The 576716-nt window shown below is 39.5% G+C and overlaps 2 protein-coding genes across 9 annotated transcripts; one reads left to right on the top strand and one right to left on the bottom strand.

Annotated features, from left to right (window-relative positions):
- Positions 1-62302: 62302 nt before the first annotated feature.
- LOC136863282 (uncharacterized) lies at positions 62303-229883 on the bottom strand. 2 transcript variants are annotated; one of them, XM_067139666.2, is made up of 4 exons: positions 229824-229883; positions 127061-127363; positions 89152-89380; positions 62303-63060 (listed from the first exon to the last, which is right to left on the bottom strand). In XM_067139666.2, exons 2-4 carry the CDS (start codon positions 127297-127299, stop codon positions 62674-62676), a joined length of 855 nt encoding a protein of 284 aa, XP_066995767.1. In that variant the 5' UTR covers positions 127300-127363; positions 229824-229883; the 3' UTR covers positions 62303-62673. The 2 variants fall into 2 exon arrangements, with proteins under 2 accessions (XP_066995767.1, XP_066995768.1); XM_067139667.2 differs by lacking the exon at positions 229824-229883 and adding an exon at positions 207600-207670.
- A 45491-nt stretch (positions 229884-275374) lies between these two features.
- On the top strand, positions 275375-536420 carry LOC136864693 (SPRY domain-containing SOCS box protein 3). 7 transcript variants are annotated; one of them, XR_011017856.1, is made up of 9 exons: positions 275375-275639; positions 322405-322553; positions 339913-340103; positions 349809-349911; positions 375742-375867; positions 414562-414810; positions 470740-470764; positions 487094-487177; positions 535490-535554. XR_011017856.1 is itself a non-coding variant. In XM_067142010.2 (8 exons), the coding sequence occupies exons 2-8, from the start codon at positions 322445-322447 to the stop codon at positions 535699-535701; spliced, it is 1074 nt and encodes a 357-aa protein (XP_066998111.1). In that variant the 5' UTR covers positions 275375-275639; positions 322405-322444; the 3' UTR covers positions 535702-536420. The 7 variants fall into 7 exon arrangements, 6 of the variants coding, with proteins under 6 accessions (XP_066998111.1, XP_066998112.1, XP_068082487.1 ...); XM_067142010.2 differs by lacking the exon at positions 470740-470764 and having other exon boundaries at positions 535490-536420; XM_067142011.2 differs by lacking the exon at positions 487094-487177 and having other exon boundaries at positions 470740-470760; positions 535490-536420.
- The last annotated feature ends 40296 nt before the right edge of the window (positions 536421-576716 follow it).

Genomic DNA, 576716 nt, shown 5'->3' with positions numbered 1-576716 from the left:
GAATCCTGATGCAGGTCTTTCAAGTTAATGCCCTATAGGTGACCTGCAATTCTGTGGGGTGGGGGCCCTGCCTAAGATGAATTCTAATGTTGAAGTTAGCACAAACACCCAGCCACTGAGCCAGAGGAATTAACCAGTGAAGGTTAAAATCCCCGACTCATCCAGGAATCAAACCTGAGATCCTTTGGACCCAAGGGCAGCATGCTAATTATTTAACCATCAAGCAGTACATCACTAGGGATGAAACATAAGTTTTACACAAAAACTCCGAAAGGAAACACCAGTCACATAAGTGACATCATTATAAAAAAAAATTTAAAAGGCCACATAAAGTCTGGTAAATGTGACGTCACAGAAACTTGTGGCATCTGTTTTCTGGGTCCTTAAATTACTCATTGAATTCATGCCAAGAAACACCACCATAAATGCTGATGTCTACTATGCTATTCTAAGACTTTACAAAGATGTCTTCATCCAACTATTCTGAACCATTCCAGGGGCATGCTCTTGCATACAATTGTTCTTATCCATAAAAATACATGACCCAATACTGCCAGGAAGACACAGACTTGCTGCAAGAATATCATTGGTATACTTTTCTGCATCCACCCTTCAACCCAGACTTAGCACCGTTGAATTTTAACCTATTTCCATGGGTGAAGGAGCACCTCTATAGAGAACAATTTGACAATGATGACATAAAGTATGCCTTCACGGGCTCGATAAAGCAACTTTCTGTGATGAGGGAACTGATAAATTGGTCTTCAGGTACGGCAAGTGCCTTAATGTCCATGGCGGCTGTGTGAAAAAGTAGGTTATGTTGCGAGAAATTACTTGTGTACTCATTTTCTTTAGTATTATAGCAATACAATTGTTTAATGCAAGATGTTCTTTACTTTCTAGATCAGCTTAGTATAAACCCAGATTAGTCACATCCTTCCAAAAGGATAAGTAGCATTTCAAAATTAATTAATAATCTTAGGATATATTTCCTGATTGTTGGCAGGATTTAATGTTTAAATGAGAAAAGTCTGTTTCAACAATGTTAGTCATGTCTGCCGTATCTACTGCATGAGAACTACAGCTGTGAACTTTTATTACAAAAATAATTCAGGACTGTGTAGTAGGGTTTAAATATTCAATATTTACATAATCTTTTCTATAAAAATGTGTCTACAGTCTTTCTTCCCCTGGACCCCTGATGAATGATATACTGCTGCAGTTGTTTCCTTTCCTTATTGGATATTATGTTCTGGTACACACAGTAATACGTAGTTTAAATTATATTAACTTGTATTGTTTGGATCTGTTTGACTTCATGTTGTGAGATGATTGGATAATGATTAAATATTACCCAATTACTGCCATATGTAATGTATATTTCCTAGGTATGTATTTGTGAACTGACCATTCTAGTCAGGTACATGTATAATTACCCAGGCATATTCATTTTATTGCATTCCACTGTGACACTTAAGTGATTTTAACTGGTATAATAACTAGATTTCCATAATCAGTGCCATAAAATATTTTTTGCTTTGTGTATTCATTCCTTTTGCATATCATAAGTACAGTAGAACCTCATTAATCCGGACTAATTGAGGCTCTAGGTTGTCCGAATTAATGAAAGTCTGGATTAAACAAAATAACTTAAATGAGCGAAGGTACATATTTAAACAGTAAAAAGGACTTGTATAGTACAGTATTTTAAATCTGAGAAAGACAAAGGTTATTTAATATACAAGATATAATGCAATAGAGTGTTAGGTCCTACGAAATACAGAGTAACTAGTGCAGTACAGAATTCAAACATGGCAATCATGGCACACCTTCAGTGACCACACTTGACATGCTTACTGGTTTGAAGAAACTTCTGATCTTTAGTTGTCTTCCTGTAACACTAATTTATTTAGTAATTAACTAATGCAGATGCCTCAAATGTTCATAATAAGCAGATATATTTTCATCGTTGTTATCTTCAACATATTTAGTGACATTGTTTAGATGGTCTTTAATTTTACCAAGTTTTGACTTAGGGTTATTAATATCACTTGCTTCATCCTGGTCATATTAATCTGTTTCAGAGCTTTCTGCAGCGATCACACCTTTCAACAATTTCCTCCTCTGTTAAAATGTGATAATCTAGATCGTCATCTGCTTCTAGCCACAATACAATGCCTTCCAGTGTTGCTGAATTCTCACCACCTTTGTGGAGTGTGGTGTGAAAATCCTCTGTTGTTTGACTTGTGGATATACTGAGTAATTGTCCAGTAAAATGAGAGCCTTCACTTCGTCAGGAATTTTCAAAACTTTGATATCTTTTGATTTTTGGTGCTGCTTTTGATCTGAAATGAACCGTGCACTTTTTGAGTTGTAGTAGTGAACTGGGTAATGTGTGCATAATAATTTTGTATTGTACATTTTTTTTTTTTTTTTTAACCTACAATCACAGACTTCAACTTGGGACTTCTATCAGCATTAGCCCATAGCAATGCAGAAACTCTGTCTTTACTGATCTTCCTATCAGGCAAGCTTTTTTCAGCCTTAGATGCTTTGGATATTTTCTGGTAACACACTCCAATATAATCTTGTCTCGTCTTAATTGTACAGTTCCGAAGGGTGACATTTTTGGCTTTTAAATTGCCATTCAATTTTTTCCTGAATGGCTCAACAGCATCATCGGCACTGAGACTTTCACCACATTTTTTTTTAAATTTGTAATGTTGTGACGCCTTCTGAACTGAAGCAGCCATCCTGAACTGGCTTTAGAATTGTTTATGTCCAACTGTTTAGCTAATCTCTCTGTTGCAGCCTGAATTTCAACCCCACAGATAGCCAGTCCAGAAGAACAGAGTTGACAAAACCATTTGTAAACTGCATCATCCAGGCATTGATCTAGTAGCATCTGCATTCTTTTTTTACAGTACTTGCTTCCTTTTGTACATTAAACTTCAGGACAAACTTCCTTGTATTGGTTTTTTTCATATATCCGAGACAGTCTGTTATGCAGTTGCATATTACACACAAATGCTTGAGGCTGATGCTCCTGTTTTGAATTTTTCTATGACGCGTAGTTTATCATTAACAGAAAGAGACAAAAGCTTACACTTTTTAGCTTGAATATGTTTACTTAACATCACTGTATGTTTCTGTAGGCCTACTAAACACAGACAGACACAAACACTTTCTAAAATACACAGTGTAATGTAAAGTAACACGAAACACTCCAAAGTGTAATCGCATATGAAGTGTAACAGGTGACCGACCGATTAAAACTGATGGAAGGCAGTGCGAGTGACGTTTGTCAGTACACACACTCAACAACAGAGTGGTCTTGGGAAGGTCAACAACCTGCCACTAGCTGCGGCACAGACTGCGTAGTTTACAACATTGCACTCGTAACTCAGCTTTATACTGTAATTGCATTTATGTATTATTAAACGGCTGTCCAGATTGATGAGATCCTACTGTAGTTTTAACCATTTAATTTATTTAAGTTATTTTATCTTTGTATGAAATGTCTGTGAAGGTGTTCCACCATTTACCAGGTATGGAATACTATCTTCTCTTCTGTTGCGTTCATTGTCTCAGCTTGCATTGTTTTGAGTACAAATGTGATTCCTACTAAATCCAGAGAAATATATTATTTTCTGTGCAATAGGTGAAGTTGTTTATTGCATATTTTAAATCCTGTTAAAGTTCCTTTATGTGCAGTCTCTCGAAACAAGAATGAGCGCATGATATTGCATGTTCCATGCTTTTAATATTTTATCAACTTTATTTATTATCAAGTTATATTTCACCTCCAATGTAGATACAAATCCTGTGGACTCACAACAAACATTACCTGTATATGTATAGGTACAGTTATTTCTGAGAAAAGTGTACCTGCAAGCAACTTCTAAAATTCCATGCTCGCATTCTTTTGTTGAACATTGTACTGTCTTTATTTTCCTACATTAAGGTTAAAATTCCAGATTATCAGAAACTATCTGGCCTCTGGTGGTTTACAGAAGAAAGTTGTTTCTAAAAAGCAGGATATGAGTGTTCCTATACGGTTGTCATTAGAAGAAATACCATATTTCTCCTAATCCAAGACTACCCCCCACTCTTTCCTTCAAAAAAATTAAATCAGCCTTAAAGAGTGCTTTGTGAAATCATAATTTTATTTATAACAAATTTCAAATTTCATTTGAGAAATAAAATAAACATGTGCAAGTATCATGTAAATCCTATCTTCTTCCCTAATCAATATCATTAAAGGTATCTGATACAGCCTTTCAAAGATCAGGGAATTCCTATTCGCAAGCCCACATTAGTTTCCGTTCTCGTGTTATGGCCATTCCGACCTTGCGTTTTTTTGCACATTTGCCTCACAATTTTATGTTTGACTTCTTTAAAATGTCTTTGTTGCGGGCCACTGAATGCGTTTCTTGTACAGTACACTTTTTTAGAACACGAGAGGGAATTAAATATAAATGGGATTTTATTTTTTATTTAAATTTGTTTACTGAAAAACACAAGGCAATTACAATTTATTTTCCCACATAGTTTCCTGCTTTGGAAATGCATTTGTCCCAGCATATGGGCAGCTTTTTGAGGCCCTCATCATAAAAAGAACTGGGTCGTGTCACCAGCCAGTTGCGCATGGTCTTCCACACTCAACATCTTCAAATCGCTGCCCTCTTAGAGCTTCTTTAAGTGGTCCGAACAAATGGAAATTGCAGGGAGATAAGTCCGGGCTGCAAGGAGGATGATCAAGTGTAGTCCAGTGCATTTCCTGTAGCTTGGAGACAGAGGTGCAGTATGAGGCCACGCATTGTCGTGGAAGAGGATGACCTGTTGAATCGGTTTGTCTCATGTTTTGCGGCGATATGCAACCCCGCCTTGTTCAACAGCTCGCAGTAGTAAGCAGCATTGATTGTGCGTCGCTCATGCAAAAAATCAATTGGCAAAATGTCTCGCCGATCGAGAAAAACGGTTGCAACAACCCTGCCAGCTGACAGTCGAGCCTTGGCTTTCACTGGTGCTGCCTCCCCTTTCCTCGGCCACTCCTTACTGGCTTCTTTGGATTTGGGAGTGTAGTGGTGGACCCATGTATCGTCGCAGGTGACGATCCGGCTCAAAAATGCATCTCCTTCTTCCGCAAACCTTGCTGTAAGCCTCTGGCAGACCTCCAAACGTCTCAGCTTCAGATTTTCGGTCAAAAGGCGAGGGACCCATCTGGAACACACATTACGGAACTGTAGGTCGTTTGTGATGATTGCTTGACAGCTCTCATACCTGATTCCGACTTTTTCTGCAATTTCTGATACTTTCGTCCGTCGATTGTCCTCAATAATGTCTTTAACCGCACGAATGTTTTCGTCTGTAATGCTGGTCCAAGGACGGCGATCGTGTTGCTGATTTTCCACACGTTCTCGTCCTTCCTTGAACAATTTTATGCCAGGCAAACACATGCGTTCTTGACAATGTTTGATCACCAAACTGTGCAGTCAATATCTGGCAAATTTCCGCCGTTGTTACTCCTTCACGAGCTACAATGTTTATAATTATGCGTTGCGCAGTGGAGGGGTGCACTTGTTGCTCCGACATCGTGACCGTTATTGACGAAACGGCGGGAAATATCTAACAGCACACTCCCCACTCCTAGCGATCCCGCCTAAGCATAGCAGAAGCGCGGGGCCAGTCCTACCAACTGTTGATGTTCAGGAATAAAAATCTCGTTTATATTTGATCGACCATCGTACCGTTTTCTTATCGCCAACGCTGATCATTAGCTTTAGTTATGATGTAGCCTATGTATGATTCTTCTTTATTTCTGTGTGTTTAATAAACATTAATTTAAAATTGGCATCATAATATCGAAGAGAATCCGTTGAAAATTTCCTGCCAATACTTATTCCACGTGTGTCTACATTATGATGATCCATCACGAAAGTATTCCTGTTTACAAAAATCTTACTAAGCATCAAGTACAACCGGCTGCTGCTAGATACACGTCTCGCTTGCCGGCTTCAGCGGCTAGCGATGTACGGTATAATAAAGATGCGAACATTGAAGGTCAACGAATTTTGTACGACATGATATGGCTATTCTGCCCTTGCATTTTTTGCACACATACCTCGTAATTTCATCTTCGACTTCTGTAAAGCATCTTTGTTGTGGGCCAGTGAATGCATTTTTTAAGCTATCTTTGGCTTCACGCTATCGCCGAACATTGACTTTAGTTATGCCATATTTTCTTGCGGATGCACAATTATTCGTTTTTCTGCATGTTTAGTAACCATTAAATTAACATTTGCATCATATCGACGAGAACCCGTTGAAAATTTTCCGCCAATACCTGTTCCACCTGCGTCTACAATAAGACTATTCATCGTGAAAATATTTCTGTCTTTATAACGATCACTATTACTAAGCATCAGGTACAGTAGACACGTTATAACTCCATCACTGAGTAACCTTAGCCTTGCTTTTCGAATTCAAGTGGCATTTCCTGCGTAGCTGGGGCTCGGAAGTATGGTACATCATTGTCGACCTTACAATTAGCTCAAGAGAGTAGGCCTGATGTTTTGATGCCATTGTGTGGATTTGAGAAACTTTTTTGCAGACTCTATTAGGATGTCATTCTGTCTTCGAGAACCGGTAACGTTACAGCAGTGTTTCCAACTCAGCGGATTTCCCGCTAAATTTGGCGAATTTTTAAATGGAACAGCGGATAATTTTTACATTTAGCGGACAGCGAATTTTTTAACGGATTTTCAAACTTCTTTTGACGATGTTCAGCGGTAACAATATCACCTTTTATCACCTGGAGAAAAAAATTATATAGAACTTACTACGGTATAATAGTGTAGTGATGGACAGTCTGAGACGAGGTCTCGAGATTTCTCGGGATTTCTCAAGACTAGCGCAGGCACTATTTCTCGCGAGAAATTTCGAGAGATCTCGAGAGCGTTGTCCCCGCATTGTGCGGCGAGGGCGTGTCGTAGGCCTACAGGTCGTCGAAGCTGAATGTTGTTTGTGCCGAGTATGCGAATAGCCAACCACGGGTCTTCTCAATTTCGTAAATACGTGTCAACAAGCGACTAGGGCGTTCATGTCTACCGAGGTCTATTTTGACGCAGTATAACATAATTATAAAGGAAACGCATTCTGGCATTGTATGCACTGGTAGGTACACGATTGCTATTCTAGGTACACGTACCTGGATATTAGAGGCGTGCATTATTCGAACTCGAGACGAGGCAAGATGCGCCTTGCTGCATATGCAACCACAATTACGCATGAGTGGAATGTGTAATCTAAAATGCTTCAGTTTGCTCCAATTCTTTCGACAGGCAGGTGTACATCGTTATCAGACCCCACATTCAATAACATATGACCACTGCTTGTGTTTACCGATATTTTGGTGACGAAGGAAATAATTCCTTACAATGTTATAGAGTATTTGCGTCATAATGTGAAATTGTGTCTAGTTGTACGCGACAACTTGAAGACGATGTCCGAAACGCAACGTAAGTCGTGGATGTCGGTTATTTTGAAGATATGTCACATAGCACAGAGCACAGCCCGCTGTGTTGCTTATTCAAAAGAAGTAAAATACGTCGGCAGAAATACTTCTGGGATGATCGGACACTTACAAACGCATAATATCAATGAAGAGGAATCGTCACAGAACACTTCCGGCCTGGTTTGAATCACAAGAAGCTTCCCTGCCGACAACGATTGTGAGGCATCCAGGTAGGTTTACATCCTAATAAGTTATTAACAAATTATACGGGTTATTCAGCTAAGAAGTCCACCTGAAATAACTCGTGAACAGTTTAAGATACTGGCATTCTGTCTTCACTTTCGTTAATGGTATTAAGGAGCTCATAGTTAAACATGCAGTGCTTTCCTAGGCTTTTGACAAAATTTATCGTCACACACGTTTCCATATGAGAACTGCTGATAACTATCAAGCTTACACTCGTAGTTACTGGGTCGTCGCACAGCTCGCAGCACACTAGAATCGGTCTCGAGAGCGTTGCCATCACCTCTGCTGAAAGAATTGGAGCAAAGTCGGGCATTTTAGATAACACGTTCCACTCATGTGTAATGGGGGTTGCATATGTAGCAAAGCACATCTTCCCCGTCTCAGGTTCAAATAATGCACGCGTCTAGTACCCAAATAGGTGTGCATACATCCTATCTACAGTTATTCACAATTATGCATTGTTATTCAGCTAAGATGCCCACCCCAAATAAGTCGTGAACAGTTTAAGATGCTGACATTCTGTTTTCACTTTCGTTAATGGTATTAAGGGGTTCATAGTTGAACATGCAGTACTTTTCCAGGCTTTTGACAAAATGTATTGGCTCACACGTTTTCATGTCGGAACGTTATTTCACGCAATAACTGCCAATGATACACTATCAAGTTTACAGTCGTAGTTACTGGTACGTCGCACAGCTTGCACTACAGGAGGAACGGTCTCGATAGTCTCGAGATATGCGACGTCAGTCTCGAGCGAGAGCGAGAGCGTTGCCCATCACTATAATAGTGTACTTAATCCCGTTGTATTGAACTTATGCTGCATATTACCACTCGTTTCCTAGACCAGTTGTGGTCCACGGCCTCAGTCAGAATTTGTTGCCTTCGTTACTGTATTCTTGATGAGCCCGATAGTGTCCTGTTTGATATCGTTTTTCATTTGAAATTGGGTTAATTTTGGTACGTCAATCTGTCGAAAGAAAAGGCTAAAAAGGTGTCAGAGATTTCGTAAAGAGTGGTTACATAATTAACATTTAAAATACTAGTTGATTGAGCTTCCCAAAGATCCCAAACACGGACGTTGCATCTATTAGCTGTGCAATATGAATTCGAAGTTGTTTGGCATTATTTCTTTCCGCACTTATCAAAAGGAATGAAAACAGTAATGAACATTCGAAATAGATCTGAAAATTTCCGTATGTGCTTTGCTGCTGTGAACTGCCAGCATATATTTTGAAAACAATAGTACCATGTAGCAAGACCAACTACAATATTATCAGACCTGAATGCATACATCGATACGCGACAAAATGGCTGCCACATTGGGCTACGTGTTAGCCGGAGTATGGGGCCATGTTTACATTCAGTTTGGTTTAAATCCGCGCACATGTGTGGTTGGATGCGGTTACCTTGCTACTGGCATTCGTGATTTAATTATCCACCGACTATTTGTGTGTGTTAAATAGTGTTGCAGTGTCCTTTTATCGGTTCTTTTATTACTTATCTAGATATTGTTAATGTGTTAGTGATGTTTTCAGTATAGGTTATTTCAGTAAGTGGTGTGAAAGTGACAAATTTACAGTTTTCACCTCATTTATCTGTGAAGTTCAGAAGAAATTCGTTAAAACATTCACTGTAATACTGAAGGAAGATTGTGTTGTTTGTGAAGGTGGATGGTGAGTCATTTATTAAGGTTCCATCAGTGAGTTTTAAAGTTTCAAGTTCATTTGCAGTTCAAATGTTTCACAAAAATGCGTGTTTGCCTACAGAGCATTTTAGGTTTATATTGGAATGTGATGATTGTGAAGACCTGAAATGTGACAGATCGACGATGTTTGATAATTTGGTAAGTCATCTCACAGGTTATTCTGATAAAATTTCTCTTTTGATGAAACTTTTGAATAAATGCACTTGAGTTAGACTTTGACTTTAATGCAGAGAGAACTAGTAAAATAAAACTTGTTCTGGAACAGTTAGAGCTTTCTATAACTAATCAAGTAAGATACCTACTCTCTAGAACTACTGATATGGGCTGTGACATTCTCTTATTAGACCAAACGCTGATAAGGCATTTGCTGTTTTAAGTAAAGTGTTCAGTATTGATGTTGGTACAGAGTCAGTCTGTAAATTTACAACTACTAACGCCAGATTTTCAGACCTTAAAGAGTTGTTTCATTCAGAGGAGAGATTATTGCTAAAAAGTGACTCGAAATTTATCTAGGAAGGCTTATGTTGCTGGTTTGGAATTGCTTAAAAGTCAAGGTGTGGATATTTCTGATGGCACAATCCAGTTTCTAAAATTAATTCACAAGTGGTGATCAGTTTGTAATGTACAGCGTACCATGAAAGGTACATATACCAGAAATTAAGGTGCTAGTCCAATTACTGGTCCTAATGACATGAAACTTTCATTCCTTACATGTTTAAACATATACATAGACTTATGATATACCAGTATGTCATAAACAGAAGGAAGATTGACACACACACTTACCACAGCGATAGAACTGTGTAAATATATTTTCAGTAAGTACCCTTGGTCTTATGTGCTTATTGCCAAATTGCAGACATATAGTTTAGAGGGAAGATTTGGTGCTCACAGGAGATTGAGTGGTTGTACTTATAATGCTTCTGTGGAACAAATTCTTGAGTCTGAAAGAAAGCTCAAAGGGTTAGGTGTATTGAAGATGAGGTCCGTGAAACTTGGTGAATTTTCTTCAAAAGCCTTTGCTCGTGATGACTATAACAATAGCCATGATGGAATAATTGATAATTTAGATGCGTTACAGCCTGCATTAGAAGTAGTAGTTCACGTCACAGTTCCCCTTGAAACACTGTGGATTATATAAGTGATTGAAATACCGGTATTATGTAAAAAGTGTGATGTTTGCGTTGAAATGTTGCAGACTGAAAATTAATTGCTTGTGGATAGTGATAGGGAAATGATGCATTTTAATCTAGTGAAGAGAAGTGGTTTGAAGTGTCCTTCATTAATGGTCATGTCCTTGTGTTGTACCAGTAACGTGTTAAGAATTTTCCAGGTGTTAATTAATGACAGTTACAAACCAGAATTTCTTAAGTTACAGAATCAAAGAGAGGCACTGGTAGTGTTAGGATTACAGTTAATTGAGAGTAGTATATGTAATATTAATTATGAGTGTCATTGCAGTGTGAAGTTGAAAACGACGATTAAAAAGTGTTTAAGGTGTTAGCAAATGTTTTAATCAATAATTATGATTTCCTTATAAATATACCATTAATTGAATATTTCAAGTAGGACTAGGCTGGTGAATGTGTACTTGTTGAGAATGTTGTTTCACTGTCCTGTGTAATTTGTGTTTTTCTTGTTATGTTGTCCATTGATGTGATCTACCAACGAATGTTGGTTTAATTTTGTCATTTTCAAGTGTACTGACTCTGGGGTTATGTTAGTGAGTCATGTGCATATTTAAAGTACAGTAGTCTAGGTTGCTGAATGTCTTATTTATGATATGCCATTTCATTCTTGTGGATGATTTGTGTTTTTTCTTGTAATGTGTAATTGTTGTTTTACCAACGAATATTAATTACTAACATTTTGTCTTTGTCAAATTAACTGGTGTAGGGTTATGTAAGTTGGTCGAATACTTGTTTCGATTTTGGTATATCATTTTAAACCATTTCGTGTTTTCTAACTATAAAAGCATGATTTATATTCCATATACTAATTCTTCTTTACGAATATTATAACGTTATCGGCGTTAGTTATATTATTAGGAATTAATGTTTAGCTGCGTCCCACAGCAGACAGTGAGCCCAATGTTTCCGCCATGTTGGATTCTGCATTAAGGTCTGATAGGTTGTAGTTGGTCTTGCATGTAGCTTCTTATGAAACCACAGGACCTCAACCCCACCACATCTGCTTCAGAGCATATAATGCGTGGAGGAGAAGATGATGACCTCCTGTTCTGTAACTCGTGAGTGTTGAGTTAATCTCTTTTATTTAAAAAGCTGGTATGTGCTGTTTTGCTTCAGTTCGAAATTTAGCGGAGAAAAGATTTATGGGTTGGCAATACTGCGTTACTTCTGTAAGACCGTTGCCAGGTAGTGGCTGCCGTGAACTGCACGCTAGCACCTGTACTGAGCCGAGGTCCAAACTAAAACTGCGGACGTGTGATTTAAATTGTTTAGCGCGTAGGATTCCCAGGTTCTCATTCTCCCTTCCTTCTCCTACAATTTCCACCCTTAAATATTTGCCCTGATTTACATATATTGTATTAAATTGTTATTCATTTTTCTTTCTTTCTCTTACGGTACCTTTTTCTGAAATACTACATTTCTGAACAATGATACTGCTGATGGTTGGCCTAAGCTTTATTATTATTATTATTATTATTATTATTATTATTATTATTATTATTACGGTATTATTAGTCATTTCTGCTGGGGGAAAAAGCTGCTTAGTTACTAACTCACAAAGCCATGAACGAAGGTGAGTGGGATTGGCAATTCTTATTTCAGATTAAGAAGTATGACAGAAATAGACACTAACATCACCTCTGAGAACAGTCCTCTTTAAATATAAGCCAACTTCAAGAGTCAGTTGTATCAAGATATGCCATTACACAGGAAATGAAATGTACAATGTAGGAAAGAAAGCAATCCATCCAGAATAAACAAAATGATTAAAGGAAGCTCATATGCTAAGTAGGGATTTTCTAGGATTCAAAGTAAAATTGAAATAAAATATGATTTTTCGATTTATGCAGCTGTATTCTACGTACTATCCACAGTATTGCAGGTATAAAAATTGTGCAGAAATTCCCACAAAAGTTGTATAAATCACAGTATAGGGAGCGTGCACGGTACTAGTAACAGAGCGCTCTGGCGGAGTTCCGAGAATTAATACGGTCAGAGTGCGTTCCGCTGAAGTGGACTCGCGTCATAGTTACGGCAAAAAATATCTTTGCATCTTGTCGTCATTATATAAAGTAGTGCTATGGAAGTTGTAATACAATATGGGTTTGAGTACATACACTTCCAAAACAGTCGCAAGTCAACAGTGAATAAAGCGTAGAAACTAGTTGACAGTGGTCATGTGTTACAAGTTGAAGAAAGACGAACTGTTTCCAGTTGTACACTTACTGGCTTCGTCATAAGACATACGAGTGTTAGCAAAAGCCCGTACAAGGATACAGTTGAGGTAATTATGTTAGATTATTGTTAAACATACAGCATTATATTTTACATTTTAATTTTATGTGATTCAGTAAAGTCTGTAATACTTCGAATTTCTATTACAGCTTGACAATCAACGGAACTGTTGAATCAAACTGTGACTGTGTGGCTGGTGCCGGAGAGCGCTGTAAACACGCATGTGACATTATACAGTACTGCAATTCTGATTCAGGATTTAATAAGACATATTTGCCGCAAGAATAGGGGAAACCAAATTTGAAAACAGCTGGTATGTAATATTATCGCTGTTAATTATGTAATAAATTTAAGTGCTCACAATATGATTAATACAGTATAGATTTTATATCTTCTAGGGTCCGTAAAATATGCGAAAGGGAAGAAGGCTGAAGATCTATTTCCCAAAGAAGAGGGCGAGAACTGACAAGGGTGCTGTTATTACCAGCCATGAACTAGGAAAAACAGATCTAGATAATTCACCTTGGACTGAAATGATTAGAACGGAGCTGAAAACAGAGTCTGAATCGGTAGCTAAAAGTTTGGGTGAAGAGTTGTGCAACAATAGCGTCAGTATTAGCATAAGAACAAATTTGCTAGGCCAGAAAATACAATTAGAAGTGCGCTTCTCCTTGACTACTCCGAGAGCAGTAAAAAAATATTCGCGCAGCAGTAGTTCGATGTACACCAAATATGACTGCCAAGGCAGCAAAGGTTATACCTAATTACATTTTCATTAAAAGAGTAAACAAACATCGTTATTACTTATAGACACTTTAGAAACAAAGAAAGAAAGTAAAAAGTGAATGTTTTAAATGAAACACCATTCGTTTACTCGCTCTTTCAAACCGGGATACATCACATTATCTTTTCGGTTTCTTCTTACAGCTCTCATGAAACACAGTTGGTATATATGATGGATGATTTTCAATATTACTTGGCTTTCCTACAACACAATGTTCACTGCAAATGACAGAGCATTTAGTGGTTTCCCACGGAGTTCCATCTGCATTAAAATACAGGAAAACATTTAACTTATTATTATTATTATTATTATTATTATTATTATTATTATTATTATAAATATTCGGCGTAGTCAAGACACGTGCACATGGAAGTACATGAATGTAAACATACGAATCTGCTGCAATGCATACTTGAAGTAAAATATACTATTTCAAAGTGTACTTAAATGAACGTGTTCTTGACTTGGCATACCTGGTATGTTCGAAATGTGTGATATGAAATGTGTGATTTACGTCACAAATGAAATAAGGTACTGTACTTACTTTATTCTTCCCACAGCCGAAATCCACTTCCTGCGTCTGTCCGATTACCATGGACGACCAGGAAATGTGTGAAATGTAATTCCTTTTCCATGCGTGTTTCTTTGTGTGTTGTGGCAGTTCACTGCACAGCAGTTTCTATTTGATTTAGGCATTTTGATACACTACTACTACCACCACAATTTCACACCCACAGTTACACAGCATGGACTGACCGCTCAAGACAAGATAACCTAAACGTTACCGATTTCTTCCGCTAGAGGCACTAAGAGCGGCCGTGCACGCTCCCTATATCATAATTTCATTAAATTACATTCAGTAGTATTAATCATCAATTAATATTCATCAGATAGAAAACAATATAATACAAATACAGAATCATTCATTCATTCATTCATTCATGAAACGAAGACTGGAACTAGCAAGTTACAACATTGTAATACTTTTTCTGCGGTTTAACGCTACACTAACACATCAAAGGTTAAGAAGTAGTAATGGCAATGCCATTTGGTATTTTCTCATCTTTCAGTCTGTCAAACGAGGCGCTTGGGGCTAGATAATGTTAAACCACACACTGATAAATAATATTAAGAATTGTACTATTTTTTTGTATCTGCTAGAGGATGGCAAGTCTCTAGCAGAGCAGTGTATGAATGAACGAAGACATGATATCACACAGTAGTGTAGGTTACGTAGGGGGATAAAGGGGACATATCTCTCCCCACACCATGAGACACTTGTACTCCATTATAAATAGGTACTAAAACATAATAAAATAATAAATACATCCATTTGCAACAAATCCATTTAAAATTCATGTTGAGGAGTTATGACGGAAATGTGAGCCTGATAAGGTCTGTTGCTGTACCCACGCCCAATTTAACAAGAGGCAGGAGGAGAGCTCTGAAGGAACCTAAAGGTAATTCTGAACTAACCGTTCTCTCGGCTGATAACTGTAATGCGGCGGTGATAATGGACACCGACAAGTATAAGAACAAGATCTTGTCTATATTGTCGGAGTCTGTTTATTAACTGAGCTCACGTGACCGTACCACTCATGAGTCCAACGCCACTCTGAAGCTCTTAAGACAATCCTCAGTTTCAAAAGCTGAGGCTAAACATCTGTCTCTGGGAGAAACAATGTCACCTAAATTATATGGACTTCCAAAAATCTATTAAAAAAATACGTTCCCCTCAGACTTATCGTTAGTGCGATTTCTCCTACGTATGCTGTAGCTAAATACCTAAGCAAATTGCTGCAGCCACATATAGGACGTACTGAATCATACGTAAGGTACTCTCTTTATTTTGTCAAGTTGTCAACCATAACCCTTCAACCTAATGCACTTCTGGTGAGTTTCGATGTGGAGTCCTTGTTCATTGAAGTGCCGATTGACTCGGTCATGCCTCTCATTGAGCTTCTCTTTCCTGAGGACATTACTAAGCTATTTCAGCACTGCATGGCTTCAGGTATTTCTTGTAGGGTGGGCAATTTTACGAACAGGCGGATGGGGTGGCTATGGGAAGTCCACTCTCGCCAGTAGTGGCAAATTTCCTTATGGAGCATTTCGAGGAGAACGCTATTGCTTCAGCGCGGTTAAACGTATGATATGGTGGAAGTATGTTGACGATACATTTCTGGTCTGGACTGAAGGTCCTGAAAAACTTCAGCTATTTCTAATCCACCTAAATCAACATTCTTCAATAAAATGCACTATGGAGATGGAGTCGGATAGATACCTTCCTTTCTTGTATGTTCTAGTAAGAAAGAAACAGGACGGATACTTAGGACATACAGTCTACCGAAAGCCTACCCACGCGAAACGTTATCTCCATGCAGAATATCGCCACCATCCTGCACAAGAACAGGGCATTCTCACAAAACTCGCCAAGAGGGTGATAGGAATTTGTGAGCCATCAAATATCCGGGAGGAAATGGATACACTACTGATGGGCAGTCTGAGACGGGGTCGCGAGATGTCTCGAGACTAGCGCAGGCACTGTTTCTCGCGAGAAATTTCGAGAGATCTCGAGAGCGTTGTCCCCGCGTTGTGTGGCAAGCAGCGTCTCGTAGGCCTACAGGTACATGGAGCTGAATGTTGTTTGTGTCGAGTATGCGAATAGCCAGCCACTGGCCTTCTCCAGTCCGTAAATACGTGTCAACAAGCAACTAGGGCGTTCATTTCTTTCATTTCTACCAAGGTCTGTTTTGACGCATTATTACATGATTATAAAGGATGTGCATTCTGGCATTGCATACAGCGGTAGGTACACGAATTAGTAGGCTAAGTACAGAACCTGACGGCTACCCTGTAGGTGAACATCGTTATCAGATCCCACATTCAATATCCATATGGCTAGTGCTTGTGTTTACCAATATTTTGGTGACGAGAGAAATAATTCCTTGCAGTGTTTTAGAGTGTTCGCGTCATAATTAGGTACTCGGGTATATGATGGTGCAATGTGTAATTGTGTCTAATTGTACGCGACAACTTTAAGACGATGTCGGAAACATGCCACATAGCAAAGCCCGCTGTGTTGTTTTTCAAAATAAATAAAAATACGTCAGCAGAAATATTTCTAGGATAATCCGGCAGTTAAAAACACATACTATCGTTGAAGTTTAATCGTCACAGAGAACACCTCTAGACCGGCCTGTATTACAAGACAGTCGCTTAAGTGCGGCCAGTATCCAGTAATCGGGAGATAGTGGGTTCGAGCCCCATTGTCGGCACCCCTGAAGATGGTTTTCCGTGGTTTCCCATTTTCACACCAGGCAAATGCCGGGGCTGTATCTTACTTAAGGCCACGGCCGCTTCCTTCCATTTCCTACGCCTTTCCTATCCCATCGTCGCCGTAAGACATATCTGTGTCGGTGCGACGTAAAGCAAATAGCAAAAAAAAAAAAGCGTTACAAGAAGCTGCCCTGTGGACGACAATTGCGAGGTGTTCGGGTAGGTGTACATTCCATGTACAGTTATTCACATATTATGCTGGGTTATTCAGCTAAGATGTTCACCTCAAATAACTCGTGAGAGCCATTTAAGATACTGACATTCTGTTTTCTCTTTCGTTAATAGTATTGAGAGTCTCATAATTGAACATGCAGTACTTTTCTAGGCTTTTGACAAAATTTATCGGCACACGCGTTTCCACATGAGAACTGCTGATGATATACTATCAAGCTTACGCTCGTAGTTACTGGGACGTCACACAGATCGCAGCACAGAATAATGAGTCTAGAGCATTGCCCATAACTACCCTGTTGAAAGAACTGGAGCAAACTCGGGCATATCAGATTACACGTTCCCCTCATGCATAATGGTGGTTGCATATGCAGCAAGGCACATCTTGCCCAGTCTCAAGTTCGAATAATGCACACCTCTAGTACCCAGGTAGGTGTACATTCTATCTACAGTTATTCACCAATTATACAGAGTTATTCAGCTAAGATGTCCACTTCAAATAACTCGTGAACTATTTAAGATACTGACATTTTCTTTTCACTTTCGTTAATGGTATGAAGTGGCTCATAGTTGAACATGCAGTACTTTTCCAGGCTTTTGGCAAAATTCATCGGCACATAACTTTTCACATGAGAGCGTTATTTCACGCAATATCTGCTGATGATACACTAACAAGCCTTTGCTCGTAGTTAATGGGACGTCGCACAGATCGCAGCATGTAAGAATCGGTCTCGAGATTCTCGTGAGTGTCTCGAGATCTGTGACGTCATTCTCGAGCGAGAGCATTGCCCATCACTAGGATACACTCAGTCATGTTCAAGGGTAATGGTTACAGCGATGTACAGATTCGTTGAGCAATGCATCCCAGAGGGACGACTACGCAAAGCTCACAGAAAGAAGAAGTGAAGGGAACTGCTTACCTGCCTTACATTCACAATACCACAGACTGAATTGCCAAGGTCCTCCGCAAGCACAATATTAAAACAGTGTTTGGCACATTTACTAGAATTGCTCAGTTTATATAAAACCAAGGACAAATTGTCTCCACCCTGGCAGTGGCGGCCGGTCAATACGTGCTACCGGGCTCCAGCACGTAGCTTGGAAGTGTAAGGAATTAATTATATTCAGTACAATTATTCTGGTGCCTTTTCTTTGTTTTGAGTACGGTATGAATTTGTGTTTTGTTAAAATCAGGGCGAGATCTGTCGAACACCTAGCGCCGTTCTCCCGGGGAACCTGGCTCGTGCTCATGAGAAATGAGCTCGGGCGTGTAGCCTGAAGGAAGCAATACGTAGGCGCAGCCAAGTTTGAAACACTCCCCGTAGCCCGTGGAGTATACCATCAACCGGGATCAACTTTCTATGATCCCGTCCATAGTTACTTTTTCTCCCGCAAGGGGGTAGAAGTGCTCGATGCCTCTTGCTACCGTGATGTTGAACGTGATAAGCGATTCTGCCACCAGAGAGTAGCAACGTCTGGGCTCAAAAGGTAAAGCGTAACTGGGGGCAATCTCTCGCAAACATAACGTTGTTAATAAGGTAACCAACCAATGCTTATTAAAATATCCATCTTCCTTTTGTGTCAAAAACAAGGAATTCGTACGTGAGTCAAAGAATCTTGGACTGACCCTAAATGTTATCCCGGATTAGAATGTAATTTATACTGGTATTAGAAGAGGTCTTAATGATGCTGTTGGCAGCACTTTCAGTTGCTTTGTGCGGTGTTTGATCTCGCGGTTATATTGTTGGTGCGTGTTTTTCTATCACTGTGTTAGTGCTAAAGTTCATACGGAGATTTATCCAATTATTTATCCACTACAGTGTATATCAAGTAAAATTAAATTAGTGTTCTTAGTGAGGATTTATATTTCCATCATCCTACTTGGGAAGTGAGTATACAGCATGAATAGTGTGGACAGTTTGATGAAAGAACCATTTTCTAGGAGAACATTAGAAGAAAAAGTGAACATAAAAATTATAGGTCGTCCCACTCCAGTCTTAAATTTAACTCAGAAGGCTTCGAGAGGGGAAAATTCCAGTTATATCAGGCATTTCAACTGTAAAGTTTACGACAATAACAGTTGGATATGTGGCTGTGATATAAGAAATGCTTTGTTTTGTTTTCCTTGCGTCTTATTTGGAAATAATGATATCTGGAGTACGAAAGGTGTGAAGGATCTGGGGCATTTAAACGAGTATATGAAGAAGCATTCGTCGAACAGAAAACACATCAATAATGTAGTGGACCTAAGTGCTCTAGGAAATGTGAATATTGCAACACAACTTAGTAGGGCATATCACGACGTTTTGCAGAGACATAATGCAGAAATAGAGAATAATAGGTATATTTTGTCTAAAATCATTGATTGTATAAAATTCTGTGGGGCATTCGAACTATCTTTACGTGGTCATGATGAGTCTTCCGTATCTGAAAATCCAGGAGTGTTCTTGGGATTAGTTGATTTCATGAGCAGTCTAGACAGTGCCATTAAGGAACACATGGAATGCAATAAGGTATTTAAGGGCACATCAAAAACCATCCAGAATGAATTGCTAGACTGTATGCTGGAAGTCTGCCGTGAAAAGATACTGGAGGAAATACATAACTTTAAGTACACAGCTGTCATGGCAGATGAAACTACTGACGTTTATGAAGAGCTACAGTTAGCAATTGTGTTCACATACGTATTAAATGGACAACCACTTGAAAGATTTGGGGGTTTCTTTAATCCAGATGGACAAACTGCAGATGCAATATGAGTGCATACTGCAGCAGGTCAATAGCATTTTTCGGGTTAATCCAGATAAAATTATCGCCCAAACTTACGATGGAGCATCTGTGATGAGTGGTGAAAGAAGTGGAGTTCAAAGAAAATCAAAGCTCACTATCCCCTAGCCAATTACGTTCACTGCTACGCCCACCAGATCAACCTTGTATTAGAACACGCGGCCTCTCAAAATCAAGCTGCGCGCGTATTTTTCTGCAGTCTATCTGCATTTCCTGCATTCTTTTCCAGATTTCCTCAACGTCTGGCAGCTTTGGAGAAAATGGTAGCACGAAGAATTCCAGGATGTTCATCAACAAGGTGGAACTTCAAGTCTAGAACCGTCAATGTCGTGCATGAAAACAAAGATGCTTTGTTGCAATGCTTCTGGACCTGGAAAAGTCGAAATCTGTAATGACAGTTCAAGAAGCACGGTGGACTCAGACACAATTTGGAGGACGAAGAGTTCTTATTTTGGCTGTCCTTTCACAGAATAATGCCGCATGTGGATATTTTGTACTCCCAGCTACAAGCAAGATCGACAGATGCAATAAAAATAGAAAAAGCTGTTGGCATTTTTAATAAGACTGTTGCTTCAGTCAGGAATGCTGTCAATAAAATAGCAAATGAAGTTTCTTCAGAAATGCCACAAAGCAAAAAACGCAGAACGGATTCCTACAGGACGGCTGAAGGTAAGGATGTTTGTGATCGAATCACTGAAGAGTTAGATCGTAGATTTGAGTCCCTTTCTTATTTAGAGGTTGCAAATTTATTAGATTCGATTAATTTTAGCGAATATTCAAAACAGTTCCCTGTAAAAGGAGTTAACACTGTGTGTGTGACGTATACAGACTCCCAGACAAAATAGACTAATGACTGAACTCAGCGTTCTGTATGAAAGAACTGATTTCAGAGAAATTGACGGTGTAGTTCCTTTGCTTCAACTGATCCTGAAGAACAAACTGCAAGATACCTTCGCCCAGATAATAGAATTGCTCAGGATTTTGTTTATGATAAGATGGCGGGCAATAAGCAACTAGCTGTGTGTGGTTCGTGCATAAAATCAATTACTGCCGAGGATGACTACATCATCTGTGACGGTAAGTGTCATAGAAAACATCACAGAGCGTGTGTTAAATTAAATAAACGGGAATTCAAGACACTAATTGAGGATAAATCAAATAAGTGGTACTGCCGCAAGTGTGATAGTGTGAATGGTGATCTGGCTGCAGGGCCGAGTGACCATAAGCTTGGGGATATGGAATCCGTAATTAGGGACATCCACAAAAGGCTATGTAAACTAGAAGGAATCGAAGCTGAACAAGCGGAAATTAGAAAGTCGGTAACCTTCTGTGCTGAGAGTTTCGACGATATTAAGCGTCAGCTGCATAAAATAACTGATGACTTTAAAAACGCTATGGCAGAAGTAGCAGCATTGAAGTCTAAGGTTGCTGTCCTCGAAAGGGAAAAGACAATAGCAGACGAAGAAGTCTCTAAGCTTAGAGAGGAAAATCAGGACCTCCAACAGTATGTCCGGAGGAACAACGTAGAAATTCATGGACTGCCTCAGCTTGGTGACGAGAATCCAGTCGCAGTTGTGAAAGCACTTGGCAATGCGCTCGGTGTCGAAGTGACCGACAGTGAGATTGATGCGTGTCATCGTCTACCCCAAAAGAAGCAGGAACTCCCTCCTCCTCTCCTTGTAAAATTTTGCAGCCGGTTAAAAAAGGATCAGCTGCTCGCAGCAAGGAAGAATAAATCAACACTAAGCTCAAAAGATTTAGGTATCCAAGCAGCTAACCGAGCTATATATATCAACGAACATCTGACATCGGGGAATAAATATCTCCACAAGATGGCCAGGGATCTACGGCAACATGGATATAAATATATTTGGACAAGGGACTGCGAAATCTACGTAAGAAGGACTGAAAACCATCGATCAGTGCGAATTTTTTTTTTGCTAGGGGCTTTACGTCGCACCGACACAGATAGGTCTTATGGCGACGATGGGATAGGAAAGGCCTAGGAGTTGGAAGGAAGCGGCCGTGGCCTTAATTAAGGTACAGCCCCAGCATTTGCCTGGTGTGAAAATGGGAAACCACGGAAAACCATCTTCAGGGCTGCCGATAGTGGGATTCGAACCTACTATCTCCCGGATGCAAGCTCACAGCCGCGCGCCTCTACGCGCACGGCCAACTCGCCCGGTCAGTGCGAATTAGGAGCATTGATGATATTAGAAAGTTGCAGAGCGAAGACACAAGTGTAACGGCACAGCCAAGATATCATACCAACACTCGTTAATGGCAGTACCTAAGTGTTACAACAAATATTCCATTTTTCCATTAGGCTGATATGAAATTCAATACGATTCCATAAATAATTTTGTTTTACAGAACATCAGTTCATATACATTTGCTTCTCACCTGGACGGAAACAGCTCTACTGGCCCGTCAAAATCTTACAGAGCGGTTAGGTGCTTGTACCTAAACAGCAGGAGTATCCGAAACAAACTTGAGGAAATAGAAATTCTGTTGCACATTATAGGCCAGGTAGATATATTGGTTGTGACAGAAACTTGGGTAAAAAGTGAGGAGGCGAAATACTATAATATACCAAATTATAGAAGCATCTTTTCGCACAGAGACGGCAAAGCTGGAGGTGGCTTAGGTATTTACATTTCGCACTGTTGGAAAGCAAATGTGAAAATGAATTTTGAACTTGATCATAGCTTCATATGGGTTGAAATTTATAGGGATAAATTTAGTAGTAGTAAATATAAAAGTATTGATTTAATTGCGGGATATAACCCAAATAGGAATAATGCCATACCATTTCTAGCATCCCTCGAAAATTTTCTAAGTAAAACAACTAACAATGTATGCCTATTTTTGGGTGACACGAATATTGATATCTTAAGTAGTGACCAACTAAAAAGAAAATACATGAACCTGCTTTCTTGCTATGATTTCAAGCAATGCAATAATGTATATCCAACACGAATATGTGATACCACAAGCACTTTAATAGATCATGTATCTATAAATAACTCTGGAATATATTATTATTTATCAAATGTTAGTAGCTATATAAGTGACCATAAGATATTAATGTTTGATATTCTTTTGCCAAATTCTAAATCTCCATCACAATCGCTTGACTGAAAAGGCTGAAAGCAACTAATGTAGGCCGAAATGATGATAGACCTGAAAGTAGTAATATCACTGAACATAACACAAAAGTCATAAACAACACTACCTGGTACTAGTAGAATTGGCATAATGTATAATTCCTTTATTGACCAGCTACCGCTTAGTACACAAAAACAGAAAGCACAAAGTCATCGAACACAAAGAACTGGTAGCTTGCCATGGATATCTTCTGAACTTCTCAGCCTTATTAAGCGACGTGACATTTTACATGCAAAACTTAAAAATCCCACCCTAAAGAATATCATAAATCTCAATCAGGAATATCGCAGGTGTAGAAACAATGTGGCAAATCTAAAAAGGAGCTTAAAAAACAAATATTACTCTGAAAAATTTAGAATTCATAACAAGAACCCAAAGGAAACGTGGAAAATAATCAATGAAATCATACATAACAGGAAAACAACAAACGGCGATAATTGTACATCTCTAGAAATAGATAACAAGATAATTACAGACAGTCAGGAAATATGTGAATCATTAAATTTATATTTTACAAATATTGCTAAAACCCTGGCTTCAGCAATCCCTCCCCAGAGCACTGAAACACTTGCGGTTCCTAGTTACTTGAACTCATTTTACCTATATCCAACTGATGAAACAGAAGTAAGATCTATAATATCAAATCTAAAAAACAAGAGTAGCTGTGGGCAGGATGGTATAACTGCCAACCTTCTAAAAGAATTCCAGGATTCTTTAAGTGGGATGCTAACAGATATCATTAACGAATGCTTGGCATCTGGTACATTACCTAGTGAGCTAAAAATAGCTAAAGTAGTTCCTGTCTTCAAGGGTGGGGACGGGAGGAATCCTAGTAACTATAGGCCTATCTGTATTCTTTCCATAATCTCCAAAATATTAGAAACTATTGTTAAAAAGAGACTTCTCACTTTTTTAAACAAAAATTATTTCTTTTACAATGCACAATATGGCCTTCGTGAGAACTCTAACACTGAAATAGCAACCGTAGATCTCATAAATATGCTGCAAGAGTCAATAGATTTTAATAGTTTTGCTGGTGGGTTGCTTATAGATCTAAAGAAGGCCTTTGATACAGTGGACCATGAAAGACTGTTAGCTAAATTAGAGAGAGCAGGAGTTCGTGGTGTTGCATTGAAGTGGTTTGATAATTATCTGTCCGACAGAAAACAGTATGTAGTGCTGAATAACTGTAGGAGCTCAGCAATTAGGGTAACCCATGGCGTTCCACAGGGGTCAGTATTAGGGCCGTTTCTCTTCCTAGTCTACATCAATGATATTGCAACTTGCTGCTTGAAAGGACGTATCACACTGTATGCCGACGACACAAACTTGTTCTATACTGGTTGCAATATAGACTCCATTGTTAAAGATATGCAGGAAGACCTCAATACTCTGTGCTTTTGGTTTCAAACAAATAAATTAACTATTAATGTGCAAAAGACTAATTATACGATAATGACAAAACAAGGTCAGAATGAAATCCCACACAGTAAAATATATATGCAGAATACTGAAATAAAACTAGTTAGTACTGTCAAATATCTTGGGTTGGTGATTGATAGGAACTTGAACTGGACAGACCATGTTGAATACATTACTAAAATGTCACACCTGTTGCAGAAATTTTAAATAAACTTAGTTATCTTATCCCACAACATCTTCTAAAACAGATCTACTACTCTTTAATTCATAGTCACCTACAATATTTGAATGTAATCCGGATGCGCTGTAAGAAGTCTGACTTGAATGAGCTAATGGTAGTACAAAATAGAGCTGTTAGAAATATACTTAATCTTCCCTACTTAACACCAATAAAATATCTATACCTAAGTGCTAAAATACCACCCCTAAGCATGAGTGCAGAATTCAATACAGCTGTACTCATGTATAAAATAAAACATAAATTTATACAACACAACACTACATATACTCTGAATTCTGACAACCATCCATATAGTACTAGGCATGCAAATGACTTTGCCTTATACAATGTTTGCTCTTATAAATATGGTATAAACAGCTTGAAGTTCTCTGCGATCCAGTTATTTAATAACATCTCTGTGGAGATAAAAACAGCACCAACTTTGGCAAAATTCGAACAAAGAGTCAAGCATTATTTTTGGGAAAGGTACAGTGCTGTTTAAATCAAAATATCAGTTGTCATTTAAGTCATTCTCCCAAACAATCTTGCAAACTGTCCGGAACTATTCTTCTACCTCTACAACTTTTATGTTATGTAAATATAAATACTCTGTAATCTGTTCTTGTACCTCTGCAACTCTGTGTTATGTATATATACGGTAAATACTCTGTAATCAATTCCTGTACGTCTGCAACTTTTATGTTATGTAAATGTAAATACTCCGTAATCCATTCTTGTACCTCTTCAACTTTCATGTTATGTTGATGTAAATACAGTCAGAAATAATTCTCTGTAATCCTCATATTGATGATGATTTTATATATTGTATGTGTTTATATGTTCAACCGTTTACTAATTATCTTATATACACAAACTATATTTTGATGTGTAAGTGCCCGCCAGTATGTAATGTCCTGTACAATTCCTATGTATGAGCCTGCAGGCTCGTTGGAATGAATTGAAATAAATGAATGAATGAAAAGGATTAAAACGTTCCTTCGAAATACTATGTGTCAGGAACGGTTGAATGCATTAGCAATGCTATCAATCGAGAAAAAGCTTATCTCGGGAATAAAGAACTTTAACCAAAAGGTGATCGACAAGTTTTGCAGCAAGAAAGATCGCCGTATGGACTTCGTATTTCGCCATTAGGTGAGTAAAAACAATCTTTCTCGAAATAAATATTTATCTCGTAGACAATTGTCGAAGTATTCATCTGCTTCCAATTTAATGTTGTTTTTGTTTGTTCTGTGTTATAAATTGTGAGAAAAGCTGTTATTATTATTATTATTATTATTATTATTATTATTATTATTATTATTATTATTATTATTATTATTAAGTTTTAAGTAACTTATGAGTTGTTAATCATGGCAATATGCAGATTGAAAACAGCGTATTTAGCGTTTTTTGTAGCACGTAGTACGATTTTTTCACGAGCCGCCACTGACCCCTGGGATATACAAAATTCCCTGTACTTGTGGCGAAGTATACATTGGTCAAACATGCTGGTCCATTGGTACTCATATCAAGGAACATGAACGAAATATTCGTCTCAACCAACCAGACAAATCAGCAATATTTGAGCAAAGTTCTCAGCAAAACGGAAAAAATTTCACCTTATTTTCTGAACATGGCATAAGGCTAAAAAGCCTATATCATGTCTACAATTATGGGCCGTGAAAGCATCAATGGTAACCTTCATAGAAGCTGTCGACAGGTAGCTTCCTGTGATGCAGGTCGGGCTGGAGGTTTTCCCTGTGATGATTCCTCTTTATTGATATTATGTGCTTTTAAGTGCCGGGTCATCCCAGAAGTACTTCTACTGACTTATTTTACTTATTTTCTGACTCTTCTTCGTTATCAGGAACATCGTAGTTCACTTGCGTAACCACAATATATATTATGTAGGCCTATATACCGTATTATGTATTTCAGAGGTAAAACAGAAAATCCTAAGTAGGGCTTACAGCAAAATCGAGATTTCAGCGTGAGGTGAGTTCCCCTGTAGAGATCGGGAAAATCGGCCGTACCGAAGATAATCGACCAAAACTCCTGTTCTATTACAGTTTCTATTTCGCGAAATCTTAATAAAGCATGCATGCTGTTATGTTATCTGCCCGTCTGTCGCCTTGGCCAAATGGTCAGCGCTCCGTGGCCCTTCCCAGTCTCTTGACGATACCTCCATTCTTCGAAGTGTTGGATCTCTTCTATTTTCCTTCTGATTAGTATTAATAGAGGATGGTTAGCCAGTTGTACTTCCTCTTAAAACAAGAATTAACACCACGGATTGGTCAGCGACGAGTACGATTTCTGGCCCCTGAGTCGGAGATTTTAATCGCATCTATTAATTCCTGTAGTTCGGGGGCTATGGGTTTGTGTTCGTATTCATACGCATCTTCAAATACATACTACACATCACACGACACATACCACAGAAACGCGCAACAGTGAATGCATCCCTCACATAGGGATGGTGTTAGGAAAAGCATTCGGCCGCAAAACTAGGCTAAGTCCATACAAAGTGCTGCCCCAGGTAACTGGGATAAAGCCAGAAAAAAAGAAGGGAGAGTAGTTGTTAAATATTCCTCCCAGAGGTGGGTGGATACTCAAATGAATTCTGCTTTTAATTTGTAAGACATAGCGAAAGGCATGTCTAATATAATGCTCGTTTGGAGGTTTATGAAGGAGGTATTTCATATTTTAACATTTCATTCATGACTGTTCAATTATTTTAACAAATATTTCCACTGATTGGAGACGCAGTCTTCTCAACTGTAGCACAGACAAGTATGTAGTTCCTAGGCTTGTCACACCTACACGCTAGAAGTCACCACCGTCGCTCTTCGCAATCCACTCAGTACTGTTGAGATAGAGCTGTCCGGGATTGGTATTTTAAAGTATTTGGCTCAACTTACCTGTTCTGACAGCGAGAAAACAGCTACTCGATCCAAACAGGACACCAAAACGGTTCTGAAGGGCCCTCAACGTGCTAATCCTAGTCATCCTAGAGGCCTACCAATAGTAGGAAACAGCCTTCCACTAGGTTACAATCATGTCGTGGATGTTTTAAGTATCATGACAGACGTGACTACCGCTTCTTCAAGGCTACTTGTGCTCGTTCCCAGAAGATAGGGCACATACAGACAGTTTGCCAGCCCGGTACGTCAACCTCAGCAGAACCCCGAGCAGCGCGACATGGATATCGATCAGATCAATCTTGTTATCCCTGCATGGGTACCTGGTATCATCACCCGGACCTTGGAAGCCCGACTGAACGAGGTCTAAACACCTGACAGGAGCGTCCACCGCCATCAAGATTAGTTACCAAACAGCCCAGGAAGTGGATTCACAATCGGTAGCCGATCGAGCACTGGACCAACAAATTCATAGGGGTTCTTTTCAGGAGGAGCCTCCAATGCCTCATCCGAACCAGCCCACGGCCACCACAACAGAGATGACCAGTTCCCCAGTCCACCCTCGCAGACGCAGCCAGTGAGTACTTTTCTCGTCTGAGCAGTCGTCTAAAATAATACCTAGCGTAAGAGAAACTAGTAGAGAAATGGTAATACCTCAGCTTCTAGTGGTATCTTAGATACATACATTAATACGCACTAGTAAATCGGGAGTGCCGGCCCCGTGGTGTAGGGGTAGCGTGCCTTCCTCTCGCCCGGAGGCCCTGGGTTCGATTCCCGGCCAGGTCAGGGATTTTTCTCTCGACCTGAGGGCTGGTTCGAGGTCCACTCAGCCTACGTGATTAGAATTGAGGAGCTATCTGACGGTGAGGTGGCGGCCCCGGTCTCGAAAGCCAAGAATAACGACCAAGAGTATGCGTCGTGCTGACCACACGGCCCCTCGTAATCTGCAGGCCTTCGGGCTGAGCAGCGGTCGCTGGGCAGGCCAAAGCCCTTTCAAAGACGTTAAGTGCCATGGGTGGAGGGTGGGGAGTAAATCGGGAGGAATATCACCTGTACTGTAGCCGTTTTAAAAAAAAAGTTACACGCCTGCAGGTGCTTATTAATTTGGGAGTGCAATATCTCTTTCAGCATGCAATACACAAATTGTACTTAGAAAGTTCCTCCTTATTGTCTTTTTTAGTTTGTCTTTCTTTTCTTTTTACAACTTTTGTAGTTCTAGTTTCATTACGTACATAGTTAATTCACTAATACTGGTTACGGTTATTTTTCAAATTTTTATCTTTAATAATTCTCATTTAACTGTTTACTTTAGAAATAGTAGCTAGCCATTAGTTTTACTTATAACCTAGTACTAATATAGTAATTATTAGCCTAGACATCCGTATTCATTTGTAGTTTCAAACGTTTTGGTGATTATTATTATTATTATTATTATTATTATTATTATTATTATTATTATTATTATTATTATTATTGTTACGGAGTTATCCGTGGTAGTTAGAGGTGAAAGAAGGTGCTGGGATGAATAGGTCTCAACTTACGAAATTAAAGTTAATTTAAAACTTTAACAAAAGTTATATTTTCTTTTCAAGATCAAGAAATAACAAGAATAACAGGTACTCAGTAGCATATCAACAAGTTAAGGATGTACAATTACAGTTTATTAATGGATTTTGGGCTTCGAGCCCCAGATTCACAATCCCTGAGCAATGAGCTCAACTTTACTTATGAACAAGGTTCAACAAAGGGGCAGAAAACCCCAATCATGCCAAGGAGCACTAGCTCCCAATTACCAGTTAAGCCTGCTCGAGGCACACAAAAACCAAATTTAAGAAAGAGCAGCCCGCTCTCAAAGTTCAAGCCTATTCAAAGGCCACACCAAACTCCACCTATAAGCTGCCCTCCAGGCACATAAGAACAGGGGTAATAATACCCAATCTACTGAGGCCTATTAAGTAAAGAAACAGGTCAATTACATGGCCCCAAAATACCAACTTGAGTGGAGGCGTAACTTGCACTCCTAACACACCTTTTTAAAACCTATTTGGCACTAGGCCGCTTATGCAAGGGCTAATCCCATATTACGGAGGTGACTCGATAGGAAAACTTTATTACATTATGAAGCGAAGAAAAAAAAGGTTATGAAAACGTAGTCACCTCAAAAACACAATGAGAGGGAGCTCGAGAGGGTTAAGCACTCTCTATCCCGATTGGTAGTTAAAGAGACGGAATTTATACTAAGTGTCTTTTACATTTTAAAGGAAGGTCACATGATAAACGTTTCGAACCTGCCCCGAGGGTTAAACTGCTGAGCTAGCAAGCAAAGAAGTTATTAAAAGGCCATTACCTGATGGATGAACTGCCGCCTGAAGAAAGAGGCGCTTCCCGCCCCCTGCTATATAATCACACTAGGAAAGATGTTACTGAAGTGGCGAGGAGACCAGAAAATCAGCAGTTTATATATCCTCGCGGAAAATTCGAGACGTTTCATGAATGATTACAACCCGCCCACAAAATTTTATTGGATAACAGCAAAAACTAATACACCAGACGAAGAAGAAACACCTTATTGGTGGAAAATTAATTACATCAATTCCTGATTGGCTACATTCAAAACAGGCGGAAAGAAAGGATTATATTGCCAACTCTCAAACCACAGAACAAAATTTAGCAAAAACAAAACTTATGAATGTTAAATTTCTTCCGGACAGTTCATTCCTTTACTCCAGAGAGCGTTATCAGTTTTGGTAGAGACATCTGTTAGAGAATGTTCAAAGTTCTTGCTATGGAGCAGACAAACACGAATCGAAATTGACATAGTTCAGAACACTTCAAAATTTACAGTAGAGACATCTTCTGAGAAACTTTAGAATTAACATGGTTGTTAAAGTTCAGGCTTCCTCCAGTAGAGGAGTTTCAACTGGCGCAATGTTTGAATTAGCGGCGCGGAGGTGTACCGCCCGGTACAATTATTATTATTATTATTATTATTATTATTATTATTATTATTATTATTATTATTATTATTATTATTATTATTATTTACGTTTCATGAATGAGTACTCTTTGCCAAATGATGAGCCGACGTTAAGTTTCTCACGTGAATTATTAGAAGTATTGTGTGCCGACACTTTTGGTATCTTAGAAACCACACTTCACCTTAACCACTTTTCCGTGTGAGTGCGAATCTCTAAATAGATCCACAGTCGCCTCGCTCCAACAATATTTGTCCTAGCATCCTAATAATAATAATAATAATAATAATAATAATAATAATAATAATAATAATAATAATAATAATAATAATAATAATGTTATTGGCTTTACGTCCCACTAACTACTTTTACGGTTTTCGGAGACGCCGAGGTGCCGAAATTTAGTCCCGCAGGAGTTCTTTCACGTGCCAGTAAATCTACCGACACGAGGCTGACGCATCTGAGCACCTTCAAATACCACCGGACTGAGCCAGGATCGAACCTGCCAATTTGCGGTCAGAAGGCCAGCGCCTCAACCGTCTGAGCCACTCAGCCCGGCCCTAGCATCCTAAAGCCCTTCATGTGCCTCACATGCATTCTCAGTCTCTCAGACGTCACTATAGCGAAGTAAATAATATCCTGTCTGCAGTAAAAGCTGATATTATTCTCACCCAGTGAATCTGGGTTACGGCCTACACTTTCCGATAGCTTGATAGACCTGCCCGGGTACATACTATTCAGAAACGACAGGGTTCCACGAATGGGTGGGCGTATAGCAGCTTACGTCAGACATGATTTAGGATGTAGAATTAGTTTTGCTATTCCTGATAACCATATCGACCCTGGCCCCGAATACATGTTTATGGGAATTGAAACCTGCTAGAAGAAATGTTTGGTTGCTGTAATCTACCGTCCACATTGAGTACCGTTTCTTAACAAATTAGAAAACTTTCTTCACGATCACGTAAGCGGGTACGAACATGTGATTATAATGGGTGATTTCAACTGTATTTTTTCGAATAAGAGGGAGAGTCAAGAATTCTGTGACATGCTTCAGTTATTAAGTGGCTGAGTGGCCAAAAGTCTCGGGAAGGGGGTGTCACATTAGAAAGTGTGCCGTATATGATCCTTGAGCGTTGCGGCTTGCTGCGGCGTAGCTGAGCAGTCTGTCACAGACACCAGTGTCGCGATGATGGCAACACGTCGCGAGTTAACCGACTTCGAACGTGGGATGATCATAGACGCACGGCGCATGGGTCATAGCATTGCGGAGATTACATGCGAATTTGGGTTTCCTAGGTCAACAGTGTCGAGGGTGGGATGTTCATATTGCAGAGATAATGTTACCACCCGCGTAAACCGCCGCATGGGAAGACCACAGATGTTTAACGAACGGACATCACGTCGTCTCCGCAGAACCATACTGGGCGCTCGACGGGCTACTGTGAGTCAGACCACCGCTCAGTTGAATGCTGAAAGTCAAGAACCCATTCTACCACGACTGTAAGAAGGCAACTGCACCGCAAATACCGCACCAGCAGACGACCAACTTGTATCCCTCTGCTGACACCTCGACACAGAGCTCAACGACGTGCATGGGCCCGCGAATATCGGCAATGGACCATGGAACATGGTGGCGTGTGGTATGGTCCGATGAATCCCGGTTCCAGCTGTATCGAGCTGATGGGCGCGTGAGAGTGTGGCGTATGGCCCATGAACCTATGGATCCTGCGTTTCAACAAGGTTGCGTCCAGGCGGGAAGTGGCTCATTTCTGGTCTGGGTGGCGTTCTCGTGGTCGCAATTGGGCCCCATTGTCTGGCTGCAGGGAGCGCTGACAGGTGCACGTTGTGTTGGCCTTTCGGACCATCTGCATCCCGTCCTGGCCCTAGACTACCCTGATGAAGATGCCATGTTTCAACAGGACAATGCGCCATGTCACTGCTCTGTGGTGGCACGTAGGTGGTTGGAGGAGCACTCCCGATCTTAATCCAATCGAGAATTTATGGGATGCAGTCGATGTTGGTGCACGCTCCATGAACCCCACACCAACTGCGCAAGATCAATTGTGTGTAGCAGTGCAAGATGCGTGGGTCCAGATCCCTCCAGAACGATTCCAACACCTTGTAGAGTCGATGCCTCACCGTATTACTGCCATTTTGAGGGCTCGCGGAAGAGTGACTCGTTATTAACATCACATTCAGTGTCTTCCCATGACTTGGCCACTCAGTGTATTGTATCATTGAAAGCTACCCACTTCAGTCGTATTTCTCAGTCTTTGTTGGACTTAATGATACAAACTGTCCTCAAAAGGTTTTGCTGCACGGGCAGCTCTCAATACCAGGTACCGCGTGTCAAAACATGACTGAATGTAGGCCTACGTGGCATATTCTCTAAGTTATCGTAGGCGTAAGCTGAAACTAATTTCCTTTGGGGCCCTAAAGAACGTCAATATCGAGCCACTTAAATTTGATGGTATAAGTATTTTGTGGCAACATATTTTTATGAATTGAGTCCAGCTTCATGGCTAAAAGGTTAGCGTGCTGGCCTTTGGTCACAGTGGTCCCGGGTTCGATTCCCGGCAGGGTCGGGAATTTTAACCATCCTTGGTTAATTTTGCTGGCACGGGGGCTGGGTGTATGTGTCGTCTTCATGCTCATCACGACGCGCAGGTCGCCTACAGGTGTCAAATAAAGAGACCTGCACCTGGCGAGCCGAACATGTCCTCCGGCACAAAAAGGCATTCGCCATTATTATGAATTGAATTCAATTGATGAAAGAGTGGAGTTATTAAATTCTTTCGTAGTAGGAATTTATGACAGCCATGTCTCATTGTGGGTGGTTTGAGTAAAACGTCAACGAGCTGATCAGTTAAGTGCAGAAATCAAAGACCTCATGGCTCGACGTGGCTATGCTTTCAGGTACCGGTACTTAAAAAAACTGACGAGTTTTTCGAAGGATACACAATTCTAAAAAAATTAAGTTACGCAATCGGAAATTATAAGATACGTCAAGCACGCAATCTACCGAACACAAATAATTCGTCAGAATTAAGCAAAACTTTCAGAACCTGGGGATAAGTAGTACAAGATTCAGTGCTTATACTGACGCAGCATTATATCTAGACACTTAACGCAAGTTTCATAATACATTCCCCCACCCCTCTCCGAATCAGATAGATTACAAGACTAAAAACGGTCTCATTTCCAAACTAAGTACGCAAAACCCTGTCTGGGAGAAATTTTTAATGAACAGAGTTTCTATGAATCAAGCCAAACTGGCGTTGCGCAGTAGTAAGAAAAATGTAAAGGGGATAAGTATTAGTTCCGAAATGCCTGATCTAATCTTGGAAGAAAGTTTTCCCGTAATAACGCACATTTACAATAACTCGTTGACAACTCATACATTTCCACCACGTGGAAACGTGCAACCCGTTCATCCCATTCCTGTCCGACTCGTTGGCTGAATGGTCAGCGTACTGGCCTTCGGTTCAGAGGGTCCCGGATTCGATTCCCGGCCGGGTCGGGGATTTTAACCTTCATTAGTTAATTCCATTGGCCCGGAGGCTGGGTGTTTGTGCTGTCTCCAACATCCCTGCAACTCACACACACCACACATAACACTATCCTCCACCACAATAACACGCAGTTACCTACACATGGCAGATGCCGCCCACCCTCATCGGAGAGTCTGCCTTACAAGGGCTTCACTCGGCTAGAAATAGCCACACGAAATTATTATATATCCCATTCCTAAAGTCACCAAATCCCATCACTTTCTCGGATTATCTACCCATTCATACCTTATCAGTTCTCTCCGAATGTCTTCAATGAATCATCCATGCTCAAATGTCAGAATCAGATACATTACAATTACCTTCCTCCTATCCATAGCACATAACATAATATTCTTTCGTAATTTATCTTTTTGCTAGTTGCTTTACGTCGACCGACCCTGATAGGTCTCATGGCGACGATAGGATAGGAAAGGCCAGGGCTGTAAAGGAAACTGCCAGGGCCTTAATTAAAATACAACATTTGCCTGGTGTGAAAATGGGAAAGTATGGAAAACCATCTTCAGGGTTGCCGACAGTGTGCTTCGAGCCCACTATCTCCCGAAAGGAGGCTCACAGCTGAGCGCCCCTAACCGTACGGCTAACTCGCTTTGTCAAGCATGATCTGTTAGACCCTCTGCCGTCGGGTTTTAGATTCTTTCACAGTACTTTAATAGCCCTTCTTAAAGTCACAGGAGGCGTTAGAAGTTATGGGCTCGCAGCTGTGAGCTGTACCTTACTTACCGGGCGAGTTGGCGGTGCGGTTAGGAGCGCGCAACTGTGAGCTTGCATCCGGGAGAAAGTGGGTTCGAACTCCACTGTCGGCAGTCCTGAAGATGGTTTTCCGTGCTTTCCCATTTTCACACCAGGCAAATGCTGTGGCTGTACCGTAATTCAGGCCACGGCCGTTTCCTTTCCACTCCTAGCCCTTTCCTATCCCATCGTCGCCGTAAGACCTACCGTATCTGTGTCGGTGCTACGTAAAACAAATTGTGAAAAAAGTGCTATGGATAAGAGGAAAGTAACTCTAATGTCCCTGCTCGATTTCAGTCGATTATTTGACAGCGTAGATCATGATATCTTCATTTCAGAGTTCAGAAACCTCAACATGGCCAGTGGCGAGTGGTTCAGTTTTTTACTCAGAAATTAGTATCAGAGAGTAATGTTGGGCATAGTTCATCTTCCTGGAGTAAAGTAACTTATGGAGTTCCTCAAGGTTATGTGCTGGGTCTATTATTTTCGATCTTTATTAATGACATTTCTTATTCACTAATAACCTCTAGTTACCATATTTATGCCGGTGTTCTGCAGGCTTACAAACACTCTGACCCATCTAACATCTCGGACACCATAGTAGGACTTTAATCTGAACTGTCATTGCTTTGTAATTGGGCTATACAAAATTGAATCAGAATCAAACCTGCAAAGACCCAGATCATTATAAGGTAATAGGTCAGCCAAAAAACCATAACTTATATTAGGAGTGGGGACCTTCCTGACGTTGAATTATATGACACCAACATTGCACCGAGTTAAACAGTAAAAAAAAAAAATCTTGGAATTCGGTATGGTTGATGAAGGCCTCTCGTGGGCAGAGCATATGAAATATACTTATTAAAGAGTGTATCGATCCCTCCATCCATTGTAAAGATTAAATAAATCTACCTCTAGCAACAAAAATTAACTTAGTCTTAATGCCCTTATTTGATTGCTGTGATGTTGTGTACAGTGACCTCAAATCACAGTTAGACAGTTGAATAAAGAAAACTTAAAATGCCTGCATTCGTTTCATCTTCAGCGTAAAACTGCATAGATATATCACTTCATACCATAACAAACTGTCAATTCTAAACCTGCAAACGAGAAGACACCTTCATGCCCAGAGTCAACTACAACTTCACAATATTCTAAGAAAGTCTACACCTCAGTACCTAGCATCCAGGTGTACCAGACTCTCAGAAACTCATCAACTCAACATCCGCTCCCACAACAGGAACATCCTGTCCATCCCCGCGCACACCACCAAACGGTACTCTCACACAGGGGCGTAACGTTAGGGCCTGCAGGGTCTGCAATGCATGCGGGCCCGGGCCTTTAACGGGCCCCGCAGACTCCTCGCAAAAAATAACATATATTTAGCGTAATGTCACTCTGCGGTAGACTAGAATCAGTCGAAAGTTTTTTATTTTTACAAATTGTCACTTGGTTACATCTAGCAGCAGTTCGTTATGTCGAATATAACACAGCACAGCTGTAAAAGTGCCTGTCCTTGCCATCTCTCGCAATACCGCTACGCGCTGTTCGCAAAAAAACCTGCAACAAATTATTGGAAAATAATTACAGCAATGAAAATTGATATCAAAATATCGTATTTTAGTTAGAAAATGATACTTTTTTAATGTGTAGCGTACCTGAGATCGTATTGTGCATAATGCTTGATAAACATTCAACTTTTGTCACACGTTTATTCGATAGCAATGTACACTGCCAATAAGAAGTTGGTGTAGTAGCAATCAGTCAACTCAGTTTCGAACGAGCTCTGACCGCGAAGTTAAAATTAGACTAGACCACTGATCTCTATACATGGATGGCTGGTGGCTTGGGTAGCAGTAAGCCGAATAGAAGATGACTGGCGTAGTAAGATGGCAGCGAGCGCACGGTGCAGTAGCCCCATTGAATAGACCACGACGAGCGCGCTTGCTTTGTTTATGCTTAGTTCAGTGACGCCAACCCCCTTGATTGTAGTTCCACGGGTGTTCTGTGCTGTGTTATTTCAAAAGAAATTGTAGTGTATTTTATGAATTTAGGTTTGTTGCCTTGTAGTATGCTTGTAAATTCGTTCGTTCGTAATCTGTTTATCCTCCAGGGTTGGTTTTTCCCTCGGACTCAGGGAGGGATCCCACCTCTACCGCCTCAAGGGCAGTGTCCTGGAGATTCAGACTTTCGGTCGGGGATACAACTGGGGAGTATAGCCAGTACCTCGCACAGACGGCTTCACCTGCTATGCTGAACAGGGGCTTTGTTGGGGGATGGGAAGTTTGGAAGGAATAGAGACAAGGAAGAGGGAAGGAAGCGGCCTTGGCCTTAAGTTAGGTACCATCCCGTCATTTGCCTGGAGGAGAAGTGGGAAACCACGGAAAGCCACTTCAACGATGGCTGAGGAGGGAATCAAACCCCCTCTACTCAGTTGACCTTCCGAGGCTGAGTGGACCCCGTTCCAGCCCTCATACCACTTTTCAAATTTCGTGGCAGAGCCGGGAATCGAACCCGGGCCTCTGGGGGTGGCAGCTAATCACACTAACCACTACACCACAGAGGCGGACACTGCTTGTAAATTACAAAATTAAATTTAAATGTGCATGTATTTATGTGAAATCCGAATGAAGAAACATCCTACCGGGTATTAACATACCGCAGTGTTCAGCTTATGGATGTACAAACAGAAACGATCAGCAGAAGGAGAAATCATTTCATCGGTGAGTTTTATACTGTACATAATAATCTTCCTAGGGTAGTGTTTTGAGTTTTAAGTTATTGTATCTTATTTCGCATATTCTGGGAGCAAAATGGCAATTTGTCTAGGTTTCCTTTCTCGAAACCCGAACATCTAAGACCATGGATTAGGAGTATCAGGCGGGAGACTTGGGAGCCTTCTAAAACAGCTGTTCTCTGCTCCCATCAGTTTGAGGAAGACTGTTTAGATAAAAATGGACAAACTGCACGCCTTAGAAGTGATGTGTAGCCAACTGTTTTCAATTTTACTGAACATTAACTGCAAGTAAAGATTTATATTTTTATTTATTTGTCATAATTAAACTGACGGTTTTGATGAAATAATTGACGTGACCTTATAACAATCTTAGAAAATAAAGTCTGGAGGAATTCTAGACCTTATTTACATCAGTAATAATTATGGGTTTCAGACATTGGAGTGGTGGGAGAAGGCAAAGTGTGGTGGGTGTTTTAGGCTATCCCATTATATTAGTTGTGGTATTTGGGGCTCATTTAACGGGTGTTACATATTTCTGATGATGACCATCAATATTGCTTTGGTAGCTGAATTTAATTAAAGAGGTCTGTAATAGTAAATTAAGCTGCAGGTAATGTGATATATTGACAAGTTTTGAATATTTGCTGGTTTTATGTATGTGTACATTTGCTTCAATTATATTTTAATTTGATAAACTGCGCGTTATTTCATAGAAACAGGAAACAGGAATTCATTATCAAGCACCGATTATGGTATGTCGAATCTAGGCCTGTATAGTGAGCTACGTTTATAGGTACATCATTTTAAGAATGCATAATTTCGTGGCATACATGTATACAATTTACAACAATGTTTCCAGAAACTGATTTTCACTCGTATTGTGTTACCGATCGCTAATTGCATGTATTCAGCACCTAGGTTAATATTAGTCGGCCGTTATTATACACTCATTTTTATTGCTATCCCGGAGATTTACTGACCTCGGAACGACGTGTCCGTGATTCAATGGCCTTATGCTTTGAGTGAACATATCCCTATATTTTTAATTATTCCAACGCGCCATTAATTGCGATTTAAAATTGACTATATTATCATTGCTTACCCATAAGGAGAGCTCTAGGTTGGGTACGCCAACATGGCGAACCGCGCGCTCAACTTGGCGTACTTTCTCCTGCAGCGGAGAGCTGCCATCAGCGATCCATGTATAGAGATCAGTGGACTAGACTTATCAGTTGTGCGGTCTGATATTTTTCGAACAGTTTTTGATTTAATATTATTCGTGTATTTTTTTGCGCTTTTAATCGAATACATTATTATAACAGAGACTTCGGTATCGATTAGACAGTATAGTTCTGTAGTTACTGAATAGCGAAACTAATTAGTTAAGTACGAATATCTAAGTGATGCATGGTTGGCAGTTCAACAGCTGAGCCCTTAAACCATAGAGGCAGTCAAAAGAAACCTATGAAATGTATTTTTATTAACTTAAAATAACGAATAATCGCTTTGTTTATATAACTTCTACCTGCTGTAATTAAATTTATGTTAGTTATTAATAGATTTTTAAATTTTATTTCAGGGAGGCCGAAATTTATTTTGGCAGGTGGGTCCGTATCGCATTCGTTACACTCCTTGACAGTAGGTGCTGGCCGGGTTTGGAACTCTTTACCAGACGAATTACGGCGGGCTCATCATTCACAAACCAGTATAAGAAATAGTCATTTTCCATTTAAATTGTGACTGTTATTACTGTTAAATTGTTGTTACGATTATAATTGATAATAATATTGTTGTTGTTATTATTAATAATGTTACGGGGCTACCCGTGAAATGCAGAGGTGAAAGAAGGTGCGGGCTGGAATGGGTCTAACTACAAAGCTGAGATATTGATTAAAATGGCATTAAAGGTTATGTTTTCAAAAATAGCAAAACAATTTTCACATACAACTTCAGATTTTAACAAGTAACAACAAGTCAAATCAGGTACAATACCAGTAACAAAATTTAAGTCTAGGAACGACAAGATTGATGGTATAACAGAACTTCGGCTTCAAGCCTTCACTTTACATTTTCTGAGCTCTCAGCTCCCAAACACATATTTACCAAAGGGCAGAAAACCCCTAATAACATGGAGCACTTGCTCCCACCTTCGAATATCAAGCCTCTCTGAGGCGCTTTTACCACAAATAAAAGAGCTGACCCGCTCTCAATTTTCTGAGCCTATCAAAGGCCACCACGGACTTTACTATTAACTGCCCTCAAGGCACACTTACAAAGAAACAGGGGTATCTTGTACCCAACCTAATGGGCCTTAGTAGGAAAATAATAGGTAAAGTTAATGGCCCAAAATGCAAAACTGAATGGAGGCGTGAATATGCACTCCTACATGAAACTTCTTAAAACCTAAGAGGCACTACGCCGATGAAGCAGGGGCTATTCCCAAACTATGGAGGTGACTCGTATACAGAATAAATTTAATACATTACGGAAGAGTAGAAGAACGGTTACGAAAACGTAGTCACCTCAAATTCAAAATGAAGGGGAGCTCGAGAGGGTAAAGCACTCTCTATCCCCGATTTACAGTTAAAGTTATATGAAAATTTTACATCAAAACGGAAAAAGTTACATTTTGGGACAGATAGGTTACATCAAAAAGGTTTCTGACCTTCCCCGAGGGTTAAACTGCTGAGCTAGCAAGAAAATAAAGATGTTAAACGGCCATTACCTTTGTGAAGAGCTGCTGCCCGAAGGAAGAGGCGCTACCCGCCCCCTGATACACGTCCATACACTAAGCTAAATGTTGAAGAAGAGGCTGAGAGACAGGAAAATCAGCAGTTTTTATACTCTCGGGGAAGATTCGAGACCTTTCATGAATAATTAAGACACACCCACAGGTGTTTAATGGGTAGCTTACACTTACACATCAAAATCGAAGAAGAAAGACACGATTGGTCAAAAATTAATTACAGAAATTCTGGATTGGCTAAGTTCAAAACTGGAGGAAAGAAAAGATTTAGATTGCCAACCCACAAATGAATGAACGAAATATAGTAAAGGACAAACTTATGAATACAAGATTTCTTCAAATAAAGTTCTTCCCCTTCGCACCAGGGTGCGTGGTCATAGTTTTTTGTAGAGACATCTATCAGAGAATGTCCACACTTCTTGATCAATGGAAAACAAAACAAATTGAACTCCACACAGTACTGACAACTTCGTAATCAAAAAATTTACGGTAGTGACATCTTCTGAGAAAACTTATGAGTTGATACAGTTGTTAAAGTTCAGAGTTTCTCCTGTAGAGGAGGATTTATTGGTGGAATATTTAAAATTGCGGTGTACTGGTGTACTGGTGTACCACCCGGTACAAATAACATCAACAAATTCGTACAAGAATTACTTTTATGTTATCTATCAATTGTTATATTTCTAGAAAATATATCTCAGAGAATTAGGGTAGGCGAAGCTTTATCTGACCCTGTAATAATTAAGAGGGGAATTCCTCAAGGCAGTATTATTGGACCTTTATGTTTCTTATATGTATAAATGACATGAATAAAGAACTGGAATCAGAGGTAAGGCTTTTTGCGGATGATGTTATTCTGTATAGAGTAATACATAAGTTACAAGATTGTGAGCAACTGCAAAATGACCTCGACAATGTTGTGAGATGGACAGCAGGCAATGGTGCGATGATAAACGGTGTTAAAAATCAGGTTGTGAGTTTCACAAATAGGAAAAGTCCTCTCAGTTTTAATTGCTGTGTTGATGGGTTGAAAGTTCCTTATGGGTATCACCTAGGTTGTTAATATCAGGAAAGATCTTCATTGGGGTAATCACATAAATGGGATTGAAATTAAGGGTACAGATCCCTGCACATGGTTATGAGGGTGTTTAGGGGTTGTGGTAAGGATGGAAAGGAGTGGGCACATATGTCTCTGGTATGACCCCAACTAAAGTATGGTTCCAGTGCATGGGACCCTCACCAGGATTACTTGACTCAAGAAATGGAAATAATCTAAAGAAAAGCAGCTCGATTTGTTCTGGGTGATTTCCAACAAAATAGTAGTGTTACAAAATTCTTGCGAAATTTGGGCTGGGAAGACTTGGAAGAAAGGAGACGAGCTGCTCGACGAAGTGGTATGTTCCGAGCTGTCAGCGGAGAGTTGGCGTGGAATGACATCAGTAGACGAATAAGTTTGAGTGGCGTCTTTAAAAGTAGAAAAGGTCACAATATGAAGATAAAGGTGGAATTCAAGAGGACAAATTTTGGCAAATATTCATTTATATGAAGAGAAGTTAGGGATTGGAATAACTTACCAAGGGAGATGTTCAATAAATTTCCAATCTCTTTGAAATGATCTAAGAAAGGCTAGGAAAACAACAGATAGCGAGTCTGCCACCTGGGTGACTGTTGAAAATGTAAATCAGTATTGATTGATTGATTGATTGATTGATTGATTGATTGATCGAAAATTATTTCCTCCTTACATTAATTCTATCACTTTCATGTATTTGTTAATCTTGGTTCAGTGGAACAGAAGGCTTTATAGCCTTAACTACGCCAAGCAAAACAAGGCAAATAAATAAAATATAAAATACCGTTGGAAATCGGTTGGCGCTCCTGGTCGAACCCAGCGACAGCAAACTCGAACCAATATTCCAAGGCTTCGTTCTTGAGATTCGCGAGGATAATTATTTTGTTGATGTACTTTATGGTGGGATGCAGTGTTGCCAAGTCTCCCGAAATTTCAGGAGATCTCCCGATTTTTTGCAATCCGCCAGAAAATCCGAAAAACAAGAAAAAATTCCCGAAATTTCTTATAATCCTAAGTTAGGGGAAATGAATAGCAATGATTAATGGTACGTAATATATTTGTGGCGAAAAACTCTTTCTTCGTCTCACTGCGTGACATTTTATCACTCGTTAGGTACTTCCCCGCATTCATTTTAGGCTCGAATTACGTAATCTCTCCCCTCTTATTGAACTCAAAACTCATGCTTGACTGCATCATTCGAGGGAAATCCCCGACACGCATATAGAAAATAAAATCTGAATCCTGCTACAACTTCAAAATTGGTACACAATTTCTACGCCAGATGAATGAATGCATCTACAGGAAACTTGGGGAGAAAGAGAAGAAGAAGGCGAAGCATAAAATGTCCAGAGAGTACGAGTGAGTGAAATTGTAGATTTTCTCATAATAACTTCATATGGTTATTGCATTCTTTAGTTTTATTATAACATTTGAATGCTCGGGAAACTACCGAAATTTTTATTAAATCTCCCGAAATTTGTATGTACAATCAAATACAGTAGAGAGAATACGCGACACTCAGCGAGATATCGAGGGACAGCTATTAGAGCTCTCTCTAGCGAATTGACCTGAGAACTACTGATTTTGTCATAAGAGCACGTGTATTTGTGTGTGGACTTTTTGGTGTTATTTATGCGTTTTCAGTGAGTTGACATAATTAAATAGTAGCGTGTGTCATTCCTTGATATCTCCTCTCAACATGAGGGGAAAGGTATGTGCTGTGTTTGGCTGCAGTAACTATGAAGTAGAGAAGAATGCGCGGTCTTTCTTCCGTTACACTCGTGACAAGAAAATGTAAGTAATATTGTGTTTGTACATATATTCTTCCAGTGACAAAGAGATTTTTATAGTTATTCATAATCTTCTGATCTGCTCGACCCATATTTTAACTGGCTTAAAATATAATACGCATATTTTATTGTATAGTGCAGCAGTTAAACTTTTATACCGATGTGTTGTTGTAGGTGTGATCTGTGTGTTTGATTTAATTCAGGAAAATACATATGCATATGAGTGTGGCTGGTTGTGTTCCAAGTTACCCCATTTGGAATGACGTAATGCGTTGTCAAGCACTGAACAAAATATGGGTGACTTAAGAAATGTACACATTTTGTTGAAGCAATATGATCACGCAAATTTGCTTTACCCTAATATAATAGCAAGTATTGCTTATAGGGAAGTTTTGAATGTTTTTGAGGCTAATTTTATAGATTTTCTTTCTGTTAGTAGGCTTCATATTAAGAGGAAAATTGTCCAGCTTTTAAATGTTAATTCATTGCATCATGAGTGTAAAGAATGTGCCGATATTTTTATTGACAAGTGTCTTAATGTGATGATAAACTGTTTTTTAAATGAGAAAAAAGACAAATCTAACCGTAAAAGTTCAGGCAGGAATGCTAAAGCAAAAAAAGTAATGCAAAAATGAAAGATCAAGCCATTACACAGCAGTCCATTTCACATCTTGTTTATATGTCTAATTTCAGTCTTTGAATAATAACCTTTTATATAATTCTTCATTCATTTATCCGGAATTGCTTTAGCAACTTCGAAGTTAATATCTCAATAACACTTTCTTTCTGGACGTAATTTATTTGTCCATTTTTGTATATGCATTTCCATTGATATTTGAATTTAACGCTACTTTTCAGGTCAAGTCACTAGGAGCGTCACTGTCGAATTGTCTCCCATTTTAACAAGGCTAAATCCGTAAGTGTCGCGTATTGTCCCTACTGTATTTGGTACAATCTACCGATTTCGTATTTGTAGACCTGGCAACACTGATGCGATGAGCCAGGGCTAATGGGATGTTATCCGGTACGTCTGCCATCGTACGCAACAATACCGATATCTTTGAAGATAGTAGCTTGAATTGATTTTATCCGCGTACAATTCAACTAGAACTAGTGAACTGTTCAGCTTACCTTCAGGGGTATGGAATAAAAGCGCTCATTCATAGGTGAGACCAAAGGGTTATTGACTAGTTTCTCGCAGCGACGAGATTTGTCGGTGGTAGATCGTGATGACGTCATGGATTCGGAATGTAGTCTGCTGTGACAAGCGTTCTTTCATTGCGGAGGTCAAAGTTTATCTTGTCGAATGAGAATGGTGTCACGACTCAGTATCTGCATACAAGTGCCGTTGAGTGAGAGTTGCGAACAGTGTTGCCAACTTATATTTTCAAGATCCGCTAAATACTACTGAAAATCCGCTAAAATTCCGATCTCAAATAATGAGCAATAAAAATTATTAATAATAATAAAAGTAAATGTCTGCACTCACCTGATCTGCGAGCCGGCGAGCTAAAACTTGTAGGCGTTTTACTGCCGGGTGCAAACTAGGTGAATCCCCTACTTCAAGGGCCACACACAGAACAGGCCAGTTCATTAAACGGTCTTCCTTCATAGCATAAATGTAAATGCTACTCTCTCACAGTTTCATTACCTGTCGCCATTCGTCAACTAAGAGTTAAGTAACCTTTCCCCACGCATTACAAATTTATGATACCATGATCTCATAACATCAAATCCAAAATAACATGTTTACCTCATGTGACTGCTAGCTCCTGACAAGAACTACGGAATAGCTCGGAGACAGATTGGAGTACAAATTTTAAAAAACGTAAAATGAATAAAACACTAAATTCCGTTATAATAAATCTAGAATTCCGCCAAAAAATCAGCTGTCCGCTAAATGATATATTCTCCGACGAGAGTCTTCTAATTCCGCCAAATTTAGCGGAGAATCCGCTAAGTTTGCAACACAGTTGCGAAGGCTACTGTAGGCTACATAAAATATCTAATATACAACACTATAAAATAAATGGACATTTTGATTCTTAAGTATATAAATATAAAAATACTCCTGAAGACATTAAAATATAATAAATTACAGCAACAACAATAATATTATTCGTTTATTCTAGATTTTCTCAGTTATCAGGGATGGGCTCTAATGTGCATTAATGCCAGTTTTACGGCCCGATGCGTTTCTTTACGCTAACTGTATGTTGCGGGGAAGTATTCACTGCTATGATAATATAAGCAGTTGAGTGGTCTCCGGAAATGTTTCTAGTACGGTATGCGCCAAAATATACAGTACTCATTTTCGCGCAGTGCGCATGCGTCTGCGTGTTGTTACATCGCCATGATGAATTGTTAGTTCAATCAATCAATACTGATCTGCATTTAGGGCAGTCGCCCAGATGGCAGATTCCCTATCTGTTGCTTTTCTAGCCTTTTCCGAAATGATTTCAAAGAAATTGGAAATTTATTGAACATCTCCCTTGGTAAGTTATCCAATCCCTAACTCCCCTTCCTATAAATGAATATTTTCCCCAGTTTGTCCTCTTGAATTCCAACTTTATCTTCATATTGTGATCTTTCCTACTTTTATAGACGCCATTCAAACCTATTCGTCTACTAATGTCATTCCACGCCATCTCTCCGCTGACAGCTCGGAACATACCACTTAGTCGAGCAGCTCTTCTTCTTTCTCTCAATTCTTCCCAACCCAAACATTGGAACATTTTTGTAACGCTACTCTTTTGTCGGAAATCACCCAGAACAAATCGAGCTGCTTTTCTTTGGATTTTTTCCCGTTCTTGAATCAGGTAATCCTGGTGAGGGTCCCATACACTGGAACCATACTCTAGTTGGGGTCTTACCAGAGACTTATATGCACTCTCCTTTACATCCTTACTACAACCCTTTATTTACAATCCCATTTATGTGATTACCCCAGTGAAGATCTTTCCTTATATTAACACCTAGGTACTTACAATGATCCCCAAAAGGAACTTTCACCCCATCAACGCAGTAATTAAAACTGAGAGGACTTTTCCTATTTGTGAAACTCACAACCTGACTTTTAGCCCCATCTCACAATATTTTCGAAGTCACGTTGCAGTTGCTCACAATCTTGTAACTTATTTATCACTCTATAGAGAATAACATCATCCGCAAAAAGCCTTACCTCCGATTCCACTCCTTTACTCATATCATTTATATATATAAGAAAACATAAAGGTCCGATAACACTGCCCTGAGGAACTCCCCTCTCAACTATTACAGGGTCAGACAAAGCTTCACCTACTCTAACTCTCTGAGATCTATTTTCTAGAAATATAGCAACCCATTCAGTCACTCTTTTGTCTAGTCCAATTGCACTCATTTTTGCCAGTTGTGTAAGGAACGTTGTGCTCTGTGATTGGAAGTGACAATGGGTCTCGCGACGGAGGAAAAAGTGTTTATAGTGGAGTATTATTTTCGCTCGTACGGAAACGGTTATCAAGGTGGGTAAAGTTAGTGGCGGAACAATATCGTGAACACTTCAATAAGCCAGCACCTAGCAACACAGTTATGCTATCTATTGTTAAAAAAATTCGTCGTACGGGTAGTGTATTGTGTCAACGCAAGGGAAGGTCTGGTAGGCCAGTAATTGTGTCCACAAATGAAAATCATGGACGTGTCCTCAATCAGGTGTTGCAGTCTCCAAAGCCAAGTCTTCGGCGAACAGCCCTGAAATTAAACATCAGCCCTACGTCACTTCGACGATTGTTTAGAGACATAGGTGGATTTCCGTGCCGAATACAGGTTGGGCAATGATTGACGGAGCACGATAGGCATGTCAGGGTGGAATATTGTGCACGATTTTTGGCCGTGGTGTACGAGGATCCAGATTTCTTGTTCAATGTGTGGTTCTCCAAGGAAAGTCACATTCACTTGTACGGTTTTATCAATCGCCAAACAACTCGCTTTCTTGATTTCGAGAGGCCAGACACTATAATCCAGAAACCGCTACATAGTGTGCGTGTGACGATTTGGTGTGCAGTGTCAGGAAACGGTGTGCTAGGTCCGTATTTCATAGAGAATGATGATGGTGCACCTCCTACTGTTAACCAGGAACGCTATAGGAACATGGTGATCAGGCCATTTATTCAGGATCTAAGGAGGTTTTGTCGTGCCAGGAACATGAAGATGAATAGACAGTGGTTCCAACAAGACGGGGCGACCTGCCACACTACTCGACAGACTATGGCTATGCTGCAAGAAACCTTTCCAGGACGAGTAATTTCCCGCAGGGCTGAGTTCCCCTACCCATCACATTCCCCCGATCTCACACCACCTGATGCTTACGTGTGGGGAGTGTTAAAGGAGCAAATTTTCAATTGTCCAGATCCACCCAAAACTGTGCCTGCATTACGTCAGAAGATCGTCTCGTTCTTCGGGACTCCGCAGCAACCTATGTTCCAGAAAATCTGCGTGATCGTTATGAACACTGCCTACAGCGCAATGGAGCACATTTTGAACATTTACACTATCATCTCGATAAGTAAGGTAATGACAATACGACTAACATCATTTCCAGTACCTACTGATATTTTGTCGCATACTGTAAATAGGAAGTAATGGACATTAGAGTAGCGAGAATAATAATTGCTAGTATAAACACAAGGGAACAATAACTGGAGGGTACTACTCGGAATAAAACGATAAAGGCTGAGTTAGGAATGGACTGGAAAGATAAAGATATGCGTATAAGCCAGCGACGGTGGTAGAATCGTGTGATGTGAGTGGAGGGGGAGAGATTGCCATGGAGGGTAAGAGAAGCAGTGGAAGACGTAGACGGCGATCTCTAGACACATCTCTTAATTATTTAAATATAATAGGTGTAGAGCTAAATAAGGCTACAGAATTAGAGGACTGTGGAGGCACACGGGATAATTCTCGGAGGAGTGCAGCCTGAACGCTGAAAAATATAAGAGTCTATAATGAAGTAATAATAATGTTATTGGCTTTATGTCCCACTAACTATTTTTACGGTTTTCGGGGACGCCTAGGTGCCGGAATTTATTCCCCGCAGGAGTTCTTTTATGTGCCAGTAAATCTACCGACACGAGGCTGACGTATTTGAGCAATGTATGTGTGTGTGTGTGTGTATGTATGTATGTATGTATGTATGTATGTATGTATGTATGTATGTATGTATGTATGTATGTATGTATGTATGTGTACAAAATATGAAAGGAAATTGGATGCTCTAATACTTTTTATTGAACCTCTGAGCGCCTGCTATTTAACACGACACATTTAATCACAGGTTTGGTTAAGAATTTCACCAGCACAAGTTCAGAAAATTATAAATCTACCTGGACATTCGACCGTTGCCTTCAAAACGAGGATTCAGGCCCTTCTTTTGAGCTGATGGCCTAGTTCCTGGTTACAGAGATGTAATTAATGTCCAGTAACGAGAGAAGAAGAAAACTTCGTGCTAATCGCGCACGTTTTCTTGAGCTCTGTTGGTCCGTAAACTTCGTAATCGACACTGGCAACTTCCAACAACATAAAAATCGACAGCAGTAAGTTAGCACAGAACACTGTCAGATTCCTAGATAGTTTTACTACGAGGTGATAGATATTATTTGTATATGCTAACAGAGGTAAGGATATATTCCATATTTTTTTTCTTACACTTAAACCGGACCTAATATATTACTCATAACAACTACACTTAACTAGTGCAAGTAATAATAATAATAATAATAATAATAATAATAATAATAATAATAATAATAATATGAGCTCCATACCAGATCTTTAATTGAAGGAATGACACAAACAGAGACATACAAGTACCTTGGATTTGCTCAGAATACAACTCTGGAGCACAAGAAAATCAAACAGGAACTCAGTGATAAATATACATCGAGGTTGCATCAGATTTTGTGCAGCTACCTAAATGCCAAGAACAAAATTAAAGCAATAAACACGTACGCTATTCCAACCCTTGTTTATTCATTCGGAATTCTGAAATGGTCTGCTACAGAAATAGACAGCATACAAAGAAAAACGAGAACTTTGTTCACCACCTATAGATTACATCATCCCAATTCATGCATGGAAAGGGTCACTCTCCCACGAAAATCGGGAGGCCGAGGAGTACTGGATCTTCAAGTCATGCTCCTGAATCAGATAAAGAACCTACGGAGATACTTCCATAAAAAGCAAGAAAACAGCCTTCTCCATAAGGCTGTAGTACTTGCTGACAAGTACACTCTTCTGTATCCATACAATGCCTCTGACCCACATACAAATCACCAAGTATCCCTACAGGAGAAAGAAAGGACATGGCAAGAGAAGACCCTCCACGGAAAATACTACAGCAATCTAAACCAACAGAGCATAGACAAGAATGCGTCGTGTATGTGGTTACAAAGTGGGCGCTTATTTGGAGAGACAGAGGGATTTGCAGTTGCTATACAAGACCAAGTAATAGCTACAAACAATTACAAAAAGTACGTCATCAAAGACACCAGCGTACTCTCCGACAAATGCAGACGATGCTCCGTTCATCTCGAGACCATCGACCATATCACTGCGGGCTGCCCAGTACTTGCCCCCGTAGAATACACGAGACGACACAATCATGTCTCGGGAATCATACACAAGGCACTTGCTCAGGAAAACCAATTAATTCAGGAGCGTATCCCTTATTACAAGTACCATCCAACACCATTCCTGGAGAACGAGTCGATTAAGCTTTATTGGGACACTGCTGTAGTGACAGACAAAACAGTCAACCATAACAGGCCAGACATCATACTGGTAAACAAGAAAACTGGGACGACCTTCATTATTGACATCGCTATCCCCAATGACACCAACATTGACAGGAAGTACAGTGAAAAAAATCTCCAAGTACAAAGAACTTGCAGAAGAGATAAAGAGGATCTGGAAGATGAAACTGGTACGAATAGTTCCTGTGATTCTGTCAGTCAACGGCCTCATTCCACGCACACTTCACAAGAGTCTGCGAGAACTGGGTCTTCCACCGAACATCTACAAAATTATGCAACATTCTATCCTCCTGTCAACATGCAACATTGTGCGATCGTTCCTCTCGCAAGAATGAAGATCCCGTGATCTACAGTTTTGTATATACCTGTACATCAACGTTTGTATTATAATGTGTAAATACTTTAATTATGTAAGGCACTTGGTGCATCCCGTGCCCCATTACTACCCATATTTCCTGTGGAGAAGTGTATGAATAATAATAATAATAATAATAATAATAATAATAATAATAATAATAATAATAATAGTAAAAGGAAGCGGCCCAATTCCAATACATAGACAAATATCAAGTGTTGCATAAAAAACAAGGTTCACTATGCGGGATTATAGGTTGCCACTTTTACATTTTATATACATTTGTCTCACTGGTTTGTTACATTATTGGTGCTAAACATACAAACTGTAATTACTTTACACAATGAGAAGTATACATCAGAGCTTTGTGATAAATGAAGTGTGAACACGGTATTTTAAAATATACGGGACGGTTCGCAAAAAACGGGATAATATGTGTCCCGTACATTTTTTACTGGGATAATAGAAAGAGAAATATATTTATTTAAAGTTAATTACGAGTAGGAGCCTCCATGGCTCAGACGGCAGCGCGTCGGCCTCTCACCGCTGGATACCGTGGTTCAAATCCCGGTCACTCCATGTGAGATTTGTGCTGGACAAAGCGGAGGCGGGACAGGCTTTTCTCCGGGTACTCCGGTTTTCCCTGTCATCTTTCATTCCAGCAACACTCTCCATTCTCATTTCATAGCATCTATCAGTCATTAATAAAATCACTTTGGGAGTGGCGACCCCATCGTACTAATAGCCTATATATGATTCATTCATTTCATTCCTGACCCGGTCAATGACTGGAAAACAGGTTATAGGTTTTCATTTTCAATTACAAGTAGGACAAGAGGTCCCTTTGGCTGTAACTAACTGCCACTTTAACTTAAATGTATCAATTAATATACAAAATGAGACACTTTAGAGAAATAAGGGACAATCCCGTAAAATAAGGGATATCTAGTTACCCTAAGTTAGGGTTAAAAGTGGATGGTTGCCTAGGAATACTTCCTCTTAAAACAATAATCACCACCACTACCAGAGTATTCAAAGAGAACTGTTAAGTATATTACTAGGGTCGGAAAAATGTAGTGGCAACATATGCACATATAGGAGACGATTTACTGTAAAATCACCATACCTCTACAGGCCTCCAGGGTAATCCCCAGCAGCATGTAGGCCTCGTCTGACGAGAAGTCGCGTGGATGCGGGGTAAGAGGTGCGAGGGGGTAAGCATCGCGGCCGCGCATGCGCCTATCTCAAGTCTCAAGGCCTGGCAATAAACATCTGTTCCGTCTGCGATGACTCTGTCGTGAAGTTTCAAAATGGTAGTGCAATTGTACCTTAGTTATATATTTACTGTAAGTACTGCATAATGAATAGTTCGATCATCAATATGCATTGATTTAGAGAGCTCGCTTAGTCTGTCACGACTGATGTTTGTAGCTAAGAGTGTAGTATCTGCTACTCGTGCCGTACATAGAGAACGTCGTTCGAGATCTCTGTTGACGAGTTTGAAGGCCGCTGGCGCCGCTGTTATCACCTTGAGCACGTCAAAACTGGGAGTGATGATTCATGTCAGTGCTGAGAACGTGTGTGTAGAGATTCATGAAACTTGCTGCGACGATGCCGAAACGGATTGACCCTTTCTGGGAGGGCTACATAACAGCCCTTTCCGATGGTAAATATAGTTATTCTGTAATCCAAGGAATGTGCAAGAAGCGTGATTTCTTGATATCAAACAATGGGATCAGCGCTGTATTGAATAAAATAAAGCACAGGCTGACTGGGCTTAATTCCAGAGGGGGAAGAAACAGACCTTTGTCTCAGGTGTAATCCTGCCCCCCAAAGGATTATCGCACATAAGTTGGGGACGTCTGTTTCAACAGTTAACACCATAATCAATAAGGGCCTGCAATTAGAAAAGCGGCATAAGCGCCGAGTTCACAAGCTGTTGCCTCGTCACATTTCGAAACGTCGAACTAACGCAAGAAAGATGTGTGAGGGCTATGTGGCAGGGAACAGATGGAAAAATGTGGTGACGTTAGACAAACATATGTGTAACTTAGTGGTTGTAACAAACCCCGCTCAATTTTCAACCGCCCTAGGGACAAAAAAGATGATCAGACATTGTAAGTTATAAAGAATGCCAGGGAAGTTTTCCAAGGTTTTCATGTTCATCGCTGGCATGGCAAGTTAACCATTTGCCGTGTCGCTATTAATGTGAAGGTGAATTCTGCATTCTATCAGAAAGAGGTTTTAACACCCATTTACAGCACAGCTATTCCAGCACTGTATGGGAGGGCGAAAAATCAGGTATGGGTGCATCAAGATAAAGCATCCAGCCACACCTCTCGTTCGACTCGTCCGTTCTTAGAAAGAATGGAGATGGAAACTGGAATTCGTGCAATTCCTTTTGCTGACATTCCGGTGAAGGCACCCGATAGGTCACCAATGGACTTCTGTGCATTTGGACTCCTCAAAAGGACCTTGGAAAATAGACGTCCACCCATTATCAATAGCCTCTGGAAAGCCTGTCAGGAGGAGTGTGATAAGATAGACATGTTAGCTCTGCGAAAAGTGTGCTGCGATGGACATTACGTTATCGGGCTATTGCTAGAAATGCTGGCTTTCCAATTGAACGTGATCGTTGGTGAAGACATGGCTTTTCGTAAGCTAATTAACCTTCAAACATCATCCGCAGAGATCCCGAACGACCTTATGTACAAGCTGCCGCGAATTCTCGCCGGACGCAGATAGTAGCAGCCGTTCACGGTTGTGTGGAAGGCGCTTACCAGTAGATGTGCCGCCTTTGTTGATGACCGCGATGGAGCGCCCTACTGCTTGAAGTGTGCTGTCTCGTATATAGAAAAGCTTCCCTTTACTTTGAGGAACAGATTGGAATCATACGAATTCGTGTCCGGTGAATATGATGGATGTTCCACTGTGCCGGCAGTTCACTGTGATAGCAGGCATTATAGTGCAGGACAGGACGAAGATGATGTTTCAGAAACGTGCGGTAGTATGCAGCTATCGCTGTTCCTCCATCATCACTTTAGGGCGGTTCGGTTTGACACCATAAATTGACAGCTTCCCACCCGTTCGTCATCAAGACTTGCACTAGCGCAACTTGGTGCCTCACGTAGCTCAACCTCCACTCTTCAATTGTTCCTCCGTAAAGAGACGACAGGGTTGCCACTACTTACTTTTCAATCCTCGTGTAAAACTTACCTTAAGAATACAGCCAGTTCGCGCTTATATTTGTAACCAAGCATTAGTGTATTTATTCATGATTGTAAGTAATTTGTCATCAGAATTCCCCGGCCTTGTGTTAAGAAATGGGACTAAGGGGGTAGATATTTGTCATCAGAATGGCTTTATGAACCAAACCATTCACCGCTACTCATCCCAACAATGGAAACTTCATTCTGATTTGTTTCCGTCCTCTTTATAATTTCGTTGTCTCTATTTAGCTTCATAACTACAGTATATTGAAGACGATATTTCAGCATCTTATAGAAGTTAATATTTCAATACCAGTTTATTTAGTTAATTTACTTTAATTAGGTTATGCCATTTTACCCGTACTGTTATTATTATTATTATTATTATTATTATTATTATTATTAATGATAATATTATTAATAATAATAACAATGGTTTTACTTCTCATTAACTACTTTTACATTTCGGAGACGTCGATGTGCCGGAATTTTGTCCCGCGTGAGTTCTTTTACGTGCCGGTAAATATACAGACACGAGCTGACCTATTTAAGCACCTTCAAATACCACCGGACTGAGCCAGAATCGAACCCACCAAGTTGGGCTCAGAAAGTCAGCGCCTTAACCGTCTGAGCCATTCATACCGACATGTTATTTATATTATTACTCCAATTCGATTGTTTATTTTGATTGTAAATAATTGTAGATAAGTTATGTTTATAAACAAGATTATTATTATTATTATTATTATTATTATTATTATTATTATTATTATTATTATTATTATTATTACTTGCACTAGTTAAGTGTAGTTGTTATGAGTAATATATTAGGTCCGGTTTAAGTGTAAGAAAAAATATGGAATATATCCTTACCTCTGTTAGCATATACAAATAATATCTATCATCTCGTAGTAAAACTATCTAGGAATCTGACAGTGTTCTGTGCTGACTTACTGATGTAGATTTTTATGTTGTCGGAAGTTCCCAGTGTCGATTACGAAGTTTACGGACCAACAGAGCTCAAGAAAACGTGCGCGATTAGCACGAAGTTTTCTTCTTCTCTCGTTACTGGACATTAATTACATCTCTGTAACCAGGAACTAGGCCATCAGCTCAAAAGAAGTACCTGAATCCTCGTTTTGAAGGCAAGCTTTTCCGCATTCAGCTCCCTGGTGGACCGTCTTCTTTCTGAGCAGACGTTAAGTCTTACCAAGCAATGGAAAACACTGACGCATTCATTTTTATAATATGTTGTATTTTATAATTTCCATAAAAAACATACAAGAATTACAAAATTGTTTGGCATGTTTTGAAAGAAACTACAAAAGATTCTACAAATGTATGATATAAATCCTCAAGCAAACAACATAACATGAGGATGTACAGATGTAATACAAAATGAAATGTAATACCCAATTATCAACTAATTTGTAAATAAATTCTTAAAATAGCCAGTTGATACCCTTTTGTTCTGAGTGCCATGAGTGTTCACTGGACAATATTCAGTGGGAGAGAAGGCAGAGAAATGAATCTTCCTGTAAAACCGAGCTGGGTCGGTAGGGCGGTAGAGTTAATATAACAGGACAGGGAATCATCCCGTATACGGCTGATAGGATGGCGTAAGTATTTGAGCATATTAGTGCACTGAAACTTCAATTTTATTGTAGGAAATTCAAAATCACAGACAAAGATTTAATTTCTTCCACAAATGTATAAGCTAAGTTCTATTCTCTGTCCACCGTACATGGGAATATAAATTAGATCAATACATTTCATTTCTCAGGAGCCTACTTGATGAAATCACAAGTAGTTCGAAAGTAAGTTGTTCCGCATTTGTGAAATGAGCGTGTGGTATAAATGTATTTTTTTTCAATATCTTGTACCTAAACACAATACTTTTAATTTCCCCCCCTTCTTAGCCAGAATTTGACCAAAGAAAACGCAAATAGTACAGTACCGGTTCCAGTATTTATAGCAAGGACATTATTTACACAGGTTAATGTAACTAACTTAAAACCAGTGAGCTAATTGGGTAGTAATATTTGAAGGGCGAGAAATGGAAAAGAGTGCGTTCGTTAAGCAGATGATAACATAATAAAAATTGCCAAGTAACTAAGATCTCTGGAAGAAGAGAGTTTCCATGAGGAGAGTGCAAGAGGAACATAATAACCTAACATTAGAGCGATGTGTCTAAAAGTACGTAGCTGATAAATTACGAATAAGTATTTTACAACACAAGAATAGATGATCACGTCTGCTTCTTGTTCAACTGGAACAAATAAAGAAAATATATTTCCAGTATTTGACAGTCTTCTGATGTGGTAAACATCCTGTACCATAAACAAATCCGAAAACTCAATTATGAAACGGATCGGATATATACGGACAATCAAAAGATGTACTTTGTTTAAGTGTGTTCTTTTGGACACACATATACATGTACCGTATATTGATGTACAGATGAATAGAGAGATGAATTAAAAGTCATATGTACCATTGTCACAGTGCTCGGCATGTTCCTCTTCAGTTGACATCTGGTAATGTTTAAATGTATAGTTCATCGGCTCTTCTTAATGACCATTAATACTCATTACATAAGGGCAAGATCGTTTTATAAATGATGCATTTTACAACCTACGTAAATAATTCGGGATGATGGTACAACATCCAGACGTACTATCTCACTTATCAGACTACTAATAACATAATTAGCAAGTGCGAATTTCAAACAAAGTCAATCAGCATTAATCGAGACATCATAGGAGTGGAGTTGGATCGAGTAGAAGATTGTCGTGCCTGTTCCTTGCTCTACGAAACAGAAAACGTATGTTAAATGAACTCTAAGACAATGGCAGGAAGCCACGTCCCCAAGCTTCAAGAGAGTGCAGTTTTATGTGAAACGTTTATTTATAGTATGTTAGTACTACCAATAAAGAGAAACTTAAATGAAAAAACAAGAAATTGCACTGTATGTTATAAATATTAAATAATAATTTCGTTGATTTAAATATATCTACCCAAAATTAGCACATACATGCCAAGATGAATAATGGGTCATGTCAACATTTATGGGAACAGTATTGTTTAGTATTCGTAATGTTCAGTATGATTGTTTCACATACGATACACATATTAAGACATCAATACATTTATGTTGAGTTTATGTCAGTTCTTACATTTTAAATTATGTTATTGTTTATTCTGTGACATTACAAGAAGAGGACGCACATAGACACAGATAAAACAACATATATGATCTTACTTATTCAGCTCTTTTGATGTAATTGTTTTTTGACTGAGAAGTGTAAGATGATATTTACTACCGGAGATAAAACGAAGGGACAAACTGAAGTGTTGATTACGGCTACAGTATATTGAGACCACAAGAAGAGATATTCTACGATCCTTCGTAAAATCTTTAAAGTTGACATACGTATTAAGAAAGAGAAGGTTAAAACTACAACTCTGGAGTTCTAATATAAATGTATTTAAGTAATTAAAAGGCCTCTTGTTATATTTCTTTTATGCTCATACTGCATATTCCGTAATAATAATAATAATAATAATAATAATAATAATAATAATAATAATAATAATAATAATAATAATATGATGATGATGATGATGATGAGGAGGAGGAGGAGGAGGAGGAGGAGGAGGAGGAAGAGGAGGAGGAGATGGTTATCATTTCACACTTATGAATTCCTCAGCTTAGTTATCCGAATTTCTATCGATTTTATACGACGTGGGAGCGAAGAGAATAGCTTAAATTGGTAAAATGTGTATCCAGCTGATAATGATCACTAGAGAACACCTGTTCACGTTTTATACAGACAGAAACTTCGATGTATTATAAATTTTGGAATTTTACTATGTATGCACCACATATTCAGGGGCTGCCTGGCCGAGGCGGTAAAGGCGTGCTCGGTTCACCCGGAAGGACGTGGGTTCGAATCCCCGTAAGTCGTAAAATTTAAGAAACGAGATTTCCACTTCCGGAGGTGAACATGGCCCTGAGGTTCACTCAGCCTACACCAAAAATGAGTACCAGGTTAATTCCTGGGGGCAAAGTGCCCATCAAGTGTCGAGGTTACGAATAGTGGAAGCCTTTACCTTCCACTACTCCAAGGGCCTTCATGGTCTGTATGGAGATGACTTTGCTTTGATTTTTGCAGCACATATTAATGACTACAATTTTCTGAGTGATATGAATGCTGTGTACAGTATCTACGTGCTTTATTAGCTGTCCAGGTACAAACGGTAGTGCTATGGAGAAGTTAAATTTTCAATCCAAACTCCTGTGTGTCGGCAACCACTCTGCTTCACCTGCACAACGGGACGATATAATATAAAGGATAAAGCGTCGAGTAATGGAATAAGAAGAATGTTAAAAATAAAGTGTAATTTCATTACTGTGACGTTCCATTTTATAAACGAAATATGTTCAAAATATCCACCCGCTTGTTCCGCCTCAATACGCCTTCTTTCACCCTCGGCTGTCCTAATCCTTCTCATAAAAGCATCACTCTTATCAAGTAATGATGCGTAAATTATATCACTCATGTAGCCCCACAACAAGAAATCCATTTCTTCGACTTTCTCCATACACTAACAGCATGTCTACCAACTCGTATGTACTATAATGCCCCTGCTCCATTCAAGAGCAAGCGATATGGAAGCGAAACGTTTTCTAATGCTCTACCAGGAACGAAGTCACAATGTCACAATCTTAAATTGAAATACAGAACAATACGATCAAGGTCAACAGTTTTACAGCGAATGGTATGTTCAGTTTACAGACTAACATCCAACTGTCGATTGTTAGAAAATAGATTCAACAGCTCTGTTAGTTCTAGAATTATGTCACTGAATGTTTATTTAGTTTATTGTTTATAATTAGTTTCTGTATATTTTCTCTTTATAAAAATTCCTTTGGTTGGGGGGGGTCTAACCCCCCAGTAACCTCCCCTAGGCTATGGCCCTGTTTAATCACCATCTAATGATTTGTATAAAAACTTGTTTGGTTTTAAAGTGAACCTGCAGCATTCACGTTTAGCAAGAGTAGAGCCAGGCTGAGTGGCTCAGACGATTTAGGCGCTGGCCTTCTGATCTCAACTTGGCAGGTTCGACCCCGGCTCAGTCCGGTGGTATTTGAAGGTACTCAAATGCAACAGCCTCGTGGCGGTAGATTTACTGGCACGTAGGAGAACTCTCGTGGGACTAAATTCCGGCAGCTCAGAGTCTCCGAAAACCGTAAAAGTAGTTAATGGGACGTAAAAGCTAGTAGGCCTAGTAGTAGTAGTGGTAGTAGTATAGTAGACGACGACGACGGTCAGAGAGGTTGCCGACACGTTGGGAGTTTGGACTGTATTATTACTACTAGTAATAATAATAATAATAATAATAATAATAATAATAATAATAATAATAATAATAATAATAATAATAATAATAATAATTACGTATGGCCTCTAGGTGACCTGCACACCTATAATTAATTTTAAAGGCAGCACACACACACACACACACACACACACACACAGTCCTTGAGCCAGAGGAATTAAACAATAAAATTATTGCCCCGCCAGGGAATCGAACCCGGGACCAATTCGACCGAAGACCAGCGTGCTAACCATTTAGCCATGGAGCCGGAAGGGAGTAGGAATTGAAAATGTACTTCTCCGAAGCACTTTTTACTTTAGAAGGACGCTGTACAACTCTGGAACTCCTGCTTTCTAATGTAATAGTCTCGTACGGTTTTTTTTTTTTTTTTTTGTCTAAAACGAAAGATTCTAAAGTGTGACCGCATTCAGGGCTTGAACCTACAGTGCGTAGAAGTGTGTTGATAGTTTCTACTAGAAAAGATTAGTGTGTCACATTCAGCTCTTTGTTGTTGAATTTCCTGTCTATGGAAACATCTGCTGGGCAAGGGCAGAATTGTCATGGAACCATGTCCCGTCATCCAAGAAAATAACTAAACATTTAAAACTATTCCTATCGGGCAAGTGACTGTTCGGTTTGGGTCACGTAGCTATCAGATATGGTAAGGATAGAAAGAAACTTTGGTTCAAGGAGCCCCGGGTTCGATTCCCGGCCGGGTCGAGGATTCTAACCTTAATTGGTTATTTCCTCTGCCCCAGATTCTCTCTCTCTCTCTCTCTGTGTGTGTGTGTGTGTGTGTGTGTGTGTGTGTGTGTGTGTGTGTGTGTGTGTGTGTGTGTGTGTGTGTGTGTGTGTGTGTGTGTGTGTGTGTGTGTGTGTGTGTGTGTGTGTGTGAGAAAAGAGAGAAGTAGAATAATTAGAAAAATATATCAGTAAAAACAAAAGTCTAAAATATATATACAAATATTAAAATAAAAAATAAAGCTTGTAATCGGAATATAGTAAGTTCGAACCCAACTGTCGGCAGCCCTGAAGAGGGTTTTTCGCGGTTTCCCATTTCCAAACCAGGCAAACGCTGGGGCCATACTTAATTAAGGTCACGGTCGCCCCGTTCCCACTCCTAGCACATTCCTATCCCTTTCCTATCCCATCGTCGCCATAAGACCTATCTGTGTCGGTGCGACGTAAAGCAGATTGTTAAAAAAGCAAAAAACAAACGATTCCTCTAATTTCGAGATATTCTGCTGTTAGTTATAAATTCAAAAATTCAATCTAACGACCTCTCACCGTTAATTTAAAGGAAGACATAGTTCGATAATAATAATAATAATAATAATAATAATAATAATAATAATAATAATAATAATAATAATTTTAATAATAATAATAATAACAATAATAATAGCTGATGTAGGATTCATTCTTGATCTACTGTGTCAGATCCTCTGTTACTCGGTATACTTATTTGGTGTGTTTGAAGTAACTGCACTGCCATGTGTATAATATTCGACTTGATGCAAGGGAAACTATTAGCATATGCAAGCAGTGTGGTTACTGAAACACTTGTATGGACACATGGCTAATTAAACTAAGACCATAAATGCATTGAGACAATAAAACAATGATTAGCAGAGTACAAACGATATAATGTTGGAGAATTCAGACACTGAAGTATCAAGAAAGCTTCAAAATCAAAATTGACTTTATTTAAGTGAGGTATATTGAATAAACTAAGACTGGAACAGAGAGATATGATTAGTCCTGCTTGAAGGAATAATTCTACTTCTGTTTGACTTCCAAATTTTCCATATTCATTTGATTGTTTTTTGTTTTGTTTTTTTACTTTCTTGTTCCCTTTCCATTTTGTTCTGTATAAACTTGGATAGAAACAGACATAGACTGGGGAACACATAATGAACAAAATGGCATTTATTGAACAACGTACTTCTGTCATTAACGTTTTGCATTAACAAATGAAAATAACCTTGTAGTTTTATATGATTTATACAGGTAAGCCAAGGGACGTATAGTTTTACATGGAATTCAATCTATTCTCCATTTCAGCAATCATAAGTGCATTGACAAAGTTTCTAATTACAGCTTAATAGAGGAAAATTCTAGCGATGATAACGCTACGCTACTCTTCCTTCACCAACTTGTTATTTGCTTTACGTCGCACCGACACAGATAGGTCTTATGGCGACGATGGGACAGGGAAGGGCTAGGAGCGGGGAGGAAGCGGCCGTGGCCTTAATTAAGGTACAGCCCCAGCATTTGCTTGGTGTGAAAATGGGAAACCACGGAAAACCATCTTCAGGGCTGCCGACAGTGGGGTACGAACCTCACCAACTTGTATGACCGATTACGAGAGTTCAGCGCGTTAAAACACTGACGACTGTGACGAGAACCGTTAGTCCCAGGAGAATGGCAGTTTTAAATCTCTCAACCTAATAATAATAATAATAATAATAATAATAATAATAATAATAATAATAATAATAATAATCCTTGAAGTAGTGTTTTTTTCCATTTCAACCCTATACTTGAGTTTTTTCAATATCATGGCTGCTTCCTTTCCAATCCAGGCCCCAATTAAGGACATATACACACCACAATAACAGAGGTTACCGAGCAGAAATACCATGGCCGTTAAACGGACGGTGTTGAGGACTAAAATGTTCTATGCTCCTAAATGAAAAAGCAACTACAATCAACGTCTCGGGAACTAACAACACATTTCACGACAAACAAGACGAATAAGAAATGCTAGGATTGTTCATACGTATCTTGGCTGACCATTTGCATATCTGTGCTGAAACTCACCGAAACATACCTACTGTTTTTCAATTCATCCCGCCATTTCAAACATTACTTCCTAGGAAAGGAGAATGCCCAGTATAAAACATTGATTAAGACAGCAAAATGTTGTTTCATCCGGAAGTTTTCTCTTTCATGAGCACTCATAGAACCTGTTTTCTTCACAACATAGGTTACAGAATAAATATTAGTGGTGTGGACCACACCTAAAATATTTCGTTCAAGAAGCTGATGTATGTAAAGTATGGCACAGTATTTGACATGTACAATCAAATAAGAAACATCAGATACATGTATATATTTATAATAAAAAGCACATTGATAATAGAAGTAGTAATAAAGAGTTAGGAAAATACAGAATCAGTACCGTTATTGAGAACATTTGCCATTTGAAGAATATACTGCAAAAAGGCAATTAAAATTTGTGCAGTGTTTCGGAGTCTTCAGAAGAACTGCTTTTTCCCAATTTTCCATTTTCTCCAACTTCAAAAATTTAGTTCATTCTTGTCACCTACAATAAGTTCAATGCAACAAGCTGTGTAATAATAATAATAATCAATAACACCTTCATAAAAATGAACAACATCTTTAACAGTTTATCCTCTTATGCTCGCTGTTAACACACACTCAATAAAAATGTCACTTTTAACCCGAACATTTTTGTCAATATACACAATCTGGCACATTTGTGTCTTTTAACAGAAATCTTGTTGCTCCATAAGACAATATTTCTGAGAGAGTTTATTTGAAACCTGCTTTCCATCAGCAGGTGTAAAACGTTGTTTGTATTATATTTGAGAGCTCTAAGTTACAACCTTATCGTAGGATGGTGGTGGGGACTCATCATTCCCCAGCATTGTTGCTGTATGAGCTGTTTGTTGCGGTAACAGTATTGCAATATGATAAGGAGGTGGGGGTGGTTCTGGCGGCGCCTGCACAGGGGACTGAGGGGGTCCAGCGACAGGACTAAATAAGAGAGGATTGGGCTGGTTGATTACTTGATTCATTCCTATGTCTTCATTTTGGCTTTGTCCCTGCTGTATGGTTGTTGGATTAGATACTTGTGAAGAAGTCACTGCAGCTGCTAGGAGATCTCTTGTTGCCTTGGATCGACATAAGGATACAGTGCAACCAGCCAAGAGGAAAACCACGAGCAGTGCGCAGAACACAAGCACCTCCAGTCCTGTTCCCTGCAAACACGAGACAAGCAGTAGTGCAACATTCTGCGACATTACATGAATCTCACTGATAATAAATATATATACTGTTGTTTCATATTGTGTAAGTAGTAAAAGAGAGAAAAAGTGTGAAATTTTAAACAAAACTCGTGAGAAGAGAAGTAGAGTAATACTCCAGACAATCAATGTCGGTATTGGTACTTGTTTAGAAGGAAGAAGTTGAGACAACTTGGGAACTTGAACGTGAAAGATAAATATTATTTTCATGACCTAAAATCAGCATATTCCGCTTTAGTTTCAAAGATTACACTTTAATTTAGTTTTCAGCAAGTCCATGAAAACAAAACAGGACATAGAATCACCAAAAGCCTAAATATAACTGTCCACTATCGTGAACTAGGGGTGAGAAGAATTCTGCCCAGTTGGCCAAGTTCTATTGCTGGCTCTATCACGAACTGGAATGGGTTGCATGTAGCTTAGGTAATTCGTTTTAGAAGATAAAAAACCCCATGGCACTACAGCCCTTGGAGGGCCTTGGCCTACCAAGCGACCGCTGCTCAGCCCGAAGGCCTGCAGATTAAGGGGTGTCATGTGGTCAGCACGACGAATCCTCTCGGCCGTTATTCTTGGCTTTCTAGACCGGCGCCGCTATCTCACCGTCAGATAGCTCCTCAGTTTTAATCACGTAGGCTGAGTGGACCTCGAACCAGCCTCCAGGTCCAGGTAAATATCCCTGACCTGGCCGGGAATCAAACTCGGAGCCTCCGGGTAACAGGCAGGCACGCTACCCCTACACCACGGGGCCGGCTTTTAGAAGATAAGCAGGTTAAATACCCATTCCTTGGCTGAATGGTCAGCGTACTTGCGCCTTCGATTCAGAGGAACCTGGCTTGGATTTCCGGTCTGGTCGGAGATTTTAACAGTGTGTGGTTAACATTGATGCTTTCACGGCCCGTACTTGTAGACATGATATGGGCTTTGGTGCTTATGTCGTGTGAAGAAAACAAGGTGAAACTCTTGACGTTTCGCAGAGAACGTTGCTCTGTGTCTTTAAGAGAAAATCTGGACTGTTCACGAGGAAGACTTCTACAATAATGAGGGTTTGATTTTAAGAATGCTTTACCGTTGAATCTGTAGTGGTAAGGTCGTTCGTCACCAGGTGGCTCGCTGTATACTGATACAGCGCTCCCAGTGGGAGCTGATGACAACATTCAGCTCTAATTAAGGGCACGTGTACGTGAATTATTTTCAAAAAATTGAATTTTTGATTTTCATGTATTATTATTCTTTGGAGTTCTCTCTTTCAGAATATATATAGTTTATATATGTTAGCAAGCATATTTTGTCCTAAATGTTGTTTTTAAGAATGTCTGCGCTAAGTAACCAAGCCCCTTTAAATGTCAAACATTTGAAAGTGTCATAACTTTTCCACCAGTAAAGATATCGGAAAGCGGTAAGTAGTATTTTAACGAAAGCTGCCATACGTAAGAATTGATTGCTCTTAGACCTGCCAGCCGCAACGAGCTAGGTTGTATACAGAAGCCAGTATTGTATTGTATAGTAGCGTGCATGAAATTCTCTATTTGTATACATCCAGCATTTGCCTAGAGTGAAAATGGGAAACCACAGAAAACCTACTTCAGGGCTTATTAAAACTGTACTATGGCTTAGCTATGAGGAGCAACCAGGGTAATTTGGAAGCTATGAGAAAATCTGTATGGGCTAGTTTAATTCACAAAGCATCAACTGTTGACCACCCACAACACGTGCTATGTCCTCCAGGTCCAGACTTCTGGTGTGGGTACCAGATAACAAAGACAGAGGGTAAAAGGTTATTGCCATAAACATTCATTACCTTATGTTGTTATTGAAGCCATAAAACCTATTTATATAGATCTTAGTGCCAAAAATCTCTTGGGGAAAATGTTTACATGGACGAACACAGAGCCCTAATTAGAGTTTCCATCATTGCATTTGGGAACGTGTGCCAAAAAGCGTATTTGTAGGTCTTCCTACCCTAAAAATGGGTGTATTGGATGCAGTTATCTACTTCAATGCAGGTGCTGTATCCAGATGTAAGGTACTGGACTCTTTAGGAATATCTCCAGGGAAAAATATGGCCTCAGCATTAGCTGCAATTGATCGTCGTAGGGTAACTGACGCTGAGAGGGCTGTATTTGAAAGCTCTAAAGAAGCCAGAACAAATAGCAGAAATAGGAAAATACTGCGGGATGATGAGAGTGTCCTAAATGGTGAGGAATATGGAGCTGGAATGCATAGAGACTGTAAGGGTTGGTCACAAACTTAAATTTTTACTTTGATTCGCTCTCCTGAAAAGTTGTATTTTTGAAGAATATTTATTTTACTATCTCAGTAACCGTTAATGATAGAACACTGAAATTTGGCACACAGTTTTAGTGTGCTATTGTCTGAAAAGTAGACTACAATCATGAACGTAGCTCTTTATTTATGGAAAATAGACCATAAAATATTCAACAAAATTTATGAAAATTTTAATAACAATTTTCAAACTTTTCCCAAAAAAGAACCATTTTACTGCATATCATGATTGTAGTCTACTTTGTAGCTACATTCTGTGGGTAGCATCTGTAAAAATATCATTCATATCCCACAAGTAGTTTCCGAGTGTACCCTTCCGACAGCTTGGAGTGATTTTGCAATCTTAGAAAACATCACAAGAAATAAACTCTCATAAAAAATAAACAATGAATTTTAACCAACAATTAATGCTATAACAACAATTTACAATGTTCATTCATTGCACATAATAATATTTGTCCACCTAGAACAAGTGTATCTGTTCAAATTATGATGGCAAATATAGTGATTTTACACTATTTTACTAAGGTCTTCACAGACACTTGCCCTTAAGATGTTCTATCACACACACACACACACACACACAGGTGTGTGTGAGAGAGAGAGAGGAGTAACAAAGAGGAAATCAGACGAATCAGGGACGAATGCGGTAGAAGAAATAAACAGAAACTAATAAAATAATATGCAACAAAAGACACCAGGATAGAATAGAACAGAGCTGAAGAATGGAAGGGAAGTGTGTGGAGAAAACCAGATGATGATAATGATGTGAGACGGTGTGTGAGTGGGGGGGGGACATAACCGGTGTACACACGTTTTGAAAGTATAACACTTAACACATAGCTTGGAATAAACTATCTGGTGATGACGAACGTACGAATTTGGAAAACACCGAAACGAAACAGCAATGGAGAAAGGACACAGAAGAGAACTACCTACGTAAATCCTTAATGGCTGGCAACCACGTATTACTTAATTGATAGCCAGTGTCACTGTTGAAATTGTTAGCATTTTTACGTATTGTTTAGTGTGGGTAAGAGCTCTACATCTCATGCCTGGGGTCTTTGAACGTGTTCGACAGTCGATGGCATGTCATCACAGAGCGTGTACTGAAGCAGGAGGGCGCTCTTTTTAACCCTTTCCTATAAAAGATTATAATTAAATTGACATGTAATAGTTTTATTCTCAACCATCTCAAAATGTACTTCAACTATTGATTTCTAATCTATGGTTATTTAATAACAAATAGGATCCCTAGACGTTTGAGTACTGGATTTTGATATAGGCTGTATATGTAGCTACAGTAATCCAGTAGATTTATCTTCTTGTACTAACGTATTTTATGTTATTGTGTAAAATGTGGAACAATGTAAACTACTCTGCGAATGAATTAGTCAACTACTGCTGTCTAAAGAAGTGTATGAATTCACTCCCTAGTCAGTACCATGGTAACTATCATAAGTTAAGAACTGCATGTTTTATCCGTATTAACATGTATTCAGGAGATTAGGTATGAGGCTATCCACCTTTCAATACACTGCAAGTAAAATGATAATGAGACCATTTTACAATTTAAGGGACCGATTTCAACCCAACCACGGGTTATCCTCAGCCTTATACTTCTTAATATCGCCAAGTTAAACAATGTACGTACAATCATTAAAATCCCTTACCGTATACATTATCTAAACACATAAAACACACATTAAAGTATAAAGCGACAAATATATAAAAGACACTTAAAACAGCAGAAGTGGAATTCAATTTTGGTAAACTGACCACTTGTAAACTAGTTCTATTGGACTGGAAGTCTGAAGCATGTCAACTCAGTTCACATTTGTTCCTTGTGTATGTCCCATTTGTTGGTAGTGCCAGTTTACACATGTTAACACCGTATCTTCTTAAATTATGTTTTAAAATGTTGGCCGAAGTTACGTGGTTGATTAGAAGTCATCAGCGGTTATAAATGAAGACCCGATAATATCTGGGTATTGTCCTGCGACTAAGCTTCTTGAAAGAAATGTAAGTTGTAGACCAGCCGGTGGATTGGGCTCAAGAGTATCCTCCTGTAGGAAAATCTTTAAATGACTGCAAGGGAAGAGAGAAAATAAAAAAATGTTAATAATGTTTTATAAGGTAAACCATAAGCAAAATTGTAAGAGACATACTCTTCGTCCATATTCCCCAAGTGTCGAACTGTTGGAAATCTGAAGGACACTATGCTCAAGTATTATTATTTTCGTGTGGCTATTCCTAGCCGAGTGCAGCCCTTGTAAGGCAGACCCTCCGACGAGGGTGGGTGGCATCTGCCATATGTAGGTAACTGCGTGTTATTGTGGTGGAGGATAGTGTTATGTGGGGTGTGTGAGTTGCAGAGATCTTGGGGACAGCACAAACACCCAGCCCCCGGGCCATTGGAATTAATCAATGAAGTTAAAATCCCCGACCCGGCCGGGAATCGAGCTCGGGACCCTCTGAACCGAAGGCCAATACGCCGACCATTCAGCCAACGAGTCGGACTACGCTCAAGTTAGCGCCGAACTGCTAACTATATCTTTATGTGTGGAAGACCGTGCAAGTGACCACGCGGCTTGGGTCACGTAGTTATCAGCTTGCATTCGGTAGCCCTGAAGATCGTTTTCCGCGGTTTTCCGTTTCCACACCAGGCAAATGCTGAGGCTGTACGTTAATTAAGACCACAGTCACTTCCTTCCCACTCCTAGGCCTTTCCTATCCCATCATTATCATAAGAGTCCGGCTCCATGGCTAAATGATTAGCGTGCTGGCCTTTGGTTACAGGGGTCCCGGGTTCGATTCCCGGCAGGGTCGTGTATTTTAACCATCATTGGTTAATTTCCCTGGCACGGGGACTGGGTGTATGTGTTGTCTTCATCATCATTTCATCCTCATCATGACGCGCAGGTCGCCTACGGGAGTCAAATCAAAAGACCTGCACCTGGCGAGCCGAACCCGTCCTGGGATCTCCCGGCACTAAAAGCCATGCGCCATTTCTTCACCATAAGACCTAACTGTGTCAGTGCGATGTAAAGCAAATTATACAAATAAACATAACATGTGTATAAGAATACTAAGTTATTTTATTTGGATATTTATATGTGTCATTTTATTACGAGTAGTAAATGCTAACTCATCTACGAAAAAATCGTTAGTATATACTCCTCTGAACAAGCATAAGAATGTATTTATTGACCATTTGACTCTTCGAGAATTAACCAACAGCAAAGTAGAGCCATGCGTTAGATATCCGCGATGTCATCTTGGGGAGACTGTGTTCAGCCCCAGAATCGTGGTCAGTCCGATCACTCGACTTGTCACCATGCATATCAAGCAAAACAAAGCCATCTCCGTACAAACAATAAAGGTCCATGGAGAAGTGGATGGTAAAGGCTTCCATTAATCGTAATATCGGCACTAACGTGAGAAAGTGTCTTTGCCCCCAGAAAATAACCTCTGGTGTAGGCTGGTGAGCCTCTCATTTCTAAATTGCTTGACATCGTGACGGAAAAATGAACCCATGTCCTTCTGGGTGAACCAAACCAAACATGACTGTACTACTTCCGCTAGACAGACCCTCATGTAAACTAATACTGCTGTTATTTCTGTACGCCTATATCCGGACAGCAAGCAGTAACATACAGAAATAGACCCCGACTGTCTCATATTGCGAACTGTCATAGCGAAACACACAGCAACCTCAGAACAGATCAGAGGTAATATTGCACCAGGGGTATCGGCTAGGACTATTTGCAGCTACGTATTTGTTTGAAACTAGGCAACGGACACGATTTGCGATATTTGGTAGAAGTATAAATACAATATTTCTGGTGGGGTCGGTGGGACCTGAGCCTTGGCATTCACCTACAAGTAAGATGTCTTACATGCTGCTGCGTCAACACCCACTACTATTAACTGAAATTTATAAAATATGGCGTAACTCCCAGAACTCAACACAGGTGGATGTTATTACCAACGGCGAGACAACACACAGTCTTAAACGAGGAATATCAACGAATTACTTTTCAAATCTTAATCACCGGGCGAGTTGGCCGTGCGCGTAGAGGCGCGCGGCTGTGAGCTTGCATCCGGGAGATAGTAGGTTCGAATCCCACTATCGGCAGCCCTGAAAATGGTTTTCCGTGGTTTCCCATTTTCACACCAGGCAAATGCTGGGGCTGTACCTTAATTAAGGCCACGGCCGCTTCCTTCCAACTCCTAGGCCTTTCCTATCCCATCGTCGCCATAAGACCTATCTGTGTCGGTGCGACGTAAAGCCCCTAGCAAAAAAAAGTAAAATCTTAATACACACATATATCTTGACGAAGTCTAATACACTTGAGCATCGCTTCGCTCGGCATAAATGCTGTAAACAAACCAATAGTGATAAATTAATACAGCGCGAACCCGACTCGTTGGCTGAATGGTCAGCGTACTGGCCTTCGGTTCAGAGGGTCCCGGGTTCGATTCCCGACCGGGTCGGGGATTTTAACCTTCATTGGTTAATTCCAATGGCCCGGGGGCTGGGTGTTTGTGCTGTCCCCAACATCCCTGCAACTCACACACCACACATAACACTATCCTCCACCACAATAACACGCAGTTACCTACACATGGCAGATGCTGCCCGCCCTCATCGGAGGGTCTGCCTTACAAGGGTTGCACTCGGCTAGAAATAGCCACACGAAATTATTATTATTATAATACAGCGCGAGCCTAAGTCAAGATGCCGGTTACTCCCTGTGCCGTGTCTAGGAAAGTGGATGTTGCAACAGCAGCCTGACCCATGTAAAGATGCCATGGTTTCAGATAATCTGCGATAAGCTTCCGTACAGCGTACAGCGTGATTGCTTCTTATACAGCAGTAAATTAATCTGTTTAGCGCGTTTCATGGTTACTGAATTAAGTGTTGAGTAGCGTGTTTTTGTGTGTTGTAAATTTTAAATTTATTTCATGAGGCTGAATTGCAGAGAGTAAATCGAAATATCATCACACGCTACAACACTTGTCTGTAGGCTGAGGGATATAATTTTCAATACTTATTGTAATGGGGTATTATTGTTTTTCTATCAGTTTCTCAATCTGTTTATTCGTTCATCGAAGTTGATGGGTGGCGTGTCGGCGAGAACGCTCTCGTTTATGCGGTATGCAGGAAGGAGGGCAACCTTCGCGGGACCCGTCTTGTTTAAATACATATCTAGACGAATTCTGACCCCTTATGCCTTGCTTCACATGGCATACTGTCAACACCAACAGTAAGCGACTAAGTAACCCGTCACAAAAAAAAAAAAAAAAGATCAGAGCATCGAACTGTGGTAGTCTCGCATCGCGCTGCTGAAACGTCCAACTCTCCTGGCTAGCGGGTGTGAACTAGACCTGTACCAAGAATGATATGAATCTAACCAAAATAAATGTTCTCAGTAAAGAGCTTTCGTCATATATGTACTATGATTATTTATCACCGAGCTCGATAGCTGCAGTCGCTTAAGTGCGGCCAGTATCCAGTATTTGGGAGATAGTAGGTTCGAACCCCACTGTCGGCAGCCCTGAAAATGGTTTTCCGCGGTTTCCCATTTTCAAACCAGGCAAATGCTGGGACTGTACCTTAATTAAGGCCACGGTCGCTTCCTTCCCAGTCCTAGCCCTAGCCCTTTCCTGTCCCATCGTCGCCATCAGACCTATCTGTGTCGGTGCGACGTAAAGCAACTAGCAAAAAATGATTATTTATCAGTTGTAATTTAGATCAGCAGTTTGTTTTATTTCATACGGCATAAAACCAAAAGACTACCACGACTATTATTCCAGGCCGTAAATGCATGAATGAAAATAATATCATTTAGTTCCGTAGGTGAGTTTTCCTACATCTGTATTTTGTTCAAACAGTTTGAAAAACAAGGGAAATATTCGTCGTATGTTTTATCTCCTTTGTACACTGTTATGTAATTTAGTCAGTAGGATTGGCCGATAGGGGTGGTTATAGTTACAAAATGATTATAGAACATAATGAAGGTACGTGTGCGGGTGTGGTGCGCGCATCCTCGATTGTCATTACAAGGACAGATATTTTTTTTGCTATGGGCTTTACATCGCACCGACACAGATAGGTCTTATGGCGACGATGGGATAGGAAAGGCCTAGGAGTTGGAAGGAAGCGGCCGTGGCCTTAATTAAGGTACAGCCCCAGCATTTGCCTGGTGTGAAAATGGGAAACCACGGAAAACCATTTTCAGGGCTGCCGATAGTGGGATTCGAACCTACTATCTCCCGGATGTAAGCTCACAGCCGCGCGCCTCTACGCGCACGGCCAACTCGCCCGGTCAAGGACAGATACAAGTGAATTATGTTGATATTCAGACTGCAGTGCAGGACAAAATCTTACATTCAAATATATAACAAGAACAATATGATCAAGGTCAACAGTTTTACAGCGAATGGTATGTTCAGTTTACCAAACTAAAATCCAACTTTCGAGAATTCTGAAAAAAATAGATTCAACAGATCTGTTGATTTTACCTGTTATCTGTTTATTGCCAGTTTCGGCTTATTTTATTTTTGTAAACGTTCCATGTATGGGTTTTCTAACACCCAGTAACCCCCACCTCCGGCTACGCCCCTGAATTTAGTGGCAGCCTTGAATGGATGGAGCAGTTTATCAATAAATATGGACTCTGAATTTCTTCCTGAATGGAACCAGTGTTGTAAATTGTACATATATTTAGAGGCGTACGAATTAAGGTTAATATAATATACCTAAAAATTTGGTACCTTAATAGAAGACTAAAAAATAGACATCCTGTCAAGAAAACCCCAAATATCCCACGTCTTTCCTTGGTGTATTCTCCAGTCACCTCCCATAATTTCCCTGAGGATATTTTGTAATGATACAACCAAGGTTGATGTTCGATTGTTTAATATCATACCTGGCGTTTCCGAAGACATTAAAATAGTAGTTAGTGGGACGTAAAGCAAATAACATTATTATTATTATTATTAATATCATACCCGATTATTTCATAAACTGAACGTACTGACAGTCATCTAGCATCCGTTATAACCGGAAATTTCTGTAAACAATTTAATGTTGCTGACGTTATATTGGTTTTTATATTCAAGAAAATTCTGAATGCCCCCCCCCCCCTCCCCTGGAAAAGATCCTGCGGGCGCCCATGGATACAACCACGTCATCATCATTTCAATTGAACACAAAACATACAGCTTCTAATAAAGAAAAGCGCGTCCATAATCTTGTATCTTTCCTGTTCGTACAAACAAATTGAACACTTGAAGTAAACAAAAAATACATGGTTTCTGGAACATGTTAGTATCTAGTGGAATGTTCCCTAGCATTTATAACTGCCTGACATCATCGCCGCATAGAATACACTAATTTCTTGCACATGTCCGGGCTGATTTTCTGCCATTCTTGAAGAATCACACTTTTAAGTACCTCCTTCGTACGCACACGTTGCCTACGGAGATTCCTCTTCAATGTAGCTTAAATATGTTCGATGGGATTTAAAACCGGGTACTGGGGAGGTGTTCTAAGCTGCTTAGGAATGTTCCAGATCAACCTTGTCTTATTAATATCAGCAGTGTGTTTTGGGTCATTATCATTCTGGAACATATAAACAGGTGGCATCCTCATTTTTTGGGCACTCTGCTTCACGTTTTCCCTCAGGATTGCATTATAGCCCTCCTTGTTCATTATTCCGTCAATGAAATGTATGTTACCCACACCTCTGGCCGACATACAGACCCAACACCGTATTTTACAGTTGGGAGTGTATTCGCCACATCATTGTCTGTACTAATTTTTATCCATATTCTGTGGATGCCATCTGACCCAAATAGGTTTATTTTTGTCTCATCAGACCAGATAATATAATTCCAGAATTCGTTATCCTTACTTACATGCTCCTTAGCAAATGTCAGTCTAAGCCTTCTGTTTTTTCCTACTTACATATGGCCTTTTCCGAGGGATTCTTCCATAGTATCCATGCCGATACAGGGTCCAATGGATGGTGGAGTTTCTGATCTTCTTTCCAGTTCGTTCCTCCGTGAGTTGTCTCAATAATGGTGCACTTAATTTGGAATCTGACTTCATCAGCCGAACAGCAAACCGTTCTTCCCTTTCAGTTAAACACTTTCTCCTCGGTTTCCTTGGCGTGTTCTTAACAGTGCCTTTGTATTTAAGTTTACCAACCACATATTGCACCCTAGAATGTGTTCTATTAACCGGCTGTCCAATCTTTCGAATGAAAATCCTTTAAGTGCCAGTTTAAGTATAGTGTTCTTAACTCTGCACTCCTACCCATGTCCACCACAGATACACTAGGAAGGAAAGTAACGCACTTGACCAGTCGTATGCCATCACTGAGACTTTTCCGTGCATCGCAAACAAACAGTGGGCATCATCCTGTCCATGTGTACGAATACAACTGGTACACGCATTTGTCGATGCCGGCATATTCATATCAAATATTCTTGCCTGTATGGAAATAAGTATGGTTTCTGCTAATGAATCAACATTGACAAACCAGGTTTTTAGCCGTAAAGTACGTTTTATTTCAATGTTTCAATCGTTAATGTGAATATACGAGATTTCATAAGAAATTGAAGCCTGTACGAATAACAGAGCCACATACTGTAAATAAAACACACAGTACGTCATCCACAGCGGACAAAAGCTTGAAGAACAGTTTACCATCACATACTTCCTTAAGCTATAGGGACCCACGTCTACATACAAGAAAGAAGAGTGCCGAGCGGAAAGGGTCTAAATTCTAAATCGTCTGGTACCTAACTGACTCTGCACCAACCACTACCTGTCGCATGTATAAATAACCGTCTACGCAAACATGAATACAGCTTCTTGGCATTTTGCTTTCCCTCTCTGTCTTGTTATGGTGAGTCTTCTTACAACTTACGCCACCCTTAATATTAATGGTGCAAGGAGTATTACAACTCAAGCGCTGCTTAGTTTGTTCGTGAAGGAATATGATATTGATATCTTATTCCTCCAGGAAGTTAATGAGACAAACTTCCATTTCTTATATAACTATGACTATATAACGAACGTAGGTGATAACTTCCGAGGAACTGCAATAGTATACAGGAAAGGAATTCAGCTCACTGATGTCATCATGGACCCTACGGGAAGGTTTCTGTCTGCCACCTATAATAACACAAGATTGATAAACGTATATAGCCCATCCGGGTCACAGTACAAACAGGACCGAGACCTATTATTTACAAATGAAATAGTGCCCCATTTAGTGACACCTGGTCCAATAATTCTAGTAGGTGATTTCAACTGCACTCTTCACCCACGAGACCAAACAGGTACTTTTAACTTTTGTCCAGGCCTTCAGACACTAATAGTCTATGCAGCTCAAGGATGTGTGGCAGCAGCTACACGACCCACATGTCGAACTTATATATTGTCGTGGGGAGTCGAAATCCAGGATAGATAGGATGTACGTATCCACGGCACAAGTACAGCTCCTCGATAGCTGTAAGGTGATTCCAGTCGCCTTTAGCGATCACCATAGCGTTCTAGTTATGATGAAGACAACAAGGAGTGACAGATGCATCATGGGGAAAGGAATATGGAAGATGATTAGATCTGTTTCCAATAATACTGAGGATGTCCAACGTTTCACGGAGTATTATCACCAATGCAAATTAGCGCAAAATCGCTATAGTAGCGTGATGGACTGGTGGACATACCTGCCATTAGAGCTCTCGGACGGACAACAGCGTATGAGCACAACCAGGATACAAGTAGGAAAATTGAATTATATGACAGAGTTTTGTTTGATCTGCATCACAAGGAACAGCAAGGCCAAAATGTATCTTCTGCATTAAATTCTATTAAGAGAATTATTTTAGGTATTAGGGAAAGCAGCCTAGAACAACTACATCAGCACGTAAAAGGCACTTCCCTCATAGAAAGAGAGAAAATCTCTCTCTACCACATTGCCAAGATTAGACGATCAGCCAATAAGCAATTTATTAATCGAAGGTATAATGGTAAAGGGACAATGTTCACTACAAAGGAACAGCTCCTTGCAGAAAGTGAGAGATATTTCCGTGAAATGTTTGCAGAAGACAGCATCTCAGAGTTCGATATTGACAGATATGTTCATCATCTCCAGAGTCATCTAAAAGGAGATGATATCGCACATCATACTGATCATATTTCCGAAGAAGTGAAGCGCGCGTTAGACCATACTGCACCAAATAAGACGCCAGGCTATTATGGGATCCCCAATGAATGGTATAAGAAATTTTGGAACATTATCAGTATTTTTTTTTGCTATTGGCTTTACGTCGCACCGACACAGATATGCTTTATGGCGACGATGGGACAGGAAAGGGCAAGGAGTGGGAAGGAAGCGGCCGTGGCCTTAATTAAGGTACAGCCCCAGCATTTGCCTGGTGTGAAAATGGGAAACCACGGAAAACCATCTTCAGGGCTGCCAACAGTGTGGTTCAAACCTACTATCTCCCGAATACTGGATACTGGCCGCACTTAAGCGACTGCAGCTATCGAGCTCGGTATATTATCAGTAAAGACCTGACACAAGTTATTAATTATGCCTTCAGTCACAACATACGTGGTACATTTGCAGAGGGAATTATCATCCTAATTCCAAAACTCTCCAGTTGCACCTATATCAGTGACTATAGACCTATTACAATATTAAACACCGACTATAAACTACTGGCCAAGATTTTAGCGAACATAATCAGAACTATCCTCCCTTCATTAATTACTAATGGACAGGTTTGCACTATACCTGGAAAAAAATTACATAATCTACTGGCAATTCGTGATGTCATCATATATCATTCAGTGTGTGACATTGCTTCAGGAGCTCTGGCTAGCACTGACCTCAGCAAAGCATCCGATAGGATAGCACACTCTTTGGAAAATTTTAAAAAAGTTTCGATTTCCAAACAGTATCATAGAAACAATACAGCGCATATACCACAAGGCATCCTCACGAGTTATGATAAATGGATTTTTCTCAGCAAAATTTTCGATAAACAAATCAATTAGAAAAGGATGTCCATTATCAATGGCACTTTTTGTTTTAGCAATAGAACCCCTGATTCAAAGTTTGAAAAATTCTTTAACCGGACTAACTATTAACAACGAATGCTTCGCAGTACGCGCATACGCGGATGACATTACCCTACTGTTGACCAGTGACAAAGATGCTAATAGTGCGCAAGAGGCTCTCGAGGCCTTCTGTAAGGTGTCTGGGGCACAAGTGAATTATAGCAAATCCTCATTATTGCTATTAGGTTCAAATGAAAATCGACAAATATTTGCCAGCTCCCGGATTCCAATTGTTAACCACTGCAAGATATTGGGCATTACCTTCAATAACGATATTTCAGAGACGATATAGACTAATTGGACTTTTGCTTTAAACACCCTACAGTTTCAGCTAAAGGAGGAACTTTCAAGGTGACTCAACATTTTCCAAAAAGTCTGGCATATAAATATCTCTGCGCTGTCGAAGCTCTGGTACCTTGCCCAAATTCTTCCCGCCTCACATGTCATTTGCCAACGTGTTGAAATGGCAATTGGATTTTATCTGTGGAAAGGATACAGATACAGAATAAGAAGAGATCAACTTCACCTTACTGAACAGGATGGTGGCTTGCGCCTAATTGCAGTCGAAAAGAAATGCACAGCACTCTTTCTGTCACATATCAGTAAAGCATTGAACTCACGAGGAGATGTATTTGATAGTGCAGTGCTGAAATTGTGGGTAACAACAAACCTGCAACAACAAGAACCCTTTAGAAGCTGCTTCCAGAACGCTATCTCGATTCTACAACAACTTCCAGAAACAGAAATTACAGCTGGAAAGTTGGATAAAGCTAAGAATATATACAACTTCAGATTGAAGCAATATAAATGTATTCCACTAGTACAACAGAAATACCCACATCGTGACTGGAAGCAGATCTGGAAAAATATTTGGAAGAAATGGATCCCGATTGAATGGAGGGTATCGCTCTACATATACACAAATGAAATCATCCCGACGGGTGAGAAATTGAAACGGCATGGACAAGTATCTGATGACAAATGCCTGGTATGTCATCAGAGGGACAGTCTCGTGCATCGAGTTACCACTTGAGGCAATACGGCACTAGTTTGGAGATGGACACTGAACGCTATCTACAGGATATCAGGGACAACAACAACCAGTGACAGAGTGAGAGGGATACTGAATCTGGAACTAAATCACGCACAGAACGAGAGTGGAAACGCTTGCATATGGATAGAGGCATGATTTTTTCGCATTAACGATAAACGCGACAAAAATATTTTGAAGCGATTTTGCGATATCTTTACGAATCATATGTTTCTGGTTAGGAAAATATGGATATTATGTTCGCGAATTAAAGCGATAAGGCCATTTTAAAGCGAAATTCATTTATTTCGCGATATTACAGCGAAATCTGTAGTGAATAACGAACTTGATATTTTGTTCCAAGATTATGTATGAAAAGAAAAGGAAGAGCGAACAAAGATTCATCAACAGGAAAGATGTTATCATTAATGTTCGGGATAATCTCTTTAAGACATGGCATCAAAGAAAAGGGGTTGGCTCCAGGCTTCTTGCCAAACGAAATGTTTGGAATGTTGGCTTGTGGTGGCTGGTAATCCCACCCCAGCCTGACTCCTCACGGCATTGTGCAATGCTGTAATCCCTACTGACGTCTACAAGCAGCACAATTGACTGGTGTAATTCGGCTTCGTGGTCAGGTAAAATTAAGAAAGTGATCACAGACAGTACCGTAGATGGGTCGCTCGACAAGTGTTACGGTGCACAGTAGAGCTAAACAGTTTGCGAGTGAAGGTTTATACGTTTCGGAAAGCAATATTTTAATGTGTAGATTTTTTAATGTTCATATCGAGTGGAGAAAAGAGAGACTGTCTCAAAACATTGTTTTAAAAATAAGGAACATCAGACCGTGAATTTAGCACTCCAACAGTGAAACGGAAGGCAACAATAGAACTCCCATTAGATATGCAAAAGAAAGCTAAGAGTGAAAAAACAGAATTTATTCACGAAACAACAGCGATGCTACTCAAAGCCAACATCCCGCTGGAGAAGGTAGACGACCCTGCAGTCCGGAAATGGCTTCAAAAGTATGTACCAGGTATGTACAGTCTATCAATTAAACCACCACAATCAACGATCAGTGATAGTAAGACTAGGTTTTCTAAGACCTCTTTCTGATAAAGATTTTTCTTTTTTTCTATTGGTTAGGTTTGAGACCTTCCCACGGCCAACCAACTAAGGAAACAGTGATTAATATTAGAATGTCATTAAAGCGAAATTAAAGCGATACGGCAATGTCTATTTCGCGAAATAACGCGAAAATGAGTATCCTTCTCGCGAAATCGTTCAAAAATTAATGCGAAAAATCATGTCTCTACATATGGATAACAGCCGGAGCCATTAACTACAACATCAAGGCGTAATCTCAGCATACAAGTGCGACTTTACCTGGATTTCTGGATCATCTCAGGAAAGAACGATGGAAGATGGTCAGACAGAAGTGTCTTCAAGAAGCTTTTGGAACACATCTTTTTAAATTCTGAGTGCCTTCCTGTTATGTCCCTTGTGTAATATCTGCCAATTTTATGTTAACTGCAGAGTGTTTTGTGGTGGTAAAACTGTGTACTGTTCAAGGATTTGGATAATGAATGACAGGCATAATTAAGATTACTCCTAGTGTGCAAAAGGAAAAACTGTTTGGTTTTTTTAATTATTCTTCTGTGAACGACTTGATGTTCTCCTGTGTTAAATTTTAATTTGTTTAGATTCAACTTATCAACGTTCTGTTTGCGGAATTATCCTAAATTTGTTCTAATATTTTTGTTTTAAAAACAATAAGAAGTTTGTGTAACTCGTTTAGTATGTACGTAGAGTTTGCTTGTTTTGAAACAGTTGTATGACATTGTCAATAAATTATAAAAAAAAACACGCAAAAACTAAGCAACACAGAAAGGAAATGAATCTGCGCGCACAAGCGACCATTCAGTCGCAGTTAAAGCCCTGTCACTGTCTGACTGCATGAATTTTAGCAGAGGCGGGACAGGTTTTTCTCCGGGTACTCCGGTTTTCCCTGTCCTCTTTCATTCCAGCAACACTCTCCCTTAACATTTCATTTCATCTGTCAGTCATATATCATTGCCCCAGAGGAGTGCGACAGGCTTCGGCAGCCGGCTCATTCCAATCCTCGCCGCTAGATTGGGGCTTCATTCATTCCATTCCTGACCCGGTCGAATGAGTGGAAACAGGCTGTGGATTTTCATTCAAGTACCGATTCGCACATATACTTTTTGGATACAAGGAATTAAAAAAAATTAGGATAATGGACGGGTTAATTATTAGCGTGTTAAATATTTAAAGCAATAAAAGGATTTAGCAATAATAATTGTGATCGGCGGAGGCATTTCTAATATCTTGGGACACTCCAAGTAAGTAGTACGACTGCAACACTGACAAATTAATGAAATTTATTATGTGCACCATAAGATACTCAAATAATTTCATTAAGAGATCATCAGTCATGCTTTAATATTATTTGAAAAACATGTTCTCCAGAAGAATGTTTCTAAATATTCTGAAGAATATCTAATTTTAGGTAAGGAAAATTCGATAAATTAGTACATTATCCACCGTGCAACTGCAAAGAACGAACGATTTATCAGTCGTAGTGCGCGCGTAACAATAAATGCTGCCACGGCAATTTTTCAGGCGCAGCGACCAGAAATCGCAAGTGCACGCCTACTGTAAGTCTCCCATCTAATTGAATCGGTTATTTTTGAAATCCCGTAAGTCACGAAAGGTATGTTTGTGGGAAAACAGAAAAAAACTGACTGGTAAATGAACCAGAAACTATTTGTAAACATTTTTCTCTGTAGATTAATACTTATAGAAAGACATAATAGAAGTAGGATATGAAGTTTTATTCTTTATTAACTTTGCCTATAGATCAGGTTAAAACTCAGTGACTTGCGGGATTTTAAAACCAGCTTAACAACACTGCATTATTGACTTAAAGAAAAACCAAAATTCATACTCATATGATTTAATGATGTGTTTATCTGCTTTATTTATGCATAAAAAGTTGTAAACTTTTACAGTACCAATAAACTCCTCCCAGATTGTACAAAAAACTTATTATTTTAATACACAATGAAGCATGAAACATACTTTTTAAATAAAATTCCACCGAGCTCGATAGCTGCAGTCGCTTAAGTGCGGCCAGTATCCAGTATTCGGGAGATAGTAGGTTCAAACCCTACTATCGGCAGCCCTGAAGATGGTTTTCCGTGGTTTCCCATTTTCACACCAGGCGAATGCTGGGGCTGTACCTTAATTAAGGCCACGGCCGCTTCCTTCCCACTCCTAGCCCTTTCCTGTCCCATCGTCGCCATAAGACCTATCTGTGTCGGTGCGACGTAAAGCAACTAGCAAAAAAAAAAGAATTCCTTATTTACCGTATTCCAGAAGACAAGTTAGAACGTTTGGAGAAGTTATTTTCAATTAAATTATGCATTATCAGCAAGGAAATATTACCTTAAACATCAAACTACATGCAAGGTACATTAGTATTTCATGGATACACTTTTTTGTTATTGCAGCTTACAGATGAAGTTTGTTTCACTCTTGCACTTTGTATTTTGTTACACTTATATGAATGCGTATTCCTAATTCCTTCTTTTTCTTTTTGACACTAACATCATCGTCTGAAAAAGACATGTGTGCACAACAATCACAAACGCAAAACAATGTGCGTCCCGGGATTAGTGAAATTCGTGTTACCAACAGCTGATGCTTGAGAGCACACTCTAGCGGTAAAACATTGTTACGTTGAGAAACCCCGCAAGTCAGCGACTTACGGAGTTTTAAAACCAAACCAAATATTGACGATACCTTCACCGCTATTGTATTCATCAGACTAACGGGTGTGTACACAAAATGATGCATCTACCCTTCAACATTCACTTTGTCCCATAAAACGAAATTGTCAAAAAAATGTGACTTACGGGGTTTTAAAACTAACCGATTCAATTGAGATTTGGTACAAAGACTTCAGTAGGAATGTGTTATTCAGCCATATCATATTAAATGCCCAGTCATTTATTTAGCAGCTGTTTTGATGTATCAACATGTGCTCAAACGAGCAAACTTTTACACCCCAAAACTGCTACTAAATATACGACAGGGGATCTACTTTTGATATGGCTGAATAAAATAATCCTACTGAAGTCGTACCAAAACTCAGTCAGATCGGAGACTTACAGATGAAAGGGTTTCCTTATCGGTCTAAATGGGCGATGTTTGAACAATGATCTCTGTATACCCAAAACTCGACAACAGGCTCGGTATACCAGACCAGTGAGTTGTTTAGTCAGTCAGTAGGTGATCGAACTGTGGGCTTGTGCCTTGTTTCCGATTCACGTATGTGCGTTACGAGTGTTATATGCAGTAAAAAGTAAAATCGTGTCCTCATCCAGAGGTGGTACTACTCTTCTCAGACATACACCCATTGGAGGTGAGCTGCATGTACCATTTTAACTACATACTATCCCTCGTACGATTATGAAATCTCTGGCAGTACTGGGAATATCCGGGAGATAGTGGGTTCGAACCTCAATGTCGGCAGCCCTGAATATGGTTTTCCGTGGTTTCCCATTTTCACACCAGGCAAATTCTGGGGCTGTACCTTAATTAAGGCCACGACCGCTTCCTTTCCATTCCTAGGCCTTTTCTATTCCATGGTCGCCATAAGACCTATCTGTGTGGGTGCGACGTAAAGCAAATAGCAAAAAGTACCAGGAATCGAACCCAGACCTGCGAGGATGGCAACTACTAGTGCTAACCGCTGTGCTATGGATGATGGCTAGAGCTAGGAATTTTAGGTGTTGCACCCTAATCCTTTTCCGCTATTAAAATACCCAGACTAGCTTGTCTTGCAAAGAAAATGAACACCCCTAATTGTATTTTAGTTGCGCTTTTTTGCACCTTTTCCCAATGCTAGCACCCTTTTGCACCTTTTCTTTAATGTCAGCACTTTTTCCACTTGTTTAATACTTTTTTGTCTCTTTTTCCGCATTTTATTCCTAGAGAAATTGAACAAGGCAAGTCGAAAATATCTTCTGTAAAGCTTGGTTCTATGTAGTGTATCAATTCGTCGCTAGAATCGTAGGCTCCCAATACTGCTCTAATTGGGAGCTTAAGTACGAACCTGGTGATAGTTGAATTATTAGCTTCCCGCCCTTCGTCAGCTGCTTATCTGCCGGCCTTTTTAGTATTACGTAGGTGACGGTTCAGCGTACGCTTTGACTGTGTGTGGTGTCTGCCACTGTCCTATTAGCAAACAGCTTAACATTATGCTATTTGCTATTACTGTAGTATCAGTATCATGTACGCTGAAACAGAACATGAACGCCGAGAAAATACGTGATAGTGCTAAAAAGTTTAGTGCTGATGGTATTCAAAGCGACGGGTCAGTTCTGAGGTGCAATGTTTGCGATATATCAATTACAATTGATATAAAGAAAACCACCAACGTAATCATGTTATGCAGAATATAGCAAGAGAAAAATACGTGGAGAACAAGGAGGCTATATGAGATTACATAAATGGGCTGTTGTGATGGATGTGAAGGAAGCATTGGATGATATTGCAAAGCAGATACTAGAACCCTGGTGTTAAGGATGTTGGAACAAATAGGCATTTAATATCGACTGCAACCATTTGTGTCTGTTGACGTTGATCATTCCTTTTCTATGTACTGTATAAGTATTTACTTAGTGACCGGAGATGCAACCTCACTGAACATAACATTGAAAACGTTTTTTAATGCTATTTGTTCCGGGCGTCGACCTATAGAGATATTTTGCCCCTATTTGCACCATGTGATATGAACCTGCGTGTAATTGGAATGGAGGAAGTGTAGTGTGTTGAATGTGAGGAAAGGAACGTTAAGGACGACACAAATACCCACTCCCCAGGCCAGGGATATTAATCATTTACAATTAAAAAGCCCCGACCCAGCAGGGAATCGAACCCGGGGCCGCCGGGTGACAAGCGGACGCGTTTCCCCCTACACCGTGGGGCCGGACAAATTGAAATATTAAATATTTTCTTGTTTTGACGGTTTTCTGGACATGTGATTTTAGTAACATTGTGTTCTGGGACTTGTTTTAATACATGATAAAGAGCGAATTTTGTGTCCTTTTATATGATGAAAAATTGGTTTTGGTGATTTTTGTATGAATATTTTGATTTAAAATTTTCACCTTTTTTGCACCTTCCTCGACTACATTAAAGTGCCTTTTTCTCCTTTTTAACCAAACTTCTTGCACCTAAAATTCCTATCTCTAATGATGGCGCAAAGAAGATGATGTGCGGATCAATGCATGTGCAACAGTGTACTAATGAGTGAGGCACTTCCGAGGCTTTACGAGCTGTTCGATCTGCCTACACTCGTTCTGTTCCGGTAGGCTCATTTGTTCAATGAAGTTGAGCGTCTTTTCAAGCATGGTTCTTCCAAACGCTCATTGACCAGAGTTATCGAACGGGAAGCTTTAAAGGAGCCTACTCTGAGTTAGACCATCCCTTATAAATGAACGAGTCTACACATTGTTTCGCACAACTCTACTTGCCAACACATTCCGAGCTGTCAGCGGAGAGATGGTGTGGAATGACATTAGTAGACGAATAAGTTTGAGTGGCGTTTATAAAAGTAGGAAAGATCACAATATGAAGATAAAGTTGGAATTCAAGAGGACAAACTGGGGCAAATATTCATTTATAGGAAGGGGAGTTAGGGATTGGAATAACTTACCAAGGGAGACGTTCAATAAATTTCCAATTTCTTTGAAATCATTTAGGAAAAGGCTAGGAAAACAGCAGATAGGGAAACTGCCACCGGGGCGACTGCCTTAAATGCAGATCAGTATTGATTGATTGATTGATTGATTGATTGATTGATTGATTGATTGATTGATCGATCGATCGATCGATCGGTAGTTTGGGGTGAAAATCTACTTCTCCGAAGCATCTGTTACTTTATGTTGTGGCGGCCTCGAGTATTAATATACTGTATGTTTATAAACTCTGTGATGTTTGGGACATCACTGCATGTTTTTAATTATTGAACTATGAAATTAATTGATAAGATGTGTATATTTAATCACTGATAGGTCATGTTTAAATTAATATATATATATATATATATATATATATATATATATATAGGGTTTTTATCATCCATTTCAATCATCATTTCATTTCTTTGTATCGCGGCTATAACGTATTCTGAACGAACAAATTATTCGGTAAAGTATTTCAACATCATGCATATTTATAACTTGCAGTAAATTTTCCAATAGCCGTGGGGAGGTGACCAAGTCAGCAGGCTAATTTCAGCACAATTCCAGGAAAAGTACGTCATCTAGGTTACGAGAGACCTTACCCTCTCTACCTCATGAAGAGACAGTTGATACATTATTAACACCCACTTTTCAAACTCCGCTTCGGGACGCTTTATTTCAGCGGGAAAGTTCAGCCTATGTGAATGAACGTAATGAAGCAACGTGATGGATTCACAGCAATACATAGGAGAAGGGATGAGACCTCGAATCTTACTGGACTATGTGATATGGCTGATGGAAGGAGACTTTTGAACCGATATATACCACCGACAAGAGCTGGAGAGGATTGATACTCTTATTCTTACTCGTGAGCAGATTGTCACTTGTATTCGGACATTCTGATTCTGATTCTCACTCTTGGAAGATACTCTTACTACGATTCTACGTCTACACATCGGAGAAGATTTTAACTTAGTTCACTTCGCATCTGAGTATATTCTACTCAAAAGTTACTCTCATTGGGACTTGTTATCTCAATGACGAGAGGTAGTCAACGGGAGACCGGCTTTGACTAGTATAGGGCAGGAGAGCTTTTATTATGAATTTAGCTACGCTACTGTTCCGTAATACGGAAGAATACAAGTGTATTCTCTCCATGAACATAACCCATGATGGTTTTGCATTTAAAATTAGGACTCATTACGACTTTATGTAAGGATTACAGTAGGAAGTGTTAAGGACAGGAAATGTAGAAGTAGGACTGGAATCCAACAACAGAGAAGGCAGAGATCCACACATCATCAGCTTCAAGACAACAGAGTCTACATATGGTGAGCTTATGGCATAAGTTACTGCAAGTCTTCGCGCAACAGTTCATTTTTAAAATTAATTTCATTCAATTTTTCTTTTGCTTCCGTAAGTTCAGATGTCGTTAAAACGCCGTTACGTCACGTTTTTCATCTTAATAAATAGCTGTTTTAATTTGTATTTTATGAAATGATTATTAATGATCCTTAAATTCCAAGTTAGTGTACTTAATGATTTGTGTTCCGTTCACCTCACCCCTGGGAGTTTTTTGAGTCTCATTACGTATTATTATTATTAGTTATCTACTTTTGTTTTCAAGCCATAAGCTTGAAGACTGGCGCCCTTGGGATACTGTTTATGGAGAAACAATGACATATCATTTATTTATTTTAATATTAAAGTGACCCGCCACGTTATAATTTTGTCATACATCTGTGGGCCAAGTGGGTACGTCACAACTCCTTGAACTTTGTTTATGTTTCGAAGACTTCTATATATTGATGTTCTGTGCTTCTAATATTATCTATATTCTTTCTGATTATTATTCATGTTTTACGTTCGTCCCCACGATACTTGGAGTGTTAATTAAACACATAAATACACCATCCCTTTTCTATTATTCATTTAAGTACATAACCATCATCAATAACTACAATGTCATCCAGCTTAATGAGCTGCATGTATCTGAAGCACGCGGTACGTAAATTTAAAATACTGGCTTTCTTCCAGTATTTAAACAAATGAATTTCTTATCGGCTTTACAGGTAATAAAGACAGACAGAGCGAAACCCAAAAACAAAAAGAACAAACAAACAAACACTAGGCACTACATCTCTCCGAAAAATACTTAGCTAAATTATTTACCTCTAAATCTACTCAGTGTCCTCCCACACGCACGCGGATAGCCGGCAAACGTGCAGGAAGCACCGCACTACAAATTACCCTATTTCCCTATTCCCCTATTCCTACCAACCACCTAGAAAAAAAAATAGTAGACTGGTCTCTGCGTCAGTCCCGGTATGGAATACATGCCCACCAACCCGTTGATCGCAGGGACCAGGCTCGCCACGTGAGAACTGATCTTATTTCTCACCTACACCTGCTGACAATGTATTCCTTACCTACCATGTGTGCCAAGCCAGCTTGGCAGAAACCAGACCCATCACATGGCTTGTCATACACTTCCGCTATATACGTCGCACCTTCTCTGTTCATTGTCAGCTCACTACCTTCCCTCTTCTTTTTCTTTTCTTGCCGTGCAGACATGCTAAAGCCTAGCTTCTTTGGGTTGGGTCAAGCCCCAACCCCTCCCTCTTCCCTTGATACCCCACCTTCTCCTCTCTCGCACTATTCCCGCCCACTACATCTCACCTTCTTGAACTTAAGACTTAAACATCAACAATTTTTTTTTCACTTACACACAAACAGACAGTTTCCATTCCAAGTCCATCAGTTCACTCAGTCTTCACAATCTACAACACCACACTTGCCTCAAACTGTTAGACTTAATTTTTATACTGCGAATTTCTTTATCGATAAATAAAATCTGCATGAAGAATGTACTGGTACTTCGACTGTCATAAATATGATCAACCTACACAAGCCGTGCTACAATGATATTCCTTTTAAGTTTCGAGAAGTGAATTACCTGTTACCGTGCATCAAGTTTTATAAACATTTTAAAAAATGAAATGAAATGGCGTATGGCTTTTAGTGCCGGGAGTGTCCGAAGACATGTTCGGCTCGCCAGATGCAGGTCTTTTGATTCGACTCCCGTAGGCGACCTGCGCGTCATGATGAGGATGAAATGATGATGAGGGCAACACATACACCCAGCCCCCGTGCTACCGAAATTAACCAGTGATGGTTAAAATTCCTGACTCGACCGGAAATCGAATCCGGAACACCTGTGACCAAAGGCCAGCATGCTAACCATTTAGCCATGGAGCCGGACTTAAAACATTGATAATCAGTAACTGGACAATACCACTTCAGTCTTCTTATTGATCTTAACACAATGTAATTCGGGTTTTTCGTTCCTTGCTTCTTAACAAGGGAAGAGCGCGTACCGGGAAATCGCCGATCTTACGTAAATTTAAATGAGCCAGTAATAACACAATGGCAAAAGCACTTTCTTCGGAAATTAACTCGTGCGACCTACACAAAGCTTTAAAATTCGTATATTTATTTGAATTACCACTCTCGGCTACGCAGGCCGCTACTCGCACTATCAAATATCTGATTTGAGGCCACGCTGACATAAGCTTATAGTCATTGTGTGGGACTAGTGGTTGTATGTATGATGGTCACCAACATAGGCAAAGTTATTTTTGCATTGGGAGAAAAATAAAGAACATGTGATATTAAGCCGTTATCCTCGCTTCGTTAGATGTAGTTGGTGTAGAACCGTTTTGTGCTTTCAACATTTCTACCATGAGCAACAGTGTTGCAGAAGCTATAATAATAATAATTTCGTGTGGCTATTTCTAGCCGAGTGCAGCCCTTGTTAGGCAGACCCTCCGATGAGGGTGGGCGGCACCTGCCATTTGTAGGTAACTGCGTGTTATTGTAGTGGAGGATAGTGTTATGTGTGGTGTGTGAGTTGCAGGTATGTTGGGGACAGCACGAACACCCAGCCCCCGGGCCATTGGAATTAACCAATTAAGGTTAAAATCCCCGACCCGGCCGGGAATCGAACCCGGGACCCTCTGAACCGAAGGCCAGTACGCTGACCATTCAGCCAACGAGTCGGACGCAGAAGCTATAAGAAGTAACTTGCTTTCGTGTGCAACGTCCCTTGTTATACGTACTAATATACCGGGCAAGGTGGCACGTAGCTGAGAGCTTGCTTCCGCGAGATAGTGAGTTCGAACCTCACTGTCGGCAGCCCTGGAGATGGTTTTCCGTGGTTTCCCATTTTCACACCAGGCAAATGCTGGCTGAGGCTGTATCTTAATTAAGGCCATGACCACTTCCTTCCCACTCCTAGGCCTTTCCTATCCCATCGTCACTATAAGACCTATCTGTGTCAGTGCGACGTAAAGCAAATTGTAAAAAAATGTTATACTGATTAAATTTATTTTATTTTCACTATAACAATCTTATTCTATTGCCTATATCGACCCAGAATCAATGCAGAAATTAAGTTACTTCTCTTAACCCCGGTACGTAATTTTCACGACATGCTACGCAATTAATAACAAAATAGAAAAGTGAATCCAGCACGCGCCGCAGTCATGCGTAGCCAAGCGCGCCAGTTCAAATATGTGAACATCAACGCTTTCTGTAGGTCGCATGAGTTAATTTCAGAAATAGATAATTTGGCCGTTGTGTTATTCTTGGCTCACTTAACGTGTGTGCAAAATTAACGTAAGACCGTGAATGCCTGGTCCGTACCCTTCCATTGTAAGATGCACGTTGTTCGGATATTTAGTCGAAGGATATGCTATAAGAAAAAAATCTTCAACATCAATCTCAGAAAGTACAGGAAAAGGACGAATGAAACATATTACCTGCTGGTCAAAATAGAATTTCGCCCCTGCAACAAAGACTGTTGCAAGAGCAAATGATGCCCACATTCCACATTTGAATCGTCCAAGTGTTAACAGCTGTGCTTGCGCTTGGTTGTTGTGAGGCGGAGCATCACTAGTGCCATCTAACGGGAGATCCAGGAAGACACTGCTGTCCAGCTCAACGGCATGAGGTCCACTCGATCTAACAGGACTTGTGAGGAGACCATTACTGGGGAATAGAGAAACCAATATAAGACAGACCAAATATTCTCCAAAATAGCATCAGTACCAAAAAAGAATAAACTTTAACATTTGTATAGAATTCTAATCTAGAAGTGTTCAAAATATTCGAGATACGATTGCACTGCACTAGACAGCAAGCCCCTAAAAATAAATTGACCTTACAACGAGTAGAGTAGGCTTTGGATTAACAGCAGCTACTTTCACTAGCCTTGCTGGTTAACATTCGAGAGGTGGAGGATGTCCTGAAAATGGTTTTCCATTCTCCTGAACTAAGGCGAATGCCGGGACAGATCCTTTTATAATCCACGACTGCCACTCCCTCATCTTCTCCAACACTCAAATCATCACTTCAAATCTCCTTGGCCTGAGAGAGGGCATAACCCTCTAAGAGACCCGCTGTGCCCCATCAGGATAATAAGGATTGAAAACACTTTAGTACCTAGTAATAGTAGTAGACTCTTCTCCTTGTCTCACAGCGCCGCGGCGACATGTTTTGTCACTACGAACTGTTCACACTGTAACATTCAAGTGTCCAGCACTGTGCTACACCAAACGCTGCATGTGAGTTTATTGCTCTTGAAACCTTGTTAGCCAGGTAGACCGAAGCATAGCTGCAGGGTTTCGCTCCAGGACGGTAATGCCCTGGGGTTCAAGAACTTCGCAATCTTTTCTCTGTCAGGTCTTGGGGCTAAGACCGAGGAGGTGGGGTTGGTTTGGTTGGGTGAGTTTCTCTCTCTCTCTCTCCCTCAGTGAAGGCTAAGTTACTGGGTCAGGCCAGTTCCTTGCCTCCACCCCCCCCCCCCCCCGACCGTCCACTCTCTCTTTAGTCAGCAGAGACAGACCGCCTTTACTCGTGTCTAGCGTACAAGTCAGCATGTACCCGTTCACCCTTTACACGTCAACCACCTCCTTCTCCACAGCTGTCACCACTACTTCAACTAGCACCACCCGGATTGAATCGGCCTTCACAGACACAGCCACCGTAGCCTACCACAAGGGTGTTATGTCCTCCTTTGCAGACCTAAACTATCAGGTGCGGTATCACCCCGTGGCACCAGACCCTCAGTGGGATGCTGCGCGGGTCCAGCCAGTATGACACCTTCTTCCGCTCCTCCGGAAGACTCTCAAGCACCACGACGGCTGGCGTTCTCTCCAGATGCGACAAAACTGGCAAATACCGAAAAATCTTCAACTCTCCCCATGGAAACTGAAGCTCAACACTCTCTGTCACTCCACCTCCCCCACCACTGAAACCACCCTAATTTCCGGGGCCCACCGTCCCATTAACAGCCCTGTTTTCTTCACCTTTTCTTCCCCAGTGAAAATACACACATTTTACTCACAAACCCTTCATTGGAATACCCCATCCCACTCCATATTTTCCAGCTTGCAAAAGATTAACATGCGCCCCGATGAATGTGCTGACATACGCAAGACTTTAAACGGCGCCATAATTAAGCTTAATGGGAATGTTGTGGCCAGGAAACTGACCCAATCCATAGTGGCAGCTCAGCTCAGCTCAGGCACCCCCTTTCAGCTCTCGTCGCAGTCATCAGCAAGACCCCATCTCAGCCACCCAGGCACAGCCTCTTTAGCTGCGTCATGCGTGGGGTGGACCCCGCCATCACGGACTAATCTATCATCGCTGCATTAGGAACGCATCTGGGCCCAACTTTATGGTGAGGATCCTCCTACCTTCACTAGCAGACGTCGACAGAGTGCCGGCGAGTGGCGTCTCCATTCAACGTCACCACCACAAGGTGGAACCGTCTCAAACCGCACCGCAGCTCATCTGTTGTGAGCGGTGACTCACGCACAACGCACACACCAACAACCAGTGTAGAGCCCCAAGCCCTCAAAGTGGACATTGCTTACAACAGCACCCAACACCTTAATGTACCAATACGCAGCAAATCCCACACTGCAACACCTGCAGAGAAACACACCCAACCTGCTCTCGCCGTTGCAATACTCGTCCCGCCCTTCCACCTAAGTAGCCAGAGCGTGTCGCACCTATCTATCCAGTTGATACCGCTCCCACTCCCACCCGTTAACTCTTCCCACCACCCATTGTAGAGGATATGATCCGATTCATTACCACATCCCTGTACAATATCCAGTCATATAATTGTCTGAGCGCACCTCCAGGCCACCACAAAGCAAACTCTCAACGTCCACTTTCAAACCTCTCATTCCCGTCAAATGTCAACCCCTCAGACATTTATGGATAAACATCTCCACTCACCTCTACCTCCTCAGCCCCGTAATTCTTCTCATCTACAAGCACTTGAGCGACTGTTCAACTAAGTGGGTAAAAAGTTAGGAATGTTAGAAATTACAAACATTCCAAGGCGGGGTTCTTTACCAACGATACTTCATACTTCGAAGGACTATACGTTATCTTATTCCTTCCTTCATCTTATTTCCTCTTGTCTTCTCATAACACCCTCTTTACGCTCTCCTCATAATCATTCATCATTTCATACATTCATTGGCTGACTCATATCTTCATCACGTACACAGTTTCCCCCACCCCCACCCCACATGATCATCTATTCATTCTGCCATCCAAATCTATGCCAACCACTCTTCATCATACACATATCCATTCCATAATCATCCCCAATCATCCATATCGGAACAACCACAGTCCTCTTTCCTTACACTACAATAACATCACAACCTCATTACAGCACGCCAATCAACGAGACATCCGTCATCAACAAATCGTCATCACACCTTACTAAAACTGCACTTCGCCTTAGCTAAGAGGCATTCTATCCTAACCATAGTTATTTTAATTCCTTCCACCTCACTTTCTCCACACCTCATTTCAAATACACCTCGTCTCCTAGCTAGAGAGCAGGTTTTTCCCCTCTAGGCGGACCGCCTTAACTTTTCAGGGTGAGGAATGAAAACTTTCTATGGATGTATTGTTACGAATAAAACATCGCGTCTTTTACCCAGGTAATTTAATGTAGGATGGAACAATCAGTACACACACATACACACAATTATGTTTGAAAACTGATGACAACAGTTCCTTGATTAGTGGTTATTTACAAGTCTCTAGTGCTCACACAACAGATAGCCCGGCTCGCTGGTCTTACCTAAGACGGGCGATAATCCCAATTGGCAGGCCTCACTTTCACTTGGCTCCGCAAGCTTAGCCACTTCGCACAACAGCTGCACGTGGTCAGATTTGAACACACAGGCCGTTAGCAATCACGACGCACGACGACTGTTCCTTGACTCGACTCCAGATTTGTCCACTAACTTACACAATCAACAAATTCAACTCAGTTGACTCACAGTCAGTGTGACTGATCCTCACAGTGAATTAAACACTGGCAACTAAACAGCGGACACATAACATCAACAACTCAACAGTGCTAACCAGGATGAAACCTGGAACACCTCGCGCAACTCGAAACTTGTCTGCCCTTTTCTCTGCACATCTCCAATTATTTTTTTTTTCGGCCTGGAGGCTCACCAACTCTAACTTTGCTGCCTCGACGAATGCAAAAAAAGCATATAAGGCTGACACCAAGATGGAAGTCGGCCTCCCCACTCTATATGTCTGTCTCGCCAGGAATGTCAATCCAGCTATCCCCGAAGAAGAAATTGAAGCAGAACTCCGTACGATTGGCATCCACCATGCCATACGATCTTCCTCCGGCCCAGGGCCATCAACTGGTGTGCTACTCTATACTCCATCTGCCGATCACTTCTGGAACGCTGTTGATAATGGCGTTTATATCCAAAGCAGGCTCCATCGAGTAGAAGAAGTTCCGGTAACAACTACATCAGCCCAGCCAACTGCCTATACCACAGCCAAGCCTACAAGTACGCCATCACAGGGATCACCACAACTACAGAATTCGACAAATTTCTACACCACTCTCATTACCACCACCACGACCACCACCGACACATCGACCACTCCGACATCTACCCTCCATACTTCCCAGATCGCTGTTACAACAGTTGTCCCATGCCACCCACCTTCACGAATGACCTCTTCACTCCTCACTTCCCCCATCCCTCCACATCACTATGTATTTCCTGGAACAACGAATACTACAGTCGACGCACCGCCTTCGCCAGCTTCACCCAGAACAGCAGCCTCCGCAACATCATCGACCTCGCAGCCACCAACAACTTCTCACAGAATGTCCAGCTGTGTTATCCGTGTAGTAGACCCGGCTCTCTCCGAAAGGACCATACTTCACCAATTACAAGCTGAAGACATCCCAGTCCGCCGAGTCTTCCGCATCAAAAATGCAACAGGGCCAACATTCATGGTACGCATCCATGCCCCGAGCGCCATAGATGTTCAAGACCTCATCGACCACGGAGCTTACATATATGGCAAATGTCATAGAGTAGAACCGTCCATCTCTCCCCCCCCCCCCAATTCTGCCAGACATCCCACCAACAATTCTCCCCGCCGCCCCCAGGGAGCCAACTTCTCACCTCGTCAATCTGTCAGTCCACCTCCTCACCCATATAGCCTCTTTCATTACCCACCTCCGCCACTCGATATCATCCGATACTTAATATCTTCCCTTCATAATCTCACTCCGTCCTTGCACCTCCTCACCTTTCAATACTATCCTCGTAATCCTCTCTAAATTTCAATCCTAGCGAAAACCCCCTAAAATTCGCATATCCGTAGCCCACCTCATTAAATTTGTCACACCACTCTTCCCATCTCACACATTCCTTGTTCCTCACAGTTCTCTTTGCTTCTCTTGGCCCGAGCGAGCGCGTCACGCTCTAAGGGGCCCGCCTCGCCCTCCCGGCTAGGAATGAAAACGAGTAAAAAAGAAGAAGAACCAGGATGACGTCGATAGATGCAGAGTGGGTTGTTGTCCTATATGCTCTGTACTCTGACCGGCCAACCGAGCAGAGGAAGTTTGGCCACGGCTGTAGCGTGGCTCTGCGCCTCTGCATTCGGGAGACGGGTCTGGGGCACAGTGCCGGACTTCACGCCTGGTCCCACCCGTCGGCTGTCCTGAGAATGGTTTTCCGTGGTTTTCCATTCACCTGCACTAAGGCGAATGCCGGGACAGTTCGTAGTATAGGCCATGGCCGCCCACCCCGTCACCTTCTCCACACATCTCCTTCACCGCAACAAATCTCCCGGCCTGAAAGACGGCGTCACCGTCTATGAGGCCCGCCTCCCCCTGAAGGGGAGAAATGAAAACGTTTAGTAGTTAGTTAGTTAGTAGTACTTGGATGAGGTCTTTAATCGACCTCTCTGAAGCGGACATCGCAAATCTTCGCAGAAGAACCTCCTCGTATTTTTGATCGGACGGGTGGCTATCCATCTTTACTACAAGCTCCCGCCGACCTGAACAAAGCAAGCAGGCCGACTCCAAGTTGGAAGTTAGCCTTCCCACTACCCTACTCTAACATGACTACCACCACCATCACCACCACAACAACCTCCGCTCTCACATTTCCCCACCATCTTCTGACGACCATCACGTCTTCCCATCCTTCACCCATCATGTCCACATCTCTTTCCGTGTTATCAACCCTTCATCTTACCAGTGTCCCACCTCCCCCGCCCCCCTCGCTATTTACGCCGCCCATCTACTCCCTCTGCACCGCCACAGACTCCGTTCCCATCACCTACAGCCGCACCAGCAGCAGCCACCAGTCAACCATCGTCACCGCCATCAACATCAGCTACAACCACCGGTTCAGTTGCGTCGTTCGCGGCGTCGACGCACTCCTCCCGGCAGCAGAAGTCCAATGTCAACTCCGCCTTAACGCCATACTAGTCCTGAGGGCGTTTCGAATCTACAACCCCAACGGACCAACATACTTAGTGCGCCTGCAGCTACCCACTGCAGCAGCCGTCGATCATCTCGTCGTCAACGGTGGATCCCTCTACGGCCGTCTTCATAAAGTTGAACATTCTCGTTCACCTCCCCAATCTCGACATCCCCTCACCACACCACGTCGCCGCACCCGGCCTGATCCTCCTCCCTTTCAACCTACACACCACGTCCGTCCACCTTCTCCACCTATGAATATCTCCTTTCCACCACCACCGAGACTCGAAAATCTCCGACACCTCACAACTGTACTCTATCACATCGCCTCCACACTACACCACCTCACCCTTCCCCGCAACTTCCCTACCGGCACTCCTGTGTAAATCTCCACTTCTTCCCATCTCCCTAGCCAAGAGGCCCCAACAATACTCCTTCCTCAATTTTTCACTTCCTTTTTCCATCTTAATCCCCCCATCGCACCGCCTAGTTCTCCACACAGCTCCGGCCCGGGAGACGGCGTTATCGTCGTTGTTCGTTGTCCGTTGTCGTAACCAGGATGAGGTCGGTAGATGCAAAATGGGTCTCGGCCCATATGTGGCCACGGCTGGTCTGTGGTCCAACAGCTCTGCACTCTGGCCGGCCAACCGAGCAGAGGAGAAGTGGCCACGGCTCTGCCGTGGCTCTATGCCTCTGCATTCGGGAGACGGGACAGGGCTGAACCTCACGGCTGGCTCAATCGTCGGCTGTTCTGAGAATGCTTTCCCGTGGTTTTCCATTCTCCTGCACTAAGGTGAATGCCGGGACAGTTCCTAGTACAGGCCACGGCAGCCAACCCCCTCACCTTCTCCGAGCATCTCCTTCGCCGTAACAAATCTCCCGGCCTGAGGGACGGCGTCACCGTCTATGAGGCCCGCCTCATTGTAATAGTAGTAGCCAGGATGACAAAACTCCTCTCAACAGCGACCATTTTCCACACAGTGACTCCACGCCGAAACAGTACTCAGTAAATGAAATGGCGTATGGCTTTTAGTGCCGGGAGTGTCCGAGGACGAGTTCGGTTCGCCAGATGCAGGTTTTATATTTGACGTCCGTAGGTGACCTGCACGTCGTGATGAGGATGAAATGATGATGAAGACGACACATACGCCCAGCCTCGGTGCCAGCGAAATGAACCAGTTATGGTTAAAATTCCCGACACTGCCGGGAATTGAACCCTGGGCCCCTGTGACCAAAGGCCAGCACGCTAACCATTTAGCCATGGAGCCGGACACAGTACTCAGTACCCCACGTTAACACACACACACACACACAACACTCCACGGCAGTACACACATACAGGGTCTCTCATATAAACCCAGACAGAATGCATGGTGTTTGTGCTCTGGGCTACGGCAGCTGCAGTATGGGAGGCGCGCGCATAGTTCTTGACCTTCCAAGCAGGCTACACGTGTTCGACCTGCAAGCATGAGTCGCCAGTCTGAATCTCAGCTGTTAACATGGTGAGATAGTTATCATTGCAACACCGTATTTTCATATGTAAAATGTCAGGTTTCATCTTTATGGTCCACCGGGCGAGTTGGCCGTGCGGTTAAGGGCGCACAGCTGTGAGCTTGCATCCGGGAGATAGTGGCTTCGAACCCCACTGTCGGCAACCCTAAAGATGGTTTCCCGTGGTTTCCCATTTTCACACCAGGCAAATGCTGGGGTTTTACCTTAATTAAGGCCACGGCTGCTTCTTTCCAATTCCTAGGCTTTTCCTATCCCATCGTCGCCATAAGACCTATCTGTGTCGGTGCGACGTAAACAAATAGCAAAAAAAAATCTTCATGGTCGTGTGAACAGTCATTACTCTCGCTATTGGTGCACAGAAAATCCTAATGGAGTTTACAAAGTCCCTCATGATAAGAAGATTGGTGTTCGGTGTGCTGTTAGTGCAAGACGAATAATTGGGCCTATTGTTTTCGAGACGACAGTAAATGCAGACGTACCAAGATGACATTTTGACATCGTTCTTCCATCAGTTAACGGAAGAAGAAAAATCGCGTGGGTAGTTCAACAAGATTCAGCCCCTGAACATACAGCAGACAATTCCCGTCTTACAATCTCGGAAGTGTTTGCAGACAGAATGATCAGTGCCGGTCTATTTCCTCCTCGTTCTCTAGATTTTAAAGTGTGTGTGATTTTTTACTTGTGGGGTGAACTGAAAGAAAAAGTGTATCGAACAAATCGTCATGCATTACGAATGAAATCAGAAAGACGACAGTGGCAGAAATCACTCGCATCAGCCAGCGTGTGGTTACCAGATACAATGCCTGTACAACCGGTATAAGGACGACACTTCCAACATCTTTTATAAGGTAAGATTTTATACACGCTTAAAGCAGGGCGGCCGCGCGTGACAAAGTTCGGCTGAGGCAGCTGTCGTAGCGCAGAGTATAAACGCCGTGCGTTCGGTCTGAGTTTATATGACAGACCCTTTAGTACCCGACTCAGTACCCCAACAACACTCTGACACTGACTCCAGTGGGACACCTACCACACCAACTCCGACGACAGCCGGCACTACTGCTGCCCCAACTCCGCTACACACAGTCTGTTCGCGGCGAACCTATTTTACGTTCCCGGTGATAAAGTTCCCAACTTTCCGGCTGTGAGCACCCGTTGACTCACTAGTTCATTCCAGGAAATACCGAAAGGAGCTAGAGACAGAGGAGTGGCACGTAACAGTGTGTATTGACCTTACTTTAGAACCTTTTACATGAGAAGCAAACTGGAGCAGGTATTGTTGGGAGTTCAGAAGAATGCACATGGCCAGTGAGGCACGGGGCGAAGGGGTTTTCACCAGCAGAGCCAGTGACGCAATGGTTACTATAGCAACCCCGCTACTACCCAGGCCACTTTACATTATCTTCTACTGGCAGCTCTTCACTCTTGTCAGTTGTAATTCAGCAAACTGCAAAGTGTGAGTCAATGTTTTCGTGTAGCAGATAAGAGCCGATCTGTCTGGGCAGGACAGGAAGTTCGTGCTTGCAAGCCACATTCCTCATTCTTGCATTCTTCTCATCTCTACACAGTAGGAAGACCGCTGTACACTATAGCATAAGTCTATAAGATTAAAATAAGGTATCTAAGCAAATACAATATGTTATGAGCTTCTAGTGGATGTCTGTCAGTTTAATTACTTTAAAAAACCGTGTAGAAAGAATAACGACGTTTGGATAATATTTTGAAATTACGCGAGTTGCAATGGATCTTCTCAAAAGAGTACATGTTTCTGCCATGCAGCACCAGTCTACAAAATACTTGCTTTTACTCATCTATAACGTTGGTTCCCCAAATATCAACTGCTGAACCAGAATACTTATAGCTTCTTTTTTTCCTTTTGGCATGATTGCTGGTGGTTACTAGTCTACATACAATGACGAAATGAAATTATAGATTATAGATCCAACATAGCGGCGGCGCCGGCGATTTCGCAATGCAATAAACAGGCTTGCCAACGTCGGTGCATTATCCACAGATACTGAATAACACGAAAGGTGGACGGTAAAGATAGGTTAGAGCAAACAAATATTGGTCTGAAGTGGTTAGGTCCTGCTAGTTACAAGACCACAGGGACAAAGGAAATGGTGGCATTATTTAGTTTCAGGCTGTCTCTGTTTTAATTCTTCTGTATCAGTAAGAATACTTTTTGTGGTGGGTAGGTCAATCCCTGCCATCTACTGAGGAAGGATATCTCCTCTCTGCTACTTCAGGTCTCGTAAAGCATTATGTTTCAATGATTCCAACATCTGAACCGAATACCAAAATACCACCGAAAAAACTACACGTTGTCAAATTCTTGTTAATCAACAACACCGCACCGTAGATGGTTCCGGCGGCGAATGGAATTTTTTATATGTTCATTTCTTTGCATTGTTGTACCGATTTGAATATCAATATTATATGATGTTTTATATAAAATAATAATAAAAAAGTCAATTAAGCATTTATATGGACATATGTCAAGAATATGCGCATATTCCGTATATATGCATGTTTTGTTTGTATCAGGAAACAATATGCCCACAAGAAATAAAGGCAATTTATACCATTTGAAATCGAATAGATAAATTTTATATTCCATATAAATATGCCCAAATCTGACCTCTAGTCATGACTAGTCGATATGAGGCTTCATTTCTCCGCTACACAGAAGTCGTTCTCGTTATCCTTGTGTAGCTCAATGGGGAATACCAACGAGAAAACTGATGTTTTTTTATCAACATTTAATTTGGCGTATTTCATTTAACCTTCTCAAGACCAATGTACACAGTCCACAGTAACTTCTTCTAATGCTTCAGCTTAATTTATAACCTGGTCGAAAGTCTTGCAGGTATGCATGGGCTACACTGCTTCTGCTTTAAGTGGCATAATGGCATTTTAAAAGTAGTTTTTAACGTGAAAGACTAAATGAGTTATCGCCTGGCTGAGCATGTGCTATGTGAAGTAATTGTAAAATATCTCCATTTCATAAGTAAATAAATGTTACTTAATGTTATATAAGTATATGGAACACAATTTACCTCTTTAAAATTATTTTCATAAGAGGTTAAAATAGTTAATGTAATGTTATTACATCTTGCACGTGATTATGGACATGTCTGAAATGTAAATAAAAATTAAGAAAATACTTTCTACAAAGATAGTGGGTTTATGTATCTTTTCAGAAGACCAATTATTATAAAATAATGTGTTCTTCCTCTAGGGAATAATATATTCAGGTTTGAAAGAGTTAATTGCTGATGAATCATTACGAAATTTTCACTACATTTGTCCATACATTCTTACTTAACTATTACCTAGTGCTACCTGATAGTAAAGAACCTCTGGGAAACAGACTCTAATCCATAGAATATAACCGGTTGAGAAGCATATCATTTACCTGTGCGCCAGGAATTACTTTATGTGCGGAGAGGGATTATCGCTCTTGTTGCCTGAAATAACTTCCAACGAGAATATTCTAGATAAAATTCCTAATTTTCCTTTACAGCACATAGAAGTGGTTCTTGGTGTAAAACCATGTTTAGGGGTGTCGAACGTGAAGCTTAAACCCACCTTCTTCCGAAAGCACGAACATGCGAGATTTTCGAAACGGACGCCTCTTGGGTTAGGATTCCACATAAAACTATTGGTCTTGTGACTTGTGATCACAAGATTTAGAATTACGTAAAACTGCAAGCTCGTTTGTAGATTGAAAGTTTAAGACTCACCTAACAGTAGCAACTCCGCTTAATGGTACCGAAGAAGGTCAAAAATACCTACTATGTATTGTTTAAGTAAGGTGTTAATTGATGTAATTATGAGATGTGATTTGATTTTTCAAATTTCACTATTTATTTTCGCAAGATTGCGGGTTCAAAATCGGCAGAGGTAGTCGATTTCTCTTCTTCTTCATCTTCCTGGTAATCTTCCCATCTTTCGCCCTCCCTCAGACAATTCATCCACCACTTTTCAGGTTGGCCTCGAGGCCGTTTTCCATCTGGGCTGAGCGTAAGTGCTCACTTCGCGATAGATTCTGCATCAGCTTTGGCCACGTGATCATACAACATCAGTCTTATCTCTCATTTTGTTGGGAATTTGGGCAACTCTAAGAGTGTTTCTTACCTCTTAGTCCTTAGTATGGTCTACTCGCGTGACTCCCACCGTCCACCTAAGTAAGCAATCTCTGTTACGGAGCAGAATCTGCTCGTGTCTCTTTATCGCCGGAAAAAATTCCACTCCATACAGAATCACTGGGTGAACGATTGTGCGGTAGATCTTCGCTTTGAGAGACAGTGGGTTCTTGCAAGTCACTAAGGACGCCGCCCGTGACCTGGTGCCACTTCAACCAGGCGGCATTACCTCGAGCTCGAGCTTTTACAAATGTGCCACCGTCAGCTGTCACGCTGGAGCCAAGGTAATGGAACGCAGATATCTCCGATAGTGGGATGTCGTCGTCCAATATTAATCCATTTGTCTGGGTGGCCCACACTAGATTTCTATTTAGCTGCAATCCAAATGTTTCAAGCCTTGGTTTCTACAGGGTTATCAATTCATTAAGCCTGTTTCGTGAGTCGCAAGGCAGCATAACGTCATCTGCATAGAGAATGGTCTATAGATGGCGCATTTGCAGGTCCGCGTTTAGTATGTCCATGCACAGGATGAACAGGAGTCTCGGCAGGGTGAATCCTTGATGAACTACTCGAATGTCAAATACTGCTGTGACGCCAGCTGCACAACGGACAGAGCTTGTAGAGTTGTGGTAGACGAGTTGAACTCAGCGGACATACTGTCCTGGGGCACCATGGGTACGGAACGATTAACTGATGATTTCATGGGGGATGCGGCCAAATGTCCCATCTAAATCTAGAGAGGCCATATAGACCATTCTCCTCTTCTCTCTGTGGCTCTCTGCCAGCAGCCGGGCAGCATGGATAGCATCTGTCGTTCTGCGGCCTTTAACGAAGCCACATTGGTTTGATTATATAGTAATGATGCACTTGGTGGGCGTCAATCACAGGTCAAAGATTATCATGGTGTGGCAGACTAGACGAATTGGGCGGAAGTTGGCGCAGATATCACCCGTGCCTTGTCACCTGGTCTTCCAGGTGGATGGTATGCCATTGTCTCAGTGAATTTGTTGAAGTATTTTGCTAAATATTCAGTTCCGCATTGCCTTACTTCCTTCCAAACTTCAACAGGGATGTCATCAGGCCCAGTCTTCGCTGATTTTCATTGCGCGGATGGCAGCTGCAACCTCGGCAGGCGTGATGGGTGGAACTGCACCAAGCACTGGACTGGCTGTGGAGAGAGTTGGATATGGGGACTCCTCATTACCAGTGACATTAATGTGTTCACGCCGGCGTCTGAGAAAATCCTCTGGGTTTCGACGAAGCTGTCCATGTTCTTCATTGATGTGGATGACATGACCGACATCTTCACTAGCACGATAACCAGATGGAATGGCATATGGCTTTTAGTGCCGGGAGTATCCGAGGACAAGTTCGGCTCGCCAGATGTAGGTCTTTTGATTTGACTCCCGTGGGCGACCTTCGCGTCGTGATGAGGATGAAATGATGATGAAGACGACACATACACCCATCCCCGTGCCAGCGGAATCAACCAATTATGGTTGAAATTCCCGACCTGCCGGGAATCGAAACCGGAACCCCTGTGACCTAAAGCCAGCTCGCTATTTACCCAAGGAGCCCGGCGATAACGAGATCTGATGATGCTATATATAGTACTGGCTCCTCTGGATTGATCTAATCGTTCATATAGGTCACGAAAGTAATTGTCCTTGGCGGTCGCTACTGTTCATTTAATGACGGATTTGAATTCCCTAAAGCGGACCAGATCGTGTCAGCTCTTGCTGACGATGTTCTTGGAATTCACAGCGTGCTGAACCTCGTCGTTCCACTACCAGACCTGTTGGTCCACGAAATGCTTTCCTGATTTCGCCATTCCTACTATTTCTTTCGCAATCGGTTTAATTCGTGCATGATCATACCCATGTATCCTTCACAAGGCGGTCAGTATTCAGGAGCAGACAGATGGTGTCCATTAGATCTGTTACTTTGTCATGAATCTTCCGCCACTTGATGCATTCTGCAGTGGTGTCAGGTCAGACCGGTGAGTAAAGGTGAAGCTGAAATTCAAGAACCATTATTCTATGCTGAGGAGCAATGTTGTTCGATTTGCGATTACTAGCCGCAGATACTTCCTTTTCACCATCCAGTAATCGATTTGCGACTTACTACGGCCACTTCTATATGTGATAATGTGGGATAGGCATTTCTTAAATAACGTATTTAATTTTGCCAAGTCGTATTCCAAGCTGCGTTCACCAAACCTGAATCCACCATGCACTCATTCGAAACCATCCCTTGAACAGCCAGCATGGCTGTTAAGTTCTCCACTGGTTAGCAGATGTTCCCTGGCATCAATAGAGTGGATGTATCACTCCAGTTTCGTCCAGACTCCATACTGTTCCTCTAATGGGCATCCTATCTGTGGTGCATAACAAGAGACGATGCGAGCTATTGTTGACCTGGTGACAACTCGGATACCAATAAGCGATCGGAAATACGGTCGACGTAGGTGATGTTAACTCACAGACTCTCGGAGATGGCAGTTGCCACGCGATTTCGGCAGGGTGTTGTGCCATAGTACAAGAACTTGTATCCTTCACCAATGTTATAGGTTTTCGCACAATTCTACTTTGTCCACTGGATACATGCAATGTCTACCCGTCGTAGCTTGAGTTATTCTGCCAACCGGTGACTGCGTCCTGTCATTGTCCCAATTTTTATAGACGCAAATCGGGTAATTTAGCTGCTCCGGCCTTGGAAAGCTAGCCCTTCCCACCGTTTGGGCGACAGCGGATTTCTGAAGGCTAATAAAGGAAACCTCGGCACTCCATGTCGTACGACGTCGGCATGTTAAAGATCTCTGGTGGCACATTTGGAGTCCACTCGCAAAATTAATTTAATACTGAGCCATAGGCCTCCCAATTGAGTTTTGCGTCACTAATGCGATCTGGTGGAGTAAAACGGAACGTCAAAATTGACATGCGGGCAGCCTAGATGGTATCACCTGTATATGGCGGCACCTGGTGGCTGAAGCCATTCAATTATTATTTTCATTATTAATGAAATTTGGCACTAAGGCTAATTCCTCTATTTGCAAATAAAGCATTGATAATTAATTGATTTACATTCTGATATCCAGAACCACTTTCAAACACTATCAAAGTGTAAAGTTAATTACATTTTGTGATTGCACCGAACCCTTCCTTCTACCATATTTTCAAACCCACTAGGGCTGATGCCAGTTAGTTCTGGAGAATGAAGAACTACTACTAGTTAGTAGTTATTTGTTTAGTAGTTCTCTACATCCATTGATGTGTGAGACAGATTTGACGCCAAGTGCAGCTACTCTGTAATTCAATGACTCGGCTGATATTCTCCTGTTATGACGTTGTTGTGATTCTCTTAGCCGGAATTCGTACAGTCGGTTCCTACCGTGGAAAACTCGGTAAACCGAGTCCCTGCCATAAAAGGTGTATGGGTGAAATTAGTCCCGGCTAAATTTCGTCATAACAAACTCTTTCCACACGCTTTCTCCAGACATGGAATTGGCAACCAACTAGTAGCCTACAACTAAATAGTTGGTTGGTGTGGTTACAAATTTTGTCACATTTTATGGTTAAACAAAAACATTTTGTCACTTCACTTTACATAATTTTAATGTACTGGAAGGAAATAGTAATAATGTTAATGGCTTTACGTCCCACTAACTACATTTTCGGTTTACAGAGACGCCGAGGTACCAGAAATTAGTCTCGCAGGAGTTATTTTACGTGCCAGTAAATCTACCGACACGACGCTGACGTATTTGAGCACCTTCAAATACCACTAAACTGAGCCAGGATCGAACCTGCCAAGTTAGGATCAGAAGGCCAGGGACTCAACCGTCTGAGCCACTGAGCCCGGCTGTACTGGAAAGAACGTTGAACGAAACTGCTTCTTTCTTGATTCGCCACTTCATTATTTCCATTTCAATCCTTCCTTCTCTTCGACTGATTTTTCCTTTTAGCCTTGCTTCTCAATGAAACATAAGAGTTTGACTGGATGTCCTTCGGTGTATGGATAAAAGAATATACAGTAATATATTCGGATAGTTACTATAAAATAACGCATTCAAGCGAGAATGGAAAGACTCGAAAATTTGATCTTATTGCCAGTCTTCATAACTGCAATATTCTATAGAAGAAAATTCATATTTTAGATTGCCAACTTGGCATGCGTATTATGAACAAAAATAACTATTAATTTTGAGATATTTTACAAAACTGCAACGCCATAATAAGTTAAATACATCTCCCAGCGTTTTTATCAAGTACACTGAGACCCAGTTTGCCTTTACCATTATCATTAGTTTAGCTACTCGAAAATAAGTAAGCCAGAACTCGGGATTAACCTTACCTACTGGATTTCTGCATCTTGAATTACTCCAGCACATTTCATGTGGTACCAATATTTTAGTTTATTAGTAGTGTATTTTGTAATGCATGCCTTTGCTGGTGACACCGAGTGTTTACAATGCACTGTGTCTTCTGATACGGGCGAGGACAAATTCCTTACCTTCATTTTCCTATCTTAGTCTCTTTGACAATTTGAAAGTGACTGAATTATGAACGATGCTAGTAATGCCATTACTTATGCAGCCAGTCCCTGTCATGAACGGTGTGAAAATGTCGCCCACAGGGGCGGCGAGGAAAGTAACGGAAAATGTCCTCACTCCTCATTCCCTCGTACCCCTCTTCAGTGACGCCTAGGCCATCTGTGATAGCTTATGACGGAACTGTTGAGGTTACAACTAGACTTCGGGCTGACTACGCAAGAAACAAACAAACAAACAAATATATATAAGGCGTGATCAAAACTTTTCCGTCTGAGGGCGTTACCGCAGCGGACATGCAACGTAGCGCGACTCCAATGCGGGTATGTAAGCACGGACATGTAGGCAAAGGGATTAGTGTGGCTGTCGTGTCGTGCTGAAGAGTGTGCGTTAAATGCGGCCACATGAACTATGGCGACGTTATTATCAAGTGCGTCCAAACAGGACCAACGTGCAGTTATTCTGTTCTTGGCTGCCGAAAAACAAACACTGGTGGACATCCATCGGAGAATGAAGACTGTGTATGTCGAAGAAACCGTTGTGGAATGTTGCACCAAGTTCCGCGCAGGTCGCGATTCGACAGAAGACGCCGGTCAATCTGGGGGGCCAGACTCATCCATTAAGGACGCCGGTGGATGAGGCCTATAGTCCTTATCTCTCCCCATGCAATTATCACGCCTTTGGTCCACTCAAAAAAGGCCTTGAAGGGTCGACGCTTCCTGGTCAGGATGTGCAGCAGGTGGTTACGGAGTTCTTCACGCAGCAGGACAAGGTGTTTTACCAAACGGGGATATTCAACCTCGTGCGTCGGTGAGACGAGTGCCACCGAGCTCGGTAGCTGCAGTCGCTTAAGTCCGGTCGTTATCCAGTATTCGGGGGATAGTAGGTTCGAATCCCGCTGTCGGCAGCCCTGAAGATGGTTTTCCGTGTTTTCCTATTTTCACACCAGGCAAATACTGGGGCTGTACCTTAATTAATGCCACGGCGGCTTGCTTCCTAGCCCTTTTCCGTCCCATCGTCGTCATAAGACCTATCTGTATCGGTGCGACGTAAAGTAACTTGCAAAGAGAGAGAGAGAGATGAGTGCTTCAATGCTCACGGCGATTTTGTATGTTTGGCGTTCCGATTCAGGACTGTACGACTGTCGAACAGAAAATTCTTGATCGTCCCTTGTACATACATACATACATACATACATACATACATACATACATACATACATACATACATACATACATACATACATACATACTGAACCCATGACCTTTGTGCCCTAAGAACATTATGCATAAATCGACAATCATTTAAAAGTTGGATTCTTGATAGCATGGATTTGACACGTGACGAGGGGGTGATTACCTTCGGTCCCACGCTCTGGGGTACGTGACGTCAGCCACACGTGTTGACGGCGGAAGAATCTCAAGTCATTTTGTGAACTATTTCAAAGCGCGTGTACATGGCGTGATCCAAGCCAAGTCAAAAAATATAGTGTCTATCAAAGGGGGTCAATCATCTCACAAATCGAACCCGTAAAAATTTTAAATGTCCATGAACACTACCGCCAGAAATGTAGCAAGCATGTAGTCACTTTCAAAACTCTTGAAATTACAGTTTAGTTAAGTCAGAAAATTTATAGAAATTTTCTTGGCGGCAAAGGGAGATATCCGGAGAGAGGGGGTAACTGCTATAAATATGAAGGGACGCCATGACGAAGTCTCCTTCTCCGGCATTTGTGATACAAAGCGGACGAAAAATTGTTGAGCTGCTATGCGAAATCCAACCAACGAAAGTAGACTGAGTTCAACTGCAGATTTTAGCCATTGTGGCTAGGTCTTGTCTCCATGAGGAGATAGTTTTCTTAAGTGAAATAATTGTACCAGATAGGACGGTCAAAGTACTGAATAATTCTAATGTGATTAAGTAATTCGTGTGTGGAAATAATTATAGTCCATCGTGTGCGCTCAGCAAACAAGTGAAGGGTATTTTCTTTTTTTTTATGCTTTATTCCAGGAAACCTGAAGAAACATAATAGTTTGTAAAGCCATGAATGTAAAAATGGCTAAATAAAATGCCAGGGTCACAGGTGAGCCCTATGACGAACAGTGGTGTGACGACATGAGGTACGTGACTTTCCATCTTACTACCTCTTATATCTTGTCTCATGATCTCTAAAAGTGTATTTGAATGGGGATATACAACGCAGTGGTCACCCCTACTAAGTTTTGTAAATGTGAGAATACGACTAAAAGAGTCATTTGTTTTATTTTTCACTTGGATAAAAATTTTGAAGTCTTGCGAGTGCCGTATAATGTTGTAAAAGTTATTGAATAGGGTTCCGAAGTGATATCACGTCCAATGTAGATCGTCATACGTGTGAAGTGTACTGCCTATATTTTGTGATGCCAAATTAAGATGTTCAGTCGACGTAAAATTTTTCTGTCTGCAATTTGACGTCAATAATTTAGGAATCCATGGTTACTCATCTTCAATCGAGTGGAAGCGCGCTGTCGGGTGAGAACCTAGGGTGATGAATTTGGTCACGGAGAGAAACATTTTTCTAGGCCCATTTTAAACTGTGTCTGACTGACAATAAAAAGATCTAGTAGAATGTTTCAGTCATTTTTGTTCGTAAAAATCAAGTTATTAAATACGATATCCTTTATGCGAAGTTATTCATGATTAATGCATTGTGCGATATTAGACGTCGAGATTTCTAGTGAGGATTTTATTCCAGTTCTTTGTCGATGATAATTGTGGAGCAGGGAAACAGAGGTTAGTTTTGTTGATATGAGATTTGTGAATCAGGTTGGACCTGTCATTGAAGCCGGGACATGGAAGCCCGAGGAATGTTTTATGTGAGTTGAGATGAGATGTGCGAATCAGGTTAGAGTCCTGTCATTGAAGCCGGGACACGATAGCCCGAGGTATATTTTATAATGTTGGGAATGGAAAGAAATTCATAGAAATCCATAGCGGTATTAATTGGCGACGCGTATAATTAGTGTGGGCATCTTGAAGCATAATCTGTGCATTTTGTTGGTTAGAATATCGTATTTGTTTAATTATGTCGGCAGAGTTTAAAGAGAGCATTTTGAGAAGCCAGTCAGCTGGAATAAACCAGGTGTTTCATGTAACTGCCAAGCGAACTTGGGGGCGAGAGGCCTCAGCTGTGATAACGGGACAGGCGTGGAATTGAGATTGTACTGTATTCTCGGCCAGGGAAAACGTTAAAATGCTGGATTTAGTTGAAATGCATAGCCGGTAATGATCTAAGTATTGTGAAATACTGTAAAATTTGTTTAATTTGGGACGTAATGAACATTTGAAATCACGAACTTTGAGTATAAGGAACAGAGTAACCAAATTCAGGGTTGTCCAAAATATAGGGCGATGGTTGTGATGATCGGTTTGTCTGTGAGGGGTGTGCAAAATTCATAAATGGTATGACGAAATATGACATCGTAATTATATGGCGAGTTGTTTGGTTTGTACGTAGATTCTTAGGATATCCAAGTGTTAATAACGGTTAGGACTAGATTATATTTTAAAGTGTGAAATCATGAGACAAGATATATAACTGGACATGAATTATGTAACAATTCTTTTCCAGCCAGACAAACGTCACAAGACTGAATTCACATCGCAGCTGCGTAGAAATTTGTGAAGAAACCAGAGTCCGCGGAGATAAAATTTGTTGTTCGTTAACATTTCGTCAAATCATTTAAAATTATTTAATTTTTAAATTCAGTGAAACCGCATTTTGAAATAACTTTAATCAAGCGAATAACTTGGAGATGCATTCTGGAAATTTTAGTTTGTTTTCTGGGGAATATTAAAAAATAAAGTAACGATTAAGGGGACATATCCGAAGGAAATGGATTTTTCTGCCACAAAGTTTGTGAGCATTGCTATTGTTGTAATTATTGAACTTTGATTGATTGAGCAGTGAATGTGCTGGGATAGTAAAGTGGAAACTTTGGTCATCAACCGATGTAACTTAATTGTGTTTAGCCTTCAGCCTAGAAACTTGGATGGTCAGGGGGTCATCAACCTCAGTGACTTAGATTAGGGCCGTATGCCATTGTAGCCTCATTTCCTTGCGGTCATCATCCACAATGACTTTAAAGTAACTTAGAAGATTAGATGTCGGTCCATGACATAGACGCAGGTCATATCGATTCAATTAAGGGTCCATGCCGTAGAACCACTGTGTGGCACACACCAATTGAACTGCCTTAATTATACCCAGAGTCCAGAGTTCGTGTTACGAGGGCTGGACCATAACGAATCACTATGGTGGTACATGTGGTCTCACATGGAAGCCGAATTTAAGGATTTCCAGACTTTCCTTTCTTAAATGATTAATAATTGAGACAATGGTTTCTAGTAAGAATGCCCGTCAGGCATTACGTTAAAGTCTCACACCAGTGTTCTGACCTTTATGTAAAAATGATTGTGGTGTCCAGTGGACACAATTGACTTCTATGACACCGTTGACATATCAGATTGCTTCAGAATTTTCCTGAATAAATAGGAATCTTTTAAATAGACCTTTCATTCCAGTAGATAGATTAGAATTACTGAACCCTACCTTTACCTCAGCAAGTGACGAAGAACCCGATACGACCCAAGAGACAGATCTCATGAACTTGGCTGATAGGTAAGAAAGGTAGGTATCCCTCAATATGGACCAAAGGGTTCAATAAATACATACATACATACATACATACATACATACATACATACATACATACATACATACATACATACATACATACATACATACATACATACATACATACATACATACATACATACATACATACATACATACATACATACATACATACATACATACATACATACATACATACATACATACATACATACATACATACATACATACATACATACATACATACATACATACATACATACATACATACATACATACATACATACATACATACATACATACATACATACATACATACATACATACATACATACATACATACATACATACATACATACATACATACATACATACATACATACATACATACATACATACATACATACATACATACATACATACATACATACATACATACATACATACATACATACATACATACATACATACATACATACATACATACATACATACATACATACATACATACATACATACATACATACATACATACATACATACATACATACATACATACATACATACATACATACATACATACATACATACATACATACATACATACATACATACATACATACATACATACATACATACATACATACATACATACATACATACATACATACATACATACATACATACATACATACATACATACATACATACATACATACATACATACATACATACATACATACATACATACATACATACATACATACATACATACATACATACATACATACATACATACATACATACATACATACATACATACATACATACATACATACATACACACTCTTGTATGGCGTTGTTCGTAACAACGGACGTTACCGAAATGGCACGAAAGTGAAACAATAAAGTTGTATTACCAAATCGAATAAGGTGACTTGATATCTTCTGCTTTTATGCGCTGGTTGACAACTGGAATAAAGAGTATATTAATCTGCGCGTTATATCAATTATTAAAGGACTATCACTCGAAGCTGACCAAACATGCAATATTACAATATTATATAACCAGCACAAGTTGATTTCGCTAATGTATTCAATAAATATGCCAGTGAATAAATAAACTTCAGCCAAAGATTCATGATTAAGTAACCAGACAGGTAGCAAACTGAGTATCCTATTATCTTTCCGGAATGATGAATGATCATTAATTATAGAAGATACCCCCAAACCCCATGGCACAACAGCCCTTGAAGGGCCTTGGCCTACCAAGTGACCGCTGCTCAGCCCGAAAACCTGCAGATTACAAGGTGTCGTGTGGTCAGCACGGCGAATCCTCTCGGCCGTTATTCTTAGCTTTCTAGACCGGGGCCGCTATCTCACCGTCAGATAGCTCCTCAATTCTAATCACGTAGGCTGAGTGGACCTCGAACCAGCCCTCAGGTCCAGGTAAAAATTCCTGACCTGGCCGGGAATCAAACCCGGGGCCTCCGGGTAAGATGCAGGTACGCTACCCCTACACCATGGGGCCGGCACTTATAGAAGATACACAGATTGTAATATTTAATATCAAACACCATCCACATTCATACAATCATTTCAATGTGCTTGACAAATTATAGTTTCCGTCTACCTAGCCCTTCGTGGTATGGCTCTGGAAAACAAAGAAAGTGTTCAAAATAAAGTAAAACTCCGTAGATCTACCATGTGGAAACTCAGCTTGGAGAAGCCCGGCAGTTGTAAGTCGCTACATAAACACAAGAAGGGAAATGAAGCAGATGATGGTGTAACTTCCTCTGTGCATTAAAGCAAAACTAGACTGTGTAGATTATGTAGATTATGTGCAAGAATCGCAAACATTGGGCACACAAATATTATGTACAGACGTTGAAAATCAAAAGGAAAATTTTACATGTGATTACTGTAGATGTTAGGATTTTTGGCGCTCCAAGAACTAAATATTTAGTTAAAATATAATTGAGTTATACTGTATATTTCGTGATAGACGTATTTTCATTTTACAGTTGTTTACTTTCACATCACATATTCATTTTCATAACAATGTTTGAACTTTGAAAAATACATATATTTCGCTGCTGAATTTGGGCTTAGGTATGGGATAAATTCTTAATTTGTGACACTCTTCTAAAAGCATAGATTTCAGTATTTCTGTAATGTTTTTCGTCAATTTTGACCATTTGCAATTGGTGCCAATATATCAAATATAACTGAAATACAAACATTAGCTGTGTATATTTTCCTAAAATTCAGCTCTTTTCTCGAACTGTCCACGTTATTTTGAATTATTGCAATAAATAAAGAATCAGCTTGTGAAAATTTAGATTTTATAATTCCACCTTTACAATACTGTAATTGTCTTTATTACAAAGACTACATTAAATTACACACGTGAAACATGTTTCGTCCTCTTACAGGACATCTTCAGTCACAAATACAAATACATAACATTAAAAATAAAGCGAGGACACATTACAATAAGTAAATGCAAAGTCTTTGTATACTGTGACGCGACGTGATAGCGTCTTGTCAATCTTCAATGTTAAAATGGTGCGGTGTGAACATGATATTGTCCCCGTTAAAATTGGCGATATTACGAATATTTTAACAAGTGGAATGTGAAGATTTTATTGTCTGCTTGTGACTGCAGTATATCATTTGGGGAGTTGTGGCGAGCTGAGAACGAGTTTTTTTTCGTCGTTCAGAAGGGTGACACACCAGCAAGACTGTGCCAAGGTCAGAGCAGACCACGTGACTACCTTCGCACGCACGCAACCCAGCTTGTTTCTGGAATAGTCTGAGCCAATTAAAGGAGACCATCAGCCAATTACCGTTCTCGCTGAAGATCACACCTCCCTGGCTAATTAGATAAAAGGCCTTGTTTCGAGTAAATCGCTCTCTTAATGCTCTTAATGTTCTTGAAGCTCCTACTCTGGATATCCTTCGTCGTGTTGTGCTGCACCACATTCTCAGACCACGTGGAGAAGTAATTTCAATTCAAGTCGACGCCGTTCTACTAGAATTTAGAGAAACCATTAGTGGATTCTATGGAATAAAGACGCCTAGGAGCCAAGTTAAGTGTGACAGTGTAGACGAGATATTTATATTCGGCGTGTGCTTGTACAAAATACTTAATTTTGTCATCTCAGTTACAGCTTGTGACCGGCACTCTACGGAAGTCGTCGTAGAATTGAACATCTCAAGATGGATAATTCCGCAACCACCGACAACATCATTTCATCGAGGGACACCTGTTGCAGAGCCTCCATGGAGCTGTAAAATGTGAGGCGTATCTGGTAATTGGAAGGAGACTGACCGGAGGAGTATGCTGGAATAACTGACTGTCGACGAGAATCGAACCCCATCAAAAACTTGAGTACCTTTTTAATTTAATTTATCTGTCTTACCTTTTGTACAACTAGAGGTCTTTCTTCTTAAGTCGTAGATCTATTAGTTTGTTGTAGTTAGAAATATTTCATTTTTCCACTTCTTAAGGTGTCGTGGTAGACTAGGTACGTGTGAATAAAATTTTGAATCTATTAGAGTAGACATGTAGGTTGTCTTTGAATGATTTCCCATGCTTAAGGAGCTTTATATTTAATAATCACTGACCACGCGGTAAATCTACTTTTCTTGTAATGTTGAAGTTACTGGATGGAAATTTACGTGTACATTTTGAGTGAATAGGGTCGAACCTAGTGTCTTTCAAGATCACTTGTTGTATTTATGATGAAGTCATCTAATTTTACGATATTCCATGAGGATCAGTAGATGTAATAATCACTTAAATAATAATAATATTAACTAAAGATCGGGTAAAACAGAAGTAAACGCTCGTGAGCCATAAAACTACTGTAGAGTCCTTATATGTGAGATTGAATGTGCTCTGTTCATGAAGGGTCTGGAATATGACCAATCCTGAGGGATACTTGTTGTATAATTGTGCAGTTGATGATTTAATGATGATATTTGATTTATTCTTGTGTGTTGGGAGCGCAAGATAGAACATAATTATTGGAGCACGTGTTGCGAGTGTATTTCACAGGTAGGAAATAGTAATACAAGTAAGGCTCACGCTTGCGGTAATTTCAACCTGTGGCCCAAATGATGGTAGTGCTTATGGATTTTACTAGAATCTTCCATTATAATTTCATGAGTTAGATGAACTTACGTTGATATGTGAAATGTGTTTCTACCAAGTGATACCCATGACTTCGATCACTAGCCACTATAAATGAAGGATAATTTCAGTACACGGATTATTTCTGCTAGACATTACGCGTCCCGACCATCAATAAAAATCATGCATAAACTTGCCAAAACAGGATTCGATGTAAATAATGTACATAAAAACGTGTTTCCCTAGTGTGAATGTGTGTGTGTATGTAAATATGTATATTTCTCTTGTGTCATGTTGGTTTCATTTAATTTTGATCTGGTCACGCACTCGCTGTGACGCAGATTACACTCATCGTTGTGTGTTGCCTTAAGAAATAATTTTCATGCCCTTAAGGGAAAGTTTGATTAAGTTAAGTCGAGGAAGACTAGGAAGAATTTATTTTCTTAATTAGCGAGGTTTAAAAGGAAAGATCATCTCGTTACTTTATGAAGGCACTCGATTTGTAAATAAAAGTTATTTAACTAGCTCACACGTTGGTAATGTAAATTTCTAAAATTTGAAATACTTTAAGATTAATTTGAATAGAAGTGAAATACAAAGATCAGAGGTAGAATTTATTAGCCGCATAATTAATTGGAGTTATGGTGAAAATAAGTCATTAATAATTAATTCAAAATAATTATTCTGAAATGCTAATGACGATCATTAGGTAAATAATGCTGTGGAAAATTAATAAGAACACGATCGTGTGACAATGAAACATGGGCTAATTAAGTGATGAGAAATTAATAATAATAATAATAATAATAATAATAATAATAATAATCAGAATAATAATTAATTAATTTTGAGAATTTTGAAATCAATTTTCATTTTTTATTGAGGTTCATGTTGGTGTCATTGACTATTATTAAATACTGTAAATGACAAATTCAGTTGAGTACATCTTAAAACCACGTGTTGAGACTACTTGAGTTGGTAAAGCTTTGAACACATTTATTGTAAAACCCTCGTTAGCAAGACAGCTGTTTATGATTTTATGAAGTTCTATGTTAATTTATTTAATTCTTTCAGTCAAATATTTTGAGTTGATAAGGCAAGTGGCCTAATTTTTCTTTGGTTTCATTACAGCACAGTAAGGCTGGAGATTAAGAACACGTGTCACTCTAAATCGAGGAAGAAATGCAGTATTATGAAAGTTCTCTGTTATAAAAAGAAATATCAGCCAGAATGTTTTCCTTTGTTTGTTTGCTTATGTGAATAAATGTCAGAGTGTTGTTTTAACATTTCTTTTTATCCTGCTTGGTCATCAATCCCTAACAACCCTTAAATGCCTCTAGAAAGTGATAGCCAACGATCGAACGGTCCACCTTGGGATCTCTCGCTCGATGGCTGGGCTTAGCTCGGGAAAAATGGGGGCAATATGAAGCATGAAGTCCAATTAAAATCATATGTTAAAACTGTTGTTCAAAACAACGAATTGTCAATTATAAAACTCCATAAGTGGCTATGCAAATAAAATTATGTGCATATTGTACATAAAACAGTGTTCTGGTGATGCCACATTGTAATACATTTCTTGATTAGGAGGTGGAGTTATACTGATGCAAGTTGAACCTGATTGTGTGTTGACAATAGGGGCCTAAAAAGAAAAAGAAAATATGAACTTTGACAATACGGGCTCTAATATGAAATGTATAACGTGCAATAAATAAAGAAGTTGTACTTCTCATGGTAGGCTGAAGACGTGTTTCCCCCCACCCCATCCTCTTCTTTGTGTACGAAATATTTCATTATGGCCATTAGTCATCTTCATCTTGTAACAAATGAAAAACTGAATGCGATTTGTTTGAAACGTGAATGCTAAAATTTTAAAATGCGAATTTCCTGAACAGCTCATGAATAATTTAATTAACTGTGAACAGTTTAATCAATCAGTTTCGATTTGTATAGTACCTATTTAGTTTGTCTGTACACTTGTGCAGATACAATTATGATATGGAAACAATTCTTTATTAGTACGATGAGGAAAAGATGATGTTTTTATATGTGCTAATGATTGAAACTTTGTGGTGTGCATAGAGTGATACTTAAGATTAAATATGAAGAAATCTTTATTGACTGGAGACGTATATATATCCTGAGTAGAGCCTTTCCTACATGTCTTATTGTATGAGGGTGAGAACAGAAAATGCACCAACTAAAGAAGTAGCGTGTTCAAGGTTATTAATTATAGTTGATATCGTTTACTGTGAACATGTTTAACTTGTGGATACTTTCAAATTTATTTGTATCTATTTTTATGAAGTGGGCTCGTAGACCGCAGTCTAGTCAGCCTATCCCTAGATCTGGTTGTCGGATATTTGCGGTCACTGAGATAAACTTGTGGTGTCGTATGAGTTGCGCCGAGTAAAGGTTGCGCAGTGTTAAAATCAGTAAAACTTGCGCCGTGGTCATTAATCATTCTAGGAACTAGAGGTATTGTTTGGGAAGTCCATAGGGAATGAAACAACGCTGATAGAATGAACATTTGCGACGGAAAACTGTAAATTTCAGTTATTGTTAAGATTAAAAAAGCTTCTTCATGACGCTGATGGAACGTAGGCTTCCCATCACTGTTCCGGGGGTTAAATCTACGATCACTTTAGTTAGCGTTTATGCTGGACAAAGCTGACGTTCAAAATATTATTTCTGATTTCTTCATATTTATATCAGCATCACTGTTTGAAACAATTTCATTTGTCATTTATTAATCTTTTATACCCAGGGGAATGCGACAGGCCTCGCCAGGGCACACAATTTCCTTTCTTTGGCAGTAGCTATGGTTCATACCTGAGCCCTATAACTTCATAAGGGGTGCATGTCGTGGAAATGTAGGGTGAGACATTTTTTTTTCTGTTTTCACTGGTCATTCTTTATTCAACAAATTCGCTACTTTTCATTTGCCATCCATTAATCTTTGTCCGCAAAAGCACGTCAGATCTCGCATTCGGCAGTATTTACTTCCTGTAGCGGTATTTAATTCTTCATTGATTCTATTCCTGACCCTGTCAGTTAGCTACAAACAGGCTGTGGATATTCTTCATAAGACTGAAAGACTGATTCCATGTTTCCACACTTGGTTTGTAAATTAAGTCAAACTACGTAGTTATACACATTTCACCCACTGATATAAATACGATGCAGGTTTTCTAAATGTGCAACAAACCAACATTGATAGAGTGAATACCGAGCTCGATAGCTGCAGTCGCTTAAGTGCGGCCAGTATCCAGTATTCGGGAGATAGTAGGTTCGAACCCCACTGTCGGCAGCCCTGAAAATGGTTTTCCGTGGTTTCCCATTTTCACACCAGGCAAATGCTGAGGCTGTACCTCAATTAAGGCCACGGCCGCTTCCTTCCCACTACTAGCCCTTTCCTCTCCCATCGTCGCCGTAAGACCTATCTGTGTCGGTGCGACGTAAAACAACTAGCAAAAAAAAAGATAGAATAATATATATTTATATATTAATTTCAAAATCTCAGTACTACAGATATTCACGGACATTCCTTGAACTTGGAAATAACCCCCTGCGGTGCAGCTCAGGTAGCAGATGCTTAAAACAGCTGTCAAACCACTTCTACTCCCGGCGGGGAATCTCCACGGCGCAAATTTTATTCGGCGCAACTTTTACCTGGCGCAACTCATACAGAACCAAACTTATGCCCACTCACAGAAATTCCCCAGCAGTCACAGGAGATACGCGCTCACAGCAGCAGGGGGCGGGCCTCTTTAGCTTTATCTCGGGATATCCCCAATAACCTGCCTGAGCTCCTGCTCGCTCGTTCTAGATTAGCATTCTGGATAAAGTGTGATGGGAATCAGCATTTTAAAACATATAAATTACTATCGACCAAATTATTATATGTACTCGTGGTTGGAGCTTATTCATTAAATAACCAATAGGCCTACTGAAAATCCATTTACGTCATCATTTTCCTCACTTGATTTTAAGATTCATTTTACGTTAGGTTTTGAATTTGTAATTATATTAATATTTTTTATCGCAGGTGGAACGCAAAAAGTAACCATTTTTAAATGTGTTTCAACCATGCATCAATTTTAAAACATTGTTACTCAAAACCCCGTCATCTGATCTAATCTTAGCTTTCAACACGATATACATTGGGATGCTTTATACTTTGTTTATAAATTGCAGAATTGTTTGTTTCCAAAAACATGACATGACTTGTTCTCCTTCAGACACACGCAGGTGACGATTCCATGTTGTCTTTCCCTATACTTTCTGTACATATAACCATTGTAACGTGCACAACGATGGCTGAAGGTATCAGTCTCTACATAATTCGCGGGAGAGAAAAATGTTTTCGAAGCGAGCGAGCAGGAGCCCAGGCAGGTTAGTGAGGATAGCCTGAGATGGAGCTAATGAGGCCCTCCTCTGCTGCATTGACCGAAAATCTCCTGTGAATGCTGGGGAATTTCTGTGAGTGGCCACAAGTATATCTCAGTGACCCTGGGTAGAGATATGTATTGAAACATTGGCGAATCCCATTACTTGGAAACACTGAGGTGAGAAACAGTAATCAATTCTCATCCTTCATACAGTGCACGTGATTCTTTCAGTCTGAAAAAGAGATATTTTTTTTATTTCTGAATATACAGTTAGAGGAAAAGGACTCGTACAAACGGTAAGTTCTATTCCCTGTCTACGAGCAGTCATTCGTTACACTAATACAGATTAACGAATAACTAAATCTGTAGGCTTAAGGTCTATTATCCAACTACTACCAAAGGATTCAATACGATTTAGATGGAATTTAGTCCATCTCTTGCCAAATACAAAAAAACGACACACATCTCACACCAAAAGCAAGAAGTGATTGTGAATGTTCAAAATATCTAGACCGAGCTCGATAGCTCCAGTCGCTTAAGTGCGGCCAGTATCCAGTAATCGGGAGATCGTGGGTTCGAGCCCCACTGTCGGCAGCCCTGAAGATGGTTTTCCGTGGTTTCCCATTTTCACACCAGGCAAATGCCGGGGCTGTACCTTAATTAAGGCCACGGCCGCTTCCTTCCACTTCCTAGGCCTTTCCCATCCCATCGTCGCCATAAGACATCTGTGTCGGTGCGACGTAAAGCAAATAGCAAAATATCTAGAGTGCGCAAGCAAGTGTAAGATCAAATGTGGAAATGAGTAGAAGTGCACATATGAAAGCGAATGTGTATCTATCGGAACATGATAACAAATCTGTAAGGGGAGACCGTGGTCCTTAAACCGATCATGTTAGATTGAATAATAATAATAATAATAATAATAATAATAATAATAATAATATTGGCTTTACGACCCACTAACTACTTTTACGGCTTCCGGAGTCGCCGATGTGCCTGAATTTAGTCCCGCAGGAGTTATTTTACGTGCCAGTAAATCTACCGACACGAGGCTGACGTATATGAGCACCTTCAATTACCACCGGACTGAGCCAGGATCGAACCTGCCAAGTTGGGGTCAGAAGGCCAGCGCCTCAACCATCTGAGCCACTTAGCCCGGCTTAGATTGAATTAACTGAGAGTAATTTTTCATTTAAACTCAGTATAAGAAGTCAAAGAATTTGACGTAAAAATAGATTTATTCATTCTAGAGTCATTGATATTTTGCTGTATTTCAGGGGACAAAGAAGGGCCTTTGTTTGCAGTGTTCAATAATACAGCGCATAAGGAACATTTTCTCAGAACCTGTTGAAGTTATACATTTAATATGTGTACAGGTTATACATGCATATCTTTGCTTGAAATACACGTTAATGATTTAGAAAATATTGTTTCAGAATATTATTTTTTCCTATATGTGCGACTCATTGGCTAAATGTTCAGCGCTGAGGCCTTCGGTACAGAGGGTCCCGGCCGGGTCGGGGATTTTAATCGCCTCTGATTAATTCTTCAGGCTTTGGGACTGGGTGTTTGTGTTTGTTGCAACACTTCCCTCTTCATATTCACACAACACACTACACCGCCAACCACCACAGAAACACGCAATAGTGATTACATTCCTCCATATAGGGTTGGCGTCAGGAAGGCATCCGGCCGTAAAACAGGGCCAAATCCACATGTGCGACACAATTCGCACCCTCGACCCCACACGTGCGGGAAAAGCGGCAAAAAGAAGAAGAAGACTATTATTTTTTATATATAGATTTCTCCGGCATTTGTCTAATAAAATCTCTAATACCTCATCAAACACCAAAATATAATTTCAGCACATGCACGGCAACATTACAGAAGAAATTAGGAAGTTTTCAGTCCTTGCATTAAAGGAAGTCTGAGAAAATGTTCCTTAAGTACTAAAAATGAACTTGCGGGGAAATGACTGTTAAAGTCACAGCTTTAGTGCTTGGAGCACATGTATAGCTACACCAAACATGAATTCAAAATAATTCTAACTGAGGTTGTAACAGATTGTGTACAGTATTTAAAAGGGAAATTATGACGGATTTGAAATTTAAAATAAAGGATTATTTCTTTCATACATTTGGTTGTTCCGTATCTGTTTTTTATTATTTCCGGTATCCTATTCCAAGACGCTACATCTCTGTGTTTGCTTCTTCTCTGCTTCATAAACGGTTGCTGGATTTGTTTGTTAATCGATTGTCTGCTGCTGAAGGTTATGGGATTGCATTTCGTTGCAGTCGCTTGACATGTATGGACACACAACACTGTACAGAAAAGTTTAAGGAATGGATCCACCATGTGTAAAGATGAAAACAACATGAGTCTGAGTTTCTGAAATATCCTACATTCTAGTATAATCCTAATAAAGTCGCTTAAGTGCGGCCAGTATCCAGTATTCGGGAGATAGTGGGTTCGAACCCCACTGTCGGCAGCCCTGAAGATGGTTTTCCGTGGTTTCCCATATTCACACCAGGCAAATGCTGGGGCTGTACCTTAATTAAGGCCACGGCCGCTTCCTTCCCACTTCCAGCCCTCTACCGTCCCATCGTCGCCATAAGACCTATCTGTGTCGATGCGACCTAAAACAAATAGCAAAAAAAAATCCTAATAAATACCAGAACTCTTATTTCCTGGAATCACATGATTTCTTGACATATATTAAATAAAATGTTCGAAATGTCTCCCTCCTCTAGCTTGTGATCTTAATCTCATCGAATTCCGAAAGCGTTTCGGCTTTCCTGGCGTAATGTTCTTCCTGAAATGAGAAGAATCAGGCCAACATTTGAGTATCTCGTTCCGTGGCATGATATTTCGTAATGAAATACTTCTTGTCTTACGCTTTTAATGCGCTACTAAAGAAATAAGCGGCTATAGTTATTTTGCCTTCTACATTTTTTTCACGTACTCGGCAGGCGCCACGCATCTCACCGCTTTTACTACAGTTCTGAAATACATCAGTCCCTCTCCCTAAACCGGCGTAATTTAATGAGATGTGCGTTTACGGGCTAGAAGACAGCAGGAATCGTGAGTGCCACTATTAGTTAATTATGGGTACCCTAAACGAACCCGTAACGAGCACAGATACGAAGAACACGTACTTTACAACAGGTGGTGCACACACAGACCAGGAGCAGGTATGGTATAGGCTGGGAATCATGTGCTGCGTGTCAAGCTGCGCAGTAGTTCGCATGGCAAGAGCGCGGTGCTCGAGGGTTAAGAAGAGATTGGAATCCCACGCAAGTTTTTTTAAGAGCCAGTTGCCTAGTATGTGGCAAGGTTGCATACTTAATAGTTTTCACAGACGTCGTACACGCAAATGTTGGGATAGTATCGCATTTAGAGTCACTACGCGTCTAAATCCAAAGAATAGCAATTACACACACACACACGCTAGACCCTACCACATTTCTCACAATAATGCAGGTCATACTCAATTCCTGTATTAACACAAATACACTGGCCTGATGACTAAAGATATGCTAAGCACTCCAACACTCCCACCAGTCTTCATGAAGTAAGCAAACACAAAATTTATATCTTGAGTTCAACGGTCTCCCCTTCAGGTTCTTCAAGTGAATCATCGCACTTGTGTCCGACTCGTTGGCTCAATGGTCAGCGTACTGGCCTTCGGTTCAGAGGGTCCCGGGTTTGATTCCAGGCCGGATCAGGGATTTTAACCTTCACTGGTTAATTCCAATGACTCGGGGGTTAGGTGTTTGTGCTGTCCCCAACATCCCTGCAAATCACACACCACACATAACACTATACTCCACCACAATAACACAGAGTTACCTACAAATGGCAGATGCCGGCCACCCTCATTGGAGGGTCTGCCTTACAAGGGCTGCACTAGGCTACAAATAGCCACACGAAATTTTAAAAAAATCGCACTTGGGCTCTGTGTAGGACTGAGCGAACTCTCAGTGACGTGTTTCACACCTGCAGAACAGGAGCAGTTGGTGACTTCCCTATCGCCAATGTCGACGTCAGGCTCTCGGGGACTAAGTAGACAGCACATTATGTACGGAGTCAGTCTGAAGCGGAGGCTCAAGCTGCCCCTCGTGTACTTTTCCTGAAAATATGTATAACAACTATTGTAGTTTCCTACTTGAAAACAAGATAGTCTTCTTCGTTCGTTGAGAAAGTACACGATAAATGTCCTCCTTAGAATTTTTTTTTAAAATGTTAAGTAAAATGAAATGGCGTATGTCTTTTAGTGCCGGGAGTGTCTGAGGACAAGTTCGACTCGCCAGACGCGGGTCTTTTGATTTGACGCCGTAGGCAACCCGCGCGTCGTTTTGAGGATGAAATGATGATGAAGACGACACATATACCCAGCCACCGTGCCGGCGGAATTAACCAATTATGGTTAAAATTCCCGACCCTGCCGTGAATCGAACCCGGGTCCCCTGTGACCAAAGGCCAGCACACTAACCATTTAGCCATGGAGCCTGACAAATGTTTGGTGAGAAAGGCCCGTGTCTCGACCTGAGTAAAACAAACGGAGTGTGATTTATGGATTCGTTTCATGTATTATGTACTACAAGTTTCTATAGTTGGAATCAGTTGTTCTTAATAACTTGTGATTTTTAAACGATTGCACGTTAATTCTGAAGTCCACTTTGTCCAGGCGGCCTCCTTGCTTTTCATTGTTGTTTACGAACACAGGTTCTTTTTTAAATCTCATAACAGTGTTTACTTTACCATTAATGTACTATTATGTACGGCCCCATGTTGTAATAATAGCGTCTTTTCCTATTATCCTTAGGCTCTAGGTTCAGTTCTTGGCTGGCCCAGGCATACCTCGACCTCTTTATTCAGGATAGGATATAGAAGTTAAGTTACTGCATGTTTATAGTTGTTGAAAGTTTTCTAAATATCTGTAATACGCCTAAAGGGGTAAATATAAACATATCACTTATTTTCTAATTCATTAATTTTGACGGTAAGAGACAGTCTACATGTACAATTGAAAACTCGTGTTTTCTAGATCTTGCTCTGGAGTTTCTTAACTGTTTCCTTTTATTTCTACTTGTAACTATATATGGCCATTTCTCAAAAATATAATACATTGAAAACGACAGCGTCTGTATTACTGTTCACGCCCTTGTGTCTTACACCCGTACTTCGAAAGTTACTGTAAATGTATCGCACAGTAATTTTTTAGAGAAGGATTGGCTGTAGATCTTTTGTTTTTCATTTTGACTTCCAACTCATAGAATAATTATGTAATATATGCACAGTTTCTTTAATTGCTATAGATCTGAGGTGACACCGCAGGGAAAGTGTATTGTCCCGGAGCAGTTCTTTAACATGCTGGTACCGGGCTCGATAGCTGCAGTCGCTTAAGAGCGGCCAGTATCTAGTGTTCGGGAGACAGTGGGTTCGAACCCCACTGTCGGCAGCCCTGAAGATGGTTTTCCGTGGTTTCCCATTTTCACAGCAGGCAAATGCCGTGGCTGTACCTTAATAAAGGCCACGGCCGCTTCCTTCTCACTCCTAGCCCCTTCCTGTCCCATCGTCGCCATAAGACCTATCTGTGTCGGTGCGACGTAAAGCAAATAGCAAAAAGAAAAAAAATGCTGGAAGGCAACGACTCAGAGCTGTCAAGTAAGATATTTTAGATGTAGATGATACAAAGGACCTGCTATTTTGAGTGAGTGATTTTTCCTCGTTAAGCAGTAATTACCCTACTTCTATTGTATCAAGTTTGGGGGCTGCCTGGCCGAGGCGGTAAAGGCGTGCTCGGTTCGCCCGGAAGGACGTGGGTTCGAATCCCCGTCAGGAAGTCGTAAAATTTAAAATGAGTACCAGGTTAATTCCTGGGGGGAGGGGGGGGGGCAAAGGCGGCCGGGCGTAGAGCTAACCAGTCTACCCCATCACATGCCGAGGTTAACAATGGTGGAAGCCTCCAAGGGCCTGCTTTTTTGTATCAAGTTTAGTAACCGTAGTAATAGGAATAAAGTAATAATTAATGTTAATAAACGCCTACGAAACATTTAAATATATTTATCAGAATATCGCGAGGTCATGATAGCCATCTAGCGGGATTCCAGAAGGTACTACTGGCAACATTATTACTCAGAAAATGGAAACAGTATTGGCGAACGTGACCGGCTTAATATTACAGTAGACCCGCATCCTTGGCACTGTACGCTGAAAAATACAGTAGGTGTGTCTTAGCAAACACAGAAGGAAATGGTGAAGGTAGTAAACAGAGCGAGTCAACTAAAATATTAACCTCAAATGACTCATAAACCGTTTAAGATAACGAAATTCTGTTTTCACTTTCAGTAATGTTACTAAGGGACTCACAATCGAACTTGCGGTACTTCTCCAGGGAAGCAATATCTGTTGAGATAACGGTACTAACTTTCTTCTTAACACAGAACTACGCAGAAATGATTTTTCCAGCCCTGAGACGAATTCGAATTAATCACTACCGTGGCGGCCAAGGTACCCGCTACATACAGAGGCCCTTCATATCACTCTGATTATATTCACTAATTTCGTGCAGCTCTTATATGGAAGACTCCCCGGTGAGGGACGGCGGCGACTGCATTATAGCCTATGCATGTTGCTGTGGGGGAGGATAGTGGTGTGTGTGTCTTGCAGCAATGTTCAGGACAGCACAAACGTCCAATCCCAGAACCAAGGTAATTAGCAGCGTACGATTAAAATACTTCGACCTGGCCGGAAGTCGAGCCTGGGGCCTCGAGGACAGAAAGACAAGATGCTTGCTGCTCAGCCATAGGATCGAAGAATCATCTTCTTGTTCTTTTAGGCCAGTAAATCCACTACGATAACCTTTAACATAACCGGTAAGGTCTTTTTTTCAGGCACACCCCCAATGAAGGTGAGCTGCATGTACCATTTTAACACATACCAGCCCTCCTGCCATTCTTCAATTTCTGACCATTAGACTCGGGCTAATAGTGCTAACCGTGTCCGGCTCCATGGCTAAATGGTTAGCGTGCTGGCCTTTGGTCACAGGGGGCCCGGGTTCGGTTCCCGGCAGGGTCAGGAATTTTAACCATCATTGGTTAATTTCGCTGGCACGGGGGCTGGGTGTGTGTGTCATCTTCATCGTCATTTCATCCTCATCACGACACGCAGGTCGCCTACGGGAGTCAAATCAAAAGACCTGTACCTGGCGAGCTGAACTTGTCCTCGGACACTCCCGGCACTAAAAGCTATACGCCATTTAATTTCAGTGCTTACCGTTACGCTACGGAGGCGAACAACATGTTAGGTAAAATATAGGATATGTGATGGTTTTTAAGGGATAGCACTCGTTCGAACAGGTTGGCCTGCGGCTAGAGAATGCAACATGCTTGAAGACATTTCATTTTCTCGAGAAGTATACCAATGTCCATATCTCTAGAGCTAGCTGTAGAAAATAATGCAGTTCCATTAGGTAAGGTAAGGGTTATTCTCCCTGAAGGCAGGTCCGAACCTCCGCAGAGGTGTTCCGGAGCCGGATTTACGTGCGATAAGGTGGCCAGTTCCTTTCCGCTCCTCCATTCCCTTACCCCCACCCCCAGTTCCTTTCCGTTCCTCCATTCCCTCACCCCCACCAACAGCGCGTGGCAACCCATCCAACTCCTGAACACGGCCAATGTTACTTAACTTCGGAGATCTCACGGGATCCGGTGTTTCAACACGGCTACGGCCGTTGGCCCAGTTCCATTAAAAGAAACAAATTAGTGCCGTCTTCTCAGCAGATATTGACAGCCTGGAAAAGTACTGAAAAATATCGACATCTTTAATGATGTCCGCCTCTGTGGTGTAGTGGTTAGTGTGATTAGCTGCCATCCCCGGAGGACCGGGCTCGATTCCCTACTCTGCTACCAATTTTGGAAAGTGGTACGAGGGCTAGAACGGAGTCAACTGAGCCTCGGGAGGCCAACTGAGTAGAGGGAAGTTCGATTCCCACCTCAGCCATCATCGAAATGGTTTTCCGTGGGTTTCCCACGTCTTCTGTAGCAAATAACGTGATGGTACCTAACTCTAGGGCACGGCCGCGGCCTTCCCTCTTCCGTGTCTATCCCTTCCAATCTTCTCATCCCCCCAACAAGGTTCCTGTTCAGCATAGCAGGTGAGGTAGCCTATACGAGGTAATGGTCCTCCTTCCCAGTTTCATCCCCGACCCAAAGTCTCACGCTCTAGGACACTGCCCTTGAGGCGGTAGAGGTGGATCCTCGTTGAGGCCGAGTGAAAACCAACCCTTGCGGGTAAACGGATTGCAGAATGAAGAAAGAAAGGAAGATCTTTAATGGTTTACGAGTTATTTGCGGTAAACATTTTAGCTTATCAACCCTGTAGACCTATACGTATATTTTTTTGCAATTCTAGAAAAATATTCGGCCTTATTAAGCTACGGCACTGTGTACTTTCACCTTCATAACCATACCTGTATGCTGGTGGTATACAGCTGTGCAGTTGTCGATGATGCTGGCCTCTACGTAGACCATGTTGCCCGGCCCCCACGCACTCTATGGGCTGAAAGCGGTGCACGGGCGTGACCATGGGCTTGGCACGGGACCTCCGCCGCCTCCTCTGTTGCCCACAGCCCGCAGATATCGATGCTGGGACACGATGTCGCCCGCTGAAACCACACGTCTGGCTTCGTTTGTCAATCCAGAAATGCATGGAGGATCTTCAGTCAAGTGGTGAGGCGTTTTCTCTAACACCAACAAAACAGTTTCCTTTGCACCTGTAAAACAAGATACACTCATAATCAGCTATTCCTGACGAGAGGTCCCTTACAATTACCATCACGTGCTTTCGTAGCGTATGCCTGGGACAATCAGACGGCACAGATAACTGGACGAATCGGCCTGAGCTGGGCAGCTTTCGGCAGGCTCACATACCTCCTGCGGTACCCACAGGTGCAGAGGAACCTCAGCAGTAGGAGCCCCGCCGCCACCCCACTTTTTGGAGAAAATATTACATTTTTATTCCATTTTAGCCGGCTGAAACTAGGAATTATAGGAATTATTTTAAAAAAAAGCCATGTGTACAAGCTGCCCTCTACGTAGACCATGTTATATTAAGTGGAAGTAACTTTTAAATGAGACTGATTCGATTTCCACCTCAGCCATCATCGAAGTGGTTTTCCGTGGTTTCCCACGTCTTCTCCAGCAAATTACGTGATGGTACCTAACTGAAGGCCACGGCCGCTTCCTTCCGTCTTCCTTGTCTATCCTTTCCAATCTCCCCATCCCCCCACAAGGTCCCTATGCAGCATAGCTTGGGCAAGGTACTGGTCCTCCTTGCCAGCTGTATCCCCCGACCCAAAGTCTCATGCTCCAGGACATTGCCCTTGAGGCAGTAGGGGTTGATCCCTAGCTGAGGCCGAGGGTAAACCAACCCTTGCGGGTAAACGGATTAAAAAATTAAGAATATTCACTTTTAAGGGCTCTGCGCATACAGTTTTTCCGATTCGGTCTAATTCTTTTTAAAATTACCTGCTCCTCTCATAAGTTACCATGATTATATAGAGAATTATCTTATCAGATAGTTCTTTTCTTTATTTTCTTTACTCAGTATCAAAATGATTAGCGGAAATACGCACAAAATGTCCTTCGTCCCGGCTAACTGACTTGTATAGCGCCACAGCAAATAGTGGAGACTTTGCCTGTGCTGTGAGGAAGGGTACCGGGCCTATATTTTTTGCTAAGGTCATAGACACTGAGGCATGATTCACCAGCTTGCAGCGTGCATTCGTCAGTCTGGCAGTCTCTTTAGTATCTATTAGTTTTTTTGTGTATATTCAAATACTAAATGATTTTAATTGTACAGTCACACTGTATTTCTTTTTAATTGTAATAAATATGTAATATTGTTCCTTTGGTGAAAATTTTGTTGTATAGTATTGAATCAAACTCTCAAAAAACTATTATTACCGCATTTTAGTTGGTAAACTCTGAATCATTACCTCTCTGTTTAAATTAACAGAGAGAGCAGAAAAACTTACCATTTTGTGGCCATTCTTTTAGTTTTGATGTACACACCCTCACCCCCATCCCCCTGTCCCCTATACCCCACAAACCCGGGTACTGTTTGTTGTCTGTATATATATATTTTTTTGCGCCCGCACTTTTAATTCCCAATCGCCGCTACTGAACACCCTACCACTAGTTTTTCGTAGTTTCCCATTTTCACACCAGGAAAATGCTGGGACTGTACCTTAATTAAGGGCACGGCCGCTTCCTTCCCACTTCTTGCCCTTTCCTGTCCCATCGTAGCCATAAGACCTAACTGTGTAGATGCAAACTAAAGCAGATTGAAAAAAAAAATGGTGAGATATAGACTTGAAGATGTTACTTTCATCGCCGAACAAGATGGCTACGCGGTTCGCGCCATGTACTTGTTAGCTTGTATTCGGAAGGTAGCGGGTTCAAATCCCACCGTCAGCAGCTCTGAAGATGGTTTCCGTGGTTTCCCATTTTCACACCAGACGAATGTTAGGGTTGTACATTAATTAAGGCCACGGTCGCTTCCTTCCCGCTCCCAGCCCTCTCCTATCCCATAGTGACCATAAGATCTGTGTGTGTTGGTGAGACGTAAAGCAAACGAGTCAATTCCTGCAACGAGGTAATATTACTGGCACATCTACCAGGTTCTTGCAATTTCCTTTGGCTCGTTCCACATTGTCTACCATTGACCTTCGCCTTCCACCTTAACAAAGTTTCTCTCACAGAGTGTAAAGTATCAAAATTTGTAGACTTGCTCCACTAATGAATACCAATAACGACTTTCACTCAAATCCACTCAGCTGTACCAAACTGAGCCTTCCGGACTATATGCTCGAAATTGTCCTTCAATACGCCAGAGCGTTGTTATCTAGCAAAAAGTTAGAATTACGAAGAAAATGCATCATGGCATTCTTGCGCGAAATTTTATTGTAAATCCTACATGTATGCTTTTTTTGACAGGTGTAACATCTTCCTCATTGTATTGGCTTGTATCCGATGAGTTTATTGGAGGTGTAATTCCAAACCCTCATACTACAATCAGTTTTTAATCGCGTGTGCATAACTACAAAAGAGTATTTTTTTCCTGAAAAACTGTTAAAGTTAAGAAGAAAATGTAGACCGATACGAATTTTTGTTGTTGTACCGTAGAAAACTGAATTCTAATTATATTACGTGAAAGTATTTTTTAAATGAGACTGACAATTCAGGCAGAATATTTACTTTTAAGGGCTCTGCGCATACAATTTTGCCGACTCGGTCTAATTCTTTTTAAAATTACCTGCTCATCTCATAAGTTACCATGATTATATAGAGCGTACAATATTCTGTAAGATACGCCTTCTAATGCTGAAATAATTACTGAAATCGGTTGAGTGATTCTTGAGGTCAGCCTCTACACACAAACAGACTCACACATTTTCTCTCTTTAATAATAGAATATTAGTATAGAAACAGAGAACTGTGTTATCACATAATGAATTCAATTGACTTAAAGCCACGACTACGTGTACATTTGCAGATAAATTCAGCATGTAATTTTCTGTTCATTTGGAAGCTGATATTTTAGAGGCGTAACGTCGCACTAACACTTCGAAGGTTTGTGGTGGGAAGGTAGCAGCCCTGTCCTTAATCGAGATGCAGCCTGATCATTTGCCTGGTGTGAAAGTCGTAAACCACGGAAAAACATTTTCAGGGCTGCGGACGGTGGGATTCGAACCCACCATCTCTTGAACGCAAGCTCAAAGCTACGCGACACTAACCGCACGGCCAACTCCCTCAGTTGTCTGGAAGTACTTGGCACTCAAAAGGTTAAGTTTCGGTTTCACCAAAACTGATATAAAAATCCTAATTTTCAGAGTGCCTACCTAGAAATGAAATACTGAATTAGGCATTTTAGTCAGTCAGCACGGGATGAAATCTCAAATTACTTCGGTCGAGTGATCAAACTGAACAATACAAGATCCATTTCTTAAATAGAAATGAAAGGAAATAATTGTTTTTGCGTAAGTAACGATCAAGAAGCTGAAATGGAAGATACAGAAGAGTATGAGAGATAGAGTAAATAATATTAAAGGCGATTAGTATCTATAAGAATACAGAGTGTTGAAAGGTAGTATTTCCATATTTTGAGGGGAGTTAGTAAGCACCAAACCAAAAAAAAATGGTCTAAAAACATGGGACCTAAACCTTATACTGTAAAAGCTAAGAGCACGTGTTCACCATTGCTACAGGAGGTGTTCAATGCAATGTCAGTAGTTATTTTTGGGTGGTTCTACGGCCACCTGGGAGAGGCCTGATCCGGTAGGTGACGTCACAGTGTGGTGCGGGCTGCTAGCTAAGAGCGTGCCCTTAACCTTATTTGGCTAAAAGCCGCTCTTAACCTCACATGAACTGACTACGTATCCAGGCTTAACCTTACAGATCTCGGGTTCGACCCCAGGCCTAAGGCGTTAACCGTAGACCCAAGTTCGATGCCGAAAAGTACAAGCTGGACCCAGCTGCCAACGTGAATATGGCCAAGAGGGTAAACTTAACCTAACAGGCATGGATTCGACCCCAAGCTTAACTTCACAGGCCCTGGATTCGTTAGCTTTACAGACCCAAGCTTGATACCCATGAATGCCAGCTTAACCTAACTGCCAACGTGATTATGGACAAGAGTGCTAGCTTGACCTAACAGAAACGCATTTGACGCCAGGCTTAACCTTACAAGGGCGTTACAGTCTCAAGTTTGAGATTCGATCGTAGGCTTAACCTAACTAGACAAGATGAGACTTGGTCCAGGTTCTTTTGGAGCCGAACTTGGAACAAGATGGTGGCTACACATGGGACTACGGAGATGGTGTAAGGCGTAATAGCGTAATATTGGAAAGCATCTCTGAGGCTCGAAGCTAAGCGACTACGGAGTCCAATACGCCAGCATGTGAACTGATGCGTAACGCGCTATTGGTTTTTAGTGTTTGGAACACTGAATTTTTATTTTAAGATTTATTGCTTATAGGTTTGAGCTCTAGAGACTTATAGTACCTTACAATATTGTTGACATCACATAGAGATTAAAACTTAGTGTTCAGAACCAAAAAAAAAGTTCGCGCTACACATAACAGGAAATGGAACCCAGGGCTCTTCCTTTGAACTGCTGAGTATCATGCTAAGTAAATGACTGCACATTGAAAGCGTCCGTTAAATTCAAAACACCCAACCTTCGAGCTACAAGAAATTTTTAAAATCTCAGATTCAGGAGACCAAATGGACTGTATTGCGATTTACTTATTTATTATCAAAGGCATTTGCTAGGGTAGATCATGGGAGATTATTGTCAAAATGGAGTGCAACTGGACTAGACAAAAGAGTGACTGAATGGTTGGTTATATTTCTAGAAAACTGAACTCAGAAAATTAGAGTAGGTGAAGCATTATCTGATCTTGTAATTATTAAGAGGGGAATTCCTCAAACCAGCATTTTTGGACATTTATGTTTTATTGTATATGTATAAATGATGTGAGTAAAGAACTGGAACCAGGGATAAGGCTCTTTGCGGATGATGTTATACCGTAAAGAGTAATAAATAGGTTACAAGACTGTTAGCAACTACAAAAAGATCTCGACAATGTTGTGAGCTGGACAGCAGACAATGGTATGATGATAAACGGCGTTAAAAGTCAGGTAGTGAGTTTCACTAATAGGAAAAGTCTTCTCAGTTTTAATTACTGCGCTGATGGGGTGAAAGTTCCTTATGGGGACCAGTGTAAATACCTAGGTGTTAACATAAGGAAATATCTTTTTGAAGTAATCACATGAACGGGATTGTAAATAACGGTACAGATCTCTGCACATGGTTATGAGGGTATTTAGGGATTGTAGTAAGGGTGTGAAGAAAAGGGCATGTAAGTCTCTGGTAAGACCCCCAACTAGAGTATGGCTCCAGTGCATGGGACCCTCACCAGGATTACTTGATTTGAAAACTGTCAGAAATCCCAAGAAAAGCAGCTCGATTTGTCGTGGGTTATTTCCGACAAAAGAATAGCGTTACGAAAATGTTGCGAAGTTTGGGCTGGGAGGACTGGGGAGAAGAGAAAGGAGACGAGCTGCTCGACTAAGTGGGATGTTCCGAGCTGTCATTGGAGAGACGGTGTTGAATGACATTAGTAGACGAATAATTTTAATTGGTGTTTTCAAAAGTAGGAAAGATCGAAATATGATTATAAAGTTGAAATTCTAGAGGACAATTTGTGGCAAATATTCGTTTATAGGAAGAGGAGTTTGGGATTGGAATAATTTACCGAGGGAAATGTTAAATAAATTTCCAAATTATTTGCAATTATTTAAGAAAAGACTAGGTAGACAACAGATAGGGAATCTGACTCCTGGGCGATTGTCCTAAATGCAGATCAGTGGTGATTGATTATGTTACTTGATTTGCTAACTGAATGTGTCTGGCTCCTTTTCTGAATAGATATGCGGAGTACTAGCCTTCGCTTCAGAGGGCCCTGGATTCCATTCAAGACCGGGCTGCTGATTTTTAATTACGTATGTTTAATTCCTCTGATTTTGGGACTGAGGGTTTGTGTTCGCCTTAATGCACTTCTCTTCATCTACGTAAACACACCACGCTACCAAAAGCACAGACACACGCAATAGTGAATTCAAACCTCCGCATAGCGTTGGCGTCAGGAAGGGCATCCCACCGAAAACTGGGCCGAACAACTCACATTGCCGATCCCAACAAAATGGGGAGACGACCAGGAATAATAATAATAATAATAATAATAATAATAATAATAATAATAATAATAATAATAATAATAATAATAATAATAATAATAATAAATGTTTGACCAGGCGAGTTGGCCGTGCGTTTAAAGGCGCGCTGCTGTGAGCTTGCATCCGGGGGATAGTGGGTTCGAACCCCACTGTCGGCAGCCCTGAAGATGGTTTTCCGTGGTTTCCCATTTTCACACCAGGAAAATGCTGGGCTGTACCTTAATTAAAGCCATGGCCGCTTCATTCTCACTCCTAGGCCCTTCCTATCCCCTGTCGCCATAAGACCTATCTGCGTCGGTGCGACGTAAAGCAAATTGTAAAATAAAGAGTATATTGCTAATTAAATGTGCATTAACCGAACGTGTAATGTTAATCTCTTTTTTAAAAAAATGATGTTACTATCTCTTCACGATATTAGATTTTGAAGCAAGCAATCCGTTTAAATTTTTTACATTAAAATATCTCTTCTATTGTTCTTTTTAAAAAATACGTTGACGCCTCAATTCAATACTGAAATAAGTCTAAAAATGGCTTTTTTTTAGAATCTTATATTCTTAGAGCCCAAATCTACATCTCTGCGCTGTAAAATAGGCTGTCAGTGTCCACGACTTAAATTGACACCAAGGTACATACGTTTTGGGTCACAACTGTGAGGCGTAATCGATCCAGGAGCTTTCAAGAAACTCATTCCCGTGATTGAGCCTCAGTGCGACTCGGTTTGCCCATCCGCCCAGGGAGCCTAGCTCAGATACTGCTTATACAGTCTCAAACAAACTTAAGCCCGCATAGGCTCACTACCGGCTGATATGAATCGATATGTTTGGGCGAGTCTCATTCTCAGACTCACATTGGCAATTGGCATTCGGTTTTGAGACATATTCGATACTCAATGCACGCCTCTAGTCATCAGCCAAGATACTTTCCAGAAATATGTTAAACCTTAAGATAGATACCATCGTTCCTTTAATGTTGGAGTGGTAATGAAATGGCGTATGGCTTTTAGTGCCGGGAGTGTCCGAAGACAGTTGGAGTGGTTATTCCGCTTTAGTTTTTCATTTCTAACGGAGAACTTTGGATTCCGAGGCACTTCACGGTGTTGAACACAGTAATTTATTGGAATGGATAAAACAAAACCAGAGATACTCTACTGAGGAATCGCACTGATAATAATGCTGATGATTGATTTAAGGGGTTATAGAATATTATGCAGCTCTGTTTCTACTTTCACTTCAGTATGACAAGCGCCAAGAGGAAGGGTCGCCACGTATGTCTGTATATGTCGCATTCATGGTGGTTGCTACCTCCCATTTACCATCACACTGCAGGTTTAGTTGAATTGGTTGGAGTCGTGTCCTAATTTTACACCTCACCACGGACATATGGTCTGTGTGACCGTGGTAAAGAAATACTCGTACACTACCGTAAAACTTTTCCTCACTTATCCCTCTCAGCGTTTGCTCGTTCATAATACCTTACCGGCTTTATTGTGTCTATCAGCAATGTTCAGCTTGCTGCCGCTAGTATCAATGTGGCCTTGGTGAAAAGCAGTTACTGTTTGTAGCGGTCCAAGTGACCGCACGTGTATGGTTTGTAGCTGGAGACAGAACACAGGGGAGCGTGAACGGTTCTCCTGTTGATTGAGAACTCGCAATAATATTATTCTGTAGAAGCAAATGCAACATCCGATTAAAATTTTTAATACTGAAATTAGAATTATGATGCTTGTTGTTTGAAGGAGCCTAACATCTAGGTTAGAATTATAATAGACAGTGGTTCTGGTATAGAACCGTGGAGTTAGGTCCTTTTTTTGTTTTATTGTTCATTTTATTTTATTTTGTATGTGGTGGCTTAGGTTGGACTAAGTTTATTAATTTTATTATTTATTTATTTATTTATTTATTTATTTATTTATTTATTTATTTATTTATTTATTATTATTGTGAACATGTATTCGGGGCTGAACGCCTGTTATGTTCATTAATAAAAAATACAAATACAAATTATAATAGACAGCTGTTTCTTTCAAAGTTTGCAATTTGAAGTCTATTTCCAGTATTTAGAAATTACAAGCAAAAAATCTCCATTGGCGGCGTAATGAATATATATTAATGTGATAGTCTGTCCTACTCGTTGGCTGAACGGTCAGCGTACTGGCCTTCGGTTCAGAGGGTCCCGGGTTCGATTCCCGTCCGGGTTGGGGATTTTAACCTTAATTGGTTAATTCCAATGGCACGGGGGCTGGATGTGTGCGTTGTCTTCATCATCACTTCATCCTCATCACGACGCGCAGGTCACCTGCGGATGTCAAATAGAAAACCTGCACCTGGCGAGCCGAACCCGTCCTGGGATATCCCGGCACTAAAAGCCATACGATATTTCAATGTGATAGTCAATAGTTTAAATAAAATACTTTAAAATAATAAATGGTTTTGACACTTTTTGGTAATACACTGCTCAAAAAAGGAAATTTGGTCACTTTTGCATATGTTCATACCTCCAGGATACGCATAAATATTGAAATGAACCTAGACGCACAATGAAAACAAACATTCTTCTTCCCAACAATTAAGGATTGAAATGGAAAGCGTTCTTTGGATACTCAATACACAACGTTGCACAGCGTGTCATAAACAAAATGGTCCCGGGTCATACACCAAAATTGCTACGTGGTAAATAAGCATCCTTATATGGAGTATTGACACTCCTCAGCTTCACAATGCCTTCTTATGCTCCTGACAAGGCGCCGCATGTTGAGACAGACGTCACCATCCTTCCAAAAGAGCGTCTTCAAGGGCTTGCGGCTTGTAGTGTTTGGGGTTGTGGATTTCTCACTCGGATGCTTGAGTCCGGTTGGCCCCAGACTTGTTCCGTTGGATTCATATTGAGACTTCTGGATTTCCACTCAATTCGTTGCACGTGGTGCTCTCGCACGAATCTCCGAACGATGTTGGCATGATGCGTTCTAGCGTTTTTATGCATGAATGCTATGTTTCCTCCAAGTTACTTCTCGTGAGGGATGAATGTGGCACTAGTATCTCGTAAATGTACCGTCGATCATTTAAGGATCCATTGCGAATCGTCATCAGATTGGTTTACGTGTCTAGACTTAAGAGTGCCCATGCCATAATGGATCCACCTCCATATCGACGGTAGATTGCACAGAGGTCGGATGTGATCATTCCCCACGCCTTCTCCAGACACGTAGAAGTCGAACATATCAAAGATAAAATGCGAAACGGGATTCATCTGAGAAGAGCAAAGGACGCCAATGTCTTAGCTGTTAGTGCAAATGATCTCTAGCAAATTGCAATCTCCTACCACGTTGCCGTCAGGTACCCATACTTGGGCGGGTCGTCGAGATCTTGAATTGGACTCCCAAAGCCTGTTTAAGACTGTTTGGTCACTAATTCGTACTGTCACTTAACGGTTTCGCGGAGCTTGTAGATGCACAAAATGATCTACCCGGGGGTTGTTTTGCATTGGCGTTCCATGCCAGGGCACGTGGCAACATTTCCAGTCTCCCGGAAACGTTTCGACAGATACCAGATCGTACCTCTGTGAGTAGCCTTCTTGAAGTGGTGTAAGGGCACGTCAACTGCTTCCCCCGTTACCTGCCTCGGCCCGCACTGTCACCCATGACTCGTAAACACTACAATCTACACAGATCAACCTTCGTACACACTTTGAATCGAGGCTGCCGTACCTTTCAACTGACACTGACACCTCCAAAACACCCGATAACAGTGGATCCTGAACATGTGACCTGGAAACTTTAATAATATGTTAGCTAGACAATTGCTTAGCATAAATTGCATTCCTCTAAACTAATGTCGTCTTGGTGTTGGGATTTCATTTCCCGCCAATGTATGTTATACTGTTAGAAGAAATAGACATCCAAAGGCTGTACGTATTTGGTTGTTGTGGTCGAAGTCGGTGGGCTGCTTAAATAATACTTCCGCGAATTTTCCGGGTCCACCCAAGGTCTTATCGGGGAGAAAGGCTACAGATCTCCCGTATGGATGTTTGCAGACTGAGCAGGGTGTTGAAGCGTGATCCACTCGTATGATATGTATGTTGACCTTCCCAACGTAGCTTGATCCATAATCAATCGTCTAATCAAGAATTGAGATCAAATTCGTGTCCTGGCCACTTCGCAGGCATTTCATCCTCGATCTTGCCGTCTTCTGTGCCTAGCCAATCAGGAGATAGCTGAGGTTAATCCTCAGAAATCGATACATTAAATTATTAAAGTTATTGCACTTTTTATCGTATGAAATGAAATGGCGTATGGCTTTTAGTGCCGGGAGTGTCCGAGGACAAGTTCGGCTCGCCAGGCTTTTGATTTGACTCCCGTAGGCTACCCGCGCGTTGTGATGAGGATGAAATGATGATGAAGACGACACATACACCCAGCCCCCGTGCCAGCGAAATTAACCGATTATGGTTAAAATTCCCGACCCTGCTGGGAAGCGAACCCGGGACCCCTGTGACCAAAGGCCAGCACGCTAGTCATTTAGCCATGGAGCCGGACCCTTTTTATGTTGATGGCCTTCGAAAATTATGTCTTCGCAAAATCTAAGGTGGCATTACTGTACAAATACTAATGTGCGCGTGTAAATAGAATTTTAGTATTGGTCCTCGGAGTCGACGGGCGTTTGAATATTCCTTATTTTAAGGCGTGACCAACTTCACGACAACAGGCCATGATGCTTCTGGCGGGCATGTACACTCTTTCTGAGTGTTCCAGAAATGTAGAAGGGGTGAGTGGGGTGGGAGTTCTCGCCTTGGTTTGATGGTACTGCACTAAGTGGGCATGCGGCTCCCTCTACTGTCAGTTTATTTGCCTTGCCAGTACCTCAAGACACAAGCTCCTTAAGTAGCAATGCTTTTAACGTAGAGAATTACCAATACTCTGTTGTTACAGAGTGGAACATCCTCATGGAGACAGTTGTCATAGCTCATAGTATTGCACTCTGCAATTTAAGATGCCACGAAAAGAAGTTGTGTTTGCGAGCAATTTTATTACAAACACGCAGCCTTAATTATGAACGGACGAAGGGCTGAGGCCCACAATCCTTCTAGCAACCCACGGCGCTGGTATCCATAACAAGGTGATGAATTAACCCAAGGCACTTGCCTGACGCACACATCTTAATCCAACAACAAATATATTTCATGGATATTTTAACACTTTGGTGCCTAATGCAACATATTCACTTTACAATTTTCCGAACCAAGAACCTGCGATAAGATACGTCGAATATCGCATCAGGTGACGCGGCGCGCACTCCACGGTGATCGAACGTGGAACTCCCGGAAATGTTTGTGTCTATGCCGGCTAGTGTTCGTTTCGCTATGGATGAGCATACATACCCTGAATGTTTTTTATGTTTTTATTGACCTCTGGTTACATTACCATTTGATCATCACAGACGTAAATATTGATACAGATAACTTAACAACACATGTTACAGAAATGCCAAGGTTTTACACACAGTTTATTTCAACTTTAAAGAATTCGTGTCCATATTATGTACAAAGAGTACACGTGGAATAGTACCTATTGGACTCTTCCTAGCAGTGGCCAGCGGACTGACAACAATAGGCAACAACAGGCTGCATGTTTACCTCGGCGACCGTACGAGCACAGTTTTTCACAAGTTACAAGGAACTTGCGATTTGCGGTGCATTAGAACACACAGTGAATGTGTTTCAAAATTAGTTAACAAGTAATACTTGGAATACTAGCTGAAAGTTCACTATTTTCTATACAATGAGTAAAAGCAAAGCAAAGCAAAGTCATCTCCGTACAGGCCATGAAGGCCCTTGGAGGGGTGGAATGTAAAGGCTTCCACTATACGTAACCTTGGCACTTGATGGGGGTAGAGTGGTCAGCTCTACGCCCGACCGCCTTTGTTCCCAGGAATTAACCTGGTACTAATTTTTGGTGGAGGCTGAGTGAACCTCAGGGCCATATGAACGTCCGGAAGTGGAAATCTCGTTTCTTAAATTTTTCGATTTCCGTCCGGGTGAACCGAGCACGCCTTTACCGCCTCGGCCAGGCGGCCCCTAAGCAGAAGATAAAACATGTCAAAATTTTGGAGCTAAGGTTTCTTCTAGTGGCGGTGGCATGCTTACTACTACCCATATCATGAAATAAGGATAACTCCTCCTAGTACTTCAGGATGATTACCTCGTTGTACTTCCTCTTAAAACAAAAATCACCACCACCACCACCACCACCAATCACTTCAGTGGAAATAGCTAATACGTATGCAAGTCAATAAATATCTGCAATTTTGCTCTAATTGTCTTTAGGTTGGCTCTGTGGTGTTGTGTGCGTACCAGCCGCTAGACAGCACCGTTGTCTACGTCTATGGTAGGTTTTAGCGTTATCAGCTTACGCCGTTGCAACGTAAAGATAGCCGTGCCACTCTCTGTTTGCACCAAGGAAGAACAGTGTTCCGTAATCCGTCTGTTGTGGTCTGAGGGTGTACCAGGAGCGGAAATTCATAGAAGACTTTCAGCACAATACGGAGACAATGTTTTGCCATAGCGAAATGTTTACCAGTGGATTGAACAGCTCAACAGGGATCACACGAGCGTGAAGGATGAAGAAAGATCCAGACATCTATCTGCGCATTAGCCATGGTTCTGCATATGGAATCATGCATAACAGGCTTAACTTTCACAAAGTCTGTTCGAGATTGGTTCCAAAACAACTCAATGAAGAGCAGAAGCGCAATCGTGTTAGAATCTGTTAGCACCTACTGGACCGCCATGCTAAGGAAAATGAAACATTTCTGAAACGGATCATCACTGGAGATGAAACATGGGTTCACGCTTCGAACCAAAGAGCAAACGTCAGAACATGGAATGAAAGCATCCCGGATCCCCAGTCGCAAAGAAAATCAAGAGTCAACCTTCTGCAGGGAAAGTGATGCTCACAGTGTTTTGGGACTCTCAAGGGTCAATCCTGGAACATTACCAGGAAAGGGAGAAACAGTAAACAATGAACGTTATAGTGATACGCTGGTAAACAAGCTGAAACCTGCAATTCACACCAAACGCAGAGGTCGGTTGTCGGAAGGAGTTCTTTTGTTGCATGACAATGCGCGTTCATATACCGCCGCCCACACCGCTCAAACTCTTCAGATGCTGCGTTTCGCGGTGTTGGAGCATCCTGCGTTAAGTCTCGATCTTGCCCCGTCAGATTATCATCTGTTTGGTCCACTTAAAATGCTTTAAGAGGCCGTCGATTCTGCTCCGATCAACAGGTGAAGGAAACGGTGCATTCGTGGCTTGCTGCGCAACCAAAAACCTTTCTTGCAGAGGGTATCAGAAAGCTTGTGAATCGGTGGACCATGTGCATTGAAAAGCAGGGTGACTATATTGAAAAATGATATCAATAAAAAGTGTGTACTCTTCTTGCAATAAATTATAAAAATCGATTGCTTATACTTATTGACTTGCCTTCGCATTTCCACCATCTCCAACGATGTTGAAATAGTCACATGAAAACAGGTAGGCGAAATTAAACAGGAGCAATGATTACTAGTAAATAACTTTTCAATTAGTGCTAAGCGGTTAGTCAGTGATGAGCAAATACTTGCTATAAAATGAGTAAAGTTACTCAAGTGTAATTTTGAAAGACTCTTTTATTAAATTCGTGCTCGGTTCGTCCGGAAGGACGTGGGTTCGAATCCCCGTCAGGAAGTCGTAAAATTGAAGAAACGAGATTTCCACTTCCGGAGGTGCACATGGCCCTGAGGTTCACTCAGCCTACACCAAAAATGAGTACCATGTTAATTCCTGGGGGCAAAGGCGGCCGGGCGTAGAGCTAACCACTCTACCCCATCAAGTGCCGAGGTTACGAATAGTGGAAGCCTTTACCTTCCACGACTCCAAGGGCCTTCATAGCCTGTACGGAGATGACTTTGCTTTTTCTCCTGTATTAAATTATTGTCCGCCTCTGTGGTGTAGTGGTTAGCGTGATTAGCTGCCACCCCCGGAGGTCCGGGTTCGATTGCCGGCTCTGCCACGAAATTTGAAAAGTGGTACGAGGGCTGGAACGGGGTCCACTCAGCCTCGGGAGGTCAACTGAGTAGAGGTGGGTTCGATTCCCACCTCAGCCATCCTGGAAGTGGTTTTCCGTGGTTTCCCACTTCTCCTCCAGACAAATGCCGGGATGGTACCTAACTTAAGGCCACGGCCGCTTCCTTCCCTCTTCCTTGTCTATCCCTTCCAATCTTCCCCATCCCCCGCAAGGCCCCTGTTCAGCATAGCAGGTGAGGCCGCCTGGGCGAGGTACTGGTCATTCTCCCCAGTTGTATCCCCGACCAAGAGTCTGAAGCTCCAGGACACTGCCCTTGAGGCGGTAGAGGTGGGATCCCTCGCTGAGTCCGAGGGAAAAACCGAACCTGGAGGATAAACAGATGATGACGATGATGATTAAATTATTACCATAAATTCAAAACAAAATGCACACATGATCAAAACAGGGATATAGCGTTGTTGCTGGTGGTGACTTGCATGTATTTGCATGCTTACAATTAGTAGATATTCCATGTTTATATATGACAGGAACTCGCTAAATTCTTTGAAGAATTTGCTTCATATTATTTATGTATGAACAAGTTTGAGAACTCTAAACGTTTTAATATCCATGAAAATTTATGGACCTATAAAAGTTTGATATGCTGATGGTGAAGTGTAGCCTTTCTTCACGGTTCTCTCTTCTCGCTTTACTACAAAATATAAACTCCTTCTTGCTTTCTTGCTTTGTGGTATGTTTACAAAAAAAAAAAAAAAAAAAAAAAAGAAAGAAAGGACTCCCCCTTTAGGGAATCCTGGATCCGCCCTTGGTTGTAGCAACCGTTGCGTGACATGTTGCAGCCTCCTAGCGAGTACCCACCCTAACGCGGATGTCACGGTATACAGGGTGAAGCGTAATTCGCGCACTCGGGCGTCGCAGCGCGACTCCTCACATGCCAACAATAAAAAATGTCTCTTACAAAATTTCGTTTTGCGAGTATAACCGGCAGAAAAACGACGTTGAAGAATAGCAATCTGGCAACACTGTAACTACATGTAGGGTAATTACCTCTGTCAGCATCTTAATCGTCAACAGCGATTGCAGTGGGTCCTCTAGAAACCATTTGCACTTAGGGCCTACATACTACGATCCTAGAAATGGACGAACAATCGTTTTCATTGGTAAGCTTTGAAAGGCGCCCTTGGCGTGAATTTATTCGCACCACTTCATCTACTAGATGTGAAACCTGTTTGTTTCAGCTGTCTATTTCTTATTAGTCTAACCAGGTATTTGTTGTTTCAGCGTTACAAAATGTTGTAAATGTAGGATACATGTGACCTCAGAAACGGTGTCGTACTGTATTACAGTAGGTAATGTCAGATGGAAATTAGCAAATAAAAAATGCGCTTCAACCCAGGATCGAACCATCGACCTCCTGCATGCCAACCAAAAACTCGACCCACTACACCAACTGTACAGCACGACCGCATCGTGCTGACAGCGGTTGTTACCCTACATATGGTTACAGTGTTGCCAGATTGCTATTCTTCAACGTCCGTTTTCTACCGGATATACTCGCAAGACGAAAAATTGTAAGATACATTTTTTTATTGCTGGCATGTGAGGAGTCGCGCTGCGACGCCCGAGTGCGCGAATTACGCTTCATCCTGTATAAAGCGTTTCAAATATGAACCCGCGGTTACTCGCATGGGGAGCACGGCTCTCGCCTCCGTAGTGTACGCTATTGCTTGTTGTTGGAATATTACAACACCTCTACTTCTGAAACTCCAGATACCTTTCAAACAGATAGTTAGGAAGGAAATGTGTCCGTCATTTCCATTATCTTTGAAAACGAAGACCCTCAATCCATTATTAGGCTCGACAGTGAGCGGTGCGCTCAGTGCTACTCAGTTTCGCGCGTTGTGATAAGTCGAGGTGTTTCTCACGCTTGTGTTTGAGATGTTTATATTGTGACTGTTGTTAGTGACTTTACAAAAGTTATAATGGCATTGACTGATCAGATAATTTCGTGGTTGGGTGAAACGTTGCAGGAAGTGGACTTGAACACCGAAAGTGGTGGTAATGAAATAGATAAAGTTTATGTAAGTGATCCTAACTCTGAAACTGAGTGTCTGCAAGTTCTGAGGAAGAAGAGACACATTCAATATGATCGAAGGCTCTATTCCATTCGTTTTAGGAAAGGATGGAATTACCAAGTGGGGCCTCCATGCTCCCGCTACAAATGTTCGAACCCGGAAACAGTGTTCCAGGAAAGATGCTAAAAGGAACAGAAGTGATGACTGACGGAGTAAAATATTTGTTTCCTGTTATGCTGGATTGTATATTCCCATTATTTAGTTCATCTTCTTCTTTATCTGTTTACCCTCCAGGGTTCTTTTTTCCCTCGGACTCGGCGAGGGATCCCACCTCTACCGCCTCAAGGGCAGTGTCCTGGAGCTTCAGACTCTCGGTCTGGGGATACAACTGGGAAGGATGACCAGTACCTTGACCAGGCGGCCTCACCTGCTATGCTGAACAGGGGCCTTGCGGGGGGATGGGAAGATTGTAAGGGATAGACAAGGATGAGGGAAGGAAGCGGCCGTAGCCTTAAGTTAGGTATCATTCCGGCATTGGCCTGGAGGAGAAGTGGGAAACTACGGAAAACCACTTCCAGGATGGCTGAGGTGGGAATCGAACCCACCTCTAATCAATTGACCTCCCGAGGATGAGTGAACCCCATTCCAGCCCTCGTACCACTTTTCAAATTTCGTGGCAGAGCCGGGAATCGAACCCGGGCCTCCGGGGGTGGCAGCTAATCACACTAACCACTACAGCACAGAGGCGGACTATGTAGTTCATACTGAGCATAATCCTATCTCAATTTTTTTAAATCTAAGTATCCGTGTTCCTGTCCGCCTCTGTGGTGTAGTGGTTAGCGTGATTAGCTGCCACCCCCGGAGGCCCGGGTTCGATTCCCGGCTCTGCCACGAAATTTGAAAAGTGGTACGAGGGCTGGAACGGGGTCCACTCAGCCTCGGGAGGTCAACTGAGTAGAGGTGGGTTCGATTCCCACCTCAGCCATCCTGGAAGTGGTTTTCCGTGGTTTCCCACTTCTCCTCCAGGCGAATGCCGGGATGGTACCTAACTTAAGGCCACGGCCGCTTCCTTCCCTCTTCCTTGCATATCCCTTCCAATCTTCCCATCCCTCCACAAGGCCCCTGTTCAGCATAGCAGGTGAGGCCGCCTGGGCGAGGTACTGGTCATACTCCCCAGTTGTATCCCCCGACCAAGAGTCTGAAGCTCCAGAACACTGCCCTTGAGGCGGTAGAGGTGGGATCCCTCGCTAAGTCCGAGGGAAAAACCGAACCTGGAGGGTAAACAGATGATGATGATGATGATCCGTGTTCCTAAATAATTTCTCTACCACTTAGTGCCGTTTTTATACGGGGTAGGGGATGAGGTGAGATGAATTGATATCGCATGTTTTACGGCCGGATTCCCTTCCTGTTCCCAACCTCAGTTGAGGAGCTAATGAAGATGAAATGAGTGATGGTGAATGAAATTAGGTGAGGAGGTGGAAGGAATCAGCTGTGGCATTTGCCTGGAAGTGTAAACAGGAAACCATAGAAAACCATTCTTAGGACACCCGATGGTGGGGTTCAAACCCACGCGTCTCCCGAATGCAGAGCTTGGTTCCATAGCCGTAGCACATTTACACGCGCACCGGGCGAGTTAGCCGTGCGGTTAGGGGCGCTCAGCTCTCAGCTTGCATCGGGGAGATAGTGAGTTCGAACCCCACTGTGGGCAGACCTGAAGATGATTTTCTGTGGTTTTCCATTTTCACACTAGGCAAATACTGGGCTGTATATTAATTACGGCCACGGCCGCTTCCTTCCCACTCCTAGTCATCTCCTATCCCATTGTCGCCATAAGACCTATCTGTGTCGGTGCGATTTTAAAGTCAATTGTAAAAACAAAACACGCGCGGGCACTCCACTCGCTCATGCTCCTAAATATCTCAAATTGACGTATTAAAAATATATCCATCTTTATATGGGCATATTATGACCTTTAAACATGAAGATGAGCGCTACGTTCACTAGCAAGTAACGGCACACGTAAGGACCTAGCGAAAGTAATGTGTCACGTATGGTAAACACGCCAACTATTAGCTGAGCTGACTGATTGGCTAGAGTTTCAACTTCCCCTCCTCCAAGATTACAAGCGCTGTTACGGATAGACCAAGCGGTAGGCCCTACACAATCGGCCACCGCAGGATTGTTTACAATCGTGAGATGGGTGCGTTCGAGCCGAGAACCTTCCGTCGTGAGAGCCCGGGGCTTTCATGCGGTTATCAGTCGGCTTTGAGCCAGCGTGGAGTAAACATCGGGCTCTTTCCTAACGTGTAGAGCAATAACGTGTGACTCAGCGCAGTATTATTATTTATGTGAATAACGAAACAGTGAAATATGTCCTTTTACGAAAAGAAAAAAAAAGAACAAACCAGGCCCTGCCTGGATCTCAGACACCTTACATCTAAACGTCGACCAGATAGAAGCCATCCAGCTGGACAACTTGGAGAATGCAGTCTACATCAAACTTACCAACAAACTCCTCGTGAAAAAATCATCTCTGCAACGAATGGGATCACACAGGTAGGGAAATTTCATGGTTCCTTATCACAAGTGCAAATATCGTTCGCAGATGTAGATAGTAAACTTATCCGGATAATGAACCTTCCGACTGAGCTTCCTAACGAAAGAATATCTTTATTCTTCTCAAGATATGACAAAGTAAGGGACATTAGGAATGAAGTTAGTCAGGAACATATAAATTTAATGTTTAGAGTGGTATCAGGGCACTCCGCGTAGATCTTAAAACTCCTACCCCACCAGTGATCATTTGTAGTGACGAATAGAGGGCACAGGTAGTTTACGACGGACTGCCGAAGCCGTGTTTTTATTGAAATTCTCCTGATCACTTTAAACACGACTACCCCCGTCCGACATAGTGAGAGCAGCACCAAACCGGTCCCAAGTCAAATGAGGGATGTTGTGGCGGGTCACAGGCACACTACGGAGACTCGTGCGTCAGCTGAAAAAAACAAACACGCTGACGCAGTGGTGCCCACCCACAAGACAGAATGCTGAAGTACTAGATTCTCACACCACGAGCACAGTAGCACAAAACTGGTCGCCACAAAACGACACCAGACTCACACAGCAATCACAGCCGAACTTCTCAACTTCGGAACAGAAACAAGACTCCACTCTACCAGCACACAGCCAAAAGCAATGCTACCAGGAAGATATAACTAGGGAAAATTTGCAAGAGGCATCCAATATACCCCTTATACTCCAAGACATTACGGAATATAACCAATAGGCTCGTCATGATAGGAAGAGAACAGAGGCCGACAACATCACATCTTCATACAACAGCCAGCATGACGTCACAACCACACAATAGCTTGACATTGTATAGCTCGAAATGGAAATATCAACATCTGACAACATTCAACCAAGTATAATTTCTGCAAACTCAAATCTTCCCCCCACAATCTCCAAAATGGAACCTATGGAGCTTGTTAGCCATACAAACCGCACTCTTATAAACTCGGAAACACCAGGGTTAGGTGAAAAAATATAACACAGCACATTCCTCTAATAACAGGAACTCCGAAGCATCTTACGCCCGACAAACATACCAATAGTCTGTCCTTCAATACACAAAACAGAGATCGGTCTGCCGAAGTGGATACCAGTATGGATACACAACCAGAAGAAACAGAAGGCTCAGAAACAACCACTATCCAGAAAAGAAACGAAACAACACTCCAAGAACCCCACGAAGGTGAAAACAACTAGACAATCGAAGGATGGCGTTCACAAGACCCAACCGTATTCACATCCAAATGACCCTCGTCGTAGGGAAAATAAGGCTATTGAGAGGTGATAGCGTCTCCCTGTTGTAGCACACTGAAGAACCAGCTCTATATACGATGCTTTGCATACTTCCTATGTTAATTACACACACCTTTATGACTTTAAACATAAATTGTGTTCAAGCGGTAAATAAACTCCAACTAATGGGGCAGCTAATCCGTGACCAAGATATAGACATTGCTATGCTGCAGGAAGTGTCAATAGAAGATCTCGTTCCGATTTTTGGTTACAAACAATTAGTTAACATAAATGAAAACAAACGTGGCACAGCAATATACTTGAAAGACATAATATTCAACACTCCGAACCCATTTTTCTTGAAAATTCTCGAGGAGTTAGTTGTTCTGTAAGTGATTTATTGATTCCTAATACCTATACACCATCAGGGTCCCAGGGAAAATTTGAGCGTAAACAGTTTTATGCCACAGACAGTATACATCTGTTTCAGAAACATAATGGGAAAATTATACTAGGCGGTGATTTTAATGCAGTTCTGTCTACAAAAGATCATAGTGGTCTGTTTCAAGGCTGCCCCGAATTATCCGAACTAGTAGCCTACAAGGCCTCCAACTAAAAGGCACGTGGGAATTACAAAAAACAACATATCCAGGCTATACCTACTACTGTACCACTGGTGCCTCACGCCTTTACACGATATATGTTAGCAAGTATTTACAGGAATATGTACGAGATGCTGACGTATGCCCAGCAGAATTTTCAAATCATTGTGCACATATATGTAAAATACGGCAACCGGCGCTTGGAACACCGCATGGAATGGGCACGTGGAAACATAATGAAAGTATTTTAGACTAGGAAGATCTGAAGGAACAATTTCACACGGAATGACTACAGTGGCTTAGAAGCAGATACCACGTTTTCAACATACACTCGACTGGTGGCTGAGTTATGCGAAACTAAGAAGCGTACAATTATTGAAAAGAGACAGTGTGGAACGCAGACGTCAGCTTTATCACACAAAGGAAATCTACTACAAATGTTTACGGGAGTTATACAAAGAAGATTTTAAAAAATCCCTTAACGTATCAACGCATTAAGAAAGTAAGAGCTCAGCTCTTAACATGTACAGGAAGAAAGCAGAAGGGATAAATGTCCGCTCCAGAGACGAACACAACAGAGCTACTGGATTACCTTCTTTATACCATCTAGTACGAGAACAAAGGCGAGGTCGTCAAGAGAGCCTACAGAAACTCGTATTACCATCGGGAGAGCAGAGCACGAGCCATCAGGAAATTAAAGATATTATTGAAAACTAATTTCACTCGTTGTTTGAAGAAACCTCGAAGAAAGAAATAATCTACATAACTATTTGGATATCATCAAAGGAAGAGGAACAAACTGCCAACCAGATGATCTCAGCTCCCAACTGAGCAAGGAGGAAATTTACGAAGCCATCCGAAAGAGCCTATCCAACAAATCAGCAGGCCCTGATGGCCTTGGTAGAGGATTATATCTCACTTTCTGGTCAATTATACAAGAAGAACTCGTCCGTGCTCTTAAATTTATATCGTGTCAGAAGCATACATAGATGTTAAATTAAATGTGACGAAAGAACATAAAACATAAATCATAATATAAATTCTTCAGTAACGAAGAGCCACATTAAACTATGTGAGCCCAAAACCTTGCGACATCAAGTGCATTTGGCTTCGCTTTAACCAGGTCTTCTGTTGTGCAACTGAATGGGCATGAACTACATTGCAGCAAATGGGCTGTGGTCTCCTCTTCTCCACATACACACAAGGTACTGTCCACTTTGAAACCTCATTTCTTCTGGTTGACCCTGCACCGCGTAACACCAGAGCGCAGTCTATTCAGTGCTCTCCAATTCACCCAGTCTGTAACATGGCCAGGAGGGAATTCTTCTTTTGGGGTCATCCATTGACTGACACTCGTATGTTGACTCCTAACGCACCATTCTTGAATTATTGCTTGCTGTGCTGTTCCTGCAAGTGTTTCGGTTATTCTCAAGAAGCTTTTCCTAGACTTAGGCACTGGCGTGGTGGTTCATATCCAAACAAAGGGCGGGCTTGAGATGTCGGCTCGCCAGGTGCAGGTCTTTTGATTTGCTTTCTCTTTTCTTTCTTGGCTGCCACTTCACGGCGGATATCGGGAGGTGCTATCCCTGCAAGGCAATACACTTTTTCCAAAGGTGTAGGTCGCAAATATCCAGTAATAATGCGGCGAGTCTCGTTGAGCGCTACATCAACTGCTTTGGCATGGCAAGATTTGTACCACACCGGGCATGCGTATTCAGCTGCAGAATCGCAGAGCGAAAGGGCAGATGTCCTCACTGTGTCTGAGCTTGAATCGGAGTCAGAAATAAAACACCTAAATGATGGACTGATTGTATTGATAACAAAGAAAGCCGGATCAGTGAAGATAGAAGATTTTAGAACCACCTCCTTGCTAAACATTGATTACAAAATACTTGCCAGATGCCTGAAACAAAGGTTAACTAACTTTATGGGAGACACTGTATACTAGCACCAATCCTGTGGGGTTTCGAGTAGTTCCATCATTAACACAGTGTGCGCTGTTCGAGACAGAATGAGCGACTCCTCGATTAAAAGGAAAAGGGAACTTCTAATCGCTCTAGACTTTAACCATGCTTTTGATCGAGTCAATCATGCATACCTAATTGAAGTACTTCGAGTCCTAGGATTTGTAGAGAAATTCATCACAGTCATAAGGAATGTTCTGCAAGGAGCAACTTCAAGAAATCACCTTCAACGGTTATCTTACTCGACCTATAAAATTAATAAATGAAATGAAATGGCGTATGGCTTTTAGTGTCGGGAGATCCCAGGACGGGTTCGGCTCGCCAGGTGCAGGTCTTTTGATTTGACTCCCGTAGGCGACCTGCGCGTCGTGATGAGGATGAAATGATGATGAAGACAACAGATACACCCAACCCCCGTGGCAGGGAAATTAACCAATGATGGTTAAAATTCCCGACCCTGTTGGGAATAGAACCCTGGATCCCTGTTACCGAAGGCCAGCACGCTAACCATTTAGCCATGCAGCCGGACAACATTAATAAAGGTGTACGACAAGGGTGCCCACTGTCGATGCTCCTGTTTGTGTTGTCTCTTGAGCCACAACTTAGTGCGCTCACTGCTACAGGCAACCCGAACGCCCTAGAGGTTTACGCCTATGCCGATTACGTCACTATTACTGCTGACTTCAGACAGGATTCCGAGTGGTTACTTACCACAATCAAAAATATAGCAGGCATTCTATGCCAGACTAAACACACACAAATCACACATGTTAGTAATAGGTGAAGGCAAACTTAGGATATTCACCCCACCAAATTGGCTTAATATTGAGGAAAAAGTGAGAGTCTTATGGATCACATTTTTCAGCCGTATCCAGAAAATGATACAATGTAACTGAACACAAAATCTAAATTTGCTCAGAGGCCTATCACAAAGATAGAAACATAGATCGTTGTCACTCCATCAAAGAATACAATATGTCAACATGTTCGTCGTGAGCAAGATATGTTATTTGAGCCAAATTCTCCCTATGCCCCGCATGATAAATACCAAGGTCAAGGTTGGTTTCTCTGGCAAGGTTCACTTTTAATACTGGCACATAACTCTCTTACTCTTCCGAAGTCTTTTGATGGTCTTGGTTTCATTAACGTGGAAACGCATGCAAAATCCCTTTCCCTAAATAGAAACCTAATGGCATTGAAAGACTTAGGCCATTCGAGCTCTCAACAGTTCTTACATCAAGGGTGTAACCTGCAAGAAAACTGCAACCTCCAGCATACTATGACGTAAATCATCTAGCTCCCCATATACGCTTTCTAAAACTTGAACTTAGCTCTCTCCCCTCTGATGTACTAAAGAATAGGACATCTTCCAAACAACGTCACAATTACACGGCGCCAAGAATCACGAAGACTGCTCTTGTGGTGAACTGGAATCGATTCTGGAGGAACGTTAATCATAAGTTCTTCCAAACATAGTACGCGAACACTGGTTTATGGCAGTGCATGAACTGATCCCAACTAAAAAGAAGTTACATCGTATTAGTATGACAGACTATCCAAGCTGCACTGTGTGCAAGAAAGAAAAGGACACCATAATGCACCGTTTTACACGCTGCACACAAGTTCAAGCAGCGTGGCGCATGGCGAGAACCTTAATGAGACAGTTAATGGGCCAACATTTTAGTCGAATAGTTCCCGAACGGATCATAAGGCCCAAATTCAGCCTCCAGCCAGCACAACTCCAGGCTGCAGTAGTGTTATTCATTGGTGTATTTGTGTATTGTGTTTCAAGTGTAACCCGATCACATAGTGCCAGCATTGTAGCCTCCAACTAAATGTGTACAACTATCTGGTTAAGTGCACAAGAAATCCAAATAAGAAACAAATTTTAGGTATTTATGGTGACAAACTATGCCAACTTGCAAAAGAACAGCTAAAACAGTGAAATAAATCAATAGGGATTCATCAAGATTTCATTGTAATTATTTGCATCAAACCATCCTTTGTTTTCACCATTGTCAATATTGTCTTTACTACTATTAATCTTAATATTTTACTTTTGTTATTACTGTGACGTGAATTGATGTAAAAGAAGATAATAATAAAAAAACGTGTTGGAGTAAAACATTGAACAACGGTAACATTATAGGTTCCATCTGAAATTCTATGCTTTGCCAATTGACCAACTATTACGTTACGTTCTATGCCAGCATGGTTTTGCTGCGTACTTCAATATTTTTAATAGCGAAATTGTAAGCAAACTCTCTAATTTATTTGTTTTCTTATATTTAATATGGCCTCTGTTGTGTAGTGGTTAGTGTGATTGGCTGCCATGAAATCTGTAAAGTGGTACAAGCATTGGCACTTGGTCCACTCAGCCTCGGGAAGTCAGCCTAGTAGAGGGGGGTTTGATTCTCACCTCAGCCATCCTTAAGGTGATTTTCCGTAGATTCCCACTTCTTCTCCAGGTAAATGCCGGTTAACTTAAAGCCTCGTCCGCTTCCCTCCCTCTTCCTTGCCTATCCATTCCAATCTTTCCATCCTCCGCAAGGCCCCTGTTCAGCATAGCAGGTAGGACCGCATGGGGGAGGTACTGGTCATCCTACTCAGTTGTATACCCTACCAAACGTCTCACGCTCCAGGCGGTAGAGGTCGGATCCCTCTATGAGACCGGAGGAAAAACCAACCCTGGAGGGTAAAAGTGATTTTAAAAATGGTTTAACATGTGCCAGTTTGCGTTAATGTTTATTACAACATTTTAAGTAAAAATCGTATGTTTATGAAGAAACGTTATTTCAGACTTGACTAGCAATATTAATTTTATTTGTAAATAAACAGGTATTTAATATTTGTTAGATAACTTTGAGGCCACTCTGCCGACTCTACAAAAAAATTCACGGATTGACTCTACCAGCAGTAGACAGATCAATGCTCAGTAAACTCACAAATGTTTGCAGACTGAACGCTGAATGGTATAACAGTCTATAATGAAGATTTATGCTTGTATGTATGTATGTATGTATGTATGTATGTATGTATGTATGTATGTATGTATGTATGTATGTATGTATGTATGTATGTATGTATTGAACCCACGACCTTTGTGCCCTAAGAATATTATGCATAAATGTCAATTTAATAAGAAGTTCGATTCTTGATAGCATGGAATTGACACGTTGCAAGGGGGTGATTACCTTCGGTCCCACGCTCTGGGATACGTGACGTCAGTCGCACGTGTCAACGGCGGAAGGATCTTAAGTCATTTTTGTGAACTATTTCAAAGCGCGTGTATATGGCGTGCCCAAGCCAAGTCAAAAATATAGTGCCTATCAAAGGAGGTCATTTATCCCACAAATCGAACACGTATACATTTTAAATGTCCATGATCACTACCGCCGTATAATGTAGCGAGTATGTAGTCACCTTCAAAACTCTTGTAATTACAGTTTAGTTAAGTCAGAAAATTTATAGCAATTTTCTTGGCGGCAAAGGAAGAGCCCGAAGAGAGGGGGTAGCTGCCATATATAAGAATTGACGCCATGACGAAGTCTCCTTCTCCTGCATTTTGTGTTACGAAGCGGACGATAAAGTGTTGAGCTGCTCGGTGAAATCAAACAACAAAAGTAGACTAAGTTCAACCGCAGATTTTAGCCATTGTGGCCGGGGTCTTGACTCCATGTGGAGATAGTTTTCTCGAGTGGAAATAATTGTACCAGATAGGATGGTCAAAGTACCGAATACAATTTTTTGTGATAAATAAAGAAATTCGTGTGCGGAAGTAATTACAGTCCATCGTGTGCGCTCAACAAAACAAGTGAAGGTTATTTTCATTTTTTCTGCTTTATTTCCAGGAAACCTGAAGAAATATAATGATATGTAAAGCCAGAAATGTAAAAATGGCTAAATAAAAATGCCAGGGTCGCTGGTGAACCCAATGATGACCGATGGCGTAACATAAGGTATGTGACTTACCATCTTACTACCTATTATATCTTGTTTCATGATCTCTAAAAATGTGTATTTGAATGGGGTATATACGACGCAGTGGTCACCCCTATGTGGTTTTTGTAAATGTTAGAATACGACTAAAAAGAGTCATTTGTTTTATTTTCCACTTGGATAAATTTTTGAAGTCTTGCGTGTGCCGTATGATGTTGTAAAAAAGGTTATTAAATAGGGTTTCGAAGTGATATCACGTCCAGTGTAGATCGTCATTTCCGTGTGTTGATTGTCTATATTTTGTGATGTCAAATTAAGATGTTCATTCGACGTAAAATTTTCTGTCTGAAATGTTGACGTAAATAATATAAGAAATCCATGGTTACTCATTTTCAATCGAGTGGAAGCGTGCTGTCGGGTGAGAGTATAGTGTGATGAATTTGTTCACGGAGTGGAACGTTTTTCTAGGACCATTTTAAACTGTGTCTGACTGACAATAAAAAGACCTAGTAGAATTTTTCAGTCATTTTTCGTGAAAATCCCTTTATTAAAATACGATATCATTTTATGCGAAGTTATTCATTATTAATGCACTGTGCGTATTAGACGTCGTGAATTCTAGTAAGGATTTTATTCCAGTTCCTTTGTCGGTGATAGTCGTGAGTTGGGAAACAGAGGTTAGTTTTGTCGTGTGAGTCGAGATGAGATTTGTGAATCAGGTTAGAGACCTGTCAATGAAGCCGGGACATGTGGAAGCCCGAGGAAGAATGTTGGGAATGGAAAGCAATATGCAAGGAATCCGCGGGGGTATTAATTTGCGACGCGTATAATTATTGTGGGACGTGTAAAGGTAAATCTAGGTGCATATTTGGTTGGTTAGAATATATCGTATTTTGTAATTAGTCTTTCTGCGAAGTTAAACGTTTCATTCTTTGAGGTCAGCCAGGCATGATGAACAGATGTTCCATATCGAGACTGACAGACAGGGAAGGGTCGTTTGTAGCTGAGACCGCCAGCGGATCGAAGGGGAACGGGTTGTAACGGGACATGTAGTGGTTTACGTGTAGGATTGAGATTTCATTCGTGGCGACGGAGACAAATAATTATGGAATCTAGTTGAAATGTCCATCCGGGAATAACGTGCGAGTTGTTGGATACTGTGAATTTGTTTAATTGAGAACGTAATGAACATCTGAAGCCACGAACTTAAAGTATAAAGAGTACGATCAGCCAAATTCAGGGTTGTCCAAAATATAGAGCGATGGTAGTGATGATTGTTTGTCTGTGAGGGGTGCGCAAACTTTATAAAATGTTATGACGAGATGTGACATCGTAATTATATGGCGAGTTGCTTTTGGTTTGTACGTAGATTATTAGAGTATCCAAGTATTAATAATGGCTAGGGTTAGATTAGATTTAAAGTGTGAGGTCATGAAACAAGATATATAAACTGGACATGAATGATGTAATATTCTTTTCCAGCCAATAGGAATAAACAGATAAACAACACAGGATCAAAATTTGCGAGAACACAATTGCGTAGGAATTTGTGAAGAAACCAGAGTCCGCGGAGATAGAATTTGTTGTCCTTTAAGATTTCATTAAATCATTTAAATTTATTTAATTATTAAATTCAGTGAAACCGCATTTTGAAATAACTTTAAATCAAGCGAATAACTTGGAGATGCATTCTGGAAATCTTAGTTTGTTTTCTGGGGGATGTGTAAATATTAACGTAACGATTAAGGGGACATATCCGAAGGTAATGGATTTTACTGCCACAAAGTTTGTGAGCATTGCTATTGTTGTATTATTTAACTTTGATTGATTGAGCAGTGAATGTGCTAGGGATAGTAAAGTGGAAACTTTGGTCATCAACCGAGGTAACTTAATTGTATTTAGCCTTCAGCTTAGAAACTTGGATCGTCAGGGGGTCATCAACCTCAGTGACTTAGATTTGGGCTATATGCCACTGTAGCATCATTTTCCTTGCGGTCGTCATCCACAATGACTTTAAAGTAACTTAGAAGTTTAGATGTCGTTCCATGACATAGACGCCGGTCACATCGATTCAATTAAGGGTCCATGCCGCAGAACCACTGTGTGGCACACACCGATTGGACTGCCTTAATTATACCCAGAGTCCAGAGTTCGTGTTACGAGGGCTGGACCATAACGAATCACTATGACGGTACATGTGGTCTCACATGGAAGCCGAAATTAAGGATTTCCAGTCTTTCCTTTCTTTAATAAAAAATGAGACAATGGTTTCTAGTAAGAATGCCCATCAGGCAGTTACGTCAGAGGCTCACACCAGTGTTCTGACCTTATATGTAATAAAAATGATTGTGGTGTCCAGTGGACACGATTAATTTCAATGATACCGTTGACAAATCAGAATGCCTCAGAATTTCATGAATAAATAGGAATCTTTTAAACAGACCTTTCATTTAGTAGATAGATTAGAATTACTGAACCCTACCTTTACCTCAGCAAGTGACGAAGAACCCGATAGACCCAAGAGACAAATCTCATGAACTTTGCTGATAGGTAAGAAAGGTAGGTATCCCTCAATATGGACCAAAGGGGCTCAGTATGTATGTATGTATGTATGTATGTATGTATGTATGTATGTATGTATGTATGTATGTATGTATGTATGTATGTATGTATGTATGGTGACCGTTCACAACGTCACCTATGGTATGTCATGATACCCAGGAGATGAAATATGCCGTTTTCCGCGTCATTCTGGGATAAAAACTGCCCAAGTTAGAATTTTTCTGCCCGCTCCGGGACTCGATTTGCAGTATCCAGAGTCGCGCGACCGAGCTCTAGTTGCTGGTAATTAGCAGCGAGGCAGTGCAAGAGCGCTTGTACGTGAAGTTCTCTCACTCCAACCGCGAGCGAGATGAAAAGAGACGCGTTATCCCGTGACAGAGAATTTAGGTCACTAGCTGAGCCCATGTAGGATGTCCAACATGAGAACAAACATTATACCCTATTTCCCTCATTCCGTCACCACTGCTAACTCATCGAATTCAACTGTTTTTTCCTGTTAATTTTTATAAATCGCAAAATACTCAATGGATAATTAAGCGCAAACATTCATTTGAATCAGGGAATTTTACGCATAATTATGAGAATGAGAAGTGCTCTACTTAACTGACAGGGCGGTAACTACGCTGTAAACAAGGGCGCGACTTAATGACTAACAGATGTTGGACCCTAACCGTGCCAGTGAACACAAGGAATTCCCTGTGCTCGTCATCATTTACTGACAGAAACAAAAGGACGCTTTTAAGATTGCTTGAGAATCTACGAAGCTATTTCAAAAACATTCACTCAGTGGAAATGGCAATGCAAGAGCTACAATTTTATATCCTATTCGTCACTATACGTTGCGTATTAACGGACCAACGTGTGAGAAAGGGTTGCATTTTCCTCCCACTCTCAGCATCCGAGCATTTCGCCCGTATAGGAAGACGTTGAGAGGCAGACACCATCAGTTCATTTTCAGTACAACGCCAGTTCGGTAGTGGTTCGTCGTGATTGGTGCGTGAGAGTCGTCTGTGGAGACATCATTTTTATAAAGTGAGCAGTGAAACGCAGTGATTTATTAAAGCCTGTGAATGCATGTGGAAATAACCACAACATAATTAAGATGTTTGCGCGTACAGTGTGCCACTAATTGATATGGTAGGAACGGTACGAAGCCGCAATGACCGCTGCCCGCGTATAGAAGAGGTCGTGCATCGATTCCCATATAGAACCTATGCCTAAACGGAGACGGATAAATTGACATAAATAGGCATGTATTTAACTAAGTGCGTGGAGTGTGTGTGCCCGATATAAATGAGAAATATCAAGAAAGTGAGTGAACGGCTCATTGCTTGCATAATTAGGAACAGTATCACGTCATATAAACCCATAGCGCAGTAGAGAGCCTGACCTACGCATGACTAGGGCCTAGAATAACTGTCTGCTGTTTATAAAGAATAGGTAGGTGAGGGGGCAGTGTCGGGCTTCAGAGACAATACCGGCATTGGGTTGAAATGTTCGTGTTATTGAGCAGATCCAACCATATATTCGAATTGTGATGTGTAATAAACTAACGCATTCACATGAGATAACTTCCCCTCATTTACATGTCTATGAGAACGTCGACATCCAGCTGAATGCCAGAGTTTTGCCTGTGTACCGGAGAGAACGAGACATCTAGCTGTTTGCCGGAATTTCGCCTGGTAGCAGAGAACGTCTTGAACGTCGCTGTCATGTTCGTGACCGGCCAGGAAGTCATCACAGGTCTTCGCATCGCTGATGACGTGATGGAAGCCGAGTAAACCATGATTGCCTCCCTGTAAAGCTGTGTTCGCAGTATCCAGAAAGGCCAAGTACACTTCCAAAATATTAACTAGCTTTGAAAGTCGTTTTTCTATTGTAAATTTAAAAGTAATGTTGCATGCAGATATAATGCAGATCGCCAATATCCTACTTCAGATGGATAATAATAATCTCATTTCTTTTTGGTTTTTATTAAATACAGTCGTCATGGTTTGGGAATAACCATATTTTACTTCCATTTTTTATATAAGGGTTAGTAATGCATGACGTAATTATAAGGACCTTAGATTAATTAAGTGTGAAGCGCTGTCAAGTAGAGAGGGCTTAAATATTCTGTAAAAATGACTCCAGTTATCATCTTTCCATAGCATATACGAGTCATCAAGATTTTTCAGTAATTTTTTTTTGGTGCGCTTCACCTGGTAGAGATCCCTCGTAATTAGTAACTAAGGCACCTGGAACAAGGCATCGAGACAGTGGGTATATTAGATCGTTAATTAATTAGTTCGCGAATGCGCAAGTTAATTTGGACCCGTGTGGCAGGAGTTCATCAATAAATAGCACGGTATTCGAGGTATCGAGAGGAGAAACGAAATGATTGAGCAGGCCATAACCGTGATATATACTGTGAGATAAAAACGTGAAGTTCCCTTGGAACTCTTTAGTAATGTACACGAAGTGGATATCGTGTTGTGAATATGTTAATTACAGCCGGACATAGCCGATATTGAATGTGAGACCATTGTGGTTCGAGAAAAAGAAAGCAAGGTCGTTTACCGCGAAGTCATTGTATGAGGGCGGCCCAGCGCCCGCTCTTTAGAAATGGGTCTTGGAAGGCCATCAGTTGAGTAGATTTACGAGCCTGGCTGTAGGGACGAGGAAGAGTGTTTTCTACACTGAAAGGAAACAGATAAAAGTAGCTATTTCGTGCAACGATTACGTGCATTAATTTAAGTATTGTCAACGTCGCAGTGATTCCAGATGAGCATTAAATGAAGGACCCCTCCAATTTATTTCATTAATTATTCACAGCGTGTAGGGAATTCCAGGTCAGATATACCCTGTCTCAGAAGGTCCTGAGTTCATTGCAGGAGACAGTAAAGCTTACTGTCACAAGCGGCAGGTGTCTAAGGCCACCTGTGATTCATTGTGTGTATGTGAAATGTATTTGTTCTTGCTCCTTTTCTTGCAGGAAGTGTTATGATACTCTGTTTGTGGTGTTTGGGTATTTGAAGTCGCTAAATGCTTGTCCATAGGTAAAATCGTTGAGTAAATAATGTCCTGATATATGTATTGATAAAAATCCTAATGAAATGAGCGTGTTTATTATATTGCCTATTTGGCAACGTTTAACTTAAGGAAGTGTTGTAACGCGACTTTCAAAGGATTGGGAATGTAAATTGCCTATTTCAGTTCATCCGATTCTAGCAGGCTTATAACATAATTTGATACAATTTGAATATATTAATTCTCGGCAGGTAAACAGATTTACAGCGGGGTATGTCCATACTGATTATATATGTGTGTGATTTAATGTAAGTGTAGAGTGAAATAATTCGAAAGGAAGCGCCCCTCTAAATCTGAGATAGTGTAAATAATCCAAGAGGGAACGCCTTCTTAAGTTTGAATATTTGAACGTATAATGAAGTGTAGAAAAAAGACTACCGAACATTTAAACGTCAAGATCACCCAAATTACTGTATGTAAAGTGTTTGTATGGCATATCCATGTAAATAATATGTGTTTCACTAGTATAAGTAAAATTTGTTATACATGATACTGTCTCTCTTCTCATTAGTAATGAAATAGTATTCCTCTCACAATTAACTTTTCCCCCTACTATAGAGACTATTACTAAAGAACTTACCGCCCCATCGGACGGTCTACAGACCCGAAAATGCGATACCGACTCAGCTAGCGAATTATTCTAGTAGGGGAGGGTGAGGCTTCGACAACCGGGCTGAGTTCGAGACCCACCGATGGTGCTTCATTCTAACGTCATATTTGTGAACAATGGTAACTGGTCCATGAACTGATGCCTTGGACAGGTACAGTAAGTATGTATGTATGTATGTATGTATGTATGTATGTATGTATGTATGCATGTATGTATGTATGTATGAAAGATCTCAGCAGCACATTAGTAGCACCATGGACTTAGCAATGCTTGGTAAAGTAAACATAATGTCGCGTGTACGTGAAGGAAAAATATAGAAAACAGACAAATACCGGTACTAAAAGGCTGATTAGTTGCGTAGTACGTTTTCGTGCAACATTTGAATTGCCGTTTAGTGGTCACAATTAAGATGAAACATTGAAATCCAGGGTCTATAAGGATTTCACTGGTGAACCAGATAGCATTTATAACAGCTAAAAGGAAAATAGAAAACGATTCACAATGACATTCTGGCCTGCATGCTTGCTGAGTGTTGGGACGAAATATCTGAACAAACAAGAATTGCTTATTGTGTTTGCATACAATGTCGTGACGAAACAGGATATATTTCTAGCTATTGTCAGTTGAATGTGGTTTTTCGTTACAATATTCCTATCTGTGAAAGATTCTTGAGATTTTTTGCTTCATCAGACAAAACAGGGAATGTACTAATAGAGGGCTTATTGCAACAGATCAATCTCCTGATGGGCAATTCTCGTAAAAAGTTTATCGCACAGAGCAATGACGGGGCAAATAATTGTAGTAGTTGTGTGGAAGATCTTCAAGCCAAAACACACAAAGACTGTCCGATCGTGTATTACGTCCATTCTTATGCGCATAAACTCAATTTAATTATGGAGTAATCAGCTCAGGTTATTTTTTTCTAAGTTATCCTCCGTAGGAGCATTTGTTTCGAATTTGTCGCAAAGGTCACATTTTCTTGAAATCACCCAGAGGTGCAGTTGCATGTCGGAACTAACAGTGAATGTGGTATACGAAAACAGAGAGAACATAACTGAATGGTTGGAGGAAATTGGAGGGGAATAAAATAATAAAAATCACCTTAAATGATGCAAGTGGTTTGCGACGTATCCTCCCTGATCCGGAATTTGTTTCCCAGCTTAATGTGTTCCATAGGCGCTTGACGTATTTTAGCCTTCTCTACAATCAAATTTAAGCAAGAAGTAACGATAGTGTTCAACTTAAAATGACGATGACATTTTTGAAAGGCACATTATGAATGAAAGGATACATATTGACGAAATTCAAAAGAAAATAGAGAGTGACTTAACCAGATTTAGAAATGAAGAAGGAAGATGTTTGTTATAAACAGCTTGTGTCGGCAAAAGAAATATGTGACACTGTTGCAGCTCATATAAAGGACCGATGTTTGTCTTCCGGTTGTCTGGAAGATTCTGTTCTGCTGAACAGTATCAATTTTGAGCCACATTCTAAAGAATTTGCCCAAGATAAACTGGAAATGTTCCTTCATTGTACCCTACGCTTGAAGAACACAAATTGAAAACAGAACTACAAGTTATGTAGCAAAGAGAAGAGAGCAATTCATCTTCTTAAGTTCTTGAACGTAAACAATCTCAGTAAGTTTTTAAGTGAAATTTCAAAATTGCTGAAGACTATTAGAGCATGCCCAATGACAAGAGCTGAGAGATGTTTTTCAACTTCAAAGCACATAAAAATCGTTTCTAAATAATATCATGTCAATCGAAACTTTAAACGCCTTGGTAATGATGCCAATTAGTGAAGATATGGTACAGAAGATTGCAGAATTCGATGAAAAAGTGGTGGAAATATTTGTAAAAATAAAATACTGGTGAATGGATTTCGTATGTAAGAAGAAGATTATTATTGACATGCGGACAGTGACATTTAAATATTAAACATTTTGTTGTGCAGTTAAATAGCATACTTACCTAATGTATCTTAATATTAAAATGGATCGCCAAATGTCATATATATGTTTTGCTACTTGTTTACTAAACACATCGAAGGTTTGGGAAGTTTGCGGCAGTGGCCTTAATTAAGGTACATCCCCAGCATTTGCCTGATGTGAAAATGGAAAACCACGGAAAACTATCTTCAGAACTGCCGACGGTGAAATTCGAACCCACTATCTCTCGAATGCAAGCCCATAGCTGCGCGACCCTAAACGCACGGCCAACTCGCTCGGTTCGTGAAATTACACAAAATTATTAGTAATATTATTAAGTAGTCTTATTGTTTTACTTTGTACACTTTAGATTTATAGACTACTACTCAGTGGCGGCTCGTGACAAAATTTTTAGGAGGTTCACAACATTTCTGTTCATGTCTCAAATCAGCAAAAGAGTAACATAGGTACATAAATCATTTCACTAACAGTTCCTTGTACGGTTCCTTCTTCACAAATACTTTGGTAGAACCCCTGTAACCGAGGATAAATTTTATACGAGACTAATTTGTTAGTGTAGAACAAAAGTAAAATTCACAATAACTTTACTACACTGAGATTATTGAAGGATGCGAGCACTATTCTTGGTTTTTAAACAGCACGAATTTCACCTGGGTGTTAGTGTAGAACCAAACCAAACCTCATGGCCTACCAAGCAACTGCTGCTCAGCCCGGTGGTCTGCAGATTACGAGGTGTCGTGTGGTTAGCACGACGAATACTCTCGGCCGTTATTCTTGGCTTTTTTGACCGCCATCTCACCGTCAGATAGCTCCTCAATTGTAATCACGTAGACTGAGTGGACCTCGAACCAGCCCTCAGATCCAGGTTAAAATCCCTGACCTGGCCGGGAATCGAACCCGTGGCCTCCGGGTAAGAGGCAGGCATATTACCCCTACACCGCGGGCCGGCTGTCTTAGTGTGGCTGTCTTAGTGTAGAACAATAGTAAAATTCATAATAGCTTTACTGCACTGCGAACACTGAAGGATGCGAGCACTATTCCTAGTTTTTAAACAGCACGAAGTTCACCTGGGTATGACGAGAAGCATAGAAGGAATATGTACCGCATTTACCGGTAATTTTTTTAAAATAATTATTTCCGAATTGACCCCAATAGTCTCCACATTATCTCGGTTAGTTAGGGTTCTACTGTATCAAATGGTAATTATTCTCATTTTGCAAATTATAGCCACTACTCTAAACAATTTAGCATGCAGTACAACCAACAATACTAGATCATGCTTATTTAAATGATAGGATTTAGATTAGCAACTCACGTAAATGCTGATTATTTGTACAGGAAAGCGATCCTTCTGTCTTTCAATCGCGCAAATTTCTCAATCACTTTACGATTGAAGTCACTGATGTTGTTGACAAATCTCTTCTCAATAGCAAGCATAGCCAGCGCTGACAGTCGTTCTCCAGTCATGGTGTTCCTCAGAAACGTTTTAATTCATATTCAAAGTAGAAAAACACCTCTCAGGCTCCGCTGTCGTAATTGGGGTTGTGACAACAATTCGGAGTAATTCGCATACTTGTGGAAATGTGTCCCTATCTAGTTCATTGTCAAGCAGAAACTGCAACATGGAAATGGCCCCATCATCTTTCTGAAAGCCATTTCTCATATACAATACTTCTAGTTCAGTCTTCAGCTGTATCTTATTTAGGCAGGGATACATATGCGCCATTGTATTCAGTTCTCATTCTGGAAAAGAGTCTGAACAGACACCAAAATGCCTATTCAGAATTAGGGTACTAGCGAAATCTGCCTGTAATGTAATGCAATAGTAGCTCCTGGGAGGCTGTGGCTAACCATAATAGGGGAGGTGGCGGACGCTTGTGGTCAACTGTAATACTGCCACTGGGTTGAGGGTGGCTCTAGACGACAAGGCACGTACCTTACCGTGCTCCTCGCTAATGGGAATATCAGTGCAGAAAACCATGACGTCATCTGCTTTGCGCATGCGTATAGTCTTCAGCACAATAGCGCATTATCCAGTGTGCTCGCTGCACTGTCAGTCAAAACGAACAACTGTCGGTGTAACGGAGCTTCGATATAAGTCGATTGTCGAATGCTTTCGATCGATTGTCGAAATCAGGTCGAAAGAAAAGAATGAATGCGTAAATATGTAATAAAACTGGGTGTTCACGTGCTCCTGAGAGCCCACCGCCACTGCTACTACTATGGAAAACCATTTTCAGGACAGCCGACGGTTTGAACCAGCCTCTCCGCCTGCCAAATATGGAGCTGCAAGGCTAGTGAAAGTAACTCACTGCAACTGAAAGGTCGTCACTGTAGGGGAAATGTCATTTAGGTACGTAATCTAACCCAGCTCCACGTAGTGGAGAGGCTCGCACGTTTAAACTTTTGAGTGTCAAGTACAGGTGAACAGAGAATTCTAATTTTTTTTTTTTGCTAGTTGCTTTACGTCGCACCGACACAGATGGGTCTTATGGCGACGATGGGACAGGGAAGGGCTAGGAGTGGGAAGGAAGCGGCCGTGGCCTTAATTAAGGTACAGCCCCAGCATTTGCCTGGTGTGAAAATGGGAAACCACGGAAAACCATTTTCAGGGCTGCCGTGAATTATTTTCACGAGTTATTTTCTAAAAGGGGCCGTCAATTAAACCCATATATCCTGTAAATACTGCATCATGTAATTATGTTGCTCGATATTGTATATCAAGTTTTCTTTCGACTTTGACACATATACACGGCGGTTCTCCTATTTTTTCCCCCTCAAATAGATTCTGACTACTTGAAGATAGCGATAGGTGGTTTTCACCTTGGTGAATAACAATACGAGGAAGATGGAAAGAACGTGCAGTGTTTGTCCTGAGCTGTAGTAAACGCAGAGGAAGGAACACCTGGGTGCTTTTTTTTAATCGATCTATACTAATTCTCCTCACATACATACGGTAGTTATTACCCGTAGGTCAAAATGACTTGTACCTCGTGTTGATATCATAGAGGAGTATGATCATTAGGAGGATCACTAGCCGCGCGGAAATGTAAACAGTTGGTGAAATGCACGTTCGCTGTACTCGTGCTATGGTGACAGCGCAGTACCACCCAAATTGGAAACATTGCCTGAGTATTCACAAGCAACACACCGCACGCCTGCCATACACCTACGCGATATATTCCGAACTGAGCGTAATCACTCAGACACAAGTATGTGGACAGCTCATCTCTCTCCGTGGAAGATCAGTCAGTCACAATCAGTCACTACTGATCTGCATTTAGGGCAGTCGCCCAGGTGGCAGATTCCCTATCTGTTGTTTTCCTAGCCTTTTCTTAAATGATTGCAAAGAAATTGGAAATTTACTGAACATCTCCCTTGGTAAGTTATCCCTATCCCTAACTCCCCTTCCTATAAACGAATATTTGCCCCAATTTATCCTCTTGAATTCCAACTTTATCTTCATATTTTGATCATTACTACTTTTGAAGACACCAATCAAAACCTATTCGTCTACACTACCAACCACCACAAAAACACACAATAGTGATTACATCCCTCCATACAGGGTTGGCGCCAGGAAGGGCACCCGGCTGTAAAACAGTGTCAAATCTACATGTGGAACACAGTTCGCACCTGCGACCCCACAGGTGTGGGAAAATCGGTAGAAAAAGAAGAAGAATATACAATTGATTTTCACTATCAGATTTCCCAAAAACAATATTTATTTATTTATTCATTCAGCACACTACAGGACTTATTGACCCAATTACAGTGGCTTATTGCAATGTATGAAAAAAATTAAGTAAACAGGCATGCTTAAAGGAGTACGGTGTACCCTAAAGGAAACTAAGTAATTGGCGTTTGCCATTAGTCGCGAAGCTGCTCACAACATAGCGAAATCTGAATAATAATAATAATAATAATAATAATAATAATAATAATAATAATAATAATAATAATAATAATAATAATAATAATAATAATAATAATAATAATAATAGCTCCCGCCAGTGGTGTTAACCGACTAATGACTGTTGCTTGCTCATCTGTTCAGTGCGCGGAGCCAAGCGACCTAGTATTTTAGTGTAGGTCTACTACTGTCGCTTGGCCCCGATAGCACATCACTTTGTGCTGAGTGCTGTAGACCCTTTTTTCTTTCTGCTGACTCTGGTCTACCTCCTAACTATTTAGACACCGATTTGTTTGTTTACTTGCATATTCACTATTTACAACTACGCAATCTTCTAAATACACTTTCTTTTCACACAGATATCTCACGGCACTAAGATATTCGTTTAAATTGTTTTCACTATTTCACTCCTTAATTAACCAAGCAATAACTCTTGGAAAATGCTTGCACCACGCTCTTTGTTTCTCATTTAAAAATGTCTTCCTCAAAACCTCCGTTTTCTCACATTCTTCAATCAGATGTAGATCGTCCATCTTCTTTTCACATAGAATACATACTGAGTTGTCTATTCTCTTGATCCAACCCTTATTCTTCTGCAGCCCCATTATCCACCAAATCAACCCCTCTTTCCGTCTATTATTTCCAAATTTTATACTAATCTTAAGAGACTTGGCGTACCTTGTAGAATAAACTCAGAGAAGCTCTCTAGCCGCATTCCAACAACCCTTGCGTTTTGATGTCCTTAATTCTGGCTATCATCGCTCTCTGCCCCCTGCTCCCTTTACCCTTCCATGTCTCCGTCCAGATATAACTTAACCCTATCCTCTCCACGTAAGTTTTAATTAACATCAACCAACTCTCTGTGTACATACTCTTTTCCTGTTGCTTAAAGGCCGCCTGTACCACTGCACCACCCTGTCCTCTCCTCAGTCTCATCAGATAGTTTAGAACCCTCCGAGCACAGTCCACTTCCATGTATTCTCCACATAGTAATGCCACCCCCACGTTCGCGGTGCATTGAGGTAGCCTCATACATATTTTACTAAACGTATATGTGACTTGATGTAGCAAATCCCTTTTTTTCCAGCCCCCAAATTTCTGCCCCATACAGTACTTTACTCATCACTATCGTCCTGTACACCAGTCTCAATATCCTATAGCTTATCCCTGGGAATTTTTCAGTTAAGATTTTTACCATAGAAAGTGCTACCACCCCTGTCCACTTTGCCTTTTTGATGTGATCAACCCACTCCCCTCTTCTGTTTAGTACCACTCCTAAGTATTCTATTTTGTCTACCTCTTCTATGTATTCTCCCTGTAACTTCCATTTCTTTTTCATTTTTCGCCTCTTGACTTTGCTTATAGTTAATACCTTAGATTTTTTGCAGTTAACTTTTAATGCCCACTTCTTTGCGTATTCCGATAGCTTATCCAGACTCCTTTGGAGACCGACCCTTGTCAAAGCCATTAATATGACGTCATCTGCAAAAATCAAGCTCGGTATCACTAGATTATTCATAACCGGCACTGCCAATTTTTCTCTACCATCTCCTTCCAAAATGTCCTTAATAAACAGTAAAAATAGCAGCGGCGAATGTTTACAGCCTTGTTTTAACCCCGTCTTACAGTCTATGGGCTGACTGATGAAATTCTCTTTTACCTTGACGCAGCAATGGACCTTCTCATATAACGCTTCTATCGCTCGTATCATTTTTCTTGAGACCCCTAACCTGCCTATTTGTTCTACCAGTGCTTTTCTGCAAACCGTATCGAAGGCTTTTTCAAAGTCAATGGCCGCTAGGTACACGCAACCTCTTTCTCTACTTAAATATTTATCCAGTATCATCGTGACTGTCATAATATTGTCTACGGTTTGTCTCCCTTTTCGGAATCCTCCTTGAAATATTGATATTATTGATTGGGTTTATGCCCAGCTCGATAACCTGTTAGCCGAAACCCCTGTATATCCAGTAACGTCATTCCTCAATAGTTACTTGGTGTGTTCTTGCTTCCTTTTTTTTTTTTTTTTTTTTTTTTTTTTGTAAATTGGTCAGATGATTCCGCCTTCCCATCCTTTTGGAATGGTGCCGCTGTCAAAGATCCTGTTGAATAATTTAACTATTCCCTCCCTAATTTGCCCGTAATTCCACATACTTTTCCAGCATAAATGATTTATTCCGTTCCGACCTCCCGCCGATTTGTTCTTAAGTTTACCTAATATCCCTTGTATATCTTCTATAGAGATCTCTTTGTCTAGTTCGTTTATACTAATTTCTAGATTATTCCAAGTGTTCGTCATCCCGTTCTCACATTTCCACTTATCCCTGGCGCCTAGCAAGCCCTTGAAGTAGGATACCCATTGGTCATAGCCGATTACATCTTTCTCAACCCTTTTCCCTCTTCTGTTAATTCTGTTTATTCTTTCCCATACTCTCTCTGCTTGGTTTAATTTGCATTCCCTATTGATCGCCTCTGTTTGTTCTGCAATCCATGACTTCTTTCTCCCATCAGTTTTCTTTTTGTATTCTTTCCTTAACCTACAGAAAGCTTCTCTATCCTCCCTATCCTCACTTAGTCTATATTTTTCTAAAGCCTTTAGAACTTGGCCCCTTAGTATCTTACAATTTTTATCGTACCACCCATCCATTCCATTCTTCGTCCCACCCCTTCCTTTCTCTATTCGTGCCGCCCTCCTTATAGGATACTCAATTAGGTCTATTTTCCTCTAACGCCGCTTCCCACCCACATTTTATTAGCTGCATCTCCTGCTTCATAAAGTCCTCTAAGTTTCTAGGTGACTTCTCGGTCCATATATACTTAGAATAGCTTCTGGCCCTCTCTTCCACTCTATTTTTAAGCCCTGTCCTTTCTTCCCTTATATTCCTTTCTAGCCATACTCCTATCGGTGCGTGGTGTGACTCTACCCAGTCTGCAATTTCAATCATAATTTTCCTTAGTATATCTCCCTAACACAACACTAAGTCAATCACACTTCCCCCTTTAGCAGTTATATATGTCAATTTCCCTTCTTTGTCCCCCTACCAAAAGCCATTTAAAATATAGAATTTCTCTGCCTCACAGAACTCAAGTAGCAACCCTCCATAGCTGTTTCTTTCCTTATCTTTGCTTCTTCTTTCTACCCTTAGATCTACTTCCTCTTATTTGCAGAACATTGGTAATCGCTCCCCTATCCTGGCGTTCCAATCACCCATCAGTAATATCCCATCTTCTTCGAACTTCTCCCTGACCATACTGACTTCCAGCAGTTTATCATTCGCGTACGGAGATCCCTTGGGGTGGCAATATACACATGCTATACGTATATTTCTTTCTTACAAAAAACAACAATAAATAATGCTTCTTGAAAATGGACAAATATCTCACTGAACAAATCCACAGCCTTCTTCCAGTCATTCGACTGGGTCAGGAATGGGATGAATGAAGCCCCATCTAGAGACGAGGATAGGAATTGTGCCCGCTGCCGAAGCCTGCCCCGCGCTGCCGCCTTAGTAACAGAGGCTTTTACAAAAATCGCACTCATTGTGCGATTTCATCAGATGGTCACAAACGCTAATAGTTTATCTTCGCACGAAGAACATTTTAAGAACTAATAATAATGTTATTGGCTTTACTCCCACTAACTACATTTTCGGTTTTCGGAGACGCCGAGGTGCCGGAAATTAGTCCCGCAGGAGTTCTTTTACATGGCACTAAATCTACCAACACGAGGCTGATGTATTTGAGCAACTTCAAATACCACCGGACTGAACCAGGTTCGAACCTGCTAAAGTGGGGTCAGAAGGCCAGCGCCTCAACCGTCTGAGCCACTCAGCCCGGCCATTTTAAGAACGGAAGACATGATGAAATGCAGGGATTGAACTATCATTTTAATGTAATTATATTTATCATGCGTTTTTTCATCATATATCTACCAGAGAACATCAATATATATAAGAGTTTTGTATGTACAATGCTCAGAATTTGAAAAGAATGGTATTTCTGTATCGGTCATGTCCACAGTAACAAGGAAATGCACTTTTTACTTTTCCGTAATTTCTGTCTGTCTGTCTGTATGTATGTATGTATGTATGTATGTATGTATGTATGTATGTATGTATGTATGTATGTATGTATGTATGTATATACACGCATCACTAGAAAACGGCTAAAGAGAACTTAATGAAAATCGGTATGCAAAGTCGGGGAATAAGTCGCTACAATCTAGGCCATAAATAATTTTATTTACGCCGACCGAAATGGTAGTTTAAGGGAAGGCCTAAAATTTAATTTTCAAATATTTATGTTATTAGTGGTCCTATCGTAATGCAAATTGGTATTCAAAACCGAGGAATGAGTCACTACAATCTAGACTATAAATAATTTTATTCACGCTGAGTGAAATGGTAGTATAGGGGAATGTCAAAAAATTTAATTCTTGAATATTTACGTCATGAGTGGTCCTATCTCAATGAAAATTGGCATGCGTAGTCGGAGAATGAGCCATTATAATCTAGGTTATGAATCATTCTATTCACACTGAGTGATGTGATAGTTTAGGGGAAGGCCTAAAATTTTTCTCAAATATTTAAATTATTAGTGGTCGTATCGATAAATACTACATAACCAAAGTTATATGGAATTAAATTTCCGACCATTTATGTCTTATACATTTTTACCGTACCGACTGTGATAAAACAGATATTCATGAAATTGTAATTTTGTTGCTAAGCCCATATCAACGCCGGGCCACGAGAAAATGGGTTAACAGAATTTAATGAAAATCGTTATATAGAGTCGGGGAATGAGAAACAACAGTCTAAGCTATAAACAAATTTATTCACCCTGGCTGGAATTGCAGTTTAGGGGAAGGCGCCTAAAATGTAATTTTTAAATACCTATGTTATTGGTGCTATCAAAAAGTATTACATAACAAAAGTTATATTGAATACAATTTCCGATCATTTATGTTTTAATCAGTTTTACCGTACCGACTATGGTAAGAGTGGTATTTCAGAGACGGAAGAAAACTAAATGTAAGACCTACAATATCAAAAGCGCACAGAATTGATCAACAGTGACATTACATTGACCATTGTTTGATGTGATGTTCTTTGTCTCTTATGCTGTCTTAAAAATTAAATAATTGAAAAAGAGGTTCAACCTATTCAATACATAGGAAAGAAATGTAGTGATTACATTTTTATTTAATAGTAAATATAAATGGGACCGGTTTCGACCCTAGTCCAGGTCATCGTCAGCCGTAAAAACATGTAAAACAATGCATATGAAAAAGAAAAAGAAAAAGATTAATTAAACTCTGGATCGGTATAAGATGAAACAGTACGTAATATTAAGAATGGTAGTATGGCACACGCAATGATAGGCGAAGTCTCACAATGTTTATGAATATTGGAGAACAGTCAAAAGGGTCAGTTTCCACACTCTGTCAGGCACAAAGTCACAACACTATCAAATAATATATGAAGATCATAAATAACTTGAAGTCGCAGACGAATAGATTTGTAGAAGCAAACCGCCAGCTCCCGGTGATCAGCGCGGCACATTCAAGGTCATGCGCTGCGGTCTCGAACGCCAAAGTAGAAGGGAGAATATCCTGAAGGTCCAGTATTTGTCTCGGTTGCGGGAAGTTAAGTACGTGTATATAGAAATATACAACGCAAATCAGTATAATTGAATGAGTACTTGTGCTCCTGCTAAGTTCTTGGAAAACAGTTGACTTGAAAAAACAATTGTAAAGAGAAAAAATATAGTAAAAAGCGCAATATCGGAAAACAAATGAAAACTTATATGCACAGTGCGCTATTTTTTAAATTGAAAAAATCTTAGGTCATGATTGAAGTAGTCGAAGTTGGCGCAAGACAAGAGTTAAAATCTGAAAGAGGAGAACCGAAATGAAGGCCGATTGTTTTTTTAATAATAGAGAAGGTAGAATAAATTAACAGAGGAAGAGTGATAGTGAAATAAGAGAAAGAATAAAAGAAATTGAAGTTAGATGGTATTGAGGAAGGATAAGATAGGGAAATGAAGGAGGGGTAGTTTAGGGTGGGTTAGGAGGGTGGGTTATTGGAGGTAGAAAATGTGGGTGGGAACTTTGTAAGGCATGGAAAATAGAATTGGGGTTTTGGAATTTGGAATTTTTGAGAAGAAGAATTAGGAAGTCAAAAAGGATATTGGGTTTTTCAGAAATGTCGTTTAAATTGAAATTAGGGTTGAAGTACTGGTCAAGGTGGATAAAGCAATTTTCAGTAATGTTTAAGAGGGGGCCTTTGTTAATGATTTTAAGTATATTCATGTCATTGTCAATACTGGTGAAACTATGCTTGGAGTCTTGTATATGCTGTCCTATGGCAGAGAATCTGTTGTATTTAATGGCGTTGACATGTTCAGAGTACCTGATATTGAAGTTGCGGCCAGTTTGTCCGACGTAGGAGGAATTGCAGTTGTTGCATTTGAATCTGTACACACCAGATTTAGAAAAAGCCTCTCAACTCCAATAGATGGGATTACTGCTGCGTACCGAGTATAACAGCCTGACTGAATATTAGCGGAAAATAGCTGGGGAGATAGAAAACTTTCTTCTTTAGCATGCCATTCCTCTGGTTCATACACTTTCTGATACAACTGGTACGTAACACACAGGTTCATCATAGCATTCCAGCTATCCGATCCCTAATCTGACGCGCTGTTTTGAATGAGCAGCGTGCATACTTAAGGCAGAGGCTCACTTGGTAGTAGTAGTAGTAGTAGTAGTAGTAGTAGTATGGCCTGGTATAGAATAACAATTTAGGCCTATTCCAAATTTTAGCACCACAATTCACTAAATAACTCAAAATTCGACCCTGAAAAGAGCCGTTTCTTAATTAAAACTTCTTCCTCTTTACTTTTATTAAATTCTACATTCATTTTGTTCCAAATTAGAAGTGAAGAGTGGGTTTCTCCTCGAGCTTGGATGAAAAATTTGTCTCCAAGTCAGATAGATTTTTCCGCCGCCAGTGTAGTGAATTAAGATTTTCCGACTCATCGGGCACTCCTAGGAAAAAGGTTAGTAGAAGGGCATAGTTTATGCCGTGAGAGTCTCCACTATTCGACCCCCTCCCTGCCGATAAAAGACGAAGGGTGTTCACGGATCACGGCTATCTGCGGCTTTGATCATTCCAGCTCAGGAACTTTGGACTGTTAGATCGGCAGCGTAGTCCTGTTTGTTAAAAGTGAGAAAATGTGCGGTTTTTCATTTGATCGAGTATTTTATATGATATCATTGCTTTTAAACGCTACTTTCCTACCGACGTTTTTGTAATGACCTATGTTGACTTCAGTTAGGAAAACCACAAGGTCAGTCTCTCTGAGAATCCAATCCCGTAGCGAAGCACGGGTACATCAGCTAGTAGAATATAAGACAATAGAACAGAGCATGGGAAGAATCCGATCAACCAAGGGACAACAATACTCCGTCATACAACAATACCCCCATCCATGACACCCATGGCTCTCCAAGTGGAACTCGCAGCGAAGATATATAACACCAATATTATTGGCATGAGGTTCAACCACGGCAGCTTCCGAAGACATTTATTCGAATCAATTTTTCGGACACTCCTTACTGTGCTTCTTATCGGACATCAGTACAAGAAAGTGTACGCAATCATAAAAATTACATCAAGAACATGAATATTCAAATTTAAACCTCAGCTTTGTACGGTTAATTAATTTTAATGCCGCTGTTAGTGGTTTTGTTGTTTTGTTGATGGGTGTATGGTTCTGTTTGTCACCAAACGCCAATACATAAATAAAAATCACTTGAATGGTGACATTTAATTTTCTTGTTACTCTTTCTATACTAAATTATTATTGTCGATACTGTTCTTAGAAAGTGAAATGAAAGTGTAAATGAACGTTTCGCCGTAAGAACACGTCACCTTAACTCTGTATTCGCCTATGAATTAAGAAAAAAGCATTATTCAGAATTCTTGTCGAGAACATCACGGTAACTTCCCATAATTAAGTGAAATGGCTCCAAGTGATATCATACACTTAAACAAGGAACTGTTTAGACTGGCTGCCCTCCATCATATAATACGAGATTATAGAAAACCTCGTGCCATTCTGGAGGGTTAAACAGATGTTCGTGCTACATACAAACTTCGCTTGAGAGCTACAAATAATAAATTCATCAGGGTCCTATCCAGGGTGACCCACTTAAGGTTTTCGCCTCAAATACTTTCTGACTAGGAGGTTTTCGCCTAGGTGAATAACAATAAGAGGCACATGAAAGGACATGCATTAGTAAGTACCGAGGCAGCAATACGAATGTGTTCTTTATAAAAATATAACTATCCATTTCTGTCGCAAACATAGTTGTTCGTGGACAACCACATTCAGGGATACAATCACAACATGCGCCAAAACGAACAGTAGTGAAATTACAAATATGCTCTGAACATAAGCTATAGTGTTAAGCACTGGTAATAACTAGTTGTGTGTGAATTTGTATATGATGATGCTTGCTTGATTTAGAGTGTTAAACTAGTAGTATTTCTTGTCGTATTTTCTTTCCATAGAATTGCTTGTTGTACTCTTGTTGTTGTTTTTGTTCTTGAGCACCGGTATTTATGTTTTAATTTTATTATCACACTACTGTAAGTGACCGTTGTCACTGGGATATTTCCCAACTACGATGTACTTAATAATAATAATAATAATAATAATAATAATAATAATAATCTGCACATAGAGCAGTCGCCCAGGTGGCAGATTCCCTATCCGTTGTTTTCATAGCCTTTTCTTAAATGATTTCAAAGAAATTGGAAATTTATTGAACATCTCCCTTGGTAAGTTATTCCAATCCCTAACTCCCCTTCCTATAAATGAATATTTGCCCCAATTTGTCCTCTTGAACTCCAACTTTATCTTCATATTGTAATCTTTCCTACTTTTAAAGACGCCACTCAAACTTATTCGTCTACTAATGTCATTCCACGCCATCTCTCCGCTGACAGCTCGGAATATACCACTTCGTCGAGCAGCTCGTCTTCTTTCTTCCAATTCTTCCCAGCCCAAACTTTGCAACATTTTTGTAACGCTACTCTTTTGTCGGAAATCACCCCGAACAAATCGAGCTGCTTTTCTTTGGATTTTTTCCAGTTCTTGAATCAGGTTATCCTGGTGAAGGCCCCATACACTGGAACCATACTCTAGTTGGGGTCTTACCAGAGATTTATATGCCCTCTCCTTTACATCCTTACTACAACCCCTAAACACCCTCATAACCATGTGCAGAGATCTGTACCCTTTATTTACAATCCCATTTATGTGATCACCCCAATGAAGATCTTTCCTTATTTTAACACCAAGCCTCACCAGAGGCTACACGCCATTATCATCACTTCCTTAGTACCTCCTTCTTCCAAACTAGGTTCCTTACATTTCTATACAATATATTCACTGTTACACACTTTTGCTAATATCTAAAAAACCTTAGCATTCAAATCCTTTTCAATGACTTTTCAATAGCCAATTCAGCTGTAGTTATTAATGCAAGTAGAGGTTTCAATTATCCCACATGGGTTGCAACATTGTGCTACTCAACTGAATAAGTCTTAGTTTCCCAGAAACAAAGGCACTTCTCTTGCTTTTATAAGGATTTCCTGAATGTCTTCAAGCCTTTCTTTTATTATCACACAGTGACAAACAGAGGAAGGGAGGTCCATTCAACACCATTCGATCAAATACCAAACATCTTCACTAGATACAAGGGGCCAGCTTTTACCCTGCAAACTGAGTCATCCCCAGCCCCAATTATCACTCAGATGAAAATCCACAGCCTTTGACCAGGTCAGGAATGGAATGAATGAAGTCCCCTTCTAGCGGCGAGGAAGGGAATTGTGCCAGCTGCCGAGGCCTGTCACACTCCTCTGGGGCAATGATTAATCAACGATTAATGAAATGAAATGAAATTGGAGAGGGTTGCTGGAATGAAAGATGACAGGGAAAACCGGAGTACCCGGAGAGAAACCTGTTCTGCCTCCGCTTTCCCCAGCACAAATCTCACATTGAGTGACCGGGATTTGAACCACGGAACTCAGTGGTGAGAGGCCGGCGTGCTGCCACCTGAGCCACGGAGGCTGTATGTTGAGTAGGTGGACTTCCGATCGAGATGGAGTGATCAAACAATTCAGTATAGAGTGAATGTTCCCTATGTGTGATGTAGACACGTGAAGACCAACACTGGAACTGGACTGCAGTTATGTGTCATTGTTAAAATATAGTTACCTGTAGTTACCTGTATGAGCAACCCGTCTTCATCAACACCAATATGAAAATATTACCATATCAACAGATGTTGCAATTCATTACTGGAAGAAGATTTTAATGTGTAACGTTAACTTTTTTTATCTCTTTTAATTGTGAATGTGTATTCATATAGTTTTAGCTTAAGATTACATTTCCAAACAAGACAAGTCACTCATACAACCAAGGACACAAGGACAAACACTATATTTTAAGCATGACACATAAGTGCTATTGAACACTACTTTTCAATAAGTTTTGTACATATTTCAGTGGAATATTGGTGATTGTGTTGTATTAGATTTTATGTTTTTCTGACTGGTAATTAAGGCCGAAGACGACCAAGCTTACAGGTCCAAAATTAGTCCCCCACATCCAATAAAGATACTCGGCATTCAATCAAATGGCACTGAACAGGTAGATCACCCTTCCTCTGTTTGTCACTGTTCATTGTCAATATGGAAAAAATGAAGTTATATCATGCAAGGCTACGACGTCAACACGTATCTAACTGCGTCGGTACAGAATGTGTTCAAACTGTGCACCCTCACGCACTCTTCATTACGGTCCGGTAGACTGTGCAACATGTTACCGCAAGGACACAAAAAATGCATTTTCTCTCCTAATTAGGGAACATTCCGAGGTGAGCCATTTGCCCGGAAAACGGATTCTTTCAACATGGCCCATACGGGCGTGAGATTCGGGGTGTGGAATGAAACGGGAAATTAAGCGATCGCCGAAGTGACGCAGAGTGGCACGTGATCTCGCGGTGTGGACTGTAGCTCCATCTTATTGCATCCATTGTCGTTGCAGTGGCATGTTCCTGGCAATTGTCAGTAGGCTACTGTTTGTTCTGCCACATAGTATATTTCTATAGTCAGATAGCACTGGCGGAAAAGAGTATTGAATTGTCCACGGCTCCAAATACATTCTGAACGTTGAAGACATGGTGAGGATGATGCGCCAGACATTGTATGTTCATTCTCCCCAGTGACTTCAACACGCGGTACGAGCCGTACATAACCCCTGTCGTCTTCTTCTTCTTCTTAATCCGTTTACCGCTCAGGGTTGGTTCTTCCCTCGGACTCAGCGAGAGATCCCAACACTACCACCTCAAGGGCAGTGTCCTGGAGCGTGAAACTTTGGGTCAGGGGTATACAACTGGAGAGAAGGACTAGTACCTCACCCAGGCGTCCACACTTGCTATGCTGAACACGGGGCCTTGTGGGGGGATGGTAAGATCGGAAGGGAGAGGAAAGGAAGCAGCCGTGGCCTTAAGTTAGGTACCATCCCGGCAATTGCCTAGAGGAGAAGTGGGCAACCACGGAAAACCACTTCGAGGATGGCTGAGGAGGGAATCGAACGCCCCTCCCCTATACTCAGTTGACCTGCGAGGCTGAGTGGACCCCGTTCAAGCCCTTTACAAATTTTCGTGACAGGGCTGGGAATCGAATCCGGGCCTCTGGAGGTGGCAGTTAATCGCAAACCACTACACCGCAGAGGCAGACTCTTCTTGAACTACGGGCAATAACCCCTGACGGCAACACTTTACATCGGTTATCACTTTACATTAAAAAAAATAACATTCCACTTCTGCCTTAATCTGCCACATCACCACTGAAAAAGATTCGAAATGGCTAGGATAGCATCGATTATATATGTAGCACGTTATCCATTTATTTTTTTATTTTTTTACAATTTCCTTTAAGTCGCATCGACACGGATAGGTATTATGGAGACGATGGGATAGGAAAGGCCTAGGAGTGGGAAGGAAGCGGTCGTGGCCTTATTTAAGGCACAGCCCCAGCATTTACCTGGTGTGAAAATGTAAAACCACGGAAAACCCTCTTCAGGGCTGCCGACAGTGGGGTTCGAAACTACTATCTCCCGGATGCAAGCTCACAGCAGCGCGCCCCTATCCGCATGGCCAACTCGCCCGGTATTTTTTCTATCCATTTTTATCACTGGACAAGGACAAATACTGAATAATGAATTTATCGAGGGACCATTAAACTGTTATTGAGTTCGATGCCTTGATAGTACAGCAGGTTTTACATTCAGAAGTTTGGCTCCATGGCTAAATGCTTAGCGTGCTGGCCTTTGGCCACAGGGGTCCCGGGTTCGATTCCCGGTAGGGTCAGGGATTTTAACCATCATTCGTTAATTCCGCTGGGCTGGGTGTATGTGTCCTCTTCATCATCATCACCACCACCACCACCATCACCATCACGACGCGCAGGTCGCCTGCGGGAGTCAAATCAAAATAACTGCACCTGGCGAAACGAGCATGTTCTCGGACACTCCCGGCTCTGAAAGCCATAGACCATTTCATTTATATTCAGAATAGTGGAAACACGTCACTCTCTGTAGTTAGTTATTTTACACATCATGTGTGTGAGGCAGGGGAATTGTGTTTATTTTACCACTGCTCCTTTTTTTTTCCTTGCTATTTGCTTTACGTCGCATCGACACAGATATGTCTTACGGCGACGATGGGATAGGAAAGGCCTAGGAATTGGAAGGAAATGGCCGTGGCCTTAATTAAGGTACAGCCCCGGCATTTGCCTGGTGTGAAAATGGGAAACCACGGAAAACCATCTTCAGGACTGCCGACAGTGGGGCAATCTCCCAATTACTGGATACTGGCCGCACTTAAGCGACTGCAGCTATCGAGCTCGGTACACTGCTCCCTTATATGCTCCCACTATGAAAATGGCTTTTATCACAGGCAGATTGTACGATCAGTGATGAGAGAAGAGACACACCATATAAAGGTTTTTTGCCCATCCTGTGCGGATTGCAATGGAAAGGTAATCATTTCTTTAAGACTGTCTAATTAGAGCTCGGATTTTTATTATATACCACATTTTTATCCTGTCTTTTTACAAACTAAAATTAAACATATTTTTAGCTTTTGTAAATATGATGTCACGGTTTCTATTGGTCAAATAAATGCATGCATTATGTTGTTTTCTCATTAAGTTGCATTTGACCCAAGAATAAGCATAAAACATATTTTTGGTCATATAATACTTGTTTAACGCGGTGTTCAAGTATTATTTTCACATTTGAAAATGTTGATACTTCAATATTCACCAGTGCTACATGTCTGACTGTGGAAATAATTGCACAGCTGAATGTGGCTGCTTACAACCAACCGTGTATGCGACAGAAATAGATTTAGTTCGGTTGTTTTTATCAGCGTGCTATTGCTGTCTCGGTACTTATTAAAGCGGGACACGTACTGAGTGTCCTTTCATTTAACCCTCTTCGCTATTCACGTAGGTGAAAATCACCTATCGCTATCTTCGACTAGTCCAAAGATATTTGGGGTGAAAAAGTTAGGTATATTGTTTATTCTCTGTATCTACAAATCCTATTTTGAAACGTAACTCACCGGGCGAGTTGGCCGTGCGCGTAGAGGCGCGCGGCTGTGAAGCTTGCATCCGGGAGATAGTAGGTTCGAATCCCACTATCGGCAGCCCTGAAAATGGTTTTCCGTGGTTTCCCATTTTCACACCAGGCAAATGCTGGGGCTGTACCTTAATTAAGGCCACGGCCGCTTCGTTCCAACTCCTAGGCCTTTCCTATCCCATCGTCGCCATAAGACCTATCTGTGTCGGTGCGACGTAAAGCTCATAGCAAAAAAAAAAAAAAAGAAACGTAACTTATTGAAATGTCAGTGGTAGCATGAATATGTATCTAATTAATTTAGGATTAAATTGAAAAAGAAGTGACCTGGGGCTAAAAATACCTAATATAATATTGCAGCATTTTCATGGGGGTTTATTTTAAAAATTCTGGAGAAAGAGCACTCCCAATCGTTTTTAATGTCTCCTGGTCTGTATCCGAATCACTTATTTTTAGGTTATCCCTTTGGTTAATTAATGGCGTGTGGCCTCCGAAGAGGCCTGGTGCAGGTCTTTCGAGTTGACGCCTAATAAGCGACCTGCGCGTCTATGAGAATGGGACCCTACCTATGATGAAGTATATTGCTGAATACGGCACATACACACCCAGCCCCCAAACCATCGGAATTAACCAATTAAGGTAAAAATCTCCGGCCCAGCCGAGAATCAAATCCGGGACACTTTGGACTAAAGGCCAGCACGATAACCATTTAACCGTTGAGCCGGACAGGTTATCCCGTGATAAACTGCTTCATACTCTTGGTCTGCCTACTAAGATCAGGGATAGCATTTGGCAATTCCATAATGATATATTATTAACAAGGTAAATTTTAACAGTCTATCATCATGTTGAAACCTTCTCCCTACTTCGCTATTAGTTTTTGTCAAACTACCTGCCGTTATAATGAATTTCGACATTTAAAATCATGGATCTTCTTTTAGCGATTGCCTTTACAGCGAATTTAAGGGTTTTTCGCCGTGGAAGACAATGCTCAAGGTAAACACACTGCCTGGCAAAAAAGTTAAGCACCCAGAAGGAGTGGTCCAACATTATCCCATTTCGGTATACATGCACACCATTGATTTGTGAGTAAATGATTAGATATACAAGGATCTGTAATGTGTAGAACGCCCACCAGAGTGCATTCGTGATGGCACCGTCATGTTGTTAATAACTTGTTACCAGTCAGCTGCTGTGAGTCAGACAGTTAAGCAAGACGTGCAGAGAGGGCTATGCACAGTACGAAGCACCCGCGATGCCTCGCAGACGCGTTAGACAGCCCATCCACCAACTGACAGCATTTGACAGAGGCCGCATTGTGGGACTGCATGAGGCTGGTTGGTCGTATCGTGCCAGGCATGTGGGCCATAGAGATGTCACAGTGGCCCGATGTTGGACTCAATGAGTACATGAGGGCACCCAATCACGTTGTGCAGGTTCGGGTCGACCAAGAAACACCATCCCGAGGGAGGACCGTCGTATGGTGCGCGAAACATTGCGGGATCCCGTAACTTCGGCACTCGCCATCCGCGAACATGTACTGGAGACTCTACAACATCCTGCGAGTTCCTGCACACTGTCTCGACCACTCGCATCGCCGGATTGGTGTCCTACCTTCCCATGCGTCGGTTGCCATTGACACCAGAACACCAACGCTTGCGTTTGGAGCGGTGCCTTGTCGGAGACTGGCGTCGTATCATGTTATCATGTTCAGTGATGAGTCCCGCTTCTCCATAACCTCCGATGACCATCGTGTGCGGGTTTGGTGGCATCGAGGGCAGAGGGAAGATCCTTCCCATATTATGGGAAGACACAGGTGTAATACCTGGCATCATGGTGTGGGGAGCCATAGGATATGCGTTCAGGTCACCTCTAATAGTGCTTCGGCAGACTGACGGCACAGTGATATGTCACAGACATTCTGCGTTCGCACGCCCTACCCCTTATGGCACAGCATCCTGGGACAGTGTTCCAACAATATTATGCACGTCCACACACAGCACGTGTGTCTATGGACTGCCTAGTGCATGTTGTGGTTCTCCCATGGCCAGCAAGATCTCCAGACCTCTCAATCATTGAACACGTGTGGGATGATACTGGAAGGGGACTCCGTCCCAGTACCAACGTGCGGTATCTGGAGGGACAGCTGCAATAATTGTGGACGAACTTGCCTCAGGAGAGGATCCAAAAGCAGTTTAACACCATTCCGAACCGCATAAGGGCACGCATTGCGGCCAGGGGCGGGGGGCGATACCCTACTGACTTGGCGCCAACATTCCACCTGTAACGGCCAACGGCCTTGTCTCTTTCATCCCATATTGTAATCAGTTTAATAAAGGCACATGGTCTTTCAGCATATGTAGTTTCATTTACTTTCAACCCTTCCTTCGGGGTGCTTAACTCTTTTTTCAGGCAGTGTATTCATTCTCAGAAATGTAATTGAACAATGCATTGATTTCAACCATCCATTATATCTCACTTACATCGATTTTACAAAAGCGTTTTACACAATACATCAAGATCATTGCAGACCTCTACGGAATTCCTGAACGTTTCGTCAATAACTTTCGAAACCTGTATCTAGGTTCAGTCTGTTGCACAAAACAGATACCGTACGTGCACCACTACTTTTTTCGGTATACAGACTGGTGTCACACAAGGATACATTTTGTCACCGTTCCTTTTTATACTCGTCATGGACTTTATCATGAAGAAGACAATGGATGATGATGATATAGGTATTCGATGGAATGAGAGATCTCGCCTACTGACTTAGATTTTGCAGATTATATTGCACTCCTAGCTGAAACAACAGCATATCTACAGAGAATGACTACAGGATGGCCAGTTGTGTGACAAAACGAAAACCATTCTCATAAATGGTGAGAATACAACTGACCGAATTACAGCGCAACAACATGTATTGGAAGATGTTGATCATTTCACTCAACCCTCGGCAATCTACAAAAGAATAGCTGCATACGAATGTCAACTTCAATTAGCATTATTATCCAGGATATTTGCTTCTATCGTTCAGCTAATAACATACTCATATGAAAACCGGAAGGTTCCAAGTAAAATCAACACATAAGCTCAATGATTTTGGTCGACGGTATCTGAGGCGGATCGCTCAAACAGGCTACCGCGACCCAGTTACTAATAAAGAAGTTTTGCTAAGAAGTGCTCTTCATAGCCTACACGGTATATTGCCGAAAGATGATTACGATTTTTGGGCCATTTCCTGCGGATAGACGAAAAAACATCCCGAAGTCAACACTGATATGGGTACCACCAGAAGGACGTAGAAGAAGGCGACGGCCACGTAATACCTGGTGCCGAATATTTCACAAGTATCTTGATTATTAATGAATGTTGGCTATGATGAAGTTGAAGGTCTACCAGCCGTCAGGACTCGCTGAACGAATCTCGTTGCCCGATATGATACTAGATATGAGAGGAACTATGCCCTACGACGAGTACACGTGTTCATAAATGCTCGTGTAGCATGTGTGAACAAGGATTCGTACAGGTGGGCCAGGACTAGTGATTAAATACCGTACTATCGTAAAAATAACCTGAAGATAGTGTGGGAAAACTCCATGAATGCCAACAAAATTTGCCGAGGAGCAGATTGGAACCATTTAACTTCAATTTAAGAGTCCGTAACTCGAAGTACACTAGTTCAGGTAAATCCAACTCAAATGCTACGGTTGCAGCCACAGCCACAATGACTAAAGCCAGCCGCGCTGTGGCATAGTGCGAGGGGGAGAGAGATGCTGTAGTGGAGATAGTGGATGAGTAGACCAAACGTTTATTGGTGCTTGTTCTTGAATGAGGCAGTGTTTTATTCAATAAAATGTATTGATAACTTCGATTAAGGGTATCAGTACCAATCGCACAGACCGCTTCAAACTCTAAAAACGAAAGCAAACTTGATATACAATCGTTCCGCCCAAAACTTCACGTATATCCTCATGTATTAATGTTCACTGACAGCGTTTGGACGAAAGTAATTGCCCTATGTCTCGGGTGATAGTGTTTGATAAATACATTCTTGAAACAGCTTCAAGTGACAAACCTGACCAACAGGATCTCGTCTTACATTTTCTGAAATTTATTAAAGAAAATAATTGTTCATAACGTAGGTACTACCAAACATTGCAACAGAACTCTGGGTAAGTGAATGAAGGAAAATCCTTTTCATTCAGGCTCTTCTAAAACATAATGAGGTCGCAATGTAATGATATCGCATGTCTTTGTTGGTGGTTGTCACATTGAAGTAGTGTAGCATCTTCAACATTTGCGTGCAGCCCTCCTAGTCCCAATTGGAGAGGCCACAGACCAATCATGGGCCGTATCTTACGAATAAATGACATCACGAAACCTCAGCTGATGTACGCAGTTCCTACACTATAATTACCTCTTAGCCAGGTTTGCAGCCCTCTCAGTCTGATAATGAACAGCCACAACTGGTGCCAAGCTTTCTTGAACGTTCTAGTGAGAAGGAAAGCCAGACGGGTCTCTTGAGTTCACTGTCCATTCTTCGGCTATGCCCATGTAGACAGTTACCACCATCCAACACAAAAACAGTGAACACAAGAACGAAGCGAATAATTTATCATGAACTATCCAGACGGAGATGGCTACACTACAAGCCACGTTCAGGGTAATAGTTATAACAATATACACGTTTCTAGAACGCTGCATCCCGGAAGGAAGAATTATGAACTGTTACTGAAAGGAGCGAAGAAATTTTCCCACCTTCTTATGAATCCAAAGAAGGTTGGAAGAGTCCACAGAGCAATCTTCTGACGTACTTCCCTAGCAAAGTATCTTAAAAATCGTTCAAAAAGGTAGAATCAAATAAGGCTAGACTGTTCCGACTATTACATCCGGCGATGTACGTAATTCTCTGTCCTTACGACAAAATATGCATTGGACCAACATGTTTGTCCACTGGAACTTGAACAGAGGAGCACAAAAATGATATCCATCCATCTACCATCTCAATTAACCAAACAAATTGGCAATAGTTGATCCTCATCTTCGGGCCATAACGTCGTGTCCCAAGATTATCGTGCTCTTGTCCATATAAAGCATCATGTGGGAAGCGGTAAGGAAGTAAATGTAGCTGACTTCCATTGGGGCTGTGACTAAAACGAGTTGCACCACCTCGAGACGACAACTGTAAGGGAATACAGTATGCAAAACTCCGGATATTATAAGACGGGCTAGTAGCTAAACTAAGCTCGGTTGCTAGCAATTGAAGAGTGTCAGTTCAAAAGATGATATTTCCACTTCCAAGAAATAAATCAGTATTTCGTCCACATGCATTACAATAGTTGAATATTATCGATTTCCATGAGCAATCCAGACCAGAACGATGTAATTCCTTAATGTTGTACCAAACCCGATCATGGGTACGTTCCATGTGCCTTTTATTTTATGCTTCTTGCGCTTTTCCCACAACATTCTTAAGTTGGAAATAGTACCATTTGAACAGAAGCACCTCAATTAATCTGGATAGGTAAATCTCTTCCCTGTCTTTCCTGGTTTTAATTTCTCTTTCAAAATTCCTACATTTCGGCTTGAGGACAAAAGGTTTTAAATGTCCCCTCAGTGATCGATACAAAGACAGAATATACAATGGCATAAGAATGAATGTGTTTGTTCAATGAATTCCCAAGTGAAGAGATTAAAGATATGTCAAATTTTCTTGCAATAATGACACCCAAACGTTAAATAAAAATATTTTTATGCCTAGAAATCCTTCTTCTTCTTTTTCTACAGCATTTTCCACACCTGTGGTGTTGCGGGTGCGAACTGTGTCGCACATGTGGATTTGGTTCTGTTTTATGGCCGGATGCCCTTCCTGACGCCAACCCTATATGGAGGGATGTAAACACTATTGCGTGTTTCTGTTGTGGTTGGTAGTGTTGTGTGTTGCCTCAATATGAAGAGGAAAGTGTTGGGACAAACACAAACACCCAGTCCTCGGCCCAGAAGAATTAATCAGAGGTGATTAAATTCCCCGACCCGGCCGAGAATCAAACCCGGGACCATCTGAACCGAAGGCCTCAACGCTGACCATTCAGCCAATGAGTCGGACATTTTTATACCTAGAAATAACCTGTGAAAATATATTCTTGTGTTCACGTAATCAGCATGCGACGATCCCACAGCAGATAGTCATGCACATACAGTGATATCAGGCACAAAGCGTAGTTCCCAACCTACACAATCTGATCAAAAGTATTCGGATACCCTTCTGAACACATCAACTAGAACTCAGATGACACTACGACCGCCGTTGCGCCTAAAAAAGATGTCTGAGGGTTCGATGTTTTCAGTGTTACGAGATAACTTAAACGGGTGGAGCAAGGGAGTTTAGCAACTTTGAACATGGAGTGGTTATTGGTTGCCACATCAGTAAGCAATCATACAGGGCCATTTCTGCACTTCCCAAGTTGGCCAAGAAACTGTCGGGGACGTTGATTGTAACGTAGACACGGGAGGACACAACTACCACAACAGTACGGCCGGTTAGACCACATGTGTTGATCGGCAGGTCACGTTGAGCATTGAAGAAAGTGATACGGAAAAGTCGTATAACATCGTGTGATACCATATTCCGTGAATTCTACAGTGCCAGTAATGACGTACACAACTATGCGCTGGAAGATAGCAGGAATGCTGTTTAACGTTCACTCGCCCACAAACCGCACATTTCGCCGGTGAAAGCTAAATGCCGCGTCCAGTAGTGTAGAGAGCGCCGCCACTGGTCCGCAGACGATTGGAGACTGGTGATTTTGAGTGATGAATCATGCTATACCCTGTGACAGTCAAATAGAAGGGCTTGGGTTTGATGAATGCCAGGCGAACGATACATGCCAGCTTGTAGAGTGCCCATAGTGACACTTGGTGGAGGCGGTGTGACAGTGTAGTGGGTGTCATTCGTGGAAGAGACCTGGTCCTCCCATAAACTTACAGAGCACGTTAAAGGCAAAAGGATGTAAGACATTTTGACCAGCTGGGTGTTGTCTATGGTACAAGACCAGTTCGGAGATGATCACTGGGGCACGGATTTTTAAGTAAAATCAAAGTGCGAAACATGCACATAAAAATGTAATAAATATCAGCGAAATAAGTAATTAAATATGTAATATTCATAAAATATGTAATAGTACTGATGAACTAAATTTACAAAAGTGTTCATATATTCTTTCTATTATGACTTATGGTTATGATATGAGATAGTGAAATTGGTTTAAATACCTCCAAATTTTTATGATAAATTCATCGTTGTTGCTTTAGATCATTTATATAGCCTAGTGCTTTCTAATTTGTCAGTATTAAATAATCAAATTAAAGGCATAAGCAAAATATGTTAAATATTTAAAAATAATGTTATGCACTGTAAAGCGCGGAGGATATTACACAATGTATTCTTGTAGCTAATTTGGACTCGTTGGCTGAATGATCAGCGTACTGGCCTTCGGTTCAGAGGGTCCCGGGTTCGATTCCCGGCCGGGTCGGGGATTTTAATCGCTTCTGATTAATTATTCTGGCTTAGGGACTGGGTGTTTGTGTCCGTCCCAACACTCTCCTCTTCATATTCAGACAACACACCACACTACCAGCACTACAGAAACAAGCAATAGTGATTACATCCCTCCAGATAGGGTTGGCGTCAGGAAGGGCATCCGTCCGTAAAACAGGGCCAAATCCACATGTGCGACGCAGTTCGCACCCGCAACCCCACGGGTGTGGGGAAAACGGTAGGAAAAGAAGAATTCTTGTAGCTAATTTGCTATTGCCTTCATGCCCTGAAAATGAAACAAATAAATGTTACTAAATAAAGTTCATATATAATCTGTCTTTAAGCCCCTATTAATTAACACAAATAGTACGGTAACCGTTTTATCGTGGTGCGCAGTGTGTCACCAAGTACTTCCCCATGTTTTCCATTGTAATGTTTTGGTGCTGTCCGCCTCTGTGGTGTAGTGGTTAGCGTGATTAGCTGCCACCCCCGGAGGTCCGGGTTCGATTCCCGGCTCTGCCACGAAATTTGAAAAGTGGTACGAGGGCTGGAACGGGGTCCACTCAGCCTCGGGAGGTCAAATGAGTAGAGGTGGGTTCGATTCCCACCTCAGCCATCCTGGAAGTGGTTTTCCGTGGTTTCACACTTCTCCTCCAGGCAAATGCCGGGATGGTACCTAACTTAAGGCCACGGCCGCTTCCTTCCCTCTTCCTTGCCTGTCCCATCCAATCGCCCCATCCCTCCACAAGGCCCCTGTTCAGCATAGCAGGTGAGGCCGCCTGGGCGAGGTACTGGTCATTCTCCCCAGTTGTATCCTCCGACCCAAAGTCTGAAACTCCAGGACACTGCCCTTGAGGCGGTAGAGGTGGGATCCCTCGCTTAGTCCGCGGGAAAAACCGACCCTGGAGGATAAACAGATTAAGAAGAAGAAGAAGAAGATGTTTTGGTGCTGATCCCGTAAAATTCCCTTGTAGGCTGAGAAAGACCGTTCAACATCGCAGGAAGTCACTGGTGCATATTAAAAAAAAAAATAAAACTAGTTGGGTAAAATATCTTCCGTGGGCTCTTCTTGTTCGCCGCTAATGATCTTGCAAACAGATGCAGAGCTTGAATAACCTAGATTTCGTTTCAAGACTGTATGGAGTTTCTTAGAAACCCTCACCAATGAAAGCCACCAAGCCATTCGAGATTCTGAGAAAGGATTAGTGCTGTTTATATGCAGACTGAGGCACTCGAACCTACCGTATTTCCAGGCATGCAACTAGTAACCATGCAGTTAACACAATGTATTAAGTAAATTTCAATTCTACTCACCCTAATTACATGTAGGTGAACTCGAGCCAAACAGTTTTACTGTAAGTTTCTGGATTGAACGTGCGTACACAATTCTTGTTTTCTGTTTTTAAATTTACGAGGGTCTGCCTCTGTGGTGTAGTGGTTAGTGTGATTAGCTGCCACCCCCGGAGGCCCGGGTTCGATTCCCGGCTCTGCCACGAAATTTGAAAAGTGGTACGAGGGCTGGAACGGAGACCACTCAGCCTCGGGAGGTCAACTGAGTAGAGGTGGGTTCGATTCCCACCTCAGCCATCCTGGAAGTGGTTTTCCGTGGTTTCCCACTTCTCCTCCAGGCAAATGCCGGGATGGTACCTAACTTCAGACCACGGCCGCTTCCTTCCCTCTTCCTTGTCTATCCCTTACAATCTTCCCATCCCCCGCAAGGCCCCTGTTCAGCATAGCAGGTGAGGCGAGGTACTGGTCATCCTCCCCAGTTGTATCCCCCGACCCAGAGTGTGAAGCTCCAGTACACTGCCCTTGAGGAGGTAGAGGAGGGATCCCTCACTGAGTCCGAGGGATAAGGCAACCCTGGAGGGTAAGCAGATTAAGAAGAAGAAATTTACGAGGGAAGGTAGAGGTCTCCCGGCTTTAACTATTTGAATCTTTTCATCAAACGAACGGCCAGTAAATGGCTTTTCAAACTGATTTACATTTATATCCGTTTTAGACTCATCCATCGTTAATACCACATGTGCGCAAAATATAATAAAACACCGAAAATACAATGAATTAACTCACTAGTTAGCCACAACTCAAGCACTGGAGGTAAGTCACCCCAGTGGCATTGGTCACTTTCGTCACGTTGGTTTCTCGCTGGGGGGTAATCTGTGGGTCCCGTTCGCTGTAAACATGTCGACTTTCTCCAAGTTGCTAACAGATGGCAGAGGGTAGCACGGATATAGGGTGACAAATTCTGACCAAGTTTCAATTGCAGCGACATCGTTCGGAGGGTTTCAGAACTACGTCTGCCACCGAATGCAATTTTAAGATTGAATGCCTTTCATCCTGAACTCGTCCATTCGCTGTCTCTTTCTTCCTAGAGTGGTGTAGACGGCGAGACTACACCAGCACCACACGTAGTTAAGCAACGGAACCAGTACAGTTGCGCGGACCTTTTGTACTTCTGAGAGATGAAATCGTTAATATTCGACTTGAAAAACCTAAAATCGTACATCAGACAGTTCTTTGTGTTATCATAACGCATGCAATGAATGCCTTGCATTCAAGGAGAATACGCCCCTGCGTATTTCACAGAAAAAGGTTTAGAAACCCAATTTAAAAGAATTTTAAAGCCTACTTTAGCAATTGAAATATATTCTATATCAGATGAAATTGGCCAAGTATTTTACTATAGTCTGAAAATTAATCGAGCTGACGCATTTTTTAAATAAGTACCTACATATGTACAAAAATGTTACGTTCTTCGCCTAATATATAAAAATATGTAATGTTACTGAGAATGTGTAAAAATATGTAACATTACACAGGTATAATTAGAGGCATGATTTTTTCGCATTAATTTACGTACAATTTCGCGAAAAGCAAACATTTTTGCGCTGTTTCGTGAACTAGGCCATGCCTCATTGCTAGAATTTCGCTGTAATAATTTTATAAAATTATTCACTAAAGTCTCATTTGTGTGATTTGTGAGTTGTTTATGTGAAAAACAGATATATAAAGAGAAATGATATTGATAATCATTCTTTATTCCTTATGTATTCTTGATTAGGACTCGATTAGGGAACATTGCCCTTTCACCATACATGACCATAGCTGATACCTTTGGTTAACATATAGGCTACTTACTATTGAGCCATCTTTTAAGTGGACTATGTAGCGAAAGAACATGTGAAGCATGTCAGATGAAAACCCTATATCGCCATACCGCTAAGGGTAAGCCCCGTGGTAGCTCCTTTCGGTACTTCAGTGAAGGGGCTGGTGACTCAGACGAACTGGAATCTCCCAGCCGGCCTGTGGGGTGGGGCCGGCCTTTCCGTGTATTGTTTTCGGCGGCCGACTTAGTTGTGAGTTCCTTGGAGATTCAACGGGGATGTTCAGCCTGTAGTGACATCGTGAAATTTCTGGATCAAATCACGCGAGCTATAAAAAGGGAGGCTAGCCGCGGAGAGTCAGTCAGTGTTGGACTCGGAGTCAATGTTGGACTCCGTGTGAGACTCGGTGTATTGGGGTTCGGTAGTTGGGCTGAGGGCGACAGAGATGTTGGCTGTCGCTAGTGTCCCACCGAGGTCTGAACCAGGAGCTGTTGTTGTGGTGTCGGAGAGACCAGTGAGTGTGTAACTGGAGGCGACAGAATGGTAGGCTGTACTATGTGTTCGTGTAATTCTGTGCACTGAGAATCACAGTGAGCCAGCGAGGAAACGTGCTATCGTGAGTGCGAGGATAAATGGACCTGTGTTAATGTTCGCCGTTGTGAGTATCGTACTGCTGTTGAATACTGTTGAGCTGTTTAGTTGCTCACTGCATGTAACTGTGTGAAGTATAAGTGGAGTCGAACCGACGAACAGTCGTCGTGTGTTGTATAGCCAGTTGCACTGTGTTCAAATCCAGCTGTCTACGCACAGTGGCTGGGTAGGAGGTGACTGGACTTTGGGAAAGTGAAAGTAAGGATTAGTATCCCAGGTAAAGGAACGGGCTGGACCCTTGCTGCGCCATAAGGTAGAGAGATTTGTAAATAGGCTGGTAATTAGCGTCGCCATTCATAACCGGTTAGAATTGTTTGTGTTTAAATAAGTGTATGTGCTTTGATTAGGTCATCCTGAAATACATTAGAGTAATGAAACAAATGTCCGGCCCCGCGGTGTAGGGGGCAACGCGTCCGCCTGTCACCCGGCAGCCCCGGGTTCGATTCCCGGCCGGGTCAGGGGTTTTTAATTGTAAATGATTAATATCCCTGTCCTGGGGACTTAATGTTCCTTTCCTTACATTCAACACTTTACACTTCCGCAATTTCCAAATACACGCGGGTTCCTAACATGGTGCAAGTAGGGGAAAAAGATCTTTCTAGGTCGACATCCCGAACAAATAGCATTTTAAAAAAATGAAACAAATGGAGTTTCATTTGTAACAGTATTTCTATCGAATTGAGAAATTCTTATTCTGTCTTCTGTTTCCCTTCAAACACGTGATACTGGAATACAATTTCAATCTCGTTATTTTCCATGAATTTCGCTGCGATTTCGCACTTACTGCAAAATAAGTAAATTTCGCTTTAAACTGGCTTTATCGCTTTTATTCGCCAAAATAAAATCACTGCGTTTTAACCAGAATCACAGGAGACGTTAAGGTATCTCAAAATCACTTCAAAATATTTTTCGTCGCGCTTATCGTTAATGCGAAGAAATCGCAGCATAGCAGAACCACTATTCGCCGACATTTTTCATTTTCAGTTGTCTAGAAGTCCGTCTCTGTGGTGTAGTGGTTAGTGTGATTAGCTGCCTCCCCCAGAGGCCCGGGTTCGATTCCCGGCTCTGCCACGAAGTTTGAAAAGTGGTACGAGGGCTGGAACGGGGTCCACTCAGCCTCGGGAGGTCAACTGAGTAGAGGAGGGTTCGATTGCTTCCTCAGCCATCCTCGAAGTGGTTTTCCGTGGTTTCCCACTTCTCCTCCAGGCAAATGCCGGGATGATACCTAACTGAAGACCACGGCCGCTTCCTTCCCTCTTCCTTGCCTATCCCTTCCAATCATCCCATCCCTCACAAGGCCCCCGTTCAGCATAGCAGGTGAGGCCGCCTGGGCGAGGTACTGGTCCTCCTTCCCAGTTGTATCCCCTGACCCAAAGTCTCACACTCCAGGACACTGCCCTTGAGGCGATAGAGGTGGGATCCCTCGCTGAGTCCGAGGGAAAAACCAACCCTGGAGAGTAAACAGATAAAGAAGAAGTCTACAAGTAAAGGAATGGAATACGTGCTTACATAAGAATCCGGGCCCTAGTGGTGACTCTGTATCTCCGCATGATAATTCTCCCTGCCATAATCTTCGATTCAGAGGGTCCCGCGTTCGATTCCCGGCCGGGTCGGGGATTTTTATCGCCTCTGATTAATTATTCTGGCTCGGGGACGGAGTGTTTGTGTTTGTCCCAACACTTTCCTCTTCATACTTAGATAACACACTACACTACCAACCACCACAGAAACACGCTATCGTGATTACATACCTCCAGATAGCGTTGGCGTCAGGAAGGGCATCCGCCCTTAAAACAGGATCAAATCCACATGGTGCGCACAGTTCGCACCTGCGACCCCACAGGTGTGGAAAAAGCGGTAGGAAAAGGGAGAAAGAATTCTCCCTGCCATAAGTGGGGTCTGTTCATGAGTGGTTTGTGGACGGTTAGTTTCCGGAAATGGACATGCTAGCCCAGAACCCCATTCGCAATCCTATCAAACACCTTTGGATTGAAATAGAACGGCGACTTCCCTCTAGATACCAACGATCCACATCACTAAGTACACTTGCTACAACGCAGCAAGGAGAAGAATTTGCCATTCACCCGGAAACGTGCCGACACCTGGTAAAAAGTCCCCTCGTCTCTCCCGCAGAGTTCGGGCTGTAATAAAGGCCACTTGTGGGCTCACACCGTATTAATATCCACTACTGGGCAGTACAAGAGCTGTATAGCCGAGGCGGTTCAACTGGAAGGCCGCAGGTTGGATTCCCCATCAGGAAGTCGAAAGTATAAGAGAGGAAATTTCCATTTCTGGAGGGGCACATGGGCCTGAAGATCATTCAGCCCACACCAACAATTAGTTCGCTGCTGATTTTTTTTCGATTTGCTTTACATCGCATCGAAACACATAGGTCTTATGGCGACGATGGAAGAGGAAACGGCTAGGAATGGGAAGGAAGCGACCGTGGCCTTAATTAAGGCACAGCATTTGCCGGGTGTGAAAATGGGAAACCACTGAAAACCAACTACAGGGCTGCCGACAGTCAGGTTAGAACCCACTATCTCCCGGATGCAAGCTCACAACTGCGCGCCCCCTAACCGCACGGCCAACTCGCTCGGTGCTGCTTAATTTCTTGGGGGAGGTGTTGTGGGGCGGGACATAAGCTGCCGGGCATTGAGCTAATCACTCCATACTACCCACTGTTGGTAACGGGGTTGCGGATGGTGGAAGCTTTTACCTTGCACTCTTCCATTCATGGTCTGTATGCTTTACTACCGGGCAGTATATCTGAGGAATACTTACAGGACAGTTTCAAGTACGTGTAAATTAGTTCATGATGTCCGGCTCCATGGCTAAATGGTTAGCGTGCTGGCCTTTGGTCACAGGGGTCCCGGGCTCGATTCCCGGCAGGGTCGGGAATTTTAACCATCATTGGTTAATTTCGCTGGCACGGGGGCTAGGTGTCCCTATGTGTTGTCTTCATCATAATTTCATCCTCATCATGACGCGCAGGTCGCCTACGGGAGTCAAATTGAAAGACCTGCACCCGGCGAGCCGAACATGTCCTCGGACACTCCCGGCACTAAGAGCCATACGGCATTTCATTTCAGTTCATGATGGCCATTATTCGATTTGTACAAATAGGATGCTGCGTAATTTCAGTGCACGAAGGTTATTTAAATATATTCAGGTGGTAGTGCTGGCTTTTGCTTTCGGGCGAAGTACAGATAACCTTCCTCTCGGTATGTTCAAATTACATCTTCAATTGATCGAAAGTTAATAATAATAATAATAATGATAATAATAATAATAATAATAATAATAACGTTATTGGCTTTACGTCCCACTAACTTCTTTTACGGTTTTCGGAGACGATCGAAAGTTAACCTGGCTATCTATACACTTGTCTTAATGTTGACCATGCCAGACAGCGGCGTAAGATAACGCACCGTTCTTCCTACGCGCAAGTGCCTCTCTTCTGATGTAGACTGTGGTTGAAGTGCTTAAAGGTTGTAACTGCCACGTGCCAGTATTTCAGTTTTATTAATTGATTTCGCGTTATGTGGTTTTTAATGAAATAATATCATTAACTACCGAAGAGGAATATGTTTTCAATGACATTTTAAAAGGAAAATTTCACGAAAGAAAGCACAGTAGGTGATGGATCAAACGAGCATTTTACAATGTGCTTGGCTGTATTTTCAATTAGTCATGGGGGAAATAGGGGCTGCCTGGCCGAGGCGGTAAAGTCGTGCTCGGTTCGCCCGGAAGGACGTGGGTTCAGGAAGTCGTAAAATTTAAGAAACGAGATTTCCACTTCCGGAGGTGCACATGGCCCTGAGGTTCACTCAGCCTACACCAGAAATGAGTACCAGGTTAATTCCTGGGGGCAAAGGCGGCCGGGCGTAGAGCTAACCACTCTACCCCATCAAGTGCCGAGGTTACGAATAGTGGAAGCCTTTACCTTCCACCCCTCCAAGAGCCTTCATGGCCTGTACGGAGATGACTTTGCTTTGCTTTGCATGGGGGAAATGCTTATGTAGATGATTGTTTGACCACAAAAGAACATAAGACTGCTGCATCTCCAAGTGTATTAATATGTTCCTTGTTACTGACCACTTTATTTAATTTTTATACAGTATGTCCAGTGCATAAAGAGTGAGGTCCCATTTCTTCTTTTACATCATTTGGGTCCCCAACGCATTATCAACGGATATATTATAACATTTTATTCTCTTCGTGTTCAGGCTTTTCTCTATTGTCTCCTTCCTTTCCACACGGATCGCAACATTCAAATACAGAAACCAATTATCAGGACAATATTCAAAAAGTACGAACAGATGTATGTGCAAAGCCTTTAAACGTTGCAAGGATGATTTCCACAGTAACTCTCCATAGTTCATTATCGGTTCTTTAACTTACACTTTCAACAAACCGCCACTGATAGTTCCCTTATTTTTCACTGTGTCGGAAAAACGTATGGAACAAAAGTTTGTTAAATAAATTTTGACATGAGCAATTTTCCCGTGAAACCAATCGTAAGAGGAATACATCGATTTCTATGTTTCACGCTTCCTTTGATGTCACCCTTCTGCTGAGTTAGCCTATTATGAACAATGCCATAGTTAAGATCCTACTCGAATTTATCCTAAACTTACCGTAAATACTAAGTTTAATGAAAATTCACCTATCCGCTTTCCCGTCATGCTGTAACAGAAAAAACTAAACTAAACCCAACATTGGTCATTATTCGTCCTATCCGATATAGCCTACAAACCACGTATAAGCTTTAATATTCAAAACATTCAGACAGAAAGACAAATATATAGGTCGAGATAACAAATGAGCTTAAATAATACCAAGGAAGAACCCATCCAACTTCAAGATCGGTAAAGCACACTGTTGTTGAAACGCCCGTGTATAATAGTTGAAGGCTTATTAAACAGTGCGGGCGTAAAGTTACAGTCTGTGTTTGCTTTTTGGTGGATTACCGTATTTGTTAATGATACCTTTCTTTTTGCAATTTTTTTTACGGCGCACGGACTCAGACAGGTCTTAACGAAGGGATAGCAAAGGGAAGGCTAGTTGCTTTACGTCGCACCGACACAGATAGGTCTCATGGTGACGATGGGATAGGAAAGGCCTAGGAGTTGGAAGGAAGCGGCCGTGGCCTTAGTTAAGGTACAGCCCCAACATTTGCCTGGTGTGAAAATGGGAAACCACGGAAAACGATCTTCAGGGCTGCCGATAGCGGGATTCGAACCCACTATCTCCCGGATGCAAGCTCACAGCCGCGTGCCTCTGACCGCACGGCCAACTCGCCCGGTGCAAAGGAAAGGGCGCAACCGTGGCCTTGAGGTATAGCCTCAGCATTTGCCTGGTGGAAAACCACCTTCAGGGCTACCGACAGTGGGGTTCGAACTCACCATCTTCCTTTTTGTACGTCACACCAACACAGATAAGTCCTATGACGACGATGGAATAGGAAAGGGCTAGGAGAGAGAAGCAAGTGGCCGTGGCCTTAATTAAGGAACGGCCCCAGCATTTGCATGGTGTGAAAATGGGAAACCATGGAAAACCGTCTTCAGGGCTGCCGACAGTGGGATTCGAACCAACTGTCCCCCGAATGCAAGCTGACAGCTACGTGACCCAAACCGTCTGGCCAATTCGCTCGGTCGTTAATGATACCGCGCCATCAGGTAACATATAAACTAGGGCAAAACTAAGTGATATTGCCACTGGCTCCTCAGAAAGGCGGTCGTGGTTCAAATTCCGACCAATGCACATGGGACATTTGAAGTGAAACGTTACACCCTCGTCGTTCGAATTCCGTGTAAAAGTGGAAATACTGTAGCTCCATTCACGGTACTAAAATTTACATAAAAGTACTAGCTAGCTTTTTAAGACATAAGCTTAGTGCTTGAAAAAGGCCACATTGTTTGCATGGGAGCTTGCAAGGTGGCGTTTCCGGAAATTGCTTAATCCGTAACGTGCTCTGCTTCTTCTTCCCATAAAGTAGCTTAAAGAAAGACAAGGTGTACAGAGGAAACTGTCTGATGTCCGACACTGACATTTAAAAAAATTGCTTTACGTCGCACCGACACACATAGGTCTTATGGCGACTATAGGACAGAGAAGGGTTAGCAGTGGTAAGGAAGCGGCCATGGCCTTAATTGAGGTACAACCCAACATTTACCTGGTGTGAAAATGGGAAACCACGCACTACCATCTTCAGGGCTGCCGACAGTAGGATTCGACCCCACTTTCTCCCGAATGCAAGCTGACAGCTACGTGCACCAAACCACTCGGCCACTCACTCGGTCAGACACTAACATTTATTATTATTATTATTATTATTATTATTATTATTATTATTATTATTATTATTATTATTATTTACGTCTTACTTTACATGACAGTACATCAACCGATACGAGGCTGGCGTATTTGAGCATTTTCAAATATCTGCTGACTCAGCCGGAATCGAAACCCGCCGGCTTGGGCTCAGAAGGTCAGAGCTTCTACGTAGGTCGACTCTTAATTGAAACGAAATAATCTCATATTCAGCTTGGACCAGTCGTAGACTATACACCAAGATTTGATAAAGTCAAATGTACTCATTGACAAAGCATGGCGCTCAAAATTCAGTTTAAATTACCAATCAAATAAAAGACTGATTGCAGCACTTGAATAAAAATTGGCATCGTCTATGTGTTAAAATGAAACTGCTTAAATAAGCACATAAACTAAATATATTTAAGTAAACAAGTAAACAACGATTAATGAAAACGTAAAGTTAATCTCAAATAAAGTTTAATTAAATACATTTTAATAATTAACTTTCACATTAACTCTAAATAATTAAGTAAAAATGTTTAAATAAGCACGTGGTTTTATTTGGAGAAAAATTAACAATGAAACGACTACCTACTTGCTTGTTTTGGTTTAACGAATACTCGAATAACGAATATCTTAATAACGAGTACCTTAATTAAGGCCACGCTCGCTTCCGTGCTAATCCTGCCCCATCGCCTCTGTATCAGTCCGGCGTAAAACAAATAGCAAAAATAGAAATAACTCAGATTACTGCCGGCTGGTGTGATATGGGGATCCTCTTTCTATAAGTCTATACATTGTTTTTCAATAAAATATGTATTATGGTAATATACCTAGGTAAATCAGTATATGAGTATCATGGGTTTACAAGCAAAATACATTAAGTTAAAAGTCTTACTTATAAGAAAACACAGGTTTGAAAGTGCTCACTCTTTCATTATTAATATCTGCTCTCAGAATAAGAATAGTTATCTTTAAAATGATGCAATGGGTTCGTTAGGGTATGTAAATTATCGCTGTGTAGGTCAAATGCTATTAATATATTTTCCCCGAATTAAATTACTGTCTTGAGCCTTGGCAAAAAGAAAAAAAGAAAAAATTCATTAACTAAAATTACTTTGTACTTTGTACGACTTAATGGATATCACGAGTGAATAGAGCCGAAACAATCACGCAGGGTAGTGTGAAACTCTCAAAAACTCCATAACTGGCTTAATATATTTTGCTCGTACACACACACACGATATTACTGTATGCTTATATTTCCAGCTAGACCTATCGAGTACATAGTGTACTTGTATGTTTATGATTAATGGCTCTTTCCAGCACACACGTTACAATAGCCCATTAAATTTATTTTTATAACTAAAGTATATACCTTGTAGTTAAGAAGTGCTTGTGACAGTTAGGATGCCTCCCACTTTAGTTAAGATCTAACGACGCCGGTAACTGACATCAAGAGACTGGCAAGAATTACCTATGTGTGGAGTTGAAAATGTTTACACTGGAGTCTGCTTACAGTGTAACCAATGAACCTCGGTGAATAGTAAGATAAAGTCATGGCTTGGAACTGCTGAAACTTCTAATAATTGGGGTTACAATTACAACACGTTGAGACTGAAGAGCATCCGGCATCAGATTAATTCTATGTCGTGACAATTATTACACGATATTAATAGACCATGGAGCATAATTAATAGCAAATAGCATGCTGTATTTTGCTTCCCTTTCTCAGGACCAAATTTCATAGGCATTCACACCGATTGCACCAATGTTGCCGATTATGGGATCTTTGAGAATAAAGAGGACCGTAAGCTCTGCCTCGATGTTGATACAGTACATCAAATCTTTCAAAGTTCCTTGTTGTCGTACAGCATGACCGTCCTCCCGTCTGCGAACTTCACATTCTTGTCTATGATTAGGGGTATGATTTTTCCGCATTAATTTATATTCGATTTCGCGAAAAGGAAACAATTCTTCGCGTTATTTCGCGAAATAGGGCTGACCTCATCGCTTTATGCAAAATGAATAACTGGTTTGTTAGAAGGCAGTTTGGGTTTAGGAAAGGTTATTCCACTGAAGCTCAACTTGTAGGATTCCAGCAAGATATAGCAGATATCTTGGATTCTGAAGGTCAAATAGACTGTATCGCGATTGACCTACCTAAGGCGTTTGATAGGGTTGATCATGGGAGGCTACTGGTAAAAATGAGTGCAATTGGACTTGTCAAAAGAGTAACTGAATGGGTGGCTATGTTTCTAGAAGATAGAACTCAGAGAATTAGAGTAGGCGAAGCTTTATCTGTCCCTGTAATGATTAAGAGGGGAATTCCTCAAGGCAGTATTATTGGACCTTTATGTTTTCTTACATATATCAATGCTATGTGTAAAGAAGTAGAATCAGAGATAAGGCTCTTTGCAAATGATGTTATTCTGTACAGAGTATTAAATTTACAAGATGGGGAGCATTTGCAGAATGACCTCGATAATGTTGCGAGATGGACAGTAGACAATGGTATAATGGTAAACGGGGTTAAAAGTCAAGTTGTGAGTTTCACAAATAAGAAAAGTCCTCTCAGTTTTAATTACTGCGTTGATGGGGTGAAAGTGCCTTTTGGGGATTAGTGTAAGTATCTAGGTGTTAATATAAGGAAAGATCTTCATTGGGGTAATCGCATAAATATGATTGTAAATAAGGGGTACAGATCTCTGCACATGGTTATGAGGGTGTTTAGGGGCTGTAGTAAGGATGTAAAGGAGAGGGCATATAAGTCTCTGGCAAGACCCCAACTAGAGTATGGTTCCAGTGTATGGGACCTTCACCAGGATTACTTGATTCAAAAACTGGAAGAAATCCAAATAAAAGCAGCTCGATTTTTTCTGCGTGATTTTCGACAAAAGAGTAGTGTTACAAAAATGTTGCAAAGTTTGGGCTATTAAGATTGGGAGAAAGGAGACGAGCTGCTCGACTAATAAGTAGTATGTTCCGAGCTGTCAGGGGAGAGATGGCGTGGAATTTTATCAGTAGACGAATACGTTTGAGTTGTGTCTTTAAAAGTAGGAAAGATCACAGTATGAAGATAAAGATGGAGTTCAAGAGGACAAATTGGGGCAAATATTTGTTTATAGGAAGGGGAGTTAGGGATTGGAGTAACTTACCAAGGGAGATGTTCAATAAATTTCCAATTTCTTTGCAATCATTTAAGAAAAGGCTATGAAAACAACAGATAGGGAATCTACCAACCTGGGCGACTGTCCTAAATGCAGATCAGTAGTGACTGATTTAATTTCGCTTTAATCATTGCTTCCTGCAAGAATTTTCCTTATTATAAAGTGACCGGACGTCCCATTTTGAATGGAACAGTACCAGTTTTCAACCTGTTGTCACGCTGTCACGATAGGTTTCCTGAGACGCCTTTTCCTTCCGTTTTGTTAAAACGGACCATTTATTCTCTGTTTTAATGTATACAATTAACCTGTCTATGTTAAGATAGTTTTGCTGCGCTCATTTGTTTCCCTAGCTTTATTTCGGTTTCTGTTCATTCTCTGGGCCGATGACCTGGATGTTTTGCCCCTTTGAAAGCGAGCATCCCAGTAGCGATATTTGGAGTCTGTTGTGTTGTTGCGGTTACGTGATAAAAGATTCAAAATGTCTAAACGCAAGTGTGTGTTTACTTCTGCAAGAAAGGTGTTATAATAATAATAATAATAATAATAATAATAATAATAATAATAATAATAATAATAATAATAATAATAATGAAAAAACCTACAACCTGTTTTCCAGTCTTTGACCGGGTCAGGGATGTAATGAATGAAACTTATATAGGCTGTTATTACAATGGGGTCGCCACTCCCAAGGTGATGTATTAATGAGTGATAAATGCTATGAAATGATAATGGAGAGTGTTGCTGGAATGAAAGATGACAGGGAAAACCGGAGTAGCCGGAGAAAAACCTGTCCCGCCTCCGCTTTGTCCAGCACAAATCTCGCATGGAGTCACCGGGATTTGAACCACCGTATCCAGCGGTGAGAGGCCGACGCGCTGCCGTCTGAGCCACGGAGGCTCAATAATAATAATAATAATAATAATAATAATAATAATAATAATAATAATAATAATAATAATAATAATAATAATAATTTCTTGAAGCTATTGCTATTTTGTAGCAAACATTGTACGGCAGACCCTCCGAAGAGCGTGGACTTCTGCCGCTGATGGAAAACCAATATGTTGGTGCGGTGGAAGAGAGTGATGTGTGTGGTGTATAAGCTGCAATAATGTTTGGGAATACAAAAGCACCCAATCCCCAAGCCAAGCCAGGCCAAGCCAAGCCAAGGGAATTAACCATTAGACCCCGCTAGGAATTCAACCCGGCGTACTCTGAACTGAAGGCCACTATTCTGACCATTCATCCAAGAAGCTTAACTGAAGAAAGGTAAGCGTCTTAGGTCTTAGAATTTATAGTGATTTTAATAAAATTTAACTCTTGGTAAGGATCCATAAGTCAATAAATACTTACTTTCTATCGAAGGTACATATTCATAAAGAAAACGCGGACCATTTCTGCTGTTCGTTGTACCGTTCGTAACATCGAGTTTTGCGTTCCGTGGCGGAAAGAGTGACATTGAACAACGCCTGAATTCAACCAAATATAAGAACGCAGGAACTACTACCGCCCCGTCCCGAAACTCTTTTTATTTGTTTGCTATTTGTTTAACGTCGCACTAACACATCGAAGGTTTTCGGCGACGGAAGGGTGGGAGATTAGGAAGGTAGCGGCCGTGGCCTTCATTATGGTACAGCCCCAGCATTTGCCTGGTGTGAAAATGGGAAACCACGGAAAAACATCTTCAGGGCTGCCGACAGTGGGGTTCGAACCCACTATCTCCCGAATGCAAGCTCACAGCTGCGCGACCCTAACCGCATGGCCACTTGCTCGGTACACTCTTACTTCATTATTCCGGCCAAATTAGGCAAAAGACCATGTACATACTACATAATAACACGTGTTCATATATATATATATATATTTTCTTTTTTGTGACTGTACATAATGCTATACTATTAAGGCGAGGTTCAGGTTGCAATGTTCTCAGTTTTAGGAAGTGCCTCGTTTCTAGCTTTAAAGGATATGGCCACATTACTCATTATAACCCCACATACACACTCAAATATAATCATTATATTTACATATCATTAAAATGGATTCATATACACACAAAATATACACTGAATTGATCACTACATCAACAGCTATGCATTCTAAAACTACAAGCTTGGTTTACTAGTCTCCTCTCTAGGGTCACGCTCTGCATTCTCGTCGTCGTCACCACCATCATCATCATCATCATCGTCATCGTCATCTCAATTCCACATTTCTATTATTTCCGTTAACTTGTTAAGATTAAGGTACTCTTAAGTGCAGTTTAGAATTGCAGTTTAGTTATTTTATTAGATACAGCAGTATCTTACTTGCGTTCTTTACTGTTGTGTAATTCTTGATTATTCCTTTCGATATTCAGTAATTAACGGCAGTTTCCACTTCTGTTAGCGCGTAGTAGGATAAAACAATAAAAATGCAATAACCCTATGTAGTATTATTGTAGTTATTTTATTAGATAATATATTACTTTCTTGTCGTGTGATCCTCGTGTTAATATCCTAGACAATGTTTCCTATCTTTGATATTTTTATTCACAGAATACGTTACATTATTTTTGCTGACTTTTTTTATTTTTCCGTAAAGAATGGCTAAGGAATGCAGGTGAAGGGATTAGCAGGCATTAAGGAATATGGGGAGGGAGTTAGAGAGTTTGAGAGATATAATTAGGAATATCACGGAGGACAGGAAAGAAAGTAGGTCTCCCTCAAACAATGTACAGCATACGGCAGGTTTACAAGACGGACGGAAAGGAAAAGAGGAAGTTCTAGAAAACAGGTGGGCTAATGTTTTAAGGAGAAGGAAATTGAGAACAAAGGGCTCTCTCTATTCAGTGACAAATCGGTATGAGTCACTGCAGGTAGTACAGCAGAGGGAAGATGAGAAACAGGGAACTGTTGCAGAGGAGGGGAGAAGTAGGAGGAAAGGTAGAACAAGGAAATGTAGAGTAGATGATAGGGAAAAAGGAGGTGGAACCGTGCCATGGGAGGCAGAACAGGGAGGAGGAAGTAGGTTCGGCAGCCGTCAGGAAAGATAGGTAGAACAAAAGGGGAGAGGATCAAATGAAATTGGTGGGGTTGAGACTCTGGTCATGATGAGCTCCATTGTTAGACATGTGGGGAAACGGTTTGAAGGAAAGGGAATCAGGCTAGAGTGTTATTTAGGAATTAGGTTACGGCAGATATTTAGGAAAGTAGAAGAGAAGGAGGAGGGTAAGGAGAAGTTGGTCGTTTTTCACGTTGGTACCAACAATGTAAGGCGAAAAGATATCAAAAAATATCAAAAAAGTACCAACATAGTTGGGGATGGGAGAAATATGATTAATACAGCACGGGAGAAATTTAAGGGAGCGGGGTTTGTTATCAATGCAATAATATGTAGGGGGTTACTGACAGGAAAGTGATGGGCGATTTAAATGAGACTATGGAGTGGGTATGTGGGAAAATGGGAGTGAGATGTATAGATCCTAAGGGTAGGTAGGATGTAGGGATTTGCGCTCAGATGGTTCACCTAAGCCGCAGTTAGGAGGTTTGTTTAGAATTGTTATAAGGAGATACATTCAGAGAAACAAGGTATACTAGGGAGCGGTGATAAAGAGTACAGGGATCTGGAACTCAAATAAGGATGTCATAAAAATGTTAGTGATAAACCGTAAAAGTTCTGTAAATAAAGGAATAGAATTAAGTAATTTAATAGATATATATTTATCAGATATTGTAATAGGAGTTGAAACATGGCTGAGAAGTGATATTATGGATGCGGAAATGTTCTTACGAAACAGGAGGGTTTATCGTAGACACAGCATAGGAACAGTAGATGCGAAAGAATAATTTGTAAGCTACGAAAAAGTTACGGATGAGAAACATGAAATTCTAGGTGTAAGGCTCATCTCTAAACATAATGGGCAACGTGATGTCTTGGGAAGTACAGACCTAGAAAGCGTGGCGCTGACGCTGATACGGAACTATTTGATAAGATAATCAGCTATGCGGGAAAGGAGTGATTTCAATTGATCAAATGTCAATTGGAAAGGAAATTCGAATGGCAGGAAGCATGACAGACAGATGGTACATAAAATAACCTGGGAAGGACATCTCAATCAGGAAGTGATGGAGCCAACGAGAGAGAAGAATATTCTGGACATGGTGCTGGTAAAACTAGATGAGCTCTATAAGGAAACTGAAGTAATAGATGGCAGAAGTGATCACGAAGCTGTTTCCATCGTAGTTAAAAATTAATGCGAAAGAAAGGAAGGTTGTAAAAGTGAGACTGTTAGGCAGAACCATATGGTTGACAATACAGGGATGAACGAGTGCTTAAAATGTAATTATGACCACCGGAAAATGGTAAACAGGAATGTAATAGTCAATGGGATAAGTTTAAAGCAATTGTTGAGGAATGCGGAAACAGATATATACCTTTAAAGGTGCAAAGGAATGGTAAAGATCCCCTATATTCTAAAGAGTCTAAGAAGGAGGTGCAGGTTGGAATGAAACTGACTTTTGAGTTAGAAATTGTTGTGGAAGTAATGAGAAACTGAAGGCACATACTAGGAAATTGAATCAAGCGAAGAAGTCATCTAAGGATAATATCATGGCGAGCATAATCGGCAGTTATACAAATTTTAGTGTCCGACTCGTTGGCTGAATGGTCAGCGTACTGGCCTTCGGTTCAGAGGGTCCCGGGTTCGATTCCCGTCCGGGTCTGGGATTTTAACATTCATTAATTAATTCCAGTGGCCCGGGGGCTGGGCGTTTGTGCTGTCCCCAACATCCCTGCAACTCACACACCACACAGTTACCTAAACATGGCAGATGCCGCCCACCCTCATCGGAGGGTCTGCCTTACAAGGGCTGCACTCGGCTAGAAATAGCCACACGAAATTATTATACAAATTTTAGTGAAACATTGTAGGATATATGCTGGTCCTTTAAGGCAGAAACTGGTTCCAAGAAGGACAATCCAGGAATCAATAATGAACACGTGGAGCTACATGTGAGGATTACAGAAGGCAGAAGTATTCACTCAGCGGTGTGTAAAGATAGTTGAGTATAAGTATAATGTCCAGATAGAGGAGACGACTAGCGAATTTGTGAAATTTAGCTATGATAATAAACACATTTATTGATAGGGAATCTGCCACCTGGGTGACTGCCCTAAATGTAGATCAGTGATGATTGATTGATTTACTGATTGACTGACTGATTGATTGATTACAGACCCTCGCCACGGCTAAATGATCACTTGATAAGAAATAAGATCAGAAAATTAAATGCTTTCCAATATGTTCCAACCTACAAGCCAACGAATTTCACGTTTTTAACTTGACACATCCATGTATTCTCACTTTCAAAAATGTTGATGAACCTACTAAACACAAAAGCGAAATTGCACTGGAAATCCGTCGGGATATATAAAGTTTCATATTTCCTCGTTGAACTCGGGAGCTTTAATGTGCCACTCTATTGTTCGTTTCCCAACAAATGTAAATAACAAAAGACAATCTGATAAGAATTTTCCTCTGCATTCGTTTACTTCCTTCACGCAAGCATAGAATGGTGACTTCCTCAAGCGTTACTTTCAGTTTAACCATGTATAAATGCGCTGTAAATAGCCTATATTCAAACAACACATTCTACACATCCCTAATATATCACATGAATATGCTGTAGCTACTGATTACTGCTTAACACAAGAAGCAAACAACAATAACGATATCTAGATAAAACGGCGTGTTATTAAAACTGAGAAAACCGAAATAGAAAAATAATTTCAGTTATTCTCTCCCTGACTAATACGTACCTACCGTTGATCCAAGACATTTCTTGAACTACTCATGAGTAAACCCAGCCATAGCTTGAGCAACAAGCTCAGTAGAATTAGGGCATGCTGCATTCCTATGGCTGTGTTCAAATACCAGCACTATGACGTTTCTTAAAGTCATCTCACACAAATTCGAGAAAATTATGGAATTGCATCTTATTTCAAGGCCGGGGCTTTTCTAAATCCCAAGTTCATCTTGAGAATAAGTTTACACACCAGTAAATACATCTAAATACCACAGACTATCAGATATCAGTCGCTGACATGATTGCCACGTTCGTCATAGTCCCCGAGAATACAACACCCACGATCACAATAAAAATTGTCATTTAACTACATTGTTATAATTCCTTCCGGCATTGGCGGGGATAAACAATGCAGTAGCCTGGTGAACACATTGTCGCACCCGAGAAATCACCCCCATTCACTCACTTGTTCTACCTCCGTCATTGTGTGCGTTTGTCTTAATCCTTATTTTGATACATGAACTTCTATATTACTGATGACAGCTCGATTAGTTAATTCCTTTTACGAAATAAACGTTACCTGGGTAGGAAAATGGTCATTCTATATGTTAACTTACGAAATCATATTTTAAGTACCGGTACCTATTATTTTCGAATAGGCATTAAAACTCGCAATTTCATGTACTGTATCACAGTATTGTCTCACTTTTGCTCATTCATCCCGTTGCTATGTGCACAGACTTCAATGTATCTCTATCTCACGAAAGAGTGAAGACTACAGTTATATTCTGTATGCAATCCTTGATTTCGGCTCAGTCTTTCAATTCAAGAGTACTACTTCGTTCACCTAAAAAGCTTCAATAAAATCTCTGTGAAATTATCTTCCATACCGTATATGCTGCAAATTGATTTGCACTGCATACGAGAAGCTACAGTCCCAGAACGGGGTCGAATCTATACACCATCATATGATAGCAAAGCGGCTGTTCGTTTACATCACGTGATATAGTAACTATAACGACTTCAAAATTAAATTTTAAAACAAATTTAATCATGACATCCTAACTCTATGACCGATGAGAGTCAACAATCACTTGCATTTTGGAGAAGATATTAAGAATCCACTTTACTTAACGAAATCATTTGTTCATCCGTAATCATTATCAGCAGATTAAAATGATTCACAAAATTAAAAAACAATGTTTGATTGTGATACATTCTAACCTCTCAAGTATTCTCACGGATGCATTTTCATAGAGCTATCTTTAGACACTACCTCACGCCTCGTACTAAGTACATCAATATTTTGAAATGTCAAAACATTACATTATTTTGAAATGATAAATCTAATCGCAATGTTTCATTTTCAACTTACCCATGAGTAATCAGAGTTCACCTCACTTCATGGTTGTCATCGGTATAAATTAGCGGGCTCGTATACCTTCGGTGGTCCTCAAACTTCGTGCTGCAGGCAAAACAAACCAACGGCGTGCACATCAAACTCTACTCGCCATTTTCGAGTTGTTATCGCCCTGAGCGCCAGGGCTGCACCGCTCGCTCGCTGCTGTTCGGATCCACTCGGCTTTCCTATTGATTAAATGGTGAATCTCATCATGCATCCCGAAGTTCACAAGTGTATGGTCATTCAAATAGCCAGTTGTACGCGATAGATAAAAGATGGGACAAAAGGTATTGTTAATAGAGTGCTCGTGAGCTCAGATAATGTATTGTGTGGCGCTGCAGACGACTTTATTACCACCATCTTTCTTCCTTAGTTTCACAGTATATAGCCAATGTTTTATTTAGTAGTTAAACGAATTTGTCTCCCTCGTTTCTTTTACTTGACACCAATGGCATTTCCGTGCACCTATTTATCTGCCACCTATTCTCAAAAATTAATGCCATGTATTCCCGCCTATATTACATGGGCTTTCCTATCACTACAACGAATGCCACCTCGATTCACCCCGGTACGTGAAATTGATCCAGGATATCGATTGGGTTGCAAATGCTGCCTTACTTTAACTGTCTCAAATCTAAAGACATTGTGATATGTGCAGCAGACAGAGGTATGTGAGCCAGTTAACTACTTTTCCACTCGCAACTGGTAATTATTCCCCTGCTCGCTTCCCATCTGTACAATCCTACACACTCTCTCTCTCTCTCTCTCTCTCTCTCTCTCGCCGGATTGAGTAGCTGAAACGGTCGAGCGCTAGCCTTCTGAATCCATCCTAACAGGTTCGATCCTGGCTCAGTCCGGTTGTATTTGAAGGCGCTCAAATACGTCAGACTCGTGTCGGTATATTTACTGGCACGCACAGGAACTCTTGAGGATCAAAATTCCAGCACCTCAGCTTCTCCAAAAACCATAAAAATGCAGTTAGTGAGACATAAAACCAATAACATTACTTTTTAAAATTGACAACAAAATAGTGGAGCAGACAGAGATACGTGAGTCAATTAACTATTTTTCCGCCCGCAACTGGTCATTATTCCTCTACTCTCTACCCATCTGTGCTACCCTACACTCTCTGTCTTAACCAACTAGGTAACGCAGATAATGCTCAAGGTTGAAGACACGAAACCCAAAGCAGTCGATCGCTTGTCAATCAATCAATCAATCAATCAATCAATCAATCAATCAATCAATCAATCAATCAATCAATCAATCAATCAATCAATCAATCAATCAATCAATCAATCAATCAATCAATCAATCAATCAATCAATCAATCAATCAATCAATCAATCAATCAATCAATCAATCAATCAATCAATCATAAATACAAAAGTAAATAAATAAATAAATAAATAAATAAATAAATAAATAAATAAATAAATAAATAAATAAATGAAATAAATAAATAAATCAGTCATCATTGACATGCATTTAGGGCTGTTATCCAGGTGGCATATTATTTCTTTCTTTCTTTCTTTCTTAATCTGCTTACCCTCCAGGGTTGGTTTTCCCCTCGGACTCAGCGAGGGATCCCATCTCTACCGCCTCAAGGGCAGAGCTTCAGACTCTGGGTCTGGGATACAACTGGGGAGGATGACCAGTACCTCACCCAGGCGGCCTCACCTGCTATGATGAACAGGGGCCTTGCGGGGGAATGGGAAGATTGGAAGGGATAGACAAGGAAGAGGGAAGGAAGCGGCCGTGGCCTTAAGTTAGGTACCATCCCGGCATTTGTCTGGAGGAGAAGTGGGAAACCACAGAAAACCACTTCCAGGATGGCTGAGGTGAGAATCGAATCCATCTCTACTCAGTTGACCTCCCGAGGCTGAATGGACCCCGTTCCAGCCCTCTACCACTTTTCAAATTTCGTTGCACAGCCGGGAATCGAACCCGGGTCTCCGGGGGTGGCAGCTAATCACACTAGCCACTACACCACAGACGCGGACATATTCCCTATCAATTAATCGTTTACCTGGCTTCTTCTTAAAATTTTTCAAATAACTTAGAAATTGATCGAACACTTCCCTTGATAAATTATTACAGTCCCTAAATCCTCTTCCTATAAATCAATATTTGCCGCCAATTTGTCCCCTGGAATTCCCTTGTGCTTTGCACGTTCTGAGAACTTCCACGAGGAAATCATGTGACACTGAATCGATAACCGTATTATAGTCAATATAGGCCATGTGGAGATTTTTCATCCTGTGGGTGGCTTCAACAATTACCACACTGTCAATATTATAAGTTGGTTTTTGCACCTTTTGTATTTCTTGTAGCAGTCTGGCCCCGCGGTGTAGGGGGCAACGCGTCCGCCTGTCACCAGGCGGCCCCGGGTTCGATTCCCGGCCGGGTCAGGAGTTTTAAATTGTAATGATTAATATCCCTGGCCTGTGGACTGGGTGTTTGTGACGTCCTTAATCTTCCTTTCCTCACACACAACATTCCACACTACCGCCATTCCAATTACACGCAAGTTCATACAATATGGTGCCAGTAGGTACAAAAGATCCACATGGGTCGACGCCCCGAACAAATAACATGAACAGAAATTCTTGTAGCAGCATTTTTGTTCTTCTGTCAGGATTCCAGCATTTAGGCAGTGATTGTAGGTTTTGGTGGCCAGTATGGATATCTTGAACAGTGTTGGCAGGCAGGTGATTGGTCTATACTCGGAGGGATTATTGGTATCTTCGTTCATAGGGAGCAAGTAGGTGATACCTTTTGTTAAGAAGTCTGATGCACCTTCTGGGTTCTCAAGGAGATGTTCTAGATGACTGCATAGCACTTGATGAGTGCTTGTGAGGACTTTATGTATGTTGTACGTTGGGTATTCAGCCCGAAGGCTGGTTTGATCCTCTGCAGCTCCGCCAACAGCTGTCAAAAATAGCCTAGGCGTCACTGAAGAGGCGTACTAGGGAAATGAGGAGTGAGGTAGTTTCCCGTTGCTTTCCTCACCGAGCCAGCCGCTGCTATTACATATCAGTCTGCCAAGCCCACTGAAATGCATGCACCAACTGACCCTATGAGCGATATCTTCACACCATTCATAACAGGGACTGGCTGCATAAGCAATGGTATTGATAGCATCACCCATACTTCAGTCACTTTCAAATTGTCAAAGCCAAGGAGGAGACTGAGACAGGTCAATGAAAGTAACAAATTTGATATAGCCCATGCCAGAAGACATAGTGCACTGTAAACACTACATCTCACCAGCAAAGGCATGAGGACTTTATACCAGTAAATATGCACTCCATCTGGACCTGGCGATTTCCAGTTCGCTAGTTCCTGGAGGCACTCTTTCAATTCCTCGGATGTTATTATCACACTTGGCATGGCATTGATGGTCTGAGATCTCGGTTTTTCATTATCCAGCCAAGAAGCATCCCTTTGATAGCTTTCAGGATTTCCCCAGATGACTGAAAAGAATTTTTCAACTTTGTGGTAATTTGGAACTTGATTTTCCGTTTCTTTACTTTTGGTCAACAGAGATGTACAGAATGCTTTCTCGTCGGTCTGGAAGATCTTGTTTTACTTTCTGCCTCCTTAAACTTTCTCTGTATCTTCGCAGTCTACCAGAAATCACTGTCAGTCGTTGGATATTAAGATCAGTGATGTCTGTCAGTTTGTCGGGGGTTAGCTCCCGCATTTTGAGTGGTCGAATGATTTTCTTGACTTCTTTCACCAGTTTCTTTGATCTGTTGATGTTCTTTCTGACTGAGAGAGACGTCCTATGTTGACCCTGATAGTCTCCACCTTTTCATAGATTCTTCTCATCCACGGAGCATCCTGCTCGGTGGAGTTTTCTGAGGCTGTATCTTTAGTCCCAAGGATGTAATGACTACAGCACCAACGCAGTAGACGGCACAATTGAGCACTTCAAGGGAGTGACATTCTTGGATGTGCTGCAGTAGTATGTGCACATTCAGATGTTCAACGAGTTCTCTCAGTCGTTTACTTACTCAGAGCTTGGGGAGTAGATTTCTGGCCGTCGGATCAGTCATTACCTTTGAATTCAATCTATACAGTCTAAAAATTGCTTTTTAGTTCTTGGAAATTTTGAGGAGTTTTCAGGCTTCTTTCACGACCATGAAGTACAGATGACACATCTTGGTTCATTATTTGAGGTTCATCGTCATCATTCTCTCTATATAATTCCTTGACAAAGTCGTTCTCGAAAGCAGTCAGTACAGTACTTTTGAGACGATTGTTAGTGATGATTGCTCTTTTCCGGTCGACCAAGGTTTGTTCTGTCACAATGTTGCTAAGATGGGGACACAGTCTAATGAACAAAGGATATCTTTTCGTGTAACCTCTTTTCTCTCCTTCCACATTCGTAGACTGATAAAAACAACGCATTACGTCTTAAATCATTTCACTAGCCCACTTAATGAGTTGCTCTACTTTTTATCATCATGAGTGGCCAACTGCTCATCTGCAGTTGAAACACGCGTAGCTGGTGCAGTTTGTGGAGTTGTTGAGGGGGCTGTTCAAACTCGCGTCGACTGTAGATTTTTCGGGATCTTGCCCGGTCAAGGGCCGCCTTTTCAGCTCTTTACCACCGATTGATCGTCTGCTGTCACAACCAGCACCGGCTTCAGATGTGCCCTGGTGTTCCCAAGGCAGCGACCTTTCCTCGGAGGCTCTCGTTTTACTTCGTGTCTCCATCTTTGACGGGTGTGCCTTTTATACTTACAGACAGGTCTGATATTTCAGCCTCCCCTAACATGGGATGCAGACGCTGTTTGCAGCCACCCACTGCGGGTCAGACGTTGCAAGGCTGGTTTTGTTTGAGGGGTTTCTTCCCCTAGATAGGTTGCCTTCTCTACAGCTGAGGAGTCCAATTATTATTATTATTATTATTATTATTATTATTATTATTATTATTATTATTATTATTATTATTATTATTATTATTATTATTATTATTATTATTATTATTATTATTTATTCCTCGCCTTTCTCCTAATCTGTTGGGGTCCTCACTTTGTGTGAATTTAGCCCAGTTTCATACCAAGATGCCCTTCCTCATGCCAACTCTATGTCGAGGGATGAATACATGAGTGGGTAGTAGTGTGGTGTGTTGTGTGTAGACGAAGACATTGTACGTTAAAACGAACGAGCTCGAGGAATTAAACACACGCAGTTAAAATCAGCAGTCTGGGCGGAAATCGAACTTGGAGCCCTTGGAATCGAAGGTCACTACGCTGACCATTCAGTCAAGAGGCTGGATTACTGTTAAGCTAGTGGTTTAAGGTCTCACTAACTCATGGAAGATTTTCGGTAACGTAAGCACGGCAAAATATTAGGATTGTGAAGGAAGTGGTCCTGGCATTAAGTAAGGTGCAGCTTCAGCATTTGCCGCTGTGAAGATGAGAAAGCACGGAAAACCATCTTCAGGACTGCCGACAGTGGGGTTTGAACCCACTACATACCAAATGCAAGTGTTTAGCTAACCTGATCCCCGCAGCCAACACTGCTCATAAACGAAATTTGGAACTGTTTATATGTTTATACTGAACCCTTTGGTCACACGTCGATCGTCGGTCACCTCCTACACCTGCTCCGGCAGTAACGTTGTAACAGTCATATATCTATAATAATGCTTAAATAGCTGAAACAAATACATTAAATCGTCACAATCTTTCTTAAATATATAATTGAAAATGAAATGAAATGGCGTATGGCTTTTAGTGCCGGGAGTGTCCGAGGTCATGTTCGGCTCGCCAGATGCAGGTCTTTTGATTTGACGCCCGTAGGCGACCTGTGCGTCGTGATGAGGATGGAACGATGATGAAGACGACACATACACCCAGCCCCCGTGCCAGCGAAATTAACCAATGATGGTTAAAATTCCTGACCCTGCCCGGAATCAAACCCAGGCTCCCCTGACTGAAGGCCAGCACGCTAACCATTTATCCATGGATCTGAACAATGTATATTGGAAATGTAGGGACGAAACACCATAAAGAAAACCCGAAAATCGGGAACTCATATTCCACACCAAGAACTGTGGGTTAATCTACACGATCTGTAGAAAATCTGGCTCTCACAGCTGAACTCCTAATTTACATTTAATTGAGGTTGTCCACCGATTATAAATACCAACGCAGGATATCATACAGCCATCGAGTGAATCCTTAATCGAACCAAACTAACCTCCGGTTACGTTGGACCTGTTATAAATTGTTTATTGCAAAACTTGTTGCTTTTAAAAGTTTAGTTGCAATGACTAAGAAAATAGAAGAAAATCGCACCATCTGATGCCACCACAGGACACTCTTAAGCTACTGTTCAACCAATGCTCAAATACGCATTATCAAGAAATTTGTTCAGATGGAACCAACAAATGATCAATAAATTATTTCACTTAACATGTTCAGAAGGAACAAAATGAAGCTACAGAAATATGTAATTAACAACACGTTCAGAAGGAACGCCAAACAAAAAATAAGTTAGAATAAAGTGCAACTCACTTGAAAAAATATTAATCAGTCAACTTTCTGGTTATGTGAAATTAATGTCATTGAAACTTTTCAATTACAAGCACGCGGATCGTTGAAAAACAAATGAAATACGTGAATCTCGTTATTTCTTAAATTTTACAACAGGTCTGTCTAACTAAGTTTGTCTCCTTAATCTACTATTAACGAACTAAATCAAACTAAAAAATAAGATAATCTCACACGCGCGAAGAAAATAAAATAATGAGCAACAGCTGGTGAATCGAACCCGCATTCACAATGTCCAAGCAATCAAATAAATGTCAATAGCAATGCACAACTATCATCAATCCTCACAATAAAATCTCGTAGAAAACATAAAATATGAAAAGAACAAACAACTAACTTGAATATCCGTAGCTTAGTTATCGGGACTAGTCTTCGTTAGCTGGGTTTTCATGTAAAATGACCCTTACATTTACGCTGGCTAGTGCGACACTACTATGGAGGCATTTCACTGCTAGTAAGCAAGCGAAGCCGAAACATGACCATATACTGAGTCCCACTAACTCACTTTCCTAGACCTAGTCCACCACTTCAAACAGTAATACTACCTATGAATGTCGATATCAAAATAAACTCAAATCCGAATATGTAAATATTCGGTCGTATCCCAAACCCTACAATAACGCTTATCAAAAAACCTATCTTAACATTAAACACAAATGAAAAATCTTTACAGCACTGACGGATCAGTCTGGTTGTAATTGTGTGTTCACTCGGTGAAATAATGTTGCTAAGTTAACTAGTGACCTCAACACACGGTGTATTAAACGAAAACCGTGTTCATTCCAAACTCTAAGTACATTTGACGTAAACAGAAAAATTGAGGATCAGAAACACCTCCCATGTCACAACCAAGTAACAACTCAAATAGTCAATAAATGTCATTCATTCTCAGACCCATCAAAGAACCTAACCAGTGGTTCCCTCAGTTCGCTCGAGCTTACAATGTGGGGTGCGTTATTTCCTACAGGAAAATTCTAACACCAACACGAAATTAAAACGAAACGAAATATGGCTAAATGCAACCAATAACATTATCACTGCGACTAAAACACTATTCAATTACTTGAGGTCAATTAACAGGCTACTTCTCAAGCTCTTTACAACAAGGTATTATACAGACGTAACATGACATGAACCTACAGTCTCACTCGGAACCACAGACATCCCTTGCAGTTAAGATGGCACATCGTGCACTCACTTAAAATGGGCATATCCTCGTTGACAAATTAGCTGTGTTTCATAAATATCTGGCGTTACAGGGGCATCATTCACACAGCCTGTCCCGAAATTTCATGCATCATATTTAGTACTATAGTGGCCTCTCCAGCACAACCTGTCCCAAAACATTTTTTTAACAATTTGTTTTACGTCGCACCGACACAGATAGGTCTTATGGCGACGATGGGATAGGAAACGGCTAGGAGTGGGAAGGAAGCGGCCGTGGCCTTAATTAAGGTGCAGCTCCAGCATTTGTCTGGTGTCAAGATGGGAAACCACGGAAACCATCTTCATGGCTACCGACAGTGGGATTCGAACCCACTATCTCCCGGATGCAAGCTCACAGCTGCGCGCCCCTAACCTTGTAACGTTCCAGACGTTACAGTGTAATTATGTTAATTTTATTATGTAATTAATTCAGGAATTTAACGTCATGATATTTATTTTGGTATGTAATTGTATTATAATTCATGTTTAATCATTTGCTCACTATCATTTCATTACTTTGTAACTACGACTTGTAAACGAGGGCTGAATATTCTAATATTAACTTAGATTCTTGCGACATTTGTTGAAAATTAACTTGCAGTAGATTTCCGCTATCTTGCAACATCACCGAGGAAGGAGGAAGGACAAATTTAGACATCAAGTTCTGGGAAAGCGAGCACGTGTTCACGCGTCCCAACGTAAGCTACCGTATTTCGACCAGAATTATTCAAACTGGACAACGCCTATATTTTCAAAGGAGCGTCATGTTGCCATGGATAATGAGTGAATGGACCAATAGAAGAACAGTTAATATCAGAGTTAAGACCCGTCAACTCTAATATCTGGAGTGGGGAGAGACATGTCATCTGATTGGACCACGTGGAGCGACCTGTAATTAGCGCCAGAGAAGGTTATAAAAGGGCATGCTGGAGCTCTTGGCTTGATCTCTTCTTGATCTCTACTACTGGACTCGGCTGCATTCTACTTGATCTTCTTCGTTTGATTCTACGTTAGTATTTTACTTCATTACCACGACGTGGTACTTAGAAATTCCGAATGAGGGGTGTATAGCCACTCTCATCAGGAAGTACGTACAGCTCGGCTACAAGACCGGTTTGAACCAGTATAAGTCAATAGGTAGTATTAATCTAGATAGAAATGAAACTTCAGAGAATATTTTCAGTAAAGTTGGAAGGATTCTTAATTGAGTATCCTCTCCAAATAACCCAAGGTGGTTCTGCTAACTATGACTTAGGGCTTATCTCCAATATACGGGATAAAGCATAATAGGGAGTGTTAGTTTTGAAGTCATCTTCCAATTAGTGGTGGGTGCAATTTGCAAGGCAGGAATGGTACTTCGCTGCAGATGAAGAGATATCAAAGACGACCGATGATGTTCCAGCTACAAGGAGGGAAGCCTTCCAAGGACCAGCAGAACAAGACTAAATGGTGAGCAAGCGAGTTAAAGATATTGCAAGTTTTCGCGAAGTAGAGTCATTCAATTTTTTGTTAAAGTCATTTTTTATTTTAAATTCAGTCTTCGTTAAACCGTCGTCATTTATATTAAATCTAATAAATAGTATTTTTCTTGTTCACTTTAATCAATCTGCCTTAATTAGCCTTTTGATTTTTAATTCTCCTGCTTAATGATTAGTGCACTATCACCCCACCCCTGTGATAAGAGTCCGTCCAAGCTTGATTATAAATTTTTATCTTTAAGTCCTCAACTTAAAGATTGGCGCCCTTAGCTTGAATGGTTGCATTTCTCATTTGATGATTGTTCTCCGAGTGGGGAAGTCACATAAATGGCGCCCAACGTGGGGCGAGAAAATCATTAAGTACGGAGCAGTTAATGACAGTAACGATATCAGAATTCGTATTATGGGCAAAATTTGGATATCCACGTTTCATTAAGAGTGTTTGATTGTGGGAAGGGTCATGGCTGATCAGACGAAAGAGGAGAGGATGTTGCGTAGTGGACGGGCGATAAAAGGCAATAATGTATTGAGTTCAGAGGAAGAGTTGTGTAGTCTAGTAGAGGAAATTGAAGATAGTAGTGTAAGTAGTATGGAGAGTGAAGGCAAGCAGAAAGAAGTCAGTATGGAGTCAGATGATAGTAGGATGGGGGGCGAAGCAGAAGTGAACACTAACAATGAAAGTAATAATAATGATCAGTTAATGGGAATGATGCAATTAATGTTAAGTAAGATAGAGGACAGTAAAACTGAAATTAAAAGAGAATTAGAACAAACTAAATCTGAGCTTAAAGGTGAATTAGAACAAACTAACACTAAAATTGAGAATATTAAATATGAACTTAAAGAACAGTTAGAGCAAACTAAAGCTGAATTAAGCAGGGAGATGAGGGAAAATAAGGAGGAAGCGAATCGGAGAATGGACGAACACAGTAGGCAGTTACGCGATCTGGTGGTAAAAAATGAACATTTTAATAAGCGATTAGAGGACCAGAAAAGTGAATATGAACGGCGAGGGAAAGAGGTAGAAGAAACGTTTGCGGGGCAGAAAAGTGAATTCCTGGAATTAATGGGGAAGGAAAACAACTCTACTAGGGAGGAAGTAATGAGGCAGGTCACTAGTATTGATAAGAGAGTTGAGACTCAAGGAGGGGAAATACGGATATTTAAAGACCACGTCCAACAAGAGATTGACACGGTAAAGCGTAGAATAGAAGATGAGACCCGGGCAAGTGAAGAAAGGTTTGCGATAGCGGAAGAGAATAAGATTGAAATTAGGACATTGAAAGAGAAGCAGGTTAATTTGGAGAGAGAAATTGATAGGAGAGACAGAGATGTAGAATGCCGGATGGAGAAAGCAGAAAATCAGTTAAAACAGGTGGCAAAGGATAAACAGGTTTTTACGGGAAGGCAATGTCTAGGAAATAGCTACATTAGGGAAATAGAACTACCTAAATTTAATGGGAAACAAACGAACCCGCTAGATTTCCTTAAGATGATAGAAAAACGATTTGAAAAGCGTCTAGAGGAAGGGTCTATGGACTGGGAAGACGTTATGGAAAATATTGATCATGCTTTTGTAGGAGAAACACGGTCTTGGTTCATGGTATATAGGCAGACGATGACGAACCTGAAAGAATTCAGAAATAAGTTTAGAGAGAAATTCTGGAATGAAGCGATACAAGCTCGGGAGAGAGAAAGGGTGGTATTTGGGAGGTACAAACAGCATGAAGGAGTTACTATGACCGAGTACTTCCTGGCACATGTCATGATTTGTCAGAACTTAGATGGTATAACCGAGGGGTCTGATGTAGTAAGACTACTTTTAAGACATTTTCCGGACAGGGTGAGAGAAGCAGCCTGCATGCAAAAAGTTGGTACTATTCAGGAGATGGAGAACCTACTAGGCAGTTTTGATGCGTTAGGTAACCTTAGAAGTAGAACGGAGAATATTCAAAACTTTAGTTATCACAACGGAATGAGACATAACGGTAGTACACAGAATCACGAAGCTCGTAATCAGTTCAGACCTCAGCAGAACAGCAGGAGCGGAGTACAGGAATATAGGACAGGAAATTCCCAACGGAGGCCAGAGCAATGTACTAATGAGTCCAACGTCGATACACAAAGGGAACCTTTAAACTAACTAGAGGCTGTAATGTAAGGTCAGAATTCCAGCCTAGTACGAAGGTAGCGAAGTGTCTTGCCATGAAAGTGTTACCATATGACCTCGATGTTAGAGACGATTTGTTGTATGAACCCGAGCAGAATAATGGAGATTCAAGTAATAAAGTAGTCAATCCCGTTGTTAAATTGAAAGTCTGGGGGGCGTGGGTTAAAGTTTTGATTGATTCTGGTAGCCAAATATCATGTATTAGTTCTCAGTGGTATGAGTCATTAGTGAAACAGGGTATTCAGTTGGAGGAAATGCCTGTTAAGTCTACTTTCATCATTACGGCTGTTGGAAAGAAGTCTAAGCAAATTTGTAAACAAGTAGCTGTCCCGATCTGCATTAATAATTCTATTAGCGTTCAGATATGTTTGGTAATTCCGCATTTGATATTTGATCTTATCTTGGGATCTGACTGGTTAACGTTAAAATTGGCTCAGTTAAATTACAATGATCTAGTGCTAAATTTGAGGTGGAATAATGAGGATATCAAAGTCAAGTTTGAGGAGGAAATTCAGAGGAAAACGGAAGTTAGTACAGTGTGGAGAATGAGAGAGGTTTCTAAAGTAAATGAAGAGGCTAATGAGGGCCTGAAGTTGTGTCAGTTGTGGATTCATGAGGATAAAATATGTGGCTTGAAAGAAGCCGTAAGTAGAAGTAATGAGTTAAATGAAATCCAGAAGGACAAGTTATTTGAAGTGTTGTGTGAACACGTGGAGATTTTTTCCGAGAAACCTGGTGTTACCCATCTGTATGAACATTCTTTTTCTGTGCTGGATAAGACTCCATTCAGCGGACCGCGGTATCCGATACCACACAAATATGCAAAAGCCGTAGAGGATCAAATTCAAGCTATGTTAGCAGACGATGTGATTGAATTATCAAACAGTCAATATGTTAATCCCTTAATTGTCGTGCCTAAGTCTGTTGGATCAATAAGTTTGTGTATTGAATGCGAGAGCGTAGTGAGAGTGTTAGGTTTGCCTGAGGAACCACCTCGTAATGCTGAATTTTACGTCCGACTGGCACGGGAGAACCTGATTAAATCTGGAGATAAACGTAAAAGGCAACAGAAACGTAAGGTACTGGATAACTTTGAGGTAGGTGATATGGTTTTGGTGAGAGTTCCCATGTTGTCAAACAGTGAGGATAAGGTAACGAAGAAATTTTTTCTTTTATATCAAGGCCCGTATAAAGTACATCGTAAACTAGGACCCTGTGCTTACAAGTTAGCGGATGGCGAGAGCGTAATGAATGGTTCATATAACATTAGTAGCTTACGGAGATACCTGTCGTGTGAGGTGGCTGAACCGGATTGTGAGATATAGGTCAGTAACTCGGGGAAGTTGCTACTTGTTATGTCAGACTACGAGTGGATGTGTTTACGTCTCAATTGTGGTGGTATTTCCTAGTTGTGTTTGTAAACAAGGGAGGTGTTTGTGTAGCGGTAGAATTACGCTCGTTCATTGACGATAGATCATCTGTTTTCCGTATGTGAGGCCATGAAATTTTATATATTTGTTTTCTGAGATGTTACAGAAGGCTAATTAAAGCTGACGACGGCAAATAATTAATTTTCCCGTATGTGCATTTCTAACTTGCAATAATTTTACCGTGAGCTTAAATCACGTGTGAATTCGAGTGAAGTGTATTGCATCCTGCTTCAAGATAAAGTTGAAACATTCGAAAGAGTGATAAAAGTGTAAATTGTTTGTATCATTTGTTTTACATGTTTCTAATGTAAAAGATTGGAAGAGAATGTGTTATTGCTATCTAGCAAAAAATGTCGGAGAGATGGGGAGAAAAAAGGACAGATAGACACTCGGCAGAGTCTGTAATCTGAAATTGTATATATATTATGTTATATTTTCTAGGATAATCTTGTTTTTTTTTTACAAAAGTGAAAAGTTGCTTATGATGGGCATAATTTAGCATCTAAACCTCAAGATGAACTGAAATAACAGACAGTCGCAATGGTAAGCAGTCTAAGAGAGATATGGAAAGAGTGAGATATAATTAATTGTATGAAAATAATGTCGCTCGTTATGGGCAGGTAATAGAGGTATTTCAAGTCAATGTGGGAGTAAGTGTGTGAGTTCTCAACTCATGTGATATTTGTTAAGAACTCATGGGGGCGTATGTAACGTTCCAGACGTTACAGTGTAATTATGTTAATTTTATTATGTAATTAATTCAGGAATTTAACGTCATGATATTTATTTTGGTATGTAATTGTATTATAATTCATGTTTAATCATTTGCTCACTATCATTTCATTACTTTGTAACTACGACTTGTAAACGAGGGCTGAATATTCTAATATTCACTTAGATTCTTGCGACATTTGTTGAAAATTAACTTGCAGTAGATTTCCGCTATCTTGCAACATCACCGAGGAAGGAGGAAGGACAAATTTAGACATCAAGTTCTGGGAAAGCGAGCACGTGTTCACGCGTCCCAACGTAAGCTACCGTATTTCGACCAGAATTATTCAAACTGGACAACGCCTATATTTTCAAAGGAGCGTCATGTTGCCATGGATAATGAGTGAATGGACCAATAGAAGAACAGTTAATATCAGAGTTAAGACCCGTCAACTCTAATATCTGGAGTGGGGAGAGACATGTCATCTGATTGGACCACGTGGAGCGACCTGTAATTAGCGCCAGAGAAGGTTATAAAAGGGCATGCTGGAGCTCTTGGCTTGATCTCTTCTTGATCTCTACTACTGGACTCGGCTGCATTCTACTTGATCTTCTTCGTTTGATTCTACGTTAGTATTTTACTTCATTACCACGACGTGGTACTTAGAAATTCCGAATGAGGGGTGTATAGCCACTCTCATCAGGAAGTACGTACAGCTCGGCTACAAGACCGGTTTGAACCAGTATAAGTCAATAGGTAGTATTAATCTAGATAGAAATGAAACTTCAGAGAATATTTTCAGTAAAGTTGGAAGGATTCTTAATTGAGTATCCTCTCCAAATAACCCAAGGTGGTTCTGCTAACTATGACTTAGGGCTTATCTCCAATATACGGGATAAAGCATAATAGGGAGTGTTAGTTTTGAAGTCATCTTCCAATTAGTGGTGGGTGCAATTTGCAAGGCAGGAATGGTACTTCGCTGCAGATGAAGAGATATCAAAGACGACCGATGATGTTCCAGCTACAAGGAGGGAAGCCTTCCAAGGACCAGCAGAACAAGACTAAATGGTGAGCAAGCGAGTTAAAGATATTGCAAGTTTTCGCGAAGTAGAGTCATTCAATTTTTTGTTAAAGTCATTTTTTATTTTAAATTCAGTCTTCGTTAAACCGTCGTCATTTATATTAAATCTAATAAATAGTATTTTTCTTGTTCACTTTAATCAATCTGCCTTAATTAGCCTTTTGATTTTTAATTCTCCTGCTTAATGATTAGTGCACTATCACCCCACCCCTGTGATAAGAGTCCGTCCAAGCTTGATTATAAATTTTTATCTTTAAGTCCTCAACTTAAAGATTGGCGCCCTTAGCTTGAATGGTTGCATTTCTCATTTGATGATTGTTCTCCGAGTGGGGAAGTCACAACCTCACGGCCAACTCGCCCGGTTGTCCCAAAACTTCGTCATCATACTCACAGGGGACATTTCCTAGCACATCCTGCATTACAACTTCCTCATTATCATTTAGAGGGTATCCTAACTTCCTCATACCATCCCAGAGCTCGCATACCTTACCCTACAAGTGATCTCATAATACCAAAATAATGCAATACAAACTTTACAGTGACTAACTTAACTCTAGACCTCAAGAAAATGATATAGATCTTATTCTTTAACACACGGTGTTCCATAACAAAACTGACTATAAAATCCCATCATTAATTCTTCAACCTCGTGAAATACTTATCGAGAATGATAACTAGCACTGTTATTACAATCAAGGTTTCATTTTCATTATTAATACACTGACTGACTGACAGAGCAAATGCAACACCAAGAAGGAGTGGTTCGAAAGGGATGAAAGTTGGGGAAAAAACAGAGACGGCACGGACGAATAATTGATGTTTATTTCAAACCGATATGCAGGTTACACAATGCGCACGGCATCGACTCAGTAGGATGTAGGACCACCGCGAGCGGCGATGCACGCAGAAACACGTCGAGGTACAGAGTCAATAAGAGTGCGGATGGTGTCCTGAGGGATGGTTCTCCATTCTCTGTCAACCATTTGCCACAGTTGGTCGTCCGTACGAGGCTGGGGCAGAGTTTGCAAACGGCGTCCAATGAGATCCCACACGTGTTCGATTGGTGAGAGATCCGGAGAGTACGCTGGCCACGGAAGCATCTGTACACCTCGTAGAGCCTGTTGGGAGATGCGAGCAGTGTGTGGGCGGGCATTATCCTGCTGAAACAGAGCATTGGGCAGCCCCTGAAGGTACGGGAGTGCCACCGGCCGCAGCACATGCTGCACGTAGCGGTGGGCATTTAACGTGCCTTGAATACGCACTAGAGGTGACGTGGAATCATACGCAATAGCGCCCCAAACCATGATGCCGCGTTGTCTAGCGGTAGGGCGCTCCACAGTTACTGACGGATTTGACCTTTCTCCACGCCGACGCCACACTCGTCTGCGGTGACTATCACTGACAGAACAGAAGCGTGACTCATCGGAGAACACGACGTTCCGCCATTCCCTCATCCAAGTCGCTCTAGCCCGGCACCATGCCAGGCGTGCACGTCTATGCTGTGGAGTCAATGGTAGTCTTCTGAGCGGACGCCGGGAGTGCAGGCCTCCTTCAACCAATCGACGGGAAATTGTTCTGGTCGATATTGGAACAGCCAGGGTGTCTTGCACATGCTGAAGAATGGCGGTTGACGTGGCGTGCGGGGCTGCCACCGCTTGGCGGCGGATGCGCCGATCCTCGCGTGCTGACGTCACTCGGGCTGCGCCTGGACCCCTCGCACGTGCCACATGTCCCTGCGCCAACCATCTTCGCCACAGGCGCTGCACCGTGGACACATCCCTATGGGTATCGGCTGCGATTTGACGAAGCGACCATCCTGCCCTTCTCAGCCCGATCACCATACCCCTCGTAAAGTCGTCTGTCTGCTGGAAATGCCTCCGTTGACGGCGGCCTGGCATTCTTAGCTATACACGTGTCCTGTGGCACACGACAACACGTTCTACAATGACTGTCGGCTGAGAAATCACGGTACGAAGTGGGCCATTCGCCAACGCCGTGTCCCATTTATCGTTCGCTACGTGCGCAGCACAGCGGCGCATTTCACATCATGAGCATACCTCAGTGACGTCAGTCTACCCTGCAATTGGCATAAAGTTCTGACTACTCCTTCTTGGTGTTGCATTTGCTCTGTCAGTCAGTGTATTTTAATCACTTTAGCCAGTGCAAATAAGATGCCTAAATTTACCATGACTTAATTTCAAATTTCGAAATTTAGTAATACACTTAACTAGCGCGAAACGTGGACATAGATGACCTGAACCGATATTAACAAAATTTTCACATGCGGATTGAAATTGACGATGACATCCTCTTACAGACTAGCACACGCAAAATGACACCGATTCTCGCCATTTACACATTAAAGAGACAAACATTTACAATATAACCACAATATAAACAGTGAAAGACACAGACCTTTAGTTGCAGATGAATCACTACCAGCGACCTCGATAACCTTAAGCCATGATGCTTATGATTGTAATCTCCTTCCTCGAGACCTTAGCCATGATTAGTCGTAATTCTTTTTAATAGCTACTTAAAACTTAAATTTACACAGGCTTTACACAAATATCTTGCTGAGAAAAACCTTGAGCTCTTATTTTAATATAGACACTGCATATAACATAAATTTCGCAAACGACGAATGCTGGCACAACACGACCGGAACGAGACCAGCATAATCCACTCACATCTGCCCATATTTTCCTTATCTTGCGACTGTCAGAATTAGTCGTCTCTCGTCTCATTCTCCCTAACTGACAAAAACATATACAATAGTCCCCAGGTAGCAAACCGGATTAGCTGATTTTGTAGCCTGGCCGACTTAAGGTACTCGTCCACGATGCAACAAAACTTACATGCCACTTTTGTGTTGCGCAAGAAAAATGACAGCACGCAAGTTTGCCTTTTTCCTTGTTGCGCAACACGAAAACTTGCGCGCTCAAAGAAATATTGCACCGAGTGTTTACACCATGTTATTTAAGTGGCGCAAGTTTTCTCGCATGCAACTTTCCTAGTCAGCTGTTTTAGCGGATGTGAGTGTTGATAGTAGCAAGCATGTCTTCTGGCAAGGTGTTATTGGCGGCTTCCGGCTTGCTTATCACTGATTTTATTATGGCGACGAAAATAAAGACGACAAAGAGCGAAACTGAAAAGTTGGGTGACGGAAGGGATTTTAGGTCGTGAACATTGTGGTGTTGTTAATAACTTGCTACAGGAATTGTACATGGGAGACCAAGTCTTCTACAAGAATATCCTGCGAAAGTCAGCGACTGATTTTAAATATCTACTGAGAGGAGCAGCGCCGTTGATACAAAAGAAAGACACGCTAATGAGAAAACATGACATTGAGATATTTAGCAACAGGTAAGCCGATTTTTCTTAAATATGGATTTTATACAGTACACATAAGGAATAATTTCTTTTAGCTTATTGTAATTTCCTACATTTTGTTTTGTTACAGGTGACAGTTATCAGTCATTGATACCGACATGCTCTATTTCACGTGTAATATCTGAAGTTTCTGATGCTATTTACATCGTGATGAACGCTCTCTGCCGTTTTTGTTTATTTCTGTAGTCCGTTGCCTCAACCTTCCATAAACATTCTTGTGTTTCAACTAAATATATCAGCTTTCTCGTCATCTCCCTCGTCCATTTCGTGTTCTGAGACATTGTAACCTGTAAATGAACTTACGTAAATTATGTAATTATTACTAAGATGGGTATCTATTTTGAGGCATGTTATATTTCATTTACAATAAAGAATATACAGGTACGTACTTACGTTAATTTATTCCCGAGTGTGAACCTCCCAAACATCAGTATAATGTCACAGCAGACGGCCACGTGAGAAAGTTGCGCCACAAAAATGATCTAAACTTTTCATGCCACTTTCAGATGGCGCAACTTCCTCTCTTCCGCTGTGTACACGATGCCACTTTTGACTTTGCACGCAACTTGGAAGTTGCGCAGAATCCGAGTGGCGCGTGCAACTTTTCGAATTGCATGACTGTTTACACGAAGCCACTCAACTTTTCTTGCTCAAATCGAAGTTGCATGCCATTTTAGTTGCATCGTGGACGAGTAGCTTTATTCACTAGAATAACAAGCCTATCTTTGTCTCTTCCTGCAGAAGTTCGTAGTATTCTTACACAATGTTAATATTACAACACTAATCTGTGGAGAAATTGTTATCTGTACTGGGGTATCACTTTGACAAACCTGATACTTAGCAACTTTACGGAAGTTCTCACTATTCCGGCTTCCTTTACGATAAAGTCCATCACCTTAGACACTGAAATTATAGAGGTTCACACCATCATTGCGTGTTTTTGTGATGGTTAGTGTTTTGTGTATTTGTGAAGAGAAATAAATGGAGACGAACACCCGGTCCCCGAACCAGAGGAATTAACCATACGCAGATTCCTTGGCCCAGTCGGGAATTGAACCCGGGTCCCTCTGACCCAAAGAACAATACGCTGGACACCTCCTTGTACTTCGCAACCTACCAGGGTAATGAACATGACTTATGTTTCAATATCCAAATGCTGGGTATAAATAATTATACATATGAATTATTACTATGATTTTTTCTGGTGGTTTAACGTCGCGTAGACACGTCGAATGTTTTCGTTGACGCAAGGATGAGGAAAGGCTAGGATTGGGAAAGTAGCGGTCGTAGCCTTGATTAAGGTTCAGCTGCAGTATTTACCTGATGTGGAAAAACTTGCATTCGGGGGCAGTGGGCTCGAACCCCGCTGTCGGCAACCTTGAACATGATTTTCTGTTGTTTCCCATGTTCGCACCAGGCAAATGCTGGGGCTGTACCTTAATTAAGGCCACGGTCGCTTCCTTCCCAGTCCCAGCACTATCCTATCGTTGTCGTAAGACCTGAGTCGGTGTGATGTAAAACAAATAAGAACCAAAAAAATTATAGACTACTATTTACTTATATGAGAAAACGTGTGAGATAATGCATTAGATCTGGAAGAAAGGAAAACAACGAAACAAATTTAGCTCAACCTTTACTATAAAAAATAACAGATTGCTGTAAGGCGGGCAAAGTGACTCAGATCGTACAGCGTACAGTTCAAGGTGGTGGGTTCGATTGCGGCTCATTTTGGTGGTATAATGGAAATGGCGTATGGCTTTTAGTGCCGGGATGTGTCCGAGGAGTTCGGCTCGCCAGGTGCAGGTCTTTCGATTTGACTCCCGTAGGCGACCTGCGCGTCGTGATGAGGATGAAATGATGATGAAGACGACACATACACCCAGTCCCCGTGCCAGAGAAATTAACCAATTATGGTTAAAATTCCCTACCCTGCCGGAAATCGAACCCGAGACCCCTGTGACCAAAGGCCAGCACGCTAACCATTTAGCCATGGAACCGGACAATTTGGTGGTATGTGAAGGTGTTCAAATACACCAGCATTGTGTTGGTAGATTTACTGGCACGTAAAAGAATACCTGCGGGCCAAAATTTCCAGCACATCGACGTCTCCAAAAACCGTACAAGTAGTTAACGTAAAACACTGGTCGGTAGCTACAATCTACAATTTGGTGTCTGTTAACTCTAGGCATGACATTCCATAGGCAATATGATGTGTAACAATAATAAAACAAGAAGACCAGCTTATGACTCCAGCTGCTCTTACTAGTCCTTAATCAGTAGACCAGCAAAGGAAACGTTTTCTATCAACAATTCTGACCAAGAATATATAATTCGTGATTCATCGACTGCAAATAGACTGCGCCTTAAGACAGGTCCATGACAGCAAGCACAATTGCCACTCATAATTAATTTCACACATAAAAGATGTGTCAGTAACACGAGGGCTGTAAAAGGTAGTGGCAACGTAGTCCAGACACTCGCAGGAGATCGGGCATACGTAAATAGGATATGGGAGCCGTCATGTGGCGCTGTGGTCGATGTTCAGTGTGCATTTGACGGGTATCAAGTTGGAAGTGTTGTAGCTGTGTGGCGTTGAAGTGAAGAGTGTCGATTTCACCGCTCTAAAGAATGTTTTTAGGCGATCAGCGTTCGTAGATTAGAATGGAGGTTGCCCATGGTAAAAATACATCAGAATGTTATTGAGGAGCACGTGAAACCTGTGGCGAGAATGCATCACCGTAAAGGCAGTTGCACGGTGAGTCAAGGCGTTTCGTGGGGGTCGGAATGACACTGCGGATTTTCACCGCACAGATCGGTCGTCCATTCCTCAAGATCAGATCCACATCGCAAGTGACCTCGTTTCCATAGACCATCTATGGACTATCCGTAATTTATGCCTAGAAGTTGGTGTGTCACATACTGACGAAATGTCTTAACTTGAGGAAAATTGCGTCCCGTCGGGTTCCACATCAACTCACCGACGTACATAAATGGCACCTGTATGTAAGCCTACTAGTTGGCATCTACCTGGACAGATACTGCAACGAAGGAGACGCATTTCTGCAACGTATTGTCGCCATTGGTGAGACGTGGACACGAGCCTACGAGCCTGAATAAAAGCGTCATTCGAATTAATGGCATCACCCAGGTTCGCCACGTCCACAATAATTTCGACAGGAACCGAGTTGGGTGAAGCTTATGATGATTGCAACATACGACTACGGGGGTGTTATTCTTACGCATGCCGTTCCTGAGGGATAAATCGCAAACAGTAACTACTACTGCCAATTTCTAGAGCGAAACCTGCGTTCGGCTATGCGGCGCAAACGTCCACATTTATTGCGAGACGATCGCCCTATCGTGTTGCATGACGACGCACATTGACATGTCGCAAACAATATGAAGCTCTCATTGCAACGGTGGCATTGGAAGATCTTAGAACACCCTCCGTACTCACCAGACATGAGTCGTTTTGATCGACCTGTTTCGGAAGTTGAAGTAACTCCGCCAAGGAGGCCGATTTCCTGACGTGTCATCTGTATTCCACGTAGTGGAGAGCTCCGTCGCTCTCATCAACAGAGAACGGCTTGCCAACGGCCTTCAATGGTTTTCTGATATTTGGCAAAAGGTAATAGACTTTGCGGGTGACTACTTTGGAGGAATGTAATGCAACTGTACTTGTTAGTTAATTAAATATTGCGTTCTGTCAATATTGACATTACTTTACTTACAGCCCTCGTAATAAAATAACTCGACAATTTATTTCATAAGGGATGTTAGATATACAACACTTGACATTGACATGACTGTTTCTTGTCGGAAAAATGTCAATACTACCCATTCAAAATGTTTGTAGTCTGGTTTTGTGTAATATTTATAGTGATATTGTTACAGCTACGTGGTACTAAACTAACATTTCTTTGATTCGTTATTTAAATATACAAGGTATTCGTAAATCGGTGTAAACTATTTAGGAGACATATTCCTAACAACAAAACTTTTTAAAAAATCATATGAACATAGTCCTGAAAATGCTTAATTTCTGAGTAATCAAGAAGTTTATCGTTGCATTGCCCCTTGGTGAACAATCAAATCAAATATCCTTCATGTTGTATTAGAGTAACTGTGTATTCAATTTATGAAATAAGAGAAACATACTCTATTAATGTTCTTGCAGAAGGTAACAGCTTGTTGGAAGACCTTTCAGCAATTAAGTTCGTGTGCTGCTCATTATATGTTCCCGTCTGAGAGACCATAAATGAGGTGGATCTGTGGATATCTATCATTTCACTCAATAGATACATTTTTGTTGCTGCAAATAACCTGTAAACAAACAAACAAACAAACAAACAAACAAACAAACAAACAAACGACAATCAATCACAGGAAAACAAATCTTAATAATCAAATGCTGAGGTGAAACATTATGTACGTAAATGGGGATGTGGGGTCAGAACTGGCGCCAGCATAAGAAATACTCGTAAATATGCGCATATTCTAAATGTATGAGAAAAGTTTTGTATGATAAATGTACAGAGTGATACTCTTCCACTAAACTCGAGAGGGAATTGCAAGATCTGAAAATATACTAATATTCATCTCTTTTTTTTTAAGTTGCTTTACGTCGCACCGACACAGATAGGTATTATGGCGACGATGGGATAGGAAAGAGCCAGGAATGGCAAGGAAGCGGCCGTGGCCTTAATTAAGGTACAGCCCCAGCATTTGCCTGGTGTGAAAATGGGAAACCACGGAAAACCACCTTCAGGGCTGCCGACAGTGGGGTTCGAACCCACTATCTCCCGAATACTGGATACTGGCCGCACTTAAGCGATTGCAGCTATCGAGCTCGGTAATTTTCATCTTTAAGGGGGCAGCTGAGTCCAAGATTTATTCTGAGAAATCAATATAAAACCCTAAATACGAAACATTTGCTCGACTTTCCTTTGATTTCGCAAGCGATGAAGTACTTCACAAAATATTCTTGTCTGATTCTGCTTAAGAACGTTCAAATTGAAACTCAGGATCGTTATCCACACATCACTTGCATTGTTCTCATCGTAATCATCATTTAGTACACTGTTCACAAAGTTTGGAAAATCGGGGTCGGTGACATAAACTATTCCTCGAGAGCTAAAGCGGAATATAAACATGTAAACTTCAATATTTGCTGGCATCAAATCCGTAAATTATATAAGAAAGTGAAATACATGATGTTTACGCAAAAGGTTAGGTGGTATAAATAATGGCACCTCGCTGCTAGTGGCTTTACGTCGCACCGACACAGATAGGTCTTATGGCGACGATGGGATAGGAAAGACCTAGGAGTTGGAAGGAAGCGGACGTGGCCTTAATTAAGGTACAGCCCCAGCATTTGCCGGGTGTGAAAATAGGAAACAACGGAAAAACATCTTCAGGGCTGCCGACAGTGGGTTTCAAACCCACTACCTCCCGGATGCAAGCTCACAGCCGCGCGCCCCTAACCGCATTGCCACCTCGCCCGGTTATGGCTACGACAGCTGCATAAGCCAAACTTACACTGAGTGGCCAATAGTCACGGGAAGGGATGTCCCATTAGAAAATGTGCAGTGTATGACCCCTGAGCGTTGCGGCTAGCTGCGGCTAGCTGCGGCGTAGCTGAGCACTCTGTCACAGACGCCAGTGTCGTGAAGATGGCAACACGTTGAACCCATAATTCTACCTTCCTGAAAGATGGAATGCATCCTTATTTTTATTGCAAGCTCATCTCGCGTTCTGTGGCGTGACAACTCACAGCGGGAAGCGGCCCACGAAACATCGAACGAGATCGGAACATTTCGGAAGACCTCGGGTAATTAATAATGAAATTCTGGATAATAATCCTCATTGCGAGAGATGTCGGTACTGTCATTAACAAAGAAATAAGTAATTAAGAATTTGGGGAAATATTTGATGAAGCTCAAATCCACAGGGTGAAAATGTATTTAATTAAGCTTGGAGAGAATTTGCGTCCATACTGGCAGAGTAGTATACACGTGTCAAGGAGGTACTGTCAAAATGCGCTTGAACTCTCGCGCATGAAATTAATCAATTACGCCCGTTAGAGAAGCAGGAAAAATCAGCAAACAACACCATCATGACTGGAAAAACAGGTGGAATCTGTGGGGTGAGTCTTGAAGAAATCGGTCCAGTGGTCATCAAATGGAATGATTGTCAAGCAGAGCGTCCCTATAAAATGCATAAATAATCTTTCCTCAAAAAGAGCGTCAGTCATCATTCAATTGTCCGAGAGGGTGAATCTGCGTCAGGCGACGTTAAGAATAAGGCTTAAAGTATGCGAAATGGACTTTTAGAATCTCTAAAGCCAGTTGGCTGAAGGGATGAATATTACCAAATGGTAAATGGTGAACGGAGACAAATGAGATATTGAAACATTGTATTCAAGATAACCATCCCGGTCGGGGAAGAAAATCACAAGTTAAATTAATGTAGGATTCCTGAACTTCTGCGTAGGGAGACAGCAGATTCATAGACAGCTCTTGTGAATTATTGCGGACGATGTTATTTTGGTAATCGGTAAGGGAGGACTGCGGTAGTCTGGCGGAGATACGCTTTTGTCCCACGTTCAGTCACACCTATGAAACACCTGGATAGAAAGAAACTGGAGGTCTCCGCAAACTGTATTAGTTGAGTTCTCGACACGAAGCGGGGCGATTTAACTGTTGTATATGTGTACGGAATAAAATGTATTGTAAAGTGTGATATAATTTTTTTTATGTGTGTTGTTTCAAGCCGAGTGCAGAATCAGTGTTTTATAAGGTAGTATTCAAGCGAAGAATGTGTCCTGTAATTATGATAGGATAAGTCCGAGGTGGCTGGCGTAAAATGAAGACGAGATAAGGCAATTACAGGTCTGTCTAATTTAAATACCACGTTTTGTAGTTATAAATAATGTAATTGTTTGTCCCTTTAAATTAATTAATTAATTAATCATAAAATCGCGTTGTACATGTGTCGTGTGTAAAATTTAAGTGTTGTGACGACGAGGATGTATCTGCTCGTTATTCCCGTGTGGAGGCAAATTGTATGTTATTCATGTCAGCGCGCGAGACTTTAAACTGTGTTTACATTTCTTTAAAAAATAAAAGTGAAGTTAAATATTGCAATGAGAATCAATGAAATAATGTTCGGGCCGGTAAAATTTACAATCATGATAACGATAAATAACCGTTATGTGTGTGATAAAGTCAAATATCAACGTATCAAATAATAATAATAATAATAATAATAATAATAATAATAATAATAATAATAATAAATTCACGTAAGGATAAAATTTGAGATGATAATTAGGCGTTCAGCAGTAATGTCAAACAAGATTTGCGGTTTATATCGAAATCCAGTGAAGTATGATAAAGTTAAGCATTTTTGCTAAATTTACATTTTGTGACACCGCGTATTTGTGATACAGAAAATCACGGTATGCTATTTTGCTCCTGAGGCCAGGAAGAATTTCGAGAAGTTAATCGTGAGATCATTATAAAGTTGTTTGGTCATGTGATCGCTTGTATTTAAAATAAGTTTCAAGCAAGAAGAAAAGGGATTGTAATGGAAATGAAATATTATGATAATAGTTAGGAAGATGTTAACGACAGAGTAAGCCTGTATTTTATTAGTGATGTAGAATAAGCAGGATGCCGAGAGTAAGAGGCCCTGTATTTCGACGGAGAGGAATTTTTGTGACATGGTGTATAGACTGAGGTGTAATATTTCTGAAACAGGCTATATGAGAGGAGTGATGTCTTGTAGCAATCCAGAATGATTGATGGATGTAAAGGTTGTCAAATCCATGTGAGCGCGTGATGACACGTATTTTAAGTAGAAGTTGATGTTCTCCCATGAATACTATTTTATGTAAGACCGCAGGTAACGGCATTTAAGTCTAAGTGACGGTTCTATTTGATACCAGCGAAGTGCATTTTGTGATAGCCGACCTCACGAATAAAATGCGTTCTGACACACAGTCAAGATAATACTTTATTATTGTAAATTGATTTCTATTCTGTATCTTTACGAGATGAAAATATCGCTGACTGAAATCATTGCTGGTATGAAAGAATGAATTTTATTTGAATGTGAGTTTTGCTTGCGTAGATCGATGGGAAGTTACTTCACTGGAAAGTGAATGATTTGGACTACGAATGCCGTTTCGATTCGTCAGCTGATTCATATATTTTATTTTCATTTTTGTTATTCACATTATCTATGTGAGACGTTGACCTACCAATCACTTGTAGTTTGGTTTAATGAGACAAGTGTAGGTGGACAGATTTGTGATTGTAGTCTAGTTATAGAAAATTGGGAAGATTTCCTTTTGTATTTTAAGCATAATCCTATGATAGATTCTCTTTCACCCTCTATACTTCTAAGTATCTTCACCCAAATGAAATTCGACTCGTTCTACCTGTTTATATTGTTCTTCCTTTATAAATACAGATACCCCTCCCGGATCACTCCCTTTTCGTACCTTGTACTCCAAATGTTAATGAACTTTAATTCATAGTTCACACCGTAATGATAGCCATGTTTCAATCATTCCCGTAATTTCATTCTTACCCATTAAGTTCCTTACATCATCATTTCCTAGCTTTCCCAAAATGCTATCTATATTTATACATCCTATGTACCAGACTGGTTATTTACTCGTCAGAATATCTGCTATACTCACAGACCAACTACGAGTAATCCATGTTTTTTCTAACTGCAGAATACTTCCACTTGTACAGCAATTATTTCCTCTTCCATTCCCCTTTCTTCCTCCATACTTTTCATCCCATTTTAACCTCAAATGTCTTTTAAATTTAATGGTACGTTACGTTTTTCTTCTTTATTCCCTGTGACGTCCTCTCTCACGAAAACAAAGTCTATATCACGTACAGTTGGGCAGGAGTGTACATGTCCCAAATTCTTCGGCGAGTCATCTCACATTCGATTTCCGCTTTCCTTGTCGACATAGCTAGTCGCCAAATTAGCACCATCATGTTCGCCTGCCGTGGCACTGAACTCTCGCGTTGCTAACGCAGTTGCTGCTCCTCCATTTCTGCAGGTGCTTGGCTGCCCATGCCCTATAACAAGAGTTCTGGTCACTACAGGTTTGTTTTCGCAGATAAACACCTTCAGTCCCGAATTGCGTACTTTCCCTAAATGAAAACGTAGCGTTTTCATGCTTTTCATTTCTTCTGGGTCTAGTTCTTTCTTGGTCCATAATAGAGATCCTTTCAGGTGCCTCGCATTTTCCAATACTTTTTGGGTCTTTGAACTCGACGTTATACAGACTTTCCGTGGCCTTCTTCCTATGTTCTTCCGTATTCTGAAAGCACTATCGATGTCACTCTCACTACAATAAACTCGAACTTTGTCCCTAATCAATAAAATTACTTCGTTTACTATGCCGTTCAATTTCTCCTTATCCGAATCTTCCACTCCATATATGATTATATATTTCCTCCTATCTTCCCTTTCTAGTGCCTGTTCATTTAGTTGAAGGTTCTTTACCCTTTCTTTTAACTACAATATTTGATTCTTAATTTCGTCTAATGACGTCTTATTTTGCATCAGGCTCAGCTTCATCCCACTGAGTTGTGTTTTTATGTATGTCCTCATGTCCTTAAGTTCCTTGTTCTGGTCCATGAATAACTCCCTAGTATTGTCTACTTGGCATGAATCCTTCATGCCCTCTTTGATATTCTCATTGACCTCCCATGACAGCAAAGGGTTTAATTCAGTTCCACCGATCACTAACAGCTCCATCAACACGACCGATGTTCATATCGTCTGCCTTATATTACAGCGACGGTTGACATTTTGAATGAATATCAGTTTCATCCTGCAATTCTACCTCCCTATAGCACAATTGTATTTCTCGATTGACACTGCCATTCTTTTACGTTCGCACTCTTGTCACACACTCAGCACTACACGTCCCTTCACCTCATGTTCAGATTCTGTCAAACACACATATAATGTTAAATAGCCTTCTGATATTCCATATAATCCACACAGCTTCCATCAGAATAATTATATTGAATTACTGTATCAGTATATATCTCTTTTAGTAGTTTGGTGCGACAACCCTCTTAATATTACGAGATGTATCCAGTTTGTTTAAAGACTCTTAGACTCTCTTATCATAATGCTACAGTAAGGTACACTTGATATCTTGCGGTAGTCCATTCCTACATCCTTAGGTCCTCAGTTGTTATCTCGCTCCACGCAATTGTACATGCTTTACTGCTACAGTATCTAAATACAATATTTACACACGATTATACTTGAATGCAGGAATGCGATACTCCTAAAGTTTCTTGACTAATTTATGACATCCCATGATAATGACTTACATAAACGAGAATTTCTACCAGCATACGTTATCTTCAATTTTTGCCCTAACTCAATGGCTTCTCACAAGTTGAGAAAAAACCCGAAGCTCTTACGATAACATACAGTAGAATGCCGTACATATTTTGTGAATACCAATAGCACTAACTAGACTGTCGTTTCATGTTCGTAATATATATCCATATATTAATATGGTGTTCACTTAAATGTACAAGACTTTATAGTACCACTCCGAACTTACGTCTAACACTTGTACTGATAATCCTCGTACATCAGAAGAAACGTTGATCGAGTACCGTATATAGTAAAATATAATCGTACATCAACTGTACTAACGTCACAATTACTGACGGTGTACCAAGAACTGTGTCTCATCCAAACAGACGATACGTGACTGTTAAAAACTGGAAAGTAGTTAGAAAGGCATTAAAGAAGATTGCCACTGTGCAGGTGCGCACACGTAAACAGTAGCCTTACTCAAAACGTAGGCTTAGAGAAAAGTCGGTAGGCTACTAAGTGAACACTTATCTATCTACCAGGCTTGGTCCATTCATTGCTAGTCCATTTACATATACAGATATTTCTTGGCTCCAGTTGGTCAAACAAAAGATTAAAGGAGATATAGAACATCACAGTCTGCTCTTTCCGCTTATTAATATAGTTGAACCTGACTTATACGTATATCAAAGGGAAGAGAAACATCTACTTGTAACTGAGAATTACTTAGAAATCAGACTTACACAATACACCACATATTTACTGAAAAACCAATGGAATAGAACTACATGTGTAAATTCTTGCAAATAATAAATACATTTACTAAAAAGACAATGGAATAGACCTGCATGGGTAAATCCTTGCAAATAATACATATATTAAGACAGAAAATATTATTTTGAACTTGGTCCAGCCTTAAAGAAATCAGATAGTTTGGCTTGTTTCACTTTTCTTGCATTAAGATTATAAACCTCCTTTTGCAAACTTAGTAAGGAATTCAAACCATTTATACTACAACTTTTCGAACTGATGTAACGCCTACACACATCGATTGCATTTAACACTTCACTCAGTTGAGGTGTTTCAAGATTCAAGTCGTTATCTCCATCTCCATCACTGTCACTATCGCTTGTAGCTGGTCGATCACCAACGCGTTGTTGACATACATCAGCAATAATGTCTTCATCCGGTAGTTCTCCACATACAGCCAGATTATCATCGAAATGCACAAAAGTATCGAATTCTACACCCTCCGGTAGCGTTAGCTCATTGCCAGCCAAAACTACCTCCCTATAATCATCATTGGAGGCAGCTTCTTCTAGTAAGACACCAGCTTTGCGGAAACAGTTGCTGATTGTGGAGGATGATACCTGCTTCCAGGCAGTCGAAATAAAGTCCATAGCTTGTAGCAAATTAATGGAGAGAGGTTCATTTCCTGCATCACTCAGTGTTATCAAATGTTGAACCAGCATTTTTCTATAATGCACTTTGAAATTTGCAATGATGCCCAAATCAAGCGGTTGTAGAACACTGGTACAGTTATGAGGGAAAAATTCCACTCGGACATTCTCCAGAACGATTTGAGGTGGATGTGCTGCACATCGATCCATAAGAAGAAGGATCTTCTTCTGTTTCTTTTTCATTTTAATGTCCAGTTTTTTCAACCACTGTTCCATTAGAAGCATAGTCATCCAAGAATTTCTGTTGGATTCATATTCCGTAGGTTTTGTTTTCGCACCCTTAAAACACCTCGGCTTATTCGATTTTCCTATCACAAGTGGAGGAAGTTTATCAGATCCATCTGCATTGGTGGCGAGAAGTACTGTTACACGAATTTTACTTTTCTTCCCTCCATGGCATGAGTCACCTCTTTCCGCTAATGTTTTACTGGGAAGGAGATTGTAGAATAGGCCGGTCTCATCACAATTGTAGATGTTTGGAGGCTGAAAATCGCTTACGATACCCGGCAGAATCTCTTCTTTCCAGTGTTGCACCGCGATGTCGTCCACAGCTTTTGAGTCACCGCAAATTTTTCTCCCTGTGATTCCATGACGATCTTTAAATCCTTGCAACCATCCTGATAAAGCCTTGAAATCAGCAGTGATACTCATCTTTTTAGCTAAATCTATCGCCTTTCCCTTCAGCATGTCGCCACTAATTGGTAGAGCTGCAGCCCGCTTTTGCTGGAACCATGTGAAAAGTGCTTTCTCCAAATCTACGTACCTTCCTTCTTGCTGACGGCTGCGCTTTGCTGATTTTGAACCCAGTTTTAAGAACTCATCCAAAATTGCGTTTCTTTTTCTGATGACTGTACATAGCGTTGTATAAGCAATCCCTAAGTCTGAAGCAATTTCACTTTTTTGTTTGTGTGGATTAGCGTCCACTTCTCGTATAAATTTTACTTTTTCCTCTAGGGTGTAACTTTTCCTTTTTCCGTTCTCCATGGCTAATCAAAAACAACTGAGTGACAGAACTACTGTTCAACAGTAAACACCACGTACCGGCACCGTGGACATTTTACTTCTATGTTGTTCCCACGAAAGAAATTCTCATATTCAAACAAATTTACTGTATTTTCTTTTGTTTCCGCACCGAAATCGCTCACATTCCTTGTAATGTAACTTAATCTTTGGCGGAATTGTGATTGTCAAAAAACGACGAAGGTAGAGGAGGAGCGAGATAGAGGGCGAAGAGGACTCGATCGGTTGGCCTTTGTTAAGCCGCCAATAAGTAAGTGTCAATCATGTCACTCGGCGAAACTCTTTGTGTTCTGTTTCAACACCGAAACGAGACCGCTCTACTTCCGCCTTCGCCGACAAAGTGGAAACTTCCTAAATACAGTAGTTTCTTTTAAAAAAGCACGTGATCATTACAATTACGCAAAACTCAGATGTATTTCACTGACACTTAATACGTATAACAGCGAATTACGTATAAACGGATTACGTATAAATAAGGTTTAAATAACACGCCTTTAAATTAAATTTTGCCGGGACCTAAAGGAAATTACGTACAAGTATGAATTACGCAGAATAGAGTTACGTATAAAGCAGGTTCAACTGTACATAACTTATCTCACAAGTATATGTTTAAACGGTCTCAGAATTATATAAGTAACCTCAACCGAGTGACTTGCTTTTCAACAGGCTCTCCTTTTGCAACATTGGTAGGTATACTTATATTAGATTATTAAATAATAATAATAATAATAATAATAATAATAATAATAATAATAATAATAATAATAATAATAATAATAATAATAATAATAATAATAATAATAATAATAATCGTATGGCCTCAGCTACCGTGTGCAGACATTTCAATTTGACGCCATCTGGCTGTCTGCTCGTCAATTTCGACGTTCCGTTTTACTCTAGGCCCACTAGATGGCAGACCCGAGTAAACCGGAACTCTCTTGGGCGTCTATGGCTGAGATTTAATGAATTTTGTCGGGTAAACACCAGATGTGTCACCAGAGATCTTTTACATGCCGACATCGTACGACATGGAGTGTCGAATGTACTTTTTTCCTCCCTTCAAAAATCCGACTACCTCTGCCGAGTTTGAACCCGCTATCTTGGGATCCGGAGGCCGAGACTCTACCACTGATCCACAGAGGCAGCTATTAGATTATTAATAAAGGCCCTATAGGCAGACTTAAACATATATGGTATTATACATTTATGCTATAAAACAAGACTCTGAATACATTACCAGTGTCGTTCTGTAACTACTTGATCCACATGTACATTATTTATTGGTACGTACCATCCCCGTGGTAGCCCCATTCGGTACTTCAAGGAAGGGGCTGGTGATTCAGACGACCTGGGATATCCCACCTGGCTTGTGAGGTGGGACCGGCCTTTCCTTGTGTTGTTCACGTCGGCCGGCTTACCTGTGAGTTTCTTGGAGATTCAACGAGAATGTTCTGCCTCCAGTGACATCGTGAAATTTTTGGTTCAAATCACGCGAGCTATAAAAAGGGAAGCTAGCCGCGAACAGTCAGTCAGTGTTGGACTCGGAGTGACAGTCGGGCTCCGAGGTGGAGTGGATGTGAGACTCGGTGTATTGGGTTCGGTGGCTGGGCTGAGGACGACAGAGGTGTGGGCTATCGCTAGTGTCCCACCGAGGTCTGAACCAGGAGCTGTTGTTGAGGTGTGGGAGCGTCCATTGCGTGGGGTGGAGACGACAGAACGGAAGACTGTACTGCGTTCATGTAATTCTGTGGACTGATGATCGCCGTGAGCCAGCGAGGAAACCCACTGTCGTGAGTGCGAGGATAAATGGACCTATGTTAATGTTCGCTGTTGTGAGTATCGTCCTGCTGTTGAATACTGTTGAGCTGTTTAGTTCTTCGCTGAATGTGACTGTGTGAATTACTGGACTATATGTGAAGTCGAACCAATGAATAGTCGTCGTGTGTCGACTGGCCCGTAGCCCTGTGTTCAGATCCAGCGGCCTACACACATTTGCTACATAAGGAGACAGGACTTGGGGAAGTGAAAGTAAGGATTAAGTGTCCCAAGTACCCAAGTTGAGTAACGGGCTAGACCTCCTGCTGCGTCGTAAGGAAGAACAATTTTCAAATAGACAGTAATAAGTAAGTGTGGCTATTCATAACTGGTTAGAATTGTGTGTGTAAATACACTGAGCGGCACGAAAAACGCAAAACCCAATAAATGATGTGTAATTATCTATTTAATCGAAGTGAAGCAAGTCATCCATTGTTTTTAGACGGGGTATGCTATTGGCGTTGCTTTGCGAGTAAACAATGAAGTGTTGATTGTTTATTGCACTAGCCTCAATTATTTTTTCCCGCGCAACCTGAAAAACACATCGCTGGATATGAGCCAATAATCCTTTCCGCTCTTGTAGCGCTTATTGTTGCACCTTTAATTGTCCCCCTTTCAACTATACGTGTTTGTAGGATCTTTCTGTGATTCTCTTAATCAGCTTTCTGGAGTAAACATGCCGTTAAGCCCTGAAGAAGCTGCGAAAGCTGTTGCTTTGGTGGAAGATGGTCGCAGCATGCATTACGTTGAAGAAGTGTTGAGTACTACACCTTCTACAATTTCCAGAACCGTACGAAGGTACAGGGAAACTGGAGGCTTCGCAAGGAGACCAGGATCAGGCCCGAGAAGAGCAACTTCGGAGAAAGATGACCACTTCTTACAACTTCAAGTTCTCCGCAACCGTCACACCACCGCTATTGAAGTACGAAATCGACTCCACCAAGTTCGAGGGGTCAGTGTTAGTGAGAGAACCGTTCGAAGAAGACTGGAAGAAGCCAAATCTTCAGTCCAGAAGACCTGCTACAGGACTGGAACTCACCAGATAGCATCGCACAGCTCGAATGCGTTTCGCGATGGCTGGACAGTACAACAATGGGATCAAGTGTTGTTCACCGACGAGTCGCGATTTGGCCTCCGATCACCTGACGGAAGAGAGAGGGTCTGGAGAAGGCCAGGAGAAAGGTATTCCCCTTGCACATTCTCACCCAGGATGCCTTTTCACGGTGGTTCTGTGATGGTGTGGGCAGGAATAATACAGCTTCAAGGACGGATTTAATCTTCGTGAAGCATGGGAGCCTTACCGCACATCGGTATGTGTAGGAAATCCTTCTGGAGCATGTTGTGCTTTTCGCTCCGTTTATTGGTGATGGTTTTACACTAATGCACGACAATGCACGCCCATATGTTGCGAGAATTGTGCAACAGTTCTTGGATGAAACAGAGATTCATGCTATGGTTTGGTCTGCTCGAAGCCCCGATTTATATCCCATTGAGCATGTTTGGGACCAGATGGGGAGAAGAGTCCGTCAGCACTATCCAGAGACCCTACAGGACCTACGGAACGCCCTCCTGGAAGAATGGGAGACGATTCCTCAACAGAACATTGCCGCATTAATCAGGAGCATGCCTGAAAGGTTTAATGCCGTCATTGCTGCAAGAGGTGGCAATACACGCTTTTGAAGATGCGAACAGAGGTCCCCGAGGTAGTCTCCGAGGCCTGCGAAGTGAAAGTGTGAAGTGTGTAACATTAAAACAGAGTGCATTACCTTTATGAGCTTACTCAAAATTTCCTTGAAATGTGCATCTCTCGCTTAATTTGTTCAATTTATTTATAGTCGTCTTTTCTCTTCATTGTTAGACCGTTAGATGGGACCGTACCACAATATTCCATCATAAGATGGTGGATTAGTGTCATAAAAGTGTCATAAATTTAGAATAAATTTCAGTTTTTGAAAGAAATTGAAGTGTTGCGTGTATATGTGTGTACATTTATTAGGTCATCCTGAAATAAATGAGAGTAGTGAAACAGACGGAATTTCATTCGTAACATTATGTTTTAATTACAATATCTGATGTGTCCCTTGGGTTTAGGGCTTGATTCCTGTACGGTTACAGTATTTGGGCGCTGTTTTTATAATTTTGAAAGTGAATTACAACAGACAACTAACTGGTTAAAATTAAATGTATACTAATTAACTCTATGTTGACTTGTCACATTTCTATTATCCAGACACTCGTGGTGAAATGTACATTAAACCAGTGAACATAAATATATTATTATTATTATTATTATTATTATTATTATTATTATTATTATTATTATTATTATTATTATTATTATTATTATTTAGAAGCTACGAGGGATTACTTTAGCCAATTATTAAATAATTCGAATTATTTAAGGTTATGTCAATATTACAACTTACATTAGGATGTATACTGAAAAATTCCTGTATCTACATGCATGTTTTACTTCATGATTACTTCTAGTTGTTCCGATATCTCCTTCACGACTTTGAACTGGAAGAGCACCTCTATACATGGTCTTTTTCTACCGTTGAATGATGGTCGATGTACCATCTCGTGGCAAAGACATTATGTTAAACCGTTCCTTGTTTTTAACTTCCTTGAGTTTATTCCCAGCTTTGTAAAATGGAGGCCTCGAGTCAACTAATCGCGTTCCTTTCCTATTATCCTGTTTATAACCAATTTAAAGATTTCTAAATTATCAGATCCTTCTGATAATATCTAAATGATTTACGTTTACGTTCAAAGTACTGCGTCTTATCTTACGTAGGTTTTGAATTCTTGTATAATTTCGGTCCATTCACATGGTGTAGTTAACAGCAAGTTATGTATATTATGTGTGAGAGCCTGTTGTGTTTTATTAATTTCATTCTCGACTTAGAACTGTAACTTACTGACGTCGTGTCACGTTGTGTATTTCTGCTCTCCGCCCTTTTAGTACTGTTAAACCCCACTTCGTTTAATAATTGGATGTGATTTATTTTTGCGTGTTTAGATACCTGTTGTGTTTTCAATGCATCACTGTGAGGACTCCTGGTCCCTTTGTTGGGGACGTTTTTGAGCTCAGTAGTGTATTAACTGGCTTTGGAAATTAAGGCCTCGGTATTTTCATCGTCGAAGCTTGTTCAACATATTGATGGATAAGTATTACTTGGAATGTGTTCTTGTTATGGAACACTGTTAGTAAGGTGAAAGTTTGGGTAAAACAATGGCTCGTATCCATACATTATTTATTTATTTATTTATTTATTTATTTATTTATTTATTTATTTATTTATTTATTTATTTATTTATCATTGAACATTGCAGGCTTCCGCCCACATATATGTTCACAATACCCATAAAACAAAATGAACCATTCCTCTTACTGCCTCCTACCAAATATAATTACTAATTTATATCTAACACAAGACATTTAAAACTAATAAAACAGAGAAATTTTTAGCTCCTACTCGGAGACCATAGCAGTAAAGAAAATTAATGGCTTTCGGCTATATTAAACAGTAAAATAAATAAATAAATAAATAAATAAATAAATAAATAAATAAATAAATAAATAAATAAATAAATAAATAAATCGGCACTCTGTAGGGGTACCTCACCTGCCCCCATCCTTTGTGTCAGCAACACCCCCTATTCACTTCCTCTTCACACGCACATATCTTAGCAAGCAGCCACTCCCCTTGAACCATGTTCCTTATGTTTGAACCTGTCTACTTGCTCTTAAGCATGACTTCCTCTATTACTCCATTTTGCTGCACACACATATCGCTCCATCAGTCTGCTGAGTTGTGCACTAATTACTCTTAACTCGAAATATCCTAAACCCCTGACTCACTATTGAAAAGTAGCACTTAAATCACTCTCGCCAAGCCTTCTTTTACAAATTTTAAGATACTTGACTATTTTTTCTTCTATTTTGCCCACACATATTTTTACAGCAAATAAGTATTTATTTAGTACCGGTCCTTGTCCATTCATTTGCCACCCATTTTATAATTTTCCGTTCATCCCCCTGCTTAAGTAGAGCTTGTTCCTTTGGGTTTAATAACTTACTTCTCACTTTTTCTAATGCCACACATTCTTTAACCAAGTGAAGGTCATTGGAAACTTCCTCACACAATAAACACCGTAACTTATCTGCCCTTCTAGTCCATCCTCTATTTTTATACAGCCCAAGAACCACCATAATAAACGTCATCTCTCTGCTCTGTTTACGTTGATAAGGCTTATTCTTGCAACATTTGTGACTTTATTGTAAAGGCTAAGAGAACAATTCTCACTACATTCTTCTATCAGGCGCTGCCTTTGGATGTCTTTAACTCCCCCTACAATCTCTCTCTGTCTGCTGTTCCCCTTTCCGCACAAGCTATCTTCCAAATGTACCCCATACCGATCTTATCCAAATACGCTTTAATTTTTGTAAGCCAACACCCCGTATATAGTAATTTCCACGTAAGGAAACACCCCAGAAAGTAAATATCGCCACCCGATGCTCTTCTTTTCTCTTTTTTGTAATGGCTGATCACTGCTGCCAACCTGCCTGGTTACATACTAAAATCACCAGACATAACCATAACAAACTAACCTCAATGTAGGAAACACCGATAATCAATGTTTCCCTACCCTAGTAAATGATAAAAGATAAGATCAAATAAATGAAGATAATTAAATATCTCGTCGATTTCCACGCTCAATGAGGAATTAAGGAAATAAACACACTTTCTCACTCAAATTATCCGTCTTTATTTTGATATACACTAGGCGTACTATAACCATATTCTTGACAAGAGGGGCGTGTTAAACGATGCAGTTTATTTAATAAGTCTTTGCAGTGTGATTTTAGAAAGTTCCAGACATCCAATGACTTCCCTTTCTTTGCGCGAACATTTCCTTCTCTCTTCAACACCGGTAACCAGTAAGGAGAGAAATTATTGGGCATATTTTCAGCCTGCAGGCTAGTTATATCTTCAAGCTTATCAGGAAACATATAGGAATACTAATGTGCCAAGCTCCGTGAACGGAAATTAGGTCAGGTTTCAAGTTCACTGCGGATTTGAAAATAATAATGTTATAAGTTCTACTGCCAAAATTTCGTCCCGCAAGAGTTATTTCGTGTACCGGTAGATGTAGACATGAGACTGACGTACTTGAGCACTTGAATCATTTCACGCAAACAATGTTAATTCATTATCCGAACATGCCACAATTCTACTTACTTGGTATTAGCCAAATAGATTTACAATCCCACAGAAAAAGAAAATATGCTTTAAATATTCTCGCAAATGTATCACTAGTGACTTTAACGGCGATGCGGTGGCAACACGCAATTCATGCTAGAACAGTGATTGAACGTTGCCAACGTGCCAGATTAACGGTTAATGTAAGACGTCGTATCGGCAAGTAGGGTCCCTAAACTGTATGGTTACCGACACTGAAAAAGACCTGCAAAATACCCAACAGCAAGAAAAGTAACTATAAATCGATACCTTAATATTACAGGGGAGAAAGGGTAAGGTTGCACCCTTAGGGTACGTCCTTACACGGAGAGGACTATACATATGTTTCAAATGTTGGTGATATGCTGCTTGCAAAACCACACCCCCTTCTCCTGTTTTAAGTCTTATCCAGTAGTTTAGTACTCTTTTAACACAATCTGCTTCGATAAACTCCCCACACATTAGTATTGCACAGGCATGTGCAGTGCACTGTGGTAATTGCATTATTGTTTTGCTAAATCTGGATATAATCTGCTTCAACATGTCTTTCTTGTCCTCTAAACCCCATAGTTCCACCCCATGCAGTATTCTGCCCAGCACCAACGTCTTTAACACTAATTTCTGTAAACTGTAATTTATACCAGGGAATTTTGATTCTAGGATGTTGACCACCGAGAGAGCTGCGGCCGCCTTTCACTTCGCCCTTTTAATTTGGTCCTCCCAGACTCCTCTCCAGTTTATAATTACTCCCAAATATTACAGTTTGCTTACTTCTTCAGTCTTCACCCCCTGTAACCACCCATATAATCTCATTCTTCCTTCTCTTTGTCTTACTTACTACCATCACCTTCGACTTACTTCCATTAATTTTCAGGGACAATTTCCTAGCGAATTCCTCAGCCATGTTAAGACTTTTCTGTAAGCCTCCCCATGTTGGTGCTAGAAGGAACACATCGTCTGCAAATATTAAACCTGGTATATCCAATCCATTTACCGCCGGCACTGCCCAGTTATTTCCTCCATGATCCTGGAGGATGTCGTTAATGAACAGAAGAAATAATATGGGCGATAACTTCACATCCCTGCTTCAGCCCCACCTTACATTATATTTGGCTGCCCATCAAATATTCCTCCAGTGTAACACGACAATGTACCTTCCCATATAATGCTTGAATCGGTTTGATAATTTTCCTATAGATACCCCCACCTTCCCTAATGTTTCTATTAATGCCTCTCTACTAACCGTGTCAAATGCTTTCTCAAAATCTTTTGCAGCTAAGTACACTTTACCCCCTTTCCTATCCAGATATTTTTCTATGATGATCTTGATGGACATTATACTATCTATTGTTCTTCGTCCTCTTCTGAACCCCCCTTGAAAAATTGACAATGTCGACAATGTCTCTCGGCCCAGACACTTAGCCTGCTCGCCAATACTCCTATGTACACCTTACTCAGCGAGCCCAACAGTGTTATTCCTGTATAGTTCTTTGGTAAATTACTGCTACCTTTCTTTTTATAAATAGGACATATTACTCCAACTTCTCACTCTTTTGGGTACTTCCCCCCCATAGAAAATCCTATTAAAAAGTTAAACTAAACCCTCTACTATCTGATCGTGTTTCCCTATTTCCTTCCAAAAATGTTGCTAATACCATTACATCCTCCCGCTGATCTGCTCTTAAGATTACACAGCACCGTTATCACTTCAACCCTTGAAATATCTTTTTCTTTTTCAAGTTCCTGAATTTGAACCTCTATAGTTCTCCCTCCTGTCATTTCCCTTTTTACCTGACTCCATTTGTCTTCACCCACTAACAGCTCCCGGAAATAGTCCGCTATATTCGATTTGCCAACCTTCCTCCCTCCCTTATTACTTTTTTTGTCCCGTACCATCTTCAATTGTTTCATTTGCACCCCTTATTTATTAGCTCTACTTGCTCTTTCGTCCAGATTCTCTTTCTCTCTGCGATTTTTAATTTGTATTCTTTTCTTAGGTTACAAAACGCCATTCTTTCTTCGCACCCTCCCTTCTCCCTAAATTCTTTAACACCACCATCACTAATTTTCTTTTTTTCTTTACATTCATGGTTGCACCAGTCCTCTTCGTTCTTCTTCCACCTCCTAGGAACTCTATTCGCCTCTTCTACCCTTTTAATTGGGTATTCGATTAGCTCTAACGCTCTATCAGTATTACCATCTCTTAAGGCCTCTCCCCATCCACACCTAATTACATCCAGCCCCTTCCCTAAAAGGGCATTTAGCTCCTGTTTTGTTTTCTCCGTCTACCTTATTTAGTATAGCTAATGCCCTTCCCCATGCTTCTCTTTACCTCCCCACTCTATTTCATTCTCGCCTCTTTCTATCATCACTAGAGGCGGGAATTTGCCTATTTAAATCCTGAGTTCTGAAACGTAGGCTTTTGAGATATAAATCCGCTTTAGGATCTTCTAAGCAACCTTTTATTGGTTTTATTGTGCCTATAAATGCCTATTTCAGGGGTTTGTGCCTATTTGTAGTATAATCGCCTATTTGATGCCTTTTGACTGTATTTTTTAAAAGCAGATTTTCTTCCAGGGCATTATATTGTAGCTAGCGTGCTCGACAGAAATATCTTCTCTTTTCTCAATATCTGTTTACCCCACGAAAAAAATGGGAATTCTCAGAAGTCACCAGAAATAGTTCTAGGGAAATTTCCATCAGGAGAAACAAGGACCAATTTGACCTCGAAGCTTTCAACCCCTCCATCCTCCTAAGACATATGCGAGAACCAGTCAACGTCGAACTATTTCGCACAGCCCATATGCCCTGTACCTCCCTTTGGATACGAACTGGTGTACGCATAAGCTTTATGTTCAGAACGTGTTGTGATTTATGGTGAAGTGGAAGAAGAAAAAGTGTGTTTGCGGCAATGCCCAAAGAAAAATCGTTGAAGTCCTATTGGCTCTAGAGTCTTGCTGAATTGTGACAAAAGTAAGGTTATGTGCGCATGCCACGACAATTTCAAATTATGCGGTTTTTAATTTTCAACGAGGGTGGCGGCCTTGTGGGCACACATGATGCTGGATCTATTGCAGGCAACAGATCACAGGGGATACCAATTTCACTACGGATGGAAGGGTAGTCTGTCAAGCTTGCTGTAAGGAAGTAAGTTCGTTTGTTCCTTTTAACTTTTTGTGATTGAAAACTAAGATCACATTTCATTGTAGCATATATAGGCCTAATAATTGATGTATCGTGGCAAGTTGTTTTGTTGAAATTCTGTATTAGTCGTGAAGTTTCAATAATTTGTAATGCTAAAATGTAAATACTCATTAAATTACTGAACGAGGTGGTCTCTTGTTACAGAATGGCTGAAAATTAAATCGGTATTTTGAATTGTGATTCATTTTCTATGAAAATAGAGATTTTTAACTGAAATGCAATGTTTAAAACTCCATTTAAAAATCGTGAATTCTATTACACTTTCGTTAAGCCTTCGAGAAACACAGGTTGCAGATCGAATGTAGCCCGGCTAGGACGATGCCACAGCGTGTTTTACAAGGTTGCCAAGTCTATCTTTACAAGGCCAAGCCAGCGAAAAGACAGTTGGTCTGGATTGGTGAGGTCCGGTTAGTAACAGTTGTGCTTGGGGGGGCAAAGAGAGTCGGGGGGCGTAAGCTCCCAGATTAACAATCCTCTAGCATCCCCTCTAGAGTCTTTATAAATTGTAACAAAAATAAGGTTATGTGCGCATATCACGACAATTTAAAATTACGCGGTTTTTAATGTTCAACGAGGGTGGCGGCCTTGTGGGCAAACATGATACAGGATCTATTGCAGGCAACATAAATTAGTCTTTATGACAGCTGACCCGGCTGACCAAAGCCGGCGAATAGAAACAAATAAAATGTTCACAAATCTGAGATTTATGGTGCCTCCGCCTTTATTCTTCTATATGAGAATACTGCAACGTCCTGCTTGGTAGGTCCTTGGCAAGCAGAAAGGATGGATCTCTCCTCCACGCTACTCCGGTATCGTTTCGCGTTATTTTATTATATTTTTCACCCGGTGAACTTGACATGATAATGCCAAATTATAACTGAATATCCTTGAGGACATATTTCCATGTAAATGACTAATTCCCTTGTTCCTACTTTAAAGTTTTGTACTTCTAGAAACATCATCCCTAATAGGTTTTTTTATGAAACAAATGCATGATAAATACGCACTAAGCATTATTGCCAATTAGCCCAACTGTAGAAATTTAAGATATAAGAACAATGTAAGTTATGTCAATTCTATTATTTTCAGATCAAATGTGAGAAAAATATCAACTTAGGAATACTGCGATGCGTGTGATACGAGTACAGAAATCTTTTTCAACGCAGCCTTTCTGCCAGTCCACTTTGGGCAGCGACCAACAACAATTTTCTTCTGACCTATGCACTGCAATGTTGGGAGCTAATGTGCTCCTGAAAAAACCGGAGCATCTTCAAATTTCAGCAAGCTGCCGGGAGCAATCACCAAGTTGGAGAAGAGTGTCATGCCTCTGGTGGAGTCATTTTAGATTGTGGAAGAAGTCAGGGGAAGTTTTGGTCGAAGCTCTGGGAAGGCAGCCGCTGTCAGCAAAATAAAACCAGATGAAGTGACTTCATTGAAGTTTTGTCCAATCACTTCATGTGATGTTGAGATATCTTTCTCTCGGTGCAAATACATTATGCATGAGAGGAGAACAAGATTGTTACCGGAAAACATTGAAACGTTGCTCGTAAATTCCTTGTATAGTAATCGAGTGTGTTACTAAATTATAAATAATTTTTCATGCCTATTTTACACGTTAGTGTATATTTAAATGCCTATTTTGGCTAATTTAAGAGCCTATATGCCTGCCTATTTTAACAGTTTTAGTGCCTATAATTCTTGTCTCTAATCATCACCCACACTGGTGCATGATGGGACACGACCCAGTCTCCAACCTGGATCTTTTTTATATATTCTAACATGTCTTCTGAACACAATACTAAATCAATCCCCCCCCTGTCCCGCAATGAATGTCAGCTTACCCCCTTATCTCCTTCCCACCATCCATTCAGAATATAAAATTTGCCTGTGGCACATAGCTCCAATAGTTTCGATCTATACACGTTCCTTTCTTTATCTGCATTTCGCCTTCTTACCCTCAACATCATCTCGTCTTCTTTACTGTAAACAGGGCAAATTTCTCCTATTCTAGCATTCCAGTCCCCAAACAACAACATTCCATCTTCATCAAATTTCCCTCTTACGATACTTGTTTCCAGTAATAATTAATTATAAAAATTTTCGTTCGCGCAAGCAGAGTACTGTGGGTGGCAATATGCAAAGGCTAGACATATCTCCTTTTCCCTCCCTTGTCCCTTCCCCCTACTAAGCATGACCCAAATTACTTCCTCCATCTGATTTTCAATATCCTCTACTAGCTCACTAATCTCTTCTTTTATCAATAACGCTATTCCTCCCGGAAGTCTCCCCTTTCCGCTCTTTTCCCTTCTGGATTTATACTTTACCTCATAACCTTTCCATTTTATCTATTTCCCGAATTCAAGCCACGTTTCTAGTAGCGCCACAATGTCAAAGCGTTCTACCGTTTTAATAACAGCCTCATTACCTAACATATTTAGTAACTCTTCAATATTTACAAACCCTATATTCCAGTCTAGCTATTACTTACCCTCTCGTCCCTCCCCATTACCACCCTTATTTTTACTTTTCGTTCTTATAGCCCTATCCTCTTCTATTTCCACTCCTTCTTTCTTTTGTCCTTTGGAGCGCAGCTTGTCCTCCTTTTCCTCCACAATAGTACATTTCTTGCCCCATGAGTCTTTTAGACTTAAACTTCTCCTTCTATTCAGGGAGTCTCGACCTATTTCCCCGCGTACTCCTTGTTTGTTTTTGAACACTCGCCTACTTAGTTTGAACTTTCCGGATCTTTTGAGTCAACTTCTGTCGGCACTTGCTGACTCCCCACTTCAGCTTCCGCACTGCTCGCTGGACTGCTCGGTACACTGACCCCTGGCGTGCGTTTCTTACTTGCTTCGTTGTCCCGCGCTTCCTCCTCTTCTGTCTTCCTGTCGTCTAGTCTTGATTCCACGTTTTGTTCTCGGTTTAGCTTTTCGTCGATTATCTGTAACTTCTCCACCGATCAACGTCTTAGCCATTTTCCGTTAGATACTATCAGCTGCTGGCTCCTGATATGCGCTCTGAGACCTTGACGTCTTGCCCTAAATAACTGAGCACTTAAAGTATTTAAGCACTTACTGCCTTTACTCCCCATAACTCTTCTCACTCATAATTTCTCGCCTTGCAGATTGTCCGCATTTCTCACGATAATTTCCGCCATCAGGTTAATAACAACTTCACTCTGATAGGCCTGTTCCCTCTCACTTTTCCGACCCTCTCAACATCGTCGATATCGACTTCGCTAAAGTTGATCCTCATCTTATTCTGGATTACTTCGACCACCTTGAATATGAGATCAACTTTAGCCTCTTTTATCTCTTCCTTCACTCTGTATATAAAAATACATTTCTTCACACGTTCTTGACAACAGGTCGCCTCTAATTACCTCGATTATATGTTCGGCTCCTCTTTGTTTATAATATTCGTGTTTCCCTGGTAAGCAGCCCCATCATTCTTTTCTTCATGGGGCTGACTAAAATTGCTCGTAGTTGCGAGCCATTAAGGATTTACGTAGGCAGTTCTCCTCCCTGCCCTTTCTATATTGTTACTTCGTTTCGGTAATTTCCAAATTCGTACGATCGTCATCACCAGTTGGTTCATTCCAAGCTATATGTTAAGGGCTTAATGTTGTCGTCAGCTCCATCTTGGAGCGCTGTGCCAGCATACAGCGAGCCACCTCTTGACGAACGAGCGTACCACGACATTTCTCCAACGTAAAAATATTATTAAATTCAAACCCTTATAATTGTAGAAGACTTCCACGGGAACAGTCGAGATTTTCTTCTGTAGTCGCGGATCAAAGTTCCCTGCGAAAAGTAAAGAGATTCACCTTGTTTTATTGACACAGCAGAAGCCTAAGGGCCCATATATCCAACACTCATCTTAATCCTTCCATTTCTTCATTGTTTTTATTCTCAGGTATAATGCTATAGGATAGACCTTTAACGCCTACAAAAAATTTTACGAGATTTCCCTTGAATTCATCTTTCAGTATTCCAATAACTTTCTTGTTAACCCGTGGGAGATTATAAACATTATTTCTAGTCACTTGTATCGAACATATCTTCGTCTGGTTTTATGTGGTGATAGAAATCGTTCATTTTAATCTCGTAAATAAATGAATCAGTATCTGTGCAGAGTAATTTTATATTATTAGCGTACTTCTTCATATAATGATAGTCAGAATCACACATAAGCGTTTTCGATAATTCGCAAAGGCAAAGCTTCCGTAGATTAGTTTGCCATAGGTTACTTTCAATCGATTCATTTGTATTATAAATAAGTCTTCATGAATAGCTGAGCGACTGTGAACGTTAGGTATGCTATTTAAGTTGTTGGCGAAATATTTGTTGCCAATATTTTCCCATTTTGTCATTATTTTTACGCCTACACCTCTGGCAATATTTTCAGTATTTTTTCCGAAATCATGAGTTTGTAGAATGCTATTTCAAAAGCGCTTGTTGTCTGTATTTTCAAATTAGTATTGAGATCGACCTAGGACAGATCAAATACAAGAACCGGAGAAATTTAGTAATATAAACCTTTTGTACGAACACTGTTTCAAATCAAGACAAAGAGTTACATATTGCATTCATTGTTTAAGTTCGTCATTATTTTCGATCAATTTGTAAAGGTAATACACCTTATTTATATAAATTTCCAAGACAAATTTAAATTACTTTGAACACAGCATAGGTTGACACACGACGATGTAACTTCTCTGGCAGCTGATCATAAGGGAAGATTTCATGATCACAATGGAAGGGTACGTATAGGTACCTTCAGGCAGAGACAGGTTCCATGAAGGAGATTCCAGGAATAATTAATGAACAAGTGAAGTGTGTAAGTGAGGATCTTCAAAAGGCAGAAGTATTTAGTCAGCAGTATGTAAAGATTGTTGGTTACAAGTATAATGTCCAAATAGAGGAGGAGACCAATGCTAAAGAAGCATTAAATTTTACGAATGATAACAATGACATATACAATAACATACAAAAGTTGAAAACTAGGAAAGCGGCTGGAATTGATAAGATTTCTGGGGATATACTAAAGACAATGGGTTGTGATATAGTACCATATCTGAAGTACTTATTTGATTATTGTCTGGTTGAAGGAGCTATGCCAAATGAATGGAGAGTTGCTATAGTAGCCCCTGTGTATAAAGGAAAGGGACCGAGCTCGATAGCTGCAGTCGCTTAAGTGCGGTCAGTATCCAGTATTCGGGAGATAGTGGGTTCGAACCCCACTGTCGGCAGCCATGAATATTGTTTCCAGTGGTTTCCCATTTTCACACCAGGCAAATGTTGGAGCTGTACCTTAATTAAGGCCACGGCCGCTTCCTTCACAGTCCTAGCCCTTTCCTGTCCCATCGTTGCCGTAAGACCTATCTGTATCGGTGCGACGTAAAGCCAATAGCCAAAAATGGAAAGGGTGATAGACATAAAGCTGAAAATTACAGGCCAGTAAGTTTGACATACGTTGCAGGTAAGCTTTGGGAACGCCTTCTTTCTGATTATATTATACATGTTTGCGAAATTAGTAACTGGTTCGATAGAAGACAGTTCAGTTTTAGGAAAGGTTATTCTATTGAAGCTCAACTTGTAGGATTCCAGCAAGATATAGCAGATATCTTGGATTCAGGAGATCAAATTGACTGCATCGCGATTGACCTATCTAAAGCATTATTTGATAGGGTGGATCATGGGAGACTACTGGCAAAAATGAGTGCAATTGGACTAGACAAAGGAGTGACTGAATGGGTTGCTATATTTCTAGAAAATAGATCTCAGAGAACTAGAGTAGGCGAAGCTTTATCTGACCCGGTAATAATTAAGAGGGGAATTCCTCAAGGCAGTATTATTGGACCTTTATGTTTTCTTATATATATAAATGATGTGAGTAAAGAAGTGGAATCAGAGGTAAGGATTTTTGCGGATGACGTTATTCTGTCTAGAGTAATAAATAAGTTACAAGATTATCAGCAACTGCAACGTGACCTCGATAATGTTGTGAGATGGACAGCAGGCAATGGTATGTTGATAAACGGGTTTAAAAGTCAGGTTGTGAGTTTCACAAATAGGAAAAGTCTTCTCAGTTTTAATTACTGCGTTGATGTGGGTGAAAGTTCTATTTTGGGGATCATTGTAAGTATGTAGCTGTTAACATAAGGAAAGATCTTCATTGGGGTAATCACATAAATATGATTGTAAATAAAGTGTACATATCTCTGCACGTGGTTATGAGGGTATTTAGGGGTTGTAGTAAGGATGTAAAGAAGAGTAAGTCTCTGGTAAGACCCTAACTAGAGTATGTTTCCAGTGTATGCGACCCTCACCAGGATTACTTGATTCAAGAACTGGAAAACAACCAATGAAATGCAGCTCGATTTGTTCTGGGTGATTTCCGACAAAAGAGTTGCGTTACAAAAATGTTGCAAAGTTTTGGCTGGGAAGAATTGGGAGAAAGGAGACGAGCTGCTCGACTAAGTGTTATGTTCCAAGCTGTCAGTGGAGAGATGGCGTGGAATGACATTAGAAGAAGAATAAGTTTGAGTGGCGTCTTTAAAAGTAGGAAAGATCACAATATGAAGGTAAAGTTGGAATTCAAGAGGACGAATTGGGACAAATTTTCATTTATAGGAAGGGGAGTTAGGGATTGGAATAACTTACCAAGGGAGATGTTCAATAAATTTCCAATTTCTTTGAAATCATTTAAGAAAAGGCTAGGAACACAACAGATAGGGAATCTGTCACCTGGGCGACTGCCCTAAATGCAGATCAGTATTGACTGATTGATTGATTTATGTGTTTGTCTGTACACGGATTTTGGTAGGTTTTATTATCTTAACTTGTGTATTTGAAATGTTGCTTTTACGATATTAACCAAGATGACGTCCTGAACCGTACACTAAAAATGAACATGTGGACGATTGTCCCACATTAATTATGTACAAATAATTACACGTGAAAGGAAAATTAAGCATCGCCTTCTCAAATTCACACTATATCAAAATGAGGTGACTCTGAAATAAAGAAGAACCTAAGCTATACTATTCTACTTATTTACAAATTATACAATTTCACATACATGTTTATTTTACATAACATTGCTGAAACTGAATGTATTATTATACGGCCCTTGTGCCTTAAGTGACTATCAATATTAATCTTCAGTGTAACGGCCGTTGATCCTGTCTTATCATGTTTTATCATGAACACGTAATGTATTATTTATATGATTAACGCCACGAATCCTACTCCATAATTTCTCCCACTTAAATAATTAAAAATGACCGTATTTAATGAATATTTAATAGTGACAAATTTCACATTATAAGTTTAGATATAACTTCTCACATTAATATCCTACGGATAGCAGTTGGGTATAAATTATTCTTGAATTTAAAAATGAGCTCAAACTCTGTTACAGTAGCCAATTAATATTATTATAAACATGCGATTGTGATTTACATACGGTTAAATCACAATTATCTCATCCTCTCAGACAGCATATGTTATTCGGACATTGACTTTACTGGGTCAATCTTGTCTCTTCCTCTTTTATCCCTTTTATCATGAATATTCATCGCAGATTTCAATCCTCATATTTCATAATTATTCGAAGATAGCATCCCTCACACATGGAGCCTAACATATAAATATCAACACATTATTCCATTTCGCAATAAACTCAGCATATTTTGTTAACATCACGACATGAACTCTCAACCACTTTGGACGGCGAATTATAGTTTAATTATCCCGGAATAACAATTTTTATTCAATGCTCAATTCCCTCCCTTTCTTTGGACCATTCATCTTATCACATGTCACACACAGTTTCCATGTCAGCAATCGACCTTTCATATTAATAGCGGACCATACACCTATCTACTGTAATAGCAATCCCAATTGCTTCAATAGGAGAATTATCAACTATTAATTAATTTACGATGATTATCATTCTTTTCATTGTCTTTAAGTCGCGGGACTCGTGATCATTAAATTTGTTGTTTACCTCCTGTTACTCATTTAGTGAGATTATCCGGAAAATTGCTGCTCGTGTGGGACAAAGTGTGTCGACAGTAAAACAGGTGTATACAGAATGGTTTACAGAAGGCCATAGAACACGACGAGATAAATCTGGAATCCAGGCTCAAACACAATTATTAATCTTCACATTTGGATAATTCTACATGGGTTAATCATTCACAGTAATTTAATCTGTCAATGTTAGGTATTATTAACCCTATTTTACCAAACGTATAATCCCTGATATAAGTGATATTGCGTCGATAAATGAATAAATAAATCTCGATTGAAGTGTCGAATGTAATATGAAATTCAGTACAATTCATTGTTGAGCCCTTTTAATTACCCAAATTGTGACAATAACCAAGTGCACGTGAAATACACTCATGTCCATAAAAACCATAACATCTTGAAAGACTAGAGATAGGAAGTTCATATTCACAGCGCTTGTGCATTAATATGTTCTGAAGAAAAGATTATCGTTTGAACTTTAGGTTCAAGGTCCACATCGATATCTCGGCGCACCACCACCGACTAGTTAAATGTGCCTGCGGCTCTCGTTGTAGCTAAAACCGCAGACAATGGATCAGTGTGACTTGAGCAGACGTGCAGCGTGCCTCACAGGTTTATGCGAGAACCATACCGTCAAATAAATGAGTTTGAAAGAGGGCGCATTATTGCCATGAGAGAACGTGATGCATCCATCCGGAAAATTGCTGCTCGTGCGGGACAAAGTATGTCGACAGTGCAACAGGTGTGTACAGAATGATTCACAGAAGGCCGTAGAACACGACGAGATGGATCTGGTCGCACCACTCAGAACCCCCACCCCGAGTAGATCGACATCTCATCCGAATGGCATTGCAGGACAGATCTGCATCCTCCTCGGCTCTGGCGCAACAATGGAACAGTGTAACACATCGTACACTATAAGGAGTGACAGTCCGTCGCCGTTTATTACGGCCTAGGTAACCGGCCCGTCGTCCACTTCTCCGCCTACCATTGACTAATGTACATAAATATGCTAGAATACAGTGGTCTATGGAACGACGTCACTGGGGACAGGAATGGCAGCAGATAGTGTTTTCAGACGAATCCAGGGTCTGTTTGTTTGAAATGATTGCCGTATTTTGGTTCGCCGCTGACAGGGGGAGAGGCATCACAGTGACTACATTCGTACAAGACCTAACAGCGTCAACTCAAAGTATTATGGTGTGGGGTGCTATTAGGTACAACCACAAATCACAGTTCGTGCGTGTCCAGGGCAATGGAACCAGTTTGACCTACGTGAATGACATCCTGCGGCCCGTAGCCATACCCTTTCTGCACGACGCCCCAGGCGCCATAATTCAGCTGGACAATGCACGACCACATGTTGCTGCACGAACACGTATCTTCTTGTTGTCACAGGACGTCAGAGTGTTGCCCCGGCCCGCCCGATCACCGGACTCACCGCCGATCAAAAATATGTGGAATATGGTGACACGACGGGTGCGGCCCTGTGACCAAATGCCAACCGTGAAAGAAGAATTGTGGAACCAGGAGAATGCAGCATGGATGGCTATACCCCAGGGCGCCCTTCACGCCTTATACGCGTCGATGCCACCACGCATGGAACAAGTTATCAGTGTCAATGGAGGACCAAGTGCCTACCAGGCAACATGGCACATGCTGAACCTAGGTGACTGTAATGCTAATCATTTCTGCAGAACATACTAACGAACATGTCCTGTGAATATGAACTTCCTATCTCTAGTCTTCCAAGGTGGTGTTTTTTATGAACATGAGTGTATTACGTTTAACTCTAATAACTTTAACCATTTCCTTTCATATAACAAACATAATGTGGGCACTGATAGTTAAAGCCCACTTGGAGTCACAGCTTTCCTAAAGGTGGTAAGGAATGGTAATGACCCACCTTATTATCTATATATATAAAAGAACATGTACTGACTGACTGACTGACAGACTGACTGATAGATTCATCATCGCCGAGCCAAAACTACTGGACATAAAGAAATGAAATTTTGAGGATACATTTATATTACAATGTAGGTGCTCGCTAAGGGAAGATTTTTGGATATTCCGTCGCTAAGGGTGTGAAAATGGGGGTGAATTTTAAAAATGAGTGTCTATATCTCAAAACTTTAAAAGTTTACAGATGAAGAATTTGGTATTTAGAATCTCCTTTAAAAATAAAGAAACACGTATATTTTGTTTTCGGAAAATCCCAATAGGAAGTGTGAAAAGGGTGAAAAACGGATTGAATGCCTTTAATGAAGATACTTAAATCTCAGAAACTGAAGATATTACAGATCTTAAAATTGGTATTTGTGGTATCGTTTATAAATAAACACGTATTATTTTGTTTTTGGAAAATCCAATTAATGGGGGGTGGGAAAAGGGGGGTGAATTTTTAAAACGAGTGTATCTATATCGCAAAACGTTAGAAGTTTTACAGATGTAAAAGTTGGCATTTAGAATCTCTTTTAAAAATAAAAAAACACGTATTTCTTTCTTTTTGGAAAATCCCAACAGGACGGTTGAAAATGGTGAAAAACGGGTTGAATGCTTTTAATAAGGATACTTATATCTCAGAAACTGAAGATATTACAGGCCTGAAAAATGGTATTTGGGATCTCCTTTAAAAATAAAGGAACACGTATTTTGTGTTTTTTGGAAAATCCAGTTAATGGGGGTTAAACAGGAGTGACAATTTGGGGTGAATTTTTAGAAAGACTATATCTACAGTATATCTCAGAAACGTAAAATGTTACAGACGTAAAAATTGGTATTTGGAATCTTCTGTAAAAGCAAAGAAACATAGATGATTTGTTTTTGGGAACTCCACTTAAGGGGAACTAAAAAGCGAGTGTAATTTTAAAATGAGCATCTCTACAGTATATCTCAAAAAATAACACCTTATACAAGTGAAAATGGTATTTCATCACTATTAAATATAAAGAAACATGTAATTTTTGTTTTCGGAAAAGCCACTTGGGTGGGGAGGGGGTTAAAGTGACTGAACATGGGGTTGAATTATTTTAATTAGACACTGATATCTCAAAAGGCGAAGATGTTACAGATGTGAAATTTGGTATTTGGAATCTCACTTTAAAATGAAGAAAGGCGTATTTTTTGTTCTCGGAAATCCACTGAAAGGAGGGGAAATTGAAAAATTAGTTGAATTATTTGTAAGAAGATACTATTATCTCAAAAACGAAAATTTTGCAGACGTGAAAATTGGTATTTGGAATCTGCTTTAAGACTAAAGGAATACGTATTCTCGGAAAATCCAATGAAGGGGGAGGGGAGTGTGAAAGGAAGTGAAAAAGTGAATTCTTTCTATGGAGTAACTTGCATCTCAAAAGTGAAGGTAACAGACGTGAACATTGGTATTTGGATCTCCATTAAAGACAAAGAAAAACGCATTTTGGGGGAAAGTCATCTTGTGGGGGGGGGGGTGAAACGAGCTGAATTCCTTTTATGAGGACACATGTCTCATAAACTGAAGAGTTTAGAGTCGTGAAAATTGGTATTTAGAAGATCCTTTACTAATAAGGAAAGAAGTACTTTTCCGGAAAATTCACTTAAGGAGGGGTGAAAGGAAGTGAAAAAGTGAGTTCTTTTTATGGGGATACTTATATATCAAAACCGAAGGTAACAGACGTGAACATTGGTATTTGGAATTTTCTTTAAACATAAAGGAACACGCCTTCTTCTTTTTGGGGGGGAATCAATTTAATGTCGGTGGAGTGAAAAAGAAGTTGTGACCAATAGATTTTACTGTTCATAATGTACTTATTCTGATCATAAACTGATTATTTTTAATCTTTCCTGGGTTCGTTTTCAAGAGCAATCTTTTCCTTTGGAGAACTTAAAGTTAGATTAGAGTAGAATCTCCTGGCATATAAATAAAAATTTTAAGCACATTTGAAATAAACGGTAGGAATGATATTGGCCGTTCAATTTTTACCTCTATAATAAGGTCAATTATGCACGTAAGCATATCATTCGTATCCTCAGAAATCCCGCGAAGTTGCCTACGCGCGACAATGGTGTTGTTCACATTTTCACCAATGCCAATGGCAGCAGATGTAATTTACCGCCAAGTAGCGGTCTTGCATCTTGCTGTGAGGTCCAGAACATAAACAACAATAATAATAATAATGTCCGGCTCCATGGCTAAATGGTTAGTGTGCTGGCCTTTGATTGCAGTGGTCGAGGGTTCGATTCCCGGGAGGGTCGGGAATTTTAACCATCACTGGTTAATTTCTCTGGCACGGGGGCTGGGTGCATGTGTCGTATTTATCATCATTTCATCCTCATCATGACGCGCAGGTCGCCTAAGGGTGTCAAATCGAAAGACCTGTGCCTGGCGACCCGAAAATGTCCTCGGACACTCCCGGCACTAAAAGCCATACGCCATTTCAAAATAATAACAATAGCCTAAATTCAACTAATATCACCCACCATAATAATAATAATGTTCTGGACCGTTGTCAAAATGTACGGAATGCGCTGGAAACGGGTCCTGGCTGTTTAATGACTACAAATGCAGTCCGGCCGCGGGTTCAGTACCGCCAAGGCACCCAAGACACCACGCCGGATCTCCTCAAGGATTTGATCCATATTTAAAATGCTTATAGGAAAAGTTGGCAAAGATTTAGGGACCCAACTGACCGGGTACGAAATCGATTGCTGGAAGGAAAGATTGAAGAATGGGAGAAACATTGCCGTAATCTCTCAGAAAAGGAGTCAGATCGCGAATTTTGGCGGTTTCTCTCAGAAAACGAGTCAGATCGCGAATTTCGGCGGATTATATGTAAAACGTTAAGCATTTAATTATTAATTTCAATATAATACCATAGCAAAGCTCGGGTATCTTGCTAGTAATATATAAAGAGACTAAGATGGAGGTGCAGATTGGAAAGAAATATAGTTAGAAATTGCTGTGGAAGTAAGGAGATATTGAAGGAACTTACGAGGAAATTGAATCTAGCAAAGAAGGCAGCTAAGGATAATATGCTGGCAAGCATAATTGGCTGTCATACACATTTTAGTGAAAAATGGAAGGGTATGTATAGGTATTTTAAGGCAGAAACAGGTTCCAGGAAGGACACTGCAAGAATCGTTAATGAACAAGGGGAGCGTGTATATGAGCATCTTCAGAAGCAGAAGTATTCAGTGAGCAGTATGTAAAGATTGTTGATTACAAGGATAATGTTCAGATAAGGGATGTGACTAATGCTAAAGAAGTACTAAAATTTACATATGATAACAATGACATTTACAATAAGATACAAAAGTTGAAAACTAGAAAAACGGCTGGAATTTATAGGATTTCTGGGGATACACTAAAGACAATGGATTGGGATATAGTACCATATTTGAAGTACTTATTTGATTATTGTTTGGTTGAAGGAGCTATATCAAATGGAGAGTTGCTATAGTTAATGTATAAAGGAAAGGGTGATAGACATAAAGCTGAAAATTACAGCCCAGTATGTTTGACATGCGTTGTATGTAAGCTTTGGGAAGGCGTTCTTCCTGATTATATTAGACATGTTTGCGAAATTAATAACTGGTTCGATAGAAGGCAGTTCGGTTTTAGGAAAGGTTATTCTACTGAAGCTCAACTTGTAGGATACCAGCAAGATATAGCAGATATCTTGGATTCAGGTCAAATGGACTATATCGCGAATGACCTGCCTAAAGCATTTGATAGGGTGGATCATGGGAGACTACTGGCAAAATGAGTGAAATTGGACTAGACAAAAGAGTGATTGAATGGGTTGCTATATTTCTAGAAAATAGATCTCAGAGAATTAGAGTAGGCGAAGCTTTATCTGACCCTGTAATAATTAAGAGGGGAATTCTGCAAGGCAGTATTATTAGACCTCTATGTTTTCTTATATATATATGTATATATATATATGTATATATATGTATATATATATATGTGAGTATATATATATAAATGATATGAGTAAAAAGGTGGAATCAGAGGTGAGGCTTTTTGCGGATGATGTTATTCTGTATAGAGTAATAAATAAGTTACAAGTTTGTGAGCAAATGCAACATGACCTTGATGATGTTGTGAGACGTACAGCAGGCAATGATGATAAACGGGGTTACAAGTCAGGGCCCCTGTTTCATAAAACATCTTTCACTAATATTGTTAGTAAGAAACTAATAATATTAACTAATAATATTAGTATTATGTTTCATAAAATTGTTAGCTAATATCAGTTATTAGTTTATGAGTCAAAATTATCAGTAGATGTTCCTAATAATAATATTAGTAAATTGTTTCATAGATAACATGACTAATAAAAGTTACTCATATTATTAGGATTATTTCCATGAGTGTATTTTGACTCATAATTCATATTATTAGTGAAACCAAAGTGAGCGGTATTTTAATATTTTGGCATAAAATAATGAAGATCACCGAAATGGTCGACTCTGATTCAAATAGTGATAAGGAACGAGTGTAGGTATTCACCGTTCAATAAATGTTACGTCAAAAACAGCCTGTACTGACATGTAACAAACATATGAATAAAGGTACAATGGAGATTTAGGTTAGATTATATAATTTTGAGTATTTGCTTGATAGGATTGGTAGGTAATGGAATGTGTAAACAAACCGATAGTGAGGCAGAACAACAAGAAAGAGAGACATATGAAACTATAATTAAGATTTTAGGAGTGCTACAAGAAGATTTATGCGCTCTGAAACATGAAAATGAAAGCTTAAAGGACAGAATAAAGAAACTGGAAGATAAAGAAGACATTGGAGAAGAAAGATCGCCGTGGACTGAAGTGACGCGTAGCCATTTTAGGCCTAATGTTAAACATATGGGAGAAACTACGTACAACTTAAAACCGGGAAAAAACTCTTTGCAGTGCCAAAATAGATTTCAGTTACTTCAGCAAGTTCCAGAAGAAGACATACCAAGTTTTCCAAATAATTTTAAATCCAGTGGAGGTAACCTACAGAGGAAGAAAACCAACCGAAAGTCAAGATCGCCAAAGATTCATCTCTACGCAGACAGTCAAGGGCGGGGTATGGCAGAAGGCATCAAGGATGAGCTGCAGAATCCAGAAACTGGGGTTTTAGGACTAATAAAACCAGGTGCCAAAACTGAAGACGTCCTTTCAAGTTGTGATCCTGTGTTAGAGAAGGACAATTATGTGGTAATTGTGAGTGGTACAAATGACATTGCTGCAAATGAAGGTGAGGAACTAATTATGACTCTCAGAGGTAAGATTTCCAAACTACCTGACTCAAAAGTAATTGTAGTTAATGTGCCACCTAGGTACGACCTTTTAGAGGACTCATGTGTGAACAAAGCTGTACATGATGTAAATATAAAAATCAAGAGATTATGTAAGAGTTTTAGAAATGTCTATGTAGTAGATACTTTAGGTCTTGGCAGGCAAATGTTTACTAGGCATGGGTTACATCTGAATGGTAATGGAAAAGCAAATCTCTGTAGACAAATTGCTACAATTATCAACAGAGATTTGCAAACTAATCTGTACTTAAGAAAACCCATACCACTAAACTGGCACATACAGGGAAACGTGCCAGAAAACCCAGACCCTTAAATCAAGATCTATGTACAAGGATCTGGGTTCCAGGGACGTTCTCAACTCATGAGTCAATCGTTACCCAATTGCAACAGTCAAGTTTTAGGAAGGAAGGAGGTCTGAGATTGCTCTAGGTAAACTGTCAGAGTGTAGTAAATAAACAATTAAAATTCGGTACATTGATGGAATCTTATGAGACTGATGTGGTGATAGGAGTAGAATCATGGTTGAGAGAAGGGGTGGGTTATAGAGAAGTATTTCCAGAAGGGTACACAGTCTATCGTAGAGACCGAGGAGATAAAAAGGGAGGGGGTGTTTATTCTGGTGAAGGAAACTTATTGTTCACATGAATGGTTTACCGATGAAAGGGATGAAATATTAGGGATAAAATTAGTTTGTCATAATATGAAGGAGGTGGGAATTATAGGAACATACAGGCCTGGAAGAGAGGAAAGAGACATGGAAATATTTGAGAAAATAATAGATTATACTCATAAAAACAATAATAATGATATGGTAATAATTGGGGGAGATCTAAACTTGCCTGAAGTTGATTGGAATGGAGCTGCAAGTGAAGCCCATGAACAGAAACTGGCAATTAAGTTAATTTGGGAGGGAGGATTTACACAAGTAGTACAAGAACCGACTCGTCTCAATAACTTACTAGATGTATTCTTGGTTAAACCATGGGAAATTGTTGATAAAACTGAGGTAATTGAAGGAATAGGTGACCATAAGGCTGTAATAATGGATGTAGGACTGGTACCAAAAAGGCTTAATAAGAGGGTCACACAAGACAAGAAATTATACAGAAAAACTAAAGTTGATGAATTTGGGACTTACCTTAAATCACAATTCAGTTGTTGGATAAGTGAAGGGAGTAATGTGGATGCACTTTGGGCTAAATTTAAAGGAATCATTTGGGAAGGAGAGAAGAGATTTGTACCTGCTAAGAAGGGTAAAATGACCTCAGACCCTGTTTATTATACAAGGGAAATAAGAAAATTGAAAAGAAAATGTAGAATAGTAAACAGGAAAATCAAAGAGGGTAGGGAGAATAGAGAAAGTAGAAAACAGCTAATGAGGGAACTGAATAGAGTGAAAAAGGAAGCAAAAGAGAATTATATGAATGGCATTCTTCAAGAGGGTAATGACCACAAAGGGAAATGGAAAAAGCTGTATTCATATGTTAGGAATCAAAAAGGAAAGGAATCCAAATTCCTACAATGGTGGGAGAAGGGGGTGAACACTATTTAACAGATACTGAGAAAGCAAACCTCTTCAGTAATGAATTCAGAGATTCAGTAGAAGATTGTCAGGACTTGGAAACCATAACAGAAGATAGAGAGGGAGAGACACATAGGGAAACAAGAAGCTTCTCATTCACAAATGAAGATATTTTCAGAGAAATCCAACTGCTTCAGCAAGGAAAAGCAGCAGGAAGTGATCAAATTACTGGGGAGGTATTAAAGACGATGGGGTGGTATATAGTGCCTTATTTAAAATTTCTCTTTGACTATGTCATAAATAATAGTGTAATACCAAAGGAATGGAAGGAATCTATAATAATACCAATTTATAAAGGAAAGGGTGATAAAAGGAAACCAGAGAACTACAGACCAATCAGCCTGACCAGTATAGTTTGTAAAATACTGGAGAGTTTAATATCAAAGTACATCAGAGGGATATGTGATGATAAAAATTGGTTCATGAGGAGCCAGTATGGATTTAGAAAGAAATTTTCTTGTGAGGCACAACTGGTGGGATTTCAGCAGGACATATCAGATCAGTTGGATTCAGGATGCCAGTTAGATTGCATTGCCATAAATCTTTCCAAAGCCTATGATAGAGTGGAACATGGAATATTATTAAAGACATTGGAGGGAATAGGACTGGACGTAAGGGTTATACGTTGGATAAGAACATTTCTAAATTCAAGGGTTCAGAAAGTCAAAGTAGGAAATTATATATCACAGGAAGAGAAAGTTTGGAAGGGAATTGCACAGGGTAGTATAATCGGTCCGTTACTTTTCTTAATATACGCAAATGATTTAGGGAACAATATAACATCGAAAATAAGATTGTATGCAGATGACATAATTGTTTATAGGGAAATAAATAACATTGAGGATTGCTCAGAATTACGAAGGGACATTGAGAGTATCCAAGAATGGGTTGAAGAAAATAATATGAAGGTTAATGGAGGCAAATCAACTGTTACAACATTTACAAACAGGAGCTTTAAAACTGAATTTGAATATACTTTGGATGAGGTAGTTATCCCAAAAGATGTCAAGTGCAAATACTTAGGTGTGAGATTTGAAAGTAATTTGCACTGGAAGGGTCATGTTGATGACATTGTTGGGAAAGCATACAGATCGTTACATGTCATAATGAGGCTACTTAAAGGATGCAACAAAGAATTAAAAGAAAAAAGTTACTTAAGTATGGTTCGTCCATTATTGGAATATGCAAACAGTGTTTGGGATCCTCACCAAGAATACCTAATAAAAGAACTAGATGGTGTGCAGAAGAAAGCAGCAAGGTTTGTAACAGGGGATTTCAGGAGAAAGAGTAGTGTATCAGAAATGTTAAAGGAACTTGGTTGGGAACCTTTAAGTAAGAGAAGGGAGAAAACTAGACTTAAAGGATTATATAGAGCCTATACAGGAGAAGAAGCATGGAGAGATATCCGTGAGATGCTTCAGTTGGAAAATAATTATATTGGTAGAACTGACCACAAGTACAAAATTAGAAGGAATTTTAGCAGAAGCGATTGGGGTAAATTTTCATTCATTGGGAAGGGCGTGAAGGAGTGGAACAGTTTACCAGGGGTAGTGTTTGATCCTTTTCCAAAATCTGTACAGATATTCAAGAAGAGAATAAACAACAACAGAGATAATAAATTAAGTGTTAGAGGGCATTCGACCAGTGCAGGATATTGTAAATAATAAATGTGTGTGATTAAATTAGTTCCATCCCCTGGTCCAAGGAGTTTGGACAGCCCAAGTAGGGGACTGCCTGTAGGGGTGAAGTACAGTGGGGACTTCGAGGGCCCTGGGACCGCTACGGTAGCTGTGAAGGCCCTTCAGGAACTCTGAAAAGTGGTAGCAAAAGGGGCTCTGGTTAAGACGCAGCAGGTTGTTATGCTACTTATGTTCCAAAATGGGTAAAATATAGATATGTAAATAAATTCAATGTTAATTTTAATCTTATACCAGTTGTATATTATTATTAGAAGTAATTTCACATACTGTAAATGAGTTGACTATGTTTGTAAGATATTATAAGTAGAATTTTGTAAACAATATAAATTTATTAAGGATGATGTATGTGTTTAATAGAACAAATTATTAGCGTAAATTGTATAATATTGTATTCTAGGAAAATTTTCTTTTTCTCTTGTTAATTTAAAATTTAGTGCTTGACAATAATGTATTTTAGTGTACCATTTGCCACCGAGGTAGACACCTCATTTGCAAATAAAGAGATTTTGATTTGATTTGATTTGATTTGGAATGTTCCACTGCAAGGAATGAAGCATAACCTTAAAATAGCAGCTTCGCATTGCACTCCACCGTTTGGTAGTGATACACAATATCATTGTGTTTCTGTAGTGCAGTTCTGGTCGGACACTCCAAGTATCTTTTAAAATCTTGGCTTATTATCACCAGTAAACCAAGATGATGCTGGCGATGATTATTGTTTTAAGAGGAAGTAGGCAACTTTAACAGTACTTGGGCTCCCTAGTTTTGAATCAGTAGACCTCAGTTATATTTGAGATAGAAAAATGGAAAAGATCCGACATTTTGAAAAATGAAGGTATTGGCCAAAGGAGGAGAAGGGCCACGAAGAGCGTTAAAATGAAAGACTTTCTCGACCTCACAACCTAATACTGTCAGGGTCGGAAAAGAACAAGGGAGGTTGGAAGGGTAGATGAAAATGAGCCTGGCGCGAGTAAGTTGAAGCAGCGGTAGGACTCATCTCAGTGCCCCATGTTCGCCAACACACACTCCCAAGTTGAGAACCCTGGGACTGCTTTCAGTTGCCTCTTACGACAGGCAGGGAATACCGTGGCTGTTAATCTACCGCCCCCACCAACAGGGGGTAGTAAACAAAGATTTTGTTAATCCATCTCAACAGAGATTTTTAAGAGCACATGAAATAAAAAAGTAAAAGTAACAAGGAGGGTTATAGTGTGCAAAAGGCTGCGAATAGTTGACGCTTTAACTCAGTCACTTTCTGCAAAGAAATTTTCTTCTCTCACATTATTTTCAATTCTTTTATCCATTTTCATATGTATTGAAGTCACAACAACGAAAATATCAAGTGAGCCTTTTGAACATGCGGATTAATAGTCGGTTGTAGTCAAGCATTAGCCTACTGCTAGGAACAAACCCAAACCAAGAACATATGCAACAGACCGATTCTAACCTCCATTTGTGTCAGCTGTCTAATGAACTAATATTATTAGTGAAGATATTTTATTATTCATGTGTACATCTTTATGAAACAGAATTTGGTTAACTAATACTTATTTTTATGAGTTCTAATATTACCAAGTGAGCCTTTTGAACATGTGGATTAAAGGGACAAGGAGAGTTATCGTGTGCAAAAGGCTGCGAATAGTTGACACTTTAACTCAATCACTTTCCGCAAAGAAATTTTCTTCTCTCTTCTCTCAAGGCTCACTTGATATTTTCATTGTTGTGACTTCGATACATATGAAAATGGATAAATGAAGTGAAAATAATGTGAGAGAAGAAAATTTCTTTGCTGAAAGTGATTGAGTTAAAGTGTCAACTATATTACCTTAGAACTCATAAAAATAATTATTAGTTAACCAAATTCTGTTTAATAAGTATTTACACATGACTAATAAAATATCTTTACTAATAATATTAGTTCATGAATCAGTTGACACAAATGGAGGTTAGAATCGGTCTGTTGCATATGTTCTTGGTTTGGGTTTGTTCCTAGCAGTAGGCTAATGCTTGACTACAACCGACTATTAATCCACATGTTCAAAAGGCTCACTTGATATTTTTGTTGTTGTGACTTCAATACATATGAAAATGGATAAAAGAAGTGAAAATAATGTGAGAGAAGAAAATTTCTTTGCGGAAAGTGATTGAGTTAAAGCGTCAACTATTCGCAGCCTTTTGTACACTATAACCCTCCTTGTTCCTTTTACTTTTTTATTTCCTGTGCTCTTAAAAATCTCTGTTGAGGTGGACTAGCAAAATTTTTGTTTACTAACCCCTGTTGGTTGGGGCGGTAGATTAAGAGCCACGGTATCCCCTGCCTGTCGTAAGAGGCGACTAAAAGGGGTACCAGGGCTCTCAACTTGGGAGCGTGTGTTGGCAAACATGGGGTACTGAGATAAGTCCTGCCATTGCTTCAACTTACTTGTGCCAGGCTCATTTTCATCTACCCTTCTGACCTCCCTTGTTCAACTCTTGTTCTGCCCCGATCCTGACAGTATTAGGTTGCGAGGCCGAGAAAGTCTTTCATTTCCACGCCCTTTGTGCCCCTTCTCTTTATTTAGCCGATACCTTCATTTTTCAAAATGTCGGATCATTTCCATTTTCTATCTGGTCAGTGTTATTATAGATGATGGTTGCCTATTTGTAGCCTACTTCCTTTTAAAACAATAATAATCACCAGCATCATCTTGGTTTACTGGTGATATAAGCCAAGATTTTAAAAGATACTTGGAGTGTCCGAGCGGAACTGCACTAGAGTAACACAATGATACTATGTATGACTACCAACCGGTGGAGTGCAATGCGAAGCTGCTATTTTAAGGTTATGCTTCATTCCTTGCAGTGGAACATTCTATTACCTACCAATCCTATCAAGCAAATACTCAAAAGTTATGTAATCTAACCTAAATCTCCCATTGTACCGGTATTCATATGTTTGTTGCATGTCAGTACAGGCTGTTTTTGACGTAACATTTATTGAACGGTGAATACATACACTCGTTCCTTATCACCACCGAATCAGAGTCGACCATTTCAGTGATCTGCATGATTGTACGCCAAAATATTTAAATACCGCTCACTTTGGTTTCACTAATAATATGAATTATGAGTCAAAATACACTCATGGAAATAATCCTAATAATATGAGTAACTTTTAGTAGTCATATTATCTATGAAACAATTTACTAATATTATTAGGAACATCTAGTAATAATTTTGACTCATAAACTAATAACTAATATTATTAGCTAATAATTTTATGAAACATAATACTAATATTATTAGTTAATATTATTGATTTCTTACTAATAATATTAGTGAAAGATGTTTTATGAAACAGGGCCCATAAAAATAGAACTCATAAAAATAATGATTAGTTAACCAAATTCTGTTTCATAAAGATTTACACATGACTAATAAAATATCTTCACTAATAATATTAGTTCATTAGACAGCTGACACAAATGGAGGTTAGAATCGGTCTGTTGCATATGTTCTTGGTTTGGGTTTGTTCCTAGCAGTAGACTAACGCTTACTACAACCGACTATTAATCCACATGTTCGAGAGGCTCACTTGATATTTTCGTTGTTGTGACTTTGATACATATGAAAATGGATAAATGAAGTGAAAATAATGTGAGAGAAGAAAATTTCTTTGCTGAAAGTGATTGAGTTAAAGTGTCAACTATATTACCTTAGAACTCATAAAAATAATTATTAGTTAACCAAATTCTGTTTAATAAGTATTTACACATGACTAATAAAATATCTTCACTAATAATATTAGTTCATGAATCAGTTGACACAAATGGAGGTTAGAATCGGTCTGTTGCATATGTTCTTGGTTTGGGTTTGTTCCTAGCAGTAGGCTAATGCTTGACTACAACCGACTATTAATCCACATGTTCAAAAGGCTCACTTGATATTTTTGTTGTTGTGACTTCAATACATATGAAAATGGATAAAAGAAGTGAAAATAATGTGAGAGAAGAAAATTTCTTTGCGGAAAGTGATTGAGTTAAAGCGTCAACTATTCGCAGCCTTTTGTACACTATAACCCTCCTTGTTCCTTTTACTTTTTTATTTCCTGTGCTCTTAAAAATCTCTGTTGAGGTGGACTAGCAAAATTTTTGTTTACTAACCTCTGTTGGTTGGGGCGGTAGATTAAGAGCCACGGTATCCCCTGCCTGTCGTAAGAGGCGACTAAAAGGGGTACCAGGGCTCTCAACTTGGGAGCGTGTGTTGGCAAACATGGGGTACTGAGATAAGTCCTGCCATTGCTTCAACTTACTTGTGCCAGGCTCATTTTCATCTACCCTTCTGACCTCCCTTGTTCAACTCTTGTTCTGTCCCGATCCTGACAGTATTAGGTTGCGAGGCCGAGAAAGTCTTTCATTTCCACGCCCTTTGTGCCCCTTCTCTTTATTTAGCCGATACCTTCATTTTTCAAAATGTCGGATCATTTCCATTTTCTATCTGGTCAGTGTTATTATAGATGATGGTTGCCTATTTGTAGCCTACTTCCTTTTAAAACAATAATAATCACCAGCATCATCTTGGTTTACTGGTGATATAAGCCAAGATTTTAAAAGATACTTGGAGTGTCCGAGCGGAACTGCACTAGAGTAACACAATGATACTATGTATGACTACCAACCGGTGGAGTGCAATGCGAAGCTGCTATTTTAAGGTTATGCTTCATTCCTTGCAGTGGAACATTCTATTACCTACCAATCCTATCAAGCAAATACTCAAAAGTTATGTAATCTAACCTAAATCTCCCATTGTACCGGTATTCATATGTTTGTTGCATGTCAGTACAGGCTGTTTTTGACGTAACATTTATTGAACGGTGAATACATACACTCGTTCCTTATCACCACCGAATCAGAGTCGACCATTTCAGTGATCTGCATGATTGTACGCCAAAATATTTAAATACCGCTCACTTTGGTTTCACTAATAATATGAATTATGAGTCAAAATACACTCATGGAAATAATCCTAATAATATGAGTAACTTTTAGTAGTCATATTATCTATGAAACAATTTACTAATATTATTAGGAACATCTAGTAATAATTTTGACTCATAAACTAATAACTAATATTATTAGCTAATAATTTTATGAAACATAATACTAATATTATTAGTTAATATTATTGATTTCTTACTAATAATATTAGTGAAAGATGTTTTATGAAACAGGGCCCATAAAAATAGAACTCATAAAAATAATGATTAGTTAACCAAATTCTGTTTCATAAAGATTTACACATGACTAATAAAATATCTTCACTAATAATATTAGTTCATTAGACAGCTGACACAAATGGAGGTTAGAATCGGTCTGTTGCATATGTTCTTGGTTTGGGTTTGTTCCTAGCAGTAGACTAACGCTTACTACAACCGACTATTAATCCACATGTTCGAGAGGCTCACTTGATATTTTCGTTGTTGTGACTTTGATACATATGAAAATGGATAAAAGAAGTGAAAATAATGTGAGAGAAGGAAGTTTCTTTGCAGAAAGTGATTGAGTTAAAGCGTCAACTATTCGCAACCATTTTCACAATATAACCCTCCTTGTTCCTTTTACTTTTTTTTATTATATGTGCTCTTAAAAATCTCTGTTGAGATGGACTACTACCCTCTGTTGGTGGGGGCGGTAGAATAACAGCCGCGGTATCCCCTGCCTGTCGTAAGAGGCGACTAAAAGGGGTCCGATGGCTCTCAACTTGGGAGCGTGGGTTGGTGAACACGGGGCACTGAGTCCTGCCATTGCTTCAGCTTACTTGTGCCAGGCTCATTTTCATCTACCCTTCTGACCTCCCGTGTTCAACTCTTGTTCTTTTCCGACCCTGACAGGTTGCGAGGCCGAGAGTGTCTTTCATTATCACGCCCTTCGTGGCTCTTCTCTTTCTTTGGCCGATACCTTCATTTTTCAAAATGTCGAATCCTTTTCATTTTTCTATCTGATTAGTGTCATTATAGATGATGGTTGCCAGTTGTAGCCTACTTCCCCTTATAACAATAATCATCACCACCATAATCTTGGTCTACTGGTGATATAAGCCAAGATTTTAAAGGATACCTGGACTGTCCGAGCAGAAATGCACTAAATCAACACAATGATACTGTGTATCACTACCAACCGGTGGAGTACAATGCGAAGCTGCTATTTTAAGGTTATGCTTCATTTCTTGCAGTGGAACATTCTATTACCTACCAATCCTATCAAGCAAATACTCAAAAGTTCTGTAATCTAACCTAAATCTCCCATTGTACCGGTATTCATATGTTTGTTACATGTCAGTAAGGGCTGTTTTTGACGTAACATTCATTGAATGGTGAATACGTACACTCGTTCCTTATCACTATTTGAATCAGAGTCGACCATTTCAGTGATCTTCACGATTTTATGCCAAAATATTAATATAACACTCAGTTTGGTTTCACTAATAATATGAATTATGAGTCAAAATACACTCATGGAAATAATCCTAATAATATGGGTAACTTTTATCTGTCATGTTGTCTATGAAAGAATTTGTTAATATTATTAGGAATATCTACTAATAATTTTTGACTTATAAACTAATTACTAATATTATTAGCTAATAACTCTATGAAACATAATACTAATATAATTAGTTAATATTATTGGTATCTTACTAATAATATTAGGGAAAGATATTTTATGAAACAGGGCCCAGGGCCCGAGTTTCACAAATAGGAAAAGTCCTCTAAGTTTAATTACTGCGTTAATGGGGTGAACGTTCCTTTTGGGGATCATTGTAAGTTTCTACTGCACATGGTTATGAGGGTGTTTGGGGGTTGTAGTAAGGATGTAAAGGAGAGGGCATGTAAGTCCTTGGTAAGACCCTAACTAGAGTATGGTTCCAGTGTATGGAACCCTCACCATGATAACTTGATTCAAGAACTGGAAAAAATCCAAAGAAAAGCAGCTCGATTTGTTCTGGGTGATTTCCCACAAAAGAGTAGCGTTACAAAAAGTTGCAAAGTTTGGGCTGGGATAACTGTGAGAAAGAAGACCAGCTGCTCGACTAAGGAGTATGTTCTGAGCTGTCAGTGGAGAGATGGCGTGGAATGACATTAGTAGACTAGTAAGTTTGAGTGGCGTCTTTAAACGTAGGGCAAATCACAATATGAAGATAAAGTTGGAATTCAAGAGGAAAACTTGGGCAAATATTAATTTATAGGAAGGGGAGTTAAGGACTGGAATAACTTACCAAGGGAGATGTTCAATAAATTTCCAATTTCTTCGAAATCATTTAAGAAAGACTAGGAAAATAACAGATAGGGAATCTGCCACCTGGGCGACCGACCTATGTGCAGATCAGTATTGATTCATTTATTGATTGAACTTACCGGTAAGTTTACTTATTTCCTTTTGACCTGAACTTGTGGCGTAGAATGCAGAACTCGATTCTGAGGGCACATAATCATCATCATCACTCACCCCTAAATCAGAATCAGAAGTGGCATCTAGAAAATAAATTATAATGCGTTCTGTAAAATGCAAGTGTGCTACGCTAACATAACCTGTGCATAATATTCAAATCGATGTGTAGAAGGAAGCTATGATTTTGCACTATTAAACGGGTCCGAAAATTTTCACTGTAAGTAAAACGCATGTGCTGTACAGATTGCTATTGGATAAATACCAAAGGATCTGACTTTGTCTAGTTCACGTCATAAGAACACAAACCAGCCATCGTAAATGTAAAAAAAGACCTATTGTAACATGCATTAAATATTTCTGTATTATAAGTACTTACTCTTAAAAGCATTCCTGTTAGGTTATGCAGTATTATCATTTTATGTAGTGTAATAGTATCTTTGATTACACCACGGCGTCAAATAGCCTATTCAAGAAAATCTTTGACAGTGTAATACCATCTTTGATAAAGGCCATGCATGCAATACACGTGCTTTGCTCGTAAGTTATAAGTTTGAGTTGTTATGGAATGGCATCTGCTCGAGGCTAATGAAAGACACAGAAACATGTAGTTGTTGTCAATTGCGTGTAGACGGTTGGTGTATAAAGTATAAGTGCACTGTAACATAAATAATATTTCCGTTGGTGATATATTTTGAATTCAAAAAAGAAGTATGGATATGCAGTTGAAAGTTTCGTTTTATTAGTGTCTGGAATGATCCCGACCAATTTTGAACACTCGAGTGAATTGTAATTCAGCTGTGTGTTATCTAATTTTGGTAAGTATTTGCTTTTAGATCCCTTTAACTTTCTAGAGAGGAACGTGAGTGGAGATGCTCTTCTTTTCTTTTCTTTTTTTTTTTTTTTTTTTTTAAAGGCCAATGACTATGGTTTATGAATTATTCTAAGATGTACAGATTGTGAGGTTAGCTTCTATACTACCAAAATCGAATTACGGATGATTCCTCAGACATAGTTAACCATGTATACTTTGTCAGGAATTTTAAACGAAGTATTTTTGTTTCATTGTTAGTGACTAATATTTGCTGTAGTATTTCAGAGTAGCAGTTTTGATTAATATTCACTGAAGTGTTCAAACATAGGCTACATTTCCTTCGAGGCACATCGAGCCTTCAGTATTTAACTGTCAGTCTCTCAGAACGAAGTCCGACTCCTTGGCTGAATGGTCACGGTTGAAGACCTCTGTTCAGAGGGTCCCGCGTTTGATTCCCGATGAACTGGGTGTTTGTGTTTGACCCAACACATTCCTCTTCATATTCACACAACTCGCCTCACTACCAGTGGCGTATACTGAGGGCTACCAAAGTTACGAGTGAAGCCCTAGCCTCAAATGCCAACGATGGAAATATAAAGCACATTATAATGTAAGCATCTGACACATTGCTGTATTTACAAGCCTTGAAAGCCATGAGAAAAAACGTTGGACGTATTTCTGAGAACAAGGCTTCGGAGACTGATGTTGCAGCCCAGACTCTCGTCCCTCTCCCCTCGACTCGCCGCACGCGGCTTGCTACTGTATGCCTGATAGACGCAGGGACCGGGGGAGGATAGGTGTGCTAGGCTTTGCTCCGTCAGTTCGCCACTGCTATCAACCATGCGTTACTCGTCATATATACTTCCTCACCTCATCCCTCTGAATTATCTAGATATTATAGTGCAGCTATTTCACTGCCGTTTACTTCTGCATCCTTGTAGGAAGACCCTGCAGAGCTGCTGTTATAGGGGTAATATAGTTTTATTTTTATAGGCTGATTCTGCTAAAATGAAATGCAATATTTCGGGTTTAGTGTTCTCTTTTGTTGGTTGGAATCCAACCCATGATCATGGGTCGGACACCACCACTGATCTGAGTAAGCCAATTTACCAATGAACGATTGGTACGGGCACTGTAAAATTCAACATTTTTGTTTAATGATAATAATAATAATAATAATAATAATAATAATAATAAAGGCATCTGTATAGGCTTGGTGACGTAATGAGTATAAAATAAATGGCAAAGACGACATAAGCACCCAGTCCCCAAGTCAGGGGAATGAACAGTATGAGGGGGTTGATTCTGAACATTAAACCGGGGCCATCAGACTGAAGGCAACCATTCTATCCATTTAGCCACAAAGCCAGACTTCAATTTGCTAAACCTTAGGCTACCATCTCGACTGATCAGGTGCTGAGCATTGGCAGTGGCAGAGGCCAGGGCAGTAGCTTGTGAAGCAGCCTTGACAACACAGCAGGCTTCTCCGTTGGCTATCGGCTGCAGCTCGAAACGCTTAAGGTTTGACGTTCACTAAACCCAAGTATCGAAAAGGGGTAACCTAAGTCTAGCGGTAGCCCACGTCCTGATCCCAGCATACGCCACTGCTCAGTACCAACCACCATAGGAACACACAGTAGTATTTACATCCCTCCATACAGGGTTTGCATCAGGTACGGCATCCGGCCATAGAACAGGGCCAAATCTGCATGTGTGACAAAGCAGTAGAACAACAAGAAGGAAAAAAAAAAGGAAGAAAGGTATGTGTCAGAACGAACTAGGTTTGTGGGTAATGTCACAGGATTACCTGTAGTTTTACCTGTGACCTTGAAATTGGTTAAGTGCTAAGTTCAGCTCTAGACCTCTAGGTCAACTTCCGCGCCCCCCTTTTTTTCCTTCCCCTTTAACAAATATATTTGTTTCTTATGTTGCGACAAGCAGTTGATTGGTGCAAAAGCTTAGGCATTGACTTCCTATGGGTAGTAACATAACGTACCTGCTCAGCCAGTCGGTGGGTGAGCTGTTGAGGTTAAAATGTGTGAGGAACTATAGTTAAAAATTAAGTGATATACCAAAGAACTATCCCCCAAAGTAGACTCTCTTACATCCCTTGGGGAATTTATGATCATTGGAAAAAACTTGTTTGTATGAGGAGTAACATTGACTATAGCTGGACTGAGTGGCTCAGACGGTTGAGGCGCTGGCCTTCTGACCACAACTTGTAGGTTCGATCCTGACTCAGTCCAGTGTTATTTGAAAGTGCTCAAATACGTCAGCCTCATGTGAGTAGATTTACTGGCATGTAAAAGAACTCTTGTGGGACTAAATTCTGGGATCTCCAAAAACCGTAAAAGTAGTTTGTGGGATGTAAAGCAAATAATAATTATTTTTATTATTATTATTATTATTATTACATTGATTTTGTGGAAAAACTGTCATGAGAGTTTATATTGTTTAGCAGTAGGCTAAGGGACAATCAGGAGGAGATAATTGGGATAAGGAGGCCAGTTCCTTCACTTACATTTTATTTGATTGTGACATAGATTAAATTGTGATGGGATCTGGTTGATTTTCTGTATACCAAATATAAGTAACCCTGAACTGTGTTGATTGGAACTAAATTTTGACTTAAGAATAAACAAGAATCCTGGTTACTAGTTATACCAATTCTGTACATTAGCACACTTGCACACACCCACCAACCCATTTATGCCACACAATGTTCAACAAACATACTGTACCGGTAACAAGATTTTAAACTTAACCCCATAGTTCAGTAGGCTATTTAACAATAATGCATGCAGGTGTGTTGGTATCCACTAATTTTCATTGACCCGTGATTTTAGTTTGTCCCACCCTACCACATTACACTAATGATTTTGGTATCCAGACTGGTTGTACAATAGTGTGTTATGCACATCCAGGGCATCATAGACATGACATATTTTCCATGTACAAGAGGCTCTATTATGACGGATCTGAATTTCACTCACCTGGGTACAACTGTCACTCGTTACATGTATCGTGCCATTTTATTCACGTAAGGGACAATCAGAAGGAGATAATTGGGATAGGGAAGCCAGTTCCTTTACTTGCATTTTATTTGGTTGTGATATAGATTAAATTGAATAAATCGTATACACCATTTGATATTATTCCTCTATTATACAGTATCTAGGGAGATGCTCTGCCTGGCAACAGAAGTATGGGTCCAGACATCCGTACTAATGTAATCATTGAGTTGTGCAAAGTGAACCAAAAGTTTTCATTTAATGAAATTTCACATTATAATTTAAGAAGCAGCTTTATACTGATTAGGCCTACATTTATTTGTGTACTAGAGTCAGAAGCAATAACGTACAATGCAGTAAAAGAAAGAGTCAGAAGCAATAACGTACAATGCAGTAAAAGAATGTTACAGTTATATAGTTGATAAATAAATAAATAAATAACATGTCTGAGATTACATTATCTTTGTCCAAACATGGGCCACTTTCATAACACTCCCAGAGCCTACCATTAACTCTTGCATTGTGCAATAGTATGGGCATAGTACACAGGTGTAACATTGTCTGTCTCTCCCCACATTTACAGAGATCTGGACCTTACACTAACACACACCTAACTTCCGGCAATAAATGTAGCGAGTTCAAGCATTATTGATTCTGTATTATCAATGCTTGGTCATATCTTAAGTAACTTGATGAATTAGCCTTCAGTAGATTTTGAATGTGCTGGGACTGTGATGATACATTGTATGCTTGACTGTTCTCATGACTTTGTAAGAAAATATTATCTGGTGTGTGGGGACATGATAGGTGAGTGACTTTGTCCCTGGATCCCAGCGAATGCATGTGGGATTTTGGAAATGAAAGACTCCTAATCCTTCGGATTCCTAGTAGAGAGAAGAAATGGAGATCCAGTCGTCTAAAACCAAAAGCTTGCTTGCCTTGTCCTATGTTTGAGGGATGGATTGGAATATGTGCAAGTATTGCTTTGTCTTTCTTTCTTTCTTTCTTTCATTCTTTCTTAATCTGTTTACCCTCCAGGGTTGGTTTTTCCGTCGGACTCAGCGAACGATCCCATCTCTACCGTCTCAAGGGCAGTGACCTAGAGCATGACTTTGGGCCTGGGGATATAACTAGGAAGGAGGACCAGTACATTGCCCAGGCGGCCTCACCTGCTATGCTGAACAGGGGCCATGTGCGGGGAAGGGAAGATTGTAAGGGATAGAGAGGGAAGAGGAAGGAAGCGGCTGTGGCCTTAAGTTAGGTACCATCCCAGTATTTGGCTGGAGGAGAAGTGGGAAACCACGGAAAATCACTTCGAGGATGGCTGAGGTGGGACTCAAAGCACCCTCTGTTCAGTTGACCTCCCGAGATTGAGTGGACCCTGTTCCAGCCCTCATAACAATTTTCAAATTTCGTGGCAGAGCCAGGAATCGAACCCAGGCCTCTAGGGGTGGCAGCTAATCACGCTAACTACTACACCACAGAGGCAGACAAGTTTTGCTTTGTAATCATCCAAATTATATACCAGGTTGTATGGTTGTTAGTGGGGGCATAGTTAGTGGGATAACTGCTGGCTTTCCACTCCGTATGGCCAAGGTTCAAGTCTCTGTAGATACTAGGGTAGAATTTTTATCCAAAGATCACATGGCATCATGAAGCACATTCAGCTCGAAACCTTCGACCAAAACCCAGAATGCGCCAGGGTGACTTCAGTGACCCCATAACTAACTGGAATAAAGTAATTAAAGTTTGCAAGGCTGTTGGCTGCAGAAAATACAATTTTTCTAAAGAAGCCCAGTAATATGATGATTATGGAAGTTAATTTCCTGTTGTTCTTTACTTCAGATGATAAGTTAATGGTTAAGCAATGTGTTGGTGTCAAAAGCAAGCTTGACAACAATAGTTGTTTTAAGGGATTTCAAAAATTCTGACACTCCCTTAAATTTATCTACCATTTTATTTGGTATTGTTGCAACCAAATTACTGTATACAGTTTTCCCACTTCTGCATCTTGATCTTAATTTCTCTATCCAACACCTGAAATATTCCTTCCCCAATATCACATTCCACCAAGGCAAGCAGTAGAGTAACAATCTATTATTTTTTCTCACAAAAATTAGTAAACACCAACGGATAAAATTTGCAGTCATTGTTATCATTACAACCATCAGTAGACGAGGAGTAAGGTGCATTTTGAAGACTGCTGACTATTTTAGATATTGTTAACTTAGACATGCTTCTCACTATTACAGTTGTCTGTGTTCTGCTACTTCAATACTTGTTAGCAAAATCCAAATTGGACCGGGCGAGTTGGCCGTGCGCGCAGAGGCGCACAGCTGTGAGCTTGCATCGGGGAAATCGTGGATTCGAGCCCCACTGTTGGCAGCCCTGAAGATGGTTTTCCGTGGTTTCCCATTTTCACAGCAGGCAAATACTGGGGCTGTACCTTAATTAAGGCCACGGCCGCTTCCTTCCAACTCCAAGGCCTTTCCTATCCCATCGTCGCCATAAGACCTATCTGTGTCGGTGCGACGTAAGGCAACTAGCAAAAAAAAAATCTGAATTGGGAATCACGGCCTTGAATAATGGTCTATCATGGTCTTCTGCAGATAAGGGAAGGTTGTGTTCAACCAAAAAAGTGTAAAATAGCGTTCAGCTCGTATAACACTATGATAGTAACTTTCTGTAGTAAAAAATGATGAGTGTCTTTTATTACCCATATTCTTCATGTTTTTAAATTTCACATGGCATTGGCAGTCATTGCATCCTCCATGTTTAATCCTCAAACTGGCAAACTCCTGATATCAGGCGTTTCGTCCGTTCCTCCTGTGGCAGTGCCTGATATCAGGCATTTGGACATGCTCTTTATTTTATAGCAGTAATCAAACTATTATCCATTGAAAGGTGCTAACTATGTGTCAGTCAAAAGAAATTATTATTTTACATCGAGAAATAGTTTATATATTTGCTTATAGTACTGATGATAAAATTATATCAAATAAGCTCATAATCTGCCCCATCTTGCACTAGCAGCTAGGCAATCACTCTCCAGCCACGTGTCTGTCTCAGCCGACCTAGCTACATTTAGCTGCTAATTTTCCTTCTGATATCAAACCAAAGTGTTAACATGCACTCATATATATAATATCTGGTAATATTTGTAGGTTTATTTGACGGACTGAATTTGCTGGCCGGCAAGATAAATTTAGTGTTGGTGCTGCAGGAAATCTTGTTGATGTCTTGAGCAGGCTAATGTTGAGAGTTGTTTTTGTGAATGTAGAGTATAAATAACTTTATTGTGGCTGATAATATTCGGGATCATTCCAGTGATATTAAATAATTTCTTGAGGTTGATTTCAGTGATGTGGGGTCAGATTTTGACATAGAGGACAGTGAAGACCAGTTGAAGGATTCCTTCAAACTACAAAGGTTGATCAAATATAAACTGGATTTTTGTTCCTGAATGCCAACAGTTGGTAGGACTGCTGCTATGCTTAGGCGTCACCGTTAGGAATAGGGAGAGCGTGCTGCTAGATATTTCCCGCCATTTCGTCAGTAATGATCACGATGTCGGAGCAACAGGTGCACCCTTCCACTCCACTGCGCGATGCATAATTACGAAATTTCTTGGTCGTGAAGGAGTTACAGTGGTGGAAATTTGTCAGAGACTAATTGCACAGTTCGGTGATCAAACATTGTCAAAGATGTGTGTGTTTGCGTGGCATAAAGAGTTCAAGAAAGGACGAGAACGTGTGGAAAATCAGCAAGATGATCGCCGTCCTCGGACCAGCATTACAGACTAAAACATTCGTGCGGTTAAAGACATTATTGATGACGATCGATGGGCGAGAGTATCAGAAATTGCAGAACAAGTCTGAATCGGTTGTGGCAGCTGTCAAGCAATCATCACAAACGATCTATAGTTCCGTAAAATGTGTTTCAGATGGATCCCTTGCCTTTTGACCGAAAATCTGAAGTTGAGATGTTTGGAGGTCTGTCAGGCTTACAGCAAGGTTTGTGGAAGAAGGTGATCCAATTTTGAGTCCGATCGTGACCTGCGACGAAACGGGTGCACCACTACACTCCGGAATCCAAACGAGCCAGTAAGGAGTGGCAGAGGAAAGGGGAGGTAGCACCAGTGAAAGCAAAGACTCTACTGTCAGCTGGCAAAGGTCCTTGCAACCATTTTTTTTCAATCGGTGAGGCATTTTGCTGATTGATTTTTTTGCATGAGCGTCGCACAATCAGTGCTGCTTACTACTGCGAGCTGCTGAACAAGGCAAGGGTTGCGTATCACCGCAAAAGAAAAGACCAACCGATTCGACAGGTCATCCTCCTCCACGACAATGCGTGGCCCCATATTGCAGCTCTGTCTCCAAGCTATGGGAAATGCACTGGACTACACTTGATCATCCTCGTTACAGCCCAGACTTATCGCCCTGCGATTTCCATGTGTTTGGACCGCTTAAAGCAGCTCTAGGAGGGCAACGATTTGAAGATGATGAGTGTGTGGAAGACTTCGTGCACAACTGGCTGGTGACACGACCCTGTTCTTCTTACGATGAGGGCATCAAAAAGCTGCCCATATGCTGAGACAAATGCATTCCAAGCAGGAAACTATGTGGAAAAATAAATTGTAATTACCTTGTGTTTTTTAATAAATAAATTTAAATGAAAAATAAAATCCTGTTTATTTTGATCCCCCCTCGTATAAATCATCTGATAGGGAAAATGATGTTGCTCCCACAGTAGACCAGATAGCTACTGCTGATATAAGTAGTTCTTCCCTTCCTCCTTCTGATGTTTCTCCAGTTTGATTAAGAGTTTACTTCTCAGAACTTTGAATTCAAGATGAGGGAAGCCAATAAAGGTATAAGAAACTGTCCACAAAGAAATCCAAACCCTATAAATTACTGTACTTCTGTTTACTTTTTACTCCAGCTGAGTGAAACTGATGCCCATCTCATGTCCTCCAAGAATTGCCACAGAATAACAATCACCTGTGTGTTGTCTGCTTGGAAGAAAAGATGGTGTAGTAGTAGTCTACATACTGGTGCCCAGGGTCTAATGGGATTCACTAGGGCTGTTATCATAAACTAGTACACTTCTGGAGGTCCAACAGTCGTGGAGAAGAAAGGCTCACCCAAGCATGACTCTTAAGTGCGTAAATTTTGGCGTACATTTTGTATATAAACTACACGTTCAGTATAACCCTAATTTTGCGTGACCTCAATTTAGCATAAACCTGCGTTTAACGGAGGAAATTTCCAGTCCCGAAAATTATTTCATACGAGCTGTGCAATTTTATATTTGATTTAACATAATTCACAATAGGGCAAAACCTGCATTTAGTCTTAAGTAAATGTTAAAATGCTCAAATATTCATTTCTATTCGTTTTGGTTATGGGACATTAAGAACCTGTAAAAAAAGAAGTCATAAGCTTGCTAAGGATGATTCAAGGCAGAAGAAGAATTAAGAGCACGGGCACTTGGGGGCTATAGTGAGATGTCGGACTCTGATACACATTTGACGTGGCCGCTCTTGTAGAAGAGAACTTCCGTTTTAATGACAATGTTGTTATAACCTTCGAAAATTCCTACATTAATCTGTGCAATATCCTTCAGTTACAACGAGAACCCTTTTACGGTTTCATCTGTTGTTATGGGCGAATTCGGCTGTGTTAGTTTTTATCCATTATCAGTATTCATTCTGCCTGTTGCCATTTCCTGATAGATGCAGTATTTTTGTATCCGTCTCTTGGCACAGGCCAGAGCAAAGTGTGGCTTCCACTGAAGTCCCAGTCTCATCCATGGCTGTGACAATATTGAAGCTGCTGGGGTATGGATGGTGATGAGTAATGACATTTGGGGCACAACTAGTGTCCGAGTGTTATGAAAGGTGTTGCTCATAGGATCAGTCGTTCTGCAGTGGCACCTTCTGGTCCAGTGAGGAAAGCAAGGGCAAACTACCTCACTCCTCATCTTGCCTAGTACGCCTCATTTGGGCTCTGCCATTGGTTTTTGCAGTTTCCCTATAACTGCATAGCCTTTGGTGGTGCTATTTGAGGATCAAACCAGCCTCTGGGCTGATGACCTAACAGACTTCAGTATTCATACACTCTACTCCAGCATTTATACTGAATGCGATTGATCATCCCATATCAATTCCTTGCCACGCGCGAGCGAGTTGATCTTGAGCGAGCCTGAGGTCTCCACACAATTCCGACTTGTGTAAACAAACATTGGGATAACTTGTTTTTGCAATAAAAAGTGCAATGACAGCAGTTGTTAACTCCTTAGAAATAAAGGCTGAAGTAAACTATTCCTGAATTTTAATACTATGTACTAAAATAAAATAAAAATGTGATACTTCTCCTTCTCAAGATACAGCAGTGTGCATAACTAATTTCAGAGGTTAGGTTATGTGCTTTCGAGTCTTGTTAAATTTTAGAAATGCTACTCCCATGTAAATTTATAGTGAAAATGTTATTATTCTGTAGGGAGCTTGAAATATGTTTTCATAATATGTGTGTGGTAAACCTAGGTTAGGTGATGCCATTTGAAGTAAGAAAATGGAAATATTTGCCACAAGTCTCTGGTGTGATGCTATTACAATTTTTAAGAATGAAACTGAATGTGTGTGTTCAGGCTATTGGAGAAAGAAAATGCGTGCTAATGAGTAAGCTGCTGCTTGGAAAACATCCACGAAAATGTTTAAACAAACCGATTGCTGTTTCATACAGATTTTATGTGTTTTTGTGTGAGTTTGGTATCTTTCCTGACTTTTATGGAAAATCTTTTATAACATTATAAGAACAACCTACCGAAGATGTTTTGTATTCACCGACAAAAATCTGTCAGAATGAAGTGCAAACTGTAACTGCAGTACAGTGTGTAGGGTAGATATCTTGTTTTATTGCTGTTACTGTGTAAATAATGTATGATGGTACAATTTATGTTAATACAGGCAAAGATTTCTGGAAAAGGTGTGCTCTCTACTGAAACATCGATTTAAGGTAAACCCCCATTTAAGGTTTAAAAAATCAGGTCCCTGTAAAAGCGTTAAATAGGGGTTCTACTGTATTTCAATTGAGAACATGCAATAAAATATTTCATTTTAAAATGCTGCTCCTTTTATATGTGTGTGTGTATATATTAAATTATCTAAACAAAGTCAATTTTTATTCTTAACCTTTTTCGGAAGATAAATAACTGTCTTAGTTATATCATCTTCTTATTCCTTGTAATTTCCTGAATGAAATGATGTACTCTTTTGTGGATATATGACTTGTGAATGATTTTTGGCGGAATTTATACTTCGAGGCTGCAGTGCCGGAAGAGTACTCCTGCCGCTACAGGATAAATGACAGTCAGTTTGAGGGTTAACTGAAAAAAATCACACTTGCATGTTTCACAAAACATGTGGTTTCCTGGGCATGGAAACTTCCGTATAAACTTAATGCTTTCGGAATTATTCATTTGCCGCAAATCGCTGTTGTCCATCAACGTACGGCTCTTCATTGCTTTACATATAAAATAAAATACAAAGTTTATTCCACCTACTCAATACTATACAGTAATTGCAGTGTTTATAAATACAGTACAATATATTAACAAGGTACTAGTTTCGACCCTATATGGGTCATCATCAGCCTAACTAAGATACTTATGGGTATGCCGAAGTCCTAAGACGGAATTACATTGTGGAAATGAGATTTAAAGGAATGAACTGTGTATGTGATGCTATGATGTACATATATAATGGTGGATTGAAGATCTGTTATAGATGAAATAATGTTGTGCGTATCAGTGACAAATAAAATTTTAGGATTTATGTCAAATACAATTAGACTGTAAGAATAGTTATCGTAAAAACATAATATGCTGGCATATTACGTTTTTAAAGTGCAATTTTAGAGTATTCACCAACAAGGGCATATTTTAATCATTATTGTAATAATTGTATGATAACTATTCTTACAGTCTAAAATTTTATTTGTCACTGATAAGCACAACATTATTTCATCTATAACAGTTCTTCAATCCACCATTTTATATGTACATCATCGCATCACATACACAGTTCGTTCTTTTAAATCTCATTTCCACAATGTAATTCTGTTTTAGGACTTTGTCATATCCATAAGTATCTTAGTTAGGCTGATGACCCATATAGGGTTGAAACTAGTACCTTGTTAATATATTGTAATGTATTTATAAACATTGCAATTACTGTATAGTATTGAGTAGGTGGAATAAACTATGTATTTCATTTTATATGTAATCTTAATTCAATACAGAACCAATAATGAAGTTTATAACCTTGAATCTTCATTGCTTTGCCGTGTAAATGTTTTATTTAACACAGAAATGGGCTTGCACCACACTACATCAGCATCACTTTGTAACATTGTATTTTATAATAAAAGCAGGGAACTCATTACCAAACCAGATGTAGGCCTACTAGAATAAGAATTTGAACATATGTTGAATGTATTCAGGAAAGATGTTACTTTCACGGTCAAAAATTGTAACAAATGTCGCCTCCTTGCAATTTTTTTCCCATGAACCATCTGTTGAGAAAAGTGCTTAGGGCCTATAACTTAACATTATCACAAATGCTGTAGTTTAGTTACATAAAACAAGTTTACAATTCGCTGCACCAACCAAATAATACATTAGCGGGCATGATTTTGACCACAACCATATTACACAAACAAGATAAACAGTAGTGTGTTCCTTGTAACATCCATAGATCCACCACTAAGATATGGCATGGCAGTCCATGGAATAAATGAGGTTTTGGAACATCCTCCCATCTTGCAATTGTTGTTTTCAATTGCAAAACACACAATACAGCAGCTGAAACACAAACACACAGCACATGAAATAAGTGAACACAGAAGCAATGTCACATCAAGAGTAGTTGCAAATCAAGTTTCGATGGCACTTTAATTCTCCGCTCCACTTTTGACAACTTTAACTCTTCATGTGAAGGTTTCGTATCAGGCAAAGCGATAGTCTCAGTTTCAGGCTGCTTCCAATCCTCTGGAGTTGTGTGCACCTTCTAATGGATAAGATGCTGGAGTGGTCTGATCAGTTCTCCCTCAGATGTCTTCAATTTGGCTACCCTTGCTACTTCATCCTTCCCTGGATATACTTCCAAGACGACCGCAAGGGGCCAGTTGATACGTTTTGTGGAATCTGCTCCTATCGATACTACATCTCCCACCTTGATGCTGTTGGTCTTCCTCTGGCCGTAGTGAACTAAGAGTGCCAAATATTCACTCCTGAATCTTTGCTGTAGGTCCTCACGTAGTTTCTGGAGGTACCTGTAGCATTTGCCATAATCAACCTTGTCAAATGTATCCAAATCTGGAGTATCATTTGTATGTAAGTGGTCTTGAGTTGATCATTTCCTTTTAATCACACAGCACAGTATATAATTCTTTATAGTATACAGAGGCTCTCCCCAAAATTTGTCGCAGCAGTTCTTTCACTGTTCTGACTAGTCTCCCCCTCCCCAAGGCTGCTGTAGGTGGGATGAATTTCCAAGTAAACTTTCTGATAGCTGAGTGGGCAACAATCTCATCCCAACCTAATGTTTTCAGGGCATTATTATGTCTTATGGCCAATTATATTCATCCCAAATTAATCTGATCTTGAAGGGCTTCGTGAATGCTTCACTCTCTTCCTCCAAGGGAAGTTTTGTTTCAACCCTCAGAACTCCCTTTTCGTCCTCAAAGACCCTGACTTCCTTCCCAAATTCCTGCGCGTGACCTCGAAAGCATTCCTGCTGGACAACTTTCAACAACGTGTTTTCAACCTATTGCTTTTCTTGACCAGTGAGTTCCTCTTCTTGCTTGCTTTGCGTTAGTATGGTTGTGGAAAAATATGATCAACCAATCGTTCTGATTATCTTGAAATAACTTGGGAAATACAAGAGGCACAAACAAAACTCAGGAGAACAACATGCCACACTTGATATAACTGTCTTCCTTTTCTCAGTGTTGACTTCTTCAGGTGTAGCAACTTCATAAAATGGCCACTGCTCTGGATTATCCCTAAGCCACCGTGGTCCCTCCCACCATTTGCTCTCAGAGTGCCTTTGGACTGCAGCCCTTTGACAGAAGATATGCTGTGTTCAGAGTCCCCGGTAGATGATGCCAATCATCAGTATTGGTGTACTGTCATATTTCTTGACAAGTTACCCACGAATGTACCCCAGTTGTCTGCACGCTTTATCCAAGTCAAGGCTACTGACGAGTTGCTCCAACAGAAAGTTCTGCACTGTTGTAGTCCCATCGCCTCTTTCACCTGCGTAGAGATGCAGACTGCTGCGAACAGTTCCAAGCTTGATATAGTGACATGTTTGACAGGTGCAATCCTCGCCTTAGCCTGGACCAACTGGACCAATACCTCTGCGCCTTTTCTTGCCCTCAAGAATACACAAGCTGCATAAGCAAGTTTACTCGCATCACAGAATACATGAAGACTGATATCTTCCGCTCCTCAGTCCACTTGTACCGTTCTTCTTGGAAGGAGACATCTAACCAACCATTGCATCTGCTCCATCCAGATCTTGAATTTACTTGTAATACTATTGAGAAGCTCTTCATCCCATTGAAATTTGTGTTTCCATGTTTCTTGCAGCATTAGCTTTGGTACTAAGATAGACAGTCATGTGAAGCCAGTTGGGTCGAAAACTCACTAAGCCACAGACAATAGATTCCTCTTGGTAACTGGACAAGTAGTCACCGCAGTGGTTTCGACATCACAGAGAAGCTCATTTGTAGCGACATTCCTTAAGAGACCTACGAACAGAACAACTCCATCTTGCATTACAGCTCTGTCTTCTTGATGAATGCGGCTGCTGATCCAACCGCGAAGTTTAAACTGTCCTGCAGACATCAATGTGGTTGCTTCCCTCACAAATTTCTGTAGCTGTTCTTCGTTGGCTGCACTGGTAACAGTTGTCCATGTAGAGTGAGTCTCTCGCTCTGCAGTACTGTTGTCTCTCAGGTGATGTGACATAGTAATACCCAATAGGAATGGACTAGATGACTCCAAACACAACCCTGCAGTGCCTGAGGATTACCCTCTGTTTGTTGTGGCAGCCCTTCCACCAAACAAATCTTAAAAATTCCTTGTCACCTTGGGCTAGCTTGATTTGCAGAAATGCCTTTCTCATGTCAGCTATCACTCCAGTAGCATATTTTCTGAACTGTATAAACAGCTTGGGTATTAATTCCACCAAACTGGACCCTTTTCCCAGACAGCTGTTAGGTGAGTTGCCTCTTTTATCTTGGGCTGAGGTATCAAATACAGGCTTAATTTTGGTCGTTTGTTACTGGCTTGTGAGGGAGGTAGTGACCATCATTCTTGCTGGATGAGGGTTTCATTTTCACTATGCCCTCACGCAGCCATTCAAGAAAGACTTCATCATACTCTTCCAACTTGCCAATGGTTTCTAGTTTTTTTGCTTACACTCTACAATCTCTTCTCAGCTAGATCGTAGTTGTCCCTCAACTGTGGGTGCCCCTCCTTCCAGGGTAGACATACCTCATATCTTCCTTCTTGGTCAACATTCACTGTCTTCTCAAAGATTTCAAGTGTCTCTGGTTCCAGAATTTCTTTGGTTTTAAAATCTGCCATACAAAAGAGGTTAGTTGCTGCATTGCAGCTGCTGAGTATTCTGTGCTGTTCCAACACCGTCCAGCCCAGTTGTTTTGAAAGCAACCATCATGTTATTTCAAACTACTCTGTAGCCTGTTAGCAGTTGCCCAGTTAAGTCTGCCCCAAATAATATATTTACCCCAGGAACATCATAACCTACATATGATGTGGTTTTGAAGCACTGCTGGGTCTCAAGCCAGGGTACAAAATCACAAATTTTCTGTTAGTCCAACATAGGTATGGTGCACTCAAATTTTTCATCTAAATTTCTAAGAGTAACCTCATAAATACCTTGCACTTCTTGCCCTGTCTCTACTCCACCAAACAGATTGTATTAATGTCCCTTTCCTTATCTACTTCAGCCCACGCTTGTGAACACTGCCCTACATGATACATAATCGATAAGTTCCCAAGTTGAGTAATACTCTTGCCAACTTAACAACCTTGTTTACTGACACTTTAACTACCAAAGTTTGCAACAATCTCTCCCTTTTGATGATACAGTAAGTTTTCTGCTCTACCTGGTTCATTTCCTTTCTCGACTGAACTTTTCTTGCTGCTATCAGCTGGAATGATATCTGTTAAAACCTTGCACATAATGGTGTGATGCCCATTATAACAAATCAAGCATTTGAGTACAGCTTTGCACTTTTTTTTTTTTTTTTTTGCACCATGGCTCACCTTGAGACAGTGAAAACATGCTCCTTTCTTTTTCAAAACTTTTTTTTCTCTGTAGTGAGCTGCCTAGCTTTAAATCAGTCCTGAGACATGTGGTTCCTTTTATCACAAATACATGCCCTATCATGTATTTTCTCTTCACCCAAGAAAATGACATGCTGTGGGCAGCTTTTCCTTTCTATTTTGAGATCTACCCCCACAACCATCTAGGAAATTGGTACGAGCCAGGAGACATTCTTCACTTTCTACCTCTTGTCCCAAAAATCTCAAGCGTCTCCAGATAATTAGACTGGTCACCGTTCTTACATGCCTGCGGCATACGAGACCGTTCCCAAGCTTTTAAAATGTCATCTGGTAGTGCTGATTCTACAAGCGGGTAAAGAATGGCCACATATTTATCACTAGTAACCCCTAGCGACTCTAGTGCCCTTAACTGGGTCTTCAGTTTATCAAAAAGACTACGTAGACTGATATCATTTAGCATGTTACCCTTTTGAAGTACTAATTGAAAGAGCTCATGGACATAAACTCAATCAGAAGTTCATCTCTTGCAAACCTCGACTTTAATTGCTCTGTGGCTTTCTGATAATTTGATGCTGAGGGTGGGGAAACTTTACACAAGTTCTCTAGCTGACATCCCAGGTACAGTAGCCTGGCAGAGGTATTGGAATTTATCCTCTTCCTCGATTTAGTCATCCTCGGTATCTTTTTAAACTGCCTCCAGAAGGCTATCCAGTTACGTACATTTCCATCGAACTGTTTAAGTTCTAGTTTAGTCAATCTTAAAATTTCTTTTACTCTGGGATGTACTAGAACCAGTATTAGCAACACTGTTTGTCCCAGTGTCAATGAGTGTATAATAATGCAAAAGATTCTCATACCTGGTTTTTAAGGTTAGCATCCTTTTCACGATGATTTCGTATTTGTCAGTGATTTCTTCTTCTTCTTCGTGCTCATCTGCGTACCAAACCTCACAAATTCTTTCATCGTGCCCGAATAATCGTTCAGTTTTCTCCTCCAAGATCTTGAATCCTGCGGAGAAATCTTTTCTTGTACATTGTTCTGCATTTAGATTGTAGAACATAATATGTAAACGTTCGGCGCAATTGTTTTCGTTCACTTTTCTACTTCGTAATTTCTGCCATATTTACGCGGAAACTAGTCCTGTCACGATCGCCAGATGTTGAGAAACGTGCTTATAACTTATAACTTAACATTTTGGTAACAAAAATGCTCCAGTTTATTTGCATAAAACAAGTTTACAATTCACTGCACTAACCAAATAATGTTCTGTTCTGTTCGTGAAGTTTATTTGGGCTCGTTATTTCACCCAGACACTATACCGTATGATATGTGTACTAAATCGACACACGCACACAATTTCAATAAAGTAGTACACCAATGGAGTTGACAATGTTTTCGGAAGACGAAGTACTTGAAGATGGAGGGAAGTAGACCATGCAGCAGACTCACAAAATGGGTTCAAAGCACGGAAAGTAGATCAAGAAAAGACGTATCACCTAGACAATTAAGAGTGAGGAATTACGTATACAAGACTAGGAGTTATAGGAAAAGCACAGGGACACAAGGTATACTAATCTTCACGCTAGAGTGGCCGTCTCAGCGACTTCTACAAAACATACACACCGGGCCGACATATAAGGGACAAGCAGGAGAGGGCAGGGGAATGACGGAGGGGTGGATATATGTGAGAGTGTAGAACTTTGGACAGATGGAAAGAAATATCTGAGCAACGTATATGGGGGATGTAGGGAGGGCAAAGTGTCAGTGAAATCGTAAACAAAAGAGGAAGAGGGGCGACATTGAGTTGATATGAACATCAATAGTGTTTATTTTGTAGGCTCCTAGCATTCCAGTGAAGGATGCGTACTACCATTATTAAAGATAAGGTGTAAACTTTCGCGAAGTTGACTAATAACTGGTAAGATATTGGGGTGATCGCCAATTAGTTGAGTAAGCTGCATGAGAAGGTGGAGAACACACTGATGAACATGTTCTCGCTGAGGAAGTGTAGTACCTGTTTGAGGATGCTGTGCGGGTTGCAGAGGCATTGACGGGCTCGATGTTGAAGGAGTGGGTTGAATGGGGTATTGATAACTCAGAGATGGAGAGGGGTGAGAGGATGTAGTGGATTGCACTAGCTGGAGATACGCAGCTCTATCATAGCCGGGAGAAGGTTTAGGTGGCAAATCCTTAACAACCACTTGTGTGAATTTGCGTTTGCGAGGGGCGTCTGGTAATGGAGAAGGATGTTGAGAGGGTAGGGGAGGAAATTGTTGAACGTTATGATACTCAGAATAAGTAGGTGGAAATAGTCGAGCAGAAGCTTCTGAGAAGGAAATGTTATCAGTGCACATAAGTTTTTTGATTTCCACTTGCTTCTGATGAACAGCACAATCTGATGAACCCGTTTCGTGTTCCCGATTGCAATGTACACATAACTTGACATTAGCAAGGCAGTCTGAGGTAGAATGGTTCATACTACAGTTGCGACAGCGAAAGTTAGTGGACTGGCAATTGCGTAGGGTGTGTCCATAACGCTGGCATTTGGAACAAAGAATGGGGTAAAATATAAAGGGATTGACTTCTAACATTACATGATAGATTGAAACATATTTGGGCAACGTTTTGGAGCAAAAAACAATCTTGATGGAGCCAGTAGGTAGATATACTGACTGACCATCTTGGAGGGATTTACGGCGTAGGCGATGAACAGAATGAACTTTGACGTCACTCTGAAGTAAAGTAAGAATATCGGATTCAGTTAGATCTTTCTCAACATCGCGTATAATGCCTACGCGGAAGATATTTGAGTGAGGAATAAAGGCATGCCACTTTTGTGTCTCAAGGAACTTGTTCTGCAGAAAGTCATTAGCATGATGAGGAGAGTGAAAGTTTACCTGAATCCGGTTACGGCCTTTATACTGGATGGATTTAATAGGAAATTTCCTTTCATAGAGTAGACGCCCTATAGCCATAGGGTGTAGATTGCCAATGTTATTACCTTGTTTGGATGAAACAAAAACAAGATATGGTCCTGGGTGGTTTAATGGGTATAAATTGCATGCACTAGTATTAGGAGGTTGAGCAGGAGGGGGAGGGTTAGGATTGCATTGAGTCGCAGTTTGCAACAAAGGGGTAGGAGTAGAATTATCATTCACCGTTGTATCCATTTTCACTACTTCTTCCCGTTCAACATTACTATTTGACGCGGGATGAAAGTCCCGAGTACCTCCACTATCAGAACTCATGCCACCACTGCACAATCACACGCAAGCTAGCACCAGAACGCACGAGTAAGTTCTAGAAATGTCAGACACCGAACACGAAACCTCGAACACAACGAACCGTACAGGACGATGTCGCGGACGAGACTAGTAAATAACTCTAACCAAATAATGCATTAGCCGGCATGATCTAGACCACAACCAGAGATTGCACAAACAAGATAAACAGTAGTGTGTACCTTGTAACGTACATAGATGCACCAGTTAGATATGGCATGGCAGTCCATGGAATAAGTGGTGTTTCGGAACCCTTTAATAGCGAGTCTCCTACGCGGTATCTTACGAAACTTGAGTTTTTCACATTCGTGGGGAAAATGAAATTTAAAAACCGAATTACACTCCTCATCCACGATACAGGTACCTACAACTATATGTCGATGTGACGGAATTTATTTCAAAGGGTACAGTATATTTGCTATTAAGACAAGGGCGCACAATTTCTTTATGTAGATATGAGCCTGCGGTAAATTAAAATTAACAGGTATAGCCGCTTTGCCTGAACATGTTTGAGATAACAAAAATACATCATCATTGTAAAGATGTTACTCGAACTATATTTGCCACGAAAATTAACAAGTGAGCCTACTTAAGTGACAGGTACGGTACTTCATTAATTCGGTGCCGCTTCCGTACCCGGTGGGCAGACTTAGCCCAGAGACGAAGCGTTGATCTGAGCCATGCCGAGTGGCACCGATGCACAGTGCACGGAGCTCTTGCGCCTCGATCTGCACGCGTGAGATTTTGGGTGATTGAAAGGCCCTGGTCTAGCCTATTCTACACGAGCGGTTGAACTGACGCCTGTAAACAGCGCCAAAAACGCCAGCGACACTCGCAACCATTCTCCACCAGCAATAAACCTGCCATACTATAATGATGGACGTCGTACTAATAGGTCTTGTTTTTGGAGCTGTTCAACTACAGTTATTAGCAATATTGAAAAAGAAACCTGGTAAGAAAAGACGTTGGTGGACTCACTCTGCGTTATCGAATCGGCTCACCACTGGACAATTTCATTTAACGTTTCGCGAACACGTGAGCTATCTGGAAATGTTTTTTCAATATTATAGAATGTCAGTTGCTTCATTCGATGAGCTGTTTGAACTTAAGGTGCGGTAAATTAAAATTAACAGGTATAGCCGCTAGTTTAGGGGAAGGCCTGAAAATTAATTCTCAAATATTTATATTATTAGTGGTCTTATCGATAAATATTACATAACTCAAGTTATATAGAATTAAATTTCCTATCATTTATGTCTGATACATGGTTACCGTATCGGCTATGATGACATAGCCATTAATGAATTTGTATTTTTGTTGCTAAGTCCATATCAACGCCGCACCACAGGAGAAAATGGTTTAACAGAATGTAATGAAAATCGGTACATACGGTCCGGGAATAAGAAAATACAGTCTAAGCTATAAACAATTTTATTCACCCTGGATGAAATTGCAATTTAGGGAAAGGCTCCTAAATTTTTTTTAAAATACCTACAATAAGTTATTGGTCCTATCGAAAAGTACTGCATAACAACAGTTAGAGAGAATACAATTTCCGATCATTTATGTTTTATTGCCACGGCCGTAGCCGTATTGAAACACGGCATCCCGTGAGATCACCGGAGTTAACCAACATTGGGCGTGATCAAGATTTGGATGGGTTGCCACGCGCTGTTGGTGGGGGGTTAAGGGAATGGAGGAGCAGAAAGTAACTGGCCACCCTACCGCACGTAAACTCCGTCTGAGGCACACCTCTGCGGAGGTTCGGACCTGCCTTCGGGCAGAATACACCCTTACCTTTATGTTTTATTCAGTTTTACCGCACCGACTATGATGAGAGTGGTATTTCAGGGTCGGAAGAAAACTAAATGTGAAGGCCTACAATATCGAAACCGCATAACATTCATCAACAATAATATTATATTGGCGATTGTTTGTTGTGATGTTCTTTGTCTCTTATGCTGCCACTCAACTCCGATAGATGGGATTACTGCTGCGTACAGAGTATAACAACCTGACTGAATATTGGCGGGAAATAGCTGGGGAGTTAGAAAACGTTCTTCTTTAGCATTCTATTCCTCTGGTTCATACATTTCCTGATACTGCTAGTACGTAACACACCGGTTCATCATAGCATTCCAGCTATTCGATCCCTACTCTCACGCGCTGTTTTGAATGAGCAGTGTGCACATTTAAGGCAGAGGCTCACTTAGTAGTAGTAGTATGACCTGGTTATAATTACAATTTAGGCCTACTCCAAATTATAGCACCACAATTCACTAAATAATTCAAAATTCAACCCTGAAAAGAGCCGTTTCTTAAGAAAAGCTTCTTCCGCTTCACTTTTATTAAATATATATTAATTTTATTCGAAATTAGCAGTGAAGAGGGGCTTTCACCTCTGGCTTTGAGGAAGAATTTGCCTCCAAGTCAGATAGTTTCTTCCCCCGCCAGTGTATTGAGTTGAGTTTTTGTGATTCATCGTGTATTCCTAGGAAACTGAGTAGTAAAAGGGCATAGTTTTTACCCTGGGACTCTCCACTATTCGACGCCTCCCCCCCCCCCCCCCCTCACCAACCCCTTCCCCCCCCCCCCCGCCGAAAAAAGACGAAGGGTGTTCACGGATCACGGCTGTCTGCGGCTTGGTCATTCCAGCTCTGAACATTTGAACTCTTAGATAGGAAGGGTAGTACTGTTCGTTAAAAGTGAGAAAACGCGTTGCTTTTCATTTGATCGAGTATTTCATATGAAGACATTGCTTTTAATCGTGGCATTCCTCCTGACATCATTGTAATGACCTATGTTCATTTCAATGAACGAAGTCGTTCAAATGAACGAGGCGGCAGCTAGTATTATCGTCACACTTTATCTTGGTGCATTTGTGTACGTAGGTGAGGAGTAAGGAGGGAGCTGTCCCGGTCCCAGTAGTGCTGCCAACCGAATGAAAATGAAATCTGAATTGAATCGAGAATATGATCGATCGATCGATATGAAGTTTCTAAACCGTTATTATCTTAAGCGAACGACTGTGTCACATACACATTGCATAACATTTCTCGATGCGAATCTTGTTCCTAGCATGAATTCTATAGTTTGGCTTTGCTGTGTAAACAACAGTACTAGTGCGTAACGTGTACGCCAGATGTCGCACAACGATGCTTAAGCGATTCATAGTTTGTGTTTCAAACGTTGCCAGTACGAATCTCGAAGATTGCCGAGGTCGACCGATTCAGCACTAGGGTGTAAATGCACCAAGATAAAGTGTGCCGATAATACGTACATTTTACAATAGATGGTGCTTGCTTAGGTCTTCGTCTTCTAACATGCTGTATGCTTGCGTGAACGACCCGTTCAGGATCAGAATTAATACCTGATGACACTTTATTAATTGTAGGGGATTCATTGTTTAAAAACATTCATTTTCCGCCGGATAGCAAGACAAAATTTTCACACCCCTTGCCCCGCACGTCTAACAGGCGGTCTCTTTTAAGCCGGGCTAAGTAACACGACAGGTGGTGGGTAGTTCTTTTCGGGCACAGTAAACTCTTATAAAAGGCACACAGTGTATCCATAAACTTGTTAAATACTTCTTTTTAAACACAATATTCGTCTCTCCAGCTTTCAGAGGTTTCCCTCTCCTTTGTTTTACAACATGGGCCGAGTGGCTCACACGGTTGAGGCACTGGCCTTTTGACCCCAACTTGGCAGGTTCGATCCTGGCTCAGTCCAGTGTTAATTGAAGGTGCTCAAGTACGTCAGCCTCGTGCCGGCACCTCGGCGTCTCCGAAAACCGTGAAAGTACTTAATGGGACCTAAAGCCAATAATATTATTGTTTTACATCATCAGCTGGAACCGTTCTGTGTAGGCATTGAAGGGAACTAATTCAATGTCGTGTACTCGACAGTGTTGACAACCTAGAAATCTTTACTCCGCTAAATTTTAGTTGAAAATCCGCTAAATTCCGAATTGAAGCTAATGGCATTTATCAGCTTTTCATAGAGAAAATTAATTGAACACAATCTTCTCCTTCCAGAAGTATAACCTCTGAAGCTGATATGCGGGGTTGAGATCCTGTGGTTTTTCAACTAGTGTAAAAGTAAGGGTCATCACTTGCTTCACGTAATTAATAATGACCGAACAAAAAACAGATTGTTGGCTCATATTTTTCGTAAGTGCAGGATGCAGCGTAAGTTCAGTTAATGAAAATATTGGCATTTTTCTCCTTGTGAATAAACGTGATATTGCTACATAACCAATCAGCTTCAAAACCGTTAGTAGAAGTTTGAAAATCTGCTGTCCGCTAAATAGAAAATGCATCTCCTGTTCTGTTTTAAAATTCGCCAAATCTAGCGGAAAATCTGCTGAGTTGGCAATACTGCCACTTGTTCGTGCGTGACCTCGTAGGCCAGCTGGTATAGCAAGTAACGAGGGGATTTCCGCGAGCATATATAAAATGTTAGATATTAACCAGAAACGCACAACAATGTTGTATGTTGGGTATTCAGCCCAAAGGCTGGTTTGGTCCTCCGCCAACAGCTGTCATAAATAGCCTAGGCATCACTGAAGAGGCGTACTAAGGAAATGAGGAGTGAGGTAGTTTCCCGTTGCTTTCCTCACCGAGCCAACCGATGCTATTACATATCACTCTGCCAAGCCCACTGAAATGCATGCACCAACCGACCCTATGAGCGATATTTTCACACCATTCATAACAGGGACTGGCTGCATAAGCAATGGTATTACTACCATCACTCATACCTCAGTCACTTTCATATTGTCAAAGCCAAGAATGAGACTGAGACAGACAGGTCAATGAAACTAGCAAATTTGATATAGCCCATACCAGAAGACATAGTGCACTGTAAATACATCTCGCCAGCAAAGGCATACAATAATAATATTATATGTAATCGATAAAACTCTTTCACATTTAATACTTTATACTTTCAGAAACAGCTTGTATTGTAAAATTTGGAAATGGACCATGTACTATGCGGATGGACGAAGAAGGAAATGTGAAGCGGTTGAAGTCACTGCGGTTTTGTTTTCTGGTTGGAAAGATTAGCCGTAATGCATTCCTAGAGTGACGCTGTTCCATTCAAAATTTCCGCGAATGGCACTGCATCTTTACGTTCGAAGATGGAAAATGTCGTACAATTCTTAAAAAAAGAAATGTGTATTAGGGTTGGATTGGAGGGTCGGTGGCTTTCGGAATGAACACATGTGCCTCTTAAAAGTTATGGTACTGGGCGAGTTGACCGTGCGGTTAGGGGCGCGCAGCTGTGAGCTTGCATCCGGAGATAGTGGGTTCGAACGCCACTGTCGCCCGCCCTGAAGATGGTTTTCCGTGGTATCCCATTTTCACATCAGGCAAATGCGGGGGCTGTACCTTAATTAAGGTCACGGCCGCTTCCTTTCCAATCCTAGGCCTTTCCTTCCCATCGTCGCCATAAGACCTATCTGTGTCGGTGCGACGTAAAGCAAATAGCAAAACAAAAAAAAAACTTGGTTATGGTACGTAGTGTAACTTCACATTTAGACATTATAAAATGAGTTAGTTGACCTATAGTGTTTTAACCCATACGGTACAATTCATAAAATCCATAATGCCGCTTCTGTAATGCCGTAGTAGGTACATATGCGAAATCCGTAGGGACTACGGAACATCTACAGTAGTTAGCATCTCTGCTTATTAAATATGCAGGATAGCCAACCTAGAGACAGATGAAAAGTACATTAATATGTAAGTTTGAGAAAAGTAGTAGCTTTTACAAAATAAAATAATCCTCGTCTATATATAAAATAAGAGCTCTGTCTGTTCATTGCCCGGAATTTAAAAATAATATTTCTGTATCGGTCGTGTTCACAGTAACAAGAAAATGCCCTTTTTAATTTTCAGTCGTGTATGTATGCGCATCGCGGGTGAAAGGCTGACGAGAATTTAATGAAAATCGGAATGTAAAGTTAGGGAATGTGCCACTACAGTCTAGGCTATAAATAATTTTATCATCACGCTGAGTGAAATGGTAGTTCAGGGGAAGGCCTAAAATTGAATTCACCGGGCGAGATGGCTGTGTGGTTAGGGGCGAGCAGCTGTGAGCTTGCATCCGGAAGATAGTGGGTTCGAACCTCACTGTCGGCAGCCCTGAAGATGGTTTTCCACGGTTTCCCATTTTCACACCAGGCAAATGCTGGGGCTGTACCTTAAGGCCACGGCCGCTTCCTTCCCACTCCTAGCCCTTTCCTATCCCACCGTCGCCATAAGACCTATCTGTGTCGTTGCGACGCAAAACAATTGTAAAAAAATCTCAAATATTTGTTATTTATGGTCTTATTGATAAATACTACAAAACTACAGTATAATATACATACATACATACATACATTATCATTATAGACTGTTATGCCTTTCAGCGTTCAGTCTGCAAGCCTCTGAGAATTTACTAAACGTCGCCACAATCCTCGATTTGCAACTAGTGTTGTGGCCTCATTTAGTTCTATACCTCCTATCTTTAAATCGTTAGAAACCGAGTCGAACCATCGTCGTCTTGGTCTCCCTCTACTTCTCTTACCCTCCATAACAGAGTCCATTATTCTCCTAGGTAACCTATCCTCCTCCATTCGCCTCACATGACCCCACCACCGAAGCCGGTTTATGCGTACAGCTTCATCCATCGAGTTCATTCCTAAATTAGCCTTTATCTCCTCATTCCGAGTTCCCTCCTGCCATTGTTCCCACCTGTTTGTACCAGCAGTCATTCTTGCTACTTTCATGTCTGCTACTTCTAACTTGTGAATAAGATATCCTGAGTCCACCCAGCTTTCGCTCCCGTAAAGCAAAGTTGGTCTGAAAACAGACCAATGTAAAGATAGTTTTGTCTGGGAGGTGACTTCCTTCTTACAGAATACTGCTGATCGCAACTGCAAGCTCACTGCATTAGCTTTACTACACCTTGATTCAATCTCACTTACTATATTACCATCCTGGGAGAACACACAACCTAAATACTTGAAATTTTCGACCTGTTCTAGCTTTGTATCACCAATCTGACATTCAATTCTGTTGAATTTCTTACCTACTGACATCAATTTAGTCTTTGAGAGGCTAATTTTCATACCATACTCATTGCACCTATTTTCAAGTTCCAAGATATTAGACTGCAGGCTTTCGGCACAGTCTGCCATTAAGACCAAGTCGTCAGCATAGGCCAAACTGCTTACTACATTTCCACCTAACTGAATCTCTCCCTGCCATTTTATACCTTTCAGCAGATGATCCATGTAAACTATGAACAGCAAAGGTGAAAGATTACAGCCTTGTCTAACTCCTGTAAGTACCCTGAACCAAGAACTCATTCTACCATCAATTCTCACTGAAGCCCAATTGTCAACATAAATGCCTTTGACTGATTTTAATAATCTACCTTTAATTCCATAGTCCCCCAGTATGGCGAACATCTTTTCCCTCGGTACTCTGTCATATGCTTTCTCTAGATCTACGAAACATAAACACAACTGCCTATTCCTCTCGTTGCATGTTTCAATTACCTGGCGCATACTGAAAATCTGATCCTGACAGCCTCTCTGTGGTCTGAAACCACACTGGTTTTCATCCAACTTCCTCTCAACGACTGATCGCACCCTCCCTTCCAAGATGCCAGTGAATACTTTGCCTGGTATACTAATCAGTGAGATACCTCGATAGTTGTTGCAATCCTTCCTGTTCCCTTGCTTATAGATAGGTGCAATTACTGCTTTTGTCCAATCTGAAGGTACCTTACCAATACTCCACGCTAATTTTACTACTCTATGAAGCCATTTCATCCCTGCCTTCCCACTATACTTCACCATTTCAGGTCTAATTTCATCTATTCTTAATTTCCAATCTTTTAAGTCTTTTGCATTTTTACCATACCAAATATAACAGAGATAGATATGCATGGATTTGGGTTTTTGTTGCTAAGTCCATATAAACGCCGAGCCACGAGAAAATGGGTGAGCAGAATTTAATGAAAATCGATCAGGGAATAAGACGTTACAGTCTAGGCTATTAATAATTTTATACACGCTGCATGAAATGGTAGTTTAGAGGAAGGGGTTAAGAATGTAATGTTTAAATACCGTACCTATGTTATTGGTCCTATAGAAAAGTAGCTACAACATTAGGAAAGTTATAGAGAATACAATTTCTGGTTATGTATGTCTTAATACAGTTTTACCGCACCGACAGAATTAATGAATTTTGACTTTTGTTGCTTAGTCCATATCAACACCGAGCATTGCTTACATGGAAGTATTGTTCAATTATGTTAACTGGCATTGGTTTTTGTCATGATTGTCTTAAGATGTAAAACCGTACACCCAGCCCCCGAGCCATTGAAATTAACCAATTAAGGTTAAAATCACCGACCCGGCCGGGAATCGAACCCGGAACCCTCTGAACCGAAGGCCAGTACGCTGACCATTCAGCCATCGAGTCGGACATTGTGAAGATGATAAGAAAAAAGAGAAAGTCGTAAAGGAGCGATCCCTTGAAGAATAACGATGTCTTTAAGAATAAGACAAGTGGGAGTCATGAAAGAAGGAAGAACTCTCGTTACATTAGGTGCCCTAATATCACAGAGTTATAAGAAAACTAAATGTGAAGGCCTATTTTATCGAAAGTTCATAAAATTGATCAACAATAACGTTTCATTGACCGTAGTTTGTTGTGATGTACTTTGTCTCATAGTGTATTGGCACTGCCGGTGGCACCAAGTGGCCTACACAGTGGCCTCCAACTTATGCACCAGCCATGCATCCTGGTAGGTGTGCTATGTACGAACTGATGAACCCAACTTAGCACACTGGGGCAAAACACTGGCAACCAGGAAAGAGTTAGCTGGGAAATTTATAATGTCCAATAAAGGACCAATTATATTGGTATTATTAAATATGCCAGTCTTATGTTGGTAGACTTATTGGCACGTAGAACTCCTGTGGGACTAAATTCCGGCACCTTGGCGTCTCCGAAAACTGCAAAAGTAGTTAGTGGGACATAAAGCAAATATTATTATTATTATTATTATTATTATTATTATTATTATTATTATTATTATTATTATTATTATATAATTCGCTGGGGCCACCAAGGACCACGTTAAGTCTTGTTGTATTTGACACTGAACTTGGCCTTCTTTAGAGCCCAAATTTCCCTCATTCTTTGTGAGTGGGCCTGCTTACGCTCCTCTGTCCAAGGGGCACCGTGTCTTCTCTTCGGTTGCTCGTCTCGGTTTAGCCCGTTCGTCAATATTTTCTTGCGGAAGAGATCTCTGTTAAGGGAGTCTTCAGCTGAGATATGTAGCATTTGCAGGTCTTCTTTGGTATTTCTAAATCAGGGAATTGTGGGTTTGGGGTTTGAATCAAAAAAGTGAAAGATTTCTTTAGTTAACTTTCTTCCGTCCATTCTTTTCAGATGACCGTAAAATCGTGCCTGTCTTTTTCTGATTGTGTCGGTAATTTTCTCTATTTTGCTGTAGACTTCCATGTTGGATCTCTTTTGATGGATTCCATTTCTGTACTTTGATCCCAAGATTCCTCTCACAATTTTGCGTTCTCTTTTCTCCAGTTCTTCAAGGAGTCCTTTGTTGGCATTTAGAGACAGGGTTTCGGCTGCATATAGAACTACTGGCTTCAGAACTGTTTCATAGTGACGTATCTTAGTGTTTTGGGAAAGGCATTTTTTGTTGTAGATTGTGCGGGATGTTTGGTAGGCTATTTCCAGTTTGCGTACTCGCTCCTGAAGTGCTTCTTTGTCCAGTCCATTTTTCATGATGATCTCACCCAGGTATTTGAATTTGTCTACTCGGGTGATGTCCCCGTATTTTGTATGGAGTTTTGGTGGAGCCTCTTTGATGTTAGTCATTACTTCTGTTTTCTCAAACGATATCTGCAAACCAGTTTGTTCGGCAATTTCCTTTAAAATTTCAACTTGAGCTCTAGCGGTTTCTATGTCGTTTGAGAGAACAGCAATATCATCGGCAAATGCTAAGCAGTCTGTTGCGATCCCCTTGGATTTGGTTCCTATTCTCAATGGACTGTATTTGGTTTCCTGTAATCTCACCCGCCAGGTTCTGATGATCTTTTCAAGAACACAGTTGAAGAGTATCGGGGATAGCCCATCGCCTTGTCGGACTCCTGTTTTGATGTCAAAGGAATGCGAGATACATCCGTGGAACTTCACCTTGGATTTTGTATCGGTCAGGGTGGCTCTAATTAATGCCAGCAGTTTTAAATCAACTCCAAATTCATTTAAGATGTTTAGCAGGACTTCCCGGTCAATGGAGTCGTACGCTTTCTTAAAGTCCACAAAGACAGACACATACTGCTTGGACCTTAGTGTACAATATCTGATGATCGTTTTCAGATTTTGGATCTGTTCAGCTGTTGAGCGACCTTTTCTGAACCCTCCTTGGTATTCACCTATTTGGTGTTCGACTTGTGCTTCCAAACGCTCCAGGATGGCAAGTGATAGAATTTTGTAAGTCACGGGTAGCAAAGATATTCCTCTGTAGTTGTTGTTCTTCATGCTGCCTTTTTTGTGTAATGGATGGATCAAAGCTATTTTCCAATCTTCGGGTAGGGTCTCCTTGTTCCAAATTTCTTCTATTTGCTTTTGCAAGATTTCAAGTGATTCCTCTGGGGCATATTTCCATAGTTCTGCTACTACTGAGTCTTTCCCCGGCGCTTTGTTATTTTTGAGACGGGCAATGTGGCGCTTGATTTCATCTCTGTCGAGTGGTCTGGAATCTGGGTACCTGAGTAAGGGTTCCTTGGTCTCAATGGCGCTTTGCGGTTTAGAGCAGTTAAGTAAATTCTTGAAGTAATCTGCCAGAATGCTGCAATTTTCTTCATTTGACATCGCCAGTGTGCCGTCCTTTCGCTCAAAGCATAGAGATAGTGGTTTATAGCCAGTGAGTTTGCGTTTGAAGGCTCTGTAGTACTCTCTGCTTTCATTATTCCTAAAGTTTTGTTCTATCTTTTCAATGAGAGATTTTTCGTATTTACGTTTCTCAGTTCTGAACACCCTAGCTGCTTGGGCACGTTGGGTTTATAGGTTTCCCAATCATTTTCTGATTTCGTAGAGTAGTACTGTTTCCACGCATTGAGTCTTTCTTGGAGGAATGATTCGCAGGTACTATTCCACCAGGCATGCTTTTTGCTTATCTTGATTTCTGCAACGTCTTTGGCGGCCTCAACAAGGAGACTTTTGGCATTGTTAAAATCACAGTCATTTGGTCTAGCCTTCTCCTGGAACTCCTCGACCCTTTGCCGAAGTTTATCATTGTCGAAGCGTGTGATCTGTTTGGTTGTCTTCCTTGTGTTCGCGGGAATTGGTTTGAATTTGATAAGAGACATATAATGATCTGAGGCCACATTGATGCCTTTCTTACCGAGCTCGATAGCTGCAGTCGTTTAAGTGCGGCCAGTATCCAGTATTCGGGAGATAGTAGGTTCGAACCCCACTGTCGGCAGCCCTGAAAATGGTTTTCCGTGGTTTCCCATTTTCACACCAGGCAAATGCTGGGGCTGTACCTTAATTAAGGCCACGGCCGCTTCCTTCCCACTCCTAGCCCTTTCCTGTCCCATCGTCGCCATAAGACCTATCTGTGTCGGTGCGACGTAAAGCAACTAGCAAAAAAAAGATGCATTTCTTTACCTTGACATTCATAATCTGAGGGCTGTTTCTCCTGGAGATTGCAACATGATCAATTTGGAACTCTCCAGGAGCTTGGACGGGAGAAAGCCAAGTCATTTGCTTTCTGGGTAGATGGCGAAAGTGGGTCGACATGACCTGCAGGTTGTGTTTTTCGCAAATGGACACCAGTGTTTTGCCGTTGGGATTGGTTCTTTTGTGAGCAGGGTAATTTCCTATAACTTTCTTGTACTTCTGTTCACGACCTAGTTGGGCATTGAAGTCACCCAAAAGAAGCTTGACATGGTGTTTGGGGATTTTGTTTAATTTTTCATCCAGTAGATCCCAGAAATTATCAACTTCGTCTGGATCAGACTTGTTCTTATCGTTTGTAGGAGCATGTGCGTTAACTAGGGTGTAGGTTTTGTTCGCGCATTTAATTGTGAGTATAGACAATCGCTGTCATTCACAGGTTCAAAATTTGCAACCGATTTAAGGATCTTGGTTCTAACAGCAAACGCGGTTCCAAGCATCACAGCTCCATTGAGGATTCCTCTTTGCGCTTTGCTCTTGAAAAATCAGTAGCCTTCGGATTCAAAAAATCTCTTCCTCTGGGTACCTTGTTTCCTGATTTTCGTGAAGAGCTTTGGTGAGGGTTTTCAGCTTGCCAGTTTGTGTAAGTGAATTTATGTTGAAAGTTGCTAGAAAGGTTTTAGATTTTGGCCTGAGTTTTTGACTCTTCGAGGTACACCGAGACGCTCCGACTCGTCTCTTGCATGATGTCGAGTCTCCCCCAGAATCCGAACGAGACTTGTGCGCCGTGGCGTTCACAACGAGGGATTTATCCGAAGATTTACCCCCTGGGGTATGTTTCTTGAAATGTTGTGCCTCATGCTTTTTGACTTGACTTTGCTTTGGACGGGTACCCATCCTTTTACAACTAGGGTTGTTAGCCCTAGAGGTTGCCTCAAGATGTTTTCTGGCTTCTGGTCATTTACCAGTCTTCGCCGTAACCCTGGCAAGGGACCAGTTTTTTTTTTTTTTTTCACTGTGGTATTTTTTTTCCCTACTACCCTCTGACTCTGCTGGTGCCAGAGCCATCGAGCTTCCCCAATTCCAATGGGACGCGCCCGATGGAGGTAACAGGTAAATCCTCACACGGGTATTATTATTATTATTATTATTATTATTATTATTATTATTATTATTATTATTATTATTATTATTATTATTATTATTATTATTATTATTACATTTTGTAGGTGCATCACTTCACTGCAGTTTAAAGTATTATACTTGCATAAGGTGTTAGAAGCAGTTCTAAGTACATCACTTCACTGGGGCTGTACACATCACTTCACTGCGGCTTTAGGATGTATGAATGCATAATGTGCGAGAAACAATTCTAAGTACATCACATTACTGCAGCTTCAGGTAGTATGCATGCGTAAGTTGTTTGAAAACGTTCTGCGTACAAGAAGCAGACGTTTTCATACTGTAAAATATTGCAGTGTACCTAGGTATGTCAGCAAAGCCCTAACTGTATGATCTTTCACGAGAGTTTAATCCTGATGTAAACAAATACCGTGGCGTTCACAACGAGGGATTTGCACGCGGACATATACGCAGTTGATTGGAGAAGTATCCGTCGCACTCGCTGGACTGTATGCGAGCTCGAAGAAAATTAGGACGTCGCATTAATTTAGTTTTATCTTAGTTTATTACATTTAGAGAGCCTGAAAGAGTACGTAATCAAATTAAAATATGGTTGTCAAATGTACCGGTATATATATGTTTTTAAAAAATAAAACTGATTAAATAACGAGATATGAAGGCAGAAGGCGTGGTGTAATGCAGGAAGTCTTCTCATAGTGAGGGAAAGTCCCAAGCTGTACAGCGTGGAGATAGGATGTTGCATCTTGCAGCAGCTGTCAGTGTCAGTATTCATAGTGGGAGAAATGGAGCAAGAGGTAGGACCATCGCGTGTAGTGAAGCACAAAAGAGGAAAACCTCTCGGAAATGACCATAGGCAGTGCATTGTAAATGTTTTTATTAAAATAAGTGAACAGTGAGTTGTTTCTTTTCGATAGATGTTGTTACAGAATTATCAACAGTTCCGTCTGACATGTCCAATCATGTGCTATATGCTCTATCAGGATAGGAACTCTACTACATAAGAGATATATATTTCAACTCGAAAGTTGGTATTCTATTAGGTTACAGTCTACCGGGCGGACATTTCAAACAGCTGTCCTAAGATAAACCTTCGTACCTACGTGTGTAATTTTGTGCTCTAGCCTACGAAAGCTTTCTTTAATATTCAGAAATGAATGAATAAATAAATAAATAACGTAGGCCTTAATCTTCAGCAGTAGATCTCCCTTCAAACCCCTCTGTTTAGTTTCACACAGCTCAAAAACTGTTCCTCGTCTATTCTAGGTGATATGCGCAGCACTGTATGTCCGAACACGAGACGTTGACGGGGCGGAGGTCGATACTACACGCTCAGCGAATCACAACTCTTTCTTTGGCTGAGGTGTGGACATGCCTTGTTTACATCAGGATTAAACTCTCGTGAAAAATCATATAGTTTATCATTAAATACTACCTGAGCTACAAACTTAACATTTTCAACTTCAGTTTTTATTTTTGAAATAGGACACTCTTTTGATGTCATCTGTATTCAGTGTAATGTCAGAAAAAATATTTGTACATATCTCCCACACACTCGGTATACATCCCGTACACATGTGTGCAAGCAAACATGATGTTTTTAACCTGACATTGTGACTTGAAGTAATTCTGGAACTGCACAAGATATTGGAGAAATGATTTCACAGGATTGTTTCCATGCAGGGGGCTCAGAAATTGATAGAATAAACCTGCTGCAGTGAACTAAGAAAACATCCCTTTGGTCACAAAGCTCTACATGCATATTTTCCTTGCTGAATTACAACCTATACATAAAATTATTTATAACAGAATTGGTTTCAGGTTACTATTATCAGTATTTTCAGAGATACAGATCTTGGCAGTGGGGAGCTGGTCTGTGAAGTATGACTGGAAATCCTTCTCTCAAAGAGGTTTCAGCACAATGGTTGTCCTGCCCACTTTGCACTCATGAGCAGAGAGGTACAGAATGACAAATTTCCAAATCGGTCGATAGAATAAGGTTGACGTGTGAGGTCGCAAACTTGTTTCCCAACTTACACCTCTTTCTCTGGGGATCATGGAAAGACAAATTGTAACATGAAGCTCCAACATCCATAGAAGACATGCACCAGCATATTTCTCCAAGGTGTATATGGAGGAAAAAGCAAATACCTGATGATTGGTGTAAAGGTGTAATGATACCAGTACCGTATTTAAGAAAAGTGACAGGAAGGTGTGTGACAATTATCAAGGAATTACACTGTTGTCACAAGTGGAAAGAAATTTAGAAGAGCAATATGGATTTTAACAGGTCTGGTCAGTGATAGACACTATATTTACCATACTGATGGAAAAACAGTGGAAATATGGAAAAGATCTGGTTATGGTATTCCTTGATCTAGAGAATGCATAAGATAGTGTTAATACAGAAAAGGTGTGGAAAATCCTGGAAAGAAAAGGATGTGGAAGGCAGTCAAGGGAACTAGTGAAAGCAATGTATAAGAATTGTTTCAGTTTTGTCCAGACTCCAGTGGGGAGAACAGATCGGTTTAGAAACCAAACTGGACTAAGACAGTGTATTGTGTATTGTCTCCACATATGTTTATAATGGTTTTGGATGAAATTCTAAAGGAAACAAAGGCAAGATATTGAAAGGATATGGAAATATTTTTGTTTACAGATAACATAGTGATCTGGGGAGTCACAATACAGAAGTGAAAAACAAACTAGAGACTTTAAATGAAAATATTGAGAAATATGGTATGAAAATCAATGTGGAGAAGAGCAAAACAGTGGTGATGACAAGAGGAGAAAGGGAAGGAATCATTAGTGCCAAGGGACAAATCCTTGAGGTTGTTGAATACTTCAAATATGTGAGAAGTGAAAATGCAAGATGCAAGGTTCGATAAGGAGATCAGCAGGCGGGTGCAAGCAGGAAACATGTTTTACCAGAATGTAAGGAACCTGGTGTGGAACAGAGAAGTTCCTGTGAAATGCAGAGTGATAATGCACAAGATGTACTATACCCTAGTATTAACGTATGCATCAGAGACTTGGGCTTTGATAGCAAGAAATAAGAGTACAGTTCAGGCCAGTGAAATAAAGTTCCCGAGGAATATGATAGGGAAGACAAGGAGAGACAGAGTAAGAAATGTTCTGGTCAGAAAAGAGATAGGTGTAGAAAAACTGAGTGATAGGATAGAGAAGAATAAATTGAGATGGTTTGAACATGTTATGCAGATGGGGGAGTGAAGGTTACCAAAACAAAAGTTGGAGGCTAAGGTAAAAGGAAAGAAGGCAAGAGAGGCCCAGGGCAAGATGGATGGACTCCGTCAAGAACAGTATAAGGAAAAGAAGACTGGACTGGAATACAATTACTGAAGAGGAGTGGTGGAAGGAGAGGCAACAGTTGAGAAGTGCCATCAACACCCCGACCAGGCAGGAGCTGGAGAAGGGGAAATGATGTGACATTATCTGTGGAAACACTACAATCTGTCCAGCTCTCTTGTTGAACATCTCAGCAAATGCACAGAGGTAAATGGTTGTCATTTTGTTCATCATCTGAAGTGATACTCTTGGAGTTCCAGTGATTATTCCATTGGAAAAGAATACATAAACATATCAATATTTACTGTACAGGCCTACCAGTGGTACAGTCCTCGAAGGTTAAAAATTTTTTTTTATTATTTTTTTATTTTTTTTGTTAGGGGCTTTACGTCGCACCGACACAGACAGGTCTTATGGTGACGATGGGATAGGAAAGGCCTAGGAGTTGGAAGGAAGTGGCCGTGGCCTTAATTAAGGTACAGCCCCAGCATTTGTCTGGTGTGAAAATGGGAAACCACGGAAAACCATCTTCAGGGCTGCCGATAGTGGGATTCGAACCTACTATCTCCCGGATGCAAGCTCACAGCCACGCGCCTCTACGCGCGCGGCCAACTCGCCCGGTGAAAGTTGAATTAGGTCTCATATGAACATTACAATAATATTTTTATTTTGTTATGTAGATGTTAATAATTGTTCAGTCAGTTTACTGTACGGTGCCTTCGACACAATGTGTGAGAATAGAGTATACCTGCTTTTGTAGTAGCCTACAGTACATTAGCATTTCACATGGTAAGGCATTGAATTTACATCTAATTATGGAAAAATAACAAGCTTTACCAAGTCATTTATTTTCAGCTAATGGTACAAAGCCAGCTTCAGTTTCCGTGGTAGCTCTACATATTCGTTTCATTACACCAATGAGTGACGCTAATACTTATAACCCTAATATCTCCAGAAGCATCTGGTGTAGGAACCTGCAACAATTATTTATAATTTTTGGTGTAGTTTGAAATTCGATCAGGAAAATGTGTACGTCCCATTTTAAAATATACAATTTCTGGTTGAATAATAATAATAATCATCATCATCATCAATGTCCCACTCCAGTCGCCTGGGTATGGTTAACAAGCCTCCTCCACTCCTTTCTGTCCTTCCACTTTTCCTGCTCCATTACTTCGGCACATCCAATCCAGCTTCTCTAATGTCCTTCCAAATCTGATCCACCACCTTCTCGGTCTTACAACTGGTCTCTTCCCTCTTTCTGGTTGAATGGGGTAGTTTATTAGTTGACTGGAATAAATTTATCCTTCCAATTTGTGAACCCCCTACATGGAAACAATTCTGCAAAATCAGTTTCTCAATATCCTGTTCTGTCCCTACTCCACACTTGGTCGCTGGCACATTGGCTACATCAGAACACCCATTATGAGTAGGAGTCTAATAAATCTAATAATTTCATCGGCATATGTTCAATTCCTAGAATATAGTCTCTCAATTTTCAGAAATTCTTTGTTAATAAGATGTTTAAGATAATGCATCAGACTATTTGCACTGTATTACAGACTGTTTGTGTAGTTCAGTATTGTGGGGATGTTTTCTGCTTTTCACATCATGATTCAGCCACCTGCTGGTGCAGTGATGTTCTACGCTCATCATTTAATTTAAAGAAATAACTATTAGGTTCTTTAGTCTGCTGAAACTAATTTTAAATAAATACAATTATTAACTATCTGAAAAAGTAAATGCATGGTAACAAAATTACAGTATATCTGAAAAATAAACAACTTAATATTAAAATGTTTCTTTTTCAGGTACAGTTTTGTTCTGTGTTGGGAGAAGTACAAAGTTACCTGAGAAATTTTTTACACAGTTACAAATTACTTTTTCAACAAGTAATCTGCAAAAATACAATTGCAAATACTATTACTTCTCAGAACGCCAGCCTTAAGGGAATCGTAGACTTTTTTTCGCACGGGCTGGTGTGATCCCAAAGTTAGGAAAGAAAAGGAAATTACTGTACTTAGTATGTGTGGGTATTTTTAGCATATAAACATTAAGTGGCTAACATCACTAAGTGAGAATAAACATAATTGATAACTTGATTGTTTCAAAACTATTTTTCCCCATGATTTTTATTTTACATAGTAACTTACAACATTTGAAAACAATTGCCGTGTACTTTATGAAATAATTGGTTCTTAAAATTCTCATCGTTAAGGCTCGAGCTCTTGCATTTGCTGAAAAGATGATCTACAGGAACATTTGAAGTAGAAAGTGCTTTTAATTTTAAGAACATCCCCAACAGTGATAGATATTATAGGATAAGTTTGATGTTATTGGAAATACTGGAGAGGTTCAAATCCTTGAACACTCATCCTGAACTTACACCACAGAAATTTGTTGGACCTCCCTAAGACGGACAACCTTAACAAAGCTTTTGCAGGTGGACAAACATGAAGTGCAGCACTTCGCAATGTGCTGTAACTCCTAGAACATGGCTTACAACATGGGGTGCTTTCTAAAAGTTGTCTCATCCAACGAGTGGATGAGGATGCTGTATTCAGTTAGGAACATTGCTTAATTCACACAATGTAAAGTTTATGGCCTATGCTTTGTGGAAATCAAGGGGTAGGTTCTGTGTCGTGTATCCACATATATTAAAGATTTGGTTGAGGTGTTCTCAAATCGTCTCATATAAAAGGAACACATCTTGAAAATTAAGATAATATCCTTGTTATAAAGCATGTATTCTACTTCTCCATGTCTTACGCAAATAGTTTGTGTTGGTGAATGGAAATACTCAAGAGACTAGGGATAATTTGTGGCATTTACATCCTTATTGCCAAAGGCTATGACCAGTGAACTAGTGTTCATTTGAACAAACCATGTATTGAGTCAGTACAAGATCTGCGGACAGTTTACCACTGGTTAGTTATGTTGTCGTTTTTTAGAAACTTACCAAAACCTGTCACTGCTTCATGGAAGTAGATATACAGGTTCTGTGGGGATGTTCTGACGTGGACAGAGAAACCTGAATGGTGCTGGGGTGGATATTAGATGCCACAGATTATCAGTAGCTTTAGTTGTCTTGTCCTGTTTAACAAGTGTTTGTAATCTTATGAACTTTGGCCCATATTGAACACCATTTCAGCACCAATTGCATTGGCAGTATTGTACTTCTCATTCTGACATCAAAACTCTGTCTCTCACACTGATGTCCATAGCAACATCCAGCCTGGCAATACACCATGCTGTTATTTTATAGTGGCCCTTAAATCGATGAAGTAAATGTGTGCTGACATTTAAATTGGGGATACTTGTTAAGATAACTGCTTCCTTCATCCACTGTTTTAAAAACCAGTAGTGAATTAAGTCATGTCATACATATTCTTGGAATATATAGAAATTATCTCAGTGATGTGTAGCAATCATTAATGTGTATTATGTGAGTCAAAATGTAAATAACTTTAATGTTTTGTATGAAAATTCAATCACTTATAAAATGTTAACCCTGCTCCCTTTTGTACATTTGATCACTTTAAAACACAAGCTGGATTTCATCCCCTCTCAGACATTATCACCTGGCAGATTTTTTTTCCCAGTTCCTTTCAGTTAGGCTAGTGAAAATTTCTTTCATGTGCCTTTCCCTTAGAGTACTCGTAAATAAATCTTGCAGGTTTAAATTGAGTGATCTTCTAGTAGGTCATCAGAATGATTGATTTTACAGCAGTAAACTCCCTAGATATGTGCAACAAAATTTACAACACATTTTGAAGGAGTTCTTCAGTCATGTCATATGGAATATTCATTGCTTTAAGCTGTAGCATATCATATTTCATCTTACTTATCCATATTCAAGCAAGATACAGAATGGGTTGGCTGTGTGTTTCAGGCCTTGAAGCTGCTGATGTGTGGTTGGGAGATGATGGGTTTGAGCCCCACTGTTGTCAGCCCTAAAAATAGTTTTATGTATTCCCATTTTTGCACCAGGCAAATTCTGAGGCTGTACCTTAATTAAAGCCACATTTGCTTCCTCTCTAATTCTATCTCGTCGCTGTAAGACCTGTCTGAATCGATGCGATATAAAACCAATATAATTATTGTAGATAAAGGAGGTAATCCACCTAATCAATACAATATAAAATTAGTACTTCCGTTTATTTTAATTGAGGTGCTAATTTCAGCTGATGATGGTCTAATATCATTAAGCCGAAACTCATACCATAATTATCTCATTTATCTGGAATAATTATATTGTCATCAATATGGAACATGAAAATTATGAACGTTGATAAAACCAATAGCAAAAAAGAAAAATTCAGATAAGAAAGAGTGATGCTGAAATTAGCCGGAACACATGTATACAGCTTGCAAGAAACTACACATGTAGTATTATAAGTGCAAGCGTTTAGGACGAGAAAGGAAGGACATTTATTGCATCATAGAAAGAAGTTTATCCTGTGGTGGTGCTGGTGGTGGTGATTATTGTTTTATGAGGAAGTACAACTAGTCAACCAGCCTCTATATAACACTGCGCCGATCCCGCGTCCAGGTTGGGACGCACAAGATCCAGGCTAGCTCAAATAATGATCATAATTGTCGCTGTTCATAGTCTACGGGCTATGGGTTCCGAATGAGAAAAAGAACACCAATTTATACTAGTGTAACTACTTAACTTACGCAGAAGGACTTCTCCTACCTGTATTCCAAGTTAGTATCCACTCCAGCTTATGAAATTACCAAATTGTTAGTACTTACCTCTAGGCAACTATTCTAAAAATCATTAAAAGAATGGTTGACTTTTATTATGTTTCATTTATTATAAATTAAGTTAAATCAAACATAAAAGAAACTGCCAAAATTTTCTCTTTGAGATAGTAAGTATGTACGTTGATCTATATCTTGAAGTTCATTTTTGGAAATATCAAGTTAGAGACGTTGGATAGAAATATAATCTCAAATGAGGATGATTAAAAATGAAAAAAGAAAATTTTTATTTAGATCTTAATTGAATAAATACTAGTCTGAAAAATATCTAATTGAAAAGAAAGGAATCTAAGTCAAACAAAGACATTAGATGCATCTAATAATATGAACAAAAATTACATTGAAACCTACTATGTACACTGTCGTAGATTGAGAGTTTTTCTTTAAAATATAGGACCCAGTTTTCCTATTTGGCAGTAAACAAATTAAGAATTGGAATCGCATCGCTCACTAAATAAATTCTTGAAAAATTATTTTAAATATTCTATTTTCTTTCGTCTGATTTTCGTTAATTCATGGGAATAAGTTAGCTTTGCTTGACTCTAACTATTTGTGTCCAAATACACAACCAGATTGACATGGGAAATATCTTCAAAAATATTTAAAACATTTAACATATATCTCATCTTTCAAACATGTTCATATTTCTAGGCACATCTTCTTGCATAAGCAACGACAACTCCCTTTAAGTCAATGTATATTCTTAAATTATTATGATCAAACATCCTATCTAGAAAATTATGCAAATTATTCTCTTAATCGAGATCATTAATTAATTCAAGTGCATATCTATGTCATAACATTGTGCTACCAAGTGTATCTGACCATCACTCCATCAAATCATACGGTAATTGGGTGGTCTAACTTGTGAGAAGACTTCACTTATAACGAACAACTCTTATTTGTGAAGTTAAGTCACCAGTGATATCGGGTAATGCATTGGAATAACCTTCAAAGCTCCCCTAGTATGTGTGAAAATTCTTACAATTAGAAGAAATACACGGATGTAGGCTAATTTAATATCATCCTTCTCATTACGAATCAATTGGTGAACTTGAATAAAAATATTAACATACGGTCGGCATTGAGATCGTATCCTATTCTACTTATGGCTTACTCAAGGATAAAAAGTCGATTGAAGACAGATTATATTCATTAACTACCTCAAAAATACGTATCTTGGAATACTATCTTCCTTAAAAACACAACTATGACCATACTCACGAAGAAACAATAACTATCACCAACATTAATCATTATAATTTCATATCATTATTAACAGTTAAAAAACCATCACTTCACATTTCTTATATCGCATTTCACTTCACAGTATATGCATTAGCTCATTCCAACTCAACGTATTTCTCACTGTCATCATGGACCGTGGAACTAACTATTCTGTCATAGTCTCAATCTTTTAATAATTCCGAAATATATTGCTATATCCTCCCATTCAATAAACATATCCTACATACGATCTCATTTCCACTCTTATTTGATGTCATAAGTTCTCACATAAGCCTAATATTTACCGCAACGTCGTATGAAATTCACCAATAAATCAAAAGTTAACCTTCTCTAATATTACATTGACAGCATTACGAACGGATGCTTTATTATCACTGGTTGACTATATCCTACACATGGATTTGACGTTTAAGTCTGATGAATACCTAACAACCTTTAACCTAACTATAGTTTACGTCTTCTCGCATATAATTATTTCACTGACACTAACTAGAATAGCACTTTGATAAAAAGAGTAAATAAATTCTTACTTGTATGGTTGACTTAAAGAAACTTATCTTTGCTCTGCTTTTCCCGTAGTCGTCTCGTGTCCAGGTGGATGGACATGCGGGCACAGTTCCTGGCATTTCCCTTATTTGTTTGGGAACATCTGGGACTGTCTCATCTGGTTATTGGTCTTCATGGGTCGGAAATGTCATCCTGTACTGCTTTCATCTGGGCAGCCTCGCCTCCATTTTCTTAATGCATGCTGCTAGTAGCTCGAGCAATTGGAACGAAACAAGACGTCAGTTTAGTTAATGTCGTCATCTTATGGCTATACTTTTCTACTATTTGCATGTGATAAATGAATATTACTCTTAGAAAAGTTGATCTTGGAAATACTCTAACAGTTTGGAATATGTAAAAGTGAATATTCCATTCAAATTATGGAGATTGTGTCTTTATATTTTTCTTTTCTCTCTTCTTGTCGATGTTACAGTTCTTTAGCCGCTCCGAATTGATGGTATCGGCTAATACGTCGTCTTGGGTGTATAACGTGACATATCAATGTAGAACATTTTATATTTTAGAATGCGACTTAATTTCGCGGTGCGAAATATTTTGTAGCGCTAATACTGCAGAGAATAGCTGTGAACAAAGACTTCACTCTGTCTTATGGGTAGTGTTCTGGTGCAACGATGTTTTCCTTCCTCTTGCGATCGACCGTGACGTTCTTCTATGCAAATTGAATGAATGTTAAATTTTTCTTCTGATAATAACTCTTAACAATCTTCATACGTCATTCTTTATCACCGCCTTCTATGTTTCTTTTTTGCCGAGCGCTTGACGGAAACATTACTACTTCGGCTCATAGTAGTATCTGACGTTTTAATATCGAGGTTCTGACGACTTAAACTCCATTTTTGTTCCGATTGGATCTTGTTGAGAACAGTGAAATGGCACAACACTTATCAGAGAAAAGAATGGAAGGGATCCGATAACTCGATAAATGAAGGTATCAGCCAAAAGGAAAATGAGGGCTACGAAGGGCATGAAAATGGAAGACTCTTTAGGCCTCGAATGCTCTAATGCTGTCAGGGTCGAAAAAGTACAAGAGTTGACCAAGAGAGGTCGGATAGGATAGATGAAAGTGAGGAACCTGGCATAAGTAAGTGGAAGCAATTCCAGGACTCAGCCAAGGGCTCCATGGTCACCACCTCATGCTCCAAAGTTTAGAGCCCGTGGGGCAGGGGATACCATGGGTCTTATTCTATGTTAAACTAGATCAGTGATCTCTCTTTCATGATATTTCTTTGTGATTCATTCAGTCTGGCAGTGCATATTGCCAAGAATTGTTTTTTTTTTTTTGTTGATTCTGTATGATCGTAATGTTATTAATTTCATATCGTGAGTGTGAATTGTCAAAAAGTTGAACTGTGGTCAAAGTGAGGAATGCACTTTTTGTTTAATTAATCCATTCTTTCATTCATTCATTCAGAATTTGTCATACATTGTTACCGTACCGGCTTTGATAACACAGATATTCATGAATTTGTATTTTTGTTGCCAAGTCCATATCAACGCCGAGCCACGAGAAAATGGGTTAACAGAATGTAATGAAAGTCAGTATATAGAGACGGGGAATAAGAAACTACAGTCTAAGTTATAAACAATTTTATTCACCCTGTATGAAATTGTACTTTAAGGAAAGGCACCTAAAATTTAATTTTTAAATACCTATGTTCTTGGTCCTATCAAAAAGTACTACATAACAAAATTTATAGAGAATACAATTTCTGACCATTTATGTTTTATTCAGTTTTACCATACCGACTATGATAAGAATGGTATTTCAGAGTTGGAAGAAAACTAAATGTGAAGGCCTACAATATTGAAAGCGCATTACATTGACCATTGTTTGTGGTGATGTTCTTTGTCTCTTATACTGCCACTCAACTCCGATAGATGGGATTACTGCTGTGTACCAAGTATAACAGCCTGACTGAATATTGGTGAGAAATATCTGGGGAGTTAGAAAACTTTCTTCTTTAGCATGGCATTCCTCTGTTTCATACATTTTCTGATACTGTACTACTGGTACGCAACTCACTGGTCCATTATAGTATCCCAGCTATTCCTTCCCTACTCTGACGTGCTGTTTTGAATGATCAGTGTGCACTCTTAAGGCAGAGGGCTCACTTAGTAGTAGTTAGTAGTAGTATGACCTGATCTAGAATTACAATTTAGGCATATTCCAAATTATAGCACCACAGTTCACTAAATAACTCAAAATTCAACCCTGAAAAGAGCCGTTTCTTAAAGAGAGCTTCTTCCTCTTCACTTTTATTAAATTCTATATTCATCTTATTCAAAATTAGCAGTGAAGAAGGGGTTCCTCCTCTGGCTTGGAGGAAAAAATTACCTCCAAGTCAGATTGATTGTTCTGCCGCCAGTGTAGTGAATTGAGATTTTCCGAATCATCGGGTACTCCTAGGAAACATATTAGTAAAAGGACATAGTTTTTGCCCTGGGACTCTCCACTATTCTACCCCTCTCCGAAAAAAGACTTAAGAGTGTTCACGGATCACGGCTGTCTGCGGCCTGGTCATTCCAGCTCTGGAAATTTGGACGGTTAGATCGGCAGCATAGTACTGTTTGTTAAAAGTGAGAAACTGTGTGGTTTTTCATTTAATTGAGTATTTCAATCAATCAATCAATCAATCAATACTGATCTGCATTTAGGGCAGTCACCCAGGTGGCAGATTCCCTATCTGTTGTTTACCTAGCCTTGTCCTAAATGATTTCAAAGAAATTGGAAATTTATTGAACATCTCTCTTGGTAAGTTATTCCAATCCCTAACTCCCCTTCCTATAAATGAAAATTTGCCCCAGTTTGTCCTCTTGAATTCCAACTTTATCTTCATATTGTGATCTTTCCTACTTTTATAAACGTCACTCAAACTTATTCGTCTACTAATGTCATTCCACGCCATCTCTCCGCTGACAGCTCGGAACATACCACTTATTGCAGGTTATAAACTTCATTTTCCTCGTCCGTATTGAAGATCTACTTGTGATACAATTCCTATAGTTTTGCCAATTGCCACCTTTTCAATACAATAAAAATATGTTATAAACTTACATATTTATTATGATGTTTACATGGTACATGTTTCGCTCCTTTTCGTGAGCATCATCAGCCAAACTATCATTAATCTAAGATTGTGTAAGATCATAAAACAATTCTTTGGTTCAAAATTACTCTTATAAAACTAATTGACAATCTTATAATATTTTAAAGTCACACTATCATAAAATTATGTCTGAAGTTAACACTTTTTGTCTAAAAACTTCTTCAATCTAAACATTTTATCGCCGAAACTTATCCGGTGAACATCTTTTGAAATTGTTTAAAATGAGAATAAAATAAAAATTAAAAATAAAAAACTTTGAAATCTGGCTAGTTTTGCTGATTCCCATTGCTTAAAACTTCATAGCAGTATTGAATATCTTCTGCAGTTGATAATTGTCATTATGGATAATAGACTTGTTCTCGTTGCTGGAGTAACATTTATAAAATTTATTGGTATTAAATTTGATTATCAATGGGGTAAAATTGTTCGTGAACAAACTTGTTGATAAAACAATTATGACTACCAGGTGGGCTCACAAATCAGTAAAAGAGTAAAATTTTATAATAAATACACGGGGTAATTCTGTATAAACACTGAGAATACATTCAAAAATTCGTATGCATCTTGGTATGAAATCATTTAATCAAGAGTTGTCCAAAACAGGTAAATAAATGTTGACCAAAACTGTTGATTCAAAATTGTTAGGTAGCGTACATGTCTTTGAAAGTGGTCATGCACATAAAACAAGTTCATCCCATCAACACCTTACAAGGGTATGGCGGTTTCTGAAGCGGAGGTATACATGAATTTCAAATACTTTGCGACTCTAAAATCATGAATATTGTGTAGTTATAATTGGACGTATATCTCACTTGTAGTAGTACGGGCACGGCAGAATAGTAGTCATTCTCTCGGCAATGTAAAGATTAAATATGTTGGACCTGAGGTGCTACAAGTGAAGGAGTTCAACATTTAAAAACGTAACAAAGAAACTAGATATGTATATAATTCTCCTTCCCTAATATATTGTGGATTTCTAATTACTTTCATCATATCTGTTTTAACAGTGCTCGTATATAATTTTCCTCTACCAAAATATTTGGATTATCTACCTAAATATTGAACTTAACAGTTAAAGTGGTTGGTAAAACAATATACTGTACTGTAAAAAAGAGTTATGCAAAACCTGTTACATTTCAGGCATCCGACTCTTTAGCTGAATTGTCAGCGTACTTCCCTTTGGTTGGGAGGGTCCTGAGTTCAATTCCTGGCCAGTTTGGGGATTTCAATCGCTTCTGATTAATTCTTCTTGCTCGAGGTCTGGGTGTTTGTGTATGGCCCAACACTCTCCTCTTCATATTCAGACAACACACTTCGCTTCCAACCACCATAGAAACACGCAGTAGTAATTAGATCCCTCCACATACGGTTGACGCCAGGAAGGGCATCCGGCCGTAAAACAGGGCCAAATCCACATGTGCAATGCAGTTCGCACCCACGAAACCACAGGTGTGGGAAGAGTGGTAGAAAAAGATATTAAAATTCAAGCAATAAACAAGGATGTATAATTTGTTTTAATATAAGTTAATAATTACTAATGAAATTCTGAGCAAAAAGGAATTGTCACTTTTTTAAAAATATCTCGTTTTGAATAATTCTAAAAGTGTAAGTAGGTCTCCATTGTCTTATAATACATGCCACTAGATTGTAACATGCAGTGCATGTCAGATGTATGACAAATGTTTTTGATACTGGTATATATTTTTATTTTTTAAATTTTCTTTCCTTCTGAAATATTACAAGAAATTGTGTATAATTTTTAGCACAGACTGATTCCATGGGCAATATGTTGTGTGTGTTTTGTTTCTTCCAAATCCCCATGATGTTCATGTTTAAACACAATCCACTTTGTGTTTCTGTCAAGTCAGTTCATCCCATGTAAGGTTTGAAATTAATGTAATATGGAATACTATGAAATAATTCAACAATCCCCATACCTTAGTAGCTACTGTTATACTACTGCTAGTGAAAATGTTGCGTGTAATAAGCTCACATTTAGTACAACATTGAATTTAACAAAGACAGATGACTAATATTTGCTGGAAACATGCTGGCAATTACAAGCTTCAGTATTACGGAAGTTCCTACTCACTCCTTGGCCTGGGTACTGTAAACTGGGGTTTTAAGAGAGATCTTAGGGAGCATTGGCCATAGGGTATGGCCAATAAAGCTGACCTGTCACCCAGAACTCTTTTAAACCTCCCAATACTATTATTATGGTCTATACTAATTGTAATATATGGTGTATTGTTTCAGGACTTGGCTCTTTGAGATCGTTCTCGTAGAGGAAATTGTCATGATTGCTTGCTGTGGTGTGGACCCTTTTGCAAAAGGAGTGCCTTATTGTGAGTGTAATACTGAAAAGAAGCGAAGGTTCTCTTGTGATTGTGGAGAAGAACTTGATGGTAAGGTTTAAATTGAATTGAGATTAATTAGATCATATTTGTAGTCCTGTGACTTTCCTTAAATTTATAGAATCTTCTTTCAGTATGATTAATTGGAGATGGTAAACATATCCTAATTTCTGTTTGCCATATATAGAAATACAGAAACAATGAAAGGAACACATAACAGGAAATACACAAAGACGGGTCAGTGCGAGAAGAGGGAGGAATTTCCGTTTAAAATCTTAGGAAGAAATGAGGCGGTTTCGTTCTTTCTTTCTTTCTGTTTTTCTTTCTTTAAATTTTTGTGTAAATTTGTCTTGCCTCCTTGGCTTATTGCATGCACCAGTTAAGTATGTTGTTAACATCTCAATGTTAAAGCAAAGGTTTTGTAAAATTTATAGTCAGGACTAATCATTAGTTCTGCCAATAATCCCAGTCATTTCATTTTTAAATACTAAGTCTTTGCGAGCAATTGAGTTGATAATAGTTCCAAAAGAGATCATACATGGTTTGCAAGATTTGGACACCATAACATACAGTACCAGGAAAAGTTGATTTCAAAGAGCATGAGGAGCTTTTGAATTGAGTGAATGTTCTTTGTCAGCGATGACACTGTCTATAAGAGTTTTGCTGAAAGTCAGAATTATGTTTCTGAATGAAAAGACACTTATATCACCTGAAATATGTCTTCTTGTAGACCTTGAACTGTTGAATACTGCTCTGCAAGCAGCAATCTGGAACTCAACTAACAGCAAGCACCACGATGTTCCATAGTACCACGTCCCAGGAACTGTCCCTCGTAGTACCAAGTCCACATTCCGCGTTGATCTGCATCAAATTTCCGTCGATCTACGTCGATCTCAGTCGTTCTCCGTCGTTCGTCGTCGATCTCCGCCGTCTTGAGTCAGAATTTCTCATGTTAATAAAAGAGTGGCTTTAACACGAGAAAGTCCATCTGACTAGGCCACTGATAGAGTGCACTATGTTGAAACAAGCGCCATTTGATTTGTGCTCTTAGAACTGATTATAATTATTTCGGAAATAATCACCATTCACTGGGTGAGAAATGTGTTGAAGCACTGTTTCTTTTCGTAAGTTGCAATAATTGTAAAATGAGAAAATGCATTTCTATGCATAGTTCACCTTTACACTCACTGTATACCATTCGTCTTGTCAGAAATAACTCTCATTCGAAGCACAGTTTATCATGACTCACTTTCACAGCAAAGAAATAAATAAATAGCTCTCTCTTGTAATATATCATAATGTTCCTTCTCACTATCACAGTTCCTTAAATACTTGTGTACGAATCCTATTAAGTCACGATGTCGCTGAATTACGAAGTATGCGTAATGTATTACGGCATTTTTACAGTTCATTAGACAATCTATTCACATGAGATGTTTCAAATGGTACAGTCTGTTATGATAATTAGCGAACAGTCTTTATGCACAAGTTGAAGTGTATTAGGCTTTGATAATACTCAAAATAGTCAATGTGTTACAAACCTACACTCATGATGTTCTATGTTGAAACAGTTCAAGACCATTACGATTTAAAGTAGTCGTGCTAATTTCAAGTTTGTTAAAGTTATTCACATGAATATTGGCAAAATATCACAAGTCTTATGACTTCGATGTTATAAACACATTAATTTCCGAAGTTCGACTGTCTCTGACGAATTGAAAGTCCAACAATTTATAGGTTACTCACTGGTGTTCACATAAGCTAAGTGTCAACTTGCTGTCAGAATGTATACAAGTATGGCGACGTTCCCGCAGAATGAACACTGAGTTTGACTTCACTTGTCGCGAGCAGCATGACAGGCGAGCCAGCTGTGAAGGATTTGAACTGGCTTGCTTTGGCCTGGTCCGCGGCTTATATTCCACAAGGCCAAGGTTACTCGCCACGTCATGAGGAGAAATGTGGCTCCTTTCTCGCTTATATCTCTTTAATCCTTGATGGAATTTGTTGAGATTGACAAGTATGGTCCAAGTTAAACCGGATCCGGACTAACCATGGTGTGTGTGCAGATCTTCTGTATAAATGGAGGGAAAAGTCATCATCCAGCTGCAACTGTAGTGCTGAGGGCTAACTGTGAAGCACATCACACATGAATGCCCACTGAGACGTTTCAAAGGAGAAACAAGTGAATTTTTCCTGGCGACGCCACAGGCGATTACCTGTGTATATAATGTAGATATAAATCTGTAATTTATTGTACTGTTCATGTATATGCCATACGATAAATAAATAAACGAATAAATAAATCTATAATACTGCATTGGATTGTGTCCTTCCATCTCAATCGTGGTCATCCACGGCCTCTCCTTCCCTGCATTTGCATTTCCATCACCATTTTTGGCATTCATTCATCACTCATTCGCTTTATGTGCCCAAACCATCTTAGTCGGCTCTTCTGTGTTCTATCATTCATTTTTCCACCCCAATTTCTTGCCGGATTTTCTCATTCCTTATTTTGTCTCTTCTATTCTTCTGTATCATACTCCTCAAGAAGTTCATTTCAGCTGCCTGCTTTCGATGCTCATCATTCTTTGTCATTGTCCAAGTTTCTGCTCCGTAAGTTGTTATAGGTACGTAATACATCTTGTACATAGTTCCCATAACATGTTTCTTACGCTATGATAAGGAGATATATTGTACTAAAATTTGTGTATTTTTTACGTTCTAAAATTTTGGATTTAAAGATCCTTACTACTTCAAAAAATTCTGCAATAAAAAGTTCCATTCACAGGTTTCCTGATATAGCTGTGATTCATATATCATACAAATTTTGTTACATTTGGAAGAATATTATGGTAGAAAAATGGGAATAATATTTAAAATTATAATTGGCAGGAAAATGAAAGCAAAGCAGACGCTACGCCCATTTCTGCTTTGTGTAGACTGGCAAACAAAGCATTATTAAAGTGATAAATGGTTTGAATTCAACGGAATAAGAAACTCTATCCTTTCAATTTCAGCCTTAAAACTTTTTTGCCAAAATTACCAAAATATTGATTTTCATCTCCAGTCTGTCCCCTTAAGAGAATATTTACATCCCTCTTGAATATACTTTTGCTTGATTCTATATCAAGGTCTTGTCTCCTATCAATAGTGTTAAAGAGACTGGGGAGGCAGATTTGGAAAGATCATCAAAGTATTGAGTGCTGAGTGTGGAAAATTTGGAGAAGGTCTTTGATTCTGGTGGAGAGGGAAGAAACACGGAGAGAGAAGAGCGAGACAAGATGTTCTGAGTGGTAATGCCCATTTAAGATCCCATGGAAGCAACTCGGGTTCGTTGCCTGTCGCCTGATGTGCAGCAGTGACCCATTTATTGCCCTTAATACTTGCTGCATGACAGATTTCTGAGCTTGGGGGTTTCTTTTCCTGACAATAGGGAACATGCATGATCCGGGGTTTTAATTAAAAATATGCTAATCTGATTCAAAATTTCATGCAGAATTCAAAAATGTGATCAGAATGTACAAATAATAACTCCAAACATGATAAAAATCTACGAAAATGTCACGTCACGCAAGTACGCGATCTCATTGGTCTGACGTCATCGTACAGGTTGACTGAATTAGCAGACGAAATAACACATAGTGTGCTGTGTGAAGCAGGATACACTTCGCGTATTTCTACTTTACGTTAGTGTCCAGTATGGTTAAATTCGAGGTCTATACATTGGATAATAATCTGAGTGGTATATTTTAGACTTAAAATGAATCCTGCGCAGACAGTGAAGCAGAAAACTTGTAAATGGTGTAGAGATCCGATGTGCAATAGCACATCGCATACCATACCAAACAAATTGTTTATACATGTTTCAAAGACGCTAAAACTAGGGAGAAATGGATTTTGGCGAGCCGGAGAAATGCTGGTGATATATCGGAAAAGTCTACAGTTTACTTTTTTGAAGATTTTAACGTAAGATGAATTTGTTTGAATTTTCAAATCACTTTTCCATGTCAGCTGTTCTAGTGGTAAAACTTTAAATTTTAATATATGATGCTTTATTTAAATGCTTCAATTACATCTTGGAATATGAAAGTAATAAACAGTGCATTAAATAATGCTGATTATTAAAGTATTCTCCAAACCTAACCTATGTTTTGGGTGATCCATGTCAAGATAATAAATCAAAGGGGTTATGAACCATTTTGACAGCTCTAATTCTACCAATATATCTTGGCATGGGACAGTTATGTATGTCTTTATTGAAGAGCTTAATTGGTAAATTTAGGCTATATCTAAATACTCTATAATGTAACAAAGAATAGGCGTGTACATCATGAAAGGAAACAACGTGAATTTAACAAATGTATAACTCTACACAAAACCAATGCTTGTCTGTTGGGGTCTTATAAGTTAACAATGCTCAATTATAATAATTATCATAATATTAATGAAATAAATAACATAATTGCACACAGGTGAAAATAGTGATGTAGGTGTTTAAAATATTATCCAAATTAGCCTAAGTTTTAGGTTATACAAGCCAAGTCAATAAACGAAGGGTAAAAATACCGCGCGAGTTGGCCGTGCGGTTAGGAGCGCGCAGCTGTGAGCTCGCATCCGGGAGATAGAAGGTTTTGAACCCCACTGCCGGCAGCTCTGAAGATGGTTTTCCGTGGTTTCCCATTTTCACACCAGGCAAATGCTGAGGTTGTACCTAAGGCCACGGCCGCTTTGTTCCCATTCCTAGGCCTATCCTGTCCCATCGTCGCCATAAGACCTATATGTGACGGTGTGACGTAAAGCAAACAGCAAAAAAAAAAAAAAAAAAAAAAACTAAATGTCACAGCACCCAAAGACATTCCTGTATTGAGCGACTAAAATGTCACCAGGACACTTTTCTTTCCTGATATGCTCAGCTTGTTAAAAGCCAAATGTAATTAATGTTATTGGCTTCACGCCCCGCTAACTACTTCTACGATTTTCGGAGACGCCGATGTGCAGGAATTTAGTCCTGCAGGAGTTCTTTTACGTGCCAGTAAATCTACCGACACGAGGCTGACGTATTTGAGCACCTTCGACTACCACCGGACTGAACCAGGATCGAACCTGCCAAGTTGGGGTCAGAAGGCCAGCACCTCAACCGTCTGAACCACTCAGCCCAACTTGTGAAAACTAGATGAAGTCATATTTATCTTTATCATGTTTAACTTTTTCCCTCCACAAAGATATTTAATTCTCTTTCATGGGCCCCGGAAGTGGGTAGGCCAGTTGCCCCAACCATAAATATATATTTTTTTTCAGAAATGATAGGTTATAGACCTACAGTACTATGATCTTTCTTTCTTAATCAGTTTATCCTTCAGGGTTGGTTTTCTCTCGGACTCAGCGACGGATTTCACCTCTACCACTTCAAGGGCAGTGTCCTGGAACGTGAGACTTTGAGTATGGTGATGAAACTGGTGAGGAGGGCCATTACCTCGCCCAGGCGGCCTCACCTGTTATGCTCAACAGGGGCCTTGTGGGAGGATGGGAGGATCGGAAGGGATAGACAAGGAAGAAGGAAGGAAACGGCCGTGGCCTTAGGTGCCTGGAGGAGAAGTAGGAAAATACGAAAAACCACTTCGAGGATGGCTGAGGTGGGATTCGAAACCCTTCTACTCAGTTGACCTCCCGAGGCTGAGTAGACCCCGTTCCAGCCCTCGTACTATTTGTTTTCAACTTTCATGGCAGAGCCGGGAATCGAAACCGGGCCTCGGGGAGTGGCACACATTAACCACTACACCACAGAAGCGGACTAGTACTATAATGCTACCTATATGTTTATGTTAGTGCTGAAATCCGATTTCTTACTTTACTAATGCTGAAAGCCCGAAAATGTAATGTTATTCATTAATAGGGGAATCAGTCTAGAAGGAAATGTTGAAAGTGATGTGATATCTATCCAGGTTCTTTGTTATCCTAATACTATGGTTTACAGTACATTGCACGTATATAAAGGACGCCACTTACAAACTTGCTTGTTATCCGCTAATTTCTGCGGCCACAAAAGTCACATTTTTCAAGAATGATGACATCTACACATGGTAGATTGTCTGACTGTGCTGTTTTGAACCTTTCTTCTGTCATTTCGAAGTTATTCGCGATCATGAATAATAAACAATCGGCTTTTAGCAACGGCTGATGCACAACGGCTGGCAGAGCTCCATGCGGTACTGGATCGTGACGTCACAGCGCGCCGCTTACGTCAGAGGCCGTTTCACTCGCCTTGCGGAAAGGCACTATTAAATATTTTTTTAATGGTAGAAAACAAGGCAACATACCACAATGTAATACGTTTACGTACTATTTCATTGGTGTACTTTTCAAAAAAAATATTTTTGAAAATGATGCATGTTCCCAATTGCAGCAAGGAGGGACACTGCTCTATCTAATTGGTTAATATTGAAGGGGGAGGCTGTTGTCCAAATCGGAGAGCAGTAGTTCAAGACAGGTTGAATGATCATGAGGAAGAAGTGACAAAGAGCAGTGGGATTAGAAATTTCTGTGAAGTGGTAGAGAATGACTAGTAATTTCATAGCCTTGGTTATATATGTTCCTGTGTGGTTCTTGAATCGTAATTTTGTATAGAATATTACACCCAAGTCACGCTGTTACGTAATTATGGCGATAGGCTTGTCAAGTAGATAATATGACGTCGGTAGAGGAGATTTACGTAGTGTTATGGTCATGTGGCTGTACTTTAGTGGATTGGGGATATGGGGATAAGTTTCCAAGTACGGCACCGGTTCGAGAGGACATTAAGTGAGGACTGTAGAAGAGCTGCATCTGCTGGATTCCTGATCTTCCTAAATATCTAGCAGTCATCAGCAAAAAGTAGGGTATTTGCTGTTTTGTTAAGTTTGGACGGCATATTGTCCATAAACAAGGAAAACAGCAAGGGGCCAGGAGCACTTCCTTGTGGGACACCGGAGGTGACTTGTAACCATGAGGATGATGTGCCTGATATTACCACACTCTGCCAACGGTTATGTAGGAAGCCAGCAAGAAGGGTTAGAACACTGCCTTGTATATTAAATTGTTTGGAGAGTTTATGGAGCAGCAGAGTATGATCTACAGAATTGAAAGCTTTCAAAATGTATACTCTTCTGGCCATTCTCTCCATGCCCATCCTCATCACATGTACATATGCATGTATTTTTTAATGCCATGTTAGACTTTTATCTATTACAATGTTTGTCATTTCATGACAGTAAACCGGGCGAGTTGGCCGTGCGGTTAGGGGCACGCAGCTGTGAGCTTGCATCTGGGAGATATTGGGTTTGAATCCCACTGTCGACAGCCTTGAAGATGGTTTTCCGTGGTTTCCCATTTTCACATCGGGTAAACACTGGGGTTGTACCTAAGGCCACGGCTGCTTCCTTCCCACTCCTAAGCCTTTTTATCCCATCGTCTCCATAAGCCCTGTCTGCGTCAATGCAATGTAAAGCAAGTTGTGATGACAGTAAATACATTCTAACGAAGTTTTACTGAATGAACTAACCTCTGAAATCAGTCATCCACTCGGCGCTGTATTTTGAGGCTATCACATTCTTACTTAATTTCAGTACCTAGCATTAAAATTAAGCGATCAGCCTATATTTCTAATGAGTTAACTACTGCTATCGGCTACATTATTTACGCATTTTATTACAGAAATATGTTCTCATAGATTTTGAATTGTGTTTACAGAACACCAGTCGATGAGTATTGCTAATGGATTCCGACATTGCCTTCGAGTTTGATTGTCGGCGAGAGAACTCGCTAGTGCACATAGCGTGAAAACTACACTGAAGAGGATCAATCACATTCAGTATAATATCTTGAGTGCACAAATATCAAAATAACAGAAATATAATGCACGCTTAATTGCTCTTAATAACAGATGCACCAGTGATTGGGTTCTCGCAATAACTGAAGGATAGTACACAGTTCAGTATAGGAATTTTCAAGGGGCAGAAAGAAACTGTCGTTACAACAGAGTTCTCGCTATATGCCGCACTCTATAGTTGACTTCTACTGTATATGCTTATAAGTCCATTAGGACTATGCAAAGTACTTAGAGGTGTGCATTTGCCTTCCTTTGTGCCCATATTTCTTTCATTTTTATACTGTGATCTTCCTTTCTGCCTTCTTTGGTCTTTCCTCTTGGTCAACTTGCCATTTGTGAATTTTGGATCTGAAGATTACCCTGGATGGAAAGTTGAGCCTCAACTCCTCTTTTTTTATCATGTCTTGAATACTTAATATCTTTAAGGAAAGGCATGTAGAACAGCAATTAATAGGAAGAGAGCCAAATCCATATGCATGTGGATTTACAAAATAGTTTCGTACAAATTTGGATGGATTCTCTGACTTGACTTTTCAAGCATGGAATGAAATACTTCACTGATATGTCAGTTCTTCTGTTTCAAACCTTCTGGTTATCTTGATTGGTGATGAACTGTTGTGTGTACTTGCGAGCATAAGTCAAAGGCCTGTCAATCAGGATTAGAGTGTCCTTCAGGTAAACACTGTCAGGCTGGAGTCCTGCTACAAGAGGCTTGTAAATAGCCAGCAATTGGTGAATGTGTCAGACTGCTAATTTTCATTTGAGAGGAATGTATGACCTGACTAGCAATAAAGATGTTGATAATATAGATAATTATGCAGACCTAGTCTCTTCAGTCATGAAGAATTTCGATTGACACCGGCCTTGGGGCAGATAAAGTTGTATTTAAAACAATAAGACATCCAATTGCAGTGAGTGTGATAATACATATTGCTAGGCTGATGTTAAATAAAGAAGTTGTTCCAGATGTGCTTAGAACTGCTAAAGAGTTCTGATATTCATGGGAGAGGACGAGATGGATATTTCAAATTGGAGACAAGTCACCATCTGTTCTGTCATCTGGAGGGTTATACCAAAAACATTAGATTGCATTGTAAGGGAATAAGCTTCCTTAAACCATTGTCAAAGGGGTTTTGTTATTACGCCTGGGACTTTTATTAACATAAATATCATCGATGGGATTTTCTGTACAGCTGCAGTACACGTCCTCCACATGCATAGTTTCAAGATGGCGTCCGGGAGTAGTCGTGTGTCGGTATCGCTCCGTATCTTTTGTCTATTAGTAGTGTTCAAATGTAGTATCACGTCCGTTTGAGTCTGTCTCCAGGATGAGAGTGTGCTAGACTTCGACGTGAAATATGCAAACCGTTGGGAAAACTCTTTTGTGAATGGTTCGGAGCTTCGTATTTCGGCCCACGGGCTGGATTTAAATGAAACTATGTATTTGGTGACGTCACAACCAGGCGGCCTGTCTGTGAGAAAACAACAGACAAACTCTAGCCCAAAGACATCTGGTTCAGCGATTTGTGTGCTTCTATTGGCTTTGTCCGGCGACATACATCTGAACCCAGGACCCCAGCATGACAGCGGTATGAATTTCTTCTACCAAAATGTAGGGAGCATGTGTAATTCTTTGACGGACTTTAACCTTGCTTTCAGTGACGCCAGCAAAGACTGTATTCGTATAGTTGAAAGTTGGTTAAATGATTCTGTTGGTGATAATGAACTGTTGTCTACTGATTACTGTGTGTTTTGTCAAGACAGACATTAGGTCCATAGTAGCAAACTGAGAGGGGGAGGGATTATGGTTGCTGTGAAATCTGCTCTAAGGCCAGTTTCACGGCCAGAGCTGGCGGGAGACTGGGAGTGTCTCGTGGTCAAGGCCACCCCAACATCAGGGAGGTCTGTGTTTATAGTGTGCTGCTACCTGCCACCGGATGAAGTGACTGCTAGGATGAGTAATCTTTGAGCAACACTGGCCAACGTTACAGCTGTTTTAAATCCGCAGGACATTCTTGTAGTTTGCGGTGACTTTAACATCAGAAATTTGGCTTGGAATCCTGGTCCCATTATAAAACAGAGATGTGCGGATGTCTTCTTACTTCCTGAAATCGTCAGTGAATTCGGACTCAAGCAAATGTGTCACTTCCCAACAAGAAACAAGAACTTCCTGGACCTTGTTCTAATATCGGATCAATACTGTGGACACTTGGACTGCTTTGAGACGGAAAAGGTAATTACTTCTGACCATCGAGCTGTAGAATTCACTCTATCTTTACCACGAGTTATGCGCCCCGTACCACAGAAGAAGTTAATGTTCGCATGGACTAAGGCCGAATTTCCTCAAATGAGAAATCTCCTTTCGTTGTGTCCCTGGAATTTAATCGAGGACTCCCCCTCCATTGACGAGGCGTTAACCCTTTTCTACGACTTACTTTGCGCTGTAATAAAAGACACTGTATCGTCCCGGATAGTTAGCACGCGGAAGTACCCATGCTGGTACGACTCTGAGGTAATAGATAAATTAAAAGAAAAGGAGAGGGCAAGAAGGAAGTTTAAAAAAATGGGCCATAATAGTGATTATGTGCAATTTTCGACCATACGCGGTGAATTTAAGCGCCTTCAGCTCATAAAATACAGAAACTATATAACTTCGATGGAATCGAAATTAGCTGCCAACCCGAAGTGTTTCTGGAATTTTGTAAACAACAAACGGAGGTCATCTCGCCTGCCATCTACTATGCTTCAGGACGGGGAAGAAATACAGGACAAGAGGAGCATCTTGGACAGTTTTGCAGATACCTTTGAAAAGTATCACTCACCTGCCGCACAGTGTAATCTATCCGCTTCGTCCGTGTGTGATATAGGCCTAACTTCAATAGTGACCTCTCCAGCAGAGGTATCTTCAATTCTTGCTTCTTTGGATACCTCCAAATCATGTGTTCCAGATGACGTACCCGCAGTAGTATTGAAAGAATGTGCGTCTGAGCTAGGTAGGCCACTTAGCATCATAATAAATGTCATTCCCGTCAGGGTATTTTCCGTGTGAGTGGAAGAAAGGTTATGTCATACCAGTGTTCAAGAAAGGAGACAAAATGGTGTTTGATACCTATAGGCCTGTTGTGTTATTGTCCCTAATTTCAAAGGTGGCAGAGAAGATCGTGTATAAGAGATTGTACAGTTCAGTTCCACAGTATATTAATATAGCGTAGCACGGTTTTGTACAGAAACGCTCTACTGTGTCCAGTATGGCGGTGTATATCAATTTCATTTCTGAATCTCTGGATAGGAGGCAACAAGTGGATGTTGTTTATACGGACTTCTCCAAAGCCTGTGATTCAGTTCAACATGATACTCTACTCACCAAATTGTCAGCATATGGGATAGGAGGAAGTGCTTTGGAGTGGATTAGAAGCTATCTCACTAATAGAGTTTGCGTAGTAAAAGCTGATAGTATTATGTCAAAGCTGTACCACCCTACTTCAGGTGTCCCCCAAGGCTCTTTACTTGGCCCTCTTTTCTTTGTCATATTTATAAATGATATAACATCAGTTATACAACACAGTAATTGCCTTCTCTATGCTGACGATCTAAAGATCTTTAAGGTAATCAATAGTGAGTTGGGCTGTAAGTTGTTACAGTCTGACTTAAACCTACTAAGTAACTGGTGTGAAATGTGGCTGCTTGGGGTTTGAATACTTCAAAATGCAACACAATTACATTTTCACGCAAGTTGGAACCAGTAAATTACCCTTACCATGTATGCAATAACCAAATAGCTCGTGTGAATAAAATAAATGATCTTGGTGTGACAGTTTCAAACTGCTACGGTCTTTCCTTCGAGAAACATTTAGACAAGATTTCTAGGAAAGGGTTTAAATTACTTGGCTTTCTGAAAAGAAATTGTGCCGAATTTGTTTCTCCTAGAACTCTAAAAACTTTGTTTTGCACTCTAATCAGGCCATCGTTAGAATACTGTTGCGAAGTGTGGCTACCTTCTCAGCAGTATTTAATACAAAACTTGGAAAGAATCCAAATAAGGTTCATGAAATGGATCAGCTACAAGGGTTTGGGTATTTCTCTCTCTTCGTCCAATTACGAGTCTTTTTGTGAGACTATGAGCATGAGGACATTGCACTCACGCCGCAGATGTGCCAATGCCCTCTTTCTTTATAAGTGTCTGACGAACAGAGTTGATTGCTCAACATTACTGGAGCTGATTCCATTACATGTTCCTCGTCGCAATACTAGGCAAGCGTATATTTTTCATCTGCCTAAAGTGAGAACTGTGGCTCGGGCTAACTCATGGCTTGTGAGGGCACTAACATCACTGAATGAGATGGGTGAATCAATGGACCTTTTTCACTCACCCCCGTCTAAAACCAGATATGCCCTAATGACCTCACGAATGTAAGGCCCTATATGTAAGATATGTAAATGTTACTAGATGTAGTTTAATAATGTCAATTATTTAAGGAGATTGAGTCTTATTTATTTATTTAATTTATTTAAGGTTTTGTAAATATGCATATAAAATGGTCTCTAGATTTAGTTTGAATTTGGTTTTTATTTTAGAAAATTAGTGTTATTTACTTAAGGTGTATTTGCTGTATATTATCTTTTATTGAATCATCTTTAATTGGGGAAATAACCTGTTAATGATAAATAAATCTATTCTATTCTATTCTATTCTATTCTATTCTATTCTATTCTATTCTATTCTATTTTAATGTCATTAAAGCCTTTGAGAGCATTGGGTATGGTCATCTGTGGCCATTGAGCATTCTCAGTTGCCTGATTCTCTCAAACTTCTACTAATAAAACAACTTACAAAAAATAGGTCACAGATACAAACAAATGAAGGCTGCACTGAGGAAATATATATCAAATGCAGATTGATGCAAGGAGATCTACTGTCGGATTTTTTATTATGGATACTCGAGTTTAGGCTTTAATTACAAACGAACCAATAGGCCTATTGCAATGCGAGTTATACCAGTATTTTCCTTGTTTAATTCTACATTAGCGTATATAAGACACATTGTTTTTGACGTCCATTAAATATTTTTTATTTGTGGTTGTAATAAATATTGCCCGTGTTTTTGGCTTCTTCTCTAGGAAGCGCTCACTTAGGAATATATACAAGGAAAACTACTTGTCTGATGGTAATGAAATTTTTATATGTTATAACCACATGTATTTGTAGTGTAATACTAAAGTTATAATTTTTTTCAATCATCCCGAAAAAAGTTCTTATTTTTCTAAAGCAACTCTTTCTCAGCCCAGGATAAACGTACAACAGCAAAGTTGGGCTTGTTTTGAAGCACTCAGTCATGGTTATCAGAAACTACAACAACTGTAACCGTACAGTTTGGTACCGAATTTATGAAGAGTAATATTGAAAGGAGGTTTTGTGTACGCCGGACCGTGCGATTAACAGCAGGCCGGGTGGTGAAAACGGGCGCAGTGTTGCCGCGTTCAGTAGTAATCACGCGCGCAACGAACACAGTACACTCGCCCCGGGCAGTTGTGGAACGGAATGCCCATGACCTTGGTTTATCCGCAAGCTATTTTCAGTTTCCTATGTTCTGCATGTTGGCCACGTCACTTCAAGATGCCTCCAAGACCGCTGTTATCAGAGGGTGAACTTGCAATGATTTTGAGTGCTATTTGTTTCTTTCAGTGTGAGGGGGAAAAAGTAGGGGACAAGAGGTTCCCTGTGTACCAGAAGGTGGCAGATTGTCTTGGATTATCGCTGTCGTCAGTGAAGAGAGTAGGAGCCGCTTCAAAGGAGAATGATGGAAATACGTCATCCAGGCCAAGAAAGAAGCAGTGTGTGAGACCAGGGCGTCCGAAAATCCATCTAGATGATTTTACTTTGGGCACAATACGAAGAAATATGCACGATTTTTATATGAATAAGATATTTCCCACAATTAAAAGCCTCCGCATGAAACTGTTAGAAAATATGCTGGATTTTCCCGATATGTCAATTTCTACGCTTTTGAAAGTAGTTCGAAGCTTGGGATTCCGATTCAAAAAACTAAACAGGAAACCAGTGCTAATGGAATCTGTGACAGTTGCTGCATCCCGACATACCTACCTTAGACGAATTAGAGACTTAAGAGCACAGGGCTACAAGATCTTTACAGACAAGACGTGGTGCGGACAGAACCATAATATGAAATATGGGTGGCAAGAAAACGTGATTGAAGCTTTAGAAAACAAATTTGACAACTATAATCTGTACAGAGGGTACATTCAGCAAATTTATGGATGGCGTGGAGGATTCAAAACACCGTCTGGAGCTGGGAAACGCATCATAATTTTACACATCGGAAGTGAAGGATTTCTTGACGGTGCAGAACTTTGTTTTATTGGCAAGAAAGGCAGTGGTGATTACCACAATGAGATGAACTCGACTCATTATGAAGAATGGTTCACGAAAGTCCTGAGTTTATTGCCTCAAAAGTCGGCTGTCGTTATAGATCAAGCTCCATATCATACGATGGTCAATCCTTCATCTAAAAACCCGAACATGTCATGGCTGAAACCTGAAATTATATCCTGGATAACATCAAAGAATATTTCACTACCACCTGGAGTTGACGATTATAACAAATTAACGAAATCAGAGCTGATTGTCCTTGCCAGGCCTTATTTTCAAACACCGGTAAAGAAGCTGGAACAACTGACTAAACGACTTCGACCAGATGTACAGCTTGTTTGGTTACCAGTGGCCCATTGCGAGCTTAATCCAATCGAGCTCATTTGGGCTTACGTAAAAGGGAAAATAGCAAAAACAAATATGGCTAACACATTAAAAAATGGTAGAGGTATGGAAGCAATTAACGCTTTATGCCGAGAAGCCTTACGTACCGCCACCCCTGAACTCTGGAAACAATGCATTAAAAACGCTAAGAAAATTGAAGACCACTACTGGGAAAAAGATGGACTGTCTGAAAACGTCCCTTATTTCGAGCCAGTCATAATCAACATGAATGACAGCAGCACCGATTCATCGGAATACAGTGATTTTTCAGACGAAGAAAATTGATAGAATTAAATATTGTAAATATATGTAAATAATAATGTAAATAACTCTTGTAAAAATTGTACAGTGTGATATTTCTAAATAAGTCAACCATTTTTAAACCTGCCTTTGAAGGTCCAAAGCCCTTATGAGAAAAGGTGATGGGAAGTGGAATTTATAAGAGGAAATAAAATTTAAGGTTGAAAGTAAACGAAAAGCTGTGTTCGTTGCGCGCGTGATAATACTGAACGCGGCAACACTGCGCCCGTTTTCACCACCCGGCCTGCTGTTAATCACACGGTTCGGCGTACACAAAACCTCCTTTCAATATTACTCTTCATAAATTCGGTACCAAACTGTATGGTTACAGTTGTTGTAGTTTCTGATAACCATGACTGAGTGCTTCAAAACAAGCCCAACTTTGCTGTTGTACGTTTATCCTGGGCTGAGAAAGAGTTGCTTTAGAAAAATGATAAGAACTTTTTTCGGGATGATTGAAAAAAATTATAACTTTAGTATTACACTACAAATACATGTAGTTATAACATATAAAAATTTCATTACCATCAGACAAGTAGTTTTCCTTGTATATATTCCTAAGTGAGCGCTTCCTAGAGAAGAAGCCAAAAACACGGGCAATATTTATTACAACCACAAATAAAAAATATTTAATGGACGTCAAAAACAATGTGTCTTATATACGCTAATGTAGAATTAAACAAGGAAAATACTGGTATAACTCGCATTGCAATAGGCCTATTGGTTCGTTTGTAATTAAAGCCTAAACTCGAGTGTCCATAATAAAAAATCCGACAGTAGTATCACCTTTTTTTATTTGACTGGAATATTAACCACGTACTTAATAACGTAACTGAAGAAAAAGTTGTTGAAGCTTACGGTTTCAAATTGATCACTGATACTGATCCAACAACGGCATTATGCTTCGCTGATGTTATAGACAAAGAAGCAGCCTTGATCTTGGTCGCAACCACCATCAATATGCTACAAGAGATAGGCCTAGAAATTAACACTAAGAAATCTAGAACTATTATCATTCAAAATGGAAAATTAATCTGTAATACAGTCCTCATAATCTGTGGCAATATCACAAGTATTGGCAGTGATAAAAAAGTTTAAAATTTGGGTGCGCCCTTCAATAAGATGCTGCTATTCAGTGAAAACCAAACTTTAGAACATCTGAGAAGTAATTTAAACATGCTTGTTGCCTCATATTTGCTGCACCCACAACAAAAATGAACTCTAAATCAGTTCATAGGCCCCACTTTAATATATCCTTTTCAGTATAGAGAAAATTCCCAAGAAGTTTTTTATGAAAGCAGACAGTTTAATCAAGAGTGCAGTGAAGGAAACTCTTCAGCTGCTCAGTGACACACTTAACAGTGTGTTGTACACAAGCAGTAAATATAAAGGCTTGTCTATACTTCATGCAACGTGGGAAGCATATCTCCAACAATTAATCATCAATCGCAAACTCTAAGTTAGTAGCGATCCTCATGTTAATGTTATCGGAAATTATGATGCCACCAATTGTTGCGTCTCAGAGCTACAGATAAGTACTGATAACAGATCCAAGAGTGTTAGAAGATCCGAGAGGTTCTACGGCTAAAGGAATTTCATGGTTGAGTAACTACCCACACAAAGGGAGAGGCATTCCCTTATTAGCCGAAGTACCATCCACCAACTCAAGGATGGCGAAATGCAATGGGCTGTCATCTTCGGAATGAAGATACCTGCTGAAAATGACGGCAATGGTCACCTCAGTGCGCATTCTACCTGGAGATTCTATGAGCACAGGCCAGTACAGGCACTGTAGCGAGTATCAAACCTTACCACATGTGCTCAGGAGCTGCCCTCAGGGAGAGTTACTTCGCATTAAATGCCATAACACTGTGTGATCTTTACTATTGAGCGGTCCCAATGAAAAATCCTTGAGGTTCGTAATCGTCGTCTTGATATAATTGCCATCAACTGGAGAAAAAATGATGCAGAAATTGTTAACCCTACTGTAAGGTTCAAGACTCTCTTTCCGAGCCAGATGACATAAAGAGCTGCTCCAGTTTAGCATGTCTGTGAGCTCTTGTACACTTTCACCTCTCATATCTATGCCAGGTGCTGCTCTGCAGTTTACAGGTTGGTTATTTGCAAAGTTGCCTTTTGTGCACTCGATACTCATTCACCACAGCAGCCTACAAAAAGTCACAAATTCTGCTGTTTCAGAAAAACCTTCACCTTTGTCCTAAAATCCAGTAATCGTCCGTTTTTGTAACTGGATAAATTGCTCCTTTTACCCATAATAGCGACGAGTGATGTGTATGTGCAGATTGCCTGTCATTCACGTTACACACACCATGTGACATACTTCATGGGCTATGCTCCGCTGATGCTAAATGTGGAAGGTGGTCATTATAACTGTACTGTATATAATTGCCCTCTACTAATTTATTGATGGAGTTTGTTGGAAAGTATCTTAGAGCATGTTTTCTGTATTTCAGCACATGAATGGGCATGGGATCATCAAGGCATCTCGTCTTCTACTCACCTGAGTCGAGATAACCGGGAGGTATTTTTCCACCCGGGCTACAGCTCAGGAACAGCTGTTGTGCGTGGGAACAAACCATGCGTGAAGGGACAGTATTATTACTGGGAAATAAAAGTGCTGACTCCAATGTATGGCACAGATGTGGTAATTATGAATTCCTATTTCAGTTTATTACAGGATTGCAGGTAGGCTTACTACATAATGCACATGTTAAATATTTTTGCATAATTAACAAGTAAAGGGGATTAACATTTGTTTTCTTTACCTAGATAGGATCTAAAGTGAAAAATGGCTTTCATTACGAATATATATTGTAGTACTGTATATGTGGTATTATTCTCTGCATAACTTGGCAATGCAAGTTAACCACAAATTCTAACTACATGAAAATTAGCATAATCTACTGGCATGATTGACGTAATATTTTGTAGACTGAATGCCCGAGTTTGATGGAACAAAGTTATTGAACTCGGTAGTAACCTTGTGAGTATTTCAGGGTTCTGTGATTGGGCCTTCGCTACGTGTAACATTCCGGATTAACCCTCTAGATTGTGTGACGCCCACTCTGACACTGTATGCAGATGATTGTATAATGCACAGGGACATCAGAAATCGTGATGATGCCAAAAATTAGAGGAAAACCTGGAAAGAATAGCTATATGGGTTCAAGGAAATAGAATATACTTAAATGAAAATATATTTAAGTAGAGCCAGAGAACCTGTCTCTCATAATCTCTCGGTGCAAAGCGATGTTGTTTCTAAATTTTCATCTGTAATACTAATAGAATTTATGATCTGTAACAATGGGAAGTGGACAATATACATTGAGGAAATAACATGCTAGACTTTCAGGATCAAGCTTGATAGCTGCAGTCGTTTAAATCAGATCAAAAATTAGATGTATGGCTTTTTCAGGCGTTTGCTCTATTAACCAGCGTTTTGTCTTAGGTCTGACACTAGACTCTTCAGAGTGGGATGTGTCAGACCCTACCCACTGACGCTGGGGTGTATGCAGGTGAACTTATCAGAAGCCTGTTTAAGAGGCACAGTCTGATAACTTCATACTGGAGATAAAACTCCACAATGGAATTAATGCCCGCCAAGCAATTCCGAATGGAAATTCTAAGTTCCCATGGAGGGAATTAGATATTTTTCCACCAATCGAGCATATCAAAAATCAAGAATCCAACAGCAAATAAGCAAGTGAGCTGGTATGTAGCAAGTGAGAGAGAGTCCGTCACTGTGTGCACCAATATATTCTTAGCTCTGTTCTCCAGCATAACTCCTGGTTCAATTGACGTTCTAAATTCCTCAGTGTTGTGAATCACATGGCACATGGTTTCTTATTAATTAGTTAATTAATTCTGTAATGAATTTTATTTCATAATATCATGATTTATATTTCCTAAAATATGTTACCAAATCTTTCATACACACTCGGAGAATGCTTGTAAAGGCGCCGAATCTAAAGTTTTGATATTACGAGAAGTTTTAATGTTCATTTCTTGTGGATGTAGAGTCCAACAGTATAATAAATTTATCCGTCTTTTCTCGTGGTGATAACGTTGGTCTATACCCTTCAACAGGTTATATAAAATGAAAAAGAAAGTTACCCCTTTGATTTCACCGGTGAACACTCGGCGTTGGTTGAAAACATTGTTGATGACGAGGAGAAAGAGAAGGAAAAGGAGTCTTAAGTATCAGGGAAGAAAACCTTGTGGTTGTTGAATGCTTCAAATATTTGCGAAGTGAAATAATGCAAGATGTAAGGTTGGAAAAGAGATCAGCAGAAGGGTACAAGTGGAAAATATTTTCTACTAGAATGTAATGAACTTGGTGTGGGGAACAGAGAAGTTCCTATGAAATGTAAAGAGATAATGTACATGATGTACTATATCTTTATACAGTAAAACCTTGTTAATTTGAAGTCGTTGGGATGCAAAAGTCATATTTCGAATTAACCGCAAACACGTAGGCTAATTCGGAAATGCTAACCCTTGCGGCATCACAATATATTCTAAGACCCGTTACTGCATGCAATTAACCTTGATTTACAGTTTACTGTAAACCTCTCAAATGCCATGGAAAAGAAAAAAGAAAAAAAAACTTATTTCCAAAATGTATCCAACAAGGTGCATTTACAGTATGCAAATAATGCACTTGGATAAATCACTGGCAAACATAACCTCACGCAATGAAATCAAAAGAAAGAAAAAACATGATTCAAAGACGAGGAGAAATCTATATTGGCTCCCCTGTGCAAGTGCCTTATTCATTGCATTACTGTACTGTATGCATTTTAAATGCCTTGTACTTGCACGGAAAGTACCCGATGCCCTTAAAACATCGTGGCTTATTGAACTTTCCTATGATGAGGGGAGAAAGTCTCTCGCTTCCGTCCACATTACAACAACAGTACAGTGACTACTCTTGTATGATTTCTCGCCATGGCACTTCTAAGACCCAGTAATGCATGCAATCACCTTGATTCTCAGTTTAAACTTTTCAAATGCCATGGAAGACACTATTTCAGAAATGTATCCAACAAGGTGTACTTACATTATTCAAATAATGCACTTGGATAAAACAATGGCAAACATAACCTCACGCAACAAGAGGAAAAAAACGACTATTCAAAGACAAGGACAAATTATGCTGACTCCCCTGTGCAAATGCTTTATCTTTTGGATTACTGTACTATTGCATTTTTGGATGCCTTGTATTGTACGGAAAGTGCCTGATGCCCTTAAAACATCGTGGCTTTTCGAACTTTCCTATGACGCGGAAAGGAAGTCTCTCGCTTCCGTGTGTACTGCATAGCAACACAGTACATTTTCCAGCTGGCAGGTCTCTCCTTTAAAACCATAAGTCTGTTTGGCCTCAGCATTTAAAAAATAAAACAAACAATGCAGTTTCATCGGCATTGACAGTATTGTTTGGTGCATACGAATTGATTATATAAGTCACGCTTTTGCACCAACTGTCGGCATCGTCAGTGTTCACGGATTCTACCTCTCCACACACTGCCTGCTACATGATATTGTGGTGTTCCTTAAAACGCCGAATTAAAAAAGTTACGATTCCACTTGAACTTAACAGATATGAAGCACACTGTAGACACGCCGAAGTGGGTGAAAGCGCAGAAAGTTACCCCTGCATGTTCTGGAAGACACGTTCGTTCATGACGTGGAGAAATTTTGAATTTAAATTACTCTGTAAAATACTATTTTTTTCAAAATGTAAAGGCAGTTTCAAATTAAAAGTCTGAATTTCGATAATGGGACCGACATTGTTCTTCGAATTACGAATTATCCGTATTTCAAATTAAACTATTTAAATAACATGCAAAACCGTACCTCATGTTTCCGGAAATGAGAGCTGCTTCGAATTAGGTGAGATTTTGAATTAACCGATTTCGAATTATCGAGGTTGCACTGTATTAATGTGTGCATGAGAGACTTGGACATTGACAGCAAAGGTGTGAGAGTCAAATTCAGACCAGGGAGATGAAGTTCCTGAGGATTATGGTAGGGAAGACAAGCAGAGATGGAGTAAGAAATTTTGAGATCGGAAAAGAAATAGTGACAGTGTGGTGAAGAATAAATTGAGATGGTTTGGACATATTGTGAGGATGGAGGAGGGAAGGATACCAGTGTTGGAGGTTAAGACTGAGGTAAAGTGGCAGGCCGAGAGCAACAGAACAGAATAACATACCTGCCAATTTTACAGTTTATCCCTAAAATTTATGAAAATTGCAGCATTTTAAGTCTTTGCGGACAAAAATTTGAAGCATTATCATTCGATAATCATCCCACTTTCGTACAATTGATTGTTTGCGTGGGTTGAAGGCAAGTCCACGTTAGTCGATAACTCATTCTTTGATATGATTGGTACTTTTAACCGTGTGATGTTTGTGTCTTCATTGTAATTGAATTTAAAGCCGAGATAACAGTTCTTCCATGTGAATCTTAGGTGTCGACAGGCTCTGCTCTGCAAATTCTTTGTTGCACTTTGTTTGCGTGTTGTGATTTAACCCCATATTCTTTGACCATGTGAGTAGTGTTCTTTGTTGACGAAGCTGGTGTTCCTTGAATGTATTGACCTTTTGATTATGACATTTTAATGAAGTGTTCGAGATTTTTGTGTTATAACTTCATGCTTCGCAGTTTCCTGTATTCCTTGGACTAATTACATTCGTTCCACATGTGTATGTCCCTTTACCATGTACCTATTCTTTGTTCATGAGGTTGGTGTTCAATTAATGGTTTTAAGACTCTGTGTGCTTTGACAATTTTTAATGAAATGTTTGACTGCCTTGAGTGTTTGTTATAATTTTATGTGACGTTCAGTGATCCAGGTTCCTTTCGATGTTTCATTAGATATAGACACATTTGTTCATGGACATTTTCATATGCTATATTCCTATTGTAGGATTCATGAATAAATCCAACAAGAAACAGTACTTCCAGATATTTAAAGAACAGTGTTGCCAACTTATATTTTCAAGATCCGCTAAATACTACTAAAAATCCACTAAAATTCCGCCAAGATATCGGATCTCAAATAATGAGCAATAATAATAATAATAATAATAATAAATGTCTGCACTCACCTGATCTGTGAGTTTCACTGGGATTAACCCTGAGCCGTAGGAGTTTTAGTGCTAGGTGCAAACTAGGTGAATCCCCTACCTCAAGGGCCACACACAAAACAGGCCAGTTCATTAAACGGTCTTCCTTCATAGCATAAATATAAATGCTACTCTCTCACAGTTTCATTATCTGTCGTCATTTGTCAACTAAGAGACAAGTACCCTTTCCCCATGCATTACAAATTTATTATAGTATGATTTCATAACATCAAATTCAAATAACATGTTTTCCTCATGTGACTGCTAGCTCCTGATAAGAAATACGGAATAGCTTGGTGACAGACTGAAGTACAAATTTTTTTAAAACGTAAAATGGATAAAACACTAAATTTCGCTATAATAAATCTAGAATTCTGCCAAAAAATCTGCTGTCCGCTAAATGATATATTTCTCCGCCGACAGTCTTCTAATTCCACCAGATTTAGCGGAAAATCTGCTAAGTTGGCAACACCATTAAAGAATCTTATTCTGTTGATTTTCCTTGCATACTAAAATCGAGAAAGGGAGAGAAATTTGCCTTTTGTATGGTATATGGGTGTGATATTAATGATATAAGTAATCGTGTGAACTGTGGTAAACACGTAAGTTATGTTAAATCGAAGGAAGATAATAAGAAAATCAACACCTTTTTGCCAAGTCTGGAAACGTTGACAGTGACGTAATTAGGGCTGAGTGTCTGTTTACTTCCTTTTTGGTGGAATACAATGTGCTCTGAAGTGCAGCTGATCGTGCTGGTGCGTTATTTAAGATGATGTTTCCCAAATCAGAAGTTGCAAAGAAATATAGCTGTGTTCGCACAGAAACTACATACATTGTAAATAAAATGGCAAAAAATGCATCATCTGAAGTTAAGTGCCTTCAGAACAGACCCTTTTCTTTGGCAACAGATGGAAGCAATGATGTGAATGCCAAGTTGTGTCCTATTGTTGTTATATTCTATGATATTCCGGGGGAAAAGGTAGTAAGTACTGTGCTATCCATACCAGCATTAGACGGGGACTCAACAGGGCGAAACATAGGTAACCTGATTTTATCACAGCCGATTCTCATAACATACCAGTTGGAGACTGTGTGACTTTCTGCTCTGACAATGCTCCTGTTATGATAGGACACAAAAATGGGGTTTCAGCAGTTCTGAAAGAAGTTCAATCAGGTATTGCCATCATAGGTTGCATTTGCCACCTGATTAATCTAGCAGCTGAAAAAGGTGCTAGAAGATTACCACTTAAAGTGGATGAGATCCTTGTTGATATATTTTATTTCTTAGAGAAGAGTTTTTAAAAGAATGCCTTCAGAAATTTTGCAACTTGCACAATAAAAAGGCAAAGAAAATTCTGAAGCATGTATGTACTAGGTGGTTATCTTTAGGCAGATGTTTGGATAGACTACTGGAACAGTGGGATCTGCTTCTTTCTTTCTTCAAGAAGGAAGTAATATTAGGTATCCAAAACATTTCCACAAGCCTGACATGTTTCAGAATACCTAGAGTTGAACAAAGTGGAGCCAAAGAGTATCAGAAGAAGATAATTCATGATTCTGCTACTACACATGCCCCTAAAAGAATAGCATATTCTTCCAAGTGTGACAAACCCATCCTAAAAAGTAAGACTTCTACCACAACACGCGAGGAAAAAATTGTTTATACTCCTGTCCTCAAACTTGAACAAGGCCTTTTGCACTTTCCTTTATGTGACTGTTCCTGTATTTGACAAATTCAATGCTACCTTTCAGACTTCTTCCCTACAAGTTCACTTTTTATTAGAACTTCTAATGGATTTGCTAAAGCAGTTGTTCACCTAGTTTGTTAAGCCCCAAATTGTCAAAAGCTCCTCATTGCTTGAAGTTGAGTACAACTTGATTCAAAATCAAAGAATTGATGCTGAATTATTTATGCACATCATCAAGTTTCCACTCAAGGATCATGTGTTAAAGCATACTCAAGTTGCTAGGTTAGACAAAATTGAAGATGCACGATTTTCTTCCATTAGTTTTTTCTTGGAAAAGTTTCCTATCATGTTATGCAAGGAAGAGAATGAAACTACAGATGAGGTGGTGAATGAGCTTCAGAGGCAGTTCACAGCTCTTCAGGTAGATGACACTTTGGCCGCAAATCAAGATGCTGCAAGTGATTCAAGTTGGGCACAAATATCAAGAATGTGTGGAGCCGATGGACTTCTTAAGTATAACCAAATTTCTAGAGTAATGCTCTCTATTCTCACCATACCCCATAACAATGCAAAATGTGAACATGTTTTCAGCCTTGTGAAGAAAAATAGAACAGAGTTCAGATCATCCATGTCCAATGAATCTCTGGAATCTAATTTGGTATATTTTGCGGGTTGAACAGTGTTGTTGTTTTCTGTACATTATGTACAGTTTGCCGACGTTTCAAATACATTGCAGTATTCTTTGTCAAGGCGATTGAAATACCCCTACTCGATCCGAGGTAATCAGTCTGCCTGGGACTGATTCGAAATGTTGGCAAAATGTACATAATGTACAGAAAACAACATGGTTCAATCCGGAAAGAAACTAAATAATTCTACACACCGTGGAAGTTTTACCTGTTATGACAAAACATTTTCTCAAGACTTTTTTCAGGAAGCTAAAAAGGTCACATCTATGACTTTAAAGTTGTACTAGCATGTGATATGCAGTGTGTATTATATTACTTCTTGCCTGTGTTACATTAAACAAGTTTTATTGTGTAAAGCCTTTTTCAATTATCGCATATCTGCTGAATTTATCAAGGAGTCCTGTTATGTATGTTCCAAATCAATATTCACCATGCCTGCTGCTGTTTAACATGGATTTCTTCTTGATTGTTACATTCATCTACGAATCATTGGCCTATGATGTAAGTAGATTTGATTTCATTGAAGTGTCCTGTTTAAAGCATGAATTATTGTATTTTGTAGCCCAGAAGTATTTTTTTTTTCGTCAAGCCAGGGGGTGATATAGATGTTGATTCCCATAGGGAACCTGAAATATTTGTCCCGAATGAGTAAATTTATAATACCAATATAAATGGTCCATTATTGGACTTATAAATTTTCCAGCTAACTCATTCCTGGTTGCCAGTGTTTCGCCTCATCACGACGCGCAGGTCGCCTACGGGCATCAAAAGACCTGCACCTGGCGAGCGTTTAGCACACTGGGGTGAAACGCTGGCAACCAGGAATGAATTAGCTGGAAAATTTATTATGGCCAATAACGTATCATTTATATTGGTATTATAAGCCAGGGTATGTCAAATATTAGATTTTTTTGTCGTGCGTGAGTTTTACTGGTGAGTTATACTGATAGCCCTTTTCGAAAGTTGGAAGGTATGGTATAAGAAAAAAAAAAGAATAATATAATTTCTGAAGAGGAGTGATGGAAGGAGTGGCAATGGTGGAGAAGTGCCATCAACACTCTGATCTGGCAGGAGCTGGACAATTAAGATGATGATGATGATGAATAATGATGATGATGATGATGATGATATGAAATGGTGTATGGCTTTTAGTGCCGGGAATGTCCAAGGGCATTTTCGGTTCTCCAGGTGCAGGTCTTTTGATTTTGACGCCTTTAGGCGACCTGCGCGTCGTGATGAGGATGAAATGATGATGAAGACGACACATACACCCAGTCCTCATGACAAGGAAATTAACCAATGATGGTTAAAATTCCCGACCCTGCCAGGAATCGAACTCGGGACCCCTGTGACCAAAGGCCAACACGCTAACCGTTTAGCCATGGAGCCGGACATGATGATGATCATGTTGATGATAATAATGAAGTGAAAAATGAAATAGCGTATGGCCTTTAGTGCCGGAAGTGTCCGAGGACAATTTCGGTTCGCCGGGTGCAGGTCTTTTGATTTGACACTCGTAGGCGACCTGCACATCATGATGAGGATGAAATGTTAATGAAGAAAACACATACATCCAGTCTCCGTGCCAGGGGAATTAACCAATTATGGTTAAAATTTCTGACCCTGCCAAGAATTGAACCCGGGACCCCTGTGACCAAAAGCCAGCACGCTAACCATTTAGCCCTGGAGTTGGATGATGATGATGATAAATCATAATAATATTAGTTTTACATTCCGCTAACTACTTCTGTTCTGGTTTCTGGAGACTCTGAGATGTCAGAATTGTGTCCTGCATGAATTCTTTTATATGCCGGGCTGAGTGGCTCAGACGGTTAAGGCGCTGGCCTTCTAACCCCAACTTGGCAGGTTCGATCCTGGCTCAGTCCGGTGGTATTTCAAGGTGCTCAAATACGACAGCCCCGTGTCGGTAGATTTACTGGCATGTTAAAGAACTCCTGCGGGACTAAATTCCGGCACCTCGGCGTCTCCGAAGACCTTAAAAAGTAGTTAGTGGGACGTAAAACAAATAACGTTAATTATTAATTAATTAATTCTTTTATGTGTTGGTAAGCCTTCTGTCTTGAGGCCGATATTTTTAAAGTATAAATCACACTTTTCTTTGAGAGGAAATAAGAATTGTGTCAGAATTTGGATGACTACTGATAAACATTATAATCCTCAGCTCTTTTAGGGTTGCATATGATCGGTGTCATTGCTAGTAATATGAGGATCAATTTCTGGACAGCAGTACGTTGAAGAAATATTTGGATCTCACAAGTTATCTTTCCTGGAAGGCTACCAAGGAGCCATTTTCTAGGAAGATACCATTTAAATCATGTTTCAAGTCTTCTTTAGTCTGCTTGGTCATCTAATTTGTTGCCCATTGAAAACTTGTGTGGCCAGATGGAAAATCAGCTTCCTCCATTTCAAAGTGTTTATGATTTGGAGCATAATTTGCAACAACTGTGGATAGTTCTTTCACAGGATAACACATGATATCTTTCTGATTCTGTGCCCAGTTCTATCAAGGTAGTCTAATGAAGTACTAAAGGTGGCCTTATTCTATACCATAATTTGGCTGAAATTTGTCCTCCTGCAGTGATGTTTTAATTTGCTCTTTATTTTGTGTGTACCATCTGAATAATAGGATTTCGTTTGAATCTTACAGTTCCTTCCAGGTGTTCAGATTTTTATGCCTTTGAGTGTACAAGAAAACATACTGTACAAGAATAAGCAAAGAACATAAACCAGCTTTGCTTAGGATAAACTGTCACCACCATACCTTGATTTCTTTGGAAGACTAAGATGAAACATGCTGAAACTATAATTTTCTCCTTTACAGATGGTTGGAGTTGGCACATCAAAAATAAACCTGAGAGAACCAGAAGTACGATTTTGTAGTTTCTTAGGATCAGATGAGGAATCTTGGGGCTTTTCATATAGAGGTAAGAACTTGGTGTTGTTGAAGTGTATCATTTTAGTCAGTGCTATGTTTCCGACTATTTGTCATCCAGAATGTGAAATTAATTGTGCTCTTTTTATTGTTTTGTCTTGAAAATTTAGTGTATGTTATTCATTTACTCATTCATTTATGCAGCAGAGACCTGGACAGTGACAGGTGGGGAGGGAGCAGAATTCAAGTCAGCGAAATGAAATACCTCAGAAGTATGATAGGAAAGACAGATTGAGAAATGAAGATGTGATAAAAAGGATAGGAGTAAACAAAGATGGTTTGTACATGTAATAAAGAGAATGGAGGGAAAAAGAATACCAGAATAGATGATGGAGATGAAGTTTGAGGAAAAGAGACAGAGGGAGACCTAGAAAGAATTATTAACCATAGAGGTTCAGTGGAAAAGAATAGAAAGGGAGTGTTGGGCATTGAAGGAGGGACCCTGCTAGATTTTCCCAAACCGTTCATATCCAATCTTGTACAAGTGATGTGTCCACCCTTTTTCTTGGATATGCACATTGATCCCTTGTGGAAATTTTACTTTAGGCATTGTGTTTAGTTTTAGAACAACATAAGTTGCAAGCTTTCTGCCATCAGCTTTTACAGCAAGCATTGAAGTACATCGTTGTTATTCGCTTCTGGTAGCACTTAAAATAATAATCGATGTCCCTTTCTTATCGATTTTCGGCTTTGTGGCATATGGAAAGTTATTGGCTTCTGACCTGCGGTTCATATTTGGGAGATCAAATATTACTTCACTTACGCTTCTCAGCCACTGGTTAAAATCATTCAACATTTTTTGGCATAATGTTGTTTTATTGAAGAGAAAGTCCATTTATTTTCATAAAATTATTCATCCAGCCACAGCTATCCTTCAAACAGAGACTCTGATTCCATGTGCAGCGGCTATTTCTTGTCCTTTAAAATACAGCCTTTCATGAGAAACAGCATATCCAATGTTGCGCAACGAAATCATATATTTAAGCAGATCCTCCTCTACTTGCGAAAACTTGCCGCGTTTTGGTCTGCGAAATGCTTTGCGAGACTTGGTCACTTCAGGAGCACTTCTCTGTTACCACAATAGCGCACGTTGCATTTGGACACAGAGTACTTGCGGCCCGCTGCCCTATTCCCATATGTTTCAGCGTAACTGATCACCGCGAGTTTATATGATGCAGTATTACTCAAATACTTGCTCACTGTGGACTAACAAACAACTTTGAAATCACAGAAAACGCATGTCTCTTACCCGAAGCACTCGTAAAATATGTTTGTACCAGACTGGAATAGAGCGTCACCAGCCACTTCTGGGCTGATTCTCTCACTGAACTAGTGCAGTGGTATTTCCTACCATCTGATAACAGCACGTTGCCCAGTATTTGGAATGCCCGGTTTCACAACAGGAGGGCTGCTACTTGAGTAGCTGACATCTTTATTTCGAAACTAATCTGGAGCTGCCTGATGGATGTTTGAAGAAGTGGATGCATCAAGTGCGTGAACATTTCTTCTTCTCCACTTTGGACCCAAAAATATTCAGGATGAGTAAATTATGCAAGGGCGTTAATTATGCGAGAAAATACTCTAGCTATTAAAAATTGGAGTTAAAGTGAAAGAAATGATAACCATAGATTAATTACAGAATATACTAGAAATAAATAATGGCGCGCATGAATTATTGTCGAAGTCCCAAGTAGTAGACGCTGTGCATGTACAAGTTGGTGCAAACCAAGTGACTGGTATTCACTAAAAGTTGACCATTATCTTATCTCATTCTTATATCCATAAACCTGTGTGCGAAATATGAAGACCCATCATTACAACAGATGCTAAACAAATAGCATCTTATCAAAAGTAGTTGTAGTAACATACAGTTTGTGAGGGAGACAATGACACAAGTAATACACATGTGGCTTCACGCCAAGTATCCAATTGGCTCAGAGATAGGATGCTCACTTTGAACCTCGAGTTTGAAGGTTCTGACCACTCGGCGATGGTAGGCCTATATACAGTTTAGTTTTTTATTTATTCATACAACATTTTACTTACTATCACTCAGTTGTACTATTACTGAGATGAAATAAATTTGATAAAAACTGTATGACCTTGGCCACTGTTCATTTGGTGCCATCTAGGCTGCCTGCGCATCAATATCAACATTGTAACCTCACTGGATCTCTCTTGGGCAATTTCTGGCTCAGCTTATAATTAACTTTTTCAGGTAAATACCAAATGTGTTGCCTGAGATCTTTTACATCTTTTACCTGGAGCTTTGAATGGACTCTTTCATCCCTTCAAAAATCTGACTTTCTCTGTCAGATATGAACCCAGAATCTAAGGATCTGACAGCTAAATCACTCCACTGATTCCCAGAGCTATCAACCATTTGAGAAGTCATAATCTGTGTAGTCGGAGGGCAGTTGGGTAAGAGGCCAATGGCAGAGAAGCATGGTGCTGACTGTGAAGCCACTGTTGCAAGTTGGGAGAAGGTAAATTGGGGAAGAGTCATCTTGTCCGATGAGACATGCATCTCAACTGGCCCGCAGGGCCCTATCACAGTATACCATGAGCCTGGTACGAAATATGACCCACACTGTGTGAACCAGCATTAAAAGACAAGGTGCTTGCACATGTGTTGCTGCGACCCCAAAGAATTCATTTTCCAGCAGGAACCATCTGGCGTACCAAGCCAAAGTCGTTCAGGTATGGTTTTAAGAATCCCAAAATCATGGTTTTAGATTGGCTTCTGAAGTTTCTAGATCTAAACTTCATAGAGAACGTGTGGGTGATGTTAAAACAAAGGTGGTTTGACGTCTGTACAGATGACCCAACAAGGAATGCAGCCCGGTTGTAGGATCAAGTTCTCAGAGTCTGGAATGATCCTGCTCACAACGAGGATAATTTCTGCAACATTGTGAACTCCATGCCACAATGAATCCAATGTACTTGGGAAGCCCAGGGCATGTGTACAAGGTATTAGGTCTGCATGCCTGTTTGGTATATTTATTATTATTAATTCATCTTTATTTAATGTAAGGAAGGTAGGTTTATCTTTGAACCCTCGAGCCAGTAGTTGATATACCTCTAACCGGTGGGTGTGCATTACACATTTGTAGTACCTGTTGTATGTCACACTAACATACATATTATTCACAGTATATGCAGATATAACATACCAAACTGTTCATAATGAACCAAATATTTGAGAAGTGGTTTGCATTTACCCTCAATTAAACCATCTTTTAAAAATTCTGGCCCGTTAAGTGCATCATACTTCAAAAAAAAATTATATTGTATGTACACATCGAAGAAAAATGAACATTAATTTTTCTGAAACTTTTGAAAATAGAGAATTTCGTATAGAGAAATTAATTTTGATGATAAGCCTGCAAATTTTAAGTGGAGTGTGCTAATACTTCACTAATTATCCACTAAAAAGTAGAATTACAGCATGGCTAACATGCATGCATTGTAGATTACAGTAGTGCCATTCTACTCTGGGCCTAGTTCACTACGTCCGTCTCTCCAACCAAAACAACTATCATCTAGATCAGACTCATCACATGAATTTACAGATGTGTTTAATTCCATCACAATAGCTTCATCATTTAACTCCGAAAGCCATTGTATGTGAATAGCCAAACTGCAAACCAGGAGAGCAAGTCATAACAAGAACAATACTTTGTTTAACGCAAGTTCGAATTCCAACCTTCATTCGTTCCAAATATATCACACATAAATGTATGTATTTAGTACCAAAACATGATTTCCCATTCCAAGGAGAAAACATGCCTGATCAGTACCGCCCAAATATTGTTGAGCAGAAATACTTACCTACTTCTCTATATTGATTGAACCAATTGGAACCTGACTAATAGTCTATCGTGCAGGGACAGAAAACTCTATTTTCGAGAATTATGCTTTAATTTTGTTTATTGAGAATCAGTCAAATAGCCTCCATGGCTCAGGCGGCAGCGCGCCGGCCTCTCACTGCTGGGTTCTCTTGTTCAAATCCTGGTCACTCCATGTGAGATTTTTGCTGGACAAAGGGGAGGTGGGACAGGTTTTTCTCCGGGTACTCCGGTTTTCTCTGTCATATTTCATTCCAGCAACACTCTCCAATATAATTTCATTTCATCTGTCATTCATTAATCATTACCCCAGGGGAGTGCAACAGGCTTCGGCAGCCGGCACAATTCCTATCCTCGCCGCTAGATGGGGGCTTTGTTCATTCCATTCCTGACCCGCTCGAATGACTGTAAACAGGCTGTGGATTTTTATTTTCGAGAATCCGTCAAAAAGTAGCATTTTTACAAAGCTATACACATAACATATCAATATCTAACTGTTCGTTAACCGTTTTTCAGTCTTCAGCAGTGAATCATTGTGTGATATATTTTGAAGCAGCTCTCCAGATGAAGTGGAACACCACATTTTTCACATAGCTAGCTCACTTCGGACCTTATTTTATGAGCCGTGCACACTTTGCTGGGCTTTGAAGGATGTCTCTTCCTTTCTGTTGGAGGTCTATGAAGAAAAATCATTCTCATTATCACTTTCTAATCACTTTACAAAATCTACATAATCCGCCATGTTTATTTACTAACAAGCGCAAGCAGATAGCATTTTGTACTTTTATACAGTATTCTGTGGACTTATAAGGGTGGATTCCATTTCGAAGATTCACTGAACATTGGAGTACTCTACATGGGTGAAAGACTCATCACTCGCTAATAACGAAAACCACAAATGTTTATAAGTTGGTACAGAACGGTTCCGTAAGTTGGTGCCAATGAGTTAAGGACAGCCATAACATGGCAACCCCATTGCCTGTAATGGTACTAAAATTATTAAAGGAGGGAGTGGGGTTTGAAATTGCAGCCTTCTATGTGAAACAACGCATTCCAGACACCTGAGCTACAGACACGCATTGAACGAAGATGAGCATATTCCTCTCTTATGTGCATGGCCCAGCCTAATAACCCGATGCAGTGGGTAACAAGTATTTCACGTTCTTCATGTAATTTTAGTTTGTAAAGTAGAATTGCCCATTGTATCAGTGTGGACTAATCCTGTTAACTTCAACGTGATAGCTAGAGCGCAGATTATATGTAATTACATATTATTCTGTTCCCGTATATGTAGCTGCAAGAAAAGCTAAAATGTTGGCAAATCACACTGAAAGGCCATTATTCCAGGAGTTTAAGTTACATATTCTTACATATTTCAATGCATAATAAATATTTTGATAAATATTACATATATTAAATATTTTGAAGGATATTACGCATTTGAAAGAAAACAACATTCTTTTTTCACTAATTTACATTGATTTAAGTTTTTTAATTAAACACTTGAAAATAGTTTTAAAAGCCTGTATGTGTCGAATATCTAAAAATAATTTAATACTTTCAAGTGAAGTACAGTAGAACTTTGATAATTCGAAATTGGTTAATTAAAAATCTCTCCTAATTCGAAGCAGCTCTCGTTCCCGGAAACATGAGGTACGGTTTTGCATGTTATTTAAATCGTTTAATTCGAAATACGGATAATTTGTAATTCGAAGAACAATGTCCCATTACCGAAATTCAGACTTTTAATTCGAAACTGCTTTTACGTTTAAAAAAATAGTATTTTACAGAGTAATTTAAATTCAAAATTTCTCCGCGTCATGAAAGAACGCGTCTTCTGGAACGTGCAGGGGTAACTTGCACGCTTTCACCCACTTCGGCGTGTCTACAGTGTGCTTCATATCTGCGAAGTTCGAGCGGAATCGTAATTATTTTGTATTCGGCGTTTTAAGGGGAGATTAAAAGCCCTTTTGGTGAAAATATGACTTTCTTTCTTGCCCCAAGTTGTAGCAGGGTCTTTTCTGCTCATTTTGGTGTATCATTTGTTAAATTATGATGGTTCTAAGTATGTTTAAAATAATAAGTTATTGAAATATGACTTACATTGTTTCATTTTTATCTGTGAGGCACACCGTACTGAAACACTTTCTTCTAAAGCTTGTCTCAGAAAATATTTTATGCAGAAGGTGGTGACATGGTATATTCATTTATTTTAGGTTGGCAGGATTGCCAAAACAGATGACATGGTATATTAATTTATTTTAGGTTGTCATGATTGCCAAAACAGTAATGGAGGACATTTGATTATATTTGTCGTAATGAGTGTGCATCTTCCCAGTATTTTTACTTTCAAAATTACTTGGTTGTGGTGTGAAATATAAGTTACTTAGATTTGTATATTCTGCAACAATGGTGACAAAAAGGCTGTCCATCAATCAGTGTGTAACCAAAACTATGAAGGTACAAGTGGGGGCATGAAGACAGCTGCAGCAAAAGCTATTTTCAGTCGCTCTGAACAAGCTCGAGGGGCTCGCTATGTCCAATACCTGGGAGATGGAGACTCTAAATCATTCAAGGCAGTAATGGAGACTAAACCCTATGGTGATACTGTTATTACTAAGTTGCAATGTGGAGGCCACGTCCAAAAGAGAATGGGTACATGTCTTCGCAAACTGAAAGCACAATATGGGGACAAAAAGTTGTCAGATGGTAAAACCATAAAGCATTCTGGAAGGTTCACTGACAAGGTTATAGATGAACTTCAAAACTACTGTGGCAAAGCAATCAGAGACAATAGCAGTGATTTACAGGCTATGAGAAGAGCAGTTTGGGCCACGTATTTTCATAAGGGTTCTTCTGATGAGAAACCAGTTTACCATCTATGTCCTTCTCCTCCAGAAACTTGGTGCAAATATAGGAGAGCTGAGGCAGCTGGAACTATTGACACCACCACCAGAATGCATTGCCAGAAGCTGTTATGGAAGCAATAAAGCCAATATACCGTGATCTGGCAGCAACAGAACTGTTAAGAAAGTGCTTACATAGAAAGACTCAAAATCCCAACGAGTCATTTAACAATGTTGTGTGGTCTCGTATTCCTAAAAACGTTTTTGTTGGGAAGAAAACATTACAGTTGGGTGTATGGGATGCAGTAGTAACATTTAATGATGGCAATGTTGGAAGGCTGAGGGTCCTACAGGAACTTGGTGTCAGAATATGTAAAAATACTGTCAAATGTTTCAAAGACCTGGATCAATTACGGTTACAAAAGGCAGAAATTGCAGCTCAGAACATGACCAAACGAGCTAGGAGAGAAAGAAGAAACAAGAAACTTGATGTGGAAGTTAAGGAACAGGATCCAGACTATGGAGCAGGGTGCTTCTAGTAATTGTATGAACATTTATTACAATAATCATGTGTGTAAGTTCTAAATCCTCATTTCTGAAAAACATGTTTTTCTTGTACAAATGACCCATTATCTCAAACTATAACAGATACACTTGAAATCTTCAGATATAGCTAAGTAACATCTGTTAGTACAATGGATCTACACTCATGTAAATTGCTTTTGTATCTTGGGAGTTATGTTAATAAACGTTCCAAAACATTGAAGAAAAAAAGCCAATTTGTAAAATTAAAAAAAAAAAAAAAGATCCCCAAGTAAGCTATCATATTGAGTGTAGATCGTGTACATTATAAGTACTCAATAACCTTCAGTAAGGATTTAAAGTCTACCTGAAATAGTTTATGAGAAAATGGGTCAATCAATATCGTAAACTTAACATTATTAGCATAGGGCTCTTAATCTCCCCTTAAGGAACGCCACAATATCACGTAGCAGGCAGTGTGCGAAGAGGTAAAATCTGCTAACACTGGCGATGCCGACAGTTGGCAAAAAAGCGTGGCTTATAGCCTATAATCAATTTGTACGCACCAAACAGTATTGTCAATGCCGATGAAACTGCATTGTTTGTTTGTTTGTTTGTTTTATTTTTTTAAATGCTGAGGCCAAACGGACTTATGGTTTTAAAGGAGAGAATTTCCTGCTGGGAAATGTACTGTGTTATTATGCAGTGCACACGGAAGCGAGAGACTTCCTTCCCCCTTCATAGGAAAGTTTGAAAAGCCATGTTTTAAGGGCGTCGGGCACTTTCCATGCAAGTACAAGGCATCTGAAAATGCAAACAGTACAGTAATCCAAAAGATAAAGCATTTGCACAGGGGAGCCAGCATAATTTTTCCTCGTCTTTGAATGTGTTTTTCTTCCTTTCATTGCGTGAGGTTATGTTTGCAGTTGTTTTATCCAAGTGCATTATTTGAATAGTGTAAATGCACCTTGTTGGATACATTTCTAAAATAGTGTTTTTCATGGCATTTGAGAAGTTTAAACTGTGAATCAAGGTTAATTGCATTCAGTAACGGGTCTTAGAATATTTTGTGACGCCGCAAGCGTTGGCATTTTTAAATTACTTGTTGGCTATAATCTATTAGTTTCATGGTCCGTATTGACAGTTCAAGTACAAGTATGAAGGATGAGTTGATTAGGTGGAGAACTCATCCTTCATACTTGTACGTGTTGGTGGTTAATTCGAAATCACGTAATTCGAAGTCCGATTTTTGCATCCCAACGACTTTGAATTAACAAGGTTTTACTGTATTCTGTCAAAGAATTGCATCCCTTATCTATGTTGATGGTTTATACATCCCTTAAGAAGTAATGGTACAGTGTGAAGTGTGGGTGAATGATGTGTCGCTGCTACTACAAAGAAAGACAGTGAAATTTACCCTGCAGCTGGGATGACCGCTTGGCAGAAATAACCCATGGAAGAAAACACTTGCTTCAACCATATTCTGAGTCACAGTTGGAGAATATCTATGGCGCCAGTCTCATCCAAACTAGCGTCAACGATTGGTTTCCGACTGATGAAGGCTTTACAAGTGACGGTAAAGTCGTGCTATGCAGTGTGTGTGACAAACTTATTGGGTGCTCCATGAAGTCACAATTTCAACAGCATGTAAAAACTGATCTTCACACGAGAGAAAGTCCTCCTTATATAAGGGGCGCTGGAACCTTCTTAACCTTCTACCAGTGAATTTGATTAAGATTTGTGCATGGCACTGGTCGTTGCAAACATACCATGATATAAATTTGGAGTGCCGAAGTTTCAATGATTCCTACACAAATATTGCAACTTCAATATTCCAGATGAATTAACACTCTGGAAAAACTCTTGAACTCCTGCTACATTGACACGATAGGAACGATTAGAGCTAAACCTGGCGATTCATATGTATGGATTGCCATTGATGAGTCAACCGATGCCTTGCGTCTTTTCATTGCAAACCTCCTAGCAAGTCAATTGATTCCAGAGTCTCTGTGTAAGTCTTATTTAATTTACTGCAAACCACTGGAACAGACAAATTATGCTACAGTTTTGCGATTCATCAGCAACGGACATAAAGAGCTAGGGATTAACAAACAAAAGTTGTTGGTGCTCTACTCGGATGCTACATGCTAAAAGCTGCTGTTGCATTGCTTGTGTTTTACCCCAAAATGGTCCTCTTCACATGTTTGGCACATGGATTACATCAATTAGCTGAGACCATAAGAGAAAAATTACTGAAGTGAATGCTTTATTATCAGCAACAAGAAAGGTTTTCCACAAATCTGCCTATCGCGTACAGTGCTACAAGAAATTGTTACCCGATGTACCTTTATCTCCACAACCTGTGATCACCAGATGGGGAGTGCGACTCGTTGGCTGAACGGTCAGCGTACTGGCCTTCGGTTCAGAGGGTCCCGGGTTCGATTTCCAGCCGGGTCGGGGATTTTAACCTTAATTGGTTAACTCCAATGGAACGGGGGCTGGGTGTATGTGTTGTCTTTATCATCCTTTCATCCTCATCATGACACGCAGGTCGCCTATGGGAGTCAAATAGAAAGACCTGCACCTGGCGAGCCGAACCCATCCTGGGATATCCCGGTACTAAAAGCCATACGACATTTCATTTCACCAGATGGGGAACGTGGATAGAAGCTGTGAACTTCTTTAATGAACATTTTGAAACAGGGAAGTCAGTGGTGGAAACATTTCCTCCTGAAAGTGCATCTGTGTGTGAGTGTATGAGTGTCTTCAAAGATTCAAAGATGATTTCATTGATTGCATACAACACAAGCAATTTTAGTTGGATTCTGAACAGTATTACAAAGCTGGAAACTTCTGGACTGACACTCGGTGAATCTATCTATAGTGGAAGGTGCAATCATTAAACTGGAGTGTTGTGCTGGGAGCAATCAGTGAGTGTGTTTCAGTAAAATTCAATGGTGTCTTGAAAAAGAACCCAGGATACAATTTTTTTTCAAATGTATGCCAGATACTTAACGGTGAGTCTGTGCAGCTCCCCAAGAATGAGAACATATCTTCCAGCATCACTCATTCGAAATACGCACCAGTGACTTCATGTGAAGTTGAAAGTTTTTTTTTTTTTGTTCTATATATATAAGAACATCCTAACAGACAGAAGGTGTTCGATGACAGCTGAAAATTTGGAAAAATATTTAGTTGTAATTGTGCCTCCAAATGAAAATTAGAGCTTTAATAACGTCTGCACTTTTAACTTTTTTCAGTTTTGTTTCCTTTTCTGTGTACAAGAATACGTCAAACAAAAGCTTAGATATTAAGTTACTTTTTTTTTTTTTTTTTTTTTTTTTTTTTTTTTTTGTAGTTGGAGCACTTTAATCAGTCATATACATTAAAGTCTAATAGAATTTAAAAAGTCAGGTTTTCAGCTTCTTCTTCCGTTCCCAAAACTTCTCCATCCTGTCGGATGTGGCTGCCCTTTGGTTGTCAGTAATGGTGTACTTCATTCAAATGTTTGAGTGTTTATTCATTAGAATCCTCTTCTCTTCTCTGCCTTCAATTTGGACCATTGATAAATTTAATTCTTCAAAGTCATTCATGATCACTGTGAACTAAGTGTTCTTTGTTTTATTTTTCCAGAAGTAACTAAATAACTACTTCACTAATCTGGTTTCTGGCAGTCTGAATGCATGACCAAAAAAAAAAGAAGGCAATTCTCCTTTTCCGCATTGTACCTATTATTGATTAGTTTTCACTCTTAAGGGGTATCACATTCTTAATTAATTTCACTATATAACATTAAAATTAAGCGATTGTTTACTTCAGTCTTTATTTTTAACGAGTTAACAACTGCTATCGGCCACGTTATTTACGCGTTTATTACAAGAACGTGTTCTGCTCTTTCATTTCAAATTTTCTTTAGAGAAAAGCAGTCGACGAGTATTACTAATCGACTCCGACATCGCCTTCAGATATTGACGAGATAGCTCGCAAGTGTATATAGCGAGAAAACAATATCGAAGATGTTCGATCATATTTTGTGGCAAACGTTACCGTTTTCTTATTCAAATGGTGCCACCTAACTTAACCATATTATATATATATGATGAAAACCTATTTCAAGTGCCAGAAGGGAAGCGATAACCTTCTCTTTATAAATTTACGTGGGAATAGCCTTTCCGAAATTTATCTAGACGCGAGAAAATATAATCTGGAATCAATTATGCGCTCTTCCATATCTTGAGGTGTATTGCATTCTTACTTAATTTTTTACATTAAAATTATGCGATCGTTTACTTTAGCCTGTATTTCTAATGATTTAACAACTGCTATCGACCATGTTATTTATGCATGTTCTCTTTCATTTTGATTTTGCTTCACGGAACAGCAGTAGACGGGTATTACTAATAGACTCGTACGCCTTCGAATATCGATGAGAGAGCTCACCAGTGGACATAGAAAGGAAATGATACCAAAGGTGATCGGTTGTAATAACGTATGCGTCAGTGATAGGACTCTCTCTGTAACCGAAGAATAATACGTAGTTTAATATAGGAATTCTGAAGGGACAGACGAAAGCTGTCGCAATAATGGGGTTATCGTTATGTGACTTACTCGCTATAGTGGACTTCTACTGCACTTCATTAGTAATGATCTCCGTTGGCCATCAACTTGGTGTTTCTTATTTCTGATTGTCCTGATTCTTCTATCTACTTTCTGCAACTTATTGGTTGTTGATTTAGTGTTCAACTTGAAGAGTGTTTCATAGCATAAGTTGCTTTGGCTTTTACAACTGTATTGTAATGTCAAAATTTAGCATTCATGGAGATTTTTTTTAATAAATTGGCCTCACAATCTTAATTTGTTTGCCATTGTCGAGATGAATGGCTGGTGTTTCAATTCTGAAGGTCTGCATCATTTCAGTCTTTTCAAACAAGATTTGCAGTCTGATTTTTGCAGCAGTTTTCTAGAGTTCAATTTCAAATTTAGCTTCTTCCACACTACTTGCTAGTAATGCTCTTGCTAGTAATGCAAGATCATCTGCGAATGCTAGGCAATTAAGTTAATATTTCTGCCTATTTGATGTTTGAATGACATTTCTTTACCCATTCTCGCATGACTTTCTCCAGGGCACAGTTAAACAATAATGGCAAGAGTCCATCTTCCTGTCAAAGTCCAGTGTGGATTTCAAATGGCTCAGACAGTTCACCTCTGAAGTTGACCTTTGACTTAATATTCTTAAGAGTGATTCCAGTAAGATTGATGAGCTTCTGGTGTAAACCAAATTCTTTAAGGACTTTCAGTAGTGACTTTGCTTTTTTTGAAATCGACAAAAGTTATGATTAATCTCATGTTCCGAACTCTATGGTGTTTCATGATCCACTTAAAACTGATGATTTGATAAGGACAGCTTCATCCTGGTTGAAATCCTCCCTGATATTCTCCCAGTTCCTGGTCAAGTTGTTCCTCAATGCTTGTGTGTATATATATATGTATCCAGTAATCGGGAGATAGTGGGTTCGAGCCCCACTGTCGGCAGCCTTGAAGATGGTTTTCCGTGGTTTCCCATTTTCACACCAGACAAATGCCGGGGCTGTACCTTAAGGCCACGGCCGCTTCCTTCCACTTCCTAGGCCTTTCCGATCCCATCGTCGCCATAAGACCTGTCTGTGTCGGTGCGATGTAAAGCAAATAGCAAAAACAAAAAAAACATTTTAAAAATAGTTTGTATATATAATTTTAAATAAAATCTTATAAGTAACAACAAGCAGAGATATAACCCAATAATTACTGGGATCCAATCTATCACTGTTTTTATGCAGTGGCTGGATTGTTACTGTAGTCCATTCCTCGGGCATTTCCTTAGTATTCCAGATGTCTATGATATGTTTGTGTAAATTTTGAAGGGTTTGTTTATTTGCATTCTTCCATAGTTTTGCTACCAATTGATTCTCTCCTGTTTTGTAGTTCTTGAGGGAGCTTATTTTGATCACTTCATCATACGTTGGTGGTATAACCTTTCCAGTGGAGTTCTATTTTTTTGAGGAAGGATCTTCACAGTTAAGTAATTCTTTTAAAATAGCCAGTCATAATTTTAGCATTATCCCTATTATTTTGTGCCATTTCCCCACTTCAATTTTTCATCATAAGTATAGGTGGAGTGCACTTTGATATTTTTGGAATCTTTTGTAATCTTATTTTATGTTGACTGAATGCTTCTTCTATGGTATTTAGTATTTCTTTTTGATAATTTCTTTTAATTCTTCTAATTACTTTGGCTGTTTGTTTTCTGGCATTGATGAGTTCTTCGTGGGATTTTTTTGGTTTTCTGTTGTTGGTCAGATAATGATGCTTTATGCCTTTCTTGAATTGCACTGTCACATTCCTCATTCTACCAGGCATGTTTCTTTCTCTGTTTAATGGGAACAATTTTCTCAGCTACAGTTTTCAGTTTATTAATTATCATCCCCAACTTGTCACTGAGGGGTAAAATAGATTTCTCCATATATATTTTATTATTTATTAAGTAACTGGGATCATAATTTCTTCACTTAGTGGATTGAGATTTTTTATCTCTGTTAATTCACGGCATAATCGTCGCCACCGCGTAATCGTCGCATCCTTTATTTTCAATACAAAAATCGGACTTTAAACCTTTAATTACATAATCGTCGCACGTCCAAATTTTGTTCACTAATCTGGTTAAAAGGTAAATGGAACTGCAACGTAAGTTGCACATGAATGCGCAATTTAAATACGTGTATGGTTTATGGGCAATTTGGCAACACAGTCACGTTTGCGACATGTTGCACAACGTATAAATAAATAATACCGGTATATGTACGACGCATGGCTTACCGGTAGACTATCGGCAGTTTGACAACGTGGTCGCGAGACAGTGTACTATTTATTCACCACCTACATATTATGCTTACCGGTAGGCTATCGGCAGTTTGACAACGTGGTCGCGAGACAGTGTACTATTTATTCACCACCTACATATTATGAGTTCCCATTTGAAATACGTAAGGCTGTAAGTTATCGCTTATCGGCAACGTCGCCAGGAAATACCGGCTAGGTAGGTTGAATGGACCTCGAACCAGCCCTCAGATACAGGTAAAATTCCCTGAGCCGGCCGTGAATTGAACCCGAGGCCTCCGTGTAAGAGGCAAGCACGCTACCCCTACACCATGGGGCCGGCTCCTGTGTTATTGCGCACGAAGTGAAATCCAAGACGATAACGCAGATTTCCACGGAATTATTCAGCCGAATTATTTACGATGTCTCAGTTGTCATCGCTAGACTCTTATCTTACTATTACGTCGTAAGTGTCCGGGCATGGGATGAAAACTTTTATCCAAGCAGTCAAGATAATTATTATCCAATGCTATTAAAGTTTTATTTTATAAACTCGTCAGTAATGTAATGTAAAATCATCAATAACTGGGAAGAAATATTAACCTAATTACCGTATGTTTAAAAGAAATTGAAAAAAAATGAATGTTTGTTACTGACGTCTCGGAATACAGTCAACTATACAGTAGATCTACACCGCGCTAGCTAGAGCTCCGGTTTGCAAGCTTTGCGCAAGCGCAGTAGTGTGTCGCAACCAACGAGCTAAACTGATAAATTGTTGCATGCTTCCTTGCTGCCTAACAGTATTGGCTGCTCTGGAATGGACAGATCACAGATGCATTTATTTGTTTCAGATTTACGTGATTACTGTAGACATGTGTGCTTGAGAATTTGTTTTTAATTTGTGTTTTGGGTGTTTGCAGAAATAATTTGTTTTAATAGTGAACAATTACGGAAAGTCATTTATATCGCAAAACATTAACGTGTGAAGCATTTATAAGCGATTATGGGTAAATATAGAAACTATTCTGCGGGCTTCAAGCTAAACGTAATTGCCTTCGCTGAACAGCACGGGAACAGAGCTGCAGAAAGAAAATTTTCTGTGAGTGAAAAGTTGGTGCGTGACTGGCGGAAAGTAAAAAACAAGCTAAAAAGCACAAACCCTTCTAGACGCGCGTTTAGAGGTCCTAAAACAGGGAAGTTTCCTATAATTGACGAAGAAGTGTTTAGGTACGTCAGTGAAATACGTAACAATGGCTGCAGTGTATCATATGAAATGTTACAAATTAAGGGACAGGAGGTAGCGCGCAAACACAACATACCGGTAACTCAGTTTAAGGCGACTCGTGGGTGGATTAAGGGGTTCATGCGACGACACAATCTGTCAGTGCGAAGGAGAACAACACTAAGCCAAAAGTTGCCTGCTGATTACACGGACAAGATTGTAAATTTTCACCGATTTGTCATACGTTTGCGCAAGGAAACTTCATACTTGCTTTCTCAAATCGGTAATGCCGATCAGACTCCAATCTTTTTTGATATGCCTCGCAACAGCACTATTGCGCTAAAAGGATCACGGAGTGTATTAATGAAAACCAGCGGTAGTGAGAAGTTGCGATGCACGGCAATGCTAGCCATTACAGCTGACGGGAGAAAGTTGCCGCCTTACATCATTTTCAAGAGGAAAACGATGCCTAAGAATATACAGTTTCCCCGTGGAATTCATGTACGAGTGCAACCGAAGGGTTGGATGGACGTAGAACTCATGCTGGACTGGGTTAAAACTGTGTGGAATAGAAGACCTGGTGCACTACTAAAACAACCAGCTCTGCTTGTTTTAGATAGTTTCCGAGGTCACCTCGTGAACGAAGTGAAGCAAATTCTCACTACAAATAAGACACGACAGATAGTCATTCCTGGTGGCCTAACATCTGCTTTGCAGCCACTAGACGTATGTGTTAATAAACCCTTTAAAGACCACTTACGTCGATTTTACAACGAGTGGATGATGAGCGGCGATCAGCAATTGACGCCCGCCGGAAATATCAGGCGTCCACCCTTGGACTTGTTATGCTCGTGGGTGAAGAAGAGTTGGGATCTTATACCACCTGAACTAGTCTCCAAGAGCTTCAAAAGGACTGGGATTTCGAATGCACTAGACGGTTCCGAAGATGACGCAGTGTGGCAGGGAGACGAAGAATCTGATACTGGTATTAACAGAGGCGAGGACGGCGCATCAGATAGCGAAACCTGCGATAGCGACACCGAAGATTTGGAATAAATTGCGTACCGGTAAGTCCGCATTTCACAACAAAGCGATATTTTTTTGCAAGTGTAATATTTTAACTTTAATACTCAAATTAATGACAAATTAACTTAATACATTCATTTTTATTTTCAGGTTGGAAAAACGTTCGCCGAATTGTTGCGAAAAATTATGAATTTTGTTTTAGACTATTTTAATTATTTTGATGTATAAACGCGAGTATTACGTGCATCCTAAATTTGTATCAAATACAATTTAGTTATAAATACATTTTTTGAGTAATACAAATACTGGTATTAAATATTCATCGTATAATGGTCGCACCCTACAATTTTTTTCGAAAATTTTGGTATAAAAAGTGCGACGATTATGCCGTGAAATACGGTAGGTGTTAACTTTATTTTTATTTTTGATATATAATGATCTGAATCAATGTCACCCCTCACTCCCTCCCCCTCTGGAGAACTTTCACATTATAAACTTCTTTGTAGTAATCTCTAGCCATGGCTACATGGTCAATTTGAAACTCCCCCAATTTTACATTATAGTCCTCTCCGTGTAAGGACGTACCCTAAGGGTGCAACCTTACCCTTTCTCCCCTGTAATATTAAGGTATTGATTTATAGTTACTTTTGTTGCTGTTGGGTATTTTGCAGGTCTTTTTCAGTGTCAGTAACCATATAGTTTAGGGACCCTACTTGCCAATACGACATCTTACATTTACTGTTAATCTGGCACGTTGGCAACGTTCAGCGTGAATTGCGTGTTGCCACCGCATTGCCGTTAAAGTCACTAGTGATACATTTGCGAGAATATTTAAAGCATATTTTCTTTTTCTGTGGGATTGTAAATCTATTTGGCTAATACCAGGTAGCCTAAGTAGAATTGTGGCATGTTCGGGTAATGCATTTAATAACATAGTTTGTGTGAAATGATGAAAGTGCTCAAATACGCCAATCTCATGTCTAGATCTACCGGTACATGAAATACGAGTAACTCTTGCCGGATGAAATTTTGGCAGTAGAACTTATAACATTATTATTTTCAAATCCGCAATGAACTTGAAAGCTGACCTGATTTCCGTTCACGGAGCTTGGCACATTAGTATTCCTATATGTTTCCTGATAAGCTTGAAGATATAACCAGCCTGCAGGCTGAAAATATGCCCGATAATCTCTCTCCTTACTGGTTACCGGTATTGATGAGAGAAGGAAATGTTCACGCAAAAGAAAGGGAAGTCATTGGATGTCTGGAACTTTCGAAAATCACACTGCAAAGACTTATTAAATAAATTGCATCGTTTAACACGCCCCTCTTTTCAAGAATATGGTTATAGTACACCTACTGTATATCAAAATAAAGACAGATATATGTAACATTAATTTGAGTGAGAAAGTGTGTTTATTTCCTTAATTCCTCATTGAGCCTGGAAATCGACTTAATTATGAATATCTTGATTTATTTCATCTTAATTTTTATCATTTACTAGGGTATGGAAACGTTCATTATCGGTGTTTACATTGAGGTTAGTTTGTTATGGTTATGTCTGGTGATTTTAATATGTAACCAGGCAGGTTGGCAGCAGTGATCAGCCATTACAAAAAAGAGAAAAGAAGAGCATCGGGCGGCGATATTTACTTTCTGGGGTATTGCCTTACGTGGCGATTACTTTAGGTCATTTCCAACCCATTAATTTGTGTGGTTATCTCTTAAATCTTGTGGTTTCCAGAATAAGTCCATGGTCCTCACAAAGTTCAATTAATCTTTGCCCATTTTTGTTTGTGAATTTATGAGCTAGCAAACTTCCCACTACTGTACCTACATTGAAATCCCCAAGCAAGAATTTAATGTTTATATCAGGGTTGTTTAATAGTAGATGGTCCAGTTCTTTCCAAAATTTGTCATTTTCTTCTTTAACCTTGGCATTTTTATCATTTGTTGGGGCATGGACATTTATCAAAGTATAAGTTTTAGTCCCCACTTTAATTGTTAACGTTGCCATTCTTGGAGAGTTTGATGAGAAGTCCTTAACGAGTCTATTATACTGTTATGGACTGGGAATCCCATTCTAAATTGTGGAACATTTTTAAGTACTCTTTTTCCTGGAGGGCCTTTGTAAAAGCGATATCCTCCAGATTCTATTGGATTCTATTCCTAAGTTCCTGAAGAGCTGTCATTAAAATTTTATGTTGATCCAGTATATCTGTTAAAGGTTTCATCTTGCCGAGTTTCATTAGTGAGTTTATGTTGAGTGTGGCAAAATATGAAAATTTTCGTGGCTTGTTGAATTTAAGTGTTCTCTTAGTTTGCTGCTGCTGCATGCTCCTTTTGGATTCTAGGCACTCTGACTCGCCTTAATCTTCTACGTGACATACCCCTGTATCCGAATGGTGCATTTGCTCGGATCTGCGATATTGTATGTCCGAGCCGGTTGATTCATTTGTTAGAAGACCCTTCATGATTGGCTGATTGTCTGATCATTACGATCGAAATATTTCTGACTGAGGTCAGCGTTTACAATTCCAGATATGATCTGGAGAGACAATATGTGAGGTATGAATTGGTGATTCACAAGGTTGTGAAGTGTGTGTTTGTTCTGCAAGAGTTATTTTATTTTGCTCAAGTCCGCCGGTATACCAGTGAAGACCTCCCTATTCACCACCTGGGACGCGCCACGTCAGAGTATCACCTCTTTGCCTATTACGGCACCGTAACATCTTTAATTAAATATTTTGTCAATTTTAGCTACATATTTATGTACAAATTTCTCATTTTTATATTGCACATAATCCGGGCTCTAGTGATAGCTGTCGTATCTTGTGTAACATGTGCTATACGACTTAAACTTCGGGATTTCAGAAATGGGCCATTACTTATTTCTAGTATTATAGCAGATTTACAGACAGGCAACACAACCATACTTGAGTATAACAGACATAGATCTGCTCTTGTTAAGCTTCTGACATGTCAACTAAGGTTGAAGGGATCCCACCTTCCCATACCTAATGTTTATAGCTAGTTCATGAAAATAGAAACATAATCCAGTCTAACTACTGAACTAAAAGATTAGTACGTCTTTTGCTCCTAAAATAGGAAACATCCTCAGCTACAAATGTAAATGTGAAAATTGATGCGTATAGTTAAAACACTTATATTGAGAACGAGGTAGAATTTTTTTTTATGTTATGCTAAAACATACAAAATATGTCAATGTTCAAGTTCATAATAAAAACTACATACATGAGTGAGACGTGTTTGTACAAAGTAGTCTTCCTTTCTTGAAAAATTCTGGAACTATTACTGTTGTTGCTTTATGTGAACTTAAAATAACTTAAAGCTGTCATTAGTGTACTTAAAATTTTTAAAATTTTGATACGAGGACTGAGGAAACTCCTTGAGAAACTAAAGTTGAAGTTAGGTCTTGTAAACTTCTTTGTATGGCGTAAATCTGTAAATGGAAAGGAACGAAAAATAAAACAAGAGAAAGCCTTGTAGATGTGCGATGGGTATTGAATTAATTTTTAGAAGTTTTTTTTCTACTGCATTTATTTTCAACTACAACAGAAATAGCTTCATGATCACTCACACCATCTATCATTTCGGTTTCTCTATACAGTTCATCTGGTTTTATCAGCACCATATCTACATTATTCTTTACTATAGTAGGTTCCATCATTTTCTGATTCATTTGTCCTTCCCAGATTAACGTGTATAATATTTTCCTTGGTCATGTTTTCTATATTTTTCATATTCTTCCTTGTTATCATTTGGTAAATTGAGATCTCCTGCTACAATTACATTCCTTTCTGTGTCGTTCCACACGTAAGTGATTAATTTACCAAATAATTCCGCACCAGCATCACCTCTTCCAGATCTGTACACCCCGAAAACATCAAGTTGCCTATTATCTTCAGAGAACAGCCTTACCCCTAGAATTTCACGTTTCTCATCTGTAACTTTTTCATAGCTTGCAATTTCTTCTTTCACCAGTAAGGATACCCCCACCCCTCCCCCTTCCCATTGGATCTAACCTGTCTCTACGATAAACATTCAAGCTCCGATATAAAATTTCCTTGTTCATGGCATCTCTTCTTAGCCATGATTAACTCCTATTACGAATACAATATCTAAATTACCCAATTCTATTCCTTTCCTTATAATACTTCGAGAATTTAACACCAACAACTTCATCATCCATATTTGACTTCCAGCTCCCAGTACTCTCATTGTTCCCTACTCCACTTAGCTTCCCTGAATGTACCTCCCTATAACTCTTCTAAACAAACCTCTTAACTTTATACGTACCACGGTTCAAGTGAAGGACATATGAGCACAGATCCCTATCTTGTACTCACCTGTTAGGGTCTACAGATCTCACACCCAGTTTCCCCACACATCCACTCCATAGTCTTGTTTAAATCTCGGATCACCCTCCAGTCAGTATCCTGCCTACACAGCATCCCTCTGATAATCTCTGCTCCCTTGAACTTCTCTCAAGCTGCATTAACCATATCCCACACATCCCTAACTATATTTGCACTTATTCCTTCTTGTGTTACTCTCCCCCTTCCCTTCCACTTTCCTCAACATTTAACTTAACTAATTCCTGGATAACAAACTACCCTGTTCCATTTCCTTCTCACACATTTCCTATGTGCGTAACATTGGATTTTGCCACAACCAGAGCTTCAAACCTATGCACCTCATTTGTTCACCTCTCCTCCTGGTGTCTCGTATCTTCTGTGATGGCTGCAGTATCCACTTCCTCGCGTTTCTCCCTCTCGTGACCTTATTCCTCCTCCCTCTTCCTATCCTCTACTCTAAGTTTCCCTTTCTTCTTGCCTTCTCCCTCCTCTGAAACACTTCCCTGATCATCTTCCCTGTGGTGTTCTGCCTCCAGACTGTATCGATTCCTCACAGATACATCTCCGGAACTCTCCACCAGACTAGATCACTTATCCTCAGTTTCTTTTGTTAGCCCCTTCTCCCGTTCCTGCCCCTCCTTTTCGTCTACCAACTGTACCCTGTACATTGTTTTCTGGGAGAGCTACCTGCATTTCTCTCCTCTGTTAGAATTCTAATTCTCTCTTTCAAACACTCTACTCTTCCCTCATTCTCCTTAATGCCTGTTCACACCTACGGTCCTTACGCCTGCATTCCTCAGACATTCCTTAATCTTCTTCACAGGAACATTAAGTACTGTTTGGTCTTAATGCACTCTATGGTCCCAACATTTTGTCCTGAAAGAGTTTCATGAATGGGTCTATAAATCTTCTGATGGGTCTCTTGCATTTAAGTGTGGTTATATTCTAGTTGTGTTCAAATTTGACATGGTTACCTTTGAACATGGAAATCAATTACTTTTGCTGCATAGTCAAGCACAGAATAATAGAAAGCTATCTTGAGATGTTCTAAACTGAAAAAACTTAATGCTTAGCACATTAAAAACAGGATAATGTTAGCTTATTACCATTGTTTGTGATCAATATATTCATTCATTCATTCATTCATTATCATTATAGACTGTTATGCCTTTCAGTGTTCAGTCTGCAAGCCTCTGAGAATTTACTAAACGTCGCCACAATCCTCAATTTGCAACTAGTGTTGCGGCCTCATGTAGTTCTATACCTCTTATCTTTAAATTGTTAGAAACCGAGTCTAACTATCGTCGTCTTGGTCTCCCTCTACTTCTCTTACCCTCCATAACAGAGTCCATTATTCTCCTAGGTAACCTATCCTCCTCCATTCGCCTCACATGACCCCACCACCGAAGCCGGTTTATACGTACAGCTTCATCCATTGAGTTCATTCCTAAATTAGCCTTTATCTCCTCATTCCGAGTACCCTCCTGCCATTGTTCCCACCTGTTTGTACCAACAATCATTCTTGCTACTTTCATGTCTGTTACTTCTAACTTATGAATAAGATATCCTGAGTCCACCCAGCTTTCGCTCCCGTAAAGCAAAGTTGGTCTGAAAACAGACCGATGTAAAGATAGTTTCGTCTGGGAGCTGACTTCCTTCTTACACAATACTGCTGATCGCCACTGCGAGCTCACTGCATTAGCTTTACTACACCTTGATTCAATCTCACTTACTATATTACCATCCTGGGAGAACACACAACCTAAATACTTGAAATTATCGACCTCTTCTAGCTTTGTATCACCAATCTGACATTCAGTTCTGTTGAATTTCTTACCTACTGACATCAATTTAGTCTTCGAGAGGCTAATTTTCATACCATACTCATTGCACCTATTTTCAAGTTCCAAGATATTAGACTGCAGGCTTTCGGCACAGTCTGCCCTTAAAACCAAGTCGTCAGCATAGGCCAAACTGCTTACTACATTTCCACCTAACTGAATCCCTCCCTGCCATTTTATACCTTTCAGCAGATGATCCATGTAAACTACGGACAGCAAAGGTGAAAGATTACAGCCTTGTCTAACTCCTGTAAGTACCCTGAACCAAGAACTCATTCTACCATCAATTCTCACTGAAGCCCAATTGTCAACATAAATGCCTTTGATTGATTTTATTAATCTACCTTTAATTCCATAGTCCCCCAGTATGGCGAACATCTTTTCCCTCGGTACCCTGTCATATACTTTCTGTAGATCTACGAAACATAAACACAACTGCCTATTCCGCTCGTAGCATTTTTCAATTACCTGGCGCATACTGAAAATCTGATCCTGACAGTCTCTCTGTGGTCTGAAACCACACTGGTTTTCATCCAACTTCCTCTCGACTGATCGCACCCTCCCTTCCAAGATGCCAGTGAATACTTTGCCTGGTATACTAATCAGTGAGATACCTCGATAGTTGTTGCAATCCTTCCTGTTCCCTTGCTTATGGATAGGTGCAATTACTGCTTTTGTCCAATCTGAAGGTACCTTACCAACACTCCACGCTAATTTTACTACTCTATGAAGCCATTTCATCCCTGCCTTCCCACTATACTTCACTGTTTCAGGTCTAATTTCATCTATTCCTGCTGCCTTATGACAATGGAGTTTATTTACTATCCTTTCCACTTCATCAAGCATAATTTCACCAACATCATTTTCCTCCTCCCCATGAGCTTGGCTGTTTGCAACACCAGCATGATGATTTCCTTTTACATTGAGAAGATGTTCAAAATATTCCCTCCACCTCTCCAGTGATTCCCTGGGATCTATTATGATTTCACCTGAATTACTCAAAACACTGTTCATTTCCTTTTTCCCTCCCTTCCTAAGATTCTTTATTACTGTCCAGAAAGGTTTCCCTGCTGCTTTACCTAGCCTTTCCAGGTTATTACCAAAATCTTCCCATGACTTCTTTTTGGATTCAACAACTATTTGTTTCGCTCTGTTTCTTTCATCTACGTATAATTCCCTGTCTGTATCAGCCCTTGTTTGGAGCCATTTCTGATAAGCCTTCTTTTTACGTTTACAGGCTGCTCTCACTTCATCATTCCACCAAGATGTTCGCCTTTTCCCATCTTTACACACAGTTGTTCCTAGGCATTCCCTTGCTGTTTCTACTACAGCATCTCTGTATGCCACCCATTCACTTTCTATATCCTGAACCTGCTTACTGTCTACTGTTCAAAACTTCTCACTAATCATATCCATGTACTTCTGTCTAATTTCCTCGTCCTGGAGATTTTCTACCCTTATTCGTTTGCAGACAGATTTCACTTTCTCTACCCTAGGCCTAGAGATACTTAGTTCACTACAGATCAGATAGTGGTCTGTATCATCGAAAAATCAGCGAAAAACTCATACATTCCTAAAAGATTTCCTGAATTCAAAGTCTGTTAAGATATAGTCTATTATGGATCTGGTACCCCTAGCCTCCCATGTGTAGCGGTGAATAGACTTATGCTTGAAGAATGTATTCGTAATAGCTAAACCCATACTAGCACAGAAGTCCAGCAAACGCTTCCCATTCCCATTAGCTTCCATATCTTCCCCACATTTACCAATCACCCTTTCATATCCTTCAGTTCTATTCCCAACTCTCGCATTGAAATCGTCCATTAGCACTATTCTATCCTTGCTGTTGACCTTGACCACGATGTCACTCAATGCTTCATAAAACTTGTCAACTTCATCCTCATCTGCACCCTCACATGGTGAATACACGACCGAGCTCGATAGCTGCAGTCGCTTAAGTGCGGCCAGTATCCAGTATTCGGGAGATAGTAGGTTCGAACCCCACTGTCGGCAGCCCTGAAAATGGTTTTCTGTGGTTTCCCATTTTCACACCAGGCAAATGCTGGGGCTGTACCTTAAGGCCACGGCTGCTTCTTTCCCTTTCCTAGCCCTTCCCCGTCCCATCGTCGCCATAAGACCTATCTGTGTCGGTGCGACGTAAAGCACCTAGCAAAAAAAGTGATTATACGGACACAATTCTTGTCCTAATTCCTTCCACTGACTAATCTACCCACATCATTCGCTCATTTACGTGCCTAACAGAAACTATGTTGCGTGCAATGGTATTCCTGATAAAGAGCCCTACCCCAGACTCTGCCCTTCCCTTTCCAACACCCGTCAAGTACACTTTATAATCTCCTATCTCTTCCTCATTATCTCCCCTTACCCGAATATCACTTACTCCTAGCACATCCAGATGCATCCTCTTTGCTGACTCAGCCAGTTCTACCTTCTTTCTTCCTTAGCCCCATTAATATTGATAGCTCCCCATCGAATTCCATTTCGTTTGCCAAGTTATTTCCAAGGAGTCCCTCGCCTGTCAAATGGGAGTGGGACTCCATTACTCCCACAGGTCCGAGGCTTGCTTAAAATGTTCTGAGCTCAGTAAATTCATGAAGCAGGATGCTGCCCTACTTGCACATGGTCCAGGTGAGGATCTCTCCTCTAACGGGTTATGGACCACCGGTGAATTGTATAGTCCTAGCCGCCTGAGCACAAGGAGGGTCACGACTCAGAATATGTCCGAGATGCCCACTCCCATTCCATAACAACTGGTATCCCGACTCTCGGGACCACTTACTAGGCCACTCAGCCGTTGCCAATGGTTCACGAACTAAGACGTGACTACAGTAACCCACAAACATTTACGACGCGCAGGTCGCCTACGGGCATCAAATCAAAAGACCTGTATGTGGCGAGCTGAACTTGTCCTCGGACACTCCCACTACTAAAAGCCATACACCAATACATATGGTGATGAAGTGGGGATTTGGGGATATTTGAATAATAATAATAATAATAATAATAATAATAATAATAATAATAATAATAATAATAATAATATTGAGTAAGCCTTTTCTTGTTGTCCACTATTCTTAATTTTTTCTCCTGAATCTACAAGACCTTTTTAAATGTTTTTTACTACAACTTTAGATCAATATGGAAATGAGCCCTTCGAATTTTAAATGTGAATGGTATTTCTTGATATTGAGAAGTGTTATACCCTACCAGGCTCTGTGTACTGAGTACTATGCAGGAATCCTACATTTTCCATTCTTATTTTCAGGATCGATACAACACAGCGGTACATATGAAAGATATGGACCACCCTTTGTCCAGGGCAGCATCGTCGGAATATTCTTGGATATGTTCCGTGGCACTATAACTTTTTATCTAAATCGGCAATCTTTAGGTGAGAATTTATACAAATATTCTACTATACATGCATGGTTTTGAAATAATAGGAGTTCTACAAATTAAGTTACTAAAATATTTGAAATCATGACATTACAACTGTCACATGATGATGATAAATAACCAAACTTGAATTCTTCAGCTGTTGTTACCTTGACTGACATGATTTGGTTTATCTGGATACTTACGGTACGGTGCTTTGTAAATAGCACAAACCTGGAGTCCATTAGAATTTTTACGACTGCACATTTCAAGTATTTCATGTGATTAGCTTTCACATGAATCATGCCTTAAAGAAAGAGTGCCTGGAGTTAAGGCTTATCTAAATGCTGGCTCCAGAGGATTGGGATGCAGATTTCATGTTTATCTTTTAAATTTTGTAAGCTCGTAATAAGAATGAGCTGCATTTTGTCGGTGCTTTCACTCCCAACTACACAATTCCAGTGTGAATAACACCATTGTTAAGAGCATATATCTCTCTCTCTTTCGCTCTCTCATGCAAGATCAGTATCTGGAATGATTTATGTAACCTCAGTAGGCTCACTTTGCTAGTTCATGTTAGGAACTTCCACAGGTTAAGAGATGACTATGTATATGAAAGGTAATACATTTGTTGTTTTAACATTAAGTGATTCATTTGAGAGTGAGTTAACTCATTAAAGCCCAACTTATCTTTTTACTTCAAAAAAATTGAACATACAAAATATATTAGTTCAGTCTAGAGAATGTCAATAATTTTTGTTCTCCTTGTCAGGCAATCAGTAGCCCAAAATCACCCTGGTCTGTAAAGACAGCTGGGCATTAATATTTTCAAAACGTACTAAATAATGAACAAGTACACTTGTCATTTTCATGTGTTTTATGTTTAAACGTTATTCCTTAAAGCAATTGCAGAACATTCAAGCCAATACACGTAATTACTGAAACATATTTCGGTTGTCAAGTGTTTTTTAAAGACTGCGGTAAGGTTCAAAATATCTTGGGCAGAGTGTTACATTTGCAGAATGTTTTTTGCTAGTTGCTTTACGTCGCACCGACACAGATAGGTCTTATGGCGACGATGGGACAGGGAAGGGCTAGGAGTGGGAAGGAAGCGGCCGTGGCCTTAATTAAGGTACAGCCCCAGCATTTGCCTGGTGTGAAAATGGGAAACCACGGAAAACCATTTTCAGGGCTGCCGACAGTGGGGTTCGAACCTACTATCTCCCGAATACTGGATACTGGCCGCACTTAAGTGACTGCAGCTATCAAGCTCGGTGCAGAATGTTAGTGGTCTACCTTTACAGCCTTTCATCTGAGAATGTCTCTGTGAAGAACATTTAGCCATAAGATGACCTCTTCCATCAAACCTGAGATCAAACCGTAATACATTGGGTGATGAAAGTGGCCGTTCCATATTCTTCCCGTTTAGAAACTTACTCAGATGTTGCACTGCCAAGAATCATATGAATTCAAGCAAGTCCAGGGAATCCTGTCTGTGTATTTCTTTGTAGACAATCCAGCCATTTACTACAGCCATGTCCAGAATTCTTATGAAGAGGGCCCAGAACCACCGTTTTTCCACAGACTGAAGTAGCATATTTTTCTGCCAACCAGTCATGAAGGTCTGCTCCACCCATATACATACTGTAGTGATTTATGATAAGTGGTTGTTGGAACACTGATCTCTGTGTTGTATTTCTGTTCGACCTGCTTACAGAAGCCACTGGCTCTATTACATTAGTTTGATACAACAGTTACACATTTATCATCATTCCATTTCACAAAAAGAATTTCACCTTTGAATGTCATATGTATAATCGTATAAACCCTGTGGTGATTTTTGCAGTGTTTTTGTATCCTGGAGGGGGCAATTCCCATGTCGGTTTTTTCCAATTTTTTTTTTTTTATTTTTATTTTTTTACAAGATGCTTTGTCGCACCAACTCGGATAGGTCTATGGTGATGATGGTATAGGAAAGGGTTAAGAGTGGGGTGGAAGCGACCACAGCCTTAATTAAGGTACAGCCCCTAGCAGTTTGCCTGGTGTGAAAATGGGAAAGCATGGAAAACCATCCTCAGGGGCTGCCGACAGTGGGTTTTGAACCCACTGTCTCTCGAATGCAAGCCGATAACTACTTGACCCAAACCGCGCAGCCACTTACTCGGTGCTTGTAAAAAAAAAAAAGTTATCAAAATAGATGTTATGAAAATGAGAGCTATCAAGGCTATCCAACTTATTCAACACCACTCTGCTGTCTAAAACCAAGTCATTCCTGTCATTGGCTTAACTTCCAATATTGTATCTTTTGCACACTATAAGTCAAATTTGTAACCACCCATTAGAACTGCATAGAGCCCTCAGCTTGCAACCAAATCGTGTAGGTTTCTCATGAATGGTAGCTTGACATTATTGGGACGACTGCAGAAACGATGACTAGTTTTAAGGCTTAGACGACGTCTACCTAAACGGCATCTAAGTTGTGAACGATCTTCCATTGAATAAACAATGTTCAGCCGGAGTTTGGCTAGACGTCATTTAAAGTTTCAATATTGGTTCAAAAATGGAAATAGAAGTATCTTTCATGCAACGCTTTGCTTGTCGCAACCAATGAAATTCCTTGGTGCATGTGCCAAACGTTAGTCAGCTCTAGTCTTCCTACACATTACTCAACTATGGCTAAGCATGAGCATAACTTGTCCACAGGTAAGAATACCACTTTCAGTGGAAGAATATCACTTTCGGTGGAAATTAAATCTCACAACATTATCGACACCAAAGCAACACGCCACCGTACGAGGAAATGTAGCTTTGTTGTTATAGTGAGTGTGTTCTAAATAGCTTTGGCGAAGAGAAGATGAAACAATAGTACTGTGTAACCAAATGAGGTTTATGGGCCATATAGATGTAGCTTGCATTCTAGAGATCATAGGTTCAAAACACACCATCGGCAGCCTTGAAGATTGTTTTCCGTAGTTTCCCCATTTTTATACCAGGCAAATACTAGGGCTGTTATTATGGCCACGGCTCTTCTTTCCCGGTCCTTGCCTTTTTCTGTCTCATAGTTACCAAAAACTTATCTGAATTAGCACGAGGATTATTAACAAAAAAACACACACAACATACTTTTTACTTGTTACTATTCTATGTCCTTAACTTGGCAGTAAATATAAGTGAATTCCTCCCGGTTGATGTATGTGACAGCCCTCTGATGATCAGGACAAGTCATTCTTATTTGGATGTAGTTGAAGTTGACCTATAATTCCATGGAAATTATCCCAAGTATAATAAAATATATCGGTTGCCAAGAACTGTAGTCAAGTTGACAGTTACCAAACTGTGTAAAGTAACAAGTCTCTTGAAAAGTGAAATGGTATTTTAAACTGTACCTTCCCGTACATTTCAAATGAATTGGTGCGGTTTCACAACAGACGACTCACAGAGAGGCTGACTGACTAACCTTTCTTCCTGGAATTGTCTAGACATTATACAAATTATATACTTCATGGTACATAACCTCTTATTTTGATTCACTCCTCACATTTGAGGTTAAACAGTGTTCTCGGCAGTGTTTAAACATAGCCGGTTGAACATCAGTTTTAGACAGTGTCTAAGTCATAAATAATGTCTGTGCAATGCGGCAGTCATACTTAGCTGATTAATCGTAGACTTCGTCTACACACAGTTTCTGCAATCGGCCCCTTGAGTCCATAATATTTTACGATCATGTCATCTATGGCTGGATGGATGTACCAGATATACCTCCCGTGCGAATCATGTGACCTTGCCGCATGGGGAGGGTTGTGTCCCAGTGAAGCAGATAGCCGAGCTGCAGGTGCAACCATATCGGATGGGTATCTGCCGAGAAACCAGACTAACGAATGGTTCATCGAAAGGGGGGTAGTAGCCTTTCAGAAGTTGCAAGGGCAGCAATCTGGATGATTGACTGTCTGATATGGCCTTGTAATAATACTTAAAACGGATAAGCGTGGTGATACTGCTACACGGCTGAAAGCAACGGGAAACCACAGCCTTAACAAACTCCCGATGACATGTAGCTCTCTCTGTATGCATGATGTACTGATGATGGCTTCCTCCCGAGTAAAATATTCCAGTGGTAAAGTAGTCCGCCATTCAGATCTCCGGGTGGAGACTACATGAGAGGGGCAATGATTAGAAAGATGGATACTGACATTGTGCGATTCGGAGCGTGGGATATTAGAAGTTTGAATCGTTACGGTAGGTTAGAGAATCTGAAAAGGGAGATGGATAGACTAAAGTTAGATGTAGCTGGTAAAAGTGAAGTACATTGGCAGGAAGAGCAGGATTTTTGATCAGGTGACTACAGAATTTACGTACACAAAATCAAACAAAGGAAATGCAGGAGTTGATTTAATAATGAATAAGAAAATAGGGCAGCGGGTAAGCTACTTTTACCACCATAGTGAAAGGATTGTTTTCAAGGTACACACCAAACCAATGCCTACCACAATAGTGCAGGTCTATATGCCTACTAATTCAGCTGATGATGAAGAAATCGAAAGAATATATGAAGAGATAGAAGATTTAATACAATACCGTATTTACGCGAATAACCTCCGCACCCTAATTTTAGGAAGACTCATTTTGAAAAAATGAAATTAACTAAAATTCCTTCCATCGAAAGAGTAACATAGGCATTTCATATCACTTTGCAAGGTCCACGTGGTCTTTACGCAAATATGAAAGTGTAAATTTACTGATATAGCTCCTTTCTTGAACATATTTGAGATGATAAAAATAAATTATCACTGCTATAAAATATATTTTCCATGAAAATTAGCAAGTAGGCCTAGGTATTTCATTCATCTGAACTTGCAATAGACTCTATTCTCTGTAGATCGGAAGATTCCTTGTCTCATGCATCACTAGAGTCCTCTCTTAAATTCTTCACGCTCCATGTCTAAAACAATTTTCGCACGCGGTCTCTTTTTACTCCGATATTGACACGACCTATGGTGGATAATACTTTTTGTGCAATGTAATCACTTGAAACAGACACACTGGTAAACTTGGATGTTAGTTTTGCGATGCAGTAAAACCTCGTTGATTCGAAGCCATTGGGATGCAAAAATCAGACTTCGAATTACATGATTTTGAATTAACTGCATACTCTTACTTCCGAAATGCCTAAGCATGCCGCATCACAAAATATTCTAAGATCCGTTACTGCATGCGATTAACATTGATTCACAGTTTAAACCTTTCAAATGCCATGGAAAAGAACTATGTCCAAAATGTGTCTACGAAGGTGCAATTGCATTATTCAAATAATGCATTTGGATAACTCACTGGCAAACACCACTACACACAATGAAAGAAAAAAGAAAAAAAAATGATTCAAATGCGTGGAGAAATTTGCTCCCCTGTGCAAGTTCTTTGTTCATTGGATTACTGTACTGTATACATTTTAGATGTCTTGTACTAGCATAGAAAGTACCCAATGCCCTCAAAACATCGCAGCTTATCGAACATTCCTATTACGAGGGGAGGATGTACATAGGTCTCCTCTTGCTTCCGTCTGCATTGCAACACAGGACAGTAAGTCTATCCTTTTACGACTTCCGCCACGTCACAATGTATTCTAAGACCCATTAATGCATGCAGTCACCTTGATTCACAGTTTAAACCTTTCAAATACCATGAAAGAACTATTTCCGAAATGTATCCCACAAGGTGCATTTACAGTATTCAAATAATGCACTTGGGTAAATCACTGACAAACATAACCTCATGCGACGAAAGAAAGAAAAAAAATGATTCAAAGAAGAGGATAAATTATGCTGGCTCCCCTGTGCAAGTGCTTTAATTTTTAGATTTCTGTGCTGTTTGCATTTTTAGATGCCTTGTACTTGCATGGAAAGTACCAGGCGCCCTTAAAACTTCATGGCGTATCGAACTTTCCTATGGCGAGGGGAGGCTTACAACACAACACAACACAGCACAGTGACCCCATCTCCTTTAAAAAAGTCAGTTTGGGCTAGGCATAAAAAAACGATGCAGTTTCATTGGCATTGACAATATTTTTCGGTGCGTACGAATTGATTATAATCATGAGCCATTCTTCTTCGCCAAATGTCTGCATCGCCAGTGTTCGCGGATTCTGCTTCTCCGCACACTGCCTGTTATGTGATATTGTGGCGTTCCTTAAAACGCTGAATACAAAAGAATGAAGATTTCACTCGAACCTAGCAACCATGAAACACACTGTCGACACTCCAAAGTGAAAGTGCGGAAAGCTACCCCTGTATGTTCCGTAAGACGCCTTCTATCGTGACACGGAGAAATTTTGAATTTAAATTACTCTGTAAAAAACTATATTTTAAAAATGTATACAGTTTTAAATTAAAAGTCTGAATAGTTTTCCATTTAAAAATGACAAATGGGGGCAGTTTTCTTCCATCTGCAGTTACACAAAGCATAACTGTACACCCAACTGATAACTAGGTGAGCAGGAGCGTGTTGCCAACCTTGACGTAAATGAAACCCGCACCCCAATTTCATGCCTCAAATTAAAAATAAAAAAATAAAAAAAAACAGGGGGTTATTCATGTAAATGTGGTATGTACTGTAAAAGGTGACTAGAATCTAATTGTGATGGGGGACTGGAATGCAGTGGTAGGCCAAGTAAGAGAAGGCAATACAGTAGGAGAATTCAGATTGGGACAAAGGAATGAAATAGGAAGACGGCTTGTTGAATTCTGCACCGATCATAATTTAGTCCTTGCTAATACTTGGTTCACACACTGCAAACGACGGCTGTGTACGTGGACGAAACCGGAGACACAGGAAGGTATCAAATAGACTTCATTATGATTAGGCAAATATTCAGAAACCAGATACTGGATTGCAAAACTTTCCCAGGAGCGTACGTGGACTCTGACCACAACTTGCTGGTCATGAAATGTCATCTGAAGTTGAAGAAATTGGAGAAAGGAAGGAATTCAGGGGGATGGAATCTAGACAAGTTGAAAGAAAAGAGTGTGGGGGGACTGTTTCAAGGAACATGTTGCACAAGTCTAAATGAAAAGGCTGAAGGCAGCACAATAGAGGAAGAATGGATAGTCATGAAAAATGAGGTCACTAGGGCTGCTGAAGAAATGTTAGGAAGAAAGGAAAGATGGCATTTGAAGGTGCTTAAATAAGTCAGCCCCGTGTCGATAGATTTACTGGCACGCATAAAATGTGGTGTTACAGAAGAATGCTGATGGTGAGACGGATAGATCGAATCACGAATAAAGAGATACTGAATCGAATTGATGAGAGGTCCATGTTTCACTTCCATACTCATGCAGGACAAAATTCCGTCACCTTGGCGTTTCTGAAAACCGTCGAAAAGTATATCGTGGGATGTGAAAACTATAACATTATTATAGGATACATCTTAAGACATCGAGGACTTGTGCAGTTGGTTTTTTGAGGGAAGTATAGATGGTGAGAATGGTAGGGGTAGACTAAGGTATAAATATGGCAAGCAGATTAGAGCAGGTGTAGGATACAGCATTTACGTAGAAATGAAAATGTTAGCACAGGATAAGGTGCTCGTAAGCTAGAGTGGAGTGATACGTCAGCATCAGACCGGTCTGTGGACTGATGGCTCAAGGAACAACAACCAGATTGTTGGAAGGACTCATTTAGCATAGATATAAGTGGCCTCACTTTGAATCCTCTATCTTAATTCTGATCATTAGCAAGAGTGTTGTAAAAATGAATACAGCTCTTCATTTTTAGGTATTGATTTGAGGCATAGCGGTTTTTACAATGTCTATTCCCAAATCTGGCTTCTCTGACCATTAGTGCCTCTCAGAAGGAAGTCCTGAAAGTAGTAATATGCGTAAGAAAATTCTGAGATCATGAGGATCAAAGGAGAAGTCGAAAGTGTTTTTATAGGAGGCTGCGTACAAAATTGTTTCCTCAACAATAAATTCAAACCTATCACTATAATGTAGAATTTTCTCTCCAGTCACAAATGGCATGCAGTTCTTCTAACCTTCTCCACAGTATTTAATACAGAACTTAGAAAGAATTCAACTAAGATTCATGAAATGGATGAGCTACAAAGGTTTGGGTGTTTCTCTCTCTCTCTCTCTCTCTCTCTTCGTCCGATTACAACTTTTTCTAAGACTGAGTATGAGGACATTGCACACTCACTGCAGTTGTGCCAATGCCCTCTTTCTTTACATATGCCTTTATAAGTGTCTGATGAATAGAGTTAATTTCTCAACACCATTGGGGTTGATTCCATGATATGTTCCTTGCCAAAACACTAAGCAAAGGTATATTTTCCATCTGCCTAAAATGAGAACGTGACTTGGGCAAACTCATGGCTGTTGAGGTCTCGAAAATCACTGAATGAGGTGGGTGAATCAATGGACACTTTTCACTTGCTACTATCTAAAGTTAGACGTGTCCTAGTGGCCTCCAGAATACAAGATCCTCGCTGTATAAATTTCTGTAGCTTTATTTTAAACATGGTAATTATTTTGTGAGATTTGTTTTTATTTTTTTAAAGGTGTTTTAAATATGTGTATATAAAAATCTCTAGATTTATTTTAAACAGGGTAATTTTTGGATTCTTATTTATTTATTTATTTATTTATTTATTTATTTATTTATTTATTTATTTATTTATTTATTTATTTATTTATTTATTTATTTATTTATTTATTTATTTAAGATGTATCTCTTGTATATAATGTTACTGAATCATCTGTAATTGGGAACATATCCTGTTGATGATAAATCTGTCATTTCTTCCAATTTTTCATTTGAAGCATGGTCATTTTCTGGAATTTGTGTGTACTTGGCTGCACATTTTTTGTTTCTTGCAGTTTGGTTGGAGAGGTTTCCTTCTTTAGTTGTTTTCTCAGGCCTTAGAACTAGTCATTTGTGGTAAGTCACTCTTTTTAGAAGTAGTGAAATGTGTAACCGGTACTTCAGCGGTTACACAAACGCAGTTAAAGGGAGGAAAGTAAATCAAATTACAAGGTACCTAAACACTATACACACCGTAATCATGTAATGAACTGTGGCAAAAACAGCAGAAGTAAATAATCTGTGAGGGCAACTTGACGATAACAAACAAGGAACATGGGACGTAACTGGGAACCTACCACGGGCGTGGATATGTCCAGGTTGCGGTTTGGAAAAATTAACAGTGATCATTGATTTTCAAAATATTATTTACAAAATGGACTTTGCAAAATAAATAATTTACGAACAGTTTCAGTCAATGTGGAAAATACCGATACACCTTTCGTAAGATACAGATTGTAACCGCTACTACAGTAGTTACACAAAGCACTAAACACAATAAAAGGGGCAGGTAAGAGCAACTACACAATATCAGAAACCACTACACACTCAGAGAAACATTAGCTGAAATTACGCGGATCTCCGCCGACCGAAACATACGTAAATATCAGTAGGGCCAACTAGTGGACAATAAACCAGGAAAGTGGAAGGAACTACGACCTACCGAGGGCATGGACATGGCTTAAGTTGCGGTTTCCGAAATAATTCGCCGTGATCCTTAAATTTGAAAGATATTATTTACAAGTGAAATTTTACAAATACATTCCGCACAAAATCCACCAACTTGCAACTTACGAACTATATTCACTGTGATACCATAACTTAGAGGACCTTTGATAATACCTTGGTACAAGTTCAATATTTCAAACCAACTATACATCTAGTTACAAATCCAGTTCTACAATGCAATTTACCGTGAAGTAAACGTACTCTCCAAAACTCTAGCATACATCAAGTGACACTGAACTACCAGAGGCAAACCCCAAGGTAAATATATTAAACTACAATCTACATATTTAGTGAAACAAGAAATGGGAATGCCTCGAAAACAAACAGGCAAACCCAGCTGAAAAGCTAAGGCATCATAAATAATTAATTTGATGAATCTAGGTTAGGCTAGGGCAGACTCCTATACGAAATAGCAACCGAACAATACGGAAATTTTAGCCAGAACGGAATGTAAGAGTGCTTACCCGAAGGTGGCCCATCCCGGAAGCAAGGCGTCGCACACGACGTAAAACTTCAGACAGACCAAGACCGGATAAGGCAGGCCAGGCCAAGACAAGACAAGACGACGAAATGCTGCCTCGCACTCTATATAAAGGTAAACCCTGGCCTTGGAGTAGCCAATCAGAATCCATGAGTCCGCCTATCCCCTCCTAGGTTCACCAATCACAATTCCTACTACAGTCACGAACTTTAAATAACATTCTCGAATACACACGCTCGCGAACCTTCCCTTTCCAGAACAGTCAGAAAATATATTCTAGAAGACATAACCAACAAAATACATCACACCCTGCTCAAAAATTCATGTAACATTTCTGGATACTTCCAGTAAGTACAGAACTGAAATCTACTATTTACTAATACCATATGTTATGAAATATTACACTGTACAGGTTAGGTCGTTACAAATAAAACATTATCACCACATTTTACAAATAAAGTCTTCAATAAACATTTTCCACTTCCACTACATTGTTCACCTGCGACATCTTCCTCCCCCCGAAAGTCGAGCCACGCTCGACCATTAACATAGTTTCACTGGGGAGAAAGCGATAAAATGTTCTCACACAGTACAGATAGTAAAGATACATTACTGTAACGCACACGATTTCTTGAAGTTGACTTTCTAAGCAATCAAAACAAACTGTCGTTACACCAAGGTCCTTTTAGTAGCCAGGATTTTACGATTTACCAATAATTTTTAAAAATAATAAAGGTGTTCATAGATCCACCTATTCAATAAATATCACAAAATCTACATGGATAGTCACATTACACTTCAAAACGCCTTCTGACCCTTTCACAGTTTTTTAGACAATTTGTACTCTGACCACCAAAGGATGTACACACTTTCTTTGTGCCAAATGTTTGTCATCCAGGAACTGCTCACTTTGTTCCTAAACAGCGTTCAAAGCCTCCTTATAGGCGAGATTACGGACTAAGTATTTTGCACCACTTTTCCACACCAGTCACAGCACAACTAGGCCACAGGTTCTCGATTGACCATGCTTGCTGATGGAGTAATACGGCCTTCCATGTCAGCCTATTCTTCTCCCATGGTTATCGGCCTGTAGTTGACTATCGGATGTTGAACCGTAAGGTGGTCCTCCAATCTGACCCCCTTCCTGATTTGCACTCTTGTTTTTCTTGGTTCGCTAATGCAAAAATTTTCACCACCTTCGATTTAAATCAGGCCTATTACCAGATACCTCTTGCCGAAGAATCCAAGCATCTCACTGCATTTGCGACCGATTGGAACCTATATGAATTTGAGCGCGTCCCTTTTGGTCTGGCAACTGGAGCAGCCATCCTTACAAGGTTACTGGATTATGTCTTATCTGACATTAAGTCCAAGTTCGTTTATAATTACCGTGACGATCTCGTAATTTTTAGTGAATCCTTCCAGGAACACCTTCTCCATCTCAACGAAGTGGACAATCGATATGGAGGAGAGCGAACAGGTATGTTATCCGTAACTTCAGTTTTGTATTCTAAGACATTGGTGACACCTAACCTGTCGGTGAAGACATCAGGGAACTTATCACAGAGTTTCTTAAGTTGATTGGCCTGCTCTTCAGGTAAGTGATTAAAATCAAAAGCCTTGGGTTCATCAGAATCTTCAGGAACAGCGTTAACGTGACAAGGCAGAATAGGGGAGCGATCACACAGCTCAAAGTTTCTTGCACAAAATTTAAAATGGAATCTGTTGAACTGGAGGTCCAAAATCTTGCCTGTTTTAACAATAAAATTGGCACCCAATATGAATTGGCAGGATAAATCTTTTGCCGCTAGTACTGGCATTTTCCAGGTGAAATCACGGACTCTAATCTTGACCGCTAGTGATCCTACAATGTTCAATGAATTGGAATTAGCAGTATGGCAGGTTAAGGACATGGGTTCTAATGTAGGTAACTTGCAAACAGTTTTCATAGAATCATACCAAGTCTCATTCATCAAGCTGACACTACTCCCAGAGTCTAGTAACGCGCAGACAGGTTCATTATTTACCTCTATGCACAAAAACGGTAGTTTACAAGCAGGTATGGCAGAAATCCTACAAGATTGCAAGAAATGAACACCAGGGTCAGACTGGGAGCAATCATTAGTCTCAGAATTAAGTAAATCATCCAAGATACAGTCATGATTGACAAGACAAGAAGCCATGTTTTTGTGTTTACCATCAGAGCTGGCAGTTAGGCATCTAGCACTATTATGGCCTGGGGGTCCAGAGCCAGAAGTGTTACATGGGCACTGCCTAGAGAAGTGCCTAGTTGATCCACAGTTACTGCAAGAAGAATGGGTGGAAGAGCCTCTACCCATGGCAGGTTTCGCATTGCCTAATGTCCCAGCCTTGGGACAATACCGCTCGAGATGAGCCGTGGAGCCATAATTGAAGCACGAACGAGGATTACGCGATTTGGAAGCAGGTGACGGGGTGGTTTTAGAATCCTGGGGAGGGGGTATGCTCATAGGAGGTGGGGCTAATGCAAGGCGTAACTGGTCAGCATATCGAACGCCTTCAGCAGAAACTGTAACGGCTTCCAACTGGGCGAACGTGGCTGGTCGGGGTGAAAGAGCCAGATATGATCTATAGTTCAGGGCGAGACCTTCAATTGTGTTGGCAACCATCTGGGCCTCTGAATAATGGAGCCGGAAAATCTTAGCCTGGAGCTTAATATCTTGGACATATTCAGATAATGATTCGTTGAGATGTTGTACTCTGAAATAGTGCTTCTGCACTAATGCGGACAAGGCACGAGCCGGAATGAAATATTCAAGCACATGGGCATGAAATTGATCTACAGACCATCTTTCAGAAATGGCCCTGATAATATGCTCCGAAAGAGCTCCAGATACATGCAGGTATAGAATTTGAAATGCATGGTCGTTACCGAGATTATACACTATTGCCTGATCCTTGAACTCGTTTAGGAACCGAAGGAAAGAAATAACCTCATCAATGGAGTTAGCTGAAAATTTAGAGACTTCCTTAAACACAGTGGTCAACGGGTGAAGCACATTAGAGAAAATCTGGGGAAGAACAGGTGTAGGGGGTGCTTGGGAAAGCTTGGAATGGTCCAGAGGGGTTACTGCGGCATCGTACCTTTGATTCGGGGGTCCTTGTGAAAAGGACGGAGTACAGGATAGGTTAGGACTAACATTAGCCTGCAACGTTGCGGGTGCGGACGACGTCATTTGAGAAAGGTTCTCACTAATCTGAGAGACCATCGGGGCATTAACCTGTTGTGTAGGGGTTATGCAACCTAAAGGAGCACTAGATACCGGTGGTGCTAAGACAGGGGGGTGGTTTTGCAGCATTGAATCAGAACCGGGCTGATTAACAACAGAGGGCAAACACTGAGCCACAACAGAATTACCAGTTACCACAGGAAAACTTGTACGGGTACCAACATGCAAAAGAGATATATCATTAAAATGACTTACAGGTGTCCTTGTTCCAGACAACGAAGCAGAAGATCCCAGGTAAGACTCCTGAATAGGCCTAACACCAGCACTAGGTGTCAGATTGCACACTTGAGCAGCAACAGATGCATTACCAGAATTAACATTTTAACACCCTTCAGATGGGATAGACACTTGAATTTCAGAAACTGTGTTATCCAACTTACTGCCTTCAAGCAAACAACTGATTCTGTCGAAAATTCTGGAAAACTGTTCTAGTAAGGCTTGACATTTCTGCCGCTCAACTTCCGGCAATTCGAGAGACAACAAATCCTTAATTCTGTCGAGATGATGTAGTAACTGCCCCTTAACCTGTGCTGATTGTCCATGCGAGGGCTTAGAAGCACCAAAGGACACAAGACTGGCGTTAAATTCAGGTAACCTATCTTTAATCACTGCCAAAAACTCATGCAACTCGTCTGTAGTTAACTCAGGTATGGCTATAGGTAGGTTAAGCGACTGTTTCAACAGGTTAGTGTCATCTCTGACATTGCCTGTTGAATTAATTTTGCAAATTTTTAATTCGTAAATCAGTTCTGCCTTTCTTAAATGGAAAGGATTAGGAACAGCGCGAGCCATCTTGACAGGTAGAAACGAGATTTCAAGTGATATACGAACCACAACTTTTACAGAGTTTTAGGTTAGGTATGATCACATTTCACTTTTCTTCGTCCGCAACCTAGCGCTTGTCTCTGCTTCCGAATGTAACCGCTACTACAGTGGTTACACAAATAAAGCACTAAACACAATAAAAGGGGCAGGTAAGAGCAACTACACAATATCAGAAACCACTACACACTCAGAGAAACATTAGCTGAAATTACGCGGATCTCCGCCGACCAAAACATACGTAAATATCAGTAGGGCCAACTAGTGGACAATAAACCAGGAAAGTGGGAGGAACTACGACCTACCGAGGGCATGGACATGGCTTAAGTTGCTGTTTCTGAAATAATTTGCCGTGATCCTTAAATTTGAAAAATATTATTTACAAGTTAAATTTTACAAATACATTCCACACAAAATCCACCAACTTGCAACTTACGATACCATAACTTAGAGGATCTTTGATAATACCTTGGTACAAGTTCAATATTTCAAACCAACTATACATCTAGTTACAAATCCAGTTCTACAATGCAATTTACCGTGAAGTAAACGTACTCTCCAAAACTCTAGCATACATCAAGTGACACTGAACTACCCGAGGCAAACCCCAAGGTAAATATATTAAACTACAATCTACATATTTGGTGAAACAAGAAATGGGAATGCCTCGAAAACAAACAGGCAAACCCAGCTGAAAAGCTAAGGCGTCATAAATAATTAATTTGATGAATCTAGGTTAGGCTAGGGCAGACTCCTATATGAAATAGCAACTGAACATTACGGAAATTTTAGCCGGAATGGAATGTAAGAGTGCTTACCCGAAGGTAGCCCATCCCGGAAGCGAGGCGTCGCACACGACGTAAAACTTCAGACAGACCAAGAACGGCTAAGGCAGACCAGGCCAAGACAAGACGACAAAATGCTGCCTCGCACTCTATATAAAGGTAAACCCTGGCCTTGGAGTAGCCAATCAGAATCCATGAGTCCGCCTATCCCCTCCTAGGTTCACCAATCACAATTCCTACTACAGTCATGAACTTTAAATAACATTCTCGAATACACACGCTCGCGAACCTTCCATTTCCAGAACAGTCAGAAAATATATTCTAGAAGACATAACCAACAAAATACAACACACCCTGCTCAAAAATTCATGTAACATTTCTGGATACTTCCAGTAAGTACAGAACTGAAATCTACTATTTACAAATACCATATGTTATGAAATATTACACTGTACAGGTTAGGTCGTTACAAATAAAACATTATCACCACATTTTACAAATAAAGTCTTCAATAAACATTTTCCACTTCCACTACACTGCTCACCTGTGACACAGATACATGTTCTTAGAGGCACATAAGTTATATATTCTTTGACGAGAGCCTCCTACAAGTTCAAAGAGTTAAGCAAGTACATCTCAGTACAAATAAAATTCCACAAATACAGTACGTTTTATAGTGAAATCAAAACTAGCTTTTCACATCTGATCAAAAGAGTGGCGATTAGGGCAAACTCCTGTGATACACCGAGAACTAAATGGGACTTAAAATCGGACAGAAAGCAACAGCGCTTACCATTAGGCAACCCATGCTGGTACCGAGGAGACGTTCACAACGTCAAAAACTTCGGCAGGCTCAGCTGGCCAAGACCAAGACGGCTCAGACACTTAAGACCTCAGACCTCTCACGAAATGCTGCCTAGCCCCTTTTAAAGGGAACCCTGGCCTTGGAGTAGCCAATCAGAACACAGGAGCTTGCCCAGATTGACCAATCACAACATTTCCTTCGGTCGCAATGTTTAAATACTTTCTCGAATACATACGATCACGAATCTTCCATTTCCAGATTAGTCGGAACATACTTTCTAGAATACATAACTAACAAAGGCCAACACATCCTATTCAAAAATTCATGTCACAATTTTCTGGACAGTTCCAGTAAATATAGAAATGAAATCTGCTAGTTACAAATACAATATGTTACCAAAATATTTACACTGTACAGGTTAGGTACCAGAATGGAATAAAATATTGTAGCACAACACTCCAGATCATACAGTAAGTACTAGTACTTAAAAAGATTTACAAGTAAAATCTTCTACAAACTCTTTCCACTTCCAATATATTATTCTACACCTGTGTCAAAATGTACTTCAAATGTACTGGGAACATCATTCACATTTACTATACCTGTTGCATTCACTAGATGCTTAATCTTCATTAGTCAGACTATCTGGATGTAGTAGTACCACATCATCAACTGTACCACAGTTATCATTCTCATTGGCAAAGTTATTACTGCATACAATACCTAGTGCTTCTTCTAGGATAATTTCTTTGAATACTAGATAATAATTACTTATACCACTATCTCTGAATGTAATCTTGAAAAAAAAAAGAAAGAAAAAAAGAAATAGCTAATGGACTTGACATATCATTCTCATTCCTTGCTTATTTAGAATTGCAAAAGTATATCTTTAAAACATTATTAAATTCAATAAACTATAAAACATATTTTAAAACTCTATCTACGTATACACTATCCTCTTTTCAAAGAGCACATACAATATTGCTGAACCCCAGTTCACTTTTATTTCAAACAAGAAATTTTGTAGATAGTAAACAATGCATGCAGTAAATGCTTGCTTGCAAGCAACGATGTCAATAGCTGTCACAAGGATAACACAAACTTCCTGTAATAATACTTTATTAATGGTAATATCATTTTGTAACAGAATAGAGAGGGGGAAGACAAACTAAGAAGAAAGGAAACAATCAGTGGAGATAAGAAAAATGTACAAATATCAGAGTCCTGCAGAGCGGCCCAGCCCCATGAGCTGCTTCGGCAATGGACTGCAGTGGGCTTTCAAAGGCTCGAACATAGGAAGCTCACGACGTCATCGCAAGGGCCGGTCTAGGCAGCGCTATGTCATTCGTACGCGGTGAGCCAAGGACTGCACTGTGGTAGTTCTGTGGGCTGACTGCGGCAATGTGTGTAGTGTACTGCGTGTCAGCGGAGTGCCTTGCATTACGGTCGAGTGGAAACAATCCAGTTTGTTGTGGTTGTCCGTTTGACTTCCCCGACCATTCTGTTATCGGAAACGAATGTGGACTGTACTTCCAAAAGAAAAGAAACAGTGGTAAAAAACATGAAGTAAAAAGGAAGAAACAAACGAACTAGACACTGCACGACAGAAGATTTCAGAACCGGATCCTAAACTTAAAAGTCGTATTTGGTTGGTATTCAAGCCTGTAGTTGACGATGATGGGAAAGACTTTAATTTTGTGTGGTGTACAATCTGAGATGAACTTAATGTACACACTAGCAGTTACCCGCGGCTTCTCTCGCGTAGATTTCGTAATTTGGTAAAAGTAATCGTTCCTCGGTACTGTACTAGGACATTATCTGAAAATCCCTAAACTATAAAACCTCACTGAAAAATTGAGTTTCATTTACCCCAGAAATTCTTTGTAAACCACGTTTGTGGTATTGCCTTTGGTGGCTAAGATGACCATGCGATATAGAACTGTACACGTGCGAACGTCTTCTCTCAAGTAAAAAAAATTCTTTATTTTTAAGGGAGATTCCAAATACCTATTTCCACATCTGTAACATATTCAGGTTTTGAGATATAAGTATTCCCATAAATAGAATTCAACCCTTTTATCAGCCCTTCCTCCAGCCCCACCTAAGCAGATTTTCCAAAAACAAAAGGACGATTCTTTATTTTTAAAGAACTTTCCAAGTAGCAAGTTCCATGTCTGTAACATGCAAAGTTTTTGACATACACTGTAGATATTCCAGTACTCATTTTAAAAATTCACCTGCTTTTTCAATTCTTTTCAGTCCCTAAAGTGGTTTTCCGAAAACAAAAAATATGTTTTTATTTATAAAGGAACTTCCAAATACCAATTATCACAACTGTAAAATCTTCAGTTTTTGAGATATATGTATCCTAATGAAAGGAATTCAACACCTATTTCACCCCCACCCCCCCATGTTGGTTTTACCCCGAAAATGCATGTTTTTTAAGTTTTAAAGGTGATTTCAAATACCCATTTTCACGTCTCTAACATCTTTAGGTTTTTTTAGACATAAGTATCTTCATACAAATAACTCAACTAATGTTTCAATCCTTTCATCCCCCCTTAAGTGGATTTTCCAAAACCAAAAGTATACCCATTTCTTTCTTCATAAAGGAGACTCTAAATACCAATTTTTACATCTATAATATCTTCATTTTTTGAGATATCAGTACCCTAATAAAAATAATTCAACCCCCTTTTCAGTCCCTTTTACCACCACGTTAAGTGGTTTTTCCAAAAACAAGATAATACCTGTTTATTTATTTTTAAAATACTAAAAATACCCATTTTCACATCTGTAACATGTTAAGTTTTTTCTTGCTATTTGTTTTTACGTCGCACCGACACAGATAGGTCTTATGGCGACGACGGAATAGGAAAGGCCTAGGAATGGGAAGGGAGCGGCCGTGGCCTTAATTAAAGTACAGTATTTGCCTGTTGTGAAAATGGGGAAACCATGGAAAACCATCTTCAGGGCTGCCAATAGTGGGGTTCGGACCCACTATCTCCCGGATGCAAGCTCACAGTTGCGCGCCCTAACCGCCCAGCCAACTCGCCCAGTGTTAAGTTTTTGAGATATACTGTAGATATGTTCACCATAAAAAAACACGCCAACCCATTTTCAGTCCTTTTTAAACCCCCCCGCAAGTGTTTTTCCGAAAACAAAATAGTACATGTTTCTTTATTTTTGAAAGAGATTATAAATAACACTTCACGTCTGTAACATGTTAAGTTTTTGAGATATATTGTAGATATGCTCAGAGATTATGTGTACAGATTGTGGTTGGCAGCTATGTCCAAACATGTATAATCTCGCTGCTGTAGAATCCTGGAGCTGGTTTGCCATGGTTATGGCAGTTCATTTCTTTATCCGATTCAGAGAGCAGGGGTAGTGTGGAGTCAATATCTCCACAACGGTTGGTTTTAGGGCCTTAAAACATGGTTTTCGGGCCCATAGGGTTTACAGAGTTTTGTTCTTTGTGTCAAGGGGCTTAAAATAAGCTTTGCCTCGTCCGTGTACGCAAATTCAATATTTCGCCTCTATTAGCCTATTATTTTTATATATCTCCCCAGTCGCGCCCCCCCATCCCCACCTCAAACTGTTTTGAAAATAAAATACAGCCCATGTCCCTCAGGGACAATGTATATTACATTAGTAAAAGAATTTTTAGAATCGGTCCAGTAGTTTCTAGATATACACAAACTAACAAAATTCACACTCTCTCTTTATTATATTAGTATAGATTAAAGGAGTCAGACCATAGCAGACTACAGTTACAAGCCGGAGTCATGTAAGTTTGGCAACGTCCATTGGGGGCCAAGGTGAAAGCGCTGGATCTATCCGTGTATGTTGATGACTAGTGAACTTCGTCTCGTGTTTCGTTTAATTTTTCACGGATATACAGTAGGTTGGAGTATATATGACAAGATGTGATAGAATAAGCATACGTAGAGCCTATTATCGAAATAATATGAAGGCTAAGCACGGCTGAGTAGCTTGGACTGTAGGAGCTGGCTTTCTGAGCCCAGCTCAGTCCGGTGGTATTTGAAGGTGCTCAAATACGTCAGCCTCGTGTCGGCAGATTTACTGGCATGTTAAAGAACTCCTCAGGGACAAAATTCCGCCATTTCGGCATCTCCAAAAAATCGTAAAATTAGTTAGACGTTAAATCAATAACATTATTTGTGAAGGTGCGAACTGAATTTGGCTTATTAATAAAATGTTTCGTATATTTGCAGATGCACAGAAAATGTTGTGATTCCATGTATCGTAACAACTATAGCATGAAAAAAGGTTTTGTTATGTCGTTTAGCTTTCCTTCACACGAGGAATTAAAACAAAAATGAATTTGTCATTTTAAACGGGATAATTGGGGGGAAGGATTCAGTCGTATGCATAAAACATGCCACACACGAAAGTTTTTCAGCAGGGGATAAAATTTGTGATAGTAAAGTCAACGTAACTATATTACCACCTAAACCTGATGAGTTTCTCCCTGATGCATGTCCAATTATTTTCCCAAATATGCCAAAAATATTTGTCATCGAAAAGTGTTAAAAGAAAAGGTCCTGAAGGTAGGAGCCTGGAAATGTAGAGTAGAGTCAACAAGAAGATGGATGATATGCCAAATGTAAACCATTTACTCAAAATTCACCAAGATATGAATGTCACTACTGTATAAGTTATCAGGTGTTGGTAAAAGAAGTGGCATGTTTAGCAGATGGTAAAATATCAAAGTGGTCTCAACTAAATGCATATTTATTAAATTATATAGGAACCACTTCTATTAAAATGCTTCACAATCTCATAGAGTATCGTGAGGTAAGCAGTGAAAGCACACTCTTTGTTTTGCCTCAGATTTTTGGGAGAACAATTCGAACTTTGCACTAAAAGGGCCAGGCTGAGTGGCTCAGCGCTAGCCTTCTGACCCCAACTTGGCAGGTTCGATCCTGGCTCAGTCCGGTAGTATTCGAAGGTGCTTAAATATGTCAGCCTCGTGTCGGTGGATTTACTGGCACTTAAAATAACTCCTGAGGGACTAAATTCTGGCACCTCAGCGTCTCCACAAACCATACATGTAGTTAGTGGGGCATACAGCAAATAACATTATTATTATTATTATTATTATTATTATTATTATTATTATTATTATTATTATTATTATTTCACTAAAAGGAAGAAGAGTTAGGCCCTACTCAAAAAGTTTTGTTTGGAACTGCAAAAGCACATTATTTACTGCCAAGAAAGTTTCAAAGTGATAACTTAGAAAGAAGGTATAGTCAGTACTTATAGCTTATTGGTTGTAACTACAATGTTACTGCTCTTCAAGTCCTAGAAAGTGAGATGAAAATTAGGATTAAGGGTGTTCTAGTGTTGCGGTGGTGATGATGGAATGGAAAAGTGAGGTTTGGCTGTAGCCAATTAAAAATGTCTGATTCCATCAAGACAGATGTTATTAGGCTTAATATGTATGTAATAAACAAGTTAGACTCACTTTTATCATGTGGAATTTTTTCGTGAGCATTTAGAGATGTTAGGGGTAATATGTTGTACATTTCTGGATATACACTAAGGACAATATCCAGAAGGATAAACACTTGTTTAGGTCTGCTGCAGAGTAATGAAACAGGTGATCCCTATTTTGAAGAACTTCCGAGGTGGGTTAGTGGTGCCATCACTTTGTGCTGTGTGTGTCTGCAGAACAGTGGTATACAAAGACTACCTGGATTGTGAAAATTGTAAAGAATTTATGTTCTGTCTATCCCGAGCTGCTTTAGGAAGAGATGAAAATTAACAGTTCTGGTTTGAACGCCGTCATTGTGGGCGTGACAATAATGGTGCGATAGTTTGTTTATTGTCTATATTTTCCAATGTCGTGTTAAATAAGTGCTGAAAGCAGATGAACACAAGTTATGTCGGCAGTGAGGATAAAAACACTAAGCGGAGGAAGCTGTCATTGTTCCACAATAATTGAGCTTGTGAGTACTGTTCTTGAAGTGTTTTGTTTTTATTCATGTAAAATGTGTATTTCTAACTTCAGTTAATGCATTTACTGATGTGTGTGTTTCTTAGTACCATTTAACAAAGAGTATACATTTATCATAATCGTCATGTTGGTCTAAATGTAGTAAATATGGGTGAAGTCATTCAAAATCGGACACGCCCCCTTTTCTCTCGGCCTCCATTTGATGGATACAGCGTTGCCAAGTGTACCTTCCGGCTTTAACTGTAGATGGCTCTGAGTCAGACTGATTTTGTCCTTTTCTGATTAGATAAAAAACTTATGATGAACAAGGTGTGCTTGAATGACAAGCATTCGAATGTTTCCGTGTCATCAGACTCCATGTCTATGCCACAGCCTGCCGTAATAATAAAGTTTGCTTCGTGGACTGACGTTCATGATGCTCCTATTCCAACAGATGAGCTGGAAAGATATTTAAAGCAAAATTGTGGAATGGAAGAAGATAGATATAACGTCCCTTTGGAGAACAAGTGGACAAAACTATCAAAAATTTCACCAGATCGCTAAGAAATTATTATGTGCGCAAGCGTCACGTTCAGCTTCAGAGAGAAATTTCAGTGCAGCGGGCTTCGTTCTCAACACATGATGGTCTCTTCTACACCCAGACAATGTTGATACTTTTCTTTTCATTCACAGTAATTCCATTCCACTACCATTATCAATGACCAATAAACTACGCACACTAAGTAAAAGCTATGTTCAGGTATGTTTTTGTTGTTGGCATACTGTACGTCATTTCAGTTTGTATTTTATTTTGAGGTAAACACGAATGAAGTCCTATGAATATACCTCATGCTATTTAGATTCACTTTCAGTTAACTTGTTGTCGGTTGCAGGTGAATAATAGTTTACTATAAAGTTTCTGTTTTTGTTTATTATTATTATTATTATTATTATTATTATTATTATTATTATTATTACAGTGCAGGAGAGATCTCTCTTGTTTTATTTCAAAATGCGATTAGCCTACTTTGGAATACATGATTAGAATACAGGAACGTATAAAGTGATCCGAATAGAAATGTCAGGTGAACATTTCGTTGTACACAGCGCACGCGTTATTGCGGGGAAGTATTCAAGATTATTCTACTGAGCCCGCCCAGTACGGTGGACTGCGGTGGGCTGTATGAGACCAGTGCTATGGGCCAGTATGCGGCCGCATGAGAAGGGAATGACACTGCATGGGCTGGGCTGCCGGAGCCCGTGGGTTTGAAGTGCGGCGCGGTGGGCCTCGCTGCAGGACTCTGACAAATATACAGTGTGTAACTGAATAAGTGGGAAAGCTCCGGGGATTTGATAGAGGGCCTGACAATGAGCAGAGTATGTCTTGTAAACATATGGTTTATTTGCTTTCGTTTCATTGTTACAGGCATTGTTTGTAGTGTACATAACAGACCACTTCACTATGCAGGTTGGTCATTTGTGTAGGGCACACAGGCCATTTGTACGTTTCATCCCTATTCAAGTCTTTGTCCATTTGTTTTGCATTCAAAGCCACATGATGTCGGTTGCTTAGCAAAGTACACACTTCTACAGAGGTCATAGGCTTAGAGTGGAGTGATACATGTTGTCAGTTGTTATTGAATGCATGTACAGTACAAGTCATTATACAGTGGGCTACTTAAATCAGGAAATGGCAGACATGCACGTTCTGTATGGATGGCCTCAATGTAACGCAAATGAAGCACGGCGTTTGTATGCGGAACACTTTCCTAATAGACGTTTACCGAACAACAATACGTTCCTAAGAATACATGAGCATCTTTGCGAAATGGCTCGTTTAGCAGACGTGTTGCTGATAATGGATGATCTAGGAGCACAAGAACACCTGGCACAGAGGAACGAGTTCTCAACCATATTGAGGAAAATAGCAGGAGCAGCACCAGGGAGTTAGCGGCAAGGGTGGATGTGAGTCATATGACAGTGTGGAGGATTCTACGAGAACAGCTCCTTTATCCATATCACCTTCAAGGAGTCGAAGGTCTTAGTGCAGCTGACTTTCCACCCAGAGCAGCATTTTGTACCCGGATACGACAGATGTTTGTTCAGGAGCAACATTTCCTCTCTGCTATTCTGTTTACTGATGAAGTGAAGTTTACCAGAAATGATGTGCAGAACTTTCACAATACGCATGTCTGGGCGTATGAAAATCCCAGAGAAGTTGTGCAAACCAGACATCAACAACGGTTCAGTATTAATGTTTGGGCTGGAATAATAGGAGACACATTAATTGGTCCTTTCATTTTACCGGGAACATTGACAGGAGCGTCATACTGCATCTTTTAACAAATGATTTACATGGTTTGTTGGAAGATGTTCGACTGGATTTAATTTAGCACATGTGGTTCATGCATGATGGAGCACCGCCTCATTTTGCACTTCCTGCTAGAACAATTTTACATCAGAAATTTCCAAACAAATGAATAGGGCTTCTTGATTTACTAGTTTATTTTCCATATTGATAGTTCACGTATGTATAGACAAGAAAAGGTTCCACCTTATCAATACAATTTTTATTATTGTAAGCATTAACTTACAGGACTGGTTTCGACTTTTAAATAGTCATCATCAGCTGTACATGAATACCTTTACATTTGTGTCAAGCATTAGTTAATATGTCCTTAAAGGGAGAAGGAAGCATTATGTCTAAGTGTCCAAATTGAATGTGAAATGGTTATATATTATGATCCAGGTACTTAGGTATAGAGCTATCTCTTTAGCACTAGAATTTGTTCGTAAAACCTAACTTAAGCTTAAATATAAATAATAATGTTATTTGCTTTACGTTCCACTAACTACTCTTTTACGGTTTTCGGAGACGCCGAGGTGCCGGAATTTTGTCCCACAGGAGTTCTTTTACGTGCCAGTAAGTCTACCGACACGAGGCTGACGTATTTGAGCACCTTCAAATACCACCGGACTGAGCCAGGATCGAACCTGCCAAGTTGGGGTCAGAAGGCCAGCGCCTCAACCGCCTGAGCCATTCAGCCCGGCATACATCTAAATTACGAATACATTAAACACATTAAAATACACAGTACACATTAAAATCCTTTAAAGTAATGAATATAAAACATTTCATAGAAATGAATGTATGCGTCTTGCGTGTATCTATGTTCTCGTTTGAGTCCAATGTTATAAATAATTCAGTGCTTGCGTTCATAGGCAATGCTGTAGCTCTCTTGGGAAGTCTTATTGTATATTTAATGTCTCCACTTGTGTGTGTGGTGAAAAGCTTCTATTGTTAACAAAATCCAGTATATAGACAGAGGTAAGTATGTGCAGCTGTGGTCTAGGTTGTACATAAGTATTTCTTGATGCAGAGTGATGGCTCCTTCCTCGTCTATAACTGTATGCTGATGTATGTTATTATTGCTGTCGTGGTTGGGTTGCCTTGGATTTGAGTGCTTAGCTTAGTACTTAGCAAATGCACAAAGTGAAAAAACTATACCGCACCGAAGATGATCGATCGCATTTTGTTGCAAACGTTTCAGTTTTCTTATTCAAACAGCGTCACGTATCCTAACTTAATCGTACTATATGTATGATGAAAACACATTTCAAGCGCCAATAGAGAAATTTCTCGCTATAAATTTTCATAATAGCCTTTCCGTAATTTAACCAGACGCGACAAAATATAAACTAACCTCTGAACTCAATTCAGCACTCTGCCATATCTCGAGGTGTATCCCATTCTTACTTAAGTCCAGTATTTAGCCTCAAAATTAAGCGGTCGTTTAGTCAGCCTTAATTTTTAACGATTTAACAACCGTTCACAATTAAGTATTTATTTATTTTCCACCTAGTCGATACAATGATTGCTTAAGGCAACTTTTAATGGTCAAAAGTGGTACATGTTTCGTATATTATCAACATCTTCAGCCACATAACACTGTTTAGATGAAAAATATATAAAATTGACAAAGTAATGCTTTAGATGAAGTGTCCTTAAAATTAACATAAGATTGACAAGATTAAAACAAACAAATAACTCAAGAGAAAATATATAAATTATTTCTACAATAGAAAGCAGTCGTCAAGGAAACACTTGTACAATATTCCATAGAGAAATTGTCCTAATAAATATACTTTTTTTCCTTAATAATTCATGAAAAAAGATCAATTTATAAATTAAAAATTATACAATTTATAAGTAATTATCGAAATGAAGAAATCCTGATATCACAGTGCGGCTCTTATTATTAATGTAGATGAAAATATAACTAATTCCTAGTTGTCAAATTTTATTAAGCCTGCTTTCCTTTGGAACAGTAACTCCTGTCATTCTTTCACAGTTTTGCGCCGGGTGTAATATTGATGATGCGTTCTTCCTTGCTCTTGCACCTGAGGAGGTGGAGGAGCGGGGGATATAGGTGTGTCAAGAACTTCCTTGCTGTCACCTATAGCTTCAGCTGAGGAGGAATAAGTTGTAGGGCTATCTGTAGGTGGAGAAATTCCAATTCTTTTTTCGTGATCCTTCTCAAGCATTTTCAAATATACTAGAATTTGATAATATAATGGATTCTTATATTCTACAGCCTCATTAAGGTTATCCTTTTTCTTTACAAGTTGGTCTAGATGAATGTACAGGTCTTCATAAGTGTTCATTAAGCTGCCCTTTTTTAACTTTTTTATGATGGTCAGGTCTTGTTCTATGTTGGTAAATTTATGACCTGTGGCAGTCATGTGTGATCCCATTGCTGAGAATCTTCTATGTTTTTCAGCATTCACATGTTCCAAATATCTAACTTTAAAATTGCGGCCAGATTGTCCTATGTATGTATTTTTACATTCAAAGCATGTGAGTTTATATATTCCGGAATCAAAAAATTTATCTTTTCCCGAGAGATTTATTGTATCATGGTTGAAAATACTATGTTTCATGTTGTTATTGGTGGAAAATGCAATTTTGAAATTTTTTCTCTTAAATAAATTTGTTATTACATGAATGTTTGGATTATTATATGTGAACTTGATATATTTTTCAGTTTTACTAGGTTCGACTGCTAATTTAGATTGTTGCTTCTCCGAAAATTTATTAATTATTTTATCAATCATGTTATTGTTGAAACCATTCAAGAGGGCTTGTTGTCGGATAAACAACAGTTCTTTATTCCTTTCAGATTTGGATAAAGGAATACTAAACGCTCTGTTAACGTAACTATAATATGCTGATCTTTTCTGTGCCTCAGGGTGTAACGAGTTGTTCTTGATAGTGGTCAGTGTGAAAGTGGATTTTCTGTGTATTTTGAAAGAAAATCCTTTTTCTTCTCTTGTTGTGACTATATCCAGAAAATTCAGTGATTTTTCAACTTCTTCTTCTAAAGTGAATTTTATATTGGAATCCAAATTATTCAATATATTTAAAACTTTATTGCTATCGGTGAGTCTGTTATCTATTATAGCGTAAACATCGTCCACATAACGTGTCCAAAAATCCAAACCCTCTATTTGATTAATAATTTTCGTGTGTTCCAAATAGTCTAAGTATATATTAGCCAATATTCCTGATGCTGGGGCTCCCATTGAGAGTCCTTTTTGTTGGTAAATTTTATTATTAAACGTAAAATAATTTTGATTTAACGCGAATTTTAAAACATTAATAAAATCTTCAATTTCTGGTATGCTTACTAATTTGTTCTTCGTTAAATTCTTCTTAATGATTCTGATAGTGTCTTCTATTGGAATGTTTGTATACATGTTGGTTATGTCAAACGAACATTGAAGTGCGATACGGACCATGAAGCTGGTTTTATGTAATTAACAACCGTTATCGGACACGTTATTTACGCATTTATTACGAAAATATATTCTCTTTCATTTCGAATTTTCTTTACGGAACAGCTGTCGAGGGTATTACCAATCGACTCTGACATCGCCTATGAATGTCATCGAGGGAAATCGCTAGTGCACATAGCGAGGAAACGATGCCGAAGGTAATCGATCGCATGCAATATCATCGCTGTGGTGCATAATTATCTGTAACTGAAAACGCGCGCACGCTTAATTGCTCGTAATAACGGATGCGCCAGTGATAGGGTTCTCGCTGTAACCGAAGGACGATACACAGTTTAATATAGGAATTTGCCGTACTCGCTATAGCGGACTTCTACTGTATTTCCAAGTTACCAACACCTTTGTATCCAACACTAACGTATCTATTGCACACTACACATTTTGCTTCACTTTCCCCGCAACCATGAATGCATCGATACTTTAGTATGTCTGAAAATTTACTGTCTTTTTAAATTTTTAAATTCACTCCTTTCTGGTTGCAGAGAGATATTTAAGACGATGCAATGAAATTAATTTAATTCCACTAGGTACATACTTGCACTAAGATTTATGGCAGCAACCAGATAACCAAAGAAGATAGCAGCAAAGCACATGGCAAGCACCTGAAAAGTAAAACTCTCATCGACACCGATTTTTCTCAACAAGAAGTTGGAAAAGTGCACGACGATTCTTTAGAATGAGACTAACATTGATTGATGCCTGGAGTTTGAGTTCGATATATCAGATTTTAGTATTGCTTATTTCCACCCTCGGACATAGCACCCTAGCCATGTGGAGATGGTGTATGATACAATATCATCTTCTGTCTAAAACCTAAATGTGAACAATCTTGTAAAGAAAAAGTGCTGAAAGTTTGTAATAAATTAGAAATGCTGGCCGGACATACGTAGATATAGTCCACGCACCTTTTAGCGATATTTCCTTGTACGGGTTTGAGGAGTAAGGAGGGAGCTTTCCTGGTTCTGGAAATACTGCCAACTGAATGGAAATTAAATCTGAATTGAATTGAATTGATAATATGATTGATAGATATGAATTTTTTAAACCTTTATTATTTTAAGCCAACAACTGTGTCATACACACATTATATAACATTTCTCAATGCGAACCTTGTTCCTAGCATGAATTCTATACTTTGGCTTTGCTGTGTAAACAACAACAGTACTAGTGCGTAAAGTGTACACCAGATGTCGCAATGCATAAGCGATTCATAGTTTGTGTTTCAGAGGTTGCCAGTACGAATCTCGAAGATACCCGAGGTCGACCGATTCAGCACTAGGGTGTCCGTGTATCGCTAAAAGGTGCGCGTACTATACAAAAGACAAAGGAGTAAAGAAATGTGTAGTACAAAGAGAAGAAAATTTCTTTCAATTTATTGGCATTGATACTTTCACGGCCTGTACTTACATGATACTGTATAGGCTTCTTAAACAAGAAGCTTTTCTTGTGGAGAGTCAAGATTTCTTCTGAGGACGCAGAGCACAGTTCTCTGTGAAACGTAAAGAATTTCACCTAATTTTCTTGGCACAGCATAAACCCAAAGGCCTGTACAGTATCATGTTCTTTCAATTTGTTCATTACCTCTTCTGGTGTTGTCAGTGGGCCGATGACCTAGATGTTAGGCCCCTTTAAACACCAAGCATCAACAAGGTGGTGTCAGCATTACTCCTTCTTTATTCTTCACAAATTCTGTGTTCACTCTTTCCTACAGTTTCTTATAATTCCTTGTAATATTTTTTCCCATAGTTCAAATCTTCCTTTACTTCTTGGGTGAATGTTTCCCAACTTTTATTTGGCTACTATTTTTTTGCACTCTTTTCACTTCGGTGTATCTGCTGTACTCTCTTCGGTGTTTTCCATTCCTTCCAAATGTTCTTCTTTTCCTGTAGTTTATCATTCACACTCTCATTCTACCATGTTATCTTGTTTTCTCTTACCTTTCCCGATGTTCTGCCATGTTTTCTCTGCACACCTTACAAATGCACTCTCAAAATTTTCCCATCTCTAAATAAAATTCAGGAAACTCAACTGATTATCCATGCCACACAGGCGAATCGCTGGTAATTTTTGACGATTTAGTTTCCTGAATTTTATTTAGCTACCTAAATCAGAAGCCATATTTTTGATCATGCAAGCCCCAGGGGGGCATATTTAGGGGCACATGTTTCAAAAACATAAATTCTCTTCATGAGCTCATAATTTAAAATCACTTAGCATTTCTGAGGAAGAGACCACCGCAGACAGAAACATAGGGAGAAATTTGCAACAGATAAGTAAATGAAAGATAATGACATAATAGTAACAAAGGCAGACAAAGGTAATTCCGTAGTCTTTATCAGCTAACAGGATTACTTTAATAAAATGAGCGATTTTTTAACAGGATATAAGTTTAGCCTATTAAGAAAGGACCCCACTAAAATAACACAAAAAAAAAAACTTAAAAACAGATTTTGGCAGACACAGATTTCTTATGAATTCAAAAGAAATGCATTGTCTGGTGAACATTGAAGGACCTGTCTGCTAAATTCTATAAACAAGGCATACCAATTATTAGACCCATAGTCAGCTTCAGAAATACCCCTACATTAAAAGACAGCTAAATTTATACAAAAATGTTTAAAGAAACATACTTTTAGTGTAGGGACCAGTCTGTTCAATATTATGGTGTTCTGCAGCAGAACCAAACACATAAAGTTATCAAAGGATAACACTATTCGTAACTTTGACATTAAGGATATGTATTCCAACATCCCAGTCGGTGAAACAATCAGTATCGTTAGAAAGAACTTAACACTACATAGTAGTGTAAACAAGTTTGAAATTGAAGAATTTGTAACTATTTTACCATTCACACTTCAAAATAATTTGTTCTTGTTCAATAAGAGCATTTATAAGCAAGAAAGACTATTAGCCACGGGTTCACAAGCATCTAGACTTCTGGCAAACATACAGTATATATGGATCACTTAGAATCGAGCAAAATAGTCAATAAAGTAAAGAGATTAGATTTATGGCTGAGGTACGTGGATGGCATATTTGTAATCATTAACGAGCAGGAACTTAAACTGGATGAATTATTGGAACAGCTAAACAGTATAGATAAACATATAAAATTTACTGTTGAATCTGAGGAGAATAAAACTCTGAATTATTTAGATATTGGAGGGAGTGATCACTTCGAGTAGCAGATTTATAGGAAATCTGCGCAAACGGATGTAATAATCAGAAAAGATTCCAACCACCCAGGACAACATTTAAAAAAACCAGCATTCCATAGCATGATCAACAGGGTGATAAACTCGCCATTAACAAGAAGGGAATTTAATAAAGAGATGAATATTATCCACGAAATTGCCAGAAACAATGGATACTCCAGAAGTTATGTAAATCAGATAACGAACAAAATCATTAACAGATCTAAAACCATGCTGAAGAATAAAAAAGAGAAGAAAAAGTATGCCACATTCACATACATTAATAGACACTCATATAACCTACAACCTGTTTTCCAGTTATTGCCCAGGTCACGGATGGAATGAATGAAGCTCCCATCTTGTGGTGAGGATAGGAATTGTGCTGGCTGCCGAGGCCTGTTGCACTCCTCCGGAGCAATGATTAATGACTGACAGACGAAATGAAATGATAATGGAGAGTGTTGCTGGAATGAAAGATGACAGGGAAAACCGGAGTGCCCGGAGAAAAACCTGTCTCACCTCCGCTTCGTCCAGCACAAATCTCACATGGAGCGACCAGGATTTGAACTACGGAACCCAGCGGTGAGAGGCCGACGCGCAGACACTCATATAGATTGGCTAAATTATTTATCAAATATAATATTAATGTATCATTTAGGACAAATAATAACAAAATTTTGTTTAATTCAGGTACCGTGAACAAGAGTAGTCCTTATAGTAAAACGGGAGTGTGTGTTGTACGAGCCCGTACTTTATGGCTGGCTTTAGGAGAATAAGATATGTACAGGGCTTGTACGGTACACTGTTTGGAGTGGGTACAGAAAGAGATAGGTTATCAGTTCAGTAATTTGCACTGTTTTCAAAGTTCTTCTAAGTTTTATTACTTAAGTTCAATGTCATATCACCCTTTACAGGTGCTGTTGCTCTGTAGTGGTGTATTCTTTGATGTGTGCCAGTGATGTCATCCTTATAGAACCATGTTCTTGGGCTGCCCTCACCGTGGATCTTTTATCAGCACCATGGAACCAAGTCCTGGGTCCTCCGATGGAAGTTCTTGAAGTTTTAGAGGTTCTAGGCAGTCTCATCATGGGGTTCACTTTCACTTGTAATTTACTGAATGTGTCTCAAAGAATAAGTCCCCCAGATACCATCAGAACAGATGTATTCTTTGTAATACGAATACTAAGTTCACTTGTGAAAGAAATTGATTTTCACTAATATTGTCACTGGAGATTACTAACCATGTGAACAATGAAATGAATTGCATCCGAATGAACGAGATTGAACACACAACCACTCACCATGTTGGAAAGTTTCAACTTTGCTATTTTTTAGATATTTACAAAAACAAAAGAGTTTATTCACATATGTGAACACTGCTGAATCTCATTACAAAATATAAGTTCATGCTGTATGAAGAAATTTAAGCACAATCTCCTACTGTACACTGGCACTTTGAGCATCCAAATGACACAAAGAATAAGTTCAGTCAATACTATTTGAAGTTTAAAGATAAAGTCTATTGCACTTCGTAACTTGGTCCTAAGACACAACATAGATCTGTATAACGCCCAGCAGCTAGCATGCTAAGCAGAGCTCTGGAAAATGACTGGGATAATATGAGCATATTCTGGCCTCCTTATATACTGAAAAGCTGTAGCTAGCGAGCTACGCTATATTTGTTGCATCAGTTTCTAGTCTATCAAATAACTTCTGTAGTCGTGGTCGGATTTCATTGAAACTTTGACGTAAATGTGCCGCTATTCAATTTGTTGTAGCCTAATTTTAGGAGTTATAAAATACAACGGGACATAAGGTGATGTGGGTGACGCATCTCAAACTTGGCTGGCTAGTGGCGAAGTCTAAGTCATCCGCTCCACATCAGGTGAGGCAGAACTGATACATATCCACACACTGAAATACTTCGTAACTTTCAATTGGGCCTACATTTTCTGTACCGGTGTTTTGGGTACAATATGTTGACATGTCAGAAACATAACAAACAATATGTAGAACAATCAAGGGGGAACATATCTTTGCATTATAAAGAGCATGTTAACTCCAAAATCATGGTAGATATTCGGATATGTGTGAACATATGCATGATAACAATCGCCAGTTTACGAACATAGAATGTGACATGAGATTATTACATCCAATGCAAAAAGGTAGACATATGAACATAGTAGAGAAACTAGAAATTGCACGTTGCAAATGCAGAGTAAGGATAAGTTTAAACAAACATGCTATAGAAGAAAACCTGTTAATTAAATTGGCGGTTCAGTATACAAGCGAAGGGTGTTGAAAAAAGGATGTAGCTTAAAATCAACATCTCCCCTTCGACATCCAGCCCACGCGTACCATTGCTCAACAGTATGTCGCCTCAGTTAATGCTGTACAGTCCACCACATGTCTCTCCAGGGCCACTGCATTTGAACATAAGTCACTATTAATGTTATGCTTTGGGTTCTTATTTTCGTGAAGAGTCACAGTAGGGCAATTTATATCATATCATATATTCTCCTTCTTACATATAAGGAAAGATCTACATTATCCCTGGCAGGTTTAATCATTTCGCTACCATCAATTCACTACTAGAAATTGGACACGTTTTGTCAATCATCAGTGTAAACAAAGTAAGGGAACATTTTCCTCCATTTAACATTTCATGGTTAAGGACTTGGAAGTGCATCAAGAGAAAGTGATGTGATGGTTGTAAAGCTGAAGGCAAATGAAGTTTTAACACATCATACCTACACATGCAAATACTGACCAACAGTGCACTAATTCATATGTGGTTTATAGATTTTTGATTTTAAGAAGAAGATTTTAGACGCACTCTAAATGTTAAGTCATATTTAGAATTCCAAGGTCATAATGTTGAGATAATTTTAACACATTGCGGACAGGAGAAGAGTTAACTCATCTTCAAGAGACTCGTACGCTCGGTGACATCTGTCAAAACTCCTGAAACTAGCTAGCGGTCAAGGTTACTAGAATCTGTGTGTTGAAGCTTTTGTTTATTCCATGCTAGCTTTTCTTTATGTTCTTCTGTTTTATGATTCATTTCCTAAGTTTTTCAATCTCGTGTTTACATCGTTCAAGGAGCCATGTGGTGGGTAAGATGGCACTTCCCATGCTGAACGTGAGCTTAGGCATAGACGAGATTTTTAATGAATTATATGCGGATAAATATTGCCCCAGTGATGCTGACGATCAAGAGTTTGATTATAAAAGCTATTCCATCCTTTTTGCTTGAGCCTGCTCTTCCCAGTTATCAGTTTGGAGGGTCCGGCACACCTTGTTGATTTTCTTCTTCTTCCAGGTGCTTCGGGGTCTTCATGACAGTCTTTTCCCATTAAGGGATCCATTGCATAGATCTACTGGTGCTCTGTTATCCTGCATCCTCAGTACATGTCCAGCCCAGCCCAGTCTGTTGGATTCTATCACACACATTGTGTGTTGTTGAGAGAGGGTGTAAATCTCATAATTAGACCTTTTCGGCCAGCTTTGAGAGATAGGATCGAACCATGGGCCAAATATTTTTCTATAAATTTATTCTCAAAGACTTGCAACTGCTGCTGCTCTTTCTTGGTTATACTCCATATCTCGGAACCATACAGAAGTACTGGTCGAATGATTGTATTGTAGATAATCATTTTTGCATTCCTTGTTAAAAACTTGGAGCCTAATACAGGGCTCATAAAGCAAACTGCCTTATTTGCATTCTTTTTATTCTAGCTTGGTGTTCATGTTGCCTTCGGTTTTGCTCATCGATTAATACACCAAGGAATTTGAACTCCTCTACTCTTTTAAATATATAGATCCCAATCTTCAAAGGCAATCTGTCAACCTCCTCATGATTTGGTCTCCGTATAATCATGTAATGTGTCTTTTTTCATTTACCCGTAAGCCAATTTTTGCTGCCATTTCCTGTAGTTCTGCAAATAACTGCCTAATTTCTAATTCATTGTGGCCAGTAAGAACAACATTATCTGCATATGCAAGGACTTTGTTGTCTCCCCAATATGCTGCCAGCAGGTACAAGAGCTAATTTCCTGATAATCTTCTCCAGTCCAGTGTTGAATAGAAGGGGAGATAGTGCATCCCCTTGTCTCAGACCAGTTTTATTTTGGAAGGAATTTGATTTTCTGCCCTTGAGCAAAACACAGCTAACATTACCATCCATACACAGTTTGCACATGTTAATTTTATGGGAAAGCCAAACTCCATCATGATGTTCCACAGCCCTTCTCTATGGATTGAATCATATGCCTTGAAGAAATCTATAAAGAGATAATGAACCAACTCCTTGTGTTCCCACACCTTATCATTAATAATCTTAATTGCAAATATGTTGTCTGTGGTGGATCTGTTACTACGAAAACTGTTCTGGTAGTCCCCAATAACATTTTCAGCAAATGGTTTTAAGCGGTGTAAAGGAATAAAAGACAGAATTTTGTAGGCAGTGTTCATAAGAGATATACCACGATATTTTGAACTTCATTATCCCCTTCTTTATGAATTGGGATAATAAGTGATTCCTGCCATTGTTTTGGAATAACTTTGTGCCATATCCTTAGAATTATCTTTTATATGTATTTATGTAATCTTTCTCCACCTTATTTAATAAGCTCAGCAGGAATGTTGTCACTACCTGAAGCTTTATTGTTTTTTAAATGTATAATACTTTGTAATACATCTTGATATGATGGCTCTGATATTTGTTCTTCTGATGAGGAACTAGATGACTTGCCAATACAGGATTCTGGATCATCACAATTCAGCAAGGAATCAAAGTATTGCTTACAGAAATTTAATAATTTGTCCTGATCAGCAATTAAATTACCAGAATTAGTGTATCTCTCATAATACTCAATCTTGGTTAAAATCCTTTTTTTTAATTGTGTTGACAGTTCCATACATCTTGCAGACGTTCCTGTTTCTGTAGTAATCTTGGATTGATTATATTTGTTGTCTCAGGTAGATTTTTTTTCTTTCTACGAATTAATTTACTACATTCTTTCTGTTTTTCTCTGTATAGTTCAACATCTACATTCTTATTAGACTGCAGCCACTTATTATGCCATATTGCCACTTCATTACCTGCATCTTGACAAGCCTCATCGAACCATTTCTTTTTCTTCCAACACCTTTTGGTATCACTTTCATTGCTACTGTTGTCACGATGTGTTTTGCGTTATTCCACATTCGTTCACAAACTTCATCATGTGTTTCATCAATGTCTTCTGTAGGATCTTCTCCCAGAATATGAAATCTGTTTGTAATTTCCATATTATACTTCAATCTTTCATCCTTCAGTTTCTCAGTGTCATCTTTGCATCTTTCCTCCATCTGTGACTTACAAGAGGTTTTCAATTTAGTTTTAACAGAAGCAATTATCATATTGTGATCAGATCCTATCTCACCTCCTCTGTAAGCTATATCATCAGTTATGGAGCTTCTATACCTGTTATCAATTAGTACATGATCTATCTAATTGGCAGTCTTACCATGTCCAATAACGGACCATTTATACTAGTCTTACCATCACACGAATACAACGTTTCCTTCTGTATTTGTTTTTGTGGGAAGGTGGTACTCCGGACATTCATGTTTGTGAATGTAGTGAAATTGATTAGTCTAATGGCATTATCATTGCTTTCATCATGCAGGCTTTTCCTTCCTATTGTTGGTACAAAAATTTCTTCCTTTCCAACTTTTGCATTGAAATCACCCCAAATAATTTTCACATGTTTGAGTAATTTATTCCACAGTTCTAACAAATCCTCATGAAAGTAGTCTTTAATGTGATCATCCTTGTTGTTTGTGGGGGCATGGCAGTTCACCAGTGATATGTTAAACCATTTAAAATGTACCCTCAAATAGCATAGTCTTTCATTCACATGTTCAAAGGACAGCACTGACGATACTAGTGAATTTTGCACACAAAATGCAGTACCAAATTCGTGGGGTCCAGTTTCTTTACCACTCTTAAAAATGTACACTTCTCCATGTCCTGTATACCATTACCTAATAATCTAGTCTCTTGAATTGCAGCAGTTCCCACTCTATACTTCTCCAATTGTTGACCGAGGATTTTGAAGGATCCAGGTTTATACAGGGTTCTTACATTCCAAGTTCCTATTCGTAAAGCAGATTTCCATTGCAGGGTCGTCATATTTTGATGTCCGTTCTTATTCATCCAAGGCAGATGTGAGATATTAGTAACGACTTTTTTTTAATGCAATATAGCCGTTAACCTTATGTGCAACCCCCAACCTGGAGGGCCAGAGACTTTTCTGTCAGGGTTGCCATACCTTAGTCGAGTAGTCCCTGTTTTAAGGCGCCAGGTACTCGCCCTCACCTCTTCTATTAGAATAGGATTTGCTGGTTATAATGTATAGCAGGTGGTCTGCCAGCCAAATATTTGAGTTTTAGCAGGTACACTTACTCAACATGGGTGCACCCCCAAGGTTCTCAACCAACCGATGCTTGGAATACCCATTCAGGTCTTTAATGGAGTGGTATTCCCATTCCCTTCCCCATCCTATGCCGTTGGCCATCTAGTGGCCATCTAGTTTCTCACTCCAAGGGCAAGAGAGTGCCCTTCCTTCTACCTGCTCATCCGCCCTCCTAGGAGGCCATTGGTATTTGGTAGAAGGCGGTCTCCTTATACCGGGAGATACTCGGTCCCTGCATTCGTTAGCCGCATGTATATAATAAATATATATACAACCGTTGCCCCCTCTCTAGAATGGGGGGGTGAATGTTAGGATTTCAACGTCATTGTAACTGGGACCAAAAGGCATTTCCCAGTTTCTCTAGTTCTTTAGAGAAGGATAATGATGTACGCCCTCCAAAGCAACGTGAAGTAGTGGTGGTTGAGAACGAGGTTGGAAGTGATGTTGTGAGTGTAAATGGAAGCGACATGTTTATTTCTTCTGATGAATCGGTAGAAAATAATAGTTCACAGACTTTAGATGATTTCTCAAGAGTTCCTGGCATAACAATAGGACTTGATGAACCTCAATCCATTGACAAAGTAGTAGGGCTTATTTTTTTGTGATGATTTCTTTGAACTTGTTGCTGAGCAGACAAACTTGTACCACCAGCAAACTGCTTCATCACTCAACATATCCCCTAAGAGCTTGAAGTGGACTGATGTAACTAGTAGTGAGATGCGAAAATTTTTTGTTTTGTTTATATTGATGGGGCAGGTAAAAATGACATATTGAAAAGACTGCTGGTCAACTGATCCCCTCTTGAAACCCCCATATACTCCAAAACAATGAGCAGAAATAGATTTGAGCAGATACCACACCAGGAAACATTATTAGGACTCTTACCTAAGGTCTCCAGTAAATTTCAACATAATCAGTACAAGGTTAGTGAAGCCACTCATTTGTTTATGTGCATGCACTGTAGTACTAAGTTACACAGTAAATGGCCGGACACAGGGGTTGAGCAGTGTGATGAGCAGCCAGTCTGCAATGTGTTAAGTAGATGGCAATGATATTATTTAATAGATTCAGAAATGCTAAGTGATTTTAAGTTATGAATTGAAGAAGAGAATTCATGTTCTCTAAACATGTGTGTGTGTTACTATAGACAATAAATAAACATTGTACTTGCTAAGTATTGACAAGGCAGAGCCAAAGAAAAAGCACATTGTTTACAACAGTCAATATCGACCAACAGTGACCAGTATAGTTAAAATCATAGATTCTGAGTTGCTGGCTGTACAGTGTACGCTATTACCATAGTAGACTGGACTGGCCAGACAGGCAAATATTAAGATATATTGTGGTGTAATTTTAGACCAGATTGCTAGTTTTCTTGTGTATCCTATTGTTATCATGGGTATTTTATGAGTGTGGTGTTTTCAGTATTTTGCGATTATGTCTAGTAATTACAAAATATTTATAGTAACTTCGTATTTGTTTACTGATTTCAGGAATTGCATTCAAGTCCTTAAAAGTTGATGAACTCTATCCCATGGTGTGTTCAACAGCTGCTCAATCTGGAATTCGTTTGATCTATTCGTTTTCATGTACACCATCCTTGCAGCTTCTTTGCCTTCAAACAATGGGAGCTGATACAGATCTAGTGAAGAAGTTTGACATGGTTCCTGGTTTCAAGTCCTACCTGGGAAAGATGTATTGGTGGTTGATGTTGCCCCTTCGAAATTATCGAGAAAGCCGAGGTATGATTTGTATTGTTTAGATATTGAATGATATAGAATGTTAATGATTAGATTTCAGAATGCACAGTCGTTATACTAGACACCTCTTAGCTGAATGACTAGTTTTCTCAATGTAGTTAAAAAAATAAGGCTATTCTTGTTGATAATGTATTAGTTAAGGAATTACTTACTGGTTTAATTCAACAGCATCTTGATTATATTGCATTTGAATTGATTGCAGCTCTCTTGCATTTTATAGCAGCTGAAATTATGTGTATATCAAAGCAACGAAACTTAATGAAGCATTGCCAAAACTGGCTGGTCAGAAATCACACCAATATTGTTATTTTATTAATAATAAAATAATTTTGTACATCACAAAACACAGGGAAAAGAAAGAGATAGGAAAGGAAAGAAAAGAAAAATGTTAAAATTATCGGTTTTAGCAGATTTTAAATTTGTTTATGACTGCTAGGTTCTTCAGTCTGCCGAAACAAATTTGGATTAATAAATTTATAATCTGAAAAAGGAAACATAATTATACTTGAAAAAAAAACCCACCTTAATTAAAATAGAATGACATGCTGGAGTGGAGACAAAGCTGAATTTCATTAAGGTAAGTTCCAGATTTCAAGTTCCTAAGTATTTCAACAGAAATAAACATATTTATACATTTCTAAATATTTGAGTGCAATTTGATAGAATCTGATGATGTTCTTTTAATCACAAAACATGTCATTCTATTTTACTTATATTATTTCTTTTTCAGGTGTAACACTGTTACCCTACGTTTTCCAGATAGTTTATTAATTTATTAATCAAAATTAATTTCGTCAGACTGAAGAACCTAACAGTTATAAACCGAGTCGGAACTTAAAAGAGATGGCTTCAGATATTACCAACAACAACAACAACAACAACAACAACAACAAAACAAGTTTTAGCCGTTGGTGATATGGAAAGTTTGATTTCGTTAAATGCGGACTCTGGTATAGAATCTGAGTGAAAATAGTGTTGACAGTGGTACTGCTTGTGATGTGCAGTAAAACATCAGCAGTTACGTTATCAGTGGTGGGTTTGTGTGGGAAGACGTGGGTAATTACAGTCGGCAAAGGGGAATGTTCACGGCAGATAGTAAAGGTCCTTAAATAATTCCAATAACATGTATTATTTGCGTGTGTATGTATTGTTAACAGACTACTAAAATTTTGTTAAAATCCATTGAAACGTTTCTTATGCCTGATTAATTACAGTATTTACTCATGCATATTAGAAACCCCCTTGGCTTTTCAAGACGAAGAAAATGAAAAAAAAAATCTTGCATACAAGACACACACCCCCCCCCCCCAATTGTAATTCGTCAGAGAACAACAATTCCGCTTCAAAGCGGGTACAAGCCTTAGGCAGCTCTGATGACAAAACACAAATTTGTGATTAATTTCGTCTGTATGACCGATGCAATGAAAACACGTGTCGAAGTCGTGCAGTACATCTGTGTTTCGTAGTTAAGAAATATCCGCCTTCGTAGCGTAGGCCTACTGCAGCTCTGATGACATCGCACAAATACGTGAACAGTTTCGTGTCGGACCCCCGCATTGCAAGTATGCATCAGTCATGTATATATGTCTGTGTTTTGTAGTTAAGAATGTCCACCAGCGTAATGGTTAGCACAATTAGCTGCCGTTCTCTGGAGCCTGAGTTTGATTCCCGGTACCATATTGCCAGAGATTTACATATGGCAGGAAGGTTGATTTGCGGTAAAAATGGTACATGCATCTCCCTTCCACTGGGGGCCTGTCTAAAAAGGAGCTGTACCACCTCAGGATGAGGAAACGAGTTTACTTTAGTTAAGAAATATTCACAGTTGTTGCTAGGCCTAGTAATATAGGCAAGCGAGATCATTAACAAAGTGATCGTTTAATATCTCGTAACTCGGGCCAATATAGGGTTTTTTGGGAGAGAAGTAGGTGATAAAAACAGTCCAATCACAATTGTTTTACTCACCAACGTACCTAACAAATATTAATAGATTTTTTTATGTCCCTACTTATTTTCAACGATTTTTGGAGATGCCAAACAAAACATACTAGGGTAGGCATTAATAAAAAATGGGAGACAACGAACGCATAAAATTAAACATTATGATAACAAAACGTATTGCCACCACACCTGTAGATATCCATAAGTGTGGCAAACTTTTTTGTTATTTATTTTTATTCTTTCCGTCAAACTTTTGGCACTATTCGGGCGATAGCATACCTAACCTAAACGATGCGGTCTCTCTTATCTCATTTACAGCTGTTTGGGGTAGATCCCGATGTGATAAAATATAGAGAACATACATGAAATATACTTAAAAATAAGGGTCTGGCTTTCATCAGCCGCAGTTATCAAAAGAATGCTTCCAGTCACTACATATTACATTCAGAAATACAACTCATAACATACACTACTTATCAGCTGGTTATTTGGCACCCCATCAACAACACGGCTTCATTCAGAAGAAGTGGCTTCTGATGCACATACACCAGCTGGAAATATCAGAGACCATCTCCAGAAACCATTTGGGAATAGCTTCACACAGTTTGGACTTTATAGTCAGGAACGAAACTATTTTTAAAAGGTTCAAAAAGACGGTACCTCAAATGCTCTCTGCCTTGATTGCAGTGCATGGCTGGCGAGATGGTAGTGAAGATGACGTCACTTGGAATGACGACATGCCAGTAGTGGGGAAGTTAGCGGCGTAAGACACTTAAAATGAAAGCAGTGATCAGGTTTACTGTGTGGTAGGCCTACTGCTCAACTGACAGAGACAAATGACTGGCCATTGAGTTATTTTGTAACAATATTGCATAATATGATAATACGATACCCTTATCCCTTTTCTCTACAGGGTCAAGTATGAAGTGAGACAAATCTTCATATCGAGTTTTTATGACCGAATGCCCCTTGTGACATCGACCTCATCAGAGGAATTAATGAGATGAAATGAATGACATGGTATGAGTAACTAAAACGTATTATATTTACGTTATATGTAGGCCTAAAATTCATGTTCACATTTATTGACTTTTTAAATTTAGAATTACTGCCTTCCAACAAAAATAGCCAGTATAGCTCAGGTACATTCATAAGTTTGTTAAAGAACAGTGTAGAATGTTTACATGTACAATTTATAGCTGTTTATAGCCTAGAAGTCATGAGTTCACTACACAAAATTTGAGGTTATCGCATGTTGGACCCCTCTTTACTTTTCTTTTTGGCTGTAAAAGTGGGGGGAAAAAAGGGGTCTAATACGCGAGTAAATGTGGTGAATACCTTCACTCATAGCGTGCTTGGTGCTATACACCTCCTGTACAGAGTAGTCAGGTAGTAAAGTCTCCACTGCTGAGGGGTTAAAGATAAAAGAGGTGAGGTTCTTGTGCAGAGATAAGACATACCTCAGAGAAGGGAAAAACTACTCAAATCTCAGAACCAGCAGAAAGGAAGATGACGAACTGGAACTGTTAGCAGACAGAACTAATAAGGTCAAAGACGGAATATCAGTAAGAGACATTGAATGGGCGATAAAGAAAATGAAGTCCAGTAAGGTAGCTGGATGGTTTTTTTTTTTTTTTTTAGTGGTTTAACATCACAGTAACACATTGAAGGTTTTGGGCGAAGCAAGGATGGGGAAAGTGGTAGGATTGGGAAGGTAAGCAGCGATGGACTTAATTAAGGTACAGCTTGGTGTGAAAATGGAAAACCACCTTCAGGGCTGCCGATGGTGGGATTTGAACCCACCATCTCCCAAATGTAAGCTCACAGTTATGCGACCCAAACCACATGGTTAGGTCTGTTGGTGCTGCTGGAATTGCTATCATTTCTATTGAGATGATGAAGGCAGCATGGCATATTAGGATGCAGTGGCTCTACAGATTGTTTACAGTGATATGGAGAGAGAAAAATGTTCCTGAAGTGCAGGGAAGGGGAATAATTGCCAGGACTTAAGAGGTACATTCAACTCTCGATAACTCGAACCCTGATATGTCGGACTTCAGATAACTTGGACAACATTTTTTAAAAATAATCCGGAAGACTGAAATGTTTACAGGTAGCGCAAGGGACTGGTGGAAATCTTGCAACGCAGTGCTGCTACCCCTCTCATCCCACCACCCGCGCTGAACACAAACAGCACACCATGCCAGCACCATTGGTCTCAGCCAGTCAAGCGGAGCTCGTGCATAACAATGGCATTGATCCAGAGAAAGTGTGTTTCTTTAAGTGTTGCAGAGAAATTGAAGCTTACTGAAAAGTTACGAGTCCGGTGCTTCTGTAGCAAGTGTGTGTGAAGAATATGGCATAGTAAAACAAACAGATTTGGACATAAGAAGAAACAACGAAAAACTAAGGATGTTTGCTCTGCTATGTCATGTTGAAATAACATTTCCAGTAGAAAACATCTGATGTTACCTGGCGACACAAATCTGGAAAGTGCTCTACTATACAATGTCGATGAAACCAGGCTGTTTTGGCATTTGCTACCTGAAAATGCGCAAGCTTATAAGCATGAGGGTGATGTACTAGGTCAAAAGCTTTGCAAAGCGGAACTTTCGGCCTTATTTTGTACAAATGCAGATGGAAGACATTGCCTTAAATCAGTTGTAGTTGGCAAATCACGCCAGCCTCGTGTGCTTAAGAACATCATAGATACAGGTACTCTACCTCTGCATTATACAAATTCTAAAAATGCATAGTTCACCCAAAAAATTACAATGGTCTGGTTTCAAAAATAGTTTGTTCCTGAAGTGCGACGATTCCAAATCAAAGATCTAAAGATTGTCCTTACTGACGTCAAGGCCGTTTTGCTTGTAGACAACGCTCCACCACATCCAACTGCGATGATGTGTAGCAGTGATGGAAGAATTAAGTGCCTGGCATTGCCTCCCAGTATCACCTTACTTGTCCTGCCAATGGACCATGGTGTTATTTTGGCATGCAAAAGATTGTGCAAAAGGAAGTTTCTCGGTGTCTTGATGGTGGCTCTTGAGGAGCCTCAGATCGAAGGAGAAGACACGCGAGGGCAAAGAACATTGCAGAACCTTTGCACCTACATCAAGTCAACAATTTCTAACTGGGCTTCTGATTGTAATGAAGTAAACATTTCTGCACTTGCCAACTGCTGGAATAAATCCTTTTTGACACAGATGTAAAATATAATTTGGAGGGTTATAAGGTCACTGATTATCTTCCATCACAGTTAGCGGCCAGTGAAACAGGGCCCGTTCTAAAAGGCATTCGTAGGTGGTTAGATAGAGAAGATGGAGACCCAGGCTGCCAGATCCAGACAGATTAAGAGATCACTCTTGATTTCCTGTCTCCTACCACCAAGGACGAGAGTATGGACGAGGAGGCAAAAGAACAACAATTGTCTAAGCTGAAACTGTCAAATGCTTGTGAATCTCTGGACGCAACTAAGGTCAAAAAGAAAAGTATTAGCAGGTGGGAAAAATCCTTTGATCTTAGTTGAGTTAAAGTTGTAATCTCTGGACGTACATATTGGTGTTATAGACTCGACTTCAGACCCTGAACTACAGCCATTCTATAGACAGTTTAGGACTGCACCCAAGATAGTTGTTCGCAGGCAACATAAAATCTTCTCACAAAGGAAGCTCAACAGTTTCTTCAAACCTATCAATGTGGTGGCAGACCAATCGCCATCATGCTCCTATAACATGCCTACTGAATCAGGGTCTGATTAAGGTACTTGGTGCAGTTTTTTAGTTCTGGAATACGTAGCTGCATTATTTGTGTTTCAGCTGTGCAGTACCTCGTAGGTATTGATAGCCTTGTTTCATTAATGTTTAGTATAATATTTCTACTGTAAAGGTTATGTACAGTATTAGTTTTCATTCCTTAGGCACAATTTATTTCCCTTCAATAATGCAGATTTTCAATAACTCGGTCAGTTCTCCGCTCACTTTAGTCAGAGTTATCGAGAGTTGACTGTGTTAGTATCATCCTACAGACAACAAAGGTGCTGGGATGGATTCTGGATAAATGAGTCAGGGAAAGATAGAGGATTACATTGGGGAAGAACAGTTTGTATTTTATTTATATATAGGTCCTCTTGTGACAATTGGAGAAAAGCTGGAAGTATGGAAAAGACCTAATAATGACTTTAGACATAAAAAAAGGCATTCGACAGTGTACCACAAGACTTAATGTGGAAAGAGACACTTGGCATGAATAGAGTGAACACAATGTTAATTGCAGATGATGGTGATTTGGGGCAAGAACAAAGAAGAAATCCAGCTGCTAGTGTGCACATGGTGCCTTGCAGTTGAGTAGCTAAGTATGAAATTCATTATAGCCAAGAGTGAGACAGTACTGTTGACTGGAGAAGAGCAATTCAAAAGAGGAATACGTAAAACACGAGACCCAACTACTCTCCATTTCAAAAGTTTGGAGACTGGAGTTTAAAGCCTCACAGAAACCAAACTGCTAGTGTAATCTTACTGAAACACGCACCAAACTTTTGTCCGTTTCATTGTACACTGATTGATACCGATATTTTAAATTTATAATATTGTTTTAACAAAACAAGTGCAATTTGTTTAGACCTGTATCTACAAACTCCAACTTTAGAAATTTGCTAATACAGGATGCACCAATCAGTCATCACCAAATTTTACCTAGTCATTGCTAAAAGTCATTTAAATATTATTCTGAAGTTTTAGAATTTTTCCTTTACTAGGAGAGAAAATAATTAACTTTTTCAAAAACAACTTATTCTCAGTAATGGTGGTTCAGATGGGGTCATGTTGGTGAAGTTTTCATTGGCTAAACTTGCATGATTTAAATCATCCTGTTGGTTAATACTTCCAAAACTTTCTTAATTTCATAACGATTTTTATTTGACAGTGCCATAATATCGCTGAAGCATACCGCGTATAATGAACTGGCTGTGTTGGACGGCAACAGCATTGCCAAGTCATTGCTACTTGCCAGCCTTCCCTGCTCGGGCCAGGGGTGATAGGTTATGCTCTGTTTTATTACAATTTCCTTTCATTTTTGCATGAGGGCATTGGACCTCCAAAGGCAGGTCAAGAAATGATTCTCACTCCCTAAAACATTTTGGGGTTGTCAAATATGTATTAATATATGCAATAAAATATTTAGTTTTCTTGATTTTGTCTGGTCTTCATGAGAGAAATCACTTTTATCTTAAGGCTGGTCTCCACTGGTTAACATTTAACAACATGTTTAATTGTTTATGAAGCCTTTCTCATGGACAGTCGAGATTTTCTTCTGACGATGCAGAGCACAGTTCTCTGCGAAACGTAAAGAATGTCACCTTATTTTCTTGACACGGCATAAGCCCAAAAGCCTATATCATGACTATAAGTACGGGCCGTGAAAGCATCAATGGCAACATGAAAATATTGTTCAGTTGTGTTAACTGGTGATGGCTTTTGTCATGAATGTCTTAAGGTGAAAACCCCACGGTCATCAGTCCATATCGACAAGGAAAATTCTGAAAACGATCATCAAAATGAGAAAAAAAATTGCTAAGGAACAATCGCTTGAAGAACAAGAGCGGGAGTCATGAAAGGAGGAAGGACAACTGTTACATTAGGTGCATAAATGTCACAGAGCTGGAAGAAAACTGAATTTGAAGGCCTACGATATTGAAAGCCAAGAAAATTGATCAACAATAACATTCATTGACTATTGTTTGTTGTTATGTTCTTTGCCTCTTTTGCTGCCACTCACCTCTGATAGCAATAGTGCTGCGTGCCATGTGATAATGCCAGCCTAATACTGTTCATGAAAAGTGAGAAACTGTGCCGTTTTTCATTTGATCATGCATTTCATACAATAGCATTACTTTTAACTGTGGCATTCCAGTCATGCTGACAAAAATAGTGACGTCATTCTAATGATCTACTGTATGTCGATTTCAGTTTGATATTTGACTGTGTGTGTTACAGTATCACTGGAAAATGGATGGGTGGGCTTTAATGAAACTTTGTGTTTCAGTTTAGAATAATGTCGAGTAGGATCTTTGCTGTAAATTGTCCAGAAATTTCCGCAGGAGGGGGTGCTCCAGAAGGGGCCTAAAGCATAAAACTCAAATGTTGATTTTGCACGAAAATAGCTCGTGACAAATTTTTATTCTATACCATTTTCCAATTCGGTGAAAAATAAGGGAAATATTGGTGGCAATCACATGAAAGTCTCAAGTTCAAGAGCCGGTAACTAACTCTATAGATTGTAAGGAGAGTTGGTATGGAGATTGTTCCAACATCGCTTTAAAGGCTTTGTCCTTCTTTCATTATTTTTTTAAAAATATTAACCCGATACTTGCTTTCTTTTTATACCAGAAAGAAGAGATCAAATCAAGATCAGCAACAATGCAAAAAACTATGAAACGCAAAGGAACACGGGGAGCAAAGAAGCAAGTACGTCACGACAAGCTGCTGATAGGAAGAGACATGCCCACTTCTGATTACCCAGACAACTATACCCCTTGAAATGTAGTCTCAAGTTTAGGGTATGTGCTTCAGAATATGGGGAACAATATGAGGGGTGGACAAAAATGTTTATCATTCACATGCTAAGTTATTGTCCCATTGAGGATGGGTATTACAGCTATTTTTCAGTATTTTTGTAATGCTCAATACATTTCTTCTGAAGTTCAGCTGTAACTGATTGTAGAGTTTGCTTATAGAGTTCCTCCAAAACTGCATTTTTCATTAGGGATGGGCTGCGAACGGAGTCGCGAAGAGTCGAGACTGCTACCTCTGGAACCGACACTCTCAACTCCAGTGTCGACTCCACTGATGCACTAACGCCATCTAACAAGTATTGTCGGAACTGCTTGGAATTATAGTTCCACGTTCATCCCTTGGTAACTTGTGATACGATGAATACAAGATGATTATTTAGCCAGCAAACATTAAATATTGTTTCGAGATTTTATCATCGTTATTGTTAATGTTGTAGGTCTATTTTGGCGCCGATGATGATGATGATGATGACGATAATAGTAGTGGTAATAATAATCTGACAGTATACGTTTACATATTCGCCAATATCAACCTCAATCAGTCCAGCCCCGCGGTGTAGGGAGCAAAGCGTCCGCCTGTCACCCGGCGGCCTCGGCTTCGATTCTCGGCCAGGTTAGGTTTTTTTAATTGTAAATGATTAATATCCCTGACCTGAGACATAAAACAGAAAAAAAAGAAGCGAGTGCTTAGAGTATGATTTTACAACAAATATTTTACCAAACATTACCTCCGCAGTCTAGGGAGGCCCCGGTATCGATTCCGGCCAGTTCAGGGATTTTTACCTGTATCTCAGGTTTCGTGATGACTGTGAGGTAGAGACCAGGTCTAGAAAGCCAAGAATAACGGTCGAGAGGATTCGTCGTGCTGAACACACGTCACCTCGTAATCTACTGGCCTTCGAGCTGGGCAGGGGTCACTTGGTAGGCCAAGGCCTACCAGGGCTGTCGCGAAAAGGGGCTTTTGTGTATAATATTAATAATAATGTAACAAGACTTCACGTGGTCCTTGAATTATAATGAAAACCTACAACCTGTTTTACAGTCGGTGACTGGGTCAGGAATGGAATGAATGAAGCCGCCATCCTGCGGCGAGGATAGAAATTGCACCGGCTGCCGAGGCCTGCTGCACTCCTCTGGGGCAATGATGAATGACTGACAGATGAAATGAAATGAAGTTGGAGAGTGTTGCTAGAATGAAAGATGACAGGGAAAACCGGAGTACCCGGAGAAAAACAAATTTCACTTGGAGTGACCGGGATTTGAACCACGGAATACAGCGGAGAGAGGCCAACATGCTGCCGCCTGAGCCACAGCGGCTTTTGGTGGTTTAGTGTATTATTATTATTTAATCTCCAAAGTGCTGTGAACCCTATTTTACCATAAGGTATGTTAGGGTTGTAGTTTATACAAAATATACAATTTCTCTGATAAAATTCAAAATACATAAACAGCAAAATAGACATGAACTGTTCGAATTATGTTAGTGGATTTACTCATATTAGATTTGTTTTCATCGTTCATGTACAATTCATAATGATTTACCATCGATATCTGTTTATCAATTTCCTGATCACGACAAATAAAGGCGTGAAATTAAATGTCCGTGGTCTGCTATGCCGATACTTTCTGACTTGACACGTTTAATTTTATTTCAACTACACCATTACGCTCGTCGGTATCGTTAATACCGTACTTCACTCTACAGTACTCTTATAAAACCCAATGGGCAAATGAGCAGCAACATGTATGATATTTCATGTTATTTTCCGCGCCTCGACACGCAAGCGGCCCCGCAATGAGAGTCAAGTTTGCTTGGAGTCGTGAGGCTTCATGCGAAGCGACCATGCGGCCCCGCAGTGCGCATCAGTTAACTTGGAGTCGAGAGGCTTCATGCGAACCGAGACCGGTGTTCGGAGTCGATGGAGTCGACGCTCTCGACTCCGGGCTTCAGTCGCGGCCATCCGTATTTTTCATTAGCATTGGCCAAATTGACCCTGGCTATTTTCCCTTTCATTTAGGCCCAGATTAATTCAGTAGGGTTTAATGCACATTGTACTTCAGGAAACCACATCAGGTTGCATTTGTTTTGTAATAGTTTCATGTTGTCTCAGTTCTTTAATATAGTTTTCCAAGGCAGATTAATTCAGCTTTTGTAGTTATTTCATATGCATTTACAATATATGGTACCGTGATATTATTTTTCTCCCTCTAAAAAATTATTTCTGGTTTTATCCATGATATTGTAAGCCCTTTCTTGCCGACAAAACAAATTTCTGCTTCATTAAAAAATTATGTCCATTCTGTACTGGTTGTAGTTCTTGCCATCCAGTTGTCAAAGTGTGGTTTGCCCACACCATGTTTCATCTGTGTAAAAGATTTCATAACTGGATGAACGTAGTTCCCTGTTTTTCTCAAATAAGTATGCCTCGATAAAACTGAAGTAGACTCCATAAGAACCGGTTTCTTATTAAACCTTCCAAGTCATAATCAGAGTTCTTTCACCGTTCTGTATAAGGATGATCTTACATTTTGTAGGGAAGTCTGTCATGTTTTCCTTGAGCTGAGCATGGAGGCTATCTAAAGCAGGATAAATCATCTTCGAATAAAACTCATTGTTAGGGCTGGTTATACAAAGGCAACCTGACTGGAAATAAATTTAGAACCTAGTTCTGAAAATAAACTGAGATTACGACTTCATGTTGTACAAAACTGAACTTATTTTACATGTGTACTTCAAATGCAGTCAAAGTTCAGAAAAGTGGACAATGCAACACAACAAAACAAAAGAAATAAAAAATTGTTTTTCCTGTTGGATAATACTTAAATGGTGAGACTGACTTGGCTGTGACTGAAAAATGAAATATGAAATGGTTTTGCTAGCTGCGAGTGCTGAACAGTGAAGATGTGAAGTAAATGTGGAAGGATTTGTTCTGTCCACCAGAAAGTAATCAATTTTATTCTTCTCTCACTCGAGCCATATCTTGTAATTTTCCTAGTTTTTCTTCCGAAACCATGTGTTGCCCACAATCATTCCATTCCAATCACAAAACTCAACTAGTTTCTCTCCTTCATTCCTTTTCCCATATCCACATGATCCAATTACTTCTTTCTTTCCTTGTTTTTTGTGTCTCATCTGTACAATTAAGTCTGCCATTATAATCACATCCACATCAGTTAACTCCTTTTCTAGTTTCTTGAGGAATTCCTCAATATCCTCCTCATTATTCCCTGTCTGTGGTGCATACACTTGTATGAAGTCATTCACTTCGTTCCTCATTCTCGGTCTAATTTTCATTACGTCGTTGGTGTACTGTACTATATCCATATTCCTCCAGCTGTTTGGAAATTATCAGACCCACTCCATTTTCTGCCCCTCGGCCACCACTCCGGTATAGTATATATCCTCTCCTCGTTCTCTTATTTCCTTTGTAATAAAATCCACCACTTACGCTCTTCCTGTTAGGGTTTTAAGGTTATGCCCCTAGGGGATTTTATACTTACTGCAAGGTGTAACTTTAAGCTGCTCCTCAGCCTTTTGTAACTGCTTCACTGATGTACAGACATTGCTGACAGGAGAAAATTCTTCGGTTTTATCTATTTTCGGGACCGGGGTCCTCTTCAGTCATGTAAACCATTGACCATGTTCTACTTTCTGGTGAATTATGTGTCATTTCCTACACAAGGGCTTCACCTGGCCACCAAAGAGAGGACTCCTCTTCCCGTAGCTGTTTGTCCCTGCTTTGGGTGTCAAGTTTGGTAATGGTTGCTTGACCCTCAGCCAGACAGTCGCAGTTGGTACCTTCTACTGTCACATTGTTGATCCTGTCCTGACTTTGCCTAACCTGAATGATAACAGTTATTACTTACTCAGATTTCAGTGCTGTAAACTGGAATAGGCTTAAATAGGCTACTAATTGAAATCGATATAATTGGATCATAGAAGTACAGTAATTTCTTAATAGTAGAGTTTAGTTGCTTTTGTAGTTGGTATTTTCTGATATGTAGCACGACAGAAATCTTCTGGGGTTTTTTTTACACCCTTCATTCCATTACCCTCACTGTACTGCCATTTTGGTGAAACATGTCATATTTTACCTGGTCTTCAGTCTTCTCAACTGAGGAAGGACAGTTTTTTTTTTTTTTTTTACTTGCGTTTTGAAAATTATTTGATGTCTGAAGTCTACCCAGTAAGTCATTTTCCTGAGCGTGAAACATTACAAATCATATCTTTGTGAACATCGACAGCACTCTTCTGCCACTGGATTATGCTCAAATAAGTAGTAAAATACCCATGAATACCTGCATTTCGTCAGATGTTTTATTAGGATTAGCCTCATTTTCAAGGAAGGCATAGCAAATTGACTTGGTGCGCAGTAGCAGTGTGTCATTTGCTTTACGTCCTACTAACTACATTTTTATGGTTTTTGGAGACGCCGATGTGCCAGAATTTGGTCCTGCAGGAGTTTTTACTTGCCAGTAAATCTACAGACACGAGGCTGACATATTTGAGCACCTTCAAATACCACCGGACTGACCCAGTATTGAACCTACCAAGTTGGGGTCAGAAGGCCAGCGCCTCAACCATCTGAGCCACTCAGCCCGGCAGTTAAGAGAATAAAAAAAATCTCAGTGGGTGGACTTATTGCAGAGTAATGAATAGTAAACATCCAGAAACGGTAAGGTCCTCATGGATCCATGTTACAGGAACTTGACCCAGTTTTTTTTGGCTTCTTTCTCTGATACACATCCTTGGGCCAAAGAATTGCACGGAACGTCAGATTGGACCACCTTCTTGGTTGGAAACTACATCAGCGAGTGCGCACTATTGTCGTCCCAGAAGATTCTCTACTTAACCGTTTTTTCCCCTGTATAAATTTTATCAGAAAATACAGCTACATCCGGGTGTTTGTTGCATATGTCCCTTATGACTGATGTTTTCTTCCAGCACGGTTTGTGATGCTACCTCCAAAATGGACAGATAGTCAGACAAATGAATGACACTTTTACCATAGTATGATTTAAGGGCACTGAATTGCATAAAATACATAAAGGCAATTCTTGGGAGTTTTGACTATATTGAAGTTGCTAAATGATTTTGCATTCAAGAAATTCTGCCTAGTGCAAAGCAAAGTAGTCTAGTGGGACGAAGTATGTTGATATGGTGGATATTGTGCTACATATATCTAATAATAATAATGTTATTTGTTTTACGTCCCACTAACTACTCTTTTACGGTTTTCGGAGACCCCGAGGTGCCGGAATTTAGTCCCGCAGGAGTTCTTTTACGTACCAGTAAATCTACCGACACGAGGCTGACGTATTTGTGCCCCTTCAAATACCACCGGACTGAGCCAGGACCGAACCTGCCAAGTTGGGGCCAGAAGGCCAGCGCCTTAACCGTCTGAGCCACTCAGCCCGGCGCTACATATATCAGTGGTCAAGTACATGCGAGACCTTGCATTGTGCTGGTAACAAGTCCCTTTCTGTTGGCTAGTTCTGGTCAGCACTGTTGAATACTTCACAGTAATTTTTTCCAATTACCACAATACATATTGACTGGCATTACGAATTAGATCCACTGATTGTTTTAATCTCCTACTTATTTTTCATCACATTTTTTTAAACTCTATTCAGTGGATACATTTTAAAATTTTAACTATCATATATCAAGTCGTCCATCTCGTTCCATTAGGGGCCGATGACCTTTGATGTTAGGCCCCTTAAAACAAGTATCATCATCATCATCATCATATTGACTGTCCAAATTTGAGGAAATAGCTCATAGTAAAAATTGTCTTACGTAATACTAGCAAGATACTCGTGCTTCGCTGCGGTTTTAAATTGAAAGTTATTTTTAAAAATTTTACATTTTGGAGAGTCTACTGTCGACTGAGCCTGTAAAACACACCCTCAGTTTGTACGTCAAACGGTTTTGGAGGAATGATTACTAATTTTCTTATCTAGCACGCATTTGAACCCCGCACAAAATAATTAGAATGTTTTTAAACCTATCTACATCTAAAATGTAAAAAGCGATCAACCTGTGAAATTTAGTTGTTGTACTTCGAACAGTAATGGAGCAATGAATATCTTTTAGGTGGTGAATGTTTAAAAATATTTCCTAACATATAGGACATAGAAGACCACCCTTCATGTACAGTTTTAAGATGGTGCCTGAAACGGTTTTGGAAGAATGGATAATGTGTTTTTGAAAGTAAACCACCATTTCCTCCTTAGGAGAGTATTATTTTGAAGTATAGGATATTTTATATCTACCTCCTGCAGATGGTGGATGCACATGTAGAATACACCTGCGGTATCCCCTGCCTGTCGTAAGAGGCGACTAAAAGGGGTGACCTAGGCGCGGACATGGATTGCGGTTTGGTACAATGTGTTGTACCCCCTGTGAATGGAAGGGGCTGAATACATTCACAGGTAATCCCTGCCTGTCGTAGAATGCGACTCGTAGTATCCGCCTGATAACACAGGTTCCCGCACAGCTGAATGCCAGATGGACATATTGTTTTTTTACTTTTTATCTATATTTAGTGCTCTGTACTCCCTATGGGGTACATGCTATTGCGGGTGATTGGAGGAAGAGTGTCCTAGTGCTCATTGCCTCAGTCATCCTGTATTAGGCATCATCCAACATCATCGGACCCCGGGCAATGCCGGCCACGACCGGTTGGGTATTGCCTTGGCTGCTTGGTTCGGCTACAGAAACCCCTGATCGGAGTGGGTGGCATTTGGGGAGGATGATTTTGGGCATGGCTTTGAAACGTACTCGGCTTGCCCAAGGTGGTCCCCCACTGAAGTCTTTAACTTTTGATTCTTTGAGGAGTTCAACCCCCTGGGAACAAGCGCAGCATAAAGGAATGGGATCCAGCTTCCCTAGGGTCATAGTTGCACCAGAGCTGATTGGAGTGACTTAAAGCTGGTAAAGTCTGTTTTGTTTAGCATGCACATAGAAGGTCTCTACAGTGAACTGGAAGATTTGAAGAAAATGTGCAACGGTAGTTTGTTGTTAAAGACGCGCCCTTCCTTGCAAGCTGACCTGTTGCTCAAGTGCAATCACTTTGGCGATATTCCCGTCAAAGTGGAAGAGCACAAGACCTTGAATCTGGTTCGTGGAGTTATCTTCCACCGTGATCTCATCTTGAACACGGACGATTAGTTGATGGAAGACATGAAGCACTGTGGCTTAACACACGTCCGGCGCATTATGCGCAAAGTCAACGGCGAGGACGTTGCCACGGGTGCGTTCATTGTCTCCTTCAAATTGTCAGTGTTACCAGAAAAAGTCAAGGTAACAACGTATCACTGTGATGTTAGGCCATACATCCCGCCTCCCACGCACTGCTATCAATGCCAGAGGTATAGGCACATGGTATCTCGTTGCTCGAAACAGTCTGTATGTGGCACATGTGGCAGAGGATCTCACGACGCCAAGGAGTGCGCACTACCTCCCTGAGATAGGAACTGTCCCGTATATCTTGATGAGAAGAAAATCCAGGAGATCAAGACCCTGGATGTTCTTTCCTACCAGGAAGCGCGCCGTAGGTTCATTGCAATGAATGCACCCTCCAAGAAGTTAGACTACGCGAAGATAGCACAGAGTCTTCCAGGTTCATCGTTTCTACCATCTAAACCTGTTGTGATCGCTGCACCCAAGGTGGCTGTTGCTCCTGCGAGCACAGCCGCAAAGAGTAAAAGCTGGAAGGTGGGGACCATCCCACTTTCGACCACAAAGAAGTCTGTGCCGGCTGAGACTCCCAAGTGACTAATCTCATGTTTTAATCCATATTGAAATCTGTTAATATACAATAATAAAGTTTTATTATGAATCCACCTGTTCAATACATTATAATGTTGTTACATTAAAATAACTTCATTAGTTAAAAAGTTATATATGGGACATGTTTCGCTCTCCTATAGAGCATCATCAGCCAAATCCGAATCTCAAACAATTGTTATTTACGTAAACAAAGACTTAAGAACCATTAGAACACTTTTGACAAACTTAAAACTTATTCTATTAGAAAATCATAAAATGTAAAATCCTTATATACATGGCTCAATTACATGTGCTTAATAGGAACATACATTAAAATTATGGAAGAGAGAGTACTAAAATATAAAATAAATAATATATATATCATGTCCAAAATCCTAGAAAGACGTGAAGATCAATCTTAGGAGCCAAATTTGAGGATCTTCTTAGCAATGAGATCTGGTAAAAAAGTTATTTATCCCTTGTGGATAAGAGTCTATAAAGATTCAAATTTATCGTCAATTTGATGATTGAACTTGTAACAGGATAAATGTTGGTCTTCAAGAAATTTAAATGCTTGTCATGTGACCACGGCGAATGCTGTTGAAAAGATATGTTCTTAAAGATGTCAATGACCGTTCGTTGAACTAATGGATTTGATAAGGATGATTGAAAGGGACGTAAATCAACGTTTGTATTGAAAGCTGCTGCTTGGTTTATCTTGTTGAATGTCCCTCCAATTGCTGTTTGTCGGTTTGGTGTTGTCCGACAAACAGCAATTGGAGGGACATTCAACAAGATAAACCAAGCAGCAGCTTTCAATACAAACGTTGATTTACGTCCCTTTCAATCATCCTTATCAAATCCATTAGTTCAACGAACGGTCATTGACATCTTTAAGAACATATCTTTCCAACAGCATTCGCCGTGGTCACATGACAAGCATTTAAATTTCTTGAAGACCAACATTTATCCTGTTACAAGTTCAATCATCAAATTGACGATAAATTTGAATCTTTATAGACTCTTATCCACAAGGGATAAATAACTTTTGTACCAGATCTCATTGCTAAGAAGATCCTCAAATTTGGCTCCTAAGATTGATCTTCACGTCTTTCTAGGATTTTGGACATGATATATATATTATTTATTTTATATTTTAGTACTCTCTCTTCCATAATTTTAATGTATGTTCCTATTAAGCACATGTAATTGAGCCATGTATACAAGGATTTTACATTTTATGATTTTCTAATAGAATAAGTTTTAAGTTTGTCAAAAGTGTTCTAATGGTTCTTAAGTCTTTGTTTACGTAAATAACAATTGTTTGAGATTCAGATTTGGCTGATGATGCTCTATAGGAGAGCGAAACATGTCCCATATATAACTTTTTAACTAATGACGTTATTTTAATGTAACAACATTATAATGTATTGAACAGGTGGATTCATAATAAAACTTTATTATTGAGACTCCCAAGCCGGTGCAGCAGGTGGGAAAGTCCAGGTCCCCCCGTCAGAGGTCGGCGAAAGCCGTGCCCAAGCCTCCGGAGGCGGCATCGTCGACCAGGGCTGGGAAATTATCTCCCAGGCCGTCTAAACACGAAAAGAAGGCGGAGAAGAGGAATGCCCTTTCCGGGCGCTCTCGGACTTCTCCTGTGAAGGGGAAATCGCCCTCCATCTGGAGGGTATGAGTCTGCACCAGCAGGTACGCCTGCTCCAAAACCTGCGTGTCCAGCTTCTTATCACCAGGTGTAAAACTTCTTTTGAAGTTCCTTTAGTACTTGTTCTAAAGGTTCGTAAACTGGGCTGTTTATCTTTCTTTTACTTATTTGCCTTTGGAAAACACACTGTTGTGTTGGGAGTTTCAGTGTGTTTAAATTTGTCTAAATGGGTTTTATACCTGCTGATAAGAAGCTGGACACTCAAAGGAAAACAACGTCCAACGCACTCCAATTGTACTCAGTGAAAAGTGGACCAATATTTTTAAGCATATTCACATAATCTATAAGACATTTTAAGCTATTTTAACTACCAGTATTTTTAATATGTCATACGCTAAGTATCATTAAGCAACCACCTTCACCTCCGCACAATCCACACACACACCCTCCCCCCCAACACTACCTTCCTCCCTCAATTAGTCTATAAGTTTTTAGTTTCCAATGGGATACTTTTTAAGATTAACTAAAGAGCACACATGTGCTTACTTTTAATGTATTATCACCTAAGCTTTTATGTGTACAGCTCATAATGACTGCGAAGCAGTTGAAACACATACTGTATTTGTTAATTTTCTTATAGATTTGCCAAAGGCAAAGAATAAAAAGTATCGATTAGTGGAAAAACATTATTGTGATTATTGGAGTGACTTATCAATACGGATATGAAGTGGATAGTTTGTAATATGGCAGTCGCAGAGCGACAATTACAGCAAGCTATTAGGAGAGTGGAATGGTGGACTTTAGGACATGGTTTTCGCTTTCAACCGCAAAGACCTCTGTTGTCCACTTTTGCTGACCACGCACTCTTCACTCGCATCCTGAGCTTTGTTTAGAAAATGTCGCTCTTCCCGTAGTTGACACAGATTTCTTGGGCTCCTTTTTGATAGCAAATTATCGTGGGAGCCACGTGTGGCAGTTAAAAGTGGAATGCACTAAGAAGTTTAATATTTTGAAGTTTCTTACCAGCACTAATTGGGGAGCTGACCGCACGGTGCTCCTACGATTTTATAGGGCACATATTTTCTCCGGGTTAGACTATGGCAGTGCAGCAAAACCGAATAGCATCCACCACAGCGGTGTTAGGTTGGCAACGGGAGCTTTTCGTACAAACCCCATTGCTAGCCTGCTCGTTGAATCTGGTGTACCACCTTTACACCTGAGGCACCAGCAAATGCTTCTGTCCTGTGCTGCAAATTAACGACAGATGCCACTTCACCCAAGCTATCCCTGTGTATTCGACAATGGAAACAGTCAGCTGTATGCTGCTTATCCTCGAGCAATACGTCCAGTTGGAATACGCCTGGATAACAGTCACAGATTGTTTGATGTACCTTCTGTTCCCTGCCTTTTCAGACAACCAAATAGAGTGCCTCCGTGAATAATACGACGACCTGAAATAGTCATGGATCTGCACACTGGCCCGAAGGAGAAAACAGACCCTTCAGTTTATCAGAGGCTCTTCCTGTCCATTGTTGGCCGGTATCTAGGTTCAGTCGTCGTTTTCACAGATGGTTCGTGGGCAGAAACGAAAGTGGGCTGAGAGCGATAAAAGGTACAACGAAGGTATGGACGATTTCCCTTCGGGTTTCTCAGAGGGAAGGAGTGGTATTATGTTGTCTTCGGATTGGCCATGGTATAATAACGCACTCCTATTTACTGAAAGGAGAACCCCACCCGGTGTGTCCTTGCGGTGATAGTCTTACCGTGGTACACATCCTTACGGAGTACGTGGACCTGGTTGATCTGCGCCGTAGTCTAAAACTTCCGAGTACCATCTTCCTCAACCTGTGCGATGACGAGCAGTCAGCTGACCTCCTCATCCATTTTATGAGGGGAAAGTGGTCTTTTTTATTGTGTGTAATATTGTCCTCTGTCTTGGTATATTTCTGTTAACTGCGCTTTTATCCCATTGACTCCATTTTAGTATGTGTTTGCGTATTTTAATGTGTTATTTTAACTTCTAACTTGAATTCTATATATACAGTATATCTGTACTTCCAGGCACTGCCTCATTCCATTTTAACCTGTATTTTTCTATAATTTTATGAGAAAATAAGTCATTGCAAATTAGATCCACTGATTGTTTTAATCTCATAATCATTTTTCATCACCATTTCTTTTAAACTCTAGTCAGTGGATACATTTTAATATTTTAATTATCTCTTGTTGTCCATCTCATACCATTAGGGGCCGATGACCTTAGATGTTAGGCCCCTTTAAACAACAAACATCATCATCATATTATTTTACAATTAGGACATCAACGAAGAACCTTTTCATAAAATTACAAATTTGTACGTCAAACGGTTTTGGAGGGATGAATAATTTTGTTTGTGGAGATAACCCCATTTAACAGCTTAGGTGTAGAATATTTAATATTATTTCCTAATTCACACCTAGGATTTAAAATGTGTACTGCTATTTGGAATTTTGTCTTCATACGTTAAACAGTTTCAGAGGAAGGAATGAATATATCTGCTTTTGGATCTTTTTTGCTATTTGTTTTACGTTGCACCGACACAGATAGGTCTTATGGCGACGATGAAATAGGAAAGACCTAGGATTGGGAAGGAAGCAGCCGTGGCCTCACTTTTGGATCTTAACCCCCATGCAACTCTCTGAGGGGTTAAATTGTTTCAAACTTTCTGTTATTTAATACCTAGGGTATGATTTGAAGTTTTAACTTCGTAATTGAAACGTTCATAGAAGTGAATATTTTTGTCATCAATTCTCATCCCCCAGTCCAAACCCCTTACGGGTGTATTGTTTAACACTAGAAAGATCGAGGGGTCATTCTTGACCCTTTTATGAATTCAGCACTCTGCTGTTGCCATAATTTATCTTAGGTTTTGTTCAGACTTTGACTTTTCATCACTCAGGCTTTATTTGCTGTTGTTAAAATTTGGATACCCCAGTCCTAACAGCTTGACCCCTATAATTCAATTACCCTAGAAGGATTGGTCATTTTTGACCCAAATTAGATTTTGCAAGAACACTAATCGTATTTCCATAACTTTGCTTCTAATTTGTTTCCCATGCGTGATGCAGACTGTTAGCTTTTTCCCCCACTCCACTCCGTCTGCTGCCTTTACCTATTTACCCCCTCCCTACTCCACCAACGTGAGTAAAGGTTAGGACAAACCTGTCATTCGTACTTACGGAGCTTTTGAAACTTGTATTATAAACAGTTTGTTGTAGTTGGTTTATTGAGCTGTTATGGTTGTTTTATGAATGATTCTTCAAATATGGAGCACAGAAGGTATTTGAGACTGGACTATATAATAGTTTCTCTCCAGGAACTAAGTGAAAATGACTCTGGGGACAAGTCAGGTCCATGGAAAACTAAATATTCTTGATGGGTGCATCACAAGTGCATAAAGACTCTTCATGGATGTATTTATCCTCAAAAACATACAGAAATGTATGGAAACAAAGGCTGAAAGGCAGCTACATTGTAAGAACTGGTCTGTGACTGTGGATGAACTTGATGCGCTTTTTTTGCAAGTTGCTTTATGTCGCACCGACACAGACAGGTCTTATGGCGATGATGGGACGGGAGAGAGCTAGGAATGGGAAGGAAGTGGCCGTGGCCTTAAGTAAGGTACAGCCCCAGCATTTGCTTGGTGTGAAAATGGGAAACTAGGGAAAACCATTTTCAAGGCTGCCGACAGTGGGGCTTGAACTCACTATCTCCCAGATACCGGATACTGGCCACATTTAAGCGACTGCAGCTATCGAGCTCGATGATGCATTTCTAGGTGTATGGAATGCTCGGGGGCACAACTTGTGCGAGAACGCTGGATTTGAAATCGCTCTGGTCCAAAAAGTGGGGACTTGAATTCTGTAAGAATGCTCTGTCCCAAGATGGTTTTATAGAAATTTTGAGATTCTTGAGATTCGATATCAGATCCTCAAGGTCAGAGAAACTTAAAACCGATAGTTTGCCCTCATATCAGAAGTATGGGAAAGGTTTATTTCAAATAGTCAGATTTGCTATAAATTTGAAGCTTGGATTACAATTGATGAGCAACTGTTCTCCAACAAAACTCAGTCGCTTTTTGCAATTTATGGCATCCAAGCCCGACAGATATGGGCAGAAATTCTGGACGGCCATGGATAAAGAATCGAAATACATCTTGAATGTATTTCCTTATCTAGGAAGGGATGAACAGCACCCTGAAAATGTGTGTTTGGGTGATTATGTTGTTGAAAAGTTAATGGCCCCTTTCATAAGCAAGGATAGGAATGTCACTTGCGACAGATTTTTTTTTTTACATCGCTGCAGCTAACTGAAAAACTGAAATCCCAGGGAACTAGTCTTTTTGGTACAATAAATCAGGTAAGATGGGAGGTTCTGCCGGAATTGAAAACTTCCCGAGTACAAGTTCTAAAAGGGAACAACATAACTTGCGAGTATTTATCAAGGCAAGGTCTGTAAGGATGTACATGTGTTCAGTTCACTTCATCCAGATGTCCAGGTGGGAACGGACAGAAAGAAGAAACCCGGTACCATAACATGTTATAACGGAGTTAAGTATGGAGTCAACGTTGCGGACCAAATGCCCAGAAAGTATACCATCAAGCCAGCTGCACGTAAATGGCAGTTACACATAATCAGTAATGTTCACGAATTAGCAGGAATAAACGCTTGGGTGTTGTACAAGTAGGTTACAAATGTCAAAATCTCACGAAGAATTTTTATCCTACAACTTGCTGAGGAATTTACTGCAACAAAAACCCAGAGAAGAAATAAAAGGACCGATACTGCAGATGATGGTGATAGTGGCATAGAACCTTAATCTGGCCAAAAATGCAGGAAATGCCAAGTGCACAACAAATGTTAGAAGGATATGAAAGGTGGGCATGTGTGTAAGCCATGCAAAAGGGTTTTCTGCAAGAGATGTATTGGGAAGGGAAAGAATTGTCACTTGTGTAGAATGTCTATAAGCTTTGAGGTTGATGATACACTTATCACAGACATACTGTACTTCATTACGTGCTCTTCAGACCGTTGAAGGATGTGCTTAGTATGGATATATAGGTTCATGAAAATAGAAAACTAATCACACTAGAGACTTTCATTTTGTATCCATATAATAATATCTGATTGTGACTTTTAGTTGATTGTACATCCACTTATAACTGAATTTTTGATATGACTATATGGTTTAGAGCCAAATATTTAATATAATATTCAATCAGGAGGATCATTGATATTTATTTTCATTGTAGAAAATATATCCCCACATCTGTATTCACAAATAATAGAATAATACTTATACATCACTCGAGGGTCATTTACCCTTCCGCCTTTCTAGGTGGTGTGACTCATTCTGTCTGTCTAGTGTTAAAAATCACTTATTTAAAATCTAAGACAATAGAATGTGGTGTGTATAGAAGGCAGTACCGATCTCTGATATAAATAGAAATGAAACCTCCTTTATTATTTAGGCTTATTATATTTATTAAGCTTGTGGAAAAAGTTATTAGTAATTTGAGAGGTTTAAATTTGTAAATATTAGACATTCATTGTCCACAAGAATTCATAGTTACCATTGTTATACAGTTTAAAAAATTGTTCCTCCATTTGTGCATCAAGCTCAAGATTATTGCAGTTAAACTCCTAAATTTTACAAATAACTTTTTTTTTGGCAGTAAAGAAAAGGATTCAGAAATTTGGTTGTGTACCTTGGCTGTTGTGGAAACTTAGATTTACAACTTCAACATAATCCCAATCTTTGTATGTTAAATATTTTGAATTATATCATACTTGACACCTGCAACATCCAAAGTTCTTGTAAAATTTCAAATTCATATGTCATACAGTTTGGAGGGATGAGTAATTTTATCTTAAGTTGTCACCCCCTGCCAACCAAAACCTCTTAGAGGTTTATTGTTTTAAGACCTTTTCTTATTTAAAATCTAAAAGATATAGGAGCGAGCATCATGTGAAATTTTAACCTCTTATGTCAAATGGTTTCAGAGAAATGAATACATGTCATCAGTACTCATCCCCAGTCAAAACGCTTAAGGAAGTGTTGGTTTAAACCACTCCTGAGTTAAAGTGTAATGCACACTCATGTAAAACGATTTCAGAGAAATTAATATTTTTGTCATCAGGTCCCAAACCCCAGTCAAAACCCTTTAGGAACAAATTGTTTCAAGACCACTTTGCATAAAATCTAAGATGTATAGGAGAAACAATCATATGAAATTTCAACCTTGCATGTCAAACTGTTTCAGAGAAATAAAATGTTTGTCTTTCACAATTACAGAGAATGGGTACCTCCCACCTAATCAATACTTTATAATATCTTGTTACAATACAGTACTGGTTTCGACTTTCACAGAGGTCATCCTCAGCTGGTCATAAGATCCAATGAAGAATGTCCTATGATATGAGTGATGATATTAAAATATACAATGATGTTAAGTGTCCTCTGGTTTTAAAAAACAAGCATCGATGTTTGTGCGACATGTATATGCTACTTAAAATTCTGTTGTATTGTTCGTGAGTAACACATAATTTGTTAAAATACAATTTCTATAACTTAAAATGTTCATATTATTCTTGAGGTACACTTTGGAGTTTAATTAATGTGGGTAAAGCGTTGCATACGTTCACAGGTGTGTTTGTACCAAGGTTTCTAGAATATTTAATGATGTGAATTGTTGGTCTTGTGCATTCATACAGTTGTGATGTTGAATCATTTACATCAAAATATTGTAGCGTGTTATTAGTTTCTTTAATACTAATCTCGATATATGATATTAAATAGGTGCAGATGCTCCCTCCTTGTAGTTGCGTTGTTGACATGCTAGTAATCTGCAAGAACAGAAAAGAAACAAGTATAAGAATTTTGTCAATAGAACGTCTACTGAACGTGTGGATTGATGGGTGCTTACTTACATAGTTCTGTCGACTAGTCGATGTGTACTGTTAGGGAGCACATCGTGCACTGCTCCATGTATGCCTAGGGCTGGTACTTGTGTTTACGGAGAGGGGAAGTGGAGGGACAAGAGGGGTAATGATAGGGGAAGGTGAGGTAGAGCGGGGCGTGTCTTCTGGAGGTTCCTTTATATGTATCGCATACTGTTTCTTAACTATTTTTAAGTAGGTGTTTTTTTTTAAACGGAATAACTGCATTAAAGAGGATATTAACTCTATCTGTAATTTCATTCAAGTTAAAATTTGAGTTAGCATATTAATAATAATGATCCATAATAATGTAAAATTCTTCTGTTATATTGAGTAGAGGGCCCTTGGGGATCATACTTAGAATCTGCATGTCGTTTTCAATATTTGTAAAATTGTGCTTATAATCCTCGTTATGTTGAGCTATAGACAAAAAGTGATTGTTTTAAGGCATTAATGTGTTCATTGTAACGGATAAGGAAATTTTTTCCAGTACGTCCAATATACCTAGCCTCACAATTGTCGCTTTTCAATCGATACACTCCTGAACAACTGTATTATCATCATTAACATACGTGGCGTTGTGTAAAATGTTGGCACTGCTATGTGTGGTTTTATATGCTATTTTTAGATTATGGTTGTTTTTTTTTTTGTTGTTTTTTTCATATTAGTTATGGAATGAACGTGGGTATTATTGAAGGTGAAAAGTTTCAAACAAATTTATTTAAAAACCACCATTCCAATGCTTTACAATCTCTAAGTCTAAGATACAAATACTACATACATGTTAAAATGGAACATGTTTCGCTTAGGCTTTGTAAGCATCTTCAGCCATACTTAATCTAAAGCTAAGTCAGGGCCCTGAACTGGGTTTCTCATTAAAGTATAATACATGCTTTAATACAAGATAAAACAGTCGTAAAATCTAGTTTGTGGAAAAAGCAATACTTAAATGCAAATAAAATTCAATAATGAACTTGTCGTAGTATTATATGTACATGGAATGAATACTAGTGATCATCTAAAAAAGTACACGTTAGTTATTTGTAGAACGAGACAGTCATAATGATCTGACATACATTTGGATTGTACAGATTGTTTGATATTAATGAAGCGTGGATTAATTAAAATTGTCGAAAAATAAATCTTCGAGCGCTGTTGACTGAGAATCAGGTACGTAGAATACAGTAGAGTTGTTGACTCCAAGTGGTTGCGTAATAAGGTCAAAAGGCGCTTGAAGCATCAGTATAGAAGTGTTGTGTCTCCTTCTAGAACAATATTTGTAATAGATTGTAGTTGCGAGCTGTCTAGTGTAGATTCTATAAATAACTAATGTGTACTTTTTTAGATGAACACTATTGTCGCGGCCACCAAATTAGGCGGGTCAGAGAAATGACACTGTTGCCAAGGATATGTAGCAACTGGCGAAGGGATGTCTAACTGAGCACATCATTTCGGAGCGCGAAGCAAGTTGTTCTCTCTCAAGCTCCTGATGTTACTTCATACAATGTTTCGAAACAAATTATACTACAAGCTTCAGAAAAGGCTGCTGATTTCAGTGGTATAACTATTTTTCATATAAACCACTTTAAATAATTATTAAAAATAAAATCTTGAACGAGTAAATTTAAATCCGTAGGATCATGTATTGAAAATTTCAGTAAGCGGCAAAGTTTTTATTTCTTCAGCCAATAAAATTTTATCTGCGGGAAAAATGTGAAAAATCACCTGACTTATATTTTTTATCTGGAACATATTTCCGTGAGTCTTATAATTTTCCTGGAAAATGGCCGGGAAAGCGATCATGTAAATGTCGCTAGCTGAGGCGGGGGCGTGCGCACCAGCACAGGCTGCAGGACGCCGTAATTACTTTCGGATTATATATTAATCTGTATCGGTTTTATTATATTATAACTTTAAATATTTGAATACTGTATATTGTACTGAGTGATACAGAAAAGAACTACTTTAAAGAATAGGTGTACATTAATTTATAATGAAGTAAGAATCGATTTCTAGCTTCAAGGCAGTTTGATTTCTTAGTCACTGTCATCAGTCATCTCACTATCTGTCGAGTCGTCCTTTACACTGATGATGATGAATGGCTCCATTCTTTCGTCCCTTACTATTTACTTGGCCCAACCGTCTGTTTGAAGATTTTCCCCGCGATTGAAGCACTTTTCCCAGTCTGCAGCAGTCACACTGTCTATGGCTTCTGTCGTGAGTTTTTCTACGTCCTTTATTTTGAATGTCTTGTTCCTCTCTGCCACTTCTCTCTTGACTTGAGCCCAGATCAATTCACATTCACTATCCATCTTTAACTGCACTTACGGTGCGAGCTCAACAGTCGCATGACAGGGAATGACTCGGGTAAGGTGGCCTGGAGCGGATGGGCTTCAGTTTGACAGCACTGCACGATCAGCGTTGCCAATCCGTGCCCGGAGGTAAGCTACTCTAGACCATCTGTCGCTTCGCCTTTCCCATATCTGACAGCGCAGTTTTCCTCACCCGCCTAATTTGGTGGCCGCGACAATAGTATTCATTCCATGTACATATAATACTATGACAAGTTCATTATTGAATTTTATTTGCATTTAAGTATTGCTTTTTCCACAAACTAGATTTTATGACTGTTTTATGTTGTATTAAAGTATGTATTATACTTCAATGAGAAACCCAGTTCAGGGCCCTGACTTAGCTTTAGATTAAGTATGGCTGAAGATGCTTACAAAGCCTAAGCGAAATATGTCCCATTTTAACATGTATGTAGTATTTGTATCTTAGACTTAGAGATTGTAAAGTATTGGAATGGTGGCTTTTAAATAAATTTGTTTGAAACTTTTAGATTCTATACTCCAATACGGCTATCATAATGAGACTCATAATGTGTAATCCTTCTTGGAGTCGTTAGCTCTGGTTAGTTTTGATTTGGGTTGATATTTTATCTTTTGAATGATTTTATCGACCATTTCTCTGTTAAATCCGTTTTGATTGGCTATTTCATAAATGGTGTTTAATTCTTTTCTCAGTTCTTTCTGAGATAGTGGTATATTGAACACACTGTGTGTCATACTGTGATAAGCTGCTTTTTTGTGGACGTTAGGGTGGATAGAATCTATTCTTATTTTATTGGAGGTTTGTGTGGGTTTCCCCCTGGATGTCCTCCGTTCCGCTGTAGACGAGTGGCCACAAAGACTCGGAGCCTGTATCAGTGCCAAAAGTGACCCTTTTGAAAAGTGATTGGTGATTTGTGTAAAGAATGCCTGTAAGAACAACATGCTAACAGCAAATTAAAATACTTCTCATAATATTTGCATTTTTCACTTTTTAAGTTGTAACAGTATTTATGGCTGGACTGGGTATATATTTACACATCTTTACTAATTTATATTAATTTATATAATATATTATATTAATTTATATGGAGGTGCACCAATTTTTCTGAAAATCCCTGTATACTGTAAATTATTTTTCCATTGGCCGGGTTTCTAGATTCATTTGAAAAAATTTTAAATATCTCTTAATTCCAATGGGAGCTTGTTTAAGACTGCCATTCATGTGTAGTTATGATATTTTTGCATTTTCTTTCATCTAACATGAGGAGGAGTGTCTGTATCATTTCTTCTTCTTGTAACATGTTGATGTACTTCCTTTCTTAATGCGTAATTATTCAAGTTTTCTTCGATGTCCATTATGCATTGGTAAGTGTATATTGACGGAAGAGTCAGTATTCACAGTTCTAGGAAAATGCCCCTACAAGATTAGTTGTCTGAAATTTCCTGTATGCGCCTAATTGCTTGATTTTGCCGTATAAAAACATCTGAGCCCCCAATGAATTCCCCCACATTATTGTTCCATACTGTAGATGTGAATGAAAGAAAGCATAGTAAGCAGATATTATTTGAGGTTTGCTAACTCATTTCTCAGTTTTTGCAAAAAAATATATATATATATACACACATACAGACAGGGTGGTGCACAAAATGTCATAATAGAAAATGTAACATACAACATATTGAATACAAAATGGCGTTACAACATTCACTGACATGTGCATGGGTTAGTCCATGTGCAGGACATGTTCAAAATGTCCACCTTCTCAGTGTACAACAGCTTCGAGACGAACCCGCATGTTCGTGATCACTACGACATAAGTCCTCACTCAACCCTCGGAAGAAAGTCACAATGGCCGCTTGCAGTTGCTGTAAATTTTCTGGTTTATGGCGGTAGATTGTCTCCTTCAAACATCCCCACAGGAAGAAGTCGTAGGGATTGAGATCGGGGCTATGCGGTGGCCAGATTGAGCCGCTCTGAAAACGCTCGGGATATTGATGGGACATCACACGGGGCCTGAAATGTTCATTCAGGAAGTCCAGAACAACATTTACTGTGTGTGGACAAGGTCCATCTTGCATGAACCATTGTCTCTATTGGTAATCGTGATGCAAAGAGTTCTGGAAGGAAACTGTTTGTCAACATGTCCAAGTAATGTGCACTGTTGACTGTGTCATTGAAAAAGTTTGGCCCAATAATTCCATCACTGGAAATTGCACCCCACACACACACACTTTCACACCATGACTTTCAACCTCGTGCACAATAGCAGACCGTTCTTTCGCCCAAAACTGGACATTCTGTTTGTGCACTGCACCATTGAGATAGACGTGTGCCTCATCACTGAACCATGTGTTGTGCAATACGGTATCACCTTCTACAATAGCCCACGCAGCAAACTATACTTGTCGTTGCCTGTCAAGCGCCGTTAGTTTATGACCTGTTGTCATTTTATATGGAAACACGTCAAGGTCAGACTTCAGTATTCTCTGAATTGACCAACGAGAGATGCCCAGCTGAATACATGCAATTCTGGTGGATTTGGAGGGGCTCCGAGCCACAGCCGCTCTCACAGCAGCAACATTCTCCGGTGAGCGGACCGGCTTGAGGCGGGGCCGTTTTCTCTCAGTATGTTGCCTTGTGTTTCAAATTGCCTGCCCAGTCTGTATACCGTCTGCCGGCAAGGAGCCCACCGAGTACGGAAATGAACATGAAACCTTTCCTGGGTCCGAGCTACGCTCTTTGTTTCCGCATAAAACAACACTATATTCACCTTCTGTTCATGCTTTAATCTCCCTTTGTCCACCATGCTGTATGACTGGCAGCCAGTGCGCATGCGTGACATGTGGTGCTGCCTGTCGGATCACGCATGAAATAAAGTTTCTGTTCACGAAAGGACATGGTTGTGAGCCCAGGTTTACACATTTTATAAAACATTTCCCATGTATGACATTTTGTATGCCACCCTGTATATATCACTCAGGTTGTTGTGTATGAACATTCCAGCTCAGTTTTGAGTTTAAATGGAATCCTAACATTTTCACTGACTTGTTACTGTCCTCCTTAATTGTATTGCTTAGATGAAATAACTTTTACAGTAACTTGACACTGATTCATATCCTGATGATACATATAAACTGACTTCATCTTCTCAAAGCCATTGTTCATTAATACACAGAACATCACAAGGAAATGTATCAAGAAAAATTTATATCTCATGTAACTTAATTGTTATAGATTGTACATTAATCTGAAAGATTTAAAATGATTCCTTTCCTCAATTAAGACTGTCCACATCATGTTTCCAATAATTTACTATGATCAAGATCCTGTTGTTCCTCTGCTATCCTAGAATACTCAAGATAATTTAAAATATTCTCCTTTACTATTCTACTTATGTGTTTGGGCTCCTTAATGCATTTCCTTGAGTTCCTAATTGATAAATGATTACCTACATCCTTGAATGCTTTTTCGTTTCCCCTAAAATAGTATTACGTGTGGGGTTATCTTCAAATTTGATCACCCATTGATCTAGCAATGTTGGCATATTCAAATTCTCAATCAACTTTCCTAACCTGTCACACACTTGATTTTTTTCTTTGTCTGTTCATGTGAAAACCACGCCTTGTAAAATGATCCCTAGGTAACCTCTCAATTTCAGAATTAATTGCTATTCTTTCCCTGTTTACAATTTCAGATGCATTAACTAATCCTGCCATATGTTTGTTTGCTCTCTCAATAACATGATTTAAGTTAATTACAAAATTACATTGGTGGTTTTGTGCGTTAATTTTAGCAAATGAGTTATGGCATGGTCCAGTTCCTCAGCAATTACATTTTCATATTCCCCTCTACCATTTGTTCACCCCATCATCACCAGCACGTCTTTCTCTCAAATGTTTCCTGTCTTACTTTTAATGTCTTTCACAATTTCCCGTAAAGGTGCGTTTGGTTCAATAATACTTTGCACTTCATTACCTAGGCCTAATTTGGAACGAAGAATTCCATTACATTGCCGTCCATGACTGTCTCTGATCAACAAGATCTTCCTCATCTTGGTTGTATTCCTCACTTCGGTTGGTGGCTGTGTTGGTAACGTTGATTTCCATCCTTTCATTGTCTAAGTGATCATCCCAGTTTTCTTCTTCTCTTCCTCCTCTGAAATAAATTGTTCATTTTCTATTTCACTAAGGATTCCAAATCTATTGGAAATTTCAACTGGATTTGAGTTCAGTATTCTTAGAATTGTAGGCCTATTTTTTCCACTCTGACTAGGCATAAATTCAGTCTCACTACGAAATTCACTAACCTGTTGTGTAAGATCATCATTAATTGCTTTCAGTCGAACAATTTCAGTTTGTGCAGCGTTTAAGTCCTCTTCCAGTACCTTGATTATTGTTGCTTTATTTACACAATCCAATCGCAAATCGTTGCACGCTGAACATTTGCTTTCTGTAGCATCCAAAATGTTATCCAATACCTCGTCCACACAATATTTACAGTTCCATGCATCACTATTTACATTATCACTATGACTATCTTCTGAAATGCATTCCAAATAATACCATCTAGAACAAACTCTACACTGCATACCATTTCTCAAACACTTTTGGTTCAAACCGTACCTATTTCCAATTATTTTATGAAAAAATGAAGGCCCAACACACGCTTGTGTATAAGTTTTTGCTGCCATCGTGGAACAGTATTCGCATCAAGAAATGTCATGTGTTCTATTGGGTCACCAACCTTGTCAACAATTATTGTACAGAGCAATTTTTATACTTCCAGAGACTGTTTGTAGTTTGTACATGGTGGTGTATGATGTGACATTTAAGGAAGTTAGAAACTCGGAAATCTAGGTGACTGGCATCAGGATTGTTCACCTGTATGTCTAAATGCAGAGGTGCCAACTATTACGGATTGTGCATAATGATTACGGATTTCACTTCGCAATTACGATCGAAGAGGAAATTATTACGGAAAAGCAACATTGTCACGATAAAAATTAATTTCTATGAAAAAGGGAAAGAAGTAAAAAATGTCAATCCCTTAGATCATTACTGGTCAACCCTCCTCGTTGGCAACTAAACATATTTGGCAGTTATTTGGTCGTCGCTTCCTTTTGTTTCCCACAAGGGTTGTGAAATCGCAGTCAGCTACATAGATATACGCTGCTCTCTTAGCTAGAATGACGCATCAAGTCAGCCGTGAAGTAGGCTCTACTCCACGGGTTCTCAAACTTTTTTTGTTCGTCTCACACTTTTTCGCTATGCTGAGTATAGCGGCACACCCCAACGTACAAGTAACTATGCCTGCTTTAGAGGAATTTCTAACGCTACAGAGCAGTCCCGAAAGATTGATAACTCTAGCCGAGGGTACACAAACCACTGGAACGTTAGTAGAGAAACATGTCGATCACTCCCAAACCTTCATGGAGCATATATAAACCAATCAGCGGTCACCTGCAGTCAGTTCAGTACTTCAGTTAGATTCAGAGAGATGTTTAGATGTAGTGCAATTGAATGTTGAATAAGTTACAATACTTGGTGGTGTTATAAAACTGAAGTATACAGATATTGTGTTGTAATATGGAAAAGTTTCTAATTAAACGCCAATGATTAAACAGCAGTGAGAAACATCAGAGTGAAAATAGATCAGGTGAATCACTCGGATCAAGTATCAGTGAGAAGCTACTTCCACATCGTCTGGTGCTGTGCGCAGGTATCAGGATTCTTATTTATGCTTCCGATTTACATTTACTGAATCTGGAAATTGTGAACTTCCTGAGTGTGTTGTAATGTGGCGAAAAATTAAGTACTGAATGTATGGTTCGAAGCAAACTAAAGAGACACTTGAAAATGAAACAGTTAGTTGAAAAATAAATATAAAGCTTATTTAAATTGCTTACTCCCTTCTCAAATTAAAGAAGGCAAGGCAATGAATAAAATAATTACAACTTCAGAAAAAAGTGCAAGTTGCTAGCTATAAAGTAGCAGAAATAATTGCCAGGAATATTGCAGTCGCATACAGCAGCAGAACTTTGATTTTACCTGCTTGTAAAGAAATAGTTATTCCATGTTAGGAGAGGCTGCCGAGAGGGATATATCCAAAGTACCTTTATCAAACGATACAATTGCTCGCTGCATAGAAGACATGTCAGCTGATATTAAAAAAGTAGTGGAAAAATTACATGATGGTAAATAATGTGCACTTTAACTGGATGATTTAACAGACATTAGTAAAAAATGTCAGTTAATGAGCTACATCAGATTTTTAAACGAAGAATCACTTAGTGAACAGTTCCTATCCTGCAAAGAATTGTCTCTGATGTCAAGAGGATCAGACTTATAATTCTATGACAGTGACATTGGAAGAAAATGGACTGAGTTGGAACAATTGTATATCAGTGTGCACTGATGGAGTCCCAGCAATAACTGGTCGAATGAGAGATTTTACTTCAAGGTTGAAGCAAGATTTTCCGCACATTGGATCCACACATTGTTTTTTACATCGGGAAGCTTTGATGGCAAAAACCATTAGATCTAAGGATCGTAAGGAGCTTGGTTGTTGAAATGGTTCATTTCATTAACAGTAGAGATCTAAAAATTAGACTTCTCAAAGTAATGTGTCAGGAAGCAGGAGCTGTTAATGAAACTCTGGTCCTTCACACCTAAATTCTCTGGTTGTCCAAAGGAAGTATACTTTTCAGATTTTATTAACTTAAAAATTAGTTATTACAAATATTTGCCGCAGAAAAACCTGAGTTTGCATACCTCATTAGCGATGAAACTTTGTGTTCCAATGTTGCACACCTAGCTGATATTTTTGGACATTTGAATAATCTAAGTGCCAGTATGCAGGGATGGAAAGAGAATATTCTTACATCAACTGACAAAATGAATGGATTCTTAAGAAAAATTCCACTGTGGAAGTTAAAATTTGAAAAATTGATATTGAAATGCTTCCTCTCATTGCTGATAGACATCTGTTCCAGTCTGATTTTAGAACATCTTTCTGTTTTGGAGAATAAACTGCAAGAATATTTTCCTTCCCTCAGCGTGAATGAATGCAACTGGGTTCACAATCCCTTTGCCGTTACTACTGCTGAGGACACGAAACATCTACCATTTGAAGAGGCAGAAGAATTGCCTGAACTTCAAATTGATTGAACTTTAAAGTTGAAATTTAGGGAAGAAACACTATTTCATTGAAAAGAGAGTTCTCAGTGTTATCAGAGCATGCCATATCTTTATTAATATAGTTTATAGCAACATATCTGTGCGAACAGGGATTTTCGGCACTGACCTGCATTGAAAATGAGAAACGTAAGCGACTTTTTTATGTAGACCAAGAATTACAGGTGTGTTTATCTGCGATTCCTCCCCGCATCAAAAAGTTGTGCAAAAATAAATAAGCAGATATTTCCCACCAAATTACAACAATAGTGTAATATTATTGAGAGAGCATCTTATTTTTTGAGTTCTTACTGCATGTAGGCTTACAACGTTCTGTAATTTTAACAAATAGTATTACTAAATTATTGAATACACAAGCAATTTTTTTTGCGGCACAGTCCAACCATTTCATGGCACACTAGTGTGCCACGGCACATCCTTTGAGAACACCTGCTCCACTCCTTGCTACTCATTGCTCTACTGTTCTCCACTGCGCGCATTTGGCTCTCTCTCTGTTGTGTGCATAGAACGAGTGGTATATTTAGCGCATTTAAATTCTAATTATCCTAGTCGTTGATTCGAAAAGAAGTGGTTGATTTTGTAAAATGAAGTGGCGCGATTGTCAAATTGCATCTTCTTCTATGAATACAGCAGTGTTACAGAAATATCGAGATCGAGACGGTTACACAAAGGAATGGCCATGCCTGTTTGCATCACGTGTTAGTGAAAGCCATGTGTTCTGTAGTGTATGTTCGTGTGATTTCTCTGTGGCTCACGGTGGACAAGATGATTGCAGAAGACGCATTGAATCAAAGAAACATCACACATACGGTGAATCAAAATTACGAAACCAGCCTGTTTCATCGTTCTTTGTGAAATGTAATGAAACTGCTGTGACAAATGCCGAATTGCCATTCACATCATTTTTTTGGAGCATAATATTCCTTTATCAGTTTCAAACCATGCTAGAAATTTATTTAGATAAGTGTTCCCCGACTCTAAAATATCTCAGAAATATGGTTGTGCAAGAACCAAAATCTCTGCTTTAGTTCAATACATGGCACCTGAAGCAAAAATAGGAAATAAGTTAACTTTTGCAAATAATGCCTTTTTCTATGGCTACTGATGGTAGTACGGATTCAGATGCAGTTAAACTTTATCCTATAGTTGTCTCTTTCTTTAATGCTCAGAGAGGCCAAATATCTACTCTTCTATTGTCATTGTCAGAGAGTACCGACAATACACGTGAGGGAATTTTCTCGGTTATTAATAGTGAATTTATTTCTTTAGCCATTCCGTGCAAAAATTGCACTTCTTTTTACCTGACAATGCATACACATTGATAGGGGCAAATAAAGGTGTTGCCAAATTTGTGAAGGACAGGCATTCTTCTGTTTATGTCCCGGGTTGTTCATGTCATCTCATACACATCTGTGCACAAAAAGCAGCAGCCCAATTACCAGTCAGTGTAGAGAACTGTCAGTGTAGAGAACTGTTTGGTCTGTTACAATACTATCTTGATAAGAGTTCTAAAAGACAAAACGCGTTGAAAGTACATCAGGCTGTTTGTGGCACAGAGGGTCACAAAATTTTGAAATATATCGGTACCCGTTGGCTCTCGCTTCTTCAGTCTATTAATAGAGTTCTTGAGCAGTGGGAAGCTTTGACACTCATGTTTTGTAGTGTGACCCACCATAAAAATGAGAGCACCAAGCAGTTTGAAACTGTAAAATCTTTCATACAAGACCTACACACAAATCTGTTTTCCTACTTTCTTCAGAGTACACTTCCTTTTCTTAACTCAGTGAATATATTTCTGCAACAAGATGCTCCAGCCATACATCCTCTTACGAGGAAACTTACTGGTCTTTTATCTTACCTATTGGTCAAATTTGTTCAGCCATGTTCTATTCAGTCAGAATCTACCTCCCTTTTGAGTGTTGAATTCAAGAGGAGGAAATACCAGAAAGCCAATGGGGACTTCGTAATTGGAGCAAAAGCTAGGGCATACATGAAAGATAATGACTGTGATGAAGGGATGTTTTATAATTCTGTAAGAGAGTTTTATATGGCAGCTTGCAGTTGCATTATCAGAAAATTCCCCCTTGATGATGAATTTCATCATGCCGAAGTTGTAGACATCTCTCTCAGAATGAAGGTTTCCTATTCATCTCTTGAATATTTTGTTTGAAGATTCCCAACTTCAGTCAAGAAGAGTGAACATGACAAACTTGAAGAGGAATTTGCAATTTACCGTGTGATACTTTCCCTGAATATATTGTATATGGACCTATCATTGATGTGAATTGTGGCAACATTGCAGAGCTTAAAAATGAAAGTGGACAAATTAAGTATAAAACCTTAAGTAATGTTGTATTTGCAGTGCTAAGTGTACCTCACAGTAACTCTCCCACAGAAAGGGTATTCAGTGTTGTTAGAAAACATCAGACAGAATTCAGGCAGACATTAAGTACATCTACACTGGAATCGCTTATGGTTCTGAAGATGAAAATGTCGTCTCAGGGGGAAGTATGTTTCAAGAAAACCTACACTGAAAAGCAGCTGCTGGGTGCGAAACAAGCTACAAAGAATATTTTTATTGCCGAAGTAAGATGTAATGAGCAAATTTTATTGTGTAATATGATATACTTTAGAATAGATTGCTGTAGGAAAGGGCAAACAGGGTGCGTTGGATTTGACTCGTGAACATTTTGACGGCGGGGGGGGGGGGGGAAGGGGCGTGCGCGAGTTAAAAATGGAATTACTGATAACTTACTTCAAAGATTGGCACCTCTGTAAATGGTAAATGTTCTTTTTACTTCATTTTAATGACCAAATCCAGGGAAAGCCTCTGCATGACTGGATGCTGTAAATAGATCTCTGGATCTAGATGCATGGATTTGTTTTAAAATCCAGAGAATGATCGCTGTATGACTTGATGCTATAAATGGATGGATGGATGGCTGTATCAAGATGCATGGATTTATTTGTGTCTTGTCCACACAGGCATTGTATGTCTTCTGAGAAAAATAGGGGTCATAATATTTGTCAAGAAGTCTGACTTGCTGGCTGAACGGTCAGCGTCCTGGCCTTCGGTTCAGAGGGTCCCGGGTTCGATTCCCGGCCGAGTCAGGGATTTTAACCTTAATTGGTTAATTCCAGTGGCACAGGGGCTGGGTGTATGTGTTGTCTTCATCATCATTTCATCCTCATCATGACATGCAGGTCGCCTACGGGAGTCAAATAGAAAGACCTCCACCTGGCGAGCCAAACCCGTCCTGGGATATCCCGGCACTAAAAGCCATACGTCATTTCATTTCATTTCATTTGTAAAGAAATTTTCAACACTCATTTTTGGCAACCACACAACTTGCGAACTTTCCAAAATAACCAGATCTTATAATGACCATTAATCCCTTTCTGAAACTTTTCTTGCAATGATGGACAAATTGTCTTGTATCCCTTTCTGCCAGTATTGTAGTAAGTAATTGTACAAATTTTACTTGGGTATGACAGATAAATACACCAGTGAGACATTGCATTATGATCACCCTGACCCAGGAACATTTAGTGCACCTGGAGTGGGGAGAGTAACACGTGACATGCTGGTAGCATGTTATGTATAGGGCCGGTGTACAGGTTTGCTGTTAGTAGTGTCTCTGGTGTTCGAATAGGAAAAGCGACCGATATCTCCGCATTTGATGTCACAGTGCCTTGATACCAGCCTCTCCTAAACAGTGCAGCTCGTGGACTGCTCTCTTGCCACTGTTGTGAGCAAGTATCGAAAGTGGTGCAACGATGGGCAGACGACGCATCATCCAGCCATGACGCCGGGGGCTCATTAAGGCTAGTGGATTGTTCGGAGTGGCTACGGGGCCACAATTGGAGAAATCCCAACAGGTACAACAGTGATTACCAGGTCATAGTTTCCCATTACACGGATCATCAAACACTGCTACACATGGGAACGCGGGTCAATGACCCAGTCGTACCCCAATGTTGACCACACTCCACCAAAAGCGGCACATGGGGTGGGCAAAAAAATCGCCACTAGACTCTGGATGAGTGGAAAGAGGTCCCCTGGTCCAATGAATCCACATTTCTGGTTCATCACGTTTATAGCCGAACGCATGTACACTGATTTCCATCGGAGACTATGGCACGTGGTTGCACGGTCGGGTGGAGACAGGCTGGTGGTGAAGATGTGATGATCTGGGCAATGTTTTCATGGGACACACTGGGGCCCATTATTCTGGTACACCAAACCCTAACAGCCTTCTGGTATCTGGACATTATTGGGAACAAAAGTCCATTCATTCATGTCAACAGGATTCCTTAGACATCCCTAAGGAAGTCCTAAAATAATAGTGGATGAGGACTCCATGCTAACTTTCAGTTTCATAATGGAATATGGGTACAAGTGATGTCAGGAGAGTAACCTTGATATCTTTATTTAGATGGCCACTTCCGACAGGACAGTGCGACATGCCACACTGCCAGGATTGTGAAAGACTGGTTTGAGGAACATGGCAGTGGAATTTGCTTTAATACCACGGCCCCATATAGCCCCAATATGAACCCCAAGGAATATTCGTGGTTTGACTTGGAGAAGCAGATCCATCACCTGGAGGATATTCTGTTGTGCTTACCCCAGAATACCTTCTGCACCTCGTTGAATTTATGCCTCTCCAAGTGGCTGCAGTTCTGCAGGCAAAAAGTGGTCATACGTTGTATTAGGCAGGTGGTCATAATGCAGTGTCCTCTGACCAACACCAAAACCTGGCCGGTTTTCTTATGCAGTGTAATTAGTAACATTCAGTACAGTCTTATTCTAAGTACATTTTGTGGATGAATATTTAACCAGTGAACGTTGTCATAACAGGCAGTCCTCTCTTGACACTATTTCGTGTACATGGAAAAAGACTATTTTGAACCTTCCCTTCACCAATTTTAGTTTCATTACTTCACTGCTGCACGAGCTTCACTCACTACTCTGCTGGACTAAGATTCTAGTAGGTTCACTGCAGTTCATGCATGCACATTTCAGCTGGCTATCAAAATCGTTAACAGACAATCTGGTGAGCCTTTGGTAATAGGAGCAGCTCTGTAGTGAAGCATTCGGAAGTGCCCCGGAAAACTTGTCGCTTGTATTTATCCATTATTGTTCTGAGAGATCATGTTCTTCAGTAGTTACCTTCAAACTCCATTTTGCTGGGCTGAGTGGCTCAGACGGTTGAGACACAGCCCTTCTGAACCCAACTTGGCAGGTTTCAATCTTGGCTCAGTCCGGTGGTATCTGAAGGTGCTCAAATATGTCAGCCTCATGTTGGTAGATGTACTGGCACGTAAAAGAACTCCTGCTGGACAAAATTCACGCACTTTGGTGTCTCCAAAGAATGTCAAAAGTAGTTAGTGAGACGTAAAATCAATAACGTTGTTGGTGGTGGTCTTACTAACTCCATCCTCATTTTACAGCCTCAGAACTCGTACTTGTTGGTTTCTGCTCAAGTACTGCAGCATATTGGTTGAATCATTAAACTAAAGAAAGAGATAAAAGTGGATGGACTTTTCTAAACGAAACCTCATGGCACTGCCGCTCTGGGCCTTTGCCTACCAAGCAACCTTTTCTCAGCCCAGAGGCCTCCAGATTACGAGGTGAAGCGTAGTCAGCGTGTTGAATCCTCTCAGCTGTTGTTTTCGGCTTTCCAGACCAGGGTCGCTACCTCACTGTCAGATAGTTCCCCAGTTGTTCTTATGTAGGCTGAGTGGACCTCAAACCAGCCTTCACCGGGCGAGTTGGCCGTGCGTGTAGAGGCGCGCGGCTGTGAGCTTGCATCCGGGAGATAGTAGGTTCGAATCCCACTATCGGCAGCCCTGAAAATGGTTTTCCGTGGTTTCCCATTTTCACACCAGGCAAATGCTGGGGCTGTACCTTAATTAAGGCCACGGCCGCTTCCTTCCAACTCCTAGGCCTTTCCTATCCCATCGTCGCCATAAGACCTATCTGTGTCGGTGCGACGTAAAGCCCCTAGCAAAAAAAAAACCAGCCTTCAGAGTTTAGATCCAGGTAAAAATCCCTAATCTGGCCAGGAATCGAACTGGGTCTCTGTGTAAGAGGCATGCTCGCTATCCCTAGACCGCGAGGAAGTCACAATGGTGGATAAGCCTCCATGTTAACATTTTGATGGTCTAGAATCATGTTGTTCCAAGTCCCATTTATTTCATTTTTGGGCAGTCAATTTATACCTTCTTTATTATCATAGGCTGACCTTGTGACTTTGTTAGGTTCCTATGTAATTATAAGATGTATTAACCCTGACAGTAACACGTCTATATATATATCGCTTTAGTTACACCACACGTCTCGAAGACCTGCCACTCAAAGCCTATTAAGTTACATTAAAGTTACCAGACGGAATGGACAAGGAATAAAGGTGGTGGAGGGGATAACTCTCCCCTCCTTATGAGTACTAGATGGTATTAATTCACACAATACATCATAAAATCGTATGGTGTAATTGTCAGGGTTAATGAACAAAACTTTCCAAACATTGGAAATGAACAGGCAACAGGCAGGTGATGGTGATGGACATAGAACAAAATGGCCTACAGAAATAGATTTAGTTCAGAGAGGAAGAACATAGAACATTCATATTAGTTATATTCATTTTAACAAATAATTGTAATACGCTATTTTTCTCAGTTTCTGACATTGTTGATACAAGTTTTCACTGTGGAAAATAGTTCCCTACCTCTTTGTCTTCTAATGAGAAATACTTGCAAAGTGACTTAATGTCCTTTATTTTTTTTCACCATTTTTATGGCTTGCATTGCTAATTACTTTTGGTTGTGGTAAACTTACAGTAGAATTAGACCTCATCTTAGTGGGCACTAATATGTTGACTTGCTTAAAATCACTATTTGAAAATAAGCATTTGTATTTCACTGAACTACTACCTTTTACATATTGTATATGCTTTAATTTAAGTATGGCACTTTGTTTGGGTTTGATTTAAGAGTAACTGTTTAAAAAAAATCAAAAGTATCTTTTTGACACCATTTGGCTAACTTTCATATTTTTATTTGACCTATAGTTCAGAATAACCCAGAATACAGACAATGGACTATGGAGTTCCATATTTCTAATGTGTCATTCTATAACTGCATGCATTGAATCGACCTTTTGAGCAGCACTATGACCTGGTTCTTGGAATTTGTTCTATAATGTTATGGTTGTCACTTTCCAAAAATGAATTAAGGCGTTGGACATGAAACAGTTTGGTCTGGAAATTAATAGGAAATATGGACAAAACTGTTCTGTTGATATCGGATGTTTTAAATGGATCTCCCTCCCTGTTATTCACAGCGTAGTTCTGAACATGGAACATTCGCTGAGCTTCATAACTAATATTTTAATAAAAATGGACTTAGAATAGACCATTGACTTGGTTTCATATGGAGTATGGGTACACGTGATGTCAAGTTAGTAACCTTGATATCTTTATTTAGAACCTAATGGTGACACCTTTGTAAACTTAATTCTCAGGTTAACATGGGGGAACCATAAGGCATTATGCAATGAAAACTCTTGAGTGTCTCGCAACAAATGTATTGAGTCGCTGAATACACTTTTGGTAACTAGCATGTTTCTCAGATGAGAAACAAAGGTCTGAATTTGCAGGAGTGGCACTATATTTTTTGATAGTTTTAACCCACTTGTCAGCTTCTCCCACTTTTCGTAAGTTGTAGAGCGAGTTCTATAACACACACACTTTGTTGCTCTTCCGAAACTCCTTCAGCTTATTGCTTACTTTATCCTCAATTGCAGTGCCATTTTTGGTCTCCATGATGCCTTGTAAAATCTGTCTGAAGTTCTTCGACTGTTTCATCAAGATCTCTTCCAGGTAACTATTCAGGTACACCGTGGTAATGTCGAACTGTTTTTGTTTTCATCCCTACTTTGCCGCTAGAGATGCCATGAGCTAAATAGTCCATGCAGGCAATTGGTGCAAAGATTTCCTAGTAGTGAAGCCCAAATTCTAGAGCGAAACAGTGATAGATAAGACTTCTTGAGTGGTCTATCCAATTTTAATTTATTCCGCAATATCATGCATGATCTGATGACCTTATGGGTGTGTGCGGAAAATGTTCTAAAGCTGTGGCACGTCAGGATGTAAATGGAAAAATTCAGTGCAAGTTATGCAGTAATCTATTTCATAGTGCATGTGTAAATCTTACGGAAGAATACGTGAAAAACTTGCAATCCAATGATGAGATGTGGTTATGCAGTAATTGTGAGAAAACTCCCTGTAGTAATGTGAGTGATCAGGAGGGCAGTAAAGTTGCAGAAAATATACCGACTGTAAGCGAGATATATCGACTTCTGCTTTCAATTAGTAAAGAAGTTAAGGAATCGTGTAAGAATCTTGAGGTAGAGCTCGGTAAATCTCTGAACTTGGTTCATGAGAAACTGGAGGAAAACTTTATTTTACTCAAGAGTCATGGAGAAGAACTGAAATCATGTAAGGAAGTTATCGAGAGCCTTAAATCAGAGAACTGTGCATTAAAGAACAAGGTCAGCAACTTACAGCAACAAATAGATGACCTAGACCAATATGGAAGGCGGAATACACTGGAAATACATGGAATTCCTGAAACGCCAAATGAAGATGTGATCTCCTTGGTGAAAAATGTAGGTCGGGCATTAGATGTTACTGTGACTGATAATATGATTGACACATGTCATAGGTTAAAAAGCCAATAAGTCAACCTCACACAGGAGTTATCGTGAAATTTGTTAGAAGATTTGATAGGGATATGTTTCTCCAGAGGCGTAAGATTAAACGTAACTTGAGCTGTGCTGACATTGGACTTACCTCTGGGGGGCCTATCTATGTCAACCAAAATCTCACTTTAAACAGAAGGATTATTTTCAGTGAAGCGAGAAAGGTGAAAAGGGAGAGAGATTTTGCATATTTGTGGGTGGATAATGCAGGAAATATTAAACTTAGGAAGAAAGCAAGTGACACTTATGTATATACTCTTAGAACGATCAATGATGTTAAGAATTTGGCATGATATAGATGGCGTAAGGGATAAATTGTTATCATTTTACTATCAGAATGTTAGAGGGTTGAACACCAAAATAAGTGACATATACACAAGTGTCCTTGCTAGTAATTATGACGTGATTATGGTTACAGAGTCATGGTTGACAAAGAACGTATATAATGGAGAAATATTTGATACAAGATATGTTTTTCGGCGGGATCGTGTTCATAAAAAGGGTGGTGGTGTTTTGATAGCTGTTGCCAATACTTTTAAATCTGTTCTTGTAGAAATTAATGTAGAGAACATCAAATGTGTCTGTGTTAAATTTATTTTCGGTGAAAAGGTATATCTCGTGGTAACTGTTTACTTTCCACCAAACTCTGATTTAGAAACTTATAATAATTTTTTTGCTGTACTTGAAAACATCGAATTCATACAACATTATAATGTTATTATAACGGGTGATTTTAACTTACCTATGATCAATGATAGTAACTGTAATTTACTTAACTGTGGACCAAAATGTCTTGCACTGGCTAATTTTATTGCTTTACTCAATCTGAATTTGTTTAATAACGTAAAAAATGCCAATGGTATAACACTTGATTTAGTTCTGTCCAACTATGTAGGAAATATTAATGTATTCAGAAGAGATTACCCCCTTGTGCCTGAAGATTCTAATCATCCTGCTTTATATTTTGAACTGGTTGCTAACATTGAGAGAGTCAAAATATTACCTGTCAGCATCTACAATTTCAAGAAGGCCGATTTTTATGAGTTGTATGCATCGTTACAAAAGTATGACTGGAATCAGTTACTATTGAGTCAAGACCCCAACAATGCAGTAAGCTATTTTTATGAAGTACTTAACAACCTTTTCACAAAATATGTTCCTAAAAAAACAGCGAGTAAGAAAAGAATGTACCCTTGTTGGTTTACATTAGATATAATTAAAATGTTGAAATTATAGGAGATTCACAGGAAAACACATAAAGCATTCTGAATACAGTGCTCACATGTACAAACAATTAAGAAAACAGTCTAAGACACTTATTGCAAGGGCATATAAATTGTATATATTACAGTCACAGGATAATATAAAAAATGATCCGAAAACGTTTTGGGGTTTCATAAAAAGTAAACGAAATAATAGTTCAAACAATGTATGACATATGGTGGAAACCATTTTGTAACTGCGCAAGGAATAGCCAATGCGTTTGCATGTTATTTTCAAACTGTTTATGCACCCCAGCCTTCTTTATATATAGCCTCCGAGTCAGTGTCAATAATTATTGCTCATAGTTTGCAGATGGGTCCTATACGCGAAGACAAGTATAAAGATGCAGTAACAAAACTTAAGGCTTCTAAATCGGCGGGAATTGATCACATACCTCCTTACATTATTAAACGATGTGCAGAGGTGCTAATGGTTCCACTATGTACCATATATAATTTAATTTTAAAGACGCAAATATTTCCTAAATTTGGAAGATAAGTAAAATAACTCCGATCCTTAAATCTGGTGATAGTTCGAAAATTGAGAACTACAGAGCTATTTCAATAATATGTGCTCCAGCGAAGCTCTTTGAACAAATACTCCATGTTAGAATATTTAATCATATCAAACCATACATATCAGAATTTCAGCATGGGTTTTATCCCAAGCGTTCTACTACGACTAATCTTATGAACTTTATTCAGGATATTTCTGATTCATTGAATGAAGGGCTTCCTGTCGATGCAGTTTATACTGATTTTGCAAAAGCTTTTGATAAAATTGATCATGGTATTTTTTTGAGAAAATTATCATTATTTGGTTTATCTTCTGAATTTCTGAAATTAATTTCTTCATATCTATTAGACAGAAAACAGTTTGTATCTTACGCACAAAATACTTCATTCAAGTTCAAAGTTAATTCTGGAGTCCCTCAGGGCTCAAACCTTGGTCCATTGTTCTTTTTATTATTTATAAATGACTTACCGAATGTAATAAAATATTCAAAATGCTTACTCTTTGCTGACGACTTAAAGATTTATAAGCAAATTACCGGGTATGATGATGCTATGGAATTGCAAGCCGATCTGAACAACTGTTATTAATGGTGTGTTGCAAACAGGCTTTTTTTCAATATTAAAAAGTGTTTTGTGATCACATTTTCTCGTAATAAGAATGTGACTGTGAATAACTACAGTATAAATGGTGAGATCTTGCAGAGGTGTAATTTAGTAAATGATCTGGGTGTTATGCTTGATTCAAAACTTGCATTCAACAGTCACATTCACAAAATTACAAATGATGGATTTAGACAATTAGGGTTTATTATTAGAAATACTCGGGAACTTAGCGATGAATATACTTTTAAAATCTTATTCAGTCATCTTGTTAGAAGTAAACTTGAATATGCATGTGTAGTGTGGTCTCCTCAGTACATGTGTACAATTAACGTAATAGAAAAAATACAAAACAACTTTTTGCGATATTTATATTTAAAAAAATATAACCGATCATATCATCAAAGAGTTTCTTATAGAACTCTATTAAATGAATTTGGTTTAATGCAGCTCAGTACACGTAGAATATTAGCTCAACAGATATTTCTTTACAAGACAGTTAATGGAATATTAGATAACCAAGAGTTTCTTAAAAGAATCAACTTCAATACCAAGGGGGTAACTCTTCGTTTGAGACAAACATTTTACTGCCCCTTCTCAAGCACCTCACATCATAAAAATTCACCAGTTGTTAAAATGTGTGAAGTATATAACAAAATATCTTCAGACAGCAGACAAATAGATTTTGCTTTATCACTTCCTTTATTTTCAAAAATGTTAAAACAATATTTACATTATAATGAATAATTTATTGGAGAAAAGTCAGCACTGAAATATGATGTATGTAATGCCACTATTATTTTTCAAATGTATATGTGTTCGTGTATTTGCTGTTCTTTTGAATATTTTTTTTTCTTTTTTCTCTGCTTATTTGTTTTATCTTCCTTAACTTTAATACTTTATATGTTTGTAGGTTTTATTGAAAATGTGTGGATATACCCTGTTATGGATGTATTATTAAATAAATAATACTATTGCTGGGACAGTCCACCAACACCCAGGTTTTTTTTTTTATTATGTACTTCATCTCAGCAATGACTGCATCATTCCAATTATTAGGTTTGAATACAGATTAATATTTGATGTTGTTTATATTTACATTAAATACATCACAGAACCGGTTTCAACCCTTTAACAGTCATCCTCAGCCATAACAGCTAAATTTGACAATACCGGGCGAGTTGGCCATGCGGTTAGGGTCGCGCAGCTGTGAGCTTGCATCCGGGAGATAGTGGGTTCGAACCCCACTATCGGCAGCTCTGAAGATGGTTTTCCGTGGTTTCCCATTTTCACACCAGGAAAATGCTGGAGCTGTACCTTAATTAAGGCCATAAGGCCACGGCTGCTTCCTTCCCAGTCCTAGGCCTTTCCTCTCCCATCATCGCCATAAGACCTATCTGTGTCGGTGCAACGTAAAACAAGTAGCAAAAAAAAATTGACAATGTATGTAGGAGGAATACAACCTGTATGCTTAAAATAAACACTTCAAAAACTATGGATAATATTATAAATTTACAGAATAAATGTGATTTACTCAGTCTTAGCTACTAGAATTTGTTAATTCTAAAGTCCACTTGTTATGCTTACGTCAAGTGTAGCATACCTATTTTTGCAATAAATGAATAATCTAAAAAATGAATCACTCCTTAATAAAAACAAATACACTCTTAGAATTGTTAAAAATTGAGTGTATGAACTATTGTGTTGGCACCCAGAGATAAAATATGATCTTGACAGACTTAGCTGATAAGAGTCTTATTGCTATTGGTATAATATTTAAATTATGATACTTGCGTCAAATGTGTCCTATAGCTTGGCCTTCATCAGATGTTTACATGATTTATGTGCTTGAGATGGTAACAAATATGTTTGGCTGAAGGGACCTTTTAGAACAGGTGGTCTTGGATGCAAAAATATGTCTATGAAGGACTATTTATTAGTCAGTATGGATTATGTTTGGCGTAGTGCATCCTTCAGATTGTGTTGCCAAATTGTGCGTTCATGCCCAAGATACAAACAACAATGCTCATTCTGAAGCATCAGAAAAACAGTGAATTTGTACATCAACAAAGGGTCCCTTGCACATGACTAATCGCTCAATATAAAATTCTCTTACTGTCTGCGGCTGAAAGTTCTCGTTCTCTGACTAGTTGAGATGGGAGTCTGCCATCCCAGTTCAGATTGAGTAGCCAGAGTTTCTGCATAAAAATCTTGTAAGAAATTAACAATGGACTGATTAATCCAAGTGGATCAAATATTGATGCAATGACAGATAAGACCTTTTGTTTAGTTACATGAGTAGCAGCATGACGGGGCCTGTCTGAATATAGGTTGCTACAAATGAGAAAATTATCAGTTACAGGATGCTATAATAGGCCTAAAGATTTGACACTAGTGCCTTCATCAAGACTTAAAGGGAATTGGGTTTCCCTGTCCTCTTCTGAAACTACTTCCAGTAATGCTGGGTGGTTTGCACACCATTTCCCGAGGTGAAATCCTCCACGCTCTAGTAAATTAATAATTTGACTGCAGTTGAATAGCATCCTGGATATCATCACAGCTGTTTACTAGCTCATCAACCTAAAAATCTCTGCAAACAACTTATGCTGCTCTGGGGAACCTTGACTCGTCATCTTCAGAAAGTTGCTGATGGCATCTGGTAGCTAGGAAGGGTGCTGCTGCTTTACCACGTGTTACAGTTGGTAGTTCATAGTGACAGGGTAGGTTGCTAGGAGATTCCCTCCATATAATCTGCTGAAGTTTCCTATCATCTGCATCCACCATGACTTGCCTATACATTTTAGCATTATCTGCAGTGAAGGCAAAGGTATCCATTATGAATCTTAGAATAATAAAGATCCTCTGGTATTGTTGTGCCAACCATTAATATACTGTATCTTTCAACGATATATTGTTAGGAGTTTTAGCAGAAGAATCAAATACAGCCCCAGGTTTGGTTGTTGAGTTACTAAGCTTAAAAACTGGATGATGGGGTAGATAATAGTTCCTGCCTTCATTCCCTGACTTAGCAGATTTATCCACCGTAACCATATGCCCCATAGCCTCATACACACGAAGAAAGTTACAGTACTCATGCTTAAGTGAGGGCTGCGTACTGAAAAGCTGTTCTAGTTTAGTTAGTCTTTCCATGGCATGATTGAAGGAGTTTTCCAGAACCTCAGGTTTCTGCTTGAGGGGTAAGCAATCTATAAATCTACCTGTAGCATCCCTAATTGTATTATCTGTAAAGTGCCTTTCAGTGGCTCTCTCTTCCCTTGTCATGACTGGGGACATAAGATCTTCTATTTCCCAGAACCACTGAAGCTGGGTGTCTAACCTATCCTCTGACTTCAAGAAACATTTCATTAGTTAGACATTTTTCTTCCCTATAATGGTAATGTCCAGCAATAATCCATCCTAGCTCAGTGTCTTGAAGAATGGAATAATCTGGTGATCGAGTTTTGCAACCAGGTTTCAGTAATGAAACCTAAATGTTCTGTGCCTATTAAGAATTCATTGTCACCTGGCTGGAAGAACTTGGGGTCAGTAAGCTTCAAGTCAGTGGGCAAGTTCCAATGCTCATGCTGAATGTAACTACAGGGCATGTTACCTGTGATACGTGGAAAGACAGAGCAAGACATACAGTGAAGTTACTTACAGTGGATTGCAATTGTAACTGAACACTGTACTTCTACTGAGATACAGAATCATTTGATGCTGATTGTTATCTGGTTCTTCATTTTCTTAAGGCCTAATCACTGTACTAGACTTTCAGTTCAAAGATTAACCTGGCTGCCACTGTCAGGAAGTGCCCGGTAGACATGCATTTGTCCCTCTAAAATCTAATACTTTGACCGTGGAAGTGGACGGCAGAACACATAAAGGGTCTCTGTTATTGCAGTATGTGTGAGAGGAGTAATGAGGTGTGATGCTTCCTACTACTTAATTTACAGATATGTGATTTGCATTGTTTGGCAGAATGCTCTGTATGCAAACAGTTAAAACAGAAGTCCATTTCCTTAACCTTCCTTTTTGTGTCTCTTCCACACTGAGAGCTGCAAAACCCTTCACATTTTAATATCATACGAGAGCAGGAACACTTGATGTGATTGGTAGTGAGATTTCATTGAGATTAACATTGGGGTTTGCGTATTGCTCCAGGGGGAGACCAAACCATAGGTCATACTAGACAAGCCTAAAAAGTCCAACATCCTATATGATATAATTATTCCTATTTATAATAATCACAGTTCAAATAAAAATCAACCCTTACACTAAGTCTAGCCTTCTGCCACTCCCTCAGCGTCCTCCAATTCCCCCTCGTTGATCTGCTACGGCTCCCATCACCTCTAACCATTGCCTCTCTCTCTCCTCCCATTCCTTCCAACACATGTTCCCATTTCAACAGGTCAGTGTTGTTTGTATCTTGGGAATGAATGCACACATTAGCATCACAACATAAAGGGGTGAGTCTCATACATCATCATACAATTTTTTTATTCCCTTTCAGTACATGAGATCATTTTTCTTTCCTTACAGGCATACCATGCCCGACATGATCCATATTGACAAGTAACTAATCATCATAGAGATATTTATGGATCTAAGATCTCATATTCTAAAGGTCCCTTCAGCCAAGCATATCTTCCACTATCTTAAGCACATCAATTGTGTGAACATCCGTTGAAGGCCAAGCCATAGGTCATACTTGATACAAGTCTTATACGATAATTTTTACCAACTGCAATAGACTTTCATCAGCGAAGTCTGTCAAGATTGTATTTTATCTCCAGATGCCAGCACAATAGTTCATAGACCCATTTTTTAAACAATTTTAAGTGTATATGTGTTTCTATCATAGTACTGGTTAATCTTAGATTATTTGTTTCTTGCAAAAATAGTTACGTCATGCATGATGTAAGCTTAACAAGTGGACTTGGGAATCAACAAATTCTAGTAGTTAAGACTGAGTAAATCACCTTTTTATTCTGTAAATGCTTAATACAGATCCTAGAATTTTTAAGTCTTCATTTTAAGCATATAGGTTATATTCCTACTACATAAATTGTCAGTTTTAGCTGTAATGGCTGAGGATGACCCTTGAAGGGTCGAAACCAGTTCCATGATGTATTTAATGTAAATATAACTAGCATCAAATATTAATTTGTATTGATTATGTGACCTTCCTTCAATTCCTATAATTGTGAATGTTGTGTGTATTATGACAAACATCGAAAGGTAGTCCCCAAGCCAGGGGTGTTAACTAGACATGACTAAAATCTGCTGTATGACCCGGAATCAAACCCAGGACCCTCTGATCCGAAGGCCATGATGTTGAACATTCAGCCAAGGAGCCAAATAAATTTCTTAATTCTATCGGATATCCTCGCTCTCCTTTTTTTGTGAGACACACAACCCAGTGAACTCTTATATCATAGCCAATCTAAAAAGATTAGTACCTGATCCTATATTGTCTTAGTGCTGCTATACCATTGAGAACATGATCAAAAATATAGATAAAAGCATTAGCGCCAGTGTTATTTCAATGACAAACTATAATGATTGATTAAAACAATCGTAGGTGCTAATAATACCTTGTTTGAACAGGAAGTGTCCGTTAGAACTACAAACAGATACCATACGTGACAGTCATGCACTATGGCTCTCTGTAGCTAAGGTGGCTAAATCACACATCGCTGCTCTTGTGGAGCCAAATTGCTGGGAAACCAGTTCAATTCCCTGGCTAGTACAATTTCTCACCTGCTCCTTTATGTCATTCATAGTGGATGTGATATGGCCACCTACTTGATTGTTCCATCAAGTGAATTTTTATTTGGCCCTGAAAAGAAAGAACCATTTTATTGGATGTATCACGTAGTCAGATTGTACAACGACACAATGATCTGTATGTAGGAAGGAGGGTACCCTGCTTTTTCAGTACACCAAGTGCTGAGTGTTGACCATCTTGGTTTATAGAGATTTCATCACAACGTTGTAAAGACATTTGTGCTTGTAACATGTTATGTGTAACAGCTTGGTATGCTTAAATCATCAGTTGCCGAAGGTGACCAGAATTTTCAGGCTCCTGTGAATACAATACCTGTTTTAAGTGACCCCACAGGAAAAAGTCAAGTGGCATAAAGATGGGTGTTCTGGCAGGACATGTAAGAGCTCCTCCCCTTCCCATTCATTTATTAGGATATGAAGCATGCATTTGTTTCTGGACAGCTACTGATCTGTGAGGTGGGGCCCCATCCTGTTGAAACCACATTTTTAATCGGTCAAGCAGTGGCATGGTCTCCAGCAACTGTGGGAGTTCTTTCTTAAGAAAATGATAGCATGCTCCCATCAGATGGCCTCAAAGGAATATGATCCAATTAGGTAGTCGCCTAAGATCCCACAACAGACATATACTTCCCACGCACTCAAAATTCATCCTGTCTTACCCAATGGGGATTCTCCATGCTACAACAGTGCCATTGTTATGAAATTGTGATTCATCTGAAAACAGGACTTAACACCAAAGAAAAAAAAACTACATCATTGGTCACACTGCATTTATACCCATTGGCAAATTGTTACTTGAGCATCGAAATTGTGTCTGTGGAGCTGCTGGTGTAACTGCAGATGGTACGGGTGATATGTATTTATATGCACTATTCACATATGTAATGCAAGTGCCCACGTACTAGAGTGAGGGTTATTTCCAGACAGCATCCAAAACAGCCTCTTAATTTGTACCAGACATTATAGCAGCACCGCTAACTGTCCATACCCTTATAAGTGTCTCAGTTGACTGCAGTCACTGTTCAAGGTTTCAGAAAGTATTATTAGTCGGTAGTCTTCAGTCGGGAAACTGCTCATGATACAGGCATTTTGACTTGAATGCATTCTGCCTTGTTTCTCCATAAATTAGCAACATATCAACGTTCTCTTTTCTGGAATACATCATGAATGAATGATTTAAGTGCTGTGATGTGACCAGGTAGGCTTGGATAAATGTGTTCCTATTACAGTTGGACACAATCTGCCATTCAAACAAAGAAACACACAAAAAAAAAAAAATACATGTGGTTAGATTTGAATCGCTACACTACCAATACTCTGACACCACAGGCGACTGGCACATTACCGACTCTGCCACACAGACATCAGACAGACATACATGATAATCTCTATAGAACACTTTCCCGCCTTGTCAATACTTTACATGCACTTTCCCGCCTTGTCAATACTTTACATGTATAGAGATTTGAATGTAAGTCAATACGGACCAACATGGTGAAAATAATCAATCATACATGATACTCGCTAGAAGTGTAGTACAAAATTACGGTGGCCCTTCCACCTCGGAAGTCATTATCGGTGACAGAGTTTTCAATCATGGTTTAACTTTCTACCGTTATGGATCACGTGGCATAACCTAATAATTTGATCATATTACAGGTACGTGCATATGTTATTTCAAGGAGCAATAAATTGCATTTCTACAATAGTCTGTGGGATTGGGTAGGGAAATTGTGCATTGTTATTTTTTCTTTGCTAATTCCATGGTTCATTTACATCGCTGACACACAGGCAGGATGCAGTGCAGTATTGACCTTAAGGGGGGACGTTCATGAAATGGGCCCAAAATGTCAATTTTCAATTTACTTTTATTTAATAGTAGAACTCATTGACAATATGTTCCCAAAGTTTCAAGGATGAAATTGCATCCGAACTGCCTGAAAGATAATAATTAAATGTGTGACGCGGCCTTACTGCCACGCCCACTTTTGAAGCATTACTTCAATACTAGCTCGGTGAAGAACGATTCCGTGGATTTCTTTCATGCAAACTTGCACGGGATACATCTAGAAGGCTGTGATACATACTCTTTGGTTTTATATATCATCTATGACTGTGTTCCGCATCTTAGAAACAATACCAAACCAGCTGCTTGTTTATGAAGAAGCAATAATTTCTTGTTTTGCCTTCTGCTACTGATGGAGATTTACGCAAGTGTTCGATTCTTTCATCATTCAATAATGCTATGGTCACAAGGAGTGTATACAAGACTGGATAAACTGATTTTGCAGAAGTTGGTGAACGCAAGACATGAGAAACAAACCAGGAATGAGGTTAGGTCCGAAGTAAGAACTGTATCGGATACATATTTTCACATGGTGTAAACAGATGAATCACCAATTCGTAATCTGTGCCACATTAGCTGCTGTAAATATCTACAGGCTCAGAAGGATAATAACCCCAACATCCACAAGCAGAAGCTTCCAAAATGTATCCTAGATGTTGTCAAGCCCACTTACAGGTTTCTGGCCGATCGTGAACTTCTCAAAAAGTGTGTTCTTGGCAAAACCCAAATCCAAATGAAACTCTAAATTGACTCGTAAAGAAACGATGCCCTAAAACCACATTTTCACCTGCTACAGTTGTCAGAATTGCAACGTATGATACAGTTCTTGTATTTAATGGCGGAAACTTAGTGTGGATGAAGGTATTAGGCTGTAAGGTAGGAATTTTCACTCAAGACATCTTGAGAAAAATAGATTTCCAGGGCCTCTCTGCAGCTGAAAAGTCAATTGAGGACCTGGTAAAGCAAAGAAGGCAGAAAACAAGAAACCAAAAGAGAAGTCTTGAAGGAAAGGAAGACACTCAGTACAGTTCTGGAGCCTTTTAATAAACAGAATTGCAAGGAAAAAGTAAGATAAACTTTAAAGTGCATTTTCTCAGAATCACCATTTCCGTTATTTAAGTACACCTTTCTCAGAAACTGGGAAATATAGAGCCATGATTTTTGGCATCCCCATTGCTGTGTGTATAACAAACATATACACAGGGCCAAATTTTAATATCATTCCTGCACGCTGAGATATACAAGAAAAAATATAGATTTTTTAGGGATACTTTTTCAGTTTACAAAATAATTAAACATAAAATTATTTAAATATGCTTCTGTGGAGTTGTTTCTATACATATTGAGGTTACACTGTACAATTTTCCTGACGATTTGTTGAAAAGTGTATGAGAAAATGGTACCTTTGTTGATCACGGGTTCATAAAATTTATAAATTACAAAACGCTTCAATTTAATTTTGCTCAATTTATGAAAAATAGTAAAGAGATGCATTTAACCATTCTTAACCTCTGTACTAAATTTCAGTTATGTACCTTACAAATTGTGGATTTGGTGAATGATTATATTTGCACATGTATTTCATGCACGTCCCCCCTTAAGGAGAAATTTGTTGGTTGGGTTTCATAAAACTAAACAATAAGGGGCAGGAGTAGGCCACCTGGTGTATTCAATTAAAAGTAAACAATACCTAAAAATAATATAACAATACTCTTTATTAGTTTTATGTCCTGATAATTACTTTCACACTGTTTGGAGATGCCGAGGTGCCAGAATTTTGTCCCACAGGAGTTCCTTCAAGTGCCAGTAAATCTGCCGATGTATCTGAGCACTTTCAAATACCACCAGATTGAGCCATTACTGAACCTGCAACTTGGGCTCGGAAAGCCAACACCTTAGCTGTCTGAGCCACTCAGCCCTGTAATGGCTAAAAGAAAATGAATGGGCTAAACCTTTGTGTAAATAAAATCTACGTAGCGATGTTAAGCAATATTTTTGTACTGCCCCAGCAAGTTTCCTATCTTAATAACGTTAATTGTTACTTATTGCGGTGATGATGCCATTTCAGAAATGCTCTGTTGTAATTATATGTATCTCAGAAAGCAATCAGCTGGTCCGTGCACACAGTAGCAGGTGTGGCTAATGGCCTGAGGAAAGGAATTTCTGTGAATTGATGGAAGCATGAAGTACACCAGCTTTAAAAATAGCAAGTCTTCCAGATTCTGTTCAGTGTGTTACAAAGGAATAATTGCTTTGGAATCATTCAGAGTTAAGATTTATTAGAAATAAATCATCCATCCTCCAGTAAGGATAATTTTAATTATATTAAAAGAGGCTATCACTAAAAATATTGCAGCATAAGCAATCTGTTATATCTGCAGAAGAACGGGCCGCAAGATCATCCAGAATGAAGAAGTTTTGGGAAAGGAAAAAGTTGTCAAATGTTAAAAGCTGAACTTACTGAAAACTTTGTTGTATGAGGTTTGATATTGGTCCTTCATTGTGGACATAAACAATGTAAATAAATAAAATAAATAAATAAATAAATAAATAAATAAAGAGGCTATCAGGAGCAAAATATTAACAAAAATTAAATGAATTCTTTCATAAATAGACTAGTGTAGCAACAACTTATTTCAGTGCTGTTGTGTAATGCCTTATTTTGTTTTTGTTTTTTATTACAGCGTTTAACTTGTTAAACATTGGTATGTAAGTACAATCTGTGATTTTCCATATTTCACCTCTTTGCATGTTACTTTAAATTGACCTATAGGTAGAGGCACGATTTTCTCGCATTAACGATAAACGCGACAAAAAATATTTTGAAGTGATTTTGTGATATCTTTATCTTCTGGTTAAGAAAATATGAATATTATGTTCGCGAATTAAAACGATAAGGCCATTTTAAAGCATAATTCAATTATTTCACGATAAGCGCGATATTACAGCGAAATCTGTAGTGAATATCGAACTTGACATTTTGTTCCAAGATTATGTATGAAAAGAAAAAGGAAGATCGAACAAAGATTCATCAATAGGAAAGAAATATGTTATCATTAGTGTTCTGGAAAATCTCTTTAAGACATGGCATCAAAGAAAAGGGGTAGGCTCCAGGCTTCTTGCCAAACAAAATGTTTGGAATGTTGTTCTTGTGGTGGCTGGTAATCCCACCCCAGCCTGTCTCCTCACTGCATTGTGGAATCTTGGAATCCCTAATGACGTCTACAAGCAGCACAATTGACTGGTGTATTTCGGCTTCATGGTCAGGTAAAATTAAGAAAGTGATCACAGACAGTAGCGAAGAGGGGTCGCTCGACAAGTGTTACAGTGCATAGTAGAGCTAAACAGTTTGCTAGTGAAGGTTTATACGTTTCGGAAGGCAATATTTTAGTGTGTAAATGTTGTTTTGTTCGTATCAAGTGGGAGAAAAAAGTTACTGTCTCAAAACATTGTTTTAAAAATAAGGAACATTCAGAACGTAAATTTAGCACTCCAACAGTGAAACGGTAGGCAACAATAAAACTCTCTTTAGATATGCAAAAGAAAGCTCAGAGTGAAAAAATAGAATTTATTCACGAAACAACAGCTATGCTACTCAAAGCCAACATCCCGCTGGAGAAGGTAGACCACCCTGCAGTCTGGAAATGGCTTCAAAAGTATGTACCAGGTATGTGCAGTCTATCAATTAAACCTCCACAATCAACGATCAGTGATAGTAAGCCTAGGTTTTCTAAGACCTCTTTCTGATAAAGATTTTTCTTTTTTCTATTGGTTAGGTTCTGGAGACCTACCCACAGCCAACCAACTAAGGAAACAATACGTCCCCCGTTGCTCAAACGAAGTACTAGCAAGCATCAAACAGTCTTTGGAAGAGAAAACGGCCTTGGCTCTTATCTGCGACGAAACTACTGACTCTTCAGGCCGCTGTGTGTTCACAATCTTGATCAAAACTCAAGATCCAGTATCTGAACAGGAAATATTTTTGTTAGAATATGCATTTCTAGATGGTGCGAGCAGCAGAACGTGTTCTCAAGCAATCCTGCATGGTTTGCATAATTTTGAAATTAACCATGAGAATGTAAAGTACGTGATAACTGATTCTGCCCCATATATGTTAAAAAATATTGTGAACTGCTTAAGGGAATTATGGGAGAACATTTAATTCACACCACTTGCTGGGCTCATAAATTCAGTTTGTTCAGTGATGTCTTGCAAAAGAATTTGAAAGAACTTAATGCCATTGTGTCAAAAATAAAATGAACTGCTTTCATATTTCAAGGAAAATTAAACACATGTTTCGTTCATACCTAGATGAAAACTTCCCAGATATGTCAATTTCATTATATCCTGAGCCTGTGTTGAGTAGATGGGGAAGTTGGTTTAAAGCTGCTCTTACATACATGCAAATGTAGATATCCTCCACTAATTTTTCAAACAGTTGTCACTGAAACCTGTACCAGTGGTAATCTGGTTGGCAGAAATGGAAGATGCCAGATTTTGCAACCTGGTAAAATCCCAAGCAGCATTTGTTTTTGAAAATTCCAAGTTTATTACAGACATTGTTTTGGAATTAGAAGGGTCTAATTATCCATATTCTCACTTGCTTGTTTCAAAAATAACAGAAGTGAAAGATAGAATGAATATAATTGCTTCTGGTCGTGTTGGTGAACTAGTTAGTAAGATTATTGAAGGGTTTAGTGAATCTTTAAAAAGTGAAGCAGCTCTTCTCTTCCAAAATGTTAGTGCCTGAGTTGTAAAGTAAATTGAAAAGCACATGTCCCCAAGTGATGCTAACATTTTATTTGGAATTTTGAATGATTTGTTTCATCCAACTAATGTAATTCAATCAAACTATACAAATGTTTCATCACTGAGTGAAGAAGTACAAAAACTGTCTGGCTTTAAAATGTTGAAGCAGTCTGATATTATTGCTGGGTACCTTGCCTTTAAAGATATTCTGCGAAAACAATTTGAAGAAAATCCTGGTCAACAAGTTGAAATAATTCAGTCACTGCTAGCATTAAAATTAATGCACCTGAAATTTGCAAATTCTGTTTTAAAGTCTATTTGGGTTCCCTGTTCATCCGTTGATGCAGAGCGATTTTTTTTCGAAGTACAGTTTGATTGTCAATGACTGGAGATGACTAATGAAAGAGAGCTCCATTGTAACGTGCTATGTTATCTTTTCACAAAGTAAGGAATGGGTAGAATGGCCCAATGTTACTGTAATGTAAGTGTTTATGTATTCATAATCGGGAATAAAATGAAATAATATTGGATGCTTACTAGTAATTTATACATCTACCATGCATATAAATAATTCAGAACCATAAGAATGAAACCTTTAATGATTAATTTTAGAATTTCATTAAAGCGACATTAAAGCGATACGGCAATATCTATTTCACGAAATAACGCGAAAATTAGTATCCTTCTCTTGAAATCGTTCAAAAATTAATGCGAAAAAATCATGCCTCTGCCTGTAGGTCAAACGGCATTCTGCATGCAATTTCCTGTTCCAAGTAATGAACTTCATTCCGGTTCCGTATTGACTTTAAACATCTAAGATAAAATTCTAAAAGAATTGAATTGTGTAAAGTCCACTTGTTCAATACAAATTTGCTGTTTGATAAATGATCTGTCTAAAAAGCTACATAGGACATGTTTTGACCTAGCCTAGAGGTCATCAGCTAAAATAACATAAAGAAGAAAGACATATACAAAAAGCAGTGATACATAAAAAACTTGATATGAAATACAGTCAACAAATGCAAAGGAAATCTGTATTTAAAATGTACATAGCTTCAATCTTAAAATACAATTAACAAATGCAATGGAAATCTGTGTTTAAAATGTACATAGCTTCAAACTTCGACGAATTTAGTTGTAAGTGTGGGTCCAATGGTATTTAATACAACTATTGGTTGGCTGGAGGAAATACTTAAAAATTGTGAAGACTGTTAAATGATGTTCTATTTGTCGTGCTTCTCGAAACGGAGTGAAGTTTTGAAAAATCCTGGAAATCCTGGTTATACTGTATTCTCCGTGAAGAAATATAACGGATTTTTGAAAACTGCACCCCGTTTCCAGAAGCATGACAAATAGAGCAACATTTCCTCCAGGCACACAATTTTTAAGTATTTTCTCCAGGCAACGTATAGTTGTATTAAGTACCATTGGACCCACACTTACAACTAAATTTGTCCAAGTTTGAAGCTTACATTTTAAACACAGGTTTCCATTGCATTTGTTAATTGTATTTTGAGATTGAAATGATTTACATTTTGAACATAGATTTCCTTTGCATTTGTTGATTGTATTTCATATCAAGTTTATGTATCACTGTTTTCTGTATATATCTTTCTTCATGTTATTTTAGCTATAGGCTAGGTCGAAACATGTCCTATGTAGCTTTTCAGACAGACCCTCTATCAAAATAGCAAACGTGTATTGAACAGGTGGACTTTATACAATTCAATTCTTTTAGAATTTTGTCTTAGATATTTCCTGTTCCTTCATACAGTAATATAGCAATACAATCTGCTTGGGCCCGATGATATTGTTATATATAGATTCGAATATATAAGGAAAAGTTTAAGTCTTGTACCAATTTTTTAGGTATATGTACCCTTTATTTAAAAAATCAGTACATTTCTACTGTGCATGTCTTTGAAGGTGTTCTAAATGATATTTCAGAAAGTTCCTTTATAAAAGCATATGACTCGTGCGGAGAGGGACCCAAAGTCGGAAATGGAAATTTTACAGTGGGGCTGAACAAAAATGTCTTAAAAATTGCATTTTTAGTTTTTACTTCTTGTGCTACTTATGTGTCTTCTTAATAAACTAAGTCACTCAGTAGTTCAAGTCCTCACCTCTTGATGTCATGAAAACTTTGTACAGTTGGTAAGAAAAATTAGTGAAAGCTGTAATTGTGTTTTTCTCAAAATACAGTTTTCTTAATAGCAACAGTCAATAATTAATATCTTTTTAAGTATTGCACCTAGAAGTATGAACTTTTTTAAAATGCTCAGTATCTTTGTCAATTTTAGAACCACAAAAATCTTAATGAAAAATCCGACTTTAGGTCCCTTACATTACATGTTATGATTCTCATTATGATAGCTGTATTGGAGTTCAGAATGTAAAAGTTTCAAACTGATTTATTAAAAACCACCATTCCAATAAATCTGTTTGAAACTTTTACATTTAGGTCTCTTTCCACGCAACAGGTCATGTATTGAAAGTCTTTGCCAGCTAGTTCCTTAGTTTTATACTCGTGTGGTTATCTCAATGCTTCTGCTAGATGAGAACCCAACTTGAGGTATTCTTTCTTATTTAAGGGTAGAAACATGACATTAAACTCTGTTACATGCATTTCTATTGTATTCATATTTCTCAGGGAAGGTAGGCTTAAATCTGCCTAATTTCGATGAAACTTCAATTTCTTTGCCTATTTTTACTCTAGAGACTCTGTCATGCAGAGAAATCTTGGAAATGCTGTATACTTCCAGTTAAACTTCATTTAGAGCAAGTTTTAGATTGTCTTCCACTTAGCAGTCCTATCTGTTTCACTGTTCTTCTGGATTTTGATTTTGGAACAATTCCTTTCAGATATTTGGCGGCAAATTTAAATTTTCCGAAGTTGTCTTCCCAAACTTCTAAAAATAAAATACCAAGACTTTTTTCTTTTCTTGCTCTGTAATATTGTGGATTGTCCGTGATTGCCACATGGGAACCCTATACAAAGCCTAATGTACTACCAGCGTCCTAACATACAATGATAATACAAATGACCTTTGATTTCTAGGACCCTTAAGACCAGTGGACAGTTCAGCCAAAAGGAGTTTTTATTGCTTTGTTCTTCCAAACCTTTGGCACACTATGCCCTACATTCCAACCTTCACTTTCTTTCCCTTGTTCCTAAACGTGTTTTTCACAAGTATGAGTGTTGCCACAATATAATATTATTTCTCTCAATAATAAGTGCTGTACTGTATTTTGCCATTTTCTGATCTGAAATACCATTCCTCTCTCAAAAGCTTTTAATATTTAAATATTTTAAATATTTTCCAGCAATCCCTTGCAATCATTTAACACAAGTTCAGTCTACATTAAGGCACTTGTTAAAATCAAAGACCGCTCAGATCCATGGGCGAACTGAAGAGATATGTGGTGTAAGTGATCATGAAGATATTTGAAAGTTTGAAAAGTCATTGTCATCATTAAACTTCCTTCAATGCAGCTGCTTCACATCTGTGCTGATTTGTGTTCAAGACCAGTGTGTGTCCTTTTCCATGATATTCGACTTAACTTTACTTTCTTTCGTTAATCTATAAATTGTGTGCCTTCTGTCACCACTCTCTTTACAAAACTTGCTAAAAGCAAACAACTGATAACACCAGGGTTCATTGCATTTTAATAATCCACTGTTCATAAAATTGTTGTTCTCTTGCTACTTTTAAATATTTTCCAGCAGTCCCTTGCAATCATTTAACACAAGTTCAGTCTACACTAAGGCACTTGTTAAAATCAAAGACCGCTCATATACACCACCGAATAACAGAAAGTGATGGAAAAAACTAGAAGGAAGAATTTTCTAGATGTGTTGCAGTTAAAATCAGATTAGGTCTATAGAGAAACTGAAGTGACGTGATCATGAAGGTATTTTATTTGTAGTTAAATACAAATGCGATGGAAAAGACTGTTGTAAAAGTAGAACTATTAAGCAGTACCATATGGATGATTAGGCATGAGGGAGTTTTTAAAATGTGATTGTGATCAGTGGAAAATGGTAAATAAAAATATAAACAGCCTCTGGAATGTGTTTAAAGCAATTGTTGACAAGTGTGAAAACAGGTAAGTAGTAAGTATGGTTCCATTGTACGGGAACCTCATCAGGATTAAGGATGGTAAGGAATGGTAAAGACCCACTATTTTATTACAAAGAAATAAGAGTTTAAGGAGGTACATGTGAGAAAGAAATGGTCAGGAATAGTTGTAGAAGTAAGGAGAGATTGAAAGGAATTGCAAAGAAATTCATTTAGCATTTTTTTTAAAAAATCAGCGAAGAATAACATGATGACAAGCATAATCGGCAGTCGTACAAATTTTAGTGAAAAGTGTAAGAGTATGTATAGATACTCAAAAGCAGAAACAGGTTCCAGGAAGGTCGTTAAAGGAATCATAAAAGATGAAGGGGAGTGTAAATGCGCGTATTTACAGAAGACAGAAGTATTTAGTCAGCAGTATGTAAAGATAGTTGAGCTAAAGGATAATGCCCAGGTAGGGGAGGTGACTAATACTAATGGAAGCACTGAAATTTATCTATAGTAGTAAAGATTTTAAGAAAAGGATATAAAATGTTGAAAGCTTGAAAAGTATCTGGAATTTATAAGATTTCTGGAGATTACTAAAGGCAAGAGGTTGGGATATGGTACCATATTTGAAGTACTTATTTGATTACTGCTGTATTTGTATGAAGGAGCTATAGCAAATGGATGGAGAGTTGCCTTAGTTGCCCCAGTGTACAAATGAAAAGGTGATAAACATGAAGCATATAATTACAGGCCAGTCAGCTTCATGTGTGATGCATGTAAGCTCTGGAGATGATTATCATAGATATGTTTGTAAAATTCCTAACTGGTTTGAGAGATGGCAGTTTGGGTTTTGAGAGAAGGCAGTTAGGGTTTAGGAAAGGTTATTCCATTGAGGCTCAGCTTGTAGGATTGCAGTAAAATATAGCAGATATTTTAGATTTAGGTCAAATTGACTGTCTCGCTCTTGAGCCATCCAAAGCTTTTGATAAGATAGATCATGGGAGACTACTGCCAAAAATGAGGGCTATTATATTAGACAAGAGTGTGGTTGAATGCATGGATGGCTGAATTTCTAGAAAATTTAACTCTGAGAATTGGATAAGGTGAAGCATTATATGACCCTGTAGTGTTTAAGAGGGGCGGGGGTTTCCACAAAGCAATATTATTAGATCATTACATTTTCTGCCCAACTCATTGGCTGAATGGTCAGCATACCGGCCTTAAGTTCAGAGGGTGCCGGGTTCTATTCCTGGCCGGGTCGGGGATTTTAACCTTCATTGGTTAATTCCAGTGGCCCGGGGGCTGGGTGTTTGTGTTGTCCCCAACATCCCTGCAACTCACACACAACACTATCCTACACATGGCAGATGCCACCCACTCTCATCGGAAGGTCTGCCTTACAAGGGCTGCACCCGGCCAGAAATAGCCACACGAAATTTAAAAAATGAATTACATTTTCTTACATATATACAAATTAAATGACTAAAGAACTGAAATCAAAGATGAGGCTCATTACAATTGTTATCTACGGTACTAAGGCAGAACCTGATATGTCAAAAAAAATTGAACTTTCAGTTTTAACGCTAGTAGGGTGCATTTTGTGACAGAGCATAATGGCAAAGTCCAGTGTGATGCTGGTGCCCATAGAATATGCCATTTCCAAAATAAAGATTCCGATATGTTCAGTACATAGATATTGAGGCAACAGTGTGTTTTGTTCTCTGAACTTTCTGAATAAATAAAAAAAAACATGTTCCTTCCTTTTATTACATTCACAAATATTTGCCACTTCAGTTTAGAGGTCATTAAAATACAATATGAAATTCAGCTATCTCACCAATGTTTAAAAGCGCCTCCTGAAAAATGAAGTTCTTCAACATATCTGGTTCTTAACAACAATTACAATCTGAAATTATTTATTGTCCACCTATTCAATACTATCCACCTTTAGGTGGTTACAGTTTCGTACAATTATATCTCTTTATGGGACATGTTTTGGTCACTTAATGAGCATCCTCAGCCTTAAACTTAATCTTAAAATGATGACCTTGAAAAATAGTAAACATATTAAAAAGTCAATTGTCAGTATTAAAATTACACCATAGTTTCTAAAACTAACTTACATTACATCTAAAAATGACAACACTAAACATTTCTTAAAAAGTTATAACTTGGGTGATAAAAATTATCACATTGTCAGTCCAAAGCCTTATGTCTGAAACTAATAATAGATCTTCATCTTATAGACAGTAGTATCTCCAACGTAAACTTCAATCATACGGAAACAAAACTGAATACAAAACTTATATGTCATAGTGTATCTCAGATATGTGTATTAAAATAGTGTAATCATGATGAATTGTGGATACACATAATTCGTACTGCCTTAAGACACAACAAACAGAACGCATAATATGTGCAGAAGCCAATAGTAGGACCCAATTGAAGTTGCTGTCAAACTTATTTTCAGTGTTGATAATAGGTTGTGTTACGTAGCTTACGAAGTATAAAGCTTCGTGCTTGACCTTCGATTTTGTCACACAGATTGTGGGATCTGTAATGAAAAAAAAACTTAAATGTTGTGGATTCGTGTGAGTTCTCCTAACTGACCAAATTTTAATAGGTACTTACTTGTTATTCAAGATTTTAGGTACATCCTACCGGTCCGGAGTTGTTAATGCCAGTATAGCTCATAGTATTATATCTATGTGGCAGAGGTTGTGGGGAACCTGGAGGGAGAGAGGAGGTAGGCGGACCGTTTTGCGAATGACGGGAGCATGCTTAACATTTGTTGGTTTCCTTTCCGACCTGATGTAACTGTATTTAATAATTCGGGTGTTAATTCATGTAATGGACTTCTGACTTACGTAACGTCATTGAGGTTTTGATTTTTATTATAATTCTGATCCAAAAATATGTACAGGCTTTCTAGTTCATTCAAAAGTTTACCTTTCCTCATACTCCTAATTATTGTCAAATCTTTTTCTACGGATGTAAAATGGTGTCCTGTCTCCCTCATGTGTACACTCATTGCCGAGTGTTTATTATGCTTTTCTGCGTTAAAGTGCTCCATATACCTTGTAAAAAAAGCTTCTCCCATTCTGCCCAATATATGAAAATCTGCATATTCAGCATGTTAATCTATAAACTCCTGATCCCGAGTAACGATGGTTTCCCTGATTAACTTTACCATGACCGGGTGAGTTAGCTGTGCGGTTAGGGGCGTGCAGCTGAGAGCTTGCATCCGGGAGATAGTGGGTTCGAATCCCACTGTTGGCAGCCCTGAAGATTGCTTTCCATGGTTTCCCATTTTTGCACCAGGCAAATGCTAGGACTGTACCTTAATTAAGGCCACGGCCACTTCCTTCCAAATCCTAGTCCTCCTAGCCCTTTCTTATCCCATCGTTGCCGTAAGACCTATCTGTACCAGGCGAGTTGGTCATGTGGTTAGAGGCGCGCGGCTGTGAGCTTGCATCCAGGAGATAGTGGGTTCGAATCCCATTGTTGGCAGCCATGAAGATGGTTTTCCATTTTTTCCTATTTTCACACCAGGCAAATGCTGGGGCTGTACCTTAATTAAGGCCACAGCCGCTTCCTTCCAACTCCTGGGCTTTTCCTACCATATCGTCGCCATAAGACTTATCTGTGTCGGTGTGACCTAAAGCCACTAGCAAAAAAAACCTATCTGTGTTGGTGCGATGTAAAGCCACTAGCAATAAAACTTAACCTTGATTAAAAAATATACTTTGGTTCGTATTAGTTGTTCTAAAGGCTATGTTCATATCATGCTTTTTGTATGTATTCGTAATTTGGTGGATTATCGGGTTATTATACGTAAATGTGGCTTTTTTTTTTTCTGGTGTCAGATTTGTAAACAACCTATTTCTGATTTTGTTAATTAGTCGGTTGACCATCTCAACTTTAAGTCCATTCAGTTTGGCTAGTTTCCTTGTGTAGTTTAATTCTGTCTTCAATTTACTAGGGAGAGTGGAATTCTCAAAGCTCTTTGAATCAAACTATGGAAAGATGCCTGTTTTTGTGAATTGGGGTGGGATGATGAATTGTTTATGGTTATTGCAGCCTGTGTAGGTTTCCTGTATATTTGAAATTCAAAAGTGTTACTTAATCTTGTAATTGTTTTGTCTAAAAAATTCAAAGACTTATTCGATTCATCTTCTTTAGTAAATTTCAAGTTGGGGTCAATCTTATTTAAACTTTCTAACATCTCATTACTATTAGTGATATTTTTATCAATGACAGCGAACATGTCATCTACATACCTTAACCATAAATCTATGCCTCTGATATTATCCTTTATCTTTGTGTGCTTGATCGTGTCCATGTATATGTCTGTCATAATGCCAGATATAGGGTCTCCCATTGCCTGTCCTCTTTGTTGGAAAATTTTACCGTAAAAAAAAAAAGTTATTCAATACGAATTCTAATATCTTCATGAATTCGTCCACCTCCACCCTGCTGAGGCCGCTGTGTTTGGAAATATTATTGTAAATGATTTTGACAGTTTCTTTTACGGGAATATTAGGGTTCATATTGACCACATCGAATCAGCACGTTACTTGATTGGATTTCAAGGCAAACTTATTTACCTCAAAAAAACAAGAGTTCTTCAATGATAATAATTACACAGTATTTACAAAAGACCCATTAATAAGAGTACAACGGAATTTAAAGTCTTCAATTAAGAAATCAACGTTTTTATTTAATGAACAGGACCAGCAGAAACTCATTAATATGAATCCAAACATACCATTAGCGGGGGCTTTACTAAGGTACATAAAAAAGATATCTCAATCTGCCCTGTTATTATTGTAATAGTCCAACTTATGAGGTATCTAAATACATCCACAATTTTCTATTTTTTAAAAATATTTAAAAAACTACTACGCTTTTAATAATAAACAATCTTTGAAGAACTCGATCAATTTTTGCGACATCCTAAATAAGTTTGCCTTGAAACTGAATCACGTAATGTGCTCGTTCGATGTGGTCAGTATGTAGCCTAATATTCCAATAAAAGAAACTGTCGAAATCATTTACAATAATATTTTCAAACACAGCGGCCTCTGCAGGGTGGAGGTGGACGAATTCATGAAGGTATTAGAATTCGTATTGAATAACTTTTTTCGTTTAATGGTAAAATTTTCCAACAAAGAGGACTGACAATGGGAGACCCTATATCTGGCATCATGACAGACATATACATGGACACGATCGAGCACACAAAGGATATCAGAGGCATAGATTTATGGTTAAGATATATAGATGACACGTTCGCTGTCATTGATAAAAAATATCACTAATAGTAATGAGATATTAGAAAGTTTAAATAAGATTGACCCCAACTTGAAATTTACTAAAGAAGATGAATCGAATAAGTCTTTGAATTTTTTAGACGTAACGGTTACAAGATTAAATAACACTTTCGAATTTCAAATATACAGGAAACCTACACAGGCTCCAATAACCATAAACAATTTGGCATTGCACCCCAGTTCACAAAGACAGGCATCTTTCCATAGTTTGATTCATAGAGCTTTGAGAATTCTGCTCTGCCGTAGTAAATTGAAGACAGAATTAAACTACGGAAGGAATCTAGCCAAATTGAATGGATTCAAAGTTGAGATGGTCAACTGACTAATTAACAAAATCAGAAATAGGTTGTGTACAAATATGCCACATTTACGTATAATAACCCAATGATCCACCAAATTATGAATACGTTCAAAAAACATGATATGAACATAGCCTTTAGAACAACTAATACGAACCAAAGTATATTTTTTAATCATGGTAAAGTTAATCAGGGAAATCATAGTTACTTGGGATCAGGAGTTTATAGATTAACATGCTGAGAATGTGGATTTTTGTATATTGGGAAGACTGGCAGAAGCTTGTTTACGAGGTATATGGAGCACTTGAACGCAGAAAAGCATAATAAATACTCGGCCATGAGTGTACACATAAGGGAGACAGGACACCATTTTACTTCCATAGAAAAAGATTTGACAATAATTAGTATGCGGAAAGGTAAACTTTTGAATGAATTAGAAAGCCTGTACTTATTTTTAGATCAAAATTATAAAAAAAATCAAAACCTCAATGACGTTACGGAAGTCAGAAGTCCATTACATGAATCAATAACACCCGAATTATTAAATACAGTTACATCAGGTCGGAACGGAAACTAACAGATGTGTAAGTTGTTGGGTACAAAGGTTTCCACCCCTCTTCCAAACGTTAAGCATGCTCCTGTCGCTTATAAAAATGCCCCTCCTATACCAGCGATGATGCAAAAGGGTCCGCCTACCTCCTCTCCCCCTCCAGGTTCCCCACCACCTCTGCCACATAGATATAATACTAGGAGCTGCACTGCCATTAACAACTCTGGACCGGTAGGACATACCTAACATCTTGAATATCAAGTAAGTACCTATTAAAATTTGGTAAGTTAGGAGAACTTGCATTAAGTTTTCTTTTTTCATTACAGATCCCACAATCCGTTTAACTTAGTCGAAGGTCAGGCATGAAGCTTTATACTTTGTAAGCTACGTAACACAACCTATTATCAACATTGAAAATAAGTTTGACAGCAACTTCAATTGGGTCCTACTTTTGGCCTCCGTACGTATTATGCGTTCTGTCTGTTGTGTCTTAAGGCAGTATGAATTATGTGTATCCACAATTCATCATGATTACACTCTATTTTAATACACATATCTGAGATACATTACGTCATATAAGTTTTGTATTCAGTTTCGTTGCCGTAAGATTGGAGTTTACCTTGGAGTTGTTTGAGATTATAAAAGCTTACTACTGTCTATAAGGTGAAGATCTATTATTAGTTCCAGACACGAGGCTTTGGATTGACAGTGTGATAATTTTAATCACTCAAGTTATCATGTTTTAAGAAATGTTTAGTGTTGTCGTTTTTAGATGTAATGTAAGTTAGTTTTAGAGACTATGGTGTAATTTTAATCCTGACAATTGACTTTTTAATATGTTTACTATTTTTCAAGGTCATCATTTTAAGATTAAGTTTAAGGCTGAGGATGCTCATTAAGTGAGCGAAACATGTCCCATAAAGAGATATAATTATATGAAACTGTAACCACCTAAAGGTGGATAGTATTGAATAGGTGGACAATATATAATTTTATATTATAATTGCTGTTAATAACAGTATTCAATAGGGATTTTCCATGAAGATAATGACCTGTAATATCTGGTTCTGCTGTAGTACAACAGATATGATACTGTGTAGTGTAGTAAATAAGTTACAGAATTGTGAGTGAATGCAAAAAGCCCTAAACAATGTTGGGGTAGACAGCAAACAATCGTGGGAGGGTGAAGGGTATGAAAAGTCAGTTTGTAAGTTTCACCAAGGAGGAAAAACCTTTCAGTAATTACTGTGTTGATGAGATGAAAGTGCATCATGGGGATCACAGTAAATACCTAGGTGTTAATATAAGGAAAGATCTTCACCTCGGTAATTGAATTAGCAAGGTTGTAAATACTGTAAACGTTAACTCTAATGTTATTGGCTTTACGTTCCACTAACTACATTTTACCGTTTTCAAAGATGCCGAGGTGCCAAGATTTAGTCCTGCAGGAGTTCTTTTATGTGCCAATAAATCTACCAACATGAGGCTAACATATCTGAGCCCCTTCATATGCCACCGGACTGAGGGTTACAGATCTCTTCATACGGTTAAGAAGATATTTAGGCGTTGTATTAAGGATGTAAAGGAGAGGGAGTGCAAGTCTGTAGTAAGATCCCAGTTTAAGTACGGTTCCATTGTATGGAGACCTTACCAGGATTACCTTACTTGATTCGAGGATTGGAAAAGATCCAAAGGAAAGTAACACAGTTTGTTCTGGGCAATTTCTGACAAAGGCGTAGTATTAGGAAATATTGCAAACTTAGGGCTTGGAGGATTTAGGAGTAAGGAGTCAAACTGCTCGACTAAGTGGTATGTAATACCAATATAAATGGTCCGTTATTGGACATAATAAATTTTCCAGCTAACTCTTCCTGGCTGCCAGCGTTTCGCCCTCGTGTGCTAGGTTGGGCTCATCAGTTGGTACCTAGCACACCCACCAAGACTGGCTAGTGCATACCATGGAGGCCACTGCGTATGCTACTTGGAGCAGTGCCAGTGCACTATGAGAGACCTTGTCTCTCCACCAAAAATTGATGCCTGCTTGGCTGTCAAATGATATAGATTTTGATTCCCATAGGGAATCTGAAATATTTGTCCCGAATGAGTAAATTTGTAATACCAATATAAATAGTCCGTTAATGGACATTATAAATTTTCCAGCTAACTCATTCCTGGACCATTTATGTTGGTATTACAAATTTACTCATTCGGGACAAATATTTCAGATTCCCTATGGGAATCAAAATCAATATCATAAGTGGTATGTTTCCAACTGTCAGTGGAGAGATTGCGCAGAATGACATTAGTAGACGAATAAGTTTGATTGAAGTTTTTAAAAGTAGGAAAGGTCATAACATGAAAATAAAGTTACAATTTGAGAGAACAGATTGGGACAAGTATTAGTTTATAGGAAGAGGAATTGGAATAATATATCGAGGGAAATGTTCGATAGATTTTCTAACTTTTTTAAAATCGGTTAATAAAAGGCTAGGTAAACAATAGATACAGAATCTGCCACCTGGGCAACAGTCCTGAATGCAGAACAGTGGTCAATGACTGGTTGCAAAGTTATCACTCTACTGAAACACTTCCCAAGAGAGCTCTCAGGCTTGGCTCTCTCCACAGTGGTGTGGTACACAATAACTTGGTACAGCTGGGTCTTTCATTTTTGGATGAAACCAATATAAACAAACAAAACATCACTCACCTGGACTGAAAAATGTCGTAACCTCATGACATGCCATGTTTGCTGTCAGTGAAGCCAGCATGCACTTCTTTCGCTACGTGTAATTTTTGTGGTAGGTAGTCTTCAGAGATTTCTCCTTATCTATGTGATTTCCTATGTTTTGAAAGTACAGCTGTTGATATATTTTAGAAGGTTCAAACAGCTTTTGGTCTTCAGTTCCATGGAGAGAGAGAGAGATTTGTTTTTCCTGTGGGGTCTAGGGTAATTTGTATAATTAAAGCTATTTTGACCTGGAATTTAAAAAAAAAACTTGTATTTTATTGGATCCCATATTTGCCTGGAGTAGAACTCGGAAACCCAGTTGTTGGAGGCGGTAACCACACTCAGTATATCCCTCGTTAACATCACAATTTGAATGTAAGCTTCTCATTTCTGTTTAGACATGCTGTTTGACACACTTGGCTATGAAGGAGAGTTTTGTTTTTGGATTTGCAACTACACCAATGCAATTTACAGCTAGAGTATTGGAAATTATTACTGATGAATTGTCAAATTCAAGTAATTTCAATTTCTTTACATTACATTTTGAGTAAATTATTTATGTTAATAATTCCTGAATAGGAAAAAAAAATAGACCATAGGTACCTTTAGGGAAGGGGGAAGGGTACGTTCACACCCCCTTCTGAGTATTCAGCATAATCAGGGTGATCACTAAATGCTAAGATAGTTTTGTGCAAATCTGTCTACTAAGATAATTACCAAATTTTTGTTTTTCTTCCTTTCCTTTCTATGTACCCTCTGGTGGACTGAGGGGGAATATTATTTTGTATTACAGCTAATGTCCAGGGGAAAAAATCTGTCAGAAAGAGGTATGTCCTTGTCTTCCTTAAATGAAATGCCCTGAATTATACTTAGTAATGCTCATTACTTACTTTCTCCTCTGCTTTTTCTCAGGAAGTTTTATTTTGGCTTATAAAGCAGCAATTACATTTTCTTTGCACTGATTAAAGAGATTGACAAACACTGTTTGTTACTTTTTCCAAAATTATTGTACCATTTAGTACGAAGTCAAACATATTTCTGAACATATTTTTCAGGAACAGAGAACTATTTGGTAATGTGTTAGCTTTGTGTCGGTAGATTTACTGCGGGACTAAATTCCGGTACCTCGGCATCTCCAAAAACCTTAAAAGTAGTTAGTGTGACATAAGACCAATAACATTCTTACTATTTAGCAAATAATATCAGTCCTCCTACAACATGTTATTGGGAGAGGAAATGTTTCTGAAATTGATTATACCAGATTATAGATTTTATCCCTTTTACCCTGATGGGGATTTTGTTCTGATTGCAGAGAACACTGACTGCCATGCCATCAGGACGGAAATAAATGGTAGGCAAGACAAAATTACTCAGCAGTTAGCTTCTACAATTAAAGGTAAGGGAGCTGGTTCTGGGTTTCTTGAAAAAGTAGTTCTAAGAAATTCACTAACATTCAGGAGAGCAAATAATTCAATACCTATATGCCGAATGTCTTGAGATTCATAGCGTCCAGTTTGACCTCTCATTACTGTGTAAAAAATTGTATAATGCGGATATGTGTTATTGCATTTAATCCTTATCATAGAGATTTAATTACCAATATGGGCAATAAATGAGAAATAGATTTACAGCCTCATTTTGACTAAATTACTATCGATCTACAGTTGCACAAGAAATTCCGACGTACAGTATTCCTCTCTGATCAGCGCTTACAAATTCCTTGTTCATACATTCTGTACTGAATTACTGAATTTGCTGCCGCAGCTCTGAATGAGTATTTCTTGCCTAGTTCTGTGATGCTACTTCATACTGGCCTTCAACCCCTATTTGATAAAGTATGATTCAAGGTGCAATGAGGAATGGTTTACTGAGGTACAGTACTCTTAAGTGAAATAGCAAGAATTTCTTCACAACTGATCCATGCATCATTTCTCCTTATTCTCCTTGTGGTTTCTTGATGCCCAATTATGCTATATAATATAAATTGTTATAATAAAGCACTGTATCACCTAAAAATTGAATTACCTTGTATTGGTGGTGACCATTGTTTTAAGAAGTACAAGTGGGCAGCCATCATTAAAATTAGCTCGTAGATAATTCATTCTATTAAAGGTTGTCTTTCAGTCACATTCACTGTCAGTCAATCAACCAGTCACCATTGATGTACAGTTACGGCAGTCACCCAGGCACCAGATTCTGTATCTGTTGTTTACCTAGTCTTTTCTTAAATAATTGCGAAGAATTAGGTAATTTGTTGAACATCTCCCTTGGTAAATTATTCCAATCCCTAAGTCATCTTCCTATAAAAAAATATTTGCCCCAATTTGTCCTCTTGAATTCCAACTTTCACCTTCATATTTATCTTTCCTACTTTTAAAAACACCACTCAAACTTATTCGTCTGCTAATGTCATTCCACGTCATCTCTCCACTGACAGTTCAGAACATACCACATAGAATGTGGATTAAATCTACATGAATTTATATAGACTTATCAGGTACGCGTTACACCCTTTTTTGGGTATCTTCAGCCTGTAGTCAACTTAAAGGTCAAGGTCCAGGACCTTATTTAACAGTGTATAGTATGAAATATGGACGTTAATGTTACACAGTAATAACTTAATCCTGACAAAACCAATTTGGAATGTGTTGTCAATCACAAATGGAGACTTAAAACCGATTGTTTTATGTAGGCTGAAGTAAATGATAGATGTGGGTCAAATGAGCCCCCGGGTGAATATATTCTTTTCCTAAGACCATTGTCATCCTAATTATCCTCAAGTTGGATGAAGAAGATCCATTTTAGTTTTGGATATGTTTTAAAATTAGATAGAATAGGACTGACAAGTTTTAATTGTGTTAAAATACCACTAATTTATGTCACTTACATTTATGTGTTATTCACATTTTAAAAAATATTACTGTATTTACTCACATATTAGACCCCTTCTTTTTCCCACTTTTAGAGCCAAAAATAGTAAAGGGGGATCCAATAAGCAATAACCTCAAAATTTTGTACAGTGAACACATGACTTCTAGGCTATAAAGAACTATATATTGTGCGTGTAAACATTCTATACTATTATTTAACAATTAAGTTTAAGTTATACTGGCTGTTTTCGTCCAGAAGGCAGTATTTCTAAACGTAAAAAGACAATAAAGGGTGAACACAACTTTTAGGCCTACGGTACATCTAAAAGTCCGTTTTAGTTACTCATATCACGTCATTCGTTACATCTCATTAATTCCTCCAGTGAGGCTGACATCAGGAAGGGCATACGGCGTAAAAACTCGCTACGAAGATTCATCTCACTTCATACTCGACCCCGTAGAAAAAAGGGATAAGGGTATCGTGTTATCATATAATTAAATATTGATACAAAAGAACTTAGTGGCCAGTCATTTGTCTCTGTCAGTTCAGCAGTAGGCCTACAGCACTGCTTTCATTTGAATATTATCGCCTTGCGCAGTCAACTTCCCTGCGTGTCGGCATTTCAAGTGACATCATCTTCACTGCCATCTCGTCGTTCATGTCAGTCATGCTTCATTTCATTCTTTTTGAGCCATGCACTGCAATCAAGAGCATATGAGGTCCCGTGTTTTTGAACCTTTTAAAAATAATTTCGTTCCCGACTATAGAGTCTAAACCGTGTGAATCTATTCCCAAATGGTTTCTGGAGATGGTCTCTGATATTCCCAGTTGGTGTATATGTAGCAGAAGCCACTCCTTCCGAATAAAGCCATGCTGTAGAAGGCATGCCAAACCATCAGCTGATAACTAGTGTATGTTACGAGTTGTACTTCCGAATGTAATACGTAGTAACTGGAAAGATTATTTTGGTAACTGCGGCTGTTGAAACACAGGCCCTTATTTTAAAGTACCCTTCATGCTTGTTCTCTACATTTATCACATCAGGATTTACGTAAACAGCTGTCCATGAGATATGACAGACCACATTGTTTAGGTTAGGTATATTATCGCCCTGATAGTGTCAAAAGTTCCTCAACGGAAAGAATAAAAATAAATAATAGGAAAATATACCGCATTTATGGATATCTACAGGTGTGGCGGTAATACGTTTTATTATCATGATGTTTAATTTTGTACGTTTGTTGCCTCTTTTTTTATTAACGCATACCCTAGTATGTTTTGTTTGGCATCTCCGAAAATCGTTTAAAGTAGGCCTACGTGGGGACATAAAATTATTATTATTATTATTATTATTATTATTATTATTATTATTATTATTATTATTATTATTATTATTATTATTATTTGTTAGGTACGTTGGCGAGTAAAACAATCTTTTTAATTGGATAGCTTTCATCACATTTTAAACTTACTTATCTCCAAATATAGGTATACCTATATTGACCCGAGTTACGAGATAACAAATGACCACTTTGTTAATGGTCTCGCCTGGTGTATAAATAGCAACAACCGCGAATATTTCTCAACTAAAGTAAACTCGTTCCTCATCCCGAGGTGGTACAGCTCTTTTTAGACACACCCCCAGTTGAGGGGAGTTACATGTACCGTTTTTACCGCATATCAACCTTCCTGCCATTCGTAAATGTCTGGCAGTATGGTACCGGGAATCGAAGTCAGACTCCCGAGAACAGCAACTAATTGTGCTAACCATTACGCTGGCGGATTATTATTAACTACAAAACACAGACATATAGCATGACTGATGCATACTTGCAATGCGCGGGTCGAACACGAAGCTAGGCCTATTCACCTACAGTACGTGTGCGACATCATCAGAGCTGTAGTAGACCTAACTACGAAACACAGATGTAGGTACCACATGGATTCGACGCGTTTTCATTGCGTAGGTCATACGGGCGAAACTATTCACAAATTTGTGTGATGTCGTCAGAGCTGCAATAAGACTTGTACCCGCTTCGAAGCGGAATCATTTTCTTCTCTGACGAATTACGTTGGGGGGTCTTATATGCGAGATTTGTTTTTTTTTTTTTTTTTTTTTTTTCATCTCCAAAAGCCAGGGGGGGGGGGTCTAATACACGAGTAAATACGGTATTGTGGAATGTTAATTTTAAGAGGTTATTACTGTGTAACATTACCGTCCATATTTCAACTATATATGATTAAATAAGGTCCCGGACCTTGACCTTAAGGTTGACTATAGGCTGAAGATGCCCAGAAAAGGGTGAAACATGTACCTGATAAGTATATATAAATTCATGTAGATTTAATCCACATTAAACCTGGTATGTATTGAATAGGTGGTTTTATTAAATTATTTTTAAGATAATTTTGCCTAACGTCATTTTGAACGCGGAACAATTATGAGAGTTGTTACTTGTAACATACCACATAGTCGAGCAGCTCATCTCCTTTTTCCCAAGTCTTCCCAGCCCAAACTTTGCAACATTTTTGTAATGCTACTCTTTTGTCAGAAATCACCCAGAACAAAACAAGCTGCCTTTCTTTGGATTTTTTCCAGTTCTTGAATCAAGTAATCCTAGCGAGGGTCCCATACACTGGAACCATATCTAGTTAGGTTTCTTACCGATACTCATATGCCCTCTCACATAAATATGATTGCAGAGAAATTGGAAATTTATTGAACATCTCCCTTGGTAAGTTATTCCAATCCCTCCCTTTCTATAAACGAATATTTGCCCCAATTTGTCCTCTTGAATTCCAGCTTTTATCTTCATATTGTGATCTTTCCTACCTTCAAAATATCCACTGAAATTTATCCATCTGTTAATGTCGTTCCATACAGTCTCTCCACTGACAGCTCAGAAAATCCAGCTTAGTGAGCAACTCGTCTTCTTACTCCCAACTCTTCCAATCCCAAAGTTCGCAACATTTTTGTAACACCACTATTTTGTCTTAAATCATCCATAACAAATCGTGCTGCTTTCCTTTGTATCTTTTCCAGTTCTCATATAAGCTAATCCTAGTGTGGGTGCCATATACTAGAACCATACTCTAATTTGGAGTCTTACCAGAAACTTATACCCCCTCTCCCTTACATCTTTAAAACAACTTGTTCATACTTAATCATATGAAGAGATATGTAACCTTCATTTACAACCTCATTAATGTGTTAACCCTACGAAAATATTTCCTTATATTAACACCTAATACCCCTTGTGGGTGGGGGGCGCAGACGAAGACTACACCCACGGTATCCCCTGCCTTTGATAAGAGGCGACTAAAAGCTTCGACCAAGGGGTGATTACATTAGAACCATGAGACTACTTGTGATTAGTACCATTATGTCCGGAACACCATGGGTTGATGTTACTTGCGACTAGTACCACCTTGCGAGGAAAACCATAGGTCTTTGTTATATAGGAGCAGTACCATTGTGCAAGGAACCCTACGGGTCTGGGCATTGCTTGTGTTAAGTGTCATCGTGTGTATTCCACCGGTCGGTTCCACTGTATTCAGAATGGGTCTGCATTACGTATGAGTAGTACCACTTTATGAGAAGCATCATAAGTCTGTGTTGCCTACAATTAGTATTACTATGCGAGAAACACCACGGGTTTGGCTGGCGCCTGTGATTAGTACCACTATGTGAGGGAAAACCATGGGTATGCATTGCCTGAGAGTAGTACCATTATGTGGGGAACACCATGTGTTTGTGTTTCCTGTGGGCGTTACCATAATGTGTTAAACACCGTGGCTCTACATTGCCTATGATTAGTACCACTATGTGAGCAACTCCATCAGTATACGTGGCCTGTGATTATTTCTACCGCATGAGGAACACCACGGGAATATCGGCGGCCATGATTAGTCCCACTTTGTGAGGAACACCATGTGTTTGCGTTGCTTGTGAGTAGCATCCTTATGTGTGAAACACAATGGGTTTTTGTTACCTGTGAGTGGTGCCATTGTGTGTGACATACCATGAGTCTACATTACCTGTCATTAGTTCCACCCTGCAAGAAACACCATGCATCTACGTTTCCTGTGGTTAGTACCACTATAGGAGGGCCACCATGGTTCTGCTTTACCAGTGATAAGTACCATTATGAGGGATCGGTGACCTGGATTTTGGACCTCTTTAGATAATACGTATCATCCCAGTAATTTAAGTCATTGCTAATTGGATCCATTGATTGTTTTTGTTTCACAATAATTTTTTCATCATTCATTTTAGATTCTAGTCAGTGGATACATTTTGAAGTTTTAATTTTAATTTTGTTCACCTTGTACCATTAGAGGCTGATGAGCTAGCTGTTAGGCCCCTTTAAACAGCAAACATCATCATAATCATCATCACCCAAGTATTTACAGTGATCCCATGAGGTACTTTCACCTCATAAACACGGTATATAATACTGAGAGGACCTCTCTTCTTTGTGACGTGTGGGTGACGTAGGTATTGTGTTGCAGTCGGGAGGTAGCAGGTTTGAACCCAACCGTTGGCAGCCCTGAAGATAGTTCTCCACATTTTCCCATTTTTACACCCGGCAAATCCTGGGACTGTAGCTCAATTAAGGCCACGGTCCCTTCCTTCCTCCTCCTAGCCCTTTCCTCCCATTGTCACCATGAGGCCTGTCTGTGTCAGTACGACGTAATGCAAATAGTAAAAAGAAAATCTTCTTTGTAGAATTTAAAACCTGACTTCACCCTGTTTACTATCATACCATTGTCTGATGTCCATCTCACAACATTGTTGAGGTCTTTTTGCAGTGAGTGAAAATGTCAGAGGAAGGAAATACTGTATACTAAACAAATATCTCTGCCGGGCTGAGTGGCTCAGACGGTTGAAGCGCTGGCCTTCTGACCCCAACTTGGCAGGTTCGATCCTGGCTCAGTCCGGTGGTATTTGAAGGTGCTCAAATACGTCAGCCTCGTGTCGGTAGATTTACTGGCACGTAAAAGAACTCCTTTGGGACTAAATTCCGGCACCTCGGTGTCTCCGAAGACCGAAAAAGTAGTTAGTGGGACGTAAAGCAAATAGCATTATTATTATTATTACAAATATCTCACGCCAATAAAGCTATGTAGCTAATAACAGATAAAATAACTACACTAAAATTATTCTTCTTAGGTGTGTCCTAATTAAAAAATAGTTTGCTATTTGCTTTATGGCGACAATGGGACAAGAAAGGCCTAGGAGTGGGAAGGAAACAGCCATGGCCTTAATTAAGGTACAGCCCCAGCATTTGCCTGGTGTGAAAATGGGGAAACCATGGAAAACCATCTTCAGGGCTGCCGACAGTGGGGTTCGAACCCATTATCTCCCGGATGCAAGCTCACAGCTGCGCGACCCTAACCACACGGCCAACTCGCCCGGTAATTGAAAAAAGAAAGTCGCACTGAAACTATAGAAATGTAGTACACTAAATACATAGATACTTAGACAGATTATTATTGTTATTTGGTATTACTACACGCAAAATAGAAATGTTGAAATATCGAAAGGACTACACAAGGATAACGCAACAAAATTAAATACATACACACATTGTTATTTTATTCTAATAGAAATGAAAACTGCCATTAAGCTGAAATACCTATATATATCAGGCAAGATACTATCTAATAAAATAAGTGCACTACAATTCCTAACTTGCCCTTACAAGAAAAATCATTCATATCAACTTGTGCTTCAGCTGGAAAAATTACCAAACTGGTAATTCCAGTTTTTGACTTCATCCAGCAGCAGGTGCTTACCCTCACTGTAAAATTACCTTCTTTTTTTAATTTATGCTGTGAAAATTTCAGACTGCATATTTATTTCTAGGATATCATAATTGTGTGTGGCTGTCTGCTAATGGAAAGGATTGGAAATGCTTCAGGAGAGAAAATTAGATCAAAATGCATGGATTGTAACCAGGGAAAAGTTCCAAAGAACACATAGTAAAAAAAAAAAAAAAAAATAGAACAAGTAACAGGTGGGAAAGTGTTGCACTGATGTCTAGTGAGAGTGAGTTGTTAGTGAATGAAAAGTTGGATGTAATTTTCAGCAAATTTTTAGCTATTTTGTATAAAGGTTCACTATTAGGCCAACACAAAATATAGTGCTCATGAATATGTAGTTAAACTTCTCTACACTTATTACAAGTAATAAACTTCATTCCGGTTCCATATTGACTTCAAATACCTAAGATGAATTACTAAAAGAATTCAACTATATTAGGTCCACCTATTCGGTTCACTTCTGCCATTTATTAAATGTTCTGTTTAAAAGTTACATAGTTGTTTAAAATACCTTGGACATGTTTTGACCTGGCTTAGTGTTCATCATCAGCAAAATAACAGAGGAAAGACATACAACAACAACAACAAAAACACCGAGCTCGATAGCTTTAGTCGCTTAAGTGCGGCCAGGATTCGAGTGACAGTCGGTTCGAACCTCACTGTTGGCAGCCCTGAGGATGGTTTTCCATGGTTTCCCATTTTCACACCAGGCAGATGTTGGGGCTGTACCTTAATTAAGGCCACGGCCGCTTCCTTCCCATTCCTAGTCTTTTCCTGTCCCATCATCGCCAGAAGACCTATCTGTGTCGATGCGACGTAAAGCAACTTGCAACAAAAGAAAAACAGTGATACACAAAAATCCGGGATAAAATACAGTCAACAAATGCAATGGGAGTGTTATGTTAAAATGTACATAGCTTCAGTGTGGAGTTCAACACCGACCCAACCTGATTTACACAAGCCTAGGGCTGGAGGAAAGAGGACATCCTGGTTATACTTCTGTTCTCTGTGATACAATACAACGGATCTTTTAAAAAGTTCACTCCGTTTTCCAGAAACATGACGGATTACAACATCTGTCTTCACTATTCTTAAGTATTTCCTCCATACAACTAATATTGTACTAAATACGGTTGGACCTAAACTCGCAACTTATTTTGTCTAAGTTTGAATCCATGTTCATTTTTAACATTTTCCATTGTACTTGTTGAATTTTTTAAATTTTCATATTGAAGATATGCCAGGTCGAAACTTGTTCAAGGTATTTTAAACAACTAAGTGTACCGGTCGAGTTAGCCATGCAGTTAGGGACGCGCAGCTGTGAGCTTGCATCCGAGAGATAGTGGGTTCGAACCCCACTGTCTGCAGCCCTGAAGATCGTTTTCCATGGTTTCCCATTTTCAAACCATACAAATGCTGGGGCTGTACCTTAATTAAGACCACGGCCGCTTCCTTACCATTCCTAGGCCTTTCCTATCCCATCGTCGCCATAAGACCTATCTGTGTCGGTGCGACGTTAAGCAAATAGCAAACAACTGTGTAACTTTTAAACAGACTATTTAATAAATAGCAGAAATGTATTGAACAGGTGGACCTAATATAGTTGAATTCTTTTAGAATTTCATCTTAGATATTCTCTACACTTCTCACTATGATGTTTTATTTCTACTTTGCCTGCCAGAGGAAAGCTCTAAGAGCCATTATCCTGTCTACAGTATGTCGCTATACGCAAAATTGAGAAGCAATTCAGCAAAAGTAACTGAATTATGTGTAACGAATACTTTTATGCAATTTTTCGGTGTCGATACTCTAATTACAAAAAATTTCAATAATTTGATATTGAAAACGAACATTGTTACCATTAGTTTTTTTATATTTGCAGTATTATGCAGTGCAGAATGTTTCAAACCGGTAGATAATGAAGATGATGATGAAATTATAAAGAATAACGAATTAACGATCAATAAAACCGTCAAAATTCTTATTATATGTAGGTGCAGTATGTAAACATTATGAAAAGTAGAATACTATCACATAACCACTATAAAAATATAAACAAATTAGCAGAATGTGAATGGCAGACTGTTAGATGACGTCACAGACTTCTATTTCTACCAAACATTATTTAAAGTTATAAATTTCATTATGGGTCCGTATTGAACTGAGAATAACAAAGCATTGACGAGAACTTAATGGTCCACCTATTCAATACAATACAATTTATTTTTCAGATTAAGTTACAACATATTATTTATTCAGTACTAGTTTTGACACTGGTGTGCGTCATCTTCAGCCAATCGTGGAAACGGGCAATCGTACAAAAATTACATACAAAGGGCACTAGGAAAGTTTTGCAATGTGAGTGAACGCTTTAGACTTTTTCAAAATAATTTCCACCCCACTCAATACACTTCTCCATACGTCAAAACCAGTCACTGAACCAACTCTGCCACTTTTCTTCCATTACATTTTCACACTCTTGACCCATGTTCCCAGAAGCTCCTCGTCGGATGCAAAATGCCGCCCTTTCAGCTTCATTTTCACTTCTGGGAAAAGTGCGAAGTCACATGGGGCATGATAAGGACTGTATAGAGGGTGATAAAGCACAGTCAACCCTGATCTGACAAAAAAATCCATTATTACATTAGCACGATGTGCTGGAGCGTTGTCGTGATGCAAGAGCCAAGTATTGAGCCATGATTTTGGACGGAGCTGCTTTAGAGCCTGGATGACCTGAAGCAGACAAGTCTCACTGTAACACTTCGCAGTAACTGTCCTTTGTGTTTCTAGCACAACCCGAGTCAGGATGCCCCGTTTAGTGAAGAATACTTCAATCATCCTTTTCCACACTGACCTTAACTTTTGCCCAGTCACAGGAGTACCCTCTCTTCAAACAGCCTCACCTTGTTCTGGGATTTTGTTGGGACATTGTAATAAGAAAGTCAAGTTTCATCACCTGTAACGATGCTGTTGACGTTACGCAAAGTCACATTTTCAGACTGTTTTAGCATTTCTCGGCACCATTTCATTCGATGTGCCCTTTGTTCCTCTGAAAGTGAATGGGGCACCCAAAGGGAACAAACCTTTCTAACATGGAGATGGTCGTGTATAATTGAATGAATAGTTGGTGCAGGGATGTCGAGGGGCATCTTCTACCTGCCGATATGTCAACCACCGCTCTTGCAGCAACATTTTCCTCACAATTTCAATGTTTTCCTCAGTCACTGATTCAGACGGCCGCCCAGAACGAGGATCATCTTCAGCCCCAAAATTTCCCCTCTGGAACTCTCTGTACCAGCGGAAAATTGTTGTCCGATGTGGACAGTCTTTCCCCAGCACAGAAGTCATTTCCTCCAGGCACTGGTCAACAGTTAATCCAGAAGCAAAATTGTAGCGGATAATTGCACGATATTCACCTTTAGACCACACTGGCATCTTAATTTCCTTTCAATCCCACTGCTTGGTAACAACTGGTGTGAAGGTCGCACCTTGCTGTCTTCTAGACCGGTTTTCACCCCTCTTTTCATCCCTCACCATGACAGGGGTGTCCAGCTAACCGTTTTTGCGTATTGCAAAATATTCCTAGTGCCTTTTGTGTACACAATATAAAATACGAGTTACATATCACTGTAACAACACTCTTAAAATGAAAAATCCCTAAATAGACATCTCAAAGCTTTGTTATACCCAACATTAACATGTAAGCTGTCATTTTTAAATCACTGGTAACAAAATGAGTTTAGTTAATAACTCGGTGCATTAAGGTAAGAAAGACTCTTCTTGGGGCGAAAAAATCCAAAAAAAATTTTTGGGCGTTTTTAGTTGTTTACAACGTAGAGAAGAAGAATTTCTTTAAAAAGTCAAAAAAAATTTGAAAATTGGTCATTTTATAACATAAATTACTATGCTGCACCGTGAAAGACAACACCCACTTTTACAGAGATTTATGTTTGTGCGTATAACTTTTGAACTATTATAGATAGATTTCTGAACTGACTTCTGGTCTGCTCTGTTGAGTATAGACTTTGCATTGGTAACCATGACAACTTCCAGCATTGCTTGTTTATGTTACGAGTGGTCACTAAACATCGTTGTAGTATTATAATCATTGTGATTTTGCACTGACGTATTGAAGAATGGATTGTTTGAAATCTTTTGGAAAGAGGAAGTATATGGGAAATCGCCACATAGGTAAACTTCCTGGTGTAAATAATGTTAGTTTATGTGAAAGTAGAGATAGGCCTAGTTCCAGTGTTGTGGAAGTTAAAAATGACATCGCCATATGCTCGCCATGTAGTGTTTCTGGATCTAAAATAGACATTGAATCTCCCTCAAGTTCATCAAAACTAAAACTGTTGCGTTGTTGGCCACTGTTTGAAGACTTGTGGGAACACGGAAAGTCAAATATAAGTGATAAAAGTAAACTTCAATCTGGCAACGTGATTGTTGACATTAACCTTCTTTCTGTTGCTCTTGGTTCGTGTGCCTCTTGTAAAAACTGTGGTGCTGTTGGCTCTTTGTCACTGTTGGAAGAAGTGGATAAGCGTAAAGGCCTTGCATGTTCCTTAGTTATTGTGTGTTCTGCTTGTGAAACGGAAAGTTAATTTTATTCTTCAAAATCCAGTGACTATGGTTATGATGTGAATGTAAGGTTTGTATATGCCATGAGATGTATAGGTAAAGGGAATGCTGCTGGGAAGACTGTGTGTGCTATTATGAACTTACCAAAAGCCCATGCAAAATTCCACAAAATTGTTGAAAATGTTTTACAAAGTATGAAAAGTGTAGCAGAGGATAGCATGAGACAGGCTGCAAAAGAAGCAGTAGAATGTAATGATGGGGACAATAAAATAGCTATTGCAGTCGATGGAACATGGCACAAGAGGGGGCACACCTCTCTTCATGGTGTTGTGGTAGCTACATCCGTTGACACTGGAAAGGAACTGGACGTGGAAACTCTATCTAAATATTGCCATGTTTGTAAGAATAAGGTCAACATGAACATGCAAACTGTGCAATAAATTTTGAGGGGAGTAGTGGTGGAATGGAAGCTGAAGGTGCAGTGGGAATATTTGGAAGATCCATTCAGACAAGAGGAGTAGTATACAAACAATATTTAGGAGATGGGGATAGTAGGGGGTACATGAAGGTGGTACAGAGTGGGCCATACGGAGATGAAGTTTCAATCGAAAAGCTGGAGTGCATTGGCCATGTCCAGAAACGCTTAGGTGCTCGGCTTCGTAGACTGAAAAAAAGAACTTGTTGGGAAAATGTTATCTGATGGGAAAGGTATTGGTGGTCCAAATAGGCTTACAGATGGTGTCATTGACCGTCTGCAGAATTACTATGGCCAAGCCATTAGGAGTAATGTTTCTAAACTGCAAGAAATGAAAGCAGCAGTGTGAGCTACTTACTTTCATGTCACATCAACAGATGAGAATCCTGTGTATGGACTATGCCCTAAGGGAGATGATTCATGGTGCAAATATAACAGGAAAGACCAAAATTATAAGCACCATGGGTTACCTCATGCTGTAGCTGAAGTTATAAAGCCAGTATATAGGGATTTGGCACACCCAGCTCTTTTAAAAAGGTGCCTGCATGGAAAAACACAGAACGCTAATGAAGCATTCAATCATGTTCTGTGGTCCAGAGTTCCGAAAACAGTGTTTGTTGGTAATACTACACTCGAGTTTGGACTATGAGATGCTGTTATATCCTTCAACGATGGGAATATTGGTAGAGCTAAGGTGCTGCAGAAGTTGAACATCCTCTCAGGCTACAACACACTGAACATCCTAAAGGAGTTGGATGACATCCGAATAAAGAAAGCAGACCTCATGGTGAAAGAAATGAGTAAAAGGGCCAGAAGACTGAAGAGAAACCTTAAGAGGACTGAGGAGGACACAAATGGTGCAGGTTATGGAGCAGGAATGTTCTAAGAATTGTCAGAGGTAACAAATTATAATGAGAAACTTCAACCTCATTTTTATCAGCTTAACATTTTTCACTACTTTGGTACCATTTATAAGAAAACTAATAAAGATAGGCCAATTAAATTTTGTTGGTGCATCAACATCATGCTAATTAACAGTAATACAAAGGGATATGCCTTTAAATAAAATACAAAATGAAATATAAATATTTTTCGACATTATTTTAGTTTGAAAAATCATACCTGAAGAAAAAATTCATACTGAAAAAAGTATTTGGTTTCTGCCAATAATCCTTATTATTGTAGATAATGTTCTAAATAGTAATTGTTGAAAATTTCAAGTGGCTAACCCAAACAGATTTTGAGTAAAGTGCACCAAAAATTTGAAGATTTAACATGGGCGAGATAGGCAGGTCTTACTTACGTTAAGGTTTGCACACACCAACACGGAACGCGGGAAGCAGGTGCGGGTGTGGGAGCGAAACCTACAACCCCGCAGTCACTGCGAAGTTAAGTCTTTATGCACACACCAACGTGGGAAGCGGCTACAGGAGCGAAATCTGCAATCCCGCGGTCACTGCGAAGTTCATACAATACATTATGTCTTTCCTGGCTATCTGTTTGAGGAAGTTTGTGATGGTTTCCTCACGTTCTGTTGCTTCCACGAGTGAATGTAGCAGGTGTTGCCGATACTTTCTTTTTAGACATTCCAAGACGGTTGTATCAAACTTGTTATGTTTAGGGGGCAAAAATAAAGAACTAATTCCATCACATACTAGTTCAAGTTCATCTGGATGTGGCCCTTCGTTGCCCAGCAATAAGATTGCTTGACCCACGGTGCGATGACATGGCAGAAATATGCAGGGAATGAAATGCTGTAGAAAAATCATTTTAAATTTACAAAAAAAAATTTTTTAAAAAAGCTTGGATTTGCGAGACTCCACTCCACTCTATGTATTTTTCTTTCAGATTTCTGGCTATTGGAGTTTTCTATTCTGCAATTGGTCACAGTTTTGAGGTCGTATTCACAACAGTTGGTGCTATTGTGAGAGTTGTTTGCCAAGCTATTTGTGACAGAATGCAAGGAATATACATGCCAGAACCATCTTCCGAAACACGGATACAATCTTCTGAAGGATATTACAGAATGTGGTAATTCCCAAACTGTATTGGTAGTATCAATGAGAAGCATGTTACTATAAAATGTCCAAGGAACAGTGGATCAAATTATTTTTGTTACCTGAAGAAATTCTCTATTGTACTTTTATCAATTGTTGGTCCAGATTACAAGTTTGTATCTGTGGATATCGGAGGGTACGGAAAAAACAGTGATGGTAGTATTTTCCAGAACTCTGTAATGGGAGAACAGTTAGAAGCGGGCGCTCTTGGTGTTCCGCAAGACAAAAATCTTCCTGGACAGAATGTGCCTGCACCTTACGTCTAAATCGGCGATGAAGCGTTTCCTCTGTTAAGTTACTTATGAGACTGTTTCCATACAGGCTTGCAACAGGAGACAAGCGCAAAGAAAATTACAACCATCGACTGTGTAGAGCAAGAAGGTTCGTGGGAAATGCCTTCGGCATATTAGCACAGAAATGGAGAATTTATTACAGACTCATGGAAGTTCATATGAGGACACAGCTAAGCTAATCATTAGAACAACGTGCATTCTGCGTAATTTCCTGAGAGAAAATTCAGCATATTACGAAGATTTAGATCCATTGGAATCAGGACATAGAGCCTTTGTAAGTGTTGACAATGATGCACAACGAGCACCTGCTGTAGCCTTCGCTAATCATGAGAAATTTGTGGAGTTCTTTGGCATGCATAACAGTGTATAGATAGTTTTAGTATACATCTTACATGTATACGGAAGTATACGAACGGAGAAATGTGTGCAAAAAAATCACAAACAAGCAGTAATAATTCATGAATTGATATTTACCAGGTATACGCAGTTCCTTACCTATTTCATCCCACAACATGTCTTTCTTCCATGCATTCTTGTAATCTTCATTACTCATGTCGTAAAGCATTGAATGTTTCTTAACGCACTCTATCAACAGTTCAGTCGCCATTGCTACTGTCACAATGAACGCAGGAAAACTTTGCATGCAGCGAACTGAAAATGGTTTGCAGCAATTCCACCATGTAGGCGGGAGAGTGTCGCACGTGTGTGAATGGATCCATATCCCACTGTACTCATAGTTTGTGGCAGGATTGTTCCCGCGTTCCGCGTTGGTGTGTGCAGACCTTGAGTTTGCAAATGCCTCTTAGTACACTGTTATTAGTGGTCAGTCCTCCTGGGGCATGAACCCAACCAACAGCTCTCTGTCAATGGTTCTCTGGAACGCATGTTTTGACTTAAAAAACATTATTTCCTAGAGAACATTCGAGTAAAAAAGAATGCGTATGATCTTTATTTTCTGAAATTGTAAACATCGGCAATGAATATAAAAGTTATGGGAGGAATTTTTTTTTTTTTGTAAGTTCCATGGTATATGTTTAGTCACACATGGTGATGATAGCCACAATATCTGTACACTAAGCAGACTCAGAATGCAGTAGTATCCTTTTTCTTGCAAACTTGGGTATTTGTAAATGAGCAAAATATTTCTCAGATAACTGTAAGTCAGTCTGAGTACTTTTTTCTTTTCTTTTTCACTGGCTATAATACAAAGAAATGAAAAAGAATAGCAACAAGATTAAATGTAAGAGATGTAAATTCGTGTCCTTGTCCCGAGGTGATGCAGCTCCTCTTAGGTACACTCCAAATGGAGTTGAGCCTTGCTGCCAATCTTAAATTATTGGCATTACTGGGAATCGAACCCGGGCCCCTGAGGACATGAACTTCCCTACATAGGTGGACAGTAAGAAGCAAAGATGTGGTGTCTCCTTTCCACTGTCTACTATGATGTAGTGTCACTTAGTGATGATTAACAATGCTTCTATGCTAAAAATGCAATATTATAAGTTTCCCTGCAAACTTCATCCATTTTTTTTTTTTTTTTTTGTCTTTGTCATGCAGACTAGGAAATATGGAGATTACTGTAAGTATAAGCTGCAGTTATGAGATGGAGAGTCTACATACCTTTTGTTGTTTTGTGTGTGTGTCTGTCTCAAGCCAGTTCTGATGTACAGTACACTGCAATCAGTCTCAGAAATTACACTAAAACATTCAACAGAAGAGATGTGAAACTAGCCAAACAGAAAATGTTTTGTGCTCTATCAGCACAATGCAATAACTTTAATTTCTTTGGTGAGCCACATTGATTGATGGTATGTCCTTATCACACCCTTTATATTTATCTGATCTTGCATGATAGATGCCTTTGCAGGATTCTTTAATTGGGAAATCGTTTGGTGATTAAAATACGAGTGCAGTTCTATACAGGCAGTTTTGAAATGATGGAATAGGTGTGGTGCTTAAGTTATAGGTAAGAAAGTATCGTAACTTTGGTGAATAAAGATAGTTTTCTTGAAAATATTAATTTTGTTTAATTTCCAGCCAAGAAAACACCCAGAAGTTTTCAGAAAACTCCATATATGATTCATAATAGTTGTCAATGACAATATCATTAAGATGGGGTGCCCACAGCTATGAGGTCACTGCAAGACCTGCAGTGTTACAGATACTTCACACAAATTGTCAACATTGTCCAATATAATGTACCTATGTATAATCTTTACACTTCAGGAGGTTAATCTATTCAAAAAATGAACAGCTGCATGTCCAAGGGTTTGTGCCATTGACCCTAATGTATCAAGAAATTAGCCCTTTAAATTTAACAGCTTGCATACCTGTTGGCAGTATGTTTGTATCTGTAACTGGGCTTGGGTTTGGGTCATGGCATGCCACCACCTAATTTTCATTTTTTTCTTTCTCTTTCACATGGTTTTGTCTTTCTCATGCAGACTAGGAAATGTGGTTTTTTTTTTTTTTGCTATTGACTTTACGTCGCACCGACACAGATAGGTCTTATGGCGATGATGGGACTGGAAAGGAAGCGGCCGTGGCCTTAATGAAGGTACAGCCCCAGCATTTGCCTGGTGTGAAAATGGGAAACCACAGAAAACCATCTTCAGGGCTGCCGACAGTGGGGTTCGAACCCACTGTCTCCCGAATACTGGATACTGGCCGCACTTAAGCGACTGCAGCTACCGAGCTCGGTAATGTGCAGATTACAGCAAGTATAAGCTTTATCATAGTCGTTTACTGTCGTCCCATCTTGCCACTCACAAATCAACAAAATCTTCACTTCTTCTGTTACTTTTTTAACCAGTGCTGCAGTTATAATAAGAGATATAGAGAGAGAAACTAATCACTTTGACAACAGTAATAATCAGTAAAAATTTGCTCTCGCTGTGAATTGTGGGAAATTTTGTATTCACAGTGTTAATTGTACAAGTTTGCTATATATTTTCTTTACAATTTCATAAATCACTTTCATTTGTCATTGAATAAATCAGTGCAGGTTAACATTGTCAAATATAATGGGAATGTCCCTCTGGATAATCTTCAAACAAATATATTATAAATTTCTCATTTATTTGAACGTGGGCATATTTTTGTTTTGTAATGTGTAGAATATTATATTGCATATTTTGAAACAAGAATTAATGCTCTTCAGTGAATACTAGTGCTTTTTCAACTCAGTTAAAAAGAGAAAGGAGAAAAAGTGAAAGAGGGACTAGCACTCCTCGAATCCAAAACACTTGTGTAGATGTCGGGGACACACACCACAATTTCTGTAGTCTTATAGAAACGTGCACCCAAATTGTCAACATGCATACATATTGTTAAACTTAAAGGGCCAATGGCATAAATCTCTGAACATGTATCTGTTTATTTTTGACATCTATCAACATCTCAAAATTTGAACAAAACTGCTGACCCTCTCCCCTTGTAAATAATAAATGGATTAGGATAAGAAAATATATTTTACTTGTTTTAAATGGACATGCACTAATTGTCTTAAGCCTCTATGTGTGCATGTGACCAAAGTCATTTTACTCGTAATTTTTGGACTGATGGAATCTGTTATATGTACTGGGCAAGTTCCCTTATTTATGCTTCCTCCCATTGTATCAGGATTGCATTATAGGAGAAAATAACCAGGACACCTCTTGGACTTGGTAATCAGATTGGTTTGAATCCCTCACCCACTCATTGTTAAAGTAGTTTTCTATTGTATCCCATTTCTACTCCAGACTAATGAAGGATTAGTGCCTTGTTTTTTCCCCATTCCTTGCTGGATTTAATTACATAGAGTTGTATAGACACCAAAATACACTGACTGTCTTCAAAATTTTAAACACAGAACCGAGAAGTATAATATCCGAAATCTCTAAAATCTGTGCTTGGAATCTGTGAAGTATGGTTGTGGATAACATCACTAAGGAGAGGAGAGAGGCTGGCAGTGCATGTCAGTTTACTTTCTCCCAGCTAGTCTTAAGGAACAGGCGAGTTAAGATCAGTCCGAGTGTCTCACTTACAGCTTTCTGCATAACACTGATCTGTGCAACATATCAAAACTCTGGTGTGATGAGCCTGACTTCTCTTAGGCTACTCTTATTTAAAAATATTAGCTTTTATTTTTGGTATGGAACATTATTATTATTATTATTATTATTATTATTATTATGTTTTTGTGGACAGTGTGAACATCAATTGAGTATTTTGAGTTATATGGATTGTTTGTGCAGAACGGTAGTACCGTAATGAAACTGTTTTGTAATAGTGTTCATTGCGGTTTTTCATTTCGCTGTGAAGATAATGTTGAAATTGGGACAAATTGTGGCAAATACTCGCATGATAGGAAGAGGAATTATGTATTGGAATAATTCACCAAGGGAGATGTTTGAAAAACTTCCAAATTCTTTGAAATCATTTAAGGAAAAAGTAGGTAAACAACTTGCAGGGAATTGCCACCTGGGCGATACCTTAAATGCGGATCTTGATTGATTGATTGATTGATTGATTGATTGATTGATTGATTGATTGATTGATTGATTGATTGATTGATTGATTGATTGATTGATGGGTAACATTATTTAAACATGATACTTGTCTAAAATGTAAATGTTATTGCAAACGTACCATGACTCCCATATAAGTCAATTCAGATATTATCACAGAAGCTGTTAAATTATTTTGGTCTGATTCTAATTTCATTGAAGTGTATTGCAGTAGAACAAATTTATAAAAATTGTTAGCTTGAATTTTAGGGAATATTGTTGCTGGAAACTGACATGCCATAAAACTTCATAATAGATCCAGTCATTTTTGAAAGTCCGTTACTCCAAAATCTTAATTTTTCAGGAACAAAGGAAAACATTCTGCGGGTGAGTATATGTAATATAACAAGATGGGCTTTCCAATGTTTAAAGAACAGAATGAAATTGACAGTTTGCCATTACTGCAGCTGCTAAGTTATGCAATCTCTTTGAAAAAGAATAAGTCCAAAATATGGAATAAGGTCCTTTTCTTGACCTTCATACACATGGTCAAGTTATGTTTTTGATAGTGTTTTAAGTTGTTTTGTTTTTTACTCATACATTTTCACAGTATTGTAACTCTATTCAAAGTACATACAAAATTGTTTTGTTGATAATAATCATCAGCAGGAGCAGTGTTACATATAGACCATTTCATCAAATCATCTAGAAATACCTATATTCATGCAGAATATAATCAAGTAAACTTTGAATGTCTTGCATTTTGCACTGGTCCAGTGTAAGCATTTTCAAAATTAAAAACAGACACTTCCAGAAATAAAAGATCGAATGTATGTTTCTGTAATCCTCTTATATATTCAGAAGCGACAACGTCTGACTGTAACATACTATGTTCAAAATGCATAAAGGAACATGGCTGAAACCTGACTTTCTGGCTTTTTGGAACATGTCTTACGATTTTTGGAGGAGTTGGCAATCGTTTCACAATATTCTTTCACCATATAGGCCTACACCCTGTCAGCTCCCCTTGTGGGTGGGGTTAGTAGAATAACACCCACAGTATCCCCTGCCTGTCATAAGGTGACTAAAAGGGCCCCCAGGGGCTCTTAGCTTGGGAGCGTGGATTCACAATCATGGGGCCCTTATCTGAGTCCTGGCATTGCTTCCACCTACTTGTGCCAGGCTCTTCCCTTTCATCTATCCTATCCGACCTCCCTTGGTCAACTCTTGTCATTTCTGACCCCGATGGTATTAGAACATTCCGAGGCCTGGGGAGTCTTTCATTTTCACACCCTTCATGACCCTTGACTTTCTTTGGCCGATACCTTCATTTTCCCCTCTGGGATGGTTGCTGAGTTGTATATCCTTTTGTAGATGGCCTGCGAAGATGATCGCCATTGAAAGGGCATTATTCCAGGAGTAAAGCCCTTTCAAAAATGACTGTGTCAATTGTTTCATTTATTTAATTACAAATCATTCTTTGTCTGCTCCAGTACTGAGTCATAGGTTTAGTGCTTACTTAGTTAATACAATTCTTCCACACAAGACATGCACTACCTTCTAAATCTCCACCACAGTCATTGAAGCTGTCATCACTACTGCTGTCCTCTCCCAGTTCCATCAGCATTGTTTCATGAAGTCATCAGTTGTCCACATCTTGTTTTCCTTGCCCTTGACATGGTAGATAAATGACTACTATAGACCTGCAAGAACCTTGCTTAATGCTTTGTACAGCAACTCTACCACATCAGCAAGTTTAAAAATTTTGTTCCATCAGGCAGCTGTCCCTTTTATGTTGGTCCAGACAAGCTCAACAGGATTAAGCTCATACTGATATATCAGCAAACACTGAGCAGTGCAATTATTTTATTCTGCAGCACAGTCAATGCGATATACACCATACCGATCTCTAACCATATCTGAGCTCCAGCAACTCTGGGATGAACATCTCTCAGACATGGAATGTCATGTTCTTCCAGCCGTATTTGAATTTCTGTTTTTCACTGTCCCTACACTGGATTTTTTTTCAAAGTAGTTTTACGTCGCACCAACACAGATAGGTCTTATGGCATTGATAGCATAGTAAAGGGCTAGAAGTGGGAAGGAAGCATCCGTGGCCCCAATTGATGTACAGCCTGGGGTGTAAATGGAAAACCACAGAAAACCCTCTTCAAGGTTGCCAACAGTGGTGTTCGAACTCGCTATCCCCTGAATTCAAGTTGATAGCTACGTGACTCAAACTGCACAACCACTTGCTCAGTACACCGGAATCTTATGCAGTTAAAACGAATGGTAGGATGCGTTATATTACGATCACTCTGTATAGGAGGAAGCTTGAGCAGAACATTGTTGTGAACTAATCCTCAAATACTTCTCCATTCATCTCCCGATGATGATAGTCCCCTGTGAATATAAAAGCATCTCCACACTATAAATAAAATAATTATATTACGGTATTTATTATATAGAAACCATGCAGATTTTTATGAATATTTTTACTCTGATCAAATTGCTTTTTTCTTCCCATGGAAGTCCCAAAGACATCCAGGTAGGAACCTTTCTTCTTCATTACTAGTATGGAAGAAAATTAGTCTCCCTTCCTTCCCTGGGTGCAGCTGCTTTAGACCCACGGAGATACATTCAGGCCACCACAGGAGCATCCAGTGACGTTCCCACCACTGTCGTGTTCACAAAGCTTCAGCGCTGTCAAGGCTCTTGTTCATTCTGGTGATGGATACTGCAACAGCAGACTTGCACAGTCCTTTGCCATGGATGCTTCGCTATGCAGACAATGTCATGTTGGATTCTGAGACCCAGGTTGATCTGCAATGGCAAACCCAAGAATGGTGCAATCAGCTGGCGCAATATGGCCTGCGCCTCAGTAAAAAGAAGACCGAATAGGTGACATCAGATCCACAGGCAGTCGGAGCCATTCAGGTAGACAGTGAGGACCTGCTGCAAGTGACAAGATTAAAGTATCTTGGCTCCACAATCGCTGATGATGGCCGACTTGTCTAAGAGGTCATTGCAAGTATATCTGCAGCCTGAATGAAATGACAAACAACAACCGGTGTCACTTGCAACCGGAGGATGAAAGATAATCCAAAATTAAAATCTGTCTTGCTGCCATCCGACCTGTTGCACTGTATGGTTGAGAATGTTGGCAGGGTACGACTGAAATAGAGCGTCAACTGGGCATCATGGAGACAAAGATTCTGAGGTGGACATCTGGCGTCACTAAACTGGATCACATCTCCAATGGTTCCATCTGGGAGAGATTTGGCGTTGCACCGCTTCAAGACATAAAATGCTAGAGTTTTGTACGATGGTTTGGACATGTATTAAAGACAGGGGCCGACACTAACGTGAAGAGGGGTTATGTGTTAGAAGTTGCTGGTAGGAGAGCAAAAGGACAACCAAAACAGCAATGTGCCGATAGTCTTCACAAAGGTCTGAAGAGCGTTCAGTCTCCACCCTGACATGCCCAGGACAGAACTAAATGGAGACAACAAATCCACTGAGCGGTCCCTGCCAACAGGAAAGACAAACGCTGAAGAAAAAGAAGGGGGATTATTATTATTATTATTATTATTATTATTTTTTTTTTTTTTTTTTTTTTTTTTTTTTTTTTTTTTTTTTTTTGCTAGGGGCTTTACGTCGCACCGACACAGATAGGTCTTATGGCGACGATGGGATAGGAAAGGCCTAGGAGTTGGAAGGAAGCGGCCATGGCCTTAATTAAGGTACAGCCCCAGCATTTGCCTGGTGTGAAAATGGGAAACCACGGAAAACCATTTTCAGGGCTGCCGATAGTAGGATTCGAACCTACTATCTCCCGGATGCAAGCTCACAGCCGCTCGCCTCTACGCGCACGGCCAACTCGCCCGGTGGATTATTATTATTATTATTATTATTATTATTATTATTATAGACCGTTATGCCTTTCAGCATTCAGTCTGGAAGGCTCTGTGAATTTACTAAACGTCACCACAATCCTCTATTTGCAACTAATGCTGTGGCCTCGATTTAGCTCTATATCTCTTATCCTTAAATCATTAGAAACCGAGTCTAACCATCATCATCTTGTTCTCCCTCTATTACTCTTACCCTCCATGACCGAGTCCATTATTCTCTTAGGTAATCTATCCTCCTCCATTCGCCTCACATGACCCTACCACCCATTTGTTCTCGTCTGTTTGTACCAGCAATCATTCTTGCTACTTTCATGTCTTACTTTTAACTTATGAATAAGATATCCTGAGTTCACCCAGCTTTCACTCCTGTAAGGCAAAGTTGGTCTGAAAAACAGACTGGTGTAAAGATTGATTCGTCCAGGAGCTGACTTTCATCTTACAGTATACTGTTGATCACAAGTGCGAACTCGCTGCATTAGCTTTGCTGCACCTTAATACAATCTCACTTATCCTGGGAGAATACATATCCTAAATACTTAAAATTATCCACCTGTTCCAGCTTCGTATCACCAATCTGACATTGTTCTGTTGAATTTCTGACCTACTGACATCAATTTAGTCTTCGAAAGGCTAATTTTCATACCATACTCATTGCACCTATTTTAAAGTTCCAAGATATTAGACTGCAGGCTTTCGGCACAATCTGCCATTAAGACCAAGTCGTCAGCATAGGCCAGACTGCTTACTACATTTCCACTTAACTGAATCCCTCCCTGCCACTTCATACCTTTCAGCAGATGATCCATGTAAGCTACGAACAGCAAAAGTGAAAGATTACGGCCTTGTCTAACCCCTGTAAGTACCCTAAAACAAGAACTCATTCTACCATCATTTCTCACTGCATCCCAATTGTCAACATAAATGCCTTTGATTGATTTTCATAAGCTACCCTTAATTCTATAGTCCCCCAATATGGCGAACATCTTTTCCCTCTGTACCCTGTCATACGCTTTCTCCATGTCCGGCTCCATGGCTAAATGGTTAGCATTATGGCCTTTGGCCACAGGGGTCCCGGGTTCGATTCCCGGCTGGGACGGGAATTTTAACCATCATTGGTTAATTTTACTGGCACGGGGGCTGGGTGTATGTGTTGTCTTCATCATCATTGCAGCCTTATCATGACACGCAGTTCGCTTACAGGCTTCAATTCAAAAGACCTGCACCTGGCAAGCCATACATGCCCTCGGACACTCCCGGCACTAAAAGCTATACGCCATTTCATTTCCTTTCTAGATCTTTGAAACATAAACTTAACTGTCTATTCGTTTCGTAACATTTTTTCAGTTACCTGGCGCGTACTGAAAATCTGATCCTGACAGCCCCTCTGTGGTCTGAAACCACACTGGTTTTCATCCAACTTTCTCTCAATCACTGATTGCACCCTCCCTTCCAAGATGCCAATGAATCCTTTGCCTGGTATAATAATGAGATACCTCGATAGTTGTTGCAATCCTTCCTGTTCTCTTGCTTATAGCTAGGTGCAATTACTGCTTTTGTCCAATCTGAAGGTACCTTACCAACACTCCATGCTAATCTTGCTACTCTATGAAGCTATTTCATCCCTGCTTTCCCACTCTACTTCACCATTTCAGGTCTAATTTCATCTATTCCTGCTGCTTTATGACAATGGAATTTATTTACCATCCTTTCCACTTCCTCAAGCATAATTTCACCAACTTCATTTTCCTCCTTTCCATGAGCTTGGTTGTCCGTGACACCACCAGGAAGATTTCCTTTTACATTGAGAAGATTTTCAAAATATTCCCTCCACCCGTCCAGTGATTCCTGGGATCTGTTATGAGTTTGTTTGAATTACCCAAAACACTGTTCATTTCCTTTTTCCCTCCCTTCCTAAGATTCTTTATTACTGTCCAGAAAGGTTTCCCTGCTGTATGACATAGCCTTTCCAGGTTATTACCAAAATCTTCCCACGACTTCTTTTTGGATTCAACAACTATTTGTTTCGCTCTGTTTCTTTCATCTACGTATAATTCCCTGTCTGTATCAGCCCTTGTTTGGAGCCATTTCTGATAAGCCTTCTTCTTACGTTTACAAGCTGCTCTCACTTCATCATCGACAAAGGTGTTCGCTTCTTCCCATCTTTACACACAGTCATTCCTAGGCATTCCCTTGCTGTTTCTATTACAGCATCCCTGTATGCCACCCATTCTCTTTCTATATCCTGAACCTGCTTACTGTCCACTGTTCGAAACTTCTCACTAATCATATCCATATACTTCTAATTTCCTCGTCTTGAAGATTTTCTACCCTTATTTGTGTGCAGGCAGCTTTCATTTTCTCCATCCTATGGCCTAGAGATACTTAGTTCACTACAGATCCGATAGTGGTCTGTATCATTGAAAAACCCATACATTCCTAACAGACTTCCAGAATTCAAAGTCAGTTAAGATATAGTCTATGGATCTGGTACCCCTAGTCTCCCATGTGTAGCGGTGAATAGCCTTATGCTTGAAAATGTATTCGTAACAGCTAAACCCATACTAACACAGAAGTCCAACAAACGCTTCCTATTCCTATTATCTTCCATATCTTCCCCACATTTACCAATCACCCTTTCGTATCCTTCAGTTCTATATCCAACTCTCCCATTGAAATCGCCCATTAGCACTATCCTATCCTTGCTGTTAACCCTGACTATGATGTCACTCAATGTTTCATAAAATTTGTCAACTTCATCCTCATCTGCACCCTCACATGGTGAATACACCAGAGACAATTCTCGTCCTAATTCCTCCAACTGCCAAAACTACCCACATCATTCGCTGATTTACATGTCTAACAGTAACTACGTTGTGTGCAATAGTATTCCTGATGCACAGCCGTACGCCACTCTCTGCCCTTCCCTTTTTAACACCCGTCAAGTACATTTTATAATATCCTATCTCTTCGTTATCTCCTCTTACCCGAATATCACTTACTCCTAGGACATCCAAATGCATCCTATTTGCTGACTCATCCTGTTCTACTTCCTTTCTTCCATAAGCCCCATTAATATTGATAGCTCCCCATCGAATTCCGTTTAGTTCGCCAAGTTATTTCCAAGGAGTCCCTTGCCTGTCAAATTACTACTATATTATTATTATTATCATCATTATTATTATTATTATTGTTATTATTGTTATTATTATTATTATTATTATTATTATTATTATTATTATTATTATTATTATTATTATTATTATTATTATTATTATTATTATTATTAGAAGAACTGTCACAGCTTGAACAGGGACCAAAACATCAATGCAACACTATCAAGAGAGCTCATCATGCCTGTCAGTCATGTTGAAGTCATGCTGGGGCTGTATCTTAATTAAGGCCACGGCCGCTTCCTTCCCACTCCTAGGCCTTTCTTATCCCATCGTCGCCATAAGACCTATCTGTGTTGGTGTAACGTAAAGCCACTAGTAAAAAAAATACCATCATAGAAAAACCAGTCATATTTTACTTGAGTTTTATTGTAAATCAAAGTATGAGTGTAAAGCTAACTTGCCACAGTGAGGGTGGTAATTTTTCAGCGATAAACTCCCAATGTATTATTATTCTCACCACTTCTTGTGTAAATTCATCCAAGTCCGTTACAGGTACATCATGGTTCGGATGCATTACATCCAGTGTCTCCAAGCGGGATCTTCAATCAGTGTTTTTGGAGTTCTTGGCTTATTTGCTTGTCTTGTACACTGTCATTTTGTCAACTCCCATAAGAGCTGCTGTTTACGCAACACACTCGAAAGCTGTATCATCACGTACAAACAGATTCTCATTCACATATAAAACTGTCCTACTTTCCGACTGAGCCCACATTGTGGTTTGACATGTTCTCTACTTCAAGATTAACATTCAAATGTACAGCATTAACAAGTTATGTTCCCTCTCCCAAGTTGACGGCTTGTTTTTTCACTGTCACTTCAGATTCAGAGTTTAAATGAAAGGGACACAGCAACATTCAGCTAGAGAATAGTATCAAACATTGAGTTGTGCTCAGTCTACTGCAAGCAAGGCTTAAGTAACACTCCATCATGCACATCAGAATATATTTATTGACACAGAGACAGTGACAGAACTTTATACAGCAAATGTTTCATGCTCTGCATATTTTTTGCAAATATTAATAATTTTAGTTGTATACTTCCAAGATTCTATTACTCTTTGCACATGCACCTTTGCTTCCAGAAAATCCTTTTAACTTTTCATCTTCATTTTCACTTTTTGTTGACCAATAGTGTACAAATGCTACTTGTTTTGTGTCACACTGACACAGACATGTCATATGGTGATGATGGGATAGGAAAGGGCTAGGATTAGGAAAGAACTGACAGTGGGCTTTTAACCCCTCAACTGAGCATTAATTTTCCAGGTATTGCATATTTTTTTGTTTGACTTCAGATAATTTTTGTCACTGAGAAAATGTTCAAATAATGCCAATGGTTTGGGATTATCCCCAAAGTTAGCATCCGGGAGATAGTGGGTTCGAACCCCACTGTCGGCAGCCCTGAAAATGGTTTTCCGTGGTTTCCCATTTTTACACCAGGCAAATGCTGGGGCTGTACCTTAATTAAGGCCACGGCCGCTTCCTTCCCATTCCTAGGTCTTTCCTGTCCCATCGTCGCCATAAGACCTATCTGTGTCAGTGCGACGTAAAGCAACTTACATAGTTAGCATGAATTCCACTGTTGCCAGTAAAATTGAATCTGTAGCGCGGCCCTCCAAACCTAACCCAGTAAGTCTGAACGTTTCCAATTTCTTCACATTCGTATCTGTTGTCGTGGAACTCATCACTCGGTTGGGAAGAATAATTGCCATTTTCGTCTTCACTTTCAATGGAAAGGAAGACCATTCGCTCAATATCACTGTTTGCTAAATTACTTTGTTTACATTTGGGGGCTTTAGCGCGGAAGCCATATTGCTTTGACCGCTGACCACATGAAAAACGTGTGCATGGCCACATGAATTCTACACGGAATATGATATTCTATGGAAATAAAATGTAGTACTTTGTTGCAAACTAAGGCCAATAGCTGTCTGACCCTTATAAGCAGTTGACAGAATCTGTAATAAACCCACAAACTTGGATGACGCTTATAAGAGGATGACACTGAGAAGGGGTTAAGGTACAGCTCCAGCATTTGCCTGGTGTGAAAATTGGAAACCACAGAAAACCATCTTCAGGAGCACCAACAGTGGAGTTGGAACTACTGTTTATGATCTCCTGAATGCAAACTCGCAACTATATGACCTAAACCACATGGCCAACTTGCTATCCCAGTGTATAAATGGTGTGATGGATATGAGACATCACTGTATCAAAACACACAGTGATTATAAAGCTTTTTTGTAATTCATCTGTTTTGTTGTACTGTACATAGAGTAACATATACAGTTTCTGCATTCACTGTAGTTTTACTGTGTATGTTGTTGAATGTTTTTAATAAATTATCTGGTCAATTTGTGTTTCTTTCTGAATGGAATGATGTAAATTGTTGTGTAGAGATATAAGAAATGCATTTTGTAATTTATTAACACATTCTACTCAGCTTGGCATGCTTTAGTTCACTTGTGTAGAGGTAGCAGAATGTTATATTATTACAAGCTTCCCTTACTAATTTGAATTTTATGTATTTTGGCAGCCATTGACAATTACCCATTCTGTAAAATTTTCTTAACCATTCACTCATTAACTTATGTTTTTGTGTTTTTAATACCCAACTCCCTCATGCTACCATGATAAAGATGACAATGCTAATAACAGTCTAAAATAAAACCCTTCTTGTGACTCTTTTATGGTAGAGGATAATCCTGGATTTGAAGGTGCATAACACTGGTCCTTTGTTCTCTGCCCTTAATAGAGAAATGGAAGGAAAATGCAGGTTGTGATCTTGATATCATCAATAGATCAAACAATATTGCTCACATAACCACACAATATGTGGAAAGAAAACTCTGCTATTGAAAATGTGGCAAATTCCCGATTGATGACCAGGAAACTGACAATTATGGCTTAAATTCTTGGGTGCCAAAAATAGGAAATATTTTTATGTAGTAAAATGTACTAAATATGTTTTAAAATTTAAATTGCTTTCTATGCATATAAATAATGTTTAGCACTCCGCATATCTCATTTTTATTTTGTCTTGACATATTACTGAAGATTCACAGTATTTGACACGATTAATAATCAAATCCATATGTGACTATTTTAGTTGTAGCCTTTGCTCAAGTTTGTGTGTCTAATTGCTAACACACTCAGTTGGTGTTGAATGGTGCTTAAATGCAAGAGTAGGTGTACCTTGTCAGTAGTAATTGAAGAGACATTTAACTCTTAACATACAATAATATGTATTCATTTTGAATGGTGAATGATGAAATTCCCTTGTATGTCACTTAAAACATAGGTTACCTTTGAATTATGTATATATTGAGTGAAGGGTTTGTTGCAAAGTGACTTAATTTGAATTCTGTTGATTCCAATCCAAACCTGTGTTCAGTGAACTATGTACTACTAGGTATTATGTAGCAGTTCACTACATATATATTAGAAACTGGCGTATATATCCTGATTAAAACTATATAAATGGTAACATTCAGTTAAGAAGCAAGTATGCAAGTTGTTACATGGAAAGAAAGGAAACGTGCCCCTCCAGAGTGGTAGAAACGTAAGAAAGTAGCTTCAGCATATACAGCGATTGCAGACGGGCCATGATCATGTCTAAACATAACGTTCTGCTTTTTGTGGTCATCGGCCAGTATCCAGTATTCGGGAGATAGTAGGTTCGAACCCCACTGTCGGCAACCCTGAAAATGGTTTTCCGTGGTTTCCCATTTTCACACCAGGCAAATGCTGGGGCTGTACCTTAATTAAGGCCACGGCCACTTCCTTCCCACTCCTAGCCCTTTCCTTACTATCGTCGTCATAAGACCTATCCGTGTTGGTGCGACGTAAAGCAACTAGCAAAAATAGCTTTTTCTGGTTATTCTGTGGGCATAAAAACAAACCAGAGGGATGAAATATTAGTATAAAAGCTTCTACAGAGCAGACAGTTGCAACAAAATTGGAAATGCAAGTCTAAGGGAATAGTCATTCTTCTGTAATTTTTGTTTATAAACATTTGGTCACTACCTTGCTAGTGTATTGTAAAATATTATCTTGTTAGATATTAAACAAGTACAACATGTTGCTCCGTTTTACTACTTAAATTCCTATGGAGAGAGAAGAAGAAAGAGGATTAACATAAGAAACACATCAGAAAAATTGTACAAATGTATACTGTTTAAAGTAAATCTTTGGATGCTGTAAACATGATGATGTAACCAACAAAATCTTTCACCTATTAATTTTGTTAAAAACTTATTCTTTTTAATGTTCAGTTGTTTTTTTTTTATTTTATTTTTTTTTAGAAATAATGTTTAACTTATAGGTGGTTAATTATCACAGACAATCTCATACATGTTCTTTAGAATCATTGTTTCATTTCATAACCTATATGACTACTTATCTTAATGTCCAATATTTAGAGACTGTATTTCTTGTTGAGTGTAGAATAGGTGACCTGATGACATTAGTCATATCTGAACTCTCTCATACCATAAACTGAACACAACTTGTTAAAATGACTTCATAACCTTCCACATTTAGTTTTCCGTGCAGTATTAAGTAACACCTCAATTCTTGTGCCACAATCTCCAAATTTTATTATTGGAACCACGTTTGTTGGTGCGTATCTCTCTCCTGGCGTTCACCACATTCAAACTTTCCAATTGGACTGCCATATAATAGGGCCTATAGCACAATTCGTCATTCCAAATCACATGTTTACCTTTGTCCATTGTCCAGTGAAATGACTCTTTACACCAATTTAGGCACTGCTTAGCATTCACAGAAGAAAGGCTTATGGGCAGTTGCTTGCCCATAGAACTTGTTCCTCGTAACCCTCGGTGCTCGTCATCGTGCCGGCCGGACAGTTAATTGCACTGCATACTCATGGGTGAGTGTTTATCTTAATATCTGACAAGTCCCATAAAACACCTTCTTGACTATGCCTGTTGGATCATTAATTGCAACCTGCCCTCGCATGGTTGTGTGCGGTTTTTCTTTCATATTTCCACTTCACAACCACAGCACCAATAGTCGGCTAGGGCAACTTCAGGAGGATTGAAATACACCTGACAGATGTATCACTGATGTAACAACCAATAACTAGTTCATTTTTGAAGTCACTGAGCTCCCCTGAAGTATCCCTTCTACTGTACTACTTATTAATGAACAAAACACAGCATTCTGTATCTTTTATGTCTGTAAGTACAGTCGTGGTGACAACTAGTCTTCAGTTCACTGTTACAATTAGTGTCCCAGTTTTCATCTGACAGTGTACTGTGTAATACAGTTGTGGTGCTTCCATATAAACACTTCAGCACATTGTGTCCAAACATGACCCATTGCACAGGAAGATGCCCAAAGTCGGCAGTGGAAATTTTACAGCAGAGCTTAACAAAAGTGTCTAGGGGTTGTAAAAATTGTGTTTCTATCTTTTGATTTCTTTTGCTTCCTATGGGTCTTCTTAACAAACTGGGTTGTGCAGCATTTTGAGTTTTTGCCACTCAGTGTCATTAAAACTTTGTATAATTGGTAAATTAACCAAAAACCAATATAAACGGTCTGTTATTGTACATTATAAATTTTCCAGCTAACTCATTCCTGGTTGCCAGCGTTTTGCCCCCGTGTGCTAAGTTGGGCTCATCAGTTGGTACCTAGCACACCCCCCAAGAAGCATGGATAGTGCATACCGTGGAGGCCACTGCGTAGACTACTTGGAACCACCGGCAGTGCCAATATTCTATGAGAGACTTTGTCTCATTACCAAAAATTGATGCCTGCTTGGCCATCAGATGATATAGATGTTGATTCCCATAGGGAACCTGAAATATTTGTCCCGAATGAGTAAATTTATGATACCAATAAAAATGGTCTGTTATTTCAAATATTTCAGGTTCCCTAGGGGAATCAACATCTATATCATCTGATGGCCAAGCAGGCATCAATTTTTTATAATGAGACAAAGTCTCTCATAGTGCATTGGCACTGCTGATGGTTCCAAGCAGCCTGTGCAGTGGCCTCTACGGTATGCACTAGCCATGCGTCTTGGTGGGTGTGCTAGGTACCAACTTATGAGCCCAACTTAGCACACGGGGGTGAAATGCTGGCAACCAAGAATGAATTAGCTGGAAAATTTACAATGTCCAATAACGGACCATTTATATTGGTATTATAAATTTACTCATTCAGGACAAATATTTCAGGTTCCCTATGGGAATCAACATCTGTATCAAATTAACCAAATAAGTGAAAGCTGTAATAGCATTTTTCACACAGAGTTTTCTAATAGCAACATTCAGTATTTAATATCTTCTGAAGCATTGCTTCTTGCAGCATGAACTCTTCTTAAAATGCTCAGTATCCTATGCCAATTTTAGAACCACTAAAATCTCAAAAATGAAAAATCTTGTCTTTAGGTCCCTTTTCGTGCAATGGGTCACGAATGCAAGACAAGGACATTTCAAAGGGACTAACCTGATTTTCTTCCTGCTTCACAGAATTTTCACCAAGCACATTCAGAACGTTTTAAGCAAGCCTCAGACCTACGGGAGTAACAGAGTCCCACTCCCATTGGACAGGCGAGAGACTCCTTGGAAACAACTTGTCGAACGAAATGGAATTCGAGGGAAAACTCTCTGATAGTCGAAAGAAAGTACAACTGGCAGAGTCAGCAAAGAGGATGCATCTGTTTGTGTTAGAATTAATGATATTCGGGTAAGGGGAGACGAGGAAGAGAAAGAAGATTATAAAGTGTACTTAACGGGTGTGAAAAAGGGAAGGGCAGAGTGTGAGATAGGGCTGTTCATCAGGAATACTATTGCACGCAATATAGTTTCTGGTAGGCACGTAAATGAGCGAATGATGTGGGTAGATTTGACATTTCGAAGAATTGGGATTTAATTATCTCAATGCATTCACCATGTGAGGGTGCAGACGAGGTTGTTGACGAGTTTCATGAAGCATTGAGCGACATTGTAGTCAGGGTCAATAGCAAGGATAAGATAGTGCTAATGGGCGATTTCAATGTGAGCACTGGAAATAGAACTGAAGGATACGAAAGGGTGATTGGTAAATGTGGGGAAGATATGGAAGCTAAGAGGAATGGGAAGCGTCTGCTGGACTCCTGTGCTAGTACGGGTTTAGCAGTTATGAATACATTCTTCAAGCATAAGGCTATTCACTGCCACTCATGGGAGGGTAGGGGCACCAGATCCATAATAGGCTGTACCTTAAGCAACTTCGAATTCAGGAAATCTATTAGGAATGTGCAGGTTTTCCTTGAATTTTTCGATGATACAGACCCCTGTATAACCTGTAGTGAACTAAGGCCTAGGGTGGGGAAAGTGAAATCTGAAGACAAATAAGGATAGAAAATCTCCAAGACGAGGAAATTAGACAGAAGTACATGGATATGATTAGTGAGAAGTTTCGAACAGTGGACAGTAAGCAGGGTCAGGATATAGAAAGAGAATGGGTGGCATACAGGGATGCTGTAGTAGAAACAGCAAGGGAATGCCTAGGAATGACTGTGTGTAAAGATGGGAAGAAGCGAACACCTTTGTCGATGATGAAGTGAGAGCAGCTTGTAAACGTAGCTTGTAAACGTAAAAGAAGGCTTGTCAGAAATGGCTCCAAACAAGGGCCGATACAGACAGGGAATTGTACATAGATGAAAGAAACGGCGAAACAAATAGTTGTTGAATGCAAAAAGAAGTTGTGGGATGATTTTGGTAATAACCTGCAAAGGCTAAGTCAAGCAGCACGGAAATCTTTCTGGACACTAATAATGAATCTTAGGAAGAGAGGGGGAAAAAGGAAATGAATAGTGTTTTGGGTAATTCAGGTTATCTCATAATAGATTCCAGGGTATCACTGAACAGCTGGAAGAAATATTTTGAAAATCTTCTCAACGTAAAAGGAAATCTTTGTGGTGACATCGCAAACAACCAAACTCACGGGGAGGAGGACAATGATGTTGGTGAAATTATGCGTGATGAATTTGAAAGGATGGTAAATAAACTCCATTGTCATAAAGCAGCAGGAATAGATGAAATTAGACCTGAAATGGTGAAATATAGTGGGAAGGCAGGAATGAAATGGCTTCATAGAGTGATAACATTTGCATGGAGTGTTAGTAAGCTACCTTCTGAATGGACAAAAGCAGTAATTGCACCTATCTATAAGCAAAGGAACAGGAAGGATTGCAGCAACTATTGAGGTATCTTGTTGATGAGTATACCAGGCAAAGTGTTCACTGGCATCTTGGGAGAGTGCAGTCAGTGGTTGAGAGGAAGTTGGATGAAAACCAGTGTGGTTTCAGATCAGAGGGGCTGTCAGGATCAGATTTTTAATATGCATCAGGTAATTGAAAAGTGCTAAAAGAGGACTACACAGTTATGTTTTTGTAGAATTAGAAAAGGCATATGACAGAGTACTTAAGAAAAAGATGTTCGCCATACTGGGGGACTTTCGGATTAAGGGTAGGTAATTAAAATCAATCAAAGGCATTTATGTTAACAATTGGGCTGCAGTGAGAATTGATGGTAGAATGAGTTCTTGGTTCATTCTTGGTTGAAGGTATTTGCAAGGGTTAGGCAAGTCTGTAATCTTTCATCTTTGTTATACGAGAGGGTACAAAAAAAAAGGAATTATATTTTAAAAGCTATATATTTTTAAATTTTTTACAAAACAACCTCATCCCCTGCTAAATACTCTCCATTACAAATAATACATTTGTCCCTTCGGTGCTTCCACTGTTCAAAAAAAATTTTTGTAGTCATTTTTAGAAATGGCTAACAGCTCCTCCCTCGTTTTCCTTGACCTCTTCAATGTTGTCAAATCGGTGTCCTTTCATGCCCCCTTACCATGCGTGGAAATAACAAGAAGTCACACAGAGCCAGGTCAGGCGAGTAAGGTGCATGGGGCAGGGGAACAGTGCCATTTTTAGCCAAAAACTGTCTAACAGAGATGGCTGTGTGTGCATATGCGTTGTCGTGGTGGAAGAACCAGTCTCCTGTCTGCCACAAATCAGGTTTTTTTGACGAACGCTGTTGCGCAATCTTCAAAAAACTTCCAAATAAAAGGTTTCATTGAGGTCTGACCTGGGGGAACCAACTCTGAATGAACTACGCCCTTGGCATCAAAGAAGCAAATCAGCATTGTTTTGATGTTTGATTTGCCTTGACGACATATTTTTGGACAGGGTGACAACGAAGTCCTCCATTGGCTTAATTGTTGCTTTGTTTCTGGGTCATAACCATAGCACCATGACTCATCAACAGTAATGACCTTTGACAGAAAATCTGGATCCGTTTCAAGCTGTTATTTCAAAACACGACATGTTTCAACTCATGAAATGTTTCAACTCATATAAATTATAAACAGAAAAGGTTTTCCACCTGATCAATACATAGTTATATTTACAATGCGTGTATTACAAAGGGCACTAGGAAAGTTTTGCAATGTGAGTGAACACTTTAGACTTTTTCAAAATAGTTTCCACCACACTCAATACACTTCTCTATACGTCGAAACCAGTCACTGAACCAACTCTGTCACTTTTCTTTGGTTACATTTTCACACTCTTGATCCCATGCTGCCAAAAGCTCCTCGTCGGGTGCAAAACGCCTACCTTTCAGCTTCATCTTCACTTCTGGGAAGAGTGCGAAGTCACATGGGGCAAGATCGGGACTGTATGGAGGGTGATCAAGCACAGTCAACCCTGATCTGGCAAGAAAATCCATTGTTACATTAGCACGATTCGCTGGAGCATTGTCGTGATGCAAGAGCCAAGTGTTGAAACGTGAACTTGGGCGGAGCTGCTTGAGAGCCTGGATGATCTGAGGCAGAGAAGTCTCACTGTACCACTTCGCAGTAACTGTCCTTTGTGTTTCTAGCACAACCCGAGTCAGGATGCCCCGTTTAGTGAAGAATACTTCAATCATCCTGTTCTTCACTGACCTTGACTTTCGCACAGTCAGAGGAGTACCTTCATCTTCAAACAGCCACGCCTTGTTTTGAGATTTTGTTGGGACATTGTAATAATAAAGCCAAGTTTCATCACCTGTAACAATGCTATTGACGTTATGCTAAGTCCAATTTTCAAACTGTTTTAGCATTTCTCGGCACCCTTTCACTCAATGTGCCCTTTGTTCCTCTGAAAGTGAATGGGGCACCCAAAGGGAACAAACCTTTCTAACATGGAGATGGTCATGTAGAATTGGATGAATAGCTGGTGCAGGAATGTGGAGGATCTCTTCTACCTGCCGATATGTCAACCGCCTCTCTTACTGCAACATTTTCCTCACTGCTTCAATGTTTTCCTCAGTCACTGATTCAGACGGTCGCCCAGAACGAGGATCGCCTTCAACCCCAAAATTTCCCCTCTGGAACTCTTTATGTCAGCGGAAAATTGTTCTCCGATGTGGACAGTCTTTCCCCAGCACAGGAGTCATTTCTTCCAGGCACTGGTCAACAGTTAATCCACGAGCAAAATTGTAGCGGATAATTGCACGATATTCACCTTTAGACCACACCGGCATCTTAACTTGCTTTCAGTCCCACTGCTTGGTAGCAACTGGTGTGAAGGTCGCGCCTTGCTGTCTTCTAGACCAGTTTTCACCCCTCTTTTCATCCCTCACCATAACAGGGGTGTCCAGCCAACTGTTTTTGCGTATTGCAAAACTTTCCTAGTACCCTTTGTAAATTACATGGGACTAGTTTCAACCCTACTTAGGGTCATTATCAGCCATATTTGAACAATACACAATATTTGATGATATCCTAAAACATGTTTCTAAGCAGTAAAAGCATTATGAATATATAATTAACACTATGATGTGTGGTTGAATTAGGCAAAGTGCTATGGTGCTCAAAATGTTGCAAATGAAAGTGAAATATTATGAGTGACATAGGTGAGCAGTATATAATACAAGTACACCAAACACATTAAAAAGTCTGGGTATAAGAATACAAATGAGATGCTCTATGTTGTGGATCAACTTGAGTAAAATTTTAGACACGTGTTTCAGATAGAATTCGGTAGGTCCTGGTAATACCTTGCGGTTGTGGACCAAATGCTGTGGTACTAAGACTGAACACAATATAACGTGACACTTATAATAAAAGTATACAAGTATGTACAAATGTTTGAGAGGAGAATCTGTGAGGAGTTGATTATACACTGAATCAGCTTAAGCGGAAAATTTTATACTTGGTGTATTAGGTAACCAAGCTATGTTGATATGGCTGCAGGGTTGATTGTTGGAACTCTGCAGATTGAATATGAAGTTTTAGAATTCTTCTGGAGTTGTAAGTAGACACTGCATGTGGTGATATTAATGGGTGGAACTCTCAGTTCATAGCGGAACAAATGGGACCTATTATAATTGAGAAAAGCGAGTAAAAAAACGCAAAGTACGCAAAAAGAAGAATAGATGACAACAAAGTGAATGGACACTCACCTCGCGTGGCGGTGTGTGCAGCTCAGCTGGTAGTGTGTGACTGGTGGCGGAAGGAAACATATGGGAGGGGAGGAAGGTGACGGGCAGGCACATGCAGGTTGGGCAGAGTGGTGGTGGCTTGGGAGAGGTTGGATGGGGGAGGAGGGGGGAATTTAAAGCGAAGCTGAAGGGGGTGAGAGAAAGGGTAATTGTTTTGGAAAAGTACCTTTAATTAAACTTACGAATGAATTCTGGTTGGCTGAATTATTGTTTCTGAGAAAAGTGATAAATCAAAAAGGATGTTGGGTTTCTCTGACATTTCATTAAGATTGTAGTTGCCGTTAAAATATTGGTCTAGGTGTATGTAGTATTTTTCCATTACGTTGAGTAAAGGACCCTTACTTGCTCTTTCAAGAATGCCCATGTCTTGTTCGATATTGGTGAAATTATGGTTATAATCTTGCATGTGTTGGTTGATAGCCAAAAACTTATTATATTTAATGCATTAGTGTGCTCATGGTATCTTATATTGAAGTTTCTTCTGGTCTGCCCACTGTAGGACTTGTCACGGGTATTGCATTTGATCCTATAAACTCCTGATTTTAAAAAACTGCTGGTCCTGTTAATATGTGAAGTAGGCCTATTGTTTAAAATGTTTATGTTCTTATTGTTGGTTTTGAAAGCTATTTTAACGCCTTGTTTCTTAAAGATATTAGTTATCTTGTAAATATCATTGTTGAACATGGAGGTGGAAAATTTTAGAGGTTTAGTTATTTCTTTTTTGAGGGTAGTTCTAGGGCGATGTTTGTGTTTATTGATTATCCTTTCTATAAAATGATTGCTGAAACCGTTGGATTTTGCAATTCCGCAGATTGTGTTTAGTTCATTCTTTAGATCCTTCTTGGACATGGTTATGCTGAAAGCTTGATGAACTAGGTTATTGTATGTAGCTCGTTTGTGGGACTGGGGGTGCATTGAATCTTGGCGAATGGTGGAAGCTGTTTGAGTAGGTTTTCTGAATATTTTATAACTTAAAGAATCTGAGTGTCTAGTGATAGTTAAATCTAGAAAGTTTATTTTTTGATTTGATTCAGTTTCTAGTGTGAATTTGATATGAGGATCAATCCTGTTGAGGGTGGTGGAAGCGTTAATTGATTTTTCGTCCATAATTACAAAAACATTGTCAACATATCTGGCCCAAAAGTGAATGTTTTCAAATTTATTGTCAATTTTGGTGTGTTCGAGGAAATCTAGGTATATTTTGGGCAAAGATGCCTGAGGCTGGTGATCCCATTGCCAAACCGTCCTGCTGGTATATTACATTGTCGAAAGTGAAAATATTATTGTTTATAACTAGATTTAATACTGTGATGAAATCTTGTATCTCTAGTTTGCTCAGGTGGCTGTTTTTGTTTAAATTGTTTTCAATTATATACATACATACATACATACATTATCATTATAGACTGTTATGCCCTTCAGCGTTCAGTCCGCAAGCCTTTGAGAATTTACTAAACGTCACCACAATCCTCGATTTGCAACTAGTGTTGTGACCTCATTTAGTTCTATACCTCTTATCTTTAAATTGTTGGAAACCGAGTCTAACCGTCGTCGTCTTGGTCTCCCTCTACTTCTCTTACCCTCCATAGCAGAGTCCATTATTCTCCTAGGTAAGCTATCCTCCTCCATTCACCTCACATGACCCCACCACCGAAGCCAGTTTATGCGTACAGCTTCATCCATCTAGTTCATTCCTAAATTAGCCTTTATCTCCTCATTCCAAGTACCCTCCTGCCATTGTTCCCACCTGTTTGTACCAGCAATCATTCTTGCTGCTTTCATGTCTGTTACTTCTAACTTAAGAATAAGATATCCTGAGTCCACCCAGCTTTCGCTCCCGTAAAGCAAAGTTGGTCTGAAAACAGACCGATGTAAAGATAGTTTCGTCTGGGAGCTGACTTCCTTCTTACAGAATACTGCTGATCGCAACTGCGAGCTCACTGCATTAGCTTTACTACACCTTGATTCAATCTCACTATATTACCATCCTGGGAGAACACACAACCTAAATACTTGAAATTATCAACCTCTTCTAGCTTTGTATCACCAATCTGACATTCAATTCTGTTGAATTTCTTACCTACTGACATAAATTTAGTCTTCGAGAGGCTAATTTTCATACCATACTCATTGCACCTATTTTCGAATTCAAAGATATTAGACTGCAGGCTTTCAGCATAGTCTGCCATTAAGACCAAGTCGTCAGCATAGGTCAAACTGCTTACTACATTTCCACCTAACTGAATCCCTCCCTGCCATTTTATACCTTTCAGCAGATGATCCATGTAAACTACGAACAGCAAAGGTGAAAGATTACAGCCTTGTCTAACCCCTGTAAGTACCCTGAACCAAGAACTCATTCTACCATCAATTCTCACTGAAGCCCAATTGTCAACATAAATGCCTTTGATTTTTATAATCTACCTTTAATTCCATAGTTCGCTAGTATAGTGAACATCTTTTCCCTCGGTACCCTGTCATATGCTTTCTGTAGATCTACGAAACATAAACACAACTGCCTATTCCTCTTGTAGCATTTTTCAATAACGTGGTGCATACTGAAAATCTGATCCTGACAGCCTCTCTGTGGTCTGAAACCACACTGGTTTTCATCCAACTTCCTCTCAACGACTGATCGCACCCTCCCTTCCAAGATGCCAGTGAATACTTTGCCTGGTATACTAATCAATGAGATACCTCGATAGTTGTTGCAATCCTTCCTGTTCCCTTGCTTATAGATAGGTGCAATTACTGCTTTTGTCCATTCTGAAGGTACCTTACCAACACTCCACGCTAATTTTACTACTCTATGAAGCCATTTCATCCCTGCCTTCCCACTATACTTGACCATTTCAGGTCTAATTTCATCTATTCCTGCTGCTTTATGACAATGAAAGTTATTTACCATCCTTTCCACTTTCTCAAGCATAATTTCACCAACATCATTTTCCTCCTCCCCATGAGCTTGGCTGTTTGCATCACCACCAGGATGATTTCCTTTTACATTGAGATGATGTTCAAAATATTCCCTCCACCTCTCCAGTGGTTCCCTGGGATCCATTATGAGTTCTCCTGAATTACTCAAAACACTGTTCATTTCCTTTTTCCCTCCCTTCCTAAGATTCTTTATTACTGTCCAGAAAGTTTTCCCTGCTGCTTGACCTAGCCTTTCCAGGTTAGTACCGAAATCTTCCCATGACTTCTTTGTGGATTCAGCAACTATTTGTTTCGCTCTTTCTTTCATCTACGTACAAATCCCTGTCTGCCTCGGCCCTTGTTTGGAGCCATTTCTGATAAGCCTTCTATGTACGTTTGCAGGCTGCTCTCACTTCATCATTCCACCAAGATGTTCGCCTTTTCCCATCTTTACACACAGTTGTTCCTAGGCATTCCCTTGCTGTTTCTACTACAGCATCCCTGTATGCCACCCATTCACTTTCTATATCCTGAACCTGCTTACTGTCTACTGTTCGAAACTTCTCACTAATCATATTCATTTACTTCTGTCTAATTTCCTCATCCTGGAGATTTTCTACCCTTATTTGTTTGCAGGCAGATTTCACTTTCTCCACCCTAGACGTAGAGATACTTAGTTCACTACAGATCAGATAGTGGTCTGTATCATCGAAAAATCCGCGAAAAACTCGTACATACCTTACAGATTTCCTGAATTCAAAGTCGGTTAAGATATAGTCTATTATAGATCTGGTACCCCTAGCCTCCCATGTGTAGCGGTGAATAGCCTTATGCTTGAAGAATGTATTCGTAACAGCTAAACCCATACTAGCACAGAAGTCCAGCAAACGCTTCCCATTCCCATTAGCTTCCATATCTTCCCCACATTTACCAGTCACCCTGTCGTATCCTTCAGTTCTATTCCTAACTCTCGCATTGAAATCGCTCATTAGCACTATTCTATCCTTGCTGTTGACCCTGACCACGATGTCACTCAATGCTTCATAAAACTTGTCAACTTTATCCTCATCTGCACCCTCACATGGTGAATACACGGACACAATTCTTGTCCTAATTCCTCCAACTGACAAATCTACCCACATCATTCGCTCATTTATGTGCCTAACAGAAAGTATGTTGCGTGCAATGGTATTCCTGATAAAGAGCCCTACCCCAGACTCTGCCCTTCCCTTTCTAACACCTGTCAGGTACACTTTATAATCTCCTATCTCTTCCTCATTATCTCCCCTTACCCGAATATCACTTACTCCTAGCACATCCAGATGCATCCTCTTTGCTGACTCAGCAAGTTCTACCTTCTTTCTTCTATAAGCCCGATTAATATTGATAGCTCCCCATCGAATTCCATTTCTTTCGCCAAGTTGTTTCCAAGGAGTCCCTCGCCTGTCAAATGGGAGTGGGACTCCATTACTCCCATAGGTCTGAGACTTGCTTAAAATGTTCTGAGCTCGGTAAATTCATGAAGCAGGATGCTACCCTACTTGCACATAGTCCAAGTGAGGATCTCTCCTCTAACGCGTTATGGACCACCGGTGAATTGTATAGTCCTAGCCGCCTGAGCACAAGGAGGGCCAGGACTCAGAATATGTCCGAGATGCCCACTCCCATTCCATAGCAACTGGTATCCCGACTCTCAGGACCACTTACTAGGCCACTCAGCCTTTGCCCATGGTTCACGAACTAGGACGTGACTACAGTAACCCACAAACATGAACCATTTGTTTTCAATTATCGGAGTTAATTTTTGATACTTGTATGCTTGGGTACATATTTGCAATATAGAAAGAGTGAATAGAGTAATGAGGTTGCATATTGAACTTGTTTAGTTTATCTACTAGCTCTGATGTGTTTTTAATAGACTTTTTAGATAAAAATTGATAGTTTTTTCTTAAGAAACTTCGGATGAATTGTGATATTTTGTATAAGGGACTTGGTCTATAGTTTATAATTGGGCGAATGGGAACACCAGCCTTGTGTGTTTTGGGGAGAGCTTTGGCAGTGGGGAGACCTGGGTTCATATTTATGAGTTTTATTTTTTCATGTTCAGTGAATAAAAATGAAGTGAGAGCCAACAGAATGGCGGTTACTAACGCAACGGAAGATAATGTGCAATAGCTTACAAAAAACACAGAACATTATTCCAGAATACTACTGGTATCTCTCGGCAAAGGTTCCCTACAATATTACCTGTATAAAGGGACTGCATTTTATACGATAATCAACTGACGTTTCCGTTTCCTCATTATTTATATCTTCATGTTCACGACATTAACAGCGGCCCTGAACACATTGTTTGCAAGACATAATTTTGTGTGCTTGTGTTAACGCCTTTATTTTGTTGGCAGTATACGCAATATCACATTAGGTGAAATAACAGCCAATTTTTATTTGAACCAATTTTATTAGAACCACATAATTTTACAAGAAGTTTTAGTCTCTGACTCATTAATTTTAGGATTACCATAGACATTGCTCCAGTAACATGTTTTATTAATGTATCAGTGTATTATTCACATTAAGTGTACTAATTTTTAGTAATTAGGCTACAAGGCTAATCTTTTAGATTCTCTTTTAATAATATGTGTAACTTTTTAAGGTTGTATTTCAGGCTGAAGATGCCCTGAATTAGGGGCGAAATATGTCCCGAAAATATTAAGTATTAATACATTTATGTAACCACTTAAAAGTGGATGTAAAGTATTGCACAGGTGGTTTAATAAATACCTTCATTGTTTTTGAACTATAACAATTTTCAATACTGATCAATAATGAGGTTTATAACTTGTGAAACTCCATTTGTCAGGCAGTAATTAAATATATGAGTTAGTATTGGCAGACAGCTCCCAAGATATCTCTAATAAGCAATATAGGAATGTCATCATTACCTGTGGCATTAGACGTAATAGGGTATATCACACCTTTAACTTCATTCGAGCTGACATTGCTCATACACAGACTGCTGTTGTAACAAAGGCAGTGAATTTTTAGGGAAGGAGGTAGAGGCTATTTTTGGCCATGCGAAATGATCATTTAAAGCCTCTAGCGATATGCTTGGTACATGCTGCTCTACGGCTTTACCTATACCTAACGTGCGTAATTTACTCCATTTTGTCTCAGGCTGTTATTGTTCATCAGTTCTTGGAAGTATTTATATTTAGAATTCCTAATTAACTGCTTGGTTCTGTTTCTCAGAATCTTAGTACCGCTCAAATTCATCTGTGTCATGCGTCTATCTGTATTGTCTGTACAGTTTGTCACAACTGGCCATAGCAGATCTTATCTCGGCCGTTAGCCACACAGAAGAATGACGGGTGATTCTTACCTGTTTCTTTGGTGCATGCTTGTTAAATATTTCCAGTACCAGTGAATTGAATTTGTTTACTTTAGAGTTAATGTTCTGAAAATTACATATACTATCCAAGGCAAATTATGTGCATCGTGGCGTAGTTTATTCCGGTCCGTATGTCGTAAGTCTCGTAATGTAGCATGGTTTGTACTTAGGTATTCGTGTAGAATAACACACGTACAATAGGTCATGTGAAGAGATGCAGGGATCTGTCTGTGCTTAATTACTTTTTGAGGTTGATTTGTCACAAGAAGATCAATTAAGGTATGACTTGTGCGGTCAGAGTAATAAACGTGATTAGTAGCGTTGAAGGGCAAAATTGTCATGTTTGTAGCGAGAAATAAATTCAGTTGATTGTTCGTGTCACTAGTCTGCTTCAAAAGGTCAGTGTTGAAGTCGCCCATGATTATAATGTCATCGTATGCCAAGATAAGATTTGCTAATGCCTCTTCAAAATCATCAGTCTGTCTTATTTTAGGTGGCTTGTATACAATCCGTATTAATGTCTTTTTATGGCAGTCTAATTCTACAAACATAAATTCCGGTCGCAGTATAAGCCTTGGGTCAGAAGTAGAATTAGAGTGGTGAGGTAGAATGGACAAGATTTTAAAACACCTTGATAAAAGAAGTAATAGGGGTTTGCAAGAGTAAGGGAAAAAGACACCATGGTGGAATGAAAGAGTAAGATCCTCAATAAAGGAAAGGAACATAGCACAAAAAGAACGAGGTAGAGAACAAAAGAACCAGTTGTTGAAACCTGCACATAGGAAACGCCCATTACATGGGCAGAAACAGGAGCAGCCCTTAAGAGGATGCCGCAAGGGAAATTGCCAGGAATCGAAGTCAGCACGGACATGATTTTAAAGCAGCAGGAGTCCAGGATTTACAGTGGCTACACAGAGTGCTCAATGCAGTTTGGAAAAATTACAAGATACCTACTGATTGGAGCATGGGTGTCATTATCCCCCTGTTTAAGAAAGGAAATCGCTGAAATTGCTCCAACTACCAGGAATAACACTCCTTTCTCATGGGCTTAAGATTCTTGAGAAAATCATCTTAGAGCCACAGTTTGAAGAGGAACAGTATGGCTTCAGGCCTAACGGGTTCACAACAGACCTAATCTTCAGTGTCTGTATGTTAATGTAAAAATATTCTGGAAAAGGAAAAGATCTGTTTATGTTTTTCCTTGATATTGAGAAGGAATATGACCATTGCAAGAGAGAAGATATGGGAATGCCTGAGAATTAATGTGCCAGAGGGACTGGTGAAGAAAGTTCAATGCTGTATGAGAACTGTACCAGCTGTGTGTTGCATCATTGTTAGATCATGTCAGCATGTCCAGATTGAGGTGGTTTGGGCATGTAACGAGGTTTGGAGCCAACAAGGACAGCATTTGTTAACTTGGGGAGACATGTGGTAGGAAAATGGGTGGTGGGAAGACCAAGAACCCACTAGATGGACATCGTAAAGATGGACATTGCAGATCAGGGAAGGACACTGGAGGACGTCATTAACAATAGAATGTATCTCAATAAGACAGAATGGAAAAATCTCGCCAACAGTACCCAGGAAACTGGAACCGTAAAGTGATGATGATGGTGAAGCAATTCAGTTATCAGTCTTTTGGTTCAACTGATGTGTAACTTTAAAACAAAGCCTCTTGTAAGATTTGTACGCTTGTCTTTAGTGTTGAAGAGAGCTACTTATCACTTCGAAACTGGCGCATGATCAGTGTACTCTCTGCATTTATGAGGGTGGGTTTTGCCCTTTCTCTCTATGTAACAACTTACCTTGCAAACAGAATTGGGAAGTAATGAGTAAAAGTAATCAAATTACATGTAATGAATAATTTTTTGTACATTTTACTTGAAACTGTTGCTTTTTACAAAATTTAATTTTTACTCATAATTTACTTCTTGAAATAAAAGTGTAATTATTGCATTCTAGTAATCAATATATGAGGCGTCTAGTATCAAAACCGGCCAAGTCACAAAATCTACGAAAATGAGTTAAAGTTATTAACGTGAAGTAGAAATTTAGTACTATCAGGTGAAACAAGAATATGCTTTGAAATCGTCCATGTCTTCACGTTATAGAGCACTGAATTCTTGGTCGTGCAACAGAATAGGCCAAGTCATGCAGGCAGTGAATTCAAAACTGGCCATGTCATGTTGCACCATTATTGTCTGGAATCTTGTGTTCTTATATTACGCAACAATGTGATAATATCAGTAGACAAAATCGTTCCTTATTGTACATTGTATTCTTTGAAGTCATAATATTTCGTATTTTGTTCGTTTGCAACACTGATTTATATATTCGTAGGCTTCTAGCGTCATTTGCGCAAAAGCAATCCTATTTCCTGTGTGTCGTATTTTGTCATTATTGTGTAGTATAACGTGTATATTTTTTCGACTGGTGAACTTAAAAATGTATTTTCATACCTTGTCCTACATAATGGAAACATCAATAGATTAAGAGTTACATCACAGTGGACATCACAACAACAAAAGCAAGAGTGGTAAGAATAATATTTTATTTTACTACAAATTACCAAAGTTTCTTGCACAAAATTCTGCTCATGTAAATGGTGAGATTTTTTACAATAATGAACTTGGGAAGTACCAAAGTCTATGTAAAAGAGGAAAATCGCTGGCTCAAATGACACCTCACACAGTGATCAAAGGTATTACTCTTCCTGTCTCTAAAACAGAAGACAAAAAATCTCCTGCAGAACCACTTTGGCTCAACATGGCAAGATCGTCCATCACTGCAATTTTATAAAACTACAGTATAATATTAGCAAGTGAAACAGTTTTCACTGGTCATGAGAGTTCCAACACCGTCTCTGAAGTCTGCATCAATAGTCCACGTGAAGTGCCTGACATTGTATTATAAATAAAAGCAAATTGAAGGCTTAAAACAACAATATTACTTAACATGTGTGACCAGTACCTATCTTAATAATGATTCTATTAATATAAGTGACTATTATTGCTGATCATTTTCTTTTACTGTGTTCAAGATCTAAGTGAACTACGAACTTTTAGTGGGAGAAATCCTATTTTGTATTCTCCTCAGTTTTCTGATGTTTTCCTCATATATTATTATCCTGTGTGTGCTGAAATGCTTTTTTTTAAGTTGCAATAAAGAAAAGTAATTGCAACGTCAATTTATTTTCATTAAATTGCCTTTTTTCACAAGGGTTTGGAGTTTAAATTGAATACAGTTTCAGAAAAAAGCCTAAAATTATACAAAATTGCAACAAAAACGGCCAAGTCAAAAGTTACATTAACAAAAAAGATGGGTTCATTATGAGTCAAATTTCTCGAAACAGCGGAACTTAAATAATTTTCCATTAAGGATATAACTATGAAAAAAATATTTTGTGGCTATCATTGCTTTGTCTCTACAGGTTTTTCATCTATACTGAAAAATATGCCTTCAGTGACTTGGCCGGTTTTGATACTAGACGCCTCATATGTCACATTAAATCGGGGGGGGGGGGGGAAGATGACTAACTTTCAGTTCTACTAAAGCAGAACCAGTAGCCTCACCAGTCCTGGAGAAGGTACTTTGTTACCTCTCCAGTACTTCCAAAGATATACTCATCCTACAATACCCACCACTGTTGGAGATGTTCTTAAAATTAAACAGACATTCTCTCAAATGCTCCTGTGCAGCATGTTTTTAGCACATGCATAGATGAACTTTTCCCCAAAAAAAATCAAGCCTTAGTGATGAGAATTTTATGAACCAATTATTTTGTAAAGTAAATGGAAAATTATTTGAAATACTAAAAGTCACTAATTAAAATAAAAATTATGGGATAATAATTTTGAAAACTCCAAGGTCATATCATGTTTAATTACATTTAATGATGAGAGCCACTTAATGACTCTATGCTAAAAACTACGAAATGAAGTAATATCATCTTTGCAAACTTTGGTATCTTTCAGCCCCATCTGAAAAAAAGAATATCAATGACTTCCTTAAGACTGGTGTTCTGTGAAGTATTTGTAATTGCAGTTTTATTTATTACATGTTGAAAAAGTAATTTGTAATTTTAATTCAGTAAATATTTGTCAGGTAACTGTAATTCAGCCCATTTACTTTCTTGTACTTTTTCCATCACTGCTTGTAAAGTATGTAAGAAAAATGATGATTTTTACCAAATTATAAATATACTTTTATACACTTTTTTTACAGATGATGAGAAGATAGCTATTGAAATATTGGATTGGGATGGAACACCACTTGCAGAGCTTAGTTTTGGACCAAACTTGCACCCATGTTGTTCTTCGAGTGGAGATCAAGGATCACCTAGTTCAGCAACATCAATAACAGTTGAAGATGAAAATTACCCTGAAGGGAAATATTGCAAGAAGCTGTGCATTACTCGTGACTTTATGTTCTTCTGACCTATTGTACAACGGACAAAAAAGTAAATTATTTTCATGACATTTGTTTGCACGAGGGGAGCAGGTGCTCTGATTGGAATAATTTCCCCTAACATTCTCTGGGTACAATCATCATGGATGCGTTTCTGCATTACTAATTTGTAATGAGATGTCTCGAGAATGATTTGTTTTCTTAAGGTGAAATTTGTGCAAAGAATTATTGATGGCAAATGTGCTCATTGCTCTTCCTCATATTAATCGTATCATTGTCATTTTCTGTGGAACTGTGCCAGTACACAGGTTTCTTAAAGTTGGCTTATATCATCAATACATACTCGTACCTGATGTAGGGTTGCTGAAAACAGGATCGTTATAAGGACTAGAATAGCAGAGTTTGTGTTCCTAATGAAGCTGTTTGCTGATATATGGAATTGTTGTTGTTGGGAATGGTAAAGTGTGCAAGTGTCATAAGTTTACTATAACATAGACTGTTTTCTTTAAACAATTTAAATAGAAAACCTATTTTCATTATTAAGGTAATATTAATAACTGTTCCAGTTTAATTTTCAATGTAGTATTAATAAATAGGCTTTTTACTGGAATATTGATTTTTGTTGCTCAGAATAGTTCTTTCTTCAGAGTCGGAGGATTCTGTTATGGGTATATCAGATTTGTCTATGAATATGCATCTGTGCAGCCCAGTTTTAGGAAAGAATTTAACAATAAATAAATAAAATTGACTAATGTTTTATTTACAAGAAATTAATCCTACATAATGATGTACTCCAAAACAAAATACAGTAAAATATAAATTTGTTTTAACACATTGAAGGCAGTCACCCCTCGTGCTGAGTCCATGCTTCTCAACTTTAGGCTGTCACGCGAAACTAGCGCTACCATTCACTGTTGTATTGCATTACTTGTTCACATAAGGTGTTCATATAGTGCAGCACGGTGCCCATTCCTTTCTCATCCCATTTGGGGTGACATATGCAACCATGAGAATTCAGTTATTAATGGCAAGGAAAATACTGTGGATTGGAGTCTGTTATTGCTTTATTCTTACATACTATTGTTACATAAAGTCAGAAATTATTATTAGAACTCTGGTGTTCCATTGTTCTAAGAAAAGTTAAATGACAAAAGAAAACAACACAGATGACTATATATCATGCTAGTCATTGAACTTAGGACATAGGTAGTATAATTGATATGAAAGGATACACATCACTTGTGAACCAACTCACAGTGAGGTTTGCGTATGAATGCTTTGTCTGGGCAATGTTTACAGTATGTTGTTACTTTCTTCGCTTTCCTTGCAGCCCCTCAACCTCCAGTTTTGTTAGCCTCTTTGTAGCATATGCTGTGGTATTTTATTCTCTTCCGTGTGGAATTTCCAGCCTTTTCAGTTTCTTCTGTCTCCACAAGGAGATGGATACCTCGATTGTGATGATGTGTTTCTACTTCATCCGACAAGCACATCAGTTCAGGAGCACATTTCTCCTTGAGGGTAGTGATGGGCATTATCTGCAGCTTTGGCACTGTCTGATAGTTCTTGAATGCCATCCACGAATTCACCAAACTCATTCCAATTAGTAGTTCCGTGGCTATCTTGTGATACCATCTGACAGTCTTTCGAATAGATGTATTATAGGACGATAGCTGATCAGATACATCAACGCCAGCCTTTGCTAAATTATAGTCATTAACTACGGATGGTTTGAAAATTTCCACGTTATTCAAGTTTTCCTGAAGGTACAAATTCTAGCTGGTGCTTAGTTGAGATCATATAAACCTCTCATTTGTCCATCCATTTGAGTGCTAGAATACCATTCTGTGATTCCTTAGCAACCCTTTCCCCTTGCTTGATGCTTTCTTTTAGACCTGGCAGTAGCCCAACTTGACTCTTCTGCAGGGTGCCAACCAGGTGAGTGCGTCTAGCTAGAAGTTTATTCGCCAGTTCAACAGACATGTAGAAATTGTCCATGAACAAAGTTGATCCAATGTCTAAACAAGGATCCGCAAGTTCTATCACAAAAGCTGTAGCATATGGTAGTCTAGGGTTAGCAGTTGTCCTTTTGCCGCAGTACACTTCTGTGGTGTAGGTATAGCCATCTGTATCACATCGTTTGAATATCTTCACCCTGTATTTAAGCGCCTTATTTGGAATTAACTGGCAAAATTTCATTTTTGTTCCGTATTGAAGTGCAATTATAAGAAATAAATTGACAGGAGGGTCCACCTTTTCAATACAATATATCAAGTAAATAATATTACATCAGTTTTGGGACTAGTTTCGCCCACTAAGTGGACCCTCTTGTCAATTTCTCAAGTTAATTTTTCATTTTCTGTGGTTTCCCATTTTCACACCAAGCAAATGCTGGGACTGTACCTCAATTAAGGCCATGGCCGATTCCTTCCCACTCCTAGCCCTTTCCTATCCCATCGTCACCATAAGGCCTGTATGTGTCGGTGCGACGTAAAGCAAAAGGTAAAAAAATTGTCTTCACAAAATTCTGGAAAAAATATCCGCAGAGAATTTGCTTATATACTGTATTCATAACTTCAGTTAGTAACAATTTTTTATTGTAATTGTCCAGTATTTTTCCAAATATGAAATTATTGTAAATCCAAGACTACCCTTAATTTTGAGAGCAAAGCAATTTCAGAAACTATCATTTCTAACCATAACTTTTCCTTGGCTATCATTATTCTTCTTACTACAACGTACTGTAGCACTGTTCATGATTCATGAGACATTAGCACCTTCATTTTTTACTCACTTTCAGAATCTTTGTTTTCAAGGGCATCTCAGCAAATGCAGATATTTTTTGGTAGCAATTTTCCTCTCATTAATAGGAATTTTTTCTTCAAATACCGTATTTACACGAATAATCCCTGCCACCGAATAAACCCCACACCCTAACTTTAGGAAGGCTGATTTTGAAAAATAATTACCAACATTGACTCAAATAAAACCCACACCCCAATTTCGTGCCTCAATTTTTTAAAAAAATGCGGGTATTATTCGCGTAAATACAGTATTTATCACATAGCACCGAGATTCAAGGAATTTTTCTTTGTGTGTGCTGGAAAATTGTTGCAAAAATCCTGTCCAACAGTGCAGGATGAGATCTTTTTCCATTATTCATGTTTGTCGGCCATTGACAGCTTCTAATATCCACTTTTTTTCCCCGCAATGTGAGTTGTTTACTTCCTGGATGAAAGCAGTCAAGTAGGACAGTGAATTTATTTTTGCATTTTATTTAATTTATTTATTTATTTATTTGTACTGTGAAATATAAAATATAATTTTACCTTGAGGTAATTAAAAATTTGTGTTTTCATTTCACCTTCTCTTGCCTGGTCTATCTTTGTTCTTCATTTCACTTTAATGTTTATTGCAAGTCACAGTGACACACTGGCTCTCACTGGCTTCTCTACAAGGCTGCCACATTCCAAATTCCAGTCAATGCATGTGGAATTTTTCTAAAAGTCATGTCCCTGTGGTTAGGATTCCTCATAAAACGAGATACCGAGCTCAATAGCTGCAGTCGCTTAAGTGTGGCCAGTATCCAGTATTTGGGAGATAGTGGGTTCGAACCCCACTGTCGGCAGCCCTGAAGATGGTTTTCCGTGATTTCTCATTTTCACACCAGGCAAATGCTGTGGCTGTACCTTAATTAAGGCCACGGCTGCTTCCTTCCCACTCCTAGCCCCTTCCTGTCCCATCGTCGCCATAAGACCTATATGTGTCGGTGCAATGTAAAGCAACTTTAAAAAAAAAAAACCTGGAGATTCCATGGCTTTGATCATGATACTGACAGTCATATAGAATTGGCATACCTAGTAGTTTCAGGCACTGCTGTCATCGGTTCACCTCAGATATCGTATGAATTGATGCTAATATACAAAAGAAGAAAATCCAGAATTCAGACAGCTATTTATTTTTATAAAAGGAACTGCTCATATTGAGAGAAATCCAATGTATTTTTTTGTATTCTGGCTGTAATAATACTTTCCAAAGATGGACCAATGTATTTGCTGTTTTTGCCCTGTTACTCGTGTGTACCCAGCTGCTACTTTTACTGGTACTTTGAATCCACCCTCTTTCTGTTCTGCAGGGAAAGTTGTGCGTGCTTTCACCAAAAATACTACCGTATATGTATTATTCAGTATCCACTGTGAATATCACATGACATCTGTTTTAAATTATTAAGAAAGGCTGAATGCTGATCCTGGAAAATTAATAGAACAGTAATAAGTCACAGATTGAAAAAAAAAAAAAAAAAAGCACTGAAACCTTAAACTTCCCATTTGAGTACTAATATTAACAGTTTCTCAATGTGTGATATAGTTCAAAATGTTCCATATTAAAGAGGGGCTTGTATAAATCCCATTAGAATACAAAGAGGCAAGAACTCTTTATTTCCTGTAAGTTCATCAGAGGAAACTTTTGATCAGCACTGGCATACGTGTAGTCAAAATAGTGCTTGTAAATAAATTTTCTGCTTACATTTTCATGAATAGCACTTTCAGAATTCACTGCACTTGACCTTGAAAGTTGGGGAATTAATCAGATTATTCTGTCAATGTACCTAATTCCACTAAATGGACAGCTCTTCCACTTCGTTAACTATATCACATTCACTATCAGTAACATCCTTTTCATTGTGATTGTTCAAGGATTCGGGTTGACAACTCGTGCACGGGGAATTTTGTCACTTTCACTGCCAAAATCCGAGCCTGAAACATCAAACAAATATTGCATTTCATTACCAAGTTCATCATGTGCATAAACATTTTATCAGCCATTTTCACAACATTGAAACACCAGTCTCTTGATATTTACGTCAATTTGATATTGAAAAATAATGGCATATCAGTGCACCCAGAATGCTTCGTCACAGAGGTCAAATTTCAAGCACCATGATGTCATCAAAAGTCCATGGATGGCATGATCTCCAATATGAAAGCATGCACTGTGTCAAACCAGCTAGCACACGGATACTTAAGCCAGAACGGGCACATACTAGTTTGCCTTCAGGTGGTTATGGGTCAAAACAGCAATCATCATTGTTGTTATCACAATAACCTTTGCAAAGACAGATCAGACAAGGCACATTTTCCCACAAGAATATTTTGAATAGGAATCTTCATATGCAAATAAGTTTTTGGTACAAAAATTTAATACCCAGTAAAGCACCTGCAGGTGCATTTGCAAAAGAAAATTTGTTGATATAATTAATACTTTGGAAAGAATTATCCACCTTTGATAAAAATAATTATAGTATTGCTATACTTCTTGTCTTAAAATGTTTTGCTCTGTTCTCCCGTTTCATTATTACATTTACTCTCTGTAATTATATTGAAGTATGACAGATGTTAGTGACATAAATGTTGTGTGTTTCTACCGTTGTTGTTATTCTTGGTAAAGGGTAATGATTACTTATCAGTATGTGAGGAAAATTATCCTGTATAACCAACAGATGTGATAGCTGTGTACCATCGTCACTAACTTCACTCCAAGGAAACTGTGATTTAAATCCCAATCAATGTATGTAGAATTTTCAAAATCTAAAGTAACATAGGACCTTTGGTAAAATTATTGGCCCTGTGGCTATCACAAAGTTGTATAACAATTCTCTGCTATCCTCTACAATAGTTTCTCAAATCATAGCAGTACTATAATAACAAAAACATACACATTATATATCACCACCATCATCGTAATCATCATCATCAAACACTATTTACATCTGTGATCTAGAAAGGATTAGAGTTTAGATTTTAAGAATTATATTAAGTAATGTCTTTAGAAGAAATAAGTGAGAACAATTGGATTAGTTTGTTAAGAAGCAAGCCATACTTTCCAGTGTTGATTCAGCTAAATGTAACTTAAAAGCTTTTCAGTCTGTCAAACACACAAATTCACTATATATATTACCCTATAACATACCTGTAAAAGAAACCACTATTAAACAAGGAATAAAAATACACACTATTAAACAAGAAATGACACGTTTTGTTCTTAAAAGAACATAATCAGATTCTATCAGTTCTCCAGTTCCATGAGAAAATTTCTGCATCCATTATATCACTTTTCAGCCATGATTCCACTGAGCAAATATTGTAATAGGAGTACAATCATGGCTGAGAAATGATATAACCCTTTCCCATGGACTATCTTTGACTCACTGTCTGGCGAAACCTAGAGTAATAATTTGCTTGTCAGGTATAGCTATGGAGTATCTTCACTAAATAATTTATTCTGTAAAAACCACTTAAGACATCACTTTCAAATTTTGTAACAATGGAAAATACACTATAGTTATTCTAAACTGATAAAATGAGATCAACTAATTACCCCCCTCTTCGGAATGATACATCAAGAAGCATCCAATATGGTGCATAATGTTAAATTGCTTGTTTTTGAAGTCAGTCTGAATTGCTGGACCTGATGGGTCTCTTATTTTCTTGGTAATGCAGAGGACGCAGGAATTCACCCTGAATCTCCCAATTTCATTTTTGGGATCAGTCAAATTAAGATATATAGATAACAAATCATACTTCCTCTCGGACATACAAATTATAAACAATTTTTCACTGAATAGGATTGGAAGGAAAATTGACATTAGTTGGAATATTATGTAATTAAGTAGAGGCTCATTGTCCGAAACAGAATTAACTGGAGAATTAAAACTGATAATTATGTTTTGTACAAGTAGGTCTAATATTTTAAAAGGAGATGGTACCTGAATGAACATTTCCTGTCCTGTGCCGTATTTCGATTTCCCGCAGATTCATTTCCTGTCCCAGCTGCTTCCCATACCATTTTTATTATCATACCTATAAGTTCAAACTCACTACCATTGCATTTGTCAACATATTGATCTAATTTGTAACAAATATCCTCCGCACTCAACTGGTTATGAGCAGCCATGTTGCCGCAGTGTGTTTACCTTCAGTCGGCTGTCGGTTCTATCTAAGAAAATGTATAAAAGAACACTTTATTTTAGGATTCCTTGCATGCCAGTTGTATCTAGGAAGCGTAGAGAATTCACTGATTCCAAAAAGTTATATGTTTAGCAGACAGATAGCAGAGGAAGTCGGTTTGAAACTAGAGTACGCTTTACTATGCAACCCACGGGAAAGAGTTAATGGATGCAGAAATTTTCTTGCGGAACTGGAGTGTTCATCGTAGATATGAGGTAGGAAGGGGAGTATTCATTCTGGTGAAAGAAGAATTTGTAAGTTACGAAAAAGTTAAGGATGACAAACATGAAATTCTATGTGTAAGACTCATCTCTAAAGGTAATGGGCAACTTGATGGTTTTTGAGTGTACAGACCAGGAAAGGGTAGCACAGACGCCGATTCAGAATTATTTGATAAGATATATCAGCTATGTGGGGAAATAATTTGGAAAGGAATGTGATTGTTGCAGGTGATCTCAATTTACCAAATATCAGTTGGGAAGGTAATGTGAACGACAGGAAAAATGACCGACAAATGGCAAATAAGTTGATATGGGAAAAACAGCTGAATCAAAAAGTGATGGAACTAACTAAAGGGAGGAATATTCTGAATGTGGTGCTGGTAAAACCAGATAAGCTTTATAGAGAAACTGAAGTAATAGATGGTATTAGTGATCATGAAGCTGTTTTTGTCATAGTTAAAAATAAATGTGATGGAAAGGAAGGTTGTAAAAGTAGGACTATCAGGCGGTACCATATGGGTGGAAAAAAAACAGGCCTGAGGGAGTTTTTAAAAAGTAACTATGCAAACTTGAAAATGGTATATAAAAATGTAAACAGACTGTGGGATGGGTTTAAAGGAATTGTTGAGGAATGTGAAAACAGGTATGTACCTTTAAAGGTGGTAAGGAATGTTGACGACCCACTATATTATAACAGAGAAGTAAAGAAACTAAGGAGGTGGTGCAGGTTGGAAATAAAAAGTTAGAAATGGCTGTGGAACTAAGGAGAAATTGAAGGAACTTTCTAGGAATTTGAATCTAGCAAAGAAGTGAGCTAAGGATAACATGATGGCAAGCATAATTTTGAGGCAGAAACAGGTTCCAAGAAGGGCATTACAGGAATCATTAATGAACAAGGGGAGTGTGTGAGAGGATCTTCAGCAGGCAGAAGTATTTAGTCAGCAGAATGTAAAGATTGTTGGTTACAAGGATAATGTCCTGATAGAGGAGGTGACTAATACTTGAAGTATTAAAATTTACCTAAGATAATGACTACATTTACAAGCAGATACAAAAGTTGAAAATTGGAAAAGCAGCTGGTATTGATACGATTTCTGGGGATATACTAAAGACAGTGGGTTGGGATAAACTGTACCATATCTGAAGTACGTATTTGATTATTGTTTATTTGTTACAGAAATCGATTCCCATAGGGAACCTGAAATACTTGGCCTGAATGAGTAAATTTATAATAGGCCTTACCAATATAATTGGTCCGTTATTGGACATCATAAATTTCCCACCTAACTCATTAATGTTGCCAGTATTTTGCCCCAGTGTGCCAATTTGGGCTTATCATTTGGTAACTAGCACACCTACCAAGACATCAGGCTAGTGCATACCGTGGAGGCCACTGCGTAGTAGTGTTGCCTACTGAATGCATGATTCGAAGCAGTGTATCGATTCATTCAAGTGTCTGAGTGAATCGATTCACAGGAACGGCGAGCTTGCGGCACATCGAAAGAATCATGAACGAGCGCGGCTTAGTGAGCCACAAGATACACACGGCTCCTTATCGGCTCACTGGACACTGGCGGGTGGTGGAGAGCCGAGCTTCCGCTGCAGCGAGACATACAGTGAGCCATGGCACACCGAAAGAATCGTGAACGAGCACGGCTCAGTGAGCCACAAGATACACACGGCTCCTTATCGGAATGCTGGACAGTGGACTCTGGCGAAGAGCCGGGCTTCCTCTGAAGCAATACGTATGTAGCCATGGTACACTGAAAGAATCGTACGCTAAATGGACTCTCGAGCTCAGCTCATTTGAAAATAATACCCAATTGCATTCACTGTCCTCTTCTTACAGGGAGGTTTAAATAAGAGATGACCGAGCTCGATAGCTGCAGTCGCTTAAGTGCGGCCAGTATCCAGTATTCGGGAGATAGTAGGTTCGAATCCCACTGTCGGCAGCCCTGAAGATGGTTTTCCGTAGTTTCCCATTTTCACACCAGGCAAATGCTGGGGCTGTACCTTAATTAAGGCCACGGCCACTTCTTTCCCACTCCTAGCCTTTCCCTGTCCCATCGTCACCATAAGACCTATCTGTGTCGGTGCGACGTAAAGCAACTAGCAAAAAAAAAATAAGAGATGGATTTATTTCCAGTGTTAAAAAGGTAGACAAAACATAATTCTAAAGTAGCTAGTAAGTAGGTACGCTATTAGGTTATACTATTTATTAGTTTAATGAATCTTAGTATTATAACTTAGTTGACATTAGACAATTAATTAAACTCAACTCCAGCCTACCCTATGAGTATGAGTCATGCTCATGACCACTCAAAAGTACCTGTCATAGATTGGGAAGAACGGCTCAGTATTGTCTCAGTTCGTTTGTCACATCGTTGCACAAGACTTCAATAATATGTGGACAGTAAGTAAGCCGACTGACGCAATAACTTAACCAACAGTATGTTGAATTAGAAAACCAGTGGGCTACTGTACATCTCGGGTAGCCTATACAAAATATGACCGTTTAAAAAAATCCTCTGCTGATAGAAAAATACAGTACATATTGCACCCGTCATGCCGGGCTCAGCTCGGCCGGTGAGTGAGGATCTCCAGGGGGTAGATCGTTCGCTTATCGGCTGTGCGAAAATTTTAAAGTGCAGGGATAGATGATGAACTAGTGGCAAATGAGAGAAAGCTAAATAGGTTTTACACATTTATTATAACTACTGCTCTTCATAAACTTTACAATAATTTACAAAATCTAGGGATTTTGCTTATATGATTTGTCTTCTTTTATGTCATAATCACAGACACTTCATCGATAAACGGAACAGCAAATGCCTGAATCTGTAAATATAATATTTATATTTTTAGTTGAAAATTAATTAAATAATTAATAATAATTAATTTGAGATGATCTCTCCCATTGATAATTAAATAACTTGAAAATAAACTTCCTTCCTCCAAGGATTTAACTTTAACCAAGTTTGAAAATGATCATTTTCACTCCTCTTTGAAAATTAAATAAAAATTTTTCTCCCATGAAATTATGGTTAAATCGTCTTCCTTGATCTTTAAATTAATTAATAAACTCTATTTTATAATTATTTAGTAGTTGATTTTCACATAATAGCTTTGAACTTGACATCATGTCAATCTACATTTATCCATTAATTGAAATGATTAATTAAGTAACTCTTACAATTTTGATTTTGTGAGTTCAATCCACTGACATGGCCTATACTTATTTATGCGTATTCGTTAGATAAGATCCTATTCTTTCTTAAAAACGAATAAAATTCACTAAAGGTTTAAATTCAGTCAAATGGTGAACCACTAAAGTTGGCGTAAAATAGGCCAAAAATTCCACGAAACAACGAAGAGCATCATCACAAATATGGATTGAAAAATTACATTAAGCAAAATACAGACAAATCACACACACTACACTCACACAAAGATACACGGAAATATTATATACATATTTACACGAACGCTAGCCCTTGATTATTAATTTTCATGTTTAGTCAAAGTTAGGAAAAATATTCTCATGATGACACTATCGTGGCGACCTCCTCTCATCAACTTGAAATGTGATAGAGCAATGATTATCACTTTATCAAAGAACTCAGTTATACGACGATGTTCAGAGAAAATTTACGAACAAAAATCATCCAAAAATCATCGACAAGATTGCTTAAACACAGGTCAGAATTAACATTCCGCGCACGCGGTTCATGAGCTACGATATTTATTTTTACTTCTCCACCATAATTGTGGCTCTCGATTAATCTGCACTCACAACGAAGAAATTACGTCAAGTAACATATTTTCTTCTTAAATTGACTCACTAATGGATGCACAGCTCATCTGGTGAATTCAATAATATCCATCTACCAGTCAACTAATTATCACAGCACAGCAAATATATAAAAAATGTATCGGTCAGATACTGCCATTTCCCAGGCCTAAATTAATATAAATGAGCGCACATCAACCATATTCAATAATAACTAATATTATGCTCATGACCTTAGGTATTCTTTTACGCGGTAATTAAGTTAATTTATTTTTATTATTATTATTATTATCATCCCTGACCGCGCAAGATCATACATGCGGAAGCTACTGCACAATAATATTTCAGATGACTCTATTGCATTCAAAATTCAACCATACGTCGCATAATTAAGGAATGAGTTCTGACATAATAGAATCCACGAAATTACTGTCCCATTTGATCTCAATTTAAGTCAAAAAATATTCAAATAGTCCTAGTTTAACGTTGAGGTCATTTTACATTTATTTCTCCTGCCACAATGAACTCGGGACAGTTGAAACACTTCTCGATGACATTCACTCAAACAAACTAACAGGTTCAAAATACTCACACATCCACAAACTACCTTCACCAAGAAAGAAGAGGTGGAAAAATTCTAACTAATAGAAAATTTTCTAAACAAATAAGTAGAGGCTATGTCATTACAATTACATTTACAGATAGAAAGAAAGAATAACAAAGTTTAAATATTACTTGGTGGTGACTGTCGGTTGTAGAACTCGGGCTGATGACCTAGTGCATTACCACATTACGCACCATCGATCCTGGTCACGCCCGTCTGGACTGCCTTACATTTTACTCGTACATTCTGGACATGCCGGCGCGCTGGAAATCACACCATTCACCTCGTAAGAAGACAGGCATCCTGACTTGAACTCGAACCGGTGATCTCTTCTGTGGAAGTTCTTGTGAATGCTGAAACTGAAAAGTACGTCTGAGACAAGTCCAAAACACACACCGCTGTTTGATAAGATGGAAAAGTAACTTATCTTTTAAGATCTGTTGAATTGTAGGTGGAATCCGCAAATATCTGAACTGCTGTTGCAACAAGTTGTAGGCTCTGAATAAGACGACGTTCCTCAGTAAGCGAAGTGCGTCTTCTCCCGTCCGTAGTTGAAGCTAGAGTAATTCTCCACACGTCGCGTTCAGAGGTAGAAATTTCCGAGTAAAGTTTCCTTAGGAAAATCCATAATTCACCGTCTTAAGACAGGGGTGCGTCTTTTCCTTATAAGCGATTGGTTAATTTATTAACTTCGCACCAAATTAATCGCTTGATTGGCTGCCATAGTCAGACGTCATGCACCTTCACTAATATCGATCGAGCACTTGACACACATTCTGCCTGGTCACGTGGCATTCACGGCTGATTTGAAGGTTATTTGGCTAGCAGTATCTGCGCTCTCCCCTCGTTCGCCCTTGGTTGGAATTCCCGTACACCTGGTGCTAAGCTCAGCCGACTCGATGTGTTAAAAACTCCCTTCCTGGTTCACGAAATAATGTTCCAACACACAGTAGAAATAAAATATTTTCCAGTAAATGATTTTTACCTCTGCTGATAGAAAAATACAGTACATATATTCAAAAATGACTTAGCGAGTTGGACGTGCGGTTAGTATCGCGTAGCTATGCGCTTGCATTCGCGGGATGGTGGGTTCGAATCCCACCGTCAGCAGCCGTTAAGATGGTTTTCTGTAGTTTCCCCATTTTTACACCAGGAAATCCTGGTACTGTACCTTAATTAAGGCCATGGCTTCCTAATCCAGGACCTTTCCCATCCTGCGTCGCCGGAAACCTTCGATGTATTAGACTAGCATTTTTCTAAGAAAGGAGTTCATAGTATGAAGACCAGGTGGCAGCAGCGAACAATGAATGCTGTTGCTGCTGTGTTACCATTACATACTACACGGATACAGTAGGAGCGGTGACTCTAATGTGCCGTGAATCGAATCACTGTATCGATTCAGTAACGTGAACGGAATCAAATGAATCGAATGTCCCTTGGCTACTTAAGAGCCACTGGCAGTGCCAGTGCGCTATGAGGGACTTTATCTCTTTTTCAGAAATGGATGCTTGCTAGGCCATCAGTCTAGAAAATAGAACTTAGAGAAACTGTAATCATTAAGAGGGGAATTTCTCAAGGCAGTATTATTGTATCTTTGTTTTCTGATATATATAAATGATACGAGTAAAGAACTGGAATCAAAGATAAGGCTTTTTACAGGTCATGTTATTCTGTATAGAGAAATAAGTTACAAGATTGTGAGCAAGTGCAAAGTGACCTCGATAATGTGTGATGGACAGTAGGCAATGTTAGGATTAAAAACGGGGTTTAAAGTCAGGTTGTGATTTTCACAAATAGGAAAAGTACTTTCAGTTTTAATTAATGTGTTGTTGGGGTGAAAGTTCCTCATAGAAATCAACGTAAAATACCTAGGTGTTAGTATCAGAGAAAAAACTTCAGTGGAGTAGTCACATAATTGGGATTGTAAATAAAGGGTACAGATCTCTGCTCACGGTTATGAATATGCATCCGGGAGATAGTAGGTTCGAATCCCACTATCGGCAGCCCTGAAGATGGTTTTCCGTGGTTTCCCATTTTCACACCAGGCAAATGCTGGGGCTGTACCTTAATTAAGGCCACGGCCGATTCCTTCCAACTCCTAGGCCATTCCTATCCCATCGTTGCCATAAGACCTATCTGTGTCGGTGCTACGTAAAACCCCTAGGGGAAAAAAAAAAAATAGCACACCTACTAAGACACATGGCTACTGCATACTGTGGAGGCCACTGCATAGGCTACTTGGAGCCACCGGCAGTGCCAATGCCCTACGAGAGACTTTGTCTCATTTCCAAAAATTAATGCCTGCCTGGCCTATATTTCAGGTTCTCTAATGGGAATCAACATCTATATCATATCATGGCTAGGCAGGCATCAATTTTTGAAAATGAGACAAAGTCTCTCATAGTGCATAGGCACTGCCGGTGGCTCCAAGTAGCCTACGCAGTGGCCTCCACGTCATGCACTAGCCATGCGTCTTGGTAGGTGTGCTATTTACCAACTGTTGAGCCCAGTTTAGCATACTGCGGTGAAACACTGGCAACCAGGAATGAGTTAGCTGGAAAATTTATAATGACCATTAACAGATTAACTACATTGGTGTTAAGTTGTATGTTCCAAGCTGTCAGTGGAGAGATGGCGTGGAATGACATTAGTAGACAAATTAGTTTGAGTCGCATTTTTAAAAGTAGGAAGGATCACAATATGAAGATGAAGTTGGAATTTAAGAGGACAAATTGGGGAAAATACTAGTTCATAGGAAGGGGAGTTAGGGATTGGAATAATTTACCTAGGTGAGCTTGCATCCGGGAGATAGTAGGTTCGAATCCGACTATCGGCAGCCCTGAAGATGGTTTTCCGTGGTTTCCCATTTTCACACCAGGCAAATGCTGGGGCTGTACCTTAATTAAGGCCACGGCCGCTTCCTTCCAACTCCTAGGCCTCTCCTATCCCATCGTCGCCATAAGACCTATCTGTGTCGGTGCGACGTAAAGCCCCTAACAAAAAAAAAAAAAAAAAAAATTACCAAGGGAGATGTTCAATAAATTTCCAATTTCTTTGCAATCATTTAGGAAAAGACTAGGAAAACAACAAATAGAGAATCTGCAACCTGGGTGACTATAGTAATGGCCGCTAGCTGCTAGTCGCGCGCAAACTTTCTCTCGCAAAAATTGTAAATTGCAGGTGATATAGTGCTTGAAGTGATAAAGAATTACATTCGTGCTGAAGTTCAACGTGTGCAGCTAACTACAGTAAACTATCAGTGTTATACTACCAAGTTGTCATAATGGCTCCTAAGAAGCTTCCCCAAGCCAGCCCGCCGCATGGCGCCAGCATACAAGAACTCGTTAAGCAGGCCGTAGCCGTAGCCGAACAGTTACAGCCCCTAATGTTGCAGCTCCAGGAACTAAGAGCGGAATACAAGGAAAGTGTCAAACTATTACAAGATCAGCTTCAGGCTAAGGACAAGGAACTTGTAAAAATTAAAAGCGACTTTAAAAACAAGCAAGATGAACTGGAGCAATACCAGCGCCGGCAAAGTATTCGTATTTTCGGCATTCCGGAAAAGGAAGGAGAAGATCCCGATGTCATCGCAATAAGCATCGCAAGAGATCTTGGTGTCGACCTTGACCTTCGGGACATTGACAGGAGCCATCGCATTGGAAGACGACTGGGTGCGAAGCCACGACCTCTGATAGTGAAATTCGTTTCCTACCGTAAGCGGAGTGAAATCTTCCACAAGAAAAGAGGCCTTAAGGGAACGGCGGTCACAATAAGAGAGGATCTGACTGCAACAAGACTCGCAGTCCTCAAGGAGGCAATTTCGAGGTTCGGTGTACGCCAGGTATGGAGCATTGATGGAATAATCAATATAAAAATAGGATCAAATAAGTTTAAAGTGTGCACTATGGAACAGTTAAATGAACTAAAGTGATATGCAGGAGAAATGATCACAACATTTTGTTACTTTCTATTGTAGTTTAATTTTAGAGTTAACCTTGTAGTATACCGTAATTTTTAACTTTAACTCTCTATTAGAACGTAATTAGTAATATAGCTTACTTTTGCTTGCCGTAGTGGTAGATTGGTGTTAGTAGCGGTAGACTGGGTTCAGTGCCTTATTTTTGTCGTGTTTATTTCCACTTACATTATTGACACATTGCCATTATCGTATTGATCGCTGTAAATTGTTATTTCCATTTCATTCCCATTATTGTCATATTCATCTCCAACATAACGGAGAACAACGTAATTTACAGTCCCCCTGATAACGAACTTGAGACAAACGAACAGGCTCCCCTCTTCCTTGCAAACATTCCTCAAAACCTTTCACTTACTCCACCCTCCCCCAATGTCGCTGGAACCAGCTGTGCAGGCAACATACACCTATTGTCATCTGAGCTTTCTTGCCATTCCCAGTCGACAAGGGACATCATTAACCACCAGCTTTCTCCGTACAGTAATGCTTTAAAAATTTGCCATATAAACGCTCAAAGCCTCCTTGCGGAGGAGCGAATGGACGAAATAAAAGCCCTATTTATGCCTCCCAGTTTCCACGCAATATTAATCTCTGAATCTTGGTTAAAACCACATCACGCAATAGAAAGACTGCAGCTGGCGGGTTATACATTTCTTAGATCCGACAGATTAAATAAGCCCTCCGGGGGTACCGCTGCGTATGTTATGACCAGCTTACGCCCTAAAATAATCTGTAGGTCTCCAGGTCCGTACGAGCGAAAACCTGAGTTCATGTTCCTGGAAATAACTGTGAGTGAAGTTAAATGTCTTCTGGGTGTAGTATATAAGCCACCGAAAGCGGGTTTTTTATGCGATCTAGAGACTCAAATACAAGATTTAGTCACTGATTACTCAAATATAATTATAATGGGCGACTTTAACATAAACCTTCTTGAACCTAACTCTCCTCAGACAACCCAACTTTTAACATCATTTAAAGCTTGCAATTTAACGTTTCTCTCTCTCAACGCTACACATCACACAGACACATCACACACCTTAATTGATCTCATTGCCACTAACCAACCTGAATTAGTTCTTCATCACGGTCAAATTAGTGTCCCGGGTATATCGCGACATGATGCTATATTTATGGCCTATTCTATTAAAAGTCCCAAGTTCAAATCGAAAATAATTTCATATAGAGATCTACGAAGAATTGATAAGATTAAACTTTTACAAGACGCAGTTGCAGTGCCATGGCATGACATATTTAAACTTAAAGACATAAATGACAAAGTAACTCTCTTCAATCAACATATGACTGAACTGTATGATAGACACGCCCCTGAAAAGAAGGCTCGAGTTACGCGGAAGCCAGCTCCCTGGCTCTCAGATGAGATTAGAGCACTAATGGCTGAACGCGATGCTACTTATAGACGAGTTAAGAAACATTGCACTCCTGACAATCTACTGAACTATAAGAGGCTGAGAAACGCTACGACCCAACAGATTAGAAATGCGAAACTACGACACGCCCACAGTTTAATTCAACCAAATGTTTCAACAGCTGTGTTGTGGAAATCCATAAAGAGCTTTGGAATTACCAAAGGACGAGACGATGACGAAATAAATATACCCTTGGAAAAACTGAACGATCATTTTTCATCTAACTGCACATTAAATGCAGCGCTGAAACAGGAAGTTCTAGACGGGAATTATGCAAAGACGCGAACAGATAGAGAAAACTTCTACTTCCGTCCAGCAACCCACTCACAAGTCAGGTTTGCTATAAATCGGATAACATCAACGGCAAAAGGAAATGACAGGATAGGAATAGAGATGATAAAAATTATTCTGGATGTGATATTACCTGCACTAATTAACATATTTAACTCTTCCCTTGTAGACAGCACATTTCCCGAAATATGGAAAGCGGGCATTATACGTCCTCTAAAAAAAGTAGCTTCCCCTTCTGAACCATCTGACTACAGAGCCATCTGCATACTTTCTGCTTTATCCAAAGCGCTAGAGTTCATCGCTCATAGACAAATAACAGACTACATGACGACTTACAACTTATTTGACCCACTACAATCTGGTTTTCGTCAAGCACACAGTACTACAACGGCACTACTGAAGGTCACAGAAGACATCCGAGAAGCTATGGACAACAAGGAAGTGACAGTTTTAATACTCTTAGATTTGAGCAAAGCTTTTGACTCTGTTGACATTGACATCTTGCTCTCGAAATTGTATTCCCTCCATTTCTCGGACAGCGCCCTCCTTTGGTTGCATTCCTACCTGCATGGCCGTCGGCAGTGTGTTACAGATAGAATAAACAAATCAACTTGGCGGTCTGTGCAGTGTGGTGTGCCCCAAGGGTCAGTGTTAGGACCCCTTCTTTTTTCCATTTACATTAATGATGTCTCCCAAAACCTAACGCATTGCAAGTACCATATTTATGCTGATGATGTACAAATGTACCTCCATACATCTCCAAATCTAATACTTTCCGCCATAGACAAAATCAATCAGGATCTAACATCATTTTCTTCTTGGTCTTTGAGATGTGGGCTTAGGTTAAACCCAGCTAAAACGCAAGCCATCATCCTTGGATACCCAAAACTACTCACGAAGGTCAATCGACCAGAGATTCCATCTATAAGGTTGTGTAATACTAACATACCATTCACGTCTTCAGTAAAAGTCCTAGGCATTACTTTCGATGATGACATGTCATGGAAAACGCATATCACGAACATCACCCAGAAAATATTCTCTGCATTGCACATGCTGCGCGGGTATAAATACTTATTTCCTGAAAAACTAAAAAAAATGTTGGTAGAAAGTCTGGTTTTCCCTCATTTCGACTATTGTGACGCGATTTATAGAGACGCTCGAGGCAAGTTATTGAGCAGATTACAACGTGGTCAAAATGCTTGTGTGAGATACGTCTGTAACCTACGGTACTATGACCACGTAACTCCTTCATATAACCATCTATCTTGGCCCCGACTAGAGATCCGTCGCACTGTGCATTCCCTATGCCATCTCCATAAAATCCTTCATTCTTCACAACCATTTTACCTTACTTCATATTTCAAATACTTATCCTCTTATCACAGTCGTAACACCAGATCCACTAATAATTCCATCCTTGCTTTACCTACCCACAGAACTGCCATCTATGATAAATCATTCACAGTAATTGCCTGCCGTGAGTGGAACCTCCTTCCCGAAAATATCAGGGGGTTAAGCGCTATTCACACTTTCAAGGAAGCACTTTGGAGACATTTTATGCACCAGTAAGGATCATCTGTAAACTTGATGCTGCTACTTACAACCATTCTATTGTTATGGATGTCCTGGTAGAGAGTCTAAAATTTTTATCCGATTTGTCTTTAAAATCAAATGTTATGTACTGCCTTTTTTTTTTTTTCACATGTAGGATATTAGTTTTAAGAATTTATCCCTTTTTATGTCTGATTTATTTAATCTTAATTTAATCTTAACTTAATCTTAATTTATTAATTTAATCTTAATTCATTTCATCTTAATGTAATCTCACCATTCTTGTATTATTATTAATTTAATTTGTATTAGACGTAGTTATTGTAATACAATGCAACATATGTATATTTCAGTTCCTGGTTAGATGGAAGAGAAGGCCTGAAGGCCTTAATCTTGCCAGGTAAAATAAAACATTACTAAACTAAACTAAACTAAACTACCCTATATGCAGATCAGTGGTGATTGAAATGAATATAAAGTGACACTCAATATTTGGAAATTTTTATTTTTGTCTAAACACCTAGGAATTTGAAATTTGGAACTTATCTTAGTGAAGTCTGCTTTGTCTCCACTCCAGCATGCAATGTGAGGCGTTTAAAAAACAGTTACTCTTTCATTGGCTCATATCCAAACCGGCTGCCTGTCCTCTGACCCTCCATTGCGTCATTGCCCCTCACACTGGTCAGTTCAACGACACACTGCACTTCCCGTTCAAGTAGCTTAATTCTGGTGTTCCTGTAGTATTATTGTTGTTGCTATCCTTTTTTTCTTCTGGTGAAACTGAAACTGTAAGATTATGATGATGATGATGATGATTAAAATTATTTTTAAAAACTATGCGGCCAGTATCCAGTATTCGGGAGAGAATAGGTTCGAACCCCCACTGTCGAAAGCCCTGAAGATGGTGTTCCATGGTTTCCTATTTTCACACCAGGCAAGTGCTGGGGCTGTACCCTAATTAAGGCCATGGCCGCTTCCTTCCCACTCCTAGCCCTTCCCTGTCTCATCGTTGCCATAAGATCTATCTGTGTCGATGCGAGGTAAAGCAACTAGCAAAAAAAAAAAAAAAAAAAAAAACTATGCAAGTGTTCTTAATAAGCATTTAATGGTCTGCCAATAATTTTATTATTTATATATTTTTATTAGAGCTCCTGCAAGATGTTATCTTTAGTGATAAATGATAATCCAAAAGGTCGTCTTAAGTGGTTTTACTACAGAGAAGAATATCCTAACCCACATTCCAGACCTTTAAGTCAGCGATAACCACCAGTTGGACACATTAAGCGCTAATGTAAAAAGTGTGAATATTGTCCAGATGTTAATTAAGTTGGACGAATAGAGGGCGGTGGGGGGGAATTAAAATTTGTTTCGAACCCCACTGTCGGCAGCCCTGAAGATGGTGTTACGTGGTTTTCCATTTTCACACCAGGCAAATGCTGGGGCTGTACCTTAATTAAGGCCACAGCCACTTCCTCCCCATTCCTACGCCTTTCCTATCCAATTGCCACCATAAGACCTATCTGTGTCAGTGCGACGTAAAACAAATAGGAAGATTAAAATTATTTTTTAAAAGAAACTATGGAATGATTCTTAATGATCATTGAATGGTCTGTCTACTATACTGGTAATTTTATCATTACTATTTTTCTTTTGAATTAGAGGATTTCTTATGAGATGGTATTTTAGTGATAAATGATAATCTAAAAGATCGTCTTGAGTGGCGTGTCATTAACCTGATCAGGGTGGAAAGAGCGTGATGTAATGAAGGGTCAGCGGACTGGCAGCTGGTATGGATATGAGCCAGTGAAAGGGCAACTGTTTTTAAACGCCTCACATTATATGCTGGAGTGGAGACAAAGCAGGACTTCATTATGATAAGTTCCAAATTTCAAATTCCTCAATGTCTGGACAGAAATAAACATAGATATTTCCAAATAATGAGTGTGACTTAATAGAATCTAATGTTCTTTTAAGAACGAAACATGTCATTGTTTAGTAGTGTTTTTTTTTTATAGGTATATGGTATTACAGTGTAATATTTGTATTGAACTTGTGTGTTTGGCAGACTGAAAAGCTTTTAAGTTGCATTACAATTGGATTAGCTAAAAGGAATACAAAATCAGCATATTGCTGATGTTGTTGAAACTATTCACTCTGCACCAGAACTACTTGCTTTGGAATGTAAGCTAATTAATTAAGAAATGTCACCAATTGTGGTAATAAATTAGTGGCATTCATCTGTTTTTAATCTTGAAAATGCACTATGCAGATGTTGGGTTTTTATGTTTTTATTTGTTACAGATGGATCAGACGATTCCACTGCTCATACACAGTGTAACATAAAGGTACGGCCAAACTTTCATGACACATTTTCTTCTTCATATGAGGAATGTGTATACATGCTGTATAATTATCACAGGGCAAAGAAGTGAGTACCTGGGTGCAACAAGAGCGTTAACGGAAAAATGCCATGTTGAGATAAATGGCTTCAAAGTTTTGAAAGTGTACGAATGATTTAATAAAACACTAATACACTGAGAGACAGATTTATTAACAAGAATATGCAAATGTCTAATGTTTTGGCATAACATCAAGTCATATTTAATGATACTTTGATACAAATATAAATATTGACATTAATAGAAACTTGATTAACACTGTTACTGCATAGAATATATACTGTTCAGCCTTTTTGTTTTATAAATGTTCTGGCTCTAATACTTTTAGGGTTACTGCACAATCTTTAGTCTTCAGATTCTGATTCAATGTCTGGCATGTTATTTGGGGCATCATTATTCACACATTCCATGTTTAGGACACAAGTAAGCCACTCCGCATTTTGTGGTTTCAAAAATTTACATCATGATAATACATCTGGTTGTTTTTAGCATGATTTACTCCTGGTTTTGGCTCATTACTCAAATTAAGGGCTGTGAAACTTAGAAAAGGGGAATTATGATTGAAGAAAGTAAATGGTTGATATACTGCGGTATATGTATTTGATCCTGATACCACACCCTTTGGAGAGTAGTGTAGACAACAATATTTCTGAATGCTAAATCTGTAACCTTTGGCACGTGGTGTCTTAAAAAAACCTTGGAGCAAGAGCCTTTGACCAGTCTCTTATTAGGGAAGCAGCATTAATGACATTGAATGGTTTGGGGGCCAGTACAATCTTCCATCATTTTCACATATGCAGTATGAACTTCTATATTTTCAACCCTCTTTACCAGCATACCATATTTTCCAGACTTTTGGTCACACTGATTGTAGGAGTGACCCCTAACAGGGAAAATATGTTCAATTTCAGTCTTAGGATGTTTGGCCATCCATGGTTTTTGTTCTGTCCACCACATGCATAGGGAAAAAGACACAATTTTCTTCACATTCACATATATGGCCAATATTTTCTTAATAAAATCATACAACAATGAACACACAGACTGTCCAAGAAAAGGTAGAAAGAACTGATACCATCATTATGGCAACGAATATTAAAGTTATATAACCAGAGATGTCATTTGTAAAACTGTTATGTTACATTTAATTTAGGTATAGGCAGGTTCTGGGGATTATCAAATTCTAAAAGAAGAATCCTATCATCAGAGACAGATTTAATTTCTTTCATTAAATGTACCTTCAAAGATTGATATGCTTGAGCACGTGCCGTATGTAGGTTATAGTTAACTTTACATTGGTCAACAGGATTTTTTGCCAAAAGCACATCACACACAGCACACAAATCACATCTGTCTGATCTCGGCTGCCTAAAAGAATATGGACTATGTTCCCTCCAATATCTGCGGTAAGTGCTGTACTTCATTTCAAGTGTTTTCCTCTGGAATTCATACAAATGTTGCTTAAAGCAAGTATAAAGTTTATGAACAGTTAATGCAGGATTATCAAAATACTTCCTTTTGGTTCTGGCACAGGGAACTGGGATCATTGTTCAACAAGATTCAGGAATAACACCTGGAACATAGCAGAACAACCCAAATTAAATAATTTAATTCATTCAATTATTGAAGAAAATATTACAAAACTCAAAACAGTATTTGTGACATGGATAAATCGATGTTATCACATACCTGTCTTTATTGTATTTTGTACTGATCTCAGCCTCATTTCAGAAATCTGCAGCACAGATAGTAAAAATTTCTGGCAGACTATTTTTACAAATCCATTATGTTTTACAGTATATGTCCAATAATAGTTCCTTTTTTCCTGCTTCAGGATTGAGAGATGTAGTTTTTTTTTTCTTTTCTTGATATGTATCCTATCAAGATCGCATCCTGAAGTACTTTGTCACTACTATCCCAAAACAAAGTACTTCACTACTATCCCCAAAACCGGGCGAGTTGGCCGAGTGGTTAGAGGCGCGCGGCTGTGAGCTTGCATCTTGGAGATAGTGGTTTCGAATCCCACTGTCAGCAGCCCTGAAGATGGTTTTTCATGGTTTCCCATTTACACACCAGGCAAATGCTGGGGCTGTACCTTAATTAAGGCCACGGCTGCTTCCTTCCAACTCCTAGGCCTTTCCTATCCCTTATCCCATCGTCGCCATAAGACCTATCTGTGTTGGTGCGACGTAAAGCCACTAGAAAAAAAAAAAACTATCCTAAAATGCAATAAACAATTGTTTCTGTTGATCGATTTGTAAACTCTGACAGCACCTAGAATAGATTGGAACAAATATAGACTATTCAATACATACCAAGAATCTTATGGTTAAACTTTTACATAATATTATAGAGTCATAAGGTACATGTTTCACCCTCAATTAGGAGCATCATCAGCCTTAACTCAACCTTGAAGTCATTGGTCTTGGACCTTAACAATCCTTATAAGATATAAAGTTTACAGTTAATAACCTTTTTAACATCATGACCTCTTAAAATTAACACACTAGAAGACATCTAAAATATATAAACAGGACAGCGAACACTAATCAAAACATATTCTTTAATTGTAATATGGTCAATCATAATAGCAGCCATTATTCAGGGTCTGGCATTTACAGGTTAACATGTACACAATGTGGATATTCTTACATTGGACAAACAGGTCGAAGCTTCTATACGAGATATATAGAACATTACATTGCCAACAAGCATAATAAATACTCAGCGATGAGCTCGCACACGAAGGAAGTAGGACACCTTTTCACATCCATAGAGAAAGACCGTACTATTATTAGAGGTATAGGTAAGGGAAAACTTATGAATGAACTAGAAAATTAATACATCTTTTTAGACCAGGCCTATAATAAAACCAAAATCTTAATGATGCTACTGAAGTTAAAAATACTTTATATGAATTAACACCTAAATTATTATGCATCGTGAGTTAGAAACAGATTAATATCCCTAATATTTTTAAATCTTCATACTTAAAAGCTCCCTCCACCGCACTAAACACTACGCCCTCCCATGCCACTCCTAGTAACTCCCCTCAGACAACAGCACCTGCGATCAAAGCTCCGCCTACTCTCTTCCCCCGCGCCCTGCCGGGCTGAGTGGCTCAGACGGTTAAGGCGTTGGCTTTCTAACCCCAACTTGGCAGGTTCGATCCTGGCTCAGTCTGGTGGTATTTGAAGGTGCTCAAATACGACAGCCTCGTGTCGGTAGATTTACTGGCACATAAAAGAACTCCCGTGGGACTAAATTCCGGCACCTCGGCGTCTCCGAAGACCTTAAAAAGTAGTTAGTGGGGCGTAAAACAAATAACATTATTTATTATTATTACTCTCTTCCCCTCCACGTTCCTCACTGCTACTTCTGCACCGGTACAACACCAGGAGTAGAAGTGTCAGTCAAGCATGCAATACCAGAACAGTTAGACGAGTAAGTAACACGCACTTGACGTTCATGTACAAGAGGGTCATCTTATAACACAAGTTAATCCATCAGTACTTTACTCTTGTTACAGATAATTTTTCAGTCACATCTAAGGCTAAGAACTAACGCACAATAACTGGGCCAATTGTCCTTACAAGACAGTTATTAAGAACTGCTTTACTATTAAGCAACAGTTCCAGTTGAGATTTTTCAAGAAATTATTCGTTCGGTATCAACACATATGACAGACAGTAAGATTTTCCTATAACAATGCCTCAATTAATTATTCTAACATTACAGTGAATACTTCTTATCGAATTGCACAGCATGGTCTGACTCACGCCTCTTATCTTAAAGTTGCTGTTGCATAGGTCACATCACGCACGAGTTAATGTTATACTCAGGTTTTAAACTATAGAAGTTCCCCTAGAAGAAAGTGTCATTGGACCCACGTCTTTTAATGTTATAATGGTTTAGGACTGATCATGTTCTAAATTTTAATTTTTTTAAAATGTATTTTATCACAGTTCCCTCCATTAAACATCATTTGTTCTGTCCGTATATTTTAGATGTTTTCTAGTGTGTTAATTTTTAAGAGGTCACGATATTTAAAAGGTACTTAACTTAATAAATGCAATCAATCAATACTGATCTGCATTTAGGGCAGTCGCCCAGGTGGCAGATTCCCTATCTGTTGCTTTTCTAGCCTTTTTCTAAATTATTTCAAAGAAATTGGAAATTTATTGAACGTCTCCCTTGGTAAGTTATTCCAATCCCTAACTCCCCTTCCTATAAATGAATATTTGCCCCAGTTTGTCCTCTTGAATTCCAACTTTATCTTCATATTGTATTCTCTGTAATGTTAGAATAATTAATGTTGAGGTGGTGTTATAGGAAAATCTTGCTTCCTGTCATATGTGTTGATACCGAACGAATAATAAGTTCTTGTAAACTTTATATCTTACAAGGATTGTTAAGGTCCAAGACCAATGACTTTAATGTTGAGTTAAGGCTGATGTTGCCTCTAATAGAGGGTGAAACATGTACCTAGAAAGACTCTATAATATTATGTAAAAGTTTAACCATAGGATTCTTGGTATGTATTCAATAGGTGGTCTTATTCTTGATATAAAAACTACAGTTGACATACAAATTGTGACTGAAGTTGTTTGTGTATCAGCTCCTTTAATGAAATTCATAAATTAATAATTCTAACGTTCATATTTCGTGCGACAATTTACTTACTACCTTGTTTCATGAAACAAGTCTATTTCCTGTTTCTGACATATGCGACCAACTTCAGTCAAGATTTGCATGTCAACTGTAGTTCAGCCACATAAGCAAAACTGTATAATAATAAACTCCATCCACTTGAAGATATGGCAGTGAAAAATGAACAAATAAAATGCATACCTCTTCTTGCAACACGATTCAACTGGCTTGAACTTCTTGGCTGGTATTTTCTTTCCTGTGCGTACAGATATATATATTTTGCCAGAATTTCGAAGCTTCTTAGCAACATTTTGTTTCCAACCTTCCGAATTTGCATTATCGTTTTACCCCTACACATTTACTTTCATTGTCATCAACGATAATTTCTTCTTCCGAAGTAACATATTCATTACTAGCGTCCATCTTTACCATGTGGCCACGCCGTGTGTGTGAACACTGAACAGGATGGTCATGCATGCAACAGTGTGGCACGCGATCTTCTTTCCAAGGAGCTCCTGCCATCTAGCGACGTCATACCGAACTAATTTTTGTACAGATGATAGTTGAATGTGTGAAGAATGCAATGCATGCATTTACGCAATAACAGCATTAGCCGTTTAACGCTCGTTGCACCCAGGTGCTCAATTTAAGAAAATTGTACTTTTCCTAAACCATGGTTTAGAACTTATGAAGTCTTTTATATTTTTTTGCCTCAAGTTGACATGCAGGAAAATAATGGGTCCTGTAGAAGGTATGCATAGTAGAATTTAAGATAGTTGGATATTAAAGATAGCTTTTGTTGATTAATGTAATACTGGGGAATCAAGAGTAATTGTATATATCTATTGTTTGAAAAAATCAGAAAAATGCTGTTTGTAACATAGGGTAGTGCAGGAATATGAAAGAATAAAATTACTCTTATCTGAACTAAATATTTTAATGTTTGTTCATTAGAGAGAGGGGAAGAAAGAAGTTTAGTGAGAATGGATTGGCCGTGACCAGTTAGGTTCAGATGTCTTTTCCAGATGGCTCTCCCTGAGCACTACAGAAGAACATCCATTATCCAAAACAGTAGGATGTGGGGGTGTTTGGATAAATTATTTTTCAGATAACCTGTCATTTATGAAAAAATTTATGTTAAACAGAAAACTATATATTTTGCATCACATATTTTACAAATAATTTTACATAAAGTAATGCATTAAAGTAAGCCTGCAGTTTAGGAAAAGAAGTCCAAAATATTCTTCTGTTTCAGAACTGAAACACTTTTTTTTGCCACAAAATGTTGTAAAAGTTTTAAAGACAGCGCTTGGACAGCATCACATTCTTCTTGGTGTTCTAACCTCTTCATAGCTATCTCAAGGCAGTTGAAAGCTTCCTCGCTGGATGACAAGCTTCTGTCTTCACTGTCAAGTACACTTGCAAATTTTGTAATGGCTTCACTGTTCTTTTTAATTTCCAGTAGTGTTGCATTTCCAACTGCTCTGTTACAGTGCCCTGCAATAGTTTTATTGCTGCCATCTTGTATAGTTTTTTAGGATGGTTTTTGCATCCTGAAACAGGATCCAGCATTATTTTTCCTACTTCACATCACTTTTCTTTTAAAATCTTATATTTCTTCTCTTATGCACATACACTATTGCATGCATTACTTTGTTAGGGGAAGTGTTGACTTGAATACATTTTCTCAATTTATTTATTAAGGTGAACTCCTGCAGCCATCTGGCAACCCTGCATAATCACACTCTCGGCTTAGAGTTGACCACACTGTACAACACAGCATGTTTTGCTGATTAGTGCCATTCTGTTGCAGTGCTTTCTGTGCTTCAGTCTGGGTTGTACTTTGCTTGCTAATGAGAACAGGTAGTGTCCTGTACATTAGTGACATAGTGTGTTAATTTTTATATTGAACTCATATCAACATGTCACGTCGTGGCTGCATGAATAGTCCAGATATATCCTTCTATGTGTGTGGAAGTTTCATGCCAACAAAATTTGGCGCAATATAACAGAGTTCGTCAGAAAGGCCTACTGTGCGTATTTTAGCATCAAATTGGGAGACAAAGACAAGACGTGGGCACTCATAAATTACACCTCATAAAATTTGTAGGGCCTGTTTGGAGCAGTTATGGCAGTGGGTGAATGGTGAGAGAGCAGCGCTGTCATTCAGAATACCAATGGTGCACTGCTACTTCTGTTATGTGAACGTGAAGGGTTTGAATACCAGGAACAACAGCAAGACTGTGTATCTAAGCAGTATTTCATCCACAGTTCTACCCATCTCTGATTGCCATTTCCCACCAGAAGTTACTGAGGAAAAACTCAAATTTCCGAATAATGTGCGTTAAATGACTTGGTTCGAGATCTTGGTCTTGCAAATGAATCTACCGAGGTACTTGTGTCTAGAGTCTGTGAAAGAGATGTTGCCACCAGGGACGACGTACTATTGGTACAGACAATTCAAAGAAGAATTTCTACCCTTCTTTTTTGACAAAGGAACTTTGGTTTACTGCAACAATGTTCTGGAGGTTATGTTTTTTGTTTTTTTTTTTTTGCTAGGGGCTTTACGTCGCACCGACACAGATAGGTCTTATGGCGGCGAGGAGGTTATGTTGAAACTAGGAGTACCATATTATGACTCCACTCACTCAAGGCTTTTTATTGATGCCTCCAAGCATAGTTTGAAGTGTGTTTTTCTTCACAAGAAAAACAAACTTGCATTAGTTCCCTTTCCTCATTTAGGTAATATCCGAGTAACATACAAAATTCTTGATGTTATGTAAAGTATCAGGAACACAAATGGCAAGTGTGTGGTGACTTTAAAGTGATAGGTATTCTGACAGATTTATAAGCAGGTTCCACAAAACATCTCTGTTTTCTGTGTGAGTGAGACATTTGAGCAAGGTCACAGCACTAGATTCCAAAGGAATGGTTGCCATGCAGATAGTGGATTGTTCACTTTAAGAACATAAAAGAAGAAAGTCTTGTTGACAAGTCCAACATACTGTTACCTCTGTTTCATACCAAACTAGGACTTGTGAAGCAATTCATCAAGACTATAAACAATGAAGATGAATGCTTCCAGTATCTGTGTCATCGATTCCCACGCATCAGTAATGCCGAAATCAAAGAGGGTATCTTCACAGGTACAGATATCAGAAAACTTCTTTCTTATACTGATTTTGAAGACACCATGTGCACATCATAACGTTTGGCGTGAAAAGCATTCTGGGAAGTAGTCAGAAACTTTGTAGGCAATACAAAGGATCCAGACTACAAACAAATGGTGGGCAAAATGCTTGTTCCTTTAGGCTGTAATATGAGCTTAAAGGTGCATATGTTACATTTGAATCTGGACAATTTCTCTGAGAACCTAGGAATGCTGAGCGAAGAGCAAGGAGAAAGATTCCACCAGGTTCTAAAGGCAACTGAATCAAAACTTGCTTTTAGATTACTGTTGGTTACCAAAGAGAGACAATCCAAACTACACCTCACAAAAGAAAAGCAGCAAAACAAAGTTTCTTAAAATAAGTCAAGGCATACAATTGAAACCGTGGACTTGCAATTCAACAACATGTTACGAGGCTTATGAGAGGTGAATTTTGGACCATTTGGCTCTGTGTATACAATTGTTATGCTCAAAAATATAACATTGTGTTCAGCATAATTTTTAAAAAAAACTATTTTTTTACACATGATAATAGTGTATTAACCCAGTATATAATGAGTCTTATATTCGTTTTGATTTTGCAAATAAACCTGGTGTGATACAGGAAAACTGACTTCAGATCTGAATTCAGCATGCCTAAAATATAGATCATCACTATTTGAACATTATGCAACGATCAGAAAGTTGAAATTCGCAGGCTAGTGTTATTTTAACTTACTCAGAAACTTTGAGAACAATGTGTTAACGTTTAGTTGCCATTGTGAATGGCACAACTACTAGTGGAATTTCTACACGGTGCACAAATTTGAATTTGCTGACAGCAGTGCTTTCGGTTAACCGTTGTATTCAGATAATCGTTACTCTACTGTACCTCTTTAATGCAGGGAATTTCATTGGGCTCTTCTTTCTTTCGCATTAATATACTACATTATTTTTATTTTTCTTCTCCTTCTGCAATATTCATAGGTGAATTTGTCATGTTTGTGTAGACTTACTCTGCTCTATCTTTCTGTTTTCCTTTTTGTTGGTGGGATAGTTTGCCTGTATTGTACCTTCTAAGATTTATTTAGCTCCATATCTGCAGAAGCAAGTATTCTTTATTATTTTTGTTTTGGAAAAGAGGTGTATTTTTCAGTAGCAAAGGTGGTAGTCGGGTATGATGGTGAAAATTGCTCTTAAGTCAAATCAGACAAGTCATATACCAGTTCTTAGCCTATCATTAGTGAAACATTCCTGCCAATTTTCAAAATGGTATCAGTGCTTGTACATTCAGAGAGGGCCTAAGTGCATCTTTGTGGAACCTGAAGTAGAAAAATTCAAAAATAATGGGGACTTGTGGGACATTAGAACAAAAGTCCAATAATGTTTGCAACGTTTAGTATTAGATATGACAATTTTTATTGTTTATAATGTAATCATTTGATAAGAATAAATATTTAAGTCTCTAACATCCTTTGTATATGGTAGGTATCCCATAAACCCTAATAAACACAGTATCAATCACAGCCCACTCCATCGAGTGCGTCATAGTGGAAACAATTAAAACATTCCATATATATAAAGTACTATTTTAAGATGTATGAGAGCCTTTAATTTGCAAATAGCATCAAACTACTCAGTTGTGATTTTGTACAGCTGACTAGTATATACAGTAGATCGGTGAACAGTATGTCCAGTAACTGATTATCATCCACCAATGCCCCAAAAGAAAAGGAGCAATGCTTTTAATCCTGATTACTCAGCATGTGCCCTTCACTGAAATTCCAACTCAAAATCTGGGGCAGACAAACAATTTGTGATAGTTAATGAATATGGTTAAGATAGTACAGTATAATATAGCGGCGGTGTGGGAACAACATCCTAAGGTTCTGTTCCTGATAGCACATTTGTTGTTGTAGAATTGGTTGATACCTGAGTATAGTTTTGGATGTGGTACATGGCCAACATAACAGCAATACTTTTTACTTTTAATTACAGGGTTTTTTTTTTTTTTGCTCACTCCACAGCACCACTCAGAGCACGGCTGGCACAGTGACACTCCGTCGCTAGCTGGTATAATGTGTGCTTTTGCTCCCCACTACTCACGGCAATTCACACTTATAGAAATCGATTTCTAGTGAAACTATTGGTTTAAAACCTACCTGACATTATATTTGACATTCAAAATGTTGTCCCTCGGCTGTCAAACAGGCCTGACACCTCGTAAATAGGTTTGCAGACACTCGGCGAATCTCAGCCCGTGTTCGAAATAACTTGTGTGAGGGTTCTTCACATACACTTTTCCCTTCAGCATCCCCCACAGGTAATAATCACAGGGATTTAAATCAGGAGATCTAGGGGGATAATTAACCACATGATCTTCGAAAACTTCCTGTATTACCTCCCTAGACCGATTAGCAGTGTGTGCCGTTGCATTATATTGCATAAAGTAACCATTACTCCTTTTTCTGTCAGCTCTTGAAAGAATGGTCTGAGAATGAGGTCTATTTATTTATTGATAAGCATTTATTGTTTCATGGAAAAATATAGGCCCTATAATTCTGCGAGCACTTATTGCGCACCAAACTCCTATCTTTACATCATGAAGTGGGCGGACATGCAGCTGGTGGAGATTTTCTGCACACTAGTAGCGATTGTTTTGACTATTTACATAGCCACTTTAGTGTAGCCATGCTTCATCGCTATTAAAATAAAAGTTCTGGGTCAACATACCCATCGTGAACTGACTGAAGCAAGCAGTTACAATACCGAACCCTAGCAAAACTCTCAGGTCCTCTTAAATATTGGGCAGGGGTGGGTTTGTACGGTTGTGCTTTTAACAGTTTTGTTGCTTTGTGGGCAGAAGATAATGACACATTAGTTTGTATGGCGAGATGCAACAGGGATTTTGTTGGAGTTCTTTCCAAGAGAACTCCTGTTTCATCAAGCTTTTCCTCTGTTAAAACGGTTCATCTCCTGCGTGATTTCTTGTTAAGAAGGGACCCCGTGGTGCGGAACTTCTTTACTAATTTATGTACCATACTCCAATGGGGACGAAAGATGCCAGGAAATTTGGGAATGAATCGAAAACAGCATTCTGTATAAGAAGAATGCTTTGCATAACACAACACAATGAATACACGCTGTTCTACTGTATACATCACTCATTATATACACGAATAGTATTCCTACATAAACTACGCTATTTTAAAGCGAACACATTGAACACGCTACCAATACCACAGATCGACAGATGTTGAACTAAACTATTGCTGTGAAGCAATGGTTATTGCTACCGTACTGTATTAGATCATCTTAACCGGTCATGAAGCAATATATCTCTCGGAAAATGAGTCACCCGGTCACGTTATCACCTTCCGTGCATGTTCCCCTGACACGGAGCCAGCCAAAAAAAAAAAAAAAGACTCTGTACTACAAATTTTACAATTTTGAGTCTTTCCTTTAAAAAACAAAGGTTTACGGTGTTGTCTTATTCATCATTTCAGCAAGATATGAAACCACCTGTCATAACTGATACATACTGGTGAAAGTTGTGTGTGAGCTCTTAGCCAACATCTCTGGGAAACAGAGAATGTTTCCTGATGTAACAGTGTGTAAGGGACGATATTGCCTGTTCCAGCCTGTTGTAGCATGTTCGGATTGGTCTTCTGCCTTTCCATTTATGGATGAATTTCTTTATTTAGAGTGACGCCAGACTCTGACTGCTTTCCAAAAGTACTTTTAAGGAAGCAGGGTGTACAGCGTAATTGTTGAACTCTTGCAAGTAGCTTTTTAAACATGGGATGGTAGAGGCATTTTCTTTTGCTCATTGATACCACACTCAGCCTCAGCTACCCAACGGATCTTTGTTACACAGAGGCATTTGCTGGCTTCTGTTGTAATCAACTGCTTGCGATGGCCTTTCAATGCCAGTGTGAAAACTAAATCCTCTCTTGTCAAAATATTCTACATCGTCCCTAAAGCCACGGGCTATGAAAAAAATGCTGCCCCGTTCATGAGTCTGTATCAGCTCATCTGGATCTTGTGGAGCTAGTTTACTTCCAAAGTGTTCAAATTGATGATGTAAGGTCTAGCACATCTACTATATAACCTGTCATGGTACAAACTTTAAAAGGTTTGCACAAGTTACCTTTATCTGGCCTAAGGAAGATTTGCACTGGTATTTGGTGTTAGTTTCCCATGTCGCACATAAGTGCTGACATCATTACTGTTAAACAACATTTTTAACATAATGGAAGTTTTATTTGTAATCAGATCTCAAGAATGTGCCATGGCTCCAAGTTGCCAGGTGCAATTATTACAGAAATACAACAATCCCTTGGATGACATTTCGGCAAGATGAGTTCTGCATCGACAGCAGCAAATCGCAGAGCAGCTGAGCATATTTTCCTACTCAGAATGGTGAAGGTTATAAGGTCCTCTTCTGAAAGAGTGAAATTGCCAGTTTCTTCTTTGATGGACCAGGATGAGTGGCTCAGACGATTGAGGCTCTGGCCTTCTGACCACAACTTGGCAGGTTCAATCGAGGCTCAGTTGTGATTTTGTACAACTGACTAGTATATACAGTAGTATTAAGTTTAAGCGAATTTCACACTTTACTGCATTCAGTCAGTGCTTTTTTTGTCTGTTTTTACATTTTACGAAGTAGTAACTATCGCACACATCATTACATAGTAAACAAACACAGTCATCCGTTGGGTTGTGGCATTTTGTCTGTATGCATATTTTTTTGTGGAAGCTATGTATTTAAGAGATTAGAAAAACTGAGTAAGCAATATAGGCCGGCCCCGCGGTGTAGGGGTAGCATGCCTGCCTCTTACCGAGAGGCCCCGGGTTTGATTCCTGGCCAGGACAGGGATTTTTACCTGGATCTGTGGGCTGGTTCGAGGTCTACTCAGCCTACGTGATTACAATTGAGGAGCTGTCTGACGGTGAGATGGCGGCCCCAGTTTAGGAAGCCAAGAATAATGGCCGAGAGGATTCGTCGTGCTGACCACACGACACCTCATAATCTGCAGGCCTTGGGGCTGAGCAGCGGTCGCTTGGTAGGCCAAGGCCCTTCGGAGTTGTTGCACCATGGGGTTTCGGGGGGGAGAATGCAATATAGGCCTAATTCATCAAGTTCGCCATTCCCCAACAACACAGAATATTCAATAGTAAGCAGATCAAAACATTGAAAATTCGATCGATCAGTTGATCGATCATAGTCGCTACTGCTTGCTATAGGCTATGCACGTAGCAATTGATGCTATCGGTTACTTCACATTCAAGATCACACTTGGTTTTTTAATGTTCATTTTTCTTTACAGCAGTGATTCCCAACCTTTTCCAGCTCACGCCCCCCTTTTCAGATACGGGTGGTCATCGCGCCCCCCCCCCCCCTCCCCTGTCATTTTTATAACTTCTCCGATAAACTGACCTGGAGGATATAGACCTAACCTAATGACACTACATAATGAATTATTCCATTATTCAATTATTTACGAAAAAAATAATATGAAGTACGCGCTTTATATCTATGATATAATAACTTCATTTTAGCCCAATACAAAGAACACACTTTTACAATAAATCCTTAAATTAGTCAACAAATGTCAGTGAGAGGGTTCACACTGGTTTCTCTTGGTAAGATTCGGTATGTTTGGTTTGATATTTGACAGAGCACAGTGGAGATCACTTGCAACATCAAGCCGACAGCTCTGCTTTGTTTTTATGACACTCAGCGTTGAAAATCCTGACTCGCATAAATATGTCGTTGAAAATGGGACAATGACACGCAATGCTTCTTTGTCTATTTCAGGATACACTGTAAGACAGTTTACTCAAAGGTCGCCCAGTCCTAATATTTTGTAATCATATTTTACCTTTGAATCACACTTCAAATCTATGCCTTCTTCTTGAAGTTGTGCTGGCAATGCTTCAATGTCAATGGCAAACGGATTTCTTGTTAACATCCAGGACCATTCATCTGACGAGATATCAGGAAAGTATAAATTGAATTCTTGTGCCAGGGAATCCAAATGTGACTGAATTTGCACCTTAAGTTTACTACGATCACATTCACTTTCCGGCAAAATTTCATTAAGGCGGTGAAAGGATGAGAAGTTGTTCAACTGAAGCCGGCGTTTCCATAACTGTATTTTGTTTTTCAGGAAAGCTCTGATGGCATCATAAGCAAGCCTAATATTGGAGTTTTTGCCTTGGATCTTTAAGTTCAAACTGTTCAAAGCTTCAAGAAAATCGCTAAGGTATGCCAAGGAGACGATGAAATTGGCATCAGTAAACCCTTCATACAGATCGTTCTTACCTTCACTAAGAAGAAAAATTTCAACTTCAGACTTTAATTCGAACAGTCGAGCCAACATGTTCCCTTCTGATAGCCAGCGAACCTCTGTGTGGAAAAGGAGAGTTTTGTGATCGGCTTGAAGGTCAACACAAAGGGCTTCAAACAACCTTGTCTGTAAAGAACTTGTCTTCACAGAGTTCACAATTCTTACAGCGACTTTTAGTGTGTTATTAAAATCTTGGGGCAAGGTTTTGCCTGTGAAATATACAGTGGGTTCCCATGATGTATGAGTTTTTATCTTTGGCCAATTTGAGAAACCCAAAAAGTGACCCAATCATGTACATACACCCACTACATTTTCCCAGGAAAGTCCATGTTCTTGGAGAAAACTATCGATGGCAGAAAACACATCACAAGCTTTCGAAGTTGTTTTCAAACATTGGTGGAAGAACATTTCTTCTCTTAAAATTCCATTGTCGACAAATCGACAATATACAATCAGTTGACAACAACGGGCCACATCGGTTGTTTCATCACACTGAATTGAAAATCCTGGAGATGCTTTCACCTCCAAACTTTGCATTTTAATGTCTTCTGACAGTTCTTGAAGTCTGCATTTCACTGTGTTACCAAAAAGGGAAATTTTAGACAATTTCTGCCGACTCCCTTCATTCAAAACTATATTTACGGCTAATAACATACACGGCTTTACTAATGTTTCCCCAATTGTATGTGCTTTTTTGTCTTTGGCAATCAGAAGAGCTAGTTCACATGATGCTTCCACTGCTTTCTCATTTTCTTGGTTAAAAGTACCCGATGAATCTAATTTCATACGTTTTAGTGTGTTAAGTTTAGTTGCAAAAAATTCTGTGGGTTTGTCTTTAAGCCTGAATGCTTTGTGTTTAAATGTCTCTCCAAACGCACAGGCCTCATCGCATCGTTACTCAGAACACAGTGGCAGATTACTCATTGGGGCTGTTGTATTCCGTTCCGTTCAACGACTGTGAAGCCATATTTAATGTAGTCATCATTGTACAGTCTCTTCTTGGACATCGTTATCAATTTTTTAAAAAGTCACAATATTAAATAACACAATTCACACAGTCGAACTGTTACAGCGAAGCATACACAACATTCACAATAAACAACTTGACAGACACGTCCACTGCGAAAGTATATGAGGCACAGAATCAACAATCGAAGGGCTTGGCCACTGATGGTCTATCGGCGATGTGTTGTCATGGCCATTACTGTGCCATCTCTGATGGGAGAGTTGTATTATGTAGCTCTCGCCAATTTGACTGCAAGGGAAGAATAAGAATGTGTAGGGGTGGGAACAGAGCATTCAAGGACGAGCTACCCACAAAACGAGTCTATATGCCGCAGAGTGAGAGGGAAGGAGGAACTTCCACTTCATTTGTTGCTTCTGAAACTCCGATATTCTTTGTTCTTCAGAGTTAATGTCGACTCATGACTGTAGTAACTTATTGCAAGTTAAGATCTTTAGTGAGAAAATGTCACTGCTTCATTAATTGCAGTGGTTAAACATTAATTAGTTGTAGCCCAAAATACCAGTAGGCCTACATAGAATTTCACGCTAGCCATGAAAGCCTAACATGTTATGTTAAATACATTTATTATAATTTAGCATACTATTATTACCTTATCTCCAATTGTTGTTCGCGCCACTAGATCAATTTGATATAATACCGACATTTATACAAGTACCTCCTTCATGCAATATGAGTATATTTTGTTTATGAGAAAAACCTTGTACAGTATGTAACAATAATACTGGACAATGAAAGCAACTACAACAACGTTGATGAGTAGAAACATGTCGCGTATGGTAATACTTTACTTTCACGCAAGTAGGTCCACAAAGTGTGCAATTAAACGTGCGTTGAGTGGTCTTGTTCCCGCACCTGCTCTCAGGCTTCATTTTTCTCCTCACAACACAGCAAATTCCTTATTTCACCTCCAACCTCGCGGCTCCGCAGAGATTTGTGCCAAAAGTTGGCAATTACTAGTGCTTTTGAACGATTGACTTGGCGCGACAATCACGTAGAGAGATTCGAAAAATGTTTATTACACAAAATTGTAATTTTCGAGTTAAAAAAAATTAATTCGGAAATCACTTCACGCCCCCCCTGATAAAGCCCCACGCCCCCCTAGGGGGGCGCGCCCCCCAGGTTGGGAACCCCTGCTTTACAGTTTATTCCTGGCATAAAAGACTTGCCCTAGATTAATGTTATAAAAATTGAAAAATGTGCTTCTATACATGGATAATTACGGTATGTCCATTTTGTCGGGCAGAAGAACAAATTTCCAGATTATTTTCTGAATCCCTGACATTTCACGGTTTCCCCTGTTTTCCATACGGGTGGACACCCTGTTATACTTTCAGCCCCAAACTGAATGAAGTCGATCCTGATGCAAGTACTGAATTCAACTTGCCTTTCTAACATGGTTCAACGTATGTCTTCTACTTTGTTTGCCGATCCACCAATGATTTGACCAGTATGTCCCCTGAATTTTTAATAATAATAATATTATTGGATTTACATCACACTAAATATTTTTACGGTTTTCAGAAACGCTGAGGTGCCGCAATTTAGCTCCACAGGAGTTCTTTTACACTCCAGTAAATCCACCGACATGAGGCCAATGTATTTCAGCACCTTCAAATACCACTGAACTGAGCCAGGATCGAACCTGCCAAATTGGGGTCAGAAGGCCAGGCGCCTCAACTGCCTGAGCCCTCAGCCCAGCGCCCTTGAAGTTCGGAAACTGGTTTTATATAAAAGGGTAGTTATTTGTGCAATAAAAATAAAACTGGTGCAGAAAGCAACTGAGGGAAAAAAATGTAAAAAGATGATTTAAAACATTTGTGCCAGCACTCAAACAGTTGCTGTATAGATGTGGATCAGGTGAAACAATTCCTGGAATGGTTTTTGGAGGGATGTTAATTAACACCTTCAGTACTGTAGACCAGGTAATACTATAATGCATGGGTTGGGCTGTCTATTAGTTGGCATTTAATAATGAACGTAGGTTAATACAAAGTGGCTTCAATCCAGATATTAAATTTATTTGTTTTGAAGTTTCTAGAACTACTAGTTCAATTTTCTAACGTGTTGTGTAAAGGGCACAGGAAATATATTCCACCCTTCGCAACTGACATTGAGTGGTGCACCTGCAAACTCTCAACGACGTCACATGCTGATTGAACGCATAGTAAGAAAAAAGCCGAAATTTTCACTCCACCTAATAATATTGCGGGATGGATTGAAATAGCACAGCATGCAAGCAACAACACAATAGTGTACCCGAGACGACACACCTTATTCTTGTTTCGATCCAAGTGTAGCCAAGCAAACTCTAAGCAGCAAACAACTAATATAGCTTTAAATGCCTTTGTTGAAAACAAATGGATCTCGGGTAATGAAGCCCATCATATACAAAGGGAGTTCACTTCTGTTTGTGAGAATGATACTTTCAAAGAAGTAGTGAATTCTTTGTCTTCAGAAGATGAGAGGCTAGATTACTTTTGGCTCAGCACTGTTTTTCCAACAATAAAATTGAAAACAGAAAAGTTGGCTTCATTTTTGAAAATGATACTAGTTTCATGGAAATGTTTCACTTGAACGTGGTTTTTCTGTTAATAAAGAAATTATAGTAGAGAAAATGCTACAAGAATCGCTTGTAGCACTAAGGCCCGGTTGTATAAAGACATCTGACTGGAGATCAATTAAGAACTTAGTTCTGAAAATGAACTGAGATTACGACTTCATCGCGTTGTATAAAACTGAACTCGGTTTACACATGTGTAGTTCAAATGTAATTGGAGTTCAAAAAATTGGACGTGGCAACACCGCAAAACAAATGAAATAAGAAATAGCTCGGCCCGTTGGATAATACTTAAATAGTGGGATTGACCTGGCCGTGACTGTCAACAAATGAAATACGAAATTGCCGTGACTGTCAAAGAAGGAGAAGAAGATAATATTGTAATCTCGCGAAGTAAACATGGAAGGAACTTCACACAGAAAGAAAAGGGCGATCTGGTGGATATTGTACTATCAAAGTACAAACATATAATAGAAAATAAAAGAACCTATATGGTGACATCAAAGTTGAAAGAGAAAGCCGTTGCCAGTAAAAGGAGAGCATACAAACTACTACTAAAAGAAACCAAAAATCATTATAGAGAGGAAGAAGAAAAGAAACTTATAGAACGTGCCAGTCTAGATCCTTACCTGGCTCTGAAGCCTAGACAACCGAAGTTCTCCAGGAACTTACCAATGGAAGTTTGGGAAAAGCACTTGGGTGCAGTGCTTCAAGAGAGAGACACACACGACCTACTAATTATTTCGTGCCAGTTTTTCAAATAATCCCTGAAATTGACTAATTTTCAATTAATGAGGTTGTATCAACTATTACAGCATCTAAAGATAACAAGGCATGTGGCCCAGATCACATTTTTAATGAACATCTTAAAGCTGCTCTCCCAAAATTGGGTGAATCCATCACTCGCCTAATGAATGAATGCTTGCGGCAAGGTAGGATACCAGACAACTGGAGAAAATCTACTATTAAAATGCTATATAAAAGCAAAGGTGATACCGCAGATCCCAACTCATATAGAGGAATAGCGCTAGAGTGTACTCTACTAAAGATTTTAACTTCATTAGTGGGTAAACGTCTCATTAAACTGGTGGAAAATAAGCTACCGGAGTCGCAATTCGGATTTAGAAAAGGGAAATCAACGACTTTAGCTATCCGCTGTCTCCAGAATGACATAGAAGAAGCCTTAAAGAAACCATGGGGTAAATTGCATGCCATCTTTATAGATTATTCGAAAGCTTTTGACACCATAAGCAGAACCATACTGTTAGAAAAATTGGAGAGTTTCATTGGTAGTACGAACTACCTTATACCGCTGATTAGGAACTTACTGCTCAACAATTCAATAGAAGTAGATGATGGCATTACCAAATCTATTATTTTGGATCAAACAACCGGGGTATTACAGGGAGACCCGTTACGTCCATTATTATTCATCATTGCGACAGCAGACATAGTAGATTTGGTAAACCAGGAAAGCGTCAAACTATTAATGTACGCTGATGATATGGTCTTAACATCAACGTCAGAGAAGGAACTCCAGGAATCATTCAACCAAATAGTAGGCTGGATAAAGAAAAATGAGCTCAAACTGAATGTAGAAAAAACAGTGTCCATGACGTTTAGAAGAGGGGGACCTCATGGAATCTTCTATTATGAAGACCAAGAACTTAAGTCCGTAAAGCATTTTAAATACTTGGGTGTAATTTTTCAAACCCAAGGTAATGTTTTCACCCTCCATCTCATAGACCGTCTAAATGCATCTACGAAAGCAATATCTGACATTAAGCACCTGAGAAACTTGTCTTTAGAAACGGCCATAAAACTCTTTCATCTAAAAATCAGCCCTGTAGCAACATATGGCTTGGAAAACATTTGGGAACATTTGAGTATGAAACAGTTAGATAAAATCGAGAAGTTGAAGGCAATCTACTTGAAACGGGCTCTGTGCCTCTCCAAATATTCTCCTTCCCGGCTCGTGTATGAGCTATCCAGAGAGGGATTTTATGTGGAAGAGCTAAGGTTACAGTTGTTACTTCCAGCAAC

Source organism: Anabrus simplex, chromosome 2 (genome assembly GCF_040414725.1).
Source record: "Anabrus simplex isolate iqAnaSimp1 chromosome 2, ASM4041472v1, whole genome shotgun sequence".
In the NCBI taxonomy this organism is placed as follows: Eukaryota; Metazoa; Arthropoda; class Insecta; order Orthoptera; family Tettigoniidae; genus Anabrus; species Anabrus simplex.
Note: the sequence above shows the minus strand (reverse complement) of the source record. Positions and strands in the feature narration are given on the sequence as shown.

Excerpts from the sequence above, each read along its gene's own strand:
- LOC136863282 (XM_067139666.2), bottom strand. The coding sequence starts at position 127,299 with ATGCATTTCTGGATTGACAAACGAAGCCAGACGTGTGGTTTCAGCGGG. Across the intron at positions 89,381-127,060 it reads TGTATACCACCAGCATACAG|TAATGGTCTCCTCACAAGTC; the intron begins GTATGGTTATGA and ends TCTATTCCCCAG. Across the intron at positions 63,061-89,151 it reads AATTCTATTTTGACCAGCAG|GGAACAGGACTGGAGGTGCT; the intron begins GTAATATGTTTC and ends TCGTGTTTGCAG.
- LOC136864693 (XM_067142010.2), top strand. The coding sequence starts at position 322,445 with ATGATTGCTTGCTGTGGTGTGGACCCTTTTGCAAAAGGAGTGCCTTAT. Across the intron at positions 322,554-339,912 it reads TTGTGGAGAAGAACTTGATG|CACATGAATGGGCATGGGAT; the intron begins GTAAGGTTTAAA and ends TCTGTATTTCAG. Across the intron at positions 375,868-414,561 it reads TCTAAATCGGCAATCTTTAG|GAATTGCATTCAAGTCCTTA; the intron begins GTGAGAATTTAT and ends TACTGATTTCAG.